General features: G+C 39.7%; 4 protein-coding genes across 6 annotated transcripts; 1 reads left to right on the top strand and 3 right to left on the bottom strand.

Annotated features, from left to right (window-relative positions):
• Positions 1 to 22,305: 22,305 nt before the first annotated feature.
• On the bottom strand, positions 22,306 to 362,813 carry KCNQ1 (potassium voltage-gated channel subfamily Q member 1). The gene is made up of 17 exons (XM_029961027.1): positions 362,644 to 362,813; positions 317,681 to 317,771; positions 277,047 to 277,173; positions 275,261 to 275,339; positions 274,233 to 274,329; positions 273,472 to 273,612; positions 264,579 to 264,689; positions 262,035 to 262,130; positions 259,696 to 259,818; positions 258,695 to 258,836; positions 255,368 to 255,433; positions 252,406 to 252,526; positions 135,507 to 135,582; positions 128,744 to 128,838; positions 128,015 to 128,061; positions 127,306 to 127,367; positions 22,306 to 24,332 (listed from the first exon to the last, which is right to left on the bottom strand). Exons 1-17 carry the CDS (start codon positions 362,811 to 362,813, stop codon positions 24,132 to 24,134), a joined length of 1,845 nt encoding a protein of 614 aa, XP_029816887.1. The 3' UTR covers positions 22,306 to 24,131.
• Positions 362,814 to 388,810: 25,997 nt separating this feature from the next.
• TRPM5 (transient receptor potential cation channel subfamily M member 5) lies at positions 388,811 to 427,545 on the top strand. Its single transcript, XM_025895464.2, has 24 exons — positions 388,811 to 388,927; positions 389,884 to 390,064; positions 391,353 to 391,519; positions 394,762 to 394,942; positions 397,378 to 397,442; positions 399,249 to 399,440; positions 400,743 to 400,845; positions 401,582 to 401,700; positions 402,457 to 402,807; positions 405,065 to 405,196; positions 406,469 to 406,592; positions 408,549 to 408,694; positions 409,438 to 409,550; positions 410,937 to 411,032; positions 413,410 to 413,668; positions 415,192 to 415,310; positions 415,842 to 415,974; positions 418,376 to 418,550; positions 421,025 to 421,193; positions 421,878 to 422,056; positions 423,323 to 423,455; positions 425,458 to 425,530; positions 426,314 to 426,404; positions 427,445 to 427,545. Exons 1-24 carry the CDS (start codon positions 388,811 to 388,813, stop codon positions 427,543 to 427,545), a joined length of 3,519 nt encoding a protein of 1,172 aa, XP_025751249.1.
• TSSC4 (tumor suppressing subtransferable candidate 4) lies at positions 427,285 to 433,893 on the bottom strand. Of its 3 annotated transcripts, none has more exons than XM_018076022.2 (3): positions 433,735 to 433,893; positions 432,824 to 432,896; positions 427,285 to 431,765 (listed from the first exon to the last, which is right to left on the bottom strand). In XM_018076022.2, the coding sequence occupies exon 3, from the start codon at positions 431,675 to 431,677 to the stop codon at positions 430,637 to 430,639; it is 1,041 nt and encodes a 346-aa protein (XP_017931511.1). In that variant the 5' UTR covers positions 431,678 to 431,765; positions 432,824 to 432,896; positions 433,735 to 433,893; the 3' UTR covers positions 427,285 to 430,636. The 3 variants fall into 3 exon arrangements, with proteins under 3 accessions (XP_017931511.1, XP_017931510.1, XP_008920283.1); XM_018076021.2 differs by having other exon boundaries at positions 433,749 to 433,893; XM_008922035.3 differs by lacking the exon at positions 432,824 to 432,896 and having other exon boundaries at positions 433,749 to 433,893.
• Positions 433,894 to 440,423: 6,530 nt separating this feature from the next.
• Positions 440,424 to 466,293, bottom strand: CD81 (CD81 molecule). The gene is made up of 8 exons (XM_029961026.1): positions 466,233 to 466,293; positions 463,854 to 464,003; positions 451,763 to 451,860; positions 448,803 to 448,877; positions 446,011 to 446,118; positions 444,966 to 445,061; positions 444,549 to 444,638; positions 440,424 to 443,853 (listed from the first exon to the last, which is right to left on the bottom strand). Exons 1-8 carry the CDS (start codon positions 466,291 to 466,293, stop codon positions 443,791 to 443,793), a joined length of 741 nt encoding a protein of 246 aa, XP_029816886.1. The 3' UTR covers positions 440,424 to 443,790.
• Positions 466,294 to 473,304: the final 7,011 nt, after the last annotated feature.

Below are 473,304 nucleotides of genomic sequence, written 5' to 3'. Positions count from 1 at the left end.
CTGTGCACGGGTGTGTGTGTGGTTGTACACGGGTGTGTGCACGGCTGTACACCCATGAATCCGTGTCTGTGCGTGGCTGGGTGTGTGTCTGTCTGTGCCCGTGCCCGCGCCCCGCAGCAGGTGAGCGCGCTGCCCGCGGGCTGAGGGGGGGGCGGCCCTCGCAGCACCCCAGGTGCCGCTCACCCGGGGTTTGTTTGCAGTCAATATTCATGTGTTTCTGTCACCGGGGCGGCTCTTTTCACAGTGATCAGCCGGGCAGAAGGCTGAATGACAGGAGGCTCGTGGCTCGGCTGCTTTGGGGAGGGGGTAGGGATGGATTCCAGCCGCCCAACCCGCTGCCTTTGCGGTTTTTTGGGGGGGACTCAGCCCCTGGGGAGGGGTTGTCCTGCTGGGGGCCATTACCCTGCCCTGGGTGGGCACAAGGCAGCAGTGCTGGGTGCTGGGCACCATGTGCCTCCTGCTGCAAGCAAACAGCTCTGGCTTTGGGGGACCCCCGCCCCAAGTACACATACACACTCACACACTCCTGGTCTGTGGGCTGCGAGGGCAGTGGGCCTGGTTAGTCGCCCCCCCACACTGTGTAGCATGGGTGACCCATGGATACCCAGGGACAGGGTCCTCCACTGTTCCTGGAGGCTAGTGGGGTCCCTTAGAGCCACAGTGCATGGGGGAACCCAAGAACGGCCATGAACCAGCTGGGCCGAGCAGGCAGGGTGGCACCAGGCCTGGAGGGTGGGCTACCAAAACCTTTTTGGTTTTTCTGCACACAGGGCATCAGGAGACCAGCAGCAGCCTGCACCTCACATGCCTGATGCTCAAGGCACTGCAGCGCTATGAGGCTCCTTTGGGGCACACAGCTCTTCTCACCCCCCAGGGTATTTCCAGGCTGTGCTGGCAGCGAGGGGGCAAGGGAGGAAGCTCTGCTCCCAGCTGGGCATAGTGGGGGCTGCCCACCACAGCGGTTTGCATGAGCCCTGCATTGGAGGAGCTGCGTTTTGTTCCTTCCCACTTGCCCAGACGCCTTCCCCTCGCCTCTCAGCACTGCTCTGTGTGTGCATGTTTTGTTTGGTTTTGTTTTGTTTTTTTTTTTTTCAAAGTCCATAAACTTGTGATTTTCTGTGCAACTTGCGGGGGGCAAATCAGTATGAGGGAGCGCCCTTCTCATTGAAACCGGAGGTGAATAAATTATGAACAGGCGAAAATTGGAACAATGTCTCTGAGCGAGTGTTTTCTAGAGAGTTACTATTCCAGTCTTTGAAATCAATTGATACATAATTAGATTCCTCAAGAGAGGACAAACAAGGGCTGCCATTCACCCCCTCCTTCTCCCACATGCATCCCAAAGAGAGACTGGAGGCTTTAGCAGAAACCAGACAGCCAGCATTCTCCAGCACTAAAAACATATTCTGGCTTTGGGTGTTCATTTAACAAACAGATCCTTGAACCTTGCTTCTGTTTTCAGTTTATTTCGACCATGTTTCTTTGTGTTCAGTTCATTAAAACATGTCTCTTTTGAGATCTATTTTTACATTTCAAGAATCCAGTATTGTACTTCTGCGGTGGCAGATGGCCCTAGACATCCAAGCATAAGCTCTTTCCTGCTTTTTTCCCCTTTCTTAGGTCCTTTCTGTGCTGCACTTGAAGCTGTTAGCAGCAACCACCCCTCTTTGCAATGTCTGGGGCTGGCCCAGGGTACTAACATGTTACATTCCCTGCTATACCCTCAAGGTGTATTTTAAGCATAGTGGATGCTACTGTCTGTAAAATAAGAGCACTCCACAGCTGGATAGATCCCCATGGTCACATGGGTGGCATAAAGACTAATTTTGCATCTTTTCCTCATATTTACATTGTCTTAATGTTCTGTAGTCCCCCAAATGAATTTATTAGCTGTTAAGGTTGAGTTTCATTCTTGAGGGAGAGAGAAAATAAAGACTTGGCTTCATAAAAGATGGGAAAAGCACACAGTGATTAGAAAAAATATCGTATGAGTTATTGAATGAAACAGCAGCACCCCTAGCCAAGTGGGCCACCTAATTGAAGGCAATGGCTTGGCTTCTCTGGCTACCCTTGCGATTGATGTGCTCGCAACAACCACTTCAAAACCTGGTATCAAACATGGATCAGAGTGCTGCATCCATTAGCATTCATTATGTCACATATGAATAGGATTAAAAAAACCTATACCAGTAACAAGAAAAAAAAAAGATTGCATGAGCTGCCATAGACCCATTTCTTAGGTAAGGCACCAGTACTATGGCCTGCAATAGGTTGGGTGCTTTGAAGACATTACAAACAGAATGACCAATTCCTACATCTTATTAAGTCACGTGATCTTTAGGAGGAGGCAAGATAAATCTGACATAGCTGTTTTTTTGAGGTTTAGGCAGAGGTAAATCTGTGTCCTCGGCAGCAAAAAGAAAAAAAGGCTGAGGGGTTTTCCAACAAAGATATTTGTTTGGATAATAACCAAAGCAGAAACACTCAAATATACATAAGAGGAAGTTATTTTGTACATGTTTGCTGCATAGATGGTGTATATTTACATCTACATGTGTGTATGTGGCTGTTTCAGTATCTGATTTTGCGTGGTTCACTATTCTACCTGAGTTAAGCAACAGTCTACAGGCAGAACCAGCTGGAAGATCTTGGTCATTGCAGGCAAGACTGATTTTTGTTGCTCCGTGGATACTTGCACAAACATGCCAACACAGTGCTTCCTGATGGGAAGAAGCACAAGTTCAGAACCACATAGTGCTAACCTCTGCAAGGCAATGCTCTTCCTTGATGCCTGATCCTGTATCCCAGCCTTGACCACAGCAGCCACGGTGCTCTGGCAAAGACAAGTTTGATGTCTTGAGCAGTCTGTTGCTTTAAGTCATATTGCCCACCCTGTGTCCTGTGACAGCCCTGTCTACTGGCTAACTCTGAAGAAGACTTAGCCTCAAAGGGTTGGGTTTTTTTGTTGTTGTTGTTGGTTTTTTGTTTGGTTTTGTTTTGTTTTGTGGGTTTTTGTTTGGTTTTTTTTGTTGTTTTTTTTTGTTTGTTTTGTTTTGTTTGTTTTTTTTCCCCCACCCTCTGGCCTTAGCACAGTCTAGAAATTCCAGCATACATCTTTATGCCTTTCCTGGTGATTTTGGACAGGAGATTAGCACATCAGTGGAACAATTTAACATCACTGTTGCAATTCCTCTTGTATTGCTGGCCCCAGCCACAACAGGTGGGACCACCAGTGACTCTTGGCTGGGTGTATGAAATGCTTCAGCTCCACCAGAATATAACCCAACATGGCACAGCAGCAGGACTTGTACTGGCAATTGCAGGCTTCTCCAGGATGAGCCTATTTCGGGTTTGTCTTGTGTCAGCCTCCAAAGAGCCCCAGGTTTCTGGGAGTGCACAGGAGGGGAATAACATAAGCTCCTTTCTCTCCCCTTCACGTGGATTCCCTCTACCTTCTTCTGATGGGACCACACTCAGAAATGAGAATTGACAGAAGAAATCACTGTGTTGGAAGCTATTTCCACCACACTAAACACCTTGGACTTCTGCAGCCCAGAAACCACCCTTTTTACCCTCTTTTGATTGCCTCCTCTCTCCAAATCCAGAAGGTACAGTTGGAGACCTTTTGGAAATGGCACAACCCACAGAATTACAGACTGGATAGAGGGGGACCTTGGCAGCTGCAAGCCAAGTCTTAGAGAGGTCAGAGAAAGGCAGTAAGAACAAAAAAGCAGAGAGCAGGAAGCCCTCAAAGGGCAGGGAATGTTTTGGGCTTGTCAGAAAAGGAAAGAAGAAGAAAAAAAAGCTCTGCAGATCCAAGCTTGATTACTCTTAATCCTCCTCGAAAACGCCCAGATCCTTCCAACATTTGCTTTTTTCCTCCCCCATCATCCTTGTCATTGCTTGTCTTGGTGATTTGCTTGAAAATGTGCTAGGCAACTCCAGATCTTTCACTGTTAGAAGCATGAAAATAGAGGATAGGTAGTATTATCCACTAAATAACACTCCCACAGTTAGCACAGTCCTCTAGAGAGACCTGCCAGATAATGGCTTTTGAGAGGAGCTTAGAGACATCTGGAGTAGCCATTTTACCTCATTGTACATAGAAAATAAAGATTAGCTAGGGCATGGGGAGGGCTAAGAGTATAATGAAGGGCAATGGACAAACCAATGTCACATTGCCCATCTGTGTTACTGGCTTCAGGTCTGCTCCTGCAAAATGATTTGTGCAGCCTCCTCTGAAGTCCGTGGACTTCTGTGCAGGTGGAAGACTTCCCCACCAAGCATTCGTTTGTGAATCTGGGGTCTCACATCACAGTCTCTTTGGGGTGGATTTTGTCTGTAAAGCAGCTGGTCCTTTCTGAGTGGCAGATGCAGAAATACATGTATATATATATTATACATGTACAAATATATACATGAATAAATCTTTTCAGGAGTTTTCTTTTTTCTTTTAAAATTTTGATAATTTTCATGTAAAAGACTTATTCCAACCAGTTTTGCATCAGGGGCCACTAGAGTTTGGGACTGAGATCCATTGCTGTCACTCTGTGGGCCCTGTACCCCGTTGGAGTGTGAGAGCTCCAGCACTTGTTTGTAATCAGAGATGCTCCCAGGGATCACAGAGGCGATGGTCACGTTTAAAGCATCAGTGGCATACCGGGGATGACACTCCTAGATATGGTGTCTGTGTGAAAAAGACAGTGGGTATTTGTGGCTTTTGTAATGTGTTTGGGAAAGAGATGCTCTGAAGGACAAAACAAGGCGTACAGTGCTTATGGCAAGGGTTCAACCCCGCAGCAGGAACTGCCCAAATCACATTGCAACGCAAAATGATGGAAAGAGCACATTCGCGCGGACTGCAGCCGGGGTGGGGAAAGGGCAAAACGTGGCTATTTCGGAAATAGGTTCGTTTTCCCCAAACACACCCAGCCCCCGCTGGAAGAGGGCCCGAGAGCGGGGCCGCAACAGCACCGCGTCGTGTGCACTCCCTCTGCTGGCCCCGCGGCGCCAGCGCGCCCGCCGCGCCCCCCGCACCCCCAGAAGGCACTGACCCTCCCAGAGAGACCCCGCCGCTCTGCCGGCCGGCAAACGCCACGATAAAACAGAACGCACCCAGCATATTCCTCTCGGGAAAGGACGAACACCACCAGTGCAGCCCCCGCTGGGGTGCTGCCGGAGAGGGGAGTGTGGCAGACAAAGGTGGAGGAGGATGGGAGCCTTGGTATGCGCTCCCCCGCATCCCGGCCTTCTAGATAAAAGTAGTTCGAGCCATTTCCCAAAATCTACTTTGCAATTGACTCACACAGACGCATTCCTCCCAGGAACTGCTGACCATCCACCGAGAAAAAGACAGCAGAGAAACAAACCTGTAAGATCACACCATGTCTGACTGCAATCTCACCTCTCAGTTTGGGGGGATAAGCCCAAAGGCAGTGAGGGAGAGGACAAGCAGAGGCACTGCTTGACATTTTTCTATGTGCTGCTGTGTTTCTGGGTGAAGAGCTGTGTGGGGAGTCCCACTTCTATTCCTGTCATGAAGACCTTAACCTTGAGCAAGAAGTGAAGTTGAAGCTCCAGACTAGCTAAACTGGGCTGTGGGGATAACCCATGCTGTTTCTGGTTACAAAGGAAGGGAAAGAGTTACGAGTAGAAAATGGCAACAAATAAACAACTCTACTTTGGGACAGAGACGCCTGTCCAAAGCCACCTGCCAGGAGTTAAAATCACTTGTTCAACCCCATTGAGATACAGCTCATGTCAGGGCCCAGATGAATGCAGCAGGTTTTACTAACAGCTACAAGATGCTGAGGGCAGGGCAGGTGGATGCAGGTAATGATACTGGAGTGAGAAAATAGAAAAGTTTGTGCTGATCCTTTTCTCATAGCCGTTGGACTTTTCAAACAACATGGTTGTCACTGGAACAGCACTTCAGAATGATCCTGGTTCTGAGATAAAGGGAGCAAATTGCATCAACCAGTTGATTACCTGTTGAGATCAACAAGTGCACTTCCAAAACCTTAACAGTTTTGTCTGTCTTCTCAGATCAATGAAGGCAACAATAAAAAGGTTCGGACTTATTTAATATTTAAGATGTTCATCCACGTGGTTGAACTAGAAGGATTGGACTCTCAAAGCTTTGTTCCTATTTCACTAAAACATCTTCCTATATTTCATGTGTGACTAAACAGAGGAAGTTTGGCCCTTGTTGCCATCCCACTTCCTACTTGGTCCATCCTTTCCAAAACCCCTCTAAACCCAGACTCCAATCTGAATGCTGCAATTAGAATAGAAATCATAGAGAAGCAAGAGTTTTAATTGGCCACACAGAACATGGCACATTTAAATCTCCCGTGATAACACAGAGAACATGAGTAACCTTGATGATTTTTAAAACTAGTTTGTGGAGTTTTAATTTTATTGTACAAAAACACCTAAAGTCATTTTAAATTGATGATAATGCTTTTTCACAATAGCCAGATGAGTGATAGTAAAATTGAAGTATTTAAGTGTTGATTTTTTGATAGATTTTAAAAGCTCTAAGTGTCATATTAGGTAATGTCTCATTATATGATTGATGTAGATGCAATTTGGCCAAAGAAAGGTGGCAGAGTTGTTCCAGAAGCAAAATGTACCATTATACAAAATCAAATGCAATATTTTTATGAGAAGTATTTAGTAAAAAGAATACAGAATCCCAGAGTGGCAAGTGGAGAAAAAAGAGACAGGATTAGTATTCAGAGGAGACAAAGCTCAAATCTTCACAAACGCTGTTTGAATAAACACATTAGAGATCTAAAAAAACATAGGACAACCAATGAAGCCAACACTAAGAGTGTACAGAAAAAAAAAGGTTTAATCAAAGTAGTGAAGAACTGGAAGGCAGGATTGTGACTGTATTTTGAAAATTTGTTCACCTCATGGTGGGGATCCCAACTGGTCCATAGTTTAGGCTGGCTGGTGCTTTGTTCTTGCTAGAATCCATCTTCAGGAGGGTTCAGGCTAGGTTCATTGAAACACAGGGAGCTTACTTTGCTGACTAGGCATGGAAAACTTGCCTTAACTTGGTTTCGTGCAGTTGAGAATGGAAAGGGAGGAAAAAATGAGCAAATGGAATTGCAGTGAATGGGCCTGTGAGAAGAGGAGGAGCAGTCCCAGGGTAAGTAGGGAGCCCCAAGCTGGAGAAGGAGCACACAGGTGGATAGATTGGGGATCAAGGCACTCTTGAAGGATGCTCTAAAAAACTGGCCTGATCTGATCTGCCTTGTCTCCTTCCTTGAGGACCCTCAGCTGAGCTGAGACCCCAACACCTGAAATTACTCTCCAAAGTAATATCTATATACCTACCAAATGGCATATTGCACAGTTCCCCTATACAGTATACCTGGTTAAACCCTAGCTGTGTATCTGAGGAGAGCATCAGAGATGATGGGGCTTTTTTTGGCAGCTCAGTGCACATATTCTGCTCTTGATCTTTGCCTGATAAACAGCATGGAGTAGGTTTTTCAACTAGAGGCAAACCTACTTAGCTAACAACTCCAAAATACACTACAAGAAAAATACTATCCTAAACTTTCTTACTCGTGTTTAACAGAAAAAGGAGCTGATGAGGTTTTGTAGACTCCTATATAGGTAGACACAGAAAGATTAAAACATCACCCCTGGATAGGTGTACCTCCATCCTCCTTGGGAATGGATAAGTAGCACTACTCACCCAGGACGTGGTCTTTTCCAAGGCTCTCTGCAGAGGGAATTAGTTAAGGAGGGTCAGCAAATATCAAACAAGGAGAAGAGAAGCTTTATTCATGGGCTTATTCCTGCTTGTCGAATTGCTGGCAGTCCCACATCTGTGGCCATAATGGATCCAGCAAAAGGCACAGCAGTGCTCAGAGGCTGCAAGCTGAAGTCAATTATGTGCCAGGTGCATACAAATCAGGTTTTGCTGATTTTCAGGATGCTTTGCAATCTGATCACATTTCCTAACCCCACCCCGCCTCCCCCCTGCCCCCTCAAACAGAGAGTTAAAAGGTTCCTTTTCTTAACAAAGAAGCCTAAAAAACTTTCGTGTCCTCCTACAGGAGAAACTACGAGTCAGAAAACAGATCACCATTGGTCAAATAATGGCAAAGCTGCCATTTTAAACAGCTATCTTCCCTGCTCATAGCCTAAATACCACTCATTTCAAGTCATCTTGTGATATCTAGCAGCAAATTGGTGTGGCAGGCTGGTTTCCCGGGAGACATCCACCTTCATCCTGCGGTTTGTGTAACCAGGAGATCGCTAAGCCTGGCACAGATCCCGTTGCTTCCCCTTGCAGTATGTTCACCAACTCCATCAGGAGGTACATCAGGCCTGGAGGAACAGTGCACTTATGAAATCTCAATGAATCCTCACTGTGAAGATAGCAAAAATCTTTTTATTTTACTTGTGAGTAGTGAATATACCAGAGAGGAGGCACAAGGCAACTGGAGGAGAAACAGTTCTTCTGGTTTTGCAAGACAGCATATTATCTAATAGGAATTACTAATGTGTTCATAGCTTTCTATCTTAACCTTTAAGGCAGGTTAAAGCTGGAAGTGTCACCAATATTCTCAAGTCCATGGGAAATCACCATCTGCATAGTCCTCATAGCTGGTGTTTTCTCAGCATGCTTGGTAAATGACAACACATTTTGCTATATTAGGGCCCAGTGGTTGAGATAAGCATGTGACAAAAAGACCATCTTTCATATTTGGATTTGTAAAATATGTGAAGCAAAGTCTTTTCAGGAAAAACAGAGCTGCTGAGGAGAGTCATTGGCATCAACCTCACCCTGTGTGGAGACAGGAATGATGCAGTTGCTAACCCTGCCACATAAAGTTTTGAAGAAATAGCTTATTCTCCAGTTATAAACTATATGTGTTTTTATGATTCCCTCCCCCCCCCAAATATAAGTAATTTTCTATCGCAGAGATGATGGATGACAATCTGACCCCTCCCAGCAATTACTGTTTTCCTTTAGAGAGGTTTTGCAGGCTGGAGCTTGATCCATTCACCATCAGCTGCTGAATTTTACACTGTATTAAATGTTCTCTTTTGCAGAGCTGTTACTTACACAAGTTTCATTCGCACAGGTAAACTGTTGCCATAAATTTCAAACTAAAAACAATTTCCAGGAATCATCTCTTCAAGTAATTTTACTGCTAGAACAGTCTTGTATAGCTGTCTTCCTGCATGCCCCCTTACAAAACAGAGAGCCAAACTCATGTTAATGTAAGCCATCCCAAAACATGATGCACTTCAGACCTGTCCAGTGGGTTTATCTCACAGTGCACATGATCTGCATTTGCTCCCTTCATAAACCCCCTTTCCATTCCTGGAATGGGGAAACAAAACTCCACCCTTTCCTGAAGTACCTGTATTGGTAGGCTTATCCAACAAACTTTAAATAAATGCCGTCATTTTGGTTACTAGGCAACTTACTCCTCCCCAACAGAGCAAATTCCATCCCTTTTTCAGTTGTTTTTCTTCTTTAGGTGTACCTTGTCATAACTTGTTTAGTTACTGACAAGTAACCAGAGCAAAACTGTCATTCTCCTCTTGGGTATATGAATTTAATCCAGGCTTTTGACCAGTGTTTTAGACAGAAGGAACACTTAACAGCTTCTGCAGGCCAGGGGCCAGAGGATGCAGAGAGTGGGCAGTGGGAGAAGGACTGCTGCTGCAGCAGGGGCCTGAAATCCTCCTGCAGGTAAAACCTCTCCCAAACTCTATCTCATACTGCACTAACAAACATAGCTACATTAAATAAAAATCCAAGTTAAAACAGTGTGAAGGCTTCTGCAATTCAGAACAGATTTTATTCTTAATGTTTAATTTCCAAGTTTGGCCGTACGCCTTCTAAATCAATAGAAAACACTGGTTCTGCATGTCTCACTTTCTGCTCATTTATCTCCTTACCTGGATCATACAGATCCAGAATCCTGTGGCTCATATTTCTACCCTGAGCCTAAAGAGTTATTTTGAGGTGAATGCCTTGCCTTTGCTCCATTTCCACACCAGCCAGCAGCTGTTTTTGGATGTGCTGTAATTGTGGCCCTGCTAACATGGTGACAAGTTGTTCTCAAAGTCTGTACCAGACTTCAGGATTTCTTTTGGTGTTGCAGCAACAAAATTCTGCAAGAGGATTTCTGTGAGCTCAAGATGAAAAAAAGAGTAAAATAATTTACAATCTACACCAGTGGTTCTGATACAAAGTTCAGTGACTTACTCTGCATACTCTCCTCCAGTTTCCCAGAAAGGTGGAGGGTTTTGCAGTATTGGCACCTGGATGTGCAGCAGGAGGTAACTGTGCAGTCCAGGTGACTGACCAGGGACTGTTGGGACATGCAGCATGCAGTGAAGCCCAGGGCTTGTGTCACAAGCATGTTAGTTGGGTAAACCTGGTATTATTATTATCTCAGAATCATTAATGTTGGTATTACCATGGAATCCCAGTACTGCTGGGAGATGCGACATATGAGCACTTGGGCTGGTATGATGTGGAGATCACTCAATGCCTAATGAGGAATAAACAAAACTGAAGGGATGCACCAGACGTTTTACAGGTTACATAGTTTGAACTGCTGGTTTTTCTTGCTAGTTTATAAGGTGGTGTTACACAGTGTCAATACCAACAATACCGTAGTCTGACGGCAGAAACGTACTTATCATAAAGAGTTAGTTACTAGTTCTCAAACATTTCCTCTCCCTGCTTTCTTCTTCCCCCCATCTGCTGCTCATCTTGTTATCCAGCCTGGCTCCTATCTTGCAAATGGCATCTCATTTGGTGGGACACACACTTGGAGTGAATCCAGACGCACTTGCCCAGTCACACAGACTTTACAAAAGCATCCATGGTGATGCAATGATACAATAATTAAAAATAATAACATTTACAAGCTTAATCCAAAGCTTCTATGATGTGAGGGGGGCTGTATGAAGTTCAGCAGCACTTGCTGATGCCAATAATCTGCATGTGATGATGCATAATTAAAGAATAAGAGGATGATGGTTGCAGCTGTGGAGTTGACAAGGCTGATGCAGTTCAGGCTCTTAGTTTTCTTTCCACAAACCTAGAAACCAGACTTTGGTGAAACTATCAAGTTCTGCGGGATTCTCTGATGGTTCTGCAGAAATATTCTCTATTAACTGCCACAAAAATGTCCCCTACAGCTCACCCCCTACAGATCACTGTTGCCCACCTGTGTGGGCTTTGAAGGACCTAAGCATGTCACCTGGCACATGGCTGGAATTGGTTAGAGAGCAATCAAAGTTGGTGTAAACTAGAGATCAAAGCCCAGCCTGAAGCGCAGCTGAAAATGGTGCCAAGTGGCATTTCTGTGCAATTTTACAGACTGTAGATGCTGTTTTGCTGCAGACATTATCTGTAGTAAAATACACACAAATGGTATATTATAAATGCTGCTGGATTTAAAAGTTTCCTGGAGAAGGAATGCAAGTTTGCAAATCCAGAAGGAATATTACTGGGACTTGTTGAAGGGCTTAATATAAACTGTAACACATAGGCCATTAAAATGAGGATATTTGGCATTCAGAGTCACACATATGGGCCTTTCAAAACCATTCTTCTTGTTTGGCAGCTCCTACGGTCCTTGAATGATGCACAACCTCCTTTTATATGTTCCTGTAAGATGCTTCTGCAAAGTTGGCATTTTTTAAAATAACTTGTGGAGGAGAAATCTGACTAAGAAACACAGATCTGGCCTAAGGGAAACTTTGGAAAACTACTTCATTTGCATGATTACTTTTGCAAATCCTAGCTGATATCTGTGCTTTTTGTTCGGTTTTTCGTTTGGCTGCTTCTAGATGTGCAAATCTGGAAGCCTACTTGTTCAAAGCAGCCCTGAGCCAGGCTTTGCAAACAAAATGTCAGTGCTGTCCAAGGCTGGGGACACTTTCTGTGCTGATAAGCAACTCCTCTGAGTGGCCAAACTGATCCATCTCCCGTTCTGACAGTGCCATTGTCTAACCTGACTGTTGAGCGAGGCTTTAAGGCTAAGCAAAGGATAAAACCCTACAATTGACCATGTCCAATGACTGCCTCCATCATGTGACATTTCCTCTACGTACATAAAAGCATAATTGACACTTTGGACCTTGCAGATGTTTTGCAATTCGTTTGGTTCCCACAAAGATACCAGAAAGTAAGTCTCGTGAACTGGCAATACTGTGTTTTCCTCTGAACACGTTCTTATCGCTAAAATGTATTTAGATGCAAATTATGTCATGTCTCATGGCCCTACTTTTTTGTTTTGCTTTTTCCTCTAAACAGACTGTGCCATGATTTTTTTTTAAAGGATGAAAGTATTCAGATGTTCCTAAAAAACTGAGTATCTCTGACTTCTAAAATCAAATGCAAATAACAGTATATTCTTCTACCCTCTGCTCATGGCAGTCTGCTTTATGGTTCCTAATTTAATTTCTTTTTCTGACTCTTCAGTGCTCCTTTCCACACAGAAACCTTTGCTAAGAAGCCATTTGCTGTGCTGTCCATGAAACAGATTATGTGAAAAACTGGTTGGCTTCACCCGGGCCTTGGAGCTCTCAGCAAAGTCAGAGCAGCATGGTCAAGTGTGGGTCTCAAACAGTGCAAAGATATCTTAGTACAAACCTAGAAAAATTATCACCTCCTCATGTAATTGAGCAAAGTTTTATATTCTGTGGCTTGTCTATCCTCCATGTAAAATGGGAGAGATGGTAATTCCCTCCTGATTCAGTTAGGATTTTTTTCCTATAAGCAGCCTTTGCTTTCATAGATGGAGAATCCTTGGGCTTTCTTTTCACCCCTATTTGCTCCTAATTAGCTGCCCTGAAGTGACAGGATGGTAAAGGCAGCAATATTGCTACATGCAGTATCTGCCTGACTTGCCTTCCTCACTCTAGATTTATCGGAGGCAAAAAAAAAGGCAGTTCCTCTTTTCCACAAAAAGAGAAATAAAAATAGCTACTTTGGACAAACCCTTCTAGGCTGAGTATGCAGGCAACAAATTCTTCTAGAAATGAAGTGAGTTCTGTCATCTGCTTCCATACTGCACGTATCACTTGTGCCTCTGTGTGCCTTCACATTTCTTTAAATAGTGACCAAAAATTTTTATATATATATATATATATATGTAAATACATATATATATATATATATATAATGTTTCCTTCTCTGGTGATGGATGCTACATGTGCACACATACATCCATATACACTCACTCTCCTCACTTTCTCAGGAACAACTTGGATCAGCACAGGGCAGGGAACTGCCCACAGTATTATCCAGTAAAGAAAGCAGGACCAGTCTTGCCCATTAGGCAGCACTATACTCTGGCTGGTGGGGAAAAAAAAAAGAAAAAAAAAAGCATAGATGCCATTTCATCTTTTTTTAAAAACATATAGGAGACCCATTCTCAATCAGGAGTATAACTGTGTCTTATTGTCATAATTTCCTATGCTAGAAGGCTTTTTAATTTGTCAGTGGAAAGCCTAATACGTAGATACTTGTGAACAAATTCAGACCAAATCAAGAAAAGTTGTCCATTACAATAGCAAGGGGATTAAGGCTGGGACAAACCTCAGGGGAACAAATGGATCTTGGTCTCTTCATGTCAAGGCTGAATGAGGTTTTGTAAGATAATGCCTAAGTCAGACAAATTGGTGGGCTCAGCAAAGAGTAACTGGGTGAGATCTATGGCCTGTGTTGTACGGAAGTTCAGACCAGATGATCTAATGGGCTCTTCTGTCCTTAAAACGAATGAAATACTGAAGCAGCAGGGATATTCTGAACCATGAGGACCAGTTTCCTGACTTTGCAGGCAATCACAGCCTGTGATCTCTTTCAGAAATTGTTCAAGTGGTACCTTAAAGCTGGGAGTTTTGGCTCTCCATATTTACACTGGAATGCTGTTGCCAAAAGCCCCTTCTCTGATGTTTAGAAACCTTCAGGAATCAATTTGTGGAAAACTCATTATTTGTTCTTGTCCTTATTTCATTGTCCTTTGGGTGAAAAAGCAATTCTCCTTCCTGTATATGTTTATGAAAACCAGCCTCAGCCTTTTGCTTTGGTGGGTTAGACAGAGAAACTCCTAATATAGGCTCCTAATTCCTCTGACCACCCTTGTTACCCTCCTTCTGCTCTATACCAGTTTCAGGAAAGACTCATCCAGCTCAAGTAACCAGTCTACTACACAGCACTCCAGCTGAAGGCTCAGTACCATGTGCAGCTTCCACAACCCCCAGTGAAATACCTCACCTGGTACCATACTGAGGACAAGAGTACCTTTTGCAGAAGGGGACTGCCCTCTCTGCTTCACTTTCAGTTGTTTTCATGCTCTGAAGCTGGAGAGATGCCGACGGACCTCAGGGCTGCAGCTCTCCATCTCTGATGCTGGGAGAGTGGACGTAGGAGGGCTGCGAGAAATGGAGAAGGGCTGTGTGGCGGAGACCTATTTTCCAGTATATGGGATAGACCCTGGCATATGGACTTTCCTTCAGCACTCACAAACTCCTCAAGCCCAGGTGCTTTTCCTGTACCTTCCCAGCTGGCCCTGCTCAGTTGGCCAAGATGGAGGGTTTCACATCTGCAGAGATAATGTAGAGGCTCTGATGGAGCAAATTGCTGATAGCTTTCAATAGTCAGACAGAAAAATAGGAACTCCAGCCCCTCCTCCTCCCCACTGAAAGCTGCCAAGCAAAACACAGCTAAGCAAGCCTTGCCCATGATCAGCTCTTTCTTCTCTTGCATATGCACCATAGTGTGGTCTCTACTTTTTGATCACATGCCATCTCAAGCATGTGATGAAGTAAATGCACTCACTGCCATGGCACACCTAATGAACAGGTCAGGGGCAAAACATGCTGCAACAAAACTGAATTTCATTAGAATATTTAAACCAGTCTCAGGCTCAAGGTTGCATTTGATCATTATTTTTTGCCACTAGCTCTGAGGTCTACAAAAAAGATGTTGTTTCATGCAGGGAAAACCGTAATTTTTTTTCCTCTCTTCCTCATAGTATATCTGAAACATTTTAGGCAAATATTTTAAAAAATTGCCTTTAGGTCATGTATCTGTATTTTACAAGTGTTACTTTGAAAGGAAAATCTCCCACTATAAGTTAGTGAAAATAATGTATCAGACTTGATGTTACAGCAAACTTACCACAATATCAATATATATATATAGCTATTATTATTTGATACATAGATAGATACAGAACCTCTCTTAACTGTTATTGTTGATTCTCTAATACTTGACCTTAACCTGAGATACAGTATTTTAAAGGTACTCATACCTTGATGGAGGTCTTCAGTTCAGCACGTTTGCTTAGACATCTCTGCTACTTTCCTAGCTGTGTGTTTTTAATGCTTAAACCTCGTGCTTGAAGTTTTAAATTTTTAAATAGCTATTTTCAATTCCATTGAATGAAAAGTCTACTCCATGCAGATATAGAAGAGTTTGGTGGGACTTTGGCTTGCTGGGACAATTACAGATATGTGAGGAAGGTAACACCGCTAGTATAAATGTTCTGCAACAGAGTAAATGATTCAGTGGGGAATATGTCTTTTACTGGGGTAGAAAACATTTATCTACTACTTCTTTTTGCTAATTAAGCTTTCTGACTTAGGTTGCTGAAATTGAATATCAGAGTATTACACATAGTGCCTATCCTTGGTCATGGTTTTAGGCTAGACCTTGGCTCTTTAAATAAGTGGAGAAAAAACAAAGTCACTTCAGAAGAAACCCCACAGAAAATTAAAAGGAAGGTGAACCCTCTTCTTTTTTTAATCCCAAATAGTTCCCCACAAGGAAACATCCAGAGACTTGCAATCAATGAGCAGAACTACTTCAGAGCTGACTTCTCTGTGGAGGCTTTAAGCTTTTTTGGATCTGGATTAAAAGATGTGAGCACCTAAAAAAACTGAAACAGACAAATAAATAAAGTCACCTCAGCGCTTCATGGGTACCCTGGCTTTTGCAAATGCTTGTTCAACCACAACCTAAATAATTCAAACCATCGTTGTCAGGCAGCAGCGCAGCCCTCCTCAATAGGCACTTGCCTTATCACTCTACAGCAGATGCTTCAGTCAACCATTGGATATTGAAAACATAAATAATGAAACAAAATTTGGAGACAATGGTTTCTGGGCCGGGGACAAAATACTGATGGATATTGTCAGTCTCGGTGTAACCAAGCAGCAAAAGCTCAAGTGACAACAATAGGGAGGAGAAGAATAGGGACAAGTGAGGAGCCCTGAATCTCAATAAGGCCTGGAGTTGCACATGCTGCTGTTACCCTAGAAACTAACCTCTCCCCTGAAGAGGTTTGCTGGGGCATTGTCCGGGGGACACAAGATGTGTCATACACCAGATGGTCGTGTGCTGTATAACTCAGTTATCTGAGCGGTGGAGTGGAGGAATGCACGCCGCGGAGCGCTCCGGAGGGCCGCCCAGGGCACCATCTGTTCTTTCAGACCCTAGGCACTGCTTCGGCGTTGGCTTTTTTTTTTTCTTCTCCTTCCAAGAAAGGAGGGGAAAACAAAATTAAAATGATTCACCATTCAGCAGGGAAAAAAAAACAAACCAGCAGCTTAATACAGTTGCCATATCTTGCTTTCATTTAGCTAATTTTATCCCTGGGTTTTATGTCAGGTGAATTGCTTTTTTACGCCTGGGAGAGCAGCAATTATTTCTCTCTCAGGAGTCTATCATTTATAAATAAAACCCCTTTGAGACCTCATCGGTCATTTACCATCTGAAAACCCCCGAACGCTTTTAGCCATATGTTCTCCAAAATCTCCTCTCTCCTCCCCAAAGCTCCCTGCAAAGGTTTCAGCAGTGCAGGGGAAAGAGCATTTTTCTTTTCCAGGAATTGTTCTCCCTTTTGGCTGGGAAGGGGGGAAGGAGGAAAACAAAAAGTCAGAGTCGAAGCGCCAGTGTGAAGGACTGGCGTAGGAAGGAAATGCTAATCACGGGCTGTGCGATGCCAAGGAGCAGTGACTAACGCGCCTGTGAGGTGTCGGCACCAGGAAACATCCCGGGGGGCCCAGCTCAAGTGCCACCAGAGCCAGCCAAAAGCCTCGCTGCTGAGACCTGAATCAACTTGTGAGAGTGGGAGGACTAAGGTTCAGGACACTTCAGGGTACTTTCATAAAGGTGTATTAAGGCACTTAATACACTCAGGTGCAAGAAGATCAAGTCAGGGTAGTAAAAGTGATCATCAGGCTGCAAGAAACAGGGACTGAAACGTGTGTCCTTGCAGCAGTACGTTTTGTTTAATGACAAGACCTGCCTTTTGGCGAACCTTTCTGCTCCTCTGCTTTTGCATTCTGTCCTGTGGCTGCTGAGGATTCCCCCACCTCTCAGCACAGGAGAGAAAATAAATGGAAAATAAAGTACTGGCTTGATTGTTGGCTGAATTAACAGATAAACATTTGCAACCATTTAAGCAAAGGCATTAAGGCATGATTTTAAATCCATTCTATAATGGCTGCAAGTGAGCACACGTCATGGTGCCTGCAAGTCCGCAGCTCCTGTGGTGTGGGTAGAGGAGATTTGTGGTGGGGGAAGCACATCATGTCATTAAAGCTTTAAACAACAAATTATTATTAAAAAGATGTGGCTTGCAGAAGACTCCCTTGTGCAATTGCGATCAATCCTCAGGTGGGTAACTCTTACCTAATCATTTCCAAAAGTGATCAGAAGGGCAAGTATCCCTCTGCCAATCAAACCTGCATCCAGTGCTTCAATTAATAGAAGGATCTAGGAAAACGGACGTAATCAAAGCAAATTTACATGTAGAATAAGGGCCAAGGACACAAAATGGTCAAATCTGAATCACATTTACATTTAGGTTCCATATGTAGACAGCTCAGTTAAAAACCCCATGAGGCAATCATTAGGACTAACAAATTATTCAGCAATGTTTAAACAACAGACGATAGCATCTCACAAGCTGTTTGCAATCCTAATACTTCATATGTGCTTATTGTTCTTACAGCACTGGTACTGCTTGTCTTTGCAAATTAATGATCAATATAGTCCTAAGGACATAATATGCAGCAAAGCTGAAAACTGAATTTATTTTCCTCCTTTTGTCATCTTATTTTTTGCTTTGCTGTAAGATTGCCAGCACAGAAAGCAGCAGTGATGCATTTCAGCACAGTTGGCTTTAAAGGTTGTGTGAAATGTACAGGCACCAGGGGCTCGGCGCACGATGCTCCCAGACTTGGGAAATTATGGCAGGCAAATCTCTATAGATTTGTCTGCACACCCCCACTGGGAATTTGCCCCTTTCTGATCCAAGACAGTTCACTGAAGGCTGCCTAGCCCACTTTCTGCACCTGGCTGAGTGATTGACCAGAAGCTCGACGGGGTCATGGAAGCTTTATTCCCTTTGTTCCATGGGTGTCTGCCATGGAGAGCCAAGCTTGGATTAACTGAGCCTAAATCCCTGGGCAGCTTGCCAGAGCAATGCTAGCTCTGAAGCAAACGTAGCTCCAAGATGGTTTCAAGACTGGCTTTATAGATCAGTTCTTCTTAGGTGCAAATCCATGGGCATTGAGCATAATGCCTCATGTCAGGCCCCTGGGGAGTCTTTCCCCACAGGCAGCAGTTGCCAGCTCATGTGGGAGCAATGTGAGCACTGACAGTGCCATTTCTTTTGGGCCAGCCCTTCCCCAGCAGTGTTCCCTGGCCAGTGATGCAGACATCCTTTCACTGGACACTGCCACATTCCAGCAACATGCGTGGACTCGTTTCATAACATGCTGCCCACACAGCATCTGCGTGTTCCTTGTTGTGGCATCAAGCATTTTGATGTATTAGCTTTCAGGTCACTGTCATTTGGAGCAATATAAGAAAAAAGCTATTTTTCAACATCTTTCAATAGCTGATCCAAAGGTAAGGTGCATTAAGCCTTGCAGGAACCAACAACTCCCAAGAACACGTCTCCTGCAAGTCTCCTCCTTACCCCAGGAGTTAAAGGTTGTCTTCTGCTCCAAAGTGGGGTTACTTTTTTTCCAGACCTCTTTTGGGCAGGGAGAGAGAGGACTTTCAGCTTAGTTCCTGTGGAAACAAGGTTAATGTTCTCATGCTGTGTTTGTTTTGCCTCCCCCTAATAACTTTTGAACACATTGGCCTTGTTCAACTCATCTTGACAGAAGGATAGAGGTCTAGAAAATAATTAAAATCTTATAAGTTTTGTGAAAATAGGCACTGATGTAGAAGAAAGAGGGGCCTGGTATCAACATCCTCACCAAAGAAAGGCTGTACATGAATGCACATCTCCCTGGGCATCAGCAGAATGACACAGAAAATAAACCTGCAACCACAAAAGAAAATCTTCAGCTGAAATTTACACTTCTTAGACTTCCTAGTCAGACCACAGACGCGACCAAAAAAGCCACAGTTCACAGAAGTCCTTGCTAGTTTCAAACTAAACTCAACACCTTTTGGCTATTCCATGGGATTGAAAATTTCTTGGGACATAGCTAAGTGTCACCTCCACATCGCACTGATGTAACAACTCGCTGCCTTCATTACAGCTGCCTCTGCTCAGGGAACCCAGGATGCAAAACATTACACAAGCTATTTCAAAAGAAATTGGAGGGCATTTCAAAGGCCTTTGCTCTGTGTGCAGGAACACTGTGTTGTGTGTGTGCAGCAGGTAACGAGATTCATATCACTGAAGTGGAAAGAAATACCTCCAATTGTTGTGGCTTGAAAACACAAGTGGCAAACGAGAGTATTTTAAGCCAATGATTCAAAAACAGAAATGGGAAGCAGAAACTTGTGAATTCAAATGGCTCTGTGATCATGAGGAAACCAATGCTGGACAACTGAGTTCAGCTTCCATTGCAAGACCATGGAAAGGCATCTTTACTATACATTTTTAACTTCCAAAGGCTTACATTGACCTGCATGGACTGAGCAGTTCCACTGCATGCAATAGCCCAACTCTTGTGCATAAATCAAGTGCACAAGTACATTTTCATGAGAGCTGCATCAAACCTTCATTCTTTTTGCTTTTCTTCTCAGTGCCTCTCCTCTTACCAAATCACCACTCCAACAGTAAAATGAGAACAGTAAAACACATCAACAGGGTACATGAGGATTATCTTAAAACTGTTTTTACCTTTTCTCCTTTAAACTCCCAGAGAACAAAATCTTCCTGTATTTTACTTTTTCATTTTTCAAACAGTAGTTTGTTTCTTTCCCAGACCTTTTCAGCTCAGCATTCTGGTCTATTTCCACCTTTCTCAGAACTGATGAGTGTTAAATCAGCCCAGAGGTGTCTGCTAGCAACAAACCCCCTTAACTTGCTGTACTAAAATGTCTGTTTAAACCACTGACATACAAAAATTTCCACCTCAGCTAGTACTCTAGCATAGCACTGGCCCATTGTGTTATTTGAAATAAACCTGCTTTAAAATAGAAGAGTGAAAATGAGTGATGGCTGGGCTTCTGATCTTTTGTAAGATACTACGTAAAAAGGAATCTAAAAGTCAGCCTCCTCTAACTGTCAGTTTGGCAGAGGCACTTCCAATCTGAAACTCCTTGGGCTTGGAATAATAAAGGCTTTGCCTATAGCAGAGCTCTAGGGTGGGTAATTATTTATATGAGAGTGGTATCTCAAGTCCCCAGAGGGCAGGTCCCTTTGTGCAAGGCACTGAGCAAACACCGAGAGAGGGGCCAACCCTGTCCTAAGGAATTTGTGGTCTAAATAGACAAGCAGGCTGAGCGCACGAGGGGGAAACAGATGTGGCCAAACAGGTGAAATGACTCGCCCTGAGGTCACACTGTAGATTAACACAGATGTCAGGCACAGTATTTTGAATCCCAACACAGTCCCCTAACTAGGAGCCCATGCTCTTCCTCACCAACTAAACCTCCTCCCTTGCATATATCCTCCCCCACCTCCCATGAATCTTTCTTTTTGCAAACTTGCACAGTTGTCTGCCTCTGCTGTGGGCTGAGGCAGGGTGAGTTTTCATTACCACCTTCAGCTGGGCAGCCTCATGTTTTGCCTTGTCTCCTATTCATGGGTTTCCTTCCATATCTGGCATACCATTTGGCATTCCCCTGGTAGGCTGGGGAAGCTGAGTCAGCTACCATTTTTAGATGACTTTTTTTTTACCTGACCTTTATTTTTTTCAGGCAGGGATGAGAGTCCAGGTCTAACTTACACCAGCCTTGAAATACAAACTGCTATTGAGCTGCTCTAAGAAAGACACTTCTTCTGCAGCCTCACATGCTTTTGTTTTAACACAGTTCTCAAAAATGGGGTAGAAAATTATTAAGTCAAGGCTTGGCCTGCCTTACAGCTTCCTTTGCTCCCCTTCAAGCTATTTACAAACACCTCCTATCCCAGCAGAAACAAACACTCACGGCATGCTGGTCCAGCATTTAACTGTTCAGCTCGTCTTCCTGCTGCTGCTGGTCCACAGTGCTCTGCAGAAGAAAGATGGTGAGGCATCTGCTTCCAGGAGAAATCATTGAGGTATGAAGCCCCAGCAGGGAAGACAATTCCAGACCCGTCCTCCAAGCAGAGAGGTCTGACCTGTCTCTGGTGAGACTTGAGGGTGGCTGGCTCCAGGCAGCTACGTGGCAAATTTGGATGGCTTATTTTATAACATCCTTTTCAACTGGGAAAATGGATCATCTTCTTTTTCTCAGGGTGGGGTAGATTATCAGATTTGAAGTAGCAGGTCTCAGAGGTGTGTACTGAAGTGATCAGCTGGACCCAGGTGAGGAATCACTGACCTCACAACTTGCTACTAGCCTTGAAAACCTGTAAACCGCCGTTATTCCAAAAATTCTGATAACAGTGACTTTCAGATGGTTATAGACCAACTGACAAGAAAGAGAAGTTGTTTTGCATTAAATGTTTGCTATGCCAGACTGTTATCACCAAGACTAGCTGCCAAACACAGAATGGAGGTATGGTCTTGGGAACAAACAGGTAGGAATGGACACATTTTTTGGCTAACACAATGATCCCAGAAATGAACAGACCTGGCTGCTTTTAGCCAGGCTGTATGACAGCCTTTCTCTCCAAAGTCATCCCAGTCAATAAAGTTCTGATTTTTTATTTCTCTAGTAAAGAATCAGCAGAAGGTTTTACAGTCCTGCATTGCAAATAAAGCATCTGTACACTGTACAGTGGGCTGAGAGAAAGAAAGAAAAATCAGCAGCTTTCTTGTGTGTATCAAGTGTCTGGATTTTAGAATAACCAGAAGACATGGTACTCTTGTCCTGTATTTTATTAGGAAATTAACAGGCTGATTGATAACCTGAAATTACATAGTGAATCTCATTTAAAAAAATGTTCAAAATCATGAGAATAATTTTGATTTCTATGAAAACATAATGCCCAGATACAATTCCCCTTTATGCCTGTAAATTTCCACACCCTTAACATTTATCTACTGAACAACTGTGAGGCTGGATAACTGAAACAGAATCTGTAAAGTTAAATACAGGATACTTTCTTTGCAGTCCAAGTGAAAGAGATGAAATGTTGAAAAGAAAGCCCAGAATGTGAGCAGCACTATGAGAAGGTTCCCTGTGATCTCATTCATTATGTGTCAGTATTTCAGATTGCTCAAAGATATCACAGACTGGTAATGTTAACTGCTGTTCCAAGTTATGAGGCTTTAGGGCAGATGGAGAGGGGGAGAGACACCACTGTGGGGTACAGGCTCTACAGTGAGAGAAACAGGGTGTACTTTTTGCCAGCAGTACAAGCTACCACCACCACCACATTGGACTAAATAGCTTTTCTTGACACTCTGTCAGCTTTAAACGCTTCATGTTCAAAGAAGGGCTGATATGATTCAGGTGCTGACTATCTGCAAGGGCTGAATTTCAACCTTAGTAATCACAGACCAACTCCTGCTCACGTTGTGTATGTGAAAAGTCACCCTGAGCCAACACTGTTGGTTTCACTGCAGCTAAATGAAATGTTGGTTTTGTTGCACATGGGCTAATGTGGTTCAGCCCCACGGGTTGGTTCTGTAAATAAAGAGCTGGCACTTTTCAATATCAAATGACTCTTGTGGGGAGTTGGATTTCTCAAGACATTATTCCGGAAACCATTCAAATTGTCATATATTTTGTGTGGAGGAGAGATGCTTCCCTGAACTGGGGCCTCGATTCCTGAGAGGATTATGGATGTTCTGTAAGTGGCCAGCTCAAGCACTTGACCAGCGAAGTCCAGTCACTTCAGCCTCTTGTATTATTCTTGGCCTCTGTAAGTTAAAAACCAGTAGATTTAAGAAGTAGCAGGCCTTCTTTTTAAAATGCTATGTCAGGACAAGTACATTCAGACCACGGTGTTTTTTTATTTATATATAAATTCTTTGGCAACAATTTTCTAGAAAGCAGAATAATTTTTTGCTGTGTAATACTTTATTGTCTCCCCATGAAAAAATGATATCTTAGAAAATCTATATCACTTTCCACTATAAATAGTGTTGTTCCAGATTAAGGATTAGTTCCTCCCTGAAGAAAAACAGATTTTAAAAATCTGGTCATTATCTCATAACTGTTTATGTAGTAACATTAAAATAAAACAGAAAAAGAAAATCATTCAGTATGTGGTTTGTTATTGTCTAGAATGTTAGTGTATGTTTATACAATAAAAACAACATAAGTTATCCTAGTTTGTTTTAAAAACCTTAGTAGTAGAAATATATTGCTATCTGCAGATTCATAAACAGAATGCACTTTTTCCATCTAAGTTCAAGTATTATTAGAATATTATTATTACTATTATTATTATTATTATTGAAGGAGCTCTAAATCCTTGCCATTTTGCCTGTCTTGACATCATTTTGGTCTTTCTGAGAAATAAGAAGTTGTGATCATTTGTTCATGAACGAAATCAAGGTAGAACTTCCAGAAATTTTGCCTGGTGGAAGACAGCCTGGCAATCCTTTGGCTACTATGAGCAACTTTAGAGGAGCATATTTGAGACTATTGGTAGAGATACAGTAGTCACGTGCTTTCTTGGTTGGCTGACAGACTTAATTTCTTCCAGGTTCTCAACAGTCAGTCCCATTTAAAGGAGAAAGGCAGGAAGAACCCAGCCCAGACTTATACCACATCAGGATATGTCATCTTCGTTTCTTCTTGGTACTGTCAGTTGCTCATAGGTCGGCAGAGTGTTGTTTGGGAGGAAAAGATCCGAGTTGACATTGTTGCCTCTCTGAGATGATCTGTTGTTCCCTTGATCCCCCTGCTGACGGGAAACCAGATGATGCAGCATATCTGTAATGAGGTTCAGTTTCTGGTCCATTTGTGTAACCTACAAAGGCAAAGGGGAGCTTTGTTTAGTAGCAGCACGCGAGAAAATTGCAACAAACCAGGTGATACACATGCAGTAATAAAATGAAAGTTTTCTTAATTAAGATCACAATAACCTCTAGGAAGATACCACAGATTCACAGTTCATCAAACAGATAATTAGAAATTTAATGCAATAGGTCAGAGTTGGATGAGGACAGCCTTGTTAATACTCACCTCTGGTATGTGCTTTGACACTCATTTTATACCTGGATGAACACATGACAAATGGGCTTCTAAAGAGATCTGCTACAATAGGGAGAGCTAAGTCCCAGAACTGAGTTTCTGTGGGGTTTTTTGTTTGTTTTTGTTTTCGTTATTAGTGTCTATATTTTTTTTTTGAAAATATGACAAACTTCTAAGCACGCTCATATGCCTTAATTTTATCAATATGCTCTAGTAAATAACTGCTTGACTTGCAGTGATGAAATCAACTCTAAGCTGGGACTGACTGATGCTCTTTGATACATTTGGGCCCAATTACCAGCTCAGGCCACAAGATGCCCATAGGTATTTTTGCTGCTGTGAGCATATGGCAGCTGCGGTCTCTGGCAAGGGCTGGGAGTGGGGCATGATTCAGTTTTATGCTCTCACTGTGTCATGGTCAATGACATGATCCCCATCAAGACAGAAACTAAGAATTCTAAGATAGTGTAGTGGGTTGACCCTGGCCAGATACCAGGTACCCACTAAAGCCACTCACTCTCCCTCTGCAACTGGACAGAGGAGAGGGAAAAAAACCAGCTAAGAATTCATGAGTAGAGTAAAGAGCTGGGAGAGGTCAGTGACTGATTACCTTCACGGGCAAAACAAGACTCAAAGTGGGGATAGTACATATATTTATTACTAACAGGATAAGAAGCAAAGAGTGAGAAATAAAAGTCTTAAAAAACACCTTCCCCCCATCCCTCCTTCCTTCAATGTTCTCCCTCCTCCCCCCCAGCAGTGCAGGGGGATGGGAATGGGGGTTGCAGTCAGTTGTTGTTTCTGCCGCTGCTCAGGGAGAGGAGTCCTTCCCCTGCTCCCGTGGGGTCCCTCCCACAGGAGACAGTCCTTGATGGACCTCTCCAGCATGAATCCATCCCTTGGGCAGCAGCTCTTCCCAAACTGCTGTCCCGTGGGTCACTCCTCCATGGGGTGCAGTCCTTCACCAATGAGCTGTACTGATGTGGGTCCCCCACAGGGGCCACCAGTCCTACCCGGGAAAAACCTGCTCCAGCATGGGCTTCCCTCTCCACGGGCCGCAGGTCTCCAGCAGGACCCCGCTCCATCCTGGGCCTCCCATGGGTTCACAGCCTCCTTCATGCATCCACCTGCCCCAGCATGGGCTCCTCCATGGGCTGCAGGTGGGTCTCTGCACCCCGATGGTCCTCCATGTGCTGCAGGGGCACAGCTGCTCCACCATGATCTGCACCACAGGCTGCAGGGCCTCAGCTTCGGCACCTGGAGCACCTCCTGCCCCTCCTTCTGCACTAACCTTGGTGTCTACGTTGTTATTCCCTTGTTCTCACTCAGCTCTTCCCTGGCTGCAATTTCTTCGGTGCAACAATCTTCTGTTCTTAAATATGTTATCCCAGAGGTGTTACTATTGCTCCTAATTGGCTTGGTCTTGGCCAGCGGCAGGAAGTCTGTCCTGGAGCCGGCTGGCATTGGCTCCACGGGACAGAGGAAGCTTCTGGCAGCTTCTAACAGAAGCCACCCCTGTAGCCCCCTCCCGCTACCAAAACCCAGCCACAGAAACCCACTACAGATGGCTGAAAATTAATTTCTTAACTGGGTGACTCCAGGTGTTCAGCCTGAATCCATAATGCTCATTTTCTTCTGCCTTAGACAGAATCTCCTTAAATTATTTAATGCCTCTTTTTTTTTGTTTGTTTTTTCTGCTCTTTCTTCTAATCTTTAGAAAAAAATGTAATGAAAAATCAGATACCTAAGAGAAGTTAGGTCGTGGATGCTATTTGGCGTACATTTGTGTTATTCAGAGGAAAACTGAGAATTAAATATTTCTACACGATTCAGTCTCTGGTTTCTTGCATCTTCCAGTCAAGAAGTAACCTGCATCATCCTTTTATCTGGCATGGGAAGCCTCCTCTCTGTGCAGACTCCAGTGTACTGAGCAAGATATCCCAAGGGGAAGATGGGCACTTCCAGCTTCAAAGTCCTGCCCACTCTCTGATCCTTGGCATGGCAAAAGCATTGAAACTGGGCAGTAAGATCCTGCCTTATGGCCTCCCACTCCCTTCTGCAAGCCTAATGAGAAAGCCTCGATTTTGCCATTGCAGTCTCTGACCCATTGATCCACAGGGATTCTAAAACTTAGAGTAAATTCTAGGCAAAAAGATTTAGTACATTTTAAAAAGGGAAAAGAATACAAGCAGAAAAAAAAAGTGATAGGAATAAATTGTTGCCTAAAATATCTGCTAGAAAGTAGTGAAAGGCACATAAAACCACCAGAGAGAGCACGAGTGGGAGCAATTTATATGTGCCTGGCTGTCATCCAAGTATCACACAGGATAACAAAAGACAGTAAGGCTGAGCAGAACATCAACAAACCTGTAGGATTTCAGCAGAGACTAAAATGTTTTTCTACCATAGAGAAAATGCTGGGTTTTTTTGAGCACTTTGTACAACTGCTGGAGAAGCAGATCCAGTGATTTAGAAATATGAGGTGCCAGAGATTTATACTTTGCAGCTGGTTTTGAAAACATTAGGCAAAGCACCCTAGATGGTACATGAAACACTAGTAATTTTGGATGGAAATGGCTGTTGAAAGATGAGATTCTATGAAATGAGGAAGCTGAAGAACTCATAAGTTCAAGATTTCTAGAAGGAAATACAGATGGAAAACTGAGCAGATCATCAGGTTTTAATTTCAACACTATTTGTTCACTCCCTTAAAAAAAGAGACATTTTGCCCAAATGGTGCCCATCACAGATGGTAAACTCGTAATGGTCCAAGTGTGACAGTACAAATCAGTGGTAGTGAAGTCTGCAAAAATACCTCATCTCTGCATCCCCCACTGCCCAGGTATCATTTGTGATCTGAGACAGCTGTGCTGGAAGAACTGCAGTGAAAGCCTGCAGACAAACAGCTATCTTCAGAATCTGGAGGACAAGTTTTTCTTCTGCAAGGAATGTCTTTTTGCCAATTATTCTAAACAAACTAGGGAATTTTTATATGTATATATGTCTTAATTTGTGATTCCAGTCTGGGATTACCAGAGGAAACACTGGAGATATATCTGGAAAATGTGCATTTATGAAACTCTTGCAGTGATGAGCTATTGAACATGACAGTAGGTTGGACTGAGATCTGGATAGTCCTTCAACAGCTGTGCATCTTGGTGATGAAGTATTGGAGAGAAGTGAGAAGTGAAAATTCTTGCTGGGAAATAAATTCCCAGAGATTATTGTCTAATTTTTTCTAGGGAACAAGGTCTGGCTGCTGCAGCTGTGGAGTGCAGGAGGCTCACAGAAGCAGAGGCAGAAGCTAATTGCTCTTGAGCTGAGCCATATGAGGCTAAAAGTAAAGACCTTCGTCTTCCATTTTCCTGCTTGTTGGGGTAGGGCTCTAAAGCCACAAGGCTTTTGTGGAGGGAGGTCCAGAAAGCTGGTTGTGTTTAATTGTTGTTTAATCAATTTTTGCTTTCCAACAGAGCAAGTCATTTCCCTGGGGGTTCTGTGCTGTGAAGGGCTTGCTCCAAGACACACTGAAGTCAGTGGTAGTTTTTGGCAATCACTGGGCTCTGTATCAGTCTTGGACCAATTCACCAGTCCCAAATAGTAACATATTCTTTGGATATTACAAGAGAAGGATCAGTCTGGATTTCTGTACATTGATCTCCTTATGCTTCTTTGGGCTGCATCAGAAAAGATCACATTTGCAAATGAGGCAGCATTGGGATGACGGTTCTGCCAAAGGAGCATCTGCTTAAAGTATGAGATATTTTAAAAAGAGAAGTAAAAGACACCAGAAGGCAACTTCTACTGTCATCACAGGCCTCTAATGTACAAGAATAAGAGGCTTCCTGGTGAACAGCCTTGCTTATTAGCATGCCCAATCTGCCTGTAGTCATCCAAACACACATCCTGAAATGTATCATTCACTTGTTTGCTGCAGAGAGAATTATACCCACTAGAAAAATGTCAGTGTGTGCAATACCCTTTTATTAAACTAGCTTTATGTACTTAGCACAAAGAAGTGTATCATCTCCCCTGAATCATGCTTTCAAACATATTTACTTGATTAGAAACTAGCTATAATGCCAGAACGAATAAAAGTAAAGAAAACAGAAAAACTGCTGATGTTGCTCTAATCTTAACTGCTTTGAACAACTCTGATCTCTGTACTTAAAACAGCAAACATTACATAGAAAAATGACTTAGACTGATTTGTTTCCTTTAGGAAAAACTAAGTAAGCTCTTTGTAGATGATTTATGTTTCATTAGAAGCATGATGTTTGGATGATCAAATTCTTTATATGTAAATAATTTCCTTTGTATTTCACAGTTGTTGGGGAGAGGAAGCAGTGTTTGAAACTTCAGAAATTACACACCACAGTTATTCCTAATTTTTACCAAAATATGGTATGAATACAAGATTTTTCCATCCTCCGAGATAAGTAGTTTTGTTTTTTTTAAAAAAAATCCAAGGATCATAGATTGAGCACAGATGGGGAGAAGTAGATTTAAACAAGTTTTGAATCTAGCTCTTGGAAACAAATAAAATCCCATCCATGCAGTGCACTGAGAAAAAAAAAAACAAACCAACAACCAACCAAATCTGAATCAAATAGCTCTTCACAAAGACTGAAAGGTTAGCACACAAATCTTAAATGACACATAATGAAGAAATGTAGCTTTGTCACAGAACAGATTTTTCCTCTCCCTGAAACGCCAGACAGGCACGTGACTACTCTGACACCACGGGCAATACATCAGCAGTGATGATGTAGTTGCTAAGAATCACAAAGTCCTCTTAGGTCATGTTTTCAGGAGCAGCAGTCCTCTACAACTGGATATAAACCACAGAACCAGAGAATGTCCTGGATTGGAAGAGACCTTAAAGATCATCTACAATCCCCTGCCATGGGCAGAGACACCTTTCACTAGACCAGGTTGCTCAGAGCCCCATCCAACCTGGTCTCTAACACTGCCAGAGATGGAGCATCCACAGCTTCTCTGGGCAACCCGTTCCAGGGCCTCACCACCAGCACAGTACAGAATTTCTTCCCCAATATCTAAACTAAATCTACTTTCATTTTGAAGCCATTCCCCCTTGTCCTGTTACTACATGTTGTTATAATAGTCTCTCTCCATCTTTCTTGTAGGCCCCTTCAGGTACTGGAAGGCCGTAATTAGGTCACCTCGAAGACTTCTCTTTTCCAGGCTGAACAATCTGAATTCTCTTAGCCTTAGTGACATGCTTTTATAAAGGTATCAACTTTTATAAAGGTATCAAAGGCATTCGAGGAAGTACTACTGAACAAGACAGAGACTGTTCTTGTTGAGAAAACAAAATAATTTATCAATTATTATTATCTATTTATCTATTACATTTATCTGTTAAAATTCCTCAGATCTTCACATTATATTAATTAGAAATGCCCTGTAATTTTAAGCACTTATAACAAGTTTGTCACATGATTCTGAACATAATATGTAACAATGAATTTATTTCCTTGCTTTTAAAAACAAAGCAAAGCAAAGCAAAACAAAACAAAACAAAAACCCAAACCAAACCAAAACATAGAAGCCTGAGTGGCTCCAGTGGCACCTGCAGAAGGGTCCCTTTGAAGCATCTCTGTAATAAAAACTAAAGATCAGCACTTTGGAGACCTATTCCCAAAACCAAATAGAGGAATTTATCAGGAATTAAGGAACTGAGCAGAACAGTATTTTCAGCCATGGTTATTCAGGATAGTGGGGAAGCCGAAGGATAACTTTGGAGTTTGGCATAATTTAGGCCACAAAGACCACAAATTATTAATAAGTTATTCCAAGTATTGCTCCATGATCTGGAGGGATGAAGGTTGATACATGATGCTGATTAAAGCTGTCTCATATGCCCTTCATTCTTATCCTCAGAGATTTTAAAAGTAAATATAAAGGGTAAAAATCAGAGTGCCTCTGGACAGAATGGTGGTTTCTATGTTCTTAACATGGTTGACTGATTAAACAGATTATTTGTCCTTAATCAAGAGAATTTTTATCAGCACATTGCTCATGCAAGGGATTCAGAGGGACTGTCCTTGTTCTCAGTAAAGAAAGCCAAGCATGAAGCTGCTAAAGGAGAAGAGGGAAACCAGAATGCAAGCAACACTTGGCCAAATGAAAATGTGATAAAGGAAAATTTCATCTGCTTTTCCAACATTAGGCTCCCAAGTCTGCTACCCTGACTTATCTTGAGTAGTATTCATTCCTGAGAGTGCTGCTTTTTAGCTCAAAGTAAACTAACATTTTAAGGCACTTTTTCCAAATAACTGAAGATGACTGGGGAGACCTCCATGTATTTATCACTCCTGGCGACATGTGACCTGTTAAAAAGGACCCTATTGCTCTGCAGTGTAGAAAACTTCTTGTGAAAAAAGTGATGCTTTCTTTGTGCATCTTTCCGTGTTGTATCGAATCCCAAATGTGTTTGCTATTCATTACTACACTCAGTAATAAGCTAGTTTTATATTTCAGATGAACACACAAAAAAGTCCTTTCTGTTAACAAAATCTTCTGCAGGCACACTAATGATTCAGCTGAAGAAAAGGCGAAAGGCAAAAAACATTTCAGAACTTATGATACCTGTTAATGGCAATGTTAGGAATGAAGGACTGTATCAGTATCCTGTATCTGTATCTTAAGTGGTACTCAAGAACAGTGAGCCTGTTCTGCAAGAAAAGGTGTGGTTATAAGTCACATTTGTCTTTGGTGGGATCCTTTCTATTTAAGTTCTCCAGAATATTTGAGGAAGCTTCACAGAGCAGCTTCCTTGGCTCCTCTTCTTGCTAAGTCCCTACGTATGTTGGTATCTCAGTATTTCTAAAAGTTAATGCTTTAGTTTTGAGGGGTCTGTGGACAGGAACAGGTACGATGTTAGGGGTGGTTTCTAGAGGAGCTCACAGATAGGTAATGGAATCTTCACAGAGAAGTTATTTTAAATATTTCTCTATAATTATAATAGTGGCAGGAGAGACCAAGAATTTCAGTATTATTAAAGAAAGTTTCTTTCTTCAGGTGTATGATTCTTCAAAAATCATGGAATTTGTCTTCCTTCCATACCCAAGATCCCTGAATCTTGCAAAACCCCTTATCAGAACTTCTGGCTTCAAGGTGGTTTTTTTGTTGCCAGAGAGTAGGCAGCAGTTTTGCTGGAGGTTATATACCCGTCATTGAGGTGTTTGTAGGAGAATGTAATCTCCATGAAGGAAGATTTATTCTCCAGACTGTCTGTACTTTCTCTTGAGAGCTGGCCAAAGAAGAAACTATGCACATGGTGTCACGGGGAAGGATAGAAGAAATGGAGCTAGTGAGAAAACACTCTACTACAAGATTGCTCATTGCTAGGAAAACATAAAGGCAGAGCTGCTGAGCAACAAAATTAACAGGTTTTGAGGGTTGCATGGACAAGTTTCTTTCTAGTCAATGAAAATATTATATGAACACTGTAACTGTTGTCTTAACTGACAAATAAAATGAACTATTTTCAGACAAAAAGCATTTTTGGAAAGAAAGGGACTTGCTACACCCTGAGTTCTAAAATCAGCTCTCTTGCATAAAGCTATCAGTGACAATCTCTGCTTTGAAATACTAAAAATTATTCTGTTTTTCCAATAAACTGACACTGTTGTTGCTCTCATCTTGCTCTGTATTTTTATAGTAAAATATTTCTCTTACACTTCTCAAAAGTGTAAAAAACCACTACTATAATACTGCCCTTTTTCCCTACAAAGAAACAAGTGGCAACAACAGATGTTATGCTTATGTAAGAGAACAATTCCTTTAAGATCTTAAAAATTATGAGGAATAAGTAGAAATCAAAAGTTACAAACAAATTGATTTGGTTTTTACAGGTACCGTCATAAAAATTCTTTGTCTATAATTTGCTGCTTGACTAATGGAAGCAAGGTAAGATGAATACAAACCCCTCCTTCTAACAAGGAGGTTGGGAGGTTTCTGGCAAATGGGAGAATTAAGTTACAGAGAGTTAACTACATTTGCTCAGGGGCTGTTCACAGAGTACAAGACCACAATAGGTGGAAAGCTTTTAGGACAGTGCTTCTTTTAAGTGCTTTTTGTCTTTTTCTTTTCTGGGTTCAAACTGAAAGAGGGGAAATTTAAGCAGGGTATAAGAAAGAAATTCCTGTGAGGGTGGTGAGGCACTGGAACTCTGAGGTCACCCACAGAAGCTGTGGATGTTCCATCCCTGGCAGTGTCCAAGACCAGGCTGGATGGGGCATTGAGCAACCTGGTTTAGTGAAAGGTTTTCCTGCCCATGGCAGAGTGTTTGGAACTAGAAGATCTTTAAGGTCCCTTCCAACCCAAGTCACTCTATGATTCTTTTAGAAGTGGAGAGGATTCAGAAAGACCTGAGGGTAAAAAAAGTTGGAAAGGGATAACCTAAAATGCTACTAGTCAAGGACTAAGAAACGAGGACCATGATGGATGTGGCTGGAGGAGATGGTAAGAAGCAGGGACTGGAAACAGATGTCACTTCAGAAGGGAGAGGAGAAAACTGGTCTTAGTTCAGCACTTCTGTTGCTGTTATTAGCAACTTGCAAAAATATTTGGTTTATTTAAAGCACCCAAACTGTTGGAAATCATCTCTTTCTGAGAGCCTTTCTTTAGCTCTAGGTGTAGTTTTGGACGACGAAGCCCCTCTGCTTGCTTATCACTCCCCAAGCTCCCAGGCGAGTCCTGCTGGCCCCATAGCACTCAGTGCATGCCCAGATGTGTGCAGTGCTCGCAGATCTATCTGGCATCCAGAAGGCCATAGCCAAACAATTAAAATTTGTGGTTGACTCTTGTTTTAGATAAATGAGACGAGACTTAAAACACATGGAAATTTTCAAGTTAGAACAGTGTCCAAAATCTACAGTCTTTGGCCCAGCATTGCCTCAGGATACAGCATTTTTTCTCTGAAATATTACAAAGGTCAGATATTTATTTTTTTTAACACTTTCCTCCAAACTAACAGTGTATCAGTAGAGGAACAAGGGAGCTTGGAAGGCTTTTTACTCTTTGCATGAAGCCAGGAAGGTGAAGTTGAGGGCCTTGTCTCTAAATATAACTTTAATCAGAAATTACTAAAGATGATAAAATCCCCCTATCCTATGAACTGAATACTCTGATTTTTTCAAGAATTTGCTTATCTTCATTTACTGTAACCCCACCTTCAGGAAATAGTATCTCTTTGACCAGACACAACTGTCTTCCCTCTCTATTTAAAAATAACAAGTTGGCAAGAAGAAAGGGATTCTTTCCTCACAAGTGAATCAGTGATACCAAAAGTATTAGCAGTTAATGTATCTGCAAAAATCACTGGATATCCATCTCTCATCATCATCATAAACAGCTTCCCAAATTCTGCTTAAATTGAAATCCAGTCTTACAGAGCATGTGAAACAGGCTTGAGGGAACAAGAAATATAGGGGAAATACTGATCAAAGAAATCAGGGGAAAAAAGCCCCTTATCTTTGTGCAAGAGTTTGTTAGAGTTCCAGAATAAATGGCAGTCACGTACAGGGCCAGGAGTTGGACTTTGATGATCCCTGTGGGTCCCTTTCAACTCAGGATATTCTATGATTCTATGTTAGTGCATCATATCAAAGCACTGTGTGAACTTGGATGCACCTATACAAAGGAACACTAAAGGAGATAAGTACTGTTATTGCCAGCACAACGTGGGGGGAACTGAGGCAGTAAAGTTAGTGGCCCACCTTCAGATACACTAAACATCCTTAACTTCAGCTTGGATGAGGGGCTCTAACAAAACCTTAAAAATATTTTCCCTTGCCCTGGGCACATTTTCCAATCTCAAAAAAAACTTCACAGTGCTCTACTGGTTTTTATTATTGAGACAGAAGGTTGGAAAACTGATTGCTTTCTCATTCTCGATCACATTCTTGTTCAGCAAAACATTCCTATGTTGGGTCCTTCTGGTTGAACACCCCGCTACCTATATGCAAAGAAAAGACAGACCTTCTGTTTACTAACAGGTACTTATATTTCAGATGCTTCAGTTGCACAGATGTGAAGAAAACTCCCCGTGGTACTTGCCTCTGGAGGACTCTTTCTGTTGGCTTAATCGCAGTAGTACAGCCTCTGAAAATCACTCCATATTTTCGTTGTCAGAAGTTTGGCTGTCAGATAGCAGCTTTCTCCTAGCTGTAGATTCCTGTTCCCAGTGTGGAACAGTGGCATATTTACAACACTTTAGGGTTAAAAAAAAAAAGAGTGGAAGACCCAACTGGCATAAAAATATGTCCAGAACTCTTCTCCACAGCAAAATAAAGCCCAAATCCTTCAATCCCCCTTGTCTCACCTCTCCATTAAAGAAAACAAAAGTGACTAATCTTGACCTCTCTCCAAAGGGGAATGTTTTGCTTCTTGAATCCTTGACTCTGGCTCTTGTATGATACTGGGACTATGACTAATAACCTCTTACCGGAGTACTGCTGATAATTTCGCCATTGAGTAGCTGTTCTCATTCTGGATCATCATAGTATGCATTTAAGTTGCCAAGATTTTATTTAAAAAAAACACCAAAGTATAAGATATACACTCATAATCCCCCGTGTTAGAAATACATTTTTCAGCTTTAACTGTTAGGTTTTGCCTGACAATTTTTCCTCCTTCCTCCAAGCTGTTATTTTTCAGATGCCTGCTATGAAATGGTTCCCTTTTTCCTTTCTTTCTCTCAAACACTTTTACTAATTCAAAACAGATTTGAGACTGCTGCTCTTTTTTAAAGCAAATATGCCATGTATCATGTCGAGTTAGGTCAGCATTGCTTATGTTATGTTTCACACTTCACCCAAATGAGGCATCCATATTGCTTTTCAAAGGGAATAAAGCCAGACAAGGTGTGGTAGGCTTTATGGTTGGAATAAAAAGTGAGGCACATTCACAGGTTATGGATCTGACCTCATGGCACGGCACAGGGAAGGGCACTTATCTGCCTGTTTGCTTAAAAAGTTAAAAACCAGGAAAACTTCAATTATTTTTTTTAAAAAAAGTTCTTTGGGCAGTTTCTTTTTTAGCATCCATAATCTACTCATTATTTATGATTTGATGGTCACTATATGGACAAAAATGGACATAAACTCTTTTGTACCTAAAATGAGCTTAAAAAATTAATAACCATATGATGACTTCTGCAGCAATCAAAAATGGAAGGTAAAAAGAGTGAGGGAGAGAAAGGGAGAGAAGCAATTACAACAACAGTGAGTTTTGAGATTCCCTGAGGGCTGCTGGTAATTAAACTAACGGCAACATGAATCTCTGTTTGATGTGGTCATGAATTTGTTTTCAAAAGAAAAATGTTTAAAAAGATTCTTTCAAGAGAAATTTTTAGATAACAAGCTCAGCATGAATAATTAGACCAGAAATACTTTGATAAATATTATTATGGAGAAGTCATTTATGGGCCATGGCACTGGAAGGTTAGAAATCCTAGTGATAAATAAGGTGGCAAGTTTGCATCCATTTTGAACACATAAAACCAGGGCTGTGTTCTTGTATGCTTGAGTCTGCTCCTCAGAAAAGAGGTGGCCTCTTGTTTTGCCATTGCATTAAGCTTTACAAAGACACAGATGCAAGACAGAAAATTTCAGTGGGAAAGCTCAGTGGAACGAAAGAAAACCACACACAATTCCAAAGGCACTTTTCATTCCCAGGGGCTGCACAGAGATCAGAGGTGAAATTTAGTGGTGATAAAAAGTCTGTGAGCCTACTCTACTCCCCCAGCCTTTCCAACTGCCATTCAATTCTGCTGAAATCATATCCTTGGAAAAATCTCCTTCAGAATACTCTAAAAATAAAACCACTTCCATTTTGTAGAAATGTAAGCTCCTAGCAAAACCCACTGAAATCCAGAGAACATGCAGGTGCTCTGCACCCTCTAAAATCAACTTGCCTTGGACATCCCAAAACCACATTTCATTCATTTACTGACCAATTCAAGAAGTGGAGGCACATACAATCAATCACAAGCCAGCAAATAACCAATGAGTGAACTAGAACGCAATATATTTACCAGTGGAAACCCATGTTTAAAAGGAAAAGAAACCACTTGTTGGCTGTCATGGCATTATTCATAAAGGCAAACTAGGAGATCTTATGGATACCAGGAGCAAAGCTACAACAAAGGCAACCAACTGCTAATGAAGAAGGGTTTTCAGTCAAATTTCATGGGTCATACAAAGTCATTACCATGCCTGCAGGAGTTCAACAGCTCTGCCAGTTGAATTCGGGTGAAATGAAGTGACTATTTTGTTATGCATTTTGTAGTTTTGGACATTTTTCTTTAAATTGCAATTTCTGAAGCCAACCTGCTATGCAAGAATATCAGGTTCAACCTCCAGAGTTAACTTCTATCTAACATTATTGCAGAGGAAACCTTGAAAACAGGTCTTCTGTGTACACCAAGGTCTCAGAAACTATAAGATTGATATCTGTTTTCTTTTTTTCTGCTTAAATACCACCTTATGGCTTTAAGCCAATTTCCTAACACTTTGAAGGCTTCATTCATTTTTGAAAACTAAGAGACAGATCGTTTGGCTGCTACTGGTAACAAGTTAGTTCTGCATGGGTTAACTTTCCAAATTGCTTCCATTGCAGGTTTCCCTCTGGTTTTGAGTTAGTTAAAACTCTTAAGGCTCTTTTCCATAACATTTTAAGCTATAATGTCTTCAAATGTAAGCAAATGTTTCTGATAAAATAATACGTTTGAAAAATTTAATGGATGACAAAGATAACAAAAAATTCTTAGTGCTTTTCTTTGTCAGTAACTTCTTCTAGGAATATAGCCAGGCTGGGCATTTGTTTGGACTGGTAAACCGTGACTCAAAAGTGGCTCTCTTGGCAGCATAAGCAACTGTTCAGTGGTGGAAGCAAAAGGCTCACAGTCTTTCCTAGCTGATTAATCATCATGACAGGCTTGAAGACTAAATGATCTGCCCAGCTCCAGATGTTAGCTGTGCATCCACCTCTTATTCTTCTGGTTCATAGGCAGTAGCCTGAATTGCTCATTCTGAAGATAATGATGATCGTTACTGTTCAAAACAAAAAGGCTTCGGGCTTTGTAATATTATACTATGATAGAGGAGGCTACTACACAAGATCACACGGTACATATAGTCTAGACATGATGAAATGCTGCAAGATCCTTCAGGCAGAGGTGGTGACAGTCTTGCACATAAAGCTTTATGACGTTTCCCTTCTCCATTCCCACCTCCTACTAGAACTGTTATCAATTGAACAAAGGTGGAGCATGAATATGTAGCTGGCTCTCTCCCATTAAGTCCCTGCCACCACAGGTTGCACTAACCCCTGTTAAACCAATAACAAAATAAAGCTTCTCTTTGATGGGAGGCAGCATCTGTTTCACAGCACAGGGTAACACTCCACAGCATTTACAGACAGGAACAAAGAGCAGTGATATAATAAAAGCAGAGGACAACATCAAGGTGGCAGAAAGAAGTTACTGAACCCTGTTTGAGACAGCCTAAGACTGCTACAGGATCTTCAATGGCTGCAAGTAATGAAAGACATCACTTAGATTGTCATCTAAAGGATGGTCCTCCACAGAGGAACCAAGTTTGTCTTGGGCATCAGTCAGAAAGGACTTCACTGACAGTGGCACTCCAGGAAGCGAACACCAGAGAATCAGCACTCTGTGTCTGAAGCAAGCTGCAGCCTGCTCCTCCTGGAGACTGATCATCTGTGTTCATGGAGGTCAGAACATGCCAGTATCACCACACAAAATGGTTTAGCTGCAGCCATTTCTTATTTTCCCTTTGCATCTTTTCCTTGAATGAGTAAAACAGGTTACTATGGAGTTTTTTATTTTCTTGCTTCTGCTAATCTCTTTTGTTAGTAGTACTGCTCCCCCAGTGCAACAGAGAGAGTAATCAGCTACTCTGGAGAAATTAATTCACCCCTAGTCATGCAACCTTTGGAAAAAGGTTGTCAGATAGTACCTACTAAGAACTTTACCGATTAAAATGCTAACATAATTCAGAATTAATTTAAGATTTTTTCATCCATTTTCATGGATGGCTTTATGTGATTTGACTAACAATTTTAGCTCTGACCCATCTGCCCTGAAATGTGAAAGGGATTTAACTCAGTCTCAAGCATCACAGTTCCTTAAGGTATAGGTTGCTCCTGTTTATAATATCTGCATTGCTGATTTATATATTCATACACTCATAGAATGGTTTGGGTTGGAAGGGGCCTTAAAGATCATCTAATTCCAAACCCCCTGCCATTGGCAGGGGCACCTGTCATGAGGCCAGGTTGCTCAGAGCCTCATCAAGCCTGGCCTTGAACACTGCCAGTGATGGGGTATCCACACCTTCTCCGGGTAACCTGTTTCAGTGCCTCAGCACTCTCAGAGTAAAGAATTTCTTCCTAATATCTAATCCAAAGTTTAAGATTAATACAGAACAGCAGTGAGAATAACAAAAACTATAAAAATACCAAGTGCTTCTGTTTTCATGTTTGACCTCCAAGCTTCAAAATGCCTTATCATACCCACTACTCATGGCTGAGGAAATGGAAACAACAGAAAATGAAATGAATGTGCCTCAAGTCCTGCAGAAAATGATATCTGAGTCAGGAACTGCACCCACACCACCTGGAAACCCCACAATAACCACACCAATGCATCCTTCTAGATGGGGCATGGACTGTCATGATGATACAAGTGTCTGACACTGGCTTTTAAAAGCTGATTTACAGGGAGGACAGAGGAGGTCTGGTTGCACTTACTCCTCTCTGGCTCAGTTAGTACTCACAGTGTACATGTGCAAGTGAGTAGACCATGTGTGACCAGCTCTGATATGCATTATTTATATAACAGTTCTACAGACTTAAAAGCTAATAAATCCACAGACTGCAGATGATGTGCAGACATACAGACACATCATCACACGTACAACTTTATCTTGATTCTTTGTCTTTTTTCCCCTGCTGCTGAACAACAGAGAATCTAGTACAATAGCAAAACAAGTATCTGGCTAAAGCATAAGTTTGTTTAAATCACAGTGTTTCTCCAATACAACTGACACATAGAAAAAAGTGTCATTTTCCAGGGAACCATTTCTATATGAATACTTCACACAGATCAAATGTTGTCAAACTTTTTTGCAGCACCATGATGCAAGATGCTCAACACTTCTCTTACTCTCTGAGTGGCCTTGACCCCACTGAGGAAGATCCACAGATATTCATTTGGATTGAAGTATATCTGAAATACATAGTCTATAAATTTGCATAACAGTGAAAGCACAACACAGGAGGTCAAAATGAGGTTTCTCTCCTTACATATTGCAATTATAGTCTATTTATAATTATAAATAATGCTTATTATATTAATTAATAAGGCTTGTATAACCCTGCTGGACAAAGCAGCTTGCCCTGTATAGAAAATGACATTAACTCAATCTCTGCAGACTGTCCCTGAGCCCAAAAATGCTTTCATTAGAAGAGTAAATCACCTGTACTAATTACACACTTCACTCACTCAGGGGTCATTGCTCATGGCAAAGGTTTTAAATCAGCCACCCCAGGAGACAGACATCATTATATTTCTAGAGCAGTCACCCAGTGCTGAAAAACTAGGCAACCCTGGAAAAAAATTCACACTCTGAAGTCTCTAAAGGTGAAAGACCATGATACTCCATTTCTGGTCACAAGAAAAGAGACCAGAATATTTGAATGAATAGAGAAAATGAAGAGAGTAATCAGAAACTGTTGTTGAAATCTGAAGTTTAGCATTATTTTTAGCGATTCTGTGATTCTTCTAACTTTCATGTAAATTACATTTTTTCCCATCTCTTGTATATCAATACCTGACACAGTAAAGCTTGACAGAATGGGAGAAATGTGAAATAATTTAATTTTATTCCCTTTGTGCTTCATATGTGCTATTTATCCACCTAAATTTATCAGTTCTTCCCAGATGGTACCTGCTCACACTGATGCTAATCGGTGCTGGTACTTCCCTTAGCTCAGTATGCAGAACTTGAAGAATCCATGGTATATAATCCGAAAACCAGCATCTAAGTGGTCATAGGGGGCAGAGATAATTGCATTTCACATTCCTCTTCTCCTAATCACTGCTTGTAAAACCTGTCAGCAGGTTTCTCACTGGGAAATCACAGTGCAGAAAGTTACTTTAGGTAGGTGCTGCCTTCAACTAAATACACTCCAAGGTGTCATGCTGCCCTCAGCATAAGAGTAACACCATCTGCCAAAGGCAAGAGGCAGTGATGGTGTGGGCAGGGTTCTCCATCCAGGTATTTACAGCTGCTCTGCACCACAGTACCATACCTGGGGTAAGCAAAAGGGGAGTGGGAGCAGAATTTGTTCAGAAACAGCAAAGAACAGGAGCAAAGGCAGAACACCAATGGAGCCAGGGTAGAGAAGGTATCCTTCAAGTATTTGGCATTTTCACAACTGCCTTCTATGTGAATGCTAAAAAGGTTTTCAAGGATGCAAATGACCAAGTACACAAATTCTTCCTAAGGTCCCTAGAAACTCGAAAAAGGCAATGAATCAATACATTTTCTATCAAATTATCTCTGAACTCTTTAATCTGTACTTCATTTTCTAATTTACAAGCACATGGTATAAATTTTCATTGACATCTAGATGCAAATTTTTTCTACCATTTGTGTGACCCTTTTCAGTCAGATTCATTAGGCAACATTAGAAAAACAATAATCCCTTGAGCTCTGTGTACTGCATGAACCTCTCTCTCCCTCCACTGTGACTCAGGAATGGGACATGTTTTGCAACAATGTCGCCTAAATATACAATAGTCCCAGTTTGCTTCTCTTTTACCCCAGAGTAAATGAGGAGTAAACTTATTGATGTCAATGCGATTAAGGTAATATAAATGGCCTGAAAACATGGATTGCTGTTAGCACTCAGAAGAGCACACTCCAGAGGCTTGTCCACTTGCACAAAACATATCCCCTATAGTAACAGAATATAATAAATGACACATATCACTGCAAAGAACTCCTATGACTAAATGGTGCATTGTATAAAGCAGACCTTTCATCAGTGCACGGAGACAGTCTTTACTTTTTAAAACCCGACACTGTCATGCAAATTCTTGCCAAGTCTTCACTATTCTGTTATTTAAACCTCTTAAAATTTCACAGCTTCACAGAAAACATACTATTAAAAAAAATTAAAAAAAATCCAACTTAAACAGAAAACATCAAATCTGGCAGGGTATATACAGAGAAACTATAGTTTTGGAAAAGAAATTGCAAGGCTTTTATACTGTAAAAGCAATGAAACCCAAAAGGTTATCTGAAGTGTAATTTAAAGAAATGTGTTTGCATTGTTTTCAGATAAAACAATCCTGAGGCCATGTTAAAAGTCCTGAACTGCAGGACAGTAATGAGTTCGTGAATCAGGACTGTAAATTCCCTTGCTGTGAATCTGGGAGCCATCAGGAGCACACCGGATGGAGTCAGCAGTTACCAAGGCACATACATACAGCACAGGCCACTCAAATCTCCAAACTGCCATTTATCATTTCCTGAGAGAAGTTTCTTGGCAAGCCTCCTTTAAAAACATTTTTTTTTCCAAAACAACCAACCATTCCAGCAGGCTATGAATACCACTATAATTTGGTCTATTTTTCATATCAAGTAGACTATAGGCTCTGGTTTTCAGTTAATTAAAGAAACCTTCTTTTCAGATTTCCAAATGTCGTTTGCAGCAGGGTAGAACCCACAGTGAGCCAGCTCTGAAACAGTGCCAGTCACAGACCAAACTCTACAGAAATGCAAGGAAAAACCCCCAAAACATAAATAAACCCATGGTTTGAAGTTGCAAAGCCCAGCTTACATAACACCAAATTTGGTCACCCTACCAAACTGTTAACCTTTGTCTCTGATGAAAATAGCTGTCTTGGGCTCGGCTGTGTTTCATTCTCCTGAATGTGTAATGGCTCAGAGCTGTCTGTCAGAATTTGAACTCCATATGCTGTTGTTATTGTTATTATTATTATTATTATTATTATTACTACTACTACTACTACTACACACTGATAGCACTTAGGGGCCTTGTCTGAGATTCACACATAGAGAGAGAAATAGCCCTTGCCTTTAAAAACGCATGATCTAAAGAGATGAGATAAAAACAAGGGATGGAACAAAGATTGTATTTTCATTCCTGTTTTATACATATTCAACTGAGATATGGAGGGATTAAATGTCTTTCCTGTACTCACACATAAAATATCTGGGGCAAAAGCTAGGAACTGAACCAATGTTTTCCAGTTCAAACCAACTTCATCTTCCTTCATTAACCCTTTATTTTCTAACTACAAGTCTACTTAAATCTGTACTTAGAAGCTGAGATCTCACAGCTGTGTTCAGCTTTTGGGCACAGAGGGTCTAAGCACAGGAGGGAGCAACACATCTCTAACCTCTTGCAAGAATACATATGCTCACATAGCAATAGTTACTTGTGAACTTGTTACTTGAAGCCTTAGAAAAATCCAATTTAGGAAATAAAGTCCCCTATTTTGATTTCCTATTTTGTGAAGGAAGTCTGGATTCTGCTATTTCTCTGCAGAGTCCTCTGTGCAAGCAGCCACAGAAACAACAAACTGTGCCATGCTTCAAGGAAAAAAGTAAATAATCACTTAAGGGATTTCTCTAAACATCTGATCTGCAGTTCACACATTCTTACCAAAAAAGAAAAGGAAAAAAAGAGTAGTTATACATGTTTAAGTAAAGAATTATTATACTACTTTACCTTCAGAAGACTTTTGTCTTCTAAAAAAACCCAGTTTTCTACGTCAGAAGTAGCTTCCTCCTGAAAATCAACTAGCTTTATTTTTTTTTTAAATTGGTATTTAGAATAATTGAATTTCTCAAGTTGGAAGGGACCCATAAGAATCCTTAAGTCCAACTCCCTGTTTCTTGCAGGGCTGCCTAAAACTAAATCATACTGGAATGGGCTGCCCAGGGAAGTGGTGAATTCTCCGTCCCTGGAGGTTTTTAAGATGAGACTGGATGTGGCACTCAGTGCCATGGTCTAGTAACCACAGCGGTGTTGGATCAAGGGTTGGACTTGATGATCTCAGAGGTCCTTTTCAACCCGGCTGTGATTCTACGATTCTTGGATGGGACTAAGAGCATCATCCAGATGCTCTTAAACTCTGTCAGGCTTGCTGCTGTGACCACTTAGCTGGGGAGCCTGTTCCAGTGCCCAACCACCCTCTGGGGGAAGAACCTTTTCCTAATGTCCCCCTTGAACTTCCCCTGAAGCAGCTTCATTCCACTTCCTCGTGTTCTGACACTGGTCACCAGAGACAGGCAATCAGCACCTACCCATCTGCTATCCACCCCACCCTAATTTTCGATTTTGTGGTTTTAGAGGCTCTTACTTTGGTCAAATAAAAAGTCAAGGTTTTGTTTTGTTGTTGGTTGGTTGGTTTGTTTGGATATATACCTGAGATTAGGACAACTTCCAGATGATTTTCAAGTGTTCATTCCAAAGCATGGATATAGGAGAGCACTACAAAACACTTACTAGGTTTAAAAATAATCACAATAATATGCACAAAATTACATGTGTCTTTCTGTCTTTTTTCTTGGAATGGCTGAAGCTTTTCAGCTAAAACATTACCATAAGTTTTTGTCTGAGATGCCCAAAATGGAAAACTTCAGGTCAGATGGTTAAATATGCACACAACTAAAACAGTCTTATAACGGGCAATGTTTTGGTAAGGCTTTGATGCATTCCCAATGCCCAACAACAACAGGTGTGTACGCTAACAAATCCCAAAATACATGAACATGGAAGACAAACTTTGCTTCACTACTTGGCTTCAATACCACAGTTTTGGTTACTTTTACAGAAAAAAAGGGCTGCAATTACATGCCTCAGTCAGAAAATAGAATTTCTGTTTTATGCAAAATTGTGGCATATCACAATTTTTTAACCTCTCAAAATATTGAGATATTGCAAGGAGTGGAAATTGCAAACTATTTTAAATTGGAAACACATAAATGGCTTTAGATTAATAACAAATGCTGACAGTACCAAAACATTTCATTTAAAAAGTAAAAACTCTGTCACTATTTCAAAGGGCCTAAAAGTAATAAAAAGACAACAAAACAGACTAAGTACAGCATTTAAATGTTCTTGAATTAAAATGCTGATCACAATGAAAAAGTATAAATTGATTATTCCAAGAAGTTTGACAGAAAGTGTTATCAAAGTAGTCTTCACATAAGACAACACAGAGGTTTCTATTGGAACTTCTACTTTTTTCCCAGAAAGGCTGATTTTTGCCAGCTCTATCTAAAATAAGGCACTTAGGACTTCACATTTTTTTAATAAAATCTCCTCTCCATGACAAAACCCATCCATTTCTCAGTCCTTACTTGCCATCAGCTTGCCCTCCTGAGATGTTGACCCAAGTGCCTGCACACTGGGGAAGCACTTTGGAGAGGCCTCAGAAGAACAGCCTGCCAGGAGGGCTGTCAATTTTAAAATAATTTACAAAACTGCAGAATCTCCTGTTTCTGTAAATGCCTCTAACTAGCTCTTTCCAGCAGAAATCCCTGGAGAGACAAACCGTTTTCCCCTGGTTTTTTTGCCAAAAACTTAAGTATGTTTTTTGGGTGGTTGAAGTGCACTTCTCCATCTCTAGCTTTGCTCAAGGTGAAGAGGTAGCATGTGCTGCCTGGGAATCTTACCAAGCAGACTGTGTGCTGGGATCACTGTGTGAAAATACGATAGGATGGAGGTCCTCTAAAGCCCGTGAGACCTTTGCCATTGACTTTAAAAGCAACAGAACTGCAGTCAAGAATAATTATTTTTTATCAACAACATACTTACTTTGGGATTAGCCCCAGGAGCATTCAGGTCAGGGCACCTGGAGGTGCTTCAATCTGAACAGTCAATTAGTGTCAATGCTAGTCTACTTTTTCAAATTTTGATAAAAAAAGTCTTTCTAAGACTTTTAGTTATAGAAATGGATGGAAAATATAAATCCATCTAATGATTAGAGGTGAAAATTTTCCGTTAATCTCTGCTGTTACTCAGTTTTCACGATACAAGAAACCACCTCAATCCTATAGCCCAATTTGTTAAGCCAGCCTTGTACACATTGATCGGATTACCAGGGAAAATACAGAGGGGAAAGAAAACAGTAAGAGCTGGTCATGTGGTTTTATGAGACATGGATCAAAAATCTTAGCCCTGAATGTCTCTTGAGGACTGTAATAGACTTGGGTTCGTGAAGAATATCCCCGCTCAAGAAGAAAGGCAGTGAGATCTGTAAGCTGCATGGGAAAACACCGCGCTCCGTGATGCAAATACCAATGGAGACTCACAACTCCTGACAAGACCAGAAACACTGTGTAGAGGGAATTTAACATAGAACAGGAAGATAGTGAGGATCACTGTTTGGAAAATCCAGTTGCACAGGGTAATTCTGGAAAACATGGAGGGGCATTGCCCTTTGAAGGAACCTTGCTTGGGGTCTAGTGTGTTCTGGCTGCTTCTGAGGAATGCTTGCACCTTGATTTGTAGTCAAGGAGCTAATAAGATAACACCTGATTTCCTGGAAATCAGGGTGTGCATGCTGTCTAAGATGCTTTCTTAGTGAAACATTAGCCTTTGCTTCCAACAGGACTCCTGTACCAGGCTGTTGACCTGGCTGCTGGAGATGCTCCTTGGCCATCCACAGGGATGTCCCTCTTTGGCTATAGAAACCTTTAAAGTTTCTATATAATTTTTAAAATCCTGTTTTCTAGGCTTGCTCTCTACTCTGTATAATTATGATATTGTTTCTGATATGAAGGGTTCTCCTTGCCACCAACCTCCTCCCTGCTTTTCCCCCAAAATAAGAAATCCTGGTTGAAAACCAAAACAAATAGTAGATTTTTATCACACAGAATTTGTTAATAATACTTTCCCTGAAATAGTTCCCAGGCCTTTTTTAATGCTCAAATAAAGGCTCAAACATTTACAGCCAGCACTCTAAGCCAACTAATAATTTATTTGAGCCATACTGAAAAGCTCAAGAGGGATTTTGAATGAAAAATCTAGTGAATAAACTGATAGCCAAATACTGCCTTGGAGTCCTGCCACTGTAATACATAGGATGCATGGAGCTCTGTCAGTGACCACAACATACACTGAAAAACAATCAATGAGATGATAGTTAAGTTTTGTCAATTTAAAGCAGAAAAGATAATGTCTTTGAGTAAACCACGAGCCTTAATATTTCCCAACTTCAGTGGCACACAGATGACTGGGTGTTAAACTCCCACTGCTTTAAAAACTTTAAAAAAGCGCAAAAAGGTATTCAATCATTTGACAGTAAGATAAGAAAGGCAACTCTGCTTTCTGAACTTCATGGGAAACTTACTACAGGGAGAATTCCCAAAGATTCAACTGAGTGTTACAGAATCTGAAGGTACAGACCAGGATTAAAGCTCATAGTGATAGAAAAAAAAAACTTTTTTTTTTTTTTAAAGTCACTTCAGAACTTTAAAATGGCTTTGAGGTATCTAAACCAAGATGATTGTCAGGACTCAGCTGCCATCTTGCCAAATGTAAAATGAAACACATATCAAGAAGTAAAGAATGTTAGAGCATGCAAATAAACCATCTTCTCAATTTAGTAGTTTAAAATTTCTTTAAATTCACTATTCTGCAGCGTTGTCAAATTAAGACCATGAAAAAGTTTATTCTGTAACTGAAAAGATTTTTTCTCCCTCCTTTTGTTTTGTCTCATATTTTTCACCCCATTTTGTATTTGAAAGAAAATGAATTCATATAAGATTAGCAACATGAAAAAATAGTCTTTACAATTTACTGCACAGTAGTTTGCTTCCAATATTGCAATAGATTGGAGTTGCAAGCACCCTGTGGCTTTGGCTGGAGTGAGAGGACTGGTTTAGCCTTGATTTGAACCTGCTGTTTACAACACACTGTAAGCCCTTCCCATATGGCTGACTTTTAGTGAGGGCCATGTGAAAAGAAAAAACCCCACTGCCAACCAAACACAGGAAAAAGGAAAATACTTTGCATGTGTATGTTTATTTGTGCAATTACTTTGGAGTGCAAAATGAAAAAAATTTATATTATAGAAAATGTACATTTTATGCTGACAAAATAATTGTGCTGCTCTCTTGCTTGTTATTTGGCTTGCATTTAAGATACAAAAGATGTGGGAAGTTCCAGTTGTAGCCTCTAAAGAAATTGGATGCCCAAACTGCTGTGGTCTTTGCAGCTTTACTGAATGGGGCTCCTGATGTCTTTTAAACATTTTGCCCCACTAACCACCTTGGGGATATTCTGTGCATGTGCATATGCATATAAGTGTATTTAACTGATTGTTTCACCTTCTGAACTACTCAGAGATCTGGAAATTACTTCCAACAAGCAAACAAACCATTGGAATAATCTCTGGAACTTATCTCAACCTCTGGAGACTCCAACGCTGAGCTAAACACACCAGGAAGCCTGGATTTGTATTTCAGCACTTCTGTTTCTAGCTACAACCCAGAATCAGAGATGAAATTTAGCAGGAAAAACAATTTATAGCTAGAAACAATTCAAAGCTAATTTAGTAAGGCTAACCTATATAGAATTTCATGTGTCCCAACTGTCCCTTTGCTGCATACGCTTAAGCCCTAACCAAGACTTATGGCTGCGAGCAACTATGTACACTGAGAATATTCTTCATCCACTTCAATGGGATTTCTCAGTGTGCCGAGGGATAAGCACAAAGATATGTCTTGGTGATGTCTGGGCTCTAGAGCACACTCGGTCTCAGAGCTGCAAAACAATCCAAAGAAGAAAGATGCGGTCATAATTAAAAGTATACGGCATGGGCTAATGAGATTTGGGTCTTGAGTGGATTGTTTTAGAGAGAGATCTCTGAAGTATGTAAAGAATTTAACTACTAGTCCCATGGTTATGCTTCAATTTTTCATCCTCAACTGTGCACTCTTTTCCCTGTTGCCACAGTTCCCAAAGTGTAACACACATCTCTGACTCATAATGTTGTGGACATAAATGCATCTTGTCTGTTGACTGTTCACATTAGGCCAACAGACGCCTACCAGCTACAGAGGTGGGAGGAGAACAGATTTACAATTGCAGAGGTGGAGTTGAGCCTCCCAAATAGAAACGAACGGGATGCAAACTTCTGAACTTTGGGAAAGTTTAAATCTGTCTTTTCTCAACTCACAGCACTCTGACTCAATACTCATCTCAATGCCTCACTGCAGTTTGGGGAGACAGGGAATAATATTTTTATTATTTCCATTCTACAGATGGTCAAACTGAAGCACTGCAAGGTTTATTGACTTACTCAGAGTTGCACAGCATGCCTGAATGGAAGCAGAACCCCAGCTGGCCTGATTCCCACTCCTGGGCTTTTAGCTGTTACACTGTATTTGCTCCTTTTAACATCTGATTATTTTACTGTTCTAATCAGCTCCCCATTTTATACTGAAATTATTTCCTTAGGTTACATTAAACCCTTTTTGTCACGATACACAGATTGCTTTTTCAGCAACACATGGGCAGAAATTTAGTTTCTTTTGTTTAAATGCAAACATGCACAGGGTCAGTGAGAGGATCCAGCCACTGAGAAATTATTCCTCTGCTCATTTTCATGTCCACAACATGAATTACATTAAAAGCAGAAAATTAGTCACTAGTATCTTCCCTGTATTTACTGAAAAACTAACAAAACATCACATTTTAAATGCTTGTTACTGCATACTTTTGTTAGCATATCACCTCTCCCAGTACCAATGACTAAACGACTGACATAGCTGGATCTTGGCTGAGGCTGTTACAGAACAGCAGGAACACTGGTGAAGCATCTTCCAAAAGTGAGTTATTTATCTGGCCAGGGAGCTCTTTTTTCCCCCTCTTCTCTCTTTCTTTCTGTGCGCTCATGAACCTGACCCAACATGTTTCCAGAAGAGACTCTGCGGTTGTTGTTGCCAGACAATGCCTGCAATCATTTTTCTCCAGCCGTAGATCCAAACTAGGGGGAGGACGAAGGGGGAGGAAGAGAGAAAAGCTCTTTTGTTTGGAAGTGTGAAGAGTTCTGTCGAAACACGTCTCTTCAGGGTAGTTTTAAGTTGCAGAACTGATAAGAAAAAAACCAACATAATGATTTCCTTCTGCTTGCTGTGCCTACCCTCCGAGCACTCCCCTCTGCTTCTGGTGCCCATTAGGAATGAGATAACTCTTCAAAAAAAGACCCTCCCATACCCTCAGCAGAGAGGAATAAATTCACTACATGTTTGGGTTTTTTTTAGGTTTTCATAGAATCATAAAATCATGTGGGTTGGAAGATGATCTCTAAGATCATCAAGTCCAACAAAAATCTGGTCTCCATAATTCTCCCCCACACCAGCACCAGGTACTTCCCAAAGGGGATTTTGTCTCCACATTAAATTGATGGAGTGTCCCAATGTATCTGACAATCTCTGCTGATCAGGCTGTTGTGTTCAAAACTGATGGACTGTGGGGCTCCCAGAGGGGAGGGCCAGTGCTTATTTGAAGGCTCTCTTCCATGCAGAGTATGAAACTTATGGGCTGGGGAAACTGCTGCTGGCCAGAACCCAGTCCAGAGCAGTTTTAAGTGAAAAAAAAAGTCTCTTAATGGCTTAGCAATAAAACCATGGGACCTGCTTAGAGCATCTGAGAGTCAGAGAGAGTTAGTTTGCTCATGATTTAACTTGGTTCACAAAATTGAAGGAAAAGCATCATGCATTAGCTTAAATGAGTAGGTTGCAAAAGTGGTATGTAAAAAGTGATGGAGCATCCGATAGAGAAAAGGTCTTGATTCTAAGGAGAGTGGGAAAACAAGCCAAACAGTTCTTTTCACACTAATTAATTAAATAAATAATATTCCTGCCAAAAAGTTGCCAACTACGTTCAAATTGAAGAGTAACATGTTCACACTGGATCAGTCTAGGAACATAGCAGTTCCTGTCCATTCCTGTTTACAATTTTTAAATTTTTTTTTTATTGAAAAAAAAGGTTCCTTTGCTTTGGAAAGAATTTGCTAGAGTGTGACTACTTTAATACATAATAAAGCAGCATGCTTAATCTTTTTATGAAAGATGAACAAAATAGATTGGTCTTTGTTCAAGTTTGTTCTAGAAAAAAGCTGGTCCTAATCCTTTCAATAACAAGCCCTGAATCTGTTCATACACTACTTTAGCCATTTTTCAGAGGAAAAAATACCTACTTAATTTCCAAGGTACCCATGCTGCTAATCTGGATCCTGCTATGCTAGGCTAATCTGTTAGACCATGTTTCTTTTCTCTTTAAGAACATGCCAGAATTAAAAAACAGGAATAAACAATCAGAAAAAAACCCTACAGTTAGCTTGGGGGGAAAAAGGGAATTTTCCAGTTTAAATGAATGTGCAGCCAATATAAGATGTTTATGCAAAGAGCTTCATTATTTTACCGCGCCTCTGCCAGGCTGCACTGTCTCACTGTCTAAAATTAAAATTCACTGCATGTGTGTTACTCTGTATCTGGTGAGGTGAATGATGCCCTTCAGAAAGGCAGGATGGCTTGTTTCCTAAAGGCTGTGGAAACCTCTTCACCTTTGGAGTGCTCATCTGAACCCAGTGCCAGGCAGTGTTGACCAAAGTATTCTTGCCTGACAAGCCTTAACACACACAAGAGCTCATGTGGTAGGGAGGAAAATACGCTTAGAGAATATATCTCACCAATCCTAATCAAATTAATCAGTTACTTCTGTGGATTAGTAATTTAAGGAGAAATACGCAGGCTGAGATAGGGGGTCATGTAAACAAAAGTATCTACCACATAATGAAGAAACTTCACACATTTTTCCTTTACAAAGTATGTCTGAGGACATCTGGAAACTCACAGATTGCTTTTGAAAAGTTTTTACTTCCATTTTCTTTAAAATTACTAACAATTCTTATGTGTCTTTTTCTTACAACTCAAAAAAACCCCCATCCAAACCCCAGGAAAATATTCATAGCTTTAAGGGACAGTGACATACAACTTCAGGGGCTCCTTTTGGATATCTGATGCACACAGACCTTTCTCCACAAAGAGAGACAGAGATGGTAACAAGAACTTTTGGAAGTGATCATAGAATCATAGAATGGCTTGGGTTAGAAGGGACCTTAAAGATCATCTAATTCCAACCTCTCTGCTATGGGCAGGGAAACTTTCCACTAGAACAGGTTGCTCAATGCCCCATCCAGTCTTGAACACTGCCAGGGATGGGGCATCCACAACGTCTCTGGGCAACCTGTGCCAGTGTCCCACCACCCTCACAGTAAAGAATTTCTTCCTAATATCTAATATCTAAATCTACTATCAGTTTGAAGCCATTACCCCTTGTCCTGTCACTATATGAACAATCCAGTTCTCTCATACTTTCCTCATAGGAGAGGTGCTCCATTCCTCTAATCATCTTGGGGACCCTCCTCTGGACTTGGTCTAAGAGGTTGACGTCCTTCCTGTGCTGGAGACCTCAGAGCTGGATGCAGCACTCCAGGTGGAGTCTCAGGAGAGCTGAGCAGAAGGGCAAAGAAGAGGGGCAGAAACACCTCCTTTGACCTGCTGGCCACACTGCTTTTGATGCAGCCCAAGATATGGTTGGCTTTCTGGGCGGCAAGCACACAGTGTCGGCTCACATCCAGCTAGAGCCAAAGGAATGCATCAGTTTGTACTGCTGCTGATAGAAGCTTCCTCCTCACAACTTCTGTAAAGAACATGCAAAAGGATTAATATCCTTATCCCTTTATGCTGATCCAATGAGCAGATCAGATAGTTTGCAGCTGACAAACATTTCTTGAGGGTAGGGAAGATTGCTTTTGTTTCCACACACAGCCCAGGGTCCTGGCTTCTGACCAGACCTCCCTCTTGTGACAGCTCTTGGGCCAGCAGACTCCTTGCTTACCTAGACGTAATTCAGAGGCCAGCAGAACTCAACTAGAGATCAATATTTTTTTATTCTTAAGTTTTCTGGGACAAATTGTTCAACAGCTTCATATATCGGGCTCTGCAGATGTATCAGCATGCTGCTGTTTTTACACAACATGCAATGATAAATCACTAATCCCAAACTAGCTTCTGTCCTTCACAGAAGTTTCCTGTTCTGAAAGCCCTCCTGTGCCTGATAGGTTCATCAGCTGCTGGAGAGATTGTGAATAAACGGTTCTTTATTTATGATGCGCTGTTCACTTCTCTGGACATGTGTTCTGCTTAGTTTTACAGCTGTAGAAATCCTTCAGTAAACAGATTCCTGTTTAATCATAGCATAGGACAAGAGAGTCAGAAAATGCCGTGACTCCAGGAGCAGAGAAGTGAGTGATACAGGGTCTGAGCTCTGAGGCTTATGTACTGTACACATACAAACAACACTCGTGTATTTCACACCAAATACTGCCGTCAACATACTTCCATGTCATGAACAAGCCACTTTGCAAATTTTTGCATTAACTAAATACAACAGCAGGAAACAACACTGTGAGTTCCCTGCTCACACAGCTCATGGATAGACATTATAAAGGTAGTTATTCAGATAAGTAATAGCTTTCAGATAATCTTTTCCTGAAACCGCAGAGAAGGCAATAACCTCGTACAAGCCTGAGCATGTTGTCCCTTCCACCTACATCTTCAACTCGCCTGACAGTAAATTTATTTTTCCTTTAATCAAAGAAACCTTAACTGACCAATTCATAGGGTCTGATCCAGCTTTCAGTGAAGTAAATGGAAATCGAATTGTGGCTCCAAAACACTTGGAGAAGAAAACTGAAATCCCCATGCAGGTAGAAAACACTGCAGTGAGTATTTACATTAAGCACAGTAACGGGCACACACAACAGCATATATAATTTCTAAAGGGCAGAGAGGCAAGTTCAGAAATTGTTCTGGTTCCACATGATGGCTCAAACCAAAGGTACATTTACTTTCATCTTAGTTAAAAAACAGAGAGGAAAATCCCTTCTTAATCAAAAGTGAATAATTACAAGATGCTGTCAGTGACAAATATTTAAATGTCAAATACTTTCTTAAAAGTTAATTTCACAAGTATGAATATGTGTCAATGTCTAACCTAGCTAGCTTTTGAACTTGGTTTCTTATGAGTGCAATGACCCCTAATCTTCCTTAGGAGTTGGCAGGTGTCTTCCCAACAACAGCAAACCTGGAGAAGCTGAAGAAGCCACAGCAAAAAGTGTTGTGTGGAAATGCAGAGTGAATGTACCCTGAAGGAGTCCTTTACACACTTATACCACATGCATGAGGAACAACAACCATTATGACCATTTGTAATTTATTTTCATACTTTCAGGAAGGATGAATTTGATGAGGACTCCAGCTGTGCTAGACTCCATATTAAAAAGAGAAAGAGAACAAGGGAGAAGACAGTTCCTACTTCATGTGTCTTCTAGTCCAAGTGTCATAGAGTGACAACAAATAGATGTGGGACAAGAAGGACACAACAGGCAGTATGATTATACTGGTATGAGTTTTACAAAAGGATCTGAAAAAGTGGAATACCTTTAAGGTACTTATGGAGACCGAGCAGATACATATATATATATATATATATATATCTATATATCTGTATGTATGTATCTGTATGTATGTACGTGGGATGAAGTACAAACAGGCTTCTCCAAAGATCTAAGAAGTAGCTGATGCAAGCTGGTGTGAGCAATGAACCAAAGGCAAGGTGACAGACGACAGACAAGAAAGACCCTCAAAATTAATCCAAGTGCCACATGCTCAGTATGATGGTGAAAGAGTTAGAGGTATGCAAGGAGAATGATGAAACATCAAAGCTGTGGGCTTGGAAACAGCAACATGTACTTCAGTGAATTAAGACAATGTGAAATTGTAGCATTTAAGATCAGATAAAATAATGTTGTAATAACTGAAATTTTGATGGCAACAGCCTAAACAAGTCTTAATATTAATTAAGAAAAATAATTAATACGGTTTGACCAAAGTGAAAACAAAATACAGAGATTTTAGGCTTGATTTTCATCTGTGATAAATTGCTATTTCCACTGAGTAAATGGTGTAACAACAGTTTACACCAGGTATATATCTATGTCTTCACAATTCAACAAAATAAAAACATTTCAAAAAAGGTATAATGTTTCTGAAGAAGTTACTCTGTCTTGCTTGGAAATGGACAGGCTGAGTATGCTTTTAACATCATGGAAGAGAAGTCATGGAAGAGTTTCTATGCTGTTACTCAGTTTTGTAGAATTATGTTCCATACTATAAAAACATACTCTTTAAAGATTAAAAATTCTGGCATTCCATGTCCATAACTCATGTTACAAATGTTTACAATTACAGCTGTATTTACTTTTCCTCTTTTTTTTCCCCCTTACAGTGAAACTGATTTATGTTAGCACTGACAATAAGAAGTAGAAAGAAAAATAAAATTTTCATAGTCTTTTGTTTATCCAGTTTGTGATGGCTATTACTGAGACAGATGAAAGCATGAAAGAATCACCCATGGATTGTTCATAATGAATCAGATTTTAATACAAAATGGCACAGGTACTCTCTAGTAACCTGAAAGCTCAGTTGTAAAAGATTTGGAGTGCTGATGAAGATTTCACCATCTTCTTCATGGCTTGTGCTTTGCCTCAGGTTAACTACAGTCTTTAAAATCATCTGTACTCTACTGTCTCAGGACAATATCTTCCATGAGAAAGACTGGATTTAATGCATGACAATGAATTAGTATTAGCTTTTAAAGGCATGCTTTAACAAATATTTGTGTCTGCATGCAAGTATATGTTTTAAGAAATATCTAGTTTACATTAAAGATGACAAAATGTATAATTTTTATACTTAGAAAACCTCAATAATCAAATCAAACTAATTGAGAGAGCTCCACAATGAAATAGCTATTAAAAAAACTCCAAACATGATGCTTTTGAAATGTAGAACAAATTTCATCCATCCAACTTTACAAACTAGCAAATAAGTTAGGGAGACTCACACATCCCATAATTCTGCTTTTAATTCTAAGAAACACTTCTTGTTCCACATACTCAAATGCTTAATAAAAACATCCAGAGATGTTGTGTATCCTAATTTTATAAATATTAATATTACATATTTACAAACCTACACTTCCAAATATTTCACAGCTCATGGTTTTGGGAAATTATTTTTTCTTCACACTTTTGAGGACACTGAAAGATTCATCCATCAAATAAAAATATGGTGGATTCTACTTGGTACAATATGAATTTTTTCTGAATCTAACACAATTCAGCACCTCTGGAGCAGTACTATATGAGTTACCTAGGTTACTGGCAAAGGTGTACGAAAAAGAGTGAATGATTTGCCAAGACCAAACTGGAGAATAACCTACTTCTGAATGATCGGGCTTTCAAGAGTGTAAAGCTGTGCCATCAGTAACCCCAAATTTAACTAAAAAAAAAAAAAGTTAAAATTATCACTTACAATACTAGCTATGCAAATTCTTGTGGTACGGAACTTGTTTTAAAAAAGAGAGTACCTGTACCTTTTACGAGATCGTATTTCCAGCCACTATTGTTCATATGGAAAATTAGCACTAGAACAGTAAGTGAAGCTTTGAAACCCTGCATGACTACTTACATGGTAAGACCAGCAGTGGGAAACACACCATAGTTTCAATAGACTATTTTATATGCCATAAGTAACAATAGTTGACCATTCATATGGACAATTCCCATAGTTATATACCACATTACTCAAGAAATCCAGCCTACTGCCAGTTTGTTTCTATCCCTTTTCCACCTGAAAGAAATTGATTGTGATGCATCATTCAAATTCCTACAGTAAAATTACAAGTTAGCACTATAAAATCTCACACATCTCTCCACCTGAGTCTCTAAAGCAAACTCTGGAGCTCAGCAACACAGAGATTTCTTGAATTTAGGGTTCAGGAGTCAAACTTTACTCATAGCTCTTAACTACATCGTATCTCAGTTGTTTCCCAAATGCTGAGAGAGTTCAAATTCAAGTTTGGCTTGTCACCAATTCACACTTTAAAAGAAGCATTTATTAAAATTGAAGAGATCACTGAAGATCTCTCCTTTGACTTCAATGAATGTTGAGCCAGACTTACAAGCCATCAATCTCTGGTCTTCTCCCTAGTGACAAAATTACCTGCAGGAATACATTTTTGCATTACAGATCTCTGTTTAGCAGAACACTGGCATGGCTCCACAAAGCTCACCTCAGAGATGATACAAGTTCTTACCTCTTTCCATCCTTTTATGTTAGAAGAGAAACACTGAGTTCATGGCCCCCAGATTAAGAGCTATGACATGCACAAACCAACAGCATACTTGCTTTGAATTTTAGACTGTGAGAGAGACTGGGGGTGAGGGAGGGGAACGGAAACAAAAACCTTCAGTGCCTGAAATATATGAAGAAATAGTTCTAAGAGTGGACTCTGAAAGTTAGTGTCTGGTCATTATGTAAAGGGATTTTTTAAAAACAGGTTCCCTTTTCATGCTTTGTTTTATTTTTGGAATCTGCAGAAAGCTGAATTTGGCAATCCATCAGTCAATACCATTGAATTGAGTTTCTGATGTGAAATAGCTTGTGTCAGTACTGCATCATCTCCATGTAACAAATCACTACCAAATCCATCACATTAGATACCACAAACCAAAAGCCAAAGCAAACTCTTGGATAAAACTGTCTTTCCTTCAGTCATGATTTGTGCTAAACTTCTCCTCCTTTCTTGGAATGTCAGTTAAGCCTTATAAACTACCAGAGCAGAAAGAGTTGCAATTAATTACTGGGAAATTGGGATCTGCATCATTAATTATTTTCATGGCAAAAACATACATAACGCTTTCCTATGCCTCATACAAATATATAACAACAGTTAATTACACCACAACAGATAGGCACTATAACTTACTTTGGAGGATTTAATTCCTGTTTATCTGTCTCTCAAGATTCCTGTTTTGGGGCTGGAAAACAGTGCTCTGTTAACTTTACATTACTTGACAATTTACTTTTCATTTCACCTATTTCTTCCTGTAGTTACAGTTGCAGGTTCACAAAATTGACTGAGCATGGAGAGATAAAACTCCCCAAACAAAAAACTCCCTCATATTTGCCTCATCCTGAAATATTATTTGATAATAATGAAAACAAATGGAGATAAATCTCTCCCATGAATTCATTTTTTCTTTCCTCTCCATGCAAATATTGGCAGTAGTGGCAGGTTTTATTAAACCGTGTCTTGCAAGATTCAGTGACCAAAGTGAACTGGGTATCATTGGAGCTCAAGGTTTTGAGTCTTTTCATAGAATCATGGAATCATTAATGTTGGAAAAGGTCTCCAAGATCACAGAATCCAACCTTTGATTGAACATCACTGTATCAACTAAACCACAGCACTAAGAGCCATGCCCAGTAATTTCCTGAACATTTCCAGGGTTGGTGACTCCACCTCTCTGGGCAGCCTGTTCCAATGCTTGACAACCCTTTCTGGGAAGAAATACAGTTAATAAGTATGCTTCCCTCTAAGCAAGAAGGAACAGATGCGAAATCCTCTTCCTGAAAAAATGACAGATCCAAGCTAGGAAATGAGCTCAGTTCTGCACTGGCATGCTCCACGTCACTTCAGACACTGGCCTCCTTTGTGAGCGCAACCCCTGAAGTCAAAAAGTTTAATTTCAACCATAGTAGCCATTCCAGTTGTCATAAAATTTGGGGCACTGACTCATTCAAGCAACCGATGGCAGTTCCATGTGGCAACATATGGCTCTCAGCTTTGGAAAGGAAATTTTAACATTATGACCCTCATGAGGGAAATCAGTCTGGCAGTCAGGAGTACCATTTCCTATCATTATGGGGTTAAGGACATACTAAGTGGGTCTCATGATCTATAGAAATCTCATTAAGTGGATGTAGACATAAACATAGTAGTAATGAAATACTTTTGGTGGAAATGTGACAGCTCCAAGCTACCCTATGCTTCTGCACTGATTACGATCTTGGAGAGAAACACCTGCTTGTCAAAGAAATCTCTTCCAAGAAAAGTTAAAAACATAGAAATTATTTAGTAATTCATTGGTTTGATTAACACACCAAGCATCATCACCAGTCATTGCCTCATCCAGTATGTCAGACAAAAGCTCAAACATGGTAGTTTTGTAACTAAATGTAGACTTCCCACAATCAATTTGTTTCAATCCTTTGGATGACATAATTTCCAATAAATAATGGAGAATTACTAAAGAGAAGCCAAGAACAATTTGACATATAGCAGGGTATATTTTAAAATTTCTGGTGTAAAGAATTAATCAAATTCATAGGATTTCAGAATACTTCATCCTGACAAAGTTAAATCCTGGAGCAGTGGTGCATTCTTGCTTGCTGCTTGCATTCCCTGTCCAGCTGGAGGAATCCCTTTCTCCAGGAGAGTCCTGGGTGGTGCAGAAAGTCAGCATAGCTGATTATATCACTATAGGGAAGTGCTTGTGGAGGAAACACAACCAAAAGCTAATGATTATTTGTGGAGCGAACATCTCCTTAGCTGCTGCCGCAGCTGAGGTTAGACAAGGTTAGCTGCCCGACACCTGCTCCACGTCATGCCCAATCTCTAGGGCACAAAGCATATGTATACAGCTGCCTTTCCACACCTCCAGCCAGATCACATGAAGTACCAGACCCAAAGGAGAAGTAATAATGCAGGTTAAACATCACAGAGCATGTTAGAGAATTTATTTAAAAGCACTACTATACCACTTACTAGAGGACACACAAAGACAATAAGAAATTGAGTTGTTTTCACAAGGAGCTGGGCAGCAAACAGCTTCCCTATCTGTTCAGAAAATAAAATATTTTTTATTTTTTCCTTTCTGTTGAGGACAATCTCAAAACCTTGCAGATCTGTGAGCGTAAAGCCACAGGGAAAATCTCAATCCCTTTCTCCCTGGGACAGCACAGTCTAGTGGTGAAGAAGTTATCAAGAAGTGGGGAAGCCAGGCACTCATCTGTGCTCTGTGCAGTTCCAACAAAGAACCAACCTTTTTGTGTGATGTTACCAAGTACCACAACCACAACCTTCTCTTCACGCAAAACTTTTACCAGAGCAGAGATTTTAACGGCAGCCTCCTCTAGTGCATGTGAACACTATCGGCTCCTCTAGAGGAGGTGAGGAGGTCACTTGCTTTCTGTTTTTCCAGGAATTCCAACCAGGGCCTCTGAATCATCTTCCCAGTAAAGCTTTGTTAAAACTGGCATGGTCTTGATTATTTTTTTTTCCTCCTTATTTTCAGTTTTTACTAATTCGACACTCTCTAAGGAAGAAAAACCAACAGCACGTTGCTGGAAAATTTTTAAATGGCTCTTGTTACAAAGCACAGCAATGCCAAACCCAGGAGCAGAACTTAGGGAGTCTAGTGAACGGTCACAGCTCTAATCACTCAGCTGTGTGCTTTCATACTACTAATTTGTCACAGGAAAACAGATGGTGATGATGGTGAGCGGGGCCAGATTCTTACACCTCTTTAACATTTACAACTTGTGTTGCAACAGCATCTTTGGGACTTCAGGAAGCCTGGGGCCCTGTTATGTTAGGACTGTACAAACAGAGAGTAAGATACAGTCTCTGCTCTTAGGAGCTTCCTGAGAGACTAAGTAGACAAGACAGATAGAGGGAGGAAAAGCAGAGAAGTGTTTTGCCCAAGGTCACATAGGAAGAGTTTCCAGAGCTTGGATTAGGTCTCAAATCACAGTGTATTTCCACTTGTCCAAATCCTGTCTGCAAACAAACAGCTGTGACCATTAAATCACTTGCTCAGCCTCCAAGAACTTTAACACAACTCACCTCTCCACAACTACCCTTTGTATTTTCTTCTACAAAGATAGCACAAGTTCACCAGCATGGCACAGATGGATGTCATCCTTGCTGTACTTCCCAAGGACACAATGAATCCCAGAACACTGGGTGGGGAGCAAAGTGCTGTGCAAAGTGTTTTTTCAGAGCGGTTTTATACGGAAAGTGACATTAAAATACACTGACAGTGAGGACTAGAGAAAATGCCTGCTCTCAGTAGATCCCAAATACCATATAAATACACTTGGCCAAAGGCTGAGATACCCTTTGCCTTTCAGTATTTTGCTGTTTATACCAGGTTCACTGGAGAGGCCAAGTGCACTTTAACCTCTTTTGTACCATGCATTCACAAGAATACTCAGCAGACGTAGAAGCATAAAGTTTCCATCTTTTAGAGGTTAAAAGAACTGTTTTACAATTAAGGCATTATTTTTCATGTGGAATAACTGAACTGTAATCTAATGGGAAGCCACATATACCAAACTGTAAGGATGCTCACTGTATTCCATGATACATGTGTTCTACTCAGGCTCACAAAAATGATTATTCTACATCAGAATTTTTGTAGAGGTCAATTAACAACCGCTCTTCCAGAACCTCATGAAAAATTACATATATTCTAATGAGTTCAAATGCTTCTCTGAAGGCTTGCTCTGTTCCATGTTGCTCACTGCTGTGGGCAGGACAGTCAGCTGGATGGATTTCCTTTCTGATCAATACATCCTCTCTCGTATGTCAGGATAAATAGGGACCTGAGGCATGATGGCACCAAGGCCTGGACTCGCCCTACTCAGACGAGCTTTATGTCAGAAGTGGAATTGGTTTAGATTTCCAGTGTGGTCAATGACCTGACAAAACAAGAAACAGATAGCCACACCCCTCTCACTCTTTCACTTCAGAGTAAGCATTCCCATTTGCTGCAGAATAAAAGGTAAGAGGAGAGAGTTTTCTGAGTTTGGGAAACAGTGGCTGTATCTGCATCAGCAAGTGAGGCAGTGCAGGTGGGGGAGATCTCTGCAGCAGAACAGCTGGTGTGGCAGAGCCACCATCACCATCATGTGCCTCTGGAGGTGAGTTTGCTCCAGACTAGCTCTACTCTGGACTCCGGGAGGGAATGCCACTTAGGAGCAGGAGTGTACTAAGTGTACTTCTGTAGCATATATGTATGGTTTGATTTCATTCATAATTCTCTCATGTTCTGAGACTGCTCTCAATAAAAACAAAACTGTAATAAATGAGGATTGTCAGATGATTTTTTTCAAAAGTGCATTCCTGCTCTGAGCTAAAGCACCAAGGCAATCAGCAAGACCTACACTGCAGTACTACCATTCATTTTTAAAAACCAAACAATATCAAGTAATTTAGCACTCAAATTGACAGTAGGTTTTTGTTAAAAGCAAAAAGCAAACAAAATCCAAATTCTTAATATCCTTGGGAGTGTTTTCATCACTCATTTAATTGACTTTCTCCCTAGAGCTTTTGCAATTCCACTGCAGTAAGTTGTGAAGCAAGAAAGAGGATCTTCACAATTATAAAGTCTGACAAGCTAAATTCTCCCAAATTGAGCAAGCAGAACTAAGTTAAACAAGATTTAGAACAACTGTATTAACCCAGGATATGATAAGCAAAAAAAAAAAAAATCCCAGTTATGGGTTCTGGTAGCATGACTTGTTGGGAAGTTTATGTCTCTGTATCACTATACACTGGACTGCCCACCCTAATGTTCCACTGAGCGTGGCAAAAGCAACAGTAGGAGTTTACAAAAGATCTTTGGCTCCCAGTTAACAGTATTTTATTTCTTCTAGTCTTTGCCAGTTAGTGTTGCAATCCTTGCAGTGTATTAGCTATCACTAGACATTCCTGAATTCTTTTAAAAAGGACTGTACTTGGCACTTGCTAGAAGGCAGTAAGACCCTTCTCTTCATGTGAGGACATTGCCACACCTATAGTGCAATTGCTGCACTTTTACACTGGGCATTCACCCTGTGCTCCACTTCAGAGGTACTTTTAAAGTACCTGGATACCCCAGTAATGCAGAAAATGAGCTGCGCATTGAGCAGTATTTCACACAGTGAACATTAAAGATACAGATTTTAATCTATACATGGCTATGCAGGAGAAAAAGGGGAGGAACAACCATATTCTGTAATTGCCTGCAGCCCAACAGGCAGCTGGGATCTCAGTCCTAGCAAGAAATGTTGAGCTGATTGTGGGTGCTGGCTATGGGGAGCATTTTCGGCCTGGCATGGGAGCTGGGTGTTGATTCAGTGCTGGCAAAAGCTTTCCTCTGCACCCACAGAAGTTAAATCCTCTATCACCTCTCAACAAGTACATTATGATGGCAGAAGGCTTTTATTTTTCTGGCCGATGACAAGGAAGCCTGTGAGGCTTTTTGAGGATCAGAGTTAAAAAAACACAACCTGAAAATGCCTTCTGTTTCTCTAAGGTGATCCTCAACTTCATTTAATCTTGTTTGGGGAGTGGCTGAGATACCATGGTGAGCTGGCAGGGAGCTGTGCAGAGCTCCTCTGAGTGGAAGCAGGGAGAGGATGGGTGGGCAGGATGTCAGATGGGAGGCACCACTCACAGACCATGTCCGAATGACTCTACTTCCATCCTGTGCCACTGAAACAAGGAAAGTGCCAGTATGGATTTTATGTTTTCAGAATTCATGACATGCATTTTAAATTTAAGGAGGCAACAGAGAGATAAAGGACAACCATCCTCTGCGATAAAGCATGGCAAGTCTCTCCAATAGCAGCCACCTATTGCTGTCTTAAGGAATACCTGACAGACAAGCTGATGTTTACATTAGGGCATATAAAAAGCGACTGCAGGGTTGTATTTGTTACATGCACACATTCCACTCCAGGAGCTGTGCTTCTGTGTCCACTGCTGTTGGGACCCAGTGAAACTACTTTCTGCAGTATGTGGTTAAACTCAGTGATCAGAAAGACAGACCTCACAGGGGCAGAGCTGGGCCCAAGAGAAAGATCATGTGGCAAAATGCTGCCTGAAGGAACAAATTAGCCATCAGAAGATGAGATTAGTTTTAGTTTCTTCTACTACAGTTTAACGTTTTTACCATATGTCTTTGGATGATGTAAGAGATTAACAGTATTTTGGGTGCAAAATTTTAGCATAATTTTCTGACAAAAAAATTTAATAATCAGATTTTTTAATTAAAAATTGAGGTTTACAGGGAAAAAATAGTGATCTGTCAAACTCAGCACTGTGGGACACAACCTTTGTGTAAATCTTCTGCTTTGGTTGGGTTTGTGTGCTCAGGGTTGGGTGTCCCTTGGTTTCAGTTTGAGGTTTTGACCCACAAACCCTGTGGGAGCTGGATTTTCCTCATGTTGCCATATGACTCCAGAAATCAGCTGCAGTCTGAGTGCAGGAGGGCCCAGTTTTGCTGAGCAGTCTGGAGAATAGTCAGAAAATTTTCCACACACCTGGACTGAGCTTTGAGTCTGTAACAAAGCTGAAAGCTGGCCAAGTTTCTCCTGGCTTTGTTACCCGTCTTTTTGCACAGATCTATTATTCACTGCATTATTTTTTTTCTTTTAAAACTGAACCATTGGGGGGAAAAAGGTTTGTGGAGGGGGAGGAGAGAATGTAAAAGAAACAAGAGCATGTGTTTGCCTGCAACAGGGAGATGCAGTGCTGCAGCCACTGGCATCACTGCACGCACCAGCAGCTACAAAGAGGCTGAGAGCTTCAAATGTAGGACAATTCAGGGGAAGGGAAAAAAAAAAGAAAAGAAAAAAAGGATAGAAGACAGCATGAGCACTGTTTTTCTTGGCTAGTTAGCATTCAATCCCCACCTGCATTTGATTCTGCTCAGTCTCCGGACTCCTCCCTCACTTTGGAGTCATGGCAATACAGGAAGGCAGGAGGGGAAGGGAGACAGAACACTTTGTACTAGCAGCCAGACCACTGTTTAACTTTTTCAGCCAAAAAACAAATATGAATATGGAAAGACTTTATGGTGAGATACATCAACAGACCGAAGCAGTCCTGAAAATCCTTCTACAGTTGCTCATTCAAGGTTTTCAACCTGCAGACTTTCCTGCTGATTAATCCCAGTGTTTGTTTTGTAGTAGTAGTACTAAGTATTTACCAAGTGATGTGAACCATTGGTTCTGCCACACAGAGCTCTGTCTGCTAGGAATATTTTCTGGTCTCCATAATTTTCACTCATATCCAGCCCTCATTGCTTTTTCAGTTTCACTATGGCTTGAAAATGAAACCCAGAAAATAATCCCTGTGCTTACCAGCAAAGCCTGGGTGCTGAGCAGTAGGAATACGGCAGCCCTGAGCACTTCAAAATGCACAGAACAAGCAGATATTCTGTTGCAAACTATACTTCCATATGCATGGTAAAAATTAAATCATTCCTTTATTTACTTTAAAAAATTCTTTTATGTCAGACTGCTTTTGCAGATATTCTCCCTCTAAAAGCAGAGCAGATTTTAGCAGCACAAATGCTGTGCACAGGGCTTAAGTGTGCTGAATCTGGCAATATCCCCCCAAATGATGCTGTGCACAGCAGAAAGAACAACAGACATCTTCTTCCCTTATGCCATAAGAGATCTCAGAAATAAAAGTTCATATTTTTTAATTGGAGATGCCTCACATAAAGAGATAAAAGAGAAATTGGAAGTAAAACTTGAAGGGCACCTGAGGGTGCTGTGGCAAGCCCTTCTTGTGAACCAGAAAGTCTCAGAAACTGACAGCTAGACAATAACAGGTAGATAATAACAGAGTGTCTCTGCATACACAGGCATCACATCACTGAAATATCCCAATCTCTTCTAAAGCCTTGGGGATGGTAAACTAGTATCAACTTTTCATCTCACACAAAAGAAAGAGTTTCTAAAAGCTTGAGCAAAGAAGAATTAGAAGTGTAAAAAGCACTATTTTCATTTTTGTACAAAAGCCTGTCACTGTAAAACCATGACACCCTAGAGCAATTGCTTAAAAACTGTTAAAAGTGAATATCCAAATATATATTCTAGTACAACTTTACACCTATACTGCTCATTATATGTACATTATTAATTTTTTTCATATGTTTATTTAGAATTGAGGGAGGGAACGGCACTCTTCACTGGAAGCTGCAATGTTAAGTTCTTAACATTTGAAAATGGGGAAACATAACATTAAGATAAGAATTAAATGAAAGCAAAGATTTAGAAACAAAGGAAGAAGCATAAAGACCAATTTAACATGCCTTTTTCCTTCCCATCCCCTCCCGCTTACCAGCACAGGGGAACGTGCAAACAGAGGGGTTAGGAACCACAAACAAACAATCCTGATCTCTGAGTCACTCCTGAGTCTCACACAGAGGAATGCTGCAGAATATCACTATTCTACTGTATTATTGTCCATAAGGTAACACTGATAAGGTGACTTTCCACCCAAATACTACAGTGGGATTTTTTTTTCCATGTCATTTCAGTCCTCTTCAGCAAATGATCTTTCTGTAAGTGTCAACACAGATGAGAGTTTTAGAGCTAGTCATACTGATGCTTTTTATAGTCAGCAGAAAGAAATGAGCAGCTAGATGGTAGTGCACATAATTTATTTTAGATGTCTATTTTAGGATGAGATGCATCATGCTCTAGATATGCCTTTTTCCCTCCCCTGACCATTGAGTCTAGACTTATAGATCAGAGATCAACACTTAGGGTAAAATACCCAAAGAGTCAAGATGAATCACCTTCCCTCTGGGTTGAATCCTTTGCCCCGCTGAAGTGAATAAGATTCTGCCATTGACTCTGATGAAACCAGTATTGCACTTATCATTGCTCTGTCTTCATTTCAGCTACATTGCCACACCATGCCATATTACAGTCAACAGGACAAGAGTCAACAACCTTTTGAGGCTGTGCTTTTCCAGTTTAGAAGCTAAGCATGTTGTCCAAACCCTGATGGGAACAGGGATAAGCTGCTAGCAATAGTAACTTGCCTCGCTAAGGCAGTGGTTCCTACAGACCTGGAGCTCAAAGAGAGACAAGAACAGGGTTCTTGTCAAAGAGAGACAATGCCAAGGTTAAAACATCACAGCTCTCAAAAACAATAATCCAAACCTTTACATCTCAGCTGAAACTGCACACCCAAGAAGCTTGCAGTGCTCATCCTTTTTCTTCCCCATTACAGGAACATTCACCAACACAACTTTCTAATATCTCCAAGAATCTGGCTTTCAGTAGTTTTTTTGCTAGAGCAGCTTAAATGCAGCAGTTAAGAAAACAAATGTGGACTTTCAAAGGAGAGTCAATTTTGTGACAGCCTTCCAAAAAAGTATGAAGACATACTCATTTTTCTCAAATCAAACATACCTATTCTTATTCTCCATAAAATTCATTATCAAAGTTTATGTGGATGGGGTTGAACATAAGAAATTTCTGAAGACTGATGTCTATGGAAAAAATCTAAAAGAGTTAGAAGAAGAAAAAATGGTTTTCTAATGAAAAAGTTTGACATACTACTTAGGAAAGAAAAGCTATGGGATCACAGTAACACAACATTTTCAGTCAAAATTTCATTGCCTTTCACTGTTAATTATGCTTCAAATTGCCCAAGATGGTGCCAGAAACAGTCTTAGAAGTATAAGAAAGGATGATAATAACACCAGTTTGGTTTTGTGGAGCCTCCGTAGCTGGGTGGCACCTAAATAAAAGCATCTAAAGTGCCAGAAGCCAATTTGCGGTTTGGTTTTGGATTCATTTACAATTTGGTTTGGCTTTCAAACAGATCTAAGTATGACTGGGGTAGGGTATGAGAACACAGAATCCTCCTATTTCTGTGAGGTGGGCAAGGTTTATATTTCACCATCACTGATTTGTGGTTAGCCTCTTCTTTTGGCTATTAAATTTAATCAAGATTATAGAACTGCTGTTTGCCCAAGGCACTGCTAGAGTCAAAGATGCTCTGCACATGTATACATCCAGGCTTGTGCTCATGTGACTGCAGAGTCAGGCCCAGAATTTGGGTAGCCTTTAAGTACATACAGAACAGAACATAGTGACATTTACTAAAATACAAGACTGGTATCTTAAGTAAGTGCCGACTGCCTTAACAAGGCGACCCAGGAGAAGTCATCCAAAACACGCTTTAAGTCTTTCAGAACACTGTAGTTTCAGTGCATGGCTTTCTAACAAGAGTGTGCAGGTAATGAAATGAAAGTACTGACAGCCATATGAGCATTTAAGCTGTATCCATTTATAAGAGGCTTAAATAAGGAAAATTAAAATTAGAATGGCGTAACAGAATTAAGTGGTTTTGACAATGTTTAAAATATGAAAAAGATCCTTCTGATTTATGAAATCCCTTAAGATGATTGGAGTATGAAAAGTGACATGATAACAACATGCCTGGTTCTAGGGTTTCTTTATGCTGGAAGCCATACATGTAGGGGCACATACCAACTTTCTAAAAATGTAACTAGGTCAGGTTACACAATTCTCAGAAGAGAAGAGGAGGTAGCTATTGTTTATTGTATTTAGATCTGCTTTGATTGTCTTTGTGCTGCACCTTCCACCGTGCTACTTAAAACTGAGAAGGGCTCCAAGAGGTCTGTCCAGCCGAAGCACAGGGGTAGGAGCTCGGAAAGATCCTGAACCTTGATACTTCTCTTTTGTTTTAAAATACACATGTAGAGATACATGTGAGAGTGCATCATTTATATGTTTTAACACATGCACACAGACAACTTACTGAATGTTCATGTCTCAAGATTCCCAGATACCCTTTTCCTAAATATCTTAAGGACAACTAACATTTTAGAAGAAACCATGTTTCAAAGAAGGATCACAGAGATTATTAAGGAAGAGAGGAGGCATCTTGTGATAGGAAAATAGGAGAAATTGACTTGTTCAGCCTCATAAAGCAAAGGCAGAGAAAAGATACCATGGCTCTGTATAACTGTGACCATAGAAAATAAGATCAAATTGCCATAAACTGGTCATGAATAAATATAGTTAAAAGCTGGAAAAAGGCTTTTAGGTGTCTGAAGAGTGAAATTCTGTAAGCTGCTTACACATGAGGCTCATGGTGACAGGTTGCCTAAATGGCTTTCAGATGGATTTTGAGGGGATTAGGGAAAGGAATTATTAATTTATAGAGAGAAATTTACAGAAAATATGTTCCTGATGCACATCTGTAGGTGTCCAGTGTATTAGTACATACAAGGGAGTTTGAAAGCAGAACGTAACTGTTTGTGGTGTAGTTATAACAAATTAACTTCAAACTTTCATGCCTTGTGAAGAATGAATCACCCTGCTACCCTTGTTTCTGGTATTTTCCTCCCTCTGCTGAACAACTGGATACTGGCAGTAAGATGCAGATAAACTCACACTTCACGACATTACATTCCCTTCAGCATCCAGTTGGCACATCCCACTGGCACTTACAAAACAGCACAGACTTTTCCTTCAGGTCACACTGGCAGGTACATTACTGGATTTCCCTCTTTCCTCAGAAGCAAAGGTTATTAGTCAGGGTTTTTTTTCACCTGTATTTTGCACACAATCTCATTTTGCAACGCTCTTGATCTCTCCTGTTATGCTCCTATGGCACACTATAGCATGGCTTTTGATCTTCCACTATAACTCTATATTTTTTAAGGCTAATAAGTAGTATTTTGTGTGCTGTGATTACAGAAACAGAAGGTCTGTCTCATGGTTGCAACTGCAACTGAGATCAGCCTCAAAAGCAGAAGATGGTTCCTTCTAGTCCAATATTTCCGAATACAAACTACTATAAAAGACCTGTATATCCATGAACACAGGGACTGGAAAAAAAAAGTCAACAGACAAGTCTTTTTGGCTTGGGTAGCATTTGATAATTGCATTTGAGAAAACATTTGAAAACAGGTTTAGCATGGATTCATCTCAATTAAGTAGAACATTCAGTTCCTTCCTCACTTTGGCCCCTTTGAGGACAATTTTCATCCCAGACATTTCAGAGCCTCAAATGCACATAATGGGAGATAAAACAGACAGATATCTGGCAGGCAAGAAATACAAGTGGAACACTGATAGGGAGCAGAAGAGGGGGAGAGAGGTCTGGTTTGGGAAGAGAAGACAGTGAGATTGGAACAACAGTACCCCGAGGAATAGAAAGGCCAGGAAGGCCCTGGCATTTTGTGACATGTCTCTATACCAAAAATACACCTTTTGTATCTTCCAAGAACCAGAGAAGCTGCAGTTAGTTTATATTCAGAGATACGCTTTGAAACAGGTACATTTCATTTTAGTGTTAGGAGAGAGCAACAGAGAGATTTTCCTACCAACACATGAAAAATCACCTAAAGCAAAGACCAGAACTCAGGACCTTTTTCTCTCCATCTCCTATTTACTTCTCTAGTGGACACTGTTGAATAAGAGTAGATGCACAGTAAATGCTAAAACCCACCTTTTCTCTTTTTGATTTTTTTTTTTTTAAGAGGTAAGACCTGTGAACATCTGGTATTCCAGGAAAGTATCATGCCTGAACATTTTCTGCAGCATACATTTATGTTTGTCAGAATGAGAACTTGCTGAGGCTCTGGGTAGGCACTACGAGGGTTTCCCTCCCTGTGACAGGACACTGCCATTGCCATCACTAAACCATGGAGCTGCCTTATATACAACAGTGCCTTCTACCTTCAGAGCACCACCTTGCCATTCCTGGTCTTTGTTTGAGGGGGACTGCGTTGGGTGCAATGGTCAGTCCTTTTTCCATGCTTACCTTTCTAACTTTAAAACCAGCACAATGACCACCTGACTGCACCATGGAAAGAAATGTGTACAACTTATTAATGGGGAAAAAAAATGAAAGAAAAAGCCTGCACCTTCCTAAGGTATTAGGGTGGAAATGGTGTAGATGTTAACTTGGGTACAGCTCTTTAATGACTGAATAAGTGGCAGTAACAAGGCAGTTCCAAAGTTTATCAGATGACTGTATTCATTTGCTCTAAATATCATATTTAGTGATTTGTGCTGATTCTTCAGTTTTTGGGATTAGTTACAGTTCATTGTAAGTTCTAACTGTATTTCCATGTATTGTGTTAAGACCTGATTCAAGAGTAGTTTTATTTGATAAAAACCAGATGTTCTTAAAAGAGACTCTCTCCTTTACAGTACAAAACATTATTCTTAGCAATTGTATGTACCTTACAAAATTAATAAGCACAGCATCTCCCTGCGTGACATATGACATTATTATATTTTTCCCTGTTGAGGGACTTTTAAGCCGCTGGGGTCATGACCTCTGTGCCTTATGAGAAATGGAGAAGCACATGGTTCCAATTTTATCTTCAACCCTGCCCTGCTGCTGACATGTATGTTTACAATACGGTTCATCTGTTGACCCTTCACTCACATTTAAAATATTAGCTAACATTTTTTGGTCCCAATCTCAACGGTGCATGGTGATTAGCTTTTAAGACCAGTTGTTTTCTTTATTGCCTTTTGACATGCACATCTTATCTGAAAGCCCTTGACTGTTTTTCTAATTTGAAAACAGCACTAGCCACAAAACCAACTCCAGTTTGTCTGGATGTTTCTGCTCTCGTTATGACGCCGGGCACTTCAGATCTTTAAATACACAGTATCGCCCCACTTGCAGAGGAGACGGGAAACATCCTGCAGTGGTTACAGATAGCCCTGAGGAGCAGCCTGTAATCCCACTCTTGGCTGCCCTTCAGTCCTGAGCTGAGGTGGGTCAGGGTGAGCTCAGTCTGACGCATGTCCTGAGGGACACAGTCTGTCCCCCAAGTCCCCCTGCACAGGAGTCCCCGAAGGAAGCAGCTGGATCACACTACAAGCGAGTCAAGAAGAAAACAGTTTCTCTACAGTATTGTCTGTAGAGAAACCAGCCCTTTTCCCAGTCAGGGCTGGGTACTGAAAGAACACACGCTCACTTCTTGGCACGAAGCAAAAGAAAGTGCGACCAGCTTAGGCTGACTTTTTGAAGGTGAGGCCCTAAAAACTGAGAGAGGTGCTGATTCTCCAATCCCATTTTCCCTTACATCAGAAGGAAGGTGAAGGAAAAAGGAAAGAAGAGGGGGGGAGATATCTAATTTTTCCTTTTAAGTTAAAATAACATAGACAAATTTGGGAAGATACCTTTAGCACCTGAATTTTTAAATTATACTTTTAAATTTTAATCAACAACATAAGCTGTGCTCTGATAGCATGATTATGAAAAGAAAAAAGAACACCTTCACTTATATAAAGGAAAATTATCTACTTACTTATTTTCAGCATACTGTATTAAATGATACCACATTAAATGAGCTCATATAAATGTATGTCTTAGCTTAAACTGCATAATAGGGCATCACATTGATCATTTGCTCAGTCCAAATATTCTCATAATTCTGAAGCTCAGCACTCTCAGTTTCCCTACAATCCACTGTGCCAGTAGTTATTTTCAATGTGCTTATTGATGTATTTGGCTTCCCATAAAAATTCTGTAAATAACTTCCAGGCCTGAAATGTACCAAGCTTATTACACTGCTAAAGAGACCTTCAGAAGTGTTAATGCCTTATTTTCAGGGCTTGAGAGCAAGGTCTCTTTTCAGTGGTTGCTATGGAAAGATATTTCAATGAAAACCAGGCAGGTTAAGGATCAACCGGTTTCTTGGAGCTGTAAGTCAGGCTCCGAAAACACCTACTTCCTGCAGGTTTCAACCATCACATATGTGTCCTCAAAAACCTTGAGAAGGTTGAATAAGGACAGAGAGAAAAATAGGTTTCTGACAGCTGCAGACTAGAGCCATTGCTTTATACTGTGGAAAGAACTGGCAGAGAAAGCTGAAGAGAGATGCCATCTTTCCCTAATGAGCACAGAATTACACCTAGACACTACAGAGACATTGTTGTGTACAGCTATAGTCTCATGGTAACTGCAGAGAGATTTCCTACCTTATATATTTGGGTAATCCCAGCACCTCCAGGTAATTTGGCTACATATACATACAAATATCAACACGCATATTTGTTTAATAGCAAACAAATGTATTCCCAAGCTGTCTTGTAAGAGTCCAATCCATAAATAATCCTGTTGAAGTGCTGAAGTTTTTGCTGTTCACAGCGAGTTGATATTAGCTGGAGAACCAGACTCTAAAATTGTCTTCCTTTGTCTCTCCTATAATTTCTTGAATTTTTTTTTCCTTTTCACTTTTCTTGATGGCTTCAGTTGCCAGAACAGCAGATATTGGCCGAGAGACTTGGCAATCCTGTGTTTCAGAAGCTGATGCCAATGGCAGTTGGGGGAGCAGCAGTGGTGCTGAGCACAATTGGCTTCTTTCCTCTAGGTAATGAAGACATCACACTGCTTCTGCCCTCCCATACCCATAACCTCTGATCCTGGATGTGGAGTCTCTGGGCATGAAACATGGAGCCTCTCACTGCTGCATAAAATCAATCAAAGCCAATGCCACCAGGGAGGCTGTTACTTGCCATGTGGGCAATTCACTAATCGCTTCCATTATCACTCCGGCAAGGAGGACAGATGGACATAGCACTCCTGAGTCAGCTGCAAACTGTGATCCATTTCCACACACAACTATTTCAAAAAACTTCTAACAAAACCCATCTTTACGTGTTTGCACCTTTGACTTACGCAGAATTTAAAACTGTATCATTAGCACGTTGGATCTGTGCCAGTTAGGCATGACAAAACAGCATTTTCTCCTTCAATAGTTCGGTGCAACTCAGCTTTTGAAGAGAAAAAAAACAATCCATAAATTCACCAGCTCACAATTATACTGTAATTTATTAATATGCCATTATAAGAGATGTAGGCTTTCCTGCCTTCATTTCCACCAATACACAGCAGTGCAAGTATAGTACTTGAAGCTTTCTTAAAGCCTGCTTACTCACAATTCCTATAATCTTGTGACAATGAAGAGCAGATAGATTTGTTTCATAATACTAACAGTAATGGTCAAATAATTAAAACATGGCCATACAAGTATTCTTTATGTGCTTAAAGAAGAGGCTCAGCAGTAGTAAGGCATAGTGATAAAACAGCACTTTGCCTCAAAGCCTTTCATATTGTACCTTTTCCACAACTTCTGACCTCACCATGGAAATTCTCCTATTTTATCAACAAGGAAAAAGACACAGATTTTTTTTCCAATGTGACAACTTTTGCAACATGACAATGAATGACTCAGTACACAAAAGAAAATCTATTATGCCTCAGCTCTCAGTTTTTTGCTATTTGCTTTCCACTCTGTCACTCCACTCATGTAATCATAATTTAATGGATCTTTTACTCTTCACACAACAGTTTACAATGTTGACACAGCTTCCTAGAATAGTTGACGGGATAACACAACTTTAAGGTATGGAAAAGAGACAGAAAAACTACACCACCAACTACTTCTCCTAAGGCCTTTCTTCGTGCTATAAGAGGTCTTTGTTCCTGTTCTGATACAAATTTTATTTTTGGTGCTTGGAAGAAGAATAGGTTTTTAAACCTTCTCATAACAACATGAGCAACAAGCCACCACACAGACCCTGCAAGATGATCGAGGGCCTTCATGGGTGACAAAGGCATAGAAGGAGAGGTTGATGTATATGAAAACAATCACCTACCTTCTGTGAACAAGGCTACCACTACACCTGGTAGCTCGAGGTAGTTTGCAAAATGACAATGAGAATTGTCTGCATAAACTGAGTAAAAACATTACACAACATAAGTCCTCATAAAGTCAACATATAAAGGGTTAAACCCATCCTTCTGTTTTTCATGTACTCTTGACAACTTCTCATTGCTACAAACCTTCTCTCTGCTCCCACTGCCAGTGAAGAAGAGGATGCACATGACTTCTAAAAGGTGCTGACCTACTGAATTGGTTCTTGGTCATGGCTGAAAAGTACCTCAGCCTGAGGTACTGAGCTGAGATCAGTACAAGTACCAGAGGTTCAACCACATTACTCTAACATGTGCAAGAGCATTGAAATGTATTTGACCATCTAAATCAATTAAACTTCATTATTTCCGATTCCTCTGACATGTGGCATCATCACCATCACTTCATCTCTTCTTCTGACCTGCTGCAGCTCACTGTTCTTCCTCTCCATGCCTGATTTCTAACTGATCTTTTGTCTGGGAAGGGACCCTCTCTTTACTCTATTTTGTAAAAACTTAGGGGGCTGGGCCTTGAGGTACTACCATAACTCAAATATTATGATTACTACTAATAATAACAAGAGCAACAAGAATAGGCATATATGTCACATTAATACTAGAAGCGCTGTGTTGACAGCTTCACTTAGGCAGAGGTAAACACTGATGTTTAAAACCATAAAAAGCAAGCGAACGCTGACTTAAAAGAAGCTTGCTTTAACTGTTACAACACTGTGGAAGACATAACAAGAAATGTTTCAGATACTACATACACACAGATTTATGCATACATATACTTTATCCATTTTTGTGTGATGGATTCTGACATAAATCCTTTGCTGAGATTCAGAAACACATCAAGTTTTCTATTTACTCAGATGAAACAGTTACAAAACATTAACTCTACTGAGGGTGATTTGAGCAGAGAAAAGAACTCTACAAAGTAAAAAAGCACTTTCAAATTCTAACTGTAGCAGATGTTGTTTTGGTCATTTCTAGCTGGCTGTGAAGTTAGAGCCTCAGAACTGTGGTTTCGTTTGTGGTTCAAGCATTGGCTGCATTAATGCTGGGGAAAAAAAAGGATTGTTGCATGCAGGATCTGGCATGCATTGTTTAAAAAAAAACAAAACAAAACCCCAAACCGTGTCTGTCTTCAATTATTTTCCATTACAGCATTGTCTGCATATAATTGCTCCATGTTTTCCACTAAAGAGTGCCAAATGAATGAGTATATTACAGTATAGGATGTACAAATTCCACTGCTGATGCTGCCCTGTATCAGTAAATAACACGAAACACAATCTCCCTTGACCTGCATGACATTTTCATATGATTAATCTGTGTTTTTCAAGTGTCCAACATTATTTACTGTATCTTCCATCACCAGCTGAGACTGGGGACTGAGAGAAAATCCAGGCAATGCAAAGTTAGACAGTGATTTCAAAGAGGTCCTAACTGAGGCTAAATGTTCAAATACCTTGTAAATGGGCTGTTGCCAGAACACGCAGACAGGGTTTTGGGGATTTGTCTTTTTGGTCTTGTTTTTAAAATTTGAGACAAGTATACATCACACAGGTATTTTTTGTGTATGAAAGTAAAGGATTTTCATGGGTTTCCAAAGATTTGAAGATCAGGGCCCATGTGGCATTTTGGTTGCTCTGCCAAATCATCCTTTTTACTATCAGTCTTTCTGCAACAGGCTTTGTCTGCTTCTAAATCCCAGCTACGTGGATCAGACTCATTAGTCTGGGGACAAGCAGAGCCCGCAGGAGTTGGCACCTACAGATCCCTAGCAGCCTCCCATCTGAGCAGGGCTTGGGCATCCCTTCCTAAAAGCAGAAGGCATGCCGGTAGCAGTGCACACTAAGAAGTATAGTGTGCCAAACAAGACACAGGGTAATTTCTATGATGTAAGAATCCAGGAGACTCATTTGCCAGCTGTTGATGTTCTCCAGCACAGAGTTGATCCCAGGCTCAGCTAAGCTACAGTGAAATTTTGTGTTTTAATATCAATACTTATTAACACCTATAATCAGAAAAAATAGTATGGGGTCCAGAATACTTACATTGTACAGCAGAAGTTAATATACCTGACCTATAACACGCTCGTGACTACTTCTGCCAAAGGGGTCTCAGTAAGCAAATTGGTTAGGTTTGGCAGTTCATAAATAAACTGTAATTATCCACTGAAAACAGCATAATTACACTTTAACTGCAACATAGCAATACCCTTCCCTTATTAGTCTGACCAAGCTATTGAGATATCTACATCTCAACAAAATAAATCCATGATCTTCACATTGTTAAGATTGTACTACTGCATCCCTTGCATTTTCCTCATTGGTGCACTCCCTCCTTCAGCAGTGCTGGCTGCAAACTCGAGACTGCACACCCTTGGGTATAGCCAGCTGTGCTGCAAGATGGGAAATCTGAGCATATACACACTCCAAAATGAAACTCAAATAACAGCAGAGAAAACAAAACAAAGCTGCTTGTGTAAAAGAAGACACAGTCACACTCTTTTACATTAATGAGGGAATGATGCCCAAGTGGAGTCTAACACTGTCATAGGAACATCTGCAGAAGAAGTTTTGAAAAGGTCAAGAAGTTATGATTTGCAATGGAAAAATACTCAACCTCTATCTGAGCTATTCTTAATTGAACTTGACAGAAGACGTGTGCACTGACACTACTAGGATATTCAGAAACTGAAGCTGGATCAGATTCCTAGTGGAACAAGAGAGAAATATATCAACTGTTAAAGAGACTGAACTTTCACTAGACTAGTTGTTTTTTCTTTAAAAAAAAAACTTGATGAGATGAGGAACAAAAGCAATTACAGCACACATTGAACAGAATACATTCTAAGTACAGCTGCTAATTCTTGCTTATTTTGAGGGGAAAAACTAGTTGTTTTGAGGGGACAATAATGAAAATACAAAATAAACAGAGTTTTTAACCTAGTTGTATTATTGTTGCTGAGTATTTGGTTAAAGAAAGTTATTTGTTCAAACTACATCTAAAAATAAGGTGAAAAAGAAAGAAAAAGGCCATTGTGTTAAGATAGCAGTAGAATAGCTTTCTATGTGCTATGGGCTTTGAGCTTCTTCAGGCAAGATAACTGCCTTCTATGCCTTTAAGTAACTCCTAATACAATGGGCTCCTGATGCTGACTGGATCCTCAAAAATAGAAACTACACATCCTCCTGCCCTTCCCCGCAAAAAAATAATAAAAAAAAATAAATCATAGATCTGAATCTATTTGATTACAAGGATCGACACAAAAAAACACACTCACCCTGCAAAATGGAACCAAGTCCTATTCTCATGCCCCTTTCACATACAAGTTTGCCTCCAGCTAGCAGTTCACACTACATTCCTTAAGTATTTTCCTTTCCAGAAAGAAGACAAATCCAGCACCAACGTTCCCTAGCCCATACCACTGTGAAGTAGCCTTTCCCAGAGTTTTTAATTCTACCTCTACTATATTCTGTTAGCAATCTTGCCCACTACAGAGGAAAACTGCTAGTACTGCTCAGCATGTTGGGATGCATGCAAGGATACAGTTTTAGACAGCTAGCTCTGAAACAGGCAAGCTAGCCCTGTTTTTTGAGATGGGAATCATTAGATTCTCTCCTCAGATGTGCATGCATAAAATCAGAACTTTTCCCATGGAAGGCAACAGTGAGGGTTGTTATATGGTGGAACCAGTGATGAGGCCCTGGAACAGGCTGTCCAGAGAAGTTGTGGATGTCCCATCCCTGAAGTGTTCAAGGCCATGATGGATGGGACTTTTAGCAATCTGGTCTAGTGGATGGTGTCCCTGCCCATGGCAGAGGGGTTGGAACTAGATAATCTTTAAGGTCCCTTCCAACCCAAAGCATTCTATGATTCCATGTGCTCACTTTGGTGGTGAGCAGCAGACCCATTGTAACTCTTTGGGAACATGTCACTGTCTGCTAAGTGCTTTGTAGCACTGGGCCTTTGGTGGTAGGTGCTTACACTTGCACAATCTTGTCATAATTTCTTTTGAGAAAGGGGTAAGAGTAAAATCCTGGTCTACCTGAAGTTAAAGGAATTTTCTTCTGTAACTTAATTTACTTACATTTGGATCTCCCAATCACAAAATGGGAGTAACAGAAATCAAAGGGTGGAAGTGTGACTGGCACATTTTGCAAAACAGCACATGGAAATGAGTCCGACTGAAATGCAGAAGTGGTTCCTCAAGCAGCATTCCCTGACATGTCTGAGCTCACAGATCACACCTGATCACACCTAATCTTCAGAATATGGGACTGGAAAACAAGAAGTAAGGAACTATGTAATCTATAGTAACATAAAGAGGAATAAGAATAAGAGCCCTGAATTTCCCACAGTAGGTGGGAAAGAAGTGAAACATGTGCTTCCTTTTACCCCTAACTCTACTAGTGCCATTCTATGTCTTTTCTACATGTAGGAACTACATGTGTAACTGGGAAGTAATCATTTTCTACTGCACGCCTTTTCAGCAGCTACTAGGACATCTGGATAGAAATCCATCTGGTGCTTAGGATAGTAATCACCACCATAAATTCTCAGAGTCCCCTTGCTTTTGCACAGTTACATGAATATGAAACAACACCAGGGCTCTGAAGTAAGTTTTGCTTCCCGTATGGGAGGCAGAGAGCTGTGAAAAGAAGGAAGATTTTTCAACATGGAGCTTCAGTTACTAATAGAAAAAATCCTGAATCCTTTCAGAGTCTCAGGGAAAAACTTCTGACTAGGCACCCCCTCCACCTCAGGTCATCCCCAAACGCAGCAACACCTCCAAAGAACTGTAGTGAGTTTGATTTAATCTCATCCCATCCTTTCCTGGGTATTTTTCCATTAGCATTTTGCACAGAGCCTGCAGGATTAGGGAAGAGCCAGATCTGAGTCTGTCAAGTTGTGGTTCTGCTTTCAGTGCTTATATATATGGTGCTCTGTGTTGAATTAAATCTACAATAAAAGTCCTCTCACTTGTTACTGTATTTGTGTAATGCTTAAATTAGATGGGAACAGTTATTTGAGAAAAACTAATCCAGTGCACATCCAAAACCACATCAGGTTTTAATAGAGAAGCTATCTACTAACACACTGCATGGTCAAGTGGGGAAATTCAACCAGATCTGTATTACTCAAAGACTGGCAGAACTGACACTTCTGACTTACCAGCTCCTGCACTGCCCAGGACAACAACATAAACTCATAAAAATGCACAGTGTTAAATCTTCTTGGCAGGTTGATAGTTTAAAATGATTTTGTGCTTCAAATGACCCGTTTGCTGCTTTCACGTTCATGATAGAAGTCCTGGCACCCGAGAATGAAGTGTTAGGAGGTGGTTGGGCTATGCAAGAGGTACAGATGTGAGTTACCAGAAGAAGAAGGATACCATTTCAGGTTCCTGAGTTGTGAAAGAGACATGGTTACAAGATATACAGAGGAGTTTATAGGCTCCTTGAAATATTTTGGCCCTTCATTTTCCATATATGTGTAGCCCGGCCTATATAATTTGGCCGGGGTGCAGAGTCCCACATAGCTGGTTGCTACAATGGATGCTTTTAACACATGATCTGTTAATCAACTAACTATTTTAAGATTAAAAAAAAGATTTGCTACTTTTTTTCCAAGAGCAAAGTGGATTGCCTTGTGTATACACACTGGATTTGCACTGCACTCACAGAAGTCAGGTATGTGGTGTTAAAAAATTATCCTTTATATTTACATAATATCTATTACAACAGTTTTTGATGTTTCAATTGGTACTAAATCATCTTTCATCTTTCATCATTCATGAGGAAGTGGAATGGAAAATCTACCTCGACCCTAGAGGCATGGATACATGAATTGCAAGGAAAAACAATCACAAAAGGGAAAATTGCAATCAGCAGTGGGCGTTTTCCCTAGAACGGCTGCTCTTACTCCTGATCTTGATGAAGGGACTCTGATTTGTATTTACAAGAAGCGAGTAGTGAATACTATGACTGGAACCAGAGGGACTCTGCCTCCAGCCAGGCAGTGGAGAGGGACAACTGGGTTAGTGGACTGTGTGGATTCAATAACCTGGCATATCAGACTCATAAGGAGTATAACGCTTGAGCAGATGCTTGTGCACAGTGTACCCTAATGCCATCAAGTTATGCAGGGGCAGAACCTATCTGTATTTCTGGAGTGGTGGGGGATCCAAACAGCTAACTGTATTGGAGGCCAAAGTGGACCTGACTGGGAATGAGTGGCAAAAGCACCCCATTGTGACTGGCCCAGTTTGCTCTTGCATCCTTGTCACAGACTACCTAAGGAGAGGGTTATTTCCAGGACCCAAAAGGCCTACTGGGTGGGTGGGTATACTGCATTCCCTACCAGCCTCTGGGAAAATCAAATGACATAATGGGCTCTTAAAGACTACACTGAGAGCAATGGGTGCTGGGATTCAAACACGGGGATAGATATTTTGCAAATGCCACCTGGTTAGTCTACACTAACCTACACTAGTCTACACTAACCTACGCTAGTCTACATACTAAAGAAAGGCATAAAGGTCCTGTACTGCACGTAAATAATATGCTGGGGAGGACAGGATGGGTTATTCCTGCTTCAGGCAAAGGCAAACCCATTCACAGGATTGCTTTTGCTCAGGGACCTGGATGCACATTTTGGGTAATGTGTGAGGGTGGGGAAGTCTGACATGTACCTCAAGGATTTGATTCTGGGTGAGAACAGCCAATGATTTGAATTGTATGATGTTAATTCATATAATACTGTATGCCATCACTACTATGCTTGCTAACATGCAATATCAACAGCATTACAGTAACAATTGCCCTGATTAATGAAGAATGAAACTTGATGACACTGGGCAAAGTCCAGCAATGACAGAACCAGACAAACACAACGGTGATGGAACCAGAACTGGCTTTGGTGTGCAACAATCCAACACCACAGATCATCTCTCCTGCCCTTTGGACTGCTATTAGAGATGGATACTGTCTTGGTTTCAGTTGGGATAGAGTTAATTTTCTTCCTAGTAGTAGTTAGAGTGCTGTGTTTTGGATTTAGGACCAGAATGATGTTGACACACTAATGTTTTAGTTGTTGCTAAGCAGTGTTTACACTAAGTCAAGCACTTTTCAGCTTCCCACACCACTCCACCAGCCAGTAGGCTGGGAGGCACAAGAAGCTGAGAGAAGACATAGCCAGGACAGCTAACCCAACTGGCTAAAGGGATATTCCATACCACAGAATGTCATGTCCAGTATATAAACTGGGAGAAGCTGGATGGGAGGAGCCAATCACTGATTGGGAACTGGCTGGACAGCAGTTGGCAGGTGGTGAGCAATTGCATTGTGCATCACTTTTTCTGTATATTCTATTTTTATTATTATTATTTCCCCTTTCATTTCAACTGCCTCTATCTCAATTCAGGAATTTTACTTTTTTTACCCAGTGCTCTCCCCCAGTCCACTGGGGGCAGAGGGTGAGTTGTGAGCAAGTGACTGTATGGTGTTTAGATACCTGCTGGAATTAACCACAACACTAGCCTATAGAATTTGTGGGAGGGAGGGTCCAGAGTCACAGATACCTGGTTGCTACAAGGGATGCTTTTAACATGGGATCTGTTAATCTGGTTTTGAGTTCAGCTATGTTAAACAACCTACTATTTTAAGCTACAAAATATTTGCTGGTTTTTGTCAAGAGTAACACGGATTGCTTTGTGTATACACACTGGATTTGCACTGTACTCGCAGAAGTCAGGTATGAAATTTAAAAAAAAATTATCCTTCATATTTACATAATATCTATTTCAACAGTTTTGTATGTTCAAATTGGTACAAAATCACCTTACATTAACAAGCTGTTCACTACAAGCTGTAAAGAACAGAAATATTAATTGCAATTGGAACTTACAGATGATATGGGAAAAGTCCATAAAGTTTAAAACTGAAACTGAAGCTTTGCTTCAACTGAAAGATCGATAAAGACCCAGGGGTGTTTGCATTGGCTATTATGACTTGAGGATTTCTGGAGACTGCTACACTTGTAAAGTTGGATCAGCACTTCAGTACATTACTTACAGAAATATATATATATAAACACACACACACGCATATATATTCAGCCTAAATAGTTACATCTCCAACCTGAACAAGCCTTTTGGCAGATCAGGAATGGGAGGGTTTTGTTTTTAGAATGAGACAATTAAAACATGGGTTGCCCTGAAGTTCCAACTGAATTAATTTCTCATGTTATGTAGTTTATCAGGATCTCATCCATGGAATAGTTTGCTAAATTAACAGCTCAAATATGAAATAGATTGCATTAAATGTTGCAGGTCAGGGGGAAATTAATTCCAAAGTATTAAACTCCCAAACCCAAATCCTGCACTTACAATACTGTGGATTTACGCCAGTGTAAATGAGAGAAGAATTTGGCCCCTGACCTTTTCCAAGCAGGTCATTATAGTTGAAATAGTAACTGATCTTAGAAAAACATTTTTGCTGCGAGGTATTTATTTCTGTATAAAGGTTTATGGAACATCATATTCTTTGCCCTTTAAGACTGATACTCACATATGTAAACACCACTGGGCCATAGCTTAATCCAGCCCCTCTAAATCTGGCTAAAACAATGGAAATATCTTCTGAAACCATTGTGGGTTATATCCAATATAGTTAAAAACATCTGACTGAAACCACAAATATGCTGGTATTTGGTTGTGCTATAAAAACATTTTTATGTCAAATACAACTGGGACTAATACAGTAAACTACAAGTATAGTTAACCCTTAGAATGAACCACTTTTAGACACTTGAAGGTTAAGGTAGTCTGCATTGATTACATTTTCTTATGAAGAGCATAAAATGAATGTAGGGTATAAAAACTAATTACTAGTATTAATAGAGTAATTGGTATTTATATAGGACCTTCCATGCTATACTATAAACATACCAGCAATGCGATAAACTCCTGTAGCTACTAGCTATGGACCTGATCATGTCCTGAGTGCTTGAGGAAACTGAGCCCAAATGCTGCTTCTTTTAAGGGAATAAACTTGTGCTCCCTTTCCCCTCCACATCTACCTGCACTCAAGTGCCCACACACAAGGACCATTTCAATGCTCACCAAACCTGGTGTTGCCAGAGGCTTGATCCATGCTTAGAAGAGCACAAACAAGGAGAGAAAGGGAAAGCAGAGTTAGGCAGGGTTGCAAGGGGGGGGGGTTAGCTGGCAGAATGGTATTGAGAAAAAGGTTTTCCAAGTAAGAGGTGTCCCAGGACAAGATGGGACAGTACTGAGTACAGAGCAGGGTCTCAGTTTGCTGCCCTGCTGTCTATGGCTCTGGGCAGCACCGTGCTGGGCACTGGCTCAGCAAAATCATTTCTTGTGACAGTTCAGTCCCCCATCATCTGCTCAATACACAAATAATGGAAATGTGTGTGGTCCATGTGTAAAAAGTATTTTAAAAATAATGTATATTTTTAAATAAAACTGGTATCTGAGAGTTAAACTTATAGAAATGCATAATGTAAAATAACAAGTTAAGGCATTCTCAAGAACCCATGTACCACTAACTTAATGGACTCAAGCACAGCAAATCCTACAGTTCATGAAAATTTTTTTGGACAGAGTTTGCTGACAAGTCTTGCTATGGTGATTTAAGAAGATACTATTCCTAACTGCCCCACTGGTGAAGTTGCTGGACTTACAGCAAAGTAGGCAGAAGGGAGCACTGTGCCATTCCAGGGACATTTTCCTGTCAGTACATGCGTCATGGCTCAAAGCCCTGATTTGTCTGCAGGGGAGATACTCAAACACTTGATAAAGCTGGGCTTCCACCCTTGCACTATGTCACTGCTTTGGAAATCTACATTTGTTCTGTATTATATTAACAAAATATTTATTTTGTATGAAATGTTTGTTTCATTCTTTGTGCCGTTCCTAATTTTTCTCTATACAACATCTGGGGAGTAAATGGAAGCTTTCATCTACAGGGACTCCTCATGTCTTCCCTGAGTGGTAACAGCTAATTCAGTGCAACCCTTGTATAGGGCAAGAATGTTTCTCTCTGTATTCATTGCTTTGTATCTACTTACACTGAATTTCATCTGCCAGTCATTCGAGTATCATGCATACAATTAATTTTAAATGTCATTAGTTACAATAATCTTGGATCACCAGCAAATACTGTCAGCTCACCACTGTGCAGATCACTTATGAATACATTAAACAGCTCAAGCTCCAGGCCAGATCCCTGTGGAAATACACCACTACCTCCCTAGCCATTTATTCACAGTCATTGCTTCCCATCTTTCAAAATCTGTGGAGAAACCATGAGACCATTCTGAGATGATTTAAGAGTCCTTTAGCAGAGATCTTGTCAAACTTCTCTGGCAATCCATACACAGCATTTCAAATAGGTCACTCTTGTCCATGTGAGTGGTGGCTTCTGTACGCCCAATAATTACACTATTCCCTGACCAGGAATTCATTACAATATTGTTTCCTACTACAATATAAATGTCAGTTTTACACTTGTAAAATAAATAAACAGGGCTGCTATGGATTTCAGCAGTAGTCATTTTACAGTTCTGTGTAGGAACAGTGCAAATAAGATAACCTTCTCCAGCTGCTGGATAATCCAAACCTGACTAAGTTTCCTTGACCTTCACTACTAAGTCATCAGCAACTTATTTCAATTAATTTACAAATATTAGTGCCATCTGTTTTTGTAGGAAGCAGACAGTGCTTTTTATTTATACATGCAGTGCAAACCTCTTTATCCTCACAGTCTAACTACTTGCATAATTTTAATAAGATCATATATATGTGGCTGAATACACTAAATACTGACAGCAGTTCATCAAAACAGGTACATAAGCAGGTTCCTCACTTAAGTGCTTTTCCCATCCAGCCACACACTGAGTCTCACTGATCTTCTTATACATTTCTGCCTATGAAAAATGTGAGTAACACCCAAACCTGGACCTGATCCTGTTCCATTCAAGTCAAGGGTAGTTTTTTCAGAAACACTATGGAATTATAAATGTAGTACTCTGAACACCGTCAGCTGCTCAGCTAAAGCTCTCAGCACCTTCCAGAGTTAAGCCAACATCTTAACAGTCAAGCAATGAACCCGGATGCTAATAATTCAAACTGCCATATCTGAAAAGATTAAAAGGAAGCTCTGTTAATTGCTACGAAGCTTAACCCAGCATTCAGCCTTTTTCTTCCCTAACAACATTGTAATCAGATGGTGAGCACTGAGCTGCTGTCTCAGATTGATGGTCAATATCCACTACGGCAGGATAACAAATAGCAGCCCTTAATGTTCTTCATAATTAAGCATCCTTTTAACATGGGCTGCCAGCATTGTTAAACTCTTCAACTCTTTGATACCAGATTGGTTGATCCTTGTTTTCCAGGTGGATAAAGCTGAACAAGACTCAAATAACAAAGGTTCCGTTATCAGTTCACATTTTGGTTTATCAATATCTTCAACTGCATTTTGTTAACCAACAATATGAACCTCTGGTTTAATACTCAATACTGAAGAACCAAGGTTATCCTCTACAAAATGAACAACAAAGTTTTAGTAGCTTATCACAGTGATGCATCTGCTTGCTTCATATTTTGATTTGAGTATTTAAACTTACATTTATATATTTCAGTATAGAAAACCTTTGTGAACTAGGTATGAAAGCATAACATGTTGTTTACTTATAGATATCAATGAAATAGAGAAGCAGGCTTAATTGTGTAACTCCTCTGATCTTCATAATTGAGACCATCCCATTTGTACCATATCTCACATGTAACTGATGAAAGAAAATGTGTGGGAGCAAATGTGTGGGAGATGAATTTATTTGATTTTCAGAGCTACAACAGCAGCTGGTCAGCAGGTTCACTCCAGTCCTCCCTAGTCAAAGTAGCTCAGGACCAGTGAGGTTTAGATCTTTTATTAGAAGAGGTTTGGCAGGAAATGCAAATTATTATTCAAAAGCAGACAGCTGGAGGGTAGGAAAAGTGGGGAGCAGCCATGAACCATTAATATGTACTTGCTAGTCTGATTAGTTTACCAACGAGAAAAAAATGGAATATGTTGTGTCTTTCACTCTCTGCCTACATATATTTTAATAGAGTATTTATGTATACAGTACTATATCTATATACACCTTGTTTGCTTAAAGCAAGGGCCAAATTATACCAAAATAAAAATCCTGCCAAGTTCTGATGAGAAGTTCACCCCTTTCCTGCTTCTCATCCTTCCCTCGAATGGATACTGCCAGCACATTAGTGCTGAGCAACAGCTGAGAGGTGGACAAAGAAAGCACAAAACAACCTTAGTGTAACAGCAGTCAAACATCGGATAGCGGAGTGACCTCCTCCCCCACCCCACTAAATATCCTTCTGGCTCCCATAGAAGAAATTAGGAAGATGAGTTAGCACAGCTGAGCTTACATATATGGAGGACACCACCATGTATCTCTGTAAGAAAGGAAAGAGCACAGTACATAGCCCTTTCTGCATTCATCTGATTGTCAAATGTCTTAGCTGTATGGGGGTGCCTTCAGTTTTTCCCCAGGTAGGGAGCAGGAAGCCCACAGCCTTCTGCTGCACCTGAAGAGAACTTAAAAGCACACTGCAATTTTCAAGGTTGAAGGTAATTTATCCTGTATTATCTGTAGGCTGCCTTCTTGGAGAACATGTACAGAAAATAGACTGCACAGTAGAGGAATACTTTTCATGCCTTCCATACTGGAGCACACAAAGACTCCAAAGATTTTATTAATTCAGTACATCCACACGCTTAAACCTTTAGGCAGTGGGGAGTAAGCTATTTATCTTTTGGTTTCTTGTAAGGAATTCACACTAGACTTGCTGTTAAATCATTTTCCCTGTACTACTAGTTCAGGAAATTAACTATAAATGAACTATGAAAACAAATCATTCTGCTGCAATTTTCCACTGATATTACTTTACAGTTTTAGTACATTTAGGAAAAGCAATATAGATTGAAAAAAAGAGTTACAACTTATTTATATACTGATCCTTAAATTATGCCCTTTCCTCTTTTAACAGGCTCTATTTATAAGGTATTTCTTGCTTATTCTGCAGTGCTGTATTGAAGCTGGAATCATCCTTATGGCTACAGCATCATACATGGTTTCACAGTTAAAACTGAAGATAATTTCACTCCAAGGCTACTATTTACTGAAATCTGTGGGGGAGGAGATAAAAGTCAGTTTCTTGTATTCTTTACTATAAAGCAAAGAGCTTCTGATGTTTATATAAATGGCGATATTGAGATATTCTGTGTTTTTTCAGTAGTTACTGATTTTTTTTCATAATTTCCTCCCTGCACAAACACTACTGCATTTCTTCAGAAAGATTAAACATCAAAGATTTATGCCTTCATTAAGGTCCATGCTTTTCATCCGTTTGAAGAAATAAGAGATGGTGTGCTTTAAATATGGAATATGCAGTTTGCTCTGAAAATGTTCTTTAAGCAACACACAGGGGTAATTGTGGAGAAGTTCTACAGTTCTGGGGGGATCTAATCCATACTGTTCAAAACTCCATCAATAAAGTCTTACACCATCAGACTGTCAAATTATTTAACAAAGAAAATCTGATGAGAGATATTTATTGAAATGTAATGTTAACTAAGGGTATGTATGCTGCAAGTTGGGTTTTTTTAAATACATATTTACAGAACAAAGAAATAAGAAATGACAATGCTGCGAGCTGAACACAAACAGCAAAACATAAATTCTGCTCTGCTGTAATGTGGTTATTTTAAGAAATATAAATCATTTAGCTAACATATTTGTACATTCACATCAGGGCTGTGCTCTGAAGCACTAAGTGCTAGCTGAAGTGGGCAGCAAACAGTGCCTTTGAGTTGATGGCAAGGGTAAGTCTCCTGTGCCGCAAAAAGCAGGCAGTAAACATCTTGTTCTCCACACTTTAGATGAGCCACGTGGAAATGAAGTTTTCCACCACTACAGATTGCAGTCTAGTGGCTACAGTCGTGCCCATTCTAAAATGAATGCACTTTACCATTTGAGTAGTTAGGGTCAATTCTACAGTAAGGATTTGAAGTCTTTATAGGTTGAGTGGGAGTAAAATGTGCTCCTGGGTTTTTTTGTAGCAGTACAGTGGTAGCTGTTAGAAGTGGTGGAGAAACCAACTCTTTTCTCATGACAAAAATATAAATCTACAAATTGAAATCTGCAATTCAAAAGAAGTTATCTGTGAGAAATCCTGAATCAGATATTTTTGTGTGAAATCTCAGCTTCACTGAACTCAGTGGATAAAACCTCACTTGCTTCACTAGAGGCACCATTTCACTTTTTGTTGGAATTTCTTTCAAATTAACATTTCCCTACTGAAAATGTTTAAACCAACTTTTTTTTTCTCCTATTTTTTTTTTTTTTTAAATTTCCCCCCTCCTATCCCCAGTAGGAACGCCTTTTTTACCAGAAGCATTTTGGTCAGATCTACAAAGGAGCTGCAGACAGAAGCCATGAACAGATGTCCTCTTCAGGACCCTGCTGTGAGTTGGAAGGGGTTACTACTCTCAGCTGCTTAGCACCACTCCCTGCTCTCCTCATTAGGGATCACCCCCACTGGTGTGCTCATTGAACAGTTTGTATGAACACTTCCTACATGGCGCAGCTTCAGGCTCAGCCTGTTATCCTGGTACAGACCAACGATGAGCAAAACAAATGGAGCTGATTTTGCTTAAAAAAAATGAGGGAGCTTCTACACAAGTCATTGTGGGAGCAGATGGAGAGGGCAGCAGCCTTTGACAGGGTGGGTAGAGCGAGTAGCTAAGACTAACTTATTCTGGTGAGGTGGCTGGATTTGGAGAAGTCTGTCCATCACTCAGAAATCAGAAGTTCCTCCAGTATGTAATGCATGTAGAGTTACCTGGACATCAGGAGAAATCTGGCTCCAAGTCTTAAAGAGCATTTGTCCTCAAAGTGGTAGCACAGACATTGTAAGCTACTAAAGAATTACAGAAAACAGCTATCCAACCTATAGTTCAACAAGAATCAGAAGTAAACTAAATGACAGTGTAACTTCCCTCCAAAAGACACGTTCTTGTAGATTCCTGAACATCAGCATCCTCTGATGACTTTACAACTCGGGGGTGTATTTTGGCCCATGAAATCTGCTGCATGTAAACCCTGTGCTGGAACCCAACTGCCCTCAGCAGACAAGCAAACAAGCAAACTCCATGGCCACACAATTCTTTCAGGAATTAAGAAGCATTCATAGGGGTTCTCACATCTTCCTAACCACAACAAACAGTCAAGTTACCTTTGTTAAGCAAACCAATTTTCATTGCTTTCATTCAAATGGCCTTAAAATAGAATTCTTGCCTGCTTTATTTTGTCAGATGCAAAGAAAACTGAGAAACTGTATCCATTGTTCCTTAAAAGAGCTTATTAGTGAAACAAAGACCTTTTTTCTCCAGTGAGTGCTGTTTGTGCAGTTACTTCATGACATTTATTTGGATTCCGTCCCAGGGGAAAAAGGCCAAATTCAGTTTCAGCATTTGCCTACTACAGCATAAACAGTCATTAGTTAACAGATCTTTTTTGGCGGTCTCTATGTAGCCTCCAACATCAAAGCACGTGATATCCATGAAATAATCAAAGCAACATATGTACACTGAAGCACTGTACATACATTATTTTTCAGTAGCCTAGCAATCCTCAGAAATTTGAAGAGGTTCTCCTAGGCCTTGAGCCAAAGCCCTTGGAAGTTGATGCCTTTTTTTTTTTTTCTTTTCCTTTGACTTCAATAGATGCTGAGTCTGGTTGTCAGATAATCACTGCCATGTTAATGGCAACCTACTTTCCATTTTTGTATTAATTTCCCGCTCAAGGAAGATACGGGGCCGAAAGCACTGGAGAATGAAATAATTTGCCCTGTTTCTACACAGGGTAGAGAATGCCTGGGTAACGGCAGCCAGATTCCCCCTTAGGGCTTCACTGATTCATCCTAACCACGGCATGGAAGAGTGAGTGGATACTTCCTTTGCCACAGCTTTTTTTTTTTTTTTTATGAAGGACAGCATTAGCAGTAAAAAACCTATGAAAATGGTAGGTTTTGTATTGAGTCCACTGGAATTGGGAACAAGGCCAATTTATTTTCTCCTCTAATGCCAAGCTGCTGGCAGTCATTTCTCCTCTAGGTATAAGTTCTTAGGGAAATACTGGTTATCTAATATCTGACTTTGCCTCCTATTTTTCTACATGCTGCCACAGTACTGGCACTGTCTGTACTTTCAGGTCTTGTATAACATCACAGTTCTTCTCCAAGTCCTTCAAAGCCAAAAAAAAAAAAAAATCCAAACAAAACTAACAAAGTAATGCCTTTGCTAATCCCTCCTAACATGAACAAGTGACATTATTTGAAATGAGTCACATAAGAGGAATAACCTTTCCCTGCTGTTAGCATCAGAGAGTGCATCTGTCCCTCTGCTCTTGGGCACTGCTGAGGTCTGGCTTTTGAACAACACAGAACTAGATCTCTAAAGCAGTGTGGCCAGCAGGTAGAGGGAGGTGATCCTGCCCCTGTCCTCCTCCCTGGTGAAACTCCACCTGGAATGCTGCATCCAGCTCTGGGGTCCCCAGCACAGGAAGGACATCAGCCCGTTGGAGTGAGTCCAGAGGAAGGCCACCAAAATGATTAGAGGGATGGAGCACCTCTCCTATGAGGAAAGGCTGAGAGAAATGGGATTGCTTAGCCTGGAGAAGAGAAGGCTTTGGGGTGACCTAATTGTGGCCTTTCAGTACCTGGAGAGAGTCTACAAGAAACATGGAGAGATACTTTCTACAAGAGCATGTAGTGGCAGGACAAGCAGGAATGGCTTCAAACCAAGAGCAGGTTTAGATTAGATATTAGGAAGAAATTCTTTACTGTGAGGGTAGTGAGACACTGGAACAGGTTGCCCAGCAAAGTTATGAATGCCCCATCCCTGGAAGTGTTCAAGGCCAGGTTGGATGGAGCTCTGAGCAACCTGGTCTAGTGGAAGGTGTCCCTGCCCACAGCAGGGAGATTGGAACTAGATGATCTTTAAGGTCCCTTCCAACCCAGGCCATTCTATCATTCTATGAAAAGGTCACTGTCTGAAATGGTTATGAATACTTGACCTGATTTGATTAAATGAAATCTATTTTAATGAAAGAAATTTCCAATGTTTACTGGCAAAGAGGCACAGCAGACAAGTTTTGCTGAAGTTGAAAGAGGTGGTAGAGTTGGCTTGGGAGGAACATATACACTCCTGGAGAGTGAAACCTAAAACTAAATCCCTGTAAGAACTGATGATAAGTAGTTTATTTTTAGCTGAGTAAAAACAGAGTTCTGAAAAAGAGCATGAGAGAGTAGGAGAGTAAGTGCATGGGTAAAGGACTGCAACAAGGTTTAAATTTTACAAGAAGCAACTAATGGAATATAAAGATAGTATTCAAAAATATATAAAATCCATGAAGGTCAAAGAGCAAAACATAATTACTTTTAAAATAAAATAAATTTGAGACATACTTGAAGGTTGCAAACAAAACGAGTTTAGTGGAACTATTAAAGGCAAGATCCAAATCCCACTGAAGTTGGTGGAAAGACAATCACTGACTCTTACAGTGTTGGACTAGGACCAAAGAGAACAACAAAGAAATTTCCAATGACTGAAAACGTATCAAGAAAATCTCAGTGGTTTCTTCACATCTGTGTTTGATAACAAAGAACACTGGCAATGCTCATGAAGGATGCATTTGTGGGTACTAATGAGGACAAAGTAAAGGAATCTGTGAAGTAACCAAGTACAGGAACAAAATAAAGACAGATAATAAGTAGTAATGGATTATACCCACAGATGAAGCATAGCATTTTGTGTGTTTACCTGTGCACTGTAATATTTGTCCTGCCATGTTCAGGAAAGTCTTAGAAATAGGTACTATAGAGCATCTCTGAGCACACTGGGCAACTAATAATTGAATGTCAGTTGCTAAAAATCAAATAGAAGGTTAATATTTTTAATTACCTTCTGTTTTTTAAAAGATTTTTATATACTTTGGCCAAATATTAGTAAATTAAATTGACATTTTCAGCTATTACTTTCAGAAACACTTATTTCACATGAAAACAAGCCATGACACGATTTGCGATGAGATAGAAAGTATTTGGACTCTTCCTTGTTTCCGGTTATTTTTATAAACAAAAAAAATCATACCAACAATGAGCAAGCTAATACATTTCTGAATATGAAATACCATGTCTGATATGGACATAGACCACACTCACTAGATTTAAATATGTCATTATCGGTGTGAGTTTAGTCACGTTGGAAAAAAATATGCTGTATCTTTGTGTATGAACATGCCCACTGGCAATCCACGGTTCTTTGTCTCAACACATCTCCAGGAACTGCACTGAATTGGAGAGTGTAATTTCCTAGGCTATCACCTTAATCATTGTTTCCTGCATGCTAGGGTATTCCTTTGTTACACAGGACATTACTTTGTTGTGCTTTGCTGTTGATCATCCTTTACCTGCTACGCCTGTTCCAGCTGTGGAAATTGGGAAGATAGGAAAGACACTAGTAAAGCATGCAGTGGAAGAAATGAAGTGGCATTTGCAAAGCCAGATGCTAAGACTATTCAAGATAAAACCTAAGTATGTTCTTCTTTTGGGTGAAACAGCAAAGAACAGATCATAAACATGCAGTGCTACTCCATGAGCCCAAACTGGCAGCAACTATTCCACCAGTCAGTCCCCATGAAACTGTTATAATCTCATGACCCAGCTATGAACTGTTCCCTTAAAAAGCAATTCCCCTATGCATTGAGTTTCTGATTATCCAAGAGTCAGATGCAAACAGAAGACTTGCAACACATATTTCAGGTGCTACTGAAATGGAAATACATATAAGGTATAGTCTTTCTACTTCTCCTGAGACACATATTTCAAGTAGTTTCATTTGCAATGCAAATTTATTATGGGCAAATATTGTGTTATAAAGTTAGGAAGAGGTGACTTACTCTTAAAGGTCTACAGAGTACCCTGATTTTTGCCCTTCAAGAATCAGGAAGACTTTAGACCTTTGTGGTTGCATAGATAGGATTGCAAAAATGCCCTGCAGTACAACCTCCTACACTTCCGCCTGAGCTGTTTTAAATGTCCAAAAAGATGTAGCCTCTGGCTCTCTATCGTTTCCTCTGGGAGACAAGTTCTATTATGTCATAGCATTTCTCCCTCTTCTGTAACACATAGCCCCTACTGATACTTAATGACACAAACCACAACAGATGGCTGGCAGAACACTGTGGTAAATTAATAGCAACTCTTTTAGGCATTCAGAAGCTTGGAAAATCTTGGAAGAATCCTCCAGTATGGATTGTAACTAACATAAAAGGAAGCCATAGAGATAACATTAGAGATATTTTTGTCCCACTTGAAATGTAGGACCTGTCACTGTTACCAAAAAACTAAGAAAGATTTTATTAATAAACTGAAAGAGATTCAAGGAAAAACCCTCCCTTTACATAAACTTTTGGCCTACTTTCACAAAAAAACCTCCCACAACCCACAATATTTTGTACACACTCCTCTTTCAAGGAAAGGCAAAATAGTAGGTGATGGTATTTCATGGTGTCACATGTCCTGTCTACAAATTCCTGAGGGAACCTCCCACTTTGGCATTCCAAAAGGGAACACCAGCTCAGTGTCCGTTGCCGACTAGCTGACTGCAGATTTGGCAGGTTCCAGGTGCAGGTGTGGAGCTGGATACTTGAGTAAAGAGGTATATCACTCAATCTGACCTCGAGACAAAAGCTTCCAACACATTTGCTCTAAAAAGATGAAGTTCAATGTCTCTGAAATCCTTCTTTTGAACTCTGACACTAACCTCTGAAAGGTATTTAAGTGTTCCACTCCCACTGACTTCAACAGCATTTGGGTACCTAAATACCTCTCAGTAGTTGTCTGACAAGAAAAAGAGCTACTTGCTTGAATAACTTAAAACCTGATCCCAAGTGTCATTTATGCCTCTTTGTCCTCCCAGTCATTCCAAAATCCAGGTGTTTCACTTTCTTTAGATCAGAGCTACCAAAAATCAAGTACAGCTTTTGAAAACCCTTCCCTTTCTGCCCCTCACGTTCTGCTAGCTGTGGAAAAGGACAGTGATGTATGACGTGCTTTGGCTGACGATGCTCCAGCCCGCGCTGCTGCGGCGCTGCACAGCTCTGCCAACAACCCGCCACCGCCGCCCCAGCTCAACCTGTTTGATGAAATGCTACTGTATTTTCTTACATGGAAAACAAACAATGCCCTGAGCTGTGCCCTGATCCCCAGCAGTGATGCTGGGGAAACTCATAATGCCAAAGCTCAACCTACAGGAGTTTGAGGCTGAGTTTTTGTCATAACTTGCATAGTATAACGGGGTCTGGAGAGCTGCTGATGTCTGGGCAAGAGTGTATTAAATACCCTTTTATAGCTTAAGGGCCAGGGGACAATGACTTCTGTGAGATTTTAATGAATAGACATTAAGGCTCAGACTATAAATAAGTCAGTTGGAGGGCTGGTATATAGACACACTCGTGTAACATTCCTGTTCATTTTATTTCCTGCAATTATGGCCTCTGAGTGAACTGACAGCTCCCAGTTACGGGGCAGGACCTGGCTTGGCCAAACACCCTCTTCAAGGTGGCAGCTCTCCTCCACGCAGGCTCACCATGCAGAAAAGAATGGGCTAAACTCAAGCACACAGAAATTTAAAAAAATAAACACTTCGATATTTCAGTACTTTCAAAACTTCACAGGGTTTGTAAAAGGGAATATGAAATGCTTGCCTATATTTAGGTCACTTATGTAGGGCTACATTTACTTTGTAAATCTATCACCTCTCTTTTTTTTCCCCCAATACTCTCCATTCAAGCCAGGTGCCTTTCATTTTTCCTTTGTAAACTTAAAAGCACTGGTTTGGTGTCTGGCATAGCCTTCTGGCACTTCATCCTACCTTAAATATTTGGTAGGGGAAGCTGGAAGGATTTCCAGGTAAAAAGTGAGAAGGTTTTGTTTTCTACAAAAACCACCTTTAAAATTAAATATTTTAGAAAAGTAGCAAAACTTGTTACATAAGAGTTAGATGCGAGGTCCACACCAGAGGCTGGAGGACCACTGGGTCTGAGCCTTGTCCTTCAAATCTTTGCTTTCCCAAGTTACCAGCTGGGCTGGAAGAATGTTCCAGAGATGAGTGGGTAAAGCTGGTGTTATACTTTGATAGAGTTTTCCCCTTTTTTAGCATTTGCTGAACCAGAAAATCTAGGTCATGTAGGAATATCCAAATCAAACAGCAAACTGCTTTGGCAAGGGAATGCAGAAATGACCATGCCAGGGAAAAAAAAGTGCAACTTTAACATATTTGTCAGTTGTTATTATGACTTTTCTTATTCCTGGGGACACCAAAGTGTGGACAAAACAGGAAGGGAAAGATTTGAAAAAGTCATAGATCAGTGAATACATAGAACTTAAATATTAAGTACATTACTGTGCTTTTCCAAAATATGCCTGAATTTTTATGTGTTCAGCTTTGAGATCTATTTTACATAGTTGAATTAAACAGGAATTTTGCTAGTGATGTCCAATCAACGAGGACTTGATCATAGCTTTGTCACACATTATTAAAGTCCACGTTTCTAAAGCATGGTTCTTTATGCATTTCAACATCCATGTAGCCTAGAGGAGTTTCCTTGTACTGTCACTGTATTTCTTTTTGCCACTCACTTCTAACACTTACCTGTTTATCTAAAATTTTTTGGAGAACACATACTAAGTATCTCTGAATTTTCCTAGAGCTCTGACTGATGAATCTTCAGAGAAGTCTAAAACCAACCAGGACTCCATGAAAGTCACACACCAGCTGGGAAGTTTCTTTGTGGCTTATTTGGCTATTGCCAAATGTAGGTGCAGTGCTACAAAATATTTAGTCTCTTTCATTTTTATGTTCTCAGTAAAACTAATACATGTCAGCACCCTTAATCTAAAAATAAAACTCATTCACGCAAAAATACTCTTCACTATTATCATGACATAAACCGCCCTTGCCTTCAGAAACCCCAAACTGCTGATGGATGTAGTGGTATACTTTTAAAGCTAGATTAAAAAGTGAACAGAAGCAAGTGCTTAGCTTTGCATTAGCTTTAGCAAGCAAAGTGTCATGTCCTTGGTTGGAGACAAGCAAAACAAAGAAAAGGAAGGTCATCCTCCCAGAGAGTCCCCTCGCAAATCCAGCACTGGAATACAAGTTCATGGACATCACCCGGACTGATGCCCTGCCCAGGTCAAGCAAGCCTCAGGGTGGTAAATGGTACCTCACCTGCCTGCTAACACAACAAACATTTGCATCAGTCTGTGCCTCCTGTGAGTATTCTATGAAAACCTACACCGACTATTCATGACCCCAAGCTAACGACGGGACTAACTCTCCTTGTTCCTGCTGATTTCTGTAGAACCAGAAGACCCTTCAGAAGACATGCTTGGCATGCTGCACAGCAGGGCTTTTCTTTAAGAAGATGAAACAACAATGCTAAAAGTACAGAGTAATGTTCATTTTTTCCCTTTTAAATAAGAAAGTGGACTGTGTCAAGCTAGGATATCAGTGAATAAAAGTAACTTTTTTCAGTAACATGCAAAATTCACTGAGGAAAATGAAAAATCTTCCAGAACTCCAAAAATCCAGATTATTCTGGTCAGAGAAATTGTGAGCTGAGGGAGCCTCACTGGAGCAAACTCAGCATTGGTACCTGAAGCTAAATTTAACAGAAACACAACCTCTCCATGGGATAGGTAGGGTTAGCCTTAGTTTCTTGAATGGCATCTTTGATGCTACAGATTTTGTGCTATATTTAAGAACTCAAAATGGTGGCCAGTTGGCTCTTTGATGAGGTATTATTCGTAAGCAAATGGGGAGGTTATTGTGAGGACATGCTGCATGTGGCTGAGGTTAAACACACCAAAACAACTGTTCTGGTTTCTAATTTGAGCAACACAGCAATTACCTCTCTCTGACCTACCTGGAAACCAAACAGAAGAGTTCATCCCCTTCTTTTATTGACCAGACAAGTTTAGTCACACATTTTACTTATCCTATCATCACCACATAATTGCTTACAAATCTTCAAAATTAGCCTGATGCTCTGACAGACTTAATATGGAAATGGTAACAAAAATAGGTTTTAGAGTTGCTGTCTTCATCCAAACTAAACAAAACATAACCTCACTTTAGGGTCTTCATATTCCTTCATATTCCCTTCATATTCCCTTCATATTAATGCAAAATTGCTTTTCAAATCATATTTTTACTCAATTGACTGCTATATTTTTTGAGTGCAGGATAAGCAGGAACAATTCAGGAGGCAGGTGATCCTACACTCAGAACCTGATCTAGGAGTTCGTAACTATATTGTGCAGATAGGCAGGATGCCAAAGAAACTACAGGCTGTAAAATTCACTTATTCCAGAGCCCTGAAAAATCATATTTTCTAATGAAAGGCAAGACTGTGAAAACTAGGGGCTAGTATGGAGGGCAAAGAGCCCAGAAATCAAAGAACCAAAGCATACCCTTGGGTGAGAAGATCACAACAACCTCTACCTGTTCACTGGGTCTTGCTCATTCATTTAGTGGTATTTGGGTCAGTGAACCCCTACTACCTCTGGTCTTTGCTGCTGTTATGATAAACACTGAGCCCATTATTGTGAATGGTTTTGCGAATGACAGACATATGATGACAATGTATTCACAAAAACCTATACTTGTTTTTGGGAATGCATTGCCCACAGGCACATGCGTAGGTTTTGGCCCACTTTACAGCACTGCTAAATGCAGTGCTGCTAAATGCAGAAAAGGTGTCGGTTTTAGGGCAGTTTCTAGCATACACATTACTTGTCTACTCCTGAAGTAAACAATGCTGATGTCAAGGTATGCAACTCAGATGTCCCAAGCCTGGAGCTTCAAAAGGACTCATAGATACTGAAGAGTCCATAGATCTCTTCTTGAGATACCCTTCCCTCAGAAAGTAAGCTGACATTGTTTCGAGCATTCCAACTCACTAGTTATTTCAAATTCTAACCCTTCTACAAGCAACATCACTCCAGAAAGAAAACAGCAGACTGACCTGATATACCACTGGCACTGGAACAAACGTGACCCCTTCAAGACGCAGTTATCAGCTTGCTGGGGCCCACCTGAGCAAATAGAGCTTGCTCTTCTGCAACCTGCCCAGGCTTGCCCAATGGGGATGTGTGCCAGAGGCTTTCTGCTGAGTGCTAGTGGAGGCTGAAATTTGTGGAGGCCAGTGCTTCATTATGAATTTAGAGGTGGCACTTTCTATGCAAAGAAGAGATCTCAACATAGCCTGTGAGGTGGTGCTCAGATCCCCATCCCTCCTACACACTTTTTCTTTCAGTGGCCTTAAGAAACTTGGCCCTTTAGACTTGTTTGGAAATACAAGACATAATGCACAGGAATGACATTTATTGCCTATTTCTGACCTGACACACCTTCTGCCATTGTATGACATTGTATGCCATTCCAGCCTAACTATACCTGTCCACCACAGAGTTCACACACTGTACGTGTGTGGCTACTGTCCAAAGGTCTTCCCATAAAATGCACTCACTGCAGCATGTCACACTGGTAAAAACACTGAACTGTGTTACCATATGACCAGCTGCTGATGTGCATACTTGATTTTCCTGTCATTAAGTGAATTTAAGCATTCTGGGCACAGCATTAATATTCTGGCAATTTTCTTATACTTTGGCTTTCCCAAGGACAAAAGCAGAAGAATACAGAAACTGTTTCAAGGGCAGAGTCACTTTATATTCAGTTCTACAGGTTCAGTTGGTATTAACACAACCAGTAAAACAGGAAACCTTTTCATACCAGTATTTCAATATATGCTTTTCTTTTTTGTAATGTTATTTTCATCCTGTGTCAGACAAAAACTTACTGCAATTCTGAAATGCTAAAAATGTTTCCAGAGGATGTGATTAAACAGAAAAAAAACCCCCAACAAACTGAAAGTAAAATAAACAGCATTCCTCATGGTGGACTTGGCAGTGCTGGGTTAATAATTGGACTTGATGATCTTAAAGGTCTTTCCAACCTAAATGATCCTTTGATTCTATGAAGCTAAAGCCCTGTTTACCTAGACATGCAGAACTGAAGCTTTACAAACTAAAGGAATGTCTGCATCTTTTAAGGCCTGTCTTATAAACATCCTTGTCTAATACTGTCAAAACACAAAACAGACTCTAATTTTTAAATTAATTTGTCAGCGTTTGTGAGACGCTAAGCTAAAGAGAAAAATACAGAAGTTGTATGTGGCCACATACACAGATTTTATATATTCATGATGTTTTCTTTTGCTATGTTGACGACCTCAGTCCTTCACTCTCAGTAACCACAAGAGAAATGCACCTGTAGCAACTCAGAGCCTGAAAATTAAGCCTTTAAAAATCAACTTCAATTAGTGTGCATCCATGTCACCTGATGTACCTCAGAGGTGAAAAAAGTGGATATGAAAGTGTGTTTGTTTTCCTTTGCCATGCCTTGCAATAAGAAATTTCATTCAATATTTATCTAAGGATTTCAGTAGTAAGTAGAGAGTTTGTGGCAGTTCAGTGAATGTTTTCACAGCGTTGTTGTTACTGCAGTTGTAAAGTTTCACTTATGATTGAATGTTCAGGGCTGGTAAAACCCTGTGTCTCTTTACTGCTCACAGATGTGTCAGAAAAAAATTTACTAAATGCCTGTTTTTTATTACTGCTCTGCTGGTCCTTTTTCTGTGGACATTCCAAAATGCAAGTTAAATCCGATGGTGAATGTATCTTCCAGATATTCACATTAAAGGACATAATTCATGTAACATAAAACATACTACCATAACAAAGCTATAAGATTTAAAAACAGATTTTTTGGAGGCAAGATCTAATTTCATCCCTCACAAATGTTCTCAATTCAATTATTGAAATAAATATATACGTGTATATATATATATATATATGCTTTTAATATATTTACTTTATAAAAATATATGCAGATAAATGCAGCTATCTGCAAAAGTTACCCATAGGTTCTGCCAGTTGGATGCAGATGTAGCTCCCTGACTCTGAAGGAGTGTGTTACAAGTTTTACATAGACATTGAAGTCTACTTTGGCATTTTGTTCATTTATTTAATCTGAATCATTTACATAGTAACTCCTGATATTTCTTAGTATCACAGCTGAACCTCAGAATGTATCGTACATCCAGCGTAAACAGTCCTTTGGTTGTACAAAACTGCCAGGAATTCTCTGCAAGTCAAAGGTCAAACACACACTGACTGTTCAAGGTCCTATTTTTATAAACATTAATGACCAGTGAATACTGTGAATTTTTTGTCCTCTTTTAGGCTGGTAACACACCTTTTTAGATAGTAAGCTTTAGAAGAATGCCAGCAGCCTGCCATCCCCTCCTGAATGATATCAGACTCTATTCCAGCAGTGACACAGGGCTATCACATTGGTTCACATGTGTTGGGTATTTTAATCCCATTACAACTTCTGTGGACAACTGCACAGAACAGATACAAATGGACATTCTTTTCTGTAAACAGATTAGGCAGGAAAGAAAAAAAAATTTGATAATTGCAGAACGAAAACTCACTGGCATCTTGCAAGACCAATTAATCTAATGTACCATACTCACCTATCCCACATATACTGGTAGAAAAATTATTTAAACAGACAATACAAGTCTATGGGCTCTTAATCTTTTATGTAATTGAGATGATGTAACTTTGCCCAAAAAATTGCAATATGTTTCATCTAATTAAGTGCAGATAAGACTGAAACTAAAAAATGCCAATACCTCTATTCAGACTACAATGCATGTTACATGTACCACAGAGCAATGCTACAACCAACATCTTGATTTTATAACTTTACTCTTCCTTTGTGAACATGCAATCAGTTATTTAAGTTACCAAAATGGATTTTTCCTGTGATATATGACTAATAAACACTGACGCTCAAGCACCTGCAAAAGTAACATTGCTGCTTTGTAGTCTCTGCCATGAACATTTCACCTTCTATCATCTGAAATGATCTCAAATTCTTCTCATCAAAGTAGATGTAACTGAGGCAAGGAGCCTACTTTAGTACATCAAACACATGTAACATTCACTCTATTTAATCTTCCTGCCTTTTCCGTCTGAAAAGGATGCTGTCATGCATGAATATACTGTTCCTTTATGCAGCTTCTGCCACGAAGCCAACTTTGTCTTCCACTCAAGTTTTTGCCTTTGTTGTGGTTCATTGTCTTTTAAAATTATCTTTTCAGCTGCATTGGAATTAGTCGCCATTCATCATGCCACTAATAATAGATTAAATGAAAACAAAGTCTAATTTTATAGATTCTGTAAGATGGAAACAAATCTCTTTTATGCCCATGCTGTTACTAATCAGATTACAATGCAGATACTAAACATCTACTGAGGTGCCAGAGGGAGAGAGAAGTACCACCTCCTTCCAGCTCTCAAGATGACGATCTATGTTGAGATTACAGTAAGAAAGTAATGCTAACTATACTGAGGTAAATGCCATTTGTATAGTGACAGAATAAGACAGAGCTGACTTATCATATTGAGTCTCCTTGATGGACTACCTGCTTTTGCTCAGAATGCACTGATGGTCCAGCAACAAAACTCCTTGTGAAATACATTAACTGTTATGAGGTGAGATCCACCATAGACAAAAAAAATGCTGCAGCAGTTCAGTATTAACTAGTTTTGACACAAATTATATGTGGCATGCACCATCTGGCTTCCTTAAAAAAAAAAAAAAAAGCAGACAAGGCAAGGAACAGGCAGGGAGACTCCACTGCCTTTAATGACTGAGTGGGATCAGAGAAAAGCAAGCTTGAGCAGCAGAGATTTGCTGCAGGTAATGGTATCATGGTATAAAAAATGGCAGCTGTCAGAGAGATCCTGAACTTATTTCAAAAGGTGCAGAAATAGAAGGACCTTTGCTAATTAAATATTCTATAAAGCAAAGAAAAAGTACAGGACAAACAATAAATCACACAGCTCCTTAGAAGTCATTGCGCTTTGAAAAAAAAACCACCAAAAAACCCCAGTGATTTTTATGTAAGGAAAATATTTCAAAGTGAGTATTCTGTGCAAAGCCATATGCAGAAAGTGTTTCTGTGTCATGTAAACTTCATAGAGTTCTTTGGTTCTTTGCTCTGTGCCTCTGGGACCCAGTCTGGCACTGTTTGACCTCCAAGGAGCTTTAATGAAAAGCACATCAAGCCCAAGTGAGGGACTTTTTGATGTTAGCACTGCACATCACTAAAGAAATCAATACTTTTCAAGTGGTGTTGCACCTCCTCTGGTAAAAGCAGTTTGTACTCAAGACAGTGTAAGAGTTTGAAAATGAGTCCACTCTCAACAATTCTCATGGGAAAAGAGACTATCATTATGTTTATCTGGCAGGCAAAGTACACGTCAGTCCAAAATACAAAGTGCCACAGTGTTGTACGTGTTGTACGGGAATACAAATTATTTTTTGAATGAGTAAAATAGACACTGTCAAAATACTATTTCTGGAATTGGCAAGACATTACACAATGTCCACCCGGAGCAGCAGAGCTGTCCTGCAGCAAAAGCAGTTCAGATGGTCAACTTCCCCCATCATCCCAGATGGACCATGCCCTTTAGCTGAAATATATTTCCCTTAAAATATATTTGCCTTATATTTGAAATATATTTGCCTGAACGACCAGCCCTACAGCACACAAATCTCTAAGCACAAAACTTCACAGGGTCATCATCCACTAGGGAACCTGATGGGATGGGATGGGATGGGAGAATGAAGATGTGTGTTCCTAATTGCAGTTTGATAATGCAGCAGCTCACCTGCACATGCCAGCACAAACTTAGCTGACCTCTGCAGACATTCTAAATGGCACTTAAACAGCAGGCAGAGTTGCCTGGTAATCAGAATTTTAGACTGATTCCTCAAATGAAATTTAAGTGCTTCAACCAAAATGTACTTTTACAAATAATATATATATATTGCACAATAGGTTTTTACAATTTTTTGTTTTTCTGATAGGAAAAGTATCTTACTAAAACTTTCTTGCAAAAAAATTCTCAAATAGCTTTGGAAGAAAACCCATAAAAATATTTTAAATTATGAAAATTGTAATGAGATTTCTCCCAAGCACAATTACATAAACATTTAAAATCAATGATCAGTTCCCCTCAGAGCTGAATACAGGCCCCTGAAATTTACTGGCTTTATAGGTGCTACTGTCCTGAAGTGTAACAATGCCTAACTTGCTACTTGTGATCCTACTTCTCATCTCAGAAGCAAGGTCATGATCCTACAACCTTAAAGTTAATTGCCAGTTTTTCTACACACTTTGATGTGAACTGAAGTAGGGCTCAAAGTGACCATGGATATACTTAAGCTCCTTTAAATCAAAGTGACTGCGGGAAGGGGAAGACATCAGAAGCAGTGCCCTTGGAACCACCCTGTAAAAATGGAAATTCTCCCTTCCTGAAGCAACTCCCATCCTCTGCATATCTGGAGACTTTGTCAGTAGCTAGTAAATTATCTATACTTTTTCTGCCATCTCTCTCTTTCAACTCAGACAGCTGTAAAAGATTGGAGGTTGCACTATGAAAATGTACATGTAATAATATTCAATGAAAAATACTCAGTGTCATAGCTCCTCCTCAGATGTATTTAAGAAAACTATTTTTGATGGACAAGTAATTACGACAATTAGAAAAAATCCCAACATATTATCCACAGAACAGATGGGAGAAATGCCAGATTATGTACAAGCATACAGATGAGTGCTTTCACTGAAAAACAATGGAAAGAGATGTCATGTTTGGCTTAGGAAGAAGTGACAGCTATTGATATAATCACATTAAATGCAGATTTTCCCATTTCATATCTGGAATTATTATTGGTTTGAATTTTTAGACTTTCAAGGCTTTGTGGGTTGTATCTTTTCAAAGAATCTGCTGAAGGAAATTCATATTTTCATGGGGTTTTTTTCCCCCATAGTTTCTGTAAACTTACACTGATTGCACATAACCAAACGACTTAATTCTACAACAGTTCCATGAATTTGATGTACCTGGTTTGGGACAATCCCAAGCACAAATACAGACTGGGTAGAGGATGGATCGAGACTAGCCCTGGAGAGAAAGACTTGGGGTGTTTGTGGATGAAAAGCTTAGTATAACCCATCAGCGCACACTTGCAGCCCAGAAGGACAATTGTATCCTGGGCTGCATCAAAAGAATTGTGGCCAGCAGGTCGAGGGAGGGGATTCTGCCCCTCTGCTCTGGACAGACACCACCTGGAGTGCTGCATCCAGCTCTGGGGCCCCCAACAAAAGAAAGATGTGGACCTGTTGGAGTGGGTCCAGAGAAGGGCCACTAAATCGATCAGAGGGCTGGAGCACCTCTTCTATGAAAATGGCTGAGAGCTGGGGTTGTTCAGCTTGGAGAAGAGAAGGCTTCGGGAAGACCTTACAGCACCTTCCAGTACCTAAAGGAGGCTACAAGAAAGCTGGAGAGGGACTTTTTACAAGGGCACGTAGTGACAGAACAAGAGGAAATGGCTTTAAGCTGAAGAAGGGGCTCTGAGTAACCTGGTCTAGTGGAAGCAGGGGTGGAGCCAGGTGATTTTAAGGTTCATTCCAACCCCAACCATTCTATGATACAGTTGTTGTGACTGATGTGTGCACCGTGACCCAGGTGTCTCTTTAAGCAAATGGCATTTAATTCAGAGACTAGTGGGCAGCAAGGGTGAACTGAGACAAGAATCCAGGAACAAAATACCAAATTCCCCACATGGGCATATTCTGGAGAATATGAAACCTTGGTTGGTTACATGTCAGTTCAGCTCACTGAATGGTCAGGGTATGGAAACTACTTATTTAGATTTTCAGCCTCTCTCTTTCAGTTTTATCTATGTCATCAGCTACTCTGACAGTTGAAAAAGAAGATTATCAGCCATCACCTGAAAGCTGTTGAGCCACCTGCAAAGAACTTTCTTGTTTAAAATAAACAAAGCAAGCAATAAGCAGGAAGGAAATATTCCATCCCTCCTACATAGATAAGGATTTGAGGCCCCCATATGATAAAGACTGGGTCTGCAAGTAGACTTGGGCCTTGCCAAAGCCAGTGTCAGAACCACCAACCTTGGCATATGTAGCTTGTGATTTGAGTTTGGTATTTAGACAGGTGACTCAGGCTGGGGATGCTACACCCCATGTTTTGAGCTGTTTTAACCAGCAGCACTGAAAGGACTGCCTGTTGCATCCCCCCCCCCTGCAGCCATAGCCATCTAGCAGGCTGTTGGGAAACATCCAGCTAATTCCTTTCTAAGCAGACTTCACGGTTATTTTTACTATGAAGGATCTGGTCCTATGACCAAGATGTGACAAGACTTTTCATTGCATGAAATAAGAGAAAAATAACACATGGACCTACCTTGCAGACATCCCAAAAGCACTTTCAGCTTTAATGAAAGCTGTTTCCACTAATCTGTACTGCCAGGTGAGATTTATCAGCAACTTTCTAAATCCTATACAACAGTGCTGATTGGTGAAAAGGAATACGGACTGGAAGGAAATCTCATGATTTCTCCTGCATAAATGAGTGGGACACAAGGGACTGCTGCATTTCAGCAGCCAACACTGTATGATGTAGCCTACTTGCACATAAAGTGAGCTTCTGAAGTTGTTTACCCCAATTTCATTGCAATCATTGGGAATCTGATGTTTTTGTCCAGGCAAATTGTCCAGTCCTTATCACTGGAGATAAGGAAGTTAAACATTTCTAGACATACATGGATCTTAGGGCATGTGGTTAGAGTCCTCTGCTTTCACAGACTAAGCAGGATTTAGACATACAAAGACAAAAGGCCATGGCAGTTGTGATTCTACTCTTCTTGTAAAACCTGAAAGCTTTTTAAAAACAGTACACTCACAGTTGTTTTTAAAGTTTGGAAAAAAAAAATAAAAGAAACCTAACTACAAATGAAGACCCCTGTTCAACAAGATACTTAAGCAGAATATAAATCTGAAGCAATAGTACTTCCAACTGAAGTGGACAGTAGTCATTTATACTTACGCAGGGCACATACTTAAGAACCTTGATGAATTAAAGCCAAGTGTGCAACATCAAATTTGAGAATAGTCTTTTTCAAACAAGATATTTTTACAATGAGTAAATAACCTTGAAACGCACTGCAGCTTAAGCTAACACTTCCAGGGAGAGCAACCTGCTACAGCGAAGGTCAGCGGAGCCCAGAGGGTTAAAGCAGCGTAAAAAAAACAGTGTGTAATTGTTCACTTGCAGTTCAGGCAGACTTGCAAGCAAAAGCCAAGCAACCCTGCATTATCCTAATGTCCACTCTCTACCCCTGTTTTGTCATGCACGTCTAATTTTTTTCATGTTTCAGAGAAGTATGTAAAGAACATCATCTCATCTCTCCCTTAGATTAAGAGTTAAATATAGCTATTGCTGTTCGGTTCCCGGTGCTTTTCAGAGTCAGCTCTAGAAACTTACTGCCTTTTTCTTGACCCTGCTTCTAGTTATATTGAGATTAATGAGACACTCAGTAAGGTAGAGTGAAAACAATCTTGAAAAAAGCTGGATGATTCTTAAGTGTTAGTGTATCGCAACATCATAATTCCAGAGGCTGTAATCAGTGGCACAAGATCTAGTTGAAGGCCTGTCACTAGTGGTGCCCCCCAAGGTTCAATACTGGGCCAAGCATTGTTTAACTTACTCATCAAAGACTTGGGTGAAGGGGTAGATGCCTCCTCAGCAAGTTCACTGATGACACAAAGCTGGGAGGAATGGCCGATACCCCAGAGGGCTGTGCAGCCCTTCAGAAGGACCTCAACAAGGCGGAGATTTCTAATTTTTGTGCTTTCCTGGAATTATATCCCTATTTACCCAGTGCAGCAAATTGCTTGTTCACCAGTAAATAATACTGCCTCACCAGTGCTGGGTATTTTGGCAGAAGAAATTATTACAGGTTTTAGAAGACTGACAAGAAAACTCACTTTCCACACTCATAAGATCAAATCCTTAAGAGGGCATTGCTTTCCCTCGTTCAGTTAGCATTTGACATGTGCTTAATTGTAAAAGGCTATATAGTCATCATCAAAATGTATATTAAAAATTGCAAAATGGGTCAGATGTTCACTCAGGTAATAATAAGAGTTGTAACTAACACATTAGGAGTTGTGTAGCCTATCCCACGTTTCCTGTGAGATGATAAGTCTTTAGTAATTCTGACAAAGTACAACCTTTTGGCCTGATTTCTTTAATGCTGAATATCTGCCTCAAATTTTTTTTGAAAACTCAGACAAATTAGTTGCCTTTTCTAAGAGCAATATCGAGGAAAAATGAATTTATGTAAAAAAAAAGAAAAAAAGGGAAAATACTTTTTAGGAAAACTCTGGCCCTGCATCTGAAGCAGAAAACTTAATTCTAATAATACAAGATTTTGGAGAAAGGATGTTACTTCTTGATAATCATGTGAAACTCACAGTATTACTATCCGGAAAATGACAAGTTCTACCTTCCCAGTACAGAGATGCCAGCAGCAAATATCCCTTAGCAGTCATTTAGCCCATGCTCCCAAGCAGCAAAACCCCAGGACTTTCACTTTGTCTGATATTCAGGTCTGGTGGTGGTTATGCCAAGACTGAGATCAACACAAGTGAGTGCAGGAGACTTTTCTAGCACCGCCAATTAATCCTGTCTGAGCCAAGATAACATAGGAAAAAACCCTCCCATTCAAACGCAAACAGGAGAAAAAAATCACATATAAGGATAGAGTGGGAAGCACCTGGAAAAAAGTTTTGGCTGAGGTGAGCTTGGGAACTGCCGGTAAATGAGATGATACACATGAGTAAAGACTGGAGAGAGGAAAGGAAATCAGCTTCCAGGATTCAAGGTTTCAGACAAAAAATCTGGGAAAAAAATCACTGAAGAATACAGACATGAAATCTGCAGAAAATTTTACGTTAGTTTTGCTTTCCTTTTCTTTTTTTCCTTGTTTGTTTTTCTGGTTTTCTCTACCCTATTTAAGGATATAGCCATACTATCTTGCAAATGTGTCAATTCTGTAATTGAGATAGCCCAGTTCTTAACACAACCTTTATTGCAGACATTTTCCCAGTCCTCTATGTTCCTACAGTTTACATCTGCTCCTGCTGTATTCCAAGTGAGGTACATCATGAATCTATTTAAGAACGTTACTGTATTCTCTTTACTGAAGCTGTGAAGCTGCATTTCATGCATTTGTAACCAAGAGTACTTCCAAATGCTAGTGTCAAGCAAGTTATTCAAAATAACCCCTTATCCAAACAGAAAGGCAGAATGTCTATTCAAGGACTTTCCTTATCCAACAAAACAATTTTATTAGTCACTCATAGACTATAAGAATTTCTTTAGGAAAAACAGAGAACCCCAAATCTAGGCATGTCTAGATATTAACTGCAATAGTCTTTGCAAAATTAAGAAAGAAATGTTTTTTCAACGGGTGGTATTAAATTATTTTCTTAAAAATTATTTTCTTAAAAAATGTATTGAGATGTTGGACAACATCATAGTAGAGAGGGACATAATAGAAGAAAAGGTCATACCTGTGGTGCCTGTGGGACTTGCATCCAAAGGAATAATTTGGAGCTAAACGTAGTGTACTCTGGCTATAGTCTGGCTATTCCCACACAATCTCTGTCAAAAGCAGGAATGCCTCACCAATGCTTTCCATCCCACTTGTGATCATGTGCATTTATCCCTCCTCTTGGTCATCATTTATCACTAACTTTCTTATTCTGCACCATGTACTTACAAGATGCAATAAAATACCAATATAGGAACCAAAAAAAAAAATGGTTTATGTTGACTTCTTTGTATTTACGCATTTGCAAACTGGAATAAGGAGTAAGAGCCTGAACTATGTAATTGTTCCAGATCTCAACTGGACCTGAGCAGAGAGCCCACAGGCCGCTTTGAGAAATTGTTACAATATAGTATGTAGCTCAATATTGGCAAAATATCTATGACTCAGGGGCTAGGATTACATGATATTACTGCCTCAGAACAGACAAAACTGTAGCTGGTTCTAGACAAACCAAAGAGCGAGGGACCTACCAAAATTAGCAGAAAAAAAAAAGCAACCTCAAAATCTTTGAGATAGAGGTCGAAGATACAAATCTCATGAGTTCCACATTTGTGTAGTTTTTGTCTGGATTTTTTCCCAATAAGAGAACAGGAATAAGAAACAGATGAAGCACAAACTATATACAAGTCAAGGCAGGGCAGAGCTGCTTTAATTCTAGGGGGACAGAGGGAAAGGTAGAAAGAGGGCATCAAGAATGATACTACAGGATATCAACATTTTAATGCAAATTCTGACATATGCAGATGAAAGACTTTTTTTCCCCTTCAATTTGGAAAAGTCTTATCTTTTAAACATAGCAGAAACTCAGTTCTGATGACAAATTATATTTTTAGTTGTATTATAATTATTGCATATGTGAATTCAGAGCTGCTTCTCTGATAACATTTTATATGCTTGATTAAGACAAGTTGTACTTGCAGAACCCAAATTACTTATCTCCTTCCCTCCCAGGGAATTCCTCCTAGCAAGGTACTTGCAACACAGGATCAATATAATTAATTTCATTCATTTCCCACAGCTGTTCTGACTAGAACAGTTTTGTAATTTGTATAGACACTAAATTTGCAATCAGAGACATAGGTAGACACATTATCACTGAACAAACATCACTTAAGTGCAAAAAACCCCCAGGATGAATACTAGAATTGGCCCAGAATTCTCTGCTACAACTATGTACATTAAGAGAGTGTGTGTGTGTGTATATCTAAGAAACTGCTGACACAGCACTGTGGAAAGCACTGCCAGAGAGCTTTCTGCTGTTGCCAACAATGTCATCATAAATCAGAAGGATTCTCAGGAGCAACTCTGTGGTTAACCTGCATGAGGATACTAAACAACAGCCCATTGTTGCCAGAAAAGGACTATTTGACACCTCTTGGCATCACCTCACACACTCAGTGAACCAGACTTTATACCTATTTCTTGCTTAGCTGGAGGAGAGAGTAAAAAAAAATAATTAGCATTGCATAAAAATCAAAACAAAACAGGCACCAGTCAATATCAGGAAAATCCAATACTCTCTCCCCTATTCTGAGCACTTCTCCAGCCCATTTGTTTAAAGACAAATATTTGAACAGCTTTGTATCAGATGTACCTTTAGAAAACCAGAAATTGAGAGGAAAAAGAGCACAAGAAATGCTTACCTCTGGAAAAGTTTCACTGCAAGACCTACCATCTAGGGATATCCCTGCAAAAATCCAGCTCACAATGGACCCACTTGTAATATGACCAAAAGTAGGAGATTGCCAGGACCTCACAAAGACACCTGGCAATTGCCATTCATCTCTGCACATTGCAGCAGCCGTGGGTTCACCACACTTTCTCTGCAGAAGCTGTCTTGAGGATAAAGACTTTCTCAGCTGCCTGGAAAGGGATGTCAGTGCTAAGGTTCAACATGTCTAAGATTACATGAAATTAGTTCAGGCCTTAGCCTCATGGTTTTACCAAAATGAAGGTCCCACAAATACTGGGGCTTTCATAAGTTTTCTAAATAAACCATCATTGATGTGGTGATGTTTTCTGAGGAGAGATGTATGTTGCTCAGGTACAGTGAAACATCAAGTTTTCTAATGTTTTAAAGATACATACTGAAAATGGAAAAGTTTAGACAACTGTGCTGGTGGAGTTAACTTGATGATATTCAAGGATGAACTTACACACATAGAGACAATTTGCAAACTTCCCCAAACCATGTGGAAAGATGGTCAAAATCAAACTCCTAACATTTTCTTTTCTTTGTGATTGAATTTATTCTGTAAATTACTGCAAAAAAAAAAAATAAAATAGAATCAAATGGCATGCAACTGGAAAGGCTACAGTGCACCAACAGACAAATGAGCAAATCAAACAGGAGATGCATTTCCTCACTAATTTGACAAAATCAGGAAAACCAGGTTATAAAAACACAAGTCTTCACTACTGCATCTCTCACAATGCTGTCAAGCCTGCCATTACTTGAACACAATGTTTCTAAGAGCTTGTTTCTTTTTTTCCTCTCTTTTTTTTTGTGCCTGAGACAAACTTTCTGTATCCTGGAGTAATGTATGAATATGATTTATTAATTGTAGAGTGACACCTTCAGTTTCAGGAAGATGGCAGCAAGGTGAATCCTCTATTTGCAGGAATAACTGTTTAAAGTCCTTAATCCTCAGACTCAAAGTGCATTGGTGAATTTGCTCCCAGAACACAGTGCACCAAGATATTTTGCAAGAGATATCATTCCCCATGTGCATGCACGTGAACAGCCAAAGCACACAGGACTCACTGGGAAGGAAATGAAGATGTGAGTAGCTCTCACCTCCTCTGATTCCCCCAAGAGCCAAACAACTTCATAAGGTTTATGAGATTTGTCGGAATTTTTTTGCTGTTTAGTATTTTCTGAAGTTTTGTTTTGTTTTGTTCAAGGGTGGTTATTTTGGCTCCCTGATGGTTTTAAGAATTTTGCCTGCTCAACACTGTCTCGAGACAATGCACTGCTGGGATCTTAAAGACCCCAAACTGATTTAATTGTTGAAAGAGCCATTCACCCTGCAGCCTTCATGTACCTTGCCTGGTTACCTTCGGACCGAATACAGATCTCTCTTTATACAGGAAACTTGAGACTCCATGGCACCATTCCAAAGGCTAAACAAAAAGAGGTTGTAAACTTTAACCAATCTGCCTCCCTAAAACTAGCTACAGAGACTAATTTTCTGAAATCAAATCCTGTTGTCTGAAAACAGAACACACTTTTGGAAGAGCTTTAGGTCTTTTGGTACCATGTACCAAAACCAAGCTATCCTCTTCTTCCTACCTCTGGTAACCAAGGACAGCATCAGAAAGTCTTTGCAGAAGTAGGCAAGTCTGACCACTTAGGTAAAGCATCAGCACCAGCACTCATAGGGAACAGACAAATCTGAGTTAAAAATGAAGATGAGAAAAACTGGATGCAATGTACCATGGTAGAGAAAAGCCTTTTTCTCAGAGTTGAGAAACAAAAAAAATCAATGAGAAAATATGGAAACGTCTGATCACAGCAATCTTTCAATATTATGTTTAAGAGTAGTCGATTATCAATGCACAGAAAATAGCTAGGGATGGTCAAAAAAAGGCATGCACAAAAAGCTCTCATTTGTAGTACTCCAATACTACCGTGATGGATTTCTGGGGGTGAAAAAAAAGTGCCAATAAAAGCTCACTCACTCTCTTTTTAACTTTGTGTTCAGGCTTTTCCTACATAGGAAAAGCAAAGTATATTAGCAGGAGATATCTTCTTCCTCAGCCTCATCCCTGAGATAGCATTTACCAGTTTCATACAATAAATAGAAAACAGAAACAGAAAAGTTCCCCTTAGTTACTTTCCAATTGAACTTGGGTCTTCTGTTTGTACATTAAGGGAGCCCAATGCAGCTATCCATGTTCATCCATTTCATGCTATTATCATGAGGTTAATTACCCCAGTATCCCAAATTATAGATTGTTTGAGAACCTTGTTGAACTCTACTCTTCCTGTTTTCATAGAGATTAGCTTTTCAGATGCTCAGTGTCCTCACTGTGAAAAGCAGTTGTCTCTCCAACCATGTATGGGCAATACAGCATTAGATTCCTTTCCAGAGAAAAGGTAGGGGTTAACTTTTAAGTGATGCTGAGCACCCACAGTGTCTGCCATCACCTCTGAAAACCAGTCTATTGGGAGATAAAATAGGAGTAACAGAACTAGATCCTCCTATCATGACTTTACTTTCTTAAGCAGCACAAAAAATGGAAATCAACACAGAATAAACTGTGGTTGTCAGACAATTATTTTAGACTAAGTCATCTCATCACAGCACATCCATGGCTTTTCAGGTGTTTCATGGAAGGTTATCACTTATTTCTCACTGTCCTGAGTAACCCAGTCACTTAAGCATACCAGCAGAGAACCAAAATCATGGTAGAAAAAAATCACTAAAAAAACACTAACAAAACTAAAAAAATCACTAACAAATCACTAACACAGTCTTGCAAAAAAAACTTCAAAACATTCCCCATAATCATAAAGTTTCTTTTTCCTTTTTTTCCCCTGGTAAATTCCTTTGTTCTTAAACATCTATAGCTGTTAGAAGGAATATTATCAATCTAAAAACAAAGAATGTGTTTGTTGTTGTGTTTTTCTTTTTAAAAAAAGGTCTTATATATTCAGTGGAGCTTTTTGATTCTATGCCCAGATACCGACATTACAAAACATAAGACAAAATTATAGGTACACAGTGTGCCAAGAAAATCAACTCAGCGTGGCTTGCCCAGGCTCTTTGAAAGAGCGTATGCATACTGTGTCACTATTATGATTTAAAATAGTTGGGCCTCCAAAGCCATAACACTACTGTACCACAGCACAAGGTGCCTGCAGATGCCTGTAGCAGCAAGCCAAGTGATTAGCTTTAGGACCGTGATGAAAGCACCACTTTGATTTCTGTTCAATGTGTATCTCGCAGCTTCATTTCAGCACAAAACAAACCTACGGTGAAATGAAAGAAAGCTTAGGAGGAGGGCAGAAATAAACCGAGTCTTTTACAATAAACCCCATTATTATTTAATACGGAGTGCAAATTTCTCAGTTTCAATGCAGAGGGGGATTTTCTACTGTAAAGGAGAAGAAAATGGGGTTTCGCACTGTAAAAAGACTTCTGCTTCTTTTGGGTATAAAATGGGGAGAAAAGCTCACAATGCTCTGAGCTCAAGGCTTGCTAGAGGTAAACAGGAGTCTGTATGTACATGCATATGCATTGCCCTGCCAGAGAGAGCCCTCTCAAATGCTTCTGACAGTACCTTCTACCTTCCGCATCGCTGAGAATCAGGACAACACCCAAGGAGATCTTGGATGTGCTCTGACACTTCCCCAGACAATTTTTTTTTTGAAACTGGAAAGGAATTTTTATTTGTTGGCACCACTCGTTGGTTTTGGCTTTTTTTTTTTTACAATGCCCTCCTGCTGCTCTTGGATCCATGTTAGAATCAAGGTTCAAGCTGCTGCAAGTTCATGGATGTCACAGGGTTCAATACATGTACTTACTAGCACAGCAAGGAGACACACTCTGGTCCCAGCTCCCTCAGCCTTATGTGAGGTTGATGAAGGACAGCAGATCACCATTCCATCAGTTATTGCCTGATAATTGCCATATGAGCTAATACAATTTCATCCTTAATTAAATCTCTAATAAACTAGTCTCTGACCTTACCTTTCTACCACCATACCTAATTTGTGTTAACTTCCTTAGATTATTTAAAAAAGATATCTAGTTTTCTCTTAAACTGATGTGTACCATATTCTTCCAAGGCCTTCCTGGATGCTTTGCCTACTAAAATATTGGTACTGTTCCTATGCTTTTCCACATGTCCTAAAAAGAAAGCATTTCCGAGTGTGATCAGTATGTACTCTGCAGACATCACTCTACTCTGAAGAAATACTCACATGTCATTAAAGAAGTCATCTAAATTCCTTAAAATACTCACTTTTATTGTGAAATAATAACAGACTTGTAAGAGTTTTTTACCAGAAGGAATCTCAATTTAAAGTTAACATGCCTGCCTTCCCCAAGGTTAGCAATAACTTCCTCCAGGAGAAACTGTGGTCAAAACATCACACAAAATTTTTGAAATAGTACTCTATATGTAGCAATTATATTCTTCTGGACTTACATTTAACCCAATTCACCACTAATAATTCACCTTGGTAACTGGTTTCTTCCTCCCTCTTCCCCCTACAATCCTACTACAAAAATGGATGAATCCACATTTTTCTATGACAATTTCTGAAGTTCTTCAGTGTTTTTTAGGAATTCTACTATCTATCTACTAGTTATTTATTTAGCATTGAAAATACATATGTTTTGTTATTGCTGCATTTACATAGGTTTTATTTTATGTTTAAAAGCCTAGGCATCTATAACACACAAATCTTCTGGTCTAGAATTCTGTTTTACTGTTTGTCATTGATAATATCCAAATCCCAGCATCACTTAAAATCAGAAAAGTTCCATCTAAACACATAACAAGGCTGGAGCTGTAAGAGCTTACAGTCTAGACGAGCACACTCAGTTTTACTCGGGAGCTGAAGCTGAGAAGATTGAAGGTGCCTATTCAAGGTTATGATACAGATCGAAGCTGGGGGAAATACAGGGCAGATGGAGAGAAAAAATCACTTGAGGTTAATTCTGCACTGCAAAGAGGCCATAGATCCCAAAGACTTCAACTCCCTGAGTGCACCTCTGTTCCTCTGAAGGCAGAAAAATTATTTTTTCCCCCAAGTTTTTCTGCTGCACTTACGAGTTTATCACTTCTTTGCTTTGCAGTTATTAATCAGCACAAGCCTCTCTAAAGCAAGGTGTGAGGAGGGTACAGATGGGGAAATTCACAGTACCAGAACATCAGAATTTAGGTCAGTTGTTTTTACGGCTTTGTTTCACAGTATAATTCCCACTCCTCTAACAGGTAGCCCTTTAAATAATAATATAAATGTAGCAGTATATAAATAAATAACATAAATGTATATATAAATAACAATATAAATGTAGCAGTCTATCTAACGAATTTGTTTGTATCCTAATTTATTTATACCTTTGGATATGCCGTACAATAAGACTGAAGGTCTAAAGGCTGTCATTTTCCTACTTTCCCCTCACAGCCCTTCCACCAGCAGTGGCAAGAAAGAATGCCAATCCTGTAGCCATCAAAATCAGTGAAGCACTACACTTGGTGAGTTTTTTATTACAGCAGCCATCTCAGGACTGAATAGGAACAAAAATAGGAGAAAAAAGGAAACTATTTGCTTGGACTTGGCATAAAAATACATGCATCAAGTTGGGCCCTCTGGATTTACCACAACTACCCATGATTCTGGATTTATCCATGACTACTCATGACCAAAAAACCCACTCCAAACCAACAACATAAAAAGGTCTCTTTTTTTTTTTTTTTCAGGTCTGGTATAATGCTCTTTAACTGTTTTTTTCACTGAAATTGTACAGCCAGTGCACAGAAAACAAAACGAAGGTGACTTTGTTTGTAGGAACCAGTGTCCTTTTCATTCTCAAATGTAGCACCACTAACTGATCCTCCTCCTCCTCCCCTTTCTCTGTGCAAAGGAAGTTACTTTCCACTACCTTTTTTTCTAGCTGCCATGAGATTCCTAAATTCCTTTGCACAGAGATTCAGAAGTCTTGGATTCAAAATCAGATTTGTCAACCTCCATCTTGGAGCAGCCTCTGAATGACCCATTCATTATGAGCATTGTGTCAAGTCCAAAGTGTGCTGCAAAGACAGCTGGACCAGTGCTAAATACAGAAACAGCTGGACCTTTGCAAAGCATCATGCAAAGCCAATATGTCATGAGTGGATGTAGTGCCACCCAAATGCTGCTAGTTGGATCTCTGGGCCCTAGGCTAATGTGCCTACAGGGCATTGTGTTTTACAGAAGAGTATGAAGTTTGTGCTGTAGAAGAAACCACAACTCCTTTGCATCAGTGAGAAAGCACTATGTTACTTTCAAGTCACTTCTGCTACCAAATTTCTGCTGAGAGATTATGGTGACAGCTCTGTGTGACCGGTTGGTTGATCTCACAGCTTGGCCAAAACTCCTTTATGTAACATTAAGCAAACACAGAGGTAGAAGATTATGGTTCAGCCAGTCAGTCTGTGAGAATAAGCAAAAATTACCCTTGCCCATTTTCTTTTTAAGGTGTTCTCCCATAAAACACCTCTGGTTGAAACTCTCTAGAAACTTGGGAGTAGCAGAATAAAGGCTTCCTTCAGTACCTTGATGATCGCAGTATGCAATCATAGACACTGGTGGCAACACTGGAAAGCTTCCAGACAACTTCAGCTATGATCAAGCAAGGACACCGTCTCCATTCAAGTTGACATTTTGAATATATTTTACTCTTGGGGTTTTTGTTTTGACTGCCTCATTTGGCAGGATTATTTTACATGATAGTCAAGCCAAGTCAGATGTCTCTGTGTTGCTAACATTAAGTAGAGTGGCACAACTAATGCTCACACATCCAACTACCCCAGCAGAGATAAGCTATGACAACCAGAGACAAAGAACTGTCAAAAGAATCTTCACAAAGCACAAGTGAACAGGAGGAAAATCATACCCAAATGGTGGCTGGATCACAAACTGGTAAAGCAGAAAAAGGACAACCCAGGCAGGGCAAAGAGCCAATGCATGCTGGGATTGGCAGACATGTACAAACACAGACAGAGATGTAGATGTAACTTCTATTGTCAACATATATTTTTATAGGGATAATTTTAGAATACTTGCAGGGTCGTACACTTTTTCAGTTTAACAGAATGTATTTGTTCACTCTTTTCCTATGGCGGGACAAAGGGCAGTATTTATTAGGTGAAATGTCTGACAAAGCCTTTAGTGCTGTTAATCACACCAGCTTACTTGATATATTAAGGTCATTAGGACTTAACTAGATAAAGATGCACATGTTACTGAGTGAATCACCTTCTATCTGTCTAATGGAAACCAAGTGTTGATTTAAGTAGAGTCATCTGTTTAAAAAAGAGAGAGAAAGAAACTGAAATAAACCCAAGATTAACAGATGTCACAGAAGGGTCAATGGCGAGCAATGTTGGATCCAAGACTTTTAAAATAGAAACTTACATGAATATTTGAACTCACTTGAATATTTTTCTCTGCCTGACTGTGCAGATACAGCATTTAATATAATTTGTTTAGCTTTCAGTATTACATGCATAATTATCTACATGTAGGACAGTTTCTGTGTCATGTAAGCAAGTTCAGTCCTCTCCACCCCTAGACTCCTGGGCTACAAAATGATGCTAGTAGATTAATTTCTAGATGATTTAAATTGTACTGTCTAAAATAGTTCCAGTACATTTATATTGGCTGGGTTGGTGTGGTTTATGTGTTTATATATGCTGTTCTCAAGTACTGGATGGTTTTAGTATTAATGGGCTATGATTATGTTGAACCCTGCACTGGCCAATATAACTATTCAAAACTAGAGGGGCGTTTAAACAGAATAACAAAAAGGAATGCTGATTTGTGGTTAAGTCCCAGATAAGGCTTAAGTTAAATTCCTGTCTGTGCCAGAGATGCCACTGTGATACCTCAGGCAAGTCGCTTCCTGCACCTTAGCTGTCAAAGAGGGAAAAAATATTTTTCTTTCTCTCTTCTCTATTTTGTGTGTTTAACCTGTCAGAGCAGGAGCTTTCATGCTATGATGAAAATAACAAAGTTACCGCAAAAGTCTGTCTAAAGGGAGGCAGCTCATCAGAGTATGATGCCCGTGACATACCAGGTCAATCACACAGTGCCAGTGCTGGATGGAGCTACCAAGTGTAGCATCAGTTAGTTTGGGACAGAAAGAGAACCTGTGACATGGGCTCACAGTCCTGTGCTAACTGCTGAAACAGTGGGATATTTTAAAGACACGTAAAGAGCTGTAATCATAATCGTTCCAGATTTTTATCAAAGTCAGGTAAATCTTAATTTCTGTGTTGAAAGGTGAATTGCAGTTTTGTGGCAACCCCAGTGGGTAGGATGCAGGAACAGAGAAGGATGTGAGAAAACTATACTTGCCATCTTGGTTTCCTGAGCTCTAGAAGTGGTAGGCATATTTTGAACCAGGTGTTCATATTTTACTTTCATTGACTGCCTATTTTTCTTCTTATCTTCCCTCTGTCTCCCACAGCTCTAAGTAGGAGTCAGACAGCAAAGGATCCTTCTCCTATTTCTCTTCCTGCAATCTAAGTAGTACTGGACCATTTCTGGTTTGCAATTTTTAGTTGAGGATGGGGAGGGATGGGGGGAACAAGAGGAGCAGATAGAATATCAGAAGGTATGGACATTGTGTAAGAAAGGGAGTATACCTTCCTTTACTCTGAATCTTTTCCAAGAGCTGAATAGATTCTAACTCTGAAAAGACTGCAGCCTGAATAGAGACCTTTCAGCTCCATGCACTTCTCCTCTCTGATACTCAACTGCAAATGAAAATAAAGTATTTTAATTCCAACGAGATCACTCTAAAAACACATCTTTGACAAGGAACATTTCCAACTTTGATGCATGTAACTTCAATAAAGGTTCATCCTAGTGTATCAAAACCAAAATTTGCCATTTATATTAGACTGTTTTTTGGTCACTTATCTGCAACACACCCCCCCTCCTCAAAAAAGTTCAGAGATGATCGTATGGTCATGTCTATTTCTTTAACCTATAGGAAAGACAAATAAAAGTCTTCTGTGTAGCATGCTGTGCACATGTGTTGTTCACTTAAATGCTTTTTCTCTGATCAGCTCTACAGGCTATTTAGTCCATACAACTGTTCCACATTCTCTCTCGGCATATTCACCATGCATCTCCATTCCACATCAAATGTAAACAGTCTCTGCACAAGAATGATGGAGGCTACATTTCAAATCTTGCTTGGATTTATCTTTGAATGCCAGACAAAACAGGCTTTATGTGGTTTGATAAAAGATCGAGTCATCTCCATTTGCAGACCTTACATCCACTTGCATACCTACTCAAATATAAACACCACCAGCAGATTCCCAAACCAGCAACTAATCTGAAGATTGTTTAAAAGATTATTAACTGGTAAGGCATTATTTCATTCCTCCATTCCCCCCCACCCCCTGAAAAAAATCCTAGATTTTATAGGGTATATTGTGTGTTACCTAAAATTCCTCTGGAATTTCTGCTCTTAATAAGGAAGTAAACAGCTGTGCAGATCACAAGCATGCCACCACTGCCATTGTATTCAAAATATATATATATATATATATATATATATATGTGTAACACTTTGCATTCATAAAAGTTTACACTCTGTCCTCAGCATTAGGCTTCCCAACTACTGTCTGCATCCAGAAGCACTAGAAATTTGCAGTAAAATTCATCACAACTCACTTAAACAGGAATTCTTCTCTTTAGGTATATGCCTTTTTTTCTCTTCATAAAATCTGTAGAGCAGTATCACAGATGACTGCATGCAAAGGAGCAATCAGAGTTTAATCAGTCGTCACTTTTGAATACTACTATAGCCACTGTGTGCTAGCTTGGTCTACCTTCAGTCAGTTTTCTCGAGAATAAAGATAATATTTTGTCTCGCTTAACTTCATTTATCAGTGTTGAGCAAGTGTATACTCTCATTTCCTGCAAATAAGCTAATGAGCTGCAGTATTCTCACCATTTGTGGCTATTAATGTTCAATGCTGAATTTTTTTTTTTTATATAATCACATTTACTCTGATCTGAGAGGTGACACTTTGGAAACAGACCACAAAACACCACAATAACTTGTAACACTGCTCTGTAAGCCATGTCTGTAACTATACCCAAGCTACTGCACCTACATACTATCCTACAGGTTATACATAGCACTTAACACAGTTCATATTAAGCCATTTCAAAATTAATGCATAATTTGATTGTTTTACATTGTGCTGCGAACGGATCTAAAGATCTTTAAACAGATAAAGTTAGTGCTAACAAATGGATGCAAGTGAAGGCTACTCCAAAGATCTTACAGCCTTCAAGGTATGGCTCTGCAAACACTCACGTGAATGTCCCCTAGACAGGCAAGGGTCTGCTCACATGGCCTTTGTAAACAGATCAGAGTTAAGGCACTGCACGGTAATGTTCTGTGAGGTTGTGTGACCAAATCCAGTAGCAAGCAGTTGTGTATACAGCCTAGCAAAAAAGGGCTACATTGAACAAGACAGAAGTTTCTCTGCCCCAATCACCTTGTTTCTAGTGCAAGGTTTGTAGTATAGTCTTAAAAAAACCTGGAGTGTAAGAAAGTACATATACATAAAATCATGGTTTCCCTTTTTTTCTTACCAACTCATCGCTGACTACTGTTTAAAGTACTTGCTAAACTGGAGTTTACATACAGACATCCTGTTTAATAATCCTCAAGTGAGCCCTTCTCCATGACTTCGCCTAATCTCTCTCTCAGTTTGTTTCTATTCTGGCTACTGAAGCTTCTGGCAGCAGTGAATACAACAAGTAACTTTTTTTTTGTTTCCATTTTTTACCATATATGCCTGATAATTTTATTTTACTGTAGCTGACAAGATGGGAAGAATAAGATACTGGAAATGGAAATCTGTAGGTTTTTTGTTGTTTATCTACTGAAATACTTTCCGATAGGTGAGAGAAAAGCTAGGAAAACTGTAAGGCTGCCTAATGACCCAGATTGTTCAAGGATGTGCTTAGTTATAGTCCAATTTACAGAAAATGGGCATCTTCCATCACAAAGTTCAGCACTGAAATTGCTTCCGTATGCTTGTACTTCAGCATCTGGAAAAAGACTAAGGGTTAAATTAATAGGGATACTTAATCTTCCATATGCCTCAATATTCTTCCACATCCACAAGTTATTACTTCTGCATTATTGCAAGAACTACATACAAGATGAGTAACGGCTTGTTGGTGTTTCTTTTGATTTTTAATGATTTCACGTTTCTTTTAAAATTTCCAGCCAAACCCACAGCTTTTAGTTCTGCTTCTTGGTATCTGGAAAGCAAATCCTCACACACCTATTGCAGAAGCTGCCAATATTCAATACCTGAACTGCCTAGTGCATGTTCAGCCTGGAAAGTGTTGAATATTTCCATGACAGGCACTTCCTGAAGCCACCTCTCCAACTGATGATTCATGTTTCTAACCTCGCTTTCCAGCACTGATCAGAAAGTCAGGTTGTTTGTCAGTCTTTTGCCATCACTATTTCAGCATTTTTATTCAATTCAAAATAAAGCCAAAATGTTTCTGTCTATTGCTTACTGATGTGCAAGAAGGGCATAATCAGTCAAGGCCTTCTTTGAAGTTTGCACTGATTGCTATGCTACCCTAGGAAGCACAGTAACTGTTACCAGGCTACAGAATGCCAGCAAAATAGAGGAAAAAACACACCACGGTACGATCCTATGTTAGATTATGCAGTTGTTTCACACAAAATTGGAAAACTGGCCACACATGAAGAATTCTTTGAGGTGAACAAGCTGTCAACATGAAACCATGTATTTTTGAAAACTGAAATGTTGGCTCCTCAAGACTACCATAAAGTCAGGTCAAAGGAAAGACCTACCACCTTTAATGGTCTCTGCAGCATGTCCTAAACCTTTCTGTATTGGATGAGCTTGAGTTCATTATTAGAAATGGAATTATCACAATTTAACTTATGATACAATAAAATAGTAAGTTTATTATTATTACAGGGAAATCCCCCTGCAATATAAAACTCAAGTTCATGTATTTTTGAGCAAACCAACAAGAGAAGTGTTAGATATGAAACCTTTTGCAATGGGGAGCTGTTAGCTGATTAGAAAGTGGAAAAGAGCAGGAATAAAATCAGAAACTAGACCCAGTCTTATCAATGGTCATTCTGTTCATCTGAACTGTCAACATCGTTCCAGCCAAACTAGTTTCTAATACATGTATAGATAGAAACAATACTCTGGTGAAACAATTCCAGAAAATTATTTAGCTAGAAGAAAATATCATACCATATACATAAATGTTGTAACATGAAGTCACCACCATTTTTTGAAAGCCACCTCAAACAAAGCCTTTGCACTTATTTATCTTTAAAAGTTCCATACTCAGTACTCACAGAGAAAAACGTATCAAATATATATCATATCCTTAGAATTTTACTGCACATGGCCTCTGTATGTTTAACAATCAATCAAAGACACTGTAGATGGAAGACAGAAAACCAAATCAGCATAACCAGAACTCAAAAAGTTTTGGTTTCCAAGATCAGTTTAGATTTCCAGTAGGCAACTCAAGCAGCACAGCAGCATCTATTTTAGTGTAGAGGTTTTTATGTGACAGATTTGTTTTTAATTGATTTTAAAAGTGGTGCTATCTGCTTTTCAAGTAAACCTGAAAAAGTGCCATGATGCTCTCTGGGTTAGTAATAGTCAGAATACAAGAATTCAACTTCTCAGCTGTAAGCATGCAAAATGTGCATATGCTTGGAATCAGTACCATCTTGCAGAATTGTTGGATTCACATTAAAAGGTGTCACATGTCTCACTACCACATACCTTTTCTACATATAGAACTCTCCATTCAAATCTCTACAAGTTAAAGTTTAGCAACAGATAGCATATATTCCTAATGTTCCATGTAACTGAAAAAGACTATTGAAAGATTTTTGTTATGATCTTGGCAATACTGATATTAAGACTGTACTTACTGTCAGATAGAGGAATATTTCTGAGTATTTAGAAGGGATGCCCAGAAAAGTGCTTTGGATTCCTATAACTATTCTTAAAAGGCACACTTTAAAGTGTTCAAATCATTGCAGAAGGTTAAGTCCTATTTTTAAAACAACAGAAAGAGCATAATGTCTATTGCTCAGAATGGTTTTTAACATTTTTTTGTAAACCTGGGTTCTGTTATTCTACTCTGGGAGGTCTGTAGGCAGGACCTACTGACATCTGGGGCAGTCTGGTGTGTAGGTACAACAGAGAGAGTCTAAGAACTGCCACTTTTAGCCTTCACTGCATATTCTAGATGATTTTGTGCAGTGCCCATATTTAAGACTGAATTTCTTTAGGGCAGCCAAGCAACAAGCCTGGCTGATTACCTGAAAAGTGTACGCTGCGCCTGCTATAGCTAAATTAATGGTTGGCAAAAGGCTAAAAAAGAACAGATTAATTTGAAAATTAAAAAGCTAGCATTACAGTCGTTTATAGCCAAGCTAAAATTAGTGCAGTGAAAAGAAAATAGGAGATGTAGGACACAGAATTTCCCAAGCGTGCTGTGGGCTTGCTCCTGGCTGGAGTTGCTGGGCACACCCAGCATTAAGCCCCTGGCAGGCACTCCTTGCGGCATGAGGATGAAGAGTGCTGTGTGAGGATGAAGAGCACTGTGCACACAGCTGGGCCCATCTGGAAAAACTGTTTTTGATTTTGAGCTTGGTGGCAAGCCAGCTGTGGCCAGGTTCCTTGAGGGTAGGCTGAATAGTCATTCACAGATGTTTCAGGACAAAAAGAGAAGGCTGGTCACCGCAAATAAATTGATCTGCTGCCGTAATCCTGCTCAACAACATTCTCTGAGGAGCTGGATCAATGTATCTACACGCACACATTTGGACCATGGGTACTTGGCAGGGTTTATGAGCTCAGCCTGGGCGCTGCACTACTGCCTTTACATGCCTGCTGGACCACAGCTGGCTGGTGTCCCAACAGATCAGGCTGTGGGCACGGTGGGGGCTGCAGCTGCCTGCACTCAGCCACGGCAACACACCTCGAGGAGAACACAGCCTTTGCTACCCTCAGCTTTGCAAGCAACAGAGAACAGTGGCAAAGTCAAAATATGCCGTGATTACATGTTGGATCGTGATTTCTTCTCACGAAGGCCCATCAGGCTGTGCAGTTTCTAGTTACATTCACAAAACCACCTTTTCAGTGTCTTGCCAAAATTGCAAAACTAAATGGGAAGGAATCTGCAGGAAGGCTCCTGCAAGAGTGATTCATCCCTTTGGCTTTTGTATATTAGGAAACAATCTTTAGATTCATGATCACAAACTGCATATATCACAAGGTCAAAGTTTCTCTCAGTGCACAAGATGAACAGACTACAGAACTCTCTACCTCAAATGAACATGTTCCTAAAGTTAAAGAAGAAAACACAACTTTTTGCTGATTTCAATACCTGAAAGGTCAGATTCGTACCGTAAAGGATTACAATTCCTGTCAATACACTCCTGTTTAAGCATTTTATTTTAAAATGTCCCTTTCATGTGCCACTCCTCTGTACTGCCAGCTGTACATATGCCTCCTCTGACAAAAAGGAGATTTTTCAAATGCATAAGAAGTGGTTAGATGCTTACAGTAGCCTGGAGCACTTCAAATCTCTCCTTCTGAAATCCAAGACTGAAAACTAATTCACAAACCAAATGGGATGAAACTGTTTAAAATATTTAGTCACCTTGAAAAACAGTGGATATAGATATTCTTTCTATAGTGCTCAGCTCAGGAAGGATTTAATTGTATGTTGAAAGCATACCATGTACCATGTATTTTATGGGAAAGAGAAGGCCAATCTCTGAGAGTAAAAACACGAAAAAATTAGCTTTGGCCACCATCTACAGCTGGAGCAAAAATGTGATTTCAGCATTGCCAGTGTGTTTTTATATTAACCACTGTTTGCTGAGTCCAACCGAAATTCTCTATTTTTAGCCTTTCAGCTACTTTCAGATAAAATTCCTGCAGATAGGACTAGCTGTATAGGGCAGATAACATACAGCTCTGAAACCACAGACGACCTCATGCAACTGCAAAGAAAGAAGGGTCTGTTACTTAAAACAAGGCTAAAATTTAACCCGGCTATACTAAAATTATACAGGGAGTGTTTTACAGTCCCATTAAAAGACATAAAACAACAGTCACTATAAATTCACGGTGTACTTATTTGTAGGGATGTAAAAAAGAGTAATTAATAACCCCCAAACAGCTTATCTCTGAGCCAGTACAACACCAAAGCTTTCCCAGGCTCACTGGAGATTTTACAAATAGCACTGAGAAGCTGCTTTAGCTGTCATTTGAGAATTATTTGTTCAAACTGAAAAGTCATCGCTCTCTGTCACAAGTCACAAGACATTTTCCAGTGTTCCACACTTTTAGTTGACATTATGGAGAGAAAATAAATAAATGTAGTGCAAACTTTCTGGAAAGGGCTTCCATGTGTAAGAACACATACTAACCACAGATCCGAGGGAGCACTGCACAGTGATTCTTCTTTGTGCTAAATGCACTGTACCTTCCTATATTCTACTTCACCCTTTCTATGTGTCCCCTTATATACCAAAAGGAACCGATTTCCTTTGAAATGCCATTATTTCCAGTAGAATGAAGTACTGTTCTAAGTACTCTCATTTAAGTTTATCTGAAGTATTTGAGGAGAAATGCATAGGGAAGGGGTATGTCACAAGTGAATCAATACAGATCAGGGTGCTCAGTTTGCATTCCCTAGAATGTGCTTTAGCTTACAGAATATTTGGTGGATATTTCTTCAGAACAAATTCTTCATGAGGTTATCACAGTTCCAGTTGTGAAAGAAACACTCTGAAATCTCCTTTCCTCAAGAAAAAGTTTCAATCCTTAATAATGAACGAACAGTTCAGATACATGAGTGAAATGATGCTACAGTAAAGAAATTCTTTCACTCCCTCACCTAATCACTGTAAGAGATCAGTAAAGGATTCAAACTATTTCTCTTAACTCTTCCTTTCTTTTCTTAATACCAATGCAGGCAAACCTATATTTTTTTAAAATGACATAGCCTGTACCTGTCATCTAATTTTTCAAGCACAGTCAGCATTGAAATAAAGGGTTACAATGCACTTAACTGATAATTTGTGATTATAGAACAAGTCTGATTTTTCTGGATTCACATCACTTGAAACGAGAAATTTCATTTGTCATAAGGAATGAAAACCAGGATGGAGCAAAGTTTGCTATTTCTCTCTCTAAGGAATTGTAGGTGGACTTATATAAACAACAGAGCAACAATCAAAGGGAAATCTTAGGGACCATAATATACTGAGGTATTAAAGGAACAGAGCCTTTTATCTACTGTGGAGGAAGGAAGTAAAGCATTGAGACATACGTAATATATGCAAATAAAAATAAAAAAACCCAAGAGAGTCCCCAAAAAGACTGAAATCAATTAAAGTCTGTTTTTGTCTTACTCTGTTAAAATGACAAGTAAGAACCAAAAATGCAATCTACCACAAAAATTATGCTCCATCACCTGGAAAAGCCAGGCTTTCAACTCTATTTTAAGCTGAATTTTCCTCCACATCCCATGAAATAAGCACTGTTTGATCACAAACCATGTCCTCATTCACTGACAGTTCAACTGAGGCTTACCTTGTCCTCCACTCTGTTCAGCCTGGCACCAATCGTGTTATTTCCTCGATCTTTGCTTTTCTCTGTGGAACAAGAAACATTTTCAACTTAATATATGGTGGTATAACAAAACAGCAGCTAGCCACAACAGGGTGTGTTTAACTAGGCCACCAACACTGTGTAACTGAATACCTTTGCCAGGGTGATAGATCTATTCCTTAAAAGCAGTTTTTATTTCTTTTTATAGCATTGGCCCACGCCACAGCATTTAATAGCCCTTAAGTATAAGGCATGTTCAACCTTAGTTTTATGCTTTAACCAGGGAGAACAAAAATGTTCCCAATTTAGTTAATATTTTAATTGCCACTTAAAAACAATCTGCCATTACACAAAGGACTCTACAGTCAACTCGAAATAACACATTTGACATGTTTCCCCCCCCCATTTTTCCCCCCACAAAGTATATAGAAAATGAGTTTTCAAATGACATAAAGAGTTTTCATTAGCTAGACTTGTCACAAACAAATTTAGTCCTTTGTGCTAAATAAGAACAACCCTAATTTAAAGGTGTTGATGACTAAATATTATTGCCAATGCCTAATCCTCAGAGCACAACCAGTTGACACTGTTTAAAAATTTGAAAATAAAATGAAAAGTATTTTAACAAGTATTTTCCATTAACTATAACTTTATCAGATTAATTTTAGACATGTCCTTTGTATTAACTTACCTGAGACAGAGATAAAAAGAGATGGCTTCCCTATGGACTGGTCCAACCTATAAATCAAAAAGAATAAATCTTATTTTTTTATTAGCTGAACCAGCATCTTCACTTTCTCTAGCTGGAGGAGGGAGGCCTCTTCACAAACAAGCAAAGTGAAGTTCAAATAATTCTGGGTTTGTCCTGTAAGTGAAGCCATTGCTTTGTGCTAAGAATAGTTTAAAACTAAAAAAAAAATAACAAAATGGGATTAGACTTAGATTGGTCTACAGCTTCTTTAACAACTGTAAAGTTTCACCATGCCCATCACTTTTCCATGTGATCAGCATTGTTTCCTCTTTTCCTTGTTCCTCTGCAGCTTTCTTGCTGCATCTATCTGTCATCTCTTAGTTTGCTCTTAAGTGCAATTCTACCAGAGCTGGTGAGAGTATTGCACTCTTTAGGTATAATACAGCCCCTAACATACAAGGATTTGACATATAGTCAAAGCTAGCAGGAACTGAGGTAATACATGTACGTCCTAATCACCAGATTTTTAAGCCTTTTGTCTTCTCCTCCTGGTAGGAAAAGAAAATTTTTACTCAAATGTCACTTTATATTCACTAACTTTGCACAGTCCTACCAATATGGCACTTTTAACACCATCAGCTTTTTGTCCGCGAGCCCCAATCACTGCCTAATTTACAAACATCCTTCTGCTGCTGTTTACGGATACCAACAGTGAATTCATGGACATACCTCCTCTGTAACTCCTTGATTCGCACCATCAGGTTGAGGTGACCCTGAGAATACTGCTCAATAACATCTCGGACATCATAGGGCTTTCTAGCTTGCTGTAAAATAAGAGACAAAAAACATGCCTTTAAGACACAAGGATGTAGGAATGGTGTGTGACAATGTAGATGTTTTTGAGGAGTAAACAGTAAGCTCTTTTAACTCCTTTTAACACAGTTGTTATTATAACTGTATGAGTTACTTTGATTGTTGCCATGATCACACATATTTGGTGATTTTCACAATTCTCATTTCATCCACCTTTTTCTAACTGCAGACCTATACGCCTTTTAAGAGATTATCCACCAAACTGGAGCCCAAAAGAACTTGGAGACAAAAAAAGTTTATCTGGCACTTTGATCAGAAGTCTGTGCTCACTCTAGTTGCTTCGGAAATCAAGGTTCGTACTCCTTGGCCACTGAACAATAAAGAGGTCTTTCACTTGCACAAGCCCCTGTTCTCAGTCAGCAGCTGGGGTTCTCAGTTCAGGTCTTACCACAGGAAGGTTGAAGCACAATCCTTGATGAAGGTGCATGACTGATTTCCTCTTCCAGAAAGAGTGGCTGAGCTTTCAAGGCTACTGGGAAATACTGGTGCAAGGAATGACGAGGGAGAAAGCCCTCTGTCTGTAATTTGAATGGCATACATGGGAAAGACTTAATCTGACCTTAGCAGTAAAACAACTTTCTTTTAGAATTAAAGATAAGGGCAATACTATTAACCTATAAACACCAAGACTAACTGGAAAGCAAGTGAACAAACATTTCAAAGTGCAGGAACAAATTAAAAATATCTTGATCCTACATCTAGAAACTACAGTGCAATCAGTGCCAGAATTGTTTAGTTCCCAGCACAGGAAAGTCATGGACCTGTCAGAACGAGTCCAGAGGAGGCCACAAAGATGACCAGAGGGCTGGAGAACCACTCCTATAAAGACGAGCTGAGAGAGTTGTGTTGTTCAACTTGGAGAAGAGAGGGCTCCAGGGAGACCTCATTGTGGCCTTTCAGTACTTGAAGGGGGCTTTTAAGAAAGATGGGGACAGAGTTTTTACAAGGGCCTGTAGTAATAGGATAAGGGGGAATGGCTTCAAGGTGAAAGAGGGCAGGTCTAGATTAGATATTAGGACGCAATTCTTTACTTTGAGGGTGGTGAGACACTGAAACAGGCTGCCCAGAGAAACTGTGGCTGCCCTATCCCTGGAAACAATCAAGGTCAGGTTGGAAGGGGTCCTGAGTAACCTGATTGGTTGAAGATGTCCTTGTTCAAGCCAGGTTTGCATTATGTGACCTTTAAACATCCCTCCCAACTCAAACTATTCTATGATTCTATGATTTCTGACCCATTCATTATGCTGTCTACAGATACCCTGTAGCTAATTTCAAAGTTTAGTGAAAACTTTGGTAACACTGTTACAACTTCTCCTTTCTTGCTGTTTTTAGAACAAGAAAAAGAGTTTACAGTGGTAGCTTCTAAGATACCAGAATCTGTATCCCATTTGAGGTCTCAGAACTGTTCTGTCACCTGTACTTCAAAAGCAGATGTCTCTGCACTGCTTTATCTTACGTCACACACTGCAGGTTTTCCTCCATTCCATGCCACAAATACCTTCTTTTCTAAGCCAAAGGAAAGTAGGATACAATATAAAAAACAGGCTGTGGCAGTCCCCTGTGCAGCTCCCTGCACCTGCCTGAGAGGTAGCTCCCACATTTCAGGAATCGTTACTTTAATAACATCACTTCATCAGAAAAATCATATTTCAGTCAGCCAGATTCCTGCAAACCTTGCATGAACATGATATACTCACTAGTGGAAGGGTAAACAGGAATGGGAATTGCTTCAATCTAACCAAGGAGCACAGAAGAATTCCCAAGAATCCCCACTGCTTACACACATATAAATCATAACTAACATCCACAAAAAAAGAAATATGGTTCAATGATGGCATAAGCCATCTTTCCCTGGACTAGTACTGTGAACATGATGATATTAAAAAAAAAAAAAAAAAGAAAAAAAAAGAAGTGTTTTAGATTATTTTTGTACTGTAAATAAGCAAGAGAGAAATCTGAAAGATGAGCTTGAAAACTCCAGGTTAAGAAAAGCTGTTAATTCAGTAATAACAAAGATGAAGAGCTTTCTCTTGCCATCCTCATACTCTCACACAGGAGCCTGACAGTAGACAGAGTAGGTATGCCTCTGCCTGTTCATCCTTTACAGGGCTGTTTCTTTCTCTTTTAAACATGAATTGAAAACCTGGAGTAAATAGAATTTATGAATAAAGCTTAATTTCTGAGTAAGATAGGGTATTTAATAGTCAGTACTGATTTTTCTGTAATTACTTCATATTGAAAGCTGATCTTTCATGAGAAAATAGTCCTGATGTTAATTTTTTAAAAGGAAAAAAACCTGCAGCAGGCAATGAATGAGTATTGAAGAAACAAAAGTAGAAGCCAGCCCCACAGCTTTTCTTTAACTCTTCTTTACTTTTGTTCCTCTGCTAATTAACCAACACTCATGGCAAAACTCTTCTTAAATGAGTTAAAATTTCCCCCATCATATATGAAAGTTTGCAAAAGGCACAAAAGCCAATGTCAAATATTAAATGTGCACTACTGGCTGTTGCTGTTCCCTAGTAACTGGATGGGCAGGGAGGCATAACATGGGAAAAGGAGAGGGGAACCTGGGCAAGGGGAATTTCTGGGAAATGTAACCAAATAACAGTAAAAAAAAAATGGGTAGAACATCCTGTGAAGCACAGGACACTGAAGTATATTGTTTGGTACAGCCCAGTATGGAGATTAGAAAAGATTGCACACACAATTCATGATTCATACCACGACAAATGAATTACGTAAGATGATGAACTACAAGACTATAAATGTAAGATTTTCCAGGGAAATTGTAACAGGTCAGGCAACAGTTATGTCATCAGTAGAGCTGCAACCTGTATTTTTAATTTATGCTATGTATAGAACATTTGCCATGGTGAAAGACATACCACAAGTTAAAATTGTATTTTAGAAGGAAATTAATTTACTCAACAGGAAGAATTTACATGTAAAGAAAGTAAAAAAAAAAAAGAAGATTTAAAAATGACAATGGGAAATCAGAACAAATTTTTGGTCTCTGGATCTGTGATGGGTACCACAGTTGTATCCATGTTCATAAGTTTTAAGACTTTTAGAAACTTTCCTAATTGGAAAACAAAGGCTATTCATTCATGAATCAAGCTAATGGAATAACTGAGTATGGTGATTTTCTTTCTGAAATTAAATTATAAGGTTAGGCTGTGTCAAAGACATCTGAGTTATAAAAAATACAGAAAATTTATTTTTGGTAGGTGGGGTGAACAAATCCTAGAAAACAATTAATTTCTAAGTCTACTTTCCCTGTAATCTGTAGAATCCTTCCTTAACCATAAGCCATTCACCTTAACTGATGCACAGGACTTGTGTTGACTTCTAGTAGAATGTGATCTTTTGTACTGAATTTGAAACAGTCTACAGACTTTATGAGAACATAAACACATCTATAAAAAAGGTATTAATTCTTTATAATAGTATGCTGGGTTCTTACACGGGTATCATCATAAGGACTATATTTAAACACAACTTTGAAATACAGTCTAAATTTCTCTCTTGCTTTTTTAAGAGGAAATGAAACCCATTTGCTTCACAAAGACTTGCTTTTCATGTCCTTTGAAATTCTTTGTTTCCCTGTTTAGCTTTTCTTTATTTATTTTATTTAATTTTTTTTAAAAACAGGAAGGCTTTGCTTTTTAGCTGGCTTTTGTCCTGGTGGTACCATCACCCCCTGTTATTAACTGATCTCTTAAAAAAATGTATCTAGTCAAATTTAGGCATACAGGTGTGTCCTGCAAACAGCTGGTATAGTTTAAGAACCATGCTGGGTTCATGCTGGGACCTGTTTTGCAAAATTTTCCTCTTCCTCTCCTTCTTCCTATGCTGCCCTTCTCAAAAGCTTCACAGGCATCTCTAAAAAGTACTCCTTTAAAGTGCTGGCCTTGCTTAATGTTCCAGCTAATTTTAAGCATGAATAATCCAATAGACTTCAGATGAAATTCATTTGTGGGTTTGTTGTTTTTTTTTCCAATAGTTATAGGAAGAAAATATCCGATTTTTTTTAACATATATTTCACATAAACACAAATCTTAGAAAACAAATATCTACCAGAAAACAGCTACACAGACCCCTTACATCCTGAAAGATACATTTTTAAAATGCATCTTCTGCTTTACCTTAATTTCAGATACTACATTGGTCTGATTATTAGAAACAGTACAGTCATTACTTGGCACATGTTTAAACATTTTAATTTCTTATGATTATTTTATGTGCATACAACAGAACAAAGCAGATTTACAACGTACTTTTGACGAAAGAATAATGGCAGTGGTTATCTCTTTAACTACTGGAGAGATTTTCAAAAGCACCTTGTGGTTTGAATTTCAAGGTGACTTTGTGCATTACGTTACTTAGGTGCTTTGGAAAACTGTACCTTTGGTGCTCTCCAAATTTTTAAACTCGGTCATAACCTTGTATTCAGAAATTATGGAGAAGTATCAGATACCCCCTCACATTCCTATGGGGAGATTCTGTTTCTGACAGAAACAGCAGCGTATCACTTGCACACAGGAGTGATTTGAGATACATTCTACTTCAGCCAAACTGACATTTTTAGTTCTTCAGTAACAGCTAATATTGATCGTTCAGGAAGAAGAAAGACTGCTAAAGGAGGATGAGAGACAACCTTGTTGAGGGATTTTGTAGATGGCCAGGACCAGGTCTTTTGCAGATCCAAAAGTGAGAGTACAACTGAGAAGCCAGATTAGCAACCGAGATACTGAGCACAAACAAGTTTTAAGTATGAACTGAATGGTCCCATTCTATTCAGTCAAATGCTTTTTCAGCTTCTATCAAATCATCTGCCGCAGGGGAGTTTCATTTATTTGCCAGGTGGATAATGTTGCACACAGTGTTCAGGCATTTTCAAAATCTGTTTTTGACAAATACCACTTGGGAGGCAGATATACAATATGTAGATTTCTTGTTTCTAAGCAGTTCAGTTAATACCATGGCAAATATTTTATGATCTAAATTTATGAGAGCACTGATCCAGTAATTACCACAGTGCAAAGGATCAAAATTAAGTGAATAAATTAAAGTTAAATGGAACTGGCCATATTTAGGCAATTTTTCACACAACAGCAGTAGACACATCACTGGAATGGGCTACGTCCCTTGCCAAGTTACAAGTGCTGGCCAGCAAGTGCGAAAGAACTTCTAAACAAAATGACTATAAATATTATTTTCAAGTAGTCTGGACATTGTGCCTTACTTAACCTTAGTCTAATAATAAAAATAGGTGAAATGTGATAGCTGAAAGTTTCTGAAAGTACTCTCTTCAAGAAAAGCCTGGCCATGGGTGATTTCAGCCTAAATGGTGATTGTATGAACACATTATACATAACAGAAAAAATTTTCTGAAAAGTTTAGGCAAGGTTAGCCATAAATTAGATCATGAATTTTAGTAAAAATGAAAGTATTCAAAGTAGAAAATTGCTAAGGAATTCAGACAGTGCTTCTAAATTTCAATAAGGAAGTCAGAATCATGGGTTTGAAATAGCAGCTAACACTGTCTTACAGATATATTGGACTGTTAGTCATCATCATCACCTTCTGGATCCTAAATTTTGTGCCCTTGAAATTCGAAGGAAAAAGGACACCCTCCCTTTTTGGAGGGTCTAGATTAAGGGTGGGAAAGCTTTTTGGTCTATTGTAAACAGTAGTGGAGAGGTCATATATGAAAATGGATGTGGGCCATTAAGACCCACTCTTCCTTTGCATTTTCAGTTGTTAAGCCTGCTCTCCAGAGATTATCCATTATTCATTAATTTTAAGCAAAGTTATATAGATATATATATACACATATATATATATATATATACACACACATATATATATATTCACCTGGTTTAAATCAAGCTGAAGGCTGTTAACATGTGTTTTTACTGGATTAACCAAAATTGATTTTTAGAAAATTTGCAGTCATAATTTTTTATTCAGACCAGGTAACAAGGTTAATTGGCCACTGTTAAATGCTTATGGCAGCACAAGACCACAGCAAGTGAAGTGGCACACAGGAAAGGTATGTCAGTGAGGGTCAGAGGAGTGAAGAGAACGAGGATCTCATAAACTGGGAAGGAGGTCTCCTACCTATGCAGAGGGAGAAGGGAAAAGAAAGAAGACACCTTCAAACACACTAACAAATTTCCACCCTGGTTTCTTATCAGGACTTCATTATCATTGAGTAAGGGACAGAAACAAGGTTGAGGTAGTATTTTAATCTCTAATCCTACTGACTCGGCATGACAGCAGCATACAGCTCAGAATTAATGGAGACATACGAGAATGTTTGCACTGCGAGAAAGAGACAGCGATAACAGAGGGTTAAGGGTCAAGTCCATTAGCAGAAAATAACATTTTAATTCAGACTGCATTTCAGGAGTTTAGCCTATTTCCAGTGCATCCACAGTTGACTAACCCGCTGCGAAACAACCACCCTATTGAAGGAGGGAGAGAATAGTGGGTGTAGCTCACCATTACTGAAATGAATTGTGTTAGTCTCTCTTAAGTTTCTAAAAGAAACAATGAATAAGGAGAATAAAAGGGTTTATTTAGAAAAGAAGCTTTTTATTCACAACTCACCTGAAACTTTTTCTTTGCCACAAAGTACTGCATCCTACGAATCACCTTAATTGCAGCACGGTGATGTTCCCGCAGCCTGTGGGAAAAACGAGGCAGGTGAGTGGGGTGAAAGAGCATCTCCATCCAGACAGTAAATATAACAGTCTGCAGTAAATGCTTCACTAACACGTGAATGTGTAATGGAAGTAGTTGCAATTACAGCCTGGGAGCACAACACACCATTATATTGACCTTCCTCACCTTTCAAGAGGGCTATAAAAATCCAGGATTTTATCTGACCTATGCTGGGTTTGCATACATTTCACAGGTAAAAGACATGTCCACATAACCTCTACCCACATCTCCCAGTTTCATTTTCACAAAAAAAGCCCAAACTCTCGAGTTCCTGCATATTCAGCCATGAACAGTTTTTATACAGTCACTCCAGAAATCCAGCTTTCAGTACTGAGGTTTGTTTATTTTTGTGGTATTCTCCCCCAGTTCCTACACAATGTTTCTTCAATTACAAGAATTCTTTGTTTTTCAAAGAATTATTTAAAAAAAACACTTAGAAGATTTTTGAGTTGTTGACTCCCTAAGCAATCCAAATGATCTAGTGGTAGCTGGATGCAACATCTACATACACATGAATTCCCAAACTGAACTGTAAGTTTATATAAAGACAAAATAATCTGAAAGACTTTTAAAAAATCAAATGCATTTGCATATGAACTGAAAGCAGAATGAAAAAATAATAATTTGCTCTTTGTACTTTGAAATAACTGCTTTCCATAGTATCTGACATTATTTTTCAAACAGTGCATTAAGACCAAAGGATATTCCAAATTTTTCAAAGCTTGCAAAAATGGTGCATTTTCCTTCTTAACATTAAAGTATCAAATCAAACATTTAACCTGTGGCCATTATTCACCTTGCTCATTTTATTACTCCTATCAAGATATGCTTTAATGACATTACAGCACACTCCTTATTTCCTTTTTAAGTGCATGAACATCTAGCATTTCTAACTCTCATCTCAAACAGACTTCCAGTGATGGTTTTAGGGAGTAGCATCAAAAGCAGAGTTAGATATTCCAGATGTTTTATCTTTATAAAATTGTTATTAGTAATACTGATAGACCAGCATACTGAGATGTCAATTTGCAGTGCTTTTTGTCTGTATTGAACATGACAGCATTCATACTCACTAAGGGATAGACAAGTCATAATTAAGTTCTGTACAAGTTCATACAAGTTTGGGTCTTTGGTATGATATGGCATGGTATCACCCAAGCCTCTTCAGCTAAATATAACCTGGAATTTTAGTGAGTATTCAGCTGTTTCTTTGTGACAAATCTCTCCCCGCAAACGAAAGTTCTGTATGTGCAAATGGTGGATGCCTGTCCTCTGGATAGGAGTAGCTGGGGTGTTCCCTTTCTGAAAACTCACACGTTTTATTAGGAAAACAGCTTTCTGCAAAGCCAAAAACAGAACTAAAAAACACCATCATTTTCTACTTGTAGCTATTGTCTCTCCGGTACATTCTTTCTGTTATAGAAATTGTTCAGATTCAGCAATGGCAGAAAAAATTGCTTTCTCCAGAAACAGGATAAAATACATTGCTTTTCAAGCTAATAACATACAACTTTTCACCACATGTGAAAAGCTCGCTACACCTCTAAATGTATTCATATAAATTGACTGTACCTCAATAATTATGCACCAAATCTGCAGCTGGATCTGCATAGGGAGGCTCTTCTCTCTTAACACCTTACTGAGATGTCTTAGAGACACTGTCTTCAGGCTCCTGCTCCCACAGATCTGGCTGCAACATCATGGTTCGAGTTATAAAAATGGAAATCTGCTATTCCTGACTGGGATAGCTTAGTGTTTGGATCAATTCCCAGTGGACAGTTAGCCTAAAGCTAGTTCACAGTACCCCCATGCTGCATCATTCTGCTGCTAGGGACAAGGAGAACTTCCCCAAAAGCCAAGGGAAATAAAGTGTTTGGGTTTTTACGTTCTGCCTCGTGGAGATGGGAGCCAAAAAGGTAAATGCTGCTTAACTTGCTAGTAAATATCAAAGGTGTGATATCACGTAGCTATACATCCTACAAATAAAAGCACACAAAAACATCTTTTGACAAATAGAAATATATTTGAATGGCAATGAAACTGCTTGTAGTATCTTGGTTTATGCCTCATTTCCTCTGGGGTGTTCTTCACAGTCCATCATTTCTGAGTATAATATTTTTCTTTGTGACAGCTGGTCACTAGTAAAGCACACCAAATCCCTCATTCTCTATCTAGAGGACAAGTCTCATCTATAGGAAAGGCAGCTGGATAATAAAAATTATATTTGCCATTCAGTAAAATAACAAAACTACACCACCAAAATGATTTTCCAATGTAGCTATTCCACATCAATCATTTTTCATGCTGACATGAACTTCCAAGCCAAAAAGGAAAGTTAATATTCTCATTCTAATCCTTCCCATTTCCAGTTCCAGTAAGAAACCTTACAGTAAGCTTGTTTCTACTTATGCTGTAAAATCTAATTCTGCACAACAGGCTGTCCCGATTCCCCAAGATTAAATGCTTCTGCAATGAGGGAAGGGAATAAAGGATTTAATTAGTAGCCAAGGTTATGATTCACGGTTGTTTGATCTCTTTGGCAAACTGGTAACAAATGCTTTAGTAAATTGAGAGCTTAACCATTAACTGGTGATATTTGTTTGTTCAGCCACTTGTGACATCTCTGAATTTTGGTTACCGAGGGACTGTCTGCAACCTCTGGGCACATCCAGCGTGCTTAGATGCTCAATACACTACCACCCTCAGTTCCATGAATGCTTTATTTTTGTTAGGAGTGTGGCAGGAAATGACCTCCCCTGAGCATGCTGCCAGAGCAGCAGGACACCTTCACGGTGCACCCGTCCCCAGGAGGAGAAGCCCTTTGGAGAAGCCCTACTGTGCACATGGTAGCATGGAAGCAGTTTTTAGGGATTACTGGGATACTTCAGAGAGCCTGCCTGCTTCAGTGTAGCTGTGTGAGCTAAGCTCTCTTGCAATTGCAATCCCTCATTTTTAGATGTTTAGTTTTGCCTAACTTAGGGAGAAAACTAGTTTGATAAGTGCATTAGCAACAGGGTCAGCAGACGTGGCTTTTGCTCTTTTGGCAACAAAGCTGTTTTCCTCTCCTGAGCATTCATCAGGCTTTGAGCATCATTGTCACCATACCCATTAATCTCATAACTGACATCTGAAGGGACTTGCCAAACACCACTTGAGTGTTTCTAATAATCAGCAGCATATTACCTTGAAAAATAAAATATACAGTATGTCTGTAAAATCAAGCTAAAAATTACTGTTTCCAATACCAGACAACATCTCAGCCTGCACCTTTCCGAAGAAAAATTGCCAATACCTTTCACTGGCAACCAGTAATTTTTTCTCTCAATAGGACATCAAGATCACCTTGAAAACAGCACCCGGTACGTGACATATTTCATGGACTTAAACTCACAGAATTAGATCCAGAAGCCACCAAGGAAGTTGTAACACTGTTACAACCCTTAGGAATATTCCAGAAGGATGAAGCAGGATTACCAACAACAGAAAACTATGCTAGTGGTAACAGTGCCAAGAGATTCATGCAAACCTGCATTATTTTCAGGTAATAAACTTGGTCTGCTTTATCTGTGCACTGAAAAAACCTGTTGTGGATGACGGCACTATTCGAAGCATAAGAAATGAAGATAAAAAAAACCTGACAAAAACCTGACAACAAAATGAAATGGATTGATCACACACATTTCAAAAGAATGCCTGACAGAATAAAATTACTAGAGATCCTTAGTTTTTCCTGCCTCCTTTTGTTGTTAGGATACTTAACCTACAATCAGTCATTGAGAGGAAACCTGATCTCTTCATTAGTCCATCAGAAATCTGGACTGGAATTTCACTTAATTTGGAAAACAAGCATGATGAAGAACTTTATGCAATTTAACAGACATTCTCATTTAGTTGGAAAGTTGTTACACATTTATAAATGCCCCAAACTGTTGCAATTGAGATATTTGTACATTTGACTGCATATTATTAGTTTTTCACAACACAATCAGTCAAAACCTTAATAAGTTTCCCAAGGTGTGGCTCATTCCTCAGACCTCCCCTCACCAACAGCCACAGCGAATGTCACCATTTAGCAAGCACCCAGCTGCCTTCTTCCTGCAAGGGGACCTGCAGAGCCACCCCAGAAGAATGGTCTGGGACAAAGGTTAAGATTTTTTTTTTTTTTTAAACCTTTTTATGAAAAAGGAAGTAAGCAGGTGCATGGTTTGGTTTTTCTATGATTCAAGAAAAAAAAATAATTTTCAATTAAATTTTACAAGATCAATCCCCATTTTGAAATACAGAGTTCTTTCAAATGCATAATAAGAAAGGAAAAACAAATACTAATTAGAAATATTTATTGTCCTTACAAAGCATCTGAATTTTCTATCCAACCCTTAGTAATGCCATTAGAAGTTCCCCTTTTCATCTCAGGAAGGTGTTCTACATATTAGTTTAGTGTTAACAGAAATATTAAAGCAACAAGACAAAGGAAAGGTGGTGCTAATTTCCTTTTTATAACACTTGTCTTTCTGTTCATGTGCAGAACATTTTATTACCAGGACCGTAATGTCTGGCACAGACCTCCCAATGAACAGGGACACTGATATTATCGGAGTTAAAAGGTCAACTCTGTCTATTCAGAATGAGTTTAACAAAAATGAAAACTCAGTAGGAGAGAGCCACAAATTTATAATATCTTTTACAAAATGGCCATTTCTCAGTAAACCTAACACTGATTTGAAGTCAAGCTCAGTTTTCAAACCTATTTAAATTCTCTGCAGTCATCTTAAATTTCTGACTTGGGACAGAGTAAAGTATTAGAAAGAAGGCTGAAGTCAGTTGGCCTGAAGTTTTTGGCACTAATCATTATTTAGATTTGAACTTTATCTTTAACACATCAGTTTTTAATCATATGTTGTGCATGTGAACTGAAGTATTTTTTTCCATTCAGGCACTGAAAAGCGTTCCTTGTCACAGAATCTGGTGGATGAGATTCAGAGTAACTACATTAAGTCATTTCATTAGTGCATTTAAGTCTAATGAAATCTTTCATCTTTAGTCCTCCAGGCACTTTAGGTATAGAATTTGCTGTGGCTGAAGGTTATCCTGTCATTCTCTGCCCATTACATTTGATGGGAATCTCTCCGTACTGAGCAACATTTTAGATGCTGTAAACTGGAAGGGATTAGTTTGCATTGCTCTGTATTCTGAAATAGGAAATGCTTGATCACCATACCCAGGAACAATATCAGAATCACTGATTTTTTTAAATGATGTCAGTTACCCAGTTTCTCTTTTCTTTTGTTGCCAGAGTTTGGCAACTGTTGTTTGCCACAAATATGATACATTTATTAGAGGCTCTCAAAATAGAGCCTGGCCCATAAAGTATGATGACATTTGAGGACTGAAGTTTAATTAAACTGAAGTTTAATTAAATGGGTTTAGTGATTACACAGAATTATAGAATGGCCTGGTTTGGAATGGACCTTAAAGATCATCTAGTTCCAACCCCCTGCTGTGGGCAGGGACACCTTTCACTAGATCAGGTTGCTCAGAGCTCCATTCAACCTGGCCTTGAACACTGCCAGGGATGGGGCATCCACAGCTTCTCTGGAAACCTGTTCCAGTGCCTCACTACACTTTCAGTAAAAAATTTCTTCCTAATATCTAATCTAAAGCTGCCCTCTTTCAGTTTGAAGCCATTCCAACTTGTACTGCCACTACATGCCCTTGTAAAGAGTCTCTCTACATCTCCCCTGAAGGCTCCCTTCAGGTACTGGAGTTTACATAAATGCTCCCATACATTTTCAATTTATGAATGTGTTTAGTTTTAATGGACAAACATTCTTTACTGGACCATACCCTCTAGAGTTCCCATCCATTCATGAAAGCAAAGTTAGAAACTAGTGACAAGACAAATGAAATGTGAATGAATTCAGCTATCCCCCATAGTCCTCACTGCCAGGGTCTTCATATGTTTAAATGCAATAGAAATACAGAAATAATAGTTACACATAGAACAAGGAGAATCACAAACAGCAGGCAAGGCAGATTTTTTAAATTTCTTTGGTCTTAGCATTCAAAGTCACTCTAGTAATTATCGGCAAACAAGTAAACTGTTTATGAAAGATCTCTGTCTATTGAACTCCTATTCATGGTTGTAAATTGGTCATGAATGCGTAAGATTTCATTAAATGCATTTGTCCATTTAAGTACTGAATAATTCAACAATAGCAAATTGTTTCTATGAAGACATTTGATTAATAATTTGTATAGAATAGTATGTTTCAAGGGTTTAATTTTAAGAGTAAAACTTTTTTTGACTTAAATGCATGTCTCATAACATAATTTCTGTTCCCTACCTCAGGGAATGCAGGGACTGACTTCCATAGGAATACCAGTGATTCTAGGTCAAAAAATTTCTCTGCAAGAATACTCTGCAAGAGTAATGTCAAAGTTACTCTTCTGGTCAACCCTTCAGTCTGTAAACAATTTGATTACTATTTACTAATTGTGAACATAGCCCCAGTGGAAGAAGCTTAAGCTGAATTAACTCTTGTAATCTTCTTCCCCCACTATATATTCTCCCAACTATATGTAGTTGGTCTTTTTTTTTAATTAAAAATATGTAATTTTAAAACCACAGTCATCTTTTAATGGATTTGTATTTTATTTTACAGCAGCTTTCATGTTTCCCTTCTCAAAAGTCATGGGTTTAACTCAGAAATCCTTTCATGCGCTATAGCAATCCTCTTCCTCTAGAGATAGCTCGGTCTAGTTTGGTTCAAGGATTTTTAAGAGAGATGGAAAAAAGAACAAGCTTAAAAATAACATTGCCTTTGGAGGATTTTGATATTTTAATATCTTCAGGTAATAATAAATATAGTCCACTATTATAGGAAATGCTTTAGAGAGGAAAAAATTGTGTAGGCTTTTCACAATCATGCCATTGCTGCATGGTCTATAAGTGGGGGAAGCTGGAAAGACGCAGGTTCCCTGTGGGATGGGAAGCTCAGCAGCCAGAACTCAGAGCATGACATGATCTCCCCAGCCCTCAGCTCTATCTCGGCAGAGATATAACAGCTGGGGAAAGGCACATGTGCTGGCTTCAGCATGGCACTGGGCTTCCCCCTGCTTTGGGAGCCTTCACACAGCAATAGCAGCAGGTGAGAGAGAAGCCTGAGCAGCTGCCTTTGGAAGGCCAGAAAGAATCCTGAGCCCTGCATTAGTGGCCTTGGAGAGGTGTCTGAGGGGCGATGCGGAAGCAGGAGTTAGGGGCTCATATGGAATGGGAAAAACAAGCCCAAGAGACATGACTTGTGTCAGGCACCAGTAGCAATTTGAGACTCAGAGAGACACCAAAAAACATGACTTTAATCCTTTAATATATGCTAATACCAAGGCAACCTGAAATGAGTATTTAAACACAGGTCTGAGAAGGGAAAGAACCATTGCTCTCCTTACTTTTAGTTGGCACCAATGAAAATAACAACCCACTTCTGTGGGTCAGCAGGAGATGGTGAAAGTTTTTTTGGAAGTTGTTTTTCTGGTAGGGAACACAGATTTCACGAGGTGTTGCAATTCACCCAAAGTACAAACTCTCTAATATCTATACTGCTGCACAATGACAGTATTGCTGTAACTCAAGGTAGATCATATTACAACTGAATTTTCAAGAACAGCTTTCTGCAAAGCATTTATGTGATTCCAAAAGACTGGACACAGGATAAGAAACACAAACACACCATTAAAAGCAAAGTTTTTAAGCATGCTGACCCTCTACTCCATTCCCAGTGGTCCCTCTATATTCTTCAGCATGTCCTGACAAACAAAACAAAAAATGGTTTCCAACTAAACCTAAGAGGATCCAGAATAGCTAAACAGCACAGGATTTTGAAGTGCCACACTTAAATTTGTTCAACTGTTTTGGAGGGGGGAATGGTCCAACACATACTGTCTAGAACCAGGACAAATAGCTGTAGCTAGAATAAAGATCACATGTACGTTTTCAGAACTAATGGAATGCTGGGGCAAACAGATGTAGCATCAGAGATTTCCCTTGTGGTCTGCCCACAGTGATGCTAGCTAAGAACATAACCCTCACAGTAACGGTTTGTACTGAAACTGGGCAAGAGCAGGAAATTTCTTGCACATCCTAAGTCGCCTTTGCTGTATATTTTCACAATTTCCCTTTAACTTATGCCTGTTACCAGGGTATGAAAAGCTGAACAAAGGACACAGGAAAAAAATAGGAAAATAAAATTATCTTTGGAAGATACCAGAAATTTGTGCAGAAAAAGTAGGAAAAATATACAAACCAGTTCCCATTTTGTCAGAGTTGATTGTTTCCCAACTTTGGTGATGTGATTATCAAATACCAATTGATATTGATACCCAGATCAAATCACAGTGAACTTTTATTCAGCTCTTCACTCTCTGCATCTTACTGAGTCAGAAGGCTGTTGCTTTTTCACACGGTTCCAAGGCCAAGCTATTTGAAAGTAGCTAGACACAAATGAGATTACAGATAAGTAAATAATAATGTACAGCACTGTCTTACAGACACAGTCTGACACATTAAACTCCTTTTCTAAACAAGCTGAAGACAGAACACAACAGAGTTTTTTGTTCAGAGCACATGGGAAACCACAGATACTATTTTGCATCATCTGGTTAAGAGCAATCTTTTCAGATAAAAAAATATTTTTTGCAGAGCTTGTCACTTAAGGTTCTGAATTACACAAGGAAATTCAGGGCTACAATCAGTGGCACTAAGAAGAAGTAACCATATTTTCTATGGTTATTTGTCTCTCTATTTTTTACCTATTAAACTTACAATAACTTTTGAATATTTAACTGGCTGATGTTACACTACTTCATTATGCTCAAGAAGTTTTTTTACACTACACAGTAACTTATTTTTGTATTCATCATAGAGAGCTACAAGGCCCCTGCAAACTCAAGGCTGAGTTTGACTTTTCTATTTGCCTTAAATTGCACTGCCCAGAATTCACATCAGATACAACCTGTACACAAAAGTACTAAATGCTGAGTATGAGATGTAAAACCATCAAAATTACGTAACTCATTAAGATTCCTCAATTATTTGTTTCTACTCTACATAAAATATGCTTATTTAATATATGCTATATCTCACATCTTAATTAAGACTCATCATGTAATACTACTGCTGCCATCCCATTTAAACTTTTGCTTTGAGACAAAAGAAATAAGCTTTCATTGGGTCAACTACTGACACAGTTCACAGGGGATCCATGGAAGGTCAAAACAATATTGCACTATTTAACCTCACACAATGACTTAGCCAGAACTTCCTTCAGTTTTTTCCTACATCTCAGTGATATGTGAATTATAAATAATAGTGAATAGGCATAAAAAATTGTCTCTTCCTTGTAAAACAATCATAGGCAAGAAGTAAGAGTCGCTCATACACCCTCACAATATCAGCTATTCTACCAAGGCAAAGTAAGTAAGTCAAGAGAGTTTCTCAGTGGTTCAAGACAAATGAAAGTCATTGCACAGTTGTGACTGACAAAACAAAGCAGATCTGCTGTTGCAGAGACAGGAATTAGAGTAGGAAAAAAATATTTGAAAGGAAAAAGCCATTGATGTGAATGGCAATATTTCAATTATTTTGGAAATCCTAACATTTCCCATGTTGTTTTCTATTACAGAGGGGATTGGCAAATTCTCCTGCTGCTCAATAATGAGAAAGAAAAAGTGGAAATCACTGCTGTGAAGCTCTTTCGAAATCCTATATTCTAAAATTGTACCATGTCAAAATCTCCCACCATTGTGACAGATATCAACTGAAAAACATGAGGCCAAATTCTGCTCTTATTTTCACTGTGAGACAACAGAAGGGACTGGAAGCTGATGCACTGTTAGGTCACCTTGGCTTCTGGCCTGCCATCTCTGTAGGGGCTCTGGATGTAACTTATGCAGTGATATAAGTGTCTTCTCACAGCTGCACTTTTTAGTGGGTGTAGCCTCCAAAAATAAACTGAAAGAAAACTGTAAACATGAGGGTGTTGCTGTGGTTTGTGTAAGCTGCAATGAAAAGCACAGCAAACTGTAAACAGATAGCATTTGGACAAGGGGACTACAATTCTCAAGTCAAAGCCATCACTTCAGGAAAAAAAGGCAGTTACAAATGTAGTTCAAGACTGCAGTTTTTGCAACTGGAAGCATTCTCCAAGATTTGTTATTTTACAATGGTGGAGAAACACATGGGATTTCAACTTGTGGAGAACAGCCTTTCCCTATAAATCACAGAGTGTAATCTGAAACCTAGAAACAGCACAGGGGCTCACATTTATGGATTTAAAACAGATGAAGAGCAAGCATGCTCTTAACCCTTTCCCCATAATTCCTTCCCAGTACAAAATGGAAATGAATATGCAAGTACTGAACAGAAATTAACTTGATAAAAATCAAGATTAATACAATTCTGTAAACACTGAATAGTTCAGACTTCCCTAAGGACACAAGCACAGAATTGTGCTAAAGCAAAGCACTGTAAAACTGTTCGAGCATAATCCACTCTTCGGACTGTTCTTTCATCAACTTTTATTTAAGCAGTTTATCTTATTGAGATTAGGATCTCTCCTATAGAGCAAGACCTGGCAAACACAGACCTCTGGTTTTGAATATCAGGCTATATTTCATTGGAAAAGAAGTAACTAGCAGCTTGTCATCTCACCGTAACATTATAAACTCCTTAATCAGGCAATAGGAGAACTAATACTAACACATTAGCAATAATTTCTCTTCAGAAATATGTAAGAGCATTAAGATGATATAGTGTTTATTTATTGTCACTCAAGATCCCCAACCATTTTTCTATCAGTTTAGCCCCTCAGTGGATGAAAAAACCCAAACCCGGCAAAGCCTATTCCAAAATGAATCCTAAGACACAGCCTTTTTCTTGATTTTTTTTTTTTTAATTTAAATAAAAAAACCACAGTGTAAAAGAATGGATTGGAATATCAGCATTGCCAAGACGCATTAGTCTATACCTTGTCACTGTCAGAGTTCCAGTACTTCTAGAAATTCACTCACATACATAACACAATGGTGTGATTAAAAACAGATATGGGCTCGGATTAAAATAAAGTATGATGGTATGCCATGTTAAATCTCTACACCAACGTAATATTTTAAAGCAAACTCTGAACCAACCAACACAGGACAGGAGAAGAAGAAAGATAATTTTAAGTTTACTGCAAGATCACTCATTGCACACACAGTATTTGCCTGTGGTAATTCAAGCTCTGTCCCTTTATTGGCTGCAGTTCAGTGAAGGGGTACTTTTGTCCATGTCTCCTGTTGAAAAGCTAGGGTGTCTCTGTACTTCATTGAAAAGGTTACAATTCATAGAAAAAATGTCTCTAAAGTGGCAATGATGGGCACCCAAAGCTTTTTCAAGTGAAGAAATAGCTACCTGAGAACATTAGGAAAACGCATAAGGAAAAAGAATTCAATCTTAGCCACTGGGCATGTGGGAGCATTCAAAAAATGCAGACATGGCTAGAATTTTGTGCTACAATAATCAGAGGGACAACCTAAAAAAATCTGAGCTGTTTTGAAAAAAGTTTCTTAAAATGCTTTCACGTAATTGTAGGTGCAAAGAAAGATTTGGGGAAAACACAAATTCACTCTTACGACAATTCACTCTTACGACCAGTATTTGATAGGTCAAATCATGTATTAGAAAATCTCCATAACTATAATAATCACATCTTTGTTTTTCCTTTTGAAACTATTTCAAACCAAAGAGTGATTTTTAACAAATTCATACTTCATGAAAAATTTAAGATTAGACCTTTAACTGCATTATCTTCATCCTTTCATCACTACAGCTTTTCCAAGCCTCAGTATTTTTCAAGAACATCCTCCCTTGCTTCACTTTAGTAGTCCTGCAGATGCTTAGATTTAGATTTCACATTTGTGTCTTGTGAACCCACAATGATATTTGCGTACAAACACCTATGGATGTCCCACTGGGATTTTCAAAGATGTCTATCAGCCCATCTAACTAGGATGACATACATAGTTCTGAAAAATCCCATGGGATAACCTAAATGACTGTGGCAACCTGGTCCATTCCGTATGTAAGCAGATGTTCAAATTCTGTAAGTAAGAAGGAAGAGGTTCTTTGCATCTTGAAAGCCACTAAAAATATGGACTGTACCACATTTACTGAATTATGTATTCCAAATGGATAGATAAACCCTTCTTTAAAGCACGTCCAGTGCAAAAGTTCCTGTATAAATGTACCAAGCTGCTTTGAAGTCCCCATCTCACCACAGCAGGTGCAGGACCACGAGAAGGACCACGAGACTTATTGAAGTCAAGGCAAGAACTTACACAATGCCTAAACTTACACACTTGCTTAGCATACCAAATGATCAGCAGAAACTTGAAAAATTAGTATATATAAGAAAACATTTAAGACAGTAAATGGAGATTACATATCGTGGAGGATTCTAGATATACACTTATTAACCAGGTTCCTATCTTTTGCGTGGAAAAATCTGACCTGAAACATCCGAGTTCTCCTGCTCAATCTAAAAGTTAAAGAATATGCTGTATTATTACTATTGCAAAAAGAAGGTAAATTTTATGAGCTGATATGCTGGAGACAAAAACTGGCTGGGACTAACTACTCTGGTATGCGAACTCTGTTTCTTTCTTCGGCTTCAAAGCACAAACACAACTCAACAATGTAATATTTTCACCTAGAATTATTCTCTACTAAGTTAAATACGGAAAACAGTATGTGTTTTAATTACTTTCTCCTCTCAAATAAGAAACTGTTAACAAGCCAGTTGTACCTTTCAATTTAATTTCTGTTACACAGAAAAAAATATTTTTCTTAATATTCCTGTTTCCCTGTGTAAATATGTGATGTTTACAGAATGATTAACAGTTGAATACTTTGTTAGAAATATCAAATAACTTTGTAACTTTGCAGTTTTGTAACACACATTTCTGCAAAGCAACAATTCCTCAATAAGGGCTGAGGTTCAGCTCAGCAGACAGGTACCCCTTGATCCTGGCCAGTTTTAAGTGGGTTTTATTTATTCTAGAAATACTTTTTTTTTCAGTGGCACCAATACAGTCATAGAATTCAGTATTCAAAGAAGTAATACAACCACACGTTTCCCTTGGCAGTATCAGCACAGAGAAAGTTAAATGGAAATGAAAACTAAACTACTAAAGTCCAGAGGAGTGACTACAGTCCCAGATGGACAGTCATTTGAGGGAACACACTAGTAGTGGAATTAAGGAGGACTCAGCATTGCTATCAATTCTACTACACCTATCTGAGAATTAGGAGATTCCCACCTCAAGATTAACATCATCCAGCATACACAATACACATGGCAAACATTACTTAAGAAAGCGGAGAGATATCTTGCTTGGCATTAAAAGTATTATGATAATTTCCTTTTTTGTGTGTGTGAGATGGGATGCACACATACTTCTCACTCTCCAGTGTCTTTCCTGCAAAAGAGGTAGAATCAGCTGCAGTTAGCCAAACCCTCAACTGGTTCAAACTTCTTTGATTTAATTAGACAGGTAATCCCGAAAGTCTTACTTAGAAGAACATTGCATCAGGCTCTCTTCTTTTTTCTCACCATACCCCTGTGAGCCAGCTCTCCCCCCTAGCCACTTTCCTTCATATTAGCTCTTGGTCCCTCTCTTCTCCTCTGACTTTCCTACACTTTCCAATTACCTTTTTTTTCCACCTCACCTTTATGTTTCCTGGATTTGTCCTGTGGTTCCTCCTCTCTGTTGTATTAGTCATAAGTTACTTATCTCCATTTTCACAGCCCTTCATAGCATACTGTCACTTTAGCCATAGAATCTAATGGCTGTCCCCACTCTTCCTCACATTTCCTTTCTTGTTGCCTTTGTACCAACCAACACTGCAATATAGCTTTTTCCTATTTCTCCTTACTTTTTGGCTGCACAACATCTCTTTCTTGACAATGGAACACAATTCAGAGAATATAACTCTCATATCTTGAGGAGCACAAATGCTAAATAGCAATACAGTGAAATTAGGCTTTTAATGTAGCTATTAGTTCTGCAATTGTGCTTTCTGCATTAAACTAATGATACAGATTCCTTGCAACCAAGCAAAAGCTTGTTCTTCCAAACTTCTGTGAGACTAGGGCTGTTTTGGAAGAAAAAGGACTTACCAATCCTCATTGGTACTTCCTAGTAAGCACTTTGCATATATACTGGGAGTACACTGATATTTATAGCCAGTTTTTTAATTATAATGCCAGCAATCACTTTACAGATGTTTTGCTTTGTGGAAAAACTGGACAGATTTACTTTTCCACAGGCAAGTATAAAAAGCATTGATTACTTGTTCCATGTTATTATCTTCTTATCATTGGCAGGATATCTTCTTACCATTGATGGTGGACTTGGCAGTGTGGGTTAATGGTTGGACTTGATGATCTCCAGGGTCTTTTCCAGTCTAAATAATTCTATGTTCATGTTTTAAATGAAATGACAGTCTGGTCTGAATGCAAGGAAAACCAAGCTGATAATTTGCTTAAAATCCAACCAAAATAAGACACATTGCAAACAAATTTGTCTACTGAAGTAGATGCCTACAGGCAGAGAGACTCCAACCTGGAGTGCTGTCCTAGAAAGTTCTTAAAAATCAGTGTTCTGAGCCAAGCACACACAGTGCCTTGTGGGGAGAAAATGCCTGATGACAGTGTGCATGACAGAGGGACTCTGCTGTGCATTTCTGGGATCAGGTACTCAGTGATGACTTTTTTCATGTCATGCTTGATATCTGTTGACAAGAAGCTCTGTGGGGCTGTGACTGCTGCTTTTCCTATGGGCATTTTATCCTTGTAGCAACACCAGGGAGACACCTACAAAAGGTTATGACCTATGAAAAGTTCCGTCTCGTTCTGTCTCTTAAGAACAGCACAGTTTAATGCACAAGGCAAATGTGCTTTCTGCAAGTAACTGAGAATTTCAGCCTCTAGCACTTCTTAGTAACATTGGATTTTTTAAAACATACTAAATAAATTCCTAAAGATGCAGACAGACATCTATGAAACACTTATTCAAATTCTACCAATTACCCACCTGTCTCAGAGTTGCCTTATACCTATAAGAGTCTGGTCTTTAACAGAACCAGAAATCATTTCACTTAATCTAAGACCAAACCGGAAACAAATGGATTGGTCTTTGGAGAACCCTTGGACTTTTCACATTTAAAAAGGCTTAAATATTTTTTTCTTCATGCTATTTTTTTTCTGTTTGCAAGCCAAGACATAAAGCCACAATAAGGAACAATTTTGCAGAATTCCCAGTCTGAATTGGAAGCAGGAAAAAACAAAATAGCAAAAAATCAGATCAAAATCTTTTCCCATAAGACTTTCATGACCCAGTTTAAAAACCCATGAGATTTGGATGAGTCTGAGAGACTCCAGATGAGGCAATCTTTGCTCAGTGCTCCAAATGTTTATCCACTTTCACTGAGAAGACTAGATGACATTGCTCTCCAGAACAGATTATCAAATTGATATTGTTTGTCCCATAACCAGATGGCCTCTGTCTAGGCTTAAATGCAAGTCTAAATACACCTAAGTATACTTTCCCCTTCATTTTATAAGTTTAAGTATTATCCTCTTTTGAATAGTATTTACATATGTTGTCTGTGTGTACATATACCAGACAAAACAGAGGAACAACAAACGAATTAGCTATATTTGTACAATTAGGTGATTAAATTGATTTTTTTTTTTTTAATGCAACTCCTTTTTTTCCCAGCAGTATGGAAGGTGTTGAAATGTTTTATCCTAGACCACAGCCTGTACTGACCCCTTTAGCTGCTGCTTTCCAAGCACACATTAATAACAAGCTATTAGGGTAACTATTTAGTTGCAGTCAGGTCAGTGGGAATACTACCTTACTGAAGATATCAGAGTATTAGGTTGGAAGGAAAAAAGAAACAGAATACAAAATGGAGGAAACACTGTATCCCCTAAATGAGGTCAGGCCTTTCCAAGGTGCTTTTCCACTTTAAAACATGCAGATCTGCATCTAAATGAAAGGCCCAAAAGCCAAAATCCAAGTATCCTCTTCAAGTCAGTGGATTCAGAGAGTTGTAGAGAGATAGCTAAAATAACTGGAATAAAAAATCTGCCCTATTATGTGTTACTCATGTATGTTACTCAGTTACTAAGACAGCCTTAAATAAAAACATGTGGATTATATAATAACATATAAATGTTTAGTTTTTGTAACATACCCTCACCTAAGTAGATAATTGGCAATGAGGACTGAACATGAGAACTTTTGACCCGAAAGTACTTTTTTTTTTTTCCTGAATTCAACAAGAACATACTCTCTGTTTTCTTAAGACTTCAAATAATTTACAATGGTCACGATTTTTTTATTTAAAAAATGTGCTCAGAGAAGATTGAATAAGTTCTTGGAAGCTGAAGAAAGGTATCCAGTAAAGTGGTATCGATGTTTAAACAGGAAAAATGACAACATAGATGCTGGCATTGACAGTGCTCAAATCAGCGTTCTGGAAGTAGCAAATATAAAATTACCTGTCAGTGAAAAAGAACCACGGGAATGTCCAGAGAATGACATTATTCTTTGTTTTTCTCACACATCCTGAAGTTAAGTATGCAACTACGCATTCACACCAGTTTTTGAAGAGAACATAAAAGGCAGAGACATCATAATATAGAAGGATGTGCCCTAAAATTCTTTCTCATCTTCTTCTATTTGCAGAGCGCTGCCCTTTCACAAGGGTTAGCGCAGATCGGTGATGGGGTAAAATCTTGGCCTGCTGGAGTCAATAAAAGTTTTGCTATTGATGTCAGTGGGTCAGAATTCCTTCTATTATCTTTAGATACCTGGACAGCTGCCTGAGCATCTGCTGAGGTTGTGTATAAAAAGTCAAAGTGCAGTTTCTTCAAAATACTCTGATCTGTTGGTGAGGACAATTTCATCCCATTAAAAAGTACTTTCAAATTAAGGGTTAATTAGAAGTTGCTACGCCTGACTTGTTTGGTAGATTTATTATGGAAATCTACTTTCTTGCTTCACAGAGCCATCTTTTTCTAAAATGTTATGAAAACATGGTGTATTAAACAACTTGTCCAAGGTTACTCAGGGAGCCTATGGCAAAGCCAAAAATTCAGAGTCCCATGAAATTATTTGAAGTACCAATCAAGAGAAAGACCATGAGGAAAAAAGAGGGAGGTATATACTGGAGAACTAACATTTTCCTAGCCTATTATTTCCTATAAGCACAATGAATTAAAGTGCGAGGAAAACATTGTACATGCACAAATATAAACCAGGTTATTTTCCAACTTATGAACATATTTTTATATATATCAATATTCGGACATAACATATTTGGGTATCTCTGCTTATAAAGGCACAAGGAACAAGCAAGGGTCTGAAAGGAAGAAAACCCTGGTTTATGGCTAGAGCCAAAGTGCAAAAGCCAAGCTCAACACTGTGTCTGCTCTCTAAACTGTCAGTACAACAGATTTTCCCAGTCCCCACCTCTGCTACCTTTTTCTGTGCCTATGAATGGCAACATTTGTGTGACCATTTATAGCACAGTGACAAAACAAGAATGCAAATTTATATTAAAGCAGAAAAGAGAGTTCAGATAGATTTATCTACAGCTGCTAATTATTAGCAACTTTATTCACATTTCACTTCCATCTCTCACTTTTTGTATTTAATGTAGTTTTCTTAACTAAGCTTTCCAATTATACAGATTTCCATTTAAATTTGCTGTTCTGTTCAAGAAACTAATGCATTTTCTAAAAATGACTGTTCCTATAAAAACAGGGTCATTGGCAGGAACACAGCCTCACTAGGCTCACTGATGTTAAAAATAAATGAATGGTATAGTCTAAGTTCATTAGTCCAAAGCACAATTCACTGATATATAGGTGGCATTAGACACCTATTGGGTTACATGCTCTTGCTATGTTGATGTTCAGGCAGACTTAACAGTACCTGCTGTCTCAAGGGTACATGTCCTGAAAAAAGTTTCCATTCTTTTAATATTTCACTTTATCTCCAATCACTTCAAGCAACTTGTATCCTTTCTTTCTCAGACTGTGCTTGGGTGAGCACAAGACATCACAACAGCAACAAAACATATAATAGTGTTTAAACTCTGACATTAAGGTTAACCAAATATATCCAGGGACTCAAGAAAGATCTTGCCTAAGGGGGGGGGTGGGAATGCCATGAAGGTTGAGGAACATAAAATTAGAATGTTTTGTAAATGGCCCTACTGTCAGCATGTAGGAATCATGTATGTATAGGGATCCAAACTGTGATTTATTTCCTCTTAAATTAAAAAAAAAAAAAAAAAAATTGGAGGAAAATAAGTGTTTCCAGCATTTAAAGCATTAGAGCAAACCCCCATGTTTCCTTTCAACTACTTCTTTATAGGAAATTACAAATCAGTTGTTGTGAGAAGCTGGGGCTTGAAATGATAGAATGACCCAAAATAGACATGATGAGATTGGTCATACAAAGTCATGAGAGTTGACCCACATTAAAGATAGAAAAACAGGTCCCAAACTTCCTATTAGCTATGCATTTAACACTGGTTAAAAATATTCTAAGCTCTTGCAGTAGCAATTCCATGCTATCAATCCATGAACACTTCCACTGAGTGAACTGGACAAGATCTCATGTGAGGTGAAGCACTCACGTAAGATTCTGTAGGGATGAGGTCAAAGGGTTTTTCCTTCTTATAAACGAGAAACAGATCACCAAAAGACTGTTATAGGGACAACCACACAGATTAAACAGAGGACTAACACATTAATTTTGCAGAACTTGATGTTAACTGAAAGACTTTGGACTGGGCTGAGATACAAATATTCAGCCTGATAATATTTATAGAGTGAATTTAATACTTACAAAAAAGCGTTAAAATACTAAACACACAAAGTCCATGCAAGGAGACCCTCCAGATAAAGAGGCGGTGCAAGATGGCATATTTCTACTTGAGGTGCTTTTCAAATTTAGTATTTCTCTGATATACTTTCTACCCCAAGTACTGAGGCCTCATAATGTCCAAAGCACTTCCAAGACAAAATTTACAGCTTCTCAGGAAATGCTGGTGCGAGTGAAAACTTCACAGTGCAAGTGTTAATACAGAGAAGGGAAATAGCCCTGACCTTTTTAAATTCAGATCAAACCTTTGTTGCAAGCTCATTTCCAAAGTGTAACATGTCACTAGCAATTTTCTATTACAATGCCATGCTGCTAAATTTAAAGTGGTTTACCAGATTTAGAGAAACCTGAGGTACTAAAAAAATACAAATAAAATCCCACTATTCTTGCAATGAGTAATAATCCATTTTTTCAGCTTTGCCTTCAGCATATGGTTGTCGCTGGTAGGAAGATAGAATTCAAGCAAGAGAAAGCAAGACCTTATTTTGTTCTGTTTAATGTGCCAAGCAATTCTGTTTCTCATGAATTTAGTAACACACTACAGCCTTCAGTGAACAGTAATCATTGGAAGTATTAGGAAACAGAAGCTAAGGATTAACCTTGCATTAAAACTACTGTTGACCTTATAAGAGTGATTATTTATTAGTCTGTGAAAATCAAGACATAACCTCACAGCTCATATAACTATTCAGGTGTATTATAAAAATAAATAAATACCATCCTTCTCTCACCACCAACAGCACTACACTTGAAATCACTTGCACTTGAAGTTTTAATACTGATATTTAGCAGGTCAACATAAATACTGCATTCAGACTATTGTTAAAATTTAAAAGTTTATCAGTGAATTTAATAATTGCTGCATGATTAAAAAAATGTCCACAAAAAAAAGAGAGACTCAAGCCTGCTTTGTTTATAAGATGTGTAAAGAATTTTGCTTAGAATATATAGAGTTAAAAAGCAACTACTTGGTCTGCTCAGTTGTTTGTGCAGCACCAAATTTAAATCCAAGAGAGATTATGAGAAAATTTGCTGCAGGCTGTCAGACCTCATTAAGTTAATGGAACTGGTAAATTGGCACATTTCCAGCACATTGTAGAAAGAAAAGAGCTTTCAGCTCAAGAGTGAAGGAGATCTAGTTTCGGTTTGGCAGCTAAAGGAGATTATTAGCTATAAATAATGGCTGCACTGAGATGACTTATATGGGATTGCTTGACCAAAATGAAGTTGAAGAGACAAAAAACATTAACATTTTGAAACGAATGATACAGTCTCTTTGTTGGATGGAATCTAGAACAGCTTTGTAGACATTTTCCTTTCAAAGCCCTACTATTTACAAAATCATCTAAAAGTCTTCGTAACAAGCTTAGCTACCACTGAACTCATTAACCGAGAGAAAATTCTTTTCTTTGTTGAGTCTTTGAATCTCTTTAAAAGACGTTATGAACCAATGCTTCAGTGTGAGGTGGTGATGTGCTGTGAGGTACTAACATAAAAGTATTATATTATATTATTTTGGTCTGTTTTCATAGCCAGGACAGTAGAAGGGTATCAGTAGCCATGCAGGGCAGGGAGCAGAAATAAGTAGACTCAGAAGATGCAAGTTTCCTGAGGAATCGGAAAAGACAAAATGCAGAAGAATGTGTGAGAGAGGAATTTCTCTTGGGACAATGAGATGTGCATTTTCCTTCACATTTACATTTCTTACATTTTTCACATTTTTCTTACCTCAAATTTCTAAATGGTAAACTATTGTAAATGCTGAACTAAAGATGATTAGATTATCCTCTGAATTTACACCAATAAACCCAGATTCTGGGGTTTACTTAGATACTGAGATCTGCGAAGTTCAAGTCTGGATTTCAAGTATCCCTATGGCCAGGAACTGGTTCTACCCATTTACTTATCTGATTTGAAGTTGGCTGGGTATTTTTCCAATCTCCTGTGGTGAAGTTTTTGGAAACAGGTGTTGATTCACGGCACTAAAAAAAAAAGCGCAAGCAAGCCCAACTTCTTCTGCATAAAATGAGAACAGGAATTCTACTGTTTACTTAACTCATTCTTTCTTTGTTCTCTTATTGTTTCTCGGGAACACATTTTAAAGGAAAATGAGGCCAGTTTCTATGTGTATTTTGGCCCCAGCTTCTTTGTCAAGCGGTTGGTGGAGGGGTACATAAGTGCCCGTGAGCTAGTTTGGTAAGAACACCTGTCACCTTGCAAACTGGATTAACATCACACAGATCCCTTGTCAGCATTGCACTGGAGTGACATTTACTCCTGAGGAACTCAGTCCAAATCGAATCCAACTACCTTCATTCACGATACGACTGATTTCCCCAGGCACCCAGTCACAGTGGATATAGAGGCACTTCAGTATCTGTACACGTCTGCTTTTACTTTAGATTTACTGGTGAGTGATTAGTGAATTCTGCCAAAAAAAGTAAACATCAGGTTCCCTCCCTATGAATGAAAGCTTTATTATGCTCTAAAATCTCTGCACAGAAAAGGCTGCCTCCAACAACCAGCTGAGCTAAAAGTGAAGGAAAAAAAGCCCAACCAAAAAACATTAATGCAGTAACACGCACTGCTCTCACCAGGGATCTGGGGGAGGAATATATCAGAATGTAGGAACACCAGTCATGTTCTGATGCTGCGGTGCCAATTTGAAGAGTTAGGCATGCTAAAATAAACTTAATTCACTGCATCCCTTACACAGTGGGTAGAAATTCAGCATCTAACACTATTACTCACACTCTCGCCCGCTCCAAAAAAACCCCAACCTGAAATCACTTTTTATTTTTAATACTGTCCAAGAGTAGCTTACCTCCTGTAGACAATAAAATTCAGCATGTGAATGTTTCTATAGGAATACTCACTAGGAAAATTTAGTACTAAGCTATTCAAACAAAATACCAGCATTCCTGCATGAAGTTCTCTCTATTCTTTAGGAAAGGATACATGAAGATCAGAGCTAAGTAGTTTATCCAAGTGTTCAGTTTGAATAGAAAACAAAATTGATTGTTTCTTTTCTAAGTTTGCTTTTCTAAGCATGGAGGCCAGAGAAAAGGCATATAGCAATAACAGCCACTATCATGAAGACAAAAATCACACATCCAAAAAAAGCTACTTTGAAATAGTTTTAACCTTTTTTTCCCCCACAAAGAAGTGAAGAAAGACTAACCACAGTTTCAATTTAATGTTAAAGGTCAATTTACTATTTAGTCAACTAAGTAATAAAACCCCAAGCAAATAAAAACAGGCAATTTCTCCTACTATCTCTTTAAATAATGCAGAAAAAGCCTATTTTTTTTTCACTTGTAACTTTCAAGGTATGTAAGTAGACTTAATTCTCTCCCATTAAAGGATTATACACTTTATGTACTACAGATTTATAACAAAATATCTCACTAATATATCCAAGTAGTACAAACAGGACCCTGGTCAGCAAACACACCCCAAGAGACCTGAAGCACTAAGTACCTTCTGATACTTTTCTCTAGACACCTAAATGTAAATGAAGTAAAACATATATGACAAGGTTCTCCAAACCTAGCAGCATTTGAGATTTTGCAGTCTAGTCCACCTCATCTTTTAACTGAACCGTTTTGAACACTTACAGATTAAACATTACATTTAGACAAATCTCCTAACCAGCTGAATGTTATAAACCTTGACAGGAGTGACAACCACTCATATTTCTCATATGGATACTATAAGCCAGAAAATGTAAACTAATGCCTGAAGGCAGGAGTCTCCTAATGAAGGTAAAGAGTAAAACAGGGCAAGAAAGGAAGGAGCAGAGAAAGGCAATTCTTTACTGTGAGGGTGGTGAGATACTGGCACAGGTTGCCCAGAGAAGTTGTGGATGCCCCATCCCTGTAAATGTTCAAGCCCAGGTTGGATGGTGCTCTGAGCAACCTGGTCTAGGGGAAGATGTCCCAGTTCATTGCAGGGGGGTTGGTCTAGCTGACTTTTAAATGTCCTTTCCAACCCAAACTATTCTAGGATTCAATGACAACTGAGAGAAGCTTCAGTCAAGGGAAAGTAATGATTCTATGATTCTAAGATATTTGATTACATGAATAGACTCAATAGAGACTTGGTTATATCGTTCATTTCTTGGAGGAAACAAGTTTAAAACAGCCTGAATAAAGTTTCCTAATTTGAGTGTAAGATATTCCAGAAAAAAATAATATTCAAAAGAAGTAATATTGCTGCTTTGATACGTGCTGGTTTTTTGTATAGCTGAAAGCGACAGTATACTGAATTTTGCTGACTTGATCAATCAAACTATAGCTTTACATACAGCAGTGTTACACACTGCATTGTATCATGCGCCTTCCTACACGGAAATATTAACAAGGCATTCTTTGACCACTTGTCTATTGTAATTACATTGATTTCCATAGAGGTTTCACCCACTTCCAGCTGTTGACCATGAACTTTTGTGTTCTCAGTGTATGCCAAACCAAAGAGAAGCCAAAATTACTTGTTTGCTATTCATCATCCGTCTTTTGGGTGCATATTCAAGACTGTTACGCCAAAGATATTAAATTCCTTATGCCTGTTCATTATGACTATGACAAACACACAAACAAGATTCGTATGGTAAACTTAGTTTAAAAAAAGTCTCCTTCAGTCACAAATTACTAATCAATTCTGTTCTATCTGACCTTCAGTATAAATGATAGATTGCTGCAAACATATCTGGCTGTATGTGGAAGGCAGGATATCTGTAATATTCTCTGTATCCTAGATCTGCATATGCAGGCCTTAGTTTTCAATTAGTGGCAGATATATTTATTTTTTTAAGAAAAGAGGCTATAAGAAGATGTATTTGGTATTCTTTTCTATTCTCAGTTTAATTTCAAGTATCTCTAAGTACATACTCCAAACAATTAATTCCTGAAAGGCAGTTCCTCATTTCTAGTTTTTATAAAAGCTCCTCTCCATGTCTCCAGACTTCTGCAAGGCGTTACATGCATCACTTTGAAAATGTCTGTTTGGCTGTAATTTATTTTTTTAGATGTATTCTTTTCTGTAATCAGTTTCAATCTTTCACACACTATATATATATGTATATACTATTTATAAAATATTTTTTTTCACTCCATACTATTTACGAGTAACTACCTCCTTCACAGAACTCATTCCTGCACAGAACTTAATTTTTGCCACTGAAATTAATTTTTTGAACTATTCAGGATTAAAGAGAGGTCAATAAACCAATTACTTTGGGCAACGGTGCAAAATCAGTACTAGTAAAGTCATTAATGCCCTTTTCATTGTTTCCACATCATGGAGTGTTAATAAATTGGGCTTTTGTCACTATCCAGTAATTTCTTTACAACAAATTTCTTCATTCCAATCCATCTTTTTTTATGGTTCCCTGTTAATACTTTAAAATACCAGACTAATTAGGTTTGCATTTCAACTGTTAAGTCACAAGCTCCATTTTCATCTCTGTTCAGACTCCCTATTTTCTGATATTCCTAATGAGGCAATACTTTTATTTAAAGGGTGTGATCCTTTAAAGAATTTCTAGTGGCTTATTAGTTATGTGAAGAGGATCTTTCAGGAGTTCCCACGTATATCGCTTAAGCACAGCACAGCGGCACACACATTAGAAATGAACGCTAGCACACCATTAAATCCAGGACCTCCTATTACCTGGAGTTCATCTTTTTACAGGATCAGCCTGTTTGCAGCCGCAGCACTTTAATTGCTCCCTTCCCTCATATGATATTTTGATTCATTTCATGAGTTTGAAGTGTGTTTGCTTGACCATAATATGAGCTAAACATCTTCTTTACCTCCAGGAAAGGTGAAGAGAAAAAAGCACAACAGAGCAATATCAACACCCATGAAGGCTACTGGACAGAAAAGAGGGCTTTCCCTGTATTTCAGTTGAGCTCTGCATCTTCCAAGCTCTTTATCAAGTCATACACAACTCAGCAAGGAGGTTGGTGTCACACACAGCAATTCATAAAGTCACCCACATGAAAAAGGCTTCTTCTCCATAAAACATAACTTAATCTCTTTCCTGACAGGAACATGAAAATGAGAAAAGATGGTAATTTCTCTTCTGCAACATTAACTGTGTGAATTTTTACTCTGAAAGGGACAGAAGTAAGTATTTCAAGCATCTGCCGTTGAAAAGGAAATTGCAACAGTAGGAGGAGCACTTTTGCTGAAAACGCTGTGTAACCAAAACATCCTTTTAAGGACATTTTCTTCTGGGGAGAGAAAAAAAAAAAAACATTCTAGGGTCTCTCATCTAGCTGCTACTACTGAGATTTACAAAGAAAAACCAAGGTCACACTGTGCTGCTTTTGGCTGTGATAGATTTAATTTTCTTCATAGTAGCCAATATGTGCTGGAGCAGTGTTGGTAATACAGGGATTTTTGCATTATTGCTGAGCACTGCTTACACAGAGGCAAGGCCTTCTCTGCTTCTCAATCCACCCTACCAGTGAAGAGACTGGGGGTGCACAAGAAGCTGGGAGGGGACATAGCTGGGACAGCTGACCCCAACTGACCAATAGGATATTCCTTACCATATGGCAACAGGCTCAGCATACAAAGGTGGGAGAAGAAGAGTAAAAGGGGGAACTTATTAAGTGACGGGGTTTGTCTTCCCCAGTAACAACTGCTGCCCTGGGGATGGATGAACACTTGCTTGTTGATGGGAAGGGGTGAATGAATTCCTTGGTTTGTTTTGCTTGCGTGCATGGCTTCTGCTTTACCTATTAAACTGCTTTTATCTCAACCCACAAGTTTTCCCACCTTTTCCCTTCTGATTCTCTCCCCCATCTCGTTGCGGGGGGAGTGAGGGAGCGGCTGTGTAAGGTTTACTTGTCGGCTACAACCTGGAAGAATGAGAAACCTCATTTCAAGCAGGTCAGCCAACCCAACTGGAGAACAACTGGGTTTTCTCTAGCCCTTGAAGAAAACTCAAAGATCACTGCAGTCCAGGCCCTTTGTACAGTAAGATACTCTGCGCGGCAGGCTCAGAAGCGGAATCAATGGGTAGCATCACTGTACCCCAAATGCTCCTCATACCTCGGAAATGTGTTTGGAATTAGTCCTCATCCTCAGACACTGAGATCCTACACATTGACATAAAGGCTGTAGCGAGTTAATATGCAGGCAGTGCTGAGATCTGAGCACATACTTCAAACATTTCTGAGCACAACAAGAATTACGTCTGTATCTTAAATGCAACTTTGGCCCATGTGCATTTCTGGTCCTTCTCCCATTTCTGAGTTGCTTGCGGTGAAGAGCAGGAAGGGGTAAGAGCCAAGCATGCCAAACACAGTCTACATCACCACCTCTGCTTCACTCAGTGGTGAATGAAGTCATTAGCTTGAAAATCTGGACCTGGAAGAAGTTTGAAACCACTTACAGCCTCCAGAATTCCACCTGGGAGATAATTTGCCAAGGTGCTAAGTGGAGACAGAGCCAAAGTTCCTGGTTTAGCCAACCCAGCTGTATGGCAGCAGCCTCCTGCCAAGAACATGGAGGTACAGAACTGCAAAGTCAAATATAACAGTGAGCAATTCTCACAATCATACACCCAATTTAAATCCCTGCACTGATGTTCGTAAAAGGCCTTGAAGATGAAAAGTTCTATGCACAATAAGCCCTGAGTAAAATTATTAAAACCAACACTTCATGAAAAGAGATTAATTATGCTATTACTGTTTGCACATATGAATTTTCCATTAAAATAGAAATTTGGGCCCCAGTTCAACCAAGTATTTTAACATATGTATAACTTATAAGTATATGAGTAGTCCTATTTCAGTTAATGAGACCACACCTGCTTAAAAGTTAGGCATGTGCTTCACTACTTGGGGCCTTGTGATTAGAGACACAGGTATAAAGAGACAAGTACTACCTCTTTAGGCATCTTGATTGCAAATAGTGACATGTTTCCTTACCTCAGAGGCATGTAACTACCTAGATACCAAAATTTCTACCCACAAATGTGACCTAAACACCTAAAAGTCTGCCACATGGAACATGTCAGCATGTCCTGATGTTGTCCCACAGGTAAGCACCTACAGATCTCTCCAAAGGTGCCTAGTGTTAAGGACATGACTCCTTGATGAAATCTTGCCCAGACCTTGGCTTTGAAATGGTGCTGTTGACTCCTACCACTTGCTGACCACCTAAAGCAACCCCAAACTTCCCTCTTACTTTTCCCAACTTTGTTCAGTACAAACAAAACTAAATGTTAAACTCCAGTTCTAAAACTGCCCATAAAGCTTTTAATCACCACACTGAGTTTAAAAGACACAAAGGTACCTTTGAGGGATAGGGTTAAATACCATTAAAATTCAGGAGAAAAATGAAAACGATGGTGAAAAATTATTCTGAAGTTTTTCAAATAAAAGATGTCAGCATATCCAGTTCTTAGTGAATACTGCCCTTTAAGGAAAATGAAGGAAACACAAAATTCTCTAGACAATATCTTTTAGAAATTTCCATGTCAAATACTGTTCTTGCAGTTCCTTTTTGTATATACTTTTTACTGACTGGAAAGCACAGCTGCTACTACCTCCATTTGCCTTGCTTCTTTAGATCGAGGATGAAATATAACAGCAACCAGAAATTTATGGCCTACCTTATAGTTTGTGTTTCTGAAGATATTTATTAATTTTTTCTCTTCATTCTTTAAAGGGTTTCTTAGGCTCCTCTTGAACTGTTTTCTTTAAAAGTTAAGTTCCAGGTGGAAAACAAATCACAAAGCAAAAAGAGCTCAAGACTTCTCTTTCTTTTTAAACTCTGAACAATGCACAATAACTGCCCTTTCCTGGAGTCACAATCATTGCAGAGAGACCAGGAGGAGGCTCTTTTAATTGATTTTTATGCAATTTCCATCTTGAGAAAGAGATCCTACAGTTGAATTTTCCTTTCTGGAATGGCCTAAGGATCATGTACTTGCAAATGGACTCATTAAAAGAGAATCAAAGGAAATTGAGAATCAAAGGAAATTTCTCAGAAAAAGAAATCACTCTCTTTCTTATTTTAGTGATGCATATATCATTTTGTGATACTCAAAAATCTGCCAGAAGTTAGTCCATCTAGTGAAGTGTATATTCTACTACCAAAGATCAAACACTTTCTATGTTTTGAGATCAATATAGCAGCAATTTTTTCAATGTAAATAAACTGCAAATAAAACCTATACAAATATTGTCATTTGGAAGCCAGACCTCTGTTTACTGCTTGAGGAATAACTGTTTTGCTTTAAAATCATCACATGAGCCAACTGAGCGCACCCAAACACCTTAAAAAAAAAGTAGGAGAAAGAAGGCAATTCTGGCAGACAGAGAATCTCATTTTAGGTAAAGAAACTTTGCACCTGGTGCTCTCTTTGTAAAAAAAAAAAAAAAAAGTAATTTATTTGGAAATGAACCCCGCTTTGAAAGAAAAATCTGGATAAAGTGAATACTAGAAAGAAAGTAAATCACTTATCTTTTTGGAATAAGAACAATAGGGCTTTTTAATTACAGATATTTTATATAGAACTAATTCAAATGCTGTGTAATGTAAAAAAGACTGCAGTACAGAAACTAGTGGGAACCTAGCTGCATTTAACAGCCATGTAAAATACCTTTATTACTTGACATCATCTTGCGTAAACGCCACTGGTAAGTTGTTCTTCCTAAATAATATCCACTTGCTATTTTACCCTGATTTGACATTCTCTTACACACACACCATACACACACACACAGACACACGTGTAGATACACTCCTTATAGCCAGTGCTGTGAGAACTCTCCATCTGGTCTGCAAACTGTAGAATTTCCTTTCCCATCTATCTCAGAAATATAGTCCCATGACCCATGGGTCACCATCTGCTCAGTTACACTGGCACAATGCCTAGTATGCTTGAGGTAATGCCACCATCCTTTCCTCCAATTGTAAACTCCCAACAAGGCAGACATCTACCAGAGTGTTTGCACACAATGAGGCAGCTCCCAGTGAGATTATAGTTAAGACACCACAGAAATTCCCTTCATCTACAGTAGCCTAGGATGTGGGAATGACCAAAGACACATGCAGTCTCTCTTGATCAAAGGTCATTCTAAGGAACAAAGCAGTCAGTGCTGATGTGTCCAAGATAGCATAATATAACACACACGCATAATTGTGTCCAGCATGTGTGGTTCCCCCCCAGTTCCTCTGTTAATGATCTTTGCTTCACTCAGTATTCATTTGCGTACAATCTCCTATTCTCAGGATGCCCTAGAGCAGAACAAATTATACTAAACATAAGTGAAATCAAACAAAGTTTTCATTGAGGACCATTCATAACATTTACAAACAAGTCTCTTGTGTTAAGTTTCTCAGAAGTAATTGGCAGGTTCGATTTTACACCACTAGATTTTCTTTTTTTTTTTCCTTTTTTTTTTTAAGGTGTACCTATGCAATACAGTAACCAAATAACCAAAAAATCTCACGTGACTTATTTATTAAAAATGAAGGTAGTGGAAAGCTTCTGTATCATAAAAACCAGTAGATAGGAACAAATATAAAATTTAACCAAATTAGACAATGTTTGTGGAAATACATTTTTCATGTGTTTTTAAATATTAAAAAAACCCAAAACCTAGGAATGAACGCTCACTAGTTTCTGCAGCAGATATTACAGGTAAAAGCCTTCTTTTAAAGTGTTTCAGTAGTTTAAGTTTAGAGTAACAAAGAAGTACATGTGCAATTTACCTCTCTCTCATACTTCCCCTTTCGGTCCCACTCCTAGGAAACACTCATTACAATGTTTGTTACATGCTTCTCTGTGGCTCACTTTCTAGCAAGTGTTTTGAAACAACAAGTCAAAAGCCCACTGGCAGAACAAACCTAAAATAGGCCTGTTTCTAAAAAATGGTGCCATTCATAGCATGTACTTCTCCCTAAGTCATCGTTTCAGCTTCATTACTCAACTGCTTAACACTTTATTCAGGTAATGTTACACTGGCAGAGTTATTTCAGCAACATTATGCTTATTAATCTTCAAGAATGCCAAAGCTAAAAATAAAATCCAAACAGTGTGAGAATCTAGGCAGGGTTACGACAGCATTTCTCAAGGGATCAGAAAGTCATTACGTTCACCCCTCAGAGGGAATTTTCTTCTCAGCCTTAAATCTTGCAAGAGAAGAGGTCAGACCTCCAGCCGGCTGCATGTGCGTGTGCACATCAGCCAACAGAGGTGTTTTGCTCTGTACAGCTACACACACTGATAGCAACGAGGCAAAGCTTCACAGGCTTTCGCCTGAATTCAACCCACGCGACGCAAGTGGGCTTGGGTGAAAAGAAATACACACTGAGGAGATTGCTGGCAACTCTCTTCCTTTTTAACTGTAGGGAAACGACCTTGTCATCCAAATAATACAGAAACTCGGGTCCTTCTTGAAGCATTCCTTTACAGCACTAAAAAGTAGCATCAGTGATTTAACCCAATGTTCATCTACGTTTTACAGAGGAAAACACCGTTTCCTTTCTAACTGGGATTTAGACATAGCAAGCAACTTAATGCTGTACTATCATATGAGGCTCCTCACGACATGTTCATCTCCAGCAGGTAGAGTCCAGCTTGTGGTGACAGGGGACAAAGTTGCCTACAATGACCCGTTCCTAAGTGAGCTGAGTACCTAATTAGTTTGACTATTTTTGATAATCCAACTAAATAGGCACTTACTTCGGTGTCTTAAAGCCTTTAATATTATCTAAATTCATTAGAAGCAGAAGCATAGAGTATTAGAGAGAGAGAGGGAGGGAGAGCTGGGGCTGGTGGTGGTAAGGATGTGTGTGCCACTTCTACATACACATATACGAGAATCATCAAACATCAAGGAACAGGGAAGAACTTTCTTAGCTGGAAAACAGCTAAAGGAAATCACTTAACTCCTAGAGAACTTCTTTCTTCCTCTATTTTTGGAGGTAACTGTTGATTTTGCTAGGTAAGATCCATATTATTTCTCAACCTCTGCTAGTGTTCCCGCATGTGACTGGACTACATTTTCTTTTCATTATGCTAATTTACTAGATTTCCTTGTTAAATTTTAAATTGAGGGACAGTTATGTCAATTACTAGCTGCAATCTTCTTGATTACTTCCTGCACTGATACTTAATATTCAACATCCAGGTGTCAGAAAACATAACAGGAAAACAGCCTGAGTAGATACAACCAAGGACTTCACATGGGATATAAAACATCTTGGAAAAACTCCTGTGTCTTTCAGATGAAAGCATACTGTAAGTGTATTAACATTAAGCAGATATTTGCAGCAATTACTACAGGAAATTAACTTGGAAAAAATGAAATTGCATGGTAAGGTTATGACAAACCCTCCGAGGAGAATTTGGAAGGAATTGGACATTTACTTCATAGCAAGACACGGATCTGCATTCTCACATATGTGCTGGTTCCACACCATGCTCCCTGCCCCAGGGGGCATCATGACTTGACCTTGCTGCACATTTCTCTAAAACAAGTTTGTTACAGAATTAACTGGTTAAAAGAAAGGAGCAGACCATACAGAGCAGAAAGATGGTTGAAAGATGAAATATATTTTTTCCTGGCTCAGTGTATTTATTTTTTTGCCTTGCTTATACCATTCCAGTAATATCGCTGGAATATAAATGTAATCCACAAGTATGAGACTAGACTGAGTGCTGATTAATTTAAGTGTCTTAAATCCACAGCTTCGTGTATGAGCTAAGCTTGGGTCAGAAATGCCAAATTAAATAGTGGCGTTACTCTTAAGAAATAACTTGTGACTTGGACAATCCATAAGGAATCAATAACAAATTAAAACCAGTCAGTAGCAGCGAACTGAATAAATGAGTCATTCTTCCCAAAACAAACCTAATAGTAAAGTTCATTTGTCTATCAGGAAATTAGTGCTGTATTTTTGAAAGGTGCTAAATTACTTTTTAAAGATATCATAAAGCTGATATTGAAAACCAGAACAGTTAAAAGGCAGCTTTCCAAAATGCTTCAATCTTACTTAATAGGTAAAAGTACCATGTTTATGCTTAGTATTTTGTTCTTCACAAATGGGTAGAAAATTCTTCTGTTTCACTTCTGAAATGTTTACACAGCACAGCTTTCCCAAGAAGTCTTTTGGAAAAGTTTCCAAAGGATTTGGGAAAGATTATAAAATAATGTTATTCAGGATTAGTTCAGAAGCAGTAACTGAGCCCAGAACAGCACTGGAAAATGGGCAAAAAGTAAGATACTCATTACGCAGTGTTAGTTGAAAATGTAGTTTGATAAGAATCAGAGCTAACAATCTTGAATTTTTCCAGGAATTCCAGGAATTGTGACTAGGTATTAAATTGTTGTTCAGACTTAAAGGAGTTCAGTATTGGCTTATTCCACATCAAAATAACATTTAACTCACTTTAAATGCACGTGTATTCAAAAGGCCGGTAGAATTAAAAAAAAAAAAAAAGGAAATACTTGCATTAAAGGATTTTAATAGCAAATCTGTGCTAACAAACTGTGCCTTAATTTGAGAATACCTGTATTCTCCCTTTGAAAAAAAATTCTGAATGATACATCTAAAATCACCTTTAACAACTAAACAACTCTCTGTTTTGCTGAGGGCAAGTTCGCCAGGAATTTTTCAATGAGCTTTGAATCAGTTCCTAACACCTGAATTTCAAGTATGGCAATGTATTGAGCAAAATGTTTTCTTATTCTGTTGAAAGACCAGTTCATGTAAAATTGACCAAGAATTTCTATTCTTTTGGATGTTGAAGTAATTCCTCATATCCTTTCACAATATTACACCTAGAGAGCAACCTCTTATGTCTAGCACAACTTAAAAAAGAACAGTTAGTGCAACCAAAGATCCAGCCCGTTCTCAATCCCCAGCATAAAAATGCTGAGCTATTCAGCAATAAGCACCATGAAATATACTGCAAAGTCTCCCATTATGCAATGATTGGCTTTTTCCTCCAATACCACAGTCTATTTCTTCCTACTACTGCCTGAGAAAATTCTAAATAATTCTAAATATGTTTACACAAAAGAATTTACACTGTAGAAAACACTGGCTTTCCAATGCTGGTTTTTTTCTCCCAATACTCCATTGAAAACTCTCTATAAATAATTTTTTCCTCCAATTAACATGCGTTATAAGACCAGCAGAAAGATCATAAATTATTGTTGCTGTAGGCTTTTCAATGTAATTTATTACTGAAAAGTCATGAGCACCGCTTTGGAAATGCCAGCCTGTGAATCTGTAAACCTAGGAAATTAAGAACTAAGCTGGTCTCTTTACCCCGAGGTCAATTAGAAATGACACCAGCAGACTTCTTGGTGACCTGGGGAGATTTATAGCTTACCATGCTAGGTCTGTGGTTCAGCCAGAAGATTAAGATCAGAACAGCACCTGGAAGACTGTCATCAGTTCAGACAGGCTGGACCAATGGCTCCAGGCTAAAATGTGCACAGGAAAAGAGGTCATGTCACGCAGCCTTTGTTTTCACCAGGGCTAAGGCACATGTGGAAGGTACCCATTTGAGAGAGAGCTGGACTAACAAAGGTCTAGTATAGGGGCACTGGACTGTCCTGTAACAGGAACAAAGGCAACAAGTTGTCAAGGCACTCTGACTTCTCTCATTACTAAAAGTCACCTCCAGAGATATTTGCTACCTGATGAGGCTTCATGTGATTTGCAGATCTTGCTCTTTATTACTTCTCCTTTTTTATTTTTACAAGTGCAACCATTAGCTACAACACGGTTCACATCATAAACCCTCACGATCTAGAATAAAAATTTGATCACTCTGCTGTGTGAATCTTATAAGAAAACAGAAAAGGTTGTGTCTTTTAGCCACTCATAAATATTTTATAATTTGGTAAGAACAATGGTCTACAAGGTTAAAGTTCAGGTCTGTAGTAGTCAACCAGATCCTTGCAAGACAATAAAAGGGAAAGCTACCCTTTGTTTTATAACAACTTTAGAAACAACTTCACCGAGGCAGTGGGAGCTTACAGACTTTCCATTGTATTCAAGTCATTTGTGCAAGTTCCCCTTATTACAGCTTTGATAAATGATGTTTGCAGCGGAAAAGCTGTTTAGGGTTTCTGAGCATCGTGAGCATTTAGATCCATGTCAGGTACTCAACAGAGACGTACAGAATAGCACACGGCTTAGAAAGCAAATGTCATTTTTGGAGGTAACCACCACTCAGGCTCAAAGAAGTATTTGCTTAATTTCTTCTACTGTATGTAGGCCCAGACAGGACAACAACTAGAGAAGAGGAGAACAAATCATAATCTTTGGGTTCTCAGTGTTGCACTGTCTTTAAAATGGGAATAAAAGAGACATCCAACTCATACTGCTGCAAGGCTTAATTAATGCTCAGAATGCTATTTATAAGCTGAATAACTGAAACCCCTGGACAAGTAACTACTAAAATTTGTTACCTTTGAGAAGTCAGTACAATAGGGAAGTTCTTCGTCTCAGTTTTTTTCTATCTTTCACAGTATAAAATTAAGCCCTCTAAAAAAATATATCTGAAGGTGGCTTAACTGAGGATTTACTAACTTAAGCCACGGTGTTCCTCATTTTGTTATCCTCTCTGGGTTTATAAAGTCATAGGTAATAACTCTAGACACTAATCTGAACACTAAGACTTATTACTTACCTACCTGATTAAAACATATCTTGCAACATGTCATGTGCTCAGAAAATATGAAACCCAAATTCTGTTTCCGGCTTCAGACTTGTAGATGTCACTTCACAGTCAACCCTTTTTGTGCACATAATTTCTCATTTCTGCCTCAAAAGTTGAGGTTCTGACAATGCCTGGACAGTTAGAATTATTCTTCTAGTTAAATATGGACAAACAAAAATGCCTTGATGTGATCTTTTTTGCATTCTGAACAACTCCTGGAATTCTTTGATCCAGCTGAACAAGTCGTAGTCTTAGATGGAATGGGAAATTATGATCCTTAACAGTGCTCTAAATTAAAATATATTAAAAACTATTTAAAAATCGCTGAAGCTTAACAAGCTTTTGATTTTTTTTTAAACTGTTTTTTTTTCTTCTGGGTTTGTTTGATGTCCTTACAATCAAAGAATAGTTTGCTCAACTAAAAAACATGAAAAGATTTCCTACCCTTCCCTTGCCTTCTCTCTTGGAAGGAGAGTCAGTGCATTCCATGACACACTTGACATTGCTCTGCTAAGCACTAGTGTTTTGAAATGGGTATCTAATAAGTCTCTCTAAGGTTCTATACATGCAAATAAATGTATTATTTATAGAAATAATACCAAATATTATTAATTCTATCTTTGATGGAACTGACTGAGAGAAAAAAACACATTGGCAAAGTCAAGAAAGATGCAGGTGTAACAGTATGAACTGGCTGCAGCATTCATACACAGTAGCTTTTCCAGCTGTTTGATTAGACAAACATCTGATAATAATCTCAGAATACCAGACACAAGCACAGAGTGTAGGGCTTTTCTTGTTGTTTATTTGCATCAATTGAGAACATCACAAGTCTCCACTTCCTATCTTTACAATAATCTGTTCAATATGGACTTAAAACTGCACATAGAGTATTACTTTTTCCTCAAAACTTGATGTTCTTCACAGTGTATTAAATCTCTCAACAGAAACCACAGTCAGTATAAAGTTTAAATGTTTTTAAATGTTTCAAGCTGTCACATCTTTTTCCTCCATGAGATTGGAGAAGGAATAAAATCAAACAGCTCTTCTCCTCAGGCAACTTTTCCCAAGTGACGGAGTCCAGAAACTGGCTTTTTGGCATTTGTTATTATAATCAACTTTCCATAGCTTTTACCAAGGCATAATCCTTAGTATATGTTTAACCAATGCAGATAGATTTTCAAGTCATACAACATAAAACAAGTGCACAGGGTGTTATGCATCATCAAGAACACAGTGGATAATGTTCAGTTATCCACTTCTTTTCTACTCCAATTCCATCCCCTTGGATGCTCTAAGCTCTTATTTGAATGACCCCAGTGTTTCAGTCTTAATAACCTTCACAGCAGTCCATTCCAAACATTTATTACTCCTGGGTTAAAAAGTATTGCTCAGCTACATCTGTTCTTAATTTGATTTTGTAAAAGTTTTTTCGTTTCTTCCTTTTTTTTCCCCCCCCAAATGCACTATTTTCAGTGGAAGAAAGATACCTAAAAGCTGTACTTAGGGAAAAAATTACACAGGCGTAATGTACATAAGCGGGTGTGGCAAGCATGACTTTTATCAGAAAGCTGAATTAATGGGCACTGGCTGATATTTAGAGCTTATGGGCTTTCTTGCAAGAGAAACATCTCTCATTTTGGTGGACATCCTTCACTCAAAAGTTGAAATATATATACACACAAAGGAAAAGGTTCCTGCTGGGTATCCTACTGTTATTCTTATTTAAGTTTGTGATAAACAAGATATCTTGGACACATTCAGCTCTTTTTGCTTCCATACATACCACAGACAGCATGTGGCAGACAGGTCTAGTACTGCATAGATACCAGGGTAGATAGGGATCCTGCAGCTCCAACCACTGTGGGCTTTGGGCAGTTACACAGACCATTAGCAATGCTGGGAAATCTGAGGAAAATTAAATTCTCTGAAGCTGTATTAATAAAGCCATCCTGTGCTGCGATCGCCCAGAGTGTGATTTATATATGGTCAGCTTTGCTCCTACTTGCTTACCCTGTTTTGACACATAAGCTGTGCTCATTGCTACCTTGGGACTGGACAAGACTGACGAATTCAAGGGGGCTGTTAATCATAGAATGGCCTGGTTTGGAAAGGACCTTAAAGATCATCTAGTTCCAACCCCCTGCCATGGGCAGGGTTACCTTTCACTAGACCAGATTGCTCAAGAGCTCCATCCAGCCTGGCCTTGAGCACTTCCAGGGATGAAGCATTCACAACTTTCCTGGGCATCCTGTTCCAGTGCCTCATCCCTCTCACAGTAAAGAATTTCTTCCTAATATCTAATCTAAACCTATTCTCTTTCAGTTTGAAGCCATTTCCCCTTGTTGTGTCACTACAGGCTTTCGTAAAAAGTCCCTCTCCATCTTTCCCATAGGCCCCTTCAGGTACTGAAAGGCTGCAATTAGGTCATCCCAAAACCTTCGCTTTTCCAGGTTGAAAAATCCAATTCTCTAGGTCTTTCCTAATATTAGAGGTGTACCATCCCTCTAATTCTCTTCATGGCCCTCCTCTGGACTTGCTCCAAAAGGTTGATGTCCTTCCCATGCTGGGAACCCCACAGCTGGATGAAGTACTCCAGGTGAGATCCTACCAGATCAGAGTAGAGGGGCAGGATCACCTTCCTCAACCTGTTGTCCACGTTTCCTTTGACGCAGCCCAGGATGCCACTGGCTTTCTGAGTGGAAAATGCATATTGCCAGGTCACGTCCAATGCTCCTTTGCTCATGGGCCATCTGCAAGGAGTTTTTTTTTTTACCATGGGCGGGGCTGTCTCAAAGATAACTGGTGGGCATTGTCACACCCTGAGAGATGCTGCAAGCTAACAAAATTGTTCCTAGCATGTCCCCTCCCATAATACAGGGTGAGGGGGAAAAAAACAAACAAAACTACATACAAAGTTCCTGCTAAGCTCCCAAGCAAAACCAAGAAGAGTCACACAGGCACATTTTCTATTCCATTTCACACACCATGATTAGTAACAGCTTCTGCTTTCCTCTGAGTCACTATTTGAAAGCATTTTTTAATGCTTCACAGAGCAAAAAGGACTCTCTGCCCACCGAGAGGGAACTTTATGAAAGTTCACATCAATCGACAGCAGCAAAGCAAACCACGCTCCATCTTGCTTCAGTGCCCTTCTGGCACTGCTCTGACTGCAGCGCAGACAGTAAACAGTAGTGTGTTTGTGTGCAAATAGCATTCTCCTGAATGATGTCTGCACCTGTGTAAACTGACATCACTATCTTTTTTTAAAATTCAGTTTATTTAAGGAGTTCACAAGAGACACCTGTTCCATGCACAGGCACAAATGACATTCAATGAGCTGAAAAAAAAGTATGTCTGGGGGGTGGGGGGAAGGCAAAAGCAATTCACAGGGCCCTATTCACAAGCATGTTTATATCTCCTGGTCCTACAACAGACAGCTTCTGCTGCTTTCATTTTCTGGTCTTGTGGTCTAAGCCAGTATTTGCAAAAGAAAATACAACTACTGTGTAAGTACTTTGAAAACTGAGTTTTCAATAATGACTTATTAAAGAGAGAACCTAGATAAATACTGGAGGGAACAGAAGAGAAGGGCTGGAGCAATCGGAAAACAGCCTGGTCCCTGCCTCATCTCTCAGAATGGTACCCCCCCAACTCCCAAACACTATAAAAATCACGACAGCAAAAGACTCAGCTTAACAGCTTATACAGGAGCTTCTACAACATTTTCCTGTTTCACTCTCAGTGGTCATGCTCTGTTCTGTTCTGTGGCCTTTTACAGCTGACACAATGCCTGTTTTTGGGGTGTTTTGTTTTTTTTTATTTTGTTTTTTTTTGTTTGTTTGTTTGTTTGTTTTGGTTGTTTTTGTCCTTGAGGAAGGGCACAGTAGGCTTTGAAGGTTTGGTCTCCACAGCACTCACACTGTTCTGTGAAGACACTGCTCCTCTTTAGGACATCTGCCCCAGATACAATAAAGCACGAAAAGACTATTTCTAGTCTGGAGGGAATGGAGAGACAGAAGGTGCTCACATCCCATCTCACTGAAAGCATTTTAAATAAAGCTATATTGATATTCTCAATTGCTAGTCACCCGTTTGATTCTCTCTTACTGAAGTAGTAGTTTTAAAAATATTAGAAATGCATTTTTCAAACTCACTGTTAAGGTTTCGGTTTTTAAAATATAATAGACTGTAAAGGAGTGAAATAAGGAGGGATAATTATCTCTGGCATATTAGGTGCAAAGTAGAGGGAATTTCCACATTCATAAACAAGTGGCAGACCCTGCAAGGAGAATATTCTCTCCACACTGTTCTCCACCCTGCCCAGAAGGAGCAGTAGGCACCAGGAATATTACTTTTTAATAGAGGATAAATGGATCAATAAGATAAGATTTCCAGAAACTAAACTAGCTGAAAACTAGTTGGAAAGTCAAGGACTTAATATAAAGAAAGATATATTGAGGAAAGTCAGATGGTAAGGACAAAGACTTCCAGACAACCATGGTGACTAATTAATTCCCACTTCTTCTTATCTCAGCACAATAAGAGCCAGGGACCAGCTCTGCAGGAGTGCAGTGAACACGCAGTGAAGAAATTCAGAGTAAGACAGAAAATCAGAAGTAATATGGCCGGAAAATCAGCTAAAACTGAAATATAGCAAGGTGGAAGAAGGCAACAGGATGTGGAAATCAATGATTTTGAAACACATAATGATTTTGAAAAATTAATGTAAGACCCACAAAGTAGCAGAGCTTGATTTTCCATATACAGCTGTTGTAACACACCTGTCACAACAGTCATATTTGGGGGAAAAAGATGAATTCATGCCATTAGACAAAGGAAGCCTTCCTGCCTAAAGAACAGTTTTGTTCATTTCAGTGAAATAAAGATGGAAACCAGGTTTGCACCATATCAGGACTTTGAATCCCTAAACATCAAAACCTTTTGCCTCTTTCCCCTATCAACAAATAGCTCATCACATGTCAATGCTTTAGACTTTTCAAAAACTAACTTAGGGCATGTCATCACCTGAAGAAGGGAAAATACAACAAAAAAATAACCAGAACTTATTTTAAAGGCTATCAGTTGTACCCATTTTTATCAGAAAAGCACACAAGACCTTATACCTCACTCAGTCTCTACAATGTCCCTTCTTTGCTAATAAAAAGCATTTTCCTGAGCAAAACTTCACTAATGTTTAAACACTGAATTTTATTTCAATGGAATTTGAATTTTTTAATCTTACAAGTAACTTTGGCCATAGTACTGGATAAACAACTCATATCTTCTTGATGTTTCAGTGACATGGTAGTGTCACACCTTAGTCCTCTCCAGAGACCTACCATTCTCATAAACCCCAGTGCTGCTCCCAATCCTCCAGTCTCCACATCAATAATGATGGGAGGCAGACACACAACTACTTCTTAATCACTAGGAAGATCACATAACAGAAACCACAGAGGATTAATAGTGGAGACCCTCAAGTAACTTTACAGTATATAGAGGTGCTAAATGCTAAAAGAAAAAGCTCGAAAAATTAGATTGAAGTACACTTTTTCACAGGATCATAGAATAGCTGAGGCTGGAAAGGATCTTTGGAGAATTTTCAAGTTGAACCTGGCTGCTCAAAGCAGGGTCAACAGAAGAACTTGGCTTAGAGGTTTGAATAGCTCCAAGGAGGGAGACTCCACAACCCGCCTGGGTAACCACTATCCATGTTTAAGCAAGTAAAAATGCTTTTCCTTATGTTTTAATAAAATTTCCTGTCTTTCTTGACAATTATTTATGGCCACGAAAATAGAACAAAATATAGTAGAGCAGGTCAATTGTTCTCTGTGAAAAATAACCCCTTGTAATTCTTCTATAGGTCTGTGCCCTGACATCACTTAACTGCAATACCACATGCTACCTAAGTGAGAGTCTGGAACTAACAATTCATTCACAACTTGTTAGTGACCAGTTTATAGCACAGAAAAAGCCCAAGCAGACTAACTGCTTTTTAATCTAGGCCTCCATTCTCAATGACACAGCTCTTTCTGCATGGATTCAGCATGCTATATTCAGCAGGCTGTAGATGCTCATGGAAATTGAAGACAAAGTTCCTTTCCTTTGAGCCAAAGTCTTGGCTTTGACATGTTTGCAGTGATTTGATTTTATTTAGAATTCATTTTGTTTTTAAATGAAGAATTGCCAAGTCAAGTCCAGTTCTACAGAAACTGCCCATCTTCCTCTTGAGGATATTTTAATTCTTTGAGATGACAGTCTGAAAATAGCACAATTTTTAGAGCCCTCGTCTCCACATTTCACACACAAACCCTTTTGCGTCCTGTCAATTTTAACACAGTTTATTGGGAAGTTCAATCTAACCCAGATGCTTGCTGACAGAAATTTTACAGGTGATGACAAGATTCCATTAACTCAATGCTCATGATTTTAGTTAATGTGAGTTTCTGAGAAATCTTATTCCATGTTCCTGGCCCTGTATCCTCATCTATTGCTGTGCAAAGTCCTTTTGCTGAAGTAAAACACAAAAACAATGTTTGTATGAGTTACAGAGATTTACTTATCCATATAATTCTACTTAAAGTGTGAAACAGACATGTTATGTGATGGTCTGTGAAATAATTGCTAGTCTGACAGCCAAATTGAAAATAAGAGTACTTACATGCCTATAGATGCAGAACTAGACAGCCAGACGGGATTTACAAAACCACTTAAGTAAGCCAGGTTCCTGGGTTTTCTCTGTTTTTTTCCCAGATACAATCAGCTTCAGAGTGACTCTGCGTGATGGTTTGGTTTTACCTTTAATTTTGTGACTGTAACACACCAAAGAAGGCAGAATCTTGTTAGTATGGGAATTCATTACCTGAGGCTGGACCAGCCTCCCAATACCTGCTCTGCCCAAAGATTTGGGCTGTGAGGAGCATGCAGCACTTCTGAAAACAAAAGCCTTCTTTGTTAACTATCTCAATTCTGCTTAAATTTAAATAAATTAAATATTTAATAAAAATTTAAAAATCATCATTAAAGTGTCTGAACTACTATGGGCTATTTTTGTCCAATGTAAGGAACACATGCCTAATTCCAAAACTAATACAGTTACTTCTCTTCCACGGTATGCCCTCTCTATCACAATATGTTCCTATTCCTCCTCCTTCCTCACCCTCTGAAATTTCCTTATCACTGCAATGAGATACAGCAACTTTTATATTATGATCGAGTAATGACACTTTGATTGCTCATGGCACAAGGCCAGACAGCTCCTAAGGCAAGTCATTATTACACTGCAATACACACCAAGTCAAGTTTCACTGCTGAAATGGATGATGGAAAGGTACAGAGTGAAATGAAAACAGAGGCACTAATTTAAAGCTGTCATGTAAAGCAGCCAGGAATCCTGCAGTGCACAAGACAACATGCTTCTCACTGTGCCTTAGAACACTTAAACACAGGGATGGAAGAGAGAAGAGATATTTAGAAATTACCCTTACCCTCTAAAAAAAATAAAAGGCATATCAACTACACCTGCACTTCAGTCTAATGGAAGTGGAGTACAAGAAATGCATTTTCTTGAAGAGTATTGATTCACAAATTATCGATTCCACCAAAAAAGATCAACAAAAAACACAGTAAGTTCAGATTCTGATGAACATAAATCTGATATTTAAATCAATCATTAGAGCACACCTGACTAATGAGAATTTCCTTGATTTAACATTATTTCATTTTCATTTCTTTTAAATTTCATTATATTAGCTCAAGGGTGCAACAACGTAAGTCTCATTTCTTGACCATTATTCTTTCACATAGAGACAGAATTTCTTCAGTATACACTGTCTCAGAGAAACAGATTATCTCACAGCTCTATCTTCCACAAACCCATAAATTACATGGCAGTTATGAAAAAAATTGCTTCACATGCATGGAAAAGGTCAAACAAATAATTTGCTCTCACACCAAGCTCTTTTTCCTCCAGTCACTGCAAATTCAGTAAACAGAAGTTGATGGAAAACTCTCAGAAGAAAAAACCCTAATTTCTATCCTTTACCTAAGTGAGATGACACTTAGGTAAAGGTAAAGGATTTTTTTAAGCCTTAGTTTGGATAGTGACATGATGGGGGAAATCTCAGTCTCATTTTCTGACCTTCCTCCAGGCTAGCTGTAGTGAAAAGCTTTTTATGAAACAAACAAACAAACAACCCTCAAAACAAACCACTAAAAGATTCCCTGGCTTCAGAATAAGGTCTCGGGGGGGAGGGGAGAAAAAACCCCAAAAGGTGAAAATTATCAATAAAACCATAAGAAACTGGAAGGTCTGAGCAGAAAGTGAGATTTCATTTTTCTGTCCCAGACAGATCACAGAAATTGAAGGATTTGAAACATGTGTGGATCCTAACAGAAGTGATCAGTGGTAACAGCAGCCTCCAGTATTGTTTGTTGTGAGACTACTGTTTCCTAAACTTAAATGTTCTCTGTGCAGTGTAAACACCCTTAAGAGTACAAACACAGGGTGGGGCAGAACAGCAAGAAACAAATGACACATGGCTGTGCAGCAATACACAGGATGTAACTCCAGCCTTTCATGGTCTTTAACTTTTGGGTGGAATTCTTCCCTGTATTCTAATTCCTTTATTACAAGGAAAGGCAAGGAGGTAAAGAAGAGAAGGAGAAATATGAGGAACATTAAGAAGTGATTTCACACTCGCATTTTACCTTAAGCCAAATAAGACATTAGTTTTCAATGATGAGTGAAATTGAGCCATTCAAATGAAAAACCCGTCATACCTTCTTCTTGAAAGGCTAAGCAAAGTTTTCAGCAGACTACATTTCAAAGTTTCTAAACATGTGCAGATCACTTTTTACACCTAACTGTTGAGAATGCAGACATAAGCATGTGAGAATTTACTTGGCAAGGAAGATTTCATGTATCAATTAACAATTTTTCACCTCTTAAGTGGTAAACATAACAGTAATTTCACAATTCCTAGCTCACTACGACTGCCCCATTTAAATTAAATATATCCCTAAATCCTGCCTCAGGAAATAAGTTGTGAGTTCAGTTAGTTTCTGAACAGCTTAAATATATCATTATGAAAATGATCCCTTTTTATGAGGTGCTGTTATTTCATAGGATATACTTAATGTTTAGGAATGTGTACATCATATACTGAAATTATGTACAACATATAATGAAACACATATAAAATTGCAGTAGCACCAGGAGCACCACTGCAGTCAGGACTCTGACAGACTCTCCTTTATAAACTTATATTTTAATAATACAGAATTACAAGATGAAATCTGGAAAAAAACCCCAAAACAAACCAAAACAAACCCCAAACATTTGGAGGATACAGGTTACAGTTCATTTTTCTTCATATAGAAGCAAAGACATGCAAATAAAATTTCTGTCCTTACTCTGAGGTACATTTTCTTGTTGTAAGACAAAAAAAACTGCTTTGCAGATTAGATTTCCAGTTGCTGGATTTGGTGGGGGGGGGGGGAATTTTTTGGTTCCCTCCTTCTCCCCCCACACTCAGTGAAACTCAGCAAATTTACCATCTGCCATAAACAAAAGCCTGGCTGTTGCTGTGCTTCCTTGAGAGAAGACCTTGTAGATAAGTGTGACTATAATTCCAAAAGCAAATTCCAAAAAGCATTTCACTAGATCAGGAGAGATAAGCAATTCAATCAACAAAAAGAATGCTTATGAATATACTTAAATTGATGTTGTGTGTGCACAAGAGTAAAAAAATAAATCCCAGCAAACATACAGTTTAAAATTGGAGAGTTTGAAAAACTATTTGATTAATTATACTAATTTCTAAATACATATTTTTATCACCAAAAGCAGGGGGTTAAGTACATAATCTAGGGCGATGAAGGGCAAAGAATGTTTAGAAGCTGTTTATGTGCCTATAGGTATAGGCACATATATCCTTTCATGGGATCATCACGCACCCATCTGCCCCCTGTTACTTACAAAGCCACCTTAACCAAATCATATGGAAGTCACATCTTCTAGTGCCAAGACAAAAGTTAGCACAGAAACTAACCAACTTCCTTGGAAAAATGATAGACAATCTGTTGGGAAAAGGTTAGGGAAGAATAACGAAAGCAGATTTTTTGTGCGAGGACTTTAACAAATAAATTTTCTCCAGAAACATGTAACCTGAAAAAAAACCTCTTGCTTGTCTGATGTCAAAACCAAAACTATTTATGCCTTAGTACATATACATAGGAGAAATTTCTCCTATACATAGGAGAAATTGTTCATGCCTACATAAAGATTGTCCCATGGTGCTTCCAAGGTCAGTAATTTGCATGGAATTTGCATCGGAACTCAACAATGCCTGTGGAAAAAAGAGACTGCTTTTTCCCGATTTTATGATGACGTTCAATACTCAAAATACTTTTTTCCAAGTTGAGCCAAACAGATTTTACACAATCCTGTTCCAGATAACACTTCTGTTGATTTTATATAAAACTGCTTATGTACCACTGCAGTGGGCATCTGCCTCACAAACTCCAAGGCTTCACATCATCCTTTGGTAAGAAGTTAGGCAGCAGAATCACATTCCACCTATTCATCTCTTTTTCAAGAACCAGGTTTTCTGTCTTTTACTCAATCAGAAATCAGCCATCAGGGACAAAGGCTCTCAATTAAGAAAACTCTTAAAGTCCTACTGTGTATACAAAAGCAAGTGCATGCTTTTGCTGAATCAGCTGAGTGGAGAGAAGCAGGCTACGCTGCATTTACACAGAGAGAACTTTCCTAACAGCAAGCCCAATGTTGTTCCTTTTCTCAAGACATTTACTAAAATATATCTACCCATAAGAGCTATGAAGTGAAATACTTAATGTACTTTCTAATTCAAAACAGAAGTAATTCTACAAGTCTTAAAAATCAGGGAGGGGGGAGTTTAGCCTTATATGTTGTAAACATTTAGATTATTTTCAGAAGAAGAGTATTTTTCAAAATTGGACATACGTTAGCACTCTTTCTCAGTAACAACTCTAACTTTAATCATTCATTCTTACCAAATGTTCTAGAACAGAATCTTCAAATTTCCAAATATAAATTCCCTCTTGTCTTGCCTATTCATATGCTTAATTTCAGAGACTTGGAACGAAAAGTGCTAAGTAAATAATTATATACCACTTAGATATGTATTTAAAGTGTTATGTTACACCATGTTACACTCAAATGTAAAGTTGCTTAAAAGACTCAGAAGATTTCCAGAATCTAATACTGGAAGTTAGTAGTTTTTTCCAACTGTTTCTCTTTTGATCACAATACTCACACAGCACTCAATAGAAGGCAAAAATAAACTGTGTGTTTACTACTCTCTGCAGCTTTTGAAGCAGGGATAAGCATGTTTCTCATGTTGTAAAAGGATAAAGAGAGCCTACATCAAACCAGTCCTAGCTAACTGACAGGGAGATCCTGGAAACAGTCCTGAGTAATCATCCCCTTGATGGCACTACCTCCAGGCAGGCCAGCCAGGCTCCCTGGATCACTTACAGGCAGGGAAGGCACAGCCACACTCCCCAGCTGATCTAATGAGCCAATCCAAATGTCTGCTGGGTAGAACAGCCATGTTTTCCTATGGTCCACAAAGAGAAGCAGTCATGCTCCTGCTCAGTGTTAACAATAAAAGCAGAAACTAATCACTGGTCCATTGATTTAACAAGGGAAATCCTTAGATTTCCTAATGTCCAAAAATATTATTGAATGACAAATTCTGCCAGGATTCAAATAGCATAAGAAACTGGAGAGCCCAAGAGGTAATTCTCCTTCTAAAGCTCTTAATATTACAGATATTCTTGCAAGTTACATCACTGGTGACTTTCAGCCCTTAAATACACGCTCAGGCTGTATTTCACAAGAAGGAGATCAGATCCTGTGCCAGAATATGAAGCAAAGAATTCTAAAAAGCAATTGTGGACAAGCTGAAAATATAGCCAAAAAATGTCAGGAAAAATAACAACAACAAAGAACAAATCAAAACATGTCTTAGATACTAAGTCAATTATGCCTCAATGGTATCAGATAAAAAAATACGGTAATGCCCTAAACATCTAAAAATAGGTCTAGTATTTCACAGCAAAAACTAATGCAACAGGTAGTATGGCATTACAGTTTCAAGACAAATGTGCTTTCCATTTTTTGGCTACTGGACAAAGGTAATTCTACATCCAAATGTAAAATCCAATACGCCATCAAAAATTTTTTCCTACTCTATTTCATCGTGGTCTACAAAGTGGCCTGGAAGAGCCCCAAAAGCAATGTTTGCCCCTCGTGCTGTAGTTCGTTATGTTTTGCACTCTGCAATTATTTACACGGTTTAGAAAAAGGAGTGGGAGAACAACTGTGAAACGCATTGTGCAACCACAGATGACTTCATGTTAACCCCTGTTACTGGGTTCCACCCTCGGGTCAAATGCCTATGAGTCAGTGTCTAGCACAGATGAATGATGTCATCCTCACACCACCTCTTTAGAGAGAAAATGTGGTAGAGCCTTTCATTGCTGATCTTAAGAGACCCTGGGTTACTAAATGAAGTTCCCAAGATAAAAAAGAATAGGCCTGAACTTAAAAAGGCAGGAAATGAGCACATCACTCCAACACCTTTGAAATAGATTCTAAGAAAAAGACTGTGATAGATCATATACAGCAAAAATGACCAACAGGATACATGTGTAAAAAAGTCAAAAAAAGATTTGCATTACCCTGTCCCACTAAAGCCAGCAAACAAGGAACATAATTATATCATCTACCCTTTCTAACACAAGCAAATGACCTAAAATAAAATTAAACAGGACAATTGGTGAGATCTCTCTTTCAGGTACCTGAGCAATGATAGATCAGATAGACAGGGAACAATTTGATTTCAGTAAAACCCGCATATAGTACACCTGTCTGGATTTAAGGAGATAGTTCCATACTGTTTCAATGCACTGCAATATGCAATAATTCGCTTAAAAGCAGTGCAGTTCTTTGATTTAAAAAACATCTTGAAATTAAAATCTCGAGTGCAAAATCACTGCATGTGAAACCATCAACTAATTAATCACTTTTTTAAATACAGGAAAGTATAGAAGTGAGAAAGAAGTGGAATGGGCAAGCACACAATAAAATGTGCTCCTGGACGAGAACGCATAAAATCACTCAGAAAATACTTAAGGTGGTATTAGACCAAACTTGATGTGACATTAAACATGTTCCACGGTGCATTCCTCGTCATGAAAGCTCCTCTGTATGAGGGCTCGTATGACATGTCTTTGCAGGAATTGAGATCTGCAAGAAGGACATTCTAATTTCCTCAACTCCAAAAGTGGTATTTCCCAGTGAAAGGAGAAAAATAGAAAAGCCACGAAGGGGAACCTTCATATAATGACTTTATACAGACTGTCAGAGACTCCAGAAGGACGGATTTAACAGAGTTCATACCAAACAGATCCACGTGCACATGGAAAGAAACAGCAGCAACTAACTGCTTTCTATAACATTGTGATAGTAGGACAGGATTTTTTATTTTTTCCTAAATGTAAAAGTCTATGTTATTTCCAAAATGTAATTAATGTGATAGTTTCACAGAATCACAGAATATGCTGAGTTGGAAGGGACCCACAAGGATCACCAAAGTCCAACTCCAACACAGGACCCCCCAGGAGTCACATCATGTGCCTGAGAGAGTTGTCCAAATGCTTCTTGAACTCTGTCAGGCTTGGTGCTGTGATCACTTCCCTGGGGAGCCTGTTCCAGTGCCCAACCACCCTCTGGGTGAAGAACCTTTTCTAATATCCAACTAAACCTCCCCTGACGCAGCTTCATGCAATTTGCTTGGGAAGTTTGTAGAGGTACTGACCGGTGTCTTCCTGAGGTTCCAGCAATGGTTAATGCAACACTGGCTGAGGAACTGTAAGGATGTTTGCTCTCTCAGCTAGAAGCAATATCTTGTCTTCTCTTTTACTCTATGCTCTGCATTTTGAAATCAAATAAATACTAAACCAGACTAGCATTCGAACAAACCATCTTTCAGAGGAATTCTAGTAGGAGTGAAATACATCTAACTAGGAATATAAAGTATCAAATTCCATTGCTGTTTGAGAACACTGGCAGCTAATAAATTCAAATATAGACATACATAAAGGTCTGCCCTTATTTACATTTTCCCTTCCTTTTTTTGTCCAGCTGCCATTTTTTGGCCTATAGAAAACAATCCTCTTTTTTTGAGTTAGATTCCACTGTAACAATGCCCTTTCTTGGTAGTCCTCCCTCTCTCACCCTACACCCACAAATCATGATACAAAGCTACTCAAAAATCAATCTACACTTGAGCAAACACAGGCCTGTTGTCTTTGCTTTTTTCATTCTTCTTACTACTTTTTTCCCCTCAAAACCCCAATCAATTGTTCCAAAGAAAAAAAAATCCATACAATTTGCATGGATTTGCAGCTTTCCCTTTCCACTGTCCCTTGTTTTCCTGTCTACCTTGAGTAGGTGTGTGGCTATACAGTCTTTCTCTATTTCCACAGCTCCTGCAGTTGGGTACAGCCCATCATTCTGATCACAAGTTTGAGTTTCAGTCTTGCATGCTATACTGAAAGCCCTCCTTCATCCTTCAAACAGGTTAGTATTTATGCTAGACCCTAATTTTCAAGTTCCTTGAGCTCACTGTCCTCCATAAGCCTTAGTAGCAACCAAAACAAAACGACTTGGTAGCTATCAGAATCTCTTGTGCATTTTCTCCAAACTGAAGGCTTCTTCCAGTCCCTAAGGGTGATTTCCTTCCTTCTCTCTCCAGAGCCTGTTTTAAAAGATGAGCTGTGCTAATAAACCAAGAAAGGCTATTTAGAAGCAAGGTTTTAATTAACAATGAGCTGGATGTAGCTCAGCCTCCACAGTACAGAAAGTGGTCCCAGCTAAACCCTCTAAAACCTGCTATGTGTGTTATATGTAAATAAAAAGATAACTATTGTGGTTGCTGTACCACATTATTGTTATTTTAATGTGACTAGTATCAGATGAAAAACACTGAGGGTTCATAATGCAAGTTATTACTCTAGTCTAAATCACACAGACCATTTAATTTTTAGGTATATTTTTTACACAGCATAAAAAAATCCTCTTTCCTCCCTCCAATGCTGTACCTGTGTGCAAAGATGTGATCAACACAGGAGTAAGTGCATGGGCTATTTAAAGACATACTTCTGTACTCATCTGTATTTTTAATATAAGGAATGCCAGGTGATCCAAGTGTGCAAAAATTCATTACTAATGGAGTTACTCTATCATTACATTTCGTTTTTGTATCAGCTTTAACAAGTGTGTTAACAAAGCAAAATGTAGTAGTTCTGTATTTGACTTAAAAAATATTACTAATAATTTATTATGCATAAGCAAGTGAACACCATTTCAGTTCAAGTAGAAAAGATTTCTATTTCCAGAACTAAATGCCAAGATCTGAGGTAGCACAGTCATAGGTGTAGGTTCTGTGGTAATTTCATCCTTCTACCCAACTCCATGCATAGATTGTGTTCCCATTTCTTGAAAATCTGTTATGCTAAATTAAAATAATTGACACATTAGCAGGGGAAGGAAGGGTTTCAGGCTTGCTTCTTCAATCTTAAATCAAAGAAGCATAAAGACAATAAGATAAATCTATGCTCTGTTCAGTTTATACATTCAGTGCCTAAGGATTTCATAACCTGCAGATCCTTCAGTGCACAGCTCAACTGAAACAACTCAAAAGAGTCTAATAACAATAATATAAAGTTACTACACCAAACTTCTGTTAGGCTTTTGAGACCAAATCTTCCCCTCTGAGGAGAGCAGATGCTGTAGTTATTTTTAAGGTCTAATAAATTTGATGTTCTTGGACGATTTTGGTAAGAAATGTGGTGCACCTGGTGCTCCTTACCCTTGGCAACAGTATGAAACATTTTACAAAGGCCTTGTCCAGAATTACTCAAAAAAAAGGAGAGTTTAGTCTGTGACATCTCAAATCTTGGTGCACCTCTCAGACGAACTGCAAAAGACCAGCTAACAGTTCTAATGCTCAGGTGTTTTTTGGGGTTTTTTTGCAGGTTTCAGATGACGGTCATACTGAAAAATTTCACTTGCTTTTTGCTGTACCTCGGTATGGCATTGAACTCTTCAAGCCCTGAAATTGTCAATGGGCACTTTCAACCTCATAGGAAGCCAGAAACTGTAATGCTGGTTTAGAGGCAGATAGGGATGTATAAATAAGACTATTGTTTCCACGGAGCAAAGCTTAAATATTGTTATATGGTAGTTAAAGTAGAGTATAATAGTCTATTGTTTCTATGAATAGGTTATCCCAAGCACCAATCAACACCTTATCGTTAACATTAATCACTGGGATATCTTCTCCAAGATCAAACAAACACTTCTTGAGAGTTCAGACTTTGACTTCAGAAAACTTTCGGTGTAATAACAGATTAGATTTAAATATCAGCGACTATATCCTTATTCAATGAATCTTATTTTAGTGATTTAGTGTTACATAAAGCTATCTGAAAAGGTTTAGGAAGATTGTAAGTAAATGTGCAAAAAAAACAACAAAAAAAATAAATTCCAGCAACCAAAAGTCTATTTCAGCCAAAATATCTTTGGTTCTTCTCTTAACATCTGGTATTTTGAACCATAATTCCATTTCTATAAGGTAAGGTAACAATATTATTTTATCAACATACCAAGTTATTTCATTTTACTTTACTTCTAAATATGTTTTAATCAGCTCAACAGAACACAACTACTTCTTTAGAAGTTGCTTTAGATTTTTAAAGCTCTCTAAATTTAAAAGAGAAAACAAACAAAAAGAAAAATCTACTCCTCCTCACATTCACAAGAGAGCCTCCAGCCCCAGCTCTATCAGTTTCTTGCTAATCTTTCATTTGTGCCTCTGAAAACTGGGTGAGGTCATAACAGCTGTCCAGCTAAAAGTTGGCCAAGGTCCTTTTGAGAATCCACCAAACAAGACATGGCAAAGACTCTCTTTCACACGATGGGCTGTAATACTGATATGATGGTTCAATAGTCTCCTGTGATTCTATAAGTCTTGTCTTTCTCCTCCTTCTAAGTGCTGAGGAGGCAAGTGAACGCTGTGGCTCAGCAAAACTGTACAAAACAAGTAACAAACTATCCAATCTAAAGGTCTCTCAGGTAGGATGGAAGAGTCCTCCCATACAGAACATTTTAAGTTTTCTGACAGAAAAACTCTTAACCTTATCGTGATGTCACATGAAGTTTGGCTTTTGCTGAAAGTACATTTTCCACTGATGGAAATTTAGCTGGAAGTTTCCAACAGGATCATTTTTAGGATGTATGCCAGGGCAACTTGATGTCCATGATGTCACTCCGGTTGATTAGTCCAAATGTGTCAAACAAAACTGAAAATTAATCCAGTCTTCAGAAAGAAGTGTCAGTTGGCTCCTGTAGCTAAGTCAAACCAATGTTTATAACAGAACAAACCCACCATATGCCTCACGTAGTTAAGACAGTAAAATAAGGGCACTTGGAGCTCTGAAGCTTTCTCACTGGCTTCTTACAGATACACTACACTGCCCTGCCAAGAACTTAGTAAAGTGTTTTTTAATTTTTTGAGCCCTCATTCTCAGTCTTCAGAAACTTTTTTCTTATCTACTACCTGCTATCCACACAAAAATGAGCATAAAAAATTAACACTCGTGCTCCTTCAGAGTCTGGACCAAGGATCTGTGTTTGTATGGAAATATTTGCCTCAGCCAGCCACTAAATCCAGCAAGATTTTAAGTAAAAACCTCATTTAAAAGACATCATATCACCCAGATCCCATGATGGCAATGAGGTCTTTATGTTTGTTTTCATTCCTCCACAACAGCCAAGAAGAAATATTTTGCTGTTAAAGTTCACAGAAACTAACATACGTTGCTGTTGAAGAAGTTCAAAGCTGCGTGGCAGTGAGCCGACCAAGATGCACCTCGCACACAAACATGCTCGACATCTTGTGCCATGAACAAACATGATTTGAGATAATCAGCTACTTTTCTCTCATTCTCCTCAGGCTTCCCTAAATTGTGAGAAACAGCCTATTAGAGACACAGGTCTCTAGGTCACAAAATGAGTTTCCAGTTTTGGAACTGACAAGTGAGACGATTTACTGCAAAAGAAAAAATGCCAATAGTTTTGAGATTAATGAAGATCAAGTTATCCACAGCCAGGTAAAGTAGCAACTATTTAGTTGTTGTCTCGTTGTCTGAACTTACAGCAAATGGTGGTTTCCAAGTTTCAGCCACTAAATGGAAGCTAAAGGCGACCCATGGTTGGGGTGATGCACCATGCAGCTGTACAGACTGCAGCCTTTTACAACAAGGAGCATTTTTGATACTACCAAATCATCATTACAAGTATTTTATAAACCCTAACTGCATTTATACACACATATGAAGATAGTCTGCACATTTGAGAACACTTGCTGATTCACATAGTACCTTTCTGCTGAAGAAAGGAGGGTAACAGGAATAAAACCTTACAGAAGGAACATTCTGATGTAAGGAATGATTTAAGGTGATACTTTTAAGTTGAAATACTGGACACAGCATTTAGCTCTGCCTTTGTTGAAAACCACCTCTGACATTTATAAAGCTGGTAAGCTGTCAAAATTTCACTTAATGCTTTATCCAGTAATGAGACCTGAAGCAACATAATGCCTTTTCCTACACATTAGAGAAGAGGCTTAAGCAGCATGGGATTTAGATGCAAGCACAGAGGCATGTGGAGCTATTTTAGGCACTTCTGTAGTATCCAAGACACCTGCATGGGGTTATGCAGATATGACATCAGACCCATGCCCTTCTGGAGAAGTATTTGTAGACCAAACAAGAAAAGTTAAGTCACTAAAAATGACACTAGGTGTTGAAAATTGAATGTCTCCCAGTAGAGTCTGCTTCTACAAACTCACTGAGATGACTATGAAATTCTCTGAACCATAAATCCTCGTTTGAGTTGTGCTTTTTAAATATTAAGATATTTCCATGAGAATGATTGGCTGCTGCTCTTAGGAAGCTTACTGCACCTATTTATGGGCCAAAATGAGATATCTGTTTCGAAAGTATTGTACCTGTGCCTGCAAGGTTAATCCCTGTATATGAAGGACAGCTTGCTTTAACTCTATATGCATTGTTATTTTCTGCAGGGATACTGTTAAATACAGTTCTAAAAGCAGAGACCATATAAAAGTAGATGGGCTTGCCACTTGCCTAAACTGGAAGGCATAAGCGTTGTGTGCACCTGGACAATCATACAGTCCTCTCTGTATGTAGGAGTGGGGAAAAGGGAGGACAGGGTTGAAACAGAGAATGCATTGAAAGAAGCCTGACCCCAGAGGGCAGCTGAAAGATGCTGGCAGCAGCGGGAGTTAAGGTGGCTTCCTTCATTTTGAAGAAACTAATGTAGCAATACATGAAAAAAATATGGAAAAAAGTTTATTCTTAAGTGAAAACAGCACAGATGCTTTATTCACAAAGCATACATGCTTTATGCACGATGCCAAGTCCCTCATTAGCATCAGTATTCTCACATGAAAGGGTCAAAGCCCACACATTTTAGTGTGACCAAATGTTTCTCAGTTTCTTCTCTCTGAGAAATGATTACATGACACGGGCTGCTACTAAAGAAGGATCTCTTGAAACAATGGGAAAATGGACACTCCAGGTAAGGAATGACCATATAAGAGTGATGGGAGCCATCCTGAGGGAAAGTAGGGAGGTATAAGTGAAAGGGTGTAGCAGCACAGTGAAACACAAAGGGAGCCTGCTGACAGTATGTGTGTACATAGGCCTATAGCTCTATCCTAACACAAGCTACTTGACAGGGTATCTGCTCACCTTTCAGCTTGCAAAATCCTAGCTGAGATTTGTGTGAGGTGCCCTGGCTTCCTCCTTGTGCACTGCCTTCCCCTTGGTCTAGTTAACAAACGGAGGAGTTTTTCTGAAGGTGCTCTGTAACTCTTCTCCTGCACGATGACTTATTTCAAATAGCATACAGATTTCTCTCTGTTCCAGGAGCTTTGTTGAGGGGTGACTAGCCTACCCAAGATCTATCAGAAGAGAGAGTTTGCATCTAAAACTGTGAAGGTAAGAGGCTGTGTCAGCTTGCTGCAGGCTCCTGCAACTTTTAACCACATTGTAATGATTACATGAGCGTGTCAAAACAGCATTTATCAACCTTACCTGAACTTTCTGCTACTATCAGGTCATGGATTTTTTTTTTTTATCAAGTTAGTTTTGTCCTTTTTCTATGAGCACTCTTTCAAAGGCATAAACAATTACACCGATTTCACATCTAAGGTTAAACTTGGGTCAAAACAATTTCTTAGCAAACAATTCTCAATGGAAATATTACTCCAGGAGATAGACAGTTATCTAAGTAACACCACTTGCATCTACTGGAATGCCAATTTTGGGGTGAAAAATAATATGGGGTGAAACACAATAACAAAGAATTCTAAGTGCTTTTAAAGGTGTTGGTTATTCCCCATTGTGCACAAAGAAACTGAAAATTGGAAAATGTTTTTTCTGGTATTTGACAGCATCAACTTAAAAAGGTGACAGAAAGGGACAGAAAGGACTGTATGCCAGTCCATTTGCACACAACACTAATCACACTTGACATGTTTGTTTAGCGATCTACTTGTATATTTCGGACCCTGGATATACATATTTTTAAAAGTCTGAAGAATAATTATTTTTCCATGGTACCGCAGTTATACCCATGATGCAGCAGTCTGACCTGGAAAAATACGTATATATTTTGTTCCTCTGTGTTTGTTCCAAGCCAGGCTACTCTTTGCTAGAATGCTTCGAAATGGGGACATACCCTTTCATATCCTTTTAGTTACACAAGCAGGAGTTTCTATTTCCTTGTTTATCCTCAATGAAAGGGTGAGCAGTCAAGTCAAGCATTGGGCAATGCAGCAGATGTGCACAAAGCACCCATCTGACAATGGCCAGGGTTCCCACTGAGACTTTTGAGTAGAGAATAATTGTACTTTCTTTTGGCATGAACCAAGGGTACAAAATCACATTTACGTGTGCAAGCCTTTGCCCTCTCAACATGTGTTCTCAGCTGCATTAGAGTAGCTGGCGAAGGTCAGTTTGATTTTCAGTCCTAAAAGCAAAGAGTGACAGTAGGAATGTGGCAGAGAGTAACATTTTAAAATAAAGCATTTTCTCTCCCTCCAACTACACTTCGGTTTTATTAATTAGGGTTTGCAGGATAAAAAAATTTAGAAATGTCACTCAATAAGAAACTAGCTCAGGTTTTTCAAAATCCAGAAATTAAAAAAATACCACCAACAACAGAAAAGCTGATATTGCACAGAATTACTCTTTTATACTATAATTTTAAAAAATCTCACAAATTGACATAAAAGTTCAGTATTTACTTTCAGGTTACACGATGCTTTCATATAATGATTCTTACTGAGGGATTTTTGATGTTACGTCCCTTTCTGTATCTCAATTATTTCTAAGCATAAAGTACTCTCAATCTAATATTCCATCTGTTAGGTTTTCTGTCCTCTTTTTTCCTTTCCATTTTTCCCTCCCTTGATCTACGTTTTTTGTCTTGTCTCCTTTTCCCAATCCATGAATTCTCTACTACTCTTTCCCATTTGGAGTACTTAGCTTTGTTCCATTCATTAACAGGACGATAAATTTTACCTGAACCTCAACTCTTGAAATGGAACTGAAGTATATTTTGATTCACTACATCTTGGATAAGAATTAAGCTGCAAGCCAAGAACCAAAAAAACCTCAAAACAAAATCACCAACCATGCTGCAGATAACTGTACACACAGCACTCTGGAAATAACAAATCCTAAATTCCTAACATATTTATGACACAGCAGAGTTCATTCGTCAAGCTAACTGTGTGTGCTAGTTCCACATCTGAGTAGCTATATATATGAATGCAGCATTCAATCAGAAAGCAATTGAAATTTGGGTGACTAAATTCTAGAATAAGACTAGTTCCCTTACCTTAAAATTAATAGCAAGAAATAAGCTGCTTTTCATACATTTATAAAGACACAGAACTTTTAATTTCCAACCCTATGCTTAATTTTTGTGCTGTTCTGATTTCTTATAAGTTTTGAGAAGACAGTAGCAGATACCCATCAAACTCTCAACTTTTTTACTTGGCGAGACCTAATCCCATATGATCTTATCAAAACAGAAATCCATAGTGTTTATAGATTCATACAACCCATCAAACTTGGGAGATATGAAATAGATGTATTTATTGAAACGTAGATGAGAATATCAATTAGAGTGAAACTCCTTGACTATCAAGCTTCTATATCCTGCAAACTTCTTTAAAGATCACAAATTAGATCTGTGAGACCAATCTACCGATTTTCTTCCTTTTGGTAAAGAATGCCCAACCCTTTAATATGATTTTGCCTCAGCACACTACTAAATTCATGGTACTTCATCCAGCATTTCTCCTGCATGAGACCTTTCCCCTGTTCCCTAAGTAACATGCTGTCACATACTACCCTCACCTACTTATTTCCTGTGCCATTAATTCTGGAAGTGTGCCTGCACAAATGCAAGCAGTGCTCAGTGGGATATGCAGCAGCACCACCACGTCACTTCAAATGACTTCTAACAGAAACTGCAACTATTTTAAGCTCATTTGAAAAGGATGTGACTTGTAGGGACATTTAATTAATTAGGCAAGTGTTTAGAGTAAAACCCCAAACAAGGCAAGTACTGGGGATCCTTTATTTTATCTGTTTTAATTTTATTTTAAGAGCTCCCTCTGGCTCTGGACACAATCACACCAGTATTTGTCAGGACAGCTGTTCTGAAGCTCAGGTGCACTGACTGTGAGTGTCCTCTGCTCCCAGATGACTCAGTGCTGGTCATTCTGTGAGAGTGGCAGTTTAAGGGTTAAACATCAGAGGGCACAGAACACCACCACCTTGATCCCTGAGCCCTGAAAGATACCCACATGGGAAGGGAAGTGCTGCCTGCCCAGCCTTGGCCACCATCACAGGCATGTAACTATTTCCCACCAGAAGGTGAGAGATCCCCACCCTCCCCCCTCATTCTCTAAGCTCTGTCTAGGTACAAAGGCAGAAAGGCAGTAAACAGCACCTTGCTGGGCTGGCAGGGCTGGAATTGTCCCATTACAGCTGCTCCCTAAGTATCAGACCTCATGGATTGCAAAATTAACTGAACATCCCCCCAAATCAACTCTTGCCAAATCTGTAATTTGCCAAGTGCAAATTCCTTGGCATTTACGAGTCCAAGTATTATATTTTGGTCTTATCTGGAAAAGCAGGAGCAGAAACAATAGGCAAACACTACTAAATTGGTCACATAATTGGGGACTGGGGGGGAAGAAGTCAGATCAGCCAAACTGTACGGAATAATGTGCCTTCATGAACAGTCCAGAAGATCTGACACAGACTCATATGGACAAATGTATCCTTACATTTGTAAGCTAGTTTAAGGCAGAAAAAGACATGCACTCAGAGACACAGACAGAAAGACAGCAGTAACCACCAAAACTCTCAGCTACTGAAATGCTTCTGGTGATTTCTATGCTTTGACAAAAATTTCCAAGTAGGGTTTTATGAAACCGGTACATTTATAAACTCAGACAATGAATGAAGAAGCTCAAATGTGAGTTAGATACACCATGTATTTAAGGAAAAAGCAACTCACAAAGACAGGGAAACCAAAGCTGATGGAAGCTGAACTGAAGTTGAATTAAGAGTGAACTCAAAGCCTCACAGCATGGGATGGTTTATTAGCAGCCGGAAGACAAAGGCCACAAAGCAGTTTTACTCCCTTAGAGAGAGGAGCCCTATTATGGAGCCTTTCAACTCTCCAAGAATTGCCTTTTAACTCTCCCTCCACAGTAGGACAAACAGGGGAAAGAAATTAGTCTTGGATGATGTTAGCTGTTTTGTAACTTGTAGTGCTAGTTCTACTGGAGCTCTTCTGACTCCTGTCAGATTTATCCTCTTGACATTCAAAATGGATTAACCTAAGGTATCTTTTCATAAGTAATAACAATAAAAAAACCCTCCTCAACCCACATAGCATTTTCTCCCTCTGCCTCCAAAAATATGGGGATTAGTTAGAGGACCAAATGATATTTCCTGGACTTTGTAGTAATCTCTCCTTGACTGTCAGTGCTACTTTTAAAGGAAATGCTATATGTTAACATAGAATCTGCACAATTAACTACGTCATGTTGTCCCCTACCTACATCATAAAAATATAAAAATTTCCAAAAACACCTTGTACTTTCAGAGATCTCTAAGTCATTGAGCCTGAAACATTATCAGTAGCAAAATGCATTGATAGCATTCAATGCATCAGCATATCCCATTCAGCTTCAATTAGTGTGTTTTTGCCAAGAGAGGAATGTGTTATTTTTCAAACAATTTAAGAAGAACTTGGCAAATAATTCAGTCTTATTTTGGCTATCAGGTGCTGCTTACTGAAGAGAATTTTTTTCAGACGTGACAAATTCTGATTTCTGAAAATATCTCATCCTTAAGTCTTTTACTCTAATGGCTAACATACAGCTAAGTCATATGGACTGTTGTCTTGTATTGTTTTGTTACTGTGGGATTGTTTGAAAAAAAGCAAGGGGCTAAGTTGAGCATCAGTTCCAAGTAAAAGTAATGACTATTCGTATATATTTTTGTTCCTGTCAGAAATGGATATACCTTATAAAGTGCTGTATTTTGGGAAAGAATTTGCTTCATCTAAACTGGTGGTGCTCCAAGCAGACTTTGGCTCACACCATATGGAAAAATACATTTATTGCTGTGGAAAATAAAGCTGCATGTTAGAGGAAAAAGAAAATCCACATGACTCAGCTGCAGTATAATGATCATGTAAAGTACTTGAATCTGCTCTCACAAGACAAATTTCATGATGTTATGTCACTGGTCACAGGCTGTAATGCCTCACATGAGGTGTCCACTTTGCTTTAGGAATATTTGCAATAAGTCCCTGAAATACTAGAACACATTTTTCACCTGTAGGGCACCAACTAAACAACTCAAAACAACTAGCTTTTTTTGCATTGTCACAACAGATTCTCATGAGGCTATGCTGCAAAAAATAATCTGACACCATGAAAAGCCTTCAGAGACAGGGCTATCTGATCAACTTTGTTACTTCTATGATGCTCCTTTTTTTTTAGCATGCCAGCGCACGTGCAAGTGATAACTGTGAATATGGTCAATGTGGATTTTTTCCATGTGATTAGTAACTACTGGATTCATGTAACTAACTCATCACACAATGCCCTAAATATCTAAGGTATCAAGATAAGTTTTAGCAAGAAAATAGTACCTTAAAGAGGAGCATAAATGTTTAAGCACTGAGCAAATATATAGTGGATTTATATTTTAATACAAAATTCCCAGTATTTTGAATGTCCAAATTTGAAGTGTTTGTTGCAAGAGACATTCTGAGTCATTATACTTTCAGCTACAATAAGGTGGTCTAGTCAGAGTCTTGTCAGTAGTCTTAGAAGAGGGCTTGATCAAGAACAGAAATTGTAAGAACACAGAAAAATGTGAATGAAGGGAGAATGGAGAAAAGAAAACCCTCACTAACAAGCATTGTTTCCCATTTAAAGAGTATTGTGCTAAAGAAAGAGCTAATATGAACTTGTCAGCATAACCATTCATATGAAAAAATAGTATGAATAAGCAAAAAGTAAAAAAAAAGAGAGATTACTTTCTGAACCTTCAAGGCACATGTTGCAACTGTATTGAATCTGTTAGGATTTAGGTCAAGAACACCCACTAGCAAGGACTCTCCAGGATTATGGCACCATAAAATGAACAGGTTAAACAAGTCCTATGCAATAGTCCATGGGAGTATTTAGGGCCCCATAGCATCTCCTCTCAGTCTCTGATTTGTTGTCCCTGTCAATGCATCTGTTCACACAGTTATATCCCAGCAACTCCAGAAAATAACGAGGATCAGTTTTGCTGATTTGAAGCCCTACTTATACTAACCTCAAGGATTACACTAACAACTACTGATCAAGTCTGACACTCACAGTTCACACCAGCATTTATGCATTACTTTGCTGAAATTTTTTCACATGCATCCACACTGTTCAACGCACGCAGAATAATCTTTTTAACAGTCTCTGCTGAACAGCTGAGCACGTACTTCATGTTCTGATCTGAATTCGTTATACAAAGTGTAGCAAAACATTGAAAAGTGTGCTATTCATTTAGTCATGTACAAAAACATGACTAAATAATCTGTATGAGAAGGGAGAAGTTCTTAAAATGCATTTCATTTCTTAAAATGTGGGGTCTTCCATTTTTATGACTCCCTATAATTGCTTCTCTCTTCAAACTGGTGATTTTGTCTAGTAATGTAGCAGTGGAACTGATCAGTTAAATGAAGCATGAACTGCAGCCTGCAGAGAGCTGGATTAAAAACTGCTGAGTTTTCAACATGATCCTTAATCAGAAAGGGTTTCTTTTAGAGGAAAGAAAATGTAAAACATAGAGGGCAGGGAGAAAAGAGGTAGGGATGGGATAATAGCGTTCCTCTTAAAATAGCAACGCATTTCAATTTTTATATAATACATAAACCCACAGCACCCCTATTCATAAACATGTATTTCTGTTAATAATTATTTAAGACTACAGCCATGGCTTAATTTGGGCTCTTTATATGTTCATACTGCAACTTGTCACAGAGGGTGCCTAAAAGACTTAAACAATAAAAATCATTTTACAGCAGTAGCCACCTTAGCTTGTTTTTTACCCATTCTAGTTACAGTCATACACATTCACAGATGCTAAATCACAAGATACTAAACTCACAAGGTGTATTTTAGTTTTGCGTTGCCCTGGAACGAACAACCTTAAAGGATCAGGAGGCATCTATAAACTGCACCTTTTGCACAGATGAATAAAGTCCATTTGTTGAATAGCTGACAGAGTGCAAAGAATGGGCAAGGAACGAAGAAAAAAAGGAGAGGAAATGTCACATTTCTTGCCCACAAGTGCTGCCAAATGGACAAACTTGGAGAGCAATCCATTTCTCCAGTTAATGCTGACGCCATTTTCACTACTCCTGAGCTCCTTTTTCGTCTTGTTAATCCTGTGCCTTGCAAGGTTCATTAACCCTGTTTACACAGAAAGGTCGGGTCAGTCTGACATGCTAACAAAATGCACATCTATCTGCACCTAAACACATATACACTTCAGTTTCTTTTTAACAAACTTTCCAACTAAGAAAGTGGTTTTTTTCCACTAAGTATGAAAAAAAAAAAAAAAACCTAAAGCCTAGCAAACACAGCACTTAGTTTTACACAGAGCACTAAGCAGGAAGCGTGAATCCACAAGAAACTTTTCATTGATACTTGGTCCCTTCCTATTTGAAGGTTTTAGAGGAGCAGCATGTTATTTAACAGAACGGCAGCTACATATGGACCAGAACACTATCTCATCCAAAGGGGCTCTGGAGCACAGTATTAAATTGAAAGACCAGTGCAACCCCAAAGCAAACAATGAATTTCAATTTGCTGGTTACCTGGAGCAGAAAAGGGATGTTGCAGTCGTTTTGAAGTTGAATGCTCCTAAACCAGTACTGGTATCTTGGCTAATGCTAAACAATGTTTTGAACATCTCTTATTTAATACAACTATTTGAAAACCTGAGATTACCTCAAACAAAATCCTGACATGGGGCTTAAAAGAGATTTTTCCCTCAGGGGCTCTACTACACCACATATAATCCTGTTTATTATAAGGGCACTTGGCAGATGCCTTCCACTGGGTCTGGAAGAATATTCTGCATGAATATTTGATGAGAGAACTGTGCACAAACAGAAAGGGATGCAGCCCTAGTCTAAATAGACTTTAAACTGCAGATCTTACCACTTGTGGTTTGAGAGAGGGTGAAAATTTAGAGGTCTGCCACTCAGGAAGCACCACGACAAAAAGAAGGGATACAGAGCAATTCCCAAGCAGAGAAGTGTCTTTCCCTAGAAGGTAAAAAGGTAGCACTGCCTTTTCACTTGAAAAATATAACTTTTTCTTTGTTCATTTTCCTGATAAAATTGTCCTTGTTTTTCACAGAGACTGGAAGCAACCTAATCAATAACTCTATCCATGTGACTGCAGCACTCTTATGAACCTGTCTGGCAACACCCAAAAACCAGCCTGCGGTAGGACTGCTGTGATCAATACACATTTGACAGAGATATAAATGAGAGGTTGCTAACGCGATCCTTTGTTAACCAGAATTCCAGTTTTATGAGATTTGCAGGCTTCTTAATGTGGGAAAATAAACTTACCATGATTTTAAACAACCCAAAGGCTGCTGAACAAGAGCTGGGTATCTGAGGTGGCCCAGTGTCATACACACACTGTGTCCCACAAAAAGTAGCATGTGTTTTTTGCAAGTCCCTTGCCACTGCTGATTCAATAGCTCATGGTTATACAGTAATATACAGAACAACTGCACCTGAACATTAGCACAGCAACAACCTTACTGTTTATTTAGCAAGCTTCCTACACTGAATTACCTCAGCCCAGTAAGGAGGCTATTGGTAGTCTGCAGAAAGGTATTTGAAGTATCCACATAAATTCCATTTATGAATTTGTAATAATGCTGTCTGTATGTTTTGATCTTGCCAAAGTTCACTTGTGTTTATGTGAGCAAAACTGCAGTCCAATTCTTCTTAGCCAGCTCCATTATGATAAAGAGAGAAAAGAACAGGACACTGATAGGCAGATCAGGTACAATGCTGCTCCACATTAGCCTTGTTTTAATTAAGTCGGCTATGATCTCACGGCAGGATAATTTTTTGACGTTGGTGTTTAGGAGAAAGGCTTACATTGAAGGCTAGTTTGGCTGCCTTTAGTTAAGAATGTGATTCATGTGAGTGGGAGAAAACAATGCAGAAAAATCTACATTTTTGTGTACATGTAGAAAATAGGAGATTTGTATCCCAGGGAAAGAAATAAAAAATAGAGCGCACATATTTTGCTGACTACATTGTAAGGAAATTCACTACAGGAAGTGATAACTTGTCCCAGCAGAACCACCACTATTAATACAACAGTATTAATAGTATGAGTATTCCTGTGCCATACACATTTATTCCTTCTGAACCATGCACATTTGTTTCACTGCTCTGAATTAACAATAGTATACCATGCTGTATGTTTACATTTCTGAGCATGAAAATAACACTGACCCAGAATGTGGCTTTTTTAAAAAACATAATATTGTCAGAACTTCTTAACAATTACTACAGAGCCTTTCATTCTTTGCAGAAAATACCTTTGTAGAGAAATTCTGAATATTTTGTTCCTGAGGCTAATTCATTTCTAATAAGGACAGACAATCCAATGGTTTTTCAAAGAATGTGTTTTAAATTCTGAATCCTCTTGCGTAATCTGTTCTCAAAGAAGTAACATACCTCTTCAAATAGCCAAGCTGAACAGTGTCCTATGAGCTATGCAGATTTCCACTGGTAACTTACACAGGTGAATCAGATAAATGCATTAAGACACAGTTTATAGTGAAGTAGAATGTAAGCCTAGAGTTACACTGGCCTGAAACTCCTGGTTGTAATGAATTTCCATGCACATATTTAACACAGGGGAAAAAAACACCCTCATTATAAAAAACAAGTTTTCACTGTAAGGCAAACAGTATAATTTTCAATATTATTCTGTCACTGATAAAACTTAGAATTTCTTGTCTTAGTTTTTAAATACAACCAGATGCAAAACTGATAGGCAAAAAAAGCAATAATCATCTCTCTCAAACCACTTTCTTAGTAAAAATACTCCACAACCGTTCAAAGTAGTCTCTTTGTGTGAGTCACTGTATTGAAAATTGCTATTTTGCCATACACTTTTCTTGTTTTGCACCATAATATCAAAAAAACCCCAATAGATACTCCCCCCTCCTCCCCCTTATCTAGCATACAACTTCCAAGAGCAGCTAGGACTTAAATGTGGGTCTTTTTCAAAACAATACTTTTAATAAAAGTATATAGATTGTCCCTTAATAACAGAGGAAACTAAGCCATGTTTTCAGAAATTACTTAAGAACTTGCTAGATTAAAGGACTGTCTACATGTGGAATTATTTAGTAATGACTGCTCAAGAACAGCTATTCCCGAATAATTCCATGTGTAGACACACTTATTCCAGAATAAGGTTGCCTTATTTTGGTCAAATTTAGCCCATCAAAGTGTGTTAAGCTAGACAGAAACAAGAGTGTCAGCACACGGAGTTATTCAAGAATCACTGTTCCTAAATAATTCCATGTGTGGACAAGTGCTTGTGAGAGCTGAAGTTCAGCTCTGTTGTCCCCAACCACGTTATCTCTGGTATCACAGCTCACACAAGGTACTCTGTGTATATGTACTGCTTCTCATTCTGTTACTTTCCTTATTTCAGTTCAAGAAAAAAAAATCTCTTTTTAAATTCAATGGTCATTGTTGAACGTGAGCAAAACAAATACAATTATACAGTCACTCAAATACAATTCTTCTAGAGATTAAGTAAACTTCGTCATATTTTGTTTTCTGAACAAACCAATCTTTACAGTTGGGATTTGTTCTTGTAAACTGATTGTGAACAAAAAAGCCACCTCTTTATGAGGTACTAGGGACAGTTGAAAGTAATTGAGATTTGTTTTTCCTGAGATGGAACTAATATGGCCAACTGCTGAATTAACATTTGAATAAATGTCCTGTTTTGTTTCAGGTAATAAAATAAAGAATTTGTTCATCTTGTTAAAGAGACTCACTACTGGGTAATCAATCAGAGCACACACTACAAATCACATTTTCAGCAAGGCACAAATCTGTCAAAGGGTGTAATTATTATTGAAAAATTTTCACAAATACCTATAATTATTGGAGTTAATAGTAACATGTTAGGCCAGGCTGGAATATGGCATTAGTTACCTCTGGTTCCAAAGTTCAAACTCAAAGTAGTAAGAAGTGAAAATGGATTTTGATAGTCCTACAACATCCAGTAGATCAAATCACAAAATCACATCCCAGCTGGCTGTTATTAGAAGCCCATGCTGAGGAAAACCCACTTGATGGAATACCAGAGGTAGAGCGGGTGCCCTTCAGCATATCCCTGGAAACTTTTTATTTGACTGAGAAGGTTTAATACAGGTACACAGTTGAAAAAGTGCTAAAAAAGTACAGTCTTGTAAGGTTATTATATATATTACATATTATTATATATAATCTCTCATTGTTCAGAAACTGCAAAGCACATAGTATGAGTACTCCCTCCTTTAGCGTTATCGTCCAGACTTTAACTAAACATTCACTCACAGCCTTTGTGCAACAGCCCTGGAAACCCGAGTTCACAGAGGGGACCACTCATTCCATAAGCATTTTGTTTTCTCCTACTCATGAATTGTGACATCCTTTCTTTATTTGCTTTACACTCCTCTACTCTTACGATGAATAGAGAATGATTAAGTACTTCAAGGTTCTTTCCATGAGTGAATTATCAGTACTTTAGAAATATTAATACATTTAGCTTCAAAATACTCCTGGCAGCTGACTGGTATGACAACTCTCTCACTTGCCACATCAAAACTAGAAAGGTAGAGTGATTATGGCCAAAAACCAGTAACTAACTTTACATCTTTTACCTTACAATCCTGGCTAAGGTTTTCAAAATGAAAGTACCTCTCATTTTCCATGATCTGATCGACCTGGGGACAACTGTGGATACTTGGGATAATTCTACTGGAGTCAGCACCAGGGCCTACTAGACACCTATGCTGAGCCCCTTAGCATGTCTTTGCAGCATTTTTTTTAGTATCACCTTACAAAATATCTGCATTTCTGGTCATGAAAATGAAGAATTAATAGCAGTTAACATTATATGGCACTTGACAGAGTCAAGTACAGCTTCCATTGATTTCAACCTTTCTCAAATTCAGATCTTTAGATCTCACATTTCACCTCCAGAAAATGGGAGTGTTTCAGATTTAAAAGAGTGCAGATCACAAAAGAATTCAGTAATAGAGACAAGGTAAAAAACAGTGAATGCTCCCCTGAGGAGCCAGAATATCACTGTTAAGCTTTTTACCTTAGCATTATCCTAGTACCAAAAAATGAGTGTAAAATTGTTATAAAAATTGTGTGCAATATTTTGTTACGAAAGCAGAAAACAGTGTTGGTGTTTACAAAAGGCTAGTTAAGCTTACACAAGAGGATACTGGGGAAAATGTGATGGCATTATAAACACTATTTTTGGAGGAATCACATAAAGAAAGTGTCAGATAACAAGTACAGAGCTAACTTTTTTTTTTCTATTTAGAATTGTGACTTAATACACGCTTTCTAAAAGCTGAGCAAACAGAAGATAAAGGAGTAACTGGGGGGGTTTCCACAAAATGCAAGCCTGTATTTACTTATTCAATCTAGGTATTCATTTAAAATAGACTTCTAGAGTGCAAAGTGCCATTAATGCATTGCTAATTTAAAACCACTGTTAGATCCATGCTTAGTATAAAACATCTTATACACCAGATCTTTTACTCAGTCGTTATTGTCACTGAATACAATGGTTTACAAGTCTAATGGTTTACAAGGGTTTTTTAAATTAAATACTTTTGCAATCTTTTGCAATTTAATGAAATCTGGTCATACCAGAGTTGCTTAACCTGTTTTCAAGTAGAACTACCATTTATGTGTTTAAAAAGTGCATTTAGCTCTCCACTTCTGAGATCTGCATCTGGATTTTACATTTATTATTTGTTGAGGGTTTTTTTTCAGTCCAGAGCACTTACTCTGAATGGATGCCTATAAAAACAAAGATGAATTTACATTATTCACCTCAATTATAAATCAGAACTACTCCCTCAACTTAGGCTTTGAGTAAATTCCAAGAGATAACATTTGAATAAACTGCCAAGATTTTCTTATGATGGTATTCAGTGAAAAAGTCAGTGTTAGGCAATTTTGACTGAAAAACTTCCATGGGCCACTGTGCCACAGCAGTGCCCAAGCAAAGGATGTTTTGCTAAACCTGAGGGGAAAAAAAAAAAGAAAAATGAGTCTCCCCACTCTGGTATCTTGAATGAAGCCAGGATTAAAACCAAAACCTCAAAACACACACAAAAAAGAATTTTCTGCATTTGATATGCCCATTCTACTGGTGAAAGCTCATCTATCACAGAATCCTGATAAAACATGCTTATTTTACAAATGGAACACAGTTGACAGAGATGAAGTCAATCACTCTAAAAGGAAAAGGAGAAAAAAACCTCATTATCAAATTTTTCAGGTAAGTATCTCAAACTCAGAGGTTGGTAGTGACATCCCCATATTCATATTTTGCTGTTAAAAGAGCCCATGTAACTTCATTTAATTACATATCCTAAGTGTGTCAGGAAAAAATAACTTCTAACAATCAAATGATTTTTACTTAGCATCAACAGAGAAATTTAATTACCCGACTCTACCCTTCAGGCTGGAAATTACTGACTGTCTCATCTATTTCCTGGGCAGTTCTAGGTAGTGTTTCCAAGTTTTACACTTTGAAACACCCAAACAGGTCATCTTACAGCAACAAATGACAATGTCAGGTATTTCTTATATTGTTTGTTCCGTTCTTTTAGGATCCTTCTCCAGTTATTCTAAGAACAGCTTACTACCCCACCTTTCATCCTACTACATCCATGAAAAAAATATCTCATTCTCACTTCATTGCATGGAAAAGCTGGACTGTTCTCTACACCCCACCTCACCAAAACATTTCCCTTCTCCCCCTTCCATTTCCAACACCACCAAGGCCTATTCCGTAGCTTTCAGGGAGGAAACCTCTGTGAAACATGCTCCTCTCTCAGTGTCTGTCTCTCAGCTTAACAAACTTTTTTACATCGTTCTCACTCAATATTATTAAAAAGCTTAAAAAATTCTATTGTCAAGCGCAAAAACACAGAAAGGGAAAAAATTTTGTTAAAATATAGGACTTTCAAAGTTGAAGTTAAATGTGCAGCAAAGGCAGATCTGTAAAAAATGGCTTTAAAACTTAACAGTGTCTTGTTGACAGTGCTCTTCTTCCTTCTTTAGTCTCTGGCTTTTTTCTGAATAAACAGACATACCTTTCCTGTAGGTGTTACAAGTCTTACTGGTACAACTAACTGAAATTAGCATGGCAAGAACAATCTGTTCTATTGCCATGCTCATAGCTCTAAAAACTAGGTATCGATTGATTAATTTTCAGCTATCAGCAGAAGTCTAATGGATTATCCCTCAACTTAATCTACTGAAGTAAATTCAACCCTGATCTTTAGGTTAAGACAAAGAAGGTAATCAAAAGAAGCACCAGGTAATAAATGCTACTATCAAACTGTCACAGGGGGGAACTCATCTGCTCTGTATTTACATTAGGAAAAGAACATGTATCTCAGAAACAGGCTTCTTCTATCAATCAGTATGGTAGCAGACAGTGTAACTTATTTATAAAGAACATTGAAAGAGAAAGAATGCTAGAGTGAAATATATGCATTAATTACTTTTTCTAAATTTGAAACTAATTCAATGTCTAAATTTCACCTTTATTCTCAAACACATAAGGCTACACGAACCATTCACTCTAGTTACCTCCAAATATATAATAAAATCAAATTTCCACCTCAGCTGCTACCCTCCATGCTCCCCATCAGAATCCAAAGAAATGTATAATGAAAGCACATGACTCACCCCCACTGCTAGCATAACTGCTTAGCATGTATATATTGAATCATAGTCCTCTGCATTACCTCTTCTGTCAGATATGCTCTGGGTTTGCTAGGGTGGGTTTTTTTGCATATAAAACATGCCATAAATTCTTACTTAATCTACTAGAGTATATCTATGATTTACCAATAATTCAAACAAAAACTAACATAAGGGTGAATTTAAAGTGTAACCATTTTATTTCATTATTTTTTCTCTAAGTATAACAACCACTGGATTTAGAAGCAGTTAGCTGAAGTATCACTCGAGTTACACAGCCAAAACTAAAGGCATTATCTTTGGAGTCAATGAAGTCTGCAGCTGTTGGAATCTGGAATGGAATGCATCTTTTCATTAGGCTGGTGCCAAATTAGAAATGCCTGCTCATCCAAATGAACCATGAATGCAGCACTTTAGAAATATCTGCTCTTCGCATGTAACTCAGCATGCTAGAGAATGTGACAAGCCTAGTAACACTCCATCTTTGGCACTTGTGGGAGAATGAAAAATGTCACTGCCAGTGTCCTTGGCTGAGCCCTCGCACGGCTGCCCTGTCCTAGAGGTCCAAGAGCAAACTGAAATGCAGCCTCCATTTTCAGCTCCATGCTGCTGCTCAAAATAGAATATTTTATTGTTACAGGACCTGCACGGACAGAAGATCATAAAGCCCCAGATAACTAAAATCAGAGTTGTAAACCACAGTAAGAACAAGCTGGCTGTTACCCTGCTTAATTAAAGAGCATGGAAACATGACTTGCTACACATCACGGCACAAACCAATCTCCCTCAGCTAATACACTGATGCTTGCTTGCTGCTGGATCAACCTAAGCCTCTCTCTGCTCTTTTTCTCTCTCTGAGCGTATTAGCTCAGAATCACAGGTTGTAGAAGGATTCAAAGTATCTAATTACACTGCTTTCCCTGCTCCCCCCAAAATAACCTGCTGCCCTACTAGCATTTTATGCAAGAAGAGAAGGATTCACTGAGTCCAGGTACCTTTACACAGGAACGGGCAGAAATTGGCAGCAAACTTGCTGAAAAAATAATAGGAGGGAAAAATGAAATTAATTATAGAATAGTTTGGGTTGGAAGGGACCGTAAAGATCACCTAGTTCCAATGCTGCTGCCGTGGGCAGGCACACCTTCCACTAGACCAGGTTGCCAAAAGCCCCATCCAACCTGGCCTTGAACACTGCCAGGGATGGGACATCCACAGTTTCTCTAAGCAACCTCTTCAAGTATCTCACCACCCTCACAGTAAAGAATTTCTTCTTAATATCTAATCTAATATATTCTTAATATCTCTTTTCTGCCTGTCTCTCAGCCAATGTTCAACATATATTACCCATGAACATTTTATAGCATTCAACTTTAAAACCTTCTAAGCACACTGATCTCAAAGACTGCTCTGGGGAGATGATTCCATAGCTTAAGTGCCCTAATGTAAAAGTCCTCCTGAAGTCCCAAATTACAAAAAAAACCCCTTTAATTTTTATCATGTACAACTCAGTGAATAAAACTTGGAGTATGTATGCTCTGGACTGTATCCACATAGCTACAGTAAATTAAAAATAAAAGGGTTATTTAACCCAAACTCACTTGCACGGAATTCTGCTGATATTTTACTGATTATATGTAGACTTATTATTAAGTATTAGTCACAGAGTATGGTTAAATTTCTCTGACACTTGCACATATAAAATACTCTCATTAGCTGATGGAAGAAACTGTAGGGGCCAGAGCATTCAGACTTCTATTATACAGAATCATGGTGTTTATTATCACAAGCAGTCCCACTGAATGTCACAATTCATAATATTAATTTAAAAAGAAAGTGCTACATTAGTGAACATTACAGCCATTTTGACAACGTTCATTTGTAACAAAAAGTCATTGGAGAAAGCCTGGTCTTTGAACAACCTAAGTCTTTAGCAATCTTTTGTTATTGCATATAAATATGATAATTTATACTATGCAAATAATCTTTAAATTTGTTCGGTTATTCTCAGAATGACTAAAAATCAATTGCACATGGTATACCACACCACTTAGGGGGAAAAACAGAGCAAAATAAGGGCAAGAAACCTGCCACAACATTCAGCAGACACCTAAAATAAAAGTCGAACAAATATTTACATAACTATGGCTGACAGAACTAAGGTAAGCATAGCCTTCTCTCAAGACACAGCAGAAATGTGGCCTTGAGAGTTGTTCGTGTGTTTCATGTCACAGCCAGCTTCAAACAGCAAACCCTATTGATGCTAGCTTTCCCTAATATTTTAAATGTTTATTGCAATGAGAAATTAGAGTAGAATTCGGTTTGGTCCTTCCTTGCATTTTATACACACATACACACAGTGATAAATGAACTCATAGAATCATTAAGGTTGGAAAAGATCATCAAGTCCAACCTTTAACTGATGACCTCTTGTCAACCAGGCTAGAACACTAAGCATCACATCCAATCATTTCGTAGATACTGCCAAGGATGGTGACTCCATCACCTCCGTGAACCTCCCCTGGTGCAGCTTGAGGATATTTCACTTGTCCTGCCTCTGGTACTTAGAAGAAGAGACTGACCCTCACCTGGCTACAATGTCCTTTCAGGCAGTTTTAGAAAGTGGTAAGGTTTCCCCTGAGTCTCCTTTTCTCCAGGCTAAACAACTCCAGATGCTCCTTGTATGATTTACTCTTCAGACCCTTCTCCAGCTCTGTTGCCCTTCTCTGGACTTGCTCCAGCACCTCAGTGTCTTTCTTGTAGTGAAGGGCCCAGAACTGGACACAGGACTTGACGTGTGGCCTCACCAGTGCTGAGTAAAGAGGGACAATTGTTTCCCTAGTCCTGCTGGCCACGCTATTTTTGATACAAGAGCAGTTAAGCAATTAAGCAAACAAAAAGTGAATCAAAATAAAAGGCCTATGTTCTTGAAGGAAGGAAGGAAACGATGGAAGGAAGCACACTAAGAGATGCCCATGAAGTACCAAGTGAGCAGTTGATGCTTGGCAAACGATTCTTAGTTTGGTAGACTTGTGATAGCTAACAATAAACATTGCTATTTCTTACCTTTAAAACAGAGCTTTCAATCAGTAAGTCAAAAGCACTTTCCAAAAAAGGTGCACCACTTCCACTTATCCAAATTGGAAGTTGTCCACCACTATTTCTTAATGGCAATAACATGCAAAAGTATTATCAGAACTGACAAAATCTTACGCTATCTGGAAGCAACAAAAATAAGGATATTGCCAAAAAAATGAGGCACACAACGACTAAAGATGAAAGTGAAAGGATCTAAGAAAATCTCAACAAATAAGAAGATCAAACCCAAAACACTGTTTTGTTGCAGACACTGAATTAGGAAGCAGTGCACCTGCAGTCTGCCGTGTCAGAAATGAGGGCACTGTCACTGACAGGAGTTCCAGAGACAGTTTAGGAAATAAATATTTTTTCCATTTAGGAAGGAAGATTTTTGTAGAAGAACATACATATAAAAATACTGCTCTTGATATTCCCATAGTGCCTCAATGAGCACTAAACCATGGAAAGCTGTACCCAGCACGCAGAAGGTATCTCCCTCCTGTACCACAGTACAGAGGAATCTGTCTGGTGGGTCATAATCCATTTTGACCATGGAGCAAAAACCAAAAATTACCCAGAAAGGCATGCACAAAAATTTTGTTCTTAATACAAAGCCAGATGCCTCAGAATGTGCTACAGGGTATCTACAGCATGTGTATAAAATAAGGAAAACCAATTACAAATGTAATTAATTAGTTTTAAATTCCACTCGTCATGACTCTTCAGCTTTTGCTAGTTAATTATCATAATGACAGTTATTATATTATATTATTATTGCCAATAAAAGCCCACATATTGCTATTTAAATTTTAAGAGAATAAGAAACTGACCACTTGAGTTATGTATGTATGTGATTTAGCAAGTGACAAATCTCAGCTTTTTTATTGCTGCAAAACCAACCAGAATTCAAGAGATATTAGATCATTTATGTCCCATAAGTTTTACCCTTAGGCATAAAATTATTATAATAGACATCATTCCAATCAACTATGAGCTATAAAGACATTACAGAAGTTACAGTCTATACAAATATATAATATCTCCACTAGGCATAAAGATTAGATCCACATGCAACTTTACTAAATGTTTCAAACGTTACATCACTAATTATATGATACTGTCACTTCTGGTAAACCACAGATGTAACATGAAAAATATTCAGCTTGGTCTCATGTAGATCTTATCTCAATGTGCAGGTTCCAAAAAAAACTGAACCAACCCTTTTGATCTCTGCACTGTATTAGCTGTTAGCTTAAGAGCGAGCTTGCTGAGCTGAGGAATTTTTGCAAGACTTGCTTCAAATCTCCACATGATAGAGGCAAGAGGTTGCACTTAAAATATGAAATGCTAACTTTCATTTAAATCACATATTGTAGCATTTATGTAAATCACTAAGGTTAGCTTATGTTTTTGATATTCGATACCATGTCCCTCAGAGAAGTCCTTGTCTCTCTCATTCCTCTGCATTTTCCATAAACAAAAGCAAAGTTCAGTTCAACAGCTTGCTGTATGTAAGTTTCTCCAAAGGTTTCAAAATTCAACAGCCAAAAAAGCACTACATGAAAACACTGTGTTGGAAAAACCTGCAGGTACAGGTGATACTGAATGATCTGTGACTTCTTTAAATAAAAGTCAAAACTTCACCTAGGTTTGTATTTTATTCTTCTGTGTGCCAGTGCCATTGGCCTCCAAAGTTTCATTTGAAGTGAACATGAATGAGGTCTCAACAGACAACAAGATTTCACTTGGACACAGCAGGTGCCAAAGGAGACACCAATCAAGCATATGGAGCCTGGCTGCTGGGGGGAGAAAGAGACAGATACAGAAATAAAAAATGTGACAAAAAAGGGTGCAGAAAAGGAAGCCAGCATTGAGCAGAAGAGGAAAAAGGTCAAATAAGTAGAGCCAGGAGAGAGAAATGGAACAGAGAAACAAACATCAAATTGAATGAAAGTATAGGAAGACAAACCAAAATTCTCAAGTTTTATGTCAGTGATTAAGCATTTCTAGCAACTACAAAGCCTCTACTCGTTGGAGCACAGCCTTTTTGAGGGTAGTTTACACAGACAGTACTTGGTACCAAGATTTTATTACTCCTTCAGGTACAATGTATTTCCTACGCAGGCCCCTTGGCAGATGAGGGGCTACAAGCAACACCAGGAGAGCTGCTTGCAATCTCTGCCTGTCCTAGCACGTGGTTTCCTACCTGTTGACACAAGAGCTCTCCATGGCCCCTGACCTCTTTTGCTTGGTGGATATAAATAGATCTGAAGCAGTGATGAAAGCACAGAAAAGCAAGAAAGCAAGCTTGCTTCTGGCAGAAAGCAGAAGCTTGCTTCTGGCAGTCATATAATGTCAACATCCCACAGCAATGAGCAAGACCCTGAAAGGTGTTTTTCTTTCTCACTGCTATCTTCTTCCATCTTACTAATTTTATTTTAATATACAGCTGACTGCTACACAAATGTTCACAAATCTCTACAGCAGCCGCAGTCATTACAACAGGACAGCCCCTGAGACAGGACATCACACCCTACAGATCACTATTTTGAGTCTAATATGGTGACAGAGTAGCTTCATCCTGGAACCTGGTGAACCTGAACCTTCCTGAATGAAGGGTGACCCTGGCTTTCTCACATCTAATACCTACAGAGAGGAAATTCTCTCTCCATCATAGCCAGCAGACATTTCCCCGTGAGTTCAACAGTGCCAGAGTGGTGTAATCAGGTTTTCATCTCCTTGGCCACTGACTATAAACACGTACAGGGGAAGAACAATAAAAAGAACTCATAAAACAGGGTGCTACCATTTTCTTCTATCCTGGAGAATAAAGCAAACAAAATTAAACAGTTACTCTATTTGGGGTCTTCAACCCTTTTGTAAAACAAAGCAAAGAGGAATAGTGCCAAGGTGCTGGCCAGGCAGTTCAGAAATTCTCCTGAGAACAGTAATCTGTAGAAGAAAAAATCTCAGGCAGTTCTGCAAGGCCAAGTTGATGTTTGCCAGGGGTTTAATAACTGTGCTATGTCCTCTGCAGCAATGAGAGGAATAAATACAAGAAAAGAATAATCTCTAAAAAACCAAGGAATAAAAAGCTGCACAACAGTAGGCACAGAAGCAAAGAAATCAGATTAAAAAAAGATTTATGCAGTTTCCTCTCTTTCTCTTTTCCAGAAATATACATTAATCAGGGCTCCTGTCTCTTGTTGGGACCTTGATGAAGATGAGGTGAAACCAAATATGTTTAATGATGTCTGAAATGAGGCATGAAATTGAACCATTGTTTGATTCTGTGTTGCCTTTGCTTTCATAAGCAAGGCAGTTCTTTAAGCCTGGGTGGTACATCAGCATTTACTGCCAAAGGGAAACATATTTTGCTTTCAGATATTGTTCTTTTTCATAGTTTAAACTGACCAACTTCTTTATATACATCATGTACATTGGTTGTAGAGATGAAAAAAACCCATAATATTTAGCATAAGTAGCTAAGAAATGTCACCTTTTCATAACCTGATAGTAAAACTGGAGAAAGGAAGAATGTCAACAAATAAAGGTTAGCCAGGAAAAAACTCACTGGGAAAAATTCTAAACGCACTGAAAAATTTTGAAATTACACTGTTTTTAAAAAATGAGTTTTGATGCTTCTAAAATAATACACAGACATAAAAGCTTAAATTGGGGGACTCACACTCAAACTACAAAGTTTATACCCATTTGCTCCCTACTTTACTTGAGTTTTAAAAATACTGATATGCTAGGCCTGGAGCTACTCTGCAGTCATTTGTTATTAGTTCATGTCAACCTTAAATCAGGATTAATGGTAGCATGATGGGACTAACAGTAGGAATCTGGTATGACTCTGGATTTGGAATATTTTGCACTCAAAAAGAAAGCAATGACTGCCATTTTAAAAAGAACTGTGAGGTGAGGAAGGTGAGGACAGAGCAAAATGGGATAGGAGCAGACTTTAGCTTTCTGCTGTAGTGGCTGGAGTTAAGCCTGTAATTCTGTGAGGGGACAGTAAGCCTTATATAAGGAGGATGCAGACATTTAAAAGGAGCAAAAACCATTCATTTAAACCCTTTTGTTCCCATTTTTGTTACTATAAGAAATGCTAATCTCATCATACATTACCAAAAGGAAAGCTCATCTTGATTCCTACTTCCAGTTGCTTTTGGGGAAGCATAGGTGATACGCAGGTACAGTGTCCCTGATCTGACAAAGCACCCACCGGGGGGAAGGAAATACAACCTGCATTTCTAGGGTTTCAGCAACCCCATCACAGAATCCCCCATCAAATGACTCAAAAGTTACACAAGTATCAACCTGGTTCATGCTGCTCAAATTCCTGTTGGAAGGCAGCTCCAGAACATCACTTTCTTGTAGTAAGATTTTTTTCCCCCTTTCCAGCCTCAACTAATTCATGGCTAGCTGACATCCATTTGTGTTTGCTAGCAGTTCCCTCTGCAAGCCTCTTCAATTTTGGTTGTTTTATCTAGCTATTATTAACAGAACATGGCTACTGGTTGATTTTCTCCACATATTCTTCAGGTTTGAGTCCTAACACCTACAAGTGCACCTCTCCTATTTCTGGTTGAAGAACATGCAAGAGTTGCGTACAGTTCAGTTCACCGTTTAAACCACAGGGGACTGATTACTGCCCTGTTAGAAAAATAGTCCCAAAAAATAAATGTGGTAGAGTTTTGGATAAAAATAGCAGCAGCAGCAGCAGCAAAGTCAATGTTTGAGAATGTTTCAAACCCGCTTTATACCCCTGTTTAGCCACAGAGTACACACATCAGGGATAAGCATCAGATATGTAAGAAATGCATGTTATGTTCATGCTGACTTTTTTTAAATTTACATATTTACATTAAGTGAGTGCATATGGCTGTACACACACATCTATTTTTATATGAATTTTTCCTGTTAGAAATCCTGCATATTCATGCATGCAAATGCAGCAAATTTTCCCATGGATCACAGCAGTTAAATTTGTAGAACTCAAGTACTGCATGTTTGCATGCATATGAAAGAAAAACAGAGAAACACAGCAGGAACTGGCATCTTCCATACAAATGATGCCGTTGTGTGCATTAACAAATGAACAGCACACTCCCGAGGGAGTTAAAGTGCATGGACCAGAGAAGTTCACTTCCTTGCCAACTTATTTCAAATATTTCACTAGATGTTCTTGCTGCAAAGAGCACACACATACATTTAACGTCCAGTTAAATCCCTTCAGTTTTAAAGTCTTCATTCTATTTTTAGAAAAATAATACACGCTAGAGAAATAAACAGAACATTAAAAATTAATTATTCCATGTTCTGTGGAAGGATAACAGGCATGCACCCTTGATTAGCTGATGCAAGTAAAGCTAAATGTATCAGAAGGCTATATTATGGTTGTAATTAATTCATAACAATGGATTTGAATAGTTACCCAAAGCAATGGCAGTCATAACTGAATGTAATGAAGCGATTCCAACAGTAATTTGCACGCATAGTTTATAAAGGTCCTAGAACTCTTTTAAACATATTTCTTTGATTATAAACAGCTGACGTACAACAGTATATTCAATTTTTCCAGCCATACTTCCAAAAAAAATATTACATTCATAGCATAGAGTGAACTAAGTCATACTATAAACACAGGCTTTGTGTGCAATTTTAACAAATCATAGGCCAGCTGATTTTAAGAATCCAAAATACATCAATGCATAAAAAAGCTCAATATCCAAAAAGTTAATCATAAAATTTCCCAAGCAAGTTCAGTTACATCAGCTTTCTGTAAATGACATACATGCCTGCTGGATTTTAGCAAGGTTCTGTGAGACAGTGACATGTAAAATATGCACAAAACTACCAGTGCTAAGCCTCCACTTTGCCCACTGTCCTCTCTTCAGAAGAGGACTGCTCCCTAAAGGACCAGCCCTCAGGAAAAGCACTCCTGAAATGAATCCACTGCAACTCCGAAGTTGTTTGAAAACATCCTTTAAGGTGTCAGAATACATACATTTATTTGCCATTGAAGCCAAAAGATGGTAAGCTCCTTCTTGCAGTATGATTTGAAAGTCAATATAATGTTAAACTCCATATAAAGTCAACCTTTCAAATGTTGTCTTACTAATGACATTAACAAGATAAGCATGTATGGTTGAGCAAGTGGAGAGAAAGACTGCATTTTCTTGCAGCTTTTGATCCTTAAAATAAAGCAGCATAGTATCAGTGACTTCTGCATCTTGTCCAAACACATAATAAGTACCATTTGTATGTAAGGATTTTAAAAAAATTTCGGTGTCTATTTATTCTGAAGAAGACTTTTTTCCATGAACAGTTTCTGAGAAATCAGAGTGACTTTTGTGCAGCACAAGGCACTACTTCAGCATGAGCACAGACATCAGAATGTGACCCCAGATCTCTGCTTTCTTTGAAAGTGATATAGCTAATCCACACTTCAACAGAATATCAGGTTAACACTTCAAGGGGTTTGTAGAAGTGTACGAGGCAGATCCTCAGCTAGTGAACAGATTCAAGGTTGAGTGAAAGATAATATTTTTGTTCTGTGAAAACATATATGATTTCAGAAATTGTTCCCATCCCAGAAGACGGGGGGCAGGGGGAAAGAATCAAAAGAGGATTTTCAAATAAAAATGCAACAATGCCCCAATTTTGGTCAGTCAAAGCACTTTAAAAGTTGGTTTGCAAATTCCAAGATAGGTTACCTTGTACTTCATTACAAAGTGTTGCCTGAACATGAAAGATCTCTTTATTTAAAAAAAGAAAAAAATCTCAACAGGGACTTTTTAACTATATCAGATCTTTTTTCCTCAGGTTTTGTTTTTTTTTTAGTTGAGCCATAGATCAAAACAGACTGTGTTGTAAAAGCTTTTTTGAAGAAGAGCCAGATTTCTTTTTTTGACAGCTCTCCCCTCAGAAATTCACAACAAATTGCTGACTAGTCTAATGATTGAACTTCCCTGTGAAAATTTTCCCAAATCTATAGCTGAAGCCAATCTTCATCAAGAGTCATTCAGAAGCAAGTCAAAAACCTCTGAGTAATTTGAATGACATTCTGAGAGCAGAAGGGGATTATCATCATTGCTAGGAGGAAAAGAGATGTTCTTTCATGGAAAGTCCTGACCAAGTTTCTTAAGAGAGCATTGTATTGAGAAGTCTAGACCTCAGAATAAGTCAATGGGAATATCTTCTTCAGGGCTTTTTCAACATGGAGTGTGTGTTTCAAAATTATTTAGGTAGTTTTTCTAAATAATACATCCCCAAATTGCAAAGTTTCTGAAGAAGAACATACATGCAGATACTAAGGGACAACATCTCTAGGTTTTCACACTACTGGGGAAGGAAGTTGGAAGGTGCAAAATGAGGACTGAGTTGAGAGCAGTCCTCATGGAACACAAGGGTGAACAAGCTGGTGTTAGAGCTCATAACAGTATGAGAGTTCTGTGCCTAAACTAATAACCCCATCTGATGCTGTAACAAAGAATGTAGAGATGGTAGAGAATCTTGAAAGAAACAGCTCAATATTTAGCAGAATCTGTACTCACAATAAGTTAAATAACCTCACTAGAAATAAGGCCACTGTACAATCAAATAACTGTACAGCACTGCCTACTGTGAATTAAGAAGAACCTTTTAGCTCACATTACCTCAGATATTAGGAGTTCAACAGTTAACAGACTGGTTACAACAAAATACTTGCATTAGGAAGAACACAGGGATGAACAATCCTTGACCATGCATGAACTCATTAGACTTGTTCAGTATTATCTATTGAGTGAGGCAGGGAATTACAGAAGGGGAAGTCTAGTTATATGATGAATATATATCCTTGAGGCAAGGGTATATATTCATCCAAGAAAAATCAATTTCCTCTTTATCTTTACAACACTAAGCACAACATTTCAATACAATTTTTGGGTTACAGCCCTAAATTGTGGATGCACCAACTGAAACACCTAGGATCTACTAGAGACCTCCAAGTAGAAGTCAGCAGGACTTACAGATGTTCAACTCTTGCAGTAAGCAAGTGTAATTTGGGGGAAGTCTTAAATGGACTTTAAAAGATCTTGAATTTTAAGTTCGCATTTATTTGATACACTTCATTATTTCTGAAAGAACTCTTCCAGTTAAGGTGAAAATATTAATGGAGATAAAAGTGATAATATACAGGTAGTGCTCAGTGATGAGGCCTACAACACAGAATGAGAGTAGGCGCTCTGGGTTGAGCATGCACTGAATGCTGATGATAGACAACATTAAGCAGCTGTCCCTCTTAATGAAGTCCCAATTCTCACAAGCACTGAAATCTGTACATCAAACTGCTCACCATCAATGTTCAGTCTTAAAGGACCTTTTGCACCCAATCCCAGCCATTCCACCTCCCCCTACACAGCCACAGAAACTCCAACAGCCTCTCTATGTCACAAAGACCTCTGCCCCCTTCAGCTCCAGATCATGAGCCCAACACTTTCCTCAACACTCTGCCTCACCAGACAGCACCATTTCTACAGATTTACATCTATTTTGAAAATACAACTGGTAAGAAAATAATGGTCACTGACACTGGGTTACTGTTCGGCAGAAGATCTTTTCTTAAACAAGTCACCTGAGCAATCTTGATCTAAAAGGGCATCAAAGGAAGGTCTGTTACATTGGAATAGCATGCTCACAGATTCTTTGCAAAAATCCACAAAACATTTGTCAACTATACTGTCTCTGGGTACTTCATCTTGTCTAACTTGTCTCTTTTTTCACTTGCTTATTTTTTTCCCTTTTACTCTTTCACGATACAGGTTTTGTTATGCATTTTCTCAGAAAATTGCAGGAAAGGAAGGAACCAGGTGAAGCATAACCTCTAATAACCCATTTTTAATGGGTTTAATGATTCCCAACACAAGTTATGTCAGGATAGTGTACTTTTTTAGCAGAGCATCTGGTACAAAGGCACATGTTTATGAGATGGTCCCTGTGCCTGAATAAAACTTGGAATAGAAGAAATTGTCTATGCGGTTGTGTTCCTGGCTGGCATTCACAGGATTCTCTTATATGCATTTTGCTGTTGTATGTTAAGCTAAACTCCATGATAGAATGGCAGATATTTTTTTACTTAACCAAACTGTCCTAAAAGAAGGTATGTCATGATTAATGTTGTCTTTTGATAATTTCTTTTAGCTAATTGGCTGAAATGACTTTTGCTTTACTATAGAAGCAAAATTACTTTTAAAGAAATACTCACTTGAGTCAAAAGTATCTATTTTCCCCCGAATCAACATCTGTAAAAAAAATCAAAACACACAAAAAATATTCATTCCACCACTACCCACCCAAAAAAAATCTAAAACTCAAATCAACCTGACAAAAATAAAAAAGGTCTCACTGGAATCAAGATGGGATGAAGAATATTACTGACTTTAGCAGTGGTTTAAAAGCTGCAGTTCAAATTTCTACTCTAGGGACATATGCTACTGCTGTCAAACCAATTACTAAAATCTACTTGGAGAGGCATTATGCTAAATATTTTATTACTCTATAAAGCATAGATATGCAAAATTCTATACTCTAGACTAGGAAAAACTACACAGACCATTAGTGAAAAATGACATGATAGAACAAAGACAGCACCTTTTGTGTCTTAGCTGTGTCAGGGTGTTTTCCTGTGTTGGTAAAGCCTTTTGCAACACTGTGAAGTCATATTTCAATACAGAAATATGTATGGCATATTAATGAGGTTAGTTTGAAATACTCTCTATAAGAAAATTTGAGAAACTCAATCTCTGGGCTCTGCTTACAGATTTTGATTACTCTTCAGGAAGATTTTCAAGTTTAAAATTTTATAAAACAAAGTAAATGCTGAAAGCAAAAAAATAAATCATATTAAACACTGTAGCCCTAGGGCACTGTTACCCACTCTTGCTATAAGGAAATACACAACTTGGTTTCTGTTGCAGATGATCTGTGATGTCCCTTCTATGCTTTATTATGAAGCTGATAAATGACTCGCTAGAAACATGGTGAAAGCTTTTGGAATTCATTGTGCTATGGAAAACAAATTAGAAACTTAACTTGTTGCATGAGGGATTACCCTTCACAGCATGGCCTTTACAATGTGAAACTAATTATTGCAGGGAAGATTTATGGTGTTTACAGTCAAGAATTCAGGGTCAGTTTGACCAAATTCATGTAACTTTAGACCTCAGGCTTGTCTGACTCTAAATAGAATGACGACTTCAACAAATTTAAAGATAAAAATAAGACTTTTTTTTCTATTGAATTGTTTAGCAAGAAGCTGGGAAATAGAGGCTAAACAGTTCTAGTTTTAGGTATTTACTCTGAATATTTTTTTCTTTCTGAATAGGCAGATAATGCAGCAGTCAGAAAAACATGTTTTAATTTTGGTTAATTTCACAGGAATCCACTAGAGTGTTAAACCCTGGAATCCTCTAAGTGTTTTCATGCAATCACTCAATGATCAAAACGTGCTACTGATCTGGAAATATGGCTGGCTGCACAATGAAGAGGCCAAGCTGTCTATCTTGACTGAATCATTAAAAGTGACTTAAATTCTTAGAACAATTAAAAATACTAAAACACACTACCTAACATGGAAATTGGTTTATCCTAAATTATAAGGTGAAACAAATACTTGATAGAATAGCAAGTGATTTGTGTGTCAAGAAATTCTTTCCAGTAGATAAATATTTTTAAGCACAAGTCTTACCACATTATATTTTGTTCTTACAATATATCCAATGTTTTCAATGCCTTCTTGAAAATTATTTATTGTTTTGCCAACAGCAGAACTCCTAGTTTATGAGGACATCTTGAACATGCTTGAAACAAACATCTTGTACTTAGGAGCATCCTGCTGTAGCTGACCTAGCTTATATTTTTTGAACACCCTCACACATTCACAGAAGCGTTTAAGCTTGCATTTGATTTAATGATACAGTGGCTCCTTCACCACGATTTAAGAAGCTTCTTAAGCTTTATTGGACTAGGGCTGCTGTATCTGAACTTGCAGATACTGACTACATTCAGTGGGATATTTTCAACTTCTGCAAAGACATATGGGAGTTAAGCAGCTGTATGAATAATGCTAATGGCAACAGATAACTGAGACTGCAGTTATGCTTCCAGCCACGTTAAAAACTTGACAATATCTGATGAAAGCAGATAAACTCTGAAGTAAAATGCAAGTAAGCCTACGAAAATCAGCATCACCATTTTCAGACACGTCATACCTTGCTACTGTTCATACATGTTCATTCATGACTGAATTCAGTCAAACACTCTGGTTTCTCTCTATCCAGGAGACATGTAGGAAAGTGAATCTTTTAGACTGAAGAGTTGATGCATAGCTAATCCAATTCAATTATGTGTCTAATAACATTTCCCCTTTAAAATATAATTTACAGTGTTTTTCTTGGAAAACACTAGCTCATAACTTTAGCAATGGCCTAAGCATGACTCAAGCTTTTCCTGTAGCATTTTACCAGGAGGTGATACCACCTAAGTAAAGACTTTTGAAGAAAGCTGGTCAAAACCAAGAACAAAAGACTGACTCCAAAACCAACACACAGAGAAGAGTTACAATGAGGCCATACTGTTATATTCTTTAAAGTGATGTTAGAGACCTTCTGCCAATTCTATAACTTAGCAAATGTTACATGCCTATAGTAATTTTATTTATCATAACTTATATCCATGCTATTGCAGGCTGTCAGGAACTGTATTTTGGTGTATTAATAACACATCCTGGTTATAATTTCTTGTTTACCACCAGCAATGACACAGAAGCAAAGAAACAACTTTGACTGTCAGATTCCTGCATAGGTTTGCAATATTGACCGTATATATATTCATTTAGAAATCAAAATATTCCACAGATAGTGAAGTGATGCCCTTTTTATACTTTTTTATTACACAATTAATTTAAAGCAGCCACTTTCAACAAAAAAATGATCCATGTGTTGTCTGTTACCGTATTGACAGCTAATGAGAAACAGAGAAATCAAGAGCATGAGGCAGAAAGATAGGAAAAGTCCAGGGATCTGAGGCTGACCAGAGGTGCCAGAGTGATTTGCTCAGAAGTGAGAGAATAACTAACTTTGTGGTAAGATGGAGGAAAGGAAAGAGTACAGTTCAGGGCTTGTAGAAACATCAGGACAAGACACAGGAGGACAGGAGCTCTGTATGGGAAGGAGGTCTGCAGTAAAGTGGGAGGTCTACTACAACAGACTTGGTAGAAATGCGGTTCCTTGGAGCCTCATACATGTAGCTACTGCTCAAATAAAAGCGCTGCTTCCACCAACACACATATTTTGTGTCCTGCTTTTCATGTTAGGGAGCATGGTAGTCTAATCCAGAAGTATTCTAGGTCTCTAAACTAACAACTGCACCTTGACCACAAAACCTTCAATGGCCCCACAAACTGAAAGTTGAAAGAATTCTAATTTTCCCTATTACTTGTGTTGAACTTCATGTCGATGTGTATAAGATTTAGTCATTATTAGAAACATCCTTATTTATGAAATTTTAATGTATCTATTTCAATGAATTGAAATAATTTAATTTTATACACAAAAGCTATCACCATTTCTTATAGAAAGCTTATCAGCTATGCTGTGGGTAGATTCTAGTACATATTAAAAAAAAAGATCCCAAATTTGGCATAATTTTAGAATAGCTGTCAAAGCTTAGTAGAAGAAGCTCATAAATTATGTATTCAAGTGCAAGATCTAATATAACCAGACAGTACTCCACAGTTCTGAAATGGAAACACTTGTTATTCTTTTAAGGCTTTCATAAGGGAATAGTGTTATCAAATTATTCTTGCTATCCTCTAGAATACTCAGAGCTAATAGAACTGCATTTTAAATGAAACCAGAGACACAAGAGTAATGTATTCAAGCCATTTGTTATATATAAAAAGTCTAATTAAAATTACAAAGCACGTAAGAAAAATCTGCAAACTGCTGTACACAAATATTTTCAAAGGAACACTATTTTTAGCTTACTAATTGAAACAAATATTTCATAAATGAAACCTCCTAGAATGGACGTTCTTCCAAACGAGGCATTCCAATGCATTTTGAAAACATCGCAAGTTCAAGAGATTCAAGACCCTCTCTTTCTCAGTTATTCAGTCTCAGAAACAAAGATAGCAGAAGAACTAATGCTGTAACATTTTCTAATTAAAAAAACCTATAAATTAAAGCATCAGCCTCATGCAGTTTTTACCTAATTATTTGTAAAACTTACTAAGCAACACAAACTTGGTATTTCAAAGATCTGATTTCTGTTTAAAATTACCAACCCTTCCCCCCTTCCTGTGTGCACATACAAATAAAATTATACTTGCAAATATAATGCTAGTAAACCTGACAGGCCACATACTGGCTACTCCTGCTTTGCATGGCATCACGCATTTAGGTTATGAATCACCAAAGTCAGGTTGATGAACAAGCATCATGTTATTCATCTGAGAACCAGACACTTCGTAGCAAATTTCCTACTTGAATGGAAGGAACAATGCTGGCAGAAGTCCCAGAACTGCTCACACCACGAAAGGAACAATGTGACAACAGCATGGCAGGTTTATGATAAATATTTCAGAAATGTGTCTTTTAGCAAGAAGGGATTAACACAGACCTTGGGGATAAAAATATTCCCAGTAGCGTCTAGTTGGCATCTCTTTCATGCAAAATGAAAAGCACAGCACAGAGGGTCATTTCCGTTTATTTGAATGCAAATTCACTACTATCAGAATCAAAACAAATTTTAATTAATTTTATGGTCTTTCACTGGGAAAATCTGAAGAAAATTGTGTTGTTTGATTTGTTGTTCTGAAAAGCAGATCTGCACATTCTTTTCTTCCAGGATTTTAAATGTACATCCAGTGCCAATGAGGAGGAAGGAAAATCACCTTGATAGCACATGGGCAAACGGTTCATTATCACCATTTCCTTTCAATATATAATTCAGCAGTTTTCACTCAAATGGGGAACAGGGGCTATATAAAAGACACTAAAGTGCATAGGAACCTTGGAACAAATCTAAAATGCACTCCATTTAAGTCTGCTAGTCACCATCACAAACTTGTGTCCCCAAGTAATAAATAACCTCTTCAACAAAACAACAGATAAAAGAACCTTTACAAAATTGAAGTACAGTAAAACAAGGTACTGCCGAAACTGTAAATGCTTCTGTGCATGTGGAGCGAACATTGCTTAATGTGAGTCCCCTCTTTCTCCAACTGGTAATGAACATGGGGATTGTATTATTTGGCTGTACATCAAGATCAGCCAACTGAAAAGTAACACCAGCACAGACTAGATCTAGTTACAATCTGGAGGAGGTATACAGAGCATGCAATTATCTTTTTCCTTTCTAGAAAATGAAGGCCCTGTACTGCTAACTCAGGCTCCCAATGGCTTTAAAATTTACCAACATCTCTGTCAGCATTTTGGACATATTACATGAAAAGTACAGCCCAAGAAGAAGTTGTCACAGAATCACAGAATCAACTAGGTTGGAAAAGACCTCTGAGTCCAACCTATGACCCAACACCATCTTGTCAACTAGACTAAGGCACTAAGTGCCACATCCAGTCTTTTCTTAAACACCTCCAGGGATGGTGACTCCATCACCTCCCTGGGCAGCCCACTCCAATGCCCAATCACTCTTTCTGTGAAGAAATTCTTCCTAATGTCTAACCTAAACCTCCCCTGGTGTATCTTAAGACTGTGTCCTCTTGTCCTATTGCTGATTGCTTGGGAGAAGAAACTGAGCCCCACCTGGCTACAACCTCCTTTCAGGTAGTTCTGGAAAGTGATAACGTCTCCCCTGAGCCTCCCCTTCTCCATTTAGCTGGGGCTAAATACCCCCAGCTCCCTCAGCCACTCCTCATAGGACTTGTGCTTTAGATCCTTCACCAGCCTCATTACCGTTCTTTAGACATGGTCCAGCACCTCCATGTTCTCCACTCAGAGGACCAGACAGCCCAAGGTCTATCAGTGTTGCTAAAGACTGAGGCAAAAAATGCAATGAATGCCTCTGTTTTTTCTTCATCCCTATTAGGCAGGTGACCAGCTTCAACAAGTATCCAATGTTTTCTTTAGACCTCCTCTTGCTATAAACGTATTTTTAAAAGCCTTTCTTGTTGTCTGAAATAGCACTGGCCAGTTTCAACCATAATTGAGCTCTGGCCCTTGGTGTCTTCTCCCTACATATACAAATGACGGCTCTGTACTCTTCCTGCAAGGCCTGACCTCACTTCCAGAGATAGGCAGAGCTAAAAGTCATTATCCAGACCCAGGAGTTACAGAGCTATTAATACGAACAGTACAGACTAGTGTTTTCTCAGGAAGCCAAACTAAGTTGCGACATCAGTCTTCCAACTTTTCATTCTCTTCCAAACAAAACAAAACCTAGAAGCCATTTAATTTTTTCCACAATACAATACTAAAAAAGAAATTGAGCATTTCTGAAGACATCCTTCTAAATGGAAGAAAGGATACTGACAATAAAAAAATCTGTTCTTGGAAAGAAAATAGCAAAAGGATCTGACATTAACTCACTTCTTAAGTGTTGCCAGCTAAATTTAAACAAAGGACTGGCCCAAAAATCAGTATCAGTCTATACATCCTCTCAACCTGGGAAAGGAGAGTTTAAGATTTGGATCCAAATTCTGCAGCATAAGCCCATCTCTAATTAAAATGAGTTAGATTAAAGAAGCAGAAGACAATAAATATCTAACTTAGACCTCTGTGGTGACAGCAGCCTGTATGCCAAGTTCTTGCCAGGGGCAAATTTCTATGGTCAAGCTATAAGGCTATAAAAATAAGGGTTTATAACAAAGGTATTTACAGATGCTTAACTCCAGCAGTGCTTTCAGTGACTCCCCTAACAAATGCCACCTTGAAAAGACAAGGTCTACAGTCCATTCACTGTAGAGACTGTTTAATTACAATGCTGACTCAACCTTTATCTTTCCAAAGAAACAACAGAGCATTGCTGTCAGCTCTAGCATCTCAGATGGAGCACATTCAAGCAATTCTGCAATGTTCTACTTACCAAGCAGTTGCAAGCAGCTTTCTAAACTGTCTTTTTTTCCATTTGAAGACAATGTAGGTAAAGCATATGTGGGTATAAATGAGCTCTTGTAAAGTCAATAGTCTAAATCAAGCACAATGATTCCACAAGATGTGCTAGATAAATACATAGCAAAAAGGAAAGTAAAAGGTTCAGCCAAAGACATTTCAGAATGTAGAGTGTAACACTTTTTATAAGACTAATTTTGGAAGATAAAGTTTTTCATTTTGTAATGAGACACATTGTTTATAGCAGACTAGAGAGCCAAGGGTAATAAAAATGAGGCACAACAACCTTGAAGGTTATCCACAGCTGCCAGGAAGCTTCTAATTACGATGAGCCATTTCAGCTAGTAATCACAGGGGAGGCAGGAGGGACACACTACCACATTGGCCTTCCATCTCCAGGGCTCTTATCAGGCCCTCATTCTCTCTTACAAGTCCACAATTATATCCTCCTAACTTTTCTCTACCAGGAAAATACAATGCTGGGTCTGTATTAGGCACAGAGGTATGTATTTTAAAAAGACCATTCACAGCCAAAGTAAGCCAGAGATGTGGTTTCAGGAGTTTCAGAGTTCTCCTAGAAAGTAGGAAATACGACTGCATCTTTATCTACTCACAGTCACGTCACACAGTGCAAGAGGGTATCTCCAAAAGCTGAGCTGCCAGGTCAGTGCCAGCCATATATCCATGCAATTTGCACAGGTAAGAGTCATTCATGGGGGCTAATGCAAGTATTGTGAATCCTATTCCTGTGTCTGTTACTTTAGATCTGTGTTTTACAGATCTATCATACTTCACAGAATCGTGTCCTATTTTGTGTTCTCCTGCAGCTGGTGAGTTGAACCTAACAAACTTTGGGAACTGCACTTGGGTCTCTTTGTCCATGTATCCCTAGATACAGCTAGGTAGCATGCCTAATGGTTTAAGGATATCTGCTGGATTCCCACTGAGTTAACAGCAGTATCAACAAACGTTTGTTTTGCCCCTTCTTTCTACGCTTCTTCTGTACCTCAGGTCAGAGATGCTGCAGATACTATGTAGATCTCCTAAAACTGGGAATATGCCACAAAGTCAGTTTTATAGCTCTTTGGAGTTACCAGGCTATTGTAAAGGGGGTGCAATTCCTTTTAACATCTGGAACAAAACTAAACAGACCAATATGTGATTAAAATAAAACCAAAAAACCAACAAACCCACCACAAACCAAACCACCCCTGCCTGCAGCTTCACATGTCTTCCAAATTTCAGTCACTGTGTACATCGTTACCTTTAAACTAAATATACAGCATAGGCTACATAGCTGAGCCAAAAGTGCTGCTAAAAACACAGGATTGAATTTCATCACAAACTTTTACACAGTTACAATGGAAAAACTCCAGGTTGATGAATATCAACTGGTTTTGTTTTTTTGGTTGGTTTTTGTTTGTTTGTTTGTGTTCGTTTGTTTTGTTTGTTTGGTTGGTTGGTTTTTTGTTTGGGTTTTTTGTGAAAAAAATTAATGCAAGAATATTTTTTCTTTAATAGCACAATAATAAGACTTACACGTACCTGAATTATGTAAACTGCCAAGGACAGCAAGGGGAGTTACTTAGCGTAAGTTCCTAAAGATTTGTCTCATAGTAATGGTTTGAATTTAAACAAAGTTAAATTTAGTTTACAGAGCATCAGAAAATTTCCTAGCAATAAAATATACTAGACTGTGAAACAGTCTCTTAGGGAAAGCATTATCACTTGAGTCAGACAAAAATGGACAGTAACACCAGGGGAAAATACAGTAGAACAAAATTCTGTACTGGCGAGAGTATTGCCTGAGATGATCTAACTGGTTTTCTTCCTTCATTGATTTCTGTGAAGTGTGAATTGTTCATAAAGTGATTGCAGTGGAATATGCTAAAATAAAATACTGAGGAGCCATAGTAGCCACACTGGCTACTAGTCATTCCATTTCAGCTTTCCACAGCCTTTTTCCTACCAAATATAACAGTACCTTTTAAGCTGTCTAAAAGGAACGGAGTCTTTCTGCAAGGCTGCAACGTCACCCTTTCAAAGCCTGTGCACCCTGGAGTCACTGCATCCTACTGAGAACGCACACTTTGAACTTTTCAACAATTCTTAACACCTACTGCGTCTCTGCTTGGTCTCTTGTAGTAGGATTAACACAAGTATGTGTGACAGGAAAAGCGGCTTTGATTTGCTTGTCTTCAATTCAACGGTCAGTGCACTAGTTCTGAACTGCTCAGACTGCAAACTAGCAGTGTGCTAGTTCAGAATAACCTTCAGAAGTTAATTATTTTGTAAGCATCACAGACATTTTTTGGACTATTTTAAATCAGCATTTGAATCAAACCTGAATTTTTATCTTTTTCAAAACAACAAGAAGAAAGACAAAACCCAACAAACCTGGTTTCTCCTTTGCAATAAGAGTGTTCTTAATCACTACAAAACCAGGTACATACTGTTCACCAGTCTCCTTCATGGAGAAGAGTTCGCCACGATTGTGAGACATTTACAGCAGCAAAGTGTTTATTCCATTCTGCTTACAGAAATGACTAAAATACTAGCTCAAAGCAGTGCAGCCTCAAATCAGAATAATATTCAAGAATGTGCTTAATTCTAAGCATGTCAACAATCCCAATAACTTGATTAGATTTAAGGAGCTGCATAAGTTGTTTGCTCAATAAGGATGTGATCTGTGATGTGCTTAATTTTAAGCATACACCTATACATCCCACAAAATGTACATACCACTTAAAAAATTAACCCAGAAAGCATGATGGCAGTAAATACTAGCAAAAAGTATGTAAAGATACCACAGAGAAAATCTTTTCATGGAAATGAGATTTTCAAAATAAAGTTTATTCCTACTTGAGGATACTGTTTTGAAAAGCCCTTACATACGTTAGGCACTGGAGCAGGCACAGGTGACTCAACAATTCTTTCACAGCCAGAGGAAAAAGAGAAAAGTAGTAAACCAGTTCAGGTATGGTTCTCTGCCTGAGGCCATAAAATACAATTCTACTACAAAACAAATGGTAAACATCAAACATTGTTCATCAAAGCACAGAGTAAACCAGTCCAGGGCAGTTTTTGGCTTTGCTGTCAGCTCCTTTGCTGTCAGGGTTTAATGTACTTTGATAATCTGTGCAATACTTTTTCACTAGCAGAACATAAAAGTATAGTAAAAATGGGTATTCTCCTTAAAATTAAACAAGGGCATCATTCACAATTTCCTATCCTGAGACTTCCATTCCACAGTTTTTAAGGAAAATGTCAATCAAATTTCTTCTAAAAGCTTATTTAACATTTGCTAAATTAAGATTTTAACTAAAAGGTTAAAAACAAGTTTGTTTTCCTCGTTGTCTTGATTACTTTTTGCACATGCTCCAAATAGACAGGTATATTAAATTTCTTCAAGTTTAATTCTACATCTTCATTCTCAAGTGCTAGAAAACTTTGCACTGCTTAGCAACCACACTCTGTGCATGGTCAGTACTGCAGTGCAAACTTTTCATGTCACTGTGTTTAGCTTACCTGTATAATTTATCAAGTCTCTCCTATCAAGAAGCTTCTTTTTTCTTTTTTAATACAATTTCAAAACTATTATTAGCTTAGAATATTATTTAGGTATCATAAGAACAAACAAAACTATGACTGGTGTAAATTGCAAGCAAGCTGTTGCAAACCAGTACTGGCAGTTACTAAGAATAAAACCTGTACTTAGTTCATATATGTCCCTCATTTAGCATTAAGGGCTTACTTTACTGATGCTTTGTTGAATAGAGACTCATATCTTTGAACTGCCCTGTTCTGAGGCTTCTATGCACTCGAAAGCATGTGCCTGCCTCGTAAGGAATTACATCGTGCCAAGTACTGACTCAGAAAACTTGATGTGTTAGATGTTTCTTATGTCCCTAAGGAGAGTATATGAAGCTTTTTATTTTGGTCTGTATCTTTGTATGCAGCTTTCTGTGGGCGAGTTTCTAAGAGGCACATCCATCATGCTTACCTGCACTTCTACCCCACTAATCAGCCCCCTCCTTCCCTGCAGCACCATTCATTATCTAGTGACAGCTGTTGGGTTGTTTTCTGGCACATTCAACTTCAATTCCAGCTTCGTACTAAAGTAATTCACACTGCAACGCTTTCAGGTCAGTTTAAAAAACATAATCGCAGGCCCACAGATCCCGCCTAGATTAGCACCATTTCCACTGCAGCAGTGCCTGTGAGCCTCTGACAAGCGCCAGGTTCTGACTATGCCATCACTCACTGAGCAAAGCAGCTTCTAAAGACAGCACTGGCACGTAAGGTTACAGCTCGGGACAAATCCTGGAAACAAAACAACCCTGAACTCTGTGGATAAAATCTAAAGCCTGCTCAAATTTCTGGCAAAACCCCCGTGACTTCCATGAAGCCAGGAACTACTCCCCTCCTCCCTCACAACAAAGGAATGCTACCCCTGAATATGAAGTTAGATGTTGCCTGCTCTGCCACGGCCATTTCTGTGGCATGCAAAACACACATCACGGCTGTGCAGCACTGAGCTACCAAATCCCAGGGCTGCCCGATCTGCTGAGGCCACGGATGCTGCTGAACTAAACCCAAGGCAAACAAGTGTCAGCCAAACTTTTCTTTTCTCCTTCCCTTCCCTGAGTGCTCTATTCAAAACACTGGGGGAGAGAGAGGGGGGAGGAGGCACAGATTATGTTTCAAATGAAAATAAATGCAGTTGTTCCCAAATCAGTCTCCAGCTGCCATTTGTCATCCTTTCGAGGACACAATACAGGTTGTCACTACTTGGAGCCACAGATTGCCAACTCAGAAGAGTTCAAGGACAGGAATACACAGGTTACACTACTGAGATGCAGCAAAGGAGAGCATGGAAAGCCTGTATCAGCCACCTGCACAACACACTTGGAGTTTCCTGAGCATCTTTTAATTGAATAACATTAATGAACCAAAGTAAGAAAAACTGAGGAGAAGAGGGGGAAACAAAGAGAAGTCTGTCAAACATTTCCACCAATGGTGAAGAAACAAAAATGAATTATAATTCTTTTTACACATTTTTTTAGAATGAATTGGTAACACCCCCCCCAATTTTAAATGCTCTTTGGGCCCATTTTTTAAAGAGGCAGTCTCTGTTAAATACAGTATTTCTCAATGGAATGTCTTCTACCACATTTCACTCCACCATGTAATGCTGATCATCTCATTCCAAGACTGCTGACTTCCCACCAATGCTTATCACCAGAATTATCATCTTTAGGAACTACAGAAATTATTGTATAATAAATAATGGTCAATGAATCAGGCATGACTTCACTGCTGAATTATGCAGCTTCTCTGACAGTTGCCTACACTCACAGACCCTTAAAGATTAGAAGGTTTAGCAACAGAATTTAGAAGTGTCCTTGGTAATGAAAGACACATTCAGGAAATTAAAAAGCTTTCAAGCTAAATACTTTAGTTAATTTTGAATCACAGAGAAAGGAATGGAAAAAGTGGTAACTTTTCTCTCTGAAAACAAAATGAACTTACTTCTTTTTTTTTTTTTTTACAAAGCTCCCAAACTGAGGTTACGTTATTTATAGTCAAGTTGCTTTCAAGGCCACAACATGTTCAAGAAATGCAATGAAAACTGACAGCAGTATGGATCTGCACTTTGTAAAAGAGGCTGTGTGGTTACATCTTTAATAATTCCAGTGAAAAAAAGAAAAAAAAAAGAAAGGAAGTAATGTGGTGAAAATGTCAACATGCAATTCCACACAGGTCTGATTTTCCACACAATGTTCCTATTGCTGAGCTAATGCTTCAGCCAAAGTTAATGGCACAAGGTACAGCTACACAAGCACAAAAACAAAAACATAAGCACACCAATTAATTACCCTGACTTTTTTAGAAACAATCATCACTGTTAGCACTGCCTATATATAAATGCCCTGCCTGAAATGCAAGTTGCAAAGTGACTCTGCTTTCATCATAGCTCAATATTAAAGGTAAACTTTGGGAAAGATTTTAAAAATAAATGGGTGATAATATACTAAGTGTTTTGCACTACTGTTTTTCTCTTTTGTGAACTTTTCTTTGGCTGGTTTGCAATGCTAGAGAGTAAGGGAAACCAGCTGAACTTAAACTGATTCAAAAGTTTGCATCTGTAAACTTCTGAGACAGCCTGAGGGAGGTGGAGATAATTCAGTATCTTACAATAGCAGGCAGCACAAAGATCAAAGAAAAGGAAGACTTGGCTGAAACTAACTATGACTGCTTGACTGTGTGGGGTACTAGTAAAAATAAATTATTTTTTATGCCTAGGGAAGACTGTCTGAACTGCAGCCCTGAACACCTTCCACTTTTCAGGCTGTTTTGGGCTTTGTTACAGCTACAGAGCAGCAAAAGGCTCCTGCTGACATACATGTCTTTGATAAAGTTTTGGAATAGACGTGAAGGCTTGACATGACTATTCTTGTACAGTCTTTTAACTGAAAAAAAGTTTTGAGTACAGTTAAAATTCGGGTCTTTTTTTTTTACAGTACAGAAAGCTAGGAAATGACTGAAACTCAAGTTCCTTGCAGTACCAGTAGAGACCATCTCACTGTGTAACACAGCAATGTCTTCATATGCACCATCTCAGCATATGGACTAAAGTCCCAGTACAGAATACTGACTTTTTATAAAAGGCCAAAGCAGACTATTTCGCAAGATCTGTGTTCCATTTGCATGGGATTTTCTGCTGATGGTCGTTAATTATACCAGACTGCAAGCCTCTGGGTGTGATTTTGTCTCTGGGAAGACTCTGAAGGTTGACTGACCTGTGCACAAACACACCACTACTTTCTGTAAACCTAAGTATATTGTGCATCTAGTATTGAACATGTTTATCCAAATGCTGTTTAAAACTTTGCTCTGCAGTTTTTTTCAGTGTGCAATTGCCAAAGAGTGACTAGACTACTTGACTTCAGATTTCTATCTATGTCCTCTCAAAACAGCAAAACAGCAAGTGATCCGACCCAAAGAAAGATGTTTCTTGAGATTAAAGAAACACATTCAGATAGAATACACGGTGTTCGTGATGTCCATTCAATTTCATACATGCATTAAGCTGCTCATTTTTGTTCACAAGGATTAGGGTCTGATTGTCTTGAGGTGCTCTCTTCTTTTTGCACACCTCACTGCATTGCACAACTGTGCTGTTAGGACCGACAGGTCTTGGAATGATCCAAGGGTATCACACAGATGTGGAAATGACTTTAGACTTAGTTCATACCCAACCTGTTACAGGCATGAGCCCAGGGGAAAAAAATATTGTTTTTTTATCCATAAGCTACAAATTATTTGATGCCCTAAAATCCAATTAAGGTAGTGCTTAAATCCTACCCAAGCCAAAAGCTGCCTTTTAGCAAGCCCATCGAAGCACTTTGCTGAAGCATTATGGTTTGGAAAACAAGGCAAGGACCACTGTGGATGTGGTCTACCTGGACTTCAGTAAAGCCTTTGACACTGTCTCCACTGCATTCTCCTGGAGAAGCTGGCAGCCCATGGCTTGGACAGCTGCACTCTTTGCTGGGTTAAAAAGTGACTGGATGGCCAGGCCCAGCGAGTGGTAGTGAACAGTGCCACAACCAGTTGGCAGCTGGTCACCAGTGGTGCTCCCCAGGGCTCAGTACTGCAGCCAGTCCTGTTTAATATCTTTGTCATTGATCTGGATGAGAGAATCGAGGGCACAGTCAAGCAGTTTGCAGATGATACTAAGCTGGATAGGAGTTTTGATCTGCTGGAAGGTAGGAAGGCTCTACAGAGGCTTGTGGACAGGCTGGATTGATGGTATAAGGTTCAACAAGGGGAAGTGATGGGTCCTTTGGTCACAACAACCCTATGGAGCACAAAAGGCTGAGGGAAGAGTGTCTGGAAAGAGGTCCAGTGGAAATGGACCTGAGGGTGTTGATCAACAGCCAGATGTACATGAGCCAGCAGCGTGCCCAGGTGGCCTAGAAGGCCAAGAGCATCCTGACCTTTATCAAAAATAGCCTGCAGGGCTAGGAAAGTGATTTTCCCCCTGTACTCAGCACTGGTGAGGCTGCATCTCAAGTCCTGTGTCTAGTTCTGGGCCCCTCACTACAAGAAAGACATTGAGGTGCTGGAGAGTGTCCAGAGAAGGGCAAAGGAGCTGGTATTGTTACTGTCAGTTAAACCATTTGCAATTCAGATTACACCACCATCTCGAGGCTCCATGCAAATAAAGAAAAAAAAAATTTATCAACTAAAAAGAATTTACTAATTAATGTGCTGACAAATAGGTTCTTTAAAAAAGCCTTTTTTATTCTTACCCAGATTTTTCACTATTATGCTGAAGCAATATGGTATGTTTCAGACCTGTAAGGCTTTTTACTGCCCCCCTTTTTCTGTTTGTTTCAAAGATGCTTATTAATCTAAGTTACTACATAACAGACATTTTAATTGTGAATGTTTTCAAGCACGTGTCTGCCTTACATCTGCATTCCCCCTTAATATATAAATATTACCACAGAAAATACTTTGTATATAAAGCACTGAAAAACACATCACAGAGAAGAATAGCCTGTGTTGTATATATACAGCAGACAAACAAAATTCCATGGAAAAACACACACTGTAAACATCAATGCCTTCCCATTGAGGACAGCTGCTGTAACACAATCCAGGGTGCCTGCTGCCAGGATTTTCCACATGAGTGCATCTTCTTTTAACCACTGCTCAAACACTGGCTGAAAGAGGAGCTGCTAGACTGAACATGTGTCTGCGCTCGGACGACAAACACACGGCACAGCACTGGAATGCAGAGCAAACCCCGGGATTTGGGCGGGAAATGAGCTACCCGCTGCCTACCTTTGAATTAAGTTCACAAACGCTTTTGTTCTGGCTTTCAGAAATTCATTTTATGTTTCCCAATGAGAAATAGGTGAGGGTGCTGGTGAGCGTGCACACAGTCACAGAGGTATTAAGTAGAAATTATCAATAAGTGAAACCAAATTTATGACAACAGTACAAAATATACATCTCCTCCTCCTTGCACTGGCAGCTGAATAGAAAGGAAGAACAAACCTACTGCACACATATTTTTTTAGATTAAATAAAATGGATATTGGCAGAAAATTTCAGAGATATAAAATTCTGGGGTGAGGAGGTGAGAATAGGTTACTGCAGAGAATCTGTTCATAATATTAACAGAATGCAAACCAAGTCATAGATTAGATAGAAAACAGAATCAGGTTTCCTTGCACAAAAGGCACCTCAGCTGCCAAAAGTACAAGAGCAATTAAGGAGCACAAATCAGCTTAAAAGCAGAGAGGAATAAATGGTGTAGAAAAAGGGAAGTGCTCACTTGAATTAATGAGTTTGTAAATTAACATACACACACATTTATCCATACACACACCCACAGCCTTCCATGCCATCAGGGTAAAGTGTCCTCACTGGACAGAGACCAGGCTGAGGGGTCTGCTTGACACTGGGCTCTCCAGTTTCCCCCTGCTCAAAAGGCCAAGGTGACAATTTTTCCCTTGACTTCTGCTTCATACTTCCTGCTACACCACTAAAAAAAATGGAAACCTTTTGTCTGGACATCCTAGGCAATAAAACAACCACTGTTGATTCTTGACATACTTCTTAGGAGACAAGCTCACAAACATTATAGATTTAAAATTCTAGATATGTACCAGCCAAAGCAGACACAAAATTATAGTAAAAGTTGATTCAACCAGTGAAATAATAAAGGTTTCCTTTTTCTCTGTGCCTCAGTTTCTTCACTATCCTTTGGTCTACTTTGTGCATAGATGAGAATCCTTCAAGACACTAGAACTCTCCTCCCTCTCCAAAGCCATCAATTGATCTGGTGTCCTTTCTCTGGATGATGAAAGTAAACAAAGACATGGGATGTATGTGTGTGTGAGAAAGATTATATACAGATCAAGAGAAAGAATTCAAGAAAAAACTTGAAGGATTGAAGCTTCAAGGATTTATGGAAACACCTTCAAATTTTTAAGTGTATTTTAGCTTTACAAAAGGGCTTAAAACTCTGTGCAGCCAAAGGACTAAGAAAACAAATGGTTAAAAAGAGATGTCAATACCTCCTTAAATCTTGTGATTCAGCAGGGCCTAACTCACAATTTATGACCTTTTCGAGGCTGGCAGTGTTATGATTACTCAACCTGGCTCATAGTTGGCAGACACAGTCCAAACAAGAGAATTGGAGAATCTCAGTTCTAATCCCTGATCATTTACAGGGATTCAGCTGGATCTGATTCAGCAACACATGCAGGCACATGCTGTATGTTAAACAAAATGTTACCTCCACTGAAGCTATTAACACTCAGAAAGCACTCAAAGTGCATGCTTAACCAATTACCTAAACTGGAGGCTACATGATCAGCAGAGAGCTACTCCCAAAAGTTGTGTATTCTTCCTTTGGCTTAATTGCCAACTCAGATAAGTTTGTCTGGTGTTTTGTGGGAAGCATGGAATGGTCAAGACCAGAATTATTGTCCAATAAAGTTCATGATACAATATTTAGCTGTAGCAATAAACAGTGATCATTGCAGCTACTAGGGTAGAAGAAGCAGAAAGCACAGCCTGACAGCTTTCTACAACCTTAGAACAATGCTTTTAGTTCCACCATACCGTGTCTCAGAAAATATTTCCCAGAACTCCCAGTTCTAGCATGTCTTTAGGTTATTGACTAACCCTGCTAAATCTAATGGCTCCTGTCCTGGCATGATTCAGTCCTGCCCCCTCTCAGCTTCAACAAGTGGGGAAAAAAACCCCCAAAACAAACCACAAAAACAAATTATTCACAATCTTAACAGAAGCCAGAAGGAACCCCACATTAATCTTAAGACTCTTTTGGCTATAAATGGCATCATCACATAGGTAGAGTTAAGAAACACATGACCTGTGAGATCTGTTTTAAAAATCTTCATGAAATTTCATTTAAAGAAGAAAACTAAAAGGAACTATGATGTTGAAAAATTAAAAATTTGAATACAGGAAACGGATGAAGTGATATAACACAGAATAGAATAGCACAAGATGGGAGGTCCAAAGATACCCTTGCAGTACTAAAAAGCTGTGGCTTTCCTTTTATGTTAGAATTGCTTCTAATTCCCTCATTGACACAGTGGGGTGTGTAGTAGATTGGTAAACACCAGTACCTTCAAACACAGAATCAGGTAAAGTTGGAATTAAGAATCTTCCACTTTCTGGATCTTTTAGAAGATCATCTAAGAAAATGGAAGAGCCTCGAACAGAAGAGCAGTAAGAAGCAAGTATGTGTATTGGACCATATTCACTATTCTGTGAAGTCACACCATTTGGAGAACAAATTCCTTTTGCAATTCACACAAAAAAGCGAACCCCTGCCTGTAAAGTTAAAGTGATCATGGCATATTTTCCTGTGAAGAGGACCAGTGAAGTCTGCATCCCCGTAAATGAATACCCACAATATCAGCCAGGGACAAGAAGGTAGCTGGCGGGGGGAAAGCTCAGCATGAGCACACCAAGGGTCAGACATGGTTATGCACAATCAGACATTTAATGAATTTCTGCAGACAGCTGCTTACATAACTGTCAAGCTGTCCTACCAGCCCTTCAAAAGCACTGAGGCATTTCCCCTCCTTTAAGAGAGGAAAAAACCCCACTCTGAAAGATAAGAAAAGCAAAACTCATAAGCTGCAATAGTCGCAATTACTTATAATAGCTTATGACTACATGGATTAAGCTTTAATTATTATACTGATGCTATTTGTCTACTATTGGATGTGTGGAGGAACCAGTTCTAACTTGTCCAATATCATGGACTTATGTTTTCTAAAGTTTAAAGAGTTAGAGTTCGCCCTTGCCTTTTGCCAACAGTATATTTTCCCAATTAAAGGAAATTAATTTTTACTATTTTAAACAAAGGTTGAAGAAATTTGCCGTAGGAACAAACTTCCTGACTTTCATTATTCAAAGCTTTAAAATGACTGGCAAGCTTCACTTTTGAGTCATATAAGTTAATTGATGACACCATTATCATGAGTAGTAATGCTAGTCTAATCAGGTATTCTTTCTTCCTGGTAAATACAATCCAGAATACCCTGAGGGATTCTGCTAAGCACAGATGTAGAGAAAAGCACACAGAAAAAGAGGACAGGAACACATTTTTCAACATGTCTTTCCCCCTTATTCAACTGTCGAAGAGAACAAACACATTGTCCAATGGGGATTATAAATGAGCCTCTGCCCAAAGTTAAAACTGAACTTCCGAAAATATACATGCTACCACTTTGAATTTCATCCTTCAGACATTGACTTTTATGCTATGGCAAAGATTTACAAAAGAAAAAGGTATTTTAAAAAATCATTTAAATCTAAGGGACAGATTATGAAATTATACACTTTGTCTTTCTGGAGAAAAGAAGGGACAAAAGGACAAAGGAATCCAGCCACCATGGATTTGCCAAGTCCCATGACAAGTTGATGAAAAAGTCTTTATTTCCATTTGATAAAAAAATGCAGTTTAATAATCTCACAGGAAGGCTCATAAGAACATATTCACCTACCTTTAATTAACCAAGACTAATTAGCACACTCTGTAGCTTCCTTCCCTGCCCATAATGCAGCAGCACTTTCCCTCTCATGAATGCATCAAAACTGGAGTTCAGATGCAAAAGCTTAGAGGAACTTGGAGAACAGTCAGTGATGGACTCCTACACAATCCTTATACTATGTAATTTCAAGTAAAAGAAAATTGTTCAGGCCCCATATAGACCTCACTTGTTTTGCCTTTAATGGAGATAAGTCAAACATACTGCTGTCAGAAAAATTAATTACTCTGACTGATACTCTAAGCCTTACATTGTCAAAGACCTGCTGCAGTATCTTTCAGCCCATCTGTCCCAAACAGAGCTGTTATAATACTTTTTCCCTCTATAACCTGGAGTCGAATATACACAATTTCACATTGGAAGCAGATGCTGGAAGTGAAAATACCTAGTTCAAGGTTAGTGTAATCTCACTAGTTTGGCTTTGAGTGAGAGTGAAATATTCATTCCCTGAATTGAAATGTCCATCAAATTGATGTATGAAATCAATCTGAACCTACCTGACAAGAAGAACAGAAAAATTACCAGGACAGGGGTTGTCTCCTGGTGTCAATCATTTAATAGCTGTAAGGATACTGGTTTACTACAAGAAGTGCAAACATGGTTGAGAAAACAGCCTGTCACAGCCATCTTCTCTAACAATTTCATTGCTCACTTCATTAAATTATAGGCATTTCCCAGTTCTCAAGCTTAGATAACATCTCATCCTCTCTCTAGTAGAAGAAATAGTTGTAAGCACAGGAGAATTTACAACACCTGGTTTATTGTGGCTCCCTATGTAGGTTGTGTCTCATCTAACAATAAGACTTTCACTTCAGTGGATGAACCACCTGTGAGCTTTCTCTCTTCCTCCTCTCCTACACAACTGCCTAGTTAATGAAATTGAGTATCATTTAGACTTAATTCCTATGAAATTAAAGTAAGACCAGACATGTTCGAAAGCTATCTGGGGACCAGTGACATGCAGACAACAGGATCACATAGGTCTTGACGTTCTTGGGGGGGGGGGGGGGGGAAAAGACCTATGCAGCAGTACATGCACATCTGCCTAATTTTTTCTTGTTGACCTGATCTGTCTAGGGAGGTTAAAATAAGGGAACTCATGAAGGACAAATCATCTGAATCTTTTTATTCTGTCATGACAGAAAAGTATGCCCTGTGTGATGAAACTAATACTCAGCCCCCAATATATATATATATATCAAAATGCTGTCAGCTATGATAAAGAAACATTAAAGAAATGCAACTTCCCAAGTACCATAATTTTCCAAGGAAAAACCCATTTTCTACAATAATGACCTCAAGTGAGACATGATAGGAGATGGTAACATAAACTCTAGGATTATCACCCATCTGAGTCACTCACACCCTGTTTACATCCAGTTGAAGGCTCAGCACTATTTATAACACTTTGTCTCACCTTTCAAGGGTTTTCCCCTTTTCTATCAATAGCTTTCAGAAACCAGGGAGATTCTGACATGCTAAAGTGACAGAGTGCTATAGGTAGCCTTGTTCAGCAGCAGAATACTAAAGCAACTAGTGGATCAGGTCTATCAGCTTTTAAATTGTGATCTCTCTTAATAGGAAACAGATTCCAAACTTAGATAACATGCTAAGCCGTTAACTATTTTTCTTCCCTTCATTCCCTTCTGAGATCTGTTCTCACCCCGGACCTATGTTTGAAACTTGTATGGAAAGATGTGCTTGAGATCTATCCTGCAAGACTTGTTTGTGATGTGTCATGACAGACTGGAAATAAAATCACTTTGCTTTAAAACTATAGTTCTGGAACTCTGTGCTCATGCAACTTCACATACAAGGCAAAAGATGCAGTCTCACTTTTCATGTTATATCACTATCTGGCCAATAATGTCTCCCAACAAGCACTGAACACAGCAATTGTACTGAGTCTTCACTAATTGTATTGAACATCACCCAAATGGCCTTTCAGGAATGCAAAGAGCAAGGATGTGAAAGAGGGAAATAAGGCTTCCCGAGCGCTATCCTATCACCCGTCCAAAACAAATTTGGAGAGATCTCCTACTCAATTCCTCTCAGAGAATCAACAATCTTTAAACCAAGTACATTTTCCAACTAAACTCTTTTGTATCCAGAGTTTTTAAAACATACATTATGTTTAGATTTCCTCTTATTCCCCAGACCCGAGGTGATATTAACACTTGAGTGAGATGCCTGTATGTGACAAGTGTGGAAAATACTGCAGTCATCTCGTCTAACACTTACATTATCATGTACATACATATATATGTATTTTTAACCTTTAAGAATAAAACAGTTTATCATAGACACTCAGATTTTTTCCCTTCAAGAAACGATTACAAGTAAATATTTTCTAAAATTCTGGCTAACACTCTACTTGTACATCAGTGAATCCTGCTGAAATGTGAGATTGCACTCATGCCACCCTATAATGCTAATTTCATCACCCAGTTGCCTATTAACCTATGGTTGAGTAACTCCTAAGTAGGGATAAATTCACATATAACATGACTGCCCCCTTGTGTCAAACTAGACACCCTTCATTAGCATGGGGATTTCTCACATCTCTAACTTATTTCTCTTGTCTTAATATAAGAAAAACCCACCAAAACAACAAATTAAACTAGTTTCTTGAGCATGAAACTAGAGTTTTACAGTTCCTTGAACTATGACAAAACAAAATGTAAGGTATGGATGATAGAAAGCAATTTGGAAACGAGCAACACATTTCCAAAGTGACACGATCCTAAATTACTGTCAGGTTTATTAACAACATAAGAAAAAAAAAGTAAAAAAGAAAAAAGCTTATTCTCTCTCAAAGGCTGTTTTCTTTACACAATCCCTTTTTTCACAAAATGACTTGGGTTGGAAGGGATCTCAAAGACCATCTAATTCCAACCCCCCTGCCACAGGTAGGGACACCTTTCACTAGACCAGGTTGCTCAGAGCCTCATCCAACCCAGCCTTGAACATTGCAAGGGATGGGACATCCACAACTTCTCTGGGCAACCTATGCCAATGCCTCACCATCATCACAGTAAAGAATTTATTCCTAATATCTAATCTACACCTACTTTCTTTTATCTTGAAGCCATTCCCTCTTGTCCTGTCACTCTAGGCCCTTGTAAAAAGTCCCCCTCCATTTCTCTTTTAGGCTCCCTTCAGGTACTGGAAGGCATCAATTAGGTCACCATGAAGCCTTCTCTTTTCCAGGCTGAACAATCCCAATTCTCTCAGGTTTTCCTCATAGGAGAGGTGCTCTGTTCCTCTGATCATCTTGGTGGCCCTATATTTCAGTTATAAAATTAATTATATGAAATCATATAGCAAGACTATAAGGTAACCTCACTGAGTCAGACACACAGTGTAACCCACAAGCACCTTTGAATATAGAAGCCTACATGCGCAACAAACAATACTACCAAGGGAAAATTCTCAAAGGACACCAGAGGTGCAAGGCATATACAGGATATACACTTGCTTTTAAAATTATTTGGATAGAAACGTAGGAGGAAAAAAATTACAAAGCTGATTTCCTGGAAATTACTTCTGAATATACATCCACAACCACACAGTTCCTAGAGGAGAACCAAGGTGTCTAGAATGCAGCATCACAAATTTAATATCTGAAAAATAAGAAGCCGTCGAGTCAACTGTAATGTTTTGACTCTGAAATACACTACTTTGCCAACAGAATTAAAGGCATCACATATCAAATATAAGCGTGTCCAATGGTATCACCAAGATCAGCCAACTTTTCTCCCATATCCTGAGCTCATTTCCTTCTTCTGTCACTGCTGATACGACTATTCCTGTTCACTGAAGCTTACATCCTTCAATTACTCTTTTCCCTCCTCTCTCATTCTCCCACAACTCATCTGCTTCACCACAGCATCTCCAGGATTTGTCCCCTTCATCTCTGACCCTCCCCAAAACCAATTCCTTTAGGCATTTGTAGTGCTCCAGCCTTTCAATAAGCTAACCAGAGGAAGCACAGACAGGACAAGGGTAAGCCAGTAACTAAGGTACAGTTTTGTGACTCATTTTGTTTTCCTCCTATCAAAACCCTTTCCTCTTTTTTCAGTCTCTGTACCAGATCTGTCACTACTGTCACGTGCCCTCTTAATGTTTTCTCCATCAAGTGTAACTCTGTAGAGCTATCAATCTCCTTTCTCTTCTGCGTTTTTTATGTTCTGCAATCTACAAAAATGCCCTGCCTAATCAGGCAGGAACTGAACTTGAAACTTGCAATTCAGATGTGAATATTGTCACACTCCAGACTCTTGGCTTGCTTTTCTCCTTTTCTCTGTTGTTTTTTGTTTGTTTGTTTGTTTTTGGTTTTTTTGAATCTTTCAGATCTGACACAGGGACACCTTCCATGCATAAAAAAATAATTAACAAATCAGAGACTCCTGCCATCCAAATATTTCTAATAATTCATTCTTCTCTCGGGGGATCTACAAACTACACTGACCACAGCTCCATTAGGTATGATTTATACTTTTTTTGTGAGAAGTTCATACCTTTAAACTGTGCTTCCCTCAGGAAAAGAGTTCCTACTTGTACCATGTCTCAAATGTGCCACTGGTGGTAAGACTGGAAGGCCTATACTATACATTATTTGCCAGTTCATAATTCACAGCAAAAGACCAAAAGCTTTCAAGCTTTCAGACAAAAAGACAGACACAATTAAGAGCTCTAATAATCTGATCCTGCTGTTTGCAGCACACAGTGATTTAAAATCATTCATGTGTTTCAATATGGAAGTGATTTAACATAATTTAGCAAACCTGAGACCTACATTAAGATGTAATAATGATGAATGGATGAGACTCAGCACACACACTTACAGAAAACCTCAGAGTCCTGCAGAGTAAAGGAAGTACTCCAGAAGACCTGGCAGGTGCCCCAATGTGGGTGGTCTAAAAAGAAAAAAAAAACAAAACCAAAACAAACAACCACCAAAAAAACCCCCCACAAATTCCATATTAGTATCTGAAATTTTTACACAGACATGGCTGGGTTGGGTTTCTAAAATAAAAAGCAGACAGACTGAGAACACTTCCTAAATTCATTGAAGAACAAATATTCTGTGGTTGCAACCCTCCATTATTTATTATCCCAGCAGCCATTTTAGGACTCAAATACAGCTATTTCTTGTCTAGTACCTTCCGGTCCTTGGCACCAGGCCCTGTGTACACCAACCACAGTGCAAATCCTCTAGGACAAAGCATACACGCAAATCGTTACCTTTCCTTCTAAATAAAGACATTTCTCACAAAGCCTAAACATTTTGAAGTGCTAAGTCATTAAAAAAACAGAAGAAGAATGACTGGCAGTTCAACTTTTTAAAATATTTCTCACAGTTAAAACATGGATAAAGTTTTGTAACATATGTTTAATTATGCACCTGACTTCCTGCATTCCCCCTGCATTACTTATTTATTCTATTGAAGTGGTAATAACAAGAACCATTAAAAGCTGCACAGCTTTAAAAATAGCTAAGAATATAGAGTGGAAAGAGAAGATAGAGGAGAAAGTAATGTTTGTGCTGCTAAACCAGAATTTCTCAAGATCAGAGTATGATTTTTTTTCTCGAAACAGATGCTGTTTATTAACTCCAGTTTGCCAAATTTTCCTCTGTAGTGTGCTAAGATAGTGCTTTCAAACTGAGCTTTCTGTCTCTGTCCCTTCTCAGGAAGAACTGGTACAGCAGAACATCACACAGGACTCATTTCAGTTGTTTGAATGCATACAGCCAGCCAACCACAGCAGGACTAAATCCAGAGTGGAGTTTTAGGGCACCAATATAATGAAAGCACACACACGGCAGCTCAGCATCCTCAACTTTAGGTAGGATGGGAGAAGAAAAGGATGCATTTCACCTTCTCAACCTCCCTATACTACCAACACAAAGCTCTTGAACACTTCACACACAGAAATGGAGGGAATTTGACCCCTGACTTGCAGACCTAGGTGAAGAACACATGCTTTATATAAAGCTTGTTTCTTCTGTTTTTCACCCTGTGATCAGCTAAGCACTGCTGCCAGCTCATGTCACTCACGAAAGGCAAACTGACGTCACATCTCACACCACTCTGGTACGTTCTGCATGTCCCACAATCTGCATGACAGACCAAGACAAACTTACATTTTGTGTTAAAATCAATTTAAAAATAATGGATTGTGAGGATTTTCAAACCATTCACTACTGCTACTACTTGTGAACTCCATCATACCAAAACTACAACTTGAGGACGAGTTACGCTCAGTTTGACCACTTCTGGACCCCAGTCTTAATGCAGGTTGTTTTTTAAATAAGGAATCTTAGGCTCAGTAGTCCTTGAGGAGAGAGTAACTTGCACGGAGAAAGCCTGTATGGAAAAGTGAGTATAAACTGGTTGTTCTGGAAGTCAATTAGTACTTTTCTTTACCCCATATTAAGGAATGCTGTGATACTTTGGGGTTCTATATTTAAATAAAAATGAGGAACTATTTTTTAAATACTAGACTTATTTCTGTAATAAAGTAAGATCCTTTAAAAAATAAAGTTGTTTTTTCACAATTTTTTGTTTGCTTTTATTAAAAAAAAAAAATCAAATCCCATACACACTGGTGTCACATTTTTAGCAGTCCTAGTACAAATTTGATATCTATGAGCTGTTCTTAAATTCTAGCCAGTGCCTAAACAGGTATTGATTAGAATAAAAACAAAAAAGATTTATTTCCAAACTTAAAGCTGCACTACAGGGGGGAAAAAAGTCACGGGGATAGTTCAAGTAGTTTCACTGCCTGTATGCCCAAATGTTAAAGGTTTCAACACAGTGAACTTACTGTTCAGACATAGACAAACAAGCAATTTCCAAGGGCGAGATACAGTTCTCTGTTCACCGCCCTTCATGTTTGTTTTGTAGTGACCATAAAACATTTCTGGCATTGCCTGTTGTTTTCCATTCATACACAGTGTGTATTATGGATCTAGCCTGCTTGAAAGTGCCATCCCTCAAAAAAACACTGCACCTACAAAAGGTAACATGACAACCCCTCATAAACCAAGACTCACATAATGATTGTTACATTTCTGCTGTGCTCTGCTCAAATCCCTGGCTCTCTGCAGGACATTGTGTCACACTGAACATTCTCTGCCTCTATTTTCAAGGCTGCAACTTTTTAAGGGCCCAAAATTCCTAAAAGATCAAATCCCTGGGAGCCATACCACTACCAATAACTCCCCTTTTCAGTGACATTTCTGTACCAATGACACTTGGCTGCACAGGAGATAGGACTTAATTGTGGGGCAGGCCCCTGACCAAAAGGACATGAAGACAGATCACCCACCACCACCAACAGTTACCACTTTCTGATTAACTTCCCTTTTGACATTATACCTATACAGTTTACATGTGGAGAAACAGAGAAAAAATGAATAGAAACACATCAGTTTTCCTTGGGAAAGTCAGACATAGAGAAGTAACCGGACATAGCGATGACTAACTTCTGTATTTATTTTTATTTTTATCCCAAAAGGCACTCAGTAACCACAGAATTGGGTGGGATACAGAAACCTGAGAAAAACACACAACCACAAGCAACAGATCAGGTGCTTACCTTTAGTTTGCTAACAGACTGACAACTAGTGTAAGATATTTAAGGTATTCTGTCTGCAAGACAATGAAAATACTTCAGCTTTTCCCAGTTGAACTTCCTGCTAGAAGTAAAACAAAACATACAGTTCTAAACAAGGGAATGACAAAGTTCCTGACACCCTGAGTGAAATCACAACTATATTCAGTGCTTGAAGTTACATGAAGAAAGCAAATTTAAGTCAACAGCTCCATGACCTCCCATGGGCTCTCCGTCCAGGGCAAGTGCCCAAGGCCATGCACACTGCACTTCACACATCCAGCATCTGAGATGACGCACAGAGCTCACTACTTTACAGCTCTGCCATGGACTTGGCAAATGTTTAAAACAAAACCTTCCATTGCAGTAAGCTTTGCCACATCAGTAGGGTGTTAATCATACTTAACCATGTTTTTAACTTTAGAAAAAAATCATCAATAGTGATCAGAAACAGCAGCTGCAGAAGAAACTGTTTAATGTGTCAATTCTGTAATAGAATTTCCAGAGAAGTATAGCAAGAGGAAAATACTACATTTAGTCTGAACTGGGTACTGGTCATACTGGCAGCAGCATTTACTTCTGAAAAAAACCTGCAACTGCACTATTTCTTTGCCAAATACTGTGAAATGAAGTCAATAAGAAAAATGTATAGATAATATATTCGAGCAATTTTAATTTGAACTTTAATTCTGGAATTAACTCAAGATAATCGTAAATTTAACTTTTTAAAATGTTAGATAAAAGTGGGATATTTTTATTGTCTCCCCCATCCAATAAAAGAAAAAAAAAAGGTTTTGCACTTATTATTCTGCATGATGCCCAAAGCAAACAATGATAAAAGTTAGTAAGTGGGGAGTTGCTTGTTGTTTTTACAGCATAAGACCCTTGTACTTCTGAATCACTAAGCAGCTGGAGTCTGGTTTAATTACTCGACATCAATCAAGATGTAAACCAGCACTTGGAGACCAAGGAATGCAATGTTCATCTGCAACACAAAAGAAATAGCTAAGCTATCTTAGCTTCTGCCTAGATGGTTTGTACACTAGGAAAAGTCAACACATTACTTTTATACCATGTCAGTAACATAAACCAGCCAAACAGTAATTTTACACTGCACTTGAATACATCAGTGACAATTTGCAGTAACAGAGAAAAGATCATGAGAGTATTATTTCATACAGGTTTGTAACCTCTAACAAAGAATGTATTTGTCCAGTACTGACTTCTGGCAAATAGTAGCACCAGTATATGATAGCACTTCCCTTTGCAATACATAGATAGAAAGTTAATATAATAAAAAAAGGAGACATGAAAATGCAAAGTGTAGGTTCCTGCCTGAATTTCTTTCATCTTGTTCATTCTTTAATACAATTCTTTTATTGTGTTTTTGCTCATATTAAGAACGCAGCACAGTAATGCTGCAACGTGATGGAATGTTACAGCTTGTCTTTTACAAGATCAAAGGGAATGATCTAATTATCCCTTCTGGTCTTCAGATCTATAGACGTAAGCTACACACTCTATCTAATCTATGAGAAAAGCAACCACCCACCAAAGGACACAAGAACTTCTCCCTAAAGATAAAAGAGTCAAGTAACCAGAGGGACAGATGTTCACCACATCACTTACTGCACTGTTGGAAGCAGCTCAGTTGCTACACTGTCGAGCGTGGAATAAGACACCATGGAGATCTGCCCAAGTCTTCAGCACATCTCAGGTAATCCATATATAAAAATTAATATTGTAAATAACTGCCTATATTATGGAAGATATGATCAGCCAACTTTGTAGCAGACATTGGATGCGGAACACAGAAACACTTTGTGTGCTGGAATCCCACTATTAGATACCAGACAAACACAAGCAGTCCCCAACTCAGAGTTTCCAACTGAGGCACAGGATAACAGATTAACTATATCCAGATGCAATAGCACCTGGAAACAAGTTCGCATTTGTCTCAGCACAGCAGTGGCTACAGTTCTTTTCAGGAGCAGTGAAGAATGTACAGTGATTTTTAATTGGGGCATCTGCACACAGAAATGCACAATAACCAGACTATTACCACACTGCTACAACGGGTATGCCATAGGTATTTTGGCAGTGCTTCTAGCTCGCATCAATACCTGTAAGCCAGAAATAAAGTTCTTATAAACCATGATGAACATAGCGAAATACCCATTTGCCTTTCAACATTTCAGACAGAAGTTTGCTGATGTCCTGCTCTATTACAGCTACTCAGCTCTTGAGCTGCAGACAAGCTCTGCAGCCCTCTACAACTGGGATTAACAGTAAACTAATGATTTCTTAAATCAGAGATGCTTTGGGTCCTCCTTGATAACTGTAGTATGTTGATCATAGCTCACTTAAGGGATTAGCTGTATTTAGGACTGGACTGCCACAGCTCTTTTGCTCTCCCCTTACAATCTGCAATTAGAAATCAGAATGGGATTGTGACACTGAAATCATTACAGTGTCTTGTTTACAAGCCTTCTGGAGTTTCCTGCTGAAAAAAGGGAACTTTCCTGACTGCTTGTTACCAGCTCTAGGGAAACTTCATATCCTCAAGTGTCTCTCACAGCAACTTAATAGATGAAAAAATCAGATTCCTGATACATCCAGAGTTCCAGGGTCAATTTCTATGGCCAAGTTTATTGTAAATTTATAACGAAAACAAAGGATACAATGATACTATTCCATACCAAAGGGAATAACTCAGGGAAACAGTCCTCCCCTTTTTAGTAAACTATTAAATCAACAGATTGTAAGCAGCATTCCTAAGGGAGCTTGACAACACACTGAAATGTGCCAAATGAAAAAGGGATACTGCCCACTGTACAGCAAAAACCAAGGCCTTTCCTGTAGCAAGTCAAGTAAATGACTGGAATAACAGCAAGTTACAGTAATCAGTGATGTCTGAACATTAAGCTCTGGTCTTCAGCATGTTCTTACGTAGTTGCTATCACTGCTATTCTTCAAACATGCCTTGTCATTAACGATAAAATGGACCCCACGGAAATCACGTTTTAATGTTGTTAACAGCATTTCAGAAGGAATTCTTCTGACAGCAGAAGTCAGCTGTTCCATCTGGTTCATTTGAGAATGAAAAAGAAATATTTGCTCAGACTTCCGAGGGTCATTTTGGTATAGAAGAGGAAGATAAAAGCAGGAATCTTTTACAGTATGAGTTAGCAAATCAAAGCAAATAGGGATATTCCATTCATGGATAATCCAAAAGAAAAGAGACCATTAAAAGACATATACAGCACTGTTTTTTTCTAGGCAATGTGGTTATAACTCATGCCAGCAAATTATATGCTGGCAATTAAAACATAGAACACATAATAAAACTAGAAAAGGAAAGAAAGTATTGTTTCCAATAAAAGCCAGTGGTAACTGCAGCACCATGGACACTGCATTCGGTGTTTACCAGTACACTTTTTTATTTCAAATATTTCAAGTATATTTCAAAGTATTCAGAAGCAATCACTTCAATCATTCAGGAGGATTCATCTGTTATCATTTCCTCTTGATCTGTAAATTATTAAGAAGCTGTAAATCTGTTTGCTTAATTGTTGACTGTTTAATAAGGGAGGGTTTATTTTTAAAAACACCACTGGAGTCTCCCACTTACTCTTAATACAATGTCTAAAAGGCTCTGTACCACACTCAAGATGATGATGGAGAGAGTAGAGAAGATAAAGCTGATTTCATGACACAGAATTTTTTCAGAAAGGAAATACACTTAATAAAAAATAGGAAGTGCTTTTTGTTTGCAATGTAAAGCTTTATTTTAGTGCAAGCCCACCATAATAAATCTAAAATGACATCAGTATGCCATTGCAGGAAAGCAATTATTTTATGTGTTTAGAGACAAAACCAATGCTTAACTAATTAAACGTGTTTTCATCACCTCAATAAAGAGGTACATGAAACACGTGGAGAAGAGTCATTGAAACATCAAGAATTATTGTTATGTTGATACAGACAATAACAAGATCACAAATGTGCAATGTTAGCAACATGTTAGAAATACATGTGGTCAGCTGGATCCACAGTAATGCTGAAATTGAACAATTATACAAACACAGGGCAATACCCTTTTGGTAGCTGAGGCTCAGCTACAAGTAGCATCGATTTTTCAGTGCTTTAAAATGCAAACAAAACAAAAAGTCCAACGAAGTGAAGCAGGGAACAGGAGACAATACAGGAACACAACGATTAGAGAGAATTAACCATTGAGAAGTCTAAAGGAGAGAAGTGATATTGCTGCAGTACAGTTTTCTACTTCACTTTTACAACAGAACAGGCCACAAGGAGCATTAAACAAAGCACTGAAGGGTCAAGTTTTATCACAAAACCCACTCTGTGTATTGCATTTTTTAAACTGCTACAGATCATTTTATATGTGAGATCCATAACAGCTCATTACACAAACCGTTCTGCTAAATCTACATCTTCTGCTCATAAGACTTCTCATGTAGCAAGAAAAGGGCAGTCACCCCCCCACACTGCTGTCTTATTCTATATTTCTGCATGCACCTGCTGCAAATCTCTTTTTTCTATGACATGTGTATAAGTTTCCTGTTTGAACATCAGGCCTCAGTGTGCTTTTATTTATTATTTTTGTTTCTTCAAATGGGTAGTGACAGTGGTTAACTGATAAGGTAATCTTTCCACATGAAAGATTTCCCATTTGCAATTCCATAGAAATAGAGCTACATTTAATAAAATATTTTTTTCAAAACAGATTTAAAATACAGTCAGACATATGTCCTGCAAAAAAACCCCATACCTGCATTTTTAGTATTGACACAAAACCAGTTCTATTGAATTCAGTGAGAATATGCACCTACTTTCACCAAAAGAAACTAATTTTTGCATGAAAACAGTAGAGCACTGAAATTTAACTTAAAGGGGACTTTAGGCCTAGAAGCCTAAAGCTCTTTATCACCGAGGGCTGAAAGATGGCATTTACTTTCCAGGACCTAATACAAGTGAGGAAGAAAACCTTAACAACCTCATTCATTTTTTTAAGCCACAAAAATACCAAGTCTTTGTCTGTCAGTAACACAGTAGGTACCCCACACTTCTGACATATTTATACTATCTGTCAAAAGGGAATATTTTTCATACTGTCAACTAAAAGTCACTTTTTGGTTGGATGCCTCAAATTAACTGTAAAATTTACTCATGTATTAATGAGTTTCAAAAAATAATGTTTATTCTGGAGCCACCTTTCTGTGATTAATGGATAAGCTAATGCATATGTTGCAATAAATATATAATTGACCCAGAAATAGTTCTATGAATCCCAAATCCAAACATCCTTAGGTCAAGTCTTCATGCTTCTGTTCCTCTGATGCTTTCAAAACCTGAAACTAGATACATTCGCACTTAATTGACTTTTCTATGACATAGCTGATGCTGTAATTTTGTCATGTACTTCCATATGGTTGCCTATTTCCGTATCAACAAATCTGGAGCAATCATAATTTTACACGTCCTTTAAGGAAATAAAATGCTTCACAACTGGGGACATCAGAACAAAATAATTCATCCTAGATTTTCTCAGGCACAGCATAACTTTAAAGCCTGAATTAAAAACACACAACGATACAGACCTGAAATGACTAACCATTTTCACTATACAGAAAGTTATTACGTGGCTTTGCACACAGAGATGTATCTAATGCACAATTTTAAATTTGATCCTTAAATCTATGCCCACGTGTCTCACAGGCAAATCCTAGTAACATCTGAAACTAGCTCATGAATATTTGTTTCCTAGGACTTCGAAATGAAGCATTTGTCTAAAGCTTAAGAAGCATTTGTCTAAATAACTCATGGAAATGGACTGGTCTTCAGCATCCAGCAACACAGGTACCCAGCGACACACAGCAACACAACTCCCTTTTCAATCACCTCAAATGCAAGCAGAATGCACAACTCAACAGCTAAACAAACACTGAAATAATTTTCATTTCAATATTTGGGAATATATGTTGCCTGAATGACAATAGTTCAACTGACCTTACAAAACACAGGGTTTTCACTGCTTGACAAATCCTTATATCTACAGGCGGATCTGGCATTGTTTCAGGCCTTTTAATAAACTGCATACAAAGTAGATGCACTTCTAAGGGAATGGCTCTCAGGCTCTACAACATTTGGGCACCCATGTTTCAAAGAGACACTTTTTAACTAATATTTTATCAGTTTTCCATTTTATCCAATTTGTCCAGTTCTGAATCTAAATGCAAAGTCTTAAAAGAAACAATGACTTCCACTTTTTTCCACCCCAGTGGAGACTCAATTCAAGCCACCTATGGGGACAAGTTTTGTACCATCACTCATGACTCAGAGCAATCTAGGGAGATTTCAACAAAGATTACAACTAAAAACTAGGAAAGTAAAAAAGAAATATCTAAGTTACTGATAGACTAGGATGTTAATTTGGTACAGTTCTTCAGCTGATACACATCACCTATAACCTAAGGTCTCCCACAAGTAGTTCATAGGAAAAAAAACTCAGCTGATACACAAGTTGAACTGAAAGAGATGAAGCATATTATTTGGAAAGTATCAATGAAAAATAACTAAATAATTCGCAACCCAAAAGGGACAATGAAAACTCCTAGCATCAAAGCTTATTTCTCTAGAAGAAAGACTGCAATGTTGTGGTAAATTAAAGTTATAAAAAAGCTATGCAAAGAAAACATCTAGATCTGTTTTTTTGCTCCATTGTTCTTGTCTATGGCTTGAGGAAATTTATTACTTCCTCCTTCTGCTTGTACCAGTAAGAAATCTTCCAGAATACAAGTCTCATAAATCCTCTATCTACAAACAGATGTACATTTGTGTGATTCAGATGAAAATGAAAATACCTTTGTTTAGGGGTAGGGAAAATTCCACCAAAACTTATTCTTTTTTTTTTTTTTTTAATAAATGCCCTTAGAAAATGGCTATAAAAAGTACATTTGCATTTCTCTGCTATTTATACTGTATAGAAAGAAGGTCTGAAAATTGGCAGCAGGTATTTCTACATGTCTTGTACCTCAGAAATACAAGAATGCCAAGAATATTCTTCTGTGGTTTCATTGCAGAAATCCTCAGATTTCTAGAAACAGGAGAGGAAAAAATGTTTTTCCTCTGCTAGAGGCCATACTGTGACATATGTACTATGGCAAATAATAAGCATTTTTCAGAAGTTTGAATTAAACAATGACAGATGATTTATTTTTAAAGGCATCTGAAGAAAAATCTTTTGCAATTCGCAAATTTTTAGTGTAATCTGAGAACCTGAAGATAACATTTTAGCATAAAATGTGGAAAATATTTTTTTAAAAGGAAAAAGACAAAAAAAGTACAGGTCTATTTCAGATCATTTTATACACAATAAAGCAGTAATAATGATCAAACAGAGCTTTTCTTCCAATGTAGAACATCATTTGACCATTAGAGAAGGTGCTGCTGAAATTGTGCTTCATATAAGTAGTATTTAAAATTTGCACTTTACAGCTATTCCACCGGAAAATGGTGGATGGAGTAATATAACTCTCAGCAGGCAAGAACTCCCACACATTGTCTCTGTAGAAAAATCCTGGGCATATCAGCCACCAGCTGCCCAGAGACATCAGCTGAAAACTAAAGCCTTGTGTCACAACCAAGTGAACTTTTCTTTAGGTTAACATGAAGATTTACTGGCACTCAGAACAGAATACACACCGACTTCAAGGTAAAAAGAGTCTGACGCAAATGTCTGAGATAGCCCTATCAGCTCCATATTTCAGCTCCTCCCACCTGAATTGGCTTCTCTTGTCTAAGTCAACTAATGCACAATTCAACAGCCTTGACTTACTGTGAGATGTGAGTTATTGGGGTCAGCAGTGTCTCACCCTCCAGGTCAAGCTCATCAGCAAAGCTGCTGGTCCTGATGATGGGTCCTGTGTTCACATCTAAAAACGTCGGGCTTTTTTTCACTGTGAAAAAACATGCAGGTAACAGTTAAACCAAGAGCATTTGACTACCACTCATTTGGATCTCTAAAATACTGTACATTTTAACAGAATATTGAAAACTGAAGTTACTACCAAAAGTTGCAGCGTTCATGAAAACCAAAACTTTAACTCTTCTTCTACCCAAAGCAACTCAAGTTCTGGCGAAGATTTAAAACTAATATTTCATTCTTTTTTTTTGTTCACACTCTACCTCATGTTTTAGTTTATAATACCAGATTCTGGTGTGTAATAACTCTAACTAAAGACCAAGAAACCAGGAGTGTAGGCATTATCATGGTGAGCAAGTCAGCTCCTGTCACACACTGTCTGAGCCAGTCTGCTTGCTCCCTCTAAAACTTGGGCAGGAGGATGCCTCATCTTTGGCCTCAGACACAAGACAGGTAGGTGGCAAGATCTTCAGTTCATCCAAGATGAGGTCCTCACTGGGAAGGTTGTTTTATAGAACTTCAGATATCGAAAGTTTTAGGGACAAAGTTATTTGCATGTCATCACTTTCATGCATCCAAGAAATTAAGCAGAGTGTAACAGATTTCATTTTTAAACTCAGGCTCCAAAATTCTGCCAGAGACTAACATTAAGAATAGTAAGTGCTTTTTCCAACATGGTCCTAGCATTTTTTAGTGAAGCCACAAAATCTGCATATAAATAAAACCACTAGTGTGGTTTACATGACTTTAAATGAATTTACAGAGAACAAAAACAGGTTAAATTCTAAATAAATCATAGGCAGATTATGACACCTTCATAGAAACATTTGTCTGTGTAGCTGGCTGGAACATTCAATAAAATAATTATAACGCAGTAATTTATGAAATCTCTACTATATTAAATAAAATACTTTTCATTATAAAAGTAAATAATGCCCCACCAAAATGCCACACAAAAGCTAAAGGAATAAAGCAGAAATAGATAACCTAAATGTAACTGATACTTAATGAGAATAAAAGTGGGGATATCAGGAAACTTTTTTTCAGTTACAACCATTTTACTCCAGTAATAGATATCTTCATATGGCAGAAATGGATTTGAACTTTTACAAATAATAAGAAGACAAAATGTTATTATATCATCAGGCACATGGCTGTCCAAAATCACAAAGGGAAATCTGTTCTCCAGAAATTGTAATAGGAAAGGATGAACTCTGAAATCACAGTTTCAAATAAATAAACAAATAAGACAAGTGCTAAGAGATACAATTATTACAAGCAGGAGCCACTTGCAACACTTAAAACTGAAAATTTTGTTGTTGGTTTTAGGAAGTGTCAGCTTCAATTTTTGGTTTTAGTACCATATTATTTCATCCCTTTGCTGTAGCCAACATACAAGACAGTGGCTGTGAAACAAGCAAAATAATTCCAGATTCAGATATGCTGCAAAATGCCTTTCAAACAGACCTCTTTTAGCTTTCATTAAATTAATTTTCACTGTTTTCATTTATACAAGATATAAATAACTTTCCCAGTTTCTAGGAAAGGAGGACTCACAAACTTCTAAGTTTTCCTGACAGCAAGTGATAAAAACTGCTGAACTTAAAACCATTTCGTGTTTGCTGAAAAGTCACCAAACAGTGTTTATGAGAGATACAATATACACACTACACAAATGGTTCTGCAGAAACAGCTTTTCTTGGATCATTCACAGTTGCTGCTTTTCAGTTTCATGGAAGGGGAGAGAAGGAGTGGCACAATGAAAAAGGAACCAGAACTCATGACTGTGACTCAGCCAATTTGAACAAGCTCTTATCTGAGCATACAGAGATGAACAGCTGATTAGCATGAGGCAAACACAGTATCTCCTTCCCTCTATTTTTAAAATTTCTAAGATCATCGTCACCAAGAAAAGAGCCTTAGTGAGAGCTTCCCTGACACAAAGTGCCTTGAAACAGGGCTCAAGCAAAACACATTATTTTACTTATAAAAATAAATTCATAGTCATTTAAATTTGGAGGAGTCTTTCTTACAAAGCAGTGTTTAAAAAAATTATGTTAAAAAAAGACACTAAATTTCTAAATATGAAGGTTAAAGGGAAAAAAAAAAACCAAAGGAAACTTCGGACACTAATTTCCAATGGATAACAGTGAGTGAACAGAAACATGAAACAGTGTATCAAAGGATGGTTGGTATAATTTAGGGGATCTCCAACTTTATTTTCTCTATTTTGCACAAGAACCCCTGCTTTAAAACAGAAATTCTGAACTTTATGGAAGCATTCAAGGTCAGGTTCTGAGCAACCTGAGCTAGTTGAAGACGTCCCTGCTCATTGCAGGGAGGTTGGGCCACACACCTTTAAAGGTGCCTTCCAACACAAACCATTCTACAATTCTATGAATCTTCAATCAAGGACTATAAACACAATACAAAGAAATTATTGATATTTTTCTGTATTATCAACACAACAATTTTATATACAATGTGACGTGTATGTAGATGCATTTCTGGTAGTGGACTATTTGGATAGAAAGATAGAAAATATTTTACACTTCCTGTTTTGTAAGCACAGACAAAAAAGATAAACATTTTAAAGCATTTTTTCATGGAAAAAAATCTGAGTTTTCATTAATGCATTTACAAAACACCTCTGGTCTGCAGAAAATTACTTTATTTTAACATTTGCAATCTACAACCTGATCAACTTCCAAACGTAAAATTCTACTGAAATGCCCATGCCTTTTTCTGAAAAACAGTTCTATATTTTCCGTGCCACAGTAGACAACTCCAGACAGAGCATTGCAAAGATTTAGTAATTAACAAAGGTGATGGACTGATGGAACATGATGAAACAATGAAATATTATGAGCTTTACCTGGAGAGGAAGGAGCACTGGAAGACTGCTGGTCTGCGGAAAAGGATGGCCAGGAGCGCTGACAATCTGAGTCAGAGTAAAGATGCACATGAAACAGAGATAGAAGAGGGGAAAAAAAAAAAAAAAAAAAGAAAAAAGCTCCAGACAGGCAGCTGAGGAGATGGAGACATACATAAAATACGGTATGTTCTACCTGACACAAAAAAAAAACTGTGGAAAAGAGTTTCTATGAAACTTTACTAGAGTGCACATTAGCAGAATATTAAATTGCCACTGGGGAGGCATCATTGCCTCTCCAAACCCATTCTTTACAACAGTGTCACCTACTGCAAGACATTCCTCCCTACATCCCAGTTCCATTTTGAGGAAAGCAATCTATGTTTGCCCCTTTCTTCCTGACTTTTCTTAGTGTCCAGCCTCATACAGGTCAGACCTCTCTTGCTCTGGTTCCTACTGTTCACAGTGCAGCTATCTTCTGGCCAGATTTCAGGGGTTTGGAGAGTCTCAGTGCAAGTACTACATTGGGGAGTACCATTCTTAAACCACAACAGCATGCTCTTGGGTCTTTGCTGAACTGATAAAGCTGGGAGAAAGCTGGAAATCTTTGGTTGCCCAAGGATACTGACAGGGATGCCAGATGCAGGATTCAGGAATGTGAAAACTGAAGTATAAGTGGGCAGTCCATAAGTTTACTGAATATGAGAAAGTAGCATATGGATATGTGACTAGTCTTTCTGAATTAAAATTAAAGCTGAATGAGCAGCCTTGTATTCTTGTACTTCCTAATTTTTTTTTTCTGAACTTTTGATTTGGCAGCTTCTGTTTTCTGTGTAGGTAACCTTATTGATAGTAAGTACAATTACACTCTCTCCTCTTTATTTCTTTGAGTTGCTGTGAGAACAGTGTTAGGTAATCTCTCAGGTCCACTGAGTTCAGGCTGCCTGGTTAGGAAATACGAACTGAACCTATGATGGTTGGCAAAGCTCCTCTGATATTTCTCCAAGATGAAAGAATTTCTTGTTCATGTAAAACAGGTGACTTGGTGTCTCTTGTTGCTCTCCTGATTTTGTTCCACCATGCTCACCCCCAACAGAGATGCACCTCTTGGAACACAGGAGAAGAGTGGAAACTGGAAAATGGGCAAATCAGGGGGAGTTAAGGAGGTTCAGTTTGTTTTCGCTGTTTTACCACCTTATTTGCACCTGTGTCCCATGTGGGTTCAGAGGAGAAACTGAACCTTGTATTTTCAGACAATTTGATCTAAGCCTGAGCATCCTTGCACCTGATCACCGAAAAGAAGCCTCTATTGTCCTCTGAATCTATTGGATTCAGAGCAGAAAACTTACAGGTGGCTCACAGCACTCTCACTAAATCACAGAGGTCTTTTGCCCAGGCCTAGCTCCAGTCCTACAATCTCTGGGGAACACTCAATTGTTAAGAAAGTGCCTAAGTAAGCACATTAGAAACATCACACGACTACATGGCTGCTTAAGTGATCACAGAATCCAGACAAACAGTAAAATAAATTATTTAATTTATGGGTCCCCATTTGTTCACAAATATCTACAGCACATTTTTACAGCATGTACTTCAGAATGCACAGCATTGGGGCTCAAATCTGAAAGCTTTCTTCCACCTAATCTATTTATTTAAAAATTAATTCTCATCTATATGCTCAGCTAACTACTGGTAAATTATACTTTATTTATAGGCAAATTGGCTTTTTTATTGTTTATATATACATGAGCAATTTTTCTCAAGTATAAGGAACCCACTAGAGATCACCTATTTATATAAATGAGTGCTCACTTTTCTCTTTGTAATGAAACTGTGGGTACAATTGTGATTACAAGCGTTAGAATGTACATTTTTGTCTGTCTACGATCTCCTTGGCTGCAGAAGAGTTTTTAGAAACTATATGGCACTAGACACACATGAAAAGCACTGCAAACATTACACTGTCATAAGCTGGCATGCCATAAATAGAATTATTTTCCTCAACTTACCAAGCAATTTTAACATTCCTGTTTGTCCTGTATACTTGTAACAGTTTAGAGAGTAGAATGCAGATAAAAAAGAAAAAAGATAAGCGTCAGAAGAAATTACAGAAAATCCTTCTACTGAAAGCTATAGAGCTGATTTTTGAAATGGCAGTAGTAGGCTGCCAGCAAATCATATTCTCCTTAATCAGCTTAGAAATTTAATGATAAAAGGTGGAATCTAAGCATTTGTAAGGTGCTTTCATTTGATTGTTTTGAAGAAAGGTGTCTGTACTCAAATTCTGAGACACACTCAGCTCAGTACTTGTCCACCTTTTAACATTTCTACCACGAGACGAAATTTGCAATCATGCCTTAACAGAGGTCAAGAAAGAGTGGAAAAGTATGGATGATGCAGGAAAACGTAAGAGAAGCACACCACAAAAGTACATGGAAAGTGAGACTTTCTGCTGGAATTAAAATATGCCTCATGCCAGCCCACACCGTTATCTTATTTTGAAGGTCATTAAATTTAATCAGGTCAGTCAAATGTTTGAGCAGAAAAAAAACATAAGTACTTAAGGTATCTGCAGTCAATAAAACACATCTTAAAAATTAAACCTTAATCTTGTTGCCAAAATTTGAGCAATACACATTAAAAACTTCTAATAAAGGTACATTTGTAAAAAAGCCACATTGTAAATTCAGACTTAACTTGGAAGTTCATTAGAGCAAAAAGAAATATAAATAAGCTGTTAATTATAAGATGATTATCAAAGTTTTTTCTTTTTTCCTCACACTGTACAATGGTACAGTGTACAGTGACACTTAATACAGATGGATCGACATTTATCTTAAGTACTTCTGCTTTCAAAAGTTGATTCACAGCCTACTCCACTGAGCAGATGGCAGGAGCACATGATGGTTTCATGTAGCAGGCTATGTTCAGTGCAGCCAAGACATGTCAGTCCTTTTTGGTTCAGGTACAAACACAGTACTAACACATCCTGGGTAAATTTCACATGGAAAGGCTAACAGCTAATCTCTGTAGTTTCAATCAGTTGCAGAACTGGGGAATGTGTGCACCAGCCCCAGAGTCAGTAGCTCTTCTGGCAGGCAGAAATGACAAATGATTTGGTTTGTCTGCAGTGGAGCATGCTCATTAAACTGATGGTTAAATCTCATCCAGACAAGCCAGCAATCAAAATCAAAAAGCAAAGTATTCTTCCTTTAGAATGACAAGAGCTTGTTCTGTCCCTCTCCCCTACAGATATTAAAAAGGACCTGTGTGTAAATCTAATAATAGAAGCCATTACAATTACTGGCATTTTATAATGGAACTCCTTACCAGAATTTTCATACGCTTCAAAATTGAAATGAGGTTTCCTGTCCTCCGCCACATGGTCGTAAGTGATGTGTGGTATAGTCAACATCCTATCTGGAGAAGAAGGCCCATTGTCCTTGTCTAACTTAAATTTCTTCTTTTTAACCTAAAAAACCCACATACATTAAATTACTCAAACCAAGCTACATTTAGTTGTCTCTTCAGTAACGTCTTCAATAACAATGCAGTCCCCAATGAGTTATAACCAATTAAAAGAGGTCCTGACCAATTACATTTTCATTATGCTATACTGTGTTTCTCATTATGTTGGCCCCCTCATCCTGCTAAAACTAGAATTCTTCACACTGTCATTACCAAATCCCTTGCCTGCAATAAAAAAAAAAAAATCTGCTAGTTCTGCAGCAGTTCATATAAATCAAACTATTCTAGAATATCTTTACCATTTTATGGATGCAATAAATCATACCCTCAGCAAAAAGCAAATGGATATATTGCTACTGAACTCAGATGACCCTTGGAAATACAAGGGAAGATTTCTGCACAACATCCTCCCCTTCCATCTTGAGATTACTGTGCAATACTTTTACAACAGAGAGGACAGAGTATTACTTAATCTAAAGATTCTGATGAAGTTTTTTTTGTTGCTGTTTTTTAAACAAAATTTTAACTTACGGAATCCGTTTGAATGACTTTTTTTTTTTTCCCTTTCCTTATAGTTTTCCAAATAATAACAGTAAGTTACTGATCGATGAGCCTCAGTTAGGTCATTATTACTCTTTTCCAAACCCACAGATCCATTAAAAAAGTCAAGTTTGGGGAACTGAAGCAAATTAACTTATAGTTTCTGATGTCTATATACCGAAACTGTAAAAACCGAAATGTAAATAAAAATTTGAAACCACATAATAATCTGTAACACAAACAAAACAAATAGTCTCTAGAGCAAATTCAATCTAATTTAAAATTTTTTAATTACTCTAATAGGAAACATTAGTTACTCATACCATCACCGATTTCTTTGGTTTTGGACTGGGTGACAGCAAATGGTAATTCCTGGCAGGTTTTCGAATGTATATTTTCCATGTAGAAGAGTCTGGGTTTTCTGCAGCGTAGCATCTCCATGCAGTCTAGAACAAATGTTTTAAGCAATGGAATAATTAATCAATCACATTAGTACCTCATTGTACAACACAGTAATTTCCAAATATCACGTTAGCCATTCTTTGTTTATTTTTATTCTTGAATTTGCCCACTGGAAACATAAACTCAGCATGGTTTAGAACCCTTATTTAGTAAACACAAACCACACAGTTAGAACTGGGCAAACCGGAAAGAAAGATCAGTCTTTTCAAGTGCAATTTTGTTCTCATTAGCAACAAACAAATAACGAGAGAGAACTCTAGACTGGATTCAACTTCTTACTCTGCCCCAGTTTCCCTACCTGACTTCCAGCATTTTACCTATTGCATTCTGTGTTTCAGGCTCTTACTCAGAAAGAAACAAGAATTGTTTTTCCATGCCTCACAAGAGTACTTCCAGGAAAAAAAAAGGAATTGTGATGTGATCAGTAGGGCTGTATTCATATGAAGAAATGAACCTGATGGCACAATGGAATAGTACCAGTGGCTAACTAGGAACCAAAACCCAAAACCAATCCTCTCTCTTGCCAGCCACAATGATTAAAGTACCACATTCTAAGACAAAAAGGAGGAAAAGCCGAGCTAGGAAACAAGAACAACACGAGACAAAACACTACTGTATTCTTTCTTAAATGTCTAAACATATCTGAGTTGAATAACAGTTACTCTCCAAATTAAAAAGGCAGATCCCCACTTGCACACTACATAAAAAAAGGACACGTATACACAAACAAAATCTTGAGGAGGAAAGGCCAGAAAATGCCAGATGAAAGAAACAAAGTAGGGTAGAATGACAGAGGAAAACAGAGAGCAGCTGGAAAGTAAAGGATCAGACAATCACCATATAATTCCCTCCATGGTTAATAGGACACTGGAAGAAACAACTGGCCTCTAGAAGAAAACAAGAAGGAATACAGGGAAAGAAAATCACTCATCTGAGATGTTCTCATCTTGTACTTATTTTGTAAACATCTTGGTTCAAGAATAATCTTTTTAAAAGTTATTTGTAGAACATTTATTACATTGGGCTTTCAGAAATTCAAGACTATGATTAAATCATAATTACTACTATTAAGAGCAGGTAGTCAGCAAGTCATTGTCTGTCCTCTACTCCTCCTTAACATTTCTGATGGAGGCAAGTACAACATTCTGGACATGAAGTCTCAGGTTTCCCAATAATTCGGTGTCGATTTCCCAAAAGAATCAGTGGGAACACTAAAAAAATCCATTCTTTATAAAACCATACGATACGAGTCTCACAATTTTTGGCTAATCTCTGGCTATAACCAGAGTCTTTTTCACATTAACTCTGGAACTGTTTAGTTTAAAGCATAAACTTTACAGTTAGCTACTGTTTCCATAAAGATCATGACCTGGAAATCCACACTGACTCATGAAGCCAGAAAAATAAGTCATATGAGAATGCAAAAATGGTATGGCTTAGGTGTACATCTAGTTTTCTTTTAAATTTGATCTCTGTGCTTCTAAAGCTATATGCAGATACTGAGCAGAGGGAGGAAAAGATTAGAAAAACCTAGAATGAAATAATATTAATACTTCTACAGGGTGCAATGCTGGCTCCAAGGAACTAAAGGATAAAATCTCATTGAGCATACTGACACTGAACTGCACCTGCATTTATAACAGCGGGATCAATATTTTCCTGCCTGTAAGTTATCCTACGTGAAAAGGTTGATTTTGCAGAATCCCAGTGGTTCTCAGCCACCTATCCTGGAGCTGAAAAGTCCAAACAAGACTTCCTATTTACCATTCTCACTTATTTCTCCTAAATTTGAGATTTTTAAGAATTTATTTGTCCCAAGGAAACCGAAACATATTTGACATTTGTCTTTACAAGCAGCAACTTCTTAAAAGTACAGTTTTACACGAAGTCTCCTTTCTGTTTTTTCACTACCACAAGCATGATAATTCATAACTTTGTCCCCAGGTAAATTGTTTAATAATTACTGGGTAACCTTCAGTTTTGATTTTAACCACCTGAATTAAACAGTTTGCACTAATTTGGAAGTGTATTTTTTTGCTCATTAGTTTACATTAAAGGCTGGATTTCCAAAACTTGCATCTGTAACTCCTGTACAGTTTTTAATGGGAATCAGGCATGGAAAAAGTGCCAACGGTTTGGGGGAAAAAAAGTATTATAAATGGAAAGAAATGACTGTATGCAATATGCAGGAACTCAGTACCTGTATGAGTGAGGCAGCAGCTGGAATTTGACGGTTGAAATGTTTCTGTCTTTGTTTCTGTTGTACCTTTAGGGCAAAGCCTGAACCAAGAATTCCCTGTGGAAAGAAAACACACTTTTTTTTATTTTATTTTTTTAAGGGTAGGAAAGAACCACACATAAGCTTGCCAAATTTTGTTGTATTAATAAACTTCTATTCAGCATCATAAAATCCAACTAATTATTTAGAGGAAATGACTTAATACAGCAAAGTTTTTAGACTCAGTTATTATTACTTGTTGAAACGAACAGTGAATGCTACCATGCTCTGATGCAAAGCCTGTTGGATTCAGCTCCTAAAGAGGAAGCAGAAATTATATTTCATACCCTCTAAAAGCCTCACAAATGCTTGTGAAGGGGAATAACAGAATAGGGAAAAATATCAACCTGATGTGCTTAACTTCATTTTTATGAGAAAGTAAGCTTTGGTATGGCATGATTCAGGTCATGTGGTATGGTAATTTCTATTTCCATATGTTAATCCATGGTGGGAGGGGAGGAGAGAGGATGAAGAAGAGGAAAATGCATATTTCAAAATGGTCAGAACTTCAGTGAGTTTGACATAAGCCCACCTAATTCACTCTCAGGACAAGGACTAACAGCTTTGGATGGTGTACCACCTGAACTAGACTCCAAATGTAGTGCAGCTATGAAGTCCAAATTTAAGTAAAGACCAAGTCATTTATGTAGTCATTTGCACAGTTATAGACATATTTAACACAAGTTTTACTAACACAGGTAAAAATGAAATCTTCTATAAATCAGCTTACATGATTACACCTACTCATAATTCTTTTTCTACATATAGCAGAAGGATCAGAGCAGCCAGGGATCTTGGTTCAACCTCTAAGAACTGTATTAATCATCAAGTATTTTGAAAGGAACAAGAAATGCCCTTCCTCTTACGTTCATTTAGTAAAGATCAAAGAGGTAATGATGCTCAAACATCACATATTTGGGAAATGAAGGATCATTTCTAGATCCAGAAGCCATACCAGTTGCATTTAGCCACAACAATTACTTTTGACTGTGATCTCAGCCAGATCCCCTTACTTAAAATGGCAACGAGACAGCATGCAACAGATCTTCAAACCCTAAATTCCCCCCTTGGGCCAACTCACAAGAACAACTTGATTCAGTAAAGAAAATCCCACTGATAAAGGGGTGTTTGTTGTTGTTTTGCTTCAACAAAGATTAGGGAAATCTGACAGGCAAACATAAAGCACGGCTGTGAAGGCATGGCTGCCACACAATCATTTATAAAACTCCTTTGTTGGCATTCAAGTCTGATTTTAAAAACCCTACCAAAACAAACAAATAAACACACCACCACCACTCTTCAGTCAAAAAAAGTAGCTTTGGGCATTTTTCATACAAATAATTTCATTTACCAGATCTCTCTTCTAAAATAAATGTGAAAGATATTAGAATGAGGAGGGGAGAAACATACGCTCTAATAGCAAATTGATGCTGGAGAGTTTAAAAAACTACACTTAATTATCCTCCTCTGCAAAAGGTTATGTACCTTTAAAGTAAGTAACTAATTTAAAAAAGCCACTGGAATTTTAGTAGCTATTATTTCACATTGTGAAGAATTTTTGTGAAGGTACTGGCGTAAAGGTATTCTCGTCCACCTTGTACTATCCCCACTACTTCTCTACCACAACTACACAAATATCTGCAAACACAATCGTCCTTGTCACTGAACTGAAAAACCTGCAGAAAAAAAAATCATTTTAACCACAAGTTTCAGGTGGCACAAACATTTTAAAAACACAATTCAGGGATATTGCTGAATTAGTGAAAAACATACCCTTAACTACCCTTGGCACTGAATATTTGTGTTTTCAAACCACAGCTTAGGTTTTGCTGACTGTGAATTTACCCTTGGTACTCAAGTGCCTTGTTTCTTGTTTGAAAGTATTTGGGAACCTGTTTTCAGTGCAAACAAAGTGCCATAACAGTTTTAAAAGGTCAGCTCTAGGTCACTTTTGAAAATGGGACTTTGGTCATGAACAGATGCTAATTTGGCAAAGAACTGCATCAGTGTCCCTAGCTGCTGATTGTTGTCTCTCTGCCAGTGACACCTTTTAGTCAGCTTTTCTAGAAGGAGGATGTGTATGAGAACTCTACAGTTCACCTTGGACCTAATCAATTGAGTAAACTATGAGGGAATGCCTTAAAAAGCCAAAACATCGCCAAGTCGCTGAGTCTAGAAGTAATTAGAAATAACTTCCTTTACACTTCTGAGATGGGCAGAAACAGTACTTTGAATTAAACATCTTTTTCTCAAAGACATCCCAAACCTAGTGTTGCATACAAATACACTGCATATTTACTTAGTTACTTTCTACAAGCACATAGATTTCAAATACAATATAAAATTTTAATACAAAGCTTTCATGACATCAGATTAAACAAAAGGTTAAAGAATCAGTAACAAAAGTTTCCTCTGATGACTAATGAGTCAACGCCAAACTGACAGCAAAAGTGAAAGATAACCTACCGCAGGTAGTGCAAAAAATGAAATTGCAAATACTGAAAAACAAGATGCAATGGTCTTTCCTATCCAAGTCTGAGGCACTTTATCTCCATAGCCAATAGTTGTAACAGTCACCTGCAAAGAGAAATATAGAGAGTATTACAGCAAGTATTAACATGGCAGTTTTGGGTTGTTGTTCTCTCTTCCTTTTGTATGTATTTTAAAGAAACATTAGCTACATTCCTAACTCTCCCAGTGACACACTGTGTGAGACTAATGAAGGTATCTCTTCTTTCCTGGTTTGCTTCCCCATCTAATACCAGTTGGAAAAACATAAAGGAAGTTGAATTACAACAAGATACACGTTTAAAATCTTCCAAAGTAAAACCATTAGTTTATGTCTTCATGGCTGAGGCAACTGTACAGCATATGAAGTTACTGGGATATAGGCTGCCTGCCCATGTCACAGACTTTCCTAAGGGAAAGGCTGCCAACAGTTCTGAACTGGTGATTTTGTTTATGGGCATGAGATGTTTGCTGAAAGTATTACAGGGCTGTTGCATAAAAAGAGCAAACACATACTGTAACCATGCACTATGCCTGGGGTCAGACATCAAGCGTTCTAGAGATAATATTAGTATAAATAGCAAGAGAAGCTGAAAAATTTCCATGTAGTAAAGATCCTGAAAACAGTCTCATGAATCACCAATTCATATAAAACACTGAGAGCAAGAACAGATAATTTAAAGCACACATGCAGGAAACATCTGCTGAGTTTTGCCTTTCAAAACACTGAAGCAAAGATTACCACCACAGTGATGCAGCATAGCAAGGCTTAATGAGTAATTATTTGCATGAGCTCAAGGAAAGAATGTATTTGTTTGAAGCAGAAGGATACATCTGGCATCTGAGAGCAATTTAAATTCACCTATTCCACCAGCTATTTCTGAATTTGGAAACTGGAGAGATTTTTATCTGTGACTTCGAAGAAGGCTAACTAGATCAGAGCATGGGAAACCACACTCTAAAGCAGTTGAAGCTCAAGCTCACCTCAATTACTGGCTGCTCAGACTTTCTTCTGACAATATGGGTCTCCAGCTGCCCAGGACACAGAAGTTTGTCCCACAGTAACATACACAGGCCATTCCCACCCTGTCCTGCAGCTAGCTCACCTACCTGTCTGCTCTAACACACACTACTCAGCACCTGCAGAAATGCAGGCAATGCCCAGGGCAACATCTCTACTTGAGGACAGAAGGGCAGATTTATATAAACAACAAGATGGTTGTTTAGGGGGTGAAGGGATGCAGAACTTGTCTTTGGGGAAATAAAAGCTCATGACAAGAACTTCAGGGAAGGTATGGCTGTCACCCACTTTAACAATTCTCCATTCCTACTAGAAGATGAGAGGAAAATCCTGCGTATGTAAATTTTGACCTGGGATGTACCTCAAACACACAAAACAAGCCATCCATACTTGAACTGTCCACCCTCCTCTAAGCAAAATCATTATGTGTCAGCCAAACACATGACAAAGGGGCAGCTTTAGCTGCTTGAGGTGGTGATGTTTATTGCAAGTTTATTGCCAGTTGCTGATACTCAAAATATTCAAGAATTGGTTTTTAATTTTTAATACAAGTTTTTTAAATATGGTTTATTTACAAAACTGTTTCATACTCTACAGAAGTACTTCAAATAAGGTAAGTACCCAAGTTCCTTTGCTTGTATTCCCCAAAATTGTTATTAAAATACCACTTTAATTTAAGTCCTGATGAGGGGCTGAAGGGGCAATGTTATCTCCTTACCTACATAAGAGGGTGGTTTAAAAAAAATTCCGAAGTCTAATTACAATTTCACATTCAAAAATACAGTATAAAAAAAGGAAATATAATTATAGGAAAAGTTATGGCTGCCAAGACCTTCTTACAGAAAAGATTATTACAGAAAATCGTTGTTTATTCCCTCATTTTTGAAAAAAAATTATAAACCCTTTTAACTGAAAAATTTTACCAACTATTCTGTGTTACAGTCTTCAAATCATGTTAATTAAGTAGAAATGTAAAAATAAATAGGTGCTTTTGAGGTGACTAAAGTATAACTGAAGAATAATTCATATACATATAAGAAATGATTGTCTCCCCTTTGCCACCACACCCCTGCCAATCCCTTCTGAATTGGTCTATGTGAATCATCAGTGACACAAAAAAAGTATTTCCTGTGATGTTTGTTTAGGAGGGTTTTTAAAAAACATCTTGGAAATTAGGTTGCAAATTAAAGTGTGCATTTAATTTAACATTTTCCTCTGCCCTCTTAACTCTAAACCATCTACAAATTCATTGTAGACCATTTTCTTTTCCCCCAAAATACATGCTGCTGAAACCTTGCATGCCGAGTTTCTGCCCTAAATGATTTTTTAGAGCCAGATTATAACCTCCTAAAGAGTACAATACTAATTTTACAATTATAAAATAAGATATTATAATGGAAACACTGACTCAAATTCCACTCTAGCATAGTAAACATGTTGGCATAATGAAATTAAATTGATACAAGAGCTCACACATTAAATTTCATTGAAAAGTAACATGTAAAACAATTGTTTTAATTAGGAACAAAATCATTTTCATCCACTGACTATTTTAGAACTTTGATCAGATGAACATCATCACAGACTTTGGTATTAAGACTAATGTTGTTCCTATTAAATATGCATCAATAGTCTGAAGGAGAGAATATGAAGCAAAAACCCACACAGGAAGAAGAAATAGTAATGTTCATCTGCACTGAATGGGGAAGGGATTTTAATCTAGGTTATATCAGCCTAAAGTGAGTACAGGAAATTATCAGGTAAGTAAGGATATTCTGTTGATGAAATCCTTACTGTGTGCCTTGCAAAATTTTGGATAGTTACATAGCTATAAAATAGAAGAATGCATGATTTTGAGATATTAAAAAGGCAGACAACACAGCACTGAGGAAGTAAACACAAGGTTAAGGATTAAAAAAGCCAAGCATTAAAGCAAATGAGGGAAAGTCACCTAATAGAAAATACCTTATCTACTTCATTTCTAAATTTACAGTACTGCAACTTCAAAATCAATTGCAATAGATATTGCTCTGCATACCAGACACGACTCAGAATTTTCTGATCCACTTAAAATACCTATCTTGATTAAAGCAAATAATACAAGAGCAACATTCAGTCATATACCAGAAACATTGACCAGCTCCCCGACTCCATTTCAACTGAACTACAGTAAATTTCAGAACAGTCTGAATGCTCTTCTGTACACCTAGGTGTTACAAACACATTAGAAGCCCATTTCTTGACATCTTATTCAGTCAACTGCATTCATGCAGGTTGAATATAATGTACAAACTTTCCAAGCTGCTGAAACCCTGGCAGCACAAGTGCAAACAGATTGATGTCCTGCATTTATTTTCCTGTGAAGTATGCTATATAAAGCTAAAAAAACCCCTACTGATCTTTCTGGATTTTGAATTCTTTTCCAAACGGCAATATTCTTCTTCCTTGTACACATAAAGATGCTCATGATAAGAACAGATTCACACAACTGAAATTCTTCTTTCTGATCCCAGTCACCTCTATGTGCATTGCAGCACTCTGAGAAAATACAAGCTACATCCTTCAAATGAACAAGCTAAGAGACTGTTCTACAGGTCACAAATATTTTGAAACACTGGAATTAAAATTGCAATGCAAAGCTGGAAAAAGGACTTCCTTGTCACTACAATTACAAACATGTGAAGGAAATGTTTGGATTCTTCTTGTCCTTAAAATATCAAAGTCACTTTCATGCAGTTATCATTGCAGGCTCACACCATCGTTTTCGATGCAACTGAAGTACATGAATGAGACATAACCACATCTGAAGGACACTGAAACACTTCTAATAACTTAGGATATGGAATGAAATGGAACTGCACATCCAGTTGCAAACACAACCAATAGAGTACATTAACTTCAGTGTCATGTCTCTCTAATAATATATCCTCAGTTTTGCCTAAACATTGCTTTTGGATCTTAGTTTAATACCTCCTCAAGGTGTCATTTTCAGTCATTGCCAGTTCCAAACAAATTATTGATCACTCTAAATCTCCTAATCAAAAGATGGCCCAAACTAAACATCTATACTTGTGAGATCACAGAGATAAACAAGAAGAGTCTTTCAAAAGACCCATTTCAACAGGAGCACAACTTGTGCTAATTACTGAAATTTAAATGAAAGCTAAATTCTTTTATTATCATTATTTTTTCTAGATTCCAACATGGAAAATTATCTCTATTTTGAAATACTTTGTTTCATCAAATGAAAAACAACTGTTAATTCTGTATTATTCTAGATAAAATGTTTGTTCCTACCTCCTTGTTATCTTTTGATAGAGGTTTAAAGATTTGAGAATTAGGAAAAGAAACTCCAAGAGTGTTCCCTAGATGTAAGAAAATCTACATCTGTACTTTGTAAGTAACAATTTTAAAAGGTTTCTCCACATCTACCCCAAAGATCTTCATTGAATAAGAACAAAATGTAGTTGGAGCTGCTCATGGAGTTAAAGCTCAGAGATGAGAAGGCAGCTGCAAAATGAAGAGATGGCATGCAAAAAGCATTTTAAAATATCTTCATCTTTCAATCACTGCTCCAACAATTCCTAAAATAACCAACTCCCTCATAAAAACTCAAACACGTAATTCCAAAAATTATAATTAAAAAAAATAAAAGGATACAATAGATCTATAGTTGGTATTCTTGACCTGTAAACCACGTAGAGATTAAAAACTTCTGTCAAACACTGAAGTCAGCATACAGTCCTCAATGGTTTTTTTAATTAAGAAAAGGGGGGGAAAAAGGGTTCTGAATAACACAAGATCTCTTTTATGAAGCTATTTTTAAAACTTATGTGCAACTATTTTATAAATAAAACTAGATGTCTTCTAATTTAGCAAAAGTTTTATGCATGTGAAGTTTCAAGTGGTATTTCCTGCAACTTTTCAGCAAAGTTTTCCCCTAGTTTTGATTTTGAATTTACAATAAGTACATACTGATAGGCTTTGCTAAATAAGAATTGGTTTTATGCACGTTTAGAAGTAAGCAAACTTGTAAATTTTTTGTGGAATTTGGTCCTTAGTGAGAAAGCATATCTTCTAATCTATAAAAATTAAAGGCACAAGAAATTCTTAACCAAAGCTGTTACTTGCAGAAAACTGCTTGATTCAATTCAAAGCAACAGGCACAGTGTAATATCCATGCATGGCTATATTCAATAATTGCTTGTGGCAAACCGTGCTCATGATCAAAGAGACTGTTAGCACGGACCACATAATGGTTTTCCTGAAGGATGTTTGTTCCAGTGTGAAGGTTGGAAATTGTGTACTCATTCAGTGGATATCAAAAGAACAACTATTCTCACTTGGTCTTGGGCATGATTGAAATGAATGCTAAAGGAGGGGGGAGGCTTCAGGAAGGTGTGAGAAAAACCCAACAACAACAAAACAAAAACCCATAAACAAAACACTGAAATCCACAAAGCCCCCAGAGGCAGTGAGCAGGTAACATTCTCTGAAGATAGTTGTCTCTGATAGATTCAATGAGAGCAATTATAATGTTTTTTTAAAGCATCTTTTTTAATTTTGTTTTTAATTAATTCATGGTTTTATTGTCCCTCTATATTAGGTCTTTAAGACTGTCAGTCTGGACACCAAGGATGACATAAGCAGACTAATTTTGAATACTGGCACTGGGGAGCTGAAAGATGTATCGCGTTACTTGTATTTTACTTGCTAACACTAAATTTGTCTTTTGAAAGACATGCAGATATGCAGCCACTGGCAGAATTATTTATACAACTTGCACTGCATTCAAAACCAGCAATAATATAGACAAATCTTTATGCCATAAGATAACCTTAGGTTTCTTCAAGAAGCCCATAACTGACTTGGTGAATAGCTACAGCCCAGAGTTCTCAAGGAAATTCAAATAAAGCCCAGGAGGCCAATTTACATATGAAAATGGAAAAGCAATACAGATTTATAAATAACAACGACAATGACGAACATTTAATTAGAAGTTATGAACCCTATGGGTATGCCTATAGTCAGCAAAGCACAGTAATATAAAAATACACAATTCCAGATGCAGTTTAGTTGTGGTAACACAGACCTTTTATATGGTTTATTTCAGCTATATTACGTGTTCTATTACTGCTGCCCAAAGAACTTGTTTAGCCGTGTACACATACACCGAGATAACAACAAAGTGCAACACTGTAGAGTGAGAAAAGGGCTGTGAAAACGCTAACAAGGACTTTTTGAAGCATTATCTACTAGGTAAGGCAAGTGCACTTTCAGAGAAGTGAGATCAGCTGCGTTGCCAGATGGATCACCCATCTATGAGACAGGAGCTGTGAATTATCCTCTTCCGCATGTTCACTTCAAAACAGACTGAGACAGGTTTTCCAGTGACCAGAATTTCTGGTGTTTGAGCGATTCAGAAAATTCTGGCTAAAACATAACCAAAACTTCTGTGATTTAACACTTTGAGAAGGCTTTTGTATGAGTTTAGACCTTCATTAGGAAAACTTCTTGTGACCTCCCAGTTATGCATAGAATCCTAGAATGGTTTGGGTTGGAAGGAACCTTAAACACTACTTAATTCCAGCCTTCCACTAGACCTGTTGTTCAGAGCTCCATCCAACCTGGACCTGAGCACTTCCAGGGATGGGGCATCCACAACTTCTCTGGGCTAACTTCTTCACTATCCTAACTTTATAGGGCTCTTTCCTAGCAGAAAGCATGAAGAATATTACAGTATCAAAACACCAGATATGGATGGAATCGAATCCATTTCAGTTTTGTTCTGCTAAATCTTTTTTAGCAGTTAGCGGAGACATATCAGAGCAGGAAAAGGACACAAAATTCTACTTTTAATATTAAAGAAATTACACTATGTGTTCATTGAATGCAGTCTCACACTTGAAGTGGAATGCTGCAACACAATAGAAGCTATAACAGAGAAAGAATATTATGATAATTAAATTTATTGATTAAATAAGTTTACTGTAATTAGTAAGAAAAAATAACTGGCATGCCTAACTGAGCAATAATTCCCTGAAAGGAGAATATTTCAATATCCTGACAGATCGTGCTGCTTCTGTGGAAGGTTTTACTGTATTTTTAGTCAGCCAATCTGGTCTGTCACATACTCAATTTTTAATGGCTACGCCAATGACAGCATGTGTTTTTAAATGCAGCTACATCTGCCACTGTTAATTACTGAGTCATCTGACCACTGTAGTGGAAAATAAAAATGCCATAATGACATGAAAGCATTGAAAAAGCTACTTGACAGAAAGCCACTTCCCTGTGCTACACATTAAGTCCTCTGATCCTAAGAAAGCCTGTATTTAACCATGGCAGACAGCAAGAAGAAAGAATCCTGCAGCAGATCACAGTAGCAAAACAATACAACAAAATCTGTTGTATTCAAAAAGGGCTACATATGCATTTCAGCACCAGGACTTGCTCATCAATAGATCCTGAAACAGTAAGTGGTACTGTTTGTAGAGAGAAGACCATATTAGCACAGACACAGAGAACTTTATTAAAAATATTTCTTAATATATATTCTTATATATATATATTATTAGTGAAACAGAGGTGTTAGCCCTATCATTCTTGTACATATGACTTATTATAGTCTTATTTTAAACAAAAAAAATAAAGAAAAACAATGCCTTTTGATTTAAAGCAACACAGAAAAAGCTCTAGAAGAACAGCACATTTTGAAAATGCAAACATGGTATCATTAGTGATGCCTATGCATTTTAAAGATCTGTAGCACTTAAAATGATGATGGTTTGTTTTATTAAGGTAATAGAATTAAAGCAGATAAAAACAAGTCATTGCTTGAATGCTAATGATAAGGAAAAACAGCTTCCAGAAAGTACCTTTCTTTGAACTGTACTATGAAAAGGAAAGGGAAACAATTACAGACAGGAAATCCCAGAACAAAACAGCCAACCCAGTATGTGTGTATCATGTGAGAAAATAAAAAGAGGGAATTGTTACTATTGCAGAAGAAACAAAATTAAAACGTTGACAAAAATATAATCCCAGAATAGAGCTGCCTCACTATAGTGAGTACACATAATAAATGAAAACAGAGAGACAACTGTCACTAGCAACATCAAGAAAGCAGAACTTTATTAGCAGAGCTAAAAATACATCTACACCAAAGTGCGGCAGCACCTCAGAGAAACCAAAGAAATCTCTAAACAAGATTGTGTGTGGATACAGCACAGGCAAATGCCAAATAAGGATACTATGTGGCTTCCAAAGCAATATAAACACTTTAGAAGAGTCCTGTGACTGGATTTCCCAAGTATCTTAGATGCTTCTTGCTCTGGAATTAGTCCCTTAATGAACTGGGAATTACCATCACAGATCAAATTGCAAAACATAGATATCTGTTTTAGGGGAAAAAAAAACAAACAACAACAAAGACTGGAAAAAGAAAGCCTAAACACTACCCCCCAGAAAAACCCCAACTGTGATTTAGGAAGACTCTTACCATCTTAGACAGTTGAACACTACCATGAGAAAGGTAGCAAGAAGTAATCACTGTAATAGTAGGGAAGAGAGGATAAAAAATAGAATGCATGTTTCTAAATTTTTGATACATAATTTGATCATTTTGGATCTCATAAGACTACAAACACAAATGAAACTCCTGATCATCTACAGTATTTTCATAGTTTCACAGAATTACAAAACCAGAAAGCATATTGAAGCAGTAAGAAGCCATTTCAAAGTGATGTTCTTACTCCACACTTGCTTGAATTTTACTCCACCCTGGACAATGTTAACCACTTTCAGCACACATGAAATTGCTATACTTACTACTCCCCACCACAGGGCATCTGCATAGCTGCCAAACTCTGTTTCTCCAGAATCATTTACAGCGTCTTTCTCGGCCAGGTATACAAAATAAGAGGAAAAAATCAGACCCAGAAATCCAATGTAGAGAGTAGTTATCAGTTCCTGCAAAGAGAATAAAAATAATGGCATTATGACATCATTGAGATGCTTAAATTACCTAACACCGATGGGTTATAAAAGATAATTGGAAGAGAAGAAGGCAATTTCAGCAATTGATAAACATTGACAGTGACTGTTGGTTGGGCAATTTTTAACAAAAATCCACTGAGCTCAACATTGAAAGTATTTACAGCACAGCTGATGACCTGGTCCAGCATATACATTGCCAACAGGCAGTCAGAACAACCTCTTCACTTCACAAGCACCAAACCACTTCTGGTCCCCAAAAAGTACTTGGATAACTTTTTCAAACAGTGCCAGATTCAAAACAACTTCGGAATTTAGATACATATTTTAAGAAAAATTCAGACTAGTTTTCACCAAGTGTCATTTTCTGTTGTTATAGCCAACTACAAGTCAAAATCTGCCCAAGTCAGTGAATATTTTAGGAATTTTTTTCCCCTCGAACAAGGCAGAACAACCATACTTGGTTAAAATAAAGTATAACCAACTATATTAAGTACAACTGACATCATCAGCGTGTCTGTATATATGTCATTCTGAATCTAAGGACATTTGCATCAACTGTGTCATTCCTCAGCCTGATCAATACCTGCTCATACCTGTCTGTGTATGAACACCACTGATCCCAGCAGCCTCCACGTGCCCCCCTGACGATCAACATGCAGCATTCGTAAAATCTGCAGAAAACGGATGCCCCTGGAACAAAATTTTCAAATTAATGAAGACACTAAAGATGTTAGGGAAGAAATAGAGAGGGGAAGTCTGTGTCTTCCAAAGGACCATTTTAAGAGACGTATAGTATTTTATGTTAGACTTGGCAGCCTGTCTCTTTTCACTCCATTCACTGATCTTTCATCTTGTTTGTTACGAAGACAGCCTGGAAAGATTGTGCAAGGGAAGGACTGACCTTTTTACATAAGGCTAGTAAGGATAACTCAAGGATTCAGGATTTTGGACACAAACAGAGAATGCTCTAGAAATCATTCATCAATGCACATTTGACCTGCTTACCAGGATGGGAAACAACATGCAGAATCAGCTAATTAAAGAGTTGATTTCCTTACCTTTGAGGAATTTCATAGGCAATTTGAACCAGAGAGTCCAATAATATTTTAAAATACCCTTTATGGGAGTCACTGCAATCCTTGGGTGTTCCTGCAGCTAATGTGCAGAGCACAGTACAGTGTCATGTACTTTATTGTTCAAGAAAACCAAGTGATGTGACCTTCCTGAGCACAAGGTGGATTCAGGAATTCACAACCACTAATCCCAGACATTTTATGAAGAGGTAGCTTGAAGACATCAGAGATATGAAGCACGAAAGGGTTGCTATAAAACTGAGCCACAAAACTAAACCAGGATTTGGGTAGAACCCAACTTGGTGGGGAAAGGGGGCAGGGGTATGTGCATCTCTGCCCCCACCAGTCATAAATGCATTACAACAAGATTTTATTTTCTCTGCACTTAGTGGGATCATTGTTTCACACCTGTACATGACTGGTGATCTGCTTTGTTACAGGACACTGACCAGAGATTTGTTTTCTCCTGCAAGAATTGAAGTAGGAGGTAAAAAAAAGAACCCCACCTTACTCAGATAGCACTAATTTCTTTTATTGCTTATAATTACCTGATAGCTGAGGTTGCAAAGACTTGACCTTTAGAGCCCACACAAAGAACTATCATGGAAGCAACAACAACAATTAAATCTGGAAAATAAAAGTCAATTGAAAAAATTAGTTTGTAGCATCTTGCAATATTTCTGCAAGGATGTTACTAGAACCAATTCCAATATTACTTTAACAAATTGAACAATTACTCCTAATCATATACCAAGAGATCTCTATTGTACCATGTAAAGAAAATATACTTTTCAGATATGACAGAAAAATTTTACTGGGACGGGTCTAAGGTGGCCACAGTCTAGATGAATTAAGAGTTACTCTAATGCAGTCTGCAATCCCTATTAGCAGGAGGAATTTCAGCAGTTTCTACCTATTCTCTCTTCCGTGTATTTTCTTTTCTTTTCTGTGTTAGACAGTATTTTCACTGACAGAGACTTGGGGTTTTTGTATATAAGAAAACTGCCTTACTACCATTTCATCTCTCGAGGTCTAAAAGGGAGAGAAAAATCGGAATTAGTGCATAAGTCTAATTTAGTTTAAGTCAGTCAGGACTGTACTGTAAATCTCCATGCTTCAGGTCTAGTTAATTTTGGAAAGGAACTTTGTATTTTGGAGAATTAAATAGCTCTTGATCTATAGCTGGGAAAGTGGAACTATGTTTTGCTTTCTAGACTGAATTAAATTGGATAATGTTTCAGAACTCATGGTGTTCTAGGTCTAAGGAGAAATGGACTGTGTTCAGAGTGCAAAGATACAGTCAAAGGCTTTTTAGAGTTGCAGTCACACCTGAGATAGTTGTTATTTTTATATATGTATGGATGGATACACAGAGAAGCTAAACTGAATTATTTTATGATTTTAAAAATACTCAGGTACAAAATTTTGTAATTTATATTCAGCAAAATTGTAGATAGTTTATGAAAACCTATATCCTGTACTAAACAACAAATAATGTTTCCAAGTAGTTGAAATAACTATGTCACTGATCAAGAATTACTATTCTTCTATAACAATACTCCTCTTCCAAAATCTGGTTTATTTAGTCCATTTATATTTTAAGTACTTTATGGCAAGGGTCTTTACATACTTCTCTCAATACTGGCTAACAAAATATAGATTGATTTTGAATTATTGTGTTTCTTTCAGGGAAATTTTTAAGTGAATGGCAAACGTTCTAAAAAAAATAATCATTCGTTGCACATATGGAATATAGGGATGTAATTTCCAAGAACACTGAAATCATTTTGGGAAGCCAACTGAGGTGAATACCAAGAAAAGTCAGGTGTCCAGCTCCAAATGCATCCCTGAAAATCATATTTTAATTCAATTGATACACAGAGTAACTACAGTGCATCTATTGTGCTCTACCATGCAGTAAACAGTTCAATTAGAGTGCAAAATAAACTCATAATAAGTTACTCAAACGGTTGCAGGGGCAAGAGGGAGGAAAGGCTGTTCAGTATCTTTAAAAAACACAATTGTAGCTCTTGTGCAGTGTCTGGGATCCTGAGGTCACAGGAGACAGGACCATGGCCAAGACTTATTCCTGGCAAAGCTTCAGATCACTTGTGAAAAGAAAACACTCTGCTCTTCTGGGAAAACAAACCAAGCTACATTTGTTCTCGACAGTGCCATGAATTCCTGAAGGGAAATTCAGATCTACATTCATGTTAATGACAAGAGCTCTCGCTCTAACTTGGCTTCAACTACTGCAGAAATCCAACTCCTAAAACCTTTCAGGGCAAGTTTTACTCATTGTTTACATCAACTTTGCAAGCTGTGCATACTCACCAATGATTGAAATAGGTTTCCTAGCAAAACGAAGCCTTCCCCATACTCCAACATATTTACTGCGGCATCCTGCTGACCATAGCCGAACCACATACTCTGTTCCAAAGAATACCACTAACACAATTTCCTAAAAGAAACAGACAGGGAACTAGGTTAATTCTCTACTGTACTTAAGTCTTTCATCTCTTTTCAGAATGTATTAGGACATGCTAAATAAAACGTAAAATTAGGAAGGTGACAAATATGTCAACCATACCAAAGTGATCTAAAGTAACATAGAAAAACCTGTAAGAGTAAAGAAAGAAAATATTAAGAGCAAATTTAAATACTTTGATCACATGCAGTTTGGCTTGTCTACACGTACTAAAACAGAAAACTATTCTGTGCAATTCACTTGGTCTAATTCAAACAAAAGGTTTCCTGACTGAGCCAAAAAAAACAAGCACAGTCTGTATTTAGAAGATTTTTTTGCTAGCTTATTTCATTTTGGGAAGAGCTGTGCTTCACATTCCATTTACCAGATCAGTTTAGCCACCTTATTTATACTTTTTCAGTCTTCCTTTAATCTCGCATGGATTGAAAAAAGATTTCTAGTACCCAGCACCAATATGTCAGTCTCCGGGCGCACTGAAAATATAGTGAGATTTCTAGAACACCTTTCCCATCCTCTTGCCAATGTTTAGGGACTTTATCAGAAACAGAGATCTTAGTCCTGAAGCATGGCTGGTATCAAGCTACTTGTAAACCACAAGCTAAGGTATTACTTCAGAAATGCCTGCAAAGTGATAGATGTCAAAGACATCTGATATTCTTGGTGATTAGACAAATCACCAAATAGGTTATGTCCTATTTGGAACACGGTCAATGTGCCGATAAACCTTGATTTTCTACAGACCAGATGAGCATGGCATACTCAGCATAGTTTCCCTGAGTATCAGGGAGCTGCAATACTTCCTTATAACTTGATTAATAACTAGTCACATTCTCTACCAGAGCCAGCAACAAAATCTATTTATTGAAAAGGTAAGAGTGGCTTGTAATTGAAAACACAAAACACATGGCATAAAGAAAGACTACAGCTGAGAAACCAATCTCAAAATATCACAGTTACATATGTTAATGCAGATTAAGAGAATGAACTGCTTATTTCAAAGTGTGATTTCATATAAGGAGCAACTGCAGAGAAGACAATGTGCTGCTAAACATCTTGTCCAGCCCCCTCACGTTTCTGCAGGTTACACTGCTGGCGTAACAGATTTTCAAATGAGACTCAAGATGGTACCTAGAATTATTTTCTAAACTAACTGAAACAGAACACAACCTTAGTCCAGTCAAGATGAATGGGAATCATATGATCAGCTTCAAAAATGCAGGGGACATTGCCCTGAATATTGAGCCCTAACTTGTTGAAGTTCAACTCTGTGACACTTTCAGAAAAGCTAGCAGAACATGAGCCAGGACTCTTTCCCTTGGTTTTGACAATCTCATAATCTATGTAAGCTGTCAGATGTAGTAGAACAGCTACCATAATTGTTTATAGTCACTTGTATTCAAGTTAGATTTTTAAGATATAATGAAACTATCCAGATCACTGGTTGTAATAAACATGAAGCTCAGATCCTTTGAGCCAGCCAAGAATCTCTTCTACAACTTTATTCTGAAAGAATCCACCAGAACCTTTCACCTTTTTTTTTCAATTGGATTATCATTAATTTTTTCAATAAAATAAAAACATAATGAACAACATAAATCTTAAGAAATAGCATCTGGAGCAGATCCTTTAAGGAAAGCCTGTGTCTTACGACAGAAGCTTCAAATGCAATGAAACTCTCCCTTTGTCCAGTCTAATGTCATTTATGAACCACCAGTGAATGGCAAAATTATGAGCTCTGCTTGATATGAGGTCCTGTGGAATTGTCACAGAAAATAAGCACCAGAGGCAATCTCTTCGATCAAGTGGTTGTATTCCTTTCACAGACCCGGTCAATAAACCCTAATATCCAAGTGCTCTTCTGTATGCAGACAGCTAGTACGTCTCCTTTCACCACCACTATGGAGGAAACACCGTTAACAGAAGACAGTACCAACCATATACGGAGCAAAAACTGTCCTTCATTCAAAATAACTCATCTGAGGAAGGGATGTATGGCTTCACATCACATATGTGATAGCACAGATACTGTTCAGACATCCCCAAAAGCAAAATAACAAGAAAAAATTATCTTGGTAGGCAAAGCAAAACCCAGAGAAAAGTTAAATGTTTTAGCACAATGGAACCACAAACAGCACTCTGACCAGGCACCACGGCCTTGTCAGGATCACAGTTTCAGTTTTATAGCACAAAGGTAGAAAGTGAAAGCCTGGATTGTGCTTTAAAGGAGCACGTATTCTCTGCGTAGGAAATTTGCATCGGAGTTGTGCGCGTATGTTTTTTAAAGGCCCTCCATGGTTCACTGGATGACAGGCACACCGGCAAGTATGCAAATGGGGGCTGTCCCAAAGACAATGCGACAGACACGCAGTCAATGGTTACTGTCATCCAGCTCTTTGCGTGACACGCAGACAAGCTTAGAGAACACTGATTGTCCTATAGACTCCGGTGACTGGAGGGAACGACCAGTCGGCTTACACCAAGACACATTTTTCACTCCTGACGTTTTGATAAAGGCTTATTGACCTAAATGAGACCCAAGTTATTCAGGGAACATCGGGGGTGAAAGTGCACAAGCTGTTCTTCATGGTCATACACAAAAACTCCAGGTATCCATTAGCAACTGGCAAATTCCCCCTCCCCTGCCCGTGGCTGTGTGACAGACAAAAGTGTTTTTAATATCTTGTGTTGCATAAAGCTAATAAGTAGTCTCCTGGGGATGGGGGAGGCTGATGAATTTCTGTCTGCACACGCTTACATTAGTGGTCAGAAACTTGCAGACAACAAGAAAAAAGTATATTAGAAAATTATGCCTTCCTGAGCTAAAAAAATATTGCCTGTATTTTCCTAATTAACAGCTTAACATGAAGCCTACATACACCAGAAGGATGCCAACCAGATCCTTAGTTTACTTATGCTGGTGGCAATCAGTGCTAATTGAGCAGCAATACCTCAAAACTGAGAATTTCAGCGAATCTGAGCTGTACTACAGATTAATTTGGTCCACTGTTTCTTCAATATTTTCTCCTAATTGCCTGTCTAACACCTACCTACCAAGTGCACTGTATAAACCCTTGTGTTTCTTGCAATGAGTCAGCTAGAATGAAATGAGGCTTCAAAAAGCTGATATATGAAAACAGAAAGATGAAGTGTTGAGAGGACACAGCGGATGTAGAGAATGAGTGAAATAAAAAACAAAGCAACATTTAGGACACGGGAAAATTAAAATACGGAGGAAAATAACTGCTTGCAAAACACTAGTGAGCATGGTAATCAAAGCTCAGTGAAGGGGTTTTCTTGGTTAAAATTATATACACACAGGAACTATACTGTCCAAGGACCCATTCAACCCTATGTAACTTAATTATGATCTCCTTTGTGAAAGGTGAAACCAGAAACACACCAAGGTTAAAAGCTTATATGGTACTAAGATATGACAGTCGTGTACATAGATGGGCATACAGGGTCCATCTTACTTAATAAAAGATACTTCTTTTCCTTTTAATTGTTGATTTGTACATGGTACTCTCACTTCTGCCATCCTTCCTGCTCAGCCAAGGCATATGCTTAGTGCCATTTTCAGGCCTCCTCACCACATAATCCCAACACAGCCAAGTACCAGATTAACCCTGAATGAAAAGATAGAGAGGATGAACATGAAATACATATGTAGATCACTTTCTTGAAGAACTCTATCAGTGTCAGTATGTCTCCAGCCACCAACAGCTTCTTGCATGTAAACACACAACCATTTCAGTGAAAAGGAACAGGTAGACAAGACGAGTATAAAAGCCTTGGGCAGTTCTACTGAGGTACAGTGCTTGGTGAAACTACAGTAGATCTCCAGGTAGCCATTTAGCAGATGCCAGGGAATGAACTATTTCTCATAAAGACCACTTATGCATTGGTGCAGGAGTGGGGTCAGCATGTGGAATACACTTCAGAAGTCTCATGACAGATTTTTTTCAGTGCATCTCACTACTAACTTCACAGTTCTAACATGGAAACAGAAGTTCCTTTGAGCTGATCAGGTACTACATGAACAGCCCCGAGAATTGCTTCAAGTATAATGAAAGAGCCAGCAGAACCCTTAACCCAAGAAAGATATGGCATAACTTAATCACCTGGCTACAGTACAGCTCTCATCATCTGATGAAGGCCCTTAGGCAGGGTCACTAAAAACACAGTTCCCTGACAAATATACCAATGCTATCTGTTATTACGGCCCATACCTCCACAGTTCCCAGAGTATTTTGCTAATAAATGCATCATGAAAAGCTCTTCCCATACTACTCAACCCCCACTGGATTGGAAGAGCTACAATGTTGGGAGGCATCCAACATCTGCACTGTGAAATAAAGTACAGTAGCAACTCCAAAAGGAAGGACAGAGTCCTGAAACTTAGCTGAAGAGATGTTTTTAAGCAATTAGACAGATTAATAGCTTGAGGGAAGAAAAAAACCACAACAAAACTGACATTAAATGGATCATGATACCATAACAACAGCTATTTACAGATAAATTAATTGTCTCTGGAGGCTGAGAAAGGATCTGCATAGAAAATATATTGCCTAAGGTTCTGCCTGTAGACCCCAAAGCTGTAACTGGTCACGGAGCATCACAGACGTTCATGCAACTGTTTGATGTGGGAGGACTAGATGAGGTCATCTGAAATCTGTTATGAACAGGAATGCCTTTACTCCAAGCCTAGACTTTTTTGAATGAACTCCATAAAAGTAAGAGAGTAAAATACATATTTTAGCAGCAAGGAGGTAAAGCGTACCACTATGTTGTTCTGATTGGCTGTTGAAGATGACATACAGCTTATTGCATTTGCCATAGAGGTGTCTGTCCTAAGAGGAAAGAAAAATGACAAGCACAGGAAAAAAAGAGGCATTGGTGAAGGGGACACTTTTAAGACACATAAACACATGCTTCTTGTACTGTAAGAATTTCCTCCCACCCCAATATTTTATTGGAAGTACAACTCCTACCCATCTCTGCCAAATCAGAAGGTCTATTACATTATTCTCACTGGAAAGATAAATAACATTATTCCCATGATTCTGTCAAATCTGGCTTTTTTAAGACTGCAGCTTCAAAGATGATAAAATTCCCATGAATTCCTTTAAACAATGAAATAATCTCTCATGTATCTTACATAGGGATTTCATGCCAACCAGCATTACCTCGGCTAAAAGATTCCCATGGCACTGTTTGCACTGAACCTATTTTTTAGGCAAGGCAGTGGAAGATCACTGCTACAGAGCTAGGGGAATATAGACCATCAGTAAAGTGGAACAGTAACCTCCTCACAGTCTCAGGCAGCAGTAGTAGAATAAGCACACTGCACACAAGTTTTTTTCACAAGTCATGAAAAGGAGGTCTCTGAATGAGCCAAGAGAGGGGACAGTAGATCTGCTGATGGTAAAGTGACAGATGGGACACCTGCCATCAGTCAAGGGCTGTGTAGCTGGACTGGGCAATAAACAGGCTAAGCATCTTCACAAGCAGGGATGAAGCATATCTCTACTTCTCAAAGGTCAAAAAAAGCAGGAACGTGTCTTTCATGTAAAACAATTACAGACTCACAGAACAGTTTGGGTTGGAAGCAACCTTAAAGATCATCTAGCTCCAAACCCCCTGCCATGAGCAGGGAACCTTCCACTCGACCAGGTTGCTCAAAGCCCCATCCAACCTAGCCTTGAACACTTCTATAGATGAGGAATCCACAACTGCTCTGGGCAACCTGTGCCAGTGTCTCACCACCCCTGCAGTAAACAATTTCTCCCTGATATCTAATCTAAACCCACCCTCTTTAAGTTTAAGCCATTCCCCCTTGCCCTGTCACTACATGTCCTTGTAAAATGTCCCTCTCCAGTTTTCTTGTAGCCCCTCTTCAGGCACTGGAAGGTGCTATAAGGTGTCTCTTGAGCCCTCTCTTCTCCAGGTTGAACAATCCCAGCTCTCTCAGCCTGTCTTCATAGGAGAGGTGCTCCAATCATCTTTGTGGCAATAGGTTGCATTTACACTGAAAGGGCAGCATGCAAAAACTGAACCACTACAGGCTACACAGTAGTTCAGAGAGAGGTGGAGCCCACTTCTCAGCACACTGTTTACCTGACAAATCAGGGCTTGCAAAATGCTTCAGACAGCGCTTCTGTATAGCTCGAGCAGGACATGCAAATTAACAGCAGTAAAGGCAACTGTTTCTTCTAATCTCACCTATTTTGTATAGAGAGGCCCCTCTTTGTTCTGTTGAGAAAGGCAGGATTTTTTCCTGAAAGCTGTACTATGCTTTCTAAGATACACAGAACAGCAAAATCAGATGGCCTAGGAAAACAGATAGAAACAGGCACCAGTTCAATAAAGTAAAAATCCCAACTGGATGAAGTACATATCAAAAATAAAAAGACAAATGGTTTCTCATATATATAAATACTTCCTGAGCAACAGCAAGTCCCAGAAGCGCTGTTAAGGACTGGGGATTTTTCTCCCCCCTGCTTAATCTCTTCACTTCCAAAGATCTTGTAAATTACATCTTTTCAAAGGAAGACAAATCATGGTAAGTTCCTAAAAAATGTTAAAGTCAGAACACTTCGTGTTCCTTTCAAAAAGCTTAGTATCATTTGCTAAAATTCTTTATCTGGCATATTTGGCACCATATGATTAAACAGGTAACAGAAAACAAAAAACACGGTATCTACATTACATTTCTATCTTCAGAGGCCCCTAATTAATCCCAAGAAGTTACTGGACATCATTAAAGTTCCCTTATTAATGTTTTTAATTAAGACAAAATAATGTTTCCATAACTGTTCATGCTCTGAAAAAAAGGGATTCTTACTAGGAGACAGTTAGAACAGTTATTTGTACTGAAGCATTTCTATTTTCCCTTAATCAGTGTGAGACCACAGAACAATTGCAGTGGAACCATTAAAGAATATTGCAGACCTGCAATTTTAGGTCGAGATTTTTCCAAAGGCTCCAAGCAAGTAAATCTGATTGAATCTCAATAGGAGCCAGGCACCTAACTCCCTTAGGTGCATTTAAAAAGCCTTTCATTGATTTGCTGGTAGTTGAATTTTTTCCACCAGCCTCAAAAGGCCTCAGATGTCAGTGGTGTAACTTTGCACGTGAAGGCACAGTCATCGAGCATGGTTGCACTAGAACAACTTTCCACACCATCACCCCTGCACAAGTCTCTTCATAACGCAGTTGTCTTTAGCTTTTGAACTTAGGTGCTGATGATATCCACCAGGAATTTACAGACGTGAATTAAGCTGGGTTTGCACATTTAGTTTATGGCACTGCTTTTAGTGTGGAGTTCTCCCCCATCACAAAGTATGCTCAAGAACTAGGTTTCAAACTCAAAGTATTTGGCAAGAGAAAGGAAGTGTCAACATGCTAACATTGATGCAAAAATGATTAAAAATCCCTACTCCTTTCTGTTTATTTAATGAACCTCTTATTCAGGGCTTCATAAAAGTCTCTAGAAGGAATTCATTCATGAACCCTCTCCTTCAAAGTAAAAATCCTCTGGCTTCTACCCAGTGTTGCATATGCTTAATTTTATATCTCACTGAATTCAAGGAAAATATTCACCTACACCTAAGATGAGTCACACATACACACTGCTCACAAAGATGCAAACTCATTCATTAGTACATACAATATGCTAATATGAGAAGAAAGGAACTGCCACAGACTATTAAAAAAAAACAAAACAGTGTAAGCCAAGCAGTCTGTATTTTTATGTTATAGAGAACTTCTCATAATAACACTATTTACACAGCGGCTACTTTCCTTGATCTGAGTATTTTTATCTTGCCAAGTATCTGTTGCATGCTTTTTATTAAATAAGCTTCCTCACTCCTTTTTTAAAAAGCCACTTCATATCCACCATGTCCTACACCAAGCATTTTGTGAGCCTTCCCTTTGCTCCACAGCTAACATGGAATTTATTGAGGGACCTCAGAAAGAGATTGTATGCCTGTTGTTTTCCAGCTACAAACGAAGTAGCAATAAAAGCAATAAAAGCTACTGTGTCATCCAGCAAACTGTATCTTCTATACCCTTAGACTGTCGCTTTACAACACTACTTCTTTCTGAGAGAAAATAAAAATTGCACAATATCTCTTATCTGTAAGCAGAGCCACACAAAAGGAATAATCTGGCCGTGATCTCCCCAGCTTAACCTGCAGTATATTTAAATGGGAATGTAAGGGTGGATGGCATTTTTAAGATGTAATGGTAAGTTCTGGTCACCTACTATACAACTTGACAACAGTAACACTTGAAATCTAGTGGTTTCAGACCTATTAATGTATTTTTTTTTTTTTTTTGTTTGAGGAGACGTTGTGATAGCAGTCAGGAAATAACAACACATTTTAAAACAGAAAGAGCATTGATGAAAAATGTTTTTTGTTCTAGTGGTTTTGAAAAGTGGAAAATATAATATTCATTTTTCCTCCCTGCTCATCTCTTTTTATTTTATTAGAAAAATGGTCTTTTTCAACAGTCATATTTTACACTAACTGCAGCCAAGTTTCATCTCGTGTTTAAATTTTAGTGGCTTTTTTTTTCTTTTTAATGTATAGAGTTTTTAAACACAAGATGTATGTCTTCAGAACAATCTGTAGATTTAAGACATGAAAGGAAAAACTTTTTTATTATCAAGTAGAAAATACAGGATCCACATTTTTCTCTCCAGAAACTTGCAAAACAAAGACTGTAAGAAAATAGGTTTTAATGAAATTAATCTTCCAGTTTTTGCTGGTTTCTCACAAAGCTTTGAGAAAACCACATGCAGTCTTGAGTTCAATTCCAAGTCAGAGAAACCCACTACTCGCCATCTTCTCCCACATGAATGTTCCAAGACAACAAGGTAGTAGCACTGAGAATGGAAGTACAGCTGGATACGTACAGTGACATCATGAGGCCCCCACATCTAAATTCCATGAGCTATTATGGGCTATTTTCAACAACTCGTTCCTGCAAAAGCCAATACAGAAGAGAAGTTCTGTCTGATGAAATTCTAAGTTCTTACCTCTCTTGTGCAGGCAAAATACCTTCCCCAGGCCCCAGCCCTCCCTCCAAGAAGTGAGTTACAGAATGGTATTGTGTGCTAGACAGCCTTGCTTCAGGCTTCTCAGCTCTAGTCTTCCTGCTCCTCTATGTGGTTTTCAGCTGCATGGGACTCTCTGGCAGGCGATACGTGCCCCAGAAGTAAGATATTTCCAGAAGAGTGAGAGGTCACCAAAAGCAGAATATTAGTAATTCTACATATAATCATGATATCCTCTTTTTCTAGAAGCAGTACCTTTTTTAAAATTGATCCTCTAAAAGTAAGACTTCTGGCCTGAGCAACAAACACGCTCTACAATAACAGTTTTAACAAGAACTAAATTTCAAGTAGACTGGTTTCAACCCCCTCTAGATAACTAAAGGAGAAAACTTTCTTTTTTTTCCAGACTGCCAGGACAGAGTTCCAGTATAAAGCCATCAAGTTCTGAAACAAAATCCTGTGCTGTTAGAGGCAGGGCATTCCTTTCACACACCTGGGTGACAGCCGCTCAGATGCCACTATCAGGCTCAGTGTTGATAAGGGTTCAAGTGCCATATTTCTGTTTGATGCTCCCATAAACACAACCTGCTTTTGCCTCAAAATACTTGAGTTCCCTCCCAGGCCTGCTCCAGGGAATACGCATCACGCTCTTCCACACAGCTGCAAAAACAGTCACACACTAAACCTGTAGTCCAGGCACTTAATACTCCTCACAGGAAAACACATGTGCTAGTTTAAGCTAATAAAAAACCTCTCAGATGCCATATGTACACAGCCCAGTCAGTCAGCATTTTACAGTTGCCTCTAAAATTTGTGAAGGAGGATAGAAGAATTATTTGACATGCAAAATAAACGTAACTGAAGGCAACAAAGTCAGCATTTTCAGCTAAGTGGCAAATACATTTCACATACTGAAAGCAAGTAGCTTCCTGCTGGTGCCAATTTCCTGCACCCGCTCCAATCATTGAGCATTAAACAGTTGTGGCTATCATTCAGCACATCAGGATTACAGCATACCAAAATGGGAACCTAATTTATACAACCAAAGCACATGATTAACTCAGTGCAAACTCTCCCTAGAGCTTTGATAATGTTCCAAATGGACCAAACTAAACTTACACTTGCAAAATTAAGATATAAGCCAGATCTCTCTGAAGTCACATACCCCATTAACCAAGCTACCGTTATGTGCAAAGACTTATATTTTTACTTTAATTCATGTTTCTATCAGTTTTGGGTCCAACATAAATAAATGGTGCAGAGGCAGCTTTTTGCAGAATTCAAAGTTACGAAAGGAGAACTCCAGCTCTGTGAAACTCCCTTCCCTCACTATCACCTTTCCTCTGCTCCCTTTACAAATAAAGGACAAGTGCACTATTCATTGCTGGAAGAAAAAAATACTTTAAAAAGCCATACCCTTCTCAGTGGCAGCTGGTCTGAGCTTCAAGACATCAAATACCTCAGGAAACTAATGGGCATTATATGGAATGAATTAAAAAAAAAAAACAAAATCAACAAAATGATATTTGGCAGAATTCAGTAACACTGTGCTGCAAAACACTTTGGAAAAGGAGTAACCTTGTAAAAGAAATGCCTAGGACATGTCAAGAGTAAACTAAAGACACTGCGACAATGCACAGTCTAGCATGCAGCTGATGTAGCAAGTCACCTGACCAGAAGAATCCCTCTTTAGAGCAGTACTTGAAGAGGAAAAAACAATTGCAACTTAAAGGGATGGGCACAAGGAGCATGGTTTAGAGACACAGATGAGCCTTTTCTGTGCTGAAACATTGGGCAACGGATGTCATCCAACTGGTAGCAGTAGAGCAGAACTTCGTATTATTGCATTACTTATTGTGTTCGTTTTTCAAAAGCTTGAGGCATATTTGCTCTTTATGTGAGCTATACTTCCAGGTGATTCATGGAAGGATTTTTTCTAGGAATAGCTGAATTTCCTAGGCCCTTCTCTTTGATCTGAGATTTACTGTTGCTTAAACTAGCAATTTCACATCTTTGTGAAAACCCAAGTTCCAAAGAATTTTTTCCCAATACCTTATGTAATAAAGCAAATGTCAGTCTTATTCCACAGTTAGATGAATTCTGTCAATAATTTTAAAAACTTCTTAGTTTTGAGGATTTTCTTTTTAATGTCAAAAGATCATCCACAGTTTTAGTCTTCTCTTTATACCTTCTCTGCAGTTTTCAATACTCACTGTTTTAAAAAGTTGGTTCTAGTATGTTTTGCTTAAGCCTCTCAAGATCCCATCCTTTTAGATGTGATATTCACAAAAAACCTAGTCTGGACATCAAAGGTCTCACTGTCAAATCAGAGAGCCAAGGTTACCCACTGGAACCAACAATGCTCATCCCACACAAAAAGATTTGTTCAACAACAGGGGAACTAGTAAGAACTGACACTTGTACCAGTTGTCTTAACAGAAGTGAAACAAAAGGGTACATTAAAGAAAGGTGACTCCTCGCTTTAAAGATACTCAGCCTTAGTATTTACTAACCCACTATGCAAACCACTACTCTATGTGACAAATAACCGAAACATGTGACATTCTTTGCATCACGCCATTACTGAGAGGTGATAAGGTTTTTTCCACTATACAATGTTCTTTCAAAGCACTCTTTTCTCAGCGTGTCTACGATTGAGCAGGAGGGGAAAAAAGGGAGTCCTGATGCACAGCCACCAAACACGGACACATGAATAGTGCACGTAAAGAATTTAAGTTACAAAACAGTATCTCAAGTGGCCAAGACCTCTAGAAATGATCAAATGTCAAAGGTTTTAGCCAGCCTTACAGATCTTACAGGAGGAAGAGGTTACTTAAACTGCAGTTCAGTTTGGGTAGTTTTTCAGTTTTCTTAAAGCATCAGTAAAAGTGGCTAAAACATGGAAATCAAGGTCAAATGCCTGTCCTGCTCTGTTGAAGAGAGCAAGGCAGCAAAACCAAACTCACCCTTTTGCTGAGTTCCCTCTCAGTGGATAAAACAAGTGGGCCTGCCATGCTTGGTTCTGTGTCCTATTTCCAGCTCTGCCAAAAATGGTTTTAATGACAACCTTGTGTTTCCCCTTTCCCCAACACACAACACATTGTATATTTAACTTTGTACGGAAGTGTCAATCACTAGTACTTGTTCAGGGTGTAATTAATAACAATTACATTACACTAGAAAAGCACATAAGGGACTGCTTTGTGTACAATTTCCTCATCAGCTGGATGGCCAAAGAAAACCCATTAGACATGAAAGTATGGTAAAGCTGTGCTCTATAACTGGGTATTTGAATATTTATAAGCTATTGCACTTGGGATACCAAAGCTGATGACATGAATGCACATTTTTAATAAGTCCATTAATAAAGCTTTCCTAATTAGAAATCTGCCCCTATCATGTTACATCAGACAATTCTCTTATCATGAACCATATTATTTGTCCCAAATGGCACACTGTCAAAGCCAGAAACATTGTGTCTATTTAAACAGTATGTTTTAGGATGCTCAAAAAGTGATAGAAACTCATAATATTATCTGTGGTTTCACAAATTTGAGTAATATTAATGAATATTTCATGCTAGAAAGACATGAAATCTGCTTATCTCAGGTGCTAAATTACTCTGAACAACACTATAATGCACTCTTTTTAAACATTTTTTTAATTATTTGCAGGCTGTGAGATTCTCTCTTCATTGAATTCAATTACTTTTTAGCTTTATAAAGGTAGCAAACTGGTGGTTGTAGAATAAGCAATCAGTTCTCAGCACAATGCCAAGTAATTATCACTGTGTGAGTTCCAGCATTGCTATGAGAAGTCATCTTTGACTGTTTCAATATTAAGCATAGTGTTAAACATGGATTCTTTTTTTTTAACATGGAGAACAGCGTGAACAAGCTTGGGCAGGGGGAATCTATTGCAGACTGGAGTTATTTGTATATAAAATAACTACTGCACTGATGTTTTCCACAGAAATTTCAGCCGCATTAGTTTTGGCAGCAATTAAAGACTACTTTTGGAATCCTTAACAACATTTGAGGAGTTCCTTTTAACTTCATGTTGTGTAGTTCTTTTTACTCTTTAAAGCGGGGAAAGCAGGGTGATTTTTTTCAACCTTCAACTTGTTCTACTGTTAAAATAAATACAAAGATAATTCAGTCAGAACTCAGGTTCAAGGGGACCCCACTGAAGTACTTATTCCTCTTTGAGAGCAGAGAAGCTCTTCTTTTGCTCAGGTTGTACTTCTTACTGCTGCTCAGTACATTGTGCAACTCTGCCTGTGAGCCAACACAATCATAGGACTCAATGATAAAAGAAGCTATTCAGAGTTTTGGCAGGAAGAATACTTCTGACATTTTGTTTCATTTGGATTAGACTTCAGCCTGAGACTTTAACACTAAGATGCCCATGCTACATCAGACAGACCTGACTTCTGGCACCTCTTCACTCTTACAACACTTTATTCTTGAATATCCCCATCCAAGTCAATGGGATCTGCTATCCGTAACAAACAAGCACAGCTGAACCTATCTGTTGAACAGGGACGATTACACTCTTACACTACATATCTAAGTACCTAGCCACCTGATCAGCAAGCTATGCTTCATGAAAGGAAAACACAAACAAATGCCAGCATGAAGCAAGGCATCAAAAATGCAATTGTACCTATTCCAAACACCAGATAAACTGTTACAAACCTCTGTGCCCACAGGTGATGTATTGCTGAGCATGTCCATAACTACCAAACAATTATACAAACAACATTAATCTTAATACTGATAATTAACTAAATTAGTATTAACTACTTGGCTAGAAAGTGACTTTATAGAGAGTAAAAACTCCAAGTACTTGAATGGGGTAAAAATGCATGCCTTTTTCTATAGTTAATGAAGAGAAATAGGGACATACAAGGGGAAATCCATATCAAGTGTCCTGGGCACCTTAAGATGTAAGCAGCTATGCTTTCAGCAGTACCTATCCTTTTCTATGAAGGGAAAGCCTATATGACTGGTTTATACTACCTAACTTAACTAACAGACAGCTAAAAGTTCCAAAAAAAAATAACCATAGTCAGCCTGGAAGAACTGCTTTGAACTCAGGTTGGAGCAATGGTATAAAGAGCAGAGGAAATTTACTATCAGTTCTCACCTGACAGAGATATTTGTGGGGAGTTTCTATTTTGGGGCTGATATCCCTAGAGAGGTCTGTGATTACCTTGCCTACCTTCAGTTTCCCTCTCAAAACTCCCAAATCCACTAACTGATCTGGACAGATCAGAAGGCCAGGCATATCAGAGGAGATTTAAACTTCCTAAGTAAGGAGCCCAGCAGAAAAGAAGTACCCTCTTTATACCCTGAGATTTCATGTTAACAATCACACTCGGTGGAATTCTCTAATGTTTATCAACATCCAGCTTCAGGAAGACTATTGCAAGTTTCAATCAAAGCCATTCAGCTTCATAAAAACAAACAAGCAAACAAAACATAGAAAGGCAAACAACCACTTACCTTAAGACCCCCAACGCACCCTAGCATCCTAAGTCTTTCTATAATAATATCATTTTTCTCTAAGTAGAATTTTTCTCCCGTAGCCTATGTTTACCAAAAACAAATAACTAAATGCAAATCACTTTCAGAAAGAAATTTTAAACTATGAAGCCAAGAGGTTTATTTTTCAGTTTCAAGGACAGTTCATTTACCATGAAACTCAATATGAAGTCAAGAGTGAAACAGGAAAGACTTCCTCCATGCCCTCTTTATCACCACCCACCCACATGCTACTTCATATTAAGTGACTGTTTCTTTGTAGGAAAGAAAAGCTTGGGGGTGTGGAAACTCTGACACCTAGTTTCTATGGTATAACTCCACAGAGAGACATAACTCTTGGTTCATTAGAGCCTGAGCTCAGCAGAGAAAGCAAAACAATGAATCCCCATTCAATAAGGTACATGCATTCATCAGGTAGTCACTTTTTCAATCAACTCAGATTGATTAAACTTCTTTCATTAACTGATTGCAGCTCATCTGGTTTATTAACCTCCATATAACCCACCTGGGGTCCTTGAACATCTGCTGCACTTGTCTGACTAGGTTTAGGGAGCTCAGGTCCCCTTGTTTATTATAAACATTTCTCAGATTTCTGCTAAGACCTTTAGATCTCCCTGCCCTTTCTTCAGAACTATGGCAGCTAGCAACTCTTATTCTCCATATAATCATTTATTCCTGTTGTCCAGTAGCGCTGAACACACTTTTCACGTTCAACCCCACATGGTCAAACAGAAATCAAGGCTAGGGCTCCTCAGAGACTGACAGTTCTGATGGTCTTCCATGAAGGGAGACATACAATTCAGACATGTCCACACATTTTCATTTTCTAGTTCATGACGGTCACAACAACCCACTGAGTTCACATGTTGGTAACCAGGAGTAAGTGTCAGTAGTGGGTGGTGGGTGATGGAAGATCAAGCATTTATTTGTGCCTCACACATTTAGGATATTCCTCCTGGGCCTCTTCAAAGACACTTTTCTGCGTGTGTTATTCTCCCAGAAAAGCTATCATCCACTACATTCATTTATTGGCATATGAAAAATACACAATGATATCCTAACGTGTAAATGGAAAAAAAAGCTTCCATTCTTCAATTTCCTCCAAATTTCTGAATATTACACAGATAGTATGAGCTGCTAAATTTGATAGTAAATGGGAAAAAAACGACAGCATGCACAACCGCCATATCCTCAGTATAGTGTCTGCGTATTGGAAGCAGAATTTGTTCTGCAAAAATCAACTGGGAATTTTCCTGTATTGTATGCAAAATTATGATCTGTAATTTATTTCATTGATGCTAAATAGCTCAAGACTTTGACACATATTCACTAGTTATTTTGAGATTTATTTGTAACTATATAACTGTTCAGAATATTCCTTTTGAAAACAGTTGAGTTAATTGACTAAAGATTTACAGGGTGGGGAGTGAACTTTCTAGAGTACAAGCCATAGTATGTTAACACAGACTATCTCACACTACATAGAGCTTCACTATGATGAAAGGCTTAGAAGGTTCACTGTATAATAAAAAGAGCTCTTGAAAGCAAAAGAAATAAATATTTAGAAAGAGGAAAACTGTCTTTAAACTCCTAAAACCCACCCTACACTGAAGAATCACCTCTTATTAGACAGAAACATCACCATGGGGAAGAGCAGGGGGTGGGGTAATGAGCACAAGCAATAATCTTCCTTACAAAAATATTTATCTTGAAGTATTTAGATAATCTTTGACTTTCGAAACTGCTGAACCAGTTGGTTCTATCTCCTGTTCAGCATCATACTATTAAACCAATTCAAAAGTTTCTGTGGTTACTATCAGATGAAATGAGCTAATTTCCCCTGAGAATTGGCTACACCGACCAGATGTCTTTAGCCAGCTACTCCCAAGATCGAGCAGGAGCAGCACATGCAATGCCTGCTCTGTTACTATGGAGACAGGTTTTCCCATCCACTCTGCAGCCGGGCTTATAGTAGCTACCAGCTGTTGTCTCGACTCCATCAGGAGAGACTGAGGAAAGAAAGTGGGAGATGTAGGACTGAGCTTCTCCCAGCCCCAGACCTCATAAACTTTAACTGCAGCATCCAACCCTCAATCTTCCCAGCCGCTGCTTGGGCTCGTTGCTATTGTTTAAAGCCGCCTCACGGCGCTTCCTCCGCTGGTTTTGCAGACTCGGAGCAGGTCAGTGGCGGCACAACTGACTGGTGCAACGTGTTCAATTGCTGGGCTGGAAACTTAAGGCTTCCCCAACGCACGCTTCGACCCCAGCATTCCCATCAAAATGGTTTATGAGCTTAAATTTAAATCTCCAGCAGTAACCCGTTTCAGGTTCCTGACATTATTCTCACTCCATACTTTCAAAGAAAAACTTCGTGGATTAATGGCTCCCTATCCCTCCTGTAAGGCCGGTTAATGCCTTCAATCCCCATTGCTTTTTAACTCCTATGGAACTTTAATCCTTCTCTGGCCATGCTGATGAGCTGCAGAGAAACAATGCTGGTCAGGATTTTCATTCTTGCATTTTCTTTTTGAATGCAGCCAAGTTCAAATGTCTAATTATAACATTGCAGAGTTAATGATCAATTTAACAAAGGCTTTAGAGTATCTTTGAAGTCATAACAACAAGCCAAAGGGGTGTTTAAAATGTTAACTGCACAAGGAGCCTACGTAGAGAGCTTTCTTAGGATTATCTCTCTCACTTAAAAACAAAGTTGAGTCATTTCAGAATAATTCCAGCAACCCCATGGCTCAACCTGGTTGCCACATAGCACAGAGCTTCAGATAGTGTTTATTTTATAGCTCCGAGGAGCACCAATCATTATCCTATTAATTCAAGCATGTTTAATTCAATGTCCTTCAACTACTCAGTCATGCCTATTTGTAACTCTTAAGCAACTACAGAAAGGTACAGCTTGTCACCACATTTATACCTAACAGGCACTAATCACTGAGGTTAGATATACAATGTAAGTAGGGTATGTATAAAGACAATTACAAGTGATGTTCACTGAAATGTATGATATGCAGTCTCTGCTGCTTTGGCTTTAGGAACATTTTCCTCCACTTATTGCACAGGTTGAATTTGCATTCAGATGTATGTAGCTCCTGGTGATGTCAGTGAGCTATAAATACACATGGGAGGACACACTCTGGCTTGTTTACTTTTTAATCTGACATATGTAGCCACTCATATTTTGTATATATTACACACCATTGCCGTGCTGAATCAGCACATCCAGAAATAACAATAAGGGCATGCTCAACCTAGAGCAGTACAGAGAAAGCAGCCATTCTCCTCCTCAGTTCCTTTTACAGTAGCCCTGCCAGTCAGCATCGCCAGACACATTTTGCAGAGGGCTTTTTGTGTCCCAAACTCAGGTATCAGACCAGAGTGAAGGTGAAAGGCATTAACCTGCCTTAAGAGTTAATCAAGGAGTTACGATATCAAAGGAATTACAGATGAGGGGGCAGCCATTGCTGGTCCTTCAGGGTGACCTGAGTGGGAAAAAACACCAACATCTCAGGCTGCCTGCAAGATCTCTACCAACACTTTCCTTTGCACTGTACTGAAGAACAGGGCTGTAATTTCCTATTTTAAATTACAAGTGAAGAAAATGTCCACGAGCAAGAAGCAGAGACAGTCTCTAGTGCTGGGCACTGCGAGAGGAACATTTCAGTGTGTTTAACCAATCAACATAACAGCCACCACATGGCTTGTGCTGAGGGACAGGGCTGTAATGAAGAACTTGCAGGCACATAGGGGCTTATATATGGGGTTTTATCAACAAAGAACATTTACATATCCTTTTTCCCCAGTGCTGCAGTTATAGATACAATGATTGTATGGTGACACATAGGATAAGTAAAAGCTGAATAAACTAGATCAGTGAAAATCAGTGTTTCCTCTCTAAATCAGCCAGTGCAATCAGATTTCCTTTCAGATCTCTTGGGAGATTACATCTTACTGCTTTCTGCATTTAAATCCAATTTCCCTAGGCCTTATCTACACGGTAATTTCCACTTCATGGTGAGTTTGCTCATTACATTCAGGTAGCTACCCTCAACAGTCCTGCCATAGCAAAGGGTTATGGATGCTTGAGATTAAAGATCACTTAAGCTCTAATAAAATATAAAGCAACAAAGACAGGAAAGCAGGCAGCCTGCAGCATGCTAAAAAAGGCTTTCAATGAACCCCTGAGTAAACCACCATTGCAAAAAGACCATGAAGCTGACTTCCCATTTTGGGGGGGAGTTCACTTAAACTCTGAAGAATGTTAGTCTTTCCAGAGATGGTCATGGCCCTTACATTCCACAGAAACAAAGGGATAGTTTTTTTGTTCCGTTTTAAAGCAATTTTGCTAGAAAAATCACATGCTGAAATGGTATTTAGACATCATATCACAACCATCCCTACCATTCTTTCTAAGTCTACAATACAGACATTGTACTGCAATTGTACAGCTGTGTATTTTTAATAAAATACAACTGCATACAACAAGGGAGAGTGAAGTATCAAATCTGTTTGTTTCATCATGCTTTGAAAGCACAAGACTTCATTTAAACGAGAAAAACAAGCAAGCTTATTAGCTTTCCTGAGGACATTTAGGACCCTGAAATCAGGAGGTGCATCACAAGGCACGACATTTTTGGTTGATGTAGCTATGCAATAGCCATAAATAAGCATTATATCCTGAGACAAAGTGTTCACTTTGAAGTGTTTCAGTGCTTTAGCAATGCCTATCCTATCTTCCAAAGTGATGTAAGCACTAGGAGCAAATTTGCTCACCTGTAAAGAAAGCTGAATTCTTTTAAGCATAAACTGTCAGAGAGATAGTGGTGACAAGACATATATCAACTGATACTTCTTCACCTACATCAGAAAGATTCACCCATGCTTTTTAGATATTTTAGAAGCTTGTATTTCATTTCAGAAATAGAATTAGGCCTCCTTTCATCCCACCTCACTTTCTGCTCTTAGATGGAAAACCTATGGCTGCATCCATAAATCTGTGTAGGAGAGAGTTTCTCCAGAAACACACTGAGGTCTGAACTTTGACATCTCAGCCTCAGGTTAGATGGCATGTGCTCACACTTGAGCTTCATGTAAAAGCAGCACTCAGGTTCCTGACAGCTATGAAGTACAAACAAAAAACCTACACAAACCAAGAAAGAGCTTTGCCATATCACCATGAGGTAAATGCACTGATTTTCTGCCAGGTCCAACAGCAGGGATAAAAGAAGTGAGTGCATGCCAGCTCTTCAGTAGGCCATAAAATTCTCATTCGATTGTATTAAGTTAATCTGAGACCAACAAAAGTTTAAACCAATGAGTCAGACTGTGAACAACTGCAGCAGGAAAGGAGCCACTGCAGATGACTCTCTCCCACCTCTTATAAGAACAAATCACACTCAGGGGGATGGGCAGGTGATTTTTTGGCTCCGCTGATATTAAATTCAACAGAAACCACCTTATATGTGCTGGTTTAAAGATTCCTTTCTCAGACAGAACCACCACAGCGCAACTCAGTATCTTACAGTCCTTTCTCATCATTTATGCAGCTCAGATCTTGAACACCTAAAAAATACAGAGATTCTTCATTTTTAGGCATTATGTTTTGTGATGCAAGGCATATTTAAAAGCTGCTACTGCTAACTTGTTGCTTTTTGTGCCAATTCATCAAGTAGTTTGTATCTAGCAGATCACAGCTCTAAGTTTTTGGCACAAGAAAGCTCCTTAATGTGTTTATATGATGGCAAAGGTCTCTCCCTGTTTAAAATCAACAGTTACATCTTTGTTAAGAAGGCACACTGTTTTGAATCATGATCACTGCAGACCCTACAGCTGCAAAAGACGTGGCAAGCAACATGACAGTATCTCAAATACTAAGAGGACAACCTGCAGTATAAGGCTCTTGTAGCTGCAGTCTTTGATACTCCCCTCCAGAAAGTTGCCGTGTACAGGTGCTTGAGACGCTGTAAACGCTATCAAAAGCTGAAATCAATATCCAAACAGGAATAAGTAGTTAGGTTTATTATACCTACAGAAGGTTAGACAAGGTCATAACTTCTCTGAACCTTTCCTTAAATTAGTGGTTTGGTTATGCACCTAAATGATGTATTTATTGCCAAATGTGTTTTTAAATGCACTTACTAAAAACCATGCACATTGCACTACTGTAATTCTTGATTAATCACCACTCTAAAATATGTACCTAACTTTTAGAATCCACCTGTTTTGATTCATCTAATGTCATGCATTATAAAAAGGCAGAAATAAAACATGTTACTTAAAGTTTTCCATAATAGTACATTTATCAACAATACTTGATCAAAGCATTTACTTTGACTATACCATATTTGTTTAACTACTGCTGCTTATTTTAGCCCATACTAAAGAGTACTGAAGAACATAATCTGGGTAGATGCCAAAAGAATGTAGCTTTTAAAAATAACCTTACATTCAAAGAGCAAAATCAAGCACTAACAACACAAGCAAGCAAAATTCTGTCATATACACAAACCTTTCCTCAGTGTTTTACAGGGGTTTTCTTTGACAGATTTAGTGGTAAAAACAGGATTTAAGTATTTTTCGTTATAAATATTTCAGAAGACAGTAGAGAAATCCATGCATGGTTGTTGCTATTGCAAAAGCTATTTGAACAAATTTAGGAGTTTTATTTTAGTATTTTAATTACCAGAAAATTAAGCATTTCACATCAGAGTAGATTTCACTGACTTCTGTGTGGCTTGTTTTCTTGAGGTTAAGTCTTTTGAGAGGGGTTTGTTTGATTTTTAATCTGGTGTGTTTTTCTGTTTACCAGAATCACGTTCTCGCACTTCAAGGTGTTTTCTGACTTTATTACATAACTTGTAGGAGTGGGTTGACCATTACTGGACACCAGGTGCCCACCAAAGCTGCTCTATCAACTCCCCTCAGCAGCTGATCAGGGAAGACAAAATAAAACTCATGGCTCATGGCTCGAGATAAGAATGGGGAGAGATCACTCAGCACTGACCATCATGGGCAAAACAGATTTTGCTTGAGGAAATTAGTTTAGTAGTATAATGAGAAATAAAACCAAATCCTGAAACACTTGCCCCCCACCCCCCTCCCTTCTTCCAAGGCTCAACTTCACTTCCAAATTCTCTGCCTCCTCCTCACCAGTAGGGCAGGGGGACAGTGAATGGGGGTAGAGGTCAGTTCATCACACATTGTTTCTGTCCTTCCTTCCTCCTCAGTGGGAGCACTCCTCCCTCTCTTCCCCTGCTCCAGTGTGGCATCCCTCCCATGGGAGACAATTCTCCATGAACTTCTCCAACATTAAGTCCTTCCAATGGGCTACAGTTCTTCACAAACTGCTCCAGTGTGGGTCCCCCACAGGGTCACAAGTCCTGCCAGCAAATCTGCTCCAGTATGGACTCCTCTCTCCATGGGGCCACAGGTCCTGTCAGGATCCTGCTCCAGCACAGGCTTCCTACAGGGTCACAGCCTTCCTTCAGGCACCCACCTGCTCCAGCATTGTGTCCTCCATGGGGTGCAGGTGGATTTCTGCTCTGCCATGGACCTCCACAGGTTGGAGGCACAGCTGCCTCACCATGGTCTGTACCAAGGGCTGCAGGGGAATCTCTGCTCTGGCACCTGGAGCACCTCCTCCCCTTCCTTCTGCACTGACCTTGGTGCTTACAGAGCTCTTTCCCTCACATATTCACATTCCTCTCTTCAGCCACAGTTGCTTTCATGCAGCAACATTTTCCCCTTCTTAAATGTGTTATCCCAGAGGCATTACCACCATCACTGATGGGCTCAGCCTTGGCCAGCAGTGGGTCCATCTTGGTGCAGGCTGGCATCGGCTCTGTTGGACCCAGGGGAAGCTTCTAGCAGGTTCTCACAGAAACCATCACTGTAGTCCCCCACTACCAAAACCTTGCCACACAAACCCAACACATCAGTAATTAGTTGCCATAATTTTTCATTTGATAATGTTCAGTGATTCTGACACATTGCTTAGAATAAATATATCTTTCTACACTCAGTGTTCTCAATTGCTTTTAACTGTTCCTTCTAAACTGTACGGTACACAAACACAAATGACTGCAGAATAAGAATCCCACGTGATTTAACATAGCACAGATAAGCAGACTGTTCCATGCACGTGTACTTAAAATGAAGGGCAAAGATTAACATTTACAACAAATCACTAGGTCCTTTCACACATTCTTAGTGCAGAAAGATGAACTCATAGTTCTTTACTCTGAATTGGCAGTAATGCTACACTGAATCAGAGAGTAGCAATAGTTCTGTGAACTTCAAAGCTCCATAAAAGGCCCCAACTTTATTTCAATTGAATTGAAAAATATAAGATGTAGGTACCAAACCTGGATGTAGTAGGGAATAAGCATCTGTAGCTCACCCTTTTAAATTACAAGTGAAACCTCTGTATCTGATAAAGCTTAAAAACAGTGCTGCTGGCAAACATTTTTGGCTTACAAATGCATTTTCATGTCTGGTCCGTATATATTCATGGTGCAGCTGGCAGGGAAAATTAAAATAAAATGCAGCTAAAAATGCCACTTTTCATCTGACTTCAGGGTTTGTCATGTTTCACAGGGTTTCCATTGCTAATAATCAATCTGTCCCTGCCAGCTGAATTAATTACACCAAATGAACACAGACTTCACAGTGCAGGACCACTGAACGTTTCAAAGATCTGAAAGGTGCTCCAAGTTTCACACACGAGAGCATGACCCCAAGATTAGCTCAGTTCGTTAGAGCAAGGTGCTAATAAGACCAATGTCATGGTTTTGACCCATATATGGGCCATTCACTTAAGAGTTGTAGAGACCCTTGTAGGTCACTCAGAATATTCTGTGATTCTGTGACTTTCAGGGACAGTTCTCATCCCACAGAAGAATTTGTCTGTTTAGGCTCATGAGGGCAACCTCTAAGCAGCACCTACATCAAGACCTCTCTTAGTGCCAAATAGAACAGCAGCACTACAGGAAGGGAAATCGAAACAAATACAACCCATCATTCTTGAAAGCCACTGAAAGAAATATTTTAATGTAGCTTTTAGAGACCATTTCACTAACACTGTATCTCTCCTTTGGACTCATATGAAAATGAAACTTTGTACAATTCCAGTTCACACAGAAGAGGACCTCTGGCAGTCCAGGAGTCAAAAGCAAGCTCACAAATATTTTTGTTTCTTCTAGACAAAAACAAACCTCCTAAAACCAGACTGCAAAGAGCAAAGGCCTTTGCAAACACAGCAAATGCCTTCAGGTACTTAAAATACAATGTTTATTTTACTTCAAAGATTTTTTAGGCTAAATTACCTTAAGGCAAAAAGTGCAAGCAAAATACTTCAGTCTTCTCTTCTTTCTCACTCTCTTTAACTATGCCAGCTGCTCTAGACCTACATATCACAGGCTAACGCAAATAACTGCATCTTTCATAAAATTTATTCCACAAACAGGAGCTAGACCACTAGACAGATGCAGCAGCTATGTTTTAAACATTTTGGCATCCTTTTTCACCCCTGTTTCCGTTTCCCTGTACCTTCCTTTTGATCTGGCCCCACCCTAGAAGTCAGTCATCTTCCCTGTGGGGGAATGGATGTACTGGCACAGCTCAGCTCTGCCAGATGTTTTGAGGGAAATTTCATTCCCTCGTTGCTACTTGCTCAAGAGACAGAAGAAGTACTGCTCCAGGCTGAGCTTTCCCCTCATTGGCTCTAGTCAAGCTCTCCAACCTGTGACTTAATACCAAAATTAAGAAGTCAAGTCACAGAAAAAAGCACAGAGGGGGAATGTACGAGAAAAGATACCTTATTTATTTGATGGTTTTGACTTCTATCACTAGTGCCAACAGGTACTTTGTTACACAAAAAACAGAACACAGATCTGGGGAAGAGTGTCCTTCAGTCCAACCATCCCCTGCTCTTACGTTTGGGCCCAAAGCACAAAGAGGGTTTCACTTACAGCCAACTCCCAGGTACCACAAGCAGCATACGAAATAGCTGCAGCAATCACAGAAGCACATTCTTGGAAGCTCATGGGAAGCCCAGAGAGGATATGTGTGAATTTTTCTTTTCCTCAAGGACAGGCTGACCTGCTTTCCTCCAAGGTCTTCTCCCGCTAGGAAAGTGTGGAATAACTACAGGCACATTCTCAGAAAAGCCTGACAGCCATAAAGGTTCTAGAGGAGTTAGAAGGCAAGCTGCAAATTTTAATACCATTTAGTACATTAACTATTACAGATTTTTCTTTCAAGAACTGACTTTGTCAAGGAGGTTGAGAACCCAGCTGTAGACTCTAATGCTTATTGTTCTTTGTCTTTCCTGCAATCACACCTTATCTTTCCAAACTTTATCCTTTCTTTTTTAAATCATTAAAGGAGACTAAAGAACTGTTTTTTTGGAATTGGCCTAAGAAATAAAAGGTTATATATTCCTCTCAGAGACATGCTCAAGCATAATCCCACAACTTTCTGCTTTATTATAATTTTTCTGACTTTTGGGGTGAAAACAATGAATCTAGTAGTCTGGCACAGTTTAACCTGTGATACAGTTTAAAAAAAAATTTCTCTTAGGAAAAGGTTTGTCTGGTGACATTGGCAGCACTGGTGACTGACCCCTAGGGAAGTGGGACAGTCACACACAGATGGGAAATAGCTAGGAAGGAACTACATGGAAGGCCTGAAACATTAGACCCTACCTAGTGGCTGAAAACTCAAGTGTGAGGTCCAGATGCTAAAGTCTGAATGTGTTAGCATCACTGTTAGGAACTGATACTAAGTGACAGATAGATTATATTACATAAAGTTCAATTTCTGGCTGTCCACAATGGCTCCTAATTCAAACAAAGGCCTGATAAGCTACTGACAATAAACAAATCAAAGTAAAGGTACATTGCTTTGAAACTTTAGCTTTTGGCTGGGAACATTTCAGTAAGCTCATTTGTTAAAAGAAGTGCTAGATTTTGTCCTAATACTACTTTACTAAAGCAACTGAAAATTATTGATTTCCTGTGTTATGAATTGAGATTAATAAAAACCTAAGAGATTATGAATAAAAAGCCTTCTTTGTTCTGTATATCACTTCTGCTATGCTGATCAGTCAGATGCCCTTGTTTTTTCTCCTGGTCCCATGGCATGTGGAAGGTGTCTTACTGGGAAATAAAACAAAATGAGAGGAGAAAATCAAAAATATTTTCTAAGATTTTTACTATTTGTTTTCAGCCTTACATCCAAGACTAATAATAAATAAGAAAAACAGTAGCAGTTTTAAAGAACTCTCCATACTAGCTCAATTTTCATTTTTGTTTTAAAATGTTCACAGTAATTTTGGTCCTAAAGCCTCTTAGGATAAGAGCTGCAATTAATATTTATTTAAACATGATTAAAAGACATTTTAATTTTTAAAAGCTGACATGCAAGCAAAGTTATACTGTGTGAAAGCCTAGGTGCACATTCAGGGAGGCAGCACAAGCCTCCTTCCTCTGAATTTCAATCACCATTGGCTTTCTGTGTATTTGAATTCTCCATGCCTTGTAGACTGCTTCAGTTAGTAATGATTTTTAAATTCAGGCTAGAGAAGGAATGACAGAAGATACAGTTCCACGATGAGTGACATTTGCAATTCATTAAGCAATTATAATACTCAAGAAGTTCCTGTTCCAAGAGGAAATCGAAAACCAGAAGTGACACTTCATCCCTCATCCAAGCCACTTGACATTTCGTCCTCCACCTCTTACACCTTCACACAAAAGGTTTCACTGACAGCATCCATCATCTTGCTCCAACTCCCTAAAGCAACTAGTTTATCAAAGTGAAAAAGCTCGTAACTCAACATCTCCTTCAAATGGTAAGAAAAATGGAATACCTATTAGCAATTTTGTCAATGCCTCACCAAACTAAGGAGCAAGGAGAGACAGCTGTTTCACAGAAGAGACAACTCAGGTTACTCTTGTAACCATCACTAGAAAGATGTTTCTCTCGCTTGCCTCATTGTTCCCTCTAAAATAAAGTCATTAGGCACTAAGACTATTCCTGATGCTGTCCTGCATTTTCATGCCATTCTATGTTCCAAGAGGCATAGCAGCAGAATCTCCCACATCTCATCTGTTATTTTCCAGATGATCACCCTACCATATGTAAGAAGCAATAATTCACACATATGTGGGAAATCTATAGGAACCATAGAGTTGAGTTCTTACATTAAAAAGACCCTGTTACCTGACTTTAGTTACCTGACTCTACTTAATGAAGATTTAAAACACCAGAGGATATTTTTCTGAATTATCATTGATTCCCTCTCCCTAACAAAGAGCACCAGCTACACTGCAGTGAGAAAATGATCAAAAGAAAACAACTTATCCTATGTATTTACAAACACTAGTCTCTTCTTTCCAAGTGAAAGCTAATTACAGACAAAATCAGAAGAAATCATCAGTTTGGGTACAGATTAAAGAATCACAGAATGGTTTGGGTTGGAAGGCACTTTAAAGATCATCTAGTTACAATCTCCCTGCTATCAGCAGGGACACCTTCCACTAGAACAGGTTGCTCCGAGCCTCACCCAGCCTGGCCTTGAACACTGCCAGGGATGGGGCATCCACAGTTTCTCTGGGCAACCTGTTCCAGTGCCTCACCACCCTCACAGAAAATAATTTCTTCCTAATATCTAATCTAAACCTGCTCTCTTTCAGTTTGAAGGCATTTCCCCTTGTCCTGTCACTGCCTGCCCCTGTAAAAAGGAACTCTCCATCTTTTCTGTAGGCTCCTTTCAGGTACTGGAAGGCCACAATTAGGTCACACCAAAGCCTTCTCTTTTCCAGGCTGAACAACCTCAATTCTCCCAGCCTTTCCTCATAGGAGATGTGCTCCACCGCTGTGATCAGCTTCAGGGACTCGCTCTAACAGCTCCACATCCTTCCTAAGCTGAGCACCCCAGAGCTGGATACAGCACTCCAGGTGAGGTCTCACAAGCAGAGTAGAGGGGCAGAATTACCTCCCTCAACCTGCTGGTCATGCTGCTTTTGATGTAGCCCAGAACACAGTTGGCTTCCTGGGCTGCAAGCACTGTGTTCAATCTACAAAGATATGATTTGGTTTTAAAGACAGAAACACCTCTGCACATAAGCTATGAAACAAAAGCAGCTGCCTGGGACACGAAAGCTTAAAGGTCCCTTGTCTCCAAACACTAAGAAACCAGAGTTCAGACGCTTTCCAAAAGCCAAATCAACTCCTGAAACAGGAGATTCTCTTAACCAGAATATATCTTAATGGTTTCACTAGCATTTCAGTACCATGGGTTTTTGACCTTGAGAAAGTAAAGATTGACAGACTGCCTGTTTGTTTTGGGAATTGCTGTTTGACAGAATGGACACTGTGCATTTTTGTGTGACTTGATGCATGGCTGAGCTTCTCACCTCTGACTCTCACTGGCCATTAACCTGACATAATCAATTAAGAAGAAAAAAGGAAATTTTATGTTATTGCTATACTACTTGAAAGCATTTACCCTACTTCTGGTATGGAGTTTCCTAGTTTGGTTACCAAAATATAAAGACAGGTCTCTGTTTACAAAGTTTTTAGTTTTGATTACTGCTGCAAAGCTGTGCTGCTTTCAAGGTCTAAAAGATTCCAGATCTATTCCCTCCACCTTACCCACTGTATCACAAACATATTTGTAAGCACATACCATTGTAAAGTTTGACTGCCCCTGTATACTGTCAGTATACTGCCCCTAATTATCCTGCATTTTTTTCCTTGAGGATGAGATAGCAACCCACTAAACTTCCAGTTCAGAATTGGGAGTAAGGAAAGAATTATTTCTTTACATCCTTTTAAACTCTGTTTGCTTTAAAAAGGTACATGACTCATTGTGGTTAAATATTTAACTGGTTTACTAATGAGCTGAATCCTAACACGCGAGTAAGAAAGCACGTGTCATCATGTCTGAAACACCCCACTCATATCCAAGAAGCTTTTAAAAATGTATATATATATATATACAAACACACATGCTAGGAATCTATAAGGTAAGTTGCTGTTTCAGGACTATTCTACACACACATTTAGTATTGATATTCTGCATAAAGGTATGTGGGGGTTGGGGTTTAGTTGGGGCTTTTTCTTGTTATCCAAATAGTTGCAGTAATTCAAACCCAAATGGGCCTGTTATTGTATTACTAATAATGATGACATAATAGTACAATTATACCCTGTGGGACTAGACTACACTGACATGTGCAACCACGTGCCCACAATCACTTCAAAGACAGATAGAGATTGAAGATACTATCCCACCCAACTCCTCATTCCTGCACTTCTCATCTTGGAGATTACCACCCAGAAAGGTGAACAGTGGTAACCTGTTGTGGAAGTGCTCTTTGCCTTCTTCATTCTAACCAAATTAGATTTAACCATCTTTGGTGGCAAAAAAAGCTTTCTGGGGCAGCTAGACACTGCAGCAGACTATGAAAGCAAATGCAGTACAGTCTGGTTCTGGGCAGAGGAAAATCCCATGGAGGGGCAGCAGCAAGGAGCTGGCAGATGACTTCTTTTTAAGCTTTTCTGGAGAGACACGCTTCTGCAAACCTATCTACAGCCTGCCTGTTCTAGCAGAGTTTGAACAAAATAGCATTGGTTTGTAGAGATAGCCTAGTTGCCAATTCAGATTCAATAACCAGCTCTGGATTATAGTAGGCATGCCTAGACCTGTAGGATAAAATTAATTTCAGTCAAGTTGGCCTCAATCAGCTGTCAAGCTGATACCCTGCTGTACTGCAGCAAAACAGATACAAAGAAAACAAAATGCACAATTCATTATTCAGTCAAATCAATACATGAGAGGCACAAACTTACTTCACTGTGTAAAATAAGGGTCAAAATCTCAGCTTTCATGGAAAAAAGAAAAGCTTTCACAGTTCTAAGTTAAGAAATGAAACAAGAAATTACATAAATTTCTCTTTTCAGTGTTGTGTCTGCTGAGGCCCATCACTGAACAGGAACATGCGGAGCAGGGCAAAGCTGGGACTTGTCTTAAGTCCTGTCTTCTCTGATTCAGTGCTTGGTTGTGCAAGAGCCCACTCACAGTTCCTTCCACTCACCTTTTCAACCCCTTTGTCTGTTTAGGCTGCAAGGTCTACGAGAGTAGGAACTATCTTTCAGAGTGTGCGGGCCCCCACTCTATTAAATGTTGCACTTGATTTTACAGGCAGAGCCTTTTGAATGAGCTGTAATGGAAACAACAATAATATCCTTTCTCAGAAGGATAACACACAAGTCTGCTTGTAAATTGTATTCCAGATAAAGTTTCCATCACACTTTTAACTATCAAAAGCTAACAAATCTTACTCTACAGTTCCACAAACAGTTTAAGCCAGCACTGTTGCCAAAAGAAGCAACTTCATCTGGCCAAAAAAAAGGTTAATTTGAACCCATCTGGGTTCTCCAAGGCAGTTGACAACATAGCTGCACAAATGCTTGTGTTGGCACAAGGAATGGAGAAGCAGGATCATTTCTTCAGGTGGCAGCGCCAGTTTATGTAGGCTGAAACTTACTCTTGAAAGTGCAGCCTGGGTTCTCTGAAGGATTTATCTCACAAAGCCAACTTAGAGTGGAAAAGCTACGGACCATCCAATTTTACATGTAAAACTGCTAATATTCACCTCCCAAGAATGCTGTGAGGTTAAGTACATTCATGTTTGTAAGGCATTACAGAAATAAGATTAGTAAATATTTAATTTTCTCTCCTCCCTTTTCCCCTGCCCTAGCCACTAAGTATAACTCATTCCAAGTTCCATATACTAAATCAATGACTTGGAGCAGCTCCTAGAAGGTAGCTGTCAAGCTCCCTGCCTGTAGGCCAGATGGAGGTCAGTCCTCATACGCACGCAGTCTGATTTAAAACTGTTCTGCAATACTACACAGCATCTAAATACATTGTACCCACCCGTGCTGCAGGGAATCACAGAATAGACAAATCACCTCTACAGCAGACATCCTTTCTCACCTTGATCTGGGGAACAGCTGCAGAGGAATAAAGTACAAGTAAATCAACTCCTTTTGCATGCATTCCACGTGTAAACACATCCTGTCAAGCTGACAGAAACAACAACGAAAATGAGTGTTTCTGAAAGGTACCTTAATAAGGATGTTAACAGCATGCTGGAGGAAAAAAGGGGTCAGCCTCAGTGTCATTAGCATAAGGGAAACCATCAAAGTGAGGCAGCACATAGCTTGCTTTCACAGACCGGGTGTGAAACCAGGCATTTTGGTTATTTTGTTAGTACTTCAAAGTCCAGCTGTTTTCTGAGAGCTAATAACAGCTTTTGGTTCTCCATCATCTTAAAAATATGCTCATGTTTGATGGGTTGCATGGAAATACCTGATATAGAAAACGCACTTAAGTACAGGTCCCTGAAATCAGTGATCAAGTGGGACAGCTGAGCAATGCAATTTTTGGGTGTTTGTCCCAATATTTGGTCCCTACAAGCAAGTCAGAGGCCTACAGAACTTACTCTGTTGCACAGCCTCTGACTGCTGTTGCTACCAGGGCACATGGGCACCCATCCTTGTTTGCTCCCAAGGCACAAGACATGCCACAATGAGGAATGGAAAATGCAGTACGTGGCAGCTCTCTGGGGTATCAAGACTTCTCCAGCAGCTCAGTACAAACACCATGTTCTGAGCTCCACAACTAAATTAATTTATTTTATAAGCTGAGATAAAGTGTAAATGCCCATGCTAAGTACTACTAGCCACTGAATCAACAGCTCTAATAAACTCTTTCACAAGGTCTTTCTGATTACTGAGATAAAGTCGGCCTGGGCCCCACATTACAACAAGAGCAATCCTAGAAACTCTTTGTGCAAGACAAGTTTAACACAACTCACGCTTCAGTCATGATGACATTTTTCATACTACCAAAATAAAAGTAAATTAGATAAAAATACATTTAAAACATTAAATGTGAGATAAATACAGTTTGTAGTTGCATAAATCAAACTCATGCTTCCTAGGTTATCCCTAACTACAAGCAGACTGTTGAAGAAACCTTTCCTATTACATCCTGATCCTGTTAATATTTATGCACACAGGAAGCTCCACTGAAGTCATGATGACGACTCATATGCACAAAGTTAAACACACTGCACAATTGCAAGCCTCATGCCATAAAAACTTCACTTGTAAATGTAGAACCTAATTTGGTTGCCTATGCACACATACATTAAAAAACCCCACAGTCTTGACTTTTATTTTTCCCCTCTCCTAAACCCATGGAATAAACTCTCAGTAGGGCAGAGTTGCCAGAGGCTCTGCTCAAAACAAATCATATCCAGCTAGAAGTATTTTTTTCAAATAACTGCTAAAAAAAAGAAATGTTCCATATAAAAATACATATGCAAATAAGCGTATACATAAATACATATGAAAAAAGAACAGGGTAATCTCCCTGTGTTCTTGTTCCTTATTTGTGCACAAAATCAGGTATTTGTCACTTTTTTCATGGCCAGGCAAATTTCTAACAGGATGTTAACTTACTCATTCCCCTTCCAAAAGCAGTTAGTGCTCAGTGCTGAGATGCACTTTCCTACTGTCAAATACAGAAGTCAAGAAACAAAATAATGAAGCTTTTTAGAAAACAAACTCATAGAAGTTTACTTTAGAAACCGCCAAGAAAAAGAGAGCCACCAAGAAGTCCAGTTGATTTTGTATTTTTAGCAAGTTAATTGAACTCACTTAACCCAACATTGTAAAATAAGATTCCTAACGCATTCAATTTAAATTATTTTCTCTCTACTAACTCCTGGAACCTCCTTTCTTCTAAGACACTGGCACTCACTGCTTTTCTGCACTACAATCACACCACACCTGCAGAGTTTATTCCAGTTTTGCCTACCAAGGGCCACTTAAAGCCATTCAAGAGCCACCAGCTAGTGACAGCTGGCAAACTCAAACCTGTCTCAGTAGTCTATCATATGTAATCAATTGCAAATAGAACTTCAACAGACTCATCCCATTATTTCCTAGCTAATTCCCCCTGGGAAAACAAGCCGGCAAGCTTCCACTTTGAATCATGAAGCTAGTTTTGTCTCTGTCCCTCCTTCCCAGCTTCTCCCTTTCCCCTCCCTTTGCCTCAGTTCACTGCACTGTTTCAGTTTTTCGGCTTGATATCCGTTATGTTATGTCAGCTGTTACATTACGCTTAAAACAATAGACTCCAGCTGGCTGAGGTCAGATGTGAAAACAAGGACCTAACAAAGCCATAGACCCTCCAGTTATACTGAAATTGAGATACACACTGAATGTAGCACTTAATGACAAACTACTTTCCAGACATTTGGGCAAAGCATAAAGGAAACACCTGTCACTGCAAACATTACACACTAATCCAGATAAACCCTAAATTTAAAAATCTTTCTTTTCACTGCTTGGCTATATTATGCACCAGTATTCCACAATTTTAATTTTTTTTCCAAGACGGAATTTGTATTACTCCACTTGTTTACTAAAATATTAAATAGTGAAAAATATGTATCATTTCAAAGAAAATACGTTTACTATGTTTCTTTTAGAGTTTACCAAGTGAATGATGTGAGTTTGATGTGGATTTACACTCCAGAAAAGTTTAGTCAAACTTTAACCCTTAAGCAGAAAGCTTGACAAAAGTGAATAACAGATGTAATGGTAAATGAAACATACCTTTTTCAGTGATGGCATTTTCTTAGGTACACTTTTGATCATAATTCATTGAAAGGTAGCTATACTAAAAAATAAAGAAACAAACCACCAGTATACTGTGTGACTTATGAGAGCAAACATGAGCTCTTGAGAATAGGTGAACTACTAATAACCCTGGGGAACATATCCCCCTGTTTATCAAAATCCTGCATACAATATAAAAGCCATGTTTTCTGAAAACTTTCACGTTACTGTAGCTCATACATGAGAAGCTGGGAAGCTTGCACTGTGCAAAAGGGAAGCTTGCACTGTGCAAAAGGACAACGTGGCACTGTGCTCCTTTCGCTCTTTGGCCAACACCCCCACGCTGCCAGTGAGGGAGATCACCATGTCAGATCATGTGGGCCACCAAGCAGCCAGCAGACGGCACCAATCCATCAGGAGTGGTTCGAGCTGCCCCGCAATCTGTCACCAGCCCCACCCTGAGCGTGAGGAAGGTCGCTCTGGTCAGAGCCCATCTTAGTCTTCAAAGTTTGAGTCCCAATAAATGCTGCTCCACAGCACCAATGGTGCTCCACAGCCATCTCATCCCAGAGGGGATAAATGCTAAATTCCAATTCCTTTTATGCACAACGATGTAGTTGTAGACTTTATTTTAAATGATAGTGTTCAGGTATGCCACCACACTACTCCGGGTACAGAAATCCAAGAAAAGGGATTTTTTTTTTTTTCATAGTTCTCAAAAAAACCAGAAGTGGAAGTAATCAATTTTCTACATCCAGGCCACTCCAGTGTAGCAGACTAAAAAAAGAATTCAAACCCACAATTTTTAGACCTTCTAGAAGAAATGTATGGAAATGTATGGAATACATAAAAATCACTGCTTATTCTTATCATATACATCTAAAAGTAATTTTTGGTGGTAACTTTAGAGACATTTAGACAGATAAAATTTTTATTTTATCCCAACTGAATAGGAAACATCTAAGACAAAAATAAGAGCATACCTAGGATGACATAACATACCGGAAATCTTTCAGTATATTAACAAGTTTAGTAACTTCTTCTTTCTCCTCCATGCAAAGACTTGTCCAATTCATTTCACTGAAAGCTTTAATTGTTCTCTTTTTTTTTTCTTCCCTGAAAGCCATCCACACGATGAGCAATCAGGCAGACCAAACAGTTCGAATTTTGCAGCTACCACCACAAAGCAGCCAGAGTTATCTCTGGCACCAATGTTTACACAGCCCTTTTCTTCCACCTCTCTCTCCCAAAATTATTGTTGCTAATTACTCGTGTAAAATTCCCCAAGCCCGTGTGAAAAAACCATTTCTTTTATTCATAGTTCACCTCTTCCAAAATATATTTTTACCTAATTTGGGACACCACCCAAGGTCAGAATCAGACACCCCAGGCAGAACACAGCATGGTCCAATGCTGCCCTCTGCAGATTTTACAGGGAAACTATAGTTGTTGGAAACTATATTCATGTTTGATTTTTAGCACATGTAAAAAGAAAAGCAGCTCATCTCCCCCTTACTGGTCTAAAAATGCTTTCATTTCATATCACCTCTTCATTCCTTCCTTGCATTCCTCTTCAGCTCAGACTTCATCTACACCAAACAATAGCAGCAGGTTTACCTTTTTTTAAAAAAAAAAACAACAAACAAGACATTTAATTACGCTGGTTCAGCAGTCCCTAACAGACAACTTTGTTTCCACTTTAGAAACATGTGATTTGGCTCCTTTTGACCTGCTCAGAATGGACTTAAACCAGAATTTAGGTATGTTCACACAACCTCCTGAACCAAATTAATTAAATCCTTTTAACATCACATTTATGTTAAACACATAATTCTCCAATACAGACCAGGGGAGTTGACAAGGGATCACTTTGAGAACAGCTGGATCAAGTTAAGATGTTACTACCAGCAACATTTTAAACCAAGGCAGCTGATTCTGCAGTGAGGCAGATTAGAAGCACTCCCTTTATCTGCCAGCACAGCTCAGCCACAAACATCACAACCACGGGCTGAAGTGCAGCAAGAAACACCTGGGTGCAGATCCAGAGGAAGTTCCTTGTTCCAGCTATACTGTTCCCTAATTAAAAGGAGGGAGGGCAATTTTAATTTCTTATCATGTTTCTGAGCCTTCAAATCACTCACAGTTGGCTTTGTTACTATGAACTAAAATGTAGAGAGGTTGACTTTGACTGAAAGCTGGGATTCTCAACTTCACCTATCAGTGGAGCGACAGAAAGGAAATGCTACAGTGAGTGACTCCCTGGACAGGTTGATCTGAGATCCAGCAAAGGAAAAGGATTAAAGACCATGAGCCCACTAGACATCTTCTACACCAGCTGACCTCATTTTGGGTCAGACCAAGGGACTCTGCTGAGGCTGCAAAGACAAAGTCTTCCCTTTCTCAGTTACAGCTGTTCTTCAGAGTCTGTAGACTAGATCATTCTGTAGATCTATCACCAGACATTCCTTACAGACTTAATTACATCCCATAATTTTGGAGGATGCAAATGCACCAATATCCAGATTGTAAGTCTCTGTCTCAACCTTCTTAACCGAGGAAGATAACCAGAAAAGAAAAATCCTGGAACCACTTTGAACTATTTGACCCATTTGTTCTCTGTGAAGACCATCTTTAGAAGCAAAAGCTGTAGGTCTTTTTCTTTCTTTCTCACAAGACCCACAAGACACTCCAGTAAACAAAATCCAAGGTTTATACTCAAAATAAAATATTATATTAAAAAATTAATAAAAACTAGATTTCTTATAGGCCTAGACTGTGCCAGTTTCTCATAACTGTAAGAATAATTTCAACACCAATGAAGTAAATGTTAACCACTCAAAACAAATTGTCCTTTTACCTTAATTTATATTTTTTAATGTTTAAAGGTTGTTTCATCTCTTCCGTAAGAAGTATGCTAAAGTAGAAAAGGAACGCAGAAAACAGAAAGCTGGAAAGAGCTTATACTTTCATCATAAAAACATACCTTTTTTTTTATTTGGTTGGAATCAATATTGAAATGAGATTCCTACCAGAAAATAGCTTTTTCAGGCACACTAAATATCCCTTGGTTCAGCAGAATATTTAATCCCCTTGGATCAGGCACTTGGATTTTCTTAGATCATGCTGAGATAACAGCATTCTGCTGTGTTCTGGCACCATAAAATCCTTGCTTATGAAAATAAAAGAAAAATATGGCCTCTCTGGGAACATACATCTCTGAATTACTTTTTTCCATAGTTTATACATTGTAGTTTCAAAATCAATTTTTACACAGATATACCACATTCTCTTTATGATTCATGGCAAAAGCTCTCCCGCACCATTTTACATGGGCCAAGTGTGCATAGGACTCTTCAAAATGATGATCCTTTCACAATCTTGGCTCAGACTCCAGCTCACGCTGGGCAAGTGCCAGCGAGTAACTGGAGTCAAACCCCCTCCAACAGCACCATCTAGTGAGAAGAAGAGAAAATAAACACATGCAAATTTAAACAGTTTTCACTGCATTCTGGAAACTAACAAAAGGCCAATTCTCTCCTAATCTCCCATTACAACTGCATTTAGGTATAGCTTTCATCAAGGCTCTTTGCCTTGTGAAATGTGGTGACAAGTAGAGAAAGATTCAGCAACTAATTGTAAGCTTTTTGTCTAAAACTGGAACACCACTTGGAACACATATAAACTTGCCTTTGTTTTTATTTTTTCAATGTTAAGCTTGCATTTTTCTTGTTGTTATGAAAAAACAGAAGCATTTTTTAATGCTTTAAAAATATTGAAAACATAACATCTGTTTCCTGCTGTGGTAGTGGGAGGTGATATAAGATAAGCAGCTCCAGAATAAAATAAAAATAATATATACACATAGTCTTGACAACTTTTTGAGCTCTTTTTTTCATATAATTGTAATATCTTGTATGACTGTATTATTGAAGCATGAAATTCTTATTCATGAAGAAGGGCACACTCAGCTTCTATTAGTAACTTTAATGTGACCAGGCTCCCTAGTTTCAAAAAGACTGTCTGCTGAAATTGTGTGGGTGCTTATATCTTTTACAGGGTCAGAGCCAAATACTTTGGCTATGTGGAGGAAATAAAGCAATACAGCTCTTAATTGTGAGTGTTTTTCATGGTCTTGTTTAAATAACTTTTCAATCAGGAGGAACAGATTCTGTTCTTTTCCCAACATGCATCTTCAATGCCATGAAACTCACACGGGCTATAGAAGGGATTCTGTAACAACAGTATTTTGCAGATTACATACACAAACACACACACACGTGCTTTTACAGTTATGCCATCTCATTTTCAAGATGAATCAGGTTTACAGTGTCCATGCAGTAAGCTTGTCTGATCAGACTTGCTCTAGGGGCTGTTTGGATCAGCATTACCCACATGCTAACTCTGAGCACTCATTTCCACACATTCAGCATGATACTGTCATTTCTTGCATTTCCAGACCTATGGCTGCCTGGGCAAAGCCTCCCCCCTACCCCACAAAACATAAGTCCACAAATCTCAAGTAGGCAAAATTTCACTGAATATTTGGTAACACTATCTCAGCCTTATATTTGATGCACTACAAAGCATAATTCTTTTAGAGATAATTCTACCCTATACAGGAAATTATATCCAAATAAAAGGCAATCTGCTCTTGACAACACCTCAGTAATTCTCCCTTTGGAATGCTTAGAGGGAAAAGTGGGCTCAATTTTATAATCTTCAAAAGAAAGAGTTAAAGGTCTCCAAGCATTAATTCAATTATTTCAATTTCACACACTTGGGCAGTAAAATTCAAATTTCATGGGATTACTTGAGGTCTCAAACTGCAAACTCTACATGGCCAAAGGTTCCTTCATCCTCACTGCTCAGTTAAGCCCAAGATAAAGCCTTCTTCAGGATTCCCATACTCCTCCTGGTAGGTTGCTGGTACACTGCTGCTCCTTTGTCCTTTCTCTCTCTTCGTATTAGTTTGTAAAACAGGTTACTTGCCCTTATTTGCTCACCTACAATGACAATGCAACCTACTGGAATTGTCTGGCTCCAAATTAAAACTATTATTGTCAAATAGCTAAAAATCCTTCTACAAACACAACAGAGAGATTAATTCCCACTGCAGAGGAATAGAGAGAATGCTCTCCCCAGTTTTCATGTCTTGTTACAGCACCATTTGGGTTGAAAGCTTGCACTCTGCTTTTTCCTGTTTTGTGTTTTAATCTCCACATGCTATTATACTTTATTTTTCTTCTTTCTTTGTATTTTGCAGATTCTCTTCAACCAGTCATCTGTGACTAAATCTCCTCCCAAGGAATTCAGTTACATCTGATTTTGACAGCTTGTTATGGTATCTTGAAATCAAAGTAAAATCTTTTACAAAAATAATAGATTAGGAAATTTTACTAGGTAGACACCAACAGGAACCAGATTCTGACATTTATATTTGTGTTTCAAGATACTACAACTCCTTTGAGAGTTCCACCGAAACTGGACAGAGAAGAGAGCACATTGGCCCATCTCCTGCTTTGGATTGATGGATCCCCGTAATCCCTGTAGGTGTCATGAAAGTTACCACAGTTAATCCTTTAAGAAAACAATGTCAGAATATGCCAATAGTGAACAAACAAACAATTCCTTCTTTCCCGAATAGGATTTCAATGTTAAAAATTAACCACAGTTTTTCTCATTATATAGAAGAGGAACACTGATTCACCATTCACTGATTCTCTCACTACTTAGAGAGCAAGATAATAGAGAATAGTACAAATACACTATACATACCGCATATTACACACACTGTATGTCATCCTGAATGCATGGCATGCACATTGCACTGACTGTATTACCCAGACACAGACAACACGTACTGCACACAGTAGGAACAAACAAAACGAGCTCCATGATTTCACAGGGTGGGGGCAGGGAATGAAACCTCACCAGTTATGTTGTCACTAGGAGTTATTTCACTGAAGCAACACACAGATAAAATATTATGATATATTGCAAAGACGAGAGAGACATTATCATAAGTTAAATTAATCACAGAAATGAACAGAAGTATCCGTAACTACTAGTTATGGATTAAAAGAAAACCAAACAGAACAACTTAAATCACACAAAAACAGAACTCCAAACCACAAAACAGAAAAGGTACTGACTGCAGAAGTAAGTGTATAGAAGCTCTTGGCTGGCACTAATAACATTACACCTATGAGTTCAAATATCTTACAACTTAGTTAAAAAGAATATACCAGGCATGAACATACTTCATGTAGAAATAGCATGATTGACACTAAATTTAATATGCTATATTCTTATTTTTACAGTGTTCATATTAGCTATAGAACTTCAGAATATTTAATAGATAAACTGACAATATATCTGGTGCATTCCTACAATCCTCTTTCGAACAAACATTTATATTGCTAGTTAGCATTTTTCCAATATAGTGACAGTGTTTTCACAAGTTAAATATTTACGAATACAGAGAAATCTATGATTTAGCAGGGGGTACCCCACAACTGAGGTACAAATTTATACAAAATAAATTTATAAAATTTTTGGATGTTTAAAAACATGTCTCTCCAACTTCAAAAGTAAGGCTATTAAATGAAATCTAAGCTAGCAGGACAATAATACTCCTGGAGCATTTGTTGATGCATATCTGTTGCAGCATTAGTGTGCTATAAACATGGTGAATATGTTTCCTCTATTGAAGAGAAAGAGTATAAGACAGGTAGAGCAAGTTGTCTTAAAGTCAGCGAACATACACGAGTTTTCCACTTGTGAAACAAAGCTGGATCAACTAAAAGAAAGGACTTCCACTTAACTTTTTCCCCCCTATGGTCTGATCTTCAGTACGGCTGAAAAAAAGATTAACCCAAACAGTATGAGGGATTCAAGCTTAATTAGAACAGCTGTATGTGTTGGACACACCACAGATGCACTCAGTATAGGCCATATAAGGTATGACTTGATTTTTGTGCTGCCATGACATTCAGTGTTTCTGTGGCTTTACAGACTCATTAGGGAAAAGCAAAAAAAGTCTCTTGTCAACTAAACCATAAGGAACATTCTGCTTAATGTGGTATTAGCTCAAGAGATCAGAATTTCCTCATTAAGAACAAACATGCATCAATCACATTAATGTCCACATACGTACCATCCAAAATAATGTCCCTGTAGCAAGAGCTGCATACTGTTCAATTGTAGAAAGCACACTGAAGATAAGGCATATCAGCACAATAAGGAAGCTGTAAATGAAAAGAAATTAAAAAATTAAAATAATGTAATGCAATGTAATAAGGACCTACAGGGAGGACAGGTAAGCAAGGCATTACAAATTATCTGTCCACACAGAAATGTCATTGATATTGGATTATCCCAAAATACAGCTCTTTTGCATGATCCTGCTTCCTGTTGAATAGTTTATTTCTCATCAGACACTGAGGTTTTGGGTTGGATATTATGAAATGAAATTAACTATAACACGAGCTTTAGCCTCCCTCTAAGATTTGCTCTTTCCTAGCCCCTCAGGAAAATAGCATTCCTTGTTCTTTCCCATTGTAAGGTCTACTATGGCTGAATCACCACACAACCCCCCAGCATGTTTCAAATATTTGCCTTTTTGCTGTTCTAAATTCCAATTAACAGCAAAGAGAAATCCCAACTAAGCCAGAGCTTAAGAGGCTCTGCCTGCACTTTTATAACCAGTTTCTAAAAGGCCCCAAATAAATAAAGTCTGACATTTGGCATTTGAAACACAACCTAGGTCATATTCCATTTTTAAATGAAACAAAATTTCACAGCAACTATCAGAGAGAGAATGGGAACATAAGGATTTGTTCCCTGGTACCCCTTGCCCAAGTGAGTCATAGAATCATATTGGGTTTGGGCTGGAAAGGGCCTTCAAGGTCATCTCATTCCAACCCCCTTGCCATGGGCAGGGACACCTTCCACTAGAACAGGTTGCTCAGAGCCCCATCCAACCTGGCCTTAAGCACTTTCAGGGATGGGGCACCCATAACTTCTCTAGGCAACCTGTTCCAGTGCCTCAACCCTCACTGTAAAATTGTTTTCCTAATATCTAATCTAAACCTGCCCCTTTGAGTTTGAAGCCATTCACCCTTGTATTGTCACTACCTGCCCTTGTAAATAGTCTCTCTTCATCTTTCCTGTAGGCCCCCTTCAGGTACTGGAAGGCTGCAATTAGGTCACCCTGAAGCCTCCTCTTTTCCAGGCTGAACAATCCTAATTCTCTCAACCCTTCCTTGTAGAAGAGGTGTTCCATCCCTCTAATCATCTTGGTGGCCCTCCTCTGCATTCAACTTAACAGACTGATGTCCTTCCCACGCTGGGGACCCCAGAGCTGGATGCAACACTCCAGGAGTTGTCTCACCAGAGCAGAGCAGAAGGGCAGAATCATTTCCCTTCACCTGTTGGCAGTGTTGCTTTTGTTGCAGCCCAGCACATAGTTGGCTTTCTGAGCTGCAAGCACACACTTGTCCTTAGGGAGGGGTGCCTGGTTCCCAACATAAGACTCAGGACAGCCAGGGTGTTGCAGGAAACTCAGCCCAACTGCCTGTAACCCCCAGAAATCCTCTTCCCCCAACTGGAAGGTAAGCCTGCCCAGCCCTACTGCCCTGCCTTCAGACTCCTTTAGCCGACCTTTAGACTCCTTCCCTGAGCAGCTTCAACTGTGCCCACTACCCCACAGGATTGCTCCTTACCTTAACAGAACCTAACACATCTGGGAAAGAAAACAAATAACGACCCAAACTGGATGCTGTCCTCTACACTGGGCACAGGCAGCTCCCAGTTCCCAAAGAAGTCTGTGTTCCTTTTAAAAACATGACAAGAGCAATCAACAAGACTTAAAACATTCACTTGTTAAACACAGTGCTGGTTGTTAGGGCTGTTTTTCACAATTCTTTGAGACAAGCAACACCAATCCTTTGCACTCAACAGAAACTTGCTGTTAATCCAGTAACTAAATCATGCACCCTGTCACAGATCTCTGTGTTAAGGCCGACAAGATAAGCTAGGCTGCTCAATGATCACCTCAAAACACAGCGCAGGCAAGTCCAGTGCACACACTGAAAAATGATCACTGAACCATTTAGGTTAGAAAAGACCCCTGAGATGATCAACTCCAACCTTTGAGATCACTGAGTTCAACCTCCAAGATCATACTACAGAATCATGGAAAGGAAGTTTGTAGGTAATTCGGCACAAAAATCAAATAGATAATGAACTGACGGATAATAAGGACAGACATTATCACATATCAACACAAACACATATATGAGAATATACTTTTACCTGGGCAAAATATAAATACATGTTTCTGATTTATCTCTAAAACCTTCTTATTTTACCTTGTACCTTTGAGCATTCTAAGCACAAATAAGCTGTGCAGAAAAAGCAAGAGAAGGCAAAGATTATTCAGTCATTTGAAACATAACATAAAGGTTCTATCTGTAATATTCCCACAATTGCATAAGACCAATACACGTGACAGCATGAACATAAATGGGTTCAGTTGCACAGAGACAGCTAAGACTCTCTGGATAGAAAGTCTAACATACGGAGAATTACGAGTTCAAAGCAAAACAGGGAGTTGCAAGGGATGGTCTAAGCTGTCTGATTACACTTTGAGCATTATTACTTACGACATCTTTTAATAGTAACAGTTGTATTAAAAAGTTTTACCCTGTCAATACATGAAACCACAAGAGGGCACTGAAGCAAAGACTATCAAACAAACACACACAAGGGAAGGGACCCTCATAAGGATTTAAGGTGAAAGTTTGTGTCCCTAGGTGACAGGAAGATAAACTTAGGGTTGGGGCTAATCGTTTGCCAAATCTGTTTGCTTGTTACTACTACAGAAACTGATGGCTGATGTAAGAACTGCATCAAGTGCCAGTCACTGCACCACCTACTTTTGTGGTTTTTCATGCACATGGATCCATTTCAGTCTTACTAATTTTTTTTTTTTCACCTCCACAAAAACTCTTGCAATTGATTGTTGTGCTCTTTCCAAGCTGGTGCATGAGACACCTTCATACCCACAAATACACATCATGCCAAGCGAAACAAAGATGTTTGGTCAGATACTGCTGCTTCTCATCTGTTTCTTTGGCATTAGAGAGATGATACCCACAAGGCCCACTAGCAGAGCTGTGCCAGTGGAGCACCACAGCTAAGATACTAAGCCTGTTACACTGGCATTACTATTTTGCTTAGCTCAATTGCATGTAAGGAAGAGAGGGCGCAAAATTAAGAGATTAAAAAAAAAATACACGTTGTCCTCCTCTGGCATGAGCCTGCTGTTTGTGGTTTCCAATACGCAGCTCTTGCTGGAAAACCTCCTGGTTTTGTTTTGGTACTAGTGGCTTCCTTTTCCACTTTTGAAGCATATGAAGGGAATGAGGCACCAGGAAAATGGAATATATGAAGTTTGCTCCTTTTTTTCTCCTTTTTTTGATAGCTTTCTCCTCTTTCTTCAGACAGAAGTGCAACACAGATCCTTAGTTACTGCCTAGACAGCAGACAAGTCCACAGGAGTTAAATAACTACAAAAAACAGTTGCAAGGATAGACTCTGCCTCAAACTTGAATTTGCTCATGCGAAATCATCCTGGGGAAATTTAACTGGCAAGCCACAGAAAAGTGAACATTATAATTTTCACATGCCCAAAATAACCTTATCACTCTTGGTATCACTTTACTGTAATTGCTATTACTCCGTTTTCAAAAAAAAAATTACTTGCCTTGATACAGATGCTAAGTATGTAAACTCTGCATCCAGCCAGGTAATATCAGACAAACTAATGCAACTGAAAACAACCTTACAACAAGAACAGTTTTAGACAAATACTAGTAGACCAATGTATCAGCCCTACCCTAATCAACCCCATAATTCCAGATAGCTAAGTTAAGAGACCTTTGTTTCAGACAAACAGAGCCTCACCTGCACGTCAAAGCCCTCTTGTCAGTGACAGACACTGGGCACCTTCAGGAGGTAAATTATATACCATCTGAAACAAGTTACTGTGCAAAATATTTAGTTATTTCAATGGTTGAGTGGGTTGAAGGGGCTCTAAACATGGACATTTAAATTAGGCAAACTAAATGTGGAATGATAAGTATATAAACTGGGGGGAGTTGTCTGGGAACCCCCAACTGCTGCTCAGGGATATGCAGGGCATCAGTCAGCAGGTGGTGAGCAATTGTATTGTGCATCACTTGCTTCTCTTAGGTTTTATTTCGCTCTCTCTACCTGCCTTTCATTGCAATTATTATTAGTAGTAGCATTCATTATTATATTATCCTTTGTTTCAATTATTAAATTATTCTCATCTCAACCCATGAGTTTTACTATTTTTCCCATTCTCCTCCCCACCAGTAGGCGGGGCAGGGTAATGGAGTGAGCAGCTGCGTGGCATTTAGTTGCCAGCTGGAGATAAACCACACCACTTCTCTGTCTCACAGTAAAAAATTAAAAATACCTTAGCTTCCACATAGTATCATTCAGAGACCTAAAGATCTAAGACTATTAGATCTAAAGATCTGATGAATGGTTAATCAGTAGCATCAGCTACTCGGGAAAACTTTGCTGAGCATACAGCCTCATGCAGATTTCAGCAGTTGTATATGGGGTAACAGAACAAACATTCGCCATTAAATCTGCCCTGATGACTCCACCCCAGTACAGCACATTTTTCCTCTAAAGGAGAGAGAGTCAGCAGAACACGGGAATTTCTTTAGCAGTGAGAAAAGGTGTAGTCTCTGGGAAACCACCAATCTTTTATCTCCTCAAACCCATTGCTTGTTTACCCTCTATGCACAAACACGACCATCTTCAAGAAAGGAAGCAGAGTGATGATGAGTTCAGGCTTTCATCAGCGCTGATCTCACTCTTAGACTGGGGGGCCAAGCAAGCACTAGAGATGAGGTGACAGAGTGCAAAGTTTTTCATATTGTCTCTCCCAGGTTATAAAGTAGGATCTGCTTGCATGTAGATAAATCACAGATATGGATGCCATCAGCAGACGCGTTCAAAAATACTTAGGTTTGTGGTTAAGTCATATTTAACAGTGCTACATTTCTTTTAACACAAAGAAATTTGCAAGTTTCTGATTATCTCTGTACTTCTCAATGTGAAACCATGAAACCACTGTTAAAGCAGCATGGACACTTACAGAACAGCAGATGTTTTCTTCCATGGACTCAATTTTTGGTAGACTATTACAAGATGACCCATTTCCTCTCAGACAGACAGCACTATTTTACTAGAAGCCAGTTTCTGTGGATGTCTTCTGAACTCAGTTTTCACAGGCACTGCATACCTGGTGGAGTCAAACCCAGAAGTGGAGCTATCTCAGTGCACATGAAACACCACCAGCGTGCAGAAGCCCAGTCACACTTCGAGCTCATGCACATCCAAGCCTATATATAGAGATGGGATGTGCATCCATGCTACACCACCCGCTAAAGTGAAAAGCACGTACTTAGACATAGGTGTACAGAGAGTTACATGAGACAATGTGTGCACAGGCATGTGTGTGCATGTGGGCAAACATATAATAAATAAAAAATTTTGCCTTACTCCATGAAGCCAGTCAGACAATTTAGATTTTTTCTTTTTGGCTCCAACAGGTTTTAGAAGCCAGAGCATTTCCAGGAAGGAATAATTCAGCTGACAAGGGAACATGTCTAGCCAGTATATGTACTATATTTAGCAACAAATAGGGAATATATTATGAGCTAAAAGTAGATTTAATGTTTTCTGGCTATTCTAGGATATATTCTGACTTACAGAACAGACTTAAGGTTTTTTCCTGACCTCAATGGCAGACGCAGGAACTTGACACATTACAGGTAGCTATCAGTACTGTGCAGCCTTCAGCTCTGAGCTGCTGTCTTTTTTCTATATTTAACTACGACTTTTGAACATTAGCATGTCTTTTTTGTGGCTTGCAACAATGTGTAGAATGATCAAAGGAACAATTAACCACTTACTGAGAGATAACAATGCTCATTTAGTAAATGTCACAGGTAGGAGAACTGATAAAGGTTTATGAAGTATGTCCAGCGATATGACCAGGAACATTTTTTAAAAGGTGCATGAGACACCTTGGAAGTACTTACTCACCAGATTAATACAGTCTCATGCACATGCAGCTGTTCTCATAACAAGTATTGAAATGTGGGTAGATTTTATTCCTTCTTGCAGTGTTTCTTACATGCTCGCAGTGGGAGTCTTTCCATAAACCTGAAAAAGGTTGCCATTAGGCTCTAAATTAAGCTGAGACCTCAAAAACATTTAATAGATGCAAAGAACCATGCATAGTTCAGCTCGATTTATATAAACCCAACTTGAGTTCTATCCCTCCGGAAAGCCAGAAATTTTCCTTGTTCAGTGTGGTTTAAGAGCTGGTTTAAGTCTGCTCTTTCTAACAACTTTTATTCATTACAGCTATCAGTCTTGAAGGTATCCAACTCTCAGTGCCCTTGCATACAGAAAATACTATTTTATCTGATAACAGCTGGATCTGTGGGGTTTTTTTTTGGGGGGGGGGGGAGCGATAGGAAGTCAATGGCTAGTTGTAGTTCATCCTCTCTGTCTACTGGGGAAAATGACTGTAACTAAAAAAGAAATATTCTGTAAATAAAAAAAATATCTTTCAGGTGCATCTACGTCTTTGGTAGCATTCTACCTAAGATCCCTTCTTGAATCCATCTGCCCTTACTTTTGCACAACTGGATTGTCTTTCTTTGAACGTACAGCTTTGTTCAGTCACACACATGATCAGTCATTGACCCTGTAAATCAGAGGGTGGTTTGGTTTTTTTGCTTTGTGGGATTCTGTTTTGTTGGGATTTTTTACAGAGCAGATAACTATTTTTTGCCATTTAAGCTTTTAACTGTGATAGGTTTCTTAGGTAAACACAGTAACACAAAGTTTAACCTCCTCTAAGCATACAGCTTTACAAGAACTGGAAGGATGACATTGAGAATGAACAACACAACTGCACGGATTAAACATGGGCAGCTTCTTATCTTGATCATCATAATTTGCAAACTATAATGCTGCTGCATATCCAGTTCACGTTAGTTCATTAAAACATACGACAGCATTATCGTTTCATCTTTCATCTCCATGGCTTATATGTACTGGTACTTTTCAGACTGAACAGAAAGGTCAACGGCATCAAAAAAGGACATTTTCACTCAGCTTTTCAGGCAACAAAGAGTTATTACAATGACAATTTAGAAAGACAACTTCAGGTAACACACACACTGAAGAGGATCACTCGTTTTGTCATACATTCTTGCCACATTCCAGGCCAGAGAAGTAATTCCTTACTTAATTCACATCAAGAAAATCCTGATGAAAAACTTAAAGAGGTTTATATTACTGCAAGTCAACATAAATCCCTGACCACCTCACACAATACTGCATAGTCATTTCCATGGTGCAACCAGTTAAACTAACTCATTTAAAGTAACTTCTTACTGCAGCTAGGCACCAGGTCTTTCCTGTTCTTTCATTCAAGGTATCTGGGGACTGCTTGAGAAAAAAAAAAATCTAACAAAAGGTAGAGTTAGAAGGGGAACAGATAGAACTTGTCAAATGGAAGAAAGCTGACAATAATAAAAGAAAGGATTCTGTGATCATAAACAGCATCACCAGGAAGCTAATACAGGACGACCTGTATTAGTTATTTTATTAGATCAGTTATTTTATCGGTTCATCATCAAGGTATAGTGTCCAATACAACTGGTGCTGTTAAAAGTGAGAAACTCAGATAGAGCTCTTTTTTAAAAAAGAAACAGGATTTCACCATACAGAGAAAATAATTTGAAATTTCCACACATGAAATTTCCACACATAAACACCCTGTATGTGTAGGTCTTACACTGAACTCTTCAGCAAGTCTGAACTGAATACTGGAAAGACACTAATTCAGTTATGACTATAGACTACCAGAGCACAGTGTACTCATTTAGTATTCTGTCTACTAACAGAATACAAAATGAGCATTCAATTATGCAACTGGTGGACACCAGAGGTCCTCCATCACTTACTCCATTAGAAAAATAAGTTTGTTTGTAAGAGACTGGTCTGGTGAAGGTACATGGTTAGAATGAAGGAGCCCTGTACTTCAATTCCTCTTTGCCCATATCTTAAGCCAACTTTGACTCTTTTATTAACACATTAGTTTCATTAACTACAGTAGTTGTTCATGAATTAGCATAAAAAACATCACTGTAACAAGGAGTTAGAAGAGACCAGCAACCTACTCAAACTGTAGGCAGACGAAACAAGTTTAAAACAAATAATAAAAAACCCAAATAAATAAATAAATGCCTTAGTGCTGATAGGAAAAGAAAGGTGGGGGGTTAAATTTCTGGCCACACAGGCTTTTTGCATGGTTTTTCTCTAAAGATTTGTCTTATCTTTTTCTGCTTTGTTTTTGAGGCAGGGGAAGGAAGGAGGGGCACAAACCCTTCCCATCTTCCAGCCCCTCTGCAGCAGGATGATGCCCAGCAAAAAGGGAAGTATACTTGCATTCACGTAGAAAAGCATGATTCCCTCCAGGAACTGGCTACAATAGCTTCCTGTACAACACACGCTTCCTCTCTGTTATGTCCTACACAGGCCAAGCTAGTAGACATATCACTGTTCTCAGCTGTCACTTGCCATCAAAAAACCCTTCACCAGACAAAGTGAGAATGCTCTGTTTGTGTTAGCTTAGGTCTATCAGATGGAGCTTCCTGTTAATATGTATTTGTTCCAACTCTAAGGCAAAGTGTAGTTGGTGCTTCCTGAAGGAAACAATGGCATAATTTTTAACCAGCTACTTGACTCTTTGTTAAAGAAATACTGTCTGCTATTTCCCCTGTGAGAAAGCAGCTTTATTGTACGAGAAAGATCATATACAATACAGGGTAGTCCAATATTAAGAAAAACAGGTTAGCTACACAGCTAAATATGCAAGACTTCTATCAGACTTACCTGGCTCTTCTGGGAGATTAGAGTCTGTAAAAATGATTTAAACTACGGGCAGTGTACCAAAGCCCAAAGCACACAATGAATCAAGAGTCATTTAGGATACAGCACCAGAATTATTGCAGGAAAGGCATTTAAGGTCTTGGCAAAGGGTATGATTGCAGTAGAAATGCAAACCAGACGTCAAAATGCTTCAAGAGGAAAGGTTAACTGCTCACAAAAAGCAATGTTATTGCATCCTGCAACGAGGTATTGATTCCTTTGAGAACAGGCATGGACGAACAGGAAAAAGATGATAGATACTGGGCAAGAAATTGGAAAAAGAATATGCTACATATAAAACCAGTGCATGACCCAAGGGATGTGAACCACTAGACTGCAGTGGTTCTGATGCGCCTGATCATTAATGTGAAACCCCAACACAGCAGACATGGAAGGAGTAAGTCCACACACGCAGTGGGGAAAGGATGTCACCCAATACCAGAAATCGAAATAATTTTTGCAGTTTTCTTCACATCTACGTCAGGTTTAGCTAGAGAAAAATATGTCATTAGTCCTCTTAATTGAAGACTGGAAAAATTTTCTCTTGTGATTTGGTGAAACACTACAAAGCAGAAGAGAAAATGTAGTTTTCACAGGTTATTTTGTTTAGATTATCTTGCACTCACTTTTTCTCACTCCAAATACCAGTAGGAAACCAGTACAGTCCTGTGTGCTGTTCTCATCCTCTCAGTTCCACATTCAGATTTGCCCAAGTTCTGTAGCACCTCATCATTCAAAGCAAAACCTGTCATCCAGTAGCGTGTTCCAAAAGACATTGACTGCCTGCAGCTCTAACACACTGCCCATCTCGAGGTGAGCACTGATGCCAAATTCAGCCTATACTTGGTTTAAGCACACACATACAAGCAGAGCTGAACTGTGGCTTTTTGGCTGCCCAAGCCAAGTCACTCAGTGGTGGTGGCAGCACCAGCAAGAGAACAGGCAGCACCCCTCAAAGTGCCCAAGGCTAAATCAACCTCACAGGAAATCTGCCTTATTTTACACAAAAGGTAGATTTCAGCAAAAACAAACACAAAATGTAAACTCAGGGCTTAGGATAATACATCAGTTGCAAATCACCACTGAAAGCAAACAGTCTGTTCATACTGCAATGGACAACTTCCCTTTTTATCAGTCTATTCTGGAGATGTGTTCTCTTATTGAGGGAGGGAAAAAAAAAGAAGTATGTTCTAGAAACTGAGTGCCACAATACAAGTAAAACTTGTTTTCTAGGTGGAGTTGTATACAGTCAGTCTAAGCACTCACTACATCACTATCCCACTTTTCTTATAACAGCAGATTCAAGGCAACAGAGTTTAAATGTATTAGTTTCCAAATATTAAAAGAAAATTACTAGAAGCCCTCTGAGACTGTGTAAAACTCAGCTTCTGAAAAACTGCCAACTAGACTATTTCTCTGCTTTGCTGTTATCAAATCTAAATTAAATAAATCTTTCTAAATAAAATACTGTACTTTTTTAACAGATAGTTTTAAACATTACTTTTGTTAAATACACACTATTTCTTTAAACAAGTAACAGTATTTACTCTTAATGGTTTCTCTTGTCTGGGTTGGCTGGACACTATTTTGCTAGCTTCATCTGGCAAAGCAATTCAAGAGATGTATGTATTACCTGGGTTTTTTTGTTTGGGGTTTTTTTCCTCCTACTTACCTTCATCACAGCAGTACTGCGACAAATCACTTTGCCTCCACCATAAAAGATTAACATTGTATTATGAATTCTAAAGCATATGCATCTTATAATGTTGCAGAAAAATAGACTTTGTCAACTTCTCAGCTCACAGACTTCTTCCTTAGTGACCAGCTTCTGAATACAGCACATAGCCAAGTAAGGATGCTATCCTGCCCCAAAGAAGTAAAACAAAGCAGAAGAAAGGAAACATTGCCTCCACACCAAAGGAGAAAGGCACTATCCCACAATGTTGTACAACTCACGTACCAGTGCACGTAAACTTGGATACTAGTTTTATTGCAGTACAAATCAGCTTCTATGTGTCCTACAAAGAAACACCCATGTTGCTAGCTCACTAAAAACCCCTCCAGGACAGGAAAACAATATTGATATTTTTGACAGCATCCTTTACTCTTCAGTCGTGAACAGAGTGAAATGGCAACAGGGACTAAAGAGCCACAGACAGATAAATACACAAATGGGGAAGAAGCAATCATACCTTGAGACACTGACCTGGACAGATGCATAATTTGATTTACTTAAAATGCCAAAAAAGTGATATCAGACATGAGCAACTGTGGCCTACCTTCCCACCTGATCCCTCACTAATGCCTTTTTCACTCCTTTCTCCTAAAAAATAACTGTGTCTGAAAGGTACTTTCATCAGTGCAAACCGTGAGAAAGATCTGAAGCTGGGATAAATGCCAGTCACCAGGGTTTCCATTATACCCTCTGCTTGAATTATTTAAAGGTATACTTGACAGATACTTTCAGAGAAATCAGTATTGTTGTTGTCTTTTGAGCTTTTCCATATTCAGTTCTCTGCTCCACTTTTATAGGGGGGTTGGGGGGAGAAACATGACACCCTTTAATGCATCATAGTTTAGAAACAAGGAAGAGAAACTACAGGACAGGTTAACATGCCTAAGGTGAAAGCAGAGGAATTCAGCAAACAGACGTATTTCCACTTTCAGAGCAGAGAAAGGGTTTGCTGAAGACATAACACTTGAAAGCTATGGCAAATTGACTTTCTTAGTTTGCTTTCAGTGTGATGAAAACTTCAAGTGACCCTGGAGAAAAAGAATGAAGGGAGTCTAGAAAGTGACAGGCAACTTTTAATTTCATGGTGACAGTCTTTCTGTAAATACAAAAATCTCTATAAATATGTACCATGAAATACAGGAATGGCCAATACTTCATTTCCTCAAAAAAGCCTAAACAGAATAAATTTCCAAATGCAATCCATGCTATGCTTAAAGAGCTTTAGCTTTGCGCCCTCACCACACAACAGACAACCTTCCAGGATGAAAATTATGCGGATAATTATTTCCATCATTCCAGTAGTCAAGTTAGCTTTTGTTTAAATTCCAATTGTCTATCACTGGGCTAAAAATTCTGCTGCATCATTTGAACTTGCCTGCCCTGAATTACACAAAGAAACATTAAAAGAAAAGGGTTTGAGAAAATTATAATCAGTTCTGAGGTCTGTATTCAAGTGACATTTCAAGGTGATTTAGTGTCCAAAATACTTCAGTTTCCAAATGGGACTTCAAACTTGTACACTCAACTAGCAAAGAACTTCCTTGTAAGAGAAGTTCAGATGAAGGTGTGAGATGCTTCATAAACTGAACCTTATAGGAAGGGCTCCTAATCAGGAATACAGTGGCTCTATGTAATATAACAAAAAAAAAAAAGCAATCAGCTATTAACTGGACAACCAACCCTGCTGTGCTCACAGTAACAGCCTCACTGCTGGAGCTGCCAGACACGTTTCATTTTTCCTCTTTCACAAACTTTTCCATAGTTGGAATTTTAGAAGACTTATCCACTATAATGATCAGCAGGTTCATATAAATGCATATTTATATTATAACTACTAGCATGTTCAACCAACCAGCACCAATTTAAAGCATACTTACTGTAACATTATACAAGAAAAAAACATCAGGATGTGCATACCTAATGCCACAGGAAACTTCAGCTGCTCAAACATCAGGCTTCCACTCTAAAAGCCCCAAGGCTTTCTGGGAATAGTCTTTTGATGCTGTAGAAGAAAGCAACCCTATTTATCTTGTAGTGAAACCTCAAGTTCTATCAGGTAACTTCAGGAACAAGGGTTTATCAAAATTAATTAATGAAAAAGACTTGGGAGATGGCAACACTTTATAGCACATCTGAAGATGGGCCACAGCCTTACGAGGGGAAAGCTACCACGGTCCCTCTATAGGGAGCTGACAAGCATTTTGCTGTATTCATAAATGTTACTTTTCACATGTAAATGACACCTCAGATTCAGAATTCCAGTGGATAGCTTTTATGTATTTTCTTAAGATTCCCAGCTTTTGCTGCTAGTCCTGCAACCTCCATCACAGTAAAACAGGTCAGTGCATTGGTCTAGACCAGATGCTTTGGTCACCCATCATACTGGCTGCAAAGCAATCAAAAGAACAGAACAAAAAAATCTTAGATGAGAACTCCCTCTGAATTTTGTTATGCTATCCATCTCCCTGAACTTAAAAAGAATTGCTCCTAAGCTGCATCATTTCAAGGTTGTGATTTGATGCTATCCTTTAACATCTGAATTCAGCTGGACACTGAGCATTTGACTAAACACTCACTGAATTTAGGCTTCAATCAGGGCAGATTCCAGCTCAGAAGTACATCCTCATTGGAAACTGCAGGGGAGCTGAGCTATGAGATTCAGTTTAGAACTATAAAGATCTTCCAACATTTCTCATAATTCTGATATACCACTGGAAGGCAGCATGAGGAAGCAAAGGTCCAGTGCACGAGACAGCACACTGCACCATCCACTACTCCAGTGTTAACACAAACATAAAATGATTCGTATTACAGCTCCTACTGAGGTTTTCAAATTATACATACCAAGTGCTTTCTAACAGCATGCAATGCATTTCTGATAACAGTGATAAAAGTCAGGAAAAGGCAAAAAATAATTCTTTTGCATATTGACTTGAATAATAAATGAAATCCCAGTTAATTGTTAACATTGCAAGGCCTGACATTATACGTAAAAGATTGAATATTAAATAGTTTCAATTGCATGGAGGAAAGCATGCAGTACATCTATAACATTAAGATGTCAAAAATATTAACTTACACAAATATAGGACTCAAAAGAATTCTACCTCATTTAAGCTTTACAAATAGCAGAAAAAATTAGGGCATTAAACAATAATATAAATTATTATTATTATTATTTTATGCATATTTCTTTTTAAAGTACCAATATTTCTATGTATGTACTTAGTTTTACATGTGGTCCTCTGCAATGAATAATAATAAACATAAATTTGTAATACATAGAGCTCAGCACAGAGGTGCAAGACCTCATGAGAAGCAGACCTTGAACAGTTCTCTTCTGGAAGTCATCATTTCATGGCTAAATTACCAGGAAATATCAAATGATGACTTTCTGTCAAAGTTCAGTGCCCTTGAGATTAAGCTGCCATTTTAAGTGTATGTTTAGAAAGTGTCTAAAATGTATTGATAGGATCTGCCAACATAATAAGAACATTCATTTGATTAAAATATGACCTCAAGGGAAAATTATGCTATAAGATACTACTCTTGGCCATAAACTACTAGACATTTTGAAGGAGTATTAACAACATTACAGCATCATCTAAAACCCTAAGAAAACCACAGGGTCAAGTTCACCCACCTATGTGACTGCAGGAGATGCATATCCTTCCACTTACATAACTGGCTGCCAATCATGATATTCAATAAGGTACTCTCTGGTAGCCATTTGCTTCAAGGTGTCTACTAATTCTACCAGTTTAGTTTTCAAGCATGGGAATTTATTGTTTGGAACCACTTCCTGTAGATTCTGGTAGCAATGCACTGAGAGAGAAAAACCAGAGAGAAAAGCTGCGGAGAGAAACACGGTACCACAGAACTACCCACCAAGAACAGTGAACTTTCTGCTTTGCTTTTTAACAAACAAAGATTTGTATGGTTATAATGAAAGCTAGTAAAAGCAGTCTAATGTTTCAAAGGTACTTTTGAAAGTGCATCAAAATTAAACCATTACACTTCACGTGCATCAAATAATCCATAAACTTCCATGTAAGGATCAGATTTTCACGAATATTCATCATCAGGGAGTTCAGCCAGTATTCTTTTGAACAGATTTTTAACTGATCCCTTTTGAACATGTAGTTTCAGATCCTAATTTCTCTTAACCACTCAATCTCTAGCGAATTTAATAAACTACAAAGTTAGTCAAGTAGGAGACTGAGTATTCTTATTCTATGCTAATTGATAAATTTCACAATAACTAAAAAGAGGAAAAAATTGTGATATTCAGAACCTACTAGCCACCTTGCAAGTCACAAGGCAAATAAAATTGCAAAGTATAAAAACAGTTTACTTTCCTTTTAAAACTGAATCTTTAATGAAATATTTACTCCTTATTTCCAAATTATTCTAGAAACAGACTTGCCCAGAGCAAAGCACAACTTCATTTTTAATAGAATTTTTTCAGAACAGGCTAAGTCCTATGGAGTTCAGAACTTCAGGCCTGACCATTGAGACTTTTTTTTTTTTAAGTTTTGCTTCTTTGAAGTCCTTAGGACCAATTGGAGATGGAGGTGGTACTCTTTCTGTTTATCGATGTTAGACCCCAATCTGCAACGATTAATACTGTTTTTAAGGTTGAAAAGTGCTTCAGAAGCTGCAGAAGACTGAGGAACACCAAATGTTTTCCCCTGTGTCATCAGTGGAGCGTAAGCCTGAAGGACATGGTTTGATTACAGATGTTATTGAAACGGCACCTGTGCCATTGGAGAATACTTTTCTATGCCGTTTCACCTTCGTCAGTACAAACAAAAGCATTGTTCTGCTTGGAAAGTCTTTGGCAGCAGATTTGGGAAAATAACAAAGTATCTCTAATGTCCATAGCACATAACATTTGTTTCACAATCTGATGGAGCAAATTAATTTCTTGACCAGCCGACAGGATATGCTTAATTAAAAGGAAAAAAAAAAAGTGTGTGGAAAGGACCTTTCTTAGTCTATGTACTTCTCTTTTTTCTTCTCCAAGCAAATGCCTGGGCAGACTCCTACTCTACACAGTCTTGCATGCGACTATCACATGAAGCAACCCTGAATATCAGAAACTGGAAACCAGTGAAATCTTCTTGCTTTTATGTTTCTTAGATATTGTTTATTTTTTTTTAATATTTCTCAGTTAAATACAGTAAATGGGAACACAGATTTTGATTATCTGCTGCTCAAAGGGTTACTACCATCAAAAAGGTAAGGAAAAAAGTAAATACCGAGACCATAAAAACAACCACTTTTTGAAAAGACAGTTATTACCACTGATCTGAGAAAAAACAAACAAACAACAAAAAAAAAAGAACCTAGGGACAACTAATTTATAGGTTTCATGTTTCCAGATATCCCAGATTTCCTTTTATATACTTTTTCCCACTACACAACAAATGCCAAATGAAAGCCATGCTACTGAGAGATATGATAATCCATTCTTAATTGGGAAGAAGGGTGCAATTTCACATCATCCATCTCTGGCACAGATTTAGGGGAGAACAGTATTTTATAATAAAAGTATATTATTTACAGTATGACTCTCACTCCAGACCTACATTTGAGCTCAAAAAACCTAGCATTGCAGATAAAAAAAAAAAAAGTGGTGCATATTAGCAAATAAAATATTTGTGCTTGAGCAGTTAAGTCACAAACTCGCTCAGAAATATAGACTTCAACAACAAAAAAAAAAAACAAACAACAAAAAAAACCCCCAAAAATAATAAAAAAACCCACCACAATTATTGTCAACAATAAGAAGCTCCTTTATCTGAAACAACAATCCCTAAACTTTTAGAAGTGATCTATGAAGCTTTTGTGCCTCGCTCAAGCTGGCAGAGAGACATGTTTCTCATTCACCTCAGCCACTTAAGCATAAGTTAAAACAATATTATGATTCACACAGTAAAGAGTTCCAGAAATGGGCTCCTTTTTAACAACAAAAAAAAAGTCACTTGTTTGAGAGTTGAGGTTTTTTTTGAGACTGACTCCTTTACATAAAAGTAAATTGTCAAATAAAGTGATGCTGCTCCCTATCACAGTTAAGAGACAGGAGCACAGGAACAGTTTGGGGATGGAAAGCATCACAAGTCGAGTGTTCGTAACAGTCAGGGGAGAAAAAGGTTCAGTGAAGAAACAAATTATGTCTGTTTGAAGGAATACAGGTGTGGGAGAAACAAGGCTCCTGAGGGAAGACTCCAGCAGATGGCCCCAAAGCAACAGCAAGTCTCAGCCCAGCTCATGGACAATGAGTGCCATTCCCAGGAGCTTTCTGTACACACAGCAAAGGCAAGCAGAAGTCCCAGCTCCAGTTAGGTCTGCTGATACTGATGCATTTAAGCAGGCACACTTGTTTTATTAAAATGGATGAAAGCTTTATTTTATTTCATTAGTTAGTTAAGAACATAAATTAATAAACAAAACTAAATCTGGTCAAAAGTTGTGATGATTTAAATAGACAACTATTTTTCAAAGTTAAATTTTTCTAAGGACACTATTTCTATTTTTTATAGTAACAGTGTTGCATAGCTTTTCAAAAGCTTCTTCTACTGTGATTAAAAAACTTCAAAGCATTGTAGAAAGTATTTTAGGCAGACATGTTCTAGTGTATTTTAGGCAGATATTTTCCAGTAATAGAAGGTCAGAACAAGGGTACAGCACATATTTCATTACATGTCATTACTCACACACTTCCAAAGTTAGTTGTGTTAAAGTCCTTTTAATAAATACAGGAATGGTTTGCCCTACAAGAACATTAAAGAGACACATGCTCAAAAAGCAAAGCATTCTGGTTAAAAATTACTGCATTCTGAAATGGGACTTTCAGGTCTCAAATGCAAACGTCTTCCTTAAATCTATTCCTTCAGAAAATTTGTGACCCAAGGTAGGTGTGCTGATTAATGAACTTGCTGTTTAAGATAATAAAAAATACTAAAAGAAATAAGATTCCTTTTTTTTTTTTAAGTGAGACAATGGGATAAAGAGCAGAAGGTCAGCAGATCATAGAATCATAGAATGGTTTGGGTTGGAAGGGACCTTATAGATCACCTAGTTCCAACCACCCTGCCATGGACAGAGGCACCTTCCACTAGACCAGGCTGCTCAGAGCCCCATCCAAGTTGGCCTTGAACACTTCCAGCGATGGGGCACCCACAGATGCTCCATATTGTCTGGTTCATCACCTATAAATCCTTCAGGCACACAAGTCTGTCACAGTGTAAACAAGAACACTGTACAGAGGTAACTGCAGCACTGCACCAGGTAAAACACTGTCCATAAAAAGCTTTTAGAAGTCTTGGAAAGCTGCTTTTTTGGAATGTAGGGGAATTTTTTTAATGTTTACTCAGCCTGGTATTCCTGTTTACACTAAAGCCACCAACACTTGCTTCATTATCACCGTACCATGAGAAAGTTTGGGAGAGAACTTCTGTTTTCACCATTAATAATCAACCTGTAGTTCATTAGAAGTGGAAAAACCTATCCATGAAGAGATATTTACAGCTCACCTCTCTATCTGTAGTAAATATACACACAGAGCTACAAATGCAACTAACATAATTAAGGATAGCAATCTTTTCCATGCTTTGAAACATAAACTGTGACAAGATAGGTGGAGTTGTCCTGATTCCATGGCCTTCCCTACTTACTCTTTTCAGAGAATCATAGAATGATTTGGGTTGGATGGGACCTTAGAGATCATTTAGTTCCAACTCCCCTGCCATGGGCAGGGACACCTTCCACTAAACCATGTTGCTCAGAGCTCCATCCAACCTGGACTTTAACACCTCCAGGGATGGGGCATCCACAGTTTCCCTGGGCAAAAATTTTAAAGAAATACAGTAGTATCTAGATCTCTTAGTCTACTTCCTCCTTAAATTCTACCATTTTCTTATTTGCCAGCTATCGACTAGTCATGCATTAAAGCCTGATAATCAAAAATATGTTACAAACCAAGAAATTAAAGTTCTGTATAGCTTCTACCCCAATATACTTTCTGATCTCAGATAGTTCCCTTGCTCTTTCAGACTGACCTTTACTGAAAGCATATTGCATGCTATATATTGCAAGTTTGCAGGCACAGAGAACATTCTTTGGTCAGGTTAACACTGAAAGAGGGGAAAAAAAAAAAAAGGACACTAGCTACTTCCTAAGCACACGCAAACTTCCACTACAGTGACCCATGTAGTAGTTATCACCATTTGCTAGCAAAGAAAAATCAACAGCAGGGAGATTAAGTGACTCGTACAAGGTCATACAGCACATGTAATGCAGAACCAAAGATAGATTCCCAAGGATTTGGTTTCCAAGAGCGAGTTTCACACAGTTTACATTTCCACATGTTGGCTGGGCCAGCTCTTTGCACTGAAGAAACAACCAGGCAGGGGAGAGCACACTGTGTTTGCCCAGCATGACTTAAGTCAGCCCCCCTGAGCCATTCCCCTATTCCAGTACAGCCACCACCAAGCCTGGACATGGACACTGCCAAAGTTTCTTGTCAGCGCAGCTGGGACAAAGCTGCTGCATTCCAGCAAGTCCAGCACACCCACCAGCTTACCAGCCCCCTACCCTGATGCCCAATGCTGAGCACACTGCTGGTCGGCCAGGTCAAGGAGGGGGAGGTCTGAAGAACTGGGACCACCCTCAAGGAAAACCCTGACCCAACCCATATGCATCCCCAGTACCCTCTTGTCTTTTAAGGAAGGGCTCCATACAGGGAGGACAACCCCTCCATTCCCCCCCTTGGCAAAGGGGAGACATCCTGCCTGAGAGGTCGGAGTATGGAGGATGTGGAACATAAGGACTGAACCTGCTTTGGCCATGTCTCATTTTTAACATCCATCTCTGTATTTTCCTTTCCTACAATAAATACCACTGACACTCCCTACAATGTAACACTGATTATAGTTGTCTCTCGTCAGAAACTGCTTAACTACTTTGTCATGACAAGCTATGTAGGGGTTTAAATAGTAAGAAATTTGCATCTTTTGGAGGAAGCTTACAGAGAGTTGCTCATAAGCATGGGGACAAAGTATATGCTTGATAATTTCACTCAAATGAGTGAAATCAGAAAGAAAAAGTTCCTAAGTCCTTAAATTGGCCTTATGACATTGAGAAAATTATATGGAGTAGATAAGCTAAAGGCCTTAAAAACCAAAGTCATCCAGCTTATACTTGATACAAACTGAAAGGGGGACACCACTGGTAATCCTAACAGAACAGAGAAAGGGCAAAATCATCCAACTAAAAAAATAGAAGGAAAAAAGTGAAAAAGGTGCTTTATAGCAGCATCATGTATGTTTATAAGTGGTGCAAGGCTGCATATGTCAAAGATAAAACAAGCAAGAACTCAAATACAAGATCGTAATAATTTATCTAAGTTTTATGTGCCAGAAGGGACACAGAACGCTGTTACACTCTTTGCATCATGTATCAGAAAAATGCTCAAGCATACACATATGCAAGGATGTAGGAATCTCTGTTGAAGATAAAACCCCACGTTACAAACTTGAGTGTTAGAGAAGAATCAGTGTTTCCCATCCATTTGTAGAGATGACTGTGTAACACTGTAGCCAGGGGATCTGCTTACTAAATACGTTGAGATTTAGGTAACAAAGGGTTGAAATGCATCATTCTCTAAAGAAGCCGTTTCTATTCCATCAAATTCCCAAATATCAAGGGTGTATTAATTTTGTACACAAATCCATTGTTTGATTCAGGATTTTGTGTAAGCAGAGACCTCTACTTACACATAGATGAAGAGTCACACCACTGCAGTGAGCACAGACACAGATCCCTTTGCACCACTCAGTCTCTGCAGCAAGACAAGTGCTCACATAAGCATTCTGCACTGAGATAAATTAATTTCTACCTATTACAAGGCAGCAAACATCTCCTGAGGTTTCATTTGCTTATTTTAAACCTGTGTAACCTTTCAAATGTTATGAATGGACAAATCTTCCAGTATTTCTTTCGAGTCTTGTTAGAACTGAACAAGTTGTGGAACTTGGCAATGAGGAAAGGAGTACGTGAGCAGTGGTCAAGCCCAAAAGACACAGAGTGGCATGATCTTCAAAGTTGTATCAGGTACACAAGAAATCAAGGGTGGGCATGAAATATGAAAGGTGTTTTACTTCAAGTAAATGACAGGAAGATTTCACTTTCCCAATTTTATACCTAGGGAAGGGGAACAAAGGAGAAAAACTAAAGCAGTGACTTCACTGCAGGTATTTTACCCAAGTCAGCAATAAAGCCATCTGTAATCCAAAGCAATACAAATACAGATCTACAGGTATTGCACAAACCATATAGAGAGAAAGAGACTTGGAATCATTTTCAGTGTATGATAATACACCATTTTAAGTTGTTACAACATCACGTAGCACCAATACAAAATAATTAGTCACTTCCTTGTCATCATTCAGAAAATTCAAGGGTAGATTTGTTGTGTGTTTAAGGACAGAAGAAAAGCAAGATAAAAGGCTTCATCCATACCATTTGTTCCATCAAAGATTAAGCTCTATAGAAAATTACTGTATACTTCTGGAATTATAGTTTAAATTATATTAAAATTATGGGTCGGTGTCCCAAGTCAAAATTTGTCTTCCCTCAGCTACACACCTCCAGTCTTAGACAGTGAAAGACACCTTGGTTTGTGGAACTGCACAGAGCCTGAAAGGGAAACCACAACAAACCTATATGTAGGCACACGCTTCCTTTAGAAGCTGAGGGATTATCTTATTCTCTGAAATCTCAGAACGTTCTTGAAAGTTTTACCTCTCGTGGTCCGTTGCCACATCATCACATCACCCTGAAACACTAGATGTTACCAATCTTGGAAACTAGACAGGGTCAAGTCCAATTACTGCTTGGACAGGAGACAGCTTGTGAACACCAGGTGCCACAGGTTCCCAGAGCCTGGCTAGAGGACACTTGGATGCAATGTGTCCAGGGCATCCAGAAGAGGTTCTACTACAACATTAGTAGTAAAAGACTAAACAAGGGAAAAACAGGCCTACTGCTCAAAGGAGTGGGGGATTTAACAGCCGTCGAGACAGGTAAGGCCAAGGCACCCAACACCCTCTTTGCCTCAGTCTCTACCACCAAGGTCTCCCTGACCTCTCTGCTTAGATGCAAGGTTCAAGGAGGAGATAAACCACCAGGAAGAAATCAGGTTTTAGGGATGACTCGAGAGAGCTCGTCTTATACAAGGCCATGGGACCAGATTTGTGTCTGAGGATGCTGAGAGAGAGAGAAAGACTATGTCACTGTGATTTGTCACTCTAAGGGTAAAGACTCCTCTGACAGCTGGAAAAAGATAAATGTTGCACCCATGTTCAAAACAGCCAAAAAAAGAATACAGAGGGATTTTTCTCTATGCAAGAGCTCTAGCTGAAAAAGCCATGGCCTACACCCCTACATTCAGTGTCCTGCTGCAGCCAAGACTGCCACAAACTGCAGTCTCATTCAACTTCACTGGAAGTTCACCCACAAAAGCTACATCCATCGAGCCATAGACATGAGGGCAAGAAGCCAACAATGGAGAAATCAGGAAAAAGGAAATCCCTTGCATCACAAGATTCATCTGTCTGAAACCATCTGGAAATTGACTCTTCAGGATATAAAGTTCACAGCATACTTTCTAAAGAAATGCAAGCAAAAAAGATTCACAAGTTTCCTGGGCTTTGACCCAGAATAGACTCGAACATCCTTGTCTGCTTCTATATAGTTCAGAGGAAAATTTAAGTGAGAGGTAAAAATTTTCCAGGCTAAGACAGACAGCCCCTTCCTCATCCTTCTCCAACTAGTCCTGCTTAATCCACTCATTTCTGAAGGAATGAAATCCTGTTGTTTCATATCTCTGGGGTGACACGATGCACAAAAGATCTCCACAAACCCAAATATCAGGGAGAAAGGTAGAACAGCTACTCCCTTCAAATCAGACATTTGGAGGACTACTATGAGTAACTTGTCAGCCACCATGCAATCCGGAAGACTGTCTGCCTAGAGAATCCTCCTGGCATCTTGCAACTTCTAACCTTTTTTTAGCATGAAAGATGCAGAGGATTCAGGGTGCAATATGATGAAGCTAGTTAAGTCCCACAAAAGCCTAACAATCTTTTCCCATAAAAGTTCATTTTTCAACTCCCAAAATTTATTTCTACCAGCAGGGAAATCCCTGCACGAATGAGTCCCTTGATTTAGTATGAAAATAAAGCCACTGGTTCTTTTACTTCTGTCCACAAGTCTAACACAAATATAGTGTGGAAGTGTCCTTCTCATGTGAAACAGTCTTTTTCAGTCCTCGTAGGGACCAGAAAAGAAAAAAAAAAATGCATTATTTTGTAGGAAGTGGCTTAGTGTTTTTCTTAAGAAAAACATCATTTGCTGCAGCCCATCACAATAACTGCTACATTGAAGTTTAAGAGGGGAAAAAATAATTTAAAAAAAAGAAAAAGTAGATTTAATAATTAAAATTCACTTCGGATCAAAGAAAATGGTGTCGATATAATGTTCTTTAACTAGCAGGCCTCACAAAATGCCTGAGAGTAAACAGGACAGACTTGTCAGATAACATGCAGAGGTTAAAAAAAATTGCATCAAGAATTTCCTAACTACCAGTAATTCTTCCAGAGGAGATCAACCTGGTATACTGTCAGGGCACAGACGTTCAAACACACACTCCCTTGGCAGCAGATGCTACCAAAAGTTCTTAAATAGTAGTTACGTTTCCAGGCTTTCAGGGACTATCTCTCATGTTTTGAGATATCACACCATACACTGTGACCAAATCTTACCCAAGAGATCGGCAACATCTTCCAGAAAACTGTGGGATTTAAACCCTACCCCTGCCATAACTTCAGGGGAAAATGTTTGGTGATAATTTTCTTTTCTCCCTCACCCATTTTCTAGTCTTCTAAACTCACCTTTTCCCTCTTTTTCTCCTGATCTGTCACTTGTGCAAAGGGAACATGCAAACATGGAAAAATGTCCAATTCAAAACATTTTTCATGGCCCATGAAAATTTTAAAAATAAAGAGAGAAGCAGAAATTTTCTAGAAGAGAATATTAAACATGGGGATATTTGGAGGTTCTCAGTGTGTCTTGAATTTTAATTAGCTCTCTTACAGCATTTTGTAGAGCTAGGAAGTTTTCAAGCCAGGTTAAATTAATGCAGATATAGTTCAAGTGGGTGCCCATAAACGATCATTGTTTGGTATCTCTTGAAACAATATCCATTGTATCTGTGGAATTAACGGAACCTTTGGGCAACCAAAAACAATTCATCTAGTTTTTGCTTTTTGATGTGCTGTTCTTTATTCAGTCTCTCAAACTCTCTGCATTGCAGTTTTGATTCTAGATCAAGGAGTTCATCAATTCAAAGTGAGCTCCTCTTTCGCAGAATTTATCAGCTGCAAAGACACTGAGCACACAGTGGCTCTGGGAAGAATGGGCTGAAGTCTGCACAGACACACCATAGTCACAAAATGCAAAAGGCAGCAGCCGTGGATCACCCCACTGCACGTTGGCAGCTGTAGTGGTCTCCTAGATTTGCAGATGCAAATGGCAGATACCAAAGGGCTCACCACACTTATAGGGGGCAAAGGATAAAAAAAAACCTCTGCAAGCCTGCAGAGCAGTGTAATGTAACAGGAGGTCCATTTGCAGAATGCCACACATATTTATTCCTCCCAGGTATGTTGACAGCACCCAGTAACAATGCAGTTTGATGAGCACACACCAGATGAACAGCCTGTCCTATCACCATGTGCTATTGTTCACACACAGGAGTTCTTCCTAACGCCATTTAAATACACAACATGGAAACTCTTGACGCACAAGGCTTTTGTTCCTTCGTCACAAGATTTGCAACATTAACTCATTAACCATAAATATTTAAAGAGCAGCTCATAACATTGTTTCCCCTAGACCACTACACTGCTGTTATTAAGATGCCACTTTAAAACTTGTGTTTTATCTGAATGGCTTTTTACCAGCGGATCACAAATTAAGCAAGGAAGCAAGTCCAACACATTCAAGGTCACTGCTTACATGTCAGATTACACTGATGGTTATAACTGTTGTGGTTTTGCACCTTGAGAGGGCAGGAAACTAAAGGTCTTCTGGGTAATCAAATGCACATGTAGAAACAATAAAATACACCCATAAAATTATAAGTGCCAAGCTTATTAATATAGTCTGCTTTGCCAGAAATGACAGCCAGCCCTAAGTGTTCATAGACACCTTCTGCCTGCTTGGGTTTTTGGGTTTGTTTTGTTGGGGTTTTCTTTAGTTTTGTTTAGCTTTTTGGTGGGTTTTTTTAAGTGCTACAGAGGTGCAAACAATCAATGTCTCGAGTAGCCACCACGGCAAAAAGCAGAAAAAAAAGATATCCTAAATTTTCAATATGTAACTGCTAGGCACATGCACTGTATTCTTCACTCATTCCTGGAATATTGTGTTTAACACAACAAAAGATAAAGGCTACTCTTTATTGTTGTTTCTGCATAACAGAAGGTGTTACCAACAGGTTATTCTGAACAACAGGTATGCCAAACCAAGCAGAGAAAAGCAGAGCATCTTTGAAGGAGAATTTATCCATTTCTAATGTAGCTGCTTTCCCAGTACACCATCTCACTGTTGCTTTCATTTGAAAAGACACTTACAAACTATGATAAATTATATGCAACCACAGAGGACAAAAAGAAAGCACAGGGACTCCGCTGAATTAGACAAACTACAAAAACACCCAGAATGGAAAGATATGCTCTCTTTGAGGAACTCAGGAATCTAAGAAAAGAAACAACTGCAAATAAGAGGGAGATAGAGGATTGCAAAGCAACTATTTGCTAGGGATTGGTGGGCTTTCTATGAGTCATCAGATCCTCTTCTAGACATCACAGAACAAAATACACAACAAAAGACTTGAACACTAAGGTAGCCTTGGGAAGAAAACATTTAACAGCCCACTTCTTTCTAGAAGCTATGAAGAATTGATTAGCTCTGACCTCCCCTCAAAATATTCCAAACATATTAAAAAAACCCTACAAAAAGTCCTTCTATAGGTTTTGTCTTTCTTGAATATTGGGTTTTGTTGGGTTTGGGGGTTTTTTTGTTCATTATCTGAAAGATACAGGAGTTAAACTTGAACGCATAGTCAAACTTTTTCAAAGAGATGAACACAAGTATGTACAACTTACTTAAGGATGATTTTCAATTTTTTCATGTTGTTAACAATTTTCCTCTGGCTTTTCAATAATTAACATGCATTTATTTTGAGGTTAAATTGAGAGTGGTGAAGAAGAAAGTCTCATTCCAAATTAGGGTTTTAATTAATCATTAAGTACTTCTTTTCTCTTATAATTTCAGTTATCTAATGAAACAGTATGGGGAGTTTTGAGTTCCCTATTTTTTTTTCAATCCTCCTTTTACAAGTGTCACTTTTTTCATTAATATAGGGAAAAGTTCACAATTCCTTAAGCTGAGCATATTGTTCTTAGAGGTCTGACCACAAGACACAGCCTGCTAGAATTTCTAATTGCTTTCCTTTTTCTCTTCCAATGTACCCTCCCCTAAAAGAAAAATGGACACTGAAAATAGAAAACAGAATGTAGGTAAAACATAATTTAGCTTCTCTGGTCCTAATTTTATTTTATTTTAGAGAAATAATAAAAAACCCACATGCCAACATTTTGAGTCCATTTCCACCATCAGCAAGACTGTCTTTACATGAGCCTCAACAGGGTGTTTTAGTTTTAAGTACCTGAAGAATACATAACCATAGCTATTCAGCCTAGATTTTTTCAATGTAAGTTTTCCTCCTCCCTCCAACTTTGCCACCTCAGTTACTGTAGATTCTGAAACTAGATTTAAACGTAATTGTTTCCCATCATCCCAAACAAATGGGAAAAATTAATTATGCCTGAAGATTATGTAATGACAGGTAACTTTCAATGTTTTAATTGTCAAGATTTAAGTCAACAGTAATGATTTTAGTCTCAGTGCAGTCTGGCAGGAAAAATCAGTTATGTGGTAATATCAAAACATTCTAGACATTTAGTATATGCACTAGAGAAGACGTTAATTATTAAAACATTTAGTTATTTTCCTGTATCAGCTGTAATGCTGAGCAGTAAATACAAAGGTGAGGGGTTTAGGGGTTTGCCTTGTTTTCTGCCTTCTTTTTTTCCCTTCAGCATTTTGGCTTTATTTGTTTTTAAGTTGTTCAGGATGGTGTTTTTTTCCAAACTCCTAACTGCACAGGTATCTTTAATGGTCAGCAAAACTGTGTTGTCTAAGAAGCAATGAAAACGGCACCCACAGTTCATAAAAATCAATTAAAAAAATGTGTCCAATATTGTCTATGTTGTTATTTGTACTGCAGATAAAAAAGTATGACTTCCTGTAGCAAATTAAATTACTTAAAGTTCATTTATCACCACTCGAAGCTTTGCTGATCCAAAAGCAAACAAAAAACTGAACCCCTGGACATTTTTTGCATCAGGCACCACAAAGAATACAGCCTTGAGAATGACAAATTTCTTGACCTGATCCTTGCCTCAGTGGTTACATTATCAAGTAAAATATTTGGAAAATGTCCCTGAGCTAATAGTTTTACATACTTATGAGTTCCAAACCCATTTTTAGTTCGACCCAGAAGGAAACACATTGTTTTCCTCTGTTTCTGGGCACTTTCAAACAAAGCAAGGAATAGGTTCACACAGGGTCTCAAACACTGTTTACATGCAGGAGGAGCTGATGATAGTACTACCAGCAGTTAAGAGGTTCATACACTGATAGGTGATTTAGGCTGAGGCTCAGCAACTGCATAGAGCAATGCACATCATCCACAAGTGAGAACTATGGTTCTTATTCAAGTGGCTCCAGAATTTGGAACAAAGATGTCTTTGGATTTTAAGGTGCAGTGATACAGACAGCAAATTTAAGTTCAAAATATTTTCAAATGCATGGAATGGAAGAGAAGGGAAGATGACAATCAACTTTATTTAATAGAGTTCCACTGCCACTGCATGCATATGCAAATCTATTTGCCAAGTAGCCCAGAAATTTACAGCACTAAATGCAAGTTGAGTTAAGGAAACCCTATGCCAGCTGGCAAAAAGTTAGCCATGCGGGTTTCTAAGCACACTTTACTTCACAGCAGGACACACACAATGCCCAGTCACCAACAAGTAAATAAGCAGTCACTGTACTATAGAGACAGAGGTGTTTTAAAAAGAGATCTGAGAGAACGTACAGGCAAAAAATAATGATGGATTCTGGTCTTCTTTAACCTCAGTGGAATATTTTTCTTGAAGGAGGAGTTAGTTTGATTTTAGGGGCCTCTTATTTACTGAAGCTTTAGGCTTACCAGAGAGATGGTTCCTGCCAGCTAACTGAAAACCTCATAGTAATAGTAGATTCATAAAAGCTTTCTTCACACACACCTGGAATCACAGCTTTTAAATGGTTCAAGACCTAGAGGATTATAAAAGAATGCAGACAGCAGTCTTCAGGTGTGGTAGGTCCATTCAGCAAACACCAAGGAGGCTTTCCAAGCTTTTACACCCCTGATTCACACACTAGAGACTTTCTGTGCTGTGGAAACACATACCAGGATGGTAAAGGAAGAGGGATAAACAAGTATTTCCCAGCGTGTTACTGCAGTTGTCTGGCCAACAATGTTTGAGAGAGCTTGAAGTGCTCTTCATTAATAACTTTCCTGTTGGGTTAACTTCCTCACCACGCTGAGAACTTATTTGTTTAACTTCACTTCTTCAACTGGTATTACACAACCCTCTGCCCCTTCTTCACTCTGTATTTCTCCTCAGCTTACTATCTCCTCTTGATTTTCCTGAGATGCATATCATACAATTACAGAGCAAACATGCATTTGGCAGGCCCTTGACTCACAGGTCAAGATGAAGAAAAACAAATAAGAGTGCATCTCTTCAGAGGAAAAAGTATGTTTGAGTACTTTCTGAATGGACACTTTGTGATTTTTTTATTACTCTTTTTTAAACACTCAACATTTCAAATATTTTATCACATTGAAACCAGCAAGAGAGTTCCACATACAGAGAGTTAAAACTGAAATACAAGTTAGTTACCACAAAATAAAAAAATATATATCTGAAAGCAAAACAGATTGTCATGCATAACTCCCTGGCAGTGCTCAGAAACCGAGTTTCTCTGAACTCTCATCCTTATGGGATACTGGCTGGGCTGCAGGGCTCCACATTCCCCAGGATGCAGGCTTCAGCTCACTGGACTGGCTCCAAACAAAGTTCCTTTCATAACCATCTGCCACTCATGTCTTTTAGTTGCTTGTGACACCTTTCATTTGAACAGGATGTGTCCCAGCCTTAGAGAAGATAGCTGTGCTTGAGGCTAGCAAAAAAAGGAGCAATTACTGTGGAGGCTGTACCATATTACACTTCATCAGAAGACTCCAGCATGATCCCTATTACTTATTGTTTGCATTGCCCTAGCACCTAGCAACTTCCACCATGTAGCAGTGTGGCTTGTTGGTAAGCACTGCACACACATACACACAAACAAACGAACAAACCCCCCCAAAAACAAACAAACAGATGGCAACCTGATAGTAAAGCTGTTTAAAAGTTCAGCTCAGCTCAAAACAGATTACAGAACTTTTAATATCAGCACAGGCCCGAGAAGGTAAAGACTTGTTGCCTTTCAAAAGGTGCCTACATTCATCCAATTATTCAAAATATACAGTCAGGTATTCATAGCTATGTGCACTGTACCTCCTGCAGAGCTCATGTTCCCTGAACTCCAAACAAGTCTCCTGGCCAACTTGACCAGGTATGTAGATGCATTGGTATTACATACTGGGTTAGGGAGAGATTCTCCAATCTAGAAACAGTGCACATATTAAGCATTAAAGTTTCCTCATCAGAGTTTATTTCAACACCAGACCTTACAAGCAATTCAAAAAGCATTTGGTTGTCAAGCTGTTGACAATACAGAATTGCTGTACCAGTCATTTTATGGTAATTGCATAGCAGAGATCCGGTGTCTTTATTAAAAAGCCACTCCCGTTCCATGAGTAACAGGAACTGCTTGCTCCAGACAAAACTGCAAATCCATTCTCTGGGTAGAATTGTGAATGCTTGGAAAGATTTTCCTTGAATGATAAACATTAGCTATTTAGTGAGAAAAATAAAAGCTAACAAAGACAAGGAAACGGTAAAGAAAAATACAGGTGAGAAGTGAAAACATGCACACCTCCTATCCATCTAAGCAAAGGCAGCAGTGTAGTAACACTGACAGGGTACTCTGAACTAACAGACTTGAACCGGTGACCACTTGAAAACTGACTGATTGCAGCTCCTGCTTCTGTTTAATCACACACAAGTGGCCAGCCAGCAAGAGCTTGGCTAGGCATTACTCCAGCAGGAGCATTCCTCTCCATAAGCTAACTATAGAGACATCAGTAGCTCAGCATTTCATAAGCCAAAGCAGTTTCAACTATGAAATTCCTCATGCTGGAGGAAAAAGAAAAAAAAAGAAAAAAACAAAACCAACACTAGAATCCTGGCAACAAGGAAAAGCAGTTTCCTTCCACTTCAAGTGTGGACAGACTTTAACACAGAAAGTAAACAATTGTTCTAGCTTCTCATTGCTGCTTCTCCTAATCTGATACATAACTGCTCTCCTAAAAGTCTAAAGAAGTTCAGGCACAAACATATACAAAAAAAAAAATTAAAAAAAAAAATTAAAAAAATAAAAAGAGAGAAACAAAAACATTGAAGAAGAAAGAATTTCAAATGAAGACAGATACACATGCAAAAAACCGAAAAAAATAGAGAAATTGTGTTTATATGGTACTTCACCTACCAGACATCAGAACAGCACATGAACAGCCAGACACATTTGTAGGAGAGGTAATGCATCTATTCTCTACGTGTAATGTGTGACATCAAAATAAAGATGTCCTCTTTTATAAATAAAGATCACCTCTTTTAGGTGCCAACATGACTGTTTTACACATGATTTTTCTTCCCTTCCCCAGTTTATCTACACGTCTTTGGCAAGAGACAGTTGCAAACAAATTACCCATCAGAACAAGGAGCTCCTTGACCATCTCAACAAAAGGATGAAGCATTAAATGCAAACAGCCCCAGTCACACTCCTAGAATTGGTTATTTCTGGTCAGGTCTCATTTTAAGACTTTCAAAGCTGCTACAGACAGCAAGTGAATGCAGGTCTCATTCCAAGTCAGTTAGGGACATTCCAACATATCTTCCCTAGCCATCTAGGGACTGTGAAAACCACAGTCCCACAGATGGGACACATCTGCTACTCAGGAGGTGGAGCTGAGATCAGAGAAGGTGCTTCCAATGCAGCTATTCCTAACTACCTGCTGTCAATCTGCTCCCTGGTAGCTGCCATAAAGTACACATTTTTTCATATCAGCTTCTTGCATTAAAGTTGCAGTTCCACAGTAATTCTCAAATTAAAATCCAAGGATTTTTCTTACTTCTATTTTGTTTAAAAGTAGCACAGATGCATTTTTAATTGCATTTAAAACGCTTGCTTGGCATTTCAAAAACCTGCACATCTACCAGTTTCTACTGATGCAGTTGTAGACCCACATGTAATTTGATTTCTGCTCAAATCCAGCAAGCTGACTTCAAAAACAAAATCTCACAGGCAAAGCCATCTACAGATGTTGATGCAACTGTTCAAAGTGATTTTACCTCTAGCCCAGTTCCCTAAAGGTGGTAAAAACTTTGGCTTTAAGTGTGTGGCATGAATATAGAACCACCCAGTGAACATTAACTCTGACATTTCTATTTTTAGTATAAATGCATAGGCACTACTGCAAAGTTTAAAAATGCAACTTAAAAGGATCGGTAACACAGAACTTAGTTTCAACAGCAATACAAAGCAATTACAATCCATAGTTTGAAAAAACTGTCTAAAATTCAACATCTTAACACTGCCCTAAGCAACTCCAGTCAATCTGTTCTTAACACTCCATTTTGCATTTCTTTACCTGTTGGACTCAATTGTTCAACCCGAGTTCTTCCTGAAAATAAAGTATTTCTGTCGAATTTAATTTTACATTCAACAGAATGCTGCTCACTAGAAACATCTTTCTAACACAGTGTCAGAGTTGATAATACCAGATGACGTTAAACAATCGGCAACTCTCCACTGCCCAGCAATTAAAATTGATAAGAAGCCTCTGTTCTTCAAGATTTCTTTTCAAGTCCAACAGCAAGCTCTGGAATTGCCAGCCACCGAAGGTTTTTATGACTTTGCTTTTTATGAATGCACAGCCTAACAGGTGATAAGCGCTTTTGTGCACTTGGTTGGTGTTTGCCCATGATCAAGGCTGTTGACTGGGGGTTTATTGGTGTGAAAGATGCCAACAACACCCCAAGGACAGGCTGGGACATTCCAGCACTTGTCAGAGAGGTGCCAATTTCCCCCTAAATCAAACACCACTGTGATTTCACAGAGCCACAGCAATGTTGATAACAGCTTTAGACGCGGGTGCCAGGGGAGAGAGCAGTGAGATTGTGTTATTCACCACAGCTAGAACAAACAGCCTACAACTTCCATTGAACTTGTGAGTCAGGGGGGAAGAAGGCTGAAACCTTATGTATGATACTATTTGGCCAGTATCTGATGCCACTGTACTAACACATATGCAGGGGTAGCAAAAGCAAAGTGCCCCAAGGTACTAGTGCAGTGTCAGGGCAGGGTGGACTCAGAAGTACAGACTGACTACCTAGTTGTACTGCCACTTTACCCTAGAGGCCATGAATATGCCCACGGTGCTGGGAAAGACACAGTACAGTCTTGTCTTTACAGTGACGTAAAGACATAGAAGGTGTGGAGATCCCTGGTCTAGATTATGTTATAGTATATAGCAGTGGCATCTACCCAGTTAGGTGCAGTCACAGCCTCTGTCAGGCTCAGTGCCAGCTTTGGTCCCAACTAGAATTGTTAGTGTCTGCCTATGCTAATAAGCCCTTTGTTAGCATAGGCACAACTCTAAACTGTTGTGGTTGTCAAGCTTTTGGGCCAGAACCAACTCACACTCCATCAGTTGGTGCAAGTGCAGGGTTTGCATATACATTCTCTCTAGCTTCACGCTTATCCAAGCTGATCTAAGAGGTACTGCTTAATTATAATCCACATTTCAGTCTAGGAGAGCAGTGGAGACACATCTCTTTTAAAACCACCTAGTTGACTAGTATCAAATGTAGTAGAGACAGGAAGCAGAGAGAGTTACAGCCAGTAAATCTCATTGTTTCATTTAGGTCCATGGGTGCTGATAGAGCTAATCTCTTCTTCTCCTCTTCTGTATAAAAAGTGGTATAAAGCAGCCAGTAAAGCTGACCCAGAGGAGTTGTGAGGAAGAAGTAAATTTATAGGCAGTCCTTATTCCTTAGTGTCTAAGCTCTTCTCCATTTCATTCCATCAATTCAAACTTATTTCAGCTCATTACTATAAAGCAGTCACGTCTACACTGGGGAACTAAAGCATACATGGTCTGGCTTTCCCATGACTATTTATCTTCCCTGACTGCAACAACACTGTCCCTACAATGATCCTGCAAAAACACTTCATTCTTCCCTACATTTATCATTAGATAAATGCAAAAACCAGGAAAAGTGAAGAAACTACTTTCACTAACATGCTGTATCCTAACTACATAAGAAAAGCACTTATTCAAAGCAGAGTTCAATTACTAAATACATCTTAAAAGACATGCCCTATAATGCTAGTTTTATTTTATAAGGTAAGTGCTAATCTCAGAGGTGCAGCCAAATTTTATTCTGGTTAATCATTTGCTGCCTATGGGACACTTAACTACAGCTGATTTAATTTCTGCTTTCAGTTCCAGTCCTAAAGTCACACAATTTTCCCGTGGCTGGCTGTGGTATTTCACAGCCACTGGTGACTAAAATTCAGCAGAATACAAAGTCTCTTCTACACACCACATGGCTTGAGACATATATTATTTCAATAATGACAAACAGAGATAATGAAATTCCTGAAACGATCTCTGTTTCTTTGAAGAGAAAGGTATGTGATATAAAACTCTCCTCAGAAGAAGGAGACCACCTCAGCAGAGGCTAATGGCTAGTATCAAAACCTGCTTGAATGTTATCTCCACTCTTTTATGTAAGAGGTATAAGCTAGGGTCCCTTTACTCTTACAGATACGATCCACTGAAAACTTCTAGAGATTATGCTCTTCTCGTAGCATACCACATTTTTGCACAGACTGTTCAATTCCTTAGTCTCACTTTACAGTGAGCTTTGATGGAAGTATAATGTCTTCTGTTAAAAGTCACACAACAAAAGACTGCCACAGCAGTGATCAGGAGGCAACCTCGGTGTTTGACAATCAAAGTGCAACAAGCAATTCACACGCCCAAGAAGGGTGAGCATTAACACAAGTACACCTACAGCCTCGCATTTGGCTGCAAAACCTGCAAAATCTGAAAGCTTTGCTCTCTCCCTCATTCTGGTAGCATTTTTTTCATTTCTACAGTTCAAATGCAGTTGTCTAAATAAGAGCATTATATTAAATAAAAGCTACAAAGAGCTATCTTGAATAAACAGAACTACGAAGGCACACAACTGACATGACTGTGTAACATTAAGATGTCTGTGCCTCTCATACTTTACATACTGTTGAAACAGGATGCCCAGACAGCTTAGCACTAGGGTGCTGGATGACCTGTTGACATAGAAAACATCAAGTGAGCAGGTTTATTTTGTGTGAAGTGCTAAGATAATCCACTATCAAAACTTTCTGGGTCATGAGTAGGATAACAGCATACAATCACATGAAGTTTACTCACACCACAATAAAGCAATACACATTTAGTTACTTACTCATTGTCAGGTTTGACCACACTTTAGTGTCTTCTAAGAAAAGGAGTGAAAAACAAATAATAGCCTCAACTACATCTACTTAGGAAGAATATTAGGGAAAAAATATGAAGTTTGAAAAGGTCAAATAAAGCCTTTGTTGTGCAGAATACAAAAGCCACTGATTCTTAACAGGATCAGCACAGGGTGTTCTCTACTTCTTGAGGCCACAGGATGGAAGATCTTTCCTCTTGTCGCTTCTCCTATCTCCACTGCCCTGCACAGATAATTGGGCACAGGCATTTGAAGGGTGTAAGAATGAGATTAACAGTAGCAGTTATTTCCTGCATTCATTCTCCTTTGCTCTACTTGTCAACATCCGTACAAGAGATGAGGAACCTTTACTTCAACTCTTAGTTTGACTATGGTGCCCTCAAGGGTTATTGTGAAAAAGAAGACTCCAGCCAATTCCAGCCCATTTTCAATTGACATGGTTTTGCTGGGAAGGGAATAGCTGCTGCAGGAACAAACATATTCTCTGAAGGCAATTCCTTTCTTCGCAGAAGGAAAACACATTCATTACAAAGACTGCAGCTTTTGTCATATGAGGGATGAGCAAGGTTTCTGTAATCTTTGCCACCAATACCATGCCTCTGGTATTAAACCTAGTGTCTTTGGAGAGGATCCAAGGAAGTAATCTGATGAGTGATTTACATTCTGTTCTCAAACTATGAGATCCAATTTTCTTTACTATCCAACCCATGTAGAAGTATGTAATCTTAACACTGCAACAAAAAAATATTGTTAAAAATCGAAAAAAGTTAAATGTATCTCCAAGATTTCAGGGATTCGTTGTAGGTTTTCAAAGGAAACCAACGACCTCTGAGGACTGGATTTATATACATCCAAGCCTGCCAGCCTCCTTGTGTCAGTTCCAGCCTGCTGTCTGTCAGTGAGCAACCTACTGCGAGTGTGACCACACTCTGGTTTAAACAGAGGGGACAAGCCTGTGTTCTTGCCCAGTCTAAAACACATGCAAGTTGGAAGGGACAGAGGGAAGACCACTAATTTTCAGAAATCTACAACAAAACTGCTGTCAAGATGGTAAAAAATCTATGTGATTTAACATATTTATTACAGCCAAGAGAAAAGTCACTTGGACAAAGTAAAAGTTAACAGAATTAGCACTCTAAGATGCTTAGTCTTTCAGAAAAAAATAACTTATTTTGAATAAAATAATTGTAACTGAGTTCTACATAGCCTGTGAACAATGTCTGGCAAATAATTTTAATTGCTCTATTTTTGCAGATGAGTATAGAAGTTTTCATCTTTTCTAACTGGTCTTTACCTTTTATCTTTACTAGTTGCTCCCACTGAAAAGCAAATAGCTGTTCACATAGTGAAGTTAAACACATAATGATAATTTCTTGCAGAATCAAAACAGATATTACTTCAACAAATGTATTATACTTCCCTATTGCAAAAGAAAATGTATGCTCTATGTTTTTAAGGATGTGTTAGAGTAAAACTAGTAGATGATGAACAAGAGCTCAACTTGTTAGGACAAACAGAGATCTACTATTTCAAGACCTTAGTTCAGTAAGAACATTTCACATTTGAAGTAAGCACTAGTCAAGTTCTGTAACAATGCATTAAGTTTTTAAATAACCCCAGCAGAATGCAAAGGAAGAAGGATTTTATAGTTAGGAGTAAAAAAATTCAGTTTTTTACGACAAATATGACAAAATTGTGTTGTCAAATGACATCTCATAAGTCCACTGGCATTAGCAAAACACGAGTGAGACTTATGTTCCTATCGAAAACTTTAATATGAAATTCAAAGATCAAGATCAATAATTGCAGAAGCAGAAGAAACTTTAAAGGATGCAGAAGCCTTGTCCTAGGTTTATTTTGGCTTTAACATTTTTCATAAAATATTAAAACATCACATTGATTGTGAAGAACATGTGGAAAAAAATAAAAATACCTACTCTGGGCACATTGCTAAGAATATCTAAAGGCTACCTAATGACTTGCAGTATAATTTCCTATTTCTGGTAATTTATAGCTTTCAAAAAGATAAAATTTCAAGGCTGCAGATTTAGTGCTTGTATTCCTTGAAAAAAGTCCCCCATGCAGATGCATTCTTTTCTTAAACTCAAAAAAAGATTCAGTCATTTTGAGAAAATGTGTGTTCATTATCTTACACAACTGGCAGTTCTGACACTAAAGCAGTTCAGAGATAAAACCTGGCTTTTGTCATAGTGTTTGTACTAAGCTTTAATAAATCATTGGCTTATCCTGTGTCTGTCCATTTTCTGTTGTAAATTTTCCAGGTTCTACATTTTCTGAGGTAAAGTGTGGTTGTTTAGGAAGGAAACTACCATTTAAGAAATGTGGGACAGTACTTTTGGTTTTTGTGTGGGTTTTGTTGTTGTTGTTTTGGGGATTTTGGTGCTGGTTTGTTTTTTTTTTCAAAGTACTTACACTATACTTGTTTACCCAGGCCCTGGTTTCCACTGTGTGCAATTTCTTACAGCTCCTTGAACACAGCAAATAGTTGCTTTTTTTACTATTCTGTACCACAAAGTAGGAAAAAGAAGAAGAAAAGACATGTATCTGCAAAAAAGTTCACACCAAGCACCTCTCTAGTCCTCCAGATTTGCACAATCTGTAAGCCAGAGAAAACTCTTTATTTAGAGAAGCTTTAGAATTTCCTAATAAAAAAAACCCAAAAAAAACCAAAAAAAAACAACAAAACTAAAATCACAGTCTAAAAACACATAGTAAAATTAAATTTGACTACTAAAGCACTGAATACTCCCTCTGTTATAAAATATATATATATATACACACACACTCACTCACATATATATCTTTCTGGTAGGAGGCAAGATACAGTAACTACTGCCAGAGTAGAGGCTCGTAAATACATGTGCTGTTCCATCACCACCACTGGCATTATAATGGTTCTCACAGGCCATTATGCCACATGAAGCATGACTGTATGAGGAGAGCTAGTCCCTTACCTAAAACCTCACCAATCTGCGCATTCTTCTGTAACTCAGCCTACCCCTCAGGTTTATTTACATCTGGCAACTTTCCAAGACATTTGAAACGTGTTGGACCTCTTGGTGGCAGGCAGAAAACACCTTGCCCCCAACAAGACACTATTTTCCATCTGGAACTGAATGAGCAAATGTTCACAGCTTTTGTGTTCGGCCACTAATGCACATTAAACAATCTATTAACACACAAAATTAATGAGGTACTGCCAAGTTTAAAGTCAGCTAAGCACTGTGCCTGTGCATAGTTCCCTACAGCATATGTTGGCACCGTTGTTTGTAACACATCCAGCACTCAGGCATTTGGAGCTCAGCCTAATTAGTTCACTGCAATTGAATCTCAACTCTATCCTTTATTCAGCTGCAATGAAAGTTTTCAAAGAGGCCTATCTACACAGTCTTGCACATTTTTTCCCTGGCACTTGAAGAGCCAGGGTAAGGAAGTGTGCCAGAACTGCCCAACCAACCATTTGACAGATATACAGAGATGTGAATGCTGCACTTACTGGTTTTTTTAAGATCATTCATGTGCAACTTTTAAAGGTAGAATAATTCTTTTCCTGGAGGAAAGCAAATACCAGAGAAGGATGTGAAATGTCATACTGGAAGGATGATAGGAAAACAGAGAAGGCCTATCCCCAGGAAAGCCTGCCCAAATTAAGAAAATTCATAACTGTTATGTGTGCATTTCACAGAGTTGTTTTCCACTGCACACAATCTGTCTTCACTGAGCATTAGTGTTCACCAGTTTACAGCCTTCTGCTTCCATTGGTTATTAGAAAATCTAAATATCAGTACAATTACAAAGTCTCTTTTCCCTCCACAAAACTTCCTTTACTCAACGTTTTTTTCAAGTAGCCACGCTAATCAGAACAGAAACTGAATTTTCTCAATTACTGCTAGAGGTACTGTGTGCCATCAAAAGGCATTTTAGTTGGAAGATATCTAGCTTTTCACCTTCCTTCCCCTTCAATGATCAAAATACACTGTCATGGTAATTTTCATGCAGCAATCACTGAATGCAACAAATGATGTAAAGATGGTGGTTTAATTAAAGTGGCTTCCAGGGCACTAACTACTCCTGATGACCTTGAGAGGATATGGTTTCTGATACTGCTTTTCTTTCTGATGACAGTCAATTATTAAGTAAAAATGGAAGAACATATCCAAGTTTAGTCAATTATGCAGTTATTCGTATCTGCATTTCTTAACATGAGCAGTTCCACTGTCCCACCGGGAGAGAGAAATGGGGACCCTTTCTGACCTGTAACTGCATTGCCACTCCTGAGGTCTTCATTTCATGGACTTGGATTGGTCTTAGTTACAAGACAGCCAGACAGACCACAGCAAAAATTACACTTCTGATGAGTTACAGGCTGGGAAACATGGCAAGAGAGAAAAGCTGTGTACTGGCCAACCCAAACTATCTCAATCACACAAGTCTCAAAGAAGAACCTTTGTGCAATATTGTAGCTGAGAGGCTGCACTGCAGCATGCAGTAGGAAAGGAGGGAGCAGCAAAACCCTTAAGTCACTTCTCGACCTCACTTGCATCCAGAATCTGCCAAGACTCCAAGCTTCACTATCTGGTTGATCAGCAAACTAGACTGACCCTGCAACAGCAACTCCTAAACATGAGCACACTGTCTTATGTGTACAACCAGCTATGATAATGGGGCAGGCAAACGGTCTTCTCTCCTCCGGAAATACATAAAGTCACCTTTCCAATCCCTTTTCATCTCAGATAAAACTGTTACCAAGTACATTGACAGATACATACTGTTAGATTGCAAAGATGTTCACTCAGCTGCAAATCAAAACGCTGGACTCTGGAGTAGGATGAGGAAGGGAAGGGCAGGAGGAAAAGCTACAAGTATCACCTTGTTTCCACTTCGTTTTTCCCAACTGTAGTCTTTGAGAATGTGTGCAACCTCAAAGATTTGTTTTAAGTCACTGCACAGCTGTAACACACCACGCTCTTGAAACCGCGAAGTGACAAAGTGGCAGATTCCCGTTATTACAATTATATAGCATGAAGAGGTGGGAGTATAAATAAATTTTAGTATAAATACTAAAATATAGTATTGCAAGCAACAGGAGATCATAGACAAAAGACACAGAGAAATAAAGTAAACATTGTTCACATCAGCCTCTGCCTGACAAGAATCATAATTTCTCTCTCAAATATGACAAAGTGAGGGGGTCAATTTGACCTCAGCTAAACTACCTGAGTCTTGATGAGACACAAAAAAAGCTAAACCTGGGTCTTCTTGCTATTGACAGCAGCAAAAAAAACCACGACTAAGTTATTTTTCTTTCCTTCCACTTAGAGAAGCCATGCTTACTTTGGACGATTTATATCTCCTTTTTAAAACAGAAGTAATAATCTGAAGTCTGATTTCAAGCCACAAAAATTTCTAAACGTACAAATATTCATGCCAAAAACATAATACTTTTGTTTGCAGCTTTCTTTAGTCTGAAAGAAAAATTGTGTGTGAGCAAGTGCACACAGTAATTATTTTAGGGATCTTTTTACCTCCTCAACAGTTTATACAAGTATGAACCAGCAGGTTTGGAATTGTTTGCAGTACCTCTGGAAACATGGCAAACCTGGGATTTTAAGTTGGAGTTATGCTTCTTCCTCACAGTATTGTGTGTAAATAGCATTTTGTAAACACTGCATTACCTTTAAAAATTGATTACTCCAAGTCCCGATTCAAGCAACTGGTATATCCTATCTACCCTCACTTCCTATCTTTACATGCATACACATGCAGCCACGCTTCTGAGAGCTTGTCTGTTTCTAGAGACCAGTCTTCCAAATCCCAACAACTGGCCAGTCCAAGCTTATGTAAACAACTTGAGATTCGAACAAACTCAATGATAATCATTGCTGATTAAATCAAACTTATACAAAGGCAAAGTAAATTGAACCAGGTACACGAATGCAGAGATAAGACAGAAGCTGATTATCTTGCATGGCAACAAAGGAGAGTTGCTACACTGGAACAGACTAATGGCCCATCAGTTCCCAAATTGTTCCCTCTGGTTACAGCCAACACTTCAAAGAACACGGGGAGCCAACATTGCCAGAAGTCATTATTTGCCATAGTGAGAACAAGAGAAATCAGTTAATAAGTCCAGTTTCTTTAGGCACATTTTAAGAGGTTTATTTTAAACTCAAGAGGGTGAGAAGAAGCTCTTCCCTCGAGCACTTAATTATAAAATAATTCTTTTAAACATCTGACATCTTCACTTATTCTTTACAATCATTTCCAACACTGGGATAGAGTCCAAGAATTTCAGCAGGCCATTATGAGGACAGAATTTCAGTTTCTTTTGCCCCTCCACCTCTCTTCACAGAGCCTGAAAACTTGATTCGTTAAGGCCACAAACCATTTTACCTCTCAAAGCTGCTATCTCAAGGTGCACTACTATGATAAGTATGATAAGATGCCCTAGCTTGGAAGGTCATTGAGAACAGTGGCTCTCAGTCATTCCCTCACCTCTGAAAGCCAAGGCGGATTTCGTGGCTCTGGCAGGACATTACCATACATGCAGCCACAACACAGGGCAAGCTCTTGCTTGCAAAGCCCAAGTTTCCAAGCAACCACCAACTGTGTTTGCAGAAGTCATGCATGTAAATCTTTAGCCATGGAGCACAATTTACTTGCACTGGTAAAATTAAGTGTACATATACTATATACTCCATCTATTTGAATGAAATTTATTACAAAAATCAAACCAAGTCAAGTAACTGAAATAAAGGTTTCTATCATCTCTGCTAGTATTTTTAGGCAGTTTTTTGGAGTGGTAAATTAATAGCCAATTATCCATTCCTTCTCCCCATAAAGACTATTACCCCAGCCTCCAACAACCTAATATAAATGAGGCACAGTAATTGATTTCCTATTCTGTTCATGTAAGATTTTCTGCTCTGTGGTCTGATCAAATAAGAAAAACTCTTAGAAAACACCTGTCTAGAATTCAATTGATTTAATCAGAGACTGTGATGTCAAATTACCCTGGAAGATTAAAAAACATCAACAAGAGAGAGAAAATAGGTTGCATATCGGAAAATAGGTTTTTCAGAAAGCTTTTGAAAGAAATAACAAATCAAAAGTAAACAGGTAATTGGCCTGATTTGTTGCTGTACAAGATAACCAGATTCCATCCTTTAAGTCAAGGGAACACAAAATGTTTTGTTGCTCACCAGAACATACAACAATCAAAACAATATGAAACAAACATCCCAACCTAGAATCTGTGGATTAAAGTTTGGTGTTCAACTTCCCTTTTCCAAACAATATAATATAAACCCGAGGAAAATCAATTCTGAATATCAGTTCTTAGCTATTAGTACTCTACATACCACTTGACTAAGATTCCTGAGCAGGAAAAGGGTGTGACAGGCAATCAGTAGATGTAGCTCTTATCGTTTGATAAATAGTGTTTTAACAACCAGCCAGAGATACAGGTCCAGAACAAGTTACATGGACTGTTGCAGGAGTTGTTTCTAACTGCAATATTTCGAGCATATATTTAAGAACACAGCCACGCACTCTGCACCACGCAGAAGACAGGAAATGAAGAAGCCCCCAGTGCTCATTGCTCCCATCATTGGCTAGATCAGGACCCTCTACTCAGCTTAGGTCTTTAAGCCCTGATTTAACATCAGTTCTTTCCTTCCCTTCCCCTGGAAACATTTAAGACAGTGACCAAGACATGTCAGGCAGCTGAGAGCCCCAAGAATAAAGCAGGAGGCAGACAGCAGACAGAGTCAAAAAGACAGCAGGCAAACGACTTCAGTTTCTTAAATTCCTTTGGGCAGGGTCCTTGCATGCCACGAGGTAAAACCCAGCTTAGCATTCTGTGAATGACTGTTTGTATGTTGACAGTATAATAATCAAGTACTTCCTCCAGTGTGAAAGAAGCACATGCATGACTGTGTGTGTGTGTCTTATAACTCCAAGTCCTTTCCAGCTCCCTTGTAGCCAACTGTTGGCACAAAGCAGGTCCCATGCTTTCTCCAGAGTAGATGATGAGACAAAACAGCTTCTCCAAATCAGAAAAACCTGCCTCGTCAGTTGTAACAAACTTCTGCTCTGTAGCCACTCTTCATCTGCCAATACTCAGCACCTGGCTGGTATGTGCTGTACTCAAAAGAGAGCATTACTTGGGGTAGAAGGAGCTCCTTTGGGAGCTCAGAAAGAGAGATGGAGAAGTATGGACCAAAGATCAGTAACTTAAAACATTATTTAATGGGCACAAAAAGTATAAGCTTATGTACCACAAAAACAAACAGAAGTTGGGATGGCTGGGAACAGTACAGCCTCAATTCCCTCTGCTGGTGGGAATCAGAGTGAGGCTGCCTAAATGGTATTTGCACATTGCCTTGCAAGAAACATCCAAGGGTGTTAGTACTCTCTTCTGTCTCTTCAGTGCCCTAAGGAACTTGAACAATGCTTAGTAAGCGGCTTGAGAATATTTACTGCCACTATCATTCGTCACTGCATCAGAAGAGTTCTTCTGGAAAGAGGGGAAACGCTGGGGCTAATGACTACACCATGGATAAGTGTGTTTTGGGGGGAGAGACGGATTTATACATATTACAATCTCTTAAAGTAGAATTACAAAATCTTAATTCTTGCACAGATAGGATTAACCCATACTGCTAATACTTGGGGGGGAAAGTTAAAATTCAAACTAGAACCTTAGGCAGACAAAGGGAACAACCATTTTTGGTTTGATTTTTGTTTTACAGATATTTTCTAGGCACACATTTTAGATTTAAAGATTATTTACAATATTGAACGCAGTTTACTGTCCCTTCTATACATAATTTGAGACACCTGAAAGGTCAGAAACCATAAAAGATGGCTGCCTAAAACTCCATTTTAGGAAAGAAAGGAAAAAAAGAAAGGAATTCCGATTCCTGAAAGTGTTTTACATTGTTCAACCACAACTATTAGGCACTTCATATTTATGGCCATTAGTCATTTTGTCATCTAATGGCATTATCATAATGCCAAAGAGAATGGAGCCCACAATTATCTCGGCAGTTGCACACAGTCATCTCCTGATTACATACAATCAGATGACACCTGTTTTCCCTCCACTAAAATAAAAGTTGGTACCACTTAACCTGATGATCTAAAGGCTCCAGAATACTCAAATGTGGCACAGAAGCACACAATCCTGAATTGCCCTTAAATAATAGTTACTTAGAAATAGAATTTAAAATCAGAATAAAATAACTAGATCATAAAAACTGACTTTAATGTTTTTTGACCATAAAATGTCTTTACCTCTAGATGTTGTAATAAGTACATATATATACGTGTATATATATATATGTAATGGATATCCATAGACATATATATTTGTGCATGCATACAATAAACAGACACATTTCTACCTGACCTTATTACCTATATTCAACATACCACCAATTGCCCAAGGGTCACGCAAGCCTTCAGCAACACCTCGACTAAAAAGCACGGATTTCTCACGGAAGCACTTGCCAAGATGCTTGTGCACCACAGACCAACGATGCGCTGGCTCGGGTTGGACATTGCACTCCACAGACAATATTAGAGCCAAAACATTTTTAAACCTGCCTGCAGTTAAACAACACCCTCCAAACATCACCTCCTTCCTGTCTAAAAATAACAGTGATGGCATTCGTACCCGATAGCACAAGAAGTTAGAGCAAGGGGCAATAAAAGAGGCAAGGAAAACGAGCATCACCTGCCTCTCATTTTCCTCTGACAGGGCTGCAGCACTGATAACACACCTGTTCAGCTGTGCAGTGAGCATTGGCATCATGCAGATGTCACTGCATCGAAAATTAGTAAAGAATGGATGACACTGTTACCTACTTCGTTTCCACATTCAGTGTGAACAATTTATTTCAACTCCCAGGGTAACCTGAACAAAATTGCCTGAAGCCAGCTCCTGCCTTATCTGATAAGTACACCTAAGCGCTCCTGAACGGCAATACCGCATTTCTGTTTAAAAAAAAAAAAAAAAGGAAACTTTCCCCCGGAGCGTGACTTTTGTTTTACTTCACACCTGTTTAAAACAAACGAACAAAAAACCCCACCCAGCCCAAAAGACTGTATCTGTAGGATGTTCAAGCCAGGAGCACCGGGCTGGTCTGGAAGCCTCCGCGGGGAGGACGAGCCCTGTGCGGGGGAGGTGGGGAGGGGGCACGACGGCCCCTCGGGTGCAGGTGAGGGGCGGCCCCGGGAGCCCCCAACACGACCGGCCGCGCCGGGACGGCGCCCCCGCTGCAGGGGACCGGTCCAGCGGCTGTAACGGGAGCGCGGCGCGGAGCAGGTGCCCGGCGGGAGCGGGGCGGTACTCACACGGTGAAGTGGTACACGAAGCACTTCCAGCCCGTGGGCCGCTCCAAGAAGTTGTAGACCCTGCCCTGGACGCTGCTACGGCTCAGCAGGGGCTTGCGGAGGCTGTAGATGGGAGACCGCGGGGGGGTCCAGGCTGACGGGGGGCCGCGGGGCAGTCGGCGGCTCACCATCACCACCTCGCTCCCGCAGCGCGGCGCCCGCCTCCCGCACCGGCTCCGGGCCGCAGCCCGGCGGAGCCTGCCCGGCCCTGCGGCGGGGAGAGTGGGGCGTTAGTGGGCGTTTGGGGTGCTACTCGGCCCAGCCTCCAGCGCCGACCGCGGCTTCTTTGCCGGGCGTCATGCTGCCTCTCCTGGGGCAGCGACAGCCGGGCCCAGGCTGCGGCTCTTCGGCTCGCCCGGGCGGGGAGCGGAGGACATGGCTGGGCGGCCGGGGCAGCTCTGGCGGCGCGGCGGGATGTCGGGCTGCGCGATGCCCCGGAGCTGCAAGCCGCGACCGGAGCGGCCCCGTCCCGCCGCCGCCCGCTGGCCCGGCCCCCGCGGGGCGGCCCTCGGACGGGGAAAGTGCGGGCAGGGCGGGGGGCGGGCCGCTCCCCGCCGCAGTCCCGGTGCTGCCCGGCGCGGAGGCGCTGCCGGCGCACACCAGCCTTGCCCCGAGGGCGCGGGCTGGGAGGGCAGCCCTTGGTGGCGTCCGGACCGCCCTCCGTGTCACGCTCAAAACAAATCACACGCTCTGTAGCGTCACTCTGACCTCCACCTGTGTCACCTGTCCCCTTGTCACCGCCATGGCTGCGTGGAGGTGGCCTCTCACCTGTGTGAGGAACTACGAGGACAGGGAGCAGGGAGCAGCCTTCCAGCAGCCCAGAAGCCCAGCGAGCTTTCCCACCGTCTCAGCCCGCTCTGTGGGGATAAAGTGCTCCAGTGTTTTCCAGATCTGTGCCCTTGGGTGGCTTGAGCTTCTGCGGTACAAGCCCTTACCTCAGATTTAGGATTGCCAAAGCCTTCAGGGCCAGCTGGTCCATCCCTTTTTGCAGAATTTCAGCACCTGGGAGCAGCAGAGCTCTGCTGGACTCTGAATCCTCAAGGAGGCTCTTTTTAATACGAGTAACAGGAATTAGGAGCTTGGAAAACAGGCCTTGCGGTCCCTCATGTTATTGTAACATCAGGAGTAAATAGCTGAATAATGGGGAAAACTGTAGAACGCGATAAACACAGTTCTGCAGTCCTGCGTCCTCTACAATTTGGGCCTCTCACCAGCAACATTTTGGTTTTTGTGGAAGGGTGCATGGGTTTGGCCATTAAGAACAAGTTATGGTTAGCACTCGGATAACTTCCCTGCGCAGTGGAGTAAGTTATGACTTCCTTATCTGTGGTGTGAATCGATTTGTCATGGCTTTTTGCACCAATTAGTTAACAATGTCTATACCCAGAGAAAAGAGGAGGGTGCTCTTTGATCTGGGGTGAGGGGTTTTTTCATTCTAGCCCAAAATAGAACGGCATTGGTAAGAGCTATGTTGAGTTCATGGTTGATACTGGTACTTAGACAAGAATGTTACAGGGAGATAAGGTGCTAAATAAAGTTAAACAAAAACAACCCTGCTAATTGCAGCTCCATTCAAATGTCAGGCTGCACGAATAGTAGGGGAACTGGGCAAGATCCTTCACTAGTGTAAACAAGAAAGACTGGTAGGCCCTTGTACTGATTTACACCCATGAAGGATCTCGAAAAACAGAAGTTTTAAAACGAGAATTTGCAAAACCTGTTTGTAAACCAACAACATACCAACCAGGCTTTTTGTCCCTCCACCAGAGCATGAAGAACAAATAAGCTTAATAAAAACAGCATTTCAAAGGAAAGTTTTCCTGTATCTGGTCAAAACAGAGCCAGGTTTCTCTATTTTGAGAAACTGTTCTTTCTTGCAATAAGCCTGCAAGAAAAATGACTAATGGAAGAAAGAATGTCATCGCTACCCTTGAAGGCTCACTGTTTGAGGACTAGCCTGATAAAGTCTTGATATCAAAGTTAACAAATGTCTTTCTTTATGTAAGTGTTCCACTTTGTTTTATAGACCAGCATAACATTGTCTGGGTTATAATAGAACCATATTCTGGAGCCAGCTGCAAAACATAACTTACAGAGTTCAGCTGTATGTTCATATGTTCATTATGTTGCTTTTCAAAAACTTTTCAAAATCTTTTAAAAATATCTTGGTATTATGTTTTTATCTATCCGCTGATTAACAAAACAAAGAATAGAACCCCCACTGTATCTGAACCTAAGAAAATGGAATTTCTGTATTACTTATGCAATTTCCTTCCAAAACACAAGTTAAAAAGATATTATGTACTTAAATGGCTAAACAGGGAAGAAAATTGGTAAGAACTAAATTTTATCTTCAGTGTTCAATGAGAAAGTTCCTAACAACCAAAGTTTGCTTCAAAAATTTTCTCACTACCAAAAAGAAAAGTCACAAATATATTCCATAGCCCTATATCTTGAAATGTTTTTCAGGTCAGAAATATTTTCATAAGATTTTAGGTCGGACCTCTAATGTTGGCAAAATCTTTCAAAGAATCATCGCAGATAAAGGAATTTTAAAATATTTAAAACTAGTATTTAGGCAATACCTAAATATCTTTTCCCTGGACTCAAGGAATTAATCAAAATCCACTTTTTAAAATGTATTACTGATTAATGATAATGTTTATTTTATTTAGTAAAAATAATTTTGTTAGATGAGTGCCAGCTAGTTCATTTTACTGAATGCTAAAACATCTGTCTGGCATAGGTAGAGGCAAGAGCATAATCAAAGAAAAGTGTCCAACAGATGAGTACTTAATGATGAGAATCCAGGGAATAATTATCTTTAATGTATATTTTGTTACTAAAACTGTACTGTAATGTGCGACATTTTCAAGATGAATACTTCAACATGGTAATGGAAATTCCTGATTTCCCCCTTCATAAGTAGCCATGTCTTGATAATAGACATGTTCATTTTACAGAACAACAGAATTATGTAAGTAGAAGAAGAGAAAAAAAATATCCAGAAAGTATGGTGTAAATATGGAAGATCTAAAAATGGGAAGAAGAGGCAGATGAGTGTTCAAATACATTTATGGAGCCAGGTATCTAGCCTTTGATAGTGAAGAGAATAGGGAGATACGCTGAATAAAGAGGACATAAGTTTTAAATATTAAGGTGGAACTACTACACTGAATTGTTTCTTAGAACAATAATAATTTAGTCTACGTTGAGTATTTACAGCACTGTAGCAAAATTAATAACAATCATGATGTTTGCTATTTCCCAGTTTGGAAGTACTGTTTTAAATATTTATGTCTTTAAGAGGACTTTGATTCTAAAAATGAGATGCCATAAGTCACTGAAGTATGATGACAATAAATCAATTAAGCAGATGGTAAAGGTCCCAGTTCTAGAAATTTAACTGGAGCAAGACTAGTGAAGTATTTCTGAAAATCCCGCTGTTGAGCTACAGTAGATCAAAAATGTTTGTACCAGCTTGGGGCTCTGTTTCTGTTATCCTATACTAAATTATGACTGATATTATGCATGCATTGTCACATATGCTCATTAAAATGCTGTATTTTCACTTTGTGCCTGCCTGTGATCATGTCAGATCACACTGCTAAATGTTTACAAACTGGAATTGCTGCAGCCAGTTAGAAAGAGATACCTTGATCTTTTATGTGATTACTTCCCTGTGGAAGCTGAGACTCAAACAAACAGTCAGTATCTGAGTGTTCTCTGTCTTCTGAAAGCCTTTAACACTTACGTGTCAATTACAGGTTGCAGCAGTTTTCCACTGCCATGAAAATAATTTTGTTTGCTGCTCGATTACTTTGGGGGATGTTTTTTGTTTGATTGGCTTTTGGTTTTTTGGTTTGGTTTGGGTTTTTTGAATGCCACTTTCCATTTCTGCCCAGTTATAGCAGGGAATAAATTAAAACACATTTTTCAAGAAGAGGAAAGAGAGTTATACTGTCTTAATTTTGGGTTTATTTTTCTTGAATTAGAGCAAATATTTGGTTGCATTCCATTTCCTGGAGAATCCACCGTTTACTCAAATCAGTAGATAATTTTAAAACCAGCCAGTGATGAAGGTAAATGTACTGAACTGAGAATAAATGTCTAGATTTTTTTATATATTTTCATATAGCAATAACTGTATGACAAAAACTTTTGAAATATTATCTGTCAATTAAAAAATTCTATTCACAGATGCATCATTACTTTAATAACTTTCCTATTAAAAACAACAAAACAAGTAAGTGCTTAGACCACATACACAAAGAAAAGACTGACCACCAAGTTTTTCCTTCAAGTGAATTTATACCAGCTACCTTGACCAGTAAGGTCCACAGTTACCATGACATTACTCTACCTTTAGGGTAGACATCTGTTAGCCATTGCTGTCTAGGCTTCCTGGAGGTCAACAAAAGCAGTAGTACCACCAAGAAGTATGAGCAAAGAATGTCTAGGGAAGGTGACACCTTTACTAATCATTCAAAAAGCACCACGGTACAGTGCTGGTAATTAGGAGAAGAGCTGCTATGAAAGACATGGGAGATGTTCATCCTTAAGAATTACAGGGATCACAGCAGCATAATTGATGGGCAAAGTATGTCCTGGATCATACACTCGATAAACTGTTTCCTGAAAACTGGACAATACAACCTCATCTATTCTGAAATGCTGTCTTCAGAGGCAAATTAACTATCAACAGACAGAATAGAGGCTGGGAAAAGAAAGAGAAACCCATGTTCCTCCACTTGAAATAACTTCACAAAGCAAAAGCAACCTAACAAGTTAAAAGTTAATCAGTCCTGTCAGAGATCATATTGGTGGATCACTTCCTTAAAAGACTAATCACTGTCAAAAAAGACACATTTTAACAGGTGTTTCAGTCTCTGTCAAGACAAATGGAGCAGATAGAAAAGAGCAGATAACATTCTATTCAGAAAGTTTAAACTGGCTTTTAATTCTCTCCCTTCTTTACTGTTGGGTTATTTTTAACTGTGGATGCAGTAAGTTTAGGAATCTGGTCAGTAGAGAGAAGTAACATTGCAGAAGATAGTGGCATGCACCAGATATCTGGAGCGTGGAGGCTGTGCAGTCCAGCAGCTGACAATCCTGATTAGCATTATCTGTTTGGATGCTATCTCAGTGCATGGTTATGTTCTAAATTTATATTACAGTTTTACACTGTTTCATAGGTTTTTAAAGCATATTGATGTTGTTCTGGGGAGGAACGTTATTGTCTACCAATGCTTACATTTTAAGTTCTAAAGCAAAGAAAGACTGAGCATATATTTAGACTTAGGCCACACAAACAAAAAAAAAGTTGATGAGTACCTCAGCCTTCTCCTCATCTGCTGTTACCAGTTTCCAAGCATTGTTTACAGTGGGGATACATCTCTTTTGACCTTCCTTTTCTGGTTAACATACCTGTAGAAGCCCTTCTTGTTAATCTTTTTGTCCCTTGCCAGGCTTAGTTCCAGCTTCACCTTGGCCTTCCTCATCCCATGCCTACACAACTGAACTTCATGTCTATACACTTCTCAGGTTACCCATCCTCATTTCCACTGCCCATGCATGCATTTCCTTCTTTCCCTTCAGTTTGACCAGCAGTTCCCTGCCCAACCATGCCAGTCTCTTGCCTTCCTTGTCTGATTTCTTCCTCTTGGGGATTACTAAGTCTTGCACTCTAATTTGAGCCTTGCAAGGTGAAAAAAACCCCAAACTAAACCAAACTACCATTTGTCCATAAGATTAGTCCTGCTGCTTACAACAATATTTCTATTCTTTTTTTTCAACAAAAAAAAAGTCAAAAGTCGAAGTAAAACCCCTTCCAGGTCAGACTGAGCAAGTATATTGTTGCAGAACAATACTTGGTAGACTCTTAATTTTTCTTGTTCAGGAATATTCATGTATATGAAAGGCCAGTACCAGCAAACTGGAATTTCAGTTTCTGTCAATAAAAATCCAAATTTTTTCTACAGTGTTTGTCTGTTCTATTTGCTCTTGTTGCTGACTGACCAAAAGCTTCCAGGTATAAGAGTCTGAAGCATTCAGGTCCTAAATGTTTACTTGTTTAGGAGCAGGACTTCAGGGCAGTGGCCTCAAAATGTGAAGAAAAAAAGTGGTGCTAGAATTGTAACTGAACTGCTTTGGTGCATCATGGCTTGTAAACAAACCTCTCAACACTTTCTTTCTGCTCCCAACCTACTTGCAAATCTTCAACAAAGTGGCAGTAGGAAATACAAAAATCTAAAACTCGTGAAAGCCTGATAAAACTAAGAGGGGAGACCTTTAGGAGATCTCAGACAAAAACACTTGTGTACACATGCATGTGTATTTTCTCCAGTCTTGGTGTCCATGGTGCCCATGGTGTCTTGTCCTCCCCAGTTCTTTAATGTGGTTAACTGTTCAACAATTGTTGTAACTGAAAAGGGCTCTTCTAGGTATTACTCCAAAGGAGAAAACTAAAGAGGCTGACAAAATTCTGCAACATTCTTTTTCATCATTAAGGCAGATGTGGTATATTTTAATTTCAGAAGCATATGAGACTCAACAGGTGTTTGTTTACTCACATAATACCATACAGGATACACTGTGCATTTTCTTACACATGCCACCGTATCTGAGGGCATCTGACTAATAGGATTCTTCAAATTAAGAGATTGGTAAATCATCTTGCATCAAAAACAAATTCTCCTCCTCACATTAGTTACAAACCCTCTCTTTATTAGGCTAAAATCAGTATCAAATAACACCACTGAATAAGCTCCAAATAAATTAACTGAAACTCTGAAATGCCCCTGGAATTTTTGCTCCATAGTTGCTTATGGAGGGAACTATGCTTAATAAAGGGATGTTCTAGTATTTCAGGAAGAGTTTCACTCTTAGCAGCTGAGAAAGAAATCACTGGCTATCACTAAATCTCTTCCTGGTGCGGGAACACTTCCTGCCTGTGACCATGTTAGTTTGTAACATATAATATCCTACTTCACATGTATGGAATGACGTGGGATAGGTAATCATTCTTCTTCAGCAGGACCCACTTGGCAACCCACTTCTGAAGCCAGGCGTCATCAGTCTGACAGCGAAGCACAACTGTGGTTGAATGTGTCTTTTGATTGCAGGTAGTTCATTAGAAAACTTCAGTGGGAGGTTATACACCTGCAATACAAGGAATATAATGCTAACTCTGTGGCAGAAGCAAAGATTTTTTTATACAATAATCCATCAAAGACCTTTCTAATGCCTCAAATTAAAAAAAAAAAAAAACAACAAAAACAAAAAACAAAAACTAACAGAGTAATAGGAAAGGTACTAGCAGTGTCTCCTTCCCTGCCACTGCACCTTTTCTCAGCAAGTAACCCCTAAATGCAAACAAATTGGAAACTATAAAACTCAGTGGATAGACCACAGGACACCTGTGCAACAATCAGCTCTGTCAAACTGGAATTTCAGGTTGCTTTCATCTCACAAAATAGAGTTTTCATTTCACTAGTACTATTCTGACAGGTAAAGCTAAACAATGTGATGTAATTTAAAGTCTTGCAAAATTCTTTTAACCCGTTCCATAATTGTGGTTTAATACCCAATTCTAGAGACATGCCTGACCTTTTTCTAATTGGGTTAATTACAATTCTTTTCTCTGAGTCCTCATCTTCAGTGTCTCAGAAGCACAATTGCTTACCAGGATTTCATGTTTTACGATAGCTGGGCTAAAGCTAAAGCTTACTGAATTTGTGCTCTGCAGAGTCCCCAAACTTTGTGAGTGAAGAACACCACAACTTCTTCTATACTGTAGGGCAAGTAAAAAAGAGAACATGAGAGCACCCTTGTCAGCTCCCTGATTGACGGCTAATTACAAATCCACTGACCCAAGTGGTAACATAACTACTTTTTAGAGAGCATTTGCATGCATGGTGAGGCATTAACATTTGTTAATGGCCTATTAAACGGCTGTTAAAATTTGACATAACTTGAGGGCTTTGCTAAAGTACCATTCAGTGAGAAAATAACCTTATTGATTTCAGACTGTCTGCACCACATACAAATCACCTTCTTAGAAACTCTGGAAATGGAACAACTGTATTTGCTTTGTACTTCTCAAAAGAGCAACCCATAACCTTACTGATAAATTACAAGCCTCTTCAGAGCGGATGTGCTTACCTCACTAAGTCAGTGAAGAGGAAACAACCCACCAAACTCATATCCTACCAGGAGAAAAGCTGCTTTTTCTTGACAAAATTTATGAGATAATTAGTTAATTCATACTTCCTATTATTTCAGAGCTCATTATAAACAAACGACAACTCCTTTGGGCTGCAAAACCTTTTTGTTTTTCTTTAAAGGTACCTAATACTTCAAAATAGCCTTTGCAATGTTTTCGTGTATTCTATTCCTGGAGGTCCCTCTAGTGGCTACAATGTCAAGTTTATTTGGTCTGACTTAAAAGGCTACAGGTGTTACTCTCTAAGGAGTAACACCTCAGACTGTTACTCTCAGTGCTCGCATTTAAAATTCAGAGTTTTTAGAATCCAACAACTGTAGATCTAAATTATAAGCTAAGGAAAGACTAAGTTTGTACTAGACAGTTGTTTGTTGCTACTTTTTTAAACTGGAGACACCTATGTGACCAACAGGCAAATCCCCATATGAGCTCTAGGATGGAATTTGTCATGCTAGTTAAAATGCCTCTCCAAGTGACTAGAAGTGTAGAAAAACTAAAAATACAGTTTTAGAGATAATATTTTAAGCAACAATGCTTCTCACTACTCTTCCAGATCCTCTAATTCTGCCATAATAAAAGTGAGGGCTGTTTATCTCAGGATCCCAGAAGCATCTACGAAGACTGAAAATGTTATATCATCTGCTTGCTGATATTTTCTCTTCGTGCCTGGTACAGGAATACTGTTCCTGAAGGGTATTTCCTTCCACCTCCCCTGCACTGCTCTTTTTTCCCCTTTCAGAGGAGCTCTGCTTACTGCACTGCTGTCCCCACCTTCAGCTGCACCCATTCAATATCACCTGGCCAGACATGCCTGTTTCTAGCACAGAGACAGCTGGCCACAGCCTCCCTGGTCCTCAGTGGGACAAGTTGCTTTACATAAGTGGCAACAACAATACCATTTATTTAAGTGCTACATTTTAACCTAGGTAAGAAACAGGACAAAGTAGTTTATAGAAATCTCCCCATTTTTGAACAGAGGAGACTTGATAGTCTAAAAGGAGGGTGTTTCAGTTACTTCTTTTGATGCCACAAATCCCAAAACAACTAATTTACTTATCTGCTACAGAGCCACATTTGATGCAGCTGGGGATCTGGCCTTGGCATCTTTTCAGTACTGACTTACATGGTCTTTGCAGCATCTTTTCAGTATAGAGGGCCCTTCTGTTCCATTTTTACCTGGTGTTGTAGATTATGCTTAACAGCAGATGAACCTCTTTACACTCTTTGTAAAATAATGGTCTCACCTGCACTAGTAGTTTAGGAGTCCCAAAGTGCTGGTGACCAGGTAGAGAACATGAGAGTATTTTCTAAGGTAAAGGCTGATGGCTTAGCCCGTGTTTCCTATTGAAAACATGTCTGTGATTTGACTTCTGTTAATAATCTAGGTAAATACTTGGAAGAGAATAGCATAATATTTCCCATTTACCGTTACAAGTGATGATACATGAAGATTAAACCCTAATAAACTTAGTAGTTTGATGAGTAGTTCTCAATGCCAAGGGGAAAAAAACCCACAAAAACAAAAACAAAGAAAAATGGGCTAGACTAACTTGATATGTTACCCAGATTTGTATAATGAATAGTAAGAAATTATCAAAGAGAGCATCAAATTCCTGTAAATCTATTGAATTTTAAGAAGTATTTTCAGAGTTCCAGTCTCTAACCTCGAACTTGAATGACCAGAGTTCAGGTCCCAGTTCTCCCACAGACTTCCTGTGTGACCTCTGGTGTGTCACTGTTCTTATTTGTGCCTCAGGTTCTCAGTCTGTAAATGGGATAATAGCACTGTCCTCCTTTGTAGCCGTGACGATAAATGTGGTTGTATGTTAAGCATTCAGATTTCCTGGGGAAGAGGAGCAACAGGAGCTGTCAGTATAAAGGTAGGGATGCTTTGGAACAGCGTACAAAGTTCTGGTATGCAGGCAGAACTAGTAACACTGGGATTTTTAATCAAGACATTGTGTTTTGGAATGGAAACACAAAGTTGAATGAATGCTTTAACTGTCACTAATACCATACAGAGATTCTTCCTCTTCCTTGCATTTGCTGTTGCTGTGAAACTTCACCACATGAACACAGTTGGAAATGGACATAATCTGCTTATCAGCCACATAGTAAAAGACTTTGTTGTTGCTGATAACACTGATCTTTTAAGTTACAGGCCAACCACTGCAGAAAGAAAAAAACAGACACAACCCATCTCCACAACAGTGGCTGGTTTTAATCATTGAAAGGGGAGAAAAGAAAATCTGTTGAGGATACAGAAACTCAAATTTTATGTTAGAAGACACAGTTCAACTCAATGAACATTCAAATTAAAGTTTCACCTTTTAAGATAAATAATTCATTGGTAATAATTCATTGCACATACACTGGCAGAATGAGCAAGACAATGGGAAGAGTTGAATAAACAGTGTCACAAATTTGCGGTACAACAGGTACATTCTGCAGCTTACGAAACTTTCAATCTCAGGCATCTGTAAGATAGTAATCAATTATGCATCTTCATACTCAAGCATTACTTCCCTCTAAGCAGATTGACATTAAGGCTGGAAAGCTACCAGGAAGGGAGATGGCTGTATGGGTGTGATGACTGGTCAGAGTGGCCAGCGAGTCTTATTAGGATTCTCCAGAATAGTTAATGGAACTGTGTAGGAAATGGGTTAATAATAAACACATCATTTTTGAGCAGAAGGGAAAACATGCATAAGAACATAAATAAGAGATAACCTGACAGAATATTGATGTTAAAATAGTACTTATAAAGATAAAAACATACAGGATTTCAACAGAGACCCTTGCAGAACAACAGGCCAGGAGGGATTGAGATAGTCTTACTCAGGATCTGGTACAGTTTAGCTTCAGACCCAGTACTGTTCCTTAACTGTAGATTAAGCTAAGCAAACCACTCAGTTCTGAGTTAGACTTCTGCTTTGGCTGTGACTTTCACAGTGTCAGCACTTAGTGCTTTCTGACAAAATGTTAATCAAGCCTGGACAAAAATAGCCAGTGACTTCAACATCATACATTACGATCTGGTTCAGCTTTCAGAGAACATTTCTTGATCAGGGTCCTGCTTAATTTCAGGGGTTTATGCTTCAAGCAACTGTCACTGTTGTAATAAAGATCAAAGATGAAAGCCTTTTTTGATGGTGATGTCATGGAATTTAACACAATTATATTGCTAGAAATACAAGCATTAACAGAAACATGGACAGTTAAAAAAACTTGACATATAGACGTACAAAGGAAATTTTAAAGCAATCCAGAATAATTACATGGGTCATCATGAGGGAAACAAAATCTGCTGTTCTCTTAAACAGATAGAATTTGGATATCTGACTCGTTTATGTCATTTTATAGTCTAATCAAAGGGATGTATCAGAGATACATTTTCTAAATGTTTTAGAAACAAAGCACAAAGAAATGCAGACTGGCAGAAGAAGCCTATGAAAATAGCAAAATCTGTTTTAAGGACAGAGAATATTTATGGCACACATTAATTTGTGCAAGAAAACCCAAAGGCCCAGTACAAACATATAGGAATCATACCACTTATTTTGATAATGAAGGACAAAAATATTTTGAGAAACACATTACTATGATCATGAAAGAGTTGAAAACCTTGGGCATATCTTTGATTTCTTCAAAGTAGCTTTTATTCACAGCAGTCAACTGACCTGCAATAATTTATACCAAATGAGGTCTGTTATATATCAAGAAAGCCCCACAAGCAAATTCTCTAAGGAGGCACGGTGATCCAACATTTGTACTCTAAATACAGAACAAATCCTTAAACAAATTCACTTTTAAGGGTGACATGCTCTGCACCAAAATTTTAAGTTATCAGTGAGAATAAGCGGACAGTGCTTGTTTGAAAACCTAAGTCATTAACAGCGTGCCTTGACTACACATGTATGCTTTGGGAAATTTGTGAAAAAATTCTGTAGCTTGGGAAAGCACATGACTTTTCTCAAAGGGAATGGAAGGTTAGTTACTGATGCAGTTACTCAACATCCAAGTTATTGCAAAAATTCGAAAAGTTAATTTAGAAAGTACATTCACAGTTAAGTCCATTCCTGCTTGTTTATTTCTGATAACTCTGTGCTCCTCAACTGCTGCACAGAAGTGCTTATTATTTGCATCTCCATCTGTTTCAGAGGGCTTATTTTCATCCCAGAGAAGACCTGTTGGTATCATTCTACACTAGCAAGGTTTGCTTCCATTGTCACAGGGACCAGCGTGCAGAGTAAACTGGCAAGACCTTCCTCTCCCAAACAGGAAAAGGGAACATTGGCAAATAGCATTGGTAGCAAGAGCCACCTCAATGTGTCTTCAGATCTGTGGATGAGTGGCCATTCCTGTTGCAGAGGAGAGCCAGCAGGTAGGATCACAAACTGGTTTATGTATATTGAGATGCTTGTGATTGAAGCAAGAAGAGATCCTTGCTTAGTGCATATTTTCTTTCCCCTCCATGATCTGTCATTAACCATCAGCAATATAAACCAATCATTGTCACTTTTTCTTCCCCTTGAATAATGAAGTATATGTAACACTGGAAGGATTTCTGTATCAGTAATTTCACAAGCTATTTGTTACTGTCCTTTGTCTGTGATCGCTTTCTGTAGTGTTTTTTCTGTTCAGCAATTTGGTTTTCTTAGATAACTAGTAGCTAACTTACTGTATTTGTCCTGTTATTCGGTTAGACATCAGCAGCATTTCACTATTGCACTCTCCACTGCTGAGACAACCTTTTAGCTTGCACTAGGAATAATCTTCATAGACTCTTGTATCTAGCTGATCCTCAGATACTGTTTTGGCCTGATATTAGCAGACTCCAGAACTATTACAATGAGGCAGCCATCTACTATACAACTGAGATGTCAAAGCACAGAGGTGGATCCATGAATCCTATTCTTCTGCACTGCAGTTTTCTACTCTTCTACCAACTTACTGAGTTTAGGACATGAGCATGCACTAACATAAATTTTTTCCATGCTACTCTGACTTCCTTTTTCATGTATTTACTGTTCTCATCCTCAGTCCTTGAAGACAGTTCCCAACAGTATGTTGGGGCACAGATGACATCTTCAGCTCTGTGTCTATTTGCTTTTCTAAACTTTTCATGTAATTTTTATTTTAAAAGACTGCATTCAGAACAGCCAATTATCTAAATGTTGGTTGAGAGACTAAAGGTAGAAAAAGCCCTCTTTATTTGATGGTTTCTGATAAAAGGCAGTCAGCTGTCTGTAAATACTCTATATTCAGACAAGATCACAGGGGACACAGCCAGAAATGCCGAAAAGCCAGAGTTTGGCTAAATTTACTCTTCGTTCTTCGTTAACTCCTCATCTGAGAAAGTGTCTTCTCCTAGTGAATTTAACAAAGTGAAGTCAGTAAATGATAATGGTGAAATCATCCTGGTCTTTGGTAAATTATTTCAGCTTTGCATACTTTTTTTTTATTCTAAGGGATAGCTCAAGGGAACTGTTCATGTAAGTGAAATTAGGCACATGCATTCTCAGAGTACTAAGTCTATTATCTTCAAAACACACTTTTAAGACTTTCGTAAAAGTAAACAATATCTAGCAATTAGTGTCACCACAGATGAGTATGTAGCCTGCTTCAGGCTAATATATAATATTATTCAGCTGTGTATGTTTGTCTTTCATCAATATTATAATCATAGCCAATGTGGAATAGGACACAGCATTTTGAGAGCAATAGTAGAAGTTAAATAATTTTATAGCTACACTGTAACTTTGCATTGTAGTAGCCAATACTAATTCCATAGAGTTCTAGCTTATAGCTGCTTTCATTAGGCATGTGGCAAATGTGGAAAGTGACATTTTAATCTTTTCTAAACTTGCATTCTGTAATTAACTTGAAGTTACATGCTCATCTTTGTGGATTTTTTTCTTTTTTTCTTTTTTTTTAACAAATGTAAATAGCACAGTTTTATCCTCAATATATACCATCACAACCTTGTAATTGTAGAAGCTTTACCCCAACTATGTTGTGATTCAACTTTATAGCAGAAATATTAATAGGAATTCTGTTAAATTTCAAATATGAGAACCTCTGATAACGTAGTAACTACTGAAGTGCTGTTCTCAGCTCTTGACTCCTGCACAGCCCCACACTGTGACATAACCTATGAGATGGCTCATGGGTTTAGCATCAAGTGTGAAACCCTTTAACTTCCAGGAACAAAAAGCTTACTTGTCAGGGTAACTGCTTCTCTTTGCTTGCCTAGGGAAACCTGTGACAGCACCAGAAAGTATACTGTGTAAGTATATTTCTAGATTTATGTAACTACTAAGGGTTGTTTTACTGTATCATGACCATAAGGGTTACTTGGAATAATTGGGACTAAAAATCCACCACCCCTTTTAGCTTTAACATATCAAGTATTCCATTGCCTAGATAAGAATCTTGCCTGTGTGTCAACTGTAAGAATAAGGCATCCCATTAGTGCTGTGGTACATTAGAGCACTTCAAAACTTGTCCCTGCATAGTATCATGCATTCAAGAACTTTAGCTAATTTACCATGATGGTAAACGAGAACTTTGCACTTCCAGCAGCAGTGGCATCTCTTAGTGAAACTGTGCATCTATCCACCTCTTGTTAGAGTTCCAACTACAGAAACTTGATTGATGCAGTATTTTTTTGTTTTGTTGTTTGTGCTCTTATCATAGCACACACCCCTCCCCTAAATTTCCCAAAACCGTGGAAACAGGAAGGAAGGAAAGAAACCATATCTTGCAAAAGCAAGTTTGCTCTGTAATTGCTTTTTTCAGGACCAAATTATGCTGGGTGAGGCAGAAGTCAGTTTAACACATCTCAGAAAGTTTGGCTGTTGAAGAGAAAAAGGTATTTCAGTAGTCAGAAGGCATATAAGGCTTAATGGTTTTGTTGACTGTTTTGACTATTAATTTTTAACAGGCATCCATGAAACACAAACAAAAAAAATCATTGCTGTCTAAAAGAGGAAACCTTTTGTTGCATACAGCTTTCTTACAGCTACCTGAGAAGCGCGAAATTCATCTCAGTTTACAAATCAGTTTGATCTGTTACAGAGAAAACCTTTGGAGATGACAGGGAATTTTTGTAAATATTCTTGTTCATTCCTTTCCCTCAAAGTTTCGTCTCAATAGAAAGCAGAAATTGCAAGCAGGGGAAAAAAATTACCAGGGCAACACTCTGAATGTGTGTAAACACCAAGGGAAGGGAAGCATCTATGCTTCTATTTCTCTCCTACAGCATGTTAACCTCTGTTAAGCACAGAATTCACCATGTTTGAAGAGTTAACTCCTGCTTATAACAGGTTATTGCTGTGAGTACACCTGCCAGCAGAACTGTTATGGAAATAGGTAAAGCATGTGCATATGGGGAAGCAACAAAGGCTTTTAGTACACAGTGAATGTGACAGACTTTGAATCTTCTTGTTCAGCTGTAGGCAGAGATGTTTTTGAGTATTCCAAATACATAAGAATAAGTAAGGTCCCTCTTTCTCCTATACACTGAAGCAGTCCTTAACAACCTCAGGTCAAACATTTTCATCTATATGCCAAGTTCAGACACTTCTTTTGTGCCTTGCAGTTTTATAAAATCCTTTTTGGTCTTACCTGAATCTACCTGATAAGTAACCCGAGGAAGAGTGCCAAAGAACAAATTGGCTGTGATTTGCTGCAACTGTGGGTTAAACATGAATGCTACCCAGAAGAAAAAAAAAAAGAGCAACAGACATATATTTAAAATGTAAGATTGCTATATGCACAAGATCCAAATTTCTGGGGGAAAAAAAAAGATTAAAAAATACCTCACATTGCATTCAGTGGGTCTGATTTCCAAATGTGCAGCACAGCTCAGTGAACTTGGGTGCTTCAGCCTGAGGCTTCCTGCAAGTCACAACCACATCCAAATGCAACTTCAGTTTTGTAGTTAATGGAAAAGATAAGAGATTCATGTCTTATAAAGGGAAAAACTTAAAACAGTTGATGAACAATTTTGCCAATACCATTTTTGCACAATGTACTAGGTTCAGAATTGTGTCTGCACAATTTTATTGAGAATATTTTGAGAATATTTGAGAATATTCTCACAATATTTGAGAAACAAAGCAAACTAAATTATTTTCCTAAGGTTTGGAATTCTCAAAGTATGTTTTGTATATGGCTTATGTAAAAGAGCTTCTTGGTTTTGGATATACTTCCCCTTTGAGCTTACAAAATTTGCCTGAAGCATCGAACAAGGTCTTGTAAATATGAGATGATGAAAATAGTCCCACAAGGAAATGTAGCAAAGGTTTATTTTCACTGCAAAAATTGCTCTTTTCTATAAAAGAATGCATAGTTGCAAAAAAAAAAAAAAAAGAAATTGCACAGATGACAAACTTGAAAAGAAGGAAAGATTATTTTAGCATAGTTTGTAAATATTGGTACTAGCATAGTGCTGGGGCCTAATTTTTTTAAATCAGTTATTGGCACCAAGAGTAACATTTGTGAACTTTTGCAGATTCAACAAGTGTGATATATTAAGATCCTAACAGGCTGATCTGAGGAAAATCACATTAGGTTATTTCAAGTTTTGCCATTTCCCAAGTGGCAGTGCTTTTTATTTTCTAATACTTCTGCTTTCAGTTGTATTTTTGTGTCCTTTGCATTCAACAATACTTATTTGCCAGTGTCCATGTACAATCCAACTTCAACTAAAATTTTCAGGTGTGGTTTTGTCTGCCTTGTCTGTGCATTGCCCTTCCTGAAGCACTTGTTTCGAATTAGATCTGTTCCCAATTTCTTGTATTTTCTTTCAGTATGAGCTGTGGCTGTGGTTACACAATACATTATTTTCAGGAGTTTGTGTGGCATGCTGTATACCACATTAGTGAACAGATTCTGCTGAAAAATGACCTGGCAGAAATGAGTTCTTTTTATGTGAACTCAGTCTGATTCACTGCAAGGCCACACAAAGAGCTGTGCTGGCACAGCTTCAAAGTAACGTGCCATGCTGTGGGAACAGAGCAGTGAAGGTCCAGGAGTATTTGAAACTGGTGTCAACCTCCCCCCACACCCCACATACAACGTGCTGTGTAAGCGCTGCCAATTCCTTTATTCTAATCGAACAGCCTTGCTGTGTGTTGTCTCTCATCAGATCCATCTGCTCCTTACATTGTTTGATGTCCACATTTCCCTTTTATCACCTCTCCACACTCTCAGGTTTTCTCCCCAGAATGAATCCACTTCCATGAAATTCACTGGCTGATATCCATATGCAAATTTCTGGAAATTTCTGCAGATTCTATAAACGTACATTATTCAAATAGCCTCTGGTGCTCTTTATTTTGTTAAGCAAATGGAGATAGACACAAAATAGACTAAATACCTATATTTGCATTAGCATTTTGTACATTCATTTGTTAAAGGCTTGGTGCTAACAACCCTATCCAAACCAAAGCACTACCCACTCTCCTAGGGACAAATGGGAAGACTCCTGTGAACAGTTGGTTCACTTCACATCCTTGTGTCCTGGCAATTACAGGAAGCATCCGGCTCCAGAGGCGTACCCTAGAAATGTTCAAACAAAGCCTACGCTGGTTCAGTAACAAGACTCTCTTCCCACACACCTATTTATAGCTTGCTGTTGCTGATGAGGATTTTTAAATAATCTTTTCCTCTTCATTCATTTTGTTCTGATTTCTGACTATGCACAGATACAGTAAAGAGGAATTACTTGATATAAAATTCCTTAACAACTGCTGTTCTAGAAAGGAAACCATCAACATAGAAGTTTTTGAAAGCTTCTAATGGGGCCAATTCACATAAATATATCTGGGAACTTAACCCAAACTTCTATTTTACTAGACCACTTCTATGCTTCACTTCTGCCCATATTTTACTTCAAGTTCCTCATTTCCTGTCTGGCCCTGTGTCTGGAAACTCATAAAATCTCTGGTTACTGAATACATTCCCAAGGTTGCTGTCAACCTGAACTAGCCTCTCTCTGTCTCTGTTCTAGTCGAAGTATGGAGAAACCTTCCCACGGGTTATTCTTGCATCCCTCCAGCTCTCATCTCTGGCAGCTAATGGCTTTTCCTAGCCCTCCTGTCTGAATGTGAGAGAAGTGTAGTGTACTACAGTTCAAGTTGCACTTATCAGGACAGACACATTTCTTTTGTTCCCTTTTTCTTGCAGTTCTCAAGAATTTATTTGCTACAGGCATGACAAAGTCCTATGCAAGATAGCCGGCCATGATTTCTGCTGCTGTGTGCCACCACCCCAAGGTCTTTATGCTTTATTTAGCAATTCCTTGGCAATCATGGCAGATAATTCTGCTTTGTCATTAGGCTGTGATGCAGAAATTCATGCATCGCTACCAGAATTTGAATGTGCTAATTCCTGACAAACATTTTCCAGAGCTGCAACACAAATATAAGATAATGTGGGTAATTGCACATAGATGTATATACATCAGTCTCTCACACAGATACCTATGCATTTATTTTACCTAGTAAATACTTCCTTTTGTTTCATATTATATTTTTATATTCCCACAACAGTTTTAGATATTCTTCCCTTCATGGATTCAAGTTAATGCCTTGTCATACCTCCCTTTCTCCATTGGATTTACCCTTGACTGGAATATTGTTTTTCTTTCTTCACACTTAAACATGCACACTAGTTGAAGTCCATCCAGTTAACTTCTCAAGCATATGCTGAAATTGCATATGAACTTCTGAGTCTTTGTTGTGCCTTTTCCTTCTTGGGTATTCTTTATTCTGACCGTCTGCATCTGCTTTGTTCTTCATATTTATTATGTTTTAATTCAAAATAGGTACTCCTTGAGTGAGTACTTGCACTAAAGTCAGTAGGAGCATTTCCATTAGAAAAGTTACATCAGTGTATGCGTATCTTGAGGGTCAGAGCTGACGATTCATATCCAGCTCATAGGGTTGCAATAACATGCACATTAAGGTCAAATTCTTTGGGTCACAATATACAGATCACACCACAGTCAAGGACTGCAGCCTGGTTGCTTTTCTTGTTCCCTAACCAGCCTGTTACTTGCTGTCCTAGCCACAAATATAAACAGTAGATCTTTCCTATCATCCTTTTGCACTGGTAGACTATTACATTCTCTTTTTCCCTTCCTGCAGTCTTCTCTGCTTTTGCTTACACAATTCTAATGTGCTCAAGCTTTCCTTCTCTTCTAGGTCTCTGTACTTGTTGCTCCTTCTCTAACCTTCTCCAGTTGGTCCATAGTTCCCTTGAAACTGGCACTCAAATCCAAACAGAATATTGCAGCTAAAGCTGTTCTGATGAACAGCTGTATGAAACTTCATACAGGTTGTTTATGCTGTCCTATATGTCATTTCTCTCTTGCAAGAACAGCACAGCATTACTCACATTTGCTCTGCCTGTAACCCTTAGATCAGGGCTGCAGTTTAGCAAATGGTATCCCGTTACGTTGTTGGAAGCTGATTGTTCCTGCTCGAGCAAAGTTCATTATATTGGCCTCTGTTGAGGTTTCCTCCTTACTATTCACTTCATTTAGTGTGAGCCATCTCTTCTTCTGACCAATATTTAAGGCTTACTTTTTGTTAGGATTGCTAGGTCACCCTGCATCATTAAGGACACAGGAACTGGTGTAGTTTTCTTTTGCTCCACAAGAAAGGATACTTAAAAGATTATAAATCAATGGTTTTGCTTCATCTGCCACTAAAGCTTAAGGGCAGGGGGACTTTGTGACTGATTTAACATCTACAGTACTGGGCCTACTGAATTACTATATTTAATCATTTCATCTACATATTCAAATGTACACCTTGAGTGGGTGGAGGAATCTGATAGTGATTAAAAGTCAGGGTGTGTCCCAGCCTGCTGATCAGTGTACTAGTATGAAGTAGAAATCTTACTAGTTCTAAGTCCTGAGAGCTAATGACTACCATACACCTACTCTCTTAATCGAACCGTTGTCCCTGAAGACAACAATTCAGGTCAAGCCATCCCTTGATTGGGCCAATTTTGAACAGATACATTTAAAGGGCTCAAGTTTGACCTGTCTTCCTGCCATGGACACAGCCTAATCCTGGTTAAAATCTAAAGGAAGGAATGAACAGACCCACATTCTTGTCATTCATATGGAGGTGAAACATCTGTCATTTGTTACCACACAAGGAAGTAGAGATGCACATTCACAGTGGGCTAAGTGACAATGATAATAGCTGGGAAGAGACTGTGGAAAGCTGTGGGACACAGTGAGAGAAGCTGTAGGGGAAAAGAAGGCTGGAGAGAGAAGGCATGGCGGAGAGGGGGAGCAGAAGCAGAGACAGGAGGGAGAACAGTCCAGAAAGGGATGAACAGAGGTGTCAAAATGTTTGTCTGTGGTTCAGATCTCATCACTTTTTCTGGATAAATCCTTCAGAAAGGAGTCTCTGCAAGGATGCTCCTTGCAGAGTTTCCCTAAAGCTGTCACAATGCCCTCCTGAAGTTATACCTCCCTGCCAATTTCCTACATCCCAGAAATCTAGAATGCCCAAACCTGAAGTTAGGAACATTCGAAATTAAGGACTAAAGAGCATTAGGACCTGCAAATTCCATTATCACAAGCACTGGCTGTACAATTCTTACAGCTCCTGTTTACGAGGTTAAAAAAATAATGATTCATGAGACTGGCTGACACCTGGAACGATTTAACCAGGCCATCCCTGATGTAAATGACATTGACTCACATTTCCACATGTAGGTGGAACTGGCAATTGTCTTTTCCTCATAATTGTCTTAACTTGCTTTGCTAGTTAGAAATAGTTTTCTAGGTTATATTTCAAATCTGGTAATCATTAGAGGTACATTCTTTCCATAGATGTTTGTATTTATAGTCGATGGAACATCTAGGACAGAATTTGACCTACAAACTTATATATGTAGCAGCAGCCTAGATAGAAAATTATGCATTTAAGTCTGAACCAGAACTAAGTAAGATTGCCTGATGTAGACACAACATTTAAAATATGAATGCACATGTTGGGGCAGGCAAGATTTTTGTGGCTTTTTTTTTTTCCCTCACCCCTGAAGTATTTCCAATTTCTTGCCTTTAAGTGATCTTTTCATTAAATTTGATACAATGGCATTCTCATAGATAATGCAGAGGAAAAAAACTTTAAATATTAGGATTTAAAAAAACCTTGGAAATTTCTAAAAAATTAAACTAAAAATAGTTAATATGGAAAGGGAGAAAATTATGAAGTACTGGTCATACCCCGTTGGTTTTGCTCCAAAAGGTGCTTAGACTCTTCTCCTCTTTCTGGCTATCTGCCTATTCTTTCCAAAGGGAAGGGCTTATTCCAGACCCTTGCAATTAAACAATACTCTGTGACATTACTGTGATGTAAGCTGACTGTAGTTAAGCTGACTGCAGTGGTATGTCATGACTTTGACCACAGAGATTTGACCTAATTGCCGTGACCTGACACACTTGCAATCTAGTACAGCCTAAAGTCTCAAAGCAATAATCCCTGAAACCACTAGAGACTCGTGTGAAAGCTGAAACCAAGCAGAACAAGACTGAATTAAACCCAGGAGAAAGGCACTCCAGAAAACTGTAATTATATCAGTTTGTTAATCATATAGTTTGTTAATATGTGCTAACTTTGCTTTTTAGGGGACTTGGGGTGAGATATCCCCATGCTTTTTAAGAACAGAAGTCTTGACAATCCAGGAGGAAATGACGGAGCTGATTATATCCTCTTCTGAATACGTATTAGGGACATAACACAATCTGCTTGCTGACTGATCAGTATGTACTGAAGCTCCACTGCATTGCAAAGTGGTGTTAAGGTGATGTGAAGTCCCTGAACAGATCCATGCAGTGTTTGGTGATTCTGCCCCGGACAGTGAGGGGTTACACTGCAGTAGCTGAGACAGCTTACAGAGGAAAGTAAGGAAACATTAAATATGGTCAGTCAGTGTGCTTAAGAACCACATCTGCAAATCTTATGCAGCAGGTTTCCTCTGGTGATTTTGCAGTGTTCATAATATTACAGAATCACAGAAGGGGTAAGGTTGAAGGGATCACAGTGGGACATCTGGTCCAAGCTCTCTGCTCAGCAGGGCACATTTCACAGGACTGCATCCAGACTGTTCTTGAGTATCTCCAGTGAGGGAGACTCCACAGCCTCTCTGGGCAATCTGTTGCAGTGTGCAGGCACCTGCACAGTAAAGTTCTTCCTCATACTCAGGCCAAACTTCCTGTGCATCAGTTTCTGCCCATTGCCTCCTCTCCTATTGCTTGGCACCACTGAGAAGAGCCTGGATCCATCCTTTTGACATCCTCCCTTTAGATACTTATATACACTGGTGACGTCCCCTCTCATTCATCTATTCTTGAGGCTGAACAGGCTCAACTCTCTCAGCTTTTCCTCGTAAGAGAGATGATCCAGTCCCTTAATCATCTTCATGGCCCTATGCTGGACCCACTCCGTGAGCTTCATGTCTCTCTTGTGCTGAGGAGCCCAGAACTGGATATAGCATTCCAGGTGATACCTCTCAAGCTGAGTAGAGGGACAGGATCACATCCCTTGACCTGCTGGCAATGCTCTGCTGAATGACCCTCAGGATACCATTGGCCTTCTTGGCCACCAAGACCACTGTTGGCTCATGGGCACCTTATTGTCCACCAGGACTCCCAGGTCCTTGTCCACAGAGCTGCTTCCCAGCAGGTCAGCCTCCAGCCTGCGCTGGTGCCTGGGGTTATTCTTCCCCAGGTTCAGGATCCTGCACTTGCCTTTGCTGAATTTCAGGCAGTTCCTCTCTGGCCATCTCTCCAACCTGTCGAGCTCCTCCTGAAGGGCTGCAAAGCACTGCGGGGTATCGACCACTGCTCCCATCTTTGTGACAGCAGCAAACTTGCTGAGGAGGCATCTGCTCCTTCACCCAAGTCGTTGATGAGTAAGTTAAACAATGCTGGGGACAGTACTGAACCTTGGAGGATGCCACTAGTCACAGGCCTCCAAAAAGACCCTCTGGCCTGATTAGGACCCTCTGAGATCTGCCATTCAGCCAGTTTTCAATCCCCCTCACTGTCCACTCATCCAGTCCATATTTTCTTAGTTTGCCTTTGAGTTTGTTTTTTTTTCCACTACAGTGTAGTATCTATAGAGCAGCCTTTAAAATCTTATCCCCCACCCTTTTAAATACAAAAGCAGCATTTCCTTGCTCTGTTAGCGCCATTGGGTAGAACACTGAACTGACACAGAACATTTGTACCTGTACATTACTGCAATCATACTGAAAGTCACAGTATTTATCTCTTGGAAGTCAAACAAAAGGTAGAAGATAAAACAAGAAAAACTGTCAAGGAAACTTAGAAATATCACTCTCTAGTAGTCCAGGATCTCATCTAGTGTAGATTCTCAGCTCCATATATGGCTACACTATATTCTTGCATGGATACCATTCAGATTCTACATAATTTTTGGACTTGTTTTGCAATTCTGTCAGTACTGCTTTTCTGCTCTTGATGCTGGAAGATTTCCTGGCTTGGAATATGAACAGAAGAACAGCTGTAGAAGATCATAACAAATTCCATGTAGCTCTGTATCCTGTCACAGATAGTGGCCTGCAGGGATGCTGAAGAAGTGGTATAAGAACAGATGGAAAGATGACGTAATACTTCCTCAAAATAAGCTTTCAGTCTCTAATGTCATAGTTCAGAGACTGCTTTTTTCAAAAAAAAAAAAAAAAAGGAAGAAGGTAGTGCCTTGTGCAGTCCCAGTTACCAGGTGCTTTCCTCACTTTCCAGCCTTATAAAAGCTTGTGAATAAAACTTCTGTTTCTGCATCTTACCTATTTTTATCTAGTTCACTGTTGTTCACTACCACTGAGAACCAGAATTCCTAAACTGAAAATCAAATAATGTGCTATTTCTGAAAAAAATAATTTTGCCCAAATGCAAGAATGTTCCTTATAAATCTCAGCAGCCTAGTGTCTTTATTCCAAAAGAGAAGTCACAGATAACCACATGAGAGAATTTTGCAAGCTAAAGTCTAGAACGGGACTTAAAATTAACCACTTGAGGCCAAATTAACCATCAGATTACTCTGTAAATTAATATCTATTCCAAGTTCATTGCTTGTATGAAGCTATAAATATGTGTGTACTGTCTAGGATAGTGATGAACAGTGACTAATGTACCCTGGAAATTCAGTCCTGAAAACTTTTCTCTAATTAAACCCTTTGTTCTGTCAGCAAGTTCCAGGAAGTGTTTTCTGCACTTTATAGCAGACAAAATGTATTATTATTACTCTGTATTAACTATTTTTTCCCAGAATACTCTCTTCAATGCTCTCAGGAGATAAAGCTGCACCTCCAGTGGAAAAGTGGACTTGAACAAAAAGGTGGGCTTTGCTGTGGCTACCATAATTGATGATCCAAAAGAAGTTCTTTTAGGTAAGACTCTTAACCAGAGTAGTCTAATATCTTACTGTTCACAATCAACACTTTGTTCTGTCCAGAAATGAGTAGCAAGCAGGCAGGGAGAATGAGAACAAGCATCTTCAAACTGTGATCTCCAGCAGAAGTTTGGGAGTGGATACAGAGGTGTGGCATAGCTATAGGGGAGGTAAATCATGAGAGGGTTCATAACCACTTTTCAGAGGCAGATTGGAGAAAAAAAAGGCAACTCTGAGCAATGTTTTCACAGAAAACAGAAGAGAAGAAAATATAGAGGCAGCAGGGGGGAAGCAGCCAGGGCGCAAGTTCCTAAAAGAGTTCCCAGACTAAGGGAACAGCTGGAGGGCCTGCTCCCTCTACTGGAGCATTCTAATAGACCCACAAGAGACTCGCTAACTTGACCCACTTTTAAGTCCACAGCAAATCTCTTGGACTGAGAAATAAAGATTAATGCAGAATTGGTTACCATTGCTGGCTTAGTATCACAAGGGGTTTCTTTAAAAGACTGGATACATACTTCAATATGCAGATGAAGGCAGAGGGGAGAGAGCTATTTCATTGCTTTTGTTTTAAAAAGAAACAAAATAAGGCATACAACTTGAAATCTATATTTTTCAGATCATAATTCTGTCAGTTTGGTCAAGCTGGAACATGGGAAAAGCAAGCAGACCTTTCCAGTGCCTCATGTAATGCAGAACAACAACTCTTGTTATATGACCTTTGCACTAGGACAGATCACTTGCTGTCATTCCTGTAGCCACATATGGAGAAAACCACCTGTGTTTTTGAACTGTGTGTTCCTGTTGAGTACAGCCTGGCCTTAAATACTCTGGCTTATGAATAAATAGCTTATTCCTACAGCAAACAGAGAGTAAACCTCTCCTAAAGTATCTTCAGACAAGTACAATGTCATCACTTAGTTATTTAGCATTCATGTCAGGTAATACAAGTCACAGCAACATGAAGCACGACATCAAGAAACCATGACTCAGACACTCACTGACACAGCTCTACTCTTGTTTGAAATCGTTTGTGGCTGAGACTCCTCTTTCTCTCTTGTAGAATCAGGGTCACCTTTGGGCTCTGAGACATCTCTCATGCCTTTGGACAGATTGCAGGGTCTTGCACCCTGCAACTCAGCTTTCTGCTTGCTAAATGAGAGTTGAGGGAGCCTTATTCCTTCATTATTCCTTTTTATAACTTACGTTAGATAGTGTTCTGTGGAATCTGCCTCCTCCTATATATAATGTCTGACATTTGGTGCAAAGACCTCCAATTTCAGCTGAACATTACAAGCATAATAGTAAAAAAGTAAAATATTTGACTAAAAACTCAGCTAGATGTATGCCAGTGGATTTTGTGGCCTCTCCAATTTAAATAGCTTCTCATTTTCCAGTTCTCTGTCATCTCAGTGAACAGCTTGGTCTACTGGTGCTCAGTCACCTTATAAATTCAATGGAGGAAATGGAAACCAAGCTCTGCAGCAGTGACAAAGAGGAAGCTGTCAAAAGAGAACTACCATACTGCATAGGAGAAATAGACTTCACAGCTTCTGGGAAGAAACATGGAAAGGTGGGCCACTGAGGATTTTAACCCTTTAACACAATTGCTGCTGTTCAGCTATTACTTCTTAGCAACAAATGTAGAGACTGTAACAGTGAGGGTCAAAGTGCCACAGTGTGAGGCACCACATTGTACTCAAAGTAGGGACCATACCTTCCTGAACATGAATGTGGTTTAAAATATGGCCTATTAATATACAGGAGTCAATCAGCTGATTTGCAATGATATGCTACAAGTAGAGTTGATAACTTTTCCCTTATAAAAAAAAAAAAATCAATTATGTGCCCTACTTCCTTCATTTTGCATCATTCCCTGTTTTTACAACTTTCTGCCAAAAAATACTAACTTGGATTTCAACATTTTAAACATTCTTTTGAGCTGTTTCAAGAGTTTTCCTAAAGTTCTCTCTCTATTCTGTTAATATGCAGAGAAGGATACATACAGACAGATCCACCTGCTCACTAGTCCCGTGATAGAGCAGAAGGACTTCCTAGGAATTCCTGAAATCTGCCTTAAGATTTTGTTTCATCATAAAGTCTTAAGCACAAAGTCAAAATATATACAGAACTGAAGAAGCAATAGATTCATGTAATGTGTCCTTGAAAAACAGACATGAATTCAGGTGAAATTTTTCATCTTGTGCAGAAACAAGAAACACCTAAGAAATTTGTTGGCTTTGCTAGACTGCCACGAAACCAAAGGCAGCAGCATTAGAGGAGAGTGTAATATGTCAGTCTGCAACACAGAACTAGCCCATGGAACTGGCCCAATTACTGAGATGGCAATTATATAGAAGCCTGCTAAATTAATTCTAGTATTTAATTCTCTGTTGGTTCTTGCTCAAATAATTTTTTCTTAAATAACCAAGTTTATGATAATTCCCCTCTGCATTTACCATGGACAATCTCTTTACTTTATCCAACTGTCCTATCTCTATTCACTGGGGTTTTTTTTGTTTGTTGAAGTTTATTAAGGTTCCAAGTACCATTCACCCTGGAATTATATTTGAAGTTATGCTCAACAAATGGAAGCTTCCTGCTCCCAACTTGGTTGTGTCTTTAGTAGGGGAAGAAGAAAATCTCCGGATGAAGCCCTGGCTACAGGACACCTTAAAGAAAGGACTTATAAAGGTAGCTCAAAGCACAGGTTAGTGCTTTAGGTGTTAAAGACGGAATTTGTATTCCTGCTGGATTCTCACACCTAGCTAATGACAATGGATCTGCTCACAATTTTTGGAAATTCAAGACTTTCCTGAATGCAATCTACAACCTGCATGTAAATAGCTTTGAAAATTAAAGTGATTGTATTATAGGAGCAAAAATAAGTTATTTTGAACCAAACTACTCTAGGCAACCATTCCTGAAGTGTAAAATTACCTGATATTATTTCCTCAGAGATGAGATTAGAAAGATAGCATGAGATAGGACCAAATACACTGTCTCTCTTTGGTGTCATAAAATAATTCTTAAGAGAGCAGTATAATTTGACTTCAGTAAGTGTGAATTTAGTTAAAAAATAAGAATTCTTGTTTTCTCCCTTCTCACTTTTTAGCTACTAGTCAAAATCATGCTACAGCCATTTTACTTCTTGAAATCTTGTTTTTGTCAAAGCTAAGAGTTGAACAAACTTTACTAGTCAAACTGCCTATGATTAAACTCAAGATTAACAAAAAGACCTTGTTAATGTATAACACAAAGTAAGTTAGCTCACTTTCTCCCTGGCTGTTCACATGAATTACAAGAGTAGTGAAAAGCATTTAAAAACAAAACCAAACCCTCCAATGTCTGGGAATAGGCATGGAAATGACTTTCGTGTAAGAGGACATTTTTTTCTCCATAGCTTTATGAAAACACCTGCAAAACAAACTGAAAATATCTGTGAGCATTTCACAGCAATCTCTTGGTTTAGCTTCACTGTTCCAGACAAGATTGTAACAGTTTTGCTTTTTCTAATAACAAAAGCCCAGTACTGAAGTTCATTCTGGTACTTCTGTGCCACACAGTTATTCTCTAGCTCCACATGCCTTCTGTACTTAAAACTGGACAGCATCGAGATCTCCAGTCTCTTTATGTTACATATTTGAAAAAGGCCAGCTATCTGTTTACCTTGAGAGTTCATGATTCCTTGTCACCCTAACAATGCTGCTATAAATTCTACTCTCCTAAAGAGGCAGCAGTCAGAACTGCCTGGTACAGTGATGTTTCTGCTTGTGTTTAGACAGTGAGTGAAGAATGTTTGCTTGGGCATATAATTTCTTCTTGTTTTCCTTATTAAAGTCTTATGTAATTTGTATGTTATAGTCCATCAAGACCTGTCTTCGCTTTATCTACCTAAAAAAAACCCTTAAATCCAATACTGCAGGTAATTTTACTTGACATACAAACATATTCAATTACAAAGAAATCATCTAACTGTTTTTAAAAACTAATTTCAGGTGCCTGGATTTTTACCAGTGCTTTACGTGTAGGAATAACAAGACAGTTAGTGCAGGCAGTCCGAGATCTTGCACTGGCTAGCACTTCATCCAGAGTAAGCGTGATTGCCATAGGAATAACTTCACTCAAAAAAATTCGGCACAGAGAAATTCTGGACAACACAAAGGTACTTTTCACTTATTCTACTTGTGAAACCGGATTGTTCAGATATAAGCTGCACGTTTACAAAATTTGGAAGTAGATGGCAAAACAACTTTTATAGAACCGTAAAAAAAAAAAAAAAAAAAAAAGTGGGGTTTAAACTGTGTTTTGGTAAAAAAAAATAAAGAGCAAGAAGGATTTAGAGCCGAATGATTCTGTGCCCTGCGCATTCGGTGCACGCTGCAGCGATTCCAGAGATATCCCGCAGATGGCAGCATTAGACATTCGCGCAAGGATGAAAGTCAGGAAAAGAGCACATAGAATAAGGCACCTTCAATGTTTTTTTCCCCTGTCCACTTACTGCAGAATCACTTACTCCAAGCTATTATATAAATACTGTAAAAAGCATGTTTTCTGTTATGGAAAACCAGACATAAATATTCCACAACAAGGTTTTCTTGAGTAGCCACTGAATTGGTGTCTAATATGCAAAAAATTGCTTAATACGCCAGGCCAACAATACTAGCTATGCAGGATTTTGCCCAGTTATTGGAGGCTTTAGGGACTTCTCAATTTGGGTCAAAGAAATCAAAGTTCTTGGGAAGAAAAAAACAAAACCAAAACAAACCAACAAATAAAAACCCTCACCCAACAAAACAATTTCTTAAAGTGTCAATGCTAAATTGATCTGCAAGTGAAGAAAAAAAAATGTAGCATTACCTTTTTGTCACTGGGGATACCGTCTGTCCTAAGCAAAATATTATAACAATAAAATAGGTGTGTAATATCAACGAATGACAGTTTCTCTGTGCTATTTCATTCCCCTGCAGAAACTAAGAAACAAATGAACTCAAACCTAGCAGCTCTTTCAGATAGGCCTGCAAGTACCAGCTAGCAGCTGGGAGACTGCCAGACCATATCAGTGATTTATTGTAATTTGGCTTCCCCTTTTTTCATCCTTTTTTGCCAACAACAGCCACCTGTGTGTTCTACCAGGTGGGACTCTTTAGCTGGAGGATTTTAACCTATTTGTGTGGGTGAACTGGTCTGAAAGGACCTCAGAGGAAAGAATTTGGTTCATTATGTTTGTGAATTTTGCTCAGGAAAGTTGCTTTAGCAAATGCAAACTATTTCACCTCTCTGGTAGGTTAAGTGATCAAAATGCATCTGCACCTTTCCCAGTCAGCACCTACAAAACAAGTGCACTGGTCTTTTTATTGCATTAGATTTTCTCTCCCTTAACTAAAGCCTGAATTCTTTGGCAAGGAATATTTTGTAAAGAACGTTCCTGACCCTATGACTTCTGGCACAGCTTCTACCCAAAAACATTTTGGATTTTAGTCAGTAACTTTAAGACAAAGGAACTACAGACAGGGATGTTGATCTAAACCCAACTCTTTTTATACTTGGCACTAACACAGGCAGCTTGTTGTATAAAATAGAGCTAACAATCCACACTAGCAAGGAGAAAAACAAGCCCTGAAATCAGTTGATCCTTCCCATCTCTTCTGTGTTAATGGTGTGCTTTAAACATTATTGAAACATCACTTCCACATTTTCAGAGAATAAATAGGAAAATCCCAAAGGGCCTTTTTCAATTGTTTGTTGTGCCTCTGTGCCTAGTCAAAGGCCAGATCTTGGGTGAGTAGGCTTAATGTTGCATGGCAGCAGAATGTAGGCACACCCTCTGCCAAAACAAAAAATCTGAAGGAAATTAATTGTATCAAGAAGCTTTCCCCAACAAATGAGAGACAGAGAGAAGGAGATAAAAGAAATCTGTGGCACTTGCTGTTTGTAAAGGATGTGCAAGTTTACTGCTGTTTTTCCTGGAACAGCATCTGATTTTCCTACTCTTCCCAGAGCCACTGACAAGGAGAGAAGCGATAGGAACATGCCTGATAATAGCCCTTTTCACCTTGTTTGAAGGAGATTTCGGTTTGGCTGTATGCAGCTTCATTTCAGAAAGCGACGTAAGAGCGTGATATGCGCGTGCAGCATGAAGGAACTTGTCCTCTGGGTTGCTTCATGTTTTTATGCATTAGTAGTGCTGCTATGAGCTCTTTCACTGCCTCTTCAACATCAGCCTTAGTCTTGTCTGTGGAGAACATGGATAACTGCTGGGTTGGACTTTTCCCAGGATTCAACTGGGCACCTCCTCCTCTATCAGACACTGCCAAAAACTGAGATTGAGGAAGGCCCTACATACGACCTGGCTCTTAAATACCTGAATGTAAATCTCTCTGCCATACCTTAATGACAGTAGTTACACAGCTATGTTCTCAAAAGGATTTGACACCTGTCTGTGCCCACACAATTAGGGTGAGGAAAATGCAATACAGTCACAATAGTCAAGCTGACAGTCTGAGTTTTGCTCATCAACTCAAAGGCTGCAGGAACTGGAAACAGGCATGATAGAAGGAAATGCTGATTTTAAGCAGTTGTTTTAATCTGACCTACTTGCAAGAGGACAGTAATTATGAAAATGAAAAATAATAACCAGGCATTTACAGCCTGGCTTGCAGCTAGGAATGCAGTATCAAAGTGGATGTGCAACAGTAGAAAAGAAAGATGTATTAAGGAAGTAAGGGGAGCTTGAAAAAGTATGTGTGTGGAAGACTATAACAGGGGTTCTATTTTACCTAGACTGATTTTATGCCAAAAATCACTAATAAATCATTTAACAATATAACACCCCTCACACAAAAAAAAAAAAAGATAAGAAGATTTCACTTTCTAAAATCCGTCTCTCACTCTTTTAGAATACAATTTCCAAACTGAGAATAATGATTAGACTTCATATAACCCTGTCAGTTAAGTACAGCTGCGTTTAAATTGCTATGGACATGTGGCAGGCTAACTTATCTACTGGCCTAAACATGGACAAAATGCTACTGTAACTAATAGGTTTGCCCTTCTTTATACCAGCTGAGGCTTTACAGCTCCATCCACAATTATGGGGTCTCATGGTCCCTTTCTGTTTGTCCAACAAACATTTCCAAAACCTACATTCCAGAGATGGTGATTGATGTCACTATATTTTGCAGAGGCCAAGAGGGAAACTTCAGGGACTTCAGTTCTCAATCCTGTCAAATCCGATCCCTTTCAGAAGGAGCACATTCTCCTCTACACTTTTTCAAGAATCTGTTCAAGTGTCTCATAGGTGGTGTGGTGTCTCAGGGTGCAAACAGCACAGAAATGGAGATTAAGCACATTAAAACATGGACTGGGTTTTGCAGAGAACACTAACATCTCTCCTCCTCTCTTTAGAATGAAAGTCTTGTACACTATCAATCAGATGATGATATTCAAGGCCCACCATATTCTTTGGACCACAACCATTCCCACTTTATTTTGGTGGACCATGTAACACCAGATGAGCCAGATGGAACCACTAAGCTACGTTTCACCTTGGAAAAGCACATTTCAGAACAGCGTACTGGATATGGTGGTAAGTAGGTTCTATATAGGCATGCTAACTTGAGTAATGCTGATATTATGGTGATACCTGTGGGGCCCTGGCCTTATCAAAGGCAGGTCCAATTCCCAAATTGGACAATTGCTTACATAGGCAAGATCAAGTAAACACATTTGACATTATGTAAGAGGCAGAACTTCGGTAGCTTCTGAAGTAGAGAAAGCTGCTCTTTGAACCAAAAATCTGGACTTCTATTGCATCTCCTTAAATGTAGCTCAAAGCTGATCTTCAAAGCATAGCTCAAATTGCCTTAAACACAACAAATGGAAAATAAATCCAGCTTCAAGTGCCTTAACCAGTGGTTCTAAGAGATTGATATTCATTGTTGTGTACTTTTATCCCCTCTCATACACGAGGTCTTGAAGTGCTCCCACACTGGAAGAAAAGACTTGTTCTAAAGCCCTCTGAAATATTTTAAGCCATATTTATTTCAGGATAAAACATTATCCTGGGTAAATACTGTAATGGCTAATGGCCATCTAAACGTATGTGACCTTTGTTTATAATAAGAACTGAGTGTTGGGCAGGTCTATTTGTGGAAAGAATTCAGTTGTAGGACTAATTCAATTACTTTTGCCTTTCCTTTGTTTCTGTAATACCTGCAATGCTAGCACAGCTGAAACAGAAGGGAGAGCACACTTATTCACAGTTGTATGCATAATGGAATATTCCATTACATAGCCCATAGTATGGTTGCACAGATGTACCTGAGACCATGAATGCATGTGAAAAATACTTATCTGGTGACTCACATAGGAAAGACCACAGGTGGGCTGTAAGGGTAGGCTGAGGCTGTACTGCTGAGAATCACAAAGCCTCTTTTGGCTTGCAAACCAAATCTGATTGAACAGATCTCAGTGGAACAATATTCTGACAAAGAATGCTGATTCATATGACAAATATTTCACTGGAACATACTGAATTCAGCGTTATCTTCTATAAACAAAACCAATGTCATTCATTTAGGTTCATTTATATACAAGCTGAGCACAGCTATGTGACTTTATTGAAGTAAAACACTTTATTAAGGTCATGCAGAATTTCCCTATTTTAAAAAACATCTAGAAGTCTTTTAGGGGAAATGTTTTAATATAGTAAATATTCTTTGCAATTAAGGACTTTCCACCTTCCCAGCATAAAGTCAGAATACACTAGCCCCTCCTCTGGCTAGATTTTATCTAAATCTATGGTAAGTGAAGAATATTTGAAGACTTAACCATACCTTGAGGAATGTGTAGTCACAGAGGTCACTCTTCAAAGAACATCACCTTAGAGAGGTATGACAGTGCTATGCCATTCACTAAAACAAATTAGGTTACTTGCCAATCGCATCCTGGCTACAGCTCAGTCCAACATCATCTTTGTAGTCATCCCACAAGAGAGAAAACAAAAAGTAAAAGGAGATCTGTACACAGTTCTGCGAGATCTACAAAGGGAAACATCAAAAAAGCATTTGGACCAAATGCCTTTTATCTTCCAGCTGAAAGAGGCATTCATCTCATGATGCTACTGTTTTAATTGAGCTCCTTCAGGCCAATCTATAGTCACCTTTGGATTACAGAGTACAGCATTTACAGTATAAACCATCTAAAAATACATGGGCCCCTGTGGGAGGATGTCTTAGGACAGGGATGCTGACCTCATTTCTTCCCCTGCTGCCATGATATGTTAAATATTTCATTAGCATTTCTTTTAAAAGTATCCAATTATGTTGTTATTAATCACCACACTAGACTGTGCTGAATGAAATTTTAAGCTGTTTAACCAGAATAATGAGGAGTATATGGTTCCTATCAAATCATATCTGACTCATCTCACCCTAGCTGGTCTACACAGTCAGGCTCTTCATATTCCTAAATCCTCCTTTTATAAGGCTTTTCTCCTGGATTCCACTGCATCTTCCAGCACACACATAACACCAGGGTTGAACTGAGAGCTTTTCACTTCTAACTGTATTTTAATATAAATAATGGTAGCTGCCTCTCTGAAAACATAACTATCTTGTTCTGCACCCTAAGGCAGCTCCATTACTCCATAGCCTGATAGCCTTGCAGTAAATAAATAACACAAAAATTCAACAGTGGTATGACACACAGAGGTCCCAGTATCCATATTGTGCAGCTGAGGTGTACTGAGGTGAGAACAGCCGGGATGCTTACTAAGGATCACACAAGATGTCCGAGGCAAAGGTGCCTTCATCCTGAATCTTAGACCAGGACCCTGTCTGGTAGGTGATGGTGTTACTCTCTTCCTTTGCCACTTGCTTCTGCAATTGCCTGACTTCTGCAGGTTCGTGTAGGCACCAAAACAGCGTGGTAGAGGACAAGTGTTTTTGAGGGGTTGGTGAAACTGCAACAGCTTTGTGAAAGCCATCAACTTTTTTAAAAATTAAACCATCTGTTTCACAGGAACGGGTAGCATTGAGATCCCTGTGCTTTGCTTACTCGTAAATGGAGGACCAGGCACACTTGAGGTAAGAAGCTGTAAGAAGCTGTTTTCAACTTTAGAAAAATAAATTAACTGGTGCCAAGTAATTAATGGCAAATTTGGCTGGATGACAAACACATCTATTGGCACTTTACATAAAGTCAAATTTCATATCTATACACCATTAAGAATTGAGTTCTGTTAATATTAAATTTGCCAGTATTTGTTTGGGAGAAATATTTCCTTCTGAATAGGCACCAGCTGATCCTTAAAGCTTCCATTGCCAGCTTGTACAGTGGGAAGAAAGAATCCAAAACCAAAACAAACTCACAGAAGCCAGTTCCAGATCTAGTGAAACAGAAATACTAGGCTATTACTTGAGAACACATACAAAAAAGAGATGAATCATTCAGTGCTGTCCAGCAACTATGAGACAACTGCCTGTCCCAGAGCTCAGAGGAAGTATAAGACCAGGTTTGCTAGACATGCCATTTAAAATGATAGTATCCTAGTCCCACTGAGCAAAAGAACATTGTAGGATAGAAGACTGGATGTTGTCTGCTAACAATCCCAAATCTTCATTGAAGGATCAGTTTGGATTTTTTTTTCCTGAGTAGTTCTACAACTTAAGAGCTTGTTAACAAGGACATACTCCTTGATTTCTGTTTTTGTTTTTTTTTCTTAATAATACTCTCTGTCTACAGTACCTTCAGAGAGACATAATTTAACCATAATTTAAAGTTTTCAAGTGATGAGATTGCGCCATGCAAGCTGGTAACCTCTCTCAGAACAGTGACTCATTTCTGATGATGTTTTCTAATTTCGGTCTCCAGTCCCTGTGTCTTGTCATAACTTTGTCAGCTGGACTAAAACAAACACTGGTATTAAAAATCTCACTGTTTAAACTAGGATTATGTCACTTCTTGAGATTCTTTTTCAGAAGCTAAATACTGCAGTGTTTCCTATATTTTTGGATTAGAAAAATCACAAATTATGACATATAAATCCTCTGTTCAAAGTTTTAGAGAACAACATGACTTGGAGACCAAATGTGATTGGCTGAAGCTGTTGGGAATCTGCTGGGAAGGGATAACTGCTCACACTTTTTTAGAACATCATTTTTTTTAATTACAAGTTGCATGATACACACCAAAGACTACCACAGTTTTATAAAACTCAAAAAAACCTCAACACCGAAATTAGAGAAAAAACTCTGCACCACAATTGAATCAATGGAGTCCTGTGTAACTCCAGAGGAAGAAATAGACTGGCAGCAAATAGTCATTGTGCAATTTTGATGCCATGGTCTCTGCTTTCTTCTCTCAACTACCTGCCTTACTCATTCTAATTGCACAAGTAATAGAATTAATAGCCTTTAACTCTTGTAGTTGCTATGATTCAGTGTTTTTTCCTGTAGCCCAATGTTGTATTCCCACAGGCAAATTCCTTACTTTCAGCACATCTTTACTGGGTGTAGCAGGCAGAAAAAAATGCTATGTCAAAAAGCCTGCTAATAATTTCTGTGTAAAGCTACTCTTGCACTTGACTATGCTGAAACACAGAATTCAGGGGGGAAAAAAAGTCAGGGTCAAGGAAATTTTATGCATTGTTTGTCCAAATCAGGTTGCTTAGCTACTCAGCAGATGTGTCATGAAAAGAAGCATAGTCAGGGGCCTATACATGTATGACCTGCTACAGAATCTGAAAAATAATAATAGCTTAGAGGAGTGGACTGATTCCATAGTGAATCTGGTTTAGATACACATTTACTCCTAATTTCCTAGAAGTCCTTCTTTTGAATAACATTTTCTTTCCATATGTGAATTCTGAAAATGTACTTTTTAAACTACAGAGAGTCTGCAGCGGTTTGGAAAATTCTGCTCCCTGGCTTATCCTAGCAGGGTCTGGAGGTACAGCTGACATCTTAGCTGAATTCATGAATGACCCACAGCTTATCGTGCCAGAAGCTGTTCAAAAGCAATTTAAGGAGAAATTCCCTGCAGAAAGCTTCTTGTGGAAGGACATTCTTCACTGGACACTAACAGTGAGCTCTCCTAACATTTGTAGCTTCGGTAGCCCATTCAGTACAGGTTTGGCAAGAAGCTGCTCAGAAGTTTTGGGTTCTCCAGTGCTTTGACACTAGTGTTACAGGATACCCCCCCCAACATAAAAATCAAATGCTCAATTGATCATACAAACTACTTTGTTGTTGCAGTGATTCAGCTGAACACTTAGGGCTCTGTCCTTCATCAATTATTTCCCCAAGTAACAGCCAGAACCCAGGAACTCCACAGTCCTTCTGTAGGACATGAAGCATTATTTATATCCACAGCTGTGGAGCTTGTGCAGCTGTGACAGAAGAGACCTAATTCATGATCTACAGCTGTTAATGGAAACCTAGTTGTGGATAAGCATGAATAAATTAAATAGAATGAAGTGTGTTTAGAAATTATCCTATCTATTGTCAGTTACTTGCTCTTAAAATATTATTATTCTTAAAAAAGAAGGACAAAACAGATTCATAGGTCTTCCTTACTCTTTGTCTTGAGGTTGCTGGACTTAAACCACTATGCATAAGCCTTTTAGAAACAAAAAAACCACTTTGAAATAATTTTTTTATGAAAACTGAAGAGCACTGTGTGCCTCTGAGATAAACTAAGTCCACCTGACCTGATCCACTACTTACTCTTTGCAGTCCCTGCCACAATCCTTAGCTTTAAAAGTTTAAATTTATCAGGAATTCATCAGGAAGAACTTTGCCAGATTACTAACAAAAGAGGATGAAAGGCATATAGAAGCAATATTGCCAGATGCTCACAAAGTCTCAGTGCAGCTGCACTGTGAGAAAGAAAACTCAATAAATAGACAAACAGAAGGAAAGAGGAGACTTCTGTATATATCAATATTTGAGAACTTTTACTCAAAGAAGAGTTAGAGACTATGCTTTTAAATAAACAACTCTGAGAGCAAAACTTAAATGTCAAAGCAGGATGAGATAAAACAAAACTAGTGGTATGCTGGCTATAGCATGAATATGAGTCAAATAAGAATGTGAGTTAAGGAAGGATCTTTTAATTAAAGTACTTCTCTGGTTCTCAGGATATCCACATTCTGATTCCTCCTATCCTGCTAGGTGACTTTAGAAAAGCAGTAACTACCTCCTTGCCTTAGGACTTATTTATATATGAGCAACTAATAATGTTTGTCTTCTTGCCAAACCTCATCTTTACAATTAGAATGTAACTTTTTGGAAAATATGGTATGGGTGATCTTCACTGGGCTCTTAAGCACTAATATACAGCAGTAGGACAATGTGTAAAATGACTTGTGTTTCAACTCCCAACAGATTCAAAACATTATTTCACACCAGCATCTTTTAACTCTGCACAATTTTGAGCAAGAAGGTTCAGAAGAACTAGATACAGTCATTTTAAAAGCTTTAGTAAAAGGTAAGAAAAATAAACATAGAACAGTGTAATGCTTGTTTTGACATCTTCTATGCCATAAATATATTTCACTTTTTTCCAATGCAAGTTCAGTTGGCTGTTGGATCAGATTTCATTTCTGATGCACTGTTCTTTTGTTTGTTTATTGACGAATTAACTGTGGTAGTTACCATAGCTGTTGTAACTTTGCTTTAAACTACCGTTTGCTTTTTAGTCTTATGCTATTGTATTATACTAATTTAATTGCTCCTTTATTTCAACACTTGCTTCTCTTAGTAGTAGAGGTTACAGAATAACTAAAATATATCGGAGCAGTATATTATCCCAATTACAAACCACAAAAAAAAAACCAAGAAAACAAAACCAAAACCCACAAGTAGACAAGAATGGCCTTAGTTCCAGAAATAATCCATTTCTGCTATAAGAAATCTCCACTGTATCTTGTGGAAGAAAACATTACTTGTGCTGCCATGTATTTCAGTTTCTGTTAACTTAATGGTTTGAACAGCCATTTAAACTTAATGGTTTAATAGAGAATTCTGCTAGGAAAAAAAATATATTTGAATATTAATATTTCTTAGTTCAAGAAAAATCTGCTGTGAAGAGTTCCTGGCTAAGCAACCCACAGATTTGTGATAGCTGAAGGAGAGCTTGTATTGCTAACCAAAGTACCAATACTATATTAAATTAAACATAAGTGTAAAGTACTGAGTTTATTTGCCTTTCCTATTTTTGTCAGCCTGCAAAAGTCAGAGTCAGGAGGCCCAAGAATATCTGGATGAACTGAAGCTGGCAGTGGCCTGGAATAGACTTGACATTGCTAAAAGTGAAATATTCAATGGTGACGTGGAGTGGAAGGTACCAGGTTTTATCTTACAGGGCAATGGGTGTATAATCCAATGTGTACAGGACACTGGAACATCCCAAAAGATGGCTTCAGTTTTTAACACTACCTTACTGCACGCTCCACTAAGAGATTGGGCAGCAGTATAATGCTTCCTGAGGCTGTTTATCTTTAGGGTCCCCTGTATCAAAATGGCTGAGTACAGAGGAATAATTCAGCAGTCATGATCTCTTTCTTGAACTCTCTGGGGGCAAGAATCTTTCTCCCCCTTCTGTGTAGGCAAACAAACCAAAGCTTAAAAGCACAAGAACAGGAAGATATTACTGTTAGAAGGTGGTAGGAAGAATGTCACTCTTTTCAACTGCTGTATAAATACGCAGTGCAATGTGTACCCAACATCACCACAAGTCCTACAGCAGGCTACTTGTGCTGATGTTTGCACATTATTGCTTGCACAGACATTTTATCACAGAGAAATCAAGATAGTTCTACCTCTTTCTCATTGTACCCACTGTTGACCTGGTGGAAGACAATGCATGTCCCCATGTTAAACCTTACCTCTTGTCATCCAGCCATGATTACCCCCCAAAACTTCCTTCTTTTTTTTTTTTTTTCCTTTTCCTCCCTTTCTCATTGTACCCACTGTTGACCTGGTGGAAGACAATGCATGTCCCCATGTTAAACCTTACCTCTTGTCATCCAGCCATGATTACCCCCCAAAACTTCCTTCTTTTTTTTTTTTTTTTCTTTTCCTCCCTTCATCAATGTAGTCCTGTGACCTGGAGGAAGTGATGATGGATGCTCTGGTCAATGACAAACCAGAATTCGTAAGATTATTTATTGACAACGGGGCTAACATATATGAATTCCTGACCTACAGTCGTCTGCAGCGACTCTACTGTTCCATTTCTCAGAAATGTCTCCTCTATGAACTTCTTCTGAAGAAGCATGAAGAAAACAAGCTGACCTTGGCAGGGCTCACTGGTCAACAGGAAAATGAGCAGCAGGAGATCTGCCCACTCTTTGCTCTCAGTGAGGTCTCTAGAGTTCTCAAGGATTTTCTTCATGATGCATGGAAAGGTTTCTATCAAGACCTCAGACATGGAGGCAAGAAAAAATCTGTGAGTAGCAACTTGACATCGTAGCTCTGCTCTACTCCAGTTTACAATTTGAACAATTTTAACTAGGTCTAGCCTTTTGGGGTGGGGCAGGGAAGGAAAGGGAAGATGACAGAATAGTCACTTCAGTTTCTCATCCATTTTTTCAGTCAATTATTATCACATTTGAAATGGTCTGACCTTTTTAATTTCAAAATTAAAAAGGAAAAGAAAGTTATTTCTAAGATAGATTGTGATTCCTCTTTCTCCCCCTCTCTTCCCCCCGGGGTTTTATGCAAGGTTTCACTGTACCTTGATCTACTGCTAAGATATGGCCTTTGTTTCACAATCTACAGAGGCCCCTGTATTTCACACTCTCACTTTTTATTAGACATGAAAATAGTCTGCATTTCTTGTACAGAACTTCAAGCAGAAGTATTTGAAAGGCAGTATTTTCTAGGAGAAAGAAAAGCAGGCAATGGACATTTTCAATCTCAGGTCTGAAAATGGTAGTCTTTATCCATGAAACTAGTCCCAGCTTTATACTGTGTACGAGTGGACTGGATATTCAATAATATGCAGTATATGATACTTGCCTTTAGATCATTATAATCTTGTTATTGAGTGACATAACATACAGCAAGAAGTAAGAATGATTGTGTGAAGTGGCCCTGGCAAGCACACTGGCCACCATGTGACAAGGATAACATGATATGGGTACATCTGTGGAATGTCTGTAGTCCACAGATGTGCCATAGATACATCATCATTTTTGCATTTTGACAGTATATTTAATATTGAAACTCCTAAGTAACACAGTTCTTGAAAAAGCATTTAAAATAAGTTTGGATGCATGATTTCAAAACAAAGACATATAGAGAAACTTCATTCAGATTTAGTTTTAGATAAACTAAACAATTAAGCCATTTGTTATTTGCCAAGTTCTAATTCCATCTTAAAACTGTTAAAACAAAAAACTATTAAAAAAAATCTCACTAAAGAGCTTAAATCACTTTTGTTTTGTAATCTCTAAATTAATTGGTAGTATGAAAAGTTAAGTTTAAATCTGGTCACGGTTTCTCCATTCCCAAGGACAGACAACTTGGGACAAAACCTCTGAAGTCATTAAGCAAACTCCAGATTTACAAATTTTACAGAAATAAAAATTTGCCCCAAAATCTCACTTGCCTTTCTGGCATTTGGCAGTAAGTGAGCTAAAGCTAAGTGCTGTAAATAAGGCCCGATTCAGATATCAGATCACGCCGTCTACTAACTTTTTTCCTTTAGAAGCTTCTTCCCATGTCTGCTTCCCAACAGTGGCTCAATCCAATTGTCATTGGCAACAGTACTGGGACACCAGTGTCACTGTTGCTAAATTGTGTGTGTTGTTTCAAGTTAGGAACTAGTTGTTATGAAGACAGGTGAGACTTTTAGGATATGTTTGTCACCTGCAAGGTTTTCAAGGCAATTCAATGTATTAAATAGCTCACTACGAACTGAAGAAACCCACCCCTAACCTCCCCCCAAAATGCCATCAAAATAAATTTGAAGAGAATTCCATAATTCAAATTATTAAAAACTATATTCTCACAAAAAACTTGTTTTATTAAGAATAAATATACTCTCGCTGCTTCTAATTAATGCGACAAATATAAAGGCAGTTTTAAAAAATACTTAAAACTCAGAACTTGACCTAAGTGGCTACACTTCCTCTGGACAATTTTTTATCAAGTGCTAAAGGAATAAGCAGCGTTCTACTTAAACTGCTCCCTGTGCAAGTGAAAGGTTTCTCAAAGGAATGACTAAAAAGGGGTATTGACGTACTCTGCTCTTGTACTGTACAGGGCCTTGGCGAGATTTATTTCTGTTGAAATAAAATGCCTTTTGTTCCCTTTTCTCTGAAACCATGTCCTCTGTGGCAGTCAAGCAGAGTCAAATATAATTGAAAGCAAGCTCAGATTAGTTAATCACAGGTTTGTCTTGTATGATATTACACACCAGCAGTGAAATCCCGGCCTTAATAAAGTCAATGAGAATTTTACCATCGGCTTCAGTGGAGTCACCATTTCATCCAGAATGTTCTCACACATATTGAGTTGTAATAGGGACACAAGGATCCTTTGACTAGCTACAGAATGAGCTAATTACCTCTTAGTTCTACAGAAAAGAAAAAAAAAATCAAAAGAAGAAGTAGCTGGCAAGGCCAAGAGCAGCTTAGATCATGTCATTTGCATGGAACGGACTGCAAAGCACGTTTTAATTTCTACAAACCATATTTCAGGATAAAATGAATACAAAGCGATTACCTGGGCCCTTGGATATGAACCAGAAAAGTGAAAATCCTTGGAGGGATTTGTTTGTATGGGCAGTACTTCAAAACCGGCACAAGATGGCAAACTATTTCTGGGCTATGGTAAGCTTTGAGCTGTAGCTGCTCCAGGTGAAATATTAACGTATTTCAAGTTTACGAGATGTTTTTTTCCTCAGCCTTGCAGCTCAGATGACAGATAGGTTTGTTTCCAAAATACGGGAGGTGGCATTTATAGGGCTTTTCATCTCTGCATGGCTCATGCCAGTGGGGGCCAGGGGGTCTGATGGAGGGAGGGCAGAGCAGCAGCAGGTGTAAATCAGTACAGCCTGAACCTCTGCGGCAGAGTCAGCCCTCCCTTCCCTGCTCCTGATGACTCAACACTCTCAGGCACAGGTTTTGTGCCTTCTACAATGGGTCAATTGAGTGGGTCCAAGCGTGATGGGAGGGAAGAGGGTGCAGTGAAGTGTCCTTAGCTAACGTGCTCTGTGTGTAGGGAACAACAGCATCACGCTCTCAAAGGCTGAGCTTCAAGCTGGCATAATTGGCTGCTGTTTTACAACCCCCCACAACCGAGGCCCTTTCTCCTGCATCTGGGAGCCTCCCTGCCCCCACAGAGTGAAACAGCTATCAGAATCCATCCCTGACCTTCCAGAGGAGTGCATCTGGCATGGAGGGAGTCATGGGGAGGGACAAACTGCAGCACAGCTCTTCAGGCTGCGAGTGTGCGTGCGTGTGCATCAGCACCTTGCAGGGCCTTGTGTTTGTGGAGCCCTGTGACCAGAAGGCACGTCTCTGCTCTGTGACACTGCTGTGCCTCTGCCAGCTGTGCTCCCTCCTTTCTCCTACTTCCTTATGCAGGGCCTCAGCACAGCCATGTTGGAGGTATCTCAGCACTGTGAGACTGTATTGCTCTATTTCCAAAGCACATTATTCTCTTTCTAGTCTTTGACTGCTACCCCAAATCAGGACCCTGTAAGGGCCTGGACCCAGAAGCCTCCAGCCTTACAAGGCACAAGAACTACGAATACAGAATCATAGCATTTTGTAGAAAGTGACCTTAAAGATCAACCAGTGCCAACCCCCCTGCCATGGGCCCTCCCACTAGACCAGTTTGCTCAATGCCCCATTTGACCTGGCCTTGAACACTGCTAGGGATAGGGCATCCAGAATATATGGTTTTCAATTCTCAATCATCAAAACTGTCATTTCAATCAATATTCTGGACTTTCAAATCTGTATTTGAGCAAAAATTTTTCTTGGAAGGGGAGATACGCATGAATTTCTCGTTGTTAGATGTGCTCCTTAGTGGAGTCTCCTCCATTCAAAAATGCCCCCCAGTGAAGGGTGACAGCAGCACTCCTTTCAATTCTACAGGGCCGGGAGGGTGTAGCTTCAGCTCTGGCAGCCTGCAAGATCCTTAAAGAGATGTCCCGCCTGGAGACGGAGACCAAAGCAGCCTGTATAATGAAAGAGGCCAAGTATGAGCAGCTCGCTGTTGGTAAGTAATGGCATCTTTTGAATGGCACAGAAAATTTAAGAAGTAACTGCCATTGGAAGGCAAGCAAGTGAAAAAAATACTGTTTGAGGTGTAAAAGGTCAACTCTCATGAATAATTTAACAGCCTTGCAGCACAGGCAGTCCCAAGCATTCAGATACCACAGAAAGACTTAAAACTCAATCATTTTGGACAAATCACTGAACCAAGACTGGCCCCTGAAATGCATGGAAGAAATTACTCTCCTGCTGCTTGTTGATATTTAAGTGTCTGATCTTAGGACGAGGTGCATTACAGTGTCGTGGAAGACAGAATAACCAAAATGCTTCCAGGCTCACAGCAGCCTGGTATTCCTGCTATATCACGCTTGCTCTGTAAGGGCCACTAAAGCAACAAGTTTTAAGGTTTTGTCATTGCTGCTAAAAATAATTTGAGATTACCTCACCCAGAAGAGGGCTAACTGCACTGCAAACTGCAGTGAGGCTCAGGCTGGTTTTGCAGCAGACAAGCTGCCCCTCCCTACAGCAGTAAAGCATCCAGGCATCTGCAATGCCGGAATGCTGAGCCCTTTCCCCTTTGCCTGGTTTAGAAACAGATGTCTGCACACAAGCTTCTCTGCTGACCTGACTTCAGCTCAACCCATACCTGAGGGTAGACCTGCCATGAACAGAGGGCTTTAAAATATGCCACACATTGTAGCAAATGCAGAGGCTCCTCTCCCTTGAAGCTTGTACATCAAGCAGCTGAAGGCTCATGGAGGCATTGCTACAGTATTTATACACAGATCACATTTTCCCTTCTTCTCACAGGGCCATTATTATTCACAAAAATTAAAAATCAGGTTCTCGTATAATCACAGGACTCCAGTAATTTAGTCATGGAATTACAGGGCCTAATCCAGGAGTCTGCTCCTTGGCTTTGATAAGTATTAGATCAGATCCTCAATTTTAGTTTCTGGCCCGGATAACGCTGTCAATATTACATAAACAAACTTTCTTTAAGAGTGACAAATACCACATCAACTCAAAAAGATGTCTGTATATTGGCTTATTTTAAGCACACTTGATCCTTTTCTCCAGCCCTCACAGTGTAACAAGATGTAGGCTGGCTTAGGTACTGAGATAATCAAGTGAATCAGTAGAATGAAACAGACACAAGAATCCAGATCTTGTCTAATGAGAAAATATTGACTTTTTTGGACTATTTATCCTAGCTTTTAAGCTCCAGGACCAGTTTCTCTGGAAACAACTATGCCATAACACCCTAGCAAGTCTAATATTATTTGATGTCAAATACCTCTGTCTTAAAACCAAGGATTTGTTCTCTACAAGCCAAAGCTGAGCTGCTCCTTTTGTTTAGTCAGGAGAGTGGAGACAGCATGGCAACTCATCCTTCAAAGTGTAAGTGGATCACCCAAGTGATACAGTTTTGCTTGATATTACCTAAAGCTCCACATGAAGCAGTTACAGAGGAGAGACTGTAACAAATATTGACGTTTCCAAGAAATTGCTTATGCTTTCTGAAGAAGAAAGAAAAACAAAACACAACAAAAACCCAAACTCAGAACAAAACAAACAAACAAACTAAAAACAACAAAAAAACAAACCAAATGAACAAAAACCACACAAAACCCAAACTCCAAACCTGTCAGAGGCCCCATGCTGAGAAGAGTGCATGCAGATAGAAAGAAGTAAAAGGAAGGTACTGAGAGATTTACTCAATTTTTTTGTGACAAGTGGCAATTTTAAAATTACAGTGATTTTTTTTAACCAAGGCAAATCTCTTTCATCTGCCCTCTGCCCCAAAACATGTACACACACGCATAAGGCCATAGTGAGTTATTCTTGTGTCCAGCATCCTTCCTCTCTCCCTCCCACCTCCTCTTAGCTCTTTCAGGCTCTTTTCAGTTTTTCTTTTAAATTACAAGATCTGTTTGTCTATGTTTCCTTCATTTGACAGAACTGTTTAGTGAATGCTACCACAACAGTGAGGAGAGAGCATTTGCTCTGTTGGTGAGGAAAAATCAGTACTGGAACAAAACCACCTGCCTTCAGCTGGCTACAGAAGCAGACGCAAAGTCTTTCTTTGCACATGACGGTGTCCAGGTAAGTTTTATATACCCCTGGGGCTTTAAGTTGGACACAGAAGAGAATAGCACAGCAACTGAACAACACCATGAAATGCATTCCCCCAAGAGCCACTCTTTGGAGAAGGGACTCTCCTCTCTCCCTAGCACCATACGAAGAGGACATTATACCATGTCCTTGCCAAAGCAGCATAGTTCCCCCTTTGCCCACCCTTTCATCCAGCTGGCCCACAGACCAGTGTGCTGAGAAGGTTTAGCCTTTAATCTATTGTGTGCTTTTTGCTTTTTATTCCATCCTTGCTCACAGAGAAGCATCAGAAAAGCACTGTAAATCTGCCTGGGGCATGATGAAGCTGCTCCAAGATGTGAGGTAACTCCTCGTTCAGATTCAAGAAAGAACTCATAGAAAAAAGTTAAATCAAATTACTATTCAGCTTTGCTCTCACAACTTGAATTCTCTCCACATACATGAAGCCAAATTAAGAGTGATGGTGCTTTTAGTTCCCAGTGCCTGACTTGCACTTTTTAGTACTACAGATGTTGTTTAATTCCATTTGAATTGCTGTTTTTTCCACTGGTCTCTTAATAACTCTTTGCATACTCAACATCTGCAGAAGGACATGCAGAGTGCCTGTTTGCTCTGAAGGTGTGCCTGCTCTCAAGATTTCCAGACCATTCACTGTGTCACAGAACATAGGTGCACTTCATCTGCAAGCATGGGGTTTTGGTGTTAAAGCCATCTCTTGTTTTCTTGACTTTCAGGCCTTCCTGACAAAAATATGGTGGGGAGACATGTCTACAAGCACACGGATCCTGAAGTTAATCTGTGGGTTCTGGTGTCCTTTCCTAATCTACACAAATTTAATAGCATTCAGGTATAAACATAACTATTTGGATGCAAGAGATAAGTAAGTGATGAAAAATAAGCCATAAAAAATATTCAGACTCACAGTAATATTGCCTCAGAGTGTCAAAAGGACTGCTATTAACCAAATCAGTTTTCTAGGGGACTCAGTGATTTGTGCATCCTGTGTTAGTGCCTGTTCTCATACTTAAAATATCAATGTCATGGTTTCATATAGATCATTTCTATTTTGCACAGTCCACAGAAAAGCCTGTTGGAATTCTGTCAGCTCCAGATTCTATACAGTAATGTTTAGAATATCTCCAGGTGTAGCATTGTCTGCTTCTTCTAGATTTGGAGATGCCTGGTTCAAACCTCTGTATCTTTTTGAGGAAAACAGCCATCACAAGGCAGTATTATCAGCCACAAGCCTTGATAACCATAAGTTAAGTTTGAAAACACAGGACTAACATTAAATCAATTAAGATTTTCAGATTAGTCTTCTGCAGGCATACCATTGGAGCTTGTAGTTTTCAGCTTCTTGTCACAAAGAAGATGACATGAATCTTAGGTTTTCTTGAAAAAAAACCCATACCCAAAAAAACCCAAAAACCAAACCAACAAAAACCGACCAAACAAAAAACCAGAAAGTAAAAAAAGAGCAGCCAAGATGCTCAGATAGTCATAAAAATCCAGAATCTGAAACTTTAAGAAAACCTCATAACATTCATAGAATCATATACAAATCATCAGAATTGGCACTATGGAATGACATGTTATTATGAAATACATTTATTAACTGTTAAACCACATAAATCAAGAGAAAAACTTGTTTGGCACTGCTGACTTAAGACTTTCCTTCTGCCAGCATCACTAAAGATGACCTTCTTGCCATACTGGCTGCCAGATTCACAAATTCATTTAATGTGATATTTTGGCAAAGTTTTCATGGAAAAGTTTAAATTATGATTCATAATCAAAGTAATCCTTTCAAATTTTCCATTTTTTGGCCTCCTTTACCTGTAAATGCAAGAACTGACACGTTCTCTACTGCTTCTGGTATTTCCTCTCTTAATTGCTAGTGAGTAACTAGGAATGGAGAATTGGGGTATTGTCTTCTAAGACTGACTGAGGGGTTTATTTCTACTCAAATCATAAGTAATTTGAAGAAACTGAGCATCCTGCTCCATTTTTGTGATGCATGCCAATTATCACTTCTCTGAATCTCGTGGATGACTTCAGCCTTCTCCTTAAAAATAAACAGAATTTGTAAAGGTAAGGATTATGCATTATTTGCTAGCTTCCCAGTGGAGCAAGTCCAAGATAAGTACATGCTAGCAGTTCTGTACTAATGCCAATTTAACAGTGAAAAATGACTAAGCATCATCTTTCAACTAATGAGTTTATTTCCTTACAGTGAGGAAAAACAACCAAAGAATGAGCCAGAGCCATCAAGAGAGCTGGACAGTTGGGATACAGAGAAGACACTGTTTTTTTCCAAGGAAGAAGATAGGTAAGTTTAAAATCATTAGTTAAGATAACTCATATGACAACAGTCACAAAACAGGACACTTCTTGTGGATTATTGACCAGTTAATGATCTAAGGAGCTGCTAAAGAACCAAGAAAATCACTACTCCTCTGAAAGTGCTGTGCCCTCTGATGACTGCTGTTGTTGCTCTCTGAAAGGAATATAGCAGGGATATAGCACTGCTTTAATGAGACACCACTTTACTCATTCTGAGCAGGTAATTTCTACAGAACAAGGAATCTCCTTAATACCTTGGGAATCAAATAGCATTTCCTGACATTCCCTTTAGCTCAAGGTGGCTGGTATACATTGGATTTTAGGAACTTATCACATTACTGAGCTGAGCAGAAAGAAGGTTCTCAGCAAAATCTTACATTATTTGAGTGCATCACTGCATACTTTCCTGCCAAGGTGTACTTCCACACACCAGTACTGGGGAATTTTATATTGAGTTGGCTTCTCACCATTCTAGTGCTCTTCCTTCATATTTTAAAAGATGAGCCCTGGGGAACGTTATGAGTTAGAGGGAGCATCACACAAATGGGTGACTGAGCACAAAGATTTTGTGAGTTGCTCCCGGCCACTCATAGATCTGTGACTGAGAACTGAAACCCCTGCTATGTCTCTACCACACATACACTCATTGCCAAAACCTGGGAGAGCACAAAGACTTAAGTCAGGATAAGCAGCTTTTGATTGGTACAGAGTCCTCTTAGTGGTTAAACAGTGCTAAATAGCCACTTCTATTAAGCTTTTCCATGATTTAAAAAGAACTTCAGGTGTATGTGAACAATGGTAGAGAGAGGAAGCATCATCTGCAGTATGAAGTCCTGGACCAAATCAGAGTTATTAGGTTCTATTTTTACTTCTGGCATTTAACTGCTGGTATATGGAGAAAATCATTAGTTCTTCTCTCTCCCTCCCTAACCTATAAAATAGGTGTAAAAGCATCTGCCCCTTGGGAGCTACTTGTAAGCAATATCATAAAGCACTCCCATATCTTGAGTGTAGCATGGTTTGGTCATTACATTGTGTGTTCCAATTGCTATTATCTTAACAATTTATTTTAACAAGGAGGATCTCTTCCTCCCATATCTATTTCAGCATCTTACAGTGAAACTGCAATTATCTGTTTATGATATTCGCCTGTTACCGTGGGAATGTATCTTATAATGTCATAAATTGAGAGATAGCACAGAATCAGGCACATAGAAAAGATTAGCTGTGAGGAGAATTTTTTCCTTGTAACAAATGTATTTAATAATTAGCAAGACTGTCAGAGGAAATTAAAAAGCAGTGAAGAATCATTGTTTATTTTCTGTGAAGTGAAATTGAACCCTAGTGTGCATATCCTTTGTTGGAGATGACACTTCTCAGACTCAGAATTGCAAATTAAAGATCCAATAACATCCCTAGCTTACACAGGAGAGCATTTTTTGTGGAAACAAATCCTCACACTAAGATCAAATTGCTATCAAATACAGGGAACTTGCATTTTCTGTACAGGATAATTTCCACTGTCAATAGACACCACTTCATGTTCCTAAACACAGCAAAACAACTGTAGATCTACAGGTCAAATTTCCCTTTGGTTACCAAAATACTTGTGTAATTCCACAAGACTCAAAGACTACTTTAATACATAATTTATGAGGTCAAATCTTTTTACTAAAAGACTTCTACATTGCTTTTTTTTTTTTTTTTCCAATTTACTCTAATTTAATCATAAAGGGTAAGATGCCAGTTGTGCAAAGGACCAAAGTATTCTTTCAGTAGTTCTATCAGACTCCAGCAAGGATAGTCAAGATGCTTAGTATGATCCTGGATCATGCTTAGTATGATCCAGCACTTTGAGATGGGGTCAAAAGTTTAAAATCGCAACAACAAGAACTTCTGCATGCAAACACTTCAAGAAAATTTTAGAGTCAAAATAATTAAGAATTGATTCACAAACTACATTGGCCATTTTCTTTTCTTTCCTATTATTTAGGATGATAAAGAGTAATTAGCCCCCTTCCCCCTCTCCTTGTATATTTGCAGTGTTTGCAGTACATGCTGAAACACAATGAGGTTACAAATCATAAATCATGAGGTTACAAATTATAAATCATTTAGTTTAATACAACTAAACTGAAATAACAAGAATGTGCATTTAAGTCTGATGTGACTTTGTTTTTCAAACCCTTCTTTTTGATTTGAAATATTTTTGCTATGGTAATGTGATTGCTCTGACTTCTACAGCCTTCATTTTAGCAACCCCCAGCCTGTGACAAGAAGCTTTATATAGAATAATATTGAGCCTATTCCCATGAACTAATTTTAGTAAATTATCACGAGCCTATATTTTTTTCCACTTGCAGAGGAAATGCTAAATTGGAAAAACAGAACCCTTCTGAAAACACAGCGTGGGCAACATTCATGTTTAGCCGGTGGAGAAAATTCTGGAGTGCCCCTGTAACTGTATTTATGGGGAATGTTATAATGTACTTTGCTTTTCTGTTTCTATTTACTTATGTCCTTTTACTGGACTTTAAACCACCTCCACCTGAGGGTCCATCTGTTAAAGAAATTATACTATACTTCTGGGTGTTTACCCTTGTCTTGGAAGAGATCCGACAGGTAAGTGACCTACATCATCTTAGAAATAACACATTAGAAGTTGCAACAATTTTTTGAATAGACCTGCAATCTGTACAGATGTACAAGCTTGAAGATTTCAAGGGTCAAGTGCAGTTTTACACAGGTGAACAATACAGAACTTACCTTATCCAAAACATCTCACCTTTCTTCCAGAGCAAGCTCTTCCTCCACCACATAAACCTATAGCTCCATCTCTGTTTTTCTATCCTACTCCAGCTGTAGCCAAGTCAAGTGGGCTGCCAACATTCAGATATTCTTCACTTTATAAAGCTGCTTCTTGATTTCTCTCCCCAGAACTAGGTGGGTCCTCCCACCACAAACAATGTAAGTTAGAAGTTATGTTCTACACCTGGTAACACAGCAGACAACTCTGCATCCTTTTAAGAGATTCTTCGTCACTGGGGACTGTTTAAAAAAGCCCAAGTAAATGGATTCAGATTATTTGTGTTTTTCCTAAAATATTTCTCAATGCAAAACATTAGCAGATCTCTTCTGGGTTTGCTTTTCTTTAAAAAAACCAAACAACCAAACCCACCAACCCTCAAAACCTCTTCTCCATTACTCTCCCATTACTGTTTTTGGAGTGTCCTCAATTTAACAACTGAAATATTGTGCTAACAATGCTGCTAGTGTGTTGCCAACTGTGAGTGCATAAAGCTCTTCTCTTTAGACAGAAAAAAAGCAGTTGCAATCACTCTGGAAGAAACCAATAGGTGTTCATTACTTAGGCAAAAGGAACAGGGAAGGGAATCCCAGTTTATTACAATTTATCTGAAATTGTGCAGCAAGGCCATAACCAGAGGAGGACATGGAAAATATCTGGAACAAAGAACATTTCATTATAAACCTGTAAAACATGAAGACTGCCAGGCTAAAACCCAATTAAGAAACCCAACTCCTTGTCTAGATAATCAAATATGCCCTTACTGACAATTGCAGTACACAAATGCGAATCTGTTCATGCTGTTTAGATAACAATGTCTAGAAATTGAACTTAGCATGGAAGTTGTATTATTTAACAGCTCGAATGCTGACTTAATCATAGAATGGTTTTGGTTGGAAGTGACTTTAAAGATCACCTAGTTCCAAAACGTCCTGCCATGGGCAGGGATATCTTCCACTAGAGCAGATTGCTCAAATCCCCATCCAAACTGGCCTTGAACACTTCCAGGGCTGGAGCAACCACAACCTCCCTGGGCAATGTATTCCAGTGCCTCGCCAACCTTACAGTAAAGATTTTCTTCTGTAAAAATCTTAAATCAGGCCTCAAAAATTCTGAAGACTATTATCACAAGAATAAAAATATTTTTTTCTTTTTTATCCAGCTTCTGTGCTTTAGGATGGTAAACTGAGCTTATGTTTTCAACTTTGTTTTTTCTTATTACACTAGGAATTTGGTTTTGTTTTTCATAATGAAAGAGAAAAAAGAAACAGGTATTATGTTAAAGCTCACAATGAAATAGTGAAATAGGTCAATAACAATGATTATTTCTCTTTTTCAGAGTTTCTATACAGATGAAGACACAAATTTAATGAAAAAATTTAAACTGTATGTGGAGGATAACTGGAATAAATGTGATATGGTGGCGATCTTTCTTTTCATAATTGGGGTAACCTGCAGGTATATATTTGTTCCACGTGAAGTGGTCAGCATCAGTAGCAAGGGCTATGTACATCAGCTGACAGCAGAGTCTAATGCACAAGACGACAGGCTGTGACATTTATTCTTTCAAACTTTGAGACATGTTTCTGCAATAGGAGCCTCTAAAATTCTGTTGCAATCATAGAAATTACTCCAGAGGCCACAAAAAGACGATACATTCAAAAACATGTACTGAAAAGCTCTGCTTTGTGTGTTTGTTTTTGGAAATCACTTTTGGAAATCACTTCAAGCTGTGAAGTTTTTGTTTTATTTTTTAATAAACCTCTTTCAAGACAAGAGAGAGAAAACAGAGTTCCTCCATCTTTTGGCTATTTCTCATCAATATACAGACATTACGGCAGGTTCCTCTTACAGGCTTGTGCAACCACAGCCCCAAAGTGCTTGCCTTTTCCTAAGTAGGCTGTGCCCTGAACCTAAGTGTTGTATTTGAGAAAATACTTCTCAGCAGTATTTGCAGAGATCTGATATTTCATTTCTTGTGTTCTGCAGGATGCTGAACTCAACTTTCCAAGCCGGCCGTACAATACTTGCCATTGATTTTATGGTGTTTACACTTAGGCTTATACACATTTTTGCAATTCACAAACAACTTGGACCCAAGATCATAATTGTGGAAAGGATGGTAAGAGTGTGGTCTCTCTCAGATAAATACCAGTGCCATCTAAGAAATGGAGAGTAGGAAATCTTCTTGTTAAAAAGGAAATCAGTTTATAATCTATCTTTATTTTTAAGGCTTGTTATTTTGCATATTACCCTGAGTATTAGATGCAATGTTTGAAACAGATCCCTCTGAAGAGCTCTGTAGTGTAAAAAGTTGGTCTAAATTTACTAATCCTTGTACCTTACCTAATAATTTATACTCAGGTCTGGCAAACAAAGAGTAGAGAATCTTTGACTTACTGCTATTCCTCCTACTTTCCTCTGTCTGCATCCAGAGGAAAGATCTCAGATGGATGACAGGCCATGCACAGAAGGGCAGGTCTTCCACTGATTGACTCTGCTCCTCCTTGGGAAACAGATCATGTTTCTTGCAACAAGAGTGAAAAAAAAATCCACGAAAAAGGATAGTTACAAATTTGCCACAGGATTTATTTTTACTTGTGCTTTTTAGCTCCAAGTTAAAATGAAAACATACTAATAGTTGGTAAGCATATGTTGGCAGATGTTGATAAAATATTTTTATTTATTACCACTCTGCAGGAAAAGAGACATTGGGACTACAGCTACTGCGCTTGGGTATGCATTGCTATGTTGAAGTAGCTTTTTATTTAGGCAAGTTAATCCTCAAGGTCAATTAGCTCATGCTAACCAATTAATAGAGTTCATCTAATTGTAAGTGCTATTATAGAGTTACAAATATTTGATTTGTGACTCACAGCAGAACTCACTAAAAGCTCTGCAGTTTAAACAAGCCTATACATTGAATAAACATAACTAGCAAGCTGTTGGATTTATCTACAAATGCAGTAACTGGAACTCTAACATGACATTTGGTTGAAGTAGCAAAAGGGTAAATGGCAAATAAATATTTACTCTTGATCATTATCCAGCTTACAGCATACTTTTGTATGGTGTTCATATTGTAAGGGAACAAGCCAGATCCTAACCCTTCCTTTGCTGCATACCAAGCTAAACCAGGGCTTTGAACAAGTACATAAACATGTCTACTTTGTTGGCATCTGAAGTCATGCAACATATCACACAGATTGAGATCCAAATAAGAACATAAACAGCAGCCTAGACAAAACCACAACATGAGACCTTTCATATTCCCCCCATCCAAGCCAACACAATGCCTTAGCTTTGGTAGTTCAATGTTGAACCTTACGTCAAATGAAAGAACAGTGAAAGTTACTTCAGTAGAGGAAACTTTCTTTAAAGGTTCATCAAGGGGGTTCAAGCAAGATCATTTCCTTTACTTAAATAGAGATGAAATCCAAGATGGTCTCTTACAGGTTTTCTTCTTTATAACCTTGCCACAGAATTGCTGAAACAGATCTGTTAACTTTTAAAATGACAGAACAATGCCAGAAGAATGCCCGTTCCCAGAGAGAGTGCACATTGGAAAAAAATATTTCCATACCTCCTACCACTCTCACATCACTATGGCACAATTACAGTCATGCAGCATTGCTAAATTTTAAATCATCCAGAAAACAAAAGAGATTGATGAAAGTCAGAGAGACTGTCTTGCCTGGTTTGGAGACCCTGCTTCTTATTAGAACTCCAAGTAACGTCCTGGAGGTCTGAAATGCCTGTGCTTTTGGGTTACTGTACAATCCAATAATCTAATTGAAATGAATCTACAGTCCCTAATGAACTCTGTCAGATTAGATGGGAAGAGGATGAAGTGTTCCTCTTCCACCAGGGAAAAATTATTGCACTTGAAATGCATATTAGATTTTTTTTTTTAAGTAAGTGTTTTAGGATTCAATTACTTCTGCTCCTGTAAAGAAACACAATATTTAAAAGCAGGAAGACCTGAAAACAATCCTTTAGATGCATCACTTAGCTCGAAAACTGAAGACAGAAGCAACCTGATCCTTGCAGACTTCGCTGTCTGCTCTCTCAGTGGTTCAGTATTCATCAGTGAGCACTGACTTTTTCTGGGATTCTCTGCTGCAGCAGAACTCTTGTAATTGACAGTAAAGCAGTCCATAGTGCTGAGATATCTCACAGAAAATATGCATTTAAAGACACAGTGAGATTGACTTAAAAGATAAAACGTGTTTCATTTTTAAACGTTAGATGATTGGAAAGCAAGGTTTTACTTTAAAACATGCCTTTATCTAAATGAGCTATCAAAGAAAAATGCTTATTACAGGCCAAGAACAATATGAAAACAGCAAGGTCAGGAAAGGAATTCTGTGCCTGGAACTGTATCATATTCCACCTCCTTTAACCTAAACAAAGTTGTAAAGAAACAGAATTATCTGGACCATATTCATACAGAAAGACCACTGTTCTTTGACGATGGTATCACAGTCACTGCTCCTTTTCTCCCCACCCCCTCTATTTTTTAGATGAAGGATGTTTTCTTCTTTCTGTTTTTCTTGAGTGTGTGGCTCATAGCCTACGGTGTGACAACTCAAGCTCTACTTCATCCCGATGACAGCCGTGTGGAATGGATATTCAGAAGGGTGCTTTATCGGCCCTACCTTCAGATATTTGGCCAGATTCCACTGGATGAAATAGACAGTAAGGAAGTTTCTGTTCCCCTAACTTGGCCTTTTTTAATGCACACTTTTGATTAGAGTATGAAATTCCTTCCAAGTATTGTCTCCTTTTATTTTATTTTACTTTTTTTTAATCTTTGTCCTACAGGAAGAAGTTTTCACATTACTGTAACATAAATAGTATATTTGCAAAGAGATAGCATGCATTGTGGAAGTACAATAGGGCATAAGGGCAGGCCCTATTTAGACAAGGTCTCTGAAATATTCACACAAGGATTTGCAGTTTTAAAGGCTGGCATACCTTCTTTCACTTTGATCCATTTCCATTCAGTTTACCTAGACCCAGATAACCCTGTGTAAACTGAAATAATAGCATCTCCATACATTTTGGCAGTAGTTTAACGTGACAGTGTTAAAACAGTACCACTCTGCCCATAAGCAAACACTTATATTTTAGAATAAATATTCCTCTAGAGCATTTATTTACTCTGGAGATAAAGCTGCCCAAATCAAATAATGGTAGTAATTGCTTATGTGCAACATTGCAAACAAAACAACATAAAAATAATCACAAGACACAGAAATAATTAGACATAAAAGTTCAAAGGCAACATTTGGACTTTTATAGGCAAGCAGGTGAAATACGTTAATAGGTCATCTCCCAAAGAAGTCTGAAGTAACACCACAGCATTTAGCCAGAACAACAGTGCTAAATGTCAGTAGCAATAATGAAGTAGGATTCAAACTTAGAGTAATATAAATGGAACAAAAAAAAAAATCTCATACACAGAAGCTAATTGGTAAGCATTCTTTCATGTTCACTCTCCCTAATAAGAAAAAACATGTCTTAGAAAAGCAAAAAAAGTCTGAGTGAGACAAGAGAGCAGGAGTGTGCTTCATCTCACTCAGTTTTAAATGCCCATGGTGTAATCGTGCACAGCACAATCAGTCACTCTTATTTCCATTAAGGTAATTGGAGAGACAAATATTTCTGGAATAGGATTCACCTCATTTGGAAAAAGGTCATATGTAGCATTCCCTAGAAATGTGTGTTTCTCTCCATTGAAACTTCAAATGGTGTCTTCACCTGGATAGGTAACTGGCTAAAAGAAGCAGAGAAAAAAATAATTAACTGTACGGGCAACTTCCTGAAGGGAGTAATTTGTCCTGGGACCCTCTGGGGCTTATTCTGTTTAACATCTTTATGAAACATATGGAAAAGGAGATGGATAATGAGGAGAACAAAATTTGCTGACAAAACTACATCACTGACTCCTAAGAGATGCAGAGGAGCCTCATGAGTATTAAATCATCAAATGAAATTCAGTGTAGATAAGTATAAGGTGAAAGCAGTTCCAGCCGTGGTGAGCTTTGATATAACTGCATGCTTTAATGAGTATGGCCTGGGGTTATCTGTGGCAGCTGCAAAAAGAATTACTAGTGAAAAACATGGTGAATGAAAAAGTAAATATCATTATGCTACTCCAAATTTGTGGATTTAATTCATAGCTGGAGACAGACTACAGCACTAGGTCCCTAGTCTGATGCAGTAGAACCAGATGTTCTTCTTAGCCTTGACTGCAAGCTCAGATACTCAAAGCAGTTTAAATTTACAACGAGGAACCCCATTCCCAGTTTTACTGAGTTTTCTCCTCTAATGCACATACCAGCATAAGGACTGTGAAGACACAAGTATTTAGGGGAACACAAACTCAGTTTGACTTTGAGAACTCAAAACCAGTCTAAAAAGGATCCAGCCCGTTCAATACAATCCCCTTTTTGATGAATGCTACCAAAAAAGCCATCTATGACAGCCATCTTGCCACTAAAGGAGCAGCTAAGTTGTGGAGCTCTGCACTGTCCTAGGATTGCAAATGTCTTGCAGGATAAAGCAATGTCTCTTCATGTACACGACATGATTACATTTTCACAAAATTAAAGACATTGGATGTTAGTGCACACAAATGATCTTTCAACTGCAAGAAAGTTCTGTAGCTCAAGAAGTCACAGAACTGCCCTGTTGGGGTAAAGAGAGTCTCGTATTTATGGTCCTGCTAGTAGTCAAAAAGGGCAGTACAAAAATACTACCACAATATTTGGTTTAAGCTTTTAATGATTTTAAAATATTCAGAACAAAATTGTGCTAGTGCTCATATGCAGCCAATATTAAATCTCATTTTAGTAATCAACATCATCATTGTTCTTGGTTTTTACTTTTATTTTAACAGTAAAGGTACTAAATATGCACATCTATCCATGTCACTAGTTCTTAAAGAAAGACATCTTTAGAGGTGTTAATTCAGTTTTTATTTGCACTGAAATAGGTATGAAATGCATTACTTCAAACCTCAGGAACAATTTGTAATTCTTGCCATTCTTTGGTGAAAATCAGAGATCTTGGTCACCAAAATGCAAAGCTTTTGTCCCCACACTAAGAAACATGTGGCAGTAGGATTTGTCAAAACTATTCTTTTATTTCTCTATCCTTCTTTGCAGCATCACGAACATATCCCAGGAACTGCACATTTAATCCACTGCAGATTCTGCAGGAAAACACACCATCGTGTCCTAATAGCTATGCCAACTGGCTTGTCATACTTCTGCTGGTCATCTTCCTCCTAGTCACAAATGTTCTCCTTATGAATCTCCTGATTGCAATGTTCAGGTAAGAGTGATTTCACCAAGTATCAAGACAGAGGCTGCAAAGGTTTAAGTGAATGCCAACATTTACTACATTGCTGTTGGCTACTTATTTAGGAATACACTTATAATTTTCCTGATGAATATTATTTGGGGATTGATGGGCAGAATTCTGTGATCATATGGCTCTTAGGTTCTCATCATCCTCACTCTAGCCACATTGAAGATAAGAAGAAAAGAAGCCTCTTTGACTGCTAAAACTTCAATTAAACATGCATAGAAGGGTCTGGGCCCCTGGCTGTGCTGCAGCATAAGACTGCAAGTGCAAAGCAGCCATAAACTTGGCAGACTTAACAGTGTATGATCCACACATAAGGGAAATGCTTGTCAACACAGCTAATAATGATTCATTTGGTTGAAGGACTGATGTGGCATGTTTACTGATTTATTCTGAGTGAAATAGAATTACCTTTCTTTAAAAAAACTCCAAGACCAAACTAAAACAAATGTATCTTTTAACATTTGAAGACTGCAACTGCAATTATTTTAATACCTAAGAATTTGCATAATCTTTAGATGAAATTAACACTACTTGCTGAGCTTGCTGTTCCTTTTTTAAAGTAAATATGGGACTAAAATTTGTAATCATAATCTTTATCTTGTTGTGGTAAAAACAGTTATATACTTTTATTTTCCCTTCCAATTACAGTTATACTTTTCAAGTTGTTCAGGGCAATACAGACATCTTCTGGAAAGTTCAGCGCTACAATCTGATTGTGGAATATCATGGCCGTCCTGCCTTAGCACCACCATTTATCATTATTAACCACATAACTCTGGTTCTCAGAAGACTCTTCAACAAAATGGAACATAAAAAAAAACATCTGGGTGAGTTGCTAACAAAAATCTGGCAACTGGAGACCCTGACACTCTCCTAAGACATGGTGCACAGGCAAAACAGAAGAGCAAGTCAGATTTCCTAAAGCCAAGAGTCACAATTTATTTTTAACAAAGAGTGCCAGGAGATTACAAATGAAAAACTAAGGTTTATAACGTAAACAGTTTCCCACAATGCATTTCTTTATGCATCATAGTTATTACCATATAAAACAGGTTAAAGGAATTTGATTTCTGAAAATAAAGCAATTTGATAGGTTTCATGAATAGTTATTTCATTTGCTCCTGAATTTTAATAATTATTAATTATGGGTAACCCTATAAACAAATACCAGGTCTAAAAATCTACTAGGATCAGTGGAATTTCCCAATACAGAGACATGGAGAGAGAACAAGCACTCTTAGAGAAATAGTGATATCTTAGAAGTTATAATTAAAAGAGCAGATGAAATTCAGGTAAATACAGAAGGGGCTTTCTATCATGATGGCAAACTTGGTAGTGTCTTATAATAAGCCTATTTACTTCTCATGCACAGGGTGATGGTGGGCTTTGGAGCAGAACTGTTCTCAGACTAGACCAATTCACAGCCCCCTCACTAAGCTCCCTTTCAGACACACTCCTCCTGGCTAGCAAAGCGTGCTGCTGAAGATGCTTCAAAGAAAAGAATTCTTTTTTCTCCTAAGCAAGCAAGTACCTGACCACTCAGGCTATAGAGTCAGTAGTGTTTGCAGCACGCAGCAAGTGTGCCCTTTTACCAGTCTCTAGGAAGATGCAAAACTAGTATGTTCCATTCAAAACACGTGTGAAGTTGAGGTCTCTTGTTGGCTTGGACACTTGACAGCAACAACACCAGGCTTTCTATTTCAAGTCAGGGGGATTTATTCACAGTTTGTCCTTCCCACTTATAATTGCTCTAGTGAAGAAGCTTAGATGATAATGTTCAAATGCACTTTAAGCTCTGCTCATTGAATACTTTGGGGCTAAAATATTAAGTCCATTAAGGCTGTAAATGAGTTTAAATGAAACCCAAGAACCTGGTTAATGCTGTTCTCTAGAAAATTCAGGAGTCATATCTAACTGCCATCACAAGAAAAAAGTATAAAATACTTACTTTACTTCATTTTCATAACATGACTCCTGCAATTACAAAGGGTCTGCAATGGTAAGACTTCACTTTCCTTTAGCATATCAGCCTTTCACTACTAGTATAAGAGAAAAGGGAGTTAAATATAACTCTTAATTTATTTTTCCTACAGAAAGAGATCTTCCAGTGGGCCTAGATCAAAAAATCATAACATGGGAGCTGGTGCAAAAGGAACATTATCTCGTAAACCTTGAACAAGAAAAGAAAGAAAGCAATGAAGAAAGGCTGAAGGCCACATCTAATAAGTATGTTATTCTGACCTACAATAAGTGTAACTTGCAAGTGCAGCTTTGAATGAGATCAACATTGAAGTGCTTGTAAAGGTTATATGAAGGGTCCAACTGGAATGCACTTAGGAAATACACAGGCCATGAAAAAATGTGAGAGGCCAGCATCACTACAATATTAGAAGAGTTTTTGTCACTTTCGATGTACAACTATAGACCTGTAAGTTCCAGCCAAATCTGCAGTCAAGTTTAATGAAAATTATATTCATGAAGAAATGGTGGAAAAACAGCTGGTTTGCTATGCTGCAGCACATGTAATTTCATCCCCTGTAGGAATGAAACACAGGAATGACACTTTTTGATGGCTTAGACTTTTGAATAGAAGTTTAAGATACCTTGAATTAACCCCAGCCCACAGATGCAGAAGAACAAATATTTATGGCTTTATGGCATGACGGAGTCTCCATTTACGTACTTCTATAAAATATCTCCCCACCAAGAATACCACTTAAATTGGTTTAGTATGCTAAAGTCCTAAGTTGGTATTCAGAGGTTTAAACCTTTCAATGAGACACAAAGTAGTTATACACAGGAGAAACAGAAACATCTAAGGCAATATTGAAAGCCAGACAGCAGAGCACTCTTTAAAGAAGGTTTTAATACCTGTTCCAGCGGTTTCCTCTTACAATAAAACTGACTTCAAATAGAGGCACAGTGGGTGTGAAAGTTACCACAAGAAGAAAGTTCCATGGAAATTGTCTTGTGCTCTCTGCTTTCTTTTGAAACAAACCTCCATCTAACTCATAGAATAGTTGGAGACCAAAACAGTGTCCTTACGTACTCTTCTCCCTCTAATTTACATGGACCCTTAATTCATAATAATTTAGAATTATTATATTGGTTTAAGCTTTATTCTCATAAGCAGATCACTGACAAACCCCAGGAGTGAGAGCTTAATTGTTCAGAGAAAGCAACAAATATGTGTGTAATTGCTTTCAAACAAAGGGCACTATTATACTCTTTTCTAGCTTTAAAGCCGGAATGCTTTAAAGATGGTACATTGTGGGTGAGCTTACTGCTTGAAGGGGAAAAGTGAGAATCTGTTCAGCTTCACAGTATTTCAGGTATAGGAGAGCCAGAAAGACTAGAAAAGATTCAGATGAACACCACTAAACCCATGGCTTTTTATCTTTGCTCTTAGGTGGTAGCGGTGCATTTTTGAAATCTTATGAAACCCTCAGAAAGTGATTCTTTGAACTTTGCACTGAACCAATCTCAAAATGCATTAGACCCACCCAGCAGCAGGTTTTTCACATAGATGTGATTGGAACATAACCTCTTAGAGGGAAACTTTGAAGTAAGTAGCTAGGAGAAACTGGAGAGGGATTTGCCAAGCCTATGGGGAATCAGATGCTAAGAATAAGGAACTGATGGGAGAAGAGCTGAAGGATGCAGAAAGCATGTGGATAATTCCATGATTTGGAGGCACTATATGGAAGTTCCCCACACAATTCCTTTGGACTGCATGAAAAAATGGATTTGAATGTCAAGCCAGTTCCCAAAAATGAAACCTTGTGTAAATTTTAGGTGGCTTACCTCTCCTGTGTAGATAGAAAATATTGTGGCCTCAGTTCTCAAACCAGGATCAGTTTCCATTTGGTACAGGTAGAGCCACATGAGTGGCTGAAGAGACAGAAGGCTCCTTTCTGCTGCCCTTGATTTCCACGGCAGCTGGGGCTAAGTGGCCCTCACGAGAAGCTGAAGGGCTGCTGTGATCTGTGTCAGTTTATGAGTCCCTGAGCAACAGGTGCATGAGAGTGTTCCAGAGATGCTGCTCTGTCCAATAACTACTTCCGGGAACACTCCAAAAGGACAAAACTTTTAGGGGGCTCTGGGATGTCTGAGCAGCACAGAATGCAGTGAGGGGCCATGGCTCTAGTAAGTTACACAGGGTTTGTGTTTCACAATTCCTTCTGAAGCCTTTCCTTTTTGCTCAGTGTGTTCTGCTTTGTTTCCACAGGGTGGATAATTTGTCTAAATATTTTAGTGGATTGAAAGAACAAGAAAAACGGTTTAAAGTTCTGGAAGCCCAGGTAAGTAATAGTTCTGTAGGCATTTGTATCAGCTTTAGGATTTCACCATATTTCTCTCATTTAATAGTGGTTTGGCAGACCCCATTTAGGGATAAAGAGAAGGAGAAATGTATCTGTATGTTTTCTACCACTGGTAGTAAGGAGAAAAGGGAATACAGCATTTTTTGCTCTCTTTGCTAGTCTACTTGAAAAGTGTTTATTTCCTTTGTTAAGGATGCTTCTGGAATGAAATGCTTCATCTCCCCCCCCCCTTCTCAGCCTTCTCCTAATCTTTTCTTTCTTTAAAACTGCCAGCTTGAAAAATCCCCCTATTCTGCCTGATCTGACCTAATCTTCGTGGACATCGGTTTTTCTAATTTTCTCAGATACCAGGTAGGAGCATCTCAAAGGGAAGTGTCTAACATACAATCACGAAATGCAAATAATAGCAGGAAACCCTGTCTTTCGCTTCTGATGACAAACCCTTGAAATATAAACAAACATTTCTTAATCAGTCTGAAAATGTTCAGCATTACCAGGTGCTATGTAGCACAACTGCTATTGTTTTCTTTATCTCTACACTCTCCAGTGTAATTTTGGCCTTGCTGAAAGTTCCTTATCTTAATACTCCTGTTACAGTTTCCCTTCCCTCTCTTATCCATTTTATGGCTTCCTGAAAAAAGTCATGTTATACAGGTCCAACAGGAACACACAAGGAATGCTTTAGTAAGTTTATGCCAGCCTGAGATAAAGCAATATACTCAGAAAAAAAAGGAAGGTATCTAATCAGTAACTATTTTGTAGATTTGCTACTGTACAGCTGTTATCTCCTCAATGGCAGAGGTCTTAACCAAAACCAACCTCCTGTGCACACAACCAGCTCCAAACTATACATGTAAGTATTGAAAACGATTATGGATGAGCTAATTAATACAGTTGAAGAATGTAGTTAAAAAAAATGCAAGGGGAAAGAAAAGATTGGAAAATAACCACATAAGGAGATACATAGAAGTAATGGGAACATAAGCAAGGAACAGAATACTAGCACTTCAGAATGAAAAAAAAATCACCTTTTGCAAAATACATTTAAAAGCTTTGGGGAAAGGACTGTCACTTAGTGTGAGTTAGAATAATCTCACACAACTTCAGGCACATAAACAAGTATCTATTTGCCACAGAGGATTTTCTTGGGGGTTTCTTGAGTCAATGAGATAGCCCTACTGAAGTATTACCAAAATATTTAATATGGATAACAGTAATCATTAAAAATAAAAATTGAGCAAGTCTTCTACTCTGTTTTAATCAACAGAGTTCATTTGCCTTCAGAGCTGCAATTATTTCTGTCACTTAAGAATCTTGTTCAGCGTCCCAGGGTTCCTGTTTGGAGTTTAAAACATTAGACACAGAAAAGACTATTTCTTGGCCACTGCAGGATATCCAAAACAGTAAAGATTTTGGATATTCTTCTACATGATCTATTTCAACATCTACCTATTTCTATCTATTACACAAAATACCCTTCAAAACCCATAAACCGAACATACTACAGGGGAAAAAGAAATAACTGGATAATTCAACCAAGTTGTGACATGACAAGACCTCAAGTCACTCAGACTTGAGCTAACCTCAAGCTTTACTTAATTCTGTCAGAAGCTTATAAAACCCTTATGTGAATTGCTTCATTATCAGCATTCAGTAAGAAAACCTATCCTGTAGCAGGCTCTCCAGGCATTTTAATACTGTAACCGCATAAAAATCAGAAACTTAAACAGCTGTAAAAATAAACCTGTGTTTATCATTTACTGAGCAAATGCAAAGTAATAGAATCTACAGTGTCCTTTTTTTCAACATTTTAAAGTTCCATAAGCAATTACTATTATGTTCCCCTTCTCCTAAGGCTTTTAAACAAACACATGACTTTTACAACCCTATTAGGTGTGATGAATGCCAACACAGAACGGCCTTTGCCAGAAAGAAGTGAAAGAGAAGAGCATGTAGATCAGTTTGAGAATGACATCGCATACATTGATAATTAAATTTATTCTTATTTCTTCAGATTGAACCTTTTGTCCTACTGTACTACTGCAGGAGTAAAATCCTGATCTCAAGAAGGCCTAAGGGCCAGCTCTCAAAGCCTTTACACTGAGCACTGTCAATGGTTGACATTACCGAGGATTTCTCGGTCTTCCTGCTTCAATTTTTGGGCTTTCTTTGCCCCTGCACATATAGCGGTTTTCTGCAAAACCATTCCACAAACAGCACTAAAAGCTTTCTCCTCCGGGGTGACTCTACCACTTTATTTTCCAAATAAGATCTGCCTTCTGTTCTCCAGATACCACACCCTCAATCCATCGCCATCATTGCCAATTTCCACACTTCTCTGTTTAAGGGAGGGTCCCTTTGGAAGGGTGATCGTTTACGCACTAAAAACCAAGCCCCTTCCTTGGCCAAGAAAGCAAGCTCGTACTTCTGAGTTGCTTAGAAAGGAAATCATGAAATATTTTCCACAGGAAAAGGCCTGGGATACGGAACTATTACAATTCATACAGTTCCTGGAGTTCCTACAACCCTTAAACAATTGCATTCACCGTCTTCTCTTCCCACGCTGGCTCCTGTGAGGTATTTCTTTGCTGGTATTCCTTACTGAGAGCTCCTCACTCATCCCCAGAAACTGGAAGCTTATTGCTTGATCCTCAAGCGTGCAGCGGCTTGCACTCACTTCCCAAACACAAAGTATTTGGATCCTCCCACAGTCAGACCGCCAGCTTCTGTCACTTGCTTTTTTGTTGTAATGCCTGATCATGGCTGCTGCCAGCCTCCCCCTGTAAAGGAGCCCTTGCCCTGTACCACACCGCATGGAATGCTGCATCCACACCTAAGCGGTTTTCTGACTGCATTTCACTTTTCTCTCTCAAAGGTTAGGAAAAAAAAAATCACTAGGAGACTTTAAAACAAGAATGTGTACCAAGAATTATCCCATGAACTAAGAATCTGGACTGTTTGTCGCTTTTTTTTCATTACTTACACTGGCTTGTACATTTTTAGCATGCAAAAGCTTGCTGGCTTCATTAGAATTCTGTATGAAAAGATACACCAGTAAAATTAGTATTATTACTGTTCTTCAAGGGGAAATTTCTTTGGAATAATATAAACAGCATCAGAAGAGGGAAGTATTGGGCTGTGTCTTGTCTTACACTGATAAGCTTCAACTGCATTTCCTCACGCATATGATATTGCCTCTGCAATGTAAATGTAGGTTGCACAAAAGCTGTTACCAGAGGTGGAAAAAAAAATAAATCTCAGCTCTGACAAAAATACCTTTCAGAAATGAGCCTTTTATCAACATATATTAATCTTGTTATAATGGCTTCACAAAACAGGCATTTGTCCAGTTTATTCAGCTGTGCCCCAGGCCTCTGACTCCATTAACAGCAATGGAATTCTGGTAGTTCTACCTGTTCTTCACCCTAGGCAAGCACAAATCATAAACCCAGTCTGTACTGAGCTACATTTTTTTTAAGAAGTAATAGGTATCCTACAACCAGCATGCCTTGCTCTAGGCAGCAGCTTCCACTTTGAAATGGCTACTATTTGCATCGTGATCAGCACACTAATTATCCACTGGAAACAGAAATCTATCCATTTGGAATTGTTATGTCCCACTCACACGCACTGGAACAACCAATGAATCTACCAATGACTCCTTAATTAATGTGCATCCAACTCTACACTCATTCTGCTCTTAAAAGGTGGATTTCAAAAGATGGAGCACAACTGCTCATTTTACTTTGTTTTCTGCTTGTTCTGCCAAATGATGCATCTGTTCAAACATGAAGACCCCCCCCAAGTGATTTGGGCCTACCAGTCAATTACTGGTAAGATGGACCCCCCTCAGAGGAAGTCAGCCCCTCAAACATCCTTCCAAGTTTGAGCAAGCACAGCCTACTGAGAAATATCACAAATTCTTAACAAGTCATCTTTCACTACACAGTTATAAATTCCACCATTGGGTTGGTTCATTTACAATACTGGCAAAAAAAATGTGAGTCCAAACTGACTTGAACTAATCTGAGTTTCAAATCATATAACCTTTCAAAGTATTTAATCTTTCAACCTTATTTATTAAATTTACTACATTGCATATAAAACTACTATATTTGTCATTCCTTACAACGTGAATCATTGTATGAGATGATTCATCCCATGAGGGGATTATAAATTGTAAAATGGCTGAAAATGTTAAAAATGTGAATTTTAGAATCTATGGGACTTGACGGAGAAGTTAACAAGATGGTAAACTTAGAGTAACACTCTAAAAGGTTTTCAAGACAATTCTCAAATCAAATAAACTGAGTATTTGTTAAAACTTCTACTCCTGCATTACTCAGCATGGTTCAGAGATGAAGAAATCAAGCTACAACCAAAGTTTATTGCATCACATAGAACAAAAAAGTATCCAGTTCTGGTATAAATATCTCATTCCCACAAATACCCCAATCCACACACAGAATCAGTATGGAAGCAGCTCCTCCTGGAAAGGACATACAAATGTGCAGATCAAGGATAATCATATCATCATAATATAACTGGGCACTATTGTGCTTTCACTCTCAATGGCAATGAGAGAAGGATGTTTTTGAAAAAGGTTTTCTTCCCTGGGACAGGGCCAGGAGAAACCACACCTTGTGGAAGACTAGGTTTTATTTTCACTGTTCAAAAATCTCTACCTAATGAGCTCATAACCTTTTCTCCAGGATTCCACAGGATTTGAGGACAACTCTTAAAATTGGGAGTTACTAGGAAGCCTTGCAGCCTTTTTGCTAACACTTCTTTTTCTTTGGATACTTCAGCTCCAGAGCGAGCCCGAGGGAGCTGTGAAAGCGAACAAAGTGTACCTTATTCTCTCCTGCTAGGGTGCAACTATCCTATGCCCACAGATTTCTCCTGAACAAAAAGTCTGGAGTTTATTTTAGGTAGCTTGATTTCTAACAATATAACATGTTCTTGGTGGCTATGACACAAATCGTTGGACAAAAAGCTATCACGTGGTTTTCAGAACAGGAGAAAAAGGGAAAAATATGAACAAGACAATACAAGTCCTTGGATTCCTCCAATGTGCTTCATCCTTCAGGACTCTTCCTCCTCCCCTTCGTCGTCTACTTTAGGTCGGAAATTTTTCCTACTCTTTTTCTTACTGCAGTGGAATCCAATTGTTTCCACTGATGGCTCTTCAGCTGCACCACTAAACCTTGCACTAAGCTTATCTTCTGTATTCTGGTCCCCTTCCATCATGCACTCCTCCTCCTCTGTTGCCTTTCCACTGTCACTGTCTAAGTGCCCCAGCTCTACCTTATCTTCTTCCCTCAAGTCATCAGTCTTCTTAACAGATTTTCCTTTCAGATCTGTCTTCATCTGTTTCTTATGATCCTCCCCTGTTGATCTTTTCTTTTCAAGTCCATCAACACCTCTTTTAGTTGGTTTGGTGAAGACAATCCTCCCAGCTCCGCAGCTGGAAGGGTCCTGGTTGAAGTACGGGGTGTAGCTATCTTGGGTAGCTGAGCTTTGTTCCTCTCCTCTTTTCTTCAAACCCTCTAGAAATTCCATGGCCACTGCCCTGTTAGTCTTGTCACTAGACTCTGAAACTCCCTCTAGGCTGTATTTGGTCCAGCGCTCTGGGTGTGCCACGTAGTCAGGCACTGCAGGAGAGGTTTTGGGAGCCAGCACTGGTCTGGCTTGCTTTCCCATGTTTTCTGGAACCGTGTTACCTGAAACTGTGGTTGGAGGCAACGGACGCTTAAATCTCCCATCAACGACATTATCTTCAGGCATTGAGGGCACAGACAGCTTGGCTGCCTCTTCCAGGGAATCAAAAATGCTCTGGCTACGGAGAGAGAATGTAGAACTCATGCCCCTCAGATGGAACGGCTGGACTGGAGATCTGTGACTGCTGTTTGAAGAGTCAGGAGTCTCCCCTGACCTGTAATCCCCATCATCTACAGGTGGCTCCTCAGGAGATATTGTATCAACTTCTGCTTCACCTGCTAACCCCAGATCATCAGAGTCAGAATCGCTGAGCGATACCGTGTCTGAGGGCAGAGCTCCTTCATAGTCTCTGGCATCACCGGCCACGATCCCCAGAAAGGGTTCACCTGCCTCCTGGTCTCCCATCTTCGAGCTGTCACTCCACTGAGGTCTTTGACGCAGGCCCAGGAACAGCTGCGAATACAGTTTTCCAAATGCCCAGCGAGTTTAGTGCCTGGAATACAACGGAGCATAAAAACTTTACTGTGAAATGAGAACCAAGTATGAGACCATCATTCTGTGCCGTGCAAAATAATTATTACTGCAATATAACAGGCAACTGTACTTTAGGGATTCTTAAGCAATTTTCCTTCAAATGAAAACATTATTTAAGGAACGAATGCACATTAAAATTAAAGATTTACACAAGACGGAATACAAGAATATGAAGTAATTAAATACAGTGCTACACACCAAATTTCATTGCAGGTTACAGCAGGTCCAATTACTGGAAGACGAATATAAGGCTTTTGAGCAAATCTGAATCCCACATAACTGTCTTATGCATCTTCTAAGAGACAGCAATGACCTTTCCAAATTACACCCTGTGTTTATTCATACGGTAAAAATCCACAAAAACACGTCCTAATTTCTCACACTTTGATTTTGCCATTATGATCCTTTTTTGCATTTTACCTTCTGTCCCAACAACCATCATGTTCTGCCTATTGTAAAGGACACTATAAATGATTGAGGCCAGTGGCAGGAACCCCACAAAAATGTCAGGGCCAGTTTCAGGTCTGCTTTAATGTGGCATAAAGTACAAGCTCCACTCCTTCCTTGGCTTTAAGCCCTCATGTCATTACTAGATTCCAGGAATCAGAAAACAAGCCAGCTCAAGAAATCAATCCCACTGGATTAAAAAAACTAATTGCACATGCCATGCTTGCACATGGAAACAGGGGGAGATTGCAACCATGGGCATCCAAGAGCAGGCCCTTCAGTCAGTAACTGACAGTGTGATGTGAAGTCTGACTTTCAGAAGTAGCTGGAATACCGACACTGCAACCTGCTTGAAGGGAACCTTGCTGAACTGAGGCTGTCCATGATCATGCTATCACTTGCTGGGCAATAGGGAACAAGAGTTGGCAAACACAGCCTTTGGTTCAACTCACAGAAACGTGAATTATGAAAACAGTTCTAATATATTATTAGAATAAGCTCAACTACCTAATTATAGGTTTTTCTGAAACGATGCAGTAAACAGACATGGAAAGTCTGTGAGTCACTCACTTTCTCTGGAGACTGAGTCAGCTTCCCCTCCTGAGGGTCAGTTAAAGCCACCAAAGATCTCAGCACTTCCACCCTAGAAAACAAACATTTCCATCAAGATACTGGAAATGTAGTTTTAAAAAAAGTTTCAAAAATAATTCCTTCCCCCTGAATCATCCAAAGCTGCAGAACCAGGTTCTAAATCTGACACAAACTCATGCTGGTATAAAAATCTGCACATATTCCTGGATTTTTGGCAAAAGAACAACACACGGCCTAATAAGGCAGGTACCACTATATTTACTCAGTCTCCACATTCACACTGCCAACTTTATTCTGTAAAACAGAAGTTTTTTTTAAAAAATCAAACCATAATTTGCATGTGCAGAAAGCTACTATTAAATAAACAGTATTAAATGCAGTTAAGAAAATAGAAAAACAATAGTTATGCGTTGCCACTACTAAGTGCTGCTAAGTATTAAGGCCATGAGTAGCACAGAGTCCTGTTTTCAAAGAAAGGTTGTGTTTACAGTTAGGGCCAGATTTTCATGAAGCATAAGACATAAAGAATCTTCTGAAGAACCCGACAGACCGAGTGCTGTGTTCCATGTGAAGTCTGGGTGTCTTTGAAAAAAGGGATCTGACGACTGCCTTTGAAAACACTGCACAACATGTATTTCCTAATGGGAAATAATCTTCTTAAAATGATAGGCTTTGGAACACATGAAAGGTAATGACTACAACTCAGAAGAGGCACTGAATCACACAGCTAACTAAAACAGCTGTTTTCAGATGGCACTAAAAGTGTTCACTGCCAGCTGTGAATCAGGGTATCTCTTGTCTGAGGGCACTTAAACAGAAAGGAAAAATTCTGCTCCTAAGGAGACATTTTAGCCTCTACAGCGTTATTAGCCAAAGATGCTGGCCCTTACACCACACCACTCACAGGTTTGTCACAGCATGATCACAGCACGGCTCGGAGAGGACGGCGTCTCTCCGCATGGGAAGGTCCCCATTGGGCTCTTCCATCCTGGTCTTGCTCAAACAAGCTCTGTGTGTCTTCCTGCAGCCTGTGAGGAGAACGGAGACCCCCGTCACCCCAAACCACGGCAACGGGCCCAGCGCCCTTCCCGGGCCGGGATGCTGCTGGATACAAACCGCCCCCACCACAGAAGCCCTCCTCGACGGCCTCTGCACCCTCCCGCTCCCGCCCGCCCGGGCACACGGCGCGAACCGCGGGGGGGAAGGGAAGGGGGATTGCCCCGTACCCGACAGAGCGCACGGGCCAGCGCCTTCCACAGCAGCCGCCGCCGCCTCGCCCGCTCTTCGTCCGCCATGGCCAGCGCGCGCCGGGACAGGTCCCCCCGGCGGCGCCCGGGGCGCAAAGCGCGGCGGGACACTCCCCGGCGGGAGAGGGTGCGAAGGGAGGGAGTCGCCGTCCTCCGCTCCGCGCTCTCCTCGCACTTCTGGAGTTGTAGGCGCCCTTTTTCTCAGAAGGAGACATTTTGAGAGCGAATTTGTGGGGCGAGAGGGGCTGAGCGACACAGCTCAGGGCGCACGCGCCGCCCGACATTTCGCAGCCCGTGCTAGGCCGGTCTCGGGGCCCCTGGGGGGCCGGGGGGAGGGCGCGGCACCGCCGCCTCCCTCCGCGATCTGGAAAAAACACGTCACAGCTTTTGTTCTCATCGGAAAAGCAGGGCTTGGCCGCAACGAGAACACTTCAGAGGAAGTGTCTGGTTTCTTTGTGTTTTGGGTTTTCTTGCCTTTTTTTTTTTTTTTTTTTTTTTTTTTTTTTTTACCTTCTTACGTGTTTATTTTCAAAACAGAGAACCCCAAGTCACTCGAGGCATAAAACCATTATCCGTAACAAAAAAAAAAAAGTTTCCACTGCCTGTCCCAGAAGAACATTTTTTGCGCGTGTGTCAAGAAGCAGAGCTCTGTCTGAAAATGTTTTATTGGTGTTGGCCAAAGAGGCTTGACCTTTTTTTTCCCCTTATTTCAGCAAACAGTTTAAATTTTCAGCACAAATACATTTCCCCCGTGGCTTCAGTATTCAGCTTGTTTTCCCTATGTTTAGGAAAAAGTATTCGGTGTGCCAGGGGGCTTTGCCAGGTAAGGCTGTGGCTGTGGAGGCTTCACTGGCTCCTTTCAAGCTGGGCCTCACTGTGAGTCACCCATAATATAAACTGCAGCCACTTCAAATGCATCCTCGGTTTTTAAATACATACTTTTGCCTGCTGGAGTGTTGCTAATTACAATAATTTATGAGACGAGGGCTGTGTTTGGAATGCATTTGGCAGCAATGGTGGGATTAGTGCAAAATGTCTTCCATCTAGCTGGAGTCATGCTGTAGTTTTAAACCAGCAGTTTTAGAGGTGTTTCCCCATTTAGTGATCCCATTTTTTTATGTATACACATCTGGCAGTATGGTCACAAGAATTCAAATGGGTTCTCGGAGGGAAGAAAGGAAAACATGAGTCTTCAAGTAGGTGAGCAGAAATGGAAAGGAGGAGGGCAGTAAACAGGCAAAGGCAGCAAAGAGTAAACCCCGGGTAAAGGCTACCAGTGCTGTGTAACACTGTCTAGTGCGCCAGGGACAGAGCAGGAGTGAGTACTTGAGTGTAGTAAGGAGCAGGCAAGAAAAGGATATGGAGTAAACAGTGGCATGCCCCGTTTCTGTAAGGCTAGAGACAAGCAGGGTACATCATAGACTGGCGCAAACAATGGCACTGTTTCTTGTTTTGAACACTGGTTCTGTGTTAGATCAGGGGCTCAGAGGGGCAGAAGAGGGCAACACTACCTCGCTGTATCACATGGGGATGTGTGTGCTTTCAGGGACAGGCCATATTTCTCCATTTCCAGAGGCTACAAGTTCTCATTTTTTGCCTGGATGCTGTGAATATTGATAACCAAGGTCACCTTTGGAAGCTGAATGTACGCTTTTCCTCCTTCCTGTTTTCTTATTCAGAAGATTTAGTATTGCACACTGCAGGGAACTGGGGAAGAGCTGCTCATTCTCTGGTGGCTGAGGACAAGACAGCTTGCAGCAGTGGATATACTGGTGTGTTGGGATTTTCGCTATTGCTTGGCGACAGCTGAAATAAAAATAATGAGTCAGAGTCTGAAGACGAACAGATGGTAAAGTGTTTTCCCCTTCCTGGCCTGAACTGAGGTGGCTTGAAGAGGGTTGGGGGCTGGAAGGTGGATCTGAGCTGCAGCACAGGACATCATCCAAATGAGCGGGTTGTATCCAGTGAGTGGGCTCCAAGGGGCCACTCAGTCACGGAGATGGCCCCATGTGTCTGCAGGAAGCCAGCGCGTCCCTGCGTGTGGGGGTGGCATGTACAAATGCACACCAGCCTCGGCCCCAGTACCGGCGCCTCCCGCTCCTGTCTTGCAAATAAATCTGTTGTTTGGCCCCCATCCGGTGACTGTTTCCGCTGCTCTCTGGCAGTCTCCTGCTGCTGCTCCTGTGCTCAGAGCCTGGGGTAGGCGCCTGGCAGGGACTGCTGGCCCCTCTCCTTGCGGCTGTAGGAAAGTGGCAGGCAATTCCCCAGCAGCCACACAGATCCTATAAGCCAGGCAGAGCAGTAAGATGCGTTTTCACCATCTCCTGCATCTGGAAGGAGTATGGAGGTTAGTTAGATGTGGCCACATGCAGCTCATGCTGAAGGTCCTAAGGGGAGGTGGGGAGGGAAAGGATTATTTTACTGCAGGCAAAAAGGAAAAGCAGAGTCATGACCACCACATCCTTCTCTGCTGGGAGAAGGCAGTCACACCAAGCCAGACTGGTACAGGCTGAAGGAAACAATAGAGTTGCCCTCTCCCATTTGCCAGAAGGAAATCCTACAAATGGCCTTGAAATCCCCTGTGGGGCATTTCCAGAATTCAGTGCTTCACAGCACCTCTCTTCTACAACAAGCTGCGCTTACCTGTTTTACTTTGCATGTTCATTTGGTCCTGGCTCACCTGAAAGCACGTTTGATTTATTCCAGTGCTGTTTACCCATGTTGGTGCTATTTCCCCTTAAGGTAACTACATAAAATTAGTTCCTGTGGAGTGAGTTTTAATGCAAGTGAGCTATGAAGGTCTTTATCAACTTGATTCTTCACAATAATAGTGGTATTGTCAGCCTATAGAGGACCTGCAGGGAGACCCTGCAACCCCTTTTTTGTTAGAGACATTGCATGTGTGGGAGGGAACTGAAGTCCTTTACGAGCAAAATTAATACTCTCTGCAATTACTTGAATTTTTAAAAGGAAACAAACAGTTGGGGGTGTCTGTTCATTTTGATTTAGCTAAAGAATATTTGTACTAAAAAAATCCTGCTAATCTGGCTCCTTTTTTCTTTTTCCTGTCATTGCCCCAGCATGCCTGATACCAACAGCAGTGATGAAGGGCTGAAAGGGGTCGAGGGAACCAGCTGAGGGCCTTGAAGTTTACATTAACAAAAAACTCAGAACCCTAAAGCTCCCTAGATCTCTTGTTTGAACAAGACCTGTTGGAGTTTCACTAACCAACACAACTTTGCAGCCAATGCCAAGCCTTGCATTTAACAGCACTAGTCCTTGCTGGAGGAAATCTCAGCAGTTTACTCACAGCCGGCAGACAGGGTGTTGTGTGCATGCTGTCTCACCTGGCCTAACACCACCACCTCTTCGGTACTCAACAAAGCTGTGTTCTGACATGAGGGAACACCCTCGCAAAGCAGGGCCAAGAAACATCTTTTAAAAAAAAAAAAAAAAAAAAAGAAGGAAAAGGTGTGATTAATTAGAAATGTTACTTGCAAGCCTTGGCACTTGAGATGGGCCATCTAAATCCAGTGAGAAACACCAGGCAGTCCGCAGCATGCCTGGTTGCACAATTTATGTACCCTCTAATGTGTCTGCAAGTGTGAAAACAACTTGGGCTTCAGTTATGTAGCTGTTTTAGCAGCTAGGAGGTGTTTTCTGTTTGCTCCAGGTCCCTGGGTACTACAGTGAAAGAAGCATCAGGCTGCCAGAGTCAGAAAAGCTGCCAGAGGTTGGCTGAAGAGGTTACACCACACACTTCTGTGTCCTCCTGCTTGGGTTATGCCTTGTGCAAGGAAATGTGATGCTCTCCAGGCTGAAACTGAGTGGTCAGATAACAATACGCAGCCTCTGTCTAGTTCAGGTGCACAGTGTTGTACATATGGGACTTGAGATTCGTAGTCTGTGTCTTTACCACTTAATCAAGAGCTGGTCAAGTAGTTAATTGTTTTCCTTTCCCCTTCAGCACCCACTGGTGACAGATGTTTCCTCCCTGGGGGCTGTATTTCCACTCTTGCGGACTCTCTGGTGCAGCCACAGTTTGCAGCCCTACCACAGCCCTTACAGTGAAAAAGTTTGTTGAAGTTTGTTTTTCAGAACAATCTTGTTTGTTGTCAGCTGCTTTGCCTTAGGGCTGAAACTCCCTCCTCTCCCCTAACTGGAAGGGCCACACTGCCATGCCCAGCACAGGAAAAGGGGTTAAGAGCAGGAATGTGAGCACAGCACATCCTTCAACACGGAGCCCAGCAAGCAGAGCTGGCAGGCACAGGGAGGGTGCAGCCAGATCCAGCAGTGTGGGTGCTTTCTCCTACAGAAACCTCCACCATAAACAGCTCTGGCATGGGAGAGCTGGCTGGTTTTATATCCTCCTGTGAGAATATTGCAAATCTTAGTTAGAGCTTAGACAACCTCTGATTACAGAATGCAATAAGCAATTTATACATGTTAGTCGCAGCTGTCTTAGTAGGAAACCATTAGGCACATTGCTATTTAAAAAAACAAACAGTCCAGAAGAGCCTTACGAAACACAGCTCGCCAAAGCAAAAACTACCTTCAAAACTTCTCATTAGAAACACTCTAGGAGGTTTTAATAAGAAAAAAAAAACAGTTTAGGAGGGAGGAGGAAAAGAATTCCACTGGAAAAAATCCCAGCTTGGTCTAGTTTAGAAAAATTCATGCCTGTGTTTTTATTATCTGAAAATTCTTGTTCCATTAAAAAAAAAAAAAAGATTCCCTAGTCATATTCCTAGGCATCGGAATTCCACAGTAAGGTCTCCAGTGACTTTCGAAGTCCCTCAGACCTCTGGAGAAATATGGTAAAGAGAAGCGTAAGCCCGGGTCGTCCATGCAATATGAGCACAAACAGGCTGGAAGCATTCCACCCGCCCCTTCCCCTCACAGTGGGTTATCTATGTGGCCTCACATGCTCCTACATGGCAGGACTGTTGTTTTCCAAGAATAACCCATATCTTCACTCAACAGCACCTCAAAGGGGCCTGGTTTGCCCGGTTCTCTCCCAGCATCACGTTCAACTCACCTGTTTCAAGCACACCAGTGCAAATACTCAGACTTGAAGTGCAAAGAGGGACTGCATTTAGCCAGGAAGGTTTAAGATCCTAGCTATACTTCCAGGCTGAGGTCCCAAGGCACACAGCCTGGATGCTAAATACTGCCATGCTTTGCCAGTTAGCCTGCACTATTGTTTCTCCCCCTCTTGAACACCAGCCTGGTTCTGACAGTGACTCACATCGGCTTAATCCTAGCTCCAGAGGCAGGAATAATTTTATCCCCATCTGGAGCAACAATGCAGTGCCACAATCCAAATGTTTTAAGGCATGAAGCAAAAAGCATCACATTCATGGGAAACCACCTAGAGGGTCAGCTGAGGACGGCATTCCCTGCAGCCTGAATTTTACTTGAATCTGAGAATGAGACAAGCCTGTTCCCTTGGAAGACATGGCAGAAATCTGTACATGATGGAAAGAAACAAGATCTGACAACACATCATTAAAAATCCACTAACAAGGGTGATTGCTTTGTTTCTTTTTTATTGTTTTTAAATATCACTTTTTTTTTTTCTTTCCAGAAGTCATTATGTCCGACTCCATTAACATTCAGGTAAACAAGTGAAAGAACAACAGATGGGCATGATCTTGTAGCACAGGCACAGCCGCTGGGAGCAGGACTTGCCTTTCTTTGCAGCAGCTGATCGTTTCTCTCCCTTGCCCGCATTCCCTCCCTCTCTCTACCAGCAAGGGCGATGGCTGGCAACTGCCGCAGGACATTTTTCTTCAAACACAGCAAGAAGTCCAAGCCAGGACAGAGAAAGGCAGGCAGTTGTGGGATCACAGCACTTGGGACTCCCACTTTGCTCTCAGCCAGGCTTTCCCCTGAGGGTGTGGAGAGGCAGGTGGGAGCAGCAACAGTGGCATTACCAGACCATCCACAAAAACCAGCCCAGCCCCCATCCAGATGGCAGCAGAGGGCATTTGGGGACATTTTCAGTCACTTCAGGAGAAGCCCCTTGAGTGTGTGCAGTACTGCCACCTCCTCCCCCCTGAATTTCAGCACAGTCACTCTATTTTGCAATCCACATTAGCTCCCCCACAGCTGTGCCCCTCTTCCCTTGAGGGTGAGGCACAACTGCAGCAGCCACCACTGCTGGCAAGCAACCTTCTTGCCTTCCCTCGGCACTATTCTGATGCATCCCCAGCCTGCCTGCAGGCCCCCCTCCCAGAGGCTGTAAAAACCGGTGCTGTTGAAGCCTGGTTCACAAAGCATCCTGGTGTTAAGGTTAACTGGTTGTAAAATTGCAGCAGTTCATCACACTATGCACACTATGAGAAATGTTTATTAAATTGATTTTCGTTTCATTTCTTTAAAAAAAAAAAAGGCAGAAAGAAGTTAAACACACTGCTTTGTGGCATGCTCCACAGTATGAAAAAATCCCAAGCATTCAGTTAAGCTGTCAGCGGCTCTGTTTGACCTTTCAGTGTGGTCTTTGAACTCAGACCTGGACAGTTGACACTCCTCTTTCCTCCTCCCTGCTTCAGCTCACAGCCATTTTCTCAGCTGTAACTAGCTCCAGGAGGGATGTTCCCATGGAGAGGGAGGGGTTTGTATTTACAGCTTGCAATTTAATCTCTTTTTTTGGGGGGGGTTGTGGAGGGGAGCAGTACAGGGCACCATGTTGCACACAAATGGTAAGATATGCAGGCTAGGGGCTGAGACAGAGCAGGGGTCCTACCTAGTGGTTTCCCCCCTTCACCTCAGCCAGCTTTGGGACTGACCAACTGGCAGAAGAGCCCTGTGGCTTTTGGATCCTGAATGCTTGCAATGGGGCAAGTCCTCAGCCCTTCACAGCTCCCTCTCTACTTTGTGTTAACTCAGGTCCAGCTTCACAGGAGACCCAAGTGGGTAGTTTTTTCTGGGAGGGTTTCTCAGTTACTTCATCATTCTTAAGCATGACAGTTCCTCTCTGTCCCTGGGCTGACCCCTCCTGCTACAGCTGATGACCATTCCATCAAGTGTGGGGACTCAGTAACTCTAAAAGCATTGCCCTCTCCTGCAAACATCCTTCTGTCTCTTCTCCCATGACCTTCCCAGCTGCTAGCTGTTCCCCTCCTTCAGCACCTTTCCTGCAGCAGCCACAGGAACAGGAGGCGCCCAGGAAGCTGCCTCTGGAGCTCTCCTCAGTGACAAGCCACCTCTGAAATGAACCAGAGGGCAAACTGCAGTCCCTGCAGGACAGGGTCTTAGCAAACTTCCTGCTCTTCCTCCTAAAGCTCTCAGATTCTCTCTCCAAGTACCACTTTCTGCCAATGGCTCCTGCCTGGGACAACCCAAACCCCTAAAGGTACACTGTCCAAGGACACACCTGACCTGCATCGAGACCCAGCCTGTGTTCAAACAGAGCTCCAGCTGCATACACAGCATCAACTGAATACTGAACAATATCAAAAATATGGTATAAGGAAAGAAAACAGAACTGAAATGCGTAATGGCGTATTTATACACATTTATCAACAGTCAACAAAAAAGGCGGCAAGTTACACATCCATTCTGTATGCTAACAATCTCGATGCACATAGATGTAAACACACATGCTTGGATGATGCGTATACATATAGCCACATAACAGAGTAGATGACCTGAAGGAGCTACGCTGGGGAGCAGGGGAAGGGGTTACCTACTGCAAAACCTCACCTCATTCTCGATGTGCACAACGTGGACATTCAGGGCAGTGGTGCTTTAAGGCTATATCTAAGGCTGAATCTTTTCTTGTCTGACCCCTCAATATAAAGATCTGTTGAAGCACTTCCTCCTCTTACCCAGCACAACTTGAGATATATATATATATATATATTTACCTATATACTTTTTAAAGGCCCTATATACTAAAAGGCAGGAATAGGAAAGGGGAGAGTCAAAGGGAGGCAAATCTTCTCAATGGATCAGTTTGCCCCAGTGCAGGAATTTTCTATGATGTAGTGGCAATGGCCATGGCAGCCAAATGCAGCGAACAAGGTACTAGTTTAAAATGATCAATGATCACAGGTCTCCCTCCCTATCAGATCTGAAGCTCTTTGTTGCAACAAAGGGGGAGAGTGACTTTAAGAAACAGAAATATTCCTGAAGTGGGGAAAGTGATCACTAATTTAAACTCCTCCCCTTACCTGCTTCAAGGTGGCAAAAAGCTGAGAGATACTGTAATTTCCAGCTCAAGTGCCTGTATGGCTAAGGGAAAGGCTTTGCTTAAAAATATATATCTATAGAACTATACATACAGATAATCTTTTTAGTGACATTCTGATTTTATTACATAGCTCCTGGGTCACTCTCCCCCTCTATCTACATGGTAGTGGAGTGGCATACAAAAGAAGCCACATACATCAAATTGATAACCAAAGTTACCAGATCACAAGAATGTGTTTCAACTGGTATGATCTAAAATCCTGAATTCCCTTGACTTTATAAGCTGATCTATTCTTGATATAACTGGAAGGTCTTAAAAATAAACTTTTTTTTTTTTAAATCAGATTATGACAATTTCCCAGCAATATTACAGTGTGTGACAATGTGCCATAATTAAAGAAAATTTAATTGAACAAGATAGTGATGCAAAGATGAAATTTTAAGGATTATGCATATGGTTGGGAACACCCAAGTGTCATCCTGCAGTACATAAAAGCAGTCTAAAGTCTGCTAAAAGATTTCTAAAATCAGGAACTATTTTTTTAATGTTTTCTTCTTTTTCCAATATAATTTCTGTGTAAGCATTAGTTAAACAGTGGAAAGTTGATATAGAACTAGACTGTCCCCAAAACATGTCTACAATGAAATATTGAAGGAGGTTAAAAAAGTAACTTAATTTTCAGTTTATATTGAAAAACTGGGGCTATATTTGAAAAACTGAGACTAAAATTCACCCTCTGACCTTTTAATGTAATGAATCAATGGGAATGAGCAAATTTATAAAGTTATAGCCCCAAGGAAAACAAAACCCCATAAAACCAAAAACCATTTTTACACTTTATAGAGTAAAAAAATTTAAGCATGACCTCTGTTAAGGATTGACCTAACAATGCAAACAGGTCAGAGAGGAACAATGTGCCCGAGTTTCCCCTGGGTTACATCGCACCCAGGCAACAGAGGCTGTTTCCTCTCCTCTCCTCTCTCCCAGGCTTCAGGCAGTCAGCCAGGCTTCCCTGTGGACAGCCTGGAAATGCCAGGGAGTTGGGGTGATGGTTGGAAAAGATGAGTACAAATTAACAAAACCGCTAAAATCTGCTTCAGCATCCAGTAAAAAAAGTCAGTAAAACCAAGGCAAAATTTTTCTGGTAACAGGCTGCAGCCTTCTCCTCTGCACATCTTCCACCAATGTTACTTCTGAGTTACTGGGGGTGGGGAAGGGGGAGGAAGGACTTGATCTCCTGCTACAGCAGCTTTCCCATCACACAAAACTGATGTGTAACTAACTCAGCCACAAAGATACGGGAAAGTTTGATTTATTAAACAAACAAAAAAAAAGTACTTCAAAATAAAAATGGTAAGTACTGTATGGTAATATTGGAAGCATTTATATACATAGTTTTCTTTGTCTGTTGTTGAAATGTCTCCTGGTCACTTGGTGGCACTTGGGGTCCCCTCTAGCGCCGTCTTCCCTGCTCCCCCCTTCCCCTCCCCGGCTCTCACGGCTCAGTAGACAGAGCTGTTCCTTATGCCACAGCACAGCACCATGCTCAGGATCATCTCGAAGATCTGTTGAGAGACACGGGGGCACCAGTGAGGCGCCAACCAGTATGATGCAGGTCCCCCACTCCATCCTAAGGTCCCCCAATCCACTCTCACGCCAGAGGTAAGGGCAGGGATGCTACATCTTTGCTGCTGTTTTCATTAGGAGTTGGCCAATTTGAGATAAGATGATGTTCTCCTGTCTCTCTCTGGCAGCAGTGGTGTTACATTACAAGCTTCCTGGCTGCCAACTGCACAGCAAATGCCTCGAGATTGCTCCAGCATTACAGCCCAGCCTTTGTACAGGCGCCGGGTTACCGGCCCATGCCACCCACCCCTCACTAGGGAGCAAACCCAACATGGCAAAACAAACAGATCTTTTCCCACTGCAGACCCCAGCAACAGAACACGGCACCCTGTGAAACAAGTGGTTTTGGAGGCAGCGAGCAGGTTTCAGTGGTGCTCTGCCCTTCTGGACGGGCTTGCAGGTGGCTCTTGCTCCACTGAGCTTGTCACGTGCCTCCCCTAACAACTCGACTCCATGGAGGGATAACAAAGCCCTCAGTCTTGCCATGTTCCAAAGCAGCTGAGGTGCACAGGGCTGGTGCTGCATGCTGAGCTGCAGGGGCATCTGGAGGAGAGGGATGGATCCAGCCCAGCTGGAAAAGGACCACGGCACCCCGAGGTGGCTTTTCCCTGTCCCGCCATGCCCTCATGCTTACCATGATCACAGCGACCACGACAGCAGCGATACCGATCAGGTACAGCTTCCCAGAGAACAGGTCATCGATTTTTCTGTGGCAGTTTGAGTTCTGAAGCAGAGAACACACTGGTCAGATATCCTGCTTTCCCCTCACCTCCTCCCCACCACCCAGAAAGGCAGGTCAGCTTTCTCACTGTCCTGCTTATGTTCCTCGGTCCTGACTCCAGGACTTCCGACCAGACTTCAACCCTCCACACCTGCCAGCCCCCTCAGCCAGGAACAGCAAATGACAAACCAAGGGGAATCTTCAACATCCTTCTACATCATCCCCAAATAAATCTCTACTCTTTATCTAATTCCCAATAAGTCCCCAAATTTTCTTGGCAGCTGAGGTTTCTTGCAGCAGCTGTGCTGACTGAAGAGCAGCTGTGCCTACCTCAAAAAAGCTTTTCAGGGAGTCCTTTGGGCAGAGGTCATCCCTCCACACAGGAGTGAAAGTTGCTGTTAGAGTATCGGAACCACAGCAGTCCAGCTACATGGAGAGAGGAAAAAAAACCCAACAAAACCCAGCATTAGCAGACAGCAAACACTCATGCAGTGCTCTCCCTACCCTTACACTTCCTTGAAGCCACCCAAGACTAAGGAGGCATCTTGGAAGGGGAAACAAGGGAGGGTAATAAGTCACTAAATTAACCCTTTTTTCTTTCCATGCAATGCAGATGCTTCCTACAATAGTCCCAGACAGATCTGGCGTGGCTATCCCTGGAGGAGAGTGAATCCAACTCTCTCCAGAAATTTTGTTTCCTGCTGAATGGAGCAAGTATCAGGATTAGTTACTCAGAGCTACATCCTTTGTCCACTGAATTTTTATTTAAATCAGGGGTGCTGAGGTAAATGAAAAGCAACTTAATTAGAGCCTGAGCCAGATTTCCCAGCACAGTGTGAAGGCCAGAATATTGAAGAGAGTGCAACTCTGCTTCTTGAAATGTAAGAACAGCAAACTTGACAGGCTAAGACTTGCATGTAGCATCATTTGCTTTAGACTCTGCTTTTCCCATTCATTTTCCTGACCACCATTATTAATTCTCCTTCCTCCCATGTTCTCATTTACCCCGGTAGCAGGAAACTTCTACAGAGAAGAGATTTCTACAGGGAACTCAGAAAGCAGGCAGCAAAATCCCAGTGCTGTGAACATATTTGATCCAGTTCGCTCAGTTCACTCCAGTTCTCTCATAAGCATTAAAATCCCAGCGTTGCCTTCGTTCCCTGCCCAAGACTTGTAGTTCAACTTATTGCCTGTGCCTCGGTGGGGAGGATCAGTCCACATACACGGACAGTTGCTCCTCACCACCTACCCACGGACAAACCACCCGCAGAAGTTCACCAGCTGTGATCCCCAGCACACCCTATCCATCAGTGCCAGCTCTGGCTGACTCCACGCAGCCTAAGCAGGACGTGCAGCAAGAGCAGCAACATCTCACCGTTTCATGGAAGGTCTTCACTACAGCTTTCGCGTTGTTCGCATCCGAATCTCCCATGAGCGCCTGTTGAAGTGCTTGATCGTAGAACTGCTTCACATCTTTGGCTATCTGGGAAAGACATAGGAAAAACTCTCAGCCAGAGAAAGAGGAGGAAACCCATCCAGCAGATGTGCCTGAAGGGGACAGATTCCCTCTAATGAGACTCGCAGTAAGATGAAAAGTTTTAAAATAGATTAGGACACCACTTGTTTGCACAGACATGTGAAAAAAGGCCTGTCTTTCATAGGGCTCAAGCCCCTCCAGCTGTAGCATGTTAAGAACAGCAAATATTAAGAACCTCATCCACCAGCCAGCAGATTCCAGCCAACACTGTCCAAGGGCTCCACAAGCTCTCTCTAGCAGATAAAGACAGCCAAGGCCTGGAGGGTGAACCACAAGATCTGAGATAGCCTTCACCCCATGTGAATGTGCTTCTGGGCTCAGGAATGCAGAAGAGGCTTATTCTGAACCACACAACACATGGAGACAAAGCAGGCAGGTAACACGTTTGCCACTGAGGCTGCAGGGGCAGGACATGCTGGAAAAGTCATGAGAAGGTGGGGTGTGCAAGCAAGGCCATCTGTAGGTATGGGCACCTCGGCGTGCTGGTTTGGAGGGGATGGCAGGAATTTGGGAGAGATTGCACACTAAAACCTAATGAGGCAGCTCACTTGGGTCAGGCAGCTTAGGTGCATTTAGGTGGATGTCAAACTCTGGCTGTGTCCCTACCTGGAGCTGGGCATCCCTGTCCTGTAAGTGGTTATGTGGAAAGTTTCATCCACACTCTAACCCTGCCACTGGCTGCTGAACTGTAGCCACCCATGGGGGTCTGCTCCACAGTGCAAGAACCTCCTAATTATCAGGGATACTGGCCTTGTGATTTCTCCTTTAACGCCTTCCCATAATTTGGAAGAGATAGATGAAAGGAGGATGTGCAAGAGAAGGAAAAAAACCCCTATATGAGCAAGAAAGGGAAAACACTTTCTAGAACATCTGCTCTTGGCAGCACAGACTGGATTAGCACATGAAAAAAGAAACTGCAGCAAGAAGGAGCACGATTTCAATCAATTATCCCAGAATTCCTTTGTCACTGCTCAAAAAAGTTTGCTTTGGAGGGCAGTGTTCTCCAATCAAACCATTTGATTCTGGTACATGAAAAAAATATAAAAATAATCCTACTGCTTCTAAAGCATCTCCAAGAAGGCAGGCTAAGGGAGACACTGCCTCCAGCTTTGTGGCAGTGTCCCTGCTGGAAGCAGCTCTTGATGTCTGGGATCATTCTACACTTCCCTCCCAGCTTGCATTGCTCACAGCCAAGGCAGGGAGAAGCAAGCCACCTGCCTTGTGAGCAGGGACTTCAAAACAGCCCATTCATCATCAAGGCTGTAAAACCAGCTGATGCCAACAGGCTGCCACCCTTCATTTTAAACTGTAAAATTAATTTTAGGATCTGAGGTCATCGCTCTTGTATTAGCAAATCCTAAATTTCTCAGCTTTATGCTCTAATATCCAAGTGCCTTCTCCCCAGGACAGAACACAAGAGCCATGGGGTCCCTCCTTACTCAGGCTTCACTTTTTTTGCTGTTGGTTGCAGTTGCACATCTTGGACTCTTCAGGATTCATGAACTAACATCTGCAGGAGGCACAGCCCTTCTGCAGAGGTTAATTAGTTCACTAAAGTTGCTAGGAAACAGCACCCTGCCTGCATAATAATATGTTTAGCCACAGAAGAGTTTATTCCAGTGAAGTCATGCTCTCTCCCGCTGAATGACTACACGGGTGTTCCCATTCAGGCCAAGCCCATCAGCCATGGACTATATGCATGTGAAAGCTGAGCAGGCCACCACCTACTTACACAGCTGGCTTGCCTCTCTTAGTAAAGTAAACACATTTCCTACTCTGCCAAGAGAGTCTAACCTTGGCTTTGAGTACAAGCAGTCCCCTTCTCTCCTCCAAACCCTCGAGGGCCCAGTGATCAACACCCAGCCTGCTGCTTGCTGCAGCACAGCCATAGCTCCCATACACGGACAGTTTTGCACTTCAAGATGAAACTCTGCGTGTCTGTGAGCACACGTGACCGTAATGAAAGGAAGGTGAGCAGAAACAGAAGGTGAAAAGCTGCAATTTTCAGTCCTACCCTTTAGTTCACCCCCTCCAACCAGAAAACCTCATCCGAGCAGTCCCTAGAAGGGTGCATGGTACAGACACAGAGTTTGTACCCCTTGTGCATGCACAACTTATGGATCAGCAGCAAGCCCAGTCCTGGCAGACAAATGGCCCAAAGCAGGTTATATGATACTGCTGAACAGTAGGAAGCACCAAGCAATCCTGTTAATGCAGGCTCTCCCTGTACGGTATTCCCTCCCTTTGGCACTATGCGGCTGGGTTCGCTCTTTGTTCCTTGGCACCTAGGACGTGCAGATGGCTTTCCTTCACGACTTCATGCATGAATCAACTCACTCTGTGACTGACAGTGTGGCAGCACGGAGAAGACCCAAGTGAGACAGGCTATTTTTATTCTAGACATTGCACTACATAGCCTAAGGGGCAGCTGCTACTGTCAAGTGCTCACATTTAAAGTTCATCAGCCTGGCCAAGAGGAGTTAGGTGACTTGCCCAAGTCACATCACTAATCCAAGCCCCCATGACTCGGTTTGAGAGCAGCTTGTAAGCAAAACAGCTCACGTCAGGATCTGCTGTGGTTCTGCCCAGGCCTTCCAGTCCCACAAACACAGGTATCAGAGTTGTCTTACCTGGTCTTTGTTGACAAATCCCCAAATTCCAGCCGCAACTTCGCAGGCAAACAGGATCACCAGGCAAGTGAAGAACTGCAAAGGCAAATCAAAAGATGGGTCCTAAACATATCTGGCTACAGGCAAAAGCAGCAACTAGGTGGGCAGAGGTGTGGTTCTACTGACAGAGATCAGAGCAAGGTGTCATCTGACTTAAAACCATTTTATCTCTCATACGCACACTTAGCCCAAACACGTTTTCCTGTAACTCATCGGATGCCACCCCATGTCCAGGCTTCCCACTGGGATGGCTGAGCAGGGGTTAGAAAGCCTTCCCCACAAAGGTATGGCAGGGATGAAGATGCCCTGAGCACCATGAGATATACTGTTCCTCTGCATACACCTGCAGGACCCTCCAGACAATGTTCCTGCTCTGCCACAAGTGCTCCAAGGACAGGAATTGCCAGTGAGGGGTTAAAAGCACGTTTCAGCTGCTGAGGAGCTGGGGATGTCAGGGTGTGATTTATGACCAGCTCTCCAGCAGCCACAGCCCTGCAAGGCTACTGCAGTTTTTTGCATAAATACTAACACTGACATTTTCCCACAGTCCCACCCTGTTTGTACAATTCCAGCAGTCCTCCCTGCCACCCCCCCAAAGACTCCCTCCATCTTTTTGTTCAGAAAACATTGTGATGGTTGGTCTGTTAGACTGGGAATAGGAAGCTGTAAAGCTCACACATAAGAGTCAGGTGAGAAGGCACAGAGAGGCATGCTTCATATGCAGCCAACATCTCCTCTGTGACAGTATCACTTAGTGGCTTCTTCCTGGGAAAAGCCCCAAAGTGGGAGAGGTGCCATGGAATTAAAGAAGCAAAAGCCCCTGGCTCTTGGGCAGTCTCTGTTCCAGACACATTCAGGACGTTTTCTTCAACAACAGAGGAAACAGGAGTTTCCAGGCTGATGCCATGAACTGGCTCTCATGTGCAAGAGCAAAGGGTTATCAGCAAAATGGAAACAAGACTATTAACCTGACAACAGGAAAGGACTTCTAACATCCTTGTCCAGTTCCTGAACAACCAACTCCTATGTTAACACCTATCTATCCTGATTCCGTAGGAATATCTTTGGAGGACTGGGTCCTACATCCCCCCAAGGACTCACATCACCCTAAATTGTGGGCGTGATGCCACTATAAGTCTCTGGTTAAGCACTAGGGCTCATTCTTGCAGTGGTTACCCTCCAGTGAAGGATGGCTTGTTTATCCCAGATTTGCAGCCACAACTTCCTGCAGACTCAGTTTTTCTGCAAGTTGGCTGCAGAACACCAAGAGATGCAGCTTGATGCTATGGAAACACAGTGATGTTCCTGGCCAGGCAGCTGGATGTGTCCCAGCCCCTTCCCAGGGAGCAAAGCCTGCTCCGTGCCAAGCTCCTGCCTTCCTTGGGTCTTGTCGCTCAGCATCCATGATGCCTTTGACACAGGATTTTGATAGTGTGGAGCTTCCTGGTTCTTTTCCCTTCTGCAGTAAGTCACTCCATCAGTGAGCTGAAGGAGCAGGAAGTGTGGCTGCTTCCCTGCAACACCCTGAGGACGCTGCCTGGAAATGTCCTTGGAGCACAGTGGGAGCCTTGGCCAGCGGAAAGTGTCCTTACAAGGCATCTCCAGCCTTCTCTTAGTAAGCCAAGGTGTGAGCAAACACGGGCAGCTCACAGCAGCTAGAGCTACTAATTTCAGCCAAAGCAGACGGTTTCCCTGTTGGGCCTCAGGTACATTGTACCATCTGCCCTTCTAATCCTCTTTCCAACTTCAAGAGGGAGTGAGGGGTAATTCAGGGTCTCTAATCGCTTGCATTAACAAAAAAAATTAAAATCCAAAGCTGCCAGACCTTGCTACAACAAACCCTGTCGGATTTGTGTGCAGGCTCCTCCTATTCCCAGCAGCAGGGATAATGCCTACAAACTCCTACAGCAGCTCCCATCCACTGACGTTCAGAAGCACTTTATAAACACTGGGGAGAAGCACCCCCTTCTAACTGGAAATCAGCAGCAACCAGAGGTGAAGTCATCTGCAAGAGCAAGGGAAAGCAGCTCCATTTCCCTCTGTCCCAGCTGAGTCCACACCCATGAGTCACTACACCACCACAAAGAATCCTCCAGCCCAATGAAGCCAAGCGCTAGAAAGTCATTCCAATTTAAAAAAAAAAAATTAAAAAAAATTATGTTTTACCCCTCCAGTTTTATTTTTCATGCATTGAGTTTAAAGCTGAACCACATGTGAGAACTTGCTTAATAAATGGGTCTCCCTTGCCCTCAAGGCAAAGGCTTTTGGTGTGTCTATAGTTTATACAATTAAGTTCATCCCGTGCCAGGAATCTCGAGCTGCTGCCTCAAATCAAGGACACCTGTAGCACTTTAGTAATGGATTTTCCAGGATGTACCTAGTTGTTCTTACTAACATATTATGGGAAGCCTTTGCTGTTTCCTTGTCCAAACAAATAAAAATAGTAGATAATTCCCTAAAAGAACTGGAATTGCCACAGGCAGCCTTGAGAAGGAGTGAGAGGGGAAGCTGTAGAGGACACTAGGTAAGAAAGAGGGTTTAATGGGTGCTTGATAAGACAGTCAGACCATGGTGGGGATAGAAGCAAGGGGAGAGTTCACATATAACAGAGGAAATGAGTCTCTAAGAGTCCTGCTGATCTCACCCCTTCTGCTATGCCGCTGGCTTCAGCCTCTTCCCTGCAGCCAGGCACAAGCAGGAGCCTGCCAGCTCAGCTGGAGCTCATTGGGCTGGACAGAGATGCCCTTGGCCAAACAGCGCTGCCTCGCTCCTTGCAGAGGTCACCTAGTTCCCACCTCCATGCTCACGCATCCTCCCAGTCCCGTTTGTTGGAAAAGCCCCCAGCAAGGAAGGCACAGCCTTGTGCTGCCTGGCAGGGAGATCATGGTGCCAAGTAGCTTCCAAAGCTTTGTGCCTCTTACCGTTCCCAGAAGACACTGAGACTCCTGAATAGCGCCGTAGCATCCCAGGAACCCCACGAACATCATAACAGCTCCAACTGCGATCAGGATGTAGATTCCTGCAAGGGAGAGCGAGATGTGTTACTGCAGAGCTCTGTACAGCAGCATCTTAATGCCTGGCCAGACCTTCTGGCTGCCCAGGGCGGATAACTACAGGTGTGCAGGATCAAGGCCGAAGAGGTATGAGTAGAGGTGGCAGCAGACACAGTAGAACACAACATACATGAGTTGGGTCTCAAAGTGTTTGAAGCTACTAACACCAAACCTTTAATAACTCCATCACCTCCCAAATCAGAGGAAACAGAGAGCTCAAGCAGTACTAGACAGAGGATGTATCAGGAAAGACAAGGGCTTTACAGCATCCTCAAAGCTGTAACAGGGAGTTCCCCTGGCATGCTGTTTTAAATATTTAAGCAGAGATGAAAATGATTAGTTAGCATATCTTTTAAAATAAACAGTAAGGCATATGGTTTATTTATATTTAACATCACACAAATATTGATTTGGCTAACATTTTAAAGGCATATGAACCACAAAACTAAGGGAACAGCACTGCTTAAGCATCTCATGTAACAAAATTTGGCTTTTTTATTATAGGTTCTTCAGCAAATATGACATTTTTTACTTGAACTTACTAAATTTGCATAGCCAACTTGCACTATAACTAGTTCAAAGCTTGAAATGAGGAATCGGGAGTGGTTCAAAAAACAGAGGAATGAAAGTTTATTCATTCAGGAAACAAGAGCTTAGCTCAAGGCTCAAGTCTGCTGCCATGAGTAATCACCATGGTCTCATTAACCACGAGACTGGTGAAGCCATAGTGACTACTCAGCCAAACACTACCAGCTCAGTTAAATTTGACACAGCTTTCTCCTGGTGTATCCCTTATATTTAGTGCATTTTTGGTTAACTAATATTCTCAAGTATTGTGGTTCTACTACTCTCTAAGTGAATCTTACTTCTCATCCAAAAGCAATTTGATACATGTAAAAAAATAACCAAATAATTACAAATGAGGCAAGACTGCAGTCATTTTTACAGGACGGTGAGGAAAAAAAGAAGGTATCATGATGAGAAAAAAAGAACATGGGGCAGCCCACAGGTAACAGCAACACAGTGAATCTTATTAGTGCTTGGGAGACACATCCCTTCAGTGAAATGTTTTCTTCTGCTATGAGTCAAAATGTTTAATAGTTATTAATCAGTCTGTCAGCATTCCTTTAGGAACAACAGCCCTAACATATAAACAGAGCTCAAGATTAAAATTGCTTGTACATGCTCGTCATGTTTAAGATTTTTCTTATCTCTGTAGCTTTTAAACAATCTTCTGATAATTAAAGTGCAAAGTCTAAAGGGCATGCACTGAGAGCAGAGTCAAGTCAAGTAAACCATTCTCTAAAACACCAGATACATAATAAGTCTCGACTTGTTTAAAATTCCCTTACGGATAGGTCAAACTTGGGGGAGGGTAAACTTTGGCTCCCACTTCTTCCCTCTTTAAAGCAAAAATCACCAGCACCCAAACAATGCAAGCACTGATGCAAGGGCCGACTCAGCGAGAGGCAGTGACAGATATGCCACCCCAGCACGTCTGGCGCTGGGACTCTCCGGACGGTGTTTCTCACCGCACTCATGCTATATTTAGGTGCCACAGGAGGGAGGAAGCCAGCTGCAGGGGAAGCACCGGCACAATGGAGCGTGCTGACCCTGCAGGAAGCCCCTCTTCACAAAACCTGACAGCAGCTGTGGCCGGAGACACCAACATCCTTGCAGCAACGCTGCCAGCAAAAGGGGAAGGAGGCGCAAGTTGCATCTCCTGATGTGAACTGAAGGGGTTTCAACAGCACCCAGTAGCCACAAAACCCAACAGGCAACTGGGTTGTTGAAGCTTCCCAAGTGGGGGCGAGACACCTCCTCACGTGAGGGTGCAAAAAGAAGGGAAAAGCAAGCAAAAGAAACCTCCCAGGAGAGTTTCTTGGAAAGGACAGGCCAGCAGATAAAGTTTTGTGGTTTTATCGCAACGGCTGGAGATGACGTGAGGTGGAGCGGCAGTGGCAGCTGGGCTGAGCTGTATGTGGAGTAGAGGGGCCCCAAAGGGGTTGAGGAGGCACGAAGGAATTCTGTAAAATGAAGGCTGTCTTCTGGACACCTGCCAAGGCCAAGAGAGACTGATGGAGATTGTCAGATGCTACATAACTGCTGTCTCGCAAAGAACGAATCAGTAGTGGTGTCTCAAAAAACAGTCTGCTTATTGTCACCAGAATCTGCCAATGCCCAAGAACCAGCCCTCACCACACCAGCTTGTACCAGCGAAGCTGCTGGTTTGGGTTTTCAACCCAAACCATGTCTGGTTTTTCTATTTTACAGCACTGGGTGGCTCAACTGGAGAGTCTTCATCACAAGTTGCTTTGGGAAAATGAACTTTGCTCACCCCTGAGTGCAGCAGTTTCTGACTTCTTCTCCCATTAGGACAGCAGAGAGAAAACAAAGCTGAGTTGGGGGCAAGTCATTTCCATGTCTGAGAAGTCACTACTCATGATAACCAGCCCAGTAGACGGGTAGCAAGCAGATGCAGCACATCTGGAGACCAAGCAGCATGATGCTGGGACCCCACCGACCAGGTCACTCCCCTGGATGGACAGAAGATTTTATTCTCAAATTCTTCAAAATAATCACTGAATGCAACTTCCAGGTTGAACATATATAGTCAGGAGATCACAGAGTCATAAAGCAGCCCAGGTTGTAAGGGGACCTCAAAAGATCACCTGGTCCACCTTTTGTGTGAACGGGAACCTATTGAGACTATCCAGCACCTTGCCCACTTAGATCTTGAAAACCTCTAGTGATAGGGACCTGATCACAGCTCTGGGGAGGTTGTTCTAGGGAATGATTGTTCTCACTGTAAAAAATATTTTTCTGATATAGAGATCACATAGGAGCCACTGGTGGCTAAGAAAGTCCTGCTCTGAAAACTAGGAAATGAAGGCCCAGTGAGAACCTTAACTGATGGAGGAGACCAAGAGGAGACACAGATATTTGCTGTTTTAGAAAAGTCTTCCAGTGGCCTCTGTACTTGCTTCTTGCTGGGATTTTTGGCAGCTTCAAAAACCAAAACCAAAACTGACCTGCTGAACTCCAACCCCAGACAGGCCATGCAGACCTTGAACTGTCCTGGCTTCCCGCTTCTCTCCCCGCTCACGCTTCACCAGCTCCTCATCAGAGCCAGTTCTGCTGTCAAGCAAGGAAACAGCAAGAAGGAAAGCAGGGAAGGGAAGAACATGTGCACCATGTGCAGCTTCCTGACCAGAGCCCAGCGGATGTGACTGGTGGGGTGGGAGCAGTAGGAATGTGCAGCCAGCCGGGGGAGAGGGCAGTGATGACTGGCCTGATCTCAGAAAACCACAAAAGAACCCTGGAAGGCTTTTGGAATAAAGGCCAGCTTCATTCCCAGGCACAAACAAACAGCCGTTATGGAGTTGCCTTTTGTTACTGAGCACTACAGCCTCCTGGGATGCAGCAGAACAAGACTCTGCTCCAGAGTTTATTTAAAAACAAGCACAAAATATTTAATGCAACAACAGCATCTTGTACGATGAATGCTGGCGGTGTTTCTCCACAGAAATGCTAGGCTGAAGGCTGAGAAAGCAAATGAAGGCAACCAAAGTGCCCAACCACATGCTTTGAATGGTGTTTGTTTTCCCACACCCATCCTTCCCCTCAGGGGATGGGGCTGATGGGGGAGTCTCTGCCTCCAGACTGGGTGCCAGGAAGCTGGGGGGCTGTTTCAGAGCAATCACAGCCCAGACTGGAACGACCAAGCCCTTTTCCCAGAAAGCAGCCTGACACATCTTAGCTTTCATTCCTGGCACACAGGGCTGATGACGCATAGTGTGGTTTTGGGCTCCATGTCTGTGAGCAAGGCACCTGTCATCCCCATTGTGAATGGCACATTATCCTCCTTAAAGTCAGAGGAGATTCCCCCCAAATCCACAAGCCTCCTCACTATGTAAGCACCAGAGATTGGTTAATTCCTGCTAGCGTGTCATGGATGAAGAACTCTTCACTAAAGTGGTATTTGCTCCTTCGGGGCTCCATCCAAACTGGCACAATTTGGCATGAGCAAGGCTCCATCTGCCTTTCACATGCCACTTCCCAGCTCATTTTTATCACAGCTTTCTCAGGGGTTTCAAAACAAGAAGCACTGTTTGCCATAAACAAAAAGTAAAATGAGAGTGGTATAAAATGCAAACTGCACTGCTTACAGCCATACTGCTCCCTCACACATCAGCAGTACATAATCCTGGGAACAGCTGGAGCTGCAGGAACAGGTACAGTGAGCAAATCACGTACAGGTATTCATGGTACAAATGCATTTCCACATCCTTAAGCAATGCTACAGTGCGATTTCTAGCCCTTTGGCACGGTTCTCTGATAAGGCAGCAGCAGGTAAAATTGCTAAAGATGCCACATGTAATCAGGCACCCACCAAAATAAAATAAGCTGTGAGCCTCAGGACCTGTATCTCAGAGTTTGGGAAGTCAGAGGAGCATTCACAGAGATGGGTGGGGTCAATACTGCCTGGAGTCCTCCTACCTCCTTTTGAGATGGAGCCTTAAAGCAGAAAGCTTTAGGAAAGAGGTCAACCACTCTTAGCTTCATCTCCTCATCTGCATTCAGAGGAGGAGCACAGGAGCTCTTCGCTCAAGAGCATCAGGATGATGATCAGAAAAAGTAGCAGCAGTGGACCAAACATCATGCCCCTCTTCCTCAGTACAACTAGGGCATGTGTTGCTTTGGGCTGCAGAGATCTCCTAAAGCATTAGCCACATGGAAAGCCCCCAAACATCAGAGCTGGGGAACTGATAGTAATTGAGCGCTTCTCTTGGTATGGTGCCAGGTGGGAAATGGAAAAAAAGCAGCCAAGAGGCCAGCTTAGCTCCCAGCTCAAGCAGATGATACCTCCATGGCCCTTTACCTGCAGACCAAGTAGGAAGCAGAATGCTCAGCTCTGGGAGCAGGGAAGGGAGAGAAAAAGGCAGTATTCAGTGTCAGTACTAGCTCTGGCATTAAAGCAGCATAGCTGGTGCTGGCAGGGTTGTAAAACCCATGTCCTGTCCCTGCTGAGAACTAAAGAAAACAAGAAAAAATAAACAGTCTTAAAAAAAGGACACAATGAAAAACAAATAAAAGGAGGAACAAGCACAGGAGAGTCCCTCTAAAACAAGCAGGGAGCAGGCCAGCCCTGGTCAGCCCTCCTCCCGTGCCCCACCATCCCCATCAGAGATGCTGTGCAGCTCCAGGCATGGGCAGTCTTGAACAGTGCCCTACCTCTCCCCCCATTTCAATCCTCTCCCAGCAGCTTTAAGTTGTTAGGCTAATGGAAGCCAGTCACTTCCCCCAGGTCACCATGGCAATGTTTCCAAAAGACAAAAAAAAACCACACACCCCCCCCAGCATCAACACCATGCTTCCTGGGAAGGCAGGGCAGCTCTCCAAGCTGTGTCTGCCCTCCCCATGGGATGGGCTTTAAAAAGGGGCTGAGAGCAAAGGGGAAGAGAGATTTTAGTGTTTATTCTCCCAACAGGCTCCTGGGAGGAGACTCTGCACATCCAAGAGTTTTGCAAGCCTCCAAGGAAAGGAGGGAGGTTTCAGTGCTGTTGCTCCTGGCCTGGAGATGCTGAACATCACTGGTCTCACCACCATGGTTGCTGCAGGGAAGGGTGGGACCATCATACAATGGTAAGAGGGAGATTCCATCATGGAAGAACGCCCTCTCTGTAGCCAAAAAAATGACCATGATGTTTTTCCTTGCAACTTGGGGACAAGATACAAGCAGGGAATGGAAAGTCTCTCCAGGACAGGGTTGAAATGAGAAAAGGATAACTGCATAAGCCGGCCAGCAAGGGAGGGTCTCCCAGACATTTTTGTCCTGTTGGCTGATAGAATTGGCCCAGCAGAGCTGACAGTGGTTTCTTGAAAGTGGGGTGAGAGAGAGAGGGGCTGGAAAAAGAGAGGATTTGCTGGAAATGGACAAGTGGGAAGCCCCTTCATTCCCCTCCGCCCCCTTTCCCAAGGAAAACATTGCTGCTCTGTGGCTACTAATGACTTCCAGATGGAGCAACAGGGTCACAAAATGTGGAGGGCTCTCCTGGGGCTCTGTGGTTCACACGGGGAGATGAAAGGCTGTACATGCTGCCCTCATCTGCAAGAACAAGGCAAGGAGGAAGCAACAGACACCCCCCTGTCAGAAAAGTAAAGGGGTGGTGGAGAAAGCCTCAAAGAACATCCTCACATGCACACACTTGTGCCCAAAACAACTGCACAGAGATGCCACAGTCAGACTTTTTCTCTTCTGCCTGTTCCACTGGAAAGGGATTTGAGTTTTGTAAAGTCAGCATACCTGTGAAAGCTGGGAGGAGGCCTATGGCACATCTCCAATACTAGGGTGGACAATAGTGGCACAGCACAGGAGACCCAGGTTGGAATATGCTGGCTCATCCTCTGCCCCAGCTACAGTACTTCTGAACACCTCTATGTGACCTGGGGTCTCACCCACAAACAGCACAAATCCCACTGGAGGATTCCTTGCAGGCTTTGCATGCCTTAAACACATTGCAGTTTTCAAAGGAAAACTGTCAAAGCTACAGGTTTGAACAGCTCTGAAGAGCAAGAAGCCACTCTGGCTCAGGTCTGGGGCAGCAAAGCCAAAGGGAGGGAACAAAGGAAAAGGACAAGTACATTATTTGTAGTTCGGTAGATCTGAAGCCAAAATAACCCGATGGTACCAATTATTTAAAGTCATAATCAGTTTTAGTCTGCAGAGTAAATGAATCTCAGGGGTTGGTCATGATGAAGGTAGACTGAACTGCAATTAAATAGAAATGCAATTAAATAACATGTTGATTTTTTAACAAATTGAATTCTATGATAAGAATACAAACAAAATGATTGTACTGTCAAATACATGGTATAAGCCAGATACTTAAAGAAAAGTATTGACAAAGTGTTTTGCCTTAAAACTGCTATTTTAAAGAGAATCCAGTATTATTGAAGAAGTTGATCTGACAGTGATTAGAGAAAAATCTAGAACAAGTAAAAAAAACCACCTTTTTTTTCCTTTAAGAGACTAAATAATTATATTGTCCTTAACTGTAAATAATTTTATTTCCAAGACAGAAAAATGCATGTACTTATATTTTTAAAAACACATGTATTATTTTTTAAATAATCCATTTTCAGTGTAGTCCAAGGCCAAATGTAAACCTTGGTTTCGAATGCCAAGCACGCAAGCCTGGCCACAGCTCATGTGTCTGCTGGCAAATCTCCGACACAGGGAGCCTTGGCAAAGAAGAGCACAAATGGGTGAGAGAAGAACCCTGTCCTGAACCAGCTGTGTGCATCTGCAGGGTTCACTGCAGCACCTCATGCCAAAAGTGAAGGTGGTTTTTCACTAGTGTTCATTACAGGACCTAGAGACCTGGACTCTCAGGCTCTTCTCTGGCCCTTTCACAACAAGTTAAGTAAAAGATTTGCTGTTGAGTCTAACCCCATGATATACAGAAGTTGGCACCATCTCTTAAAGATGCCTAAGATTTCCAGAGGGATGAGAACAAGGATGTGAGCACCAACAGAAACCAAGACCTTCTCCCTGCTCATGGTGGGTCCACGCTCACTCTAGCACTGCTGACTTCCAGAGCCTTTGTAACACACCAGAGCTCTGCACAACCCCCTCTGCAATGAAAACCGCCCTGGAACCCCAGAAATCACTGCTTTTTGTCCAAGGCAGTCCTGAAAAGGCTAATTAAGCTGCTGTTATGGATAGAAGGCAGAGCTCCTCCATGATCACTTAGCCAACGCAGGTCTATTTGGATGATGGGCTGGGATGCTCTGCACGGATGGCCCCATTTAGGACCCTTGGCAAGAGCAGCCAAAGCACCCTCACATGCTGTAAGGACAATGGGCAAACCTTGGGGAAGCTGAGACAGATGTCCTGATGCCTACCCACCTATGCACCGCTGCTTGGCAAGCCCTCCTCTCTGCAAGGGTCACATCCCCCTGACCCAGCAAAACCTCATGACAGGACTTCCAAAAATCCAGAAGACACCTATGAAAGCTTGCCAGCAGCTGCAGTTCAACTCAGATGTGCACTCATTTGTGAGAAAGACTTCAAAGCCTCCCTGTGCTTTCTGGCCCATTTATTCTAGCCCAGTCTGCGTGAAAAGCAGCTTGAACTCATTTCCAGGGCAGAAATCATTATCCTGGACCGTGTGTGTACAGAGAAGGATGGTGAAGATGGTCTGTGATTCACCTTGTTGGATAGCCTGCATTCCCGTTAGCTGGTCTCCCTGGCCTCTCCTCAGCTCCTCGGCAGCACTCGGCCTTGCAGGCACACTCACCACCTCACCATTAGTCTGAAGCCACTGCTGCCCTCAGCTGTCCTCTGCCTTGTCTTTCTCAGGTTTTGCTGTCTGACCAGCTTGGGAGCCAGTCATCAACCTGGTATCTAGGGAACTCCCCCCACCAAAAAACCCAAAACCTCCTCTTGCCTTTCTGTTGGGCCAGTGATACCCAGCAGGACAGCAGGAAAGGGGAGCAGTGGCAGCAGCCTCAGTGGTCAAGTTTAACCTGTATGCCTGCCCAAAACCTCACACCCCTCCCCAGGGCTGTTGGTGCCGCCATGCTTCATGGAGGAGACACTGCCCTGCAGTGCAGATTTACTAATAAAACACAAAAAATCTAAATGGGAGCAAAATGAACCACTTCTTCACCCTGAAAGCTGCAGGGAAACCGCACCCCAGCTCTGGAAAACCCACCCTCAGTCACTCTTCATCGTGGCTGGCCCCACTCCCAGGGCCGAGCTAATTAGAGGCACTGGTCGTATCACCCTGTCACTTGCTGTGAGCTGTTGGAGGCAGATTTCCTATTTTGGATCTGGCAGGACAGAGTGAAGCCGAGACCATCCAGCTGCCATGCTCAATTCCTTGCCAGGCAGCTTGAGGGAAAGTGCAGGAAGGGCAGGAAGCAGGGGCGAGCACCCAGTGATGCTCCCAGCACATGGGCAGTCCAGCAAGGGCAAAATGTGAAATCCTGGCATGGGGATTTAAGGGAAATAAGAGCCAAGGCTTTTGTCCCCAACCTCCTCAAAGCATTTCACCCAGAGCAGCCATCTCCAGGCATCACATAACCAAATCCTTGAAGGATGGGGAACCTGGCTTTTTCCTCCCATATTATCTTCACTGTCATCCCACCGAGAAAGGACAAAAGCAGTAAGTCCAGTGTCACTTGCCTCTTTAAGAACCCCAGGGGCTCATAAAACTGGTGACACCACAGCACTAACTTGTTGTAGAGAGATCAGACTGTTCCAGTTTGTACTGGTATCTGCAGAGAGACCAGCTCAGCCTTTTGCTATGGGCTCTCATAACACATTGATTCACAGTTTTGTTGTTTATTTGTGATTTTTTAATGGCACTTTATGTGTAGGGTCAATAAGTACCTGAGAAGTGATTAACCAGTTGTTAGCAACTTATCAATGCTTCTAGCTATCCTGAAGGATGTTTTCTGCCTTGTGACCAACACCTTCCCAACCTCCAGAGAGACAGAGCTTTCCAGGTGTAGTATTACGCAAAGGCAAGAAGGATTTTAGTTTTTCAACTACAAATAAAGCAAATAAATGCCTATCAGACCATAAGCCTGGCTCAGATGAAGAGCAAGTAGTTTCCTTTATAGTCATGAAAGCATGAAACTACTGTGCTCCAGCTATCCCCATCCCTGGTCCCACTTAATCTTTACAGCACTGAAGCAGTTAACTTCCCATTTGCTGGAGCACTGGGTCCGCAGCCAGAATGGAAGTGCCAAAAGCCAAGACTGCAACAAGTGGTTAGGGGATCAGATGGTTTGCACGCCGTGCTGAGGAAAAGCCCACGAACAAGGGTTTGTTTAATAATCTCCCAAGCCAGCCCACAAGACAACTCGTTGGATGCAGTGCCAAAGTGCTGGGGAGGAGGGGTAGCGCTTGTGGGAAACTCCAGCCCCCAGAAGCCCCCTCCCTGTGGGCTGGATAGGCGAGTGGGGGAACAGCTGCCTGCACCCGGGGGGGACTGCAGGGATGGCTGCTGCTACAGTCCAGTATGGAAGCTGAGAGCAAGGATTGCTCCTCTCCTCCTGCTCCTGCAGCAGCCTGAAGGCAAATAAGCATCACACCTGGTACCCTGTAGCTGCCCTGCTCGCCACATCCTCTTTCCCATTGCCCTCAAATCCCACATGCCAACCAGCTGCATTTGTTATTTTTCCAGTCCGGTAACACACAGATGCCCTGGGAAAAGAGTCTGTAACAAATAGCTGCACCTTTGAGGCAGGGAAAAGGACACAGAGAGAAACAAGGAGACACCAAACCGCTGCTTTCCTACTTCCCCTTCTCGCTCAGTACCAAGCCCATGATGGAAGTTTTCCTCCTCTAACAGTGTTTATTGCTTCCCCCTGTCCTGCAGTGCCGCAGCAGAGCCTGGCTAGCCTTTAAAAGCCTCCTGACAGATCCCAGGACCAGCGCCCTGTGCCAGACACCAAAAAGTGGTTTGCAAGGGGCGGGGGTGGGGAAATCAGCTCTGGAGGCCAAGCTCAGAGATGTTCCCATTCCCAAAGCTGGAACATTGTGTACATGTGTACATTGGATGCCAGACGAGAAAAACGAGGGAGTATCAGTTGTAGGAGGGAGGAAAAATAGGGGTTGAAAAAAAAAAGCAAAAAGAAATCCCAGCCTTCAGACTCTAGAGGTCTGGCTGGGAGAGGCAGCAAATGAAAGAAATGCTCTTCTGTTATTACTGCATGGAAATTACAGCTGCCAGAAGGAATCCAGGCCAATCTGTTGCTGAATATAACTTTTAAAAGACAGCCAGCCTCAAATCATGGGCCATTCACGGGTGTCGGAAAGCCAGTGTGGTGGTGGGACCCAATGTTCATTCCCCACTGCCTTCTAAATAGCGAAGGCCAAGGACAAAGACAAAATAAAAAGGGGCCCAACAGGTAGAAGAGAAGGACTCTGCCCCATGCTCCAGGTCCTCTAAGTTTGGGGAGAAAGTGTTAACTAGGGAGACATCAGTTGTTGGCCTCCCAAAAAAAGGAGATGTTTGGGCTGGTTCCTGGAAAGGGGAGAGTTTAACTTCATACAAGTTCTGAAGTTCTGTTTTCTCTCTTTAAAATTGAGATCTACAAAGGGGAAATGCTGGGTGTGAGGCATCAGAGTAGAGACAGCAGGAGAGGGAAACCCACCAGTATTTACAGCAGGAGCATCTTCTGTAATCAGGCACAGCCAGGGAGAGGGCTCAGGCATGCCATTTCATGGGCAAGCAGGGAAACACAATGGAAAACCTTTCCAGAAAGTAATTTTAGCTACAGGTGAGAACAGGACATCAGATGAGACGATGTTCCCAGCCCTGTCGGCTTGCGCTCCAAGCCAGCCCCTGCCGGGCAGCCAGCCCCTCCTGCAAGCTGCTCCCCCTTGTCTGCAAGGGATCATTGGAGAACAGGGCAAAAATAGGGGTTTTCATCTTCCAGCAAGCCAGCATGCTGTCAAATTAACAAAAATCATGCTAAGCTTAACTGTAACACATAGAGGCTCCACCTGCCCTTCCTGGAGAACATGAGTCACGCACTCACCAAGCTTCACTTTCGACTGCCAGGCACTCCGTCAGCTACTTTTACACCCCTTTAGGAAACAAGACAAGCTTCCAAGAAGTCCCCCCTTTCCCAAATGTGCTCTGGGAGAGACTGCAGTGGAGAACAGCAGCGAAGAAAACCCACTGCATGCAACATGTCATTTTACACTTTTAGCTGATGTGACTTTGGATTCTGCGCTTGGGCCACAGCCAACATTTATTGAAGGTTTTGGCTGGCGTGGCAGGGGATATTTTGGAGAGTATGAGGGCAGCAGGAGGCATTTTTATTTTGACCTCCTTGTTGCTCACCTGGAGCTTTCTGCCCTGCTTTTGGGTACGCTGCAGGTCACCCTGAGGTGTAACACCCACACAGCAATGCCAGCATTCCCAGACCTACTCACCGACGTAGAAGGTGTTGGGGGCCTGCTTTTCCCCCAGCTGCAGGTAGAGGATGTTCGTTGTCTGCGAGTCATGCCGGAGCCACAGGGCCACTCCCAGGATGATGCCTCCAGCCAGCTGGGGAGAAAGCAGAGGGAAGCAAGGGTTACCCACTGTTCCAGCCACATGGGATCCAGAATGGCAGTTTTCAGGCAGGAGCAGAAGGCTCGCTTTTCATCTTCCTGCAAATGTACAAGAACATCCTTCCTGAACATCATTCCACCCCTATAACATGTTTTGTGCCCCATACCACATAAGCCGCATGATCCTCCCTGCTGTATGAGAAGACCCCTCATTCTGGGGATGTGCAAAGCCCTTTCCAGTTCCTGCAGCTGATTTCTTTCCCAAGAGCTATTTTATTATGCTATTAAAATAGAAGGCGCAGCCTCACCCAAGCAGCACGAGATGTACCACTGACATTTTTAGGAGAGCTTTTCAACAGAAGTTAGGATCAACCCCAATTACTCCCTTTTTCCAATGGGCTGTTATCACCCCATTTCATTTCAGTGTGGGGGAACCATACATTTTTCCTCTATCCCCAAGTCTTGCATGCACACTACTTCCCATCCAGGAGCAGTCTTCCAGTCTGAACAGACCTAGTGTTCCTCTAGTACATATGGCTTTCCCTAATGTCACAATACAGGGACTGAAGTGGAGCAAGGCTTCACTTCAGGCCAAGGCACAACCACACTGCTTTTGGAGGCCTCCAGGCTGATACTGATGCCTTGCCCATGCTGTTGAACAGCAGAAGAGCAGCACAGTTGCATACACATGTGTGCACACCAACACGCAAGACTGACCCTCAGGGCAAGGATGAAAACACACTTCAAAGATGGGAGATGTTCTGCACATGGAGCATCAGCTTGCCACTGGGATATTTATGCACAAACAACGGGAAGTTTTATGACTGAGCTCCTCACTGTTTTCTCTTTAAGGGAGGGGCTGGGAACGGCAGTGGAAGATGGGAGCAGAATGGGGGCACTCTAGCAGGGATGGTGTCATGAAAGGAACTCAAACTAGAGCATTTCCAGCAGGACTTGCTGTGTTCTCCAAGACACCCCTCCTCCATTTAAAAGCACAAGAGAGAGGGGGAAAAAAATAAGCATATGTTGAAAAAAACCCAAACCCTTAAGAATTCAATATCACTGCTGTGAAAGGCTGGAAGCACCTGTTCAAATGCCAGTTTAAGTTTCAGTGTCCTAAATCTTTGGAAGCCATTCATCTTAAAAAAGGGAAGAAAACTACCAAAGAGTACAGAAGTGGAAACATGTTTTTTTTAAAAGGGTCTGAGTCAGGTCTGCTACAGGTATGATAGGCACCATAAAGGTCACATTAAAAACAAAAAAAGTTTGTTCAGTATAAGTGTAGACTCCAGCTGTGCAAGCGCAGCAGAGCCTCAGTGAACACAGGAGGACTCGAATCTGCAAGTCAGGCTGTCGATGGGAACCTGGCTCTGGCCCTTGGGAGGTCAGGTGGTGGTTTCCTCCTTGCTCATTTTTACAAATCCCAGTCACGAGATTTTTACAGGGGTACCATTGAAGCTGGGGCAAAACCACACCATTTGTGCCAAACTCACAGGGCAAGCTGACCTTGGGGCTTTTCCACTTACTGGAGGGAGAAAATCCCCACAATCTCCTGGAGAGGGAGGGAAGATTTTTGCAAGCCTTTCCCCAATTTGCCACCAAAGTAATCCGCTGGCACAGTCCTTCATCCCTCCTGCACTTGGGACAGCCTGAGCTTTTCCAAACACTGGCAATGGAGAAAAGTCACGAAAGCCAGTCTGTGCTCAAGTCCAGCTCCAAATAAGGCAGGTTGTAGCTTTGCAGAAAGTTACTCAAATCCAGCCTGGTGTGGCTCGTTCATTGTCTGAGGGCGTAACAAAGTTCGTGTTTATCATCCCAGAAGGAAGAGTATGTCCCCAAATTAATCAGTGCCACTCTTAAAGTAAAGATCTCTTGGTGGCTGCTAGCGAAGAAGAGATCCTGAGGAAAATCTGTGTTTCTGTGCTGGCTGGGAGATGGAAAGAAAAAAGGCTGCAGCCCTTTTTGTTTTGGTTTTCCCCCTGCAAGGACACATTGCTCCGCCCTGGTATGCTGCCTTCTGCACCCAGCAGTACCCACTCCAGCACACCCTGACACCCATGGTGAGGTTGAGGTGACACCAGCAGCTCCTTTCCAATCAAATTTGCCCTAAAATGCCCAACAGAACCAAAAGCAGGCTGCAAGCTATCCTCGAGATACTTTTTAATCATTTGGAACATCAGCTGAAGGGACGGAACCTATTCTAATGCATCAAACCAACCCCAGCAGTGAGGTCTGCCTAACACAGCCAGCTGAACCAACTCCAGATGTTCCCAGTTTCATCCTGAATGCACCCCAGGAACACCCCAAGTCTCTCTCGCATCGCCCAACACCATTTGCTTTTTTAACAGAGCATGGAGGACTTCTGAATGGAAGCTTTTATCCAATAGCAGCTGGATTTCTTAAGAGAAAATGACATTCACTTACTAATGAAAACAAGGTTTAGGCTATGATGAATAACTTTTTCCATGAAAGCCATACATCCTTCCACCACCAAGAAGCGCGGAACATAATTAAGGCATCTTTCTGCCCAGAGGAAAGAAAATGAGGGAGAAAACCTTGTTGGCTTGCCACAGTAACCCTGCCTTCCACTGTACCTTGCTTGACATAATGTAATTTTTAATAAAACAACTTTTTCCAGATATAAGCTTGGTATTTTCTTCCCCCTCCATCCTACAACTGCTGCTGTTTGCCAATATGAGAGCCAGAAGAGCTCCAGCCACTGATGAGTGTCATGCTCATCTCTAGGCTGCACGTTCTCATACATATACTATCCCTGGTTTTTTCTGCTGTAGATATCTGTGATCTCGTGCCGATTATCCCGCTGCTCTTTGTGTGCCCAGCTTGTCAGACAGCAACATCACAGAGGCTTCGGGCCGTCACTTGTCACAACACACTGCAAGTGCTCAGCACAGCTCTCCATTTAAGTTTTTGGGGACTGCCTTAACGAACCAATAATCTAAAAGCTGCAACTTGAGCCAACGCCAGCAGCGTGTCGGTCTTTGATCTGCTTTCCACAAGCCGACTTCCCCAGCCAGCCCTTCCCCTGCCAGCACCGCGGCACTTGCAGAGGCACATCACCAGTGCTCCCCAGGACAGGGCTGGCCCTGGACCTCACGCCCGGGACAGCCTGCCGGCACAGCAGAGGTGGCGCAGCAGGCTCCAGTGTTTCCTCTTTACAGCTATTTTCCAGCTTCCAGAGATTTACTGCTTCTTCCACAGACAGCTAGACTTTTCCAGCTGGATCCTGCCGGCCCAAGGCTTGCTTTTTCAGGAATGCCGTTCCTGCTTGATGCAGCAGGGGGAAGTCCCCATCGAATGCTGCCTAAGGGAGGGAAAAGGCAGCCTGTCCTTGAGAGGTGATGGGACAGTACCCTGAACGATGAGGTGTCACCATGAGTACCCTTATGATGGCATGTGTGCAGTCCTGGTTTGCTGCTCTATCCACAGTGCATGTAATGAGGCTCCCTCCTGGACTGAGCCTCACCAACTGACATGCTGTCCACCCTAAAATTTCCCAGGTCCAGCTGTGGGGCAAAGGAACAGACCCATTTTTCACAGCTTAGTCACTCCTCCCCTTCACAAGAAATTCTTACAAATTAGGGGTGCAAGGAATGGCCCCGTTCTTCCTTTTCATGTGGTGTACCCCATTTCTGAGCTGCCCCCACCTTTGCCTGTTGCTTCCCAGAACTCACATATGCCAGGATGTGCCTCACCTCCCTGGTCCCTTCCGCTGCCTCCAGCCCTTTTCCTCCTGCTCCCTTCCCTCCACCCTTCTCTGAAATAGGTTTCCTGGCAGGGAGGAGGAAAAGGAAGAAGTCCTGGCTTGCCAGTCATGCCAAAGCAAAGCAGACATTCTGTGGCTCAAGTCAGTGAATGAGGGAAGTGGAGGTGCCAGCAGTTTCACAGTGCTGTATTTTTAGCAGCCAGTCCTGCCACCAGGCCATGCTTCCCAACCTGCGTGAGCCTAAGGGCTGGGAGAGGCTCTCTTCCTGCAAAAATGCTGCTGGCAGAGCCTGTGCTGCAATGCCTGTGAAATACCACTGCTACTATCAAGAAGCAGGATGGTGCCAAGAAAGCTTAACGAATTTTAGCTGGTTTATGATTAATGATGGATATTTTTAACAGGTTTTCAGACTGCACAGGTTTGCAGCTTCCCTTACACCACCCGGAAGCAGAGCCGTTCATGGGGGCAGTACCAACTGATAATTTGGGGTTGAATGCTTTGCTCCTATGTCATTTGGGGTTCTCTAGCTGGAGCAGCAGGTATCATACTTTCCAATATGTGCAGCGTAAATAATCAAACAGCATCTTGTTGCTGCACCCAGCGTGAGTGGGGAAAAAGCAAGGAGATAAGAGACTTATAACTTGATGGAAATTACCTTTGGAAGGGCAGTACACGCCCTTGCAAGGTCTGTGCTAGGACCTTACAGGTTCTGCTCTACCAGCTTGAGGACAGAAGCAGGCGAGAGAGGAACCCATGGAATGTGTGCGGGTAGCACTGAGCCTGCCTGCATCCTGCACTTCACCTCCTGGAAAGCAGAAGATGAATTTCTTTTCTATTAAAAATAGCTGAGCCTCATGTAAGTGCTGAAAGGGTTTGGGGTGCAGCAAGGGGCTGGTGGCTGAATGGTGGCCCATGAACCTGGAAACTTCGGCTTGCTGCTGTGAGAGTCTCCACGTTATGATGGCACATCTTCACGCCAAAAAGGCATTTGAAGTTTTAAGGTGAGAAGCACTAGAGATCACCCCTGTGCTGCTTGTTGGGATGCCCTGAAGTCCCTTGGGAGGGCGTAAACAAGGGAAGTGACTTAAATCAGACAGGCAGTTTCAGTTTGACAGCCACACAATCTAGAAGCTTATCTGCCGAGCTCGGCACAGGCGCTCGCAAGCAGCAGCGGCAGATAGCACTCTGAAAAGTGAGGTCTCTCTGCTGCCTTCCACAGTGCAACGGCCTCCAAATGTCAGGCTGAAAGCTTGCAGGCAAGGCCTGCCCAGAAATTGCCAAAAGGGCATTTGGGAAGAGCCCTGTGCTCCGGAGGCAGGAGAAGAAAGGCAGCCTGCAGCCCATGCTCTGCTCCCAGCAGCACACCTTCCAGCAGTGGCTATTAATAGAGCTGCCGGCTGGAGCGAAATTCTCTGCTGGTGCCTATAGTTACCAGCCCCACAACAGTGCAGAGCTTTTCAAAACAAGCTCCAGAGGAACACTCCCGGAGGAGCAGCATGCCAGAGGCCAAATAAAGCTTGATGAATGAGAGTGGGAATCCAGCACCAAAATCCAGAAGCTGGGCCCTAAGATGGAGAGCACTGAGCCCGCAGGCTGCCTGCCTGGCACAGCCTGATCCTTACTGCAGACAGAAGTAGCACTTCACAGGGTTTAAGCGCCCTCAGCAGAGAGGAAAACAATTTCAGATATTACTTTAAAAATTTGGCCCAATACATAAGCATTTAATGACAATGGTAATACAACTGCTTTCCCTTCTTAATCGTACAGTGAAAGGCACTTGCACAGTGCAGGATCAAAGTGTTTCTCTAGGCATCGTACGTTAATGCTCTTGCAGGAGATAAGCATTACTGTGGCCGATAGAAGAATTACCTCAGGAAAACTGAGCAATCCCCCCTCCAGCCACTAGCGCTCCCTCCTTACAGCTGCAGCTCAGCCCATTTAACTAAAACTGGGTACGGGCAGGGCACCCATCTCTTCAAAAACCTTCTGTATGCAGACTTCAGAAGAGGTTTTGTAGGTGATGTTAGGACTGTGTTCACTGGACAGAGTCCAGAAACACATCCCAGAGACCCATCAGCAGGAAAACCTGAGTCCAGGTACTGAGCCTGCTAAGGAAACCTCTCCCTTGCCCTTCAAACACAGATATCATACAGCTGAAGGGTCAAACACATGTGGAAACATGCTTGCCTGTACATCATCCCAGGATAGCAAACCCAACTGGTAGAAGAAGATGCTGCGTCAGCATCAAATTTTTGCTGCTCACAAGGCTCTCTGCGATTCCCAAGGGAGACCAATAACCAAACCAGCCAGGCACTATCACCAACAGCACTGCAGCAGAGCTCAGCACAAGTCTGCACCCAGAACAAGATGCAAACTACTTTGGTAGTCCACAGAGTTATTTCAAGCTCGTGTTTCAGAGCTGCATGCTGCATGAACCACGAGACCCTCTATTCTTCGTTTAAACCTGTGAGCACTGGTACACGGCCACCTTTCTCATCTTGCTGGGAGGGTCGTGAGCCGCTCAGCAGAACTGTCACCATGGGACCACCACCACAGATAGCTGCCACCTCCTCACACCGTAACCTCTCATCACCAACACCAAGTATCTTTGTGCACGTTTTGCAAGCTCCAAGGTACGGTTCACAGATTTTCCAGTGTTGCATAAGAAAATATTCTTCTACCCCTTCTTTTTCAGTCAACACTGTTGAAACAGATTTTCACTTCCACCTTCCCTCTGCTCTTGCCCTTTCTCCCCTTTGCACCCAGACTGTACTACACCCTCTCAACACACGCAAGAGAAAAAAGTTACACAGTGCCTAGAAAATGGCACTAGGAGCAAGCTCTTCCTTTTAATTAGACACCTCTCTGGTAGGGCAGCCAGTAGTGGTCTAGACCTGGAAGACTGCCATGGGCTGTATTAGCTAATAAGCTGGGCGATCCTTCTCCGAGCAAGTCGATTTCTCCTTGGTTATGTTTAATTACATTTTAAAATAGCTCACTGGCTTCCTTTGGCCTCCCCAGGGACTCTTTGCAGCGGTGGTCAGTTCAGCCCCATGCACTGAGCTCTGCTATTGGATTTGGATAATTCAGGAGAGCAGTCAAACTCCAGTTATCTACTAAGAATGGGATGGAGAAGCAGTTTCACCTGCCACATGCCCAGCCCAGTCCCACTCAGGGCTGTGCATTGCCCAGCAACAGATACAGTCACTGCTCCTTCTCACAGGGCAGAGCATTCCCTTGCTGCCAGCCACCTGAAGGTTTTAGGAAAAGTTTGCAGCACAAAAAAGCTTTTGTCTCTCCAGCTCTGTGTTTTGCTAACCAGGTGAAGTCCCCAGATGCTGACTATGGCCTCCTCCACCACTTTGGCAGGTGGATGTCACTGTGAAACACGTGGGGACCCTTTCTTTCCTGGGACAGGCACCTTTTTGTACATGTGGTCCATGCAGCAGTCACTGCTCCTTTGAGAGCCATCTTGGACCAAGCACGTAACCTTGGCATCTTCATCTCAAAAATGTGTCCACAAAGGAAAAACAATCCCAAAAAAATCAAATAAACATCCCAGGAACAGAGGGCAAGGAGCTGACAGCAGGGCCACCTTTTTGCACTGGTGTTCAACACAGCAGCTTTGTGAAATTCCCCCTGCACTGCCAGGGGAAGGAAGAGGGAGGAAGCCAGGGGGGTGTCAGTTTATTTACACGCCAGCAGGATAGCAGGGCTACTTAAAAAAGTTATCTAAGTATCTTTCTTATTGACACCGTTAAGGCTGAGAATTGCCTTTCATCCTCTCGGGTGCTGGAGCAAGCTCCTGTGCAGCATAGCATGGTGCCTGCCGAACTTTGGGCTCTGCCTCTCACTTGTTTTAATCAAAAGGGCCGGTCAGCTGGGCACAAGGCAAATGACAAGCAAATAAGCACAAGGAGCCTGCCAGCTGTTGCATGCTAACTAGCCGGCAGGGCCACAGGGCTGCAGGTGCTCCATTTCACACCTCCCTGGGGTCAAAGGCAGTGCCATGACACGGCCAGCCTGCAGCAAGGGTGCTCAGCACCACATTCTGTCTTTAAATGCCACCCTGTGAAAAGGACCATCACACTTTGCTGGCAAACTAAGGCATCCCTCCCCAGCTAGGGATGCAAGTCTGGCTGCTAACTGCCTCTGCTGCATGGTAAACCTAGTATTCCCTAGTTTAAAAGACAACACAGAAGGGCGTGAAAACTCTAAGATCTGGTATTCAATCGCCCTTCAGCTGGCCAGCCTCACAGAAAGCATTGTTAATTCTAACGAAGTCCAGGCTACCAATCCGTACAGGAGATGGTCCAAGGGGACTGGCCACTGGCAAGTCCAGCGCTGGGAAGTGTTTTGGAGAGCCAGTGGGTCCCAGCCCACAGGCGCCTCTCCCTGGGAGAAGCTGAAGCATCTCCCCCCAGCACTTCCACAGAGCACTGTCCAAGGGGTAGGGCAAGGCACCAGAAGTCCTACAGAGAAATGGTACAGACTGGCTATTCCTCTTGGAAGCAAAATGCCCATTTATAAAAGATCAGCTCTTTTGCAAAAGATTGAGGTGAGTGGGTGAGCTTGTCGAGGAGCGGTGGCTGTGCAGACCCCCCAGCATCCTTCCTCCCACCCAGGGGACCCTTCCTCCCTCACATGCACAGCCGGCAGCTTCTTCAACAAGAATGGCAGGAAATCAGAACCAGAAGGGAAGAAAAAGCCCTGGGATAAACATGATAACTCGGAAGGAACAACTCGGAACACTTCACAGACAACCCTACCCGCCTCTATCCTGTCATTTTAAGGGTGGAGGAAAAGGTTAAAAAAACCCCCAACCCAGAACTGTCCCACATTCGTGCAGCTGCAAACACGTCAGGTATCAATTAACACCACTATCATCAGAGCTCGTCATCTTGCCCTTGGTCAGCCTTATACCCAGAAATAAGGCAAAGAGGCCTGAAACAAGGCCAGTTTTGACGTGGTTAAGCCTTACACCTCCCAGAGGTGGGAACCTCCCCCCCCAAGAACTTCCCCATGCAGCCCCATGGAGGAGTCAGCAGACAGCACAGCTCCAGGTGCCAAGGCAGGGTTTGCTCTCTCTGGAAGGCATCCCTCCCCTTCCCACCTCCCCAGCCCTCCTTGCTGCATTTTCTGCTGTGAGAAAACATTAAGAAAAAACCCAACTAATCCTTGACAACAGAGTCGGGTGTCAGAAAAGGGTGTTGGACAAGGGCCACATTCTGGCCATGCAGCCAGTGCCCAGCAATCGGTGCCTTGCCTGGTAGGGTGGGGCTGGGATCACTTTAGAGAAAAAAAAGCATTTTGGAGAATGAAAACCAGCCTATTAAAAACTGAAACCAGCAGCCTGCTCGGGCACATCTCGTTGCCCCGGGGCGCAGGAGCAGGGAGAGAGAGTCTCTTGCCAGCCAGCCCAGCGCTGCCGGAGGCTGTTTGTAACCGGGACAAACCTGGTTTGCTGGGAAACGGCGCTTTTTGCTAAATTAGCTGCATGTCTGGATGGATTATTTCAGGAGAAACTTTCTCAGGAAAGGCAGCCTCTCCAGCTTGGATAGAATTTGCATCCTAAAATAACTTCCCAGGCTGCGGGGGCAGCGGTCC

This window comes from Manacus vitellinus, unplaced genomic scaffold (genome assembly GCF_001715985.3).
Source record: "Manacus vitellinus isolate BGI_N305 unplaced genomic scaffold, ASM171598v3 scaffold_30_pilon, whole genome shotgun sequence".
Taxonomy (NCBI): Eukaryota; Metazoa; Chordata; class Aves; order Passeriformes; family Pipridae; genus Manacus; species Manacus vitellinus.
This window is presented reverse-complemented; position numbering and strand designations above follow the sequence as displayed.

Bases quoted from the DNA above. Each gene is read 5' to 3' on its own strand.
- KCNQ1 (XM_029961027.1), bottom strand. From the start codon at position 362,813: ATGGTGAGCCGCCGACTGCCCCGCGGCCCCCCGTCAGCCTGGACCCCC. The intron at 277,174-317,680 runs GTACGTATGTGG...TGTTTCTTTTAG, and splicing joins CAGGGACATTATTTTGGATG to GAAATTGTGTTAGTGGTATT. The intron at 259,819-262,034 runs GTACTGAGTTCC...CATTTGTTCTAG, and splicing joins CTGCTGCCTCACTCATACAG to ACTGCATGGAGATGCTACGC.
- TRPM5 (XM_025895464.2), top strand. From the start codon at position 388,811: ATGGAGGAAATGGAAACCAAGCTCTGCAGCAGTGACAAAGAGGAAGCT. The intron at 394,943-397,377 runs GTAAGTAGGTTC...TCTGTTTCACAG, and splicing joins ACAGCGTACTGGATATGGTG to GAACGGGTAGCATTGAGATC. The intron at 415,311-415,841 runs GTATATATTTGT...TGTGTTCTGCAG, and splicing joins ATAATTGGGGTAACCTGCAG to GATGCTGAACTCAACTTTCC.
- TSSC4 (XM_018076022.2), bottom strand. From the start codon at position 431,677: ATGGGAGACCAGGAGGCAGGTGAACCCTTTCTGGGGATCGTGGCCGGT.
- CD81 (XM_029961026.1), bottom strand. From the start codon at position 466,293: ATGCGAGAGAGACTTGGGGTGTTCCTGGGGTGCATTCAGGATGAAACT. The intron at 448,878-451,762 runs GTAAGAGGCACA...TTGCCTTTGCAG, and splicing joins CTCAGTGTCTTCTGGGAACG to TTCTTCACTTGCCTGGTGAT. The intron at 446,119-448,802 runs GTAAGACAACTC...TGTCTTTCCCAG, and splicing joins GATTTGTCAACAAAGACCAG to ATAGCCAAAGATGTGAAGCA.